General features: G+C 42.7%; 19 protein-coding genes across 31 annotated transcripts; 10 read left to right on the top strand and 9 right to left on the bottom strand.

Moving 5' to 3' along the window:
• Positions 1-1,692: 1,692 nt before the first annotated feature.
• On the top strand, positions 1,693-22,913 carry tpm4a (tropomyosin 4a). Of its 4 annotated transcripts, none has more exons than XM_079267924.1 (9): positions 1,693-1,902; positions 3,556-3,681; positions 17,177-17,310; positions 17,446-17,563; positions 17,706-17,776; positions 17,876-17,951; positions 19,090-19,152; positions 20,161-20,230; positions 20,712-21,559. In XM_079267924.1, the coding sequence occupies exons 1-9, from the start codon at positions 1,789-1,791 to the stop codon at positions 20,792-20,794; spliced, it is 855 nt and encodes a 284-aa protein (XP_079124050.1). In that variant the 5' UTR covers positions 1,693-1,788; the 3' UTR covers positions 20,795-21,559. The 4 variants fall into 4 exon arrangements, with proteins under 4 accessions (XP_079124050.1, XP_079124048.1, XP_079124049.1 ...); XM_079267922.1 differs by lacking the exon at positions 20,712-21,559 and adding an exon at positions 21,580-22,913 and having other exon boundaries at positions 1,700-1,902; XM_079267923.1 differs by lacking the exons at positions 1,693-1,902; positions 3,556-3,681; positions 20,712-21,559 and adding exons at positions 7,895-8,446; positions 21,580-22,902.
• A 199-nt stretch (positions 22,914-23,112) lies between these two features.
• On the bottom strand, positions 23,113-24,372 carry LOC306777003 (small ribosomal subunit protein eS27-like). 3 transcript variants are annotated; one of them, XR_013771946.1, is made up of 4 exons: positions 24,240-24,372; positions 23,678-23,783; positions 23,391-23,563; positions 23,113-23,283 (listed from the first exon to the last, which is right to left on the bottom strand). XR_013771946.1 is itself a non-coding variant. In XM_079267927.1 (4 exons), the coding sequence occupies exons 1-3, from the start codon at positions 24,243-24,245 to the stop codon at positions 23,448-23,450; spliced, it is 228 nt and encodes a 75-aa protein (XP_079124053.1). In that variant the 5' UTR covers positions 24,246-24,372; the 3' UTR covers positions 23,113-23,283; positions 23,401-23,447. The 3 variants fall into 3 exon arrangements, 2 of the variants coding, with proteins under 2 accessions (XP_079124053.1, XP_079124052.1); XM_079267927.1 differs by having other exon boundaries at positions 23,401-23,563; XM_079267926.1 differs by having other exon boundaries at positions 23,453-23,563.
• Positions 24,373-25,213: 841 nt separating this feature from the next.
• On the top strand, positions 25,214-31,034 carry LOC306776647 (ras-related protein Rab-8A). The gene is made up of 8 exons (XM_079267409.1): positions 25,214-25,364; positions 25,907-25,967; positions 26,928-26,988; positions 27,466-27,543; positions 27,693-27,782; positions 27,936-28,001; positions 28,559-28,609; positions 28,709-31,034. Exons 1-8 carry the CDS (start codon positions 25,241-25,243, stop codon positions 28,796-28,798), a joined length of 621 nt encoding a protein of 206 aa, XP_079123535.1. The 5' UTR covers positions 25,214-25,240; the 3' UTR covers positions 28,799-31,034.
• Positions 31,035-33,051: 2,017 nt separating this feature from the next.
• hsh2d (hematopoietic SH2 domain containing) lies at positions 33,052-37,589 on the top strand. The gene is made up of 5 exons (XM_079267854.1): positions 33,052-33,234; positions 34,354-34,443; positions 34,545-34,710; positions 34,951-35,181; positions 35,737-37,589. The coding sequence occupies exons 1-5, from the start codon at positions 33,107-33,109 to the stop codon at positions 36,187-36,189; spliced, it is 1,068 nt and encodes a 355-aa protein (XP_079123980.1). The 5' UTR covers positions 33,052-33,106; the 3' UTR covers positions 36,190-37,589.
• A 1,800-nt stretch (positions 37,590-39,389) lies between these two features.
• On the top strand, positions 39,390-44,137 carry tax1bp3 (Tax1 (human T-cell leukemia virus type I) binding protein 3). The gene is made up of 4 exons (XM_079267556.1): positions 39,390-39,549; positions 41,047-41,166; positions 42,476-42,553; positions 42,726-44,137. Exons 1-4 carry the CDS (start codon positions 39,517-39,519, stop codon positions 42,873-42,875), a joined length of 381 nt encoding a protein of 126 aa, XP_079123682.1. The 5' UTR covers positions 39,390-39,516; the 3' UTR covers positions 42,876-44,137.
• A 6,881-nt stretch (positions 44,138-51,018) lies between these two features.
• slc1a6 (solute carrier family 1 member 6) lies at positions 51,019-56,318 on the top strand (the record flags this gene model as incomplete). The annotated part of the gene is made up of 10 exons (XM_079267178.1): positions 51,019-51,283; positions 51,398-51,535; positions 51,616-51,823; positions 52,497-52,539; positions 52,809-52,937; positions 53,117-53,301; positions 53,835-54,068; positions 54,462-54,656; positions 55,703-55,837; positions 56,120-56,318. The coding sequence occupies exons 1-10, from the start codon at positions 51,061-51,063 to the stop codon at positions 56,316-56,318; spliced, it is 1,689 nt and encodes a 562-aa protein (XP_079123304.1). The 5' UTR covers positions 51,019-51,060.
• Positions 56,319-58,316: 1,998 nt separating this feature from the next.
• Positions 58,317-61,717, bottom strand: ccl44 (chemokine (C-C motif) ligand 44). Its single transcript, XM_079267716.1, has 5 exons — positions 61,594-61,717; positions 60,347-60,476; positions 59,516-59,663; positions 59,238-59,316; positions 58,317-59,150 (listed from the first exon to the last, which is right to left on the bottom strand). The coding sequence occupies exons 1-4, from the start codon at positions 61,655-61,657 to the stop codon at positions 59,278-59,280; spliced, it is 381 nt and encodes a 126-aa protein (XP_079123842.1). The 5' UTR covers positions 61,658-61,717; the 3' UTR covers positions 58,317-59,150; positions 59,238-59,277.
• A 6,850-nt stretch (positions 61,718-68,567) lies between these two features.
• On the bottom strand, positions 68,568-70,503 carry pole4 (polymerase (DNA-directed), epsilon 4, accessory subunit). The gene is made up of 4 exons (XM_079267077.1): positions 70,141-70,503; positions 69,378-69,462; positions 69,042-69,083; positions 68,568-68,834 (listed from the first exon to the last, which is right to left on the bottom strand). Exons 1-4 carry the CDS (start codon positions 70,390-70,392, stop codon positions 68,821-68,823), a joined length of 393 nt encoding a protein of 130 aa, XP_079123203.1. The 5' UTR covers positions 70,393-70,503; the 3' UTR covers positions 68,568-68,820.
• A 2,936-nt stretch (positions 70,504-73,439) lies between these two features.
• On the top strand, positions 73,440-76,413 carry LOC306776537 (serine/threonine-protein kinase NIM1; the record flags this gene model as incomplete). The annotated part of the gene is made up of 3 exons (XM_079267249.1): positions 73,440-73,749; positions 74,424-74,692; positions 75,661-76,413. Coding segments are annotated over 3 exons (1,332 nt in total), but the record flags the coding sequence as incomplete, so codon positions are not given.
• A 4,775-nt stretch (positions 76,414-81,188) lies between these two features.
• Positions 81,189-83,812, bottom strand: ccl25b (chemokine (C-C motif) ligand 25b). 2 transcript variants are annotated; one of them, XM_079267810.1, is made up of 5 exons: positions 83,707-83,812; positions 83,207-83,296; positions 82,086-82,203; positions 81,738-81,852; positions 81,189-81,629 (listed from the first exon to the last, which is right to left on the bottom strand). In XM_079267810.1, exons 2-5 carry the CDS (start codon positions 83,268-83,270, stop codon positions 81,621-81,623), a joined length of 306 nt encoding a protein of 101 aa, XP_079123936.1. In that variant the 5' UTR covers positions 83,271-83,296; positions 83,707-83,812; the 3' UTR covers positions 81,189-81,620. The 2 variants fall into 2 exon arrangements, with proteins under 2 accessions (XP_079123936.1, XP_079123937.1); XM_079267811.1 differs by having other exon boundaries at positions 83,715-83,768.
• Positions 83,813-86,222: 2,410 nt separating this feature from the next.
• gclm (glutamate-cysteine ligase, modifier subunit) lies at positions 86,223-92,408 on the top strand. The gene is made up of 7 exons (XM_079266576.1): positions 86,223-86,542; positions 87,717-87,779; positions 89,144-89,228; positions 89,494-89,550; positions 89,662-89,864; positions 90,116-90,230; positions 90,837-92,408. The coding sequence occupies exons 1-7, from the start codon at positions 86,411-86,413 to the stop codon at positions 91,004-91,006; spliced, it is 825 nt and encodes a 274-aa protein (XP_079122702.1). The 5' UTR covers positions 86,223-86,410; the 3' UTR covers positions 91,007-92,408.
• Positions 92,409-93,098: 690 nt separating this feature from the next.
• Positions 93,099-98,689, top strand: dnttip2 (deoxynucleotidyltransferase, terminal, interacting protein 2). The gene is made up of 7 exons (XM_079267815.1): positions 93,099-93,201; positions 94,152-96,262; positions 96,450-96,588; positions 96,705-96,797; positions 96,981-97,145; positions 97,779-97,888; positions 98,245-98,689. Exons 1-7 carry the CDS (start codon positions 93,127-93,129, stop codon positions 98,339-98,341), a joined length of 2,790 nt encoding a protein of 929 aa, XP_079123941.1. The 5' UTR covers positions 93,099-93,126; the 3' UTR covers positions 98,342-98,689.
• A 121-nt stretch (positions 98,690-98,810) lies between these two features.
• Positions 98,811-111,174, bottom strand: spata6 (spermatogenesis associated 6). Its single transcript, XM_079267817.1, has 11 exons — positions 111,048-111,174; positions 110,245-110,382; positions 109,708-109,756; positions 109,534-109,575; positions 109,284-109,408; positions 107,947-108,027; positions 104,346-104,786; positions 103,178-103,274; positions 102,664-102,704; positions 102,289-102,392; positions 98,811-100,206 (listed from the first exon to the last, which is right to left on the bottom strand). Exons 1-11 carry the CDS (start codon positions 111,132-111,134, stop codon positions 100,101-100,103), a joined length of 1,311 nt encoding a protein of 436 aa, XP_079123943.1. The 5' UTR covers positions 111,135-111,174; the 3' UTR covers positions 98,811-100,100.
• A 495-nt stretch (positions 111,175-111,669) lies between these two features.
• On the bottom strand, positions 111,670-344,060 carry agbl4 (AGBL carboxypeptidase 4; the record flags this gene model as incomplete). 2 transcript variants are annotated; one of them, XM_079267619.1, is made up of 13 exons in its annotated part: positions 111,670-111,893; positions 112,027-112,120; positions 119,641-119,803; positions 122,925-123,077; positions 133,936-134,047; positions 135,260-135,374; positions 138,795-138,884; positions 186,668-186,707; positions 214,859-215,071; positions 250,136-250,234; positions 323,657-323,781; positions 342,160-342,278; positions 344,011-344,060. In XM_079267619.1, 13 exons carry the CDS (start codon positions 344,058-344,060, stop codon positions 111,797-111,799), a joined length of 1,470 nt encoding a protein of 489 aa, XP_079123745.1. In that variant the 3' UTR covers positions 111,670-111,796. The 2 variants fall into 2 exon arrangements, with proteins under 2 accessions (XP_079123745.1, XP_079123746.1); XM_079267620.1 differs by having other exon boundaries at positions 342,160-342,282; positions 344,015-344,060.
• bend5 (BEN domain containing 5) lies at positions 161,642-174,248 on the bottom strand (the record flags this gene model as incomplete). 3 transcript variants are annotated; one of them, XM_079267682.1, is made up of 6 exons in its annotated part: positions 174,002-174,248; positions 172,777-172,907; positions 171,499-171,970; positions 170,332-170,480; positions 167,904-168,117; positions 161,642-166,060 (listed from the first exon to the last, which is right to left on the bottom strand). In XM_079267682.1, the coding sequence occupies exons 1-6, from the start codon at positions 174,183-174,185 to the stop codon at positions 166,050-166,052; spliced, it is 1,161 nt and encodes a 386-aa protein (XP_079123808.1). In that variant the 5' UTR covers positions 174,186-174,248. The 3 variants fall into 3 exon arrangements, with proteins under 3 accessions (XP_079123808.1, XP_079123807.1, XP_079123809.1); XM_079267681.1 differs by lacking the exon at positions 161,642-166,060 and adding an exon at positions 167,556-167,752; XM_079267683.1 differs by lacking the exons at positions 161,642-166,060; positions 174,002-174,248 and adding exons at positions 167,556-167,752; positions 172,987-173,020.
• A 4,206-nt stretch (positions 344,061-348,266) lies between the features above and the next one.
• elavl4 (ELAV like neuron-specific RNA binding protein 4) lies at positions 348,267-413,260 on the top strand (the record flags this gene model as incomplete). 3 transcript variants are annotated; one of them, XM_079267622.1, is made up of 8 exons in its annotated part: positions 348,267-348,754; positions 375,770-375,856; positions 380,273-380,519; positions 391,152-391,255; positions 394,813-394,966; positions 404,216-404,441; positions 409,283-409,321; positions 412,259-413,260. In XM_079267622.1, the coding sequence occupies 8 exons, from the start codon at positions 348,707-348,709 to the stop codon at positions 412,584-412,586; spliced, it is 1,233 nt and encodes a 410-aa protein (XP_079123748.1). In that variant the 3' UTR covers positions 412,587-413,260. The 3 variants fall into 3 exon arrangements, with proteins under 3 accessions (XP_079123748.1, XP_079123749.1, XP_079123747.1); XM_079267621.1 differs by lacking the exon at positions 348,267-348,754 and adding an exon at positions 349,420-349,551 and having other exon boundaries at positions 404,207-404,441; XM_079267623.1 differs by lacking the exon at positions 409,283-409,321.
• A 55,803-nt stretch (positions 413,261-469,063) lies between these two features.
• On the bottom strand, positions 469,064-470,872 carry dmrta2 (DMRT-like family A2; the record flags this gene model as incomplete). The annotated part of the gene is made up of 2 exons (XM_079267463.1): positions 469,064-469,947; positions 470,419-470,872. The coding sequence occupies 2 exons, from the start codon at positions 470,870-470,872 to the stop codon at positions 469,064-469,066; spliced, it is 1,338 nt and encodes a 445-aa protein (XP_079123589.1).
• A 10,605-nt stretch (positions 470,873-481,477) lies between these two features.
• On the bottom strand, positions 481,478-539,878 carry faf1 (Fas (TNFRSF6) associated factor 1). 2 transcript variants are annotated; one of them, XM_079266703.1, is made up of 19 exons: positions 539,586-539,878; positions 537,761-537,829; positions 534,975-535,021; positions 532,015-532,280; positions 531,798-531,889; positions 531,273-531,364; positions 524,643-524,748; positions 519,522-519,608; positions 511,632-511,727; positions 511,373-511,499; positions 511,205-511,268; positions 511,009-511,090; positions 503,358-503,512; positions 498,493-498,629; positions 498,300-498,388; positions 493,693-493,773; positions 492,895-492,972; positions 488,901-489,116; positions 481,478-482,584 (listed from the first exon to the last, which is right to left on the bottom strand). In XM_079266703.1, the coding sequence occupies exons 1-19, from the start codon at positions 539,643-539,645 to the stop codon at positions 482,501-482,503; spliced, it is 2,028 nt and encodes a 675-aa protein (XP_079122829.1). In that variant the 5' UTR covers positions 539,646-539,878; the 3' UTR covers positions 481,478-482,500. The 2 variants fall into 2 exon arrangements, with proteins under 2 accessions (XP_079122829.1, XP_079122830.1); XM_079266704.1 differs by having other exon boundaries at positions 481,478-482,575.
• A 975-nt stretch (positions 539,879-540,853) lies between these two features.
• cdkn2c (cyclin-dependent kinase inhibitor 2C (p18, inhibits CDK4)) lies at positions 540,854-549,856 on the top strand (the record flags this gene model as incomplete). The annotated part of the gene is made up of 3 exons (XM_079267248.1): positions 540,854-541,003; positions 543,671-544,028; positions 549,584-549,856. 3 exons carry the CDS (start codon positions 540,854-540,856, stop codon positions 549,586-549,588), a joined length of 513 nt encoding a protein of 170 aa, XP_079123374.1. The 3' UTR covers positions 549,589-549,856.
• Positions 549,857-550,102: the final 246 nt, after the last annotated feature.

Below are 550,102 nucleotides of genomic sequence, written 5' to 3'. Positions count from 1 at the left end.
CAACTTTGATAAAAATGAACAGGGCCTCGCGTCCAATGCAGTAGAGTATCCAGTTCTCTTTATACATCAATGACAGTAGCGAGAGGCAGAACACAAGCTGTAGACTACAGCTTGTGTTCTGCCTCTCGCTACAACCCAGCATTGGTCAATACTGCTTGACCCCACTGCTTTGGTTAGCTTAGCATTTCATTCTACGGTAAATGAATGTTATTGACTCCAAAAGACATATTTTTCTCCATGTTTGTATATTTAGATATACCTATACATTTTGAATGGATTTTCAGCTTGTTTTTACATTTAGTTTTTAGCCCTTAAAACATATTTGTAAATTATGCTACAGCTTGACGTTAACATGATTTTGATTGGATAAAGCTACAGATGTTTAGCTTATTGCAACTGATTTTCAAACAACTAAAGTTTTTACTAATTAAGACATTTCTTCAGTTTCAATGGTGCAAATCGATTTTAAAATGCTGTACTTTGAAATTAGCGAGTAGTTCACACGGAGTTAGTGACGGATTGACAGTAGCTGGTGCGAGCCAGTCCTGGGAATTAGATTAGAAAACTTTATTAATCCCCAGTGGGGAAACTCTTTTGTGAATAAGTGTGTCTCTTTGTACTTGTGTGCATATATTCAATGGATCTCCTCCTTTAAGGGCCATCCATCTCTCTGCATATTCTCTCTTTGACTGTGACCAACCATGGACACTGGTCTCCATTGTTCACAATAACTCTGATTGTCAGTCTGCTTTTCATCCCTCACTCATCAAACTCAAATATTTGGTGCACAGAGCTAAGGGCTCAAATGTCAGACTGTGTTTCATAACCTCTCACAACTTCTGACACTTCTTTTTTTTCGCTGCCCATGATGATGATCACATATGAAATAACCAAACAGGAGCTGCCTGGCTTTCATCACATTGTCATAAAACCCAAACAGCTCAGTGGTACCATGATAGAGGCAAACATTTGCAGGATGTGAAAGTATACCATCACACTGCTTCACAGTGTGCCACAACTGATTGAAACACACTAATCTCTCTTTAGAACTAGACTCCTTGACATAACAGTGGACTTTGGTAGGGTAACACCGTCAGCTTTAAAGCCCAAATATTATGACAGCATCTCCTTTGCATTTAACTCTCTCCCCATCTCATCTTCTAAGATACGCACTGTTGAAAGCCCTGAGTGTGAGATGTTGTGCGCCAGCTTTATCCAGGAGGTTAAATGTGGAAACGGGACCTGCGTTGAGAAACGTGACCTGCTCACTGAAAACACAACAACCCAAATAAGGAGATCAGCCACGTTGGAAGAGTGAGTGAAGAAGCCAGACCAATCCTTAGAAAAACCTTGGACGGGTGGTTTGATAGGGTGGAGTATGTGTCTGAGAGAGTGATAGTCAGGGAATGGAAGCAGAGTGGTGAGTGAAGGAGCAATGGATGGAGACGATGGAGAGAAAGGATGAAAAGAGGGAGGGAGGGGTGAGATCATGGCCGGAGGAGGAGGAGGCGGTGATCAGAGGCTGGAGGCAGGTTCTCTTGCAGTTTAAATAACTACCCATATAGGGCTCAACTCTCCATCTCTCTCACAGCTCTTTCTGTCTCCTTCCCACTTTCTCCCCCCTTCTGTCTCTCTCTCTCTTTCTCTCTTTCTCTGCAGCCTTGTTGGACTCCAGCTCTCTACAGTGCTGTACGTAAGACAGAATCTCCTCAACACAACAGGAGATTAGGGCTTTTTGAAGCTGCAACTTTCCCATCTCAGAGAGGGAAATCCAACCAAGCAGCCACCATGGAGGCCATCAAGAAGAAGATGCAGATGCTGAAACTGGACAAGGAGAACGCCATAGACCGGGCAGAGCAGGCAGAGACGGACAAGAAGGCAGCAGAGGACAAATGCAAGCAGGTGGGAATGAAAGAGGACATAAAAAAATGATGCAAGGGTCAGTAGTCATGACAAAGACTATGTCCACAATTAGAAAATATTCAGGGATGCTGTTTTCAATCACGTAAAAAGCTAATACAACAGTAACATTAAAGTTATGGATTAGGAAAGGAATAATTTATTCCTGAAGGAAGTGTTAATCTTTGACTTTTGGTGGATGAGCTGCAACACCTATTTATAAAGTGCTTCAAACCTGGCATATGGCATATTTGAGGTTTTCCTTGAAGACTGTCCTCTTTATCGTGTTCTTAAGCTAATCATCATACCAAAAATACCTTTAATGAAACTTTCTGGAAACAAATTTCACATGTATCTATACTACATTGCTCAAAGCCAATTTACAGCTCTATCGCCATATCACAGCCAAAAAATATTTCAAAATATATGTTTTTTGCCATTGCTCAGACACTGGATGGTAAATTCAACATCTTTTTGTGACAGTAGGCTGTGGGAAGCACAAATACCTCCCTAAAAGGCCAGGCAGCACTTTCATAAGCTTTCGAAAGCCATGGAGTCTCCACTTTATGTAATCATGTACTTCATTTCGGACTAAAATGTATAACCTAATATAAAGAACACATCCAGGCATCCCAAAATATAAACATTCTTTTGATTACCAGGGTAGATTTCTGTGCAGTTGCTTATGGGTAAAAGAAAACTCAAGAGTCACCACCCAAACAGATACTGACAGGGATCAGTAGGAACTGAATGTAACACAAATAGGTCAATATTAATGCTGTTTACAGCTGATAGAAAGCTCATCAAATCCCCTCATGGTGGTTTTGGCTACTTGAGGTGATGAGACCACCCAGAATCAGGTCTCTTGAGAGGAAAAAGTGAGTCCAGCTCCCTTCGGGACCAGTTGGAAGAGAGTTTATGGAGCCGCTGTGTGTCATAAAGCCTTTTTAGCAGGTGTATCCAACACAGGAGACAACACACGCACATGAGAAGCATGCAAATGGGTACAGGCGGACACACATGGGAGATTAAACACACACAAACCTATTAGGCCCATGGTCCCAGGCGTCTGTGTGTTCTCACTGATAACAGCTGTATTTTTAGACACCAGGAGAGAATGAGTATGGAATTCAGTAGGATTATCAGAAGTACTTCATGGGCCCTTGTGGGGGGCACTGATTAGGGGGAGGAACACTAAACACTGTGAGTGTGTGTGCGTGTGTGTGTGTGTGTGTGTGTGTGTGTGTGAGAGCGAGAGAGTGAGAGCGAGAGAGAGAGAGAGCAGGAAGGAAGAGAGAGAGAGAGAGAGAGAGAGAGAGAGGATTCTGCATACCTGGGTTATGTCATGAGATACTGATCGTAAACCAATACAATTTAAATGTTCCCAAACATAATAAAAACCAATTAGACTCTCAAATCAGCCGCTGCTGCTTTACCACTGGTCTGAATTCAAACACCTTGGCCTGGATGACGTCCTGAATCATTATTTTGGCACAGCACAAATCCATTAAAAATAATGGATTTGATCAGTTTTCTCATATATTTTTTTAAGTGGGGAAACTGGGGAAAGGGGTTGGATAACAAAAAAACAACAACAACAGACAAACGTAGAATTTGGATAAAGACACACTGGACTAACAGTCTCTCCTGTTGTAGATGGAGGATGAACTGATGGACCTCCAGAAGAAGTTGAAGCAGACAGAGGACGAACTGGACAAATTCTCTGAGGGCCTGAAAGATGCGCAGGAGAAACTGGAACTGTCTGAGAAGACAGCTGCAGACGTGAGTGAAGGGTCACGCACAGACTGTGCACACGCACGCACAGGGGGGGGGGGGTCAGTTTCACTTCACCTGACTAAAAATGTGAAGTGAAACTGCGATTCCTTTACAGTCACAATGATACAGTCCTATTAATTCCTTAGCAAGGGAGTACATGTTGACAAGAGGCTTCTGCTGTTGTCATTAATGATTTGCTTTTTTCGACTTTGACTGACACACACTTTACGTTACTATGGCACCGCTGAAAACCAGAGCCCATCTTTCCACAGCTGGATGGTTCTAAGCCAGCAGCTGTAGGTTTACTTTGATCCACAGTGAATGGTTTGGAGCACTTCAGAGACTGTTACATTCCTGTGCAGCCAGTCCTGAAAGATGAGCACATGGATAAACTGTAACCCCCTCAACCAAACACACACACACACACACACACACACACACACACACACATTAGGCCCATGGTCCCAGGTGTGTGTTCTTACTGATAACAGCTAGATTTTCAATCAGGTCCTTCAAACCAGAGCGACAGACAAACTGTATTGTTGTTCATCATCATCATCCCTGTTAGGAGCCTGCAGCTTGCTGTCTATGTAGACGTCCAGTGTGACAGTTCCAGTAGTTTGTGTACTGTACATTCAGACTCTGCTGATAACAGCTTGACAGAAGTATTTGGTGTTTTTGTGCTTTTTACTGTTATATGTCATGTAATTATTACCACAGACATACTTTCCATCTCATACGTTGTAGATGTTGATGTCTAATATAAGCACACTTACGCAAATACTGTACTTTACTATTCCATACTACTTTATACCTCTACATTTAAAAAGAAATATTGCACTTTTTTAATAAACTACATTCATCTGGAAGTTGTAGATCAAATGTAAATCAATCAATCAACTTTTTTTATACAACATATGTGATCAGCTCATAAAATATAATGCTTTATTATAGATTCTTATACATTAACGCATCATGCATAATAATATAACAGTAATACAACAATCCTTTTGCCTAACAAGTACATTTACTTGTGATGCTTAAAGTATATAATTCAACTCATAATACGTTTGTACACCATCGATTTTTTATCACACTCCTAAAGCATCGTCAGACTGACTGATGGACAGTTTAAAAAAAAGATCAAACTCAATGCAGCAGCTTTTATTTCACACATTCTTCTTCCTTGTCAAAATCTGCCTCCTACGTTACCCACAATCCAACTCCACAATATCAACAATTTGGTCAGAGATTCAGGTGTGCTATGCTATGCTAATGTAGCCTTGAGCCACAAGCCTGAAGCAGAGATGAGGTCTGGTAAGCTCACTTCTTTCTGGCTCCAACCCCCAGATTTTTTGCCTCACGTGAGGCATTTAGTACGCCCCAACACTGGATATCCTCTTCAAGTAAACGTTTTCATGCTGAACGTTTACTTGTAATAGAGTATTTTTATTTTTGGTTAAAGTAAAATCTCTCAATAATTCTTCCGCCACTGCAGAATCCTTTATGAATCTGGAATCATCCTATAACGGGACGACAGAGCCTCCTTCATCTAACATTTATGAGAATGTTTTTGTATACACAAATGATTGTTTTCAGTAAATGTAGCGGAACATTGAAAATGTCAGTTTTCCTGTGACTAATCAGCTGCAATCTGGGAAACATTTTTAGATTGTTGGCAAGACCGCAAACCACAGCGCTGTAGATCTGTCAGTGGTGGTTCCTCTGACATTTTAGTGCTTGTGTGTACAGGCATGTGTGTTTACTCGTGTGTGCGTATGTGTGTGTGTGTGTGTGTGTGAGAGAGAGAGAGAGAGAGAGAGGGAGAGGGGAACTGAAGTATAAAACAAAGTCCAAATGAGTGAGTCAATTATGTCCAAGGTACGGATAAAATACCGATCCTACCAGTTAAGCAGTGATTCCTACAGGATTACTAAGCAAACCGTGCAGGGAGAAGCATCATGAAAACAAAAACCCTCCCAGCTGCCACCAAGATGTGGTATTGTTTGAGCCTTGTGGAGGATATCCCAGGGAAATGCAGCGTTGTCCTACGAACAATGAGAAGGGAAGTGTCTGCCATACGGACACAGAGACTGAGGCTGAGACATGATTATCCTCACGCAGTGATCAAAGAAACTCCTGAGTAGCTCTGAGAAGCCTGTAAAGGGGGTCGAGTGGGCCCCGTGAAGAAGTAGTTGTTGAGGTTGTGGTTTGAGCCGGACTAGGTGTAGCTTCCACTCCTACGGTTTGTTAAAAATAGATGTTTAGTGAAGTCCTACATACTCAATATTTCCAGCCAGTAAAGCCACTCTGCTCCACCTCCATGAATCCCCCTCCACATGTCACTTATTAGAGGCAACAGTCAAGTCCTTACACATCTCAATTCACACAGAGAATGCGGCCAGATCGGAAACCTGGAGGGGGCTGGGAAAGCAGAACAGTGAGCCAAAGACCTCAACAAGCAAGCAGTTGTGATTCATGAAAGAATAGTGCCTGCACCATCGACTGGTGCTGCTGACACTTAAGTCATGAGACAGAGAGTCTGTCTATAGGAGCGATCAAAGGCTTCAGATTGTGAGAGTCAAAGAGGGTGGCACCACGGATAGCAGTTGGACTACAGGTGTTGATAACAGCAATCCCAGAGGCAACAGTTACTGTTTTAGGGGAAAGCTGGACTGTGGGGGCGGCCGGGCTGAGAAAGCAGAGAGCAGGGAGGGGGGCTCTGGTATGTCAGGAATGCAGCTAAGGCAAACAGAGAGCCCCACACTCCTGTGTCTAATGAAATCAATGCTCCAAGGGGGTAAATCAGACAGAGAGAGGCTCAATCAACAGATGCGACTGATTGAGAGGGATTTTCTTTTCTTCACGGTGAACAGCAGGACTGAATTTGAGCTGGACCTTGAAGTCAAGCGAGCTGAGATCTGCTGGCCTAGTTGCTCGTCCAGCCAGCGCATTTGCCCACAAGGCCGATGGCGTGAATGGAGAACAGAGAGGGTAAACACAGGCAGGGCCGGCAGTGGAAACATGAAGGACGCAGCATAAATCTGATTTACACCCACACAATGAACATCATCTACTGGCAGGCAGGTGGTGGATGATGTTTGTTTGCATACTCCTTCAAGACAAACAGTCACACGGTTCCTCAAAAACAGAAACATTTATGATGTTGCATATATTTGTGCATGATTGTATAAAAGTTTACCGAACAGATTCACTGTATTATCATCTTGACAGGCTGTAATGTATTAATGTATAAATACACCACGTGACTAGTTTGCTGTAAGTTGTATCTAATGTTCAGTCCTCTCACTTTTCTTAATTTTGTCCTAAATTCTGACTTACTGAAAAAAAAAGAATTTGTATTAATATTTTGTATTCATTTTAACAATACCTGATACTGACTGAGCTGTATCGTAAATTGTAAAAATGATGCACAAGACATTTAGAATAATGTAACTGTACAACCATACACTTTCTTTTTTAATATTTCACTGAATGTAAGTAATTATGACAGTTCATATCATCAAATGATATTATTGCCTGACACATAACATAAACATTTTCATAAGAACGCCTCGAATTTGGTTGATTACAGATGTACTGAGGGACATTTTACACTTTTAAAGAGCTCTCAGGTACACAATATAAGTAATGGAACACTGTTTTGAATACCTTAAATCATATTTTTGGCATGTATGTACGCAGATATGTTAGAAGCTAATATCATCATATATATATATTGCTCTAACTCTACACAATATACCGTATTATTAAATTCTCAATCTTTTTTTAGCTTGTGACCCTTTATGCCCAAAGTAATGCTAAATCATGACCCCTTCCTCACAGGTTGTGTAAATCTGTGAGTTTTGAGTAGATCAACCGAAAAGTGATGTTTCCTTTTGATTTGTTGAGTCTGTGATCTCTGTGAGTCCGACCAATGAAATGTTGGAAGTTGTTTCGTCATCCAAATACACATTGTACTGCATATTGTGTTTTCAAGCAGACTTCAAACTTTAAACCCTGAAAGTTACTCATCTTGACTGTCCTTTTTCTTTTAAAAGTCTCACATCAATGATCATATCAGTCACAGGGATCAGCATACACACACATATACTCACCACAGACTGTGATACACACACACACACACACTACAGGACACACGCCCCGCCCTCTCTGACCTCATCATCCCGATCATCTCTCTCCTCCTCCGGCACACAGTCTGGCGCTCTCCGCTCTCCTCGCAGCGCAGCTTTTATAATCCTTCTCCTCAAACTCTCGTCGGGACCAAAAAACTGCAACATTCCTGAGTTCCCAACTTTTTATACGGCTCACGAACGTATCATTCCTACAGACCAGAAGAAACATTTGGAGAACACCTGGACAGCGTTACTTCCTGGTTATATAACTTCTTATACTTGAACGACTCCTTTACATTCCAAAGACTTTGGCCCCGGACCTACATCGATTTTTGTCTTTTTTTTCTTACCAAAGTCTTTTTTCATGTTGTCATATTATTCTACATAGACCAACAAAGCAGGACGCAGTAGCTCATTTTATTTTTTTCACAACCCAGAAACGGCATTTGTCCCCCCCCCCCCCTCAACGTGTAGTCTTAAATCGAGTAAGTAAACAGTCAACAATGGCAGGTTTGAACTCTCTGGATGCTGTGAAGAGGAAGATTCAGTGTTTGCAGCAGCAGGCCGACGACGCAGAGGACCGAGCTCAGGTCCTACAGAGAGAGCTGGACAGTGAACGGGAGCACCGGGAGAAAGTGAGACGATCAAATCCTCTAGCCTACTTTCTTATTCGGGTCTTTTCTCCGCTCTTCTAATCACGCTCCGCTCTGCTATCACCTGTCGGACTGTTTCAACGACGCTAACGTCTCCATATTCACCTCTCGGGCTCTAAAAACACAAAGTTACTTCATGTCATTGATTCATTCGCGGGCGTGATTGTGCCACAATGCAAGGCGTTGGTCTGTCATGAAAAAAAATGAAAAAAGTTTGGATTCCTGCAGGTCTGTGCGCATGCGCAGTGTTGTCCGATTCACAGGCCGCTGTAGAACTACTGTGAATAATGTAGGACCACGTAGACATCATTGAACCTATCGTGCAATTTAATTGATCTATTAGACTGACCAGATTCTTATGGATATAAATCATGTTCATACTTTATTATATTATACTTGTAACTACTTTTTAATGAGGTCTTAGCAGCTTTTAGAGCTGCCAACGTTGAGATTAAGTGGATAATGTTGTGACTCCCCAGGGAAATTAACTTCTCACTCACTTGCTTGCTCAGTGGTACTTCAGCAGGGTGGATGTGTGCCAGCAGCTGCTTGGTTGAATCTCCAACCACCACACCATCCTGCCGCCACTGATGATAGGAAAATAAAGGGCATATATACTTAAAAGTATGCCTACTCTGTTATTAGCGATTCAGGGGAATAGTCTGGAAAATGTGCCATTTTCAACTAGAGTTTGATCTATTTCTCACTTAATCGGTTGGTCGATCAACCTGAAGTGAATCAGGAACACTTTTGATCATTTAGATCCTCAAGGATTTTATTCAAAACCCAAAATAGCAAACATTTACTGGTTGCAGCTTCTAAAATGTGAATAACTTATTTTTTATTAGCCTCCCATGATAATAAACTGAATATCTTTGTGATTTGGACTGTTGGTCAGACAAAACAAGACTTTTGAAATTGTCAATTTGGACTCTGGGAAGGTGTAAAGTGCATTTTTTTTGGCTATTTACTGAAACATTTTTAAAAGTCATACACGTGTGCTTTCTCAAACTAGAAGCACGGATGTTTTGAAAGTGACTCTTTTGGGTTTTTTTTCATCGTGTCTGTCACCTGCCTGTCTCTTGACTCTGTCCACATCCGAGTTTTGTAACTTCACACAGAAAAGGTAGCGACTGTACTGGAGGGAAAAAAAATGCTTGGCAGCACAGTTAGGCATCAGTCTTGACTTGTTTCACGTGCTGCTTTATGGCATTCGGTGCCATATCCTTTGCATAGCAGCTGGTTAATGACAGGACAAGTAGACGGACTCGAGGAGAGTGGGAGGGGAAGGTGTGGCTGTAAAGATATGGGAGCCGCGATGATGAAAGGAGCTGGCGGGCTGTCGGACTTACCCCTTTGTTGCAAACTGCCTATTAGGTAACAGACAATGTATATTCACATCAATGACGTCAGTAAACATTCCTTTGAAAATATTTTAAGTCTTTAAGACATAGATGTCTGTTTCTCAACATATGTTGGGACATATTAAGCACCTTGACTTCAACATATTGTGATGCGATTGTTTTGGTGGATGCTTTCTGTCCTTCACTCATTTTAATGGCCCATGAATGTTTGTTTGGTTCAAATCTCCAACCTGCTTTAGACGGACAGATGACTTGTATTTCTGGTGGTGCATATGAATGTTTCATCTTGTTGATCAGTGTGCCACATCAGCATTATGGTTACCAATAAGTTTCATTATGACACCACATCAAAAATGAAAATCTCCAACCGATCTGTCATTTCATTCTGTCCATATAGGCAACGTGCAGAGGAACATTTTAAGAAAAACACTTGTCTCCCATTATTAGGACAATGAGAGCATTATACAAGAAGGCTGTCATCCTTATGAAAACATTCACATCTGAGTTTAAATCTTTAACCCTTCCAACATTCCATCAATCATGTTCATCAGCAATAAACGAAGAAGAAGGCAACAAGTTCCAGCCAATTAGAGGCAGGTATTCACTACCCCTGTATTAAGGTAACAATAACACTTTACCTTAATCTCCTTTATCATTCACGAGGAGTATATAAACACAGAAGTTGTTTATAACACATTATAAAGTAGTTACAAGCCGAAAATAAGGATATTTTAATTCAACAATTAATAACTTCTTCTCCAATAAGGACATATTTAAAATAGTTACAACTCGTCAATGTTAAACGGTAGTGTCAATCATTATCTCTGTATATATGCCAACACCCACTTATGGAAGCTTCAGAGGAGGAGTTAAAGATGTTGCTAAATCGAGCAATAAACACATTATAATACCTACTTTGTACACTATAGTGTATGTAAACGTATTGAAAGTGTTATAACTGCTTATACATGTTAATTAGGTGGATTAAAATTGTCCTGTTTCTGCAACGTGGACATGTTTTTTCCATTTCATTGTGCATTCAAAGTCAAACAAGCAGTGCACTTGTGTGGCGAGGTTGGTGTGGTCCCATATGTGAATAATTAGGGCAACCTGCAGTTATTCCTTGGCACAAAAACTCTTCATTTGAGCACGGAGAGATCAAAACAGGAACCTCGAGTCTGTGAAGGTAATGAATCATTGTTTGGAAATGTGGAGGCATCTGAAGAAACATTTGGCCACATATCTAACGAAGAAAATTAAAGTAATTGCTTCGTGTTGTTTCTTGTTTGGTTCTGACGCCTCTGGAGACGTTACTCAACCTCTCAATAATGCTTTAAGGCTCTCTCAGATTAAAGAGACATGCCATCGACCTGAACGCTCATTTGACATTCTTAGATGTGTTTTATTTACAGCCGTTATTCCCAATGAGCTGTTCCTTCTTCAAAGCGTTCACAGCAGTTACTTGTTTGAAGGTTCAGAGTTGAGAGTCAGGCCAAAGATGATGGTTTGTACTTTATTCATGAACCTGAAAGCTGTGTGAGCAACACAGATGACCCAGATTTGCCGCTCTTTATTTACCTTGCATGGCACGATATCGCAAGATCACATGAAAATCCATCTTGTCAGGTTTCAGGTAATGCGTTTGTATCCGAACTGTCAGTGGGTCGGACCAATCAGCGTCTTGTTAGGTGCTGCCGGCAGCTAGGGGTGGGGTTTAGGCGTGTGACGTAACGACACAAAGAGGGTACGGTACGTTCTGAACAACACTGGCGTCTCCTAAAGAGGTTTGCGTAGATGCTGCAAGAGCATCAGTTATATCAGAACCGGAGAGTATTTCTTTATGGAAAGAAGAGCAAAGAATGGCACCGAAGGCCTTTCTCAATGGTGAAGATGTTTCCCCCCTTGTATTACGTAAGAGTGTTTTAAAAGTTCCTTTTCCAAACAGTTTCCAATGACTGCTTCTCAGATTGTTCTGTGTAACGAACCATCTGGTAGGTCTGGTTCGCTCCTCATAATATGGAAGCAAATTTGTGAGTTTTGCTTCTTTGTGAGACAAAATAATGACTTGCTGAACTGCAGAACAATCAAATGATAAAAAAGACATAAAAAGCATAAATTTCCCTTTTAGAAGTTGTTTGTATGTATGCTGTGTACGATGGTCTCCACGGTGATAATTGGTGTAGAATGCAGAAACAGCCTGTGATCCATATCTAAAACCAGATGAAAAGGGAAGTGGGACTCAAAACCTCCTCTTATGGTATAAGAGTTGGGAAACAGGTCCCCCCCCCCCCCCCCCCCCCCTCCACCACACCAACTGCCCCTCCCAGGATGTCGTCTGCCGACTCTGGTCCAGCACTTCCTGTGCTTCCTGTCCCTGAGCTCCATCCCTGATCAACAGGAAGATTGGTTTGTGTGGTGGAATGAGTGTTTACACAAGTTAACATATATTCCAGTCTGGTGTACAACTTCAGCGAAAGTGTAATACTTAAACACATCTTAAATGTGAATGAGCTCTTGTCAGTTCACTTGACGTTAGGTGTCTTATGGCGATGGGGGTCAGCTATTGATTTAATCTGTTTCTGTATAGAAATTCTTCATCGACAATAATGACTTACATTGGATTTGCGAGACACACTGAAGTTGCACTCTACCTACACGACAACCGTGAAAGCTAATTGCAGGAAGTAATTTAGACATACTTCCCTCAGCTCACCAACCAGCAAACAGAAACCTCTAGTTCATTTTCTGATGAGCTTGACGGTTTTCAGCTAGGCCTCTAGCAGACTCCACAGATTCCGTGGAAAGATTTACTTCCTGGTTTCACTGTTTTCTTTGGGACATTCTCCCTGGGAATAGCTCAACTTTCCAAATATAACTGCCACATGTTGATACGTTTTGGCAGTCGCTGGCATTCTGGAGAAAACTCCCATGTTTGTGGCTTAGCTGATTATGCAGGCCAAGGTTGCGGGTTGCAAAGCTAAATTTGCTATAATGTCATTAAGTAGCATTTAGAGAGTGGATATGATGCCGGCCTTTTCCTTTATAGACTCATGCAAGGCTCAGTGAGATGCTTTAAACATTCTCTGGGATGCTTTTGTCAAAGCAGGATCTCTACATCTGTTAGCATGTTGGTGCTAGTACTGCAGAGTGGAAGTGGTATTCATTTAGCCTGAAAGGACTGTGTTCAGAGTTGTATTGTTATAGGATAAACTGCTGAAAACATTGTTGGTAGTTAAATAACCTGTCCTCTGTGTTCAGAGACCACACAATTAAAGACCAATTTTTCCAAAAATGTCAATAAGATACATGTAAATTCCAACAAAACTAAGAAGGACAACTGTCTAAATAGTTTGGTTTCTGTTACATTTTGTGGTTCCTTTTGCAATGAACCTCTTGTCAGTGTTAAACACTTCAGTACTCTGCAACAAAGACTCAAACCAGCTCAAGATCTGTGTAAAAGTCGGACAAACTACTTTTTGCACAGAGAGATCTCATTGTGATGCTTGTCTGGAAGTTTAACAACCTTCTTTTACATATCACGCCTCATGACAGGCTGACCTATACCTTGTGTGCAGCTCTCTTTGCATGCCAGATCTTTATGGTCGAAAGATTACATACACACAGTCACATTGAGAGTGGCGAGCAGCAATCAGGAATAACTTCCACTGAAACCCAACATCATTGTGCAGCTCATTAGCCCACTGGCCTGGAATCAGCCAATAATTAGATTCCTCTTTCGCTTGTCCTTGATCTTGTCTTTAATACACTCAGGTATTTCTTAAGTCACTCCCAGTGGAACTGTGCTGTATCTTCAAGTCAGGCGGTAGACTGTTTACGAAGTAGAGGCCAGTGACAGAGTGGTAAAGGAAGGACACATTAGCGTCCTAGGACCTTACAGACAAATATCCACTTGTTCTGTCATGCCTGTTTAGAAAATTCACAAGACTGCCTGTATCTTTGATTAGAATGGATTGTACGATGCTTGAGATGGACAAGCCATAATATCAACAACTCTCACTCTGACAGGTTACTCCAGCCGGCCAAAAATAAGTCCGGCACATAACCCCCGTTAAAACCAAAAACGCGCCATTTTTACAGTTCAGGTTTTTGTATGGATGAAACAAACAAGACATCAAAGGCACATTTTTGTGAGCTTTGGACAGAGTCAAGCTCACAGTTTCCCTCTGTTTCCAGTCTTTGTGCTAAGCTAACATGTTGAAGTATTCCTTTAAGAATTGTACAGCCACTATGACTGAATGCCCTTTAGCAAGGCACTAACTGGTCAAGGGGAGCTGTTAAGTAGCTGACAGTTGCTGACATACCACTCACCTCTTAGAAAGCACGGTTACATATTAAGCCAACTTGATAACAGAGCAGCTACTTGTGGTCCAGTATCTTTTGCAGAATATATATGTGTGTGTGTGTGTGTGTGCGCGCATGTGTGCTCACTGCCACAATCTTCCTGATACTCCACCACAAACATTCCCCATAGTTTGTTTTACCATATAAGGCAGTGGTGCGTCCCTGGCAGCCAGAGAATGCAAAGTGGTTGCTAAAGGAAGGGGCATGGCCAGAGACAGAGAGAATACCAGCTCTGAAAGAAAGAACAATCAAAGGGAGGAAATGAAAGAATGTTTGGCAGCTGACTTCCTGTCGCTGTTTTTTCAAGATCCTCATTTGCAAATGAGCGTTCAGTGTCTATTTTTAGAGTAAAAGTTTGCCATTCGACTTTTTTTTTTACCTGAACATTGGAGTCACATTTGTTATTTTTTGGCAAAAGCTTTGCATGTTAACGAGCTTGTGTTGCTCTAAGCATGTGTTAAAGGAGTTTATTAAGCTGTCGGAAATGTATTTTCAACACTACCTTAAGGACTTACAGGAAAGACCTCTTCTCTTCCGTGGTCACGGTAGAGTGAATTAGAGGCATGAGAGTATGTACTGTATGCACATACGCTTCTTTACTTAACACAAGGCTGTCTCTGTCTACAAGGGAATCCCCCCCCCCCCCCCCCCCCCCACTGTGATTGGTAAATGCTGATGACAGATAACACCCCAGGAAACTAGCCGGTTGCTATCATGTTTAAGGTTCGTGAGAGAGGCACGTATTGGCCGAGTGACAGTGTTTGTTTGCATGCTTGCAGAGCTTGCAGACATAAATGCACATAAACAATATTCAAATCTAAAGAAGATCAAGATTGAATCTTTTTTTTAAATCACAAACTGCGTCTGATGTGCCGGTGTGGCTGAACCTAAAGGCTTGTGGATAGTTTGTTTGTTTGTGTGCAGGCGGTATTCTGCAGGCACATTGCTGCAATATCTGTTATTTCAGGCTCCGGTTTAATTGTGCTCAATGTTTCTCACTCGCACAGATGTAGTGTCGACAGACGCGGACCCGTGTGAAGGACATCGCTGATGAGATTTCAAGCTGTCCGACCGATTTGTGACCTTTCATTCATTCCGTGTTGGGTTAGGTTTTCCTCTATCAAGTGCTGGCCTGTTTTAAGGCCCGTCAACGCGAGTCCGACAGACATTTCCTGTCTCATATCAGCGGCCTCTCCTGGCAGCTCTGGGTGCAGGAGGGCAGGACCTGGGAGAGCACAGAGAAGGAGAGAGAGAGAGAGAGAGAGAGAGACAGAAAAAGAGATGTGGAAAGACTGACTGGCTAGTCAGCAGTTTATTAAGATGACATGGAGACGTGGGGGAGAAAATCTTAAAAAATATATAAGAGGCCAGTGCCGGCTGCCAACCAGCAGGAAACCATGCTTTCATTTCCTGAAATATTGAGTGTCTGACAGAATGGAAGATGAGAAGTCTATTTATTCTCGGCACAAACAGACTTAATAACTCTTTTTCATTGAGCTTTCTGAGCGTGCTCTTCCCTTCCCTGCAGTGTTGCCTTTCCTCCTCAGTGCCAATCCTTTTCTCTTTTGTCTGTTCTAATGACTTCATCGTGCCAAATGCTGTCAGAGTGACTCATACCTTACTACCTGTAAGCTGAATTGCAGACACTCTTGACTGTTGATCCGACTGGCAACCTGACTTCTGAACTGAATGACTGGCTAATGAGTCACTGACCTACTCGCTCTGTAACTGAGCACAGAATAACGTCTGTTTGTCTGAGAAACCCCCCGGTGTTTCATTTTAGTAACGGGGGAGTTAACTCGTGTGAATGAATAATTCAGCGTTGTGGCAGTTCAAACGTGGAGTTACGTTGTGGCGTCTGAGCTGCCCGGTTGTAAACTTGTATCAGTGGGACAGACTCTTTGTTGTGACCTTTGTATGATAGCTGAGGTGGGCGGGTTTCCAGTTTGAAAGCGGCTCCCTAGGAGGCGGTGGTTGGATAAACTCACTGTCCCACTGAGAGGAAATGCCTGTTTAGTTGTCTGTTTTCTTTTTCCTCTCATCAGATGAGAAGAAGCTCAATTGTCCCAGTTCTGCATTCGCAGTCACAGGAAATTGAGATTTTGTAAACGTTTCATTTAAATCCAAAGTCCCGTGATCTTCATATATTAAAAAGGATTACACTCTCCAGCCAGACCGAATGTAGCTGCCTTTCTCCCAACATGTCTGCCTCGATCCACTAGTAACACCTTCCTGAAGATGATGCACAGTTTCTTTGCAGTGGTAAAACTGGTGAAACTCTGTTTTCCCCTTAACGAGTTTAGATATTCCAAAATAACACACAACTTTAGGTTTTGTTTATTTCGTTTACAAAAACATACAGGATATAAACTGTCACCGAAGATGAAAAATCTCTATTATACAAAAAGTCTTACTTTAGGGGGAAATTCAGTATTTTCCAAAATATATAATCACTTAATCGTAACCGTTCATCTTTATAAAACAGAGGTTGTTTGGTTTAAAAATGGAAGAGGAGGAGATTTTCTGTTCATTCCATTTTGATGAGACAAGGAACTTTCAGTCAGTGACCATTGCTCTGCACTCCTCGTGTGAGAAGCTGAGGAATAAAATGCCTGATTTTAAACACAGTAGCGGTGATCAGGAAAACACGGGACAGGACAGAACGCCTGATTTCTAGAAAAATAAACTTTGATCCATGTCTGATTCTCTTTTATTTCATTTCAACATGATCTTAGAAAGAGCTTTATATTTAAAATTGTAGAGGTAAGCTTATTTAAGAGTGGACTTATCAGTGTTTGTTTTTACATATTTGATTTTGCTGTGCAGACAGAATCAAACTACAGGTTGCGGTCCGTTTTTCTAGCTGTTTTCCTTCTCTTTCTGTTTTATGGTGGGGGGGAAGGGAAGACCAGCTTGGATGATTTAAAGTTGAATGAATGAATGAATGACTAAATTTCTCTCTTCCCACATTTGTTCCCCCTCACAGGCGGAGGGTGATGTAGCAGGTCTGAACCGTAGGATCCAACTGGTGGAGGAGGAGTTGGACCGAGCCCAGGAGAGGCTGGCCACAGCACTGCAGAAACTGGAGGAGGCTGAGAAGGCCGCAGATGAGAGCGAGAGGTCAGTTTGTGATTTAAAAAAAAGATTCAATCTTGATCTTCTTTAGATTTGAATATTGTTTATGTGCATTTATGTCTGCAATTGTGTGAGAATGTGTGTTCCTGGCTTTTCTAAACATCATTCTTGTCCAATCAGAGGGATGAAGGTTATTGAGAACCGAGCGAGTAAGGACGAGGAGAAGATGGAGATTCAGGAGATACAGCTGAAGGAGGCTAAACACATCGCCGAGGAGGCCGACCGTAAATACGAGGAGGTGAGTTTGACAGCGGGAGCTGGTTCGGAGCATTTGCACTCCGCTCTTCATTGTAACTTTTAGTCTTTAGTCTGACCTACTTTCGTTCGTTCGGATTCTGTTGCGCTTCAAGACCAAAAACCTTTATTGATTGTTGTCCCAGGTTGCCCGTAAACTGGTGATCCTGGAGGGAGAGCTGGAGAGAGCTGAGGAGAGGGCCGAACTCTCAGAATGGTAAAACTAGTGAACACACTAACGCGAGAGCAAATACACACATGGTGGCGCCTTTCGCTCCTCCATTGAAACCAAGCATGTGTCTGTCTCCCTCCACAGTAAAGCCGGGGACCTGGAGGAGGAGCTGAAAAATGTGACCAACAACCTGAAGTCCTTAGAAGCCCAGTCTGAGAAGGTGAGACTGTCATGTTGCATGTGGGTGATATGCATGCCGATGACTGGACCGTGCAGCAGAAATACACTATTATAAGTATTACTTATTTTTTTGGCCTCCTGAGCTGCCAGATTAGTGGTGTTTTTCCACACAGGACTGCAACAAACTTCTCTTTTTTTTTTACCAGTAATGTTCAAGATAAACAGGCCTATTTGAAAGGCTAGCCACAAAGTGGCAGAAAAAATGAAATGCATCTGTTCAGAATGCATCAACGGAAAAACTCATTTTTCTAATCATATTGGCAAATACTTACACAGCTGATTAATGGTTTATGGAGTTGCTTTCCTTCTCTTTCACAAATAAACATTCTAAATAAATAGAAGATCACATACTGAACACCCGTTCTGGCGACTGCTATCATTGTTCTCATTGCTCAGCGGACAGTCATTTGAGTGAGTGGGGAGGGATACCACATCACCAAAGTATTGCTTCATACAACCGGCATTATAATTGTGTATCATCAGGCCGTACTTACAACGCAACCATTTATTTTCCCCTCAGGTTGTTTAGATGCAAACCTGAACGTATCATGATAGCTGGACAACCATGACAGATGTTTGAATCTGACAAATTTAAATTATTTAACGTCACGTGCACAACAATTGCTAAGAAGCAGTCGTTGGCGATGAATGTCTTAAATCTTAGGCTCCCCCTAACAATGTTCATTAAAAAGCCGCTGAGGCTTTTTCTCATATGTGCAGGGTTAATGGCAGTATTCTGTGTTTTGGGATACGTGAACCAGCCGCTAGTTGAGACCTGCAGCGCATTCTTCCTGCTTGTTATGTTAAATTCCTCCCCAGGCACTGGCAGAATGACGGCATGCCAGACTTACCACATGACTTTAAGAAATACATGCCATTGCTTTGTTCGGTCAGGCCCGCCGAGGTGTTCCCAGGCCATGACAACGCCTCGCCTCTTTTGTGCCACCACCTCTCTCTCTTTGCATATCACTCCTCAGACGGAGTGGTGCCATAGCTGTTAGAGCAATTATTACCCTTGTATGCATTCACATTGTGTGCATCTGTAGGTGAAGGCATGAGTTTGCATTTCTGTAACTGATTAGGTAATGCTGTTTCTCTGTGTCTCTGTATGTCAAAAGTACTCTGAAAAAGAAGACAAGTACGAAGAGGAGATCAAAGTTCTGACTGACAAACTGAAGGAGGTGAGATGCTGATTGTGTGTTGTATGTTTTTGGAGGGAAACAAATCAGCAATGTCCCAAATATAAGCTGGCACTATTGTGATACTTTAAGAAGAAACACTGCGACGGGCCTCATAGTTGGGTGGAGGACTGGGACACATACAATGTAACTGCAGTGTCTCTTGGTCAAATCAGGCCGTGTCATCATCTGATACTCTGCCCCTACGTTTCCTATCTCCCTCTACTGGATACGTCTTTAAAAAAAAAGGAAATGCCAAAAAATAATCAACTTATTCATCAAGTTTTCATTCGATTTAAGATGTTATTTTTGTTTCTAAATGGATGATTTTAACTGGTTCTAGATTCATTTTGATCTGTTTAAAGTAATAACTCACTCCCAAAATGATCAGCTGTGTATGAATTACTACTGTTACCTTGAATTTCTTGAAATCTTTTTTACTCTCGCATGCGTCCGCTGTAAATGGAGAGTTTAGAAATAGAGAGAAAACTTGATGAATATGTAAATGGCGCGGCGTTTAACATCGGCCACCGTATCACATCCGTTTTCAAGTACTCGCACAACTCGTGCATTGTGATCGAAGTCTCATTTATCCAGTCGCAATGCTCGCCACTTCCCAAACACGCACCTTCGCTGAAACCTTTCTATTTGAAACACTTCCGCATGAACAGTTTCACGCTTGTGCAGGCGCGCTCCTCATCTGTGCGAGGACCGTTTATGTGGAGGTGTTTCAAACGGTGAAGTTTTAACGACAATGCATGTGTTTGAGAAGTAGTGAGCGCACAACTGGATGAATGAGACTTGGGTTCGACTGCACACGCTGTGTGAGTGTTTGTGTTTGATATAGTGATTCAAATCATTTACTTCAAACTATTTTTTTTCACTAACTCAAGGTAACAAAGTAATTGATATATAAATGATAATTTTAGGGGTGAAGTATTATTATTATCTGCATGCATTGAAAACGTGAACGTAAAACATGTAACATGCCGTGTCTGTGTTTTCGGTCAGGCTGAAACCCGTGCAGAGTTTGCAGAGAGGAGCGTGGCCAAACTGGAAAAGTCCATTGATGACCTGGAAGGTATGAGATCAGCACCACTCACATGTCGTCGTGTTGCACCACTTCGCTCCCACTTTGTTGACGAACCACAAGCGGATTGTTTAGCGGAGTTTCTAAAAGACAACTACTCCATGTGTCAGCCAGGCCACAAAGAGGACAGAATGTGCTCAGATGTTTTTTTTACGTCAGCATTATTTCGTCGTCAAACCGCAGGCAGCTGAGTTTAGAGTTATTGGAGCAGTGTTGTGAGACAGTCAGAGCAGGTTTTAAATGCTGGAAGCTCACCCAGCTTCAGAGCCATGAGCGTAATTATGTATTCATCATTATTTCTTCCAAGCATTTCTGCATTTTTTTTAAGCCTGACCTATTTTTTTTTGTGTCTTCTCCTTCCTCCCTCTGCTCTTCTTCTGCCTCTCATTCTTATCCTGCTTTTGGCTTGTTTGTGTCGCCGCTGTCCCTGACAACCTGCCGCCTGTACTTCCTGTCGACCTCTGACCTCCAGATGAATTGTATGCTCAGAAGCTGAAGTACAAGGCCATTAGTGAGGAGCTGGACCATGCCCTTAATGACATGACATCTCTGTAGATGCTCTGACATCTTCCTCTCTCTGCCTCTCACTTCACTTTCTCTCTCTTGTGCTTTGAATTCATATTCTCTCTGTGGATCATACTGTATGTGCCTTCTTCACATCTTTCTATGCAGGAAATTATTCATTAAAAATAACTTATTTCCTACTTTACAGCTTTTGTCTCTCAAGTTTAATGCCTTTGTAAAATGATTGATGCATAACCTCAACTACGTACTATACTTTACCATGCACTCTGTGATTTCTGTAATTCGGTAACCAACAGTCTGACTTTGTCCAACTTGTAGCTATGTACATTGTTTGTCTAATTATCAGGAAGTTTATGTGGGACAAGGTGAGATTTACTCTGTTTTTTGTGTGAATTAATGCAGCTTGAAATCCCCTTTGACCCTTTGAAACACTATTTTGGTTGTAAATCTAACTCATTTTTGATAGTTTTTGATATATGTTTTTACTGTCTTTACACATGGTAGCATCGGATACAACAAATGCAGCACACAAGTCCTCTAAGACGTCCGTAGTGTAATCTACTAACAGTCTCTGGCAGAGAATGACAGTCAGCAGTTCATGCATGAAAGGCACAGCGGTGTGGTTGAGGTTTTTGCATGTGGCACAACTTTAATCAAAAATGTTATGCAAAACATCTGTCCAGTAAAACAGTGCTCTGCGCTGTTCTGGAAGGGATGCTGACAAACCTATAAAAGAGAATACATTGCCATGGCTCGTGCAGTATTATTTGCTGATGGTTGAGGCTTCACCGTGTCACTTTTCTTTTTCCCTACAGAGAAATTATCACAAGCCAAAGAGGAGAATCTGGGCATGCATCAAGTCCTGGACCAGACCCTGCAGGAACTGAACAGCTTATAAAAACACAGAGAGGAAGCTGGAGAGGATGAGATCGTCATGTAACATTCCTTTAATGTTCGATTCCATTCCACATTTCGACCTGTAAAATCTTTATTCCCAGTGTGAAGGGGGTTTAACTTAATGCATGTCCTTGATATTTTTTTTTCTAAGGCACAACTTGGTTTCTTTTTTTATGATGGGAAGTAATTTTGACCCCATTGCTTCTTTTTTGTCCCCAGCTGTGATTGCAGAAATTCTCCCCAGAAATGATTTTTGACCACATATTTAGAAAGAACCGGCAACTAACACACCCAAAGAAACCTCAGATTAGGTCACTGCCTGAACCACTTAAACTGGCTCAATTTAACATTTTATGTGCACATACATTAAGCCTCTGACTGATTATCTTAATACATATGCTACAGATGGTGTTGGGTTTTGCTGCGACTACATTTGGGCTCTGAAGTGCCACCCAGTGGTGATACGATGTTAGTCAACAGTCTTGTTTTTTCTGATCATGCTGTACCACCTTAAGAAGCTACAAATTAACAGACGTGGCTTATGTGTGCCTGTCTTAGCAGTATGCTACTTAATCTGGTTGTGTGATGAGTGTGATGGGGAAATGTACAGGTGACCTAATGGAAAGGTTCATTGATAAATAAACAGGTCAAGGCACATGCTGCCCAGTCTCTGGGCCTCTCAACATTTAATTAGAAAAAGAATGGCTCTTTTGCCATTCCCCTATTATCTTGAGTATTTATGTACATCAAAAGATATTTACTCTATTTTGTTGTGTGGGAGTCTGTGCAGAACCTGAGAGCTGTGCATGTACAGTATCTAGCAGTGACTTTTCTTACCTGTACTACCTTTCCCTAAGCTAGACCTGACCGTTGACACATTCATCATGATTGCCAACAATCTGCCATAATATAGCCAATATTTAATAGATTTACAATATATTGTATTACAATGTGCGAGCTAAACCCAAAACCACTTGAAGCTCAAGTCAAGCTTTTATCAACCACAGATACTTATTGTACATAGTAGAATAATGTTAGGTATTTGAGAAATTGTATTGCTATGATTATTTTTGGTTTTGTTTTATTTACACAACTTCTTATTTTGCCAGGGGAACTCTCAAGACCAAAGAACACACATAACACAGACAATAAATTCTTTCAATGTTTTATTTTTGTTTGTGACAGTCATCATGGTTTTTATCTCACGACAGGGCAATGAAAAGTGCCTCACACATGACCGAGGCCATTTTGAAACACCCCCCCCCCCCCCCCCCCATGTCAACTTAATAAATGTTTTACAGAAATCATGACTCATTGGACTTTGTGTGCATTTTGAAGAATTCAAAACATGTTTCACTCATTCAACAGCAGTAGTTAAAACTACTCTACATAAAAGTGCTTTATATGATTTATATGCTGATATAATTCATTCTTTACTGCTCTATTGTATGAAACACCGCGGGGGAGGGGGATGACATTCCACTCCATATTTTCAAGGTACAGATACATTTCTGTACGAAGGATTTAACACTTAAACCCAAATATAGTCCATTCTTCCAGCTGCCCGTCATGGGTGTTTTGCACATTTTCTGTTCAGGAATATTTCTTTCTGAAGGCACAGCCTAGACAGACAAAAAGCAAATGCTTCAACATCTCATCATAGTCAAAACCATAAGGATAGGATTGAAACCTTCATGAAACTTTCATATTTTAGCATATATCCACTCACTTCCATATACCTTGGAGAAATCCAAAGCAACACAAATACATATATTCATGTTTTTTTTTAACCTTCAGTTAGTCTGCATTTCCCCCCTGCTGGTTGACAGAGGATTAAAGCGCAGGCTGCACAAGGTACCACTGTCTGGGCATGGCTGAAGATGGTGGTGATCTTGTAGCAGCCTGGGGAGTACAGAGAGTAAACTCAATTAGAATATACCTCTTTAAAGCACTTACTTAATCCCAAAACTCATTAGGAAATCAATAATAACATCTAGCTGCGTGGTGCAGTCTTACCTGGGCACTTAACATCCATGAAGTAGGAGTTGGGACTCTGCACCAGCCTCTTCTTCTTGTGCTTACTCCTCTCCTTGGCAAGACTGGGGTACAATAGATCCTTGTCCTGCAACCCAGATAAGAGGATGGTTAACTTTGTCATTTCAGAGAACTGAATGAATATCTTGTGTTTTTATTATTTCACTTGTTCACTAAATTACATGGCAATACTATTTGGTTTATGTTTTGATTATGCCGTAATGCCCCCTATAGTCTGATGAATGAATTTCTACTTTGAGCAAGTATCCTCGTACACAAACATGTCCAGGCAAGCCCAGGTATCATATCTGAGAAGCTAAATACACCTGTATACTGAATACAGATAATGGTTATTTGACATACTTGTGCATTTTAACACATTATCCCATGTATCAACTGATAAATACATCTTTCTTATTCTGTTCTATGATGTTATGTTTATCCACTGAGTAACAGACTGTTTGCGCAGCTTTCTGTCCATCAAAACTGTTCTACAAGTTCAAACTACAAAAACATATCGAGCAACACAAATATTTTCACTTACTTGCATTTTTGCTCAAATCACGCAGGTTTATCTTGCAATGCAAATACGATACAGAAAGTGAAATTTCAAGTGCGCCCTCAACTGTACTTTTGTTGTTGTAATGTTCTGATGTGCGTTTACAGTTCAGTACCGGAAGAGACTGAGCAGGCGGGGTCTTCTTCTTTAAGGGAGGGACAACAGATTGTAGTGGGTGGACTGGTCCACGTTGAGTACATAATAATGCTACTTTAATAATTACTTTTGCAAACAGTACAAAAGGCACTGAATATCAAATTAAGAGCTCAAATCAAAAACAATGAATTTACAGTTGTTCCGATTAGTTTAGTAGATCTGTTGTTTTTTAATTTAAATTATGCATTCACTGTAGACATTGAACAACCCAAATACACTTTTCCTAAACAGAATTTTAGACTGTCTTTAACCTCTTGATATTTATGGAAGCCCATTTAAACCACTGTGATGAAAAACGAAATATCCTGTAAGTCATTCTAATGAGATACTATCTCAAAATAATTACTAAGCATCTTATCATTATTACTTAGCATTTCATAACTATGACATAGTATCTCATAATTATGAGAAATGTTCTCATTATAATGACTTACAGGATATTTTTTTTAATTTATTATTATTGTTAAAATGGCAGAAAATAGCTTACATCGAATATTTAGGATCTGACTAATATATTTAGTGGTACGCAACACAACACCGACTAAATATTGGTTATTTTTTAGAGAACATCCATCACTCATTTTGACTCATTCCATGACTCATTTTGACTCATTCCATGACTCATTTTGTCAAAAGGCTAATTAACACATCTTTTAATCCGGGTGACCATAGACTTCAAAACGAGCACACCCAACGGGAAAAGCAACTTCCGGAGCCACGACGACAGAGAAGAGTGACAGTTGATTTGACCAATAGAAAAGCTCTCGCGCAGTGACGTCTCTGTCTCTAACAACGGGCGGGATATCCGCAGTAGTAAGCTAACTAATAACATGGCGAAGACTTACGATTACTTGTTTAAACTACTTTTAATCGGCGATTCAGGCGTCGGAAAGACCTGCGTTCTATTCAGATTTTCAGAAGATGCCTTCAATTCAACGTTCATCTCCACTATAGGTGGGTAAAAGTCATGTTATCTAGTATTGTCTTAGCCGAAAAGTGGTGGGAGCAGCCCATCCCGTCATGCTAATTTGGTGCTAACTTTTCTGGCTAGCATAACGTTATATCTTGTAGCGTTAGCTAGTCAGGAAGCAGCCCAGCCGGCTCGTTAGAAGGGCTTTTCCAGAACTGACAATTATATTTTAACAAGTTTCTATAGTTGGAAAGCACCTGTATGTATGAGCTGCGAGGGTGTGTACTCCACAAACTGCTTTAAAAGTATTTATTTTGTGTATATTAATCATGGCCAGCTGAACTAACAAGCTACAAAGCTGTCAGTGAGCTAACGTTAGTTAGCGGTGTCATTTCGCCTACCGAGTTCCTGCCTGTACTTCGCACTCTCGGAGCCAACGTGACAGAACATATTAATGAACTCTTTCAACCGCTCTGTGCTTCGAAAGTGAAACGTTTCCGTTACTGTCGGTGTGGTGCCTTTTGTGAGTTTGACAGATGAAAAGACCTGCTTGAATTGAATTGTGTGACTTTCGTTTGTTCCTCAGGTATTGATTTCAAGATCAGAACAATAGAATTAGATGGAAAGAAGATCAAGCTACAGATATGGTGAGATGGTTACAGTACATACATACAATGTTTTCAGGTCACAGCTTCACAAGATGTGGCAGAAGAAAGATTCACGATGGATGATCTTTACACTCAGTTGCCAGTTAAAGGTGCATCTAACTAAAATGAATGCAGTCTAATGCAGTAGCCCTCAAATATAATGAGGTGTATTGCACACTGGTTGTATTAGGCTGTTAGTTTTAGCTGTGTGTGTCTATTAAACTGACAAATTAGTTCTTTATTGGCGCGCAACATAAAGTAGAAGTTGAATACTCATGACAATGGAGGGCCTGTAAAAAGTCTAGTAAATAAACCCTTTTTATGGTAAATAAATATAACCTTTGATATTATCAGATTTTTTAATCTGTAATATTAAAATCTATATCGCGCTGTTATTAAATATGACACGACTCAGGTTTCCTGTCTTTTAAACTTTGTATCCTATCTTCACAACCCTATCAACTTAATGATTATCCTTGTGTTTGATATTGAAAAAATATCCGCTCTCAGTAAATTTAAAAGTTTAGGGAGCTGTTTCCACCAGTACTGACTAACAATATTTGTACCAATATATCCTCATCTAATACTTGTAGATCAAAGGAATATTTAGGCAAATTTGCTTAGTCTTACCAAAGCTTAGATGAGATAATCAACATCTCTCTTTTTGTGCTTTCACTACAGAGGTATTGTGATATGTTCATTCTTGCACAAAGACTGGAACCAGACGGAAACATTACTCTAAAGCTAACGTATCTACACTATGTGTGCCTTAATACAATTAATACAAAATAGGTTTCAAGAGCATTGTAGCGACGTCAAGACCATGGAAATAAAATATTATACAAGTAATTTTATTTCAATGGTAATTGCCAACAACAGATGTGCTCTGTAGCTGCATGAGGCATCTCTCAAGTCTTGACTTTGGTGTCCTCAAAGTTGCCGGTTTTGCTTTCTATGTAGGGACACAGCAGGACAAGAGAGGTTCAGGACCATCACGACAGCCTACTACAGAGGAGCCATGGTAGGTTGCATTGTAATCTAAACGACAGTATAGATTCTCTCTTGGACCTAACTGGGTGAAGTGGTGGTTATCTCAGGTGTGTGCGCCGCAGCATAAATGCAGCATAAGCCTTAACCAGAACCACACCCACCATTGTTGTTGCTAATTTTGTACACACCTGGAAAACTAGAGACACACTCAGTGAATTGTAATGGTATTTTTGTTTTCTTTAATTCAAGTTTAACTGGATGCCTGTGTTTGCATGTTCTACTTCAGGAACATAATTGATCCCTGTTTTCTTTGTTATTCAAGTGCCGTGCTTTTACTTAAGGCTGTAAAATCATGTGATGCGTCACTAATAAGGGTCGACATGAACAGCGGAAAATCACATCAGACCCATAATTTCCAAGTCTGTCATCATGGATTAATGGTAATTGGTAAGGAAGGGTTTCCATTGTTGTCTGGCTGCTCATTGGTTTTATGTATTTTCCTCTCCAGGGCATCATGTTGGTGTATGACATTACCAATGAGAAGTCCTTTGACAACATCAAGAACTGGATACGGAATATAGAAGAGGTAAACGTTTTACATTCGTGGACGTGGCTAGATGTGTTTTTATTTCGGCACTGATTTTTACTAAAAAGCTAAAGAGTATGTATTAATCTAATGCATTCTATGACTTATCAACTATCTATCGGTTCTCCATATCAAATTATCCTCCACAGCATGCATCAGCAGATGTGGAAAGGATGGTCCTTGGGAACAAATGTGACTGCAATGACAAGCGACAGGTGTCCAAAGACAAAGGAGAGAAGGTGGGACAATAAAGTTGACAAATGAATGCACTTGAGAGAGCTTGATTTGAAAAAGTACACTTTAACCTCGCTCTCTTGGGGAACATATTTATTGTCCTGGCTCGTTGGGCCTGAGTACTGACATGGATTCTGTTTCGTTACTCCTGCTGTCAGCTGGCACTGGAGTACGGCATCAAGTTCATGGAGACCAGTGCAAAGGCGAACATCAACGTCGAGAACGTGAGTACACACTTTTTCTGTGATTGTTGTCTTAGAGTTTTGAGTAATTCACTGCACAAAAGGAGTGAGCTGAAATATCATTTTAGGATAAAAGGATTGCCATGTACTGTATAGAGGGCACAGTGGTTGTAGACTATAAAACAAGAATAAAGTAGGAAGTCTTAATATGCTATCAGACTGGAAAAATCAGTTTCTTCATATTTCTTTCTGAAGGTTTCCCATTAACTGATCTATAATCAGCCAGTCCACATAGCCTACAACACAAAAGACAACAATCCTATTAAACTATTAAATCACAGGCATAATTAGACTGTAATCACATAATCTGTTCATACAAACCCTCAGATTGTGTGCGAATCATGTGCATTGTTTGCATCTTATACAATTATTGATGACTAAGAATCAATGGAGTTTCTTCTGGTTTCGATGCTGTGATTTAAACCGAAAATCTTCTTTTGTCCAAAACCATTGGTCCTACCCAGAGTGCTATCGTTAATGTGGTTTAATTTAATATGAAATGTACTTATTTAATTAGTTAAACCTGTTTTTGTCTGCAGGCCTTCTTAACCCTTGCCAGAGACATTAAAGCAAAAATGGACAAGAAGCTGGTAAGAGTGCAATAGAGTGGAAACTTAATGGTTTTGTGTCGTATACTATTTCTGCAGTTGTCATATTTGGTTGTGCTTTCTTATCTGTGTGTATTTCAGGAGGGCAACAACCCGCAGGGCAGCAATCAAGGAGTAAAGATTACAGAACAACCCAAGAAGAGCAGCTTCTTCCGCTGCAGGCTCCTGTGAGGAGACTTGAGCGTCGGCATCCACCTTCGCCTTACCTGTGTCCCCCGCTGGACAGAACTGGACAGAGCACACTCTGATCTCTCTTTTTATTTTTCTTCACTTGTCTTCCTCCTTTTCTTTCTCTCTGCTCTGAAAAAAACAAAAGTTTATGGCTCTCTTGGTTCCCTCCACAACTGTGAATATAACTCTGGCTTCTGTCTGATGCTAAATCTGATCCTTCGATTAACACTTCCCACTTGATTCCTTGAGATTGTGTTGACTTTTAACGGCACGAGAAACGATCAAACCTTTACTATTCGCAATAATGTCCGATTCCAAGATGGATTCTTTCACCTGTTGTCAGTGTCTCTTGGTGAAGTCTTAGTTATTCGATCCTTATCACGCAAAGTAGCCCAAATTATACTTCCAAAAAAAAGGCTTACTTCTCCAATCGGCTTCCTAATTTTTGGTTTATACTCCATCTGTTGAATAATGTAAGGTGATGAGAGTACAATCCAACCCATTATGCCACATTTGTGTACTGACTTGGTGGCCTACACTTTTTATACATCCACATTAGGTAACCGCAACGTGTAAATATGTATCATTGAGTAGGATTCACGATGTGAAACGATAGTGCCGACGCATTCTTCTCACATCAACATTGGGGTTTACATGTCCTCTGTCCAGCTTTTCTACTTATGTCTCTGTTGATTTCTTAGGCTGAAACATTCCTCTTGTGAACACTTTAATGTGCAATGTGTGTGTGTGGGGCCCAGATTTAGCCTATTTTAAGTATTCACATGGTTGCAGTAAGGAGGGCACTTGACACAAGTATGCTTGTTTTAAGGGCACACAGATTCCTTTTGTAGTTGCTCATCAGTTTAGGTATTGCAATTTCTGTGGAAGATGTGATTGGTGGGAGGTGAGCATTTTTATTTGATGCACTTCAACTGTTGGACTAGCAATATCTAACTCTGACACCTGGAGGCAATACAGTTACACAGCAGTGGCTCAGAAGGAATCGCACCAATGATGCAATCATTGGTTTATGCATTCAAACTTCTTCCTGTCGTCGGTTCCAACGGGGGAAGCGCGTACACAACGGTTCCCTGGGCCTTGGATTGGGGCTGTAGCAGTATTCATGGAGTGAAACAAAACATAGCACCAAAATGATGAAGTGCCCTTTTATGTTCTTATTATGCACTTTTCCTTTGTTTGTTTTCTGTAAAGAAGAAGTTCATTACATGTGTTGACTGTTGCAGTCTCGAGCAAAGAATATTCATGCACAAGTTTTCCACGTATACCCTATCTGGGCTTCCTAACAATATTTGAGCACTGAACCTTGTCTTTTGAGTTAGTATAGTGAAAGTATACAGAAGGCCTTTGAGTTGGAGATGTTTCTCCCATTACAATGTTCCTATCAATTGATATTTCTCTTTTTCCCGCTTCTTATGCATTTGCGTCCCCATTGTTGCTTTTGGGAACCCCCGATGCACTCTCGCCCACCTAGTCTCTCTCCTCTTCCCTCCCCTCTTCCTCCTCTAGCCAGACAGCCCATGTCTCGTTTTGGTGCAGTATCATGGCCATCTGAACTATGCATTCTGCATAGAAGACCTCAAAAAGCTTTGCACGTTTGACTTGACGAGCTTTATTTGAGATTAGAAATGTGCATAGGATTCTTGCTGTTTACATTTCTGCTGTCACTCCAAATTCTATTGTATTTGCTGGGTTGAGCTGTTTAGGCGCCAAAATAGGAAATTTATTAAAAGCTGAAATTCACCTCTGATGTTTCACAGTGAGTGCAAATCATAGCGGTGCTGATGAGTCATTGGATTTAATATTTAACTGTGTAATTGTTAACCTGTGGCTGTAAATCGTTGCCGTTAACGTGGTTTGACTTTTGGGACTATTTCGGTTTAACTGGCTCTCACAGGTTTAGTCAATTTATGCCTTATGAAAAATGCAGTTTTGTTTAGACTTGAGTTTGGCTGATATTTCATCTCGATGTCATTTGATTGATTTGTAATTCTCGCCAACTAAAAATTTGCCAGGTCTATGTTAGCATATCGTCAGCGATCCCGAACTAAATTTGGATTTCATCGCTGATTATTGATGAAAATTAAATAATTCAGCAATTGTAAATAAGATCTACAATGATTGTACTGAAGGTTCATAAATCTGTTTGATCTACACATTTTGTAGATATGTGCTTTGATGATTTATTAAAAGAGATTCATAAATGTTTTTCAACTTATTATATTTGCACCTCTTTATTTTGGGAAATTCATGTAGATGTTTAAATATGTAAAACAATATGAAAGTTACTTTGCGTGTTTTGTTTGTCCAAAATGCACTTTGTAAGAACTTCATGAAAATGAGAAAAACGTGTTTCTTAACCACCCATAACGTATCGATGACCAAGCATGACTTTGTGGGAAATAAGCAATTGAGTATATCACATGTCAGAAAAGTCACTTGTGAAGTTGATTTAAATGAACATAATATAGGTGATTTAAATATTCAGATAAAATGAGTACTAAAAATATGAGATGAATCCACATTATTTAATCTTTTCAATCAATTTGACCTTTAAGGATTTATTGTTCCTTCAAGTGGATTACCTCATACAGTTACCTGTAGCTTTCCTCTATGGCAGGAGGCTACTGCCATAGCACTTTTAAAAATATGTTATGGTCTGACAGAGTATTTCTACTTTAAGTGCTGTTTTTTTCTGTTTTCAACATGATAAAAAAAAATGGCCTCATGGATTGTTTGCTTGAGAAGATGGAATATGAACAAACGCTGTTAATTGACTCACAAAACTGTGTTTGCATCTCCACAGGTAATCTGTACCTTTGTAGGGCCCCGCTACATAAACTGCACTGGCGCTCACCACTTCCGCATTGCACACCGCCACGCAGCCTCAAGGCAGTAAGACTTTGACCTTTATGAAGTTCTTTCTCATTTAGACAGTCAACATGTGGGAGGACACTTCCCAAACTGGTTCTTTTACCTGACCTAAAGCGGCTCACCAGCATAAGAATCTTCATTGAATGGTTTACTAAACAGTAAATAAATCACCAACAACAATAACGTCTCAGACTATGAACTTTAATGTTAACATAGTTCCCGTTTGTAGCTTCCTCTCTGACTCGATCAGCAGATGGAAGTCAGAGAAGCTTTTGCACATGCACGCATTTGTTCAGCATTAGCATATTATTAAGCAGCAGCTTTCTTATTTTCTTTAAAAACCCACATATTGGGCTACTAATAGTGGGCAAGCTTTGCAGAAAAATGGAAACGACCAACAAAGGTTTTAAGAAATCAACACAATCACAAAATCTCCCTAAACAAATGTAAAGTAAACTTCACTGAGATTTATTGCATTAAACTGCACAGGCGTCCAGGCTATATCTTTCTGAAAATGAAAAGAAGTGTGTTTGCTGCCCAGAAGTTGAGATCGCCTCAACCATTTCTCTTTATATGTACTTTCCACATTATAATACACACCTCGGTGCTCTGAACTGATGCTCTTATAATCCAAATACACTGTCATACTTAAAGATACGTGTTTATCTTCTGTCTGACGATATAAAGGACCGTTTAATAATTTGTTAGGACCATGTCGCTTTCTAATTTGGCTGCATTCTGTAGTGTTCTCTCTAAATGTGACTGGTGAACAGCTACTCACTAAGGTGTGCGTTTTGCCTCCGCCCCCAGACAAGTGTCGTCAGGTGAGTGAGATCTGCTGTGTCATTTTCATCACGGAGCTGCCCGAGTACAGGTGAGTAACGTTTGCTGTGAGCTATGTTTAACGTAGAACTCTCTGAGTTTCATTTGCAAATAGTGTCATCTTTTTCTCATTTGAGTTTTCAATTTACACATTTAAAATGAATTTGATAAACTTACATCAAAGCTGTTTTGGCTTCTTCTGTATTACAAGTTAAACTGGTGAAAATAGCTTTTGTGTTGTAAACACAGAAAAGTGTTGTGGGGTTTCTTTTTAAGTAAAAGTTCAACTGTAGAACGATGTTCACAGTACATCACAGCACAGCATTGAAAGAGGAACAATGAGCATAGAAAAAGAAAAAGATCACATCACTGGCATTTGATTGCATAATCTGCAATGGCACATTAGCCTAAATGCAAATCTTTGTTTACTGGCAGCTCATATATCTGTATGGGGTTTGTATTCTATGTATGCACTCTATGTAACTGTATCTTATGTCATAACTCAATGAGCTGTAAATAACGCATTTGCAGGTTTCTGTCCTCCTTGAATTTTCCAACAGACCCAACAGAGGATTAAATGAGCCGTTTCCCAGGATGATGGAGCGGAGTCAGTCGTCACATGACCAGCATGATGCCATCACCTGGTTCTCAGAGTCCCAGCGCCCGTTTGTGATCAGGAACGGCATCATCCCAGAATGGTTTCATGGGATCATTTCCAGGAAGTAAGTTCTCAAAGTATATCACTGTCCGCCATCGGTAGCAGTGAATATCGGTAGCAGTGAATGGCAGACGGGGAGGAATGTGACGAGCCATGTTTTGAAAACCTGTGCATGGCAAAGATATAAGTGTTGCGTTCCAGCATGCAGGGATTATTTTTAGTGAATTGCTCAAGTATATAGGCATGTAAATGTCTAGGAGGTGTCATCTTGTGCCTCTGCTTCATATAAATTAATAATGTCAGGTTATAAAGAGTAAAACTAAAAATGTAAAAGTTTATTTCTGCCCCTCCTGTCTAGAGCAAGTGATCAACACAGCAAATGAAGGACCAAGAGTAATGAGGAAAGAACACATACGCCTAAACAAAGTCTAAACGTCAAAAATGTCCCTTTTTTCAGGAAGTAAAAAAGACTTTTCAGGAAGTTCTTGGCAACCACATAAAGGATAAAGGGTCACTATTATTCTCAACCCTCATAAAAGCATTTGCTCCTTTAAATGATGGTGAACATTAAAAACACGAAACAATGTAACTGGAGTTGGAAGCATTTTGAGTGACAACAGAGATGTACAACGAGCAAAACAAACAAGCAAAACTAGAGCATGCATCTTTGATCTGCAGGTACAAGGACAACACATTGATTATACACATGTATGTATGATGCACATGAGCCACGGATGTATCAGCTCAGTAGCCTCTTGAATGGTATCCTTTACTTTTATAACAATGAAGCATATTTGTACTATTTGTAATGGATGTTTCTCTTTCTCCACACCCAACACCCAGTGTGTACACACTCCCAACTTTGAATAATGGATGAAACTGAATAATTATTAATAGGCATTGCTTACTCCCTCTGTTTACTTTACTGACCAGACTAAAATGCCCTGCTGTATTTATTAGACTGTTCTTTTTAAATGATAAAGCCATTTAAAGTAAGAACCTTTTGTTGTGTACCGGAAGCTAAACAGTTTCATACAGATGTTAAGACGATGAATTCCCAGGGAGACTTTCACAGCATACTGATTCCAGCTCCAGTTCACATGCTAGATCATTTAAAGATTAAAGTGTGTGTGTGAAGGTTTTTTTTGTGTTGTGGCAATTTGCATACATTTTTTGTGTGCAGTGTGGCAGAGGAACTGCTCATGTCCAAGCCTTCTGGCTACTTCCTCATCAGAGTCAGTGAGAGCAGGATTGGCTACTCTCTCTCTTACCGGTGAGCTGTTTTTCACATCTCACGTCGGTGCGACGGTCCAAAGTCCTGCCCTGGTCACTCTTTTTGACACATCCTTTCCTTTCTATCTCTTTGACCCTCAGTGCTGAGGACTGCTGCAGACATTTCATGATCGATGCACTGGAGGACGGCCATTACATCATACTAGGGGAGAACAGCAGTCACCGTAGTCTGCAGGACATGGTGGACTTTCACAGGCGGACTCCCATCATGCCTTTCAGTGTGGTGCTGACTGTCCCTTGTGGACAGGTGAGGAACGAATACAGGTGTCATACATTATAGATGTACAGTACATGCATTTAGAGTTGAAACTGAGTAACCTATCCAAAACAACACTATTTGCTTTTTTAGCCTGCTACCTGTGCCTCAGGTAAACAGAAAATAATCACTACTTGTTCTCTCTCTCTCTCTCTCTCTCTCTCTCTCTCTCTCTCTCTCTCTCTCTCTCTCTCTCTCTCTCTCTCGGTATCTGTTTCTATGTCACTGAAGACATTGAATGACAAGAGTGACTATGCAGAGTTGCTGTTTCCCCAAAGACATCCGAACCCAACCAACCCGCTGCATCCCAGCATAGGTCACCCAACATCACAAGAAGAAATCCCACCTGCCCTTCCTTATCGACCGAATGACTTGAAGAACGCGGCAGTCGGGTATCCGATCAACCTTTACCCTAAGTTGGAAGCCGAAATGCCACGTGTCCTCTTCCCTCTCCCAGCCCTGGTAATGGTGATCTAAGTCGATTTTTTTAGAAGTTGCCTGGTGCTTTAACCTTCTGTGAAAATACATGATGTCCAAATGTTGTCGGAGCAACGTTATTCACAAAACATTTCAAAGGTTTTTGTTGCAACAAGCTTCCTGTTTTTGATGGGGTCTCATAAGGACACATGATTACAAATGAGTTTCTCCCAAACTTTGAACAGTTTGGGTTGTTTTCCATGAGATATTTCTGTTTCTGTTGTTGCTTTTTCCCCCTTTTTTTGAAGTGGGCAGGAAAATGTCTTTTGATAACTTTTGTGCACAAATCAAATTCGAAGCAAACTTCAAAACAAAATGTGATGACAGTTGTACGTTGCAAGGCCACTGTCAATCAAATCTGATCAAAACACACCCACGCAGTCCCGACGAAGCTGCATTTTTTACTTGAAGCTTTTGTTTATTGTGACATCATTACTTAATGTTTTGAAGATATACCTAAGATTTACTCTAAAATGTAATTTGCCCTTTTTATTTTCTAACAAATGTCTGTGCTGTACGTTTCATGTTTATGATCTTCAGCCTGTGACCAGAAATAGATGCACAGCCGAGAACCCTCCATCCAACCAGCCTCCTCAGGTCCCTGCTCGGACCTCTGCTCCTCCACTGAAGCAGAACCAGGCTTGCATCAGAACGGTCTCTGAGAGTCCCCACACACCTGCAGCCACTGAGCAGCCCCTCAGCGGCAACATCCAGTTCGCAAAGAACCAGGAGGCAAAGACGTCAGTCGTCTCCAACCTGAAGAACCTCAAGAAGAAGTTCCAAAAGAAGAGAAGCACGACGCACGAGTACGCAGAGGTTAACATGGAGGCGACTGAAAGGAATGGAACCGCTGGCAATGAGTACCAGTACATCACAGGGCAGCAGACTGCCAATGCCCCACCATTACCCTACACCTGCACTGATGTGAGACTCACTGATGGAGGGTTACCTTATGAATACCTTCCACCTGCACCTTTCGCTCCAGGCTTCTGATACACGACTGCGACTTTAGAAAAATCTTGTTCAGATGGATCAAACGCTAAGTGGGTGCAGGACAAAAGCATCGTACAAATGAAAAAGGAGCTTGTTTCAGTCTTCGAGTCCACGATTATGAAGGATAAGGTAACGAAAAGGATTATAAAGGTTAAACTGTTGTCCTCGTGTGACTGTAATCAGTGCCAATTATGAGTGCTTCCTCTTTTATTTATTTGCTAGTTTATTCAACAGATAAACATTGTTAAGGAGAAGTCATGCAAATGTACTCTACGTAAGCAACAGCTCGCCTCTTCTTTTGAATTCAGGGTAAATGTTTATAGATGCCTCTCTGGTACTGTAATGCATGAAGAGGCAGCAGGAGGAAGTTCGATGCAGAGCATGTAAATCCGAAATGACATGGTTTATGTCAGCTGCTTTGAATACAGGAGACTTAGCATCAGGTGCAGATCTGTTATATGCAACATGACAGGAAGAAACTGCTGGTTAAACTTGTTTCAGAAATAATACAGGTGAGTAAACGTCATTTTAGGCTGCCTTCAAACATCTGGCCGGGGACAGCAGATGAAAACTAGCCTCTCTTGCTAACTCTGGCTCACTTACAGTTTGACTGTTGATTGGTGTGCATTTGTCCCTGCAAAATAAACAAACAAATACATGAATAAGTTTACTTTTGCATGGCCTCTGGACACGGAAAGGGGTAAACACATTTTATTTTTTCATGCAAATGGCTTTGTCAGACCCTTGTTATCATTATTACGAAGCATCCAGACCATTTGCTCTCAATAATATTTCATATTTGTACAACTTGATAATATATCTGTACAAAGCATCTCATTTTGTTACAGCTATTAAATCACCTTTGAACAATATGTTATGTCTGTTTTGCAGTCCCTGTTTCATGGCATTTAATATGATCCGTCTGTCTGCAGTGTAAAACGAGAGGCTTGTGATTTTGAGGATGACAAAGCAGAGACCCACCATTTTCTTCACCCACGCTGGACATGTATACATCATTTCTGTTTCTGCTCTGTCTCTATGCCGTTCCTTCAGTCCCCTCTCCTGTTCTTCCTCCCTTGCTTCCCTTCGCACTGTGGTCATTGCATGTTATGTCTTCATGTAATGCACTCGTCATTCAGTGGATGGGTTGCATGCAGTTTTGGTGTCATGACCCAATTTGACCAGGAACCCATCGACGCAGCAGACCATTTCTATCTCACACTTTTATAGGTAATTTTACTGGAAATGTTCTCACACGACCCAGACGACCCCTTAGGTCCAAGAGTCAGAACTAAACATGGAGAAGCAGCGTTCAGCATTTCTGCATTTTACCACTGTATTTTATTTCTTAAACTGCACTGCAACTTTTATTCTATTTTTAGCTTTTTTTTTGTCAATGATTCAATCAATGTTCCTAATTATCTTTAAATTTCCTTTTCTTTTGCCTTATGTTTTGATGCATTTAATGGTTTCATGTGAAGCACTTTGAATTGTCTTGTTGTTGAAATGTGCTCTACAAATAAACTTGCCTTGCCTAATGTGCCAAAAAGTATTTTAAGGATGTAATGACCTGCTTGTTAATTTCAATAATTTTATCAATTATTGAGTCATTTTCCAGTAAGTTTGGATGTTTTCAACAATAGAAAAGGTTGTCAATACCCTTACACTAAACGACTAGAAACAACTTGTGTCGTAGAGTACCATCTAGTGGCAGTAAACCACATCAGACGTACATTCTTTTACAATGTAAAAGTAACCATTTCAAGTCTGCATTTAAATGTTTACCAAAGTCATCATCTGAATATTTGGTTTGCTTAAATATGCAAAGTAACTGTAGATGTCGAAGATGGAAATGTACCGCAGTCGCTCATCCACTGCTGCTATGTTTACACAAACACAGCACGAAAGCCAGCTAAACCAAAAGCTGTCTGTTTATCTTAGTTTGTTCATCTAAACTTCTCTGCTGACTGAGACAATGCATCCAGGAAGACAGGAGGACAGGAGGACCGATACACAAACTGATATCTGTGTTCTTCTTTATTATGATTATTATTATGTATAAACCTCACTCAAGAATGTTATTTATTCATTGGCATTTTAGATTTGTTTCCAGTGAGATATTAATGACTTTACATTGTGACTTTGCTGGTGTAAAAAATACTGTTGCTGCTCTAAAAACAATATTTAGTTTTGTCTATAACTTATAATTCTTTTCTGGATGTATTTGTTTTTGTTTTTAATCCTATATGTGTTTTTAAAAGCAATATTTAGTCATAAAAAAATAATAGAACATTGATAAGAGTAGCTCCTTGTAGTAATAAAATCCTAACGATACCTCTCCCTATCAGAGGGTCAAAGTCAGACACGCTTAGAAAGGAAGGGGTGAACGGAGGGCTATGTTGTGGCTTGCAATCTGCAACCTCACCACTAGATGCCGCTAAATGTCAATCTGTCCCTTTAACGAGGGGATTTTATAAAATATGTCATCAAGGCAGATAACACTCGCGGTGACACTTTCTAACACTTAAATATTAGCAAAATTAACTTCAAAAAACACAAACTGTATGTATACGTATGCCGTTGCTCTATATGAATATCGTAAATCGATTAATATATTGTCTAATAACTATCAAAAAATCGTAATTCTGTCCCTCTGTTTTTACCGATTTTTACCAATATCTACGCATGCAAATTGCCAACCAAGTACTTCATGGAACTATCTGAAGTCTACGTGAATCAAGTGACATTCAAGTTTTGACACGACTCTCTCTTTATACGGCTCTGTGTGAATGCAGTCACTTTCCTTATCGATCATGTGCAACAATAACAATGCGCATCATCGACTGTATTCTGAGGGCCCTCAAGACTTAACACGTGTGGTGATATTATTTATCTCTCAGAATATTTGGTAAAGCAGATGGATGGAAGTATGCAGAGTCACAATGGAGGTCTCTATTTGCCATTTCCTTTTAAGGAAACCGCAGCCTGTCTCGGGACACAAGAGAGGGGGGAGCAACAATCCCATGGAGAGTTGGATTTGTAACACATGTTTTTACATCGTCAGTGGGGGCCACAGCGCAACTGTTAAATACCGCCCTCCCTGGCTGCCCCGTGCTTCAAAACGCGCTAATCGGATAGGCTGCGTGGGGGGGTTAAAGTGACGTTATCTATGGAGCTGTTGGTTTCCAGCCAGGGATCAGCCTGCCGTTACTCATGGAGTGATCTGGGAAGTTGCCCCACTCTCGAGACTTCGTTTCTGTGAATTTAACAACAATAGTTGTTGCAAGTTTCTACATTCGTTACCTTAGAAAGCGTCGAAGCGACACCATGTCCGCGGGACAGGCGTTTGCTGTTATTGTGGTAAGTTATGGATTAGGGATGTGTCTATTCAACGGGTCTCGATTGTTCTGTCCGACGTTAACGCGAAACGTATCAGTACAAAACTTTGAATTAACCAACTCATGTTAGCTACGGTTAGACTACGGTTAGCTAAATCACATCAACTGTAATGTTACTTTCTTTGTTTAGCTGAAGTGCTACACAGCAACGCTAACACATCTCCTTCTGTTAAACCAGCCGCCCTTAAAGCCGTGGTGCACCTGTCTTCTAACCTTTACGGTAATGAGAGCGAGCTTACAGGAAGAGTTAAAGACTTTATTCTGCTAGGTTTTCTCACTTTTCAAAGAAAGTTGTTGGAAGTACGAAAGTCTTTCTTCAAGAGAGGCTAGGACATGTGAATGTTTACACGCTGCATACATTACAATGTATCAAAATGGGAGTTCACGTCTCTTACACATGGGCGTCACCGTCGGTGTGATTCAGTCTTCCGGTTGACTTCCAAAGGAATATTTGTTTCTTTTGTTGACTGAAATACAAAGTTGCAGAACATAAAGTTGCAGTTGGATTGAATTGTGTTTTTTTGCGATGCCTTCAAATGATGCAGGAATTTGTCACAATTGTAAATGGAGCTTTATGATTGAGCCAAAGAGCTGGTAGATATGACTGGTAGCAGGGATTTCTCCAGGTCAGAGTTGCATCGATGGCATGTGATGGTTGGGGTGCAGAAGAGCGTTAATAAAGCATGCAGGTTAACTTCCTCATTGTGTTTTTTGGTCTAATATAAATCCCCCATGCTTAATACCAATAGGATTTCATTAAACACTGTCTCCTCTGGGTCCACATATAGAAACAAGTAGGGTTATATCGTTTCCGTTTTTTGATCATAGAGTGATACAGGGTCTACCACTCAGGCTGGGAGAGAACTCGGTTGAAGTGCCGGCAAGTCCTCTCTTGACTTGACTCTGTGTTAAAAGAGTTCCAGACATCCTCAGACTTCATCGTATCAGCCACACACCACTCAGTGAATGTCTGGTTATTCATCACCACACACACACAGGCAGTCTTTGTGTTGAGGGGTGTTGTGAAGAGCGCTACTGTCGGGAGTCATCCATCCATCTGGTGGTTGGTGAGCCTGCAGCTGCTTGTCAGTGTCAAGGGCAGGGCTGCACTGATGAAGTCTCTGTTCCAGTGCGGACTTCAATCACTAGAGAGCAGCCTGTGAACCCCGCTGTTCATGCGTTGAAATGTGTCCGTGGTGGATAAATCGGTGCCTCACTGGACGGTAATTTGACTGTCTATGGTCATTTTCCTCCTTTTCTTTTGCATTTGCACAATATATTAAAAAAAAAATCAACACATCATCTGTTGTATAAATCCAATGTCTACTTGTTTTCTGATCAGAGACTTATCAGTAGTTATAAACTACTGAATGCGTTTTGTGTGTCAGGGTTTATGAATTGGCCGGGTAATGTCCTATGAAAAGACATATATGATTAAACGTTTTTTTCTGTCAAACAGCAACGAATTCAGATCCAGAAGTTGCGACATGGAGATAACCTGATCCTGGGCTTCAGCATCGGAGGAGGGATAGACCAGGACCCTGGGCAGAACCCCTTCTCTGATGACAAGACTGACAAAGTAAGTCTGTGTGTGTGTGTCAATCAGCTGCTTATGTACTGCAATTGGGTGAGTGGGTGATAGCTACAACATTAATATTTCTTTATTTACCGAGACATTTCCAGATATCTGAGGATTATTCAAAATCAAACAGTAAAAGGTTAAACTGATGGGTGTCTCATTAAGTCAAATATATTAATATTTTAAGTATTACAAACATAATCCTGTAATTCTCAAATAATTGCATACATTCAGTACAGAAAATGATGATGCCAGTTGTACTTTGGTAATTCACACCAGGCAGAGACGGAGGTTAAAGTGGCTCCGCGATATGACTTTTCAGATCTCTCCAGATTTTAGGGTCATATTTGGAACACAAAGCTTGAATCCTAATGTAGTATAACCCCCTACCTGACGGTTCGTCTTCTCCTGATCACATCCCTGACCTGCGTGAAGCAGCTCTCTGCTGAGCTATAAATGAGGTACATGCCTGAACACATTACTTGCAGCCTCAGGTGGGAAACAAAACTCAGACTCACCTCGCTGATGTCAGAGAAAGGAATACTGCAGGTTTACACAAAGTCGTGTCTTACCTGCTCACTGAGAGATGGAAACAGATGGCAGGCTCAGATGCCTTGTTACAGAGAAATAATACGTGAAGGCTTTGGCTTCTACCTTTTTGTCCTTTCAGGCCTTCCTTTAGATATTCTTGACATGTTTAGGATCATTATTGGAACACTCACACAGAGCTTTTCATGTGCTATTATCTAAAAATGAAGTAAAAATAAGACGATGTGTTACCTTCACATGCTGCGTTTCGTTGTGACTCGCCTGTTTTTGAGGCACGTCGACCCAACAAGATGGAAAAATCTCAATCAGCAAGTCCACCGCAGGTCATATGACAAGGATGAACCAATCAGCTCCGCAGTACTTTCTGTCCAAAGACATCACAACGTCCTGTTGAAAGGTCGGCATAACAAAATACTTTTTCCACAGACAAATCGAGCAGGAACGCTACTGTGAGGGATTTACACTGCTGGGAATCCGTTTATCTTTGTTTTGACTTTGTTTTGTTTAGGTTTTAGACTCAACATATGAATGGCCCCAAACCCCACCCCAGTTTGTGCTACCAATATAATGAATTAATAGTAACACTTTTAACAGTGAAATAAGAAAAATCCCAGGATTAAGATCGATATTATATATCCTATTTGTTTTAGTTGAATGTTATTATTTTGAGGTTCTCTTTTCGTAATTATTTTTTCGGGTTTTAGATCCATTTATTCATATGTGATCCTATAATGTAGTGAATCTGTTTTGTTTTCCAAAGGGCATCTATGTGACCAGGATAAGTCAGAGAGGACCAGCAGAGGAGGCGGGCTTGAGGATGGGAGACAAGATAATGCAGGTGCGCAGTGAGACCGAGCTTTGGTGTAGATCCACTAGATGGCACCATGTGTACACTAGAGAGTTGGATGTGAGCATCAGGAGCAGTGCTCACCTTGTCCCACTGTTGGTCATCTTAAATTAGAGAAAATGGCTCCAGCTCTTCTGACACAAAGTCCTTTTCTTCCTCCCAGGTGAACGGCTGGGATATGACCATGGTCACCCACGATCAGGCTCGTAAAAGACTAACAAAGAAGAATGAGGACGTGGTGCGGCTATTGGTAACCAGGAAGTCGTTGGAGGAAGCTGTCAAACATTCGATGGGCAGTTACCCCAGACAGTAATGACACTACTTACAACCACAGACTGATGCTGAGGACCCAACACACTCGTATACTGAGACTCCCACACATTCAGATGATGGTGTCACCGCGGCCTTTATCACTACGTCAATGCAAAAATATGATGCAGACCACATTAGATCATTTAATATCGAGGTCCGGTGGTTGAATCTGCACAGTACAGTCATTGGACAATGAGAGGGTGTTCCTTCCATACACACTCGCACTCGCCTGAGAGTTATCTGCTTTCATTAGTGATCAGGGTTTCATCTCATTTGACTGAAAAAAACAGTGTTTTGCTGTCATTCAGATTACAGCCGCGAATGCCAAAGTAAATGCCAGGGCACTGTAAAGTGGTCCAAAATATGTAAAGTAATATTTTTTTTTTTTTAACTAATGGTACAGTATTCTGTACACATTCTATACAACAAACCATATACCTGTATGCACAATGATTTCATTCATACTGATACTAATTATTCTTTTACAGATGTGTCTTTCTGTTCCGTTTGTCTTTTTATGTCTAACATGTTTGGGGAAAGTAAGATCTCTCTGTGTGTGCGTCTGCTAAAGTAACACCGTTCAAAATGCTTCTTCCAAGTTACACTACTTATGTCTCACACAAACAACATTCCACACGCTGGACCTACTTCTGGATTATTTGTCTCTGATCATTTGCAATGTATTCACTTTGAAGTGTTTCATCTTTATCAGGTTCAGCAAGGGGCAGTTGCTCATTTGCTGTTTTGATACACGGAAACCCACGAGTTTCACACTGGATTGTCCAAGTCCAAGTCGACACTGTAAACATGAACCAAGCAGGAGTGAATGCACCGCAGCCTTACATGAATATTTAATAAGTTTAATGAACACATTTGTTTTTTTCTATTTTCTGCAACACAATGATTTACTGCCTCTGATACATACTGCATTAATAGCAGATGAGTGATTAATACGAATAAACATTGACAATATGTTGGTTTTGAAATTTTACAGTACTGAGAACAATAGAAAATTACAACACTAATCTTATAACCGTGTGTGTGTGTGTGTGTGTGTGTGTGTGTGATGCTGGGAACCACTGCTTTACAGAATTTCAATGATGCATTTAGAGACGAGTGTACAACATGAGAGACAAATCCCTTGTAGTATTTCCTGTATGAATTATATCAGACATATAAATGTGAACTACCAGCAGAGCGCAAACGTTTTGCATTTGATTGTATCCTGTTTATTATATGACTTTTTCTCAGATATTAAAAGACTGAAAACAAAATATGCTTCTCGTCCTTTTTATTGATGAAGCACCAATAACATACGATCGCACAACAGTCTATTTTGTACCCCTCCTCTTCACGCTGCAAAGACCTTTTTTTATCCTACAGGCCCGTCAAATAGCTTCATGTCGCCCGTTATGAAGTAATCAGCTGACATTTCAAAGTGAAGAATCTATTCCCTGACCTTTCTGTGTTTACCGAGGCATTTTGATCCAGAGAGCGATCTCTACTTTCATCTCTTGAATATGTGAGCCTGGAACCAATCACTCGCCTTTGAACTGAGGACACTGGGGAAAAAAAGCTATTGGCAAAATGCGACTCACGATGAAAATAGCTGATTTTGATTTTAATGCGCTGCACCAGTGCATTTTGATTTGGGCTTTTAGCTTGAACTCCTTCATTTCCTCTCCTAAGTAACTGCAGTTGAACTGAAAGAATAATCAAATTAGAAACGGATCCAGTTTCTCAACGTATTTCATCATATTCATTTGATAAAGGCAACTGCAGCTTTTAATTGTACTGATGCAGTTAGTTATTTGCTTTGTGATGGCAGGTGGTATACAATGTAAAGTAGCATATAGGGCTGGGCAATATATTGATATTTGAATTAATATCGTGATATCGATTAGATATCGTGTTAGATTTTGGATGACGTAATGTCTTCCTGGTTTTAAAAGCTGCATTTCACAACTTACCATCATTTGCCTTTTTGTCCCCGTTGCTGATTATTGTCAAAAATCGGAATGTGTAAATACTTTGATAAAGCACCAGCATCATCGCAATATCGATATGAAAGTATTTTGTCAAAAATATTGTGCTGTTTGATTTTCACCATATCGCCCAAACCTAGTAGCATAATATTGTCTCTTTTCTGACGCCCAAACATGACTGAGGTGAATTTGCTGCGTAATGTATTTTAAAGTCTTAAAATAACACCTGGTCTGCGTCACATCATGGAAGAGGGTCGATTTAGGGCAACGCTGTGCTAATATCCCCCTTTGAGAAATAATTGATGAGCTAACCGTGTGTGTGTGTGTCTGTGTGTGTGTGTTGTTTTTTGTGCTAGGGACAGAGGGAAGCACGCTCCATTCCACTTGCCTGGGCATCATACTATTATATGACACAATAAAGTGGATGCACAAACATCTTGGGCCAGTACTCACCAATACCACAACATGTACACATTGCATGTTGCTAGGTAACTAATGGGCAGCTGTAAGTGGGAGCAATGACCGGGACGAACTGCGTGCTATAATTGCACCAGGATTTACAAATACTCTTACTTAGATTATTAGTTATCAAACCAGTTATAAACTCACAACTGCAAAACTCACATCAAGCTGAACAAAACAGTTGATATTTTGCACCAGAAGAATGCAAAAAAAGATAACTCGGAGATGAATGTTCCTTCCTGTAGGCGGGTGAATAATTACACTATCTAACCGCGGATCATACGTGATCCTTGCCTCCCACGATATGGCAGCATAATTGTGTTGCCATGGCGATGCAATCTGCTGCTGTCGCTTTGGTCCGACACCAGATTGCAACCAGAGGGAAGTCCACCGCCTCACATTCGTCCGCGTGTCGGGTGCAATAAAGGGTTTGCTGAATGTTTGCGGTGAACGTACCGGCATGCAGAGGTTGTCGGTGGGCTTTGATTCTGCTCATGAAGAGCAGAGAGGTGAGATACTGCTGCAGAGTATATTGTTCACACCTGCAGAACTTTTCATTTCCAATGATATCAAATATGCATATGTCATGCAGCTGTAAAAGAAGAACCTGTCATATTGCGATTGAAGGTTTCACAAAGTCATACGGCTGCAATGACTCAACCATCTCAACACACGGTCCATTGAGTAGCTGTTCTGTAGCTTTCGATTGTATCGGACAACTTGACTTCAGCTTTCATGGCATTGCAGATTTTTTTAAATTTCGTTTCTTTCTGAGCTCTCGAAGGACTTCTTGTCTGTTGTGGTTTACTATCTCATCACAAGTTGAGCAGCTGTTCTGAAGCTTTCCATCTTATTACATGATCTTCCTTCGGCAACTGGAATTTAATAAGTTGTCTTTTAAGCCATTGTGGACAAGAAGTCCTTAAAGTGCTCAGAAAAATTGAAACTTAAACATCTGCAGTTCCACAACAACTGCGCAACATCATCGGCTGAGGAAGATCTTGTAATTAAGGGGTGACTGTGGCTAAGTGGATAGCAGGGCCGTCTTTCAATCAGAGGGTTGTTGTTCAAACCCCGGCTCCGGTTCTGCTAGTCGCATGTCGATGTGTCCTTGAGCGAGACACTTAACCCCAAAATAGCTCCCGTAGCTGTGCCTACAGTGTAGAAATGTGATATCTGAATTGTAAGTCGCTTTGGATAAAAGTTTCTGCTAAATGACTGGAATGTAATTTGAATGGAAAGCTCAGGAGCAGCTTCTAAATGGACCTTGTGGATGTGGTTCAATCTCAACTGCTATGAAGCTTTAGAACAAGAAGATGCATACTGTCGTTATTCTTTTATGCAAGTACCTTCATTCAGTAACCCCCCCCCCCCCCCCCCCCAAATGTCACATTCTTATTATGTCCTTAACTTAACGACATCTGCAGAACTTCCTTTTCAAAATATTCCCAAAACCCCACGAGGACATCACATTTGCGTTTGTACATTTACCCCACAGGGGTTTGTTCTGCTTTTTTGTCTGTTTGTACAAAAGCCTCCTATTTACCTGTAACCTGCACTTCCTCTCCTCCTCAAGATAGACAGTTTGAATATGTGTGTTAATAAACAAAACCACAAATATGGTGGAGCTTTTTTTTTCAGTTTGTGCTAGGCTTCATTGCAATGCAACATTTGTGAACGTGAACACGATGAGTGGGTGTTGGAGTGGAAGGCTGGCTGCCAAAGGGTTACAAACGCATGAATTCCCCAGAGTGGTTCAGAGCAGTGAGTGAGCGAGCAATGAGTACTACTGTGTGTTTATGCTACAGGCTCCCTCAGGACCCAAAGCCAGCGTTTAATAAGCAGAAAGGCTGATACTATCAATGTGTAGTTAATACACGTTATTATAAAGTGGCTGTTTCTTTTCTCACATTTATCTCATTATAAAATCCATTAAGAAAGCAGTTTATTAACATTATTTCACACAGGCAGCAGGTGGTTCATCTGTATCTTTTTTTTTCTCTCCTCAAGCATCCTTAACCTCTCCTCCTCCCACACAGACTTCCCAGGCGCTCTTCTCCGCCGGAGGCTTCATGGACGAGCACAAGCCGCTTGATAGTAAAAACGGGAGATACTGTACTGGAATTGATGAGAGAAGATTCAGTGTGTGGGCAACACTGGTTCATTATCGGCTGCGTTGCGGAGAGAGAGAAAGGCATCCACATGCTGGTGTGAGGAGCGTCTTGGACAGGCAGAGGTGTGTAAGATTTTATTTGGATAACTGGTCATTTTTGTACAGCTAATAAATGATCACTGTCTAGATAAGTGTGACACGGTTTGAGTGAAAGTTGTGTCGGAGGTTGTAAAGTTTGAATTCCTGTTTTTGCAGCGTCTTCGGGGAGGACATTCAGGTGAAGACGGAAGGATCTGTCTCCTCATGACGGCTTGACACAACTTAAGGCAGAAAACAGGGTATCTGACTTTATCTCTTCTTTCTATTGCGGAAAGTTTCGTGTAGTTAATGCATTTTCATAAGAGGATCACAAGAAATAACAAAACAACAACTAATCATGCATTTGTAAGAAAAGCTGTTTCAGTGTGTTAATGACTGCATCTATATATCTATCTATATATCTATCTATATATCTATATATCATGATATTGTGGTTATTTTGATGCATACTGGGTTGTGACAGAACAAACAGCTCAACTGACTGTAAATTAACGGGATGCACCATCTATTAAGCATTGCACTTCCATACATTTGGGGAACTTGATTTGAGGATTTAAAAATGAATGTTCAAAAACAAATGCAGTCGTGTCGGAGAGCTTGACCTTTGCCCCTGTTCACACCTCGCCCTCTTAACTCCAACTGTGAGGCGTTCAATGGTGAAATTTGAATGTAATTTACATACTCAGGTCTGATTGGACAGTTTCTAAACCGTCACTCCTCTAATAAGGTAATTTCCTGAGTGATGTGTTTGCATCGTTTTTTGGTTGTCGCTTCTCTTATTAAAGTCCCGGTAGCGTGTTAAAGTTATATCATAGAGAAGTTGGCCGCGACAATTAGCTTTTCGTCCGTTACTTTAAAGCACTCGTTAGTGAAAAAGCTTGATTATCTAAATGTCAACGTGGCGTTCTGCTCTGAGATGTTTGTATTTGGGAACTTGTGTCAAGCAGTCTGTGTGTTGCTAGCCAAAATTAGCATTCCAATTAATATCACAATTGTTAATGTGAGTTTCGGCTGCACCTAGCTAACTAAGCTTGCCAACTTAGCATTTTTTAATGCTACCCGCACTTTCCCCCTACCGAGACTCGCTCTTCCCTAGCTCCACCCTCTCTTCCAAATTTGGTCCCTTCTGGTTCCAAAAAAACAAGATGGCGACGGCTAGAGCCACCCACTTTGTGCTTCACTTTGGCTCTTCAGAAACCAATGGGTGACGTCACAGAGACTATGTCCATATTTTATACATTCTACGGTCAAATCCCCGATTTATTTTCTTCTGTGTGTGTAAGTGTGTTTGTTTTTGTTTGTTTACGTTTTGCTTCTTGCTTTTTGCACGACCATAAATGTCCCTAGTGTAGGTCAAGCTCCAAAAAAACTGAATCCTAAAAACTCTGTTCAGAAGACATTATCCTGAGTACATTATCCTGATTTACATTTAAAGTGGTGTCGCTTCAAATCCAAAGATTTGGTCTGAACTTTGCTGAAGGTGCAGAGTCGGATCAGGGGATGGAAACCAGATGGCTGGATTTGACTTGTCGTGTACTGAAAAAGGTTGGCAGTTCAGTGTGCATGTGCGCTCGTGTCTGTGTGTCCCTGTGTGAGAAGGTCAGGCCATATGAGAGGCCTTTTCATGTCTGTCTGCTGATGAGAGCAGAGCAGTGAGACGCCCTGTCATTGTGCCTCTCAGCTCTGGACGCTCTCACACGCCGTCCTGACTCTCTGTCTACCGTTGACAGTGTTACCTGACTTTGATCAGACTGTTTGACACCATGAGTGGTGAGTAACCAGCGAGCAGTTCACTGTACTTTGCAAAGCTTAGAAGCTTCTTCTACTTCTATAGTTTGTGTATTTATTTGGAGGGTACTGGATAATAACGGGACAGAAAAAATGCATCTTTTCTTTTGATTTTTGAGATTGTAGTACATTTATGACAGCATATAAAGTGTACCTGCTCTCATATTGAAGGAACCACTCTAGTTTTATGGAATCAGTGAGAACAAGCTTTTTGCATAAAATAAATAAAATGATAAGTTATGTCTGAGATATTTCTGCGCGATCATTATTGTGATACAGCAGCGCAGATAAAGAAAATGAGGATTGACTGTAAAACAATATTTTAATGTGTATATATTACAGGTTATTATAAGGTCTCTGTGTCCTAGTATGTTTTAACATGACAGTCTGAAGTGGCTTTCTGTTGAGGCGTGAAATGTGCTCTGTCTCCCAACAATCCTGATGCCATATGAGTTCAACTTTAATGAAATGTTTGCTGGTGTTTAGTACTGTAGTGGTTGTAGATTTAGTGAGATATGTTGTTGTAATCTGTATAACCATCACAGGTTTACTGATTCTTTCCATTACTATTAAAGACCATCATTTCCTTGCTGCTAGCTTCATGTTTAAATGTTTATCACTGATCTGTCCTCATTTATTGCTGGATGTTTGGGTCGTCAGACAGAAGCAGAGCGCTGCCTGCAGCCTGGCCAGGACGGAGCAGTTTGAGCCAGAGTTGGTGGCTTTAGACTGGAAGTTAGGTTGCTGCTCTGGCAACACAGCTGCTCAAATGAAACTCAGTGACAAATATAATAAAACTGTATAATACAGGGACTAGACTGCAGTTGATTACTCAGGCTGTGAATGATATAAGACTAGGTCTTTCAAAATAAGGACTTCTGGCAGTGTTTCTGTTCATTTGGCAAACAAATTAAACATTTCAAAATGACACGCAGGGCACAGTTGTTGGTCAGTGCCTTAACACTGGAATATTCAATACTATATTTATGTATTTACAAGTCTTGTGTACTGATTTCAAGTCTGCGTTTAGTCGCAGGTATGATTAAAATGACAAACTCATCTCATCATATTGTTCAATGAAAATGATCAGAAACAGGGATTGTTGGAGTAGAGGCAAAAGAAGGCTGTTGTTAAGCAGCTGTTGTTTTTCACAGTTAATTCCTTCGCGAAGGCTTCATTGTCCCTTCATCGTCTTCTTTACTGGGCTCACACTAGACATGCACAGAGCATGACATTACATTTCGTTGTCGTAAGTGGTGTTAGACCATTTCTATGCTAATGTGGAGCTCTAGAAACGGTTAATGGAGAAGTTTATGATTTAATTAATGCACCTTTTCATCCACCCTCATCCATTCAACACTCAGAAATGATGAAATATAATCACCAGCACTCTGTTGAGTCCTTCAGTCTTGTTTTAAATCACTATGGCTGCGTTTTACATTTGATCAGATGTTTCCTCCACACACACGCGCACACACACACACACACACACACACACACACACACACACACACACACACACACACACATACACACACACACACACACACGGATGCTTTCAGCCTTTTGGATATCAATATCAATATGTGTAAAGTCTTCATATCCATCCATATTCTACCCTGCCAAAAACCGCACATGAGAAAAACTCAATATGTGACAGATTATTTCTCCCTACGTTGTCTGCTCCCTGTCCAGTTTCCCACGAGACCTGCCTCCTGGACCAGGTGCTGGAGCTGATTATGAGCGAGAAGCCCGCCACCAGTGCCAATCTTTTCCTAAACGAGGACGCGGAGAGACCCCCAATTCCAGAGAGAAAAGACTTGAGGAGACGCCTACGCAGGGCCATGGAGAAGAGAGCCAGCAGCTTGAAGGAGAGGATGAGCTCCGTCAGTCGGGAAAGCGTCAAAGGTTTCCTCAAGAGGAACCTGTTTGTTTTACTCACCATTGCCGCCGTGGCTCTGGGTGAGTAAAGAGGGACAACAAGTGGAGGTTGAATTAATTTCTCTGCAGTCACTTGACTTAGTTTGACTTTTTGTACATTTGTGCTTGTGTGTGTCTACGTGTACGTCTATTCAGGTGTAATCCTGGGCTTTGCTCTACGCCCCCACAATCTGTCCCTGAGAGAGATCAAGTACTTTGCCTTTCCAGGGGAGCTTCTAATGAGAATGCTACAGATGCTGGTGCTGCCTCTCATCGTCTCCAGTCTGGTCACAGGTTGGCTTTTAATGAGCACAAACATATTGGTGACAAACTCTTGCAGCAAACTGAATTCAAATGGATTAACTCTGTCTCAGGTATTTCCTCCTTGGACAGCAAGGCGTCAGGTAAGATGGGTATGCGTGCAGTGGTCTACTACATGGTGACAACCCTGATTGCGGTTTTCATCGGCATTGTTATCGTGATAATCATCCAACCGGGGAAAGGCAGCAGGGACAGTCCTGTAGCCAACAGCGGGAACATAGAGCCAGTTCAAGCTGCTGATGCTTTCCTGGATCTCATCAGGTAACAGCTTAGAGACTTTACTTAACTTATGAAGGTGCACACCTGGTGTTGTTACAGTAGCAGTTGTTTTGAGCCACAATTGTACATCTTTCACATTTAAAGTAACAGTTGGAAATACCAAGAGTCAGATGAGAAGATCAATGCCACTCTCACACTTAATATGATGCTATTTTCAGAAGCCAGTTAGCTTAGCTTAGCAGCAGCCGAGGGATGGTCTGGCACATAACACATAACCCTTTGTTTTTGTATACCGGTAGATTGAAAGACACAAGATATAACGTTACATGATGAGTAGTGAGCTCTACAGATGCTGGAAGGTATAGTTTTACCTTTGGACAGAGACAAGCTAGCTGTTTCCCCCTGTTTCCAGTCATTTAGTAAGCTAAATGGCTGCTGGCTGTAGCTTCATATCTAATGAACAAGTGTGAGATTGGTATCAATCTTCTCATCTGACTTTCGGCACGAAAATGAATAACTATCCATTCAAAGGCTTTATATAGCTATGAGGACATCAAAAGAATAGTTGGAACAGTGAGAATTTACCCAAGATTATCCCATGGTTATTTACTAACATGTAGTATTACAAAATATACAACCTGCTGCGGCGCATGTGGTGTTTTATAGAAACATGAGCACAGGAAAAATGATTTATCTTTTTTTTTTTTTATCTCAGGAACATGTTTCCTCCCAATCTGGTAGAGGCTTGTTTCAAGCAGGTAAGGCTGTCTTTTCACATCAGTCATATTATATAATATAATATAGTAATATTATTCCATTTAACACATTTTATTTTCATTTTTAAAATCGGTAAACACATGCATTTCATTTATATTACAACACAACTCCCAGCATCCATCTCAACCACAGACAATCTCACAAGCATTGTCTGTGGGATCACATTTTCTTCCTCATATTCCACAAACTTAAAACAGCCAAACATAATGAAGGTGCTGTTTATGTTTAATTGCCATGCTCTCTCTTGCAGTATAAAACTGTGTACAAGAAGACTGTGCACACAAGGAACGTGACAGTGACCCTGAACCTCACTGACTCTCTCAACGTGACAGAGTCTGACCTGAGTGTGAACCTCAGCAGGGTGCTGCACACCATACAGGTGGGTGACAGTGGAAGACGTCTCCTCTGGGGGAAATAAGACACAGAAGTGAGAAAATATTGTCTGGTGATCCAATGAGGGATTGCCTTCTCTTTTTTTCTACACCTTACAATTTGTGTCAATCACCATTGCAGGAATTCATATAATGTTTCTTTCCGTACACGTATTTTCTATTGCAGGTGACAGTGGAGGAGACTGTCCCTGTGTCCGGGTCCTCTAATGGAGTGAACGCTCTGGGTTTGGTGGTTTTCTCCATGTGCTTCGGTCTGGTCATTGGCAACATGAAGCAGCAGGGCCAGGCTCTCAGGGACTTCTTTGACTGCCTCAATGAAGCCATCATGAGGCTGGTGTCCATCATCATCTGGTCAGTAAAGACACACAAGTTTTTTATGCAGTTCAACTTCCGTGTTTTTAAGGATACATTGTGATTCTCTGATTATAAAATGTGCTATATTGATTAAAGTTTGACATGACGAGACCGGATTACCTTCTTAAAAGCCTGCTGACTTGCTGGTGGGTCAATCATTTTCAAACACAATTAACTTTTATTTTATTCCACAGCTTCCAAACATACCTAATACAATTAGTTCAGTATAATATTGCAATTTGATGGACAGGTTCAGGCATAAAACACTTGCATAGAATTAGTATTGTATGTGTATTTCTGAAGATGGTGAGTAACAATTACAATCCTGAATGCTAATCTGTAAAACTGTAAGTTGTAGATTCACAGAAATGAACGAAGCAGTTGTATTGCTCTTATTCTGAAGGCCTAAATTGGTTGCAGAAATACACTTTAGTGGCTTAACATCTCTCTCTCTCTCTCTCTCTCTCTCTCTCTCTCTCTCTCTCTCTCTATCTCTATCTTCCTCTTAAAACAATCATCTCACCTCTCAGGTATGCTCCAGTCGGCATCCTGTTTCTGATTGCGGGCAAGGTTGTAGAGATGAAGAATCTGGCAGAGGTGGGCGGTCAGCTGGGGATGTACACCGTGTCGGTCATTGTGGGTCTCCTAATCCACGGCCTCTTTGTCCTGCCACTGCTCTACTTCCTGGTGACCAGGAAGAATCCCTACACCTTCATCGGTGGTCTTCTGCAGGCGCTCATCACTGCTCTGGGAACCTCATCTAGGTGAATGTCATCCTCTGTCCTGCTCAGATACTGGTGTCCATGACCTAAAAGGGATAGTTTGGGTATTTTGAAGTGGGGTTGTATGAGGTAGGTATCCATTATCATGTATTACCTACATTAGATGGCGGTCAATATGCCCTCAGTTTGGGGAATTGGTTTGGAGAAGCAGACATGAGTACCAGCCCAGGAGAAAAGCAATGTAATGCTGTGAACAGGGGCAGCAGCAAAATGTATTTTAGCCACCTAAAATAATGCCCACTAAAAAAAATAAAGCATATCTTATAACCTATAATGTAACAGGACCTAAATATCAGTAACATTGCCATGAATAGATACAAATTCATAGGGAATACTGTGTATTATACTGTAATGTCTCTCTCCCTGCATATTCAGCTCTGCTACCCTGCCCATCACCTTCCGCTGTCTGGAGGAGAACAACCGTGTGGATAAACGAGTGACACGTTTCATCCTCCCTGTGGGTGCCACCATCAACATGGATGGCACCGCCCTCTACGAAGCTGTGGCAGCCATCTTTATTGCCCAAGTCAATGACATGGACCTAAACTTTGGTCAGATTCTGACCATCAGGTAACTCTACTTTTGTTTTGGTTTACAACATGGACAAAATACTGTGGATGTTGGAGGCATGGAGCCCGAAATATCATCCTTTTTATTCCAACATCGTATTGCCTCAGATGAGAGAAATACAAAATCTATTGTTTCATGGTGACTCACATGTGCAGCTGTACAGAATCAGGTAGAGTCTACTGGACGCAGTACATTCCAATATGTATCGAACTCGCAAAGGTATCGGTAGAAAATAATAATTTGTTCATATTTTGGCCAGCTCTACTACTTGCGTACTACGGTCAAACTGTCATCAGTCGAGTTGCATTGTGGGTTATTTAGGCACCATGTTTTGACCAAGCAGCAACCACCCCTGTGCTGATAAATGAAGCCAACGCCGAAGTGCCACAAACTGCAGTTCATTAAATGGCCACTAGCGGCTGGCCCCAAAAGCAAGACAACACTCATAGACCCCATGTTAAAATACAGCACTTGGTAAATATCCTGTCAAAAAAGTTTTGGTCTCTATAGCTAATATCAATGTTCATGACAACTGTATGGGGGTTGCATTTGTATAAACCCCACCTGTAATTGAGGGTGTGGCCTCTTTAACTGTCATGTTGGTGCTGTCTCAGGTCGTTGGCTGCTAGCTGTCTCCTCTGCTGCGTCACCTCAGCTCCACCGACTATCCACCTCTTGGCCCATTTTTAGAGATAGGCTGTGTCGCTGATGGCAATAGCTGGAGCCGCCCACAACGGCTGCTCAGATACCGTGACTTCAGAGAGACTACGTCCATATTTTATACAGTCTACAGTGGTCGTATCATACTAAAATTACCTTTATAGTATCATCCTCTTAGACAACACGTGCACAACTTTCTACAGTTTATAGAAAACAGAATTGTGTGACAGGCTCGTAGAAAATGTACATAATTCTATAACTCCTGGTGCTTTTCTCCCTCTACTACTCCCACCATCCACCACCAGCACATGTGCTGTTTGTTTGTTTCCCTTTTATTAAATGTCTTCGCTCTCCTCTCCTCTCCATCCCTCCCACCGCCCACTCAGTATCACAGCAACGGCTGCCAGCATCGGAGCAGCAGGCATCCCTCAGGCTGGCCTGGTTACCATGGTGATCGTATTGACATCGGTGGGACTGCCCACGGAGGACATAACACTGATCATCGCTGTGGATTGGTTCTTGTGAGTTCCCACTAAATGTCAGCGTGATGGGGATTGGTCTGTGTGTACAGTTCCGTGGGTCTGCCAGCCTAAATGTCATTGTGGAGCTTCAGAGGTCCCGCCACTACAAAGGTTATTGATGCATAATGCAGAGTGACAGATTAAACTGTGTTTAGAGGCACATGCAAACATTTTTAGCTGTGAGTGCTTTTACAGGAGATAAACACAAGTGTTTTCTTTGTCTGTGCCTCTGCTGTATATTACTTTCTCCTGTCTCTTATCTGATTCTCTCTCTCTCCCCAGGGACCGCTTGCGGACCACCACCAATGTGCTGGGTGACTCCCTCGGGGCGGGAATCGTGGAGCACCTTTCCCGTGGAGAGCTGCAGAGTCAGAATGCCGAGGTGCGCAACTCTGTCATCGAGGAGAATGAGAAGCCCTACCAGCTTATCTGTCAGGAGAATGATTCACTCAACCACCGCAACAGTGAGACCACAATGTGAAGACAAGAGCTACACCCTTTAGGGCTTCATGTACCAAAAGCATTTAGTTGTCTTGCAATGATAGTTAATGGTCAACTCAGCCAGTGCTTGGGGTTCGATGATCATTTTTGCAGTTACAGACGCAAACGTACATCTTTCCTTCAAAAACAAAAACAAAATCCCGGCGAAACAAGGAAATACAAAGTCCGGCCCAGAGGTTGCTTCATGATAGGAAAAAAAGTGCACGTGTCAGGAACAGTTACATATCCAATACAATGTTTTGCCAGTTATTTAACAGCATTTTTGCTGTTTTCTCTTTTAATTCAATGTCAGGAACGCTCAATATTACAAAGAGAGTTCAGAGTCATCGTATTTTTAAAGATTTGTATAATTGATCATCTATACAGTCAAAGCAGCATAAACTCCTTACCAGCATCAGTGTTAGAATACACCGTGTTATAAAAGAGAAGTACCACCGTTCATAAAAAAAAAGTACACCAGCTGTTTTTTCGACTCTTGTGAATATTTCAATCTGCATAATTTCTGTTGCATGACTTCTGTTGCATTTTGTTGTAAAGACTTATTGTTTGTCATTCTCATTAAGACTACCTCTAATAGGACGTATATATGGAGCTTCTACCATGCTACACACAGAAACACTAAATGAAGCAACAGGATGTTAATACATCAGTGTCAGACATGTTTTGATTGTTTTTATGTTATTTAAGTTTGCTTGCGCAATTGAATTGTACAATTTTGAATATACTTGACTGTTAAACATTGGAGATGATGTGAAGGAGAATCTTTGCTCTACTTTTTGAAGTTGATAGATTTAAAGTGACTTGTTAGAATGTTTTTCACTCAGTGCTTTCTTATAAATACTGTATTGGTGTGTATTTCCTGTATTTCTTTGGTGCTATTGCTTTTTAATTTTGGGTAAAATACTGTACTGCTACACAGTAATGCAATGGGAACACCTGTAGTTATGCTCTCTTTTGTATCTCTGAGTTATCCCTTTTCCTTTTTCCTTGGTGAAAGTTAGTTTTTCTATTTTAATGTTTGATTTATCTTACGTTGGATTTTTTTTAAATGACTAATTTATAAAGTATAAACAAATGCAGTTTCAAGTTTCAAGACCATGAGATGTTTTTTGTTGTTGTGGTTACAACAATGTGCTTAACATCAGTACACCATTGCACCCTCCGGTCTGTGTTTTTCTGCTTAATAATAACATTTAACTTAGTTGTATATTGACTGGAATAATTTATTGCAAGCTAATGATTGATTGATTTTTGTTGTTTTGTGAAAAGGTACTGTGAAGGAAGTTTGTGAATGCCTTGAGAAATTGAATGGACAGCTGCTTTTTGCTTTTTGGTGTTGGTTGTTTTAGAGGAAAGTGTAGTGAATTATTATGAAAGTTATTTACCATTGAAAACTCTTCTGACTTTGTAACTGTTATGCTCATTGAGAGGTTTGAGTTTAGTTTTGAAGCTTAATGTTATTTCAGTGAAAATGTCAACATTTTGATGGACAGCTTATGATAAAATGTGACGAATAAATGGCTCAGGAATTCATCTGTGATTCTCATTATTGTGTTTGTGGCTACCCCTGGTGGAGGATATTCTCCTGTCCAGAAGTTGTTCTACTTAGAGACACAGATGGAAGAAAAACATTTGTAATAATAATGTACAATAATTAAATGTCGAAAATTTCTGCTGTCATTGTAGTGCATTACATTACGAAATGGACCCAAATCTCACTCACTGATGAATGAATGTGACGAAAGCATTCACATAGATAATACTTTCATGTATTTACTTAAAGTAAACAAGGTTTTAAACCCCCTTTTTCTAACTTGTTGGTTCATAACAAGGCTGTAGCCATGCTAGCAGCTCTGTGAGGCTACACAGCGGTGCTTTGGGCTAAGTGCTATAACGCTATCTATCTACTTCAGCTGCATTTGCACACGCAGACACAGAAGATACACAGAAAAAGACAGTGAGGCAGCTCCAGTTATTGTTTCAGATTCATTTATAAAATAGTTCACTTGAGATAACATACAGCATTCTTCTACAATACAATACTTGTGTGCTGCACACACAATTGAGCCCTCTAAGTTTTAACAGCCTTGCCATGTGATGAATTGAATCATGAATACTTTGGCATAGTTTAGTAACGGATTATTGGTGGAAAGGACAAACGTAAACCGCAAATGCTAAGACATTTAAATCTCTGATAGATTCCCGAGGGCCTCATTTAAAAAGATTGAGTGGGGTTTTATGGGTTTTCAACAGTCGATACATATAGTGGACAAAATATCAGGAACATTTGCTCTTTATGTGACACAGGAAGTTGAATCCGAGTGAAATCTTCTCTCTGATCCCACTTTGATTTCACCTGTCTAACAGTGTGTGCAGTGTTATAAACACGATACTGAAGGTATACAAGTCACAAATAAGCATAGAGTATCTTATATCATATACAATAAAATCACTGCTTGTTTATCGTTTGCTTAATTACACCTTTTTCACATCACTCACGAGAAGTAATGTTACAGAGGGAGACTTTTCCAGGCAAACTCTGGCAAATAACAGTATGAGCCATAAAAACTAAAAAAAAATCAATTCAACTTATCTTACAAGTAAATACACCTCTTTTGAGACTGATCCAGCCACGTGTTTGAGAATATTTCAACCACAGTTCATGTTTAAATATCTAAAGCCATTTAAATGTATTGCTGACCGGGTCTGGTCCCAGGGAGACAGATAGTGTAGATAGAGGGAGACACGAGACGACTGGACAGCCAGCAAGCTGTGCCTTGTAAAATGACGAGCTGCCGAAAGTTTACTTGGCCTGTAGAAAAGTATGCAAAAAACACTGGATGAGACATTTAAGAGAGAGGTACCGTCACACATTATACATCCCGCATTGAAAACGTACTTATGACTATGAGTTTTCCTCCATATCTGACGGCGCTCCATCACTCCACATTGAGAACCGCCCAGTTATTTTTCTTGTCCTGGTAATCACAAGAGGAGGAAATCTAGGAATCTTTCAGGTAACATGTAAATAACATGAAAATCTCTCTTAATATTTCAAATCAACCATCATAGTATAACCACTGTCCACTTTTGAGTGAATCAATTTGCTTAATTCACACTTTATTTGATTGTGTTCAACATACAGTATGGCGTATTTCTGGTGGTTGTGTCATGTACCTCTGACATGACGGGCAGGTTGTCGTGAGGAAGAAGCCACATGGTTCGGTGGTCCTTGGTTCTCTGTCTCTGCAGGAGCTTTCTCAGCAACCTCTTCACCTTCCGGTCTCTGGGGTCTGCACACTTCACCGCCTTCTTCGTGTAAAGACTATAAAATGAACACAATAGTTATTACACGACACAGGATGGCAGGACACGGTTCTGCACAAACCCCATATTTTAATCACAAGATTGGAGGCACAAGAACAACAAAAAAATCAGCAATAATGTGGAGGACAAGAACGATGTAAGGTGTAGCAAAGCCTCAAATGAATCGCAAAGAGGAGACGCTGGAGGGTGGCTGGAAATAGAGTCAAATAATGTTTTCTTTCTGGAGTAGAAACAAGTCAAACTGTGATCAAAAGTGGGCAAAGTTGAAGAAAAGAGGTTGGAGAACCACTAAAATAGAAAGGACCAAAAGAAACCACAGTGTAAGAATTCTATGTTTTTGTTAACTGGTCCACATAAAAAAGTGACTCCATCAGATTTCTCTGACCCGCTGGAAACAATAGGTATCACAATGCTGAACGGTTTACTTAACTAAACCCTGCTGTTCTGCGGCAGGGCTCAGCTGGCTCGGAAGGTATTTTCAGATGGCTTGTTATTCCCACATATTTCCTTTCTTACTTCCCTGGCAAATGCAGCTCCGAGCCCTGCCATAACAACATGACCTGGAAAGATGACAATGCCTCTCAGCCCGGCTCTGCCCCCCTCTAATGAGAGGCATATTTGCCATGCCTGCAGAGTGCTGTGTGCTCTTTAGCTCCAGGAGTGGATAGTTGAAATACTTGCATGATGGCTTGTATACTGCAGTCTGGCCCCTCCGTCTGCACCTCAAACCGCAAGACATCCTTGGTACGCACCTTGCCCTGGGAGTACAACATGCAGCACTGGACATCTCTTTGCATCTGCACGCCATTACCTAGGGAACAAAGAAACCGACAAAGAGAAAGAAGAGCAAGGAACCATTAGTGGAGGGGTGTCGACCAAAAGCAAATTGACAGCATTATACTAATCTTCAATAAACTATGTTGGCTTCTTCGATTTCAAACCTTTGGTTTTATTCTACCAAGTCATCTTAGAGTGGAAACATTTGTCTCAAGGGAGGACAGGAGACTGAACATGACAGCCACAAAAGTTTCAAACAGTATGCATTATGGCACATTATCACAAATACCATTAAGGTTAGCTATGGAAGCATCTTACATTAGTATTTACTGCACAGAATCATGATTTTGAGACACTGTGAAGTTAATATTCTGATGTTCGCAAAGACTGAAACAGTTTTCATGTACAGGCAAATGTTATCTGTTCTGCAGAATGTGCTCATGCCTCGAGTTCCATATAGACACACACTCATGGACGCTCACGTATACACACAAGAATGTCAGAGGAATTACAATGGCATCCCATTGTGCTGCGAAACATACGACCACGGCAGACAGAGAAAGTGAGAGAGTGAGAGGAGGAGGGTGTGTTTGTGTGGAGGGTGCGCCACGATGCCTTTTCATCCAAAGCAAATGTGTAAACAAATGAAAGTGTGATGGCAACAGCAGGAGCATTAAGAGCTAGCTGTACAATAGGACAGGGCTGCTTTGCTGTGCCATAGAGGATTTTCAAATCCATCCTTTGGGAAAATCACCGCACTTCCAATGCTTTCACAACATTTAAAACAAACAAACAGACGAGACGACACCATCACGCGGACTGAGCCCTGAGACTGTTTCTTTCTCTCTGTGTTGAGTGATGTGTGATTTCAGATGCTCGTCCTCCCGCGTTCTCTCCCTCTGTTTACATCCGTGCCTTGCTCTCTGCTGCTGCTGCTGCTCTACCCCTTTTCCTCTTTTCTCCTTTTCTGTCTTCGCCATCGCTCTCTTTGCCACATTGTCCACCTGCAGGGCGCGTGCAAGCCATGCAACACACACACGCACACACACACACACACACACACACACACACACACACACACACACACACACACACACACACAAATACACATGCACACACACACACAGATAGTAAGCATGGTTGCGTCCTACCTTCCACAGATGCCAGGAGAATAACAGTCAGAGAGATAACAGTCAACATCTGCAGCATGAACATGATGAGAATGGCAGAGAGGAGTCGAGGAGAGGAGGATAATCTACTCTGTCACCTCTCCCTCTGTGGCTGCCTCTCTTATATCACTCCCTCCCTCTCTTTATACCTCCCTGCCCATCTCTCACTCACTCACTTCCACCACCTCTCTTGTTCTGTCTTACCGTCTTCCCCTCCCACCCTCTGTTTATCCATTTTCAGTCATTCTCACGTTCAGCCAAACTCCCTCCCTCATCCTCTTTTTCTTTCACGCTCATCTCACCTCTCGCTCATTTCTCCTTTCCTGCTGCTTCACTCAGGATGGCAAGCCTCATTTGTCTCATTTGAGGCTTTAAATTCCTCCTTCATCCTGCCTCTTATCTTGTCCTTATTGCATTTCTTCCTCCAGGACTGAAACAGATTTATACGACGAAAGCAACAAGGATTCATCCTGTACCTTTCAGATTACATGATCAGCCCTGATTTGGGATTTACATGCACAAAAACATTTCATTTCCAAACAATATACAATTAACCCTGGTTTGCAGCTGTGTAGTTGTGGAAACTCTCAGACCGGCCAGTAGAGCGTGTCTAACTTGTGCATCTGGATCAGTCTTGCAGCAGAGTTATGTTCTCTGTGGGATTCCAGACAAAATGCCAAACACACCGAGAAACTGTGATACACTGAATTTATTCGCTTAACTCGACCCCGAGAGACAACCTGTATAAATGAATCATGGTTTGAAAATGCCTCTTCTAGATATGTAATATTAAATGTACAACATGTTATTCTTATACCATTAAAACTGAAATGTAAGTGTAATTGTGCTTTTGTTATTTTATTGACTCTTGAAAAGCTTTCCGCAAAGTCCTAGCGAATTGAAGTCAGTGTGCATTTTTAAAAAGCTTCTTAAAGATGCAACATATGGGGTCAGATCATTAATAAAGCTGCAAACAACTGTTTGCTATGTAAAGATGTAGTGAAGTCACTCTCCCTCCGTGTGTCTTGTAATCTTGTCCTTGCTTCGTTGACTATTAGCTCTGTCTGCACTATTGTCGTAGTTTGCATTGTTAATGCTGTTGTCACCGCTGCTGGCAAAATGCTCCCATATAGATCCTTTACAACTCATTTGTTTTCTTTGGCTTTCTCTTGATAGTATACCTGGTATTTTGTCAGTTAAACACCTAATTACGCAAATTGTTTTTGTCTACTATACCTCTGTTATCTACTGAAAATTGTTGTATTGAATAAAAAAAATTTGCTTGCTTGTTATGGGTAATGCAACCTCTTTATTTGCACATGTTGGAAGAGGTGTTCCACCAGGTGCGGTCCTCAGCTTCTTACTTCCTGCGTTCAGTTTATATGCTCCCACTATTTCAGGTTATCTTGAAAACATATATTGGTGTGTCATCTTTCTACGTTGATGACACACCGCTGTATGTTTGATTTCAAACTCACAATGAAGCTTGTTTTAAACAAAGACAAATCTTACATTCTTTTGTTTGGCACTTCTAATCGGGTCTTTAATTTACAGAAGAAACTTCTGTCAAAAGTCTGGCAGCCAATATGAAACCAAGGCGTGTGCTTTAGGTTTTTCCAGCCTTTGTTTGTTTTTTTCCCTTTTATTTCTTCTTTATGGCTCATGCCAATGCACAAATTTCACCAAGTAAATGGAATATATTTGGCCAATAAAGAGATTCAGATGTTTGAAAAATATGCCCTTAATATGTTTTTGCAGCCTCCCCCTGTCTGGCCATTAATCATAATAAAACTGTTACTTTCCATAACTGAACACCACAAGAACCAGCTGAAGGCTCTTTCTGAGAGTCAAGCATCTACATCCATTACAGAGAGGCTTCAACAGAAAACAGCATCCGGACATGATTACACAGAGAGAAACCAGATAAATTGATGTAAGCCGGCATCTGTTTCAAAATATTCCTTTGAACCGACCTTGTGATCGAGAAAAATGACAAACACAGATGCCAAAGTCAGACGATGCCGCCAATAACAACAGTCTATAAGATGATTGATCAAAAGCCTGATTAACTATGACAGATGACAAAAATGTTGCTACATCTCATTTCTTACACATTCAATTGGCAAAGTGTTCAATGTTTCTTGCTAATTAATAACTGAGCTGTGAATCTTATTAATAAGGAAACACATGATTGTGTTTCTTACCATGTGAAAATATTTGATTGTTTTTGTTATTTGCCTTTTGCTTGGACCACTGCTCTTTCCCGTGTCCTAAAAGGGTCTCGCCACCCAAGTTATCCAAAACGATGTCGCTAACTTGCGAGTCAGACAACGTCAATCTTTTACTTGATGAGGTTTTTAGATATTTGCCAGTGAAACAGCAATGCCACTCAAATACAATGGAGGTGCATGTAATGCAATTTATGTTGTTCAAAGCAAAACAAAAACGACTTGCAGCAATGTTGAGGAACAATGTCCTCGGCACTGATGATGAACAGAATTCAACCGTTTATCATACTGTTTTTTTACTACAGCTTCAGATTTCTGCTCAAAATGAAAGGTGCAAGTGAGAAAATGTGTTTTATTGTGATTTGGCTAAACTGCCGCTTTCAAAATAACTTTAAAGCGCAACGTAACGCTAGCTGAAAATCTTGTTTTTGCTGATCTCTGGTTTATCTTGATGCAGTGATGCAAAAGTGTACAGACATGACCCGTTTACCCTGAGACCACCAGGTCACCCCAGACACAATACCAGTTTCTTCAAAACCAGTTTATTTCTCACAATGCTTGCAGACTTTATTTTTATACCATTTCACTAACTCTCCTGTTGTCTGAGCTCATGCCTCATGCCCCTCACCTGAGCTCCCCACCTGCACCTCATTCCCTCATCAGCCACTCTTTACATATCCTGGCACAGATCCATTGATTCCACATTGTCTCATTGCTTAGCTTACAGTGTTTTTTTTTTGAGGTTTTGCCTGTTTAATAATTTTTTCCCCTGATTCTTGGACTTTGGATTCCCCTGCTTGCCCCTTGTTGGATCTGGTTACCTGATTTCTTTTGATCATTGCCTGCCATGGCCCATGAGCTAAGTAAAACTGAACTTTCTTGTTACAATGATTGTCTCTGTGTCATGCTTTTGGGTTCAAGTCTGTCACTCACCCAGATTCGGTAAAGAATTTGCTCTTCGGTTGCTAAGTTCCTGTAACTCTTCACAGAATGACAACTATTGAGCAAACATTTTTGGATTGTGTAGTCAGTAAAAATGTAACATGTGGCTGCTCTTCATTCTGATCTGGTGAGGTTGCTGTTGGAGGGAGGAGAATTTTGTATCTTCCCTGAAGTTATTTCTGCTGGATTGACACCAAAGTCCGACACTTATAGATGGTTTAGTTAGCTGAAAAGGTTTCCGTTATCGTTCCCCGTTGTAGATGTGCTCGGAGACATGGAAACCTGTTATTGATGTTGGCTAGTTATCTGCAAGGAGAAAATGACACAGGAATGCAACATGCTTAACTATGTTTTATTTCATGTTTTTGTACATCAGATTATCACAAACTATTGAGGGTGATTCCGAAGTGATATTGCCCAACTGGAGGGGAAATCTGCTATAAAAGTGTTCCAATGATTTAAAAATGCATAACTTAACTTCACAAATTAAAACAATATATCACACTTCATTAGCCTGAAAGCTTTGGACATTCTGTCCTCTGGAAAGGAAAAAAATGTTAAGTTCATTGGCAGGACAATACTGGAACCACAAGTCACCTCATGCAAGGAAATATTGCTTTAGACACTAATGTGGGGCATGTAATGGACACCTTTTGTTAGGCAGGCCCATATTGTCCTACCCTAAGTTCTTGTGGGAAAACAGATCAGAACATTGAACAAATTATCCTTTGGCTCCTGAAACACTTGGTGGAAGAACTAAGAAATATTCAGACAAAAAGGCAACAATGTCTCTTATGGACATATCCGTTCCCTGGATGTGAAAATATGCAGTCTGTGCACTGAAGGGTGGGGTTGGGGTAAAGTGTGTGTGGGTGTGGGTGTGTGTGTGTGTGTGTGTGTGTTGGAGGTGGGGTGAACTGTTCAAGAAATTGACCCAAGAAATCAGGTTGGAATGTCAGCTGAAAAAACATACCTTCCACATGACTACAGGTTGGCTTCTGAGACGGATACATTTTCTGCATATCTTTGCTGCAATTAAAGTATCTGTCAAGGTGAGCGCACTCACAAACATGTGGGTGATCAGAAATGGAAGCAACAGCAGTGAAAAGTGTGGCTGAGGGGGTAAAGTTTTCCTCTTTAAGGGGGGGGGGGGGGGGGAGTGCCTGAGATGTATGGGGGGATCGTATGGCCTCCTGCAGATGTTGGAGGACACTGTACACTGTGCTGAATATGCGGCCGAACAGATCTTACTCTACCTACGTGGAATATCTAGGGGATGAATTGCGGCAGGCAAAACTTCAACTGATCTTTGAAACAAGGCAAACGTGGCGGTGTTTTGAAGCCGACAACGAGCAGTACGGAATGCAAAAGGATGAACGGCACATTTTTGGCATTCTTGTCTGCCCTAAAGACGTTGAGATCATTTATATGATATATGCTCCCAATTTAAAGAAATAGTTCACAACAAGTTTTAAAACAGAATAAAGAAACCAGATGTAATTAGTGAGCGTTAGCGGTAAGGACAGGCAGATTTTTGGATGAGAGGGACTTGCAATGTTGTTCTGTCGGTCAGTCCAACACTTTGATCTGGACAGAAATAACTCTCCTGGGATTACTTTTTATTGTGTTAGTGGAACGCCTCAATAACTATTGGATCGGTAGTCCATTCCATGGTGTGCCCAGACGGGGTGTGTGTGTGTGTGTATGTGTTAATGAATTTGATTTCCTGACTTTTCCCTTTTCCGCCGCCCTTTTCCGCCACCATGATGTTAACGTTTGTCGTTTTTAAGTGAAACTGGTATGACACAGTTTAGACATTTGAGTCCATGAACGAATTCCATTTGGTGATCCCTTACCTTTCTGCATACTGTCATTAGGTCAACATTTTAAATTCTTTAGTTTCTGACCAAGGAGCTGCACAGTACCGGTAATGACATTCCATTAGCTAATGCTAGCATGCTATACATCCCGTCATTGTGAGCATCATGCGTGTGTGTGTGTGTGTGTGTGTTTGTGTATATGTGTAAATTGACAAAGATGTATTAAGTGGCACCTGTGATAAGAGCCGGTCGAATTCTCTAAATGTCACGGAAATGTGCTTCCTATCTTATCTCCTTTCACAAAGGAAACACTGGACCATCTTGTCTGACTACAAATGTCATTCTAATTTGCTTGACTAGTTGTTTTTAAAATAACTAGACCAACAAAGGCACAGGATAAAAGTTTATTGTCTCAGCATGCCATTTTCCCATCAATGGAAGGATCATCAGGCCATCTTGTCCGGCTCTGGGCAGGGGGAGGCTCTACATTTTCTTTTCACATGAGATTTACTGAATGGAATGTCTTTATTGACACTGGAAATAAAATGATGTCCAATCCTTCGACATTTTATTATAAAAGAGCACTCCATGTTACCCTGTGCCAGTCAGGCATTCCTCTGCAGGGAGTTGACTGGTGCTCTTCTGGAACCAAACATCTGTGCTTCTCACAGCTCTGTTTCATTACTCCCAGAAACACTAAACTCAGAAAATCAGCTTAAACACACTCAGGCATTTATTTTGAAAATCCCTGTTGCAAAAACTCAAGGGGTCTTGACTGTGCCTAGAGTGTGAAACTGAACACGTTTGTATGTGTTTGACAAATGCTGCCAGGAAGAACAAAATACATCTCTGGTCTAGAGGGATTCAGATACTTTCCTAATGCAAACTCAAAGCTCTGTGATTTTCTCAGTGTCGTACAACAGTCACCGTGTTGACCAAGTTAAATAACTTTCACCTCTGGCTTGTATTGCACTGTAATGTACGACTGCAGCAAAAAGGAGTATTAAATGCTGATGACATATTTATAATTTGATCACTTTTCCAAGAGATTTACTGTTAACACTGAGAAAATAAAGTGATCTAATATACCATTATGTCAAATACATCTTTAACTGTTCTGTACTCAAAAATAGATCCAGACTAATGCTGGGCAGGCCAAGCCAATATTCACTTATCACAGATGTATTCGCCAAAATGTCAGCTGATAACCAAATAGAATTGGCCGTACAGAAACGCTCATTTGAGCTCATTAACATATTTGGCAGAAAATTCAAATCGGTACAAGAAGGTAACTGCAACAAATCAGCGACGATTAAGATAAGAATAAATAAACAGAAAAAGCTGAATTTACTGCAAAGTTTCCTACAATTAAATAATTTTAACGACACAAATCCAGTCAGTTAAGATGACATCCTGCCATTTTAAGTAGCAGGAAGTCTTCCTCATAAACATGTCAACAAAGGCAGCACCCTGGACAGCTCATTCATCCCTGGAGGTCAGGGGATCAGCACCTTGGACAGAGGTGTTTACTCACTTTGATGCAGAGCGTTGAAAATGGTCTCACTGAGCTGTACTGTACAGGAAGACAGAAGGAAGCTGTACAATGTAGTCATTTAGAACAATGGTTTGAGTTTTGCTTCTCATCTAGAAACATCTTTGTCTTTCCTGAGGAAGACCATCTCAGTCTACATGATTTATGTCTTCTAATCAGATTTATATATTTTTTTAGTTAATTTGGCTCCCAGAGTATTTAATTTTAGGGTAATTTTAGTCGTTACATCAACAAAAATATCAATGGAAAAGGACAGGGAGCCCTAGAGGGAAATGCAGCTAAATGACATTCACAAAAAATTACCAATCTGTAGAACATTGTATTTTATGAATAATTTTTTATTTTGCAAATTTGGATATGAAATTTATGAAGATTGATTCTGACAGACACTGTTTGTTTAAAACTTACATTTATTCCATTGTACTTCACAAATAGTATTTCACAAATATTTACAGAAAACAAATGTACATTTTCCCACTGATGTCTTGAAAGTAAAGTATGAAATATCTTAATGGGACATTGTAGAAAAGCATTTATAAATATCCATTTTCAGACTTCGACTTAGAAAAGTAGCAGAAAGATGTTCACAACAGATTGTGTCGCTGTGACGGAAAGTTTCTTGGATGGTTATGCAGATATTCAATGTTCTCGTCATTTGGAGCAGCATTTAATCTAGTGTGCCTACAGAGATAAAAGAATTAGAACAAAACTGTACTGGTACATGCATTCAATATAGGAACATGTCAATGTCTACAGTCTTCGTGCACACATTTGCATGAACATGCTGTATGTTATGTATTCTTATTTTACACATGTAAGATTAATTTAACTACCGGTAGATGAGGCATAAAAAAGGCTCTAAAAATGTTAAGTCCTGGTGAGGCTTACCTTCAAGAAATGCAAATTCATCAATGGCCTCTATTGCATTGTCTGTAGAGGTAAAGAAGGGAAATGGGAGACAAAAGTCAGAACTTTAAAGAGCTTTCAGGTTTCTAAACATCTTTGCATTTAAATCAAGGTTTGTCAACAGCCAAGTGAACATGTTGATGATCTACTTTCCTCTCCAAAAATCAGCACAATGTCAACTTAAATGAGTAATAATTTATATTTTCACACAATCTAAATTGTTGTGCTCTGGTCTGAGCCCGTCAGCAAAACATCAATAACACTGAATCCTGCTTTAACCAATGACTGTATTTGCAAACCGCATTCAGAACTTCTTACCCAAGTCCTTTCTTTGCAAAGTTTTTCTCTTTCCTTGCTGGGCGTAGACCAGGGAATCTTTGGCAATCATCTCGACAAACAGCTCCTGGAAGAAGGAAATGCATGAATATTTTGTCATTTGAAACTAAATCAAATTCAGAACCTAGTAGGAATAACTCATATGATTTTTGATATCAGTATCGATTTCAACCTGAAGCCAAAGGAAATGGGACAAAATTGTGCACAATGCATTTCACATTCCTGACTTTAATTAATTTTTTCTGTCAAGTATAGGACATGCTGTGTCACCTGGTTTACCTTGATATATAATATTCATTCACTTTTTAGTCAGAAATTTGTAAAGGTAGGAATGATTAACTCCCACGCGCTGCTTGCACCTAGCAGAGAAAGTACTTCAAATAAATATTCATATTTTTTTCATTTAGGTTTTTTGCAAGCTCTCATATGGTACCTTTTTCCGTTATATAACGTTAGCTCTTTACATTATAAACATGGCATTAAACATTAAATGACATTAGAGGACAACTCTCCTGATGAGTGTAACAGGTGAAAGTACTTCAATGGTTGCAGGTTTAGGCCCCAATTTAGCTGGTGGAGTTTACTATAAACTTCACTTAACACACTGATATATTACAGATAATAATCATATTGCATTGTGATAAAGACAGTTAGTGACTAGCTGTCGACTCTCGCGCTGTGATAGCACAGGGAGTAACGTAAAGCAGTCAGAGTTGCTGTCACACTTCCTTCGCGTTTCTGTTACCGTGGCTTTAGCGATGATGAACACAGACTCCTGGCTGGCGAGTGACACGTCTGGGTCGGTCTTCATGAGCGCCTTGATGCGAGCCAGCGGGAGTTTGGACAGTCTACCGTGGCTCACTGCGGCGGCCGCGGGGCCCGTCTGCTGCTGGGTGCTGTCCTCCTCTGCCTCGGCCCCGCGGCTCTCCTCCTCACTCCCACACCGGTCCGGGTCGGGCTCCGTCGGGGTGACGGCTGGAGCCACTGTTGCTGCCATTCTCCGTCTTTAAACCGATAGCTATACTTCAAAAAACAGACAAATTACTACCGATTTCTGGCAACATGTCCAAGATGACAACAACATCAGCAGCAGCAGCGCGCCAGCATGTGCTTCCGGCCTTTCGGTGAGGGGCCTGCGCTGATTCGTCAGCTAGTCACTCTGACGCCCCGCCCTTTCCTCTCCCGCCAACCAATCTTCGTCGGTGATTGGTCAGAATGTGAACCAAGCTCTGGCTATTGGCTAGAAGTAAACGTCAATCCTTCCCTGCACGGTGAGGCTATGTCAAGATGTTGATGCTTGTGAATCACGTTTTTTTAATTTTTTTTATTATTATTATTATTTTGAAAGCAATAAAATAGATGAGGAATATTATCCTCTTACTTCAACCAGTAAGGAATTGACTTGGATAACACGAACCTTTTCTCTGTTAATGCTTTTTTTCCCACTTGGTGGCAGCAGAAACAAGCTGTGAACATAACTCAGCTATTTTACACCCAGTGATGTTAACATGGCAGACTTTAAGCAAACATGCTACATGTAGCAAGAGCAGCTTTCTTTTGGAGTAGTTTCTCTGCTCAGCCTTTTTTCCTCTGTTTTGGTCTCTACCAACTCCTGAGGGAAATGTCAAAGCTAAATGCTCCACTATGTAAACAAGCGTAAACACATATTGAACCGCATCTTTTATTACCATCATATTGTGCTATAATAATGACCTCTTTAAGTCATGTTTTTCCTTAGCTTAGCTGTTAACATTAGCCTCCTGCTAATATGTGTAACATTAATGTTTCAGCAATTAAATTCACACACAATGTAGGATGTTATATATTGTTTTGAGTCCATGCCAAACTTATGTATGTATGTATACAGACTTGCAACAAATTTACTGTAGGTGCAAGATTGTCTGATAGCCAACAGGAATTAGTTATCTTTAAAAGTGTGTATGCAGCATTTCCATCGTTTGTCTATGTCAGATAATAACCTAATGAGCGGTACACTAATGCACTGTGGTAATAGGATTGTGACGAGTGATTTAGTCCTCTGAGGCTCGATTCACGTGTTCAGTGAGAGTCAGGTGAGCCTGAGGGACGGACATGAAGGAGCCGCAGCTCCCAGGTAAATTGATCTGCTTTATTCTAATATTTCTGTCAGATTTGAAGAAACGTTTGCAGAAAGTATTGTATTGTTTGAAATGTGGGTACCACTTTCTAATGAAACACTCATAAAGGGTTTATAGTGTATAATTCATGGCTTCAATAATGATGAATATATATAGTTCATTCATGCTTTATAGATCAGTTATTGGCTATTGAAAATAATAACTTTTGGGTACAAAGTCATGAATAAAGCCTTTGCTTGTAGTTTGTCTTCCAGAATAACAAAATATTTGTCTCTTAACTACTTTAATTCATCAGTATGGATGCTTAAAACCTCAATTAATGACTTAACATTTGAAATTGAGGACTTTATTGCTTTTTAGATAATACAAACTAATATCAATAATTTATGGTTTACCAATAGTCTGCTACAACAGCTAAACACCAGCCAACCGTATTCTTCATAACCCAAAAGTACTTCCTGTTCATGGCTTCTATCTAATCTGAAAGGCATTCATAAAAGATTTTTCTTTTAAATGACAAAAAGTCTTCAAACACTTACTTGTATTCCCTTTTCCAAAGGTTCCTTATTATGTTTAGCCTATTTTAACAACCAAATGGCTGTGTGACGTCTAAATATACATCTATGTTTAGCCCTAAATTGTTTGGCAGTATGATTGACATGTTCAGCATAATTCACTGCATGTAAATTCAAAGTGCTTCATGTTAAAGTGCAGACAGTAACATGTGCAGAGTACAGTACAAAAAAGTGTAGCAAAATAAAAGAGAAAAAAAGTTAAGTTTGAAATAATCGAGTATCGACTTATTTTATCCATTTCAACTTGACGAGACCCACTAATGCTGTATTGTCCCAAAATCTGCTGTCTAAAAGAAGATCGTAATCGTGGCCACTTATAGCCTACCGGGAACTAAATTTAGCCCACAATGACCAGAAGGAGATTAAGAGAAGTTTAATGTCAGTTATCAGTGTTATTAACCATTGCATCTAACTTCATTTAACTCAGTTCTTCAAAAGTGTTGTCGTTTGAAGACGTTATATGTATATCTGCAGAGCTCAAGCCTCGACAGAGGAACAATCTGACATCTAACCCTGTTGCTCGTTGCTCTTTGTGTAGTGCTGAACCTTAATCAACTGTTTCCTGTAAAAACAAAAGAAACAGGATACAAGCTTTACGTAAGAATTTACGTCAAATATTCTTCCGTTTGGGGAAAATATGAATGCTATGGCCAGTTTTTAAAATAAATGTGCTGAGACTTGAGAACTGTGTGGAAAGAATATGAACTTGTGTTCCCAGAACAGAAAAAAACAGGAAAGGTTGACACATCCTGCTTTTGTCCATCATTAAAAAAAAATGAATGCAAACGTGTTGAAATTGATGATGTCAGCAGCATCGTCTGGACTTCCAAAACTGATCAAATACAAGTCACAAAGCGACACCAGAAAGGTGTAAAGAGTCTTATAATAAAACGTCAAAAGAAGAGCTCTCCTTGTATCCTGAGAAATAGATTTAATTTATAAACTGTATGTCGGCAACAAAAGGTTAAAACAAAAGAAAATATGAATATTTGCAAATTAACTTCAACTTATAAAATAATGTTAAACCAGGTTAGGATTGTTGTGAAAGAGGCCAGACGTTTTAGCTCATAAGGTAACGTGGAGGTCAATCTCATTACCAATGTTCTACACATGTAACCGCCCCACATTGACCTGTAGGTCCAGCACAAAAACAACTTAAGAGTGTCCCCGGCTGTTTCCGCCGTACACATTACTGAATAAAAAGTACTTTTATCCTTGTATTAATATTGTTTTGTGGAACAAGCTCCACATGCTCATTTCACACGGTGGCGCTGACGTATTTTTACAGTCATCTGCAGAGCAACCCAAATATCTTCATGGCTTTCAAATAGTTTGTTTTTTAAATTTCTTTTCAAGCCATCAAAGCACACCTATGGCGAAAGAAGAAAGGGAGCAAAAAATCCAAAGACGAGGCTCGAGTGGTGGAAAGGATAGCCAAGACGTCGCCGGCCTCGCCTGCCACATGTGCCATCCCGCAGCTGACTGAAGCAGAGAGGATGAGGCAGTCGCCGTTTGAGAGGGTCGTCTACGACATGGCCCACGACCAGAGGATCGTCAACGACCTGATGCTCGGTCGAAGAGTCGGCTTCTACGAGCTGCGCGGAGAGATCGGGCAGGGCAATTTCTCCACGGTCAGGTTGGGCATCCAGGCCTTGACGAAAGGTCAGGAATCATAAGTTGTTTTATGTTTTTAGTTTAACACATAACAAGCAGTTTTCTTATGACTCCTCAACTTTAACACACACATTGTTTGAAAGCACAAAGCTACGGAGCCCTGGCTGTGACTCTATCTGTGGAAAGAATTCTAAGCTCCCAAAGACTGACAGCAGTTGTGATTGAAATGCATGCAAAACACAACAGTAAACACATATGAAGGAAATTCGTAGAATTAAAAAAAAGATGGAGAACAACATTTTTACCTTTTTCTGATTCAAGAACATTTACAATTTTATTTTGAGTTGCTGGTTGCTGGTTGATTGCTGTTTGAATCTAAAGATTATGAATATCATATCCGGCAGGAAGCACATTCCCTCCATTCCTGTGGGCAGCCATGTTGAAGCCCAGATCTTCCCCGACCCCTGCAGTGCATTTATTTTCTGTCGAAATGCCTTCATGAAAACCACTCTTTTGTGTGTGCGTGTGTGTGTGCAGGTTTAGCAGTTGCTGGGCTCATGATTCTTAGCCACATTTTTCCTTAAAACCAAATATACCTCATGTGCATGTCCCATGGCCTTCGATGTCTTAAGAACTGTCCGTTCTTATGTTGAGCTGTGACCTTGTTAGACCCTCTCTAATTCCTTCACTAACATCTAATCCCCCCCCCTCTTCTGTCTCAGAGAGAGTTGCTATTAAAATCATGGATAAGCTGCGTATGGACGAGAGGAGCCAGCCGATGACTTCCTCAGAGATCAGCTGCATGGAGAAGCTGTGCCACCCCAACATAGTGCGGCTGTACGAGGTGATGGAGACCAGCAGGAAGCTCTATCTGGTGATGGAGTACGGCAGCAGTGGAGACCTGTTCTCCCGAATCACCACCAGGGGGAAGCTTAACGACCTGGAAGCCAAGCTGGTCTTTGCACAAGTCCTCTCTGCTGTTAAACACATGGTGAGCTTCAATGTCGGTCCTACAGTCGTCCCCATCTACTGCACAGCGCTGTGCTCAGTCCGTGCATCAGATCCCTGGGTCTTCATGATTCATATGATTGAGTCATTCCAACCTGAATTAGAGTTGAGTTTGTCAAATTGTTTTAAAGGCTCAATCTGTTATGTTTTCACCATATTTATCTGAAGTTTATTGGCATGCATATATGCTTATTTGGATATTTTTGGAGGCTATTTCTGCCTTTATTTTCATAGTGGCCTGTAAAGAGCTGACAGGAAATGAAGGGAGATTACATGCAACAAATGTTTCTCTGTCAGTCTTAAACTAGGGATGTTGTGATCAGCATCTTAAGCCCCTTAATGCCCCATAAGAGTGGACTTTTATAGCTTAACAAAAAACATAACCATCTAAGATTCAGTAGTGTTAATGATAGTCGCTGTTAGAAAAAGTACACAGATACTCTATAAAAGTACTAGAACAGTTTGTAGAACAGTTTGAAAATACAATGTTAAAATCTAAAGTATTTTCAGCAAATTGTACTTGAATGATCAAAAGTAAATGTCCTCATGATGCAGAAAAATGGCCCCAGTGAGTGACATGGCAGTGTTATAGACTGATAATTGTCTTTTTGCTTTCATTGTGAAATATTGGATAATTTTACCTCTTTGATCATTTCGGTGAAACCATGGGAGAAGTTTGGGGAGCGATAGTTGGGGCCAAGTTTCAGATATGTTATGTTCATATTTTTTTATTTTCAATATTCATTTAAAAAATATTTTGAACTATAACTGTCAGATAAATATAGTGTAGTTAACAAAAGTGCAACATTACAAGAAATAACATTGAAGGAGCATTTAAGTTATTATTGTTTTTCATACATTGATGACACTTTATATCCCTAACAATCCATTTAAAATGTCAAAACGGAACCCTTACTGAGATTTTTCCCTTTTGTTTTGGTAATATTTCAGCATGACAACAACATTGTCCACAGAGATGTAAAGGCGGAGAACATCTTCTACACCACCAGCTTCTGCATCAAGGTCGGAGATTTTGGCTTCAGCACAGAGAAAGGCCCCGACGATCTCCTCACCAACTTCTGCGGCTCACCACCATACGCTGCACCCGAACTGTTTCTGGATAAAGGCTACGTCGGATGCTATTCAGACACCTGGGCCTTAGGTATTCTTTTGTACTTCATGGTGACGGGCACTATGCCCTTTTATGGGGACAAACTCGGGAGGTTGAAGCGCTGCATCCTTCAGGGGGCCTACAGTATCCCATCTTATGTGCCCAATCCATGCCAGCTGGTGATTAAGGGCATGCTGCGACCTGTGCCTGTTGCTCGCTCGTCTCTCACACAGATTACAAACAGTGCTTGGCTGATTGGGATTGAGTACCCTCGTCCTTATGTCTTGTTGCCCCTGTCCCCGGCACACTTTGCCCAGACCAACCAGGCTCTGTGTGTGGAGGAGCAGGAGGTGAAGGCGTTGCTGTCAGATCTGGGTATTACGGCAGTCCATTTCCAAAACAATCCCTGCTTGGACTCTAGGAGCCCCTTGACGGGGACCTACCGGATCCTTCTCCATAGGGTCCAGAAGAGGAGGACAGTGGAGGCAGTGGGTTATTCAGCGCTGTACCCTGATGAGTACGGGAGTCCCAAGAAGTGGACTGTAGCGCCTGTGGACAAACACGACCCCACGGCTGTTTGTGTTGTACTGTAAAGAGAATTAACTGAACTGGACTTCCTTTAGGTGTGGCACTTTATCACAAACACATGTGTCCAATTCATGCTCCCTGAATTTGCGAGGCGTTTGGTTGCATGTTGAGAAATACTTTTCTCAGTTGTGCAATGCTGGACTGAAATGGCAAACAAATGGAGGTTGAGGTCTGAGCCGGAGGATTCTTCTGCCCCACAGTGTAAGTCAATTATAGCTGATGGACTACTAGGGTGCCTCTCTTTGTGTTCTGATCATTACCTCACCAACAAAAGCTTACTGACGCACGACATTCATCAATCACTGTATGGCCATCAGCATCTTTCAATCTACTGAACTAATCCAAGGCTACAGGTAATCCCAATAACAAAGAGTGTGAACATGCTTGGGCAACAGAAATTAAACCTGAGACTCTGGAGTAATGTCCTGGGAAAAGCTTACATCAGGCAAAAAAACACAATTAGGACGACCTGAGGCCGGAACAAAAGACAAAATGTAAAAACAGTTAGAAAACCTAAATGTTTAGATGCCTAAAACGCCTTAATTTATAAAGATATTTATAAAAAATGCTTGTAAACACTTGTCATATTTTCATGATTGTCACAAAAAGTCTGGACCACACAGATTGTTTTACGTTTGGCGCGATTTTAATATTATTATTAACATCGATATTAAGTAGTGTGCTAATGTTTGCTTATGCTTTTAAGGGAATACTTTTCTAAATGCTTCATGAGCACTGCCTGAACTTCATTTTACTCTGTATTGACAATTACAGCAACGAGTAAGGCCTCCAGCCAGGGTTTCATCTATTTACAGAGAGATTTCCACTGAGATCTTGAACGTTTCAGGCTTCCTTATAAGCCCTGAAGTTTAAAGAAACATTGACCTTTGAGCCAGTTTGCGGGAACTGATTTTAGAGCCATCTCAAGCACTTTCTGTAAAGTGCTGATGGTGAAATATGATGCATTTGTGAACTCTAGAGAGTTATTAAGCTGTATTTTCCAAGTTGTGAATTTCCCTCGAAGGGAGCAGGCATCACTCCTTGCCTACTGTCACCTCGCAATTTAGCGCCATTTCTGCACATTAATTCTGATTAGTGATTGACACTATGATAAGCGTCACATTGAAGTGTTGACCCTGCAGCCCGAAGCCTTTTCCCACAGCTTTGTGTACACATTGTGCTGGCAGGAGTACACATTATCAAGGCCCCTTTGAGTGCCAATAATGAGTCTTGACTTGCTGTTTATCTAGAAAGCCTGCTCTTGCTCAATATGACTCGTGTGAAAATCACTGTTATCATGCAACTGTGAATAATGTTCTTTATGACAGAGTGAAAGTTAAACAACCAACAGTATCTTTCTGCAGCTCCTGTTGCATGGGCTGAACTGATGCATCGAGAAGAGTAAGTTGTTTTAAACCAGAGTAAATCATTCACTTTGACGTGATCAAAGAATGACATGTCTATCAGCTTTATTATTAAACATCGAGAGAAGCTTGCCTTTAGCTTCGTACAAAAATAAAAAGCCTATACCAAATCAGAAAATGATATTCCTGATTTTTCTTTTTTTTTCTTTTTTAACGTCACTCAGAAGTTTAAATTATTGGGGAATGATGATTATTTAATCAGGTTATTGTCTCTTAACAACTCATAAATGCCACAAAAGATTTTAGAAACTATCTCGTATCATGATTTCATACAATACTGTGTTTGATCCAGGAACAAATGACTAAAATTAAAAGTTATGAGTGAAAATAAGTTTAGCATCTTTTCTTTCATGTTCATATAATCTATGTTCGTTCTTTGTGTACCTTTCCTAACCCTCTGGGATTATCATGGGGAGCCGAGATGTCAACCCGAAAAACAAGTCTGTGTTTGTTTATGATTGCATTTGGCAGTGAAAGACCTGTCTTGAGCTCTGGATGAATGACAAATCCATTGTATAAAAGCACATTTGAGATGGTTGCGAAAGAGCAACCACTTTGCCTGACATGGACTATTTCCTTTTCAACTACGGCAGAGTGCAACAGGAAATATAAAAAGGGAGTGGAGGTCTCTTGAAATGAACTACAATAAAGTACATGTGATATCATTATATCCACCCTGTAGGATAGTTAGCGGTTTACCTTACTTACCTCCTTGAACCTGAGCACCAGTGGCTGAATTTTGCTGCAAAGAGTTTCACTCTTACCCAAAACTAGAGTGTAAAATCAATATCTCGATTTTAGTCCGTAGTTGCTGAACCACTAAGTGTGGTCCTTTTATGTACATTTATCAATGCGTGACCAGTCTAGCTTTATAGTGTTTGCAATAAACAACTGTGGGTGTTAAAATACACTGTAATGTTCAAGAGACAGGCAATAAAACGTGAATCTCTTTAATTAGGGTACAATGGGAGCGAGTTATAACACGTCTCTCATGTAGCAAGGAATCGTATAAAAACTTTTACGAACTGAGCCAGAGGTGAGAAAGAACGAAACAGCTTCAGGGCGGCACTCCACTTCAGTCCACATCAACTATTTGAAATCTGACTCCAAAAGAGGGTCAACTGTGACACCCTGGTAAGTGATTAGTGCTTTGTTAATGCTTCATGGAGTGAAAAACAAAGACAACCGTCTACACCGGCTTTTTGTTTTCTCTGGCTCGGTCTGGTTTCTTGTTCTGGACCGTGCCCACTGTGAGAGATTACTCGATTGCTCTCGCGCTGAAAGATGTAGCTCAACCGTACATTAGGATGAATGTAGCAGAACTGAGAGATGACATAATATCTGCAGGATTTCAGTCTGCTAGACAAATAAACTTCCACTTACATTTACAATCACAAACTGGAGGGAGTGTGTGCAACCCCCACATCAAATATAATTGAGTCATTTTTTTCGGCTATTAAAGAAAAAGCATGTATGAAATTAAACAGAATCGGGTCTGATCAATGTTTGAGAGGTCAGATTTTCTAAATGCAGTCCCAGATTGTGATTGTACACGAATGTTGGGTAATACGCGAACATGGCAGATTGCCTTTCGGACTAATCATCGGAAGAAATGCTTGTCTCACAATACAATGCAGAAAAGCAACTGGAGGACAGCTGGAGGACGTTGAAAGTAACAGCTCCAACAATACCTCAGAAAACAACATATTTGTGAGAACATTGTTGCCGTTTGTTGATGTTTAATTGGCAGAATCAAAGCTGCAGTTTGACAGATGTGTTTTGGCGCATGTGATTTCCTTTTGGCACAAGAGGATAAAGTATGTTGATTTTGTTGTATACTAACTGCAAAAACAGAACTATGAATGGAACATACTGACACAGCTTAAGTGTTCATGCGTGTTTTGCTTATAGTCGAGAAATAAACAGGAAGCATAGAAGGAGGGAAAAGTGGTGAACTGCAGCAAAGGCCCCCCAGCTGGATTTTCCCCGGGGACTTTGTGGTTTACAGTGGTAAAGTACTATTTGTGAGTCTTTTATGTTAAGTAATTTTTTTTTCTAATTTAGTGCCCAGTAGTGCTCGTGAAACGTTTGTGGCTGCACGAGTCAACACTTTCCAAACAGTTTTAAGAAATCTCATGTACAAATTCATCTGTCGACTGAATGACTCTGTAAATGGGATCATACTTGTTTTAACCAACATAAGGTTTAGCACCACACGCTACCAGTCCCAGCTGTGGCGACATTGGTACAGCTGTCTCTTTGTAAGGCATTGCTAGGCCGATGTACTTTTATTGTTTGTGTCTGTCTTTTTATGTATCTGCCTGTATGGACCCCGAGTCTGAAATAAAGTCGATCTATCTATCTATACTGGCAAATGAGCGTGGTCTCGGCTGAGTAGGGAAACATTTACAAGACTTGACCACAAACCAAATATCCTTCAACTTCTAGATTACCAACTGGGAATATGGGCACCTGCGCAGGGACCCCAAACAAATCCAGGTTTACTGTGTGTCAGCTGCTTTTTGTGAATACAATTACTTACTCAACGTCAACTGTGTCCTAACTTTTTACGTAACCTTGTGTCTTTCTCGTGTTTAGTTTATTTTGTGCTCTCATGGTAAATTTGCCGAAACAAATCTATTCCATCAACCTGGCCAGGTGACATTCCAGGATAGAAATACAGTATTTATTCCCAATATGCCCAAAAAAAACATAATGAAGCTGCCATCTATTAGTGTGCTGTGTGCACTGTTATTGATAGCAACTTGGAAGCAACAGTGGTCCAACGGAAGCTTAACTTTGTATAAACTTTGAAATACATTTTTGCACTAAATGACGACTGTAGCTCAATTGGATTGAAGCTCATTATGAAGGGATCACTTCACAACCAGTATAAACGAGATGAAATGACAACACAAAACCTGTTTCAATGTACACATCGGAGCCTGAGCATTGTTTAAATACAGACTGGACTTCTTCTTCCAATCTGCATGGCTGAGAATCTTAACAGACATGGTAGATCTTTAACTCCAGTGTCAATGCTTCACCATCGTTATCATCAAGCCAATGAAAAACAGCTTTTAAGGCCAACTGTCCTGTGAGCCAAGTTTTATAGTGTGAGCGGGTGGCTCATGTAGTTTATTATTGGTTGAAGCTGATGCCAAATGCAGACTCTGAGAGATTACTGGATCAAATCTGTGCCTGCTTTCATGGATATCCAGTTAAGATCTCATCAGGGAGGAATGGTGCATTTTTATCCCCCAAAATCAACCATTGCATCACCAAATCAGGTCAGAACTGATGTAAAACATCTTGGTGTTTCCTGATTCATCATAAACTAATATAGAAACCTAGAGTCTGGTTTGTATTGCCTCTTTATTTGACACAGAAGGACACAAAATAGTATTGTAATGCTAATACAAAAATATGGAGATCTGTCGTACAAAAAAGCTTTTTTTACATATACATCACACACCCTAAAACAAATGCGCACAAACACACTCTGCAAATACATTCCGAAGCTGCTAAACAGTGGCTCATTCCTAGTAGGCGCTACATATCACAGAGAAATAGCGGTGGCTCATATAAGTGAATTTTGCTGTATGGAAATAACATTGAGGGTATTTTTATGTTCGTGTTATAGCGAACCGTGCAGATTTACATTCTCTGTCAGCACAGGAAATACCTACTGAAACACAATCCATGTGGATAAGGGTGATATGTGATGCCTGAAATCGGAGGTGAAACATCTGCTTTCCTCTCGTCCATTCCGTTCTTGTTTCTCTCCTTTAAGTGGCCTACGGAGACAAAAGTTTTATCGTGAAGATTTACACTCTCGCATTCATTTTGTTTCTCTGCAGGAAATTCAAGTTTATCATTGTGAGTGTGTTGTGTAACTTTTTTACCAAATTCTGGTTTCTCATATTCACAGACAGCATCAGCTCCTGGACCCAAATGTCATCCGGATTGGTGCAGCGAGTCCACTGTTTTTTATGTTTTGGCTTCTTCTTGATCAGAAACCTGCACACATTAGTATTATTATTTAAGATCATCAAGCTTACTCAACAGGTTTTATTAGCATTCAGAGACAATTATTTAAAAGTTCTGCTCTGAGCTTGGAAGGATCATATGCTCAGTAGCAGGTTGTTTCTTTGTCCATTAGTTTTGCCAACTTATTGTCGTGGGAAGTTTCAACAATGTATCAGAATGCTCGCTAAGTGCCAACAATGAAGGACATACAACTTGTTACTCACACAACAGCACTGATGTTGCAATCGCCATCTGTTTTCTGAATCCTGTAACTTTCGATGTTTCTCTTGACTTTTCCTGTCATCCCTGTAAGATAGCCGAGGCAGCAGTTGCCATACGAGCCTGGAGAGTGAAGTTACAGAGGGTTAGAGATAAACTGCCTCGATGACACTCAAATGAAGCAATCACTCAATTTGTACACTCTGGTCCATGAAGGAAACAATATAGCTCAATTGTAACTTGCGGTTATTTACACATACGTTTGTTTTATTATATAAATAAAAAGTGCCAAAGGGTGCGCTATTTATTCAGGTTTTTTCAAATATTTGTAATTTGTGAACTATTAATTCAATATTAACGCAGCAAACATAATCATGGCTTTCACAAATCACTGATTCAATTGTTCATCAAATTATTTTTTGTACCAAAGAAAAACACAAAAAGCAAATATCTGGGGCTAAACCAACAGCATCTCTGAATTTCCCTTCACCCCATCTGCAAGTGCCAGAGATTTTTAGGAACTTAGGTTCAAGAATTTAGTTTTTCATACCGTGCACTTTCCCTCAATTTGTAATGCTTCAAATGTTTAGCTGTAATGAAGCGACTGAAAAGTCAGCCATGAGCTGCAATGATCACCTACAATGTATAAATCAGCAATAGGAATGTTGAAAAGTAGAAGAATGAGGAATGGCAAATTCAATTCAGATTCATCAATGAAGAAACTGCCAGTTTTACTCCAATGTCCACAATCTATAATTGTCCAGTTGTTCTGTATTTGCTGAGGTGGAAATGTTTATTAAAAAAAGGTTGTGAGCAGAATAATTCACATCGTTGAAAGAGAGGATTTAGAAAGAATCTAAAGGAATGTGGATTATGAAATACAGCTGCAGCCACAATTCAACCAAATGTGGACAAAGTGAGACTCTGCATATTCTCCACAGTCATACACAGAGCTAGGTCCATATAATTACATTTTAAATGACAGTGTAAATGCTAAAACAGTCACCTGCACAGTATTGAGCTTTTATTTATTTTTTAAAGCACAGTTATATTTTGCAAACTAATCAAATTTACTATTATAATTTCATAGTCCTGTTGTGAATCAAATCTGATTTGTTCCACTTACCTTGTGCAAGACTCAGGTGCATGCATGAGAGGATCAGAAGAAAGAAAAGAGCTTGGGACTTCATGGCTGTGGCTGCTGTTGTGTGGACCGCTGCAAAGACACAAACAGATTAAATCACAGAGCAGAGATTAACAAAAACAAAAAAGAAGAACAGATTCCCACCCTCCTTGCCAAGCACATTTTGGCTGTTGATATAATATTTTCTATCACAAATTCCTCTGAGCTCTTGTGAAAGGTTATGTCGTTGACCACCCTCATTAAAAATGTTCAAATCCTCTTCTGGTTTCCAGCTGTGTGCAGCTGTTTTTATCTCGAGCGACGTTTTACAAAAAACAAGTGAGCTTGTGATAAATTATGGCTGGATTTTCCTCTCTGCAGTTATCTCTTCTTAAACTCATCACTTGGAACACAGAGCAACATGTTTACAAAATCAGGATTACAAAAGCACCAAGAATGACACGAGGGTTGAGGTTGTTTCAAAAGCGCGCAGAAAGACGTACCTGCTCACATTCAGTCTTCTACAGGATGTGCTGGCATGAGAACCTTTTGTCCAGTGCTGCTTGTAGTTGCTCTGTTCTCTAATATAGTGCACACTTGATAAATGCCCTCCCTCCTTTACCACACCTACTCTGACATGTCAACAACACTCCAAGTTTTGCAACTGAAATTTGATCACTTAATCCCATAAAACCATACTCCCCTCCCACCACCACCCACACACACACACACACACACATCCACCCACACACCATCAAACACACACACACACACACACACACACACACACACACACACACACACACACACACACACACACACGCCACTACCACCCAAGTGCCTCGATGTGATTGCAACCCACTGAAGACAATGAATAACCCCAAAAGTCTGAAGATGTTTTCATCACTTTGGTCTCACATTCAGCACTTTGAGACACATTGGTGGCGATGGATATATATACGGTACAAAATATTAACGCAATGCTTTAATGATACCTTTTTTGGTGGTCAGGTGTGTAATACCTCTGCACGTGATAGAGGCGTCAGTGCCCTCAAATGCAGCTGGACGGATACTTCCACACACAAAGGATGATCTAATCTCACAGCGCTGAAGCTTTCCAGATGTAGGATCCCATCCAAAGTTGATTTATTGTGTATCTATTACATTTAATTCAAATCTAATGAACTGGGGCCGTGTACAATTGGTTATCTCCATCAGTTATTGTTACAGCTGCAACCATTGTTCAGGCCCACCCTGCATCACATCTTATTCCTACGCTGAATCTATAATGATATGTACTTCATGTCCCTTTGGATTGTTATCCATATCTAGTGTATGACTATGGGGAATTCTTGGTCACGTATTTTCCTGCACCACTTTATTACCACAATAAAGTCAAACCTGCACTGTTTATTTTTTAACTGCTCCGTATTTTTACTGTAATTTCTTCTCTAAAAAGTATGGGAACAGCTCACTAAAAGCCCAACATGTGTTAGCTTTCTACGGTTGTAAAATGTAGCTCCCCTGTAGTTACCCCCTCATAATTCCTGGCAAAAATACAAAGGTTGTGACCTCAGTGTTCTCAATGTTTTCTACACTCAGTATGACTGTTCCTTGTGAGGTATGAAAAGAAATGTGTTCTGAAGAAAAAGGCAGGACTTCATGGAGTTTACGTTCTCTTGCGCTCATAGTCATCTCATCCCCGCCATAGTTTGATTGCTTCCAAATGTCGCTGTTCTCTTGGCTTGATGATGTTGTCTGAATCATGCATACTAAGCAGTGTTCTGAAGTACATTGGAATGTGTGTCTACCAAATACCAGATGTAAGCTATATTGTTTTATATTTATATTGTTTTATATTGAAAGACATGTTTTACAGATTCAAGTTAAGTACATTCTATGGTTAGAAGTAGGTGTAAAGACGAACATTACACCGTTATGTGATTGTTAAACATCTCATTCAAAACCCAAGGACATTAATGTGCTGCTATAACAGCATCCACTCTTCTGGGAAGGCTTTCTGAAGGAGTTTGTGTTCTGCCATTCAGACACAAGAGTGGCAGTGAGGTTAGCAACTCATGCTGGGCGATGAGGCCTGGATGCAGTCTGCGTTCCAGACGAGTGAACGAGAGAACACGTCCCAAAGGTGTTGTTGGATGAGGTTGAGGCCAGGACTCAATTTCTTTCACACCACACTGGGAAATCTATTTCTGCATCAACCAGGATTTGTGCACGAGAGTATTGTAATGTTGAAACCAAACTGTTAAAAACTGTTTATTTGAGTTAAGCATCAGAACCACAGTAGAAACACACTGCATTACAAGTACAAATAAAAGTACAGGGTTATGAGCAATGCACTTTCATGTACAACATCATGGTGGTTAAATTCAAAATTACCGTATGAAAATGTATTGTAGTTTATATGTTCATCATAGGTTTAATCTGCAATATCGTATAGTTGTAAAATAAATGTAGTGGAGTAAAAAGTACAATATGGCTCCATGAGTGTTGTGGATTAGAGGATAAAATAAGATAAACCTTTATTTGTCCTCTGAGGGGAAATTTGGTTGTTGCATCAGAGAGACAGAAAAATAAATAGTAAGAGATATATAAAATAAAAATAGAAATAAAAATAGAGCAACAGATGAAAGTCAATCCTGTGAGGCAAAAGTGCCAGTGGTGTGAAAATAGTGGAAAATGGTGGAAAATGTCAATTTTTTAAATGAAGTTCAGGTGCTTCAAATTGTTGTTTAGTACACTAATTGAGTATTCATCGTAAGGTTGTTATAAAATGTTGTTATCTCTGCTTGAGAAAGATTATTAGAAACACTACACCACCATCTAGCGGTCAGACATGAGAACTGCATCCAATACAAAAAGTCTATTCCATCGATCCAGTTCCGTGTTATGGATGTAGCCCACTGGTTATGTACGTACTGACCGGGCTTTACGGGACATTCACCGACACCTCGAGTGTGGGCGTGACCGACCGGCTGGCTTCCATAACAGCCTCTAGGCAACCAGCAAGTCAGGCAACAGGCTGAGTGCAAGTCATCCTGACGCAATAGTTGTATAACAGTTGTGTGGGCTGTGCTATTGTTCGCTAACCAGCCCTTGTAACCAGCAGTTGGTGTCAGAGTGAACGCGCACTTGTCGTCCTAGCAAGACACTGATTAGCAACTTGTTAGCTCGCTGATCGAGAACCACATGGACCCTCAAAACATGAACAGTGAGGCGAAGATGTTGCTGACCCACGCAAAGACTCTCAGACTGCACACCGGGAATTTAGTCAACCGAAGTCGCCTGAAAAAGAAGTGTCCGTCCTCTCCCAGCGAAGAGGTAAGACACCGGAAACCTGTCTGAATTAAAAACGACGGCAGGAAGTTAGCTTGTTGTGTTGCGTGTGACAGTTTAGCTTATTAGCTTAGCCTCTTTTTTTTTTACCTGACTAAACATTTAACTGGCTAACGATGCCCAGTGGCTCCAACAGGCTGTCTGAAAGATAGAAACAGATCCGCCTCCTACTTTGTATTCAACCAATAGGCTTCCATCCGAAGAACCTATTCACCTCTCGCGCACTCTGTCTAAGCGCCTTTTAGCTTTTCAGTCGCTCCTACAGAGTGAACTTTTCTAGGTCCGTGGACGTTTAACTGCTGGACATAATACATCTGTTACAAATAAACCTTATAGCTTGAATTGAGCTAAACGCCTCGACCTAAGTCTGTTCACCTGAGTTTTCTCCTCAACATGAGTTTTATTCTCAACATATCTGATAATAAAGCGTGTCTAGGTCCATAAAGAGGGACGTTTTAAAAAGAAGTCATTCAAATTGTACCTGTCGAGGTCTCTAGTTACAGGACTGTGTCTGAGATAAAGTAAAAGTAGAGTTTGAGTCTAGAGTTTTCAAATAGCTTATTTTGTCCAAACAACAATCTAAAACTGAAATATATAAAATGTATATAACACAGGGGAACACAGCAAATCCTCATGATAAAGATGTACCAAGTGAATGTTTGGCAATTTGCTTAATAAATGACTCAGACAATTATCAGATATAGATAACTGACTCATCCATTAATCGACTCGTTGCAGAGACGTTCACTGTAGTTATTGTAAAGGTTTGTATTGCCTTCTGCACTCACATGGAGATGTCTCATCCACATTCTTCACATTCTTCCTACACTACTGATGATGCAGCTGGCCTCCTCACCCCATACTTATCCTTTTGTAATTATGTTTTGGAAATAAATCATTCGTCATCACTTAAACTTGACTCGTCTCCTGTCTTTGTCCCACACTTTGAGCCTATTTGTGACATTTCGTCTAACTGATTTCATTGTTTATAACACATTGCGGCTCGAGTTTGGCAGAGCAGCATGTCACAGCTGTCCAGATGTTGGTGCGGGGGGTCTGCTGAGGGATAAAAAAGCTGCTCTGCTTCAGGGATCCTTCCTGAAAATATGCATGTTTCACAGATGTTAATAAACAATTGTTTTTCTGTTTGATATTTCAGCTTCAAGACTGCATTCAAGCCACGCTTAGTGATTGGTCTTCCACAACAAAGCCGCCATCAAAGGTGAGGGAGATGTTTCCTGTTATCCTAATGTGTTGATGTAGCACCGTTGGGTTCATGATGTTTATTAATACATCTAATTCTGGCTCTTCCATACCAGTTATTTTGCATGTTAGTATTTGCATTGTCGCTTTCACTTATGATCAGACCAGCAGCATGTGAATATGTTTCACAATGTGCTACCACACTGTCCAGGGAGGCTCCAGTGCTTGGGAAAATAAAATAACTGTAGTGATGAACATCAAAGGTTCCCTCTAGCCTTGCTGAAAAGAAGCTGTCATGATGAATGTTCATGCAGTGCTGCCTGCCAAAGGCGTGTCTGTCTGTAAGGGGGGGGGGGGGGGGGGGGCGGGGGGGGGGTGGAGGTCCATTAACTGTGATGGGATTTCTAGAATGCATTCATCAACCACTTGTGTTCATCAAACTTACTACAAACCTGACATGGAGATTTAAAGCGATGCAGGATCGTACGTACTGTTCCTGCTGACCTCTGCTCTGGCTGTTTTGCTCGACTCAGCTAATCTGCTGCAACTTTTATCACCCCGCCCACAGGACTCAAATGTATTAGACACGCCCCCTGCAGGGAAATAGAGAATGGGATGTTTAAGTGATGGCCCTGAGCTGTCTTCTGACGCTTTTTGATGCTGTGTAACAGATCCGTGTTGTAACGATCCGACATTTTTCAAAGTTCTGGCCGTTATGCTAACCTTCTTTAAACAATGCACTTCAACATGTCAATTTTAAATACAATAGGTCTCATTGTGTGATGTGCGTCATATTCAACCTTCGTCCGTACGAGTACTGTATTACATGCATCACTTGTTGTTAAGTTTTCTGAGTTATGCTAATGATAACCTCATATACCATTAAAAACAATAATCAGATTTGCTTTTTGTCTGAATGAAATTGAACAGAGCCGTTCTTCTGATGGTTCCTGTTGTTACAGTCTGCTAATGGTGTCACAGAGTTCCACTGGTCAACAGGTGGCAGTAATGCACAAAGATAAGAAGCAATGGCTGGAAAAAGCAGGAAAGAAGACAACTAGATTTAAACTATTCAGGGTCCAAACCTTTTTGGAAAATCAGCTTTCCAAAAAACATTTCTGAAGAAGGAAATGCATTCATCACATTTGTTAGACATCAAGGCTTTACACGATGCTCGTTAGTGAGTAACACTGAATGTAAACGGAACTTTTGTTTGTTTACAAGAAATCTCCACAGGGAACTCTGTGCGCTTTCTGTCTGTCCTGCCATTTGTTCAATGATTAAAAGCCAATATTTTAAGAGACCGATGATGGTTTTTCAGGTCTAAAATGTGTTGTAGTCACAACACACACGCAGTCTCTAAATGAAGTGCTTGTCTTGCAGGATTTCCCAGGCACACTGGACTGCTCCATTCCCCGGGCAACTGATGCTATTACGCCTGAAGAGAGGGATGAACTGAGGGTCTCGGGTCAGTACTGGAGTGTTTGCAACAGCATTTTATGAGACCGTGTTGGGTGAACGTCGGCCCCTTTAGAGGGGGGAATATGTTGTACATTTTAAAGTTAAATGCATCAATCTGGTGCACGTTTAGAGGCTATATCGATGAAGAACTCTGTGCTCTTGTAAACAATGTTGTCCTCTGGTTTTAGCAGTTATTGAATATATCTAAGTGCTGTACTAGTAGGTTAGATGCAGAGTTTTTTAAATTTTTATTTAACTGCTTGTTTCCGCAGTCAAGCTGTTCCTGTGCGAGTCGGTTCAATCCTCCATCAGAGATGCAGTGGAGATGGGTGAGCTTTAAATCTCTTCAGCTGAATCTTTATGTATCTTAAAGACTACACACATTCTTTAGGACACTGAGCGCTACTTGTGTTACGGCCTTGTCTGTCACTCATCCCTAGTCTCCAAGGCGCTGGCAGTGTCCCAGCTTGACTCTGTTATCATAGCGCCACCGTGGCCCTTGGACAGTGACAGCCAAAGTCTGGCCCACCTTCAGCCTGCTTGGGAGGAGCTGGAGGCTCTGGTCAGAAGCCAGCAGATTGCTGCTATTGGCACCTCTGACCTGGACAAAGACTTGCTGGAGCAGCTCTACAACTGGGCTCAGGTTAGTGGAAAACTTGTGTGTGTGAGAACCTTAATTTGTTTCAGAAATGAAAATCGGGCGTTATTCATTAAATGGCTTTAGAGGCAACATATATGTTGACTTTTTATAACACGCTGGATTCATAGATTACAAAATGTGCAAGCACTAATGTGTTTTTCTGTTATGAACTTTGGCCAGTGGACCACTGTGTGCCATTTCCTATGTTCAACCAAATGAAGCCAGTCGTTGACTACATGCCCTCTCTTGTACAGGTGAAGCCCAGCAGCAACCAGTTCAACTTGGCCTCCTGCTGTGTGATGCCTCTGGACCTGACAGCCTTTGCCAAGGAGTTTGACATCCAGCTGCTCACACACAACGATCCCAAAGGTTCAGAAACTCAATTAAAATGTTTTTCTGTCAGTCAGATGTGTTTGTAGTAAAGTTTCTGAATGCAAAACAGTTTTTTCACTGCTTAGTTGAACATTAAAGGGTAAGCTATTTGATATTCTATATTTTTCTAATTGGCAACAAAAGACCAAAACCAACTGTTTCTGTGTAGAAAAAGCCAGATTTACCAAGTCAATCATATTTATACACAAATGTGCTTCATTGCACTGAGAGACTTGTTTCAACATTATCGTGAATATGGGTAGTGTAGTTTATTTTGAGTCAGTCCCACATACACTTTCCTGCTGGCGGAATTACTACAACACCAAATATTTAGTATGCACGGCTGAAAATGGTCCCAAAAATAGATTTATATCTTCAGCAGAAATGATTGGGCTTGGTCCTGATAGCCAAACAGAAGGGAGGAATGTGTACAGAGACAGACAGACCCATTGTTAATTGTTGGTCTTTTCATGGGATTTATTGACAATAAAATACTTATGGATACAATTGTAGTTTGGGTCAACAGCAGTATCAGTGAGTCTCATGTTTATACAGTTCACTTCTGTTTTAATCGTCTCTTCTTTTGATTCCATGTTTCCACAGAGTTGATGTCAGCAGCCACATTCCAGGAGGCGGTGCAGGAGGGAATGCAGGACCTGAACATTGCTGACTGGAGGCTGGAGTGGGTCCTTCGCTACTCCATTATTGTGAAGAGCCGGGGCATTATCAAGGCTAAGGGCTACCTTGTCAGTGCGAGGAAGGCGAGCCCCTAGCACAGCCCACGAGGGAAGACGCATGGATTAAGCCATTTTCCTCTTTTCGTTGACACACACACACACACACACACACCCACACACAACATGCAAAACAATAGCTCTGAATAATGGATGCTGCCATTCACCATGAGTCTGGAAGTCATCATGTACCATTTCTTCATTTTAACCGATGCAGGTGTTCATTAGCGTCGTCTCAGTGAGATCATGAATAGGAGATGAACATGCAGTATTAACTCAAGATTCGGTTTTTAAGAGAATAGACTGTTAAAGTGAGAGTTTCACAGATGAATAGTACATTGACAGATCAGCCATTTATCAACACAATACTGTGCTACACTGTACAACACTGCTTTAATGATGGAAAATGGCGGAGGGTTCTTAACCTTGATCTGACTTGAAGTGCCTCTCATCCTGTCCTCATACCTGCTTTGTCTCCACTGTGTCTGTGTGAATCAAGCTTTAAATATATTGGTCTGAATGAAAAGTCAAAGGAAGAGATTTGTTTTTAGTACAGAATGATTGAAAAAAATTTGAAGCTGTGTAGCATCCCGGCTGAATAATGCTGGTCTGTAGTCTTGAACTGATGGTCCATAAGTCTTTCATGAATCACTCCTTGAACACACCGTAAGAACTTGTGCCTATATCGGCCAGGTGCTAAAACAATAAAACTGTATCCATCTTCCTTGTTAAATTACTTTTTCCGTCCTTTCAGTGACTTTTCTAACTGCTTTTTAACGGCTTTCCAGCGGCCTCTTACTTCCGGTTTTTATACCTTCAGAATAAAAGCGCAACAGGAAATGCACCGACTGCAGTGACAAAACGTCCAAAATAAAATACATAAAAAAGGAACAATCTATTTAAATACACTACACATTCTCAGAGGTCCTTTACAGCTGTATATGGAAAAATATCAGAAAAAACGTTTATTGTTGAAATTAGATTTTTCCTGCAGTATTTGCAATCCTAAATTGAGAAATTTAAATCAAAGATGTTTATTTTATGATGCTGATTGTAATTGGTGAAAGCAACAATGTAAGTATATACAACTGTATTTTATCAGGCTTGTTTTTGGACCACGTTGACCCACTACTGTGCTCATGAGATTAATTTGAGGATAGAACGTACAGCAATATTTTGAGATTGACATGCAAAGCAGGCGCTTGTCCTCTATATGTATTGTTGTTAGCACTGGAAACTCCGTGCCAAGGAGATGTTAAAAGATGATAACTCTGAGGAAGATGTTTTTATATAAGAATCACGGTTGTGTTTCCAGACCGGATCCAGTTAATCTCATGAAGACAAATTATCTGTTGTACTGCAAACATATTTAATGTTGTCATATATCTGTATATCATGATTTGGCTTTATTAAAATCACGAAAGTTATGTTTTACCATCAACACTGGTGTAAAATATTTAAAAGATGGACGCGTGTGATTTATTTTATTCTTTTTTGATAATACAATCAATATTTTGGTTTTACAAAGAAAAGAGCTAAATAAACGAAGAAGGGAACTTCCAACTTTGTTGAAAGTGCTACCTAAACTCAGCTGAGTCATTAACATGCAGTAAAACATGTTTTGTTGATACTTACTGTAAGTTATTTCAATCATTTTCCATGTTTGTTAATTGAAAGATACTGTTTCACAACGATATTTATAGATTTATATACAAAGCATATGATGATCTTATAAAATATGATGGAAGTGGATACAACTGTTAACATTACAACCTCAAGCAACTTCAACATTAACGTTACACACCAGCGTCACCTAATAAAATACAATATAGAGCAGTACAGTATGAGTATAACGCACACAGGGTTTGTCTGCATTGAGAACTTTTACTTTTCATACACACTAAAGTGCCCTTTGAGAACAATTCGTACTTTTTTATCGCACAACTTTCAACGTGGTACTCAATGTATTAACTGACGTTAGATAAGTTTTACTTTAAATAACCTGGACAGTTTTTCCACCACCACCGGGACTTGAAGATGAGTCACCACTCTGCGATCGTCTGCTTGGCCTGGTATCTTATTTCCGTTTATCGATTAGTCGAGTCCAGCTCTCAAACCGGAAGTGTGAGGAGCTAGCGAGCTTGCTAGCAGCGTGCAAGATGGTGGCCACCAGGAGAGGAGGAAACGTGTCCTCTCCAACTAAAACAAACCCCGAGCAGTCCTCTGATGTCCCGGTACGTACGACAGAGACACGTTAGTTAAACCTGCTACTGTTCAGATACCACGTTAAGGTTTAGTTCGAGGAGAAGGGAGCCCGGCACGTGTCTGTTAGCTCGTGAATGGGCAGCTGCTCAAAACTTCACGTGGCCTCCATCTTTCCTATCGAAGTTTGTAAACGTTTCGATGTTGTGAAACAAGTGGAGAAAACTGAAAATATTGATGGATACAACGATCCCGTAACGTGACTAAACTCGATGATGTGTGCGTGTGTCGCCCAACATCAATACAGCTTTGAATGATATTGAATTAAAGATGAATTAAAATAAACTGAATCAATCTGACACGTTTTATTTTAATCCACTGTTACCGTCTCTATATTCAGCATACATCACATACTACAGATCACTTTTTTTACCCAAGTTAAACCTTTAACTTACATAAACTGCCAATGAGAGTGGCTTAAAATTGATTCAAAGATCCTACTCGTCAATGATGGATGAAGTAAAAATAACAAACTGGTCCTTATTTTTACTGGGTGACTTTATTCCTTCATTAACAGTGACTGTATTTTACTTCTGGTCAATCCCAAACACATCGTCCTGCTGCCCTAAATACTAGACAAGAGCACCAAATGTGTGCATAAAAGTCCCCAACAAACACACTATTTACTCCCGTCTGAGTAACGTTTGAAGAACAACAACAGTTCTTAGATATTTTTCTTTTTCAATATGAAGCTAATGCTGTGTGTTTGTGACTAATTTTTAGATGATATCTTCAGTAGAAATGAAGTCACAGACCGGCTGTGGAAGTCAGAAAGACTTGAGAGAGTGACACATTGTTGGCTTTGGTCCTTTTTTTTTGCGTGGAATTTGTTGACAATCTCAACACCTACCGCATCCTTTTGGATAAAGCTTGTTATAGAATCAGCTGTACAAATAAATATTGTCTTATTTCTTTCAAACAGGCGACTTCACCTGTTCGGAGAACCAGGAGCACTGCTAAACAAGCAGAGAGCCCGACCCAAAGTGCCCTGGTGGAGACCAGCAGCCAGCTGGAAAATAGCGAGGGACAACACCAAGCGTCTCCTCCTACCTCGCTGCTGAAAAGATGCACCAGAGCTTCCAGACTCCACAGTCCAGAGCAGTCATGCACACCTGTGGGCTCCGTCCACGAAGCGGATCAGGAAGAGTCCTGCTGCTCTGCGGTGTCTGACGCCGAACTACCAACCAGAGGGAACAGGAGAAAGCACCGCATAGTACTTCGGGAAGATGATGAGATATCTGAGACGGACTCCTGGTGCTCTGCAGTGTTTGACGGCAAACTACCAACCAGAGGGAACAGGAGAAAGCACCGCATAGTACTTCGGGAAGATGATGAGATATCTGAGGTGGAATCGTGCTCTTCTGCAGTGTCTGCATCGAAAGCTAGCCAAAGTCTCCGCCGGAGCACAAGGAGGAAGACGATTCCGAAAAGCCCCGTGCCAGCTGAGGTGGGAGACGTCAAGGTCGACTCGGTGTCCAAATCCCAGAGAGTCACCAGAAGTCAGAGAAAAACTGCTGGCCCCAGATCATCTGCCAAACAACAAACTGAAGACTCAGAGTTCTCAGATGCTGACAGCTACGTGTCCAGCGTCTCCACCACCCGCAGAGCTACGAGATCCAGAAGGCAAACCGGTCCGATCCCCATCTACCTAGACGAAACCTCGGAAAGCTCTCAATCCCCTGCCCCGAGAGCTCGAATGAGCCGGGCAGCCAAAGGGAGTGCGGCTGCTGCTGTAGACGTCAGCGAGCCCCAGTCTTGCGACTCTGAAGGGTTTGAGTCCGGGCCCTCTTACAGTATGGCGACTCGTAGACTGGGGAAGACCCAACCAGCCTGTCCCAAAGCCCTGGACTCAGACTCTGAGCTGACTGACGGGCATTCCCAGATGGGCAGCCCCTGCACCACACGAAGCAAAGGGACTCCCTGCAGCAGCCGCACAGGCTCGGGGAGCAGCAGTCCTCGGGCCGCCAGGAGCTTAATCAAGGACTGTAGTATTGTTTTGGAAAAACCTATGGAGGACACTTCAATCAATGATTCCGTGTTAGAAAGAACAGTGATCCTTGCGGATGCGAACTGCACACTGTTGGAAGGAGATGAGAACCAACCATTGGAAGAGAAAGAAGGCGTGACTCGTACTGATCTCACACCAGCTGAGGCAGATGCAATGAGTGTGGAAAAGGGAGTAATTGCCATTTCAGAAGAAGACTACCCCAGTGGGTCTCTCAAGATGTCAGACAGTCCTGCTTGTGCTGAGGAAGCTGTAATTACACCTGCAGTGACTGACCGACACCAGCAGGAGGAGCCGCGTGCTGAAAATACGGACGGGGACGCCTCAGAGAAGACGGTGATGCAGGAAACAATCCAACCATCAGAGCCGTTAAAGCCTCAGCAATCAGCTACAGCAACATCGTGTGAAAGTGCATCTGAAATCACAGAGGAGACTGATGAGAAGGATGAAGCTATGGAAGTGGCTCATGTGGACGGCCACGCACCACAGGGAGATGAGGATGCTGCTGTGGTAACCGGGCCCAGTGAGGAGGAGAAAATGGAAGTCGGCACATTGATTATAGAGGCCCAGCAGGTGGTCGACTCCAATGAGGTCCAAGTTGAGTCCATTCAGGTGACATCCAGCCAGCAGCAGAGTACCACAGCGGATTCTGACCCTGAACAGCAACTTAAAGATGTCATCGTCCAGAACACAAAATACATCAGCCTGCTGGAGAGCAGCGAGGATGAAGATGAGGAGAGGGAAGTTTCTGGGGAGGAAGAGGAGTTCCCGAAAGAGGAGAGAGCAAGACCTTCCCAGAAGTGTGAAGCAGCAGCTGCATCCGTTGACGGACTGTTTATGATCGACACACGGCCCGGACAGGAGGCTGATGAACAGTACTACAAGGAGCGGCCAACCGAGGAGGAGGAGAAGGCCACAAAGGAGGACAAAGTGGAGCAGGAGGAGCAAGATGAAGAGTTTGCTGATGAGGAGGGGGATGATGATGACGAAGATGCAGAATTACTTTTCTCGAGTAGAAATCCTCAGTTGTAAGTATATGAAAGGTGGCCGCCTTTGATTGGTTCATTCACTTAGGAACACACGTGTACAAAATATGTGGAGGACCCCGGACAGATGTCAGCACTATAAGCAGTTTTCACTGTACTGTGTGCTGAGGGGAGAAATGAGACACGCCTGCTCCTCCTGAGGAAGTTTCTTTCTGCTTATTTGTTCCAGGAAAGAGATGTCCAGCCGTATTGACCCTGGCTTCAGAGTGAAGGAGTTCGGGGGCTTATACATCAATTTTAATGGCAGCAAATCAAAACCCGTCTCCACTTCACTGCGAAAACTAAAGGAAAAGAAGATCCAAGATGAGGTAAATAAGTAATTGATTTTTGAAGGTGATCTGTGATGCAGAATGAATGATGAACTTTATAGTTATGCAAGCACGAGTAAATCCAATAACACTTATTTTTTTGTTGCCGTCCACAGGTGATGAAGAAGAGTGTGATGGGACCAGAGTTTGAGAAGGATGCAGTGCCGCCGTACAATGAATCCAAACGAGCCGTGAAGTTGAAACACAGAGTAAGTTTGCATAGTTATGCTTTGCTTTATAGATTATCTGTGCTTCAATCTGCTAGTTTTATCACTTGGATCATGTATTGTTTGTGGAATCACAAAATCATAAATACAGCACAGCAGATGTTTTTATTGTAAATCTTTGCTTCAAAGGCTTCTCCAAATAATTGCGATCACTGTTTTTCCCAGATGGAGAGGGCGAAATCAACAGGAGATGGTTGGTTTAATATGAAAGCCCCGGAGATCACACAGGAGATCAAAGGGGACCTCCAAGTCCTGAAGATGAGAGGCTCCATGGACCCCAAGAGGTTCTACAAGAAGAACGACAGAGATGGCTTTCCCAAATACTTTCAGGTTGGTAGAAAACAAATCTCTTGCCCCTCAGAATCCCTCTTCAATAACAAGGCAATTTGTTTTCTTTGGAAACATGGTCATGACTTTGTCATTTTCATAGTTGGAGTTCACTAATAGGGTCTGTAGTTCAGAATTATGAATTTAGCTCGATTTCAACTAGGAGCAGCAGCAATACTAATATAAATTGAATTCCCGGTTTGTCCTGTGTTATGTTTGCTGGACCAGAAATTTAAGCGGTTTGCTCATTTTCTACGAAGCATCTTTTCACGCTGCTGTGCGATTGCACTGTCATGTTTCCCTTTTCTGCTTTACATACAAAATGATGGCGAAATTTCCACCGTGTGAAATTGTGAGACTTGTGTTTTAAAGTGTGCATTGTAGAATATTGTTTTAATATATAATAATAATATTGCTTTATTTTGTCTTTTAAAATTGTAACTAATAATCCCCATTTCTTTACTAAATTTATCCCATCGGTAATCTGACCAAGTCTTATTTTTTCGATTTTATGTATTGCGTCACTTTTTTCAGCGCTCCAATAACACGGTGAAGCATCAACCAATCACATGTTTGCTTTACCCTGTTCCTGTTAACACAGCATTACTTTTGTGTGTGTGTGTGTGTGTGGTACAGGTTGGTACGGTGGTGGACAACCCAGTCGACTTCTACCATTCCCGTGTTCCCAAGAGGGCGAGGAAGAGGACGATGGTGGAGGAGCTGCTCTGTGATGCTGAGTTCAGACAGTAAGTCGAAATGAAAACAAACACAAAACAATTTTTCTGGACGTGGCTTTATTATGTCACATGATTCAACTATGAAATTGACTGATGGTGTGACCAAATACTGTCAGCGATGCTCCAGTGTCTGCCGTCACATATTTCAAATCTATTACAACACAATATTTATGAAGGATATGAAAATACAGTTTGTAATCATAGTTAACTTAAGAATGTCAGCTCCCAGAATACATTGCAGCGCCACAGCAACTCTTGCCTAACCTGTGTCAGTTCGCTCTCCAGTATTAGTCAGGAGTACCAAGTGTGTAGATGTGTTCCATTACTGCAAACATGTAAAATGTACTTTCCTCCCGTCTTTCCAGCAACAACAAAAAGTACCACCAGCACATTGTGGCGGAAAGAGCGGCACAAGGAGCTGGCAGGAGGAACAAGAAGAAGAGTAAATTCCATAAGAAGTAAATACTTGATGTGACGAACACTGACTGAGGGACTTTTCATGAATACTGATATAATCAACTGCAGGAGGTGGGCTGGTGTTCCTCTTAGAAATACTCAGTGCTCTGTACAGTTACCACAAAGTGTGTACATGCTTATATTTACAACTGAAACATTTTTTAATCAAATGGACAAATATTCCACTAAATGTTGCTGCACAGTAATCATAGACTTTCTAGATATGCATGCATCATGAACATTTAAATACTTTTCTTTTGACGACCAGGTTTTCTTTAATTCAACTAGCACCGTAATAATCTGCTTTGTAACAGGTTTTCTTGGATTAAATCTCATTAATGATCAAATCAGAAACTGGTGTCGGTTGATATTTTCTAAAGAATTATATATTAAGTCCAAATGTTGCGGTTACAACACTTCAAATACGTATAGCTCTGTTTTTGTAATTCTGAAAAAAGGAAGTTGAAGAAGATGATCACAAAACCTGAAACAAAGCATGATATGATATTAAATACGGTGTTAAAGAAGCTGACATAAGCAGCACACTGACTGCAATGGTCCCACAAAGAGAAAGCAGCATCATCAGAGGATGACATTTGTCACATTCAGACATATGAATTAACTATTAAAGGTTGGTCAACTTCTTCAAAAACATTTTTTATATTTCTGTTAGCTACTTTCATAGGAAAGGAGTCGGCAACACTGGGCTGGATTTTTTTGTCTGATTTATTTACTTTGAATCCAACATTCTTGCTAGTTTCTCCAGATTACCCAGCCTGCCTTTAAGCAGCTAGATCAGGGGTGTCCAAACTTTTTTCAAAGAGGGCCAAATTTGATAATGTGAAAATGCCCAAGGGCCAACAGTCCCTGCTGACATTATTTTAAACAATACAAGTAGCCTATACATACATTGTTATTTTAGCATTTTATTTTCAATGACAGCAAATAGCAATGTAACCAAATGTAAGCATTCATGTGTGAACACATCTCAACAACTATTCTGCCTTTCTTTCACATCTTGAAAGTCAGATAACAAAGAACAAGCCATCTAAAAGCTAATTACATAGGAACCGATCAATATTCTCACCTCAAGACAATCTTAAATATGACTTAGTGAGGGTGATGAAAAGTTGTCTAACATTTAAATTCAACACACATGAAACAGGCTCACGAAAAAAATCAAGTTGTCTCTTCGTATCTGATGATAGCTCTTCAGTGTTACGAGCCAGGCAAACATTAGCAAACTCTGTCTTCTTCTCGGGGCAAATGTTTTCTGCTATTTTCATAACACAATCTTTGATAACCTCACATTCCGTAAAAGGTTTGTCATGTTTAGCAATTACCACGGCCACTCCGCAGCTTACTTTGATGATGTTTTTCAGCATTACTTTTCCTCTTAAATCTCTTGAGTCTCTTGTAGCTGCTGGCTCTTTGCGACCGTCTTGTCGCTCTTTTGTGTTGTGAGAGCTGAGCCCTGAACAATCCATCATGTCTCCTGTTTCTCACACACACAACTTTGCTTCTTTATACCGGAGCCAATTCCACACACAGCTGATGGGTGGGAGGGAAGCAGTGCGGCTGTGCTGCAAATTGATTTCCTTTTCAGAGAAACGACGACAAACGCAGCGCAGCAGGTGCTGGGAAGGTTTGCATTTTAAATGAACGTCAAAGGGAGATAAATGAAGCTACACCTGTGTGTGTGTGTGAGACGTTTTGACTCACTGACTGATACAATTGTTCTGTGAAGAATCAGCCGATCAGGAAGTTAAAGGTCCACGGTCACTTGGTTGTCCCAGGTGGATTTGTGTGTCTGCAGAATCCTCTCGACTCTGCTGTGGATCTGCTCGCAGTACGATGGACTGGGCTGGAGCCTGAGCGGTAAAAAAGACATGTTAAAAACCCATAAACAACTTAATTAACTGAGTTAGCCATGTAGACCTACAGCAATTTGGGTTGATGTACAGCTCTGTATTGATCTTACATCAGATACTATGACTTTTTTCAACATTTTTCAAGTTACTATTCTGTGACTTTGACACACTATACATGCTATAATATGACTTGATATGAATGCATTCAACAAGATATACTATGACCTTTTTTTAATACTATGACTTTTGTTTGAGTACTATTTCGATACTTCACTACAGGGGTATTCAAATATATTTCAACGAGGTCCAGTTTAAGATAACTTCCTAAACTGACTTTTGTATGATTTATTTACATGATATACTTTACAATATAATATAGTATGTCTTCTAATGACTTAATTATAATAGACTATAGCCTGTTTTCATGACATATTTTTATGTCATAACATGACTTCTTATTACATTTTCTATACGTCACAAATTCATAGTATAAATGAAAAATGTCATCCTTGAGTCCAAGTGGACGTTAGTGACTATTTTGAAGAAATTGGCATTCAAATTCAAGAGAATGGGACGGACGGAGGAACTGATGGATGAGTGCAAAAGAACGGTTGACTGAACGGAAGGAAGGACAAACTGTAAACATCGCTCCGGCCACGACTGTAGGAGGCAATAGAGTCACAATGTTGTATGCCATGAAAAATGTCATATTGCGTACTGTGACAATGTCAATACAAGGTTTTGTAAAAAATCAAAGTCATGTTTGTTATAAAAAAGTACTATTCTTTTACATTTTTATGACATACAATACTATTATAGGTATTATACGACTGTGGCTAAGTGGAGAGCAGGGCCGGCGGTTCGATCCCCGGCTCCGCCAGTCGCATGTCGATGTGTCCTTGAGCAAGACACTTGCAAGAGGTTCTCACAGTTATTCCTTTTGTCCACTAGTCTGTGCTGTAACCCAACACAAGATGTGCGAGTGGATGCACAAGTGAAACCACCAGCACACCGAATTGATACTTTTAAAAAAACTTTGAAATAATTTACATTTTTCCCCTCTACTTTCTACCTTTTGTGCAAAAAAGATTTAAAAAAAAAGTAATTTCACAATTGACAAAACAAATGGTGCATTGCATCTGGAGGCATACATGTGCTTGATCATCAAAGTGTCTTAAAGTTGACCACGGGCAGTTACGCAATCTTGAATTGACAGACAGACAGAAGTGAACAGTAATGAATTTCAGTATTGCCTCTCGACCCCGTCTATTTGCTGGGAGTGAAGAGGTGATGCTGGCTGGCTGGTGTCTTGACCTGGCTCACAGTTTGGGAATGGAAGCTTTTCATCTGTAATCAGATAAACTCGCTACCTGCTTCAAAAAGTCATCAAGGACAAATCATCCAGAGACATGAATAGACTGAGACTTCAGGGCTTAGGGAGCAAATGTTGCCACTGGCATCTGTCACTTTCTTTATAGATCAAAGATTGGTGGGGAGACGTGCCCCTCTCCCTGTCAGCGGGAATCTACCAAGGCTTGCTCTAATCTCCCACCCTGCTACTCCAGTCGCGTTTTCAATTGAGAGAAAAGTATCATTCATTTCCTACAATTTACTCTGCACTTTAAGATTGTCTATTGATTTTAATGTTTACTTATGGACTGAGCAGTAGGGAAGGGGAGAGGAGAGCACAAACAAACAACGGAACATCGGTCGCGTTGGTGTGTTCAGCTCACAGCTGTCGTGATCGATGACAAGGTCTCTCGGAATGTATTAAAGCGTGCATCGGGTCAAATGCATCAGACTCGAGCTGAAACACAAATCAATACCATTTTCCTCTTTTGTTTTCCCTTCTCCCTGCCTCCTCACTCAGTAATGAACAAACATGACAAGACATCAGCTTCTGTAATTTAAGAGGTGGAGGGGAAATCATCCTGCCTGTCGAGTGTGATCAAAATTAAAGATTGGCTGTGTATGAGCGCACACACACACACACACACACACACGGGATTGCCACGCTTTTTTCTTGTTAAAGTGACTGATTGTAACATATTTCTCAAGAGTTGCATTTTGTAGAGAGTTTACCTTTCTCTGAGGGAATAGCTGAGATTCAGAGGACTTCTGGTCTTGGCTTCAAGTCTGGACCGTGTCTCTGGAGACAACTGGGCCCTCACAGAACCCGACGTCACCTGGAAGAGGTCACGGGGCTGCGGTGATACAGCTTTATAGCAACATGAACATCAAACGTTCAACCATATTTAATTACTTTCACTTTACAACTTTTTGTGGGCAGAATGACATGATTCCTTTGAATGAAAGTGGCATGTTAGAATCACTTCAGAATACTGAAAGAACAGTTGTGTGATGACAGGATGTCATTCGGTTAGTCGGGCTTGGAGTACGAGTACCTACAGTGACATTGTGTCATTTGCTGGTTTGAAGTGTTATAATGAGACTTACTGTGGCTGCTCTTGGTCTGTAACTCCCTTGGAGAGAAGAATCTACGATGACAAAGACAAGTTAGAAGTTTTATGGAAACAGAAAACTCAGCTTTTTGACTGGAAAACATCAACAGTACTTTTTAAATGTTAAAAAGAGTTTATTCCTTAAACATAAACAGGTGCAAGTGAAAGCTGTGAACAGAACCATGTGTCATCTGTGTATACTTAGTGTAGATTGGCACCTAACGGTTATTACACATATGACAAAAGAAACGCCATTTTATCATTGTCGACATCCTCAGACAAGCTAAACAACCCAAATATATAGAAACAGCCTATTATGTATTTTGAAAGACTTCACCCCGTCTTACCACGAAGACGTAAACCACATCAAATACAGTTCCACAACACAACCAATCTTCAAATATTAGAGCAATTATTTGCAAACGTGTTTTCTGCAGCAAGTATAGCATGACCGTAGGTATGTAACGATACACGTGTGTGAGTTTGTGCATGTGGCTGTGAAGGCCTACCTGTGTGATCAGCTGTGAAGCTGACCGAGTGTCGATGGATACTCCCATCCCGTGGAGCGGAGGAAGGACTTCCCCTCACACGACTGCAAAGAGGGACCTGGTGGAGACAACAACAGAAATACAATCAGACAACATCATGAACACTGTTGTAGTTTAAATTCTGTCTGCATCCTGATACTGACACATAAATCAATCACACAACAAGAAATGACATGACATTAATCACATTTTTTAGGTTGTGCAGAATAAAAGTAAAGTTGCACAACAAACAACAATGTTGCCACCATATGTCTTTCATGTCACCGCCAAACAATTTCACCAAACAGCTTGCAATGAGGCACACAGAAGACAAGGTGGGGAACGTGCTTCCTCTCCCCAAACAAACGGTGAGTCGAGGCTCTGATAATGCATTCACCATGGGGCTAAGCTACTTCATTAGCTATCCATTTGTTAATTGCAGCTTGACTCTCAATTACTCGGGTTAATCACAGACGGAACATTCCCCCAGGAAAACCAGAGCAGCAGACACGCGCTCCTCTCTTTAATAAAACTTCAATTGTAAGTAAATTCCATTAATGTGTGTGACGAAAACAAACAACTCTCTACCTAATCATTTCTTTAATAACAGCATGTTAGTGGATATTCATACCTGAGGATTAAATTTGATGTAAATGAAGAAGCAGGAATACAGAGAGGGGGGGGGGGGGGTAGCAGAGGGAGGGAGGCTTGTGTTGTTCTTGTCCATCAGCTGAATATTCCCCATGGCTGTGTGATTGCAGAATCACTCCCTTTTATGTGCAGATATCTCAGAGCAGTGATTCGACCATAATTGAAGTGTTTTAAACAGCCTAAATCCAGGACTGTGCTATCACAGCTCTCAGTGAGGATAATAGGCTATATTACATGAGCATACAGTGAAGCGTTTTCATGACGTCAAAATCCATTAACGGCTCAGGTAAAAAGATTAACACTGCTCTCTTAATCTGCCCACTAGATTATGTTACATTTTGGGGAAGCTCCCACTGAGGGTTGAACTACATCAATTCAGGATCCCGTTCATTTGAACCCCCGTCCACAGAACACGTGTTGTATTAGCATTAAACAAACCACCGCGTCACTTTTTTGTCACTAGGTTGCAGGTTGGAGGAATATATCGAATGTTACCAACCAAGAAGGGCGGCTGGCTCTCGGTCTCCTTCCTGAAGCGGTGAGGCCCCAGATGGAGGTGGCCCAGCCGCTGCCTGGTGTCCTCTGACAGCTGGCACATCTTGCGGTGAGTGTAAGGGGACAAGGCACGAGTCCTCGAGGAAACGGTGGGCTGGTGGTAGCCAGAGTCCACAAAAACTCCAGAAGAAGTGCGTTTTCCTTCCTTCTTGTCTTTTTGGGGCCTTTGGACAGATGTGGATGAAGAAGGGGAGTGTCTGGATGTTGAGGACGGTGCAGAGTTTGTGATTCTGGCCTCAACTTTGAGCCTTTCCTTCCCAGCTTTACAGGAGACACGGTTTGCGCCATCTATTTTGGAGGAATTCCCGTCGTATGGCGAAGACTTCTTCGCTGAACTCTGTCTGGATGGGGTTAAAGATGGCCTCGCTGGAGAAAGACAGCAGGTCTAGGGGTGCAGGGACAGAACACGAGAGAGCGAAATGTTGATGTATTTTGTCAAACAAGCCTCCATTTTAAAAGGTGACACATAACATTTGTCTCAGCAGTTTAGATTTCTATGCAGATCAAAAACACTGTTCCTTTACACACGCGTCAGACATTTCATCCATTAAGGCAGCTGATCTCACTCCCGACACAGACTTGTTCTCCCTGGACGAAAGCATTAAAGCATTACAGCATTAGCTAAATCATTCAGCTTAAGTGTGACAACAACAACAGCTCTCGCAGTCGGCACTGCCATGGAGACAACCTCTGCAGAATTACTTTAATAACTCTAATGGCCGCTAACATCGTTCTCCGATGCAATATCCCACTTCCTGCGGGTAATGCCAACCGGGGATAAATAAGTTACGATAAAATGTTAATTGCATTTGATGGCCATCTCCAGTCTAATATGATAAAGAGGCATTACCCGGCTGTAAAACAAAGATAATCTAAATGCTAATTCGGTAAGTCACACACAATTAAAACTATTTTTGGGAGAAACTAAATAACAAATAAATTATTATCGAGGTTGCCATTTGAGATTGGTCCGATTTAATAAAATGAAGCACATCTAACACCATGTCTGACTTCTCTCAGCTCTTCTGTCTGTTCGTCACTGGATGATTCGCTGCTACGTTCACAACTGGAGAGCAGTGCTTTGAGCTAAAATGCTAAGTTCAGCATGCTAACCACATCCATGCTCACAATAGCAATGCTAATATCCGAACGAGATCATTCAGTCAAGACCAACGTGGTGGGCTGACAGTCTGACAGTCAGCTGGACCAGCTGACTAAGAAGGCCGGCCCTACTTGCTATCATGGCTAAAAGTGACTTTTGGATTAAAAATGTTTTCCAATGAGGATCACAACAATTAACCAAAGATAAGAGCACCCAAATATCTGCAAAGAAAGACTAAGACATTGCTGTATATATTCATCACAACAGTTTCAGAGGTTTTGTGGAGGTTGCGTTCACTCTAAAGTCTCTATTAAAACAGGACCGGGTTTGTCAGCCGGGTGGGCAGGCAGTCGGGGAGATGCGGATGCTGAGGAGCCATTAGGAGGAGAAAATGGAGAAATTCTCCTGTCTGACAGCCACAGCGGTGCTCTGATCCAGACATCCCCCCGAGGGGCCAGGAGAACACTCTGGCAATCTGCTTGGCTGTCAATGACATCCCATTTAAACAAATAGCTCAGGTTACCGCACCTGGGAAATGCATGGCAGTGTTTTTGCCACAACATGCCAACTGCTGTGTGATGGATCATGTTACAAACAGGACTGTTTAAAAGAGGTTTTCATTCTTACTCGTGTTTTGAAGTGACACTCTTTTTTTGAGTCTAGATTTGGAGCATTACTCTACCATCTGCTGACATTACCTCTGCACCAACATGTATTCAGAGTCACACAAGACCATGAAGCAAATACAATATTTGGGGTCCAACAATTGCCCCCATCGTCGACAAAATTGGGGCATTTCTAAGATTTCGGGGGGTACTTATAAAAATGAATAATTAGTGAATGAAGTTGCTGTTTATTGAGGCAACAAACAATTATTTTCACTGTCAATTAATCTGCCAATTACTTTCTAGACTATTCATTTTGTCTATAAAATATCCCAGTTTCTCAAAGTTCAAGGTGACGTCTTTAAATGTCTTGTTCTGTCAAATCTCCATATTTCAGAGGGTTAAAAACAATATTTTCTGCAATTTTTGCATTAAAAATAATTACTGTAATGATTAACTAATTATCGAAACAGTTGATTCGTGTTCTGTCCATCGACTCATCGATGTGTCAACTCGTCATAATGTGAAGTGATCCCAGATTAAAATGTATGCAGTAATCACCACCATGAGTGAATAAAAAGCATGCTGTTGCTGTTCCTAAGAGAGATGTGCAATCATCTGTTAGTGCAAAGCTGGAGACAGTTCTAATTATTTCGGCTCTTAAAAGACTTTTAACATGTATAATGCATTCGTTAATACAGAGTTCAGAAAATGACTGCAGTTGAAAACCTTTGCATGCTTCATCTCATCCCCAAATTTAGCTACACACACAAGTACACACACATCTGTTTTTTTAATCTTGGGGGCTGTTTTTGCCCCTCGATCATTTTTGCCCCACTTAATTCTTGACACTGCCATGAAGGAGTAGATTCAATTTAAGTCGGTCTGCAACGAAGAATTATTGTCATTATCAATTACAATTTCCTCAAGCCCAATGTCCATGTTGTCTGACCAACAGTCTACAACGTAGACAAATTAAAGCAGTAAATCCTCACGACTGAGAAGGTCGAACAAGAAAATGTTTTGCTCGAACAAAATAATGATTTTGCCAAGACAATTGATTTTGTTAGTTTTTTGAAGAAGGCATCAGTGGATGAGCACATGAGAACTTGGGAGTCCCCATACAAGTGAAAGAAAGAGAGCGAAGGAGTCAGAAAAGTGATTTCAAGCCGCTGCGCACGGTTGCCCTTAAACATCCACGAGGACACGGTAGCAGAGATACAGCTGACCCTCATATCAGATCGTTAACGTAAAAAAACAAACTGACTGACTGGATAGTTCTGTGACAAATAGTGTGTAAACTCCCATCTAGCCAGCGAGAGAGAGAGAGAAGCCTCGCAATCAACCTCACAGATCTGCCTCCCCGTAATTACATTCACAAGGAGAGAACAGACACCCTTGAAACATTGCCAGTATGGATAGATGCAGTAGCCATGGCAACAATAGAAGGTGGGTATGTATGGTGGAAACAGAGAAATGTGATGGCGAGCGATACCGCTCATTAGAGCCGTCTTGAGGTTCATTTTTACTGTTGTAATGCCGAGTATGAAGCTGTGATGTGTTCAAACTCAACACATTTCGAGCTGATGAACACACACAGTTTACTTGACTTGTGAGGAGCACTTTGAGGGGTTTTAACTGTTTACATGTTGACCAAAGACCATGAACACACACCAGAATGTAATTACAAAAGACCAAAGTGTTTTACAAATCAACAACAGAAATAAAGCAAAGACAAAAGCAGACAAAAGGTCCAACAAATTTGAAAAACGTGCATCTCCGTGTGTGTGTTAAGGTACGTTAACATGTATGAGATGTAATGAAAAGGACACACTTACAGGTGAGGAAGGCGAGCCGTCTCCCCCATCACTCTCTTCTATGACCGATGTCGTGGCAAACTCCACTTTGAGGGAGATTCCCTAGAGGGAGAGGGACAATAGGTACAAACACAACACCTATAACAGGGAGATTAAGACAAACAGACATAACAGCACTGCTTGGACCACCAATTTACACTCGCACATCTTCAATCTCTGCCTGACTGGAGGAAAACAAAATTGCAGAAAAGAGAAAGGCTCCAGTGACGTTTAAATAATATGGCATTTGGAAAGAGACATGTAAATTGGTAGGTAGGCCTCAAACAGAAACACATAAAAGCAATGGTGAGGGGAATGGTGTTTAAAGACATTTAAATATGCCAGTTAGTGCCTCGGAGGACAAGGGGAGGAGAGAAAAGCAACCCGCGGGAGGTAGGGAGAGAAAGAGATGATATAAGAAGAGGAGGGAAAAGCAACAATGACAAGATGGAGAGTAAAAAGAGAGGTTCTGTCTGTGAAGCTCGATATGGAAAACACTGTTTTCTGAAGAAATTACTTCACTTTGTCGAAGACAAGCCAGTGCTTTTGAGTTGGTTATATTGGTACCTTCCTGTCATGTGCAGAGACATATGAGCCACAGAGATTAGGAAACTCACTTAAAGAAAGCAAAACTCTCCTCCAGTCTGTGGATGACACATGCAACGTCGGCGCCAATCAAGCCGGATCACAGAGCAGAATGTAGGGTCGCTGTGACATGCGAGCAACGTTTAAACGCATTACCCGACATCGCTCCTTTCAATAATTCAGCAGTGTGCAGCAGATCAGGTACTTTTGCAAGCATGAAATACACATGATACACCTGGAACCATATCTATAAAACTGCTAAAAGTAACATTTTGGTCTTAAGTGAAAAATAAAACTTTACTCCAAATAAAAATTTTTTGAAATGAAAGCACAGCTTTGTTTTTCTCTGTGATCATAATATTAACGTTTTTTCAAACCATAGATGTCTCTGCAGAATAACATAACTGAGTAAACTGTAAGGATACACGAATGTATACTATGGCAGCCATAGGGTGAAATCCATATCTCTAATTGGCTATTCCTTCTCTGAACATACATGTGATCAATCTGAATCAATTAAAGAGTTGCTCTTAAAAGCTACTTTTACACTTCTCAGTAAATAGAACTCACTTGATAAATGTGTGTCTTCTTGCTCAGCAAATAACTTTTTTACTCCTATGTTGACTCTTTGGAGAATTCCTCCGCACAATTATTAAAAGTTTTATGAAGCCGGGCGCAGGTGTTGGAAGGAGGGCTATGAAATAAATAAAATGAATAGATGGAAAGCAGCCTACAGGAAAGGAGGGCGATCTCTTCATCAGGATCTCTCTCTCTGCTGCTCTTTCTCTGGAGCTCAGTCTGGGACCAGGGTACAGGAAATCTCTGCTGTTGTCCTCCATTGTGGCTAAGAGTTCACCCTCTAAAAACCACAAAGACAGACAATAAACAGAAACACACGCCAAGTCAGAGATCCTGTTTTTGCAGAGTAGTGACTAGATACAGTGGGGACTTAAAATGCCCACATGGCATAATCAGAAAGCATACCTGGAGGCACCAACTGAATCAGCTCAAAAGATGTTGTGTCAGCTAAGAGGAAGGAAAGCACAAATAGACAGACTGTGAGCTAATGATCAGTATCAAAGCTAATAGCCGATACGCTTGCATGGCAGAGGATTCAGGGCTCAGAGACCAGGAAGCAAATCCCAGATGGCCGTTTACCTTCCAGGAGGTCAGCTACATCAGCAGGGTCAACAACGCCAGGGAAAGTCTGGTAAAACAGAGTACAGACAAAGCAGATCGATACTTATAACAAGGTGAGACAGACAGCTCTGCCAGCCTCCCAAGGGGAACGATGGCCTCTTTTATCGGGGGTTGAGCCCGTAATGTTCAAATTGGAGGGTCGCAAGTTTGAATCCGAAGACTTTAAAAGTAAGCCAGTAAAAGCCTGCAGCCGACGCGAGAGGAGGCGTCATAAACATGCGTAAAATAAAGAGAGAACAACTTCTAGGATGTAGATTTCTTGAGCCTTACTCTTTTGTAAGTAAAAGTACAATGAACATGTATTAGTAGGATCCCACAGAAAGTTTGGGATGTGACCTAAAGACATGTGATATGCATCCCTGTTTTATGTTGGAGAAAAATGCACGATTCAAACATGCAACATCCAAACATCTCTCTTGCTAAATCTGAGACAAAAAAAAATCTCCACAGACACAGTAATTCTACATCTTGTAGCAGTTTATTTATAATTCTCACCTTGACAAAAATCATTTTATTGTGGAAGAGTAAAGGGAACACAGGGGGCAAACAGGGAGTCTTCCTGTACTGGCCCATGACACACACGCTGAGGTAGACATCGTTGTTTTTAGTCAGGAGCACTCCTGGACATGTGACCTGTGTAATGACACAACATGAATCTTATTATACATGAAGACAGCATGAACTGGTGCTATAGCAACCCGGCCTTTGAAGATGAACACGTCTAAATCTATTTTTAAAAAATGTGCTGGAAACCACAAGTGTGCAATCCTCTGAGGAAGTATCCACATCAGTGGGACCTTCTTCTTTTTTTAAACCCGCAAATTGAATAAACTAAATTGAATTGCTTTGATATAATTAACGCTACTAGGTGGAAATGAGACCGATCAGCTTCCAAACTGATCCACAGTTGCTGCACATCGAAGGAAACATTTTTAAAAAACAGTGAGCTCAAATGAGTTGTAACTTAATAAATATGCCTCACAGACATTTTAACCTTTTGCTCAATATGTAAAGCCTTATGTTCTAATATTTATAATGTCAAACTCAGGAGGATTTAGTAAAATGCACTTCTAGTGAGCTAAATACGTTAGTAATATGTAACGCTAGAGCATAAACGTTTAACCGGTAGCTAACACTTTAAGTTACGACCATTAACAGTTAGTTAGCTAACGGTAACTGTTATTTATAGAACGTTAAGGAAACGGAAGAGACCGTAAACTCGCGAGCTAGCTCGCGTTAACTACGCTACGTCAGTTTCTGAGTTGTGTTACGTAGGAGCAGCGTCAGGATGCACTTACGGTCTGAATGTCGAGGTACACGGTACATTTCAGAGACTTATGCTGCACCGTCGTGGAGGAGAAATTCTTCTTCTTCATTGAAGCCATTCAGACAACTTTTCAAAGTTCGTCGTCATAGATGCCAGACAGCCACAGTCAGAGCGGATGCACCAGTCATGTGACCAAGAGGTGACCAATCAAAAGCTCTCTCTACACGTCACAATCACGGTTAAATCTCATCTCATCCCAAATGAGCCTACATGAGCGTAAAGAGATATGTATACAATGTAATAATACAGCGAAATAGAAGTTCTTGAAGGTCTCACTTATATAGAAGCAATCACTAATGTTGTCAGTATCGATATAAGAGAGACAATTATTAAGTGATTTAGTGTGACTAATTATAGTGACTAATAGTATATAGTGACTCATTATAATACCAACAGAGATAACATAGCATAACACCATAGTCATGAAATAAGTTAGTAACAACAGGGAAACATGCATTTATTTACAATAGTATAGACAACAAAAAGGAGCTGCTGAATGAAGGCCACAGATGGACTTTAGATCCCTTCAATAATCCACGTTTTATAGCCATTAAATAACCCAAGAGGAAGCTTGTTCTGATTTTAGTCCTGCAAGTACCAGTCATCCCACTGTTACAAATCTGTGAAAATAAGTCTTTATAGCCAGGGAGATGTGGAGCTTCTAAAGGCAATGAAGTGTGAAGGATCCTCCTGCTACGGTGCTCTGCGTTTTATCCATGCTCAGTGCCTGACACCCTGGCTCTTCTCCCTTTCTCTGTCTGCTGCGTCTCTGCCAACGCCGTTGCCCTTTCTGTTACCGTTGCCTGCCACCTCAGAGCTGGAGACAAAAACATATCAATATGAGTGACTGAGATGAGATGGTAGGTTATAGTTCAGGAAACAGCAAAACCAAAATACTTTTGCGTATTTCAATTTTATATTCACTTATTCATAATGCCATACTGCTTTACCTTTGAATGTGAATTGGTCTGTTGTCCTTGATGAGGTTGTTGAGTTTGTAGTAATCCAGGAAGGTTCGAGCAACATTCCTGCCCAGTTTGGTGTCTGAGGACAGGGAGTTAAAGCTAACTGTCTTTGGAAGAGGTGGACCCATCATTGTTGTTAGTTCCACCTGTGATCTTACTGCTATGACAAGTCAAAATGTTTGTTGTAAAAAATAAAAATAAAAAAGGTGTATGAATCTGATTCATTTGGGAACAATAAAAGAAAAAAAACACGAGTGACTAAAAGTGTTTTCATCCATAACAGATACAGTTCAAAGGCCCACAGTCTGAGATAAAACCAATCAAAAGTCAACTTTAGTGTCCAATAATACTTCAGACATTCATGATTTTTCATATATATGATGTATATGTGTTCGAGATTCTGAGTATGTTTTACATAAAGTTATTTTAAAAAGCCTTTGCGACATTACCAACACACCCAGTTAGGTACAGTAAATAACTAGAGACTATAGCAACTGAAGAAATGAGCAGTGTAAATCCTCAAGGTACAACACGTCTGAATTAAGTGAGGCTAAATCAAATGTATTTCTCTTGTGTCAGCCAAATGCATGATGCTGTCATGAATCACACAAAAGCAATTACTTATACACTGAGGCCTTATTTAAATTCAGAGGTGAGCGCACACATCATCCCCCTGCCCAGTTGTCCCTCGCTACATTAGGGACAATATCAATAACTTCACTGCTTTAATAAAACAGCTGAGCGTCTATGAGTGCTGTCGCTAAGCCTGTGATCATTAGGCTTGCGGAGCAAGTAATGATGACAATCAGCTTCAGATAATGAAGTAGAGAACCACTGAATGCCAACGATGTTCCCAATCACTAAGAGTGAGGATATAGCAAATAGAGATGAATAAGAACGATGTCGCTAACAGAAATAAATTTGATCGATTCACTGGGAAAAACAACATCAATATCAGCTGCCAATCTACTTATCCACCCTTTTAGACATATGTCCATCGACCTTATTCCATCATCCTCCATGCAGAAAGCACATTCATACCGCTCATATAGATCCCAACACAAAACAAACAATAACACAAATGTTTTTCCCTATTTCCAGGCATTGATGTTTGGCTGCCTCCATTCTTCACCCGGCTGGAGCATGATGGAGCAACACAAAGACATAATCTGTCACTTTCCCCTGTCATTACCTTGTTGATACTCAGATACGGCCTGTCATTCGCTGGACTATTTATCTGTCACAAACGCGTGATTGAAACAACTGGCATACAGAAAAAGATAAGAAAAAAAGATGGAGATTCTGTCATTTTTATTTTGTATTTTCCAATTTCTCGTAATGACCAAAAAATGACCCGAACATAAATCCTGGTTGCTATAAAGATGAAAATCTATTGTTCAAAGCCTGTTAAATTGTAAACCATTCATCCTTGGTTTGAACAGGTTGTCTGGGCATACACTTCAGCTTTGTAGTTTGTCATACCTCAAGCAAAACACACACACACACACACACACACACACACACACACACACACACACACACACAAGCACAAGGGTATACCTGGTATAAGTAAGGCCTGTAAATATGCAAGCAAGCCCCTCTGTAAAGTCTGCCACCTTGGCCTTTGAAGGTGTGTTTTTGCGTATGTTCGGGAGTTTGCACAGGACTTCATTTTTCACGCGGCAGGCTGATGGCAATGCTCTCCACACGACTCCAGAGTCTATATTTACACCCCATCTGGCTGTTTGTCTGTGAGTCCTGCATCAGGCCAGACTTGCTGTGAGTGAGAGTGTGTGTGTGTGTGTGTGTGTGTGGACCGCACAGGCTGTCTCATAATAGCTAGCTGATGATACTGATTATGACGAGATAAAACTACAGATGAACAAACTAAGGTTATGTCATTCTGAATCTCACTTCAATGCTAATTTGAATGCATAATAGTTATAAACAACACTGGGAGCCATGCAAGCAGGACAGCTGAGCCTTGAGCTTAATGGAAACAGCCTGCTATCTCACAAAGACAATGCTAACCTGCTGATCTTTAGCAGGTATAATGCTCACCATGGTCACCATCGTAGCTTAGCATGTTACCATGATTGCTAATTATCAGTAAACACAAAGTACAGCTGAGTGCTGCTCGGAATGTCTTACTTTATGTCGCCAAAGATCTTGACATATTACATTTTCTACCTGATGATGGAGCTAGATGTAAAGTTAAGTGATCAGCAAAGTTATTATAGTTCATCCTGAGGGGGACATGAATGCGTGTAGCAAATGTCATGGCATTTCCCCCAGTAGATATTGAAATGTCACAGTATAAGTGAAAACTTTGACCTGCTGGTGGTGCTAGAGGAAAAGTCAGGAGATCATTAAAGTCATTAGGATTCATTCACTGGGAACTATGAATGTCTGTGCAACATTTCACAGCAATAAATCTGACAATCGTTGAGATATTTAAGTCTGAACTGAGGCGGTGGGCCAACTGACCGACTGTCAGGACACACTTTCCTATCTCTAGAGCTGCTGGCACAGCTTACATCAACACATCTGAATGTAGGTCGTTATTAATCTGCTACTTGTTGTTAAGAACTGATTCACACTCACAAATAGTCATCTTCAAGGACATAAACACACACTCACGTTTACCTGCGTACTCTAAACAAACAAACTCCCCTTGTATCCTCCTTCATTCTGACCTCAGGAAAGTTTTGGGTGTTTTCCTCCGTTCTCTTTCATCAGCAGAGCCCGGTGCCAGTCCTGAGCTCTTTGGCCAGGCACGCTCACGCTCAGCGACAAAAATATCTCCCGGACCCCACAGTGCGCAGATGGCCTCTCAGCTTGGCCTGTCACGACTCACCGTCTACTGCAGGAGGCTCCGTGATGGACGGTGGGCTTCTGAAGGAGAACTTCATCCGTGTGGCGAATGGTCGGAGACGCGGAGGATGCCCCGACTGCTGTCTGGCCCGTTGCCCGGGGGAAACCGTAGGGTTTGGAACGAGGCTGCTGCTGCAGCAGGAAGTGATGTGTGCGAGGGCCAGGAAACAGTTGGTGGGCTGTAGCTTGGATTACAGAGGTGAGGTGGTCGTGGAAATATCCATAAAAACTGCAGCTGCTTTAGTCCAGATCTACGCAGCCTCTTCTGAATTAACACTGAGACTAATAATGCTAGTATTGTTGAAACTTAATCATCAACATTATCATTATCAGTGTGATCATTATCCAGCTCCAGAGAGGTCAAAGAGGCGTCAGCACCTTGCCTGCCTGTCACTGAGGTGTGTGAGGCGTATTCTTTAACATCTCCGCACACATAACTGTCTTGTCTAATCAATAGCAGGTCATTGTCATGGCTCAAGGGCACGCCAGCTTCGGCGCTGATGAGATACGTGAGACAAAGGCGATTGGGACATGACTTGTTTACTGCAGCTGTTTACTGTCAGCACGCCATTTAGCGGCTTGCACCGCTATGTCCCCTGTGCCTGGTCCTGTAGGACAGACAGACAAGGTGACAATCAGGCAACAAGGCCCCCAGTGGACAAGACGCGCAGAGAATGCTGTCCAGATCGGACGGGAGTTAACAAGCAGACAAGCAGGGGACATTCAAGCCATCAATAAGATCCACTGACAGGTCCTGTCGCTGCACTGACACGTAGAGATCTAATTATCAATGCTAATTAAGAGCCTAGTCAACAACAGCAATACAGAAAGGGAGATTTTTGTCCAAGAGGAACGGTCACTGCCAAGGAGACAAGCTCTGAAACTTGAGTCGTAAAATGAAATACGTGCAAGAAAGGCTTGTGTTTTCTTACGGTGTGCACTCGCAGGAATAGCGACTCTTCTGATCTACAGTGTGCTGCTCTGAAAACAGAACATGGAAACTATTTTTATATTCCAATTATTATGTTTCTTTACAAAAGTTGCACTCATTTGTTGCTTAGAAAAGGCTGTGCTTTGTGTATACAAGTTATATATAAATATAAACAAAACGTACATACACACCTGTCTCATTGTGGTACCTGTGATTTATGACTTCAAGCCTCTCTTCGTGTTCTTTCTTATTAGCGCCATTATCCTGAAGGTATCACTTTTATAATGTCACAATCGTATCATCTCTTACTCATCAACTGTCACTTCACCCACTTTCAACTTTTACACTTTAACTGACAACTCCACTGCTTTAGTTACGGTTAAATGGTGAGTTCATCTATTTTCAGTGTTCACACGTTCAGCTCTACCACGCTTGATGATTTCATGTCATCTCAGACGGTGAAAGTCAGACTTCTTTCAGCATTTCCATGTCAACTGCCACTTCAACTGCTTTCAGTCATGCAACTGTTAAACGCCTCAACTGCAAATTTTCAACTCTGAGCACACTTTTCACAAAACGACTTTCTCAGACTCTCCGTGAACATCAACTTCATCAACCTTTAGAACAACGACCAAAACACAACTGGAGGTGTGTTCACGTATCTTTGTGAGTGCTCATGTGAGGACACCTGTTCATCTGAGCATACTGTCGCAACAATATTTGTGCAATCAACTGTGTTTTTAAATGTGTCTGCGTCTGCGCTCGCTTGCACGTGTGAGCACCGATCCATTTGTGCATGTCTGTGTGATATGAGTTGTATGATGTGTGGTACTGAAGCATATTTTGCCTCCAAGCCACTTCTGACAATCTGTCCATTGGGTGTCAGGTTCACTGATGCATACATATGTTCCACCGGCTAATCTGGTGTTTATAGAGTCCCACTGTTATGGCGAGGTGCACGTCAAACAGACGTAAGACACATGTAGAAAATGATGGCTACAAGTGTGTATGTCTTCGCCAACAGCACACAATCCTGCTGGATAACCCGACAATGACAATAGATGTGGATTATTTGAGTGACCATCTTCAATAAGAAGATCACTGTGTCAGAAGCCTCTACATGTCGTTTACTGAAAGAAAACATCAAATTTGTATGAATAAAACAAGAGACAAAAATGTACTTTTCTTCCTCTCAGAGTGAGAAGTTTGAAAATCTTGAAAATCTGCACATCTGTGCACTGACTGCAAAAAGCAACAGCTCAACCCAGCACCGGAAAAACAGGAGCGAAATCTTTCAGAGAAGGCGTAATGGCTTTTTAATGTTTTTGGATCATTCTTCAAAGTCACAGAGTCTCTCCACAATACAAAAAAAGCATCCACACCCACACCCACGCTACAAGGTAAGTAGGCCCCCCAAAGCTCACATGAATGCACGTACTGAACTCACACAACAGAAAGCGTCAAGCTGAGTTTTGAACGAGATCCCAGATTCTCTCAACCCTAAACCATTCCACTTTCCAGTTTAAACATCAGAGTCTGAACCGGAATTTCCGTCACAAAACGCAGCTGGTCCATGGAAAAAGAAAAACAGGCCAAAATATTACATTTTTGTTCTAGGACGTGGGATGTCAGTGAGACTAAAACTAACTTTAAGTGCAGTACGTCAGCATAAAAAAAAGAGCTACATACATAGGAGTAGGTACGCACATATGCACACGCACACAAGTGTTGATGATTCGAGGACAAAGAGAAGACAGACACACGGTGGAGGTTGTCCCTGCTGTTTCAGAGAAGACGATTCTCAGCTTGACTAAATGATATAATGAGCTGTTATGTTCTGGGTGACAAGATGAGAGGAAAGGACAGAATGAAGGAGAAAGGAGGACGTGAAAAGAGAGATCAGAAAAACAAATACAGACACACTGAGCATTGCACCTTTTTCTTCCGAGCACCTTCAAACTGTGACAAACGTCTCAGCTGTGAGAAAGGTTACCATTTCAATTTTGGTGGCTACAAGTCACAGCAGTGGAGAAGGAGAGTCAGGAAAGATTAAAGGGTAAGGGCGGCATGTTTTGAAGGTGGTAAGAGTTAGGGCAGAGGTTATTACTCATTTGCCATGTATTAGTCTAAAGGACTGTGTGTGTATGTGTGTGTGTGTGTGTGTGCATCAGGTTAGAAAGGTGGAGGGGGGGGCGTTGAGATGCTAAAGGTCTCTGTTGATGATTTGCACGCTTCATCGAGCTGACTGCTGGGGCGTATAAAGCGACATGGTCGGTTCCTTCAACCTGCCTGACCCCAATCTCCACTCTACACCAGGTCCCTGTGCTGCCTGCCCATCCTGTGGATCCCCTCCTCCTTGTACACATCCCCTTCTCACAGCCAAACACACACACACACACACACCTGGAAAACAAAAAAGATCAAGCAAGTCCTCCCACAAGGGCTGAGTTTTCTTCCAATTTGACCTTCAGATGAAATGTCCCCTCTGCACACACACACACACACACACACACACACACACACACACACACACACACACACACACACACACACACACACACACACACACACACATAGAGGCTGAGACCTGGCTCCACATTTTATTATTATCCTGCTCTGCACCCAGTGCCACCAACTCAAATAAAAACACAGTGGAATTTGTTCATCACAACTGCCAGACATTTGTCTCCTAACCGTAAGCCTAGCTATTTGTCTGTGGCGGTGGTGGTACCCTGTGTATGCACATGCCTGCACTCCAGTCGTGATTCGGGCATCACGACTGGAATGCAAAGACCCGAGATGTTTCTATGAGAAGCATTTAAGGGACGAGAGGGTGTGGAAAACATAAACACACCACATCCCAATACGAGTGACTCTGTATCACTTCAACGAATTTCCAAATATGAACACGTACATTGGACCTGAATGTTACAAACTTTTCACGTGGGTGTGAATTAGAGGGAAATACACACATGGTGAGTCAGAGTGTGCCAGCTCTTAGCACTAGAGGGCACTAGGGCGACGTCTATATCCACCCTCCCCTCCACCTGCAGAATATGTGTAGGGGAGCACATACTTTTCAGATTTTACACTCTCTCTTTCTCCCTCTTCTCACTCACTCTGTCGGTAAGATCAGACCGCCATCGGCCGCTCTCAGGAGCTCTTCAGCCCTGAGAAGGTCAGCTGAAGGAAAACTTCCTCCCATCTGGCTCCATTAACGCACCTGTGACCTTCGGTTCCCGTGACGAATGTAATGTGTGTGCTCCATGTGTGCACGATTGTAGTCGACAGCAATCGACTTCCATTGTTTAACGCAAATCAAAGCCTCAACTGCGCGCACAGACAAACACACAGCATTACGCATTCCAACACAAGCCCCTCTCTCCTCTCTCCTTTGTAAATAAAATCAATAGACGCAGCTATCACATCCCTATTCTGTCACTGCACATCTGTCGCAACAAGAGGCAACAAAAGAGCAACATGGTTTTCTTCAGAGTACACATGACCTGACGCACACAAACTCCCCACCAAGGATTCAAATATTAAGAGAATGACTTCGATGATTACAATTACAATTGGCTTGATTTCAGAGGGAGATGATAACTGCAACGACAATGTGTGTGTGTGTGTGTGTGTGTGTGTTGTTTGAAACAAGGAGAAATGTACAATTAAGAGAGACACATATTCGAACATGAGTGCTGCTCTCTACTCTCTGATATTTTCCTCTTTTGACGAACACACACAGCCATGCAGATGCATGTACACTCACACGGATCATACATGTTGAAGGATACATGTCTCCTCAGTGTACGGCACAGGAGCGGTGCCGCCCGCCGTCATGTAGCTGTAGAAGGACACCTCTAGAGTGTAGCAGTAGGACGTGTCGTCAAGGAGACCACCGAGGAACCGTCTCCCGGTACCGGCCTTCACCATGTCCTTGTTGAAGGACGTGTTGGACTAGAGGGATGCACAAATATAAACAACCACATCTGAGACATTGTGCTGGACTAGTGGTTAGACAGATGACACTTCAGTGAGAGGATTTAAGCTCGAGTATTTGTGTCAGCAAGCATCTTCCCTGTTAAAGCACATTTGTGGAGTCTGGAGAATTTCCCTACGGAGATCATTAGCCCTGACTATGACATATAACCTTAAATACCTCGATGGATCCTGAGTACCTCTATGGAAAGTGTTGTGAGCTTCAAAGGGTACTTGTGTTTCCCAGTTGAAACTTTCCAAAAAATAATGTCTTCTAAAGTCCTTGATAACCTGAACGGCATATTATTTCCTACAGTAAAAGAGAAGAAAAAACACATTCAGCATAAACATATTGCGTTTGTGTTTTTTCGTGTCCCAGTTTACACATCACATAAAAAAACAGTTGTAAACTTCAGAGGAAATAGTTACTGCCAACGTCCAGAGAATCACAAAGCGATTATTGCGTTGGGCAAATCTGCTAAGACCTGTGAAAGTTTCCCTTATCAACAATCTGTGATTGAGGGTTTAAAATGTTGTATGTTGGAAAATTTCAGTTGTTAGAAGCTACTTTAATAATTAAAGGGGCAGTTTGTAGGAATTGGTGGCATCTAGCTGTGTGGTTGCTGAACCACAAATGATGTACACTGGCTTATTTGAACAGATTGACTTCATTCAAAGTCATCACAAAGCTGTAAATGGCTATAGCAGAACAAAGAAAAAGTCCAGTCTATTTTGGGTTTCAGCGTGTCAGCTATACTATATGATGCTGTCTTGGGAAGGGTGTGGAAAAGTTTCCATTCACTGTCACTCCACTCTGCTCTGCTGCAGTGAGCGTTGCCTTGCTGAAATGCAGACTTGGTGGCCACCAGTGGGAGTTTGCCATGATTGTGTTGTGCTGCTGCTGCTGCTGCGCTGGGCTTTAGGTAGTGCTGAATGGGCAGAGGGACAAAAGCACAGAGAGGGAGATGACCCCTGGGCCAGCTGTCACACAAGCAATACAGAGAGAGAGAGAGAGAGAGAGCGAGAGAGAGAGAGAGAGAGAGAGAGAGAGAGAGAGAGAGAGAGAGAGAGAGAGAGAGAGAGAGCGAGAGAGAGAGAGAGAGTTTTACTCATCCTTCGTTACTGCATACCGTATAGCCACTGACAATAAGTGACATTTCCATGCATGTGTGGGTGAACATCCGCCTCTCTGGCGTTTCTCTGTATCCAGGTTGGCACTGGGTGTCAATGGGCAACAAAGGTTATTCTTTATGATGTGTGTAAGTGGCTCTGCTGTGAAATGTCAGCGTCACTGAGAAAACGAAGGTCAGTGACAAGTGACACCGGGCTGAGACGAAATGGTGTCGTGGATAATGTACCTGTATGAAAACGGTTTTATAAGGTTATGCATGTGTGGCTGTGTGGAGGAGCATCACAGTCAGTGAATGGATGGGTTTTTTTCCCACATGCTCTTCTGTTCTTTGCTTCTCTCCTCCATTCATTTCCAATACTTTCATTTCCTCCTTGGTCATCCCCTCCTCCCTGCCCTCAGTCTTCACAGTCCTGTCCAAATAAACCAAGTTTCAGACACCTAACAGGAGGCGTTAGCTCCAACACCTGCACTGCACTGCTCATACAGAATATCCTGGCCTACTTACGGTACAGTCTTGTGCTTTGTCATAATCTTCACTGTGTTTGCTATTTCTGTTCTGCACACACACACAGTATACATGCACATTCATATTAAAGGTAACATGTCAGGGAATCTGTTCTGTACATCTGTAGGATCTCTTCAGACATGCAAGTAAACATTCATGCTGTAGATGTTACTTCACAGACATTTGTTCATATTCTAAGACCTCTTACTTGTTAAATTGGATATACAGTATATTGATAATCCACAGCTTACTTCATACCGTTATTTTGAGGGGGATAGTGTAGATTCTCATACATAATTTCCATTCATATTTTTGCTCCTCAAGAACTTCTGCCACCACTGCTGCTGTTTGGGTACACCAAAACTTTGCATACCTATTCCTGACATTTTACTGTATTCTTTTACATAATTTATACGTTTAAGAAAATATATTGTGGAGTTGAAATCTTCGGGTGTGTGCTTGAGTATTTCCGTTACTCTGTGTTACTAGTTCATTGAACTGAACTGTCAGGGTTGATGAAGTTCAACCCTCCCTTCTTTTACACTCTGCTCAGCTCCTCTCTTAAGTGGTCAAGGTGAGAACCTTGGTGCACAGCTGGAATGGGCTCTTTTCTTCTTCACACATATTACCTCAAATAATGTAACACCTCCTGTGTTTGTACGTGTATGTTTACACTCACATGTGTCAGCTGTGTGCATATGTATTGCTAATTCTACATATATTAGGGGTGTAACGATACGCGTATTCGTATTGAACCGTTCGGTACGAGGCTCACGGTTCGGTACACATGACGAACCGAATACGTTTGAATTTAAAAAAAAAGAAATCTTTAAAAAAAAAAAAAAACTTTATTTAACCAGGTAGTCCCATTGAGATTAAAAATCTCTTTTGCAAGATGGAAGTAACAATACTACATAACATTAAGGAGCATTTTTTGTTTTTTATGCTTATGTGTTGCTAAGAAGACACCCCAGAAGATGGGTCACTCAGGTATAGTTCCATCATTGTTCAAAGTCAAAGAATAACTTCATGATGTTAGTTGTCATGAATAAATATACTTTAAAATCAAGTACATTTCTCTGGCGTTTATAGTTTTCTACTGTACCGAAACGTACCGAACCGTGGCTCCACCGTATCGTACCGAACCGTGAGTTTTGTGAACCGTTACACCCGTAATATATCTATATATATTTTTTACTCACTTTTTTAATCAACACGTTGCCTCTAATCCATGCAGTTACACACATTCACACCTGGGAGCTGCCCAGTGCAACCAAGGATTTCAACTGTTTACCACTAAGAGTGCAACAGTTGGCAATTAAATGCCTCGCTGAACACCAGTAGTTGCCGAGACAAGCTCATGCTCTCTTTCCGAGCGTGGCCCCGGGATTGAAGCTGGGTGAAATTCTGCTTGGCGGCCTGCATATCCGGTGTGTTTGTGTGTGTCTGTTTGCGTGGCTTACAAAGGAGAAGTCTGGTGCATTTTGGCATAACAGTCTGGGGAAGACAGCCTGTCTCTGGACGCGCTCCTCGTCCTCGAACACATTGCCGTACATGAAGCCATTCAGCATGGTGGAGTGGGCGTGAACATCAATGTAGAACTCCAAACTAACTCTCTGATGGAGGAAAAGAGGGAACAGACAGAACGGAGAGAACAGAGGGACAGAGAAACGCACAGACAGAAGATAAGAAAGAAACAGAAGGTTAGTGGGGAAGATGGGAAACCAGTTTGTGCACCGGGATTAAGGCCTTTCTTTACTAAGACTGTGCTGGGAGAGGATTTCCGCCATGACTACATACCCTCCAGACATTGTGGATTGAGTTTGTAATGTCTTTTCTCTGCAGCATACACTGTGTAAAATGGATTTGCCAATTTTGTTTTGTTTTTGTTTCTCTCAACTCTGTAATCACTCAATCTAACACACACACACACACACACACACAGACACACACACACACACACACACACACACACACTTTTATCTTGTGACACAAATAGGGAACTTCCACTGATTTGACTTATCTCCAACTTCTAACTTTAACATGAACTCTGACATGTCTAGATGCAGGACTATCACATACCTGTAGCACCTATTTCAGGTATTCCATGCTCATAAAGGTCTCAGTTTGACAGATCTGACATTGTTACTCCTCAATTCAGCACACATAAGAAATAGCGGAACTGCACATAGCTAGACATAATTAAACCAAATTGAAGATGTTAGTGAGACAGCACCAGGAAAATCTCATTTCAATTGACAGTCGCTATCCAAAGTTGCAGTCTGATATCCATCTATGTATGTCTTGTATCATTTCAGGGTGGAACAAGACAGTCGAGCATATTAATTGCCTTTAGACTTCCAACTAACAGAGTACAATATGCATAATAGCACATACTTGATCGTGTTATGCTATTGTGTAGTGTGGAATTGGGCCATATGTCTAGCAACTCTATGAATGGAATTCACTCACACTCCATCAGTGTAAATGACGCTCTACTTTACATACACCACCATAGAACAATGAAACGAAATTAGATTTTCTTCAGGTTGTTGCACAACGTAAATGTACTACAATACACTGTCCAATGCAGCTGCATGTTATGTAAGATACTTAACGACCTAACCACAGAGCTGTTACATGTTTTTATCTCGCTTGCATTTGAATGTGATGTTGATTGATCTATAATCTTGACATATATCTAACTGTCTAAAAAAGCTGGTGTATTTTTTTTAAACTCCAATCCCAAACCCTAAAGCCGGGTGAAGACGATCAAAAATGACCTCACTTGGCAAAAAATTCTCCTCGCTTCAATGGTCTTAAAGTGGTTGTGACAAGGGCAGAAATACAAGCCCCCTCACCACCAGCAACCAACCCACCCACCCACCCACCCACTCTCACACACACACACACACACACACACACACACACACACACACACACACACACACACACACACACACACACACACACACACACACACACACACACACACACACACACACACACACACACCTTCTGACCCTTAATTCGGGAGCATCACCAACTAGCATCCCTCCTCTCTGCCTCCTCTCTATCTTATCACTCCATTCTGCTCCTGGTTTTATCCTTCCACTTCTTCTTCTTCCTCCTCTTTATCGCCCTCCCGCTTGCTCTGCTCATTACACATTCACCACCACACCTTGTTCCCTGTGGGTCGTAAAGCGGAGAGGAAGGGAAGCATGAGAGGATGGAAAAGGAGAGGGCGCGATATTGGGAGATGAAGGGGAGGGAGAGCAGAGAGAGGGAACAACAAAGACGGACAAAAGACAAAGAGAGAAAACAACGCATGTGGGTTTGTGACTGTGTGTGAGAGAGGTAGAGGAGCAGGGAAGAGCACACAGAAAAACATATAGCGATGGGGGTGCAAAGAGAGAGGAAATAAGTATAAGAGAGAGCAAAAAAGAGAGAAAGACAGAGAGCGATACAGAGAGACATAGAGATGTGTGTCGGGAGGAGTAGAGAGATTGACAGGAGAGAGAGAGAGAGAAAGAGAGAGAGAGGGAAGCGGTGCTTGGGCGGCCCGGGCGACGCAGTGTGCCTGTGTTTGAAATTCCGCTCACAGCCAAAGCAATTTCCTGGCGGTGGCTGTGCTGTCAGCTGCTTGGCTGGCTGGCGGTGAAATATGGTGGCTGGGAGTCGGCCGCTAGCAGCCCCCGACAACCTGATGGATGGAGCCCCAGAGGAGAGGAACAGCAGCAGGAGAAGGTGGAGGAGGAGGGGAGGTGGAAGAGGACGGTATGGGAGGCAGAAACAACAGAAAAACAAACACAAAAAAGAGCAAGAGGGAAAAAAGCAAAATGCAGCCAACTGAGCAGGAGACAGTCTGAGAAATACATAAAGAGACATTAAAGGGAGAGTTAGATAGGGGATGAAAAGAAAGAGGTGAAGGGTAGATGGAGAAAGAGGAGGGAGGGAGGTAGTGAGAGAACTAGACCCAGATCCATTAGGAAGAGGATGGAGGGTGGAAGGAGTTCCAACCAACCAGCCGGGGTCTAGACAAGGGAAACCAGCCTAATAATCACCTCGGCGTCTCCCCTGTGGAGGGCATGGAGGCTGGGAGGAGGGAGAGGAATGGAATTGGAGGGGGGTGATCAACAGTGGCAGATTGCATATAGCAGAGGTTAAGTGGTGGATATGCGTACATTTGGTAGAATACCAGTGAATGACTGATCTGAAAATTCTTTATTTAATTCAGATTTTACTTTTTTATCTCATATAATCAGAATTTCCAAGGGGCTGGATACATTACATGGCCAAAAGTAAGTGGATACAAATTACACTCGTCTGTGATTGTTGAACATCTCATTTCAAAACCACTGATGTTAAAATGCTGCGCATAATCTATTTTTTTGCTGCTTTGCTGGCATTGAATTTGTGAGGTCAGACACTGATTTTTGGCAATGTTTGATGGGGTTGAGGTCAGAGTGCAGGCCATGGGGTCCTCCCACGCCAAACTTTGAAATGGAGTTGAAACGATTGGTCTAATCACAGATTGTGCCAATCCACTGAGGGGAAAACACAGATTCAGTCACATTCATACATGTTATCCAAGCCACCTGACATAGATCTTTATCTTCATCGAGAGAGAACACGCACAGAAAGAAGGTGAAGGACCTAAAGCCTCATCTTGTTCGTTCCCTGTCCTCATTCTAACCCAAGAATGTTTCTCCTTCACTGCTTGTGAAGGACAGCGGAGGAGCAGCAGTAACAGCGATGGAGCCCCCACAATGTCATGTCCAGGCTTTCTACAATATTCAGTTAATGCACTGTCAATCAAACTGAGACGGTTCTGAAGGCCCGACCACTGTGATTGATGCTTCAATTAACGACCCGCTCCGACCTCCAGAATTGTTCATTTGAAATTGTAATTAAGCAATTAGGGGCAATTAAGAAACAGAGACTGGCGAATGAAAGTCAGAAGACAATTTGAGAGAGCGAGAGAGGGAAACAGAGAGGGAGAGCAAGCTGTCCAAATTAAACCTCTCAGAGAGAAACAAAAGAGCCATCTCGCTGCAGAAACTCCAGGGAACTCTCAACTTGTGGTGAACTTGTGGTGAACATAGCGGCCGCAAACAGTTTCGTGTAAAACCTAGAAGGTCAACTGAATGAATTTTGTCAGACAAGTACTTATCTGCTGCATATTAATTAGAGCAGGGTACAGTGAGGGCCGTAAATGCCGGGCTTATCTTTACACGGAAAGGAAAAGGAGCTGATTGAAGCAGGATTACAAGCTCCTGAATAAAGCTCCTGGCATCAGCAGCATATATACCTTTTGAGGAGAAGGGAAACTGCTGCTTGTTCAAGAGAAGAAAGATTAACTTACTCGCCATGTGATGCACATTATACAACACTGAAATATTGCCTATAAAGCCTGTGGGAGGAGTGACCGGATTGTATCTGTTGTAGCTAGCTCGATCATTTAGCCAATGCTTGTTTCACAAGTTGGTAAAGCCATAAATATGCATTTTATGACTACATACATGATATCGGGCTAAAAGACTGAGGCTAAAGCTGCATGTTTTACATTAAAGATCAGCATCCTCACCACGGATGTTGATCCACGTGGCATTAAATGCAGCTGACCTTGTATGAAGCACTGTGTTGGGTTAAGAACATATTGTAAACAGAATAGTGGGCCGGACATGTAAACATTTGCAGTTCATGTTAAAGAAGACAAACACACTTTACTTAAAAACCAAACCACTATCCTAACTCTAGCCCAATTCACAACACTTCAACAAGTGGAGAAATAGTTATGGCTAGTTATGAAATAGTTAAACCTCTCATTCACAATGCAATGACTGATGAAGTGCTCTTGAGCAAGGTACTTTTCCAGTGGAGCCACTATAGGTGTGAATTTGTGACACTGTGTGAGCATCGAACATTTATACAGAGTCAAACATTCCCACAAAATAATACAAGGAAAGAAAAACTCAAAAGTCATTTCACTTATAGACTTTAAAACTCGATCCGACATTTCATTCGTTAGAGAAGCCCATCCAGGTCACAGGGGCACATGGTTACTGACCCTGTGATGATGCAGCAGTGACAGAACATGGCCAATGGCGTGACCTGCTTCATAGATGGGAGTAGATGACACAAAACTCTCTATCCGTCTGTCTCCGTCTCTCTCATTGTCTCCCCCCCCCCCCCCCCTCCCCCCTCTGTACTGTGCTCTCAAATTGATGGCGGTATTTGTCTGTTTATGAACACAGAGGTGACTTGTAATCAGCCTGAACGCGCGCACGCAGCCCTGTGCTTCGGGCCTGTTAGTGCCATATAAGCTGCCACATCTGTTGGGAAGGCCTGCCAGGAGAACAGGTGAAGGAGAATAAAAGGAGGTTGATCGGTACAGACAGGAATAGGTGGTGAGGGACAAAAACAGCAAAGAGGAGCAAGAGGGGAGGTATTGAAAAAAAATCATTTGAACTATTATGTACAAAAATTAAGATAAGGTAAAAGCCTGTGACCTAAGTTGATAAAATGCATACAAATTGCCAGCGTGCGAGAGCTTCATCTGTATCTTTCCTGTGAAAAGCAGACAATTCTGCTTCCAATGGAGTGAGAATAAAAAGAGGGCCGGTGGAGAGATTGAAACGCTGCGGGGATGATGGGGGTAAAATTGGCCTAAAATGGCAGAAATGGATCAGAAATTGTCGGCTGACACCAGAGGACAACTCGCATGGAGACAGACAGTGAGGGAGAGAAAGAGACACAAAAAGCACACACAGAGATCTCCTGATTCACACATACAGTGGAATGCAAACGTGACTGTTGGACATGAAAGAGAGAGAAAGTGAGTGAGACTGTAGGAGAGGGCTTTAGGGTGCATTCCAGGTGCAAAATTCATCTAGGTGCTGTGACCGGACCTATTACATTTGTTTCAGAAATTCATTTTCAAATATTATAAAGGTCAAAAAGAAACCAAGCCAACAATGACCTCTTTGTCATCCGTAACAAATTATCCAAAATGGCAGTGTCAAATTGGTGGGGATATGTCGGCCAGTGATGAATGCTTCTGGTAATCAGCCAATCAAATCGGATTCTTCTCCTGCGTTTGATAAATGAGCTAGAAAAGCAACGCTTTAGGAAGGAGATGGGTCCATTTGTTTCTTTGGCCTCTTTTCCTTTTCTTCTCCCTCTCCATTTCTCTCTTTTCAAAACAAACAACAGGGTAGCTTGGGAACAGATTATAGCTCCTTGCATCACTGACTCTTTCAGCCATTTTCCCTGCTGACCAATGTTCAGCTGCAGATGGTAAATGATGGAATTTCATGAAACAGCTTGAGCAAGCTTGCCTTCAGATGGATGGAGAGGAAGTTAGCCAGTTTATGAACGTATATTTAGTTGCAATTCACACAATTGCTGTAGTTGATCACGCCTTTATTTTACATTTCACATTGTATTTATTATGTGAAAATATGTGAAAGATCCATTTAAAGCTGCAATAAGCAATTTTGGACCACCGGGAGCGGAAAAAGAAATAAAGTCAGGAACAGAACTTTGATTTACGATCAGCTTAACATCTGCTCCTATGGTTCACATGGTGGCAAATCATTGCTCTATTACACGACCAGTAGACACAATGAAACACGAGCATCCCAGCGGAGTCCTCTTACTTGTCACCTGATGAACGTAAGCTCATATACACTCCAACTGGCCAACTAACGCCTAAACCACCTGGATCTCTTAGGTTGCTTAAATAATAAGTCTCTACCACAGCGTTGAGTTTTCCTTGTTTTCCTCTTCGAATTTTTACCCTTTCACGTGAGTTTTCAGTCCATGAAAGTTAATTGTTAGTTCATTTTGGTTGCCGAGAAATGTCGTAGTCAGCGTTTGGTTGTACTTAGCTCCACCCTCCTGTGCCACACAAAAAAGCAAGATGGCGACGGCCAAAATGCCAAACTCGAGGCTTCAAAACCATAGTCCACAAACCAATGGGTATTCCACTTATTGCAGTGGGTACATCCCCTATATTCACTCTATGGTTGATCCTTAGTGAGAGCGGCAGCACTGGTGACTCTTTCAGATCAACTTCAATCAATGTCCAAGTAAAAAAAGTAAAATGAGCAAAGAATTTCAAACACAGGCAGACAATTTGGTACACATGTGACATACACCATATCGAATTTATCATTTGTACTACAACAGAGTACTTAAAGTATAAAGCTGGGACCATTTCATTTCTTTCTTATGATTAACAAATCCCACAAAAAGGCAAAAAAACAACAATATGTCTCTCCTAATACTTTCCGAATCAGTTGAAATCTACTTCACCTTAAAATGTTTAAAACGTTTAAAACATCTTTTAAAAAATGTTAAATAATCTCAAAATATAAAGCAGCTGCACTGTTGTCAGCGCCCACTACTCAAACGCTAGTTATTAATGCATTTGTCAGCCTGTCTTGAATGCGAATGGCGCTGACCATGAATTGCCATCATTTTCAACCACTATCTGCCTCGTCTCAAGGTTGGATTCACAAAAGACATTGCGTTAAAGATATTACAGAGCAAACACGGCCATGAAGTTTTTCAGACATCATTTACCCTTTTTTGCAGAGGCAGAAGGAAAAAAATATTTGTTTATAAAATAACCTTATTTTTCCTTAATTTCTTACTTGTTTTTTTGTCATATATTTAAAAAAATGACATGTGGGGAGCTTTATTCATTTATTCTTCATGACTGTTATTGCATCCTGTCACTGCAACCCATAATAAATGAGTTTGAGCAGAGCCTGCCGATGCCTTCACCGGCTACAATCACTGCTGCCATGATCACCGGAAAGTCTGGGCGTGACACCTTTTATCAGAGAACTTCAGTTACCACTTACTCACTGAAGACACTATTAATTTCACTCTAACTGCATGTGGCTATTGGCGCTGATCTTTAGGAATTGGACTATTTTTGCAGGGAGGCTCATTTGCATAGAAACATATGCATGCCACCTTATTTGAATATGTGCGAATAGCACCAAGATGCTATTTGCTTGGCAGCGCTGTTAGGGGTGCATTTCAACCTTTGCGGGTGCTTTCTTTTGGTCTTATTTGAGCAGGTTTAGCAGTGGCAAAAGCCACACAATCCTTGAATTCGCCCCTCAGTTTGCTCCTCATCCACCCCATGTGTAGGCTTTGACTTAATTTCCTCTGAAGGGGGAATATATAACATCTTCATTTACAAACTCTCCTTAGACTGAATGTTGTGAGGAGTGACGAATGTATGTATTTGATGCCAAACTGTAACTGTAAATACTCTGTATTAATATATTTACACAACTGTTCCAAGTGAGCTGGCTGATGGAAATTTAAGTCACTGATTTTAAAACATAATTTCATGTTCAGGACAGTGTTTGTATGAACACTAGTGAGTGCAAATGTTCTGAGTAGTGTTGAATTTAGATACAAATATTTTTCAAATAAAGGTTTCCAGCCGTCAATAGCAACGCAGCTTAGATTGCTCCAGCAACAAGCTTTGATTTAAATGGCACTTGTCTCAGAACTCGCAGCCAGTTATTGAAGTCATTGCCTGAACAGAACAAGGAAGTTATTTTCCCCAGCAGAAAGAGAGTGCTGCTGACTTCACAATGATGGAGAATCACTTTGGAGTGAGGAGGGTGTCTGTCACAAGAATGGTTGATGGGGTTTCAAACTGAATGGGCTCCTTTGTGCAAGGGAGGGCAATGTGACTTTGAATTATGATGCTTTATGCACAAAACTGTGGGTATCTAAAGGAGTAAAGAAGTCGTGGTGATTGACAAAAAGGAATGGTCAGATTTATGTACATAAAGGCACAAAGAAACGTTCCACTGCACCTTGAATTCAATTAGCGTTCACAATCTGCGTTGGTTTTACTAAAGTGAAGAACATCCCTAAAGATTACTTCAGGGATAGACTTACAAACACTGAACACAGATTTTAGTCTTGACAGAAATAACTCAGTAAGCACAGCAGACAACACACTGTAAAGACTGTTGTTAGAGTTGTAGTACTCGGCAATCACTCAAATCATGCGAGAGCATGAACTCATGTGGTAAGACGCGTCTAGAGATGCACTTCTACTGTTTCTGCTGTGTACCAGGATATTCCGTCAAGCTTTATGATCTACAGGGGAGGCTAAGTACAATCACGGTACATTTTAGATTCTAAAGTAAGGGTCGTGGTTAGGTTATGGTTTACTTATCAGGTTATAATTATCCACTATGTTGCTCTGAAAAATACATTTTATGTGTGATAAATCTTGAATTCATCAGGTATCATATCAATATAAACAGGAAGCATTGAAACATAATCACAGTCTCATGCCTACCACCACATTTAGCTTAGAAATGAAAGCTGTAACTACAAAAGACGACGACAACCGTGGTGGTGTTTTGTTATTTCTTTGCAAGAGAAGGATTAATGCAATGTGTTGTGAATGGAGTAAAACAGTTTACTCTGACCATACAGATCTACCTTTACAACAATGACAAAACAGGGCTGCTAATAAAGCTATTTAACGAGCTTGTGGCGTCCAGCCACTTGCCAGCCACCTGTTTGAGCGACTCACAGCATCTGTGGGAACTGTTCGCTACACTTTAGGCTGGATACCTGAATAGCATTTCAGATGCATCAACATCATTAAGTATAGGCTACTGTCTTTCTCTGGCAAGTGAGTTTGGTTAACGTGTCCGTGTTTGATCCAAGACTACCAACCTCTTACTTACAAACTCCAGTTTTTGCACAATTGTAGGGTACAGAAGGAAAAACCTCCTGAAAATGGACAATGACCTCCCATTACAGCTTCCTCTCAGTCTCCTAGTTTTTAAACAGATGACCACACTGAGTTAGCGGTTAGTAAATGGGCCACTGTAGCTGCGGCTGATCTTCTGTTAATGGAGTCCTCCAGCAGAGCCCTCCAACCCTGGTAGCCTCATTAGACCCTATGCCCGCTGTGTGAAATGAGCATGAATGGAGGGCAGCAGCACAGAGCCTCCTGGCTGCAGAGTTGGCATTGAGATTGGCATCTGGGAGCCCCAGACATGAGTAGTGTGTCTGATGGGATTAACTGGCTGTGGCGAGAGAGAGACAGAAGAGGAGATGTTGTCCAAGCCTCCAAATTAACTCTGCAAGACTAAAGGCAATCGTCAGGAAAAAGGGGGGGGGGGGCTACAGGAGTGCTGGTGGGATGGTTACCAACAGCGAAGGAGAAGGGATGGGAGGCATCTGACCAGCGGGAGTGGACTTTGGAAACATATGGCCCAATACTGTGTTGACTGGAGGCTGCAATCACCCAGCCAAACGCAAAGTCACTGTGGTGGCGATTAAGAAACCTTTATTAGGCTATAGGAGACTCAATATATGCCAGGGTATATATATATATACACATACTTTATATACAAGCAATGACTCAGTGGTTTGCTTGTGGCCTTTTACTATGAAGCAATGTCTACTCATGAACTCTTGGCCTGAAGAGGTAAGATAAGAAAAAAAAAATCACAAGAAAAGATTGGTTAAAAGTTTGCAAAATAAATATAACTGTGTTTTGTTTTCCTACCCCTGCAATCATGTTGTGACCTCTTAGATTCATCCCCCGACCATCGAGAGGGTCTCAACCCCAAGGTTTGGAACCGCTCCTCTATATAATGGTGTGATATGCATCTTAGAGACAAAAAAATACCTATGCTGGCAGGGGACACTTTCACTTGAGAACATCTGTTTGTATGTGTATATTGCAGTATTCTCGTTGTGTGATGAGTGAGTGTTTTTATGTGTATGTGTCTGTTTGCTCAGGATGCGTATGTGTGTGTTTGCGCGTGCGAGCGTGTGTGAATGACAGCCATGAGTGGATCATCCTGCCATGACAGAGTCTATCGATCAGAGTGTCAGCGCCGGGGGAAAAGGTTAATCTGCCCGATGCCAGCCCCGCGCCTCACCCCATCTCTGGCCTGCCCTGCATCCCGCCCCGGCCCGCTCCCTCTCTTATCAGGATTAGAGGAGTGTACAAAAGGGCAGAGTATTCCCAGGATACACACTGACCTTCAGTAATCCCACCAACCTGCTTATAATTAACATCAGGAACAAAGAGAAAAATCCCTGGCCTGCCTCTGACACGTTCCTCTGACTGAAAGACTAAAACTGTAGAAGGAAAAAGTTACAGTAGAGTCAGAGACTGAAAGCATAGACTTGCTTCAGCAGTGTGTTTTGAATGGCCAGGAGAGCCAAGCTGACATTCTAGAGGTGCTGACTTGCCTATCCCTGCTCCCCAGTGCAAAAACCCTGAACACAGATTGGAGGAACATGCTGAACCAAGCAGGGAGGCAGAAAACTGTTCTTGGGACCAGCAGACATTACTATGGTGAAGGAATGTTGAGCACAGTATGGAGGACATTTGTGCATTTGTGTGTGTGTGTGTGTACATGTGTGTGTGTGTGTGTGTGTGCACGCTTGCTCGCTCACCGGGTCTTGGTTCATCTGCACTATGAGTTGTTTGACAGCGTGCAGCGTGGGTTGGGCCCACGGAGAGGGATCCTGCCAGTGGCGATTCAGGTCGAAACCCATCAGAGAACACCTGTACACACACACACACACACACACACACACACACACACACGCACACACACGCACACACACTCACACACACTCACACACATGCACACAGCTTTAATGAAAAACTACAATGTGGTCCGCCTTACAAAATATATTGCAAATGATTAAAGGCACCCTGCAGAGTTTCTGACCACTTGTGGCGCTGTGGAGCAAGTTTGTATTAATAAGCAAATACATTCACCGACAAATGCAAGGAAGAAGAAGACTGTTAGAAAACAAATGTGAATGTAAATATCCCTGTGTCCACAATCAGTGCCTCATTCACTCATTCAGACACTGGTAGTTTATTCCAGAGTGGTGTATCAAGATCACAGACTTGTTGTCATGTGTATCTTCAACATTTAAGCACTTGGTAATCGTACAGGAGTTACTGATCCTGTGGCGCATCTGTGCAGAGCAGCCAGCCGTGAACAAAATACTCATCCCAGGTTAACTGACATTGATTCTTTGCTCTGCATGTATCCATTTCAGTCTGCTCTGCACTGCATCCTGCAGGGAAGGTTGGGTGGAAGGTTGTGTGTCTGTGTGTGTGTGTGTGTGTGTGTGTGTGTGTGTTCATGTGTGAGAAAGAGATGCATGCATGTGTATAAATGAGCATGTGTGATTGGTGAGCTGAGGACTATCACTATTCACGCTCTGCCAATACACTGCTCATCACCACTCAATGTGAAAGCAAGCTAATGAAAATAGCCTTCATGCAGTCACCAATCACAGTCAGCAATATTATAGAGATTGAAAATTCCCTGTAAATATTTGTGGTGGCAGTGACAAACCCCCACCACCAGATGGCCCTCACAAACACACTGGGAGCAGGCTGCCGATGCTTATCTCAGTGTGCATTAGTATTCCTGGGGCTGAGCCGATTCAGTAAAAGGCAATTATGAAGAAGGGAAAGAGAAGAGAGGAAAATAAAGGAGAGGAGGCGGATGCCCACAGAGCTGCGGCAATAGTGTTAAAACAGAGGATGGACAGAGATACTGGCAGAGAGAACAGCCCTACAGCTAAATACTATCTCCTAACAAATGCACTGCTGTGAGCTATATGAATTCATTAAGCTCCATAAAGATGGAGTTAAGAGAATACAATCCCACGTAGGGTTTAAAACAATGTAATGTGGGAATTCAAGGCAACAAAAGGATGCATCCAAATGAAGAATTAAAATATGTTTGTGTACCTGTAGTTGCCCAGGTAGACTCCATCAGGATTTAGCATGGGGACGATCTTGAAGATCACATGATCTCTGAGGATCTGAGCCACAGGATGCTGGCTTACCAGGAAGTCGATCACACCTATCAAACACACATACATAAATCCACTCACACAAACCCGCATAGAGGGAGATAGACTTGAAAGGAAGACCGAAGACGGGCTGGCAGTTAATTGAGTTTTGAGAAACAAAAGGAGAAGGAAGGACAGCGAGGGGGCATCGTCAGAATCGGGGGAGGAATAGGAGATGTCAAGCCTAAATCGATACAAATGGAATGGAGCTGACGGCGCTGGAAAAACAGACAGCACACAGCGGGCTAGAAACCAACTCCTCTGATTCATGATGATGCACACACGCGTTGAAATACACTTACACACAAACTGAGGCGTGGATTACACAGATAGATAGACAGATAGATAGACAGATAGATAGACAGATAGACAGATAGATAGACAGATAGATAGATAGATAGATAGATAGATAGATAGATAGATAGACAGACAGACAGACAGACAGACAGACAGACAGACAGACAGACAGACAGACAGACAGACAGACAGACAGACAGACAGACAGACAGACAGACAGACAGACAGACAGACAGACAGACAGACAGACAGACAGACAGACAGACAGACAGACAGACAGACAGACAGACAGACAGACAGACAGACAGACAGACAGACAGACAGACAGACAGACAGACAGACAGACAGACAGACAGACAGACAGACAGACAGACAGACAGACAGACAGACAGACAGACAGACAGACAGACAGACAGACAGACAGACAGACAGACAGACAGACAGACAGACAGACAGACAGACAGACAGACAGACAGACAGACAGACAGACAGACAGACAGACAGACAGACAGACAGACAGACAGACAGACAGACAGACAGACAGACAGACAGACAGACAGACAGACAGACAGACAGACAGACAGACAGACAGACAGACAGACAGACAGACAGACAGACAGACAGACAGACAGACAGACAGACAGACAGACAGACAGACAGACAGACAGACAGACAGACAGACAGACAGACAGACAGACAGACAGACAGACAGACAGACAGACAGACAGACAGACAGACAGACAGACAGACAGACAGACAGACAGACAGACAGACAGACAGACAGACAGACAGACAGACAGACAGACAGACAGACAGACAGACAGATAGATAGATAGATAGATAGATAGATAGATAGATAGATAGATAGATAGATAGACAGACAGACAGACAGACAGACAGACAGACAGACAGACAGACAGACAGACAGACAGACAGACAGACAGACAGACAGACAGACAGACAGACAGACAGACAGACAGATAGATAGATAGATAGATAGATAGATAGATAGATAGATAGATAGATAGACAGACAGACAGACAGACAGACAGACAGACAGACAGACAGACAGACAGACAGACAGACAGACAGACAGATAGATAGATAGATAGATAGATAGATAGATAGATAGATAGATAGATAGATAGATAGATAGATAGATAGATAGATAGATAGATAGATAGACAGACAGATAGATAGACAGATAGATAGATAGACAGACAGACAGACAGATAGATAGATAGATAGATAGATAGATAGATAGATAGATAGATAGATAGATAGATAAGACAGATAGATAGATAGATAGATAGATAGATAGATAGATAGATAGATAGATAGATAGATAGATAGATAGATAGATAGATAGATAGATAGATAGATAGATAGATAGATAGATAGATAGATAGATAGATAGTAGATCGATATATAGTCGATAGTAGATAGACGGATAGACAGGTAGAGCGGTAGATAGATAGACAGACAGACAGACAGACAGACAGACAGACAGACAGACAGACAGACAGACAGACAGACAGACAGACAGACAGACAGACAGACAGACAGACAGACAGACAGACAGACAGACAGACAGACAGACAGACAGACAGACAGACAGACAGACAGATAGATAGATAGACAGACAGACAGACAGACAGTAGATAGATAGATAGATAGATAGATAGATAGATAGATAGATAGATAGATAGATAGATAGATAGACAGACAGACAGACAGACAGACAGACAGACAGACAGACAGACAGACAGACAGACAGACAGACAGACAGACAGACAGACAGACAGACAGACAGACAGACAGACAGACAGACAGACAGACAGACAGACAGACAGACAGACAGACAGACAGATAGATAGATAGATAGATAGATAGATAGATAGATAGACAGACAGATAGATAGCCCTTTACCCCACCTCTATGTATCAGACCCTTCCTCACAAACGCCACCTCTACACCTCGTTAATGTTAATGGTCCTTTCTCAGTCTGCCTCACTGACTCAGAGTAGTGGTTAGGGACCACCGCTAAAGGTAAGGCCGTGCTCTCCGTCCCTTTATCGCACCAGCCCTCCCCCTTCCGACCGGCTCCCTATAAACATGGAAGTGGGACCCAGAAGGAGCGAACCTGCCCACTCACCTCAGTATGAGCAGGAGAAAGGGAGCTAAAAGTCATTAAATCCTGCTAAAACTGTTGTTCTGCACAAGGAGACAATTTCCCAAAGGTTCTCAGTTTTCAAACTGTTTTATTAGTTTTGAGACAAAGCAACCCCATCATATCCTCAGATTGTATTTCATAAGATACAATATAGCGGCACAGGTTCTTGTATCTATTCCTGTAACACTCAGACATCTACGGTTTAGTTGTGGAGCATATGTCTTAATGATGAATTAACAAGGAAAAATTTCATATATTCAAGTAGACGTGCGTACTGTATGTTTATGAGAAAATGAAAGGTGTGCTCCTTGTGTTCAGTGTTATACCTGATATACTCTGTTTACTGAGCATGGGGAGTACTGAGCGCTTTAACAAAACGTTGTATAATGTGACCTGTGGCTCTGAAGGGAGCTTTCTAAAGTTTGAGAAAACTGCCCTGATGATGTCTACAGAAATCTGTCTGTTTTATGGTGTCCTTGTATCATGACGTGAAAAAGAGGTTATTCAAAACAATTAAACAACAGGGATAATTTTTGTGAAAGAAAAGATGGTCCCTATCCCATTGCACTAACTAGCTTGCTGTTTGTAAATTACTTCATCAGCTAATTACGAAACAACCAACGCCAGATCCATGCCGCGTGGCTAAGTTACAGCTAGCTGGCTAACCTTAGCTTAGCTTACGGCTAGCTAGTGAGTAGGTAGCGGTCATTAGTGATACACCTTTGCTTTGTAATCAGTCCACAGAAGAAAGTCAGGGAAATGTCTCCGTTTTTTAGTTACGTCACAATCTCTTTACACGTTGACAATGCAAAGTGGACAATACAAAGTAATTAATAACTCTACATGAATGGGTAGTTTATATATTTTAGGTTACTGTTCTGTATCATATATTTTGTATAAGAACATGTATATTACATCTTAAACACCCCATATAAAGCGCGACCGAACATTTAAACTTTACCTTGACAAATAAAGGAGGCAGGAGACTCTCCAGGGTGAACACGAGATGTAAGAAAGACCAGCTTCTTCTCCCGCTCTGGATCCAGATGTTCTGCTGGGGGAGGGAGGAGAGAGAGAGAGAGAGAGAGAGAGAGAGTAAAGGTGAAAAGAAGAGTAAAGACAGAGGGAGAAAGAGGTCATGTTGTTAATGCACAAAGTTCTAGATGTGTAGACAGCAATTCTAAATCTTCTCAGTTTCAGATAAGACTAAAATATGAGGCCATTATCATAGTATCAGAGAGATCATAAGTCACCCATTATAGTCCAGTGTGAGAGGCTGGCTGAAAACACACACTGACCCGGCCGTCCATTTTTTGCCAGACACACATGAATCAAACATCAAACCAACACAGGGCACAGAATATTCAACTGGGCAAGGTGAATTATACATCTACAGAGGCCGGGATCAGGTGTGACCTGATAGAGGTCTTCTTTGATGTGAGTCTTCAGGTCTGGCTGAAGACTTCTTTCTGGCTAGACACTTCTCCACTCCTGCTCTTTTAATCTGTTGAACAGATGAGTTGGACCATGGAGACTTCTCATTTCCAATCACTCAATTGGTGGATATTTGCATTAATGATGCTCCACGGAGCTTTTAACATACTTGTCAAACCTGAAAATGTTCAAATCGAGAGATTTTCCAAAGCAAAGTGCTAGGTCGTGGATTCTTACCTCAAGTCAATACATTAGATGTGAGTGAATAAATGTAAAACTTCTCATTACAAGAGAATAATCTCAACTGTTTCCACATTTTATTTGACACCTGCTGTGGTGAAATGTTAACCTCTTATATCACCGTAGGTATTTTGAGGATTCTCGCTCACATTCCCCAAATACTGAACAATAGACAGACTAAATAACATGAAAACAAACAGTCCACTCTGCGTTCCCAGCAGTTGGCAAAGTTGAAAACCACACCGGTCAAATATTTGCTGTTTTCTTGGCCAGTGTTTTCCCTCTAATCTGCTGTAGCTAATGGATGAAAGTGATTGCGTGCCTCATCACTATACACAAACTTAATATCTTATTGATTCCTCCACCCACTTCTGCTGAGCAAACAAAATGCTAATTAGCAACAGGCTATGCACCTTTCCTTCTTCTTAATTCCAATTCAGCCTCACAGCAGTGTGTTGTGTGTGTGTGTGTGTGTGTGTGTGTGTGTACATGGTGTGTCAGTTTGAGTGGTTAGGGGTCGTAAACAAACAAAAAAAAGCGTTGTTCCATTTAAGTACTCTCCCTCTGATTTTATTTCGCTTTCCTCTCCCTCTGCCCTTCACAGAGACAAATGGCTTTGCCATTCAGGAGTCTCCGTGGAGCCGGGCGGGCCGTTTGTTGTAAATGTGAGTGCTTGCGGTTTGGCCGGCCGCTGGGTGCTCGGTGGCTGTGAAATTCCATCACTTAGAAATTCTACTTTGGCCTCGACCCCAGGCCACCACTACAGCTCCTGATACAAGAACCCCACACACACACACACACACATTGCAGTGCAAAGCTGCAATCACGAAAGAAAAAAACAAAACATGGACTGATATAAACACAGCCTTTCTCCCGACAGTAAAACCAAGAACCCAGAAAGTTGAGAACCAGAGGCAGCTGCCAAGGTCCCGACTGTCGGGGAATTCAACCATCGTGGCCACGCTACATTTAGTCTCAGTGCTAGTGTGCCCTTGCTGCTTCATCAAAACAATCTCTTACAGCAGGCTCCTGGAGCTTACAATGGATTCACTGTTTATACATAGTTGTGTCAGTGTGTGTGTGTGTGTGTGTGTGGGACTATGTCTCCTCAGGGCTCTCACAAATGCTCCCAGAGTAGTTGTTGTGTGTCTGTATCTCTGCATCCTTCTGTATCTGGCTGTGCTCAGCCAAGCATTGCATGGCAAGGCAAGGCAAGTTTATTTGTACAGCACAACAACAATGTAATTCAAAGTGCTTCACATAAAACCATTAAAAGCATTTTGTGCTACCATTGTAGCACAAAATGAAGTCCTGCTATTCTATAGGCACCCCAACGCCCAGAGGGAACCAGAACCATACCAACGAGCGTAGCTCGGCTGTACGTTAGGCAAAAAAATTGGCTCGGGTGTGGGTGACATATAACATGAAGGTTGGGGTCAAGTTATGGTTCAGCCCGGCGCTGCAGCAGCATCTCCCGACCTCAAGGTGTCAGTAGAGATCAGCCGGCGGAGGGCTGTCATGAGGGGGAGATGGATGAAGAGTGGATGAAGAGAGAGAACGCAAAAAAGAAGTAACATAGACAATAAAGGCAAACTTTTTTTTTTGACTGAAAGGTAGCGAAGTCAACACAAAATGATCTAACTCTTTCCTGGAACTGCCTTTTTCTGTCTTTGCACACAGTTCTTAGACATTGTAGTTGGAGGGAAGAACAGCCCAGAACAGAGTTTCAACAACAAATTCCTTGCATGCTGAGCTGAATGCCAAACCAACATCACTGCCATTGAATTCATAAGCAGAAACATTAGGGTTCAATTCATCATCTTCACTTGTCTTTATTTTTGAGATGTGCGACATTTTTGCTCATTACGGATGTTAGAATGATTGGGTTTGCATTATTCTGTATGTGTGTACGTCAGGGGTTTCAACTAATGATTATTTTAATTATTGATTATACTTTTGATTGGTAGATTCATTATTCAGTGTATAAAATTATTGAAAATAGTTAAATATGCACAGCATAATTTCCCAGAGACCACTGTGATTGAAATTGCTTGTTCAGTTCAACTAACAGTCCAAAACCCATATATGATGTTTACATTGATTAAGAACAGAAAAAAGAAGCAAATATGGAATGAGCTCAATCAATATTATTGCTTGATAACTGACCAGAACAATAAATCAATGAATAGTTGGAGAATAAGTTTACGGCCATCAACTAATCAACCAATCAGCACGTTCAGACCAATCAGAACGTTTTTAACAGCTGACAAGAAGATGGTGCACTTACCACTGACATATGTCCCAACATGTTTACAACACACTACATGTTTATCTTCTCTCCCTTTCTGTGTCCATATTGCACTATAGAGCAGACATGCTTGTAAACAGGATGTTAGTATCTTGTTGCCCTATTTCTTTTTATTTTCATGCAAACACATTCTGTTTAACTTTGCAACATGATCTTATTTTTTCACATGCTACCTATAACGTTTGCGTATGCTTGGCATCCCAGAAATGTTTGTGACTTGAATATCTGCCATGCTGTGACAACATTACTAACTCCTGAGAGGCCACGTCTCTAACCTTCACCTCATCACAGTCCTCCCGTCACCGCAGCTCTACGAGAACATGACAAAAATACATAAAAGTATAAGAATTAGGAGGAAAGGGAGAAACAGAGCGAGAGGAGACGGGGGCAGAGCAGGGGAGGGGTACGTGACAATGAGTGAGTGAAAGCGGCAGAGGCAAAATTTATGCCCACACTTCCAAATCAAAGTGCTCCCTCAGCATATTCCTCACCTGCCAAAGTCACGCACTGCACTGTACGGCACATCACTGCTCATTCTCTCGCAGCTTGCTGAGAGGGGAGGGAAAAAAATTAAAGGATGTCAAACTACGATCAGCTCTGATAAATATGTAAATTACTGGAGAGAAGAAAAGTGCCGGTGAAAAACAACATAATGGATTCTGAAGGTCAGCCGTGATTGTGCTGGTCAGCTCTTTCTGTGACTGCAAGTCTCGGGAACTTGGGGTTCGATTCCATAAGTTGTGACATGATGTAATTAACTGAGATCGTCTTCATCATTCTTCTGCAGCAGGTACAAAGGCCTTATTGGAGCCTCATGACATATATTTTAAATACATTTACCCACTTTAAAAGTAAATTTGATTCAAGGAGTAAGAGGCAGATTTCGCTTTTTCAAAAAAACATTCCATCAGTGTCCAAACTTTAAGAGATGGAAGGCTGAAGACTGAAGACTGGCACTAAACTGTAACACTATAGTCATCTTAAATACATCTTACATTTTAAACCAGATGAAATAAAGAGTTTAGATATTCTATATTTCATAGTGTGTCAAAGAGTTTAGATATTCTATGACACACTATGGGGCGAGACAATCTGCTCCAGTATGCATTGCGACACACTGCGACCACAGTACACAGTGATACGATAAAAAGCAATGGCACAGTGGCCACCGCTTTACAACACATTATTCCACAAGTCTCCAAACCAAGGCCTCCTCCCCCCTCTCTCTGCTCTGTGGGTTTTACATTGTAATAAATTAGCCTCACTTTGGCGAGATGGCAACAAGACGCGCTTGGCGTCCTGCTCAGTGCGTCATATCGAGGATGGGCGTGAGCTGTAAATTGTCACTGGCGTTGAATTTATCCAGAGCCTTGGGACGAGATGCAGCACCGTGTATTGCCCAGCTGAGTGAGCCCCAACAAGCATCAAAGCCCCCCGCACCTCTTCACACCCCCCTCCGCTCCACCCGCTGACACCACCCTCCGCCACCTCAAGGACAAACAGCGAAAGAGAGAGAGAGGAAGAAAGACAGAAGAAGAAGAAAGAAGGAGAGGGATGGGGCGATATGCTCTGAAGTGTGGAGGGGTTTTATGATGCTATTTTATTTTTTGCCCAGGTCCCTGCTTTACGTGTTAGTGTGTGCAAGTGTGTTTGTTTGTGTCTGTAGGTGCTGGACAGCCTGTGGCGTGTCTCAGATTTATTCTGCTCATCGTATTGTGATGGAGGCAGGGGCATTGCCAAGGCCTCCTAACACATTCATAAAGCATTCCCTGTCACTTCACACAGCACACATTATACAGCTAAACTGTGAGGTGAGGAGGGGAGAGAGAGAGAGAGAGAGAGAGAGAGAGAGAGAGCGAGAGAGCGAGATGGAGAGAGAAAGAGGAGTCAAACATTGCTAATCGTCATAACATGGGGCCAAGGTGTTTTCTCTGAACTGACAAAGAAGGAAAGCTGCAGAGGAGAGGATGTTTACACAGACAGGTGGATGGACAGAGACTCAGGGGATGATTGATGCAAAGACAGAGGACAGCGAGGGGGGAGACAGAAAGACAAGCCGTGAGACAGAGGTGAAACGTAAACAAAGAGAAGCAGAAGATCAACAGAACAACACATGACACTTTACTGAGCTCTTTCAAAATCCCCCCAACTTTAAAAAAATCTCTTTTCTTCTTTGGGTCTCACCGCAACCATTACATTCAACTGCGACTCATATTTGATCTCATATCAAATCACTGTTCAATTATGTATGGATAGGGAAATATACTGAATCATACAATTTTTTTGTTCACTTAAAAATAATAAAAACTAAAAGATATTGAGTCAAAAATGACTCTGCCCATGAAATATCCACCATTTATAAGTTCGCTATTTTCAATTATGGAATGTAAACTCCCGCAGGATATTTTGACAATAAAACCCTCAAAAAGTAAAAATACAATGTTCCTCATAGAAGCAACAGCCCCGGTAATGTAGCTGTAGCATAGTATGCACAAATGTTTTAGTTTTGTTATTCATCATGAATTATTGCACTGACAGTGCAAACCTACAACCTGCTATGGAAAAATGTACTCATATGTACTGCAATTACAATTATAGTTCTGCTAAAAAAAACTATTTTGAATAGGACAGATGGACAGAAGAGAGATAGAGAAATAAGACAAGAGACAGAGGATAGAGAGGCACAGTGGGTGACACCACCCTGATGTATCTGTTGGGTTAAATCACCTCTAGCACCTCTCTACACCTCCGTCCCGTCATCACCACTCATCTCTGTACCCGCCTCCCTCCTTCACTTCCTCTCTGTCTCCTTGGCCATCGTAGCCATCTACAGTAGGACGTGTGCGTAGCTGAAGAGAGAAATCAAAAGACGTGGTGGTCAGAGGTGTGTGTGTGTGTGTGTGTGTGAGTGTGTGTGTGTGTGTGTGTGAGGGAGAGACAGAGCAGGCTTTGGGAGGGATTACAATGGCCGTGTTGAGACACTCAGATTGGCATCACATCCAGACACAAAGGGGAGGGATAGAGAGAAAAGAAAATTGGGAGAGTCATAAAGGGGATGAAGGGGAGCCAGAGAAATAAAGAGAAAAAAGAGAGAGATGAAAAAAGAGAGAGAGAAGGGCTTGAGCAGAGGAAACCCTTGAGATGACAGCATGTAAATACGTCAACGGCGGGCCTCTAAAGTGGAGATGAAGAGGCGGCAGGATAAAAAGCTCTGAGCGCCGTGTGATTATGGATCAATTTGCTGCAATCAAGCCCCCTTATGGCTGGTCCCTGTGAAATAGAGAGATGTCTGCTCCTCAAGGGCAGCCGTGATGACAGTGGAGGTGACAGACGATGGGAGTGGCAGAGCGACAGAGGCAGACATGCTGACGGAGAAGGGGAGACGGTCCGTCCGAAACAAGGTGTCAGCCACGCCATCAGCATTCAAGCCTGAGCTCAGGGGCTTTCTAATTATGTTAATGAGAGGTGCAGGTGAGATGCCTTTGGCCACCATTGACCAGAGAGCGGTCTGATACCACTGCTCTGGTTCTGTTCGGGTCACAGATGAGTAGTCAAGTGGATGCACCACGACAATAACGATTTAAACCGGGGCTATTCAATTACCAAGTCAATTGGGACAGTTTTTAAAACCAGGAAATGTAGCTGGGCCAGACATTTTCAGCATATCATTTTTTTTAGCTTTTGGTAATTACTGTTTTTAAACTAATGCAAAATAATTTAGCCAAAAAAATAAATGAAGAAAATGTTTATTGTTTTATATGTTATTGCTACTAAGCGTGGTCGAAAGTGCGTAACATGAGAAAATGTTGATTTGTAAAATAGATATGATTGGCGGTGCCGCTTGGTGTCGCTTCCTGATCAGTACTGCACATGTGCAACTCCAATTGAATCGGCCTGGTCTAAATGATGACAACCCTATTTCAACCCTACGCAGCTGTAACCACACCCAGCAGTGATGTCACAGTGCACTGACACACCCTGGAGTACATTCACCCGTCACTGCAGCAAGGAGCGAAGTCAAAACACTGATGTCAGTAAAAACAGGATTTTCAGTATTAATGAAGCATCGCTTTCATACATAAGTACAACTGAACATGGTTAAATAACCTGCTGCATAGAACAACATGTAAATGCTGTGTGTTTATCATATGCTGCTTTAAGTGAACCATATTAAGACATCAATGTTTAATTATCACCGGGGAGCTTTGCTGCCATTCACTGAATTAAAGGTTGCAACAGCCAAGGTTAAATTAACCATTATGTTCTTCAGTTTGTCGGATTTTGAGAGAAATATATTTGTATAACACATTCTTATATATAGATTTTGTTTTTTAATTCATTCATTTTTACTTCATTTTCAAACCAGTACTCTAAATGCTGAGGTATAAAACAAATGTAGTTACAGGTGAGAAAAGGTCGTGACATTCAGTCGAATGAGCGCTGTCTTTTGTGTGTATGTGAGCCTTCATCCGATGTCAGGGTCAACAACAACTTAAAGCTTTTCTTCATGCCTTTCAGAAGCATGCCCATATCTCTTACAGTCACACACTGTTCTGCGGAGCCCTGTAACTGTAGAGAACGAGTGTGAGAGACAGTTAGCACAGAGACAAAGATTCACTGAGAGAAAGACAAAGAGGGAGCTCTGTCAAGTATCAAAAGCAATAGGCCCTTTTAGCGATATGATACGGCGCAAAGTCAGAGGCGGGGACTGCTCGGGGTTTCAAGGCATTGGTCACAGTCGTTTCTGAAACCCTGACTTCTCCTCTCATGCCTTTCGGAAAATGATGACAGGAGGAGAGGAACATAAAAAGGAGGGATAGCTGGTCTGTGCGCGGCATGATACAGAATCAGAGGCAGCCAGTAATAGCCTTTTTTGAAGAATGTGCCACTGAACTTTAAGGGCTGTCTTGCTTGAAAGGACAAGTTACAAATAGGAAGAGAGGAGAAAGAGAAATGATTTCCAAGGGATATACCCCCCCACTGCGCTGCCCTATTGCCACACCACAGTGGAGGAGTGTGCTGTGTGTGTGTGTGTGTGTGTGTTTGGAAAATGCAACATCCTACGGGAAAAAAACAGCTGCACGTGCACAAGCAGACACACGGTACATGGACACTTATACTTGCACTTGAGCACTATCTGGACAAAGAGGACAGTTTGTTCTCGAAGGAACCACTGTTGCTTTTCAGAGAGAAGCCGTAAGTGAAGCCCATCTGACAAGCAGAGTCAGACGGACGCACGGACAGAACTGATGTGCAGTTCTTTATTACTCCGTCTCTTCCTGCCGATCAATCATTTCCGAGCCACAACAATACAGTCAGGCTGAGGTAAACAACCACAGTGCATCGCAGCTTTAATAACCACGTCACACCTCCCAGCTATGTCTTCCAGTCAATTTGTCTTCCTTTCTATTTTCTGTTGGATTCTACTGATTTTCTGGTCTCTCATCTCTTGTTCTTTTTCTCCTCACATCTCTGCGGCAACTCAAACTTACTGTAGGTCAGTCTGCAGCTCTGCTCACCATGCGATACACGTATATGTGTGTGCATGGAAGGACACACTGTGCGTGGTGTGTGTGTGTGTGTGTGTGTGTGTGTGTGTGTGTGTGTGTGTGTGTGTGTGTGTGTTGTGTTTGCGGTCATGTGTGCATTGCGGGCATCAGATCGGCGGCAATGTCATTCAGCAGTTTAGTAACAGGCCATTACCTTGATAATGCCAGCCTAATGGGCAGTCTGCTATTTTAAACCACAGTCTTGTTTGTGCCATTAACAACCACTTAGTGCTCCGCTCAAATCAACAGGCCACTGGGACACACCAAAAACAACAACAAAATGACAAAATAACAAAGACAATGTGGAATTAAGCCCCGTGATGAACACCAGAAACACAAAGAGCCAAACACCTTTTGAGTTACTTTCGTTTCCTGATTACACAAAACAAGAATAGCACAACCTGAGCAATAGAAATTATTTCGAGTCTAGCTTCTATTCTTTTGATTTAAATTTTATATTTTATGTAGAAAAATGTGAAAATATATCCCAAATTGGCCAAGATAAAGCATTTTTTTGCAGCAAGATCCTAGCTGTTCTCTCAATCTATTTTTTGACATTAGCTGTTAGCGCTGCACACCTGCCACAAGCTATTCCTAACCACAACTCCTGTATGGCCAGTGAACGAGGTGATACGTTGGACTATACACACGTGCTATTCAAGTGCTGTAACAATTTCCCTGTCCAGTCCTTATGTGCAGCATCTCTTTACCTTCAGCAGTTTGTAAAATAACAATTTGCAAATGTTATATTTCTGTTTGTGTACTGATTAAACAAACAAGATATAACGTGTTTATTTGCAAACTTTTGAGATGTTTTTTTGGACCGCGCTCGCTGCTTCCCGCTGTTTCCAGTCCTCAAGCTAAAATCACCTTCCGGCTCCAGGAATACAGGCCTGATGAACGTGGTGTTGAAAGTGAATAAAAGTATTTCCCAAAATGTTGAACAATTGTTTTCAAAAACATTTAAAGTCCCCTGTCACACACACTGACACAGAAAACTGAGAGAACGGTGAATATGGTTCTGTTGCTTCTGTTTGCTCCAAAGCGCAGTCGAGTCTTTATGTGTGTCCCATTTTAAGAGTTGCACTCTGTTCTCCTTAGCTGGCTGGACTGCTCTTATATCAGAAAAAGACTGCGTGACATGCACTCAGCAGCGCTGTTTCAAACAGTGTGCTGTCCAGGGGAATTATTGTCTCTTGTTACAGCTACAGGAACTGAGGAGTGGCCAAGCTAGGTTGCCTATGGTGCTGCCAGCTCAAAGAGGAACCAAAATATGGGTGGTTGAAAAACAGTTTCCTCAGTGTGGGACCAACCCTATTACAATATATCAATAAAATGATATACGATATGACAACCACATTTCAATTATTCAAACAAATACAGCAAACATGACTAAATATAGCCAGCTAATAGGACCACAAGCCGCACGGCTGACTGAGCTAACTACTGCCTTCTACAATTAGCAGCGGTTAGCAGTTACTTTAGCAACAAGTAAAGCTATCTGTCCATCACTCCGTCAATCACCTTGGTGCTGTATTCCCTGTTGTTAGACTGGCCTTAAAACATTTAATGACATCTTAATGAAAAGTCACCAATGAAGACTCCTTCATGTTCATGACAGGTGTCATATTTGGGCATTATGACATAGACCCAACCGATATTGGATTCTTGAAGCTGATAACAATATTTGAATATAATGGCAATAGTCTTTTCTCAAATACATAATGTAAACAAAGTTTTGAGAAGGATTTCAAAAAATGATGTGAACGTAATATTTACTGAGTGGGACTAAACTTGTCAACACCCACTCCGGTGGACAAACTGTGTAATGGCAACAATGTTTTGAAATGACCTTAAACTTCCTGATATTTCTGCATTTCATGATACCCACTGGTCTATACATCAATGCCATTCAGCTAATATGTATCTGATATGGTGGCCCCTGCCATCAGTGGATGAATGGGTGAATGATATGTAGTGTTAAAGCGCTTTGAGAGGTTGGAAGACTAGAAAAGCGCTTTACAAGTAAGTCAGCTCTCGTCCTAAATTATCAAGCTAGACACAACACGTGTGGAGACTTGTAGATATTGACACTGTATTGAAGTTAATTCATATTGATGGCAAATTTTACATTCCAGCACAAGCTGATACTGTATGAAGGCATCTGCAAAAGAAAAATAAGAGATTTGATTATACCCACATCAACAGTATTGTTGTTTCTGTGATTAAAAAAGGTAAAAAGTGTAGAAGTCATCCATCTCCCCAATCTCTCTGTAAGTTAACTTGAAAGGATTTTAATGCAGCGTGACACCTGCTGGTAATACAGCTCTCTGATAAAGCTGACATCAAATGTCTCAGATAACATCACTGCTTATCTCTGGATATTAAATGACTTCTGGAATATCTTAGTTTTCTTTTAGCATTGTTGTATAACTGCCAAAAAAAAAAAAAAAAGCCAAATGTAGTGAAGCTGGCGAGTGAGAAGACATGTCAATTTAAATGGAACCAGAAAATCTCATCACTCAATTATACAAATACAACATTCACACTGTAGGAAAGCGATACTAAAGCATACATCGCATACATGAACATGAACATAAACGTGTATTTGTGGGTCTACAATGAGAATAAACTACATTGAAATGGTAATGGAGTCATGACTCCTGTTCGTCTCTTTCTCCTCCCACTCCTGATTGATTGGCCGCGCCTGATGCAACAACTGCACACTGGTTGGTTTAGGATTAATGTGGTTGCCATGACAACATGCCGGCCGTAGCGCAGTGTTGGAATGGATGAGTGTGTGTGTGTGTGTGTGTATACTTTGTTTGAAGTGGCAGGCCTTTTCAACGGCTTTGATCAGGGAAATGTTTGTAGTGGTGGCAAACCTGGAGAATAAACAGGACTTCAGAGAGATTAGCGATCTGCGGGACACACACACCACACACAAACGAACACATAGGCTGTCTGGAAGTCAGCTTTCTGAATAAAATCAGCCACATAGCTCTTCAGCTGAAAATGACACTGTTTGTATCTTTCTCACGTGATGAAGCAAAGACACCGGGGAGGAGGGCGTTAGCCATATCTGCTGGTTGACATTCCTCTGTTCTTTCCCTCTCCTTCACAACCTCTAAGTTGATGTTTTTTGAAGACACAGACCAAGAACAAGTGATGTAGAGTACAATGTGTGAATGTGTGTGCTTATGCCAACGCTGCAGGGCCAGCGTAAATCCATCAGTGCTGAGGAGAGGCCAGGTGAGTTCTCTAGCAGCCAACGCGTGACATATGGCCCCCGCGCTCCTCCATCATGCTATACTGAGCGGTAGCATGTGTGTCTGTACGTCAGCGGACTGTGTGTGTGTGTGTGTGTGTATTAGAAGAAGAATCAAATGTGTGAGCCAGGAGCTGTGATTCAGACAAATACACTTCACCGCCCGTGCCGCTCCCAGCCCCAACCCAGACCCAGGCCGACAGCACTGTAGCTATTCTCAGAGCCACAAGCACATCACTCAGTCCTCAAGGTAGGAAGATAAGTCATCCACTGAGGCCGCAGGAGGTGTTGTGTCTCTCACTGCAAACAGTTCAGAGTTTGAAGAATGGAGGTACAAGCCCGAAACAACCGGCAATGTGCCTCTCATCTCAGTTCTCGCTATCGGACAGAGTGGCGAGTCATGTTCCCAACTCCCAAACATGTCAACATTGTGACACATAAATAAAATAATCTCTCTCTGATAGAGAAAATTTATTGTAGAGCATTCATTAATATTTCAAAATTGTAGTCGAATGATAGGGGCATTTGTTTTAAAATGGCACTGACAGGTTTGATGGATCTTTATCAATGCTGTGGTCAGAAAAGCTGTTTGTAAAAGCTTTTTTAGATCTTAATAAAAACTACTTAACAGTCATTTTGGTTTACTCCTTACAATAAAGAGCAGGTGCATTTTATTGTCCTTTTCCTCATCCAAATGATTTCACGACATACAAGTAAAATAAATAGCAACTGTCGGGCAATACGTAAGCACAGAGGTTATTTGAACCAAATACTATTTCAGCATGCTAACCTGCTCACAATCACAATGCTAACACCAACACAGTTATTACAATTCATCCTGAAGGAGCCATGAATGTCTGCACCAAATTGCATGGCAGTCCATTCGACAGTTGTTGAAATATTGAAGTGTGAACCTCATGGTAAGGGAAACGTCAGGGGTTCAAAGTGGTGGACAGCCAATGCCTTCCCAAGAGCCGCGATGCTAGCGCCGTTGAAATTAGCTGAAAAATTCACTTTGCACAAAGAATAACGACAAAACATATTATTAAAAAACAATATAAAATAACAACAACAAAGTGCCACTAGCAAGGTAGCCTGTTTAGGGTCCTTTCCCTGTTATGGAAGGAGGCTGGGAGAGGACGCGATGCAGGGAAGCGAGGTGGCCTGATCACACCCCGAGAAAGCCCTGAAGAAGCAGATTATAAAACAGTGATACAATATTAATTGACGGTGGTGCGTGCCAGGCAGAGCAGGGTTGTCCGGGGTTTGTCTCCCCAAGGAAAGGCTGTCAGGAGCTGAGAGAGACAGGCGGGATGAGTCCCTGACCTTGTCTGTCAGCTGGTGGCGGAGAGGAGGGCTGGGAAAGGAGACCCCCAGTCCCGCCGACACTCAGATCAACACTCTGCCAGTACGGCAAGCCTGCTGGGACACCAGAGTGACACAGTCAGCCAGACGTAATGAATGTGATCTAAATGGTAAAACATAGAAATAATAACATAACAATGATGTGGGGCATATAGTATCAAACAATGTGCTGCAAGGAGAAGTTATGTAATCGCACTCATGTTTCATTTTGAACACTTCACCCACAACACTGACGGCTGAACGGAGAAGTGTCAAGAGAGAAGAAGATGATGACGCACTAGAACTATGAGAACTAGAAAAGACAAGTTAGGAATACAAGTCAACATTTACGTCACCTTTTATTGTTGTTAAAATACGGCACAGGAGACCGTGTGCTGTTACCTCTCTGTGTTCAAACAATATTGTGTCCACCCTTCTCTATATGCCGGGCTTTTCGAGGTGTGGCCGTTTGGAACAAATACAGGCTCTCAACATGAGGTACAAACTAGTTCTGTTCCAGTATAACTGCGCCCGTAGATAGAGGGTGATCAGCTGGCCTGGGTAACCTCTGATGATGGGAGGATGGCATCAGAGTCCCAGATAACAGGTGAGCTCCCAGATCAGGAACAAGCTTTGCTGGTGCAGTGGTGACAGTTGCAGATGCAAAGGGTTTAGTAGAAGAGATACGTTTCAAAACTGGTGTTGAAAACATAACAGACACAGAAATGGTGTTTTTCATGGTGTGAAGATCAGATAGTGGTTGAGGAAAGGGAGTGAACAAGGCAACACCAGCATATGGGCAAGAGCCATGTGTCATCTGGGGACAGCAAACGCTGGACACATGTCAGCTTCAATTAACCCTCTGCCATCTGTCTGTCTCTTTATCGCTCACTTTCCCTTCCGCTACCAGGATCTCAACTAGGTCATGCAGTGCAGTAAATCACTGTAGGGTGTGATATAAAACTCCATATATATCTGCACAAAGGCAAGAAACTTTATTTTTTCCCCTCGTGTCACACCAAATGCAAAGTCCTATTTCTTTTCGTTCTCTATTCGCTTAAGCCATCCCCTGTCAAAGCAGATCTACTGTCTTAAATTATAAATGCTATGGACTTCAATAATTCAGGCTACCCAGCAGTGTGTTATGCTGACAGTGTCACGGAGTTCCCTGACATACTGTTGAGTGTCCCTCCAGAGAGCTCGTCTCCAGAGAGCAGTCAGCGTCAAACTCGCCACTGCTGCCAAAAGGTTAAAAACAGCCAATGAATGTAGAGCAGGAGACTGATGATGGTATTTGTAGCAACATATAATCTTCTGAAGCCACCCTGCATGTGCAGCACTGTCATCAGCAACATAACACCAACAGACAACACGCTCCCACTCCCAACCCGTCAACTACCGACGTTTGGTCAGTGGCCCTACACACACTTTGGTGCTCTAGTTACCCTTCTGGTGTCAGTTTTGGACATTTCAGGGACGGCGTGTCCGTTTCCGCTCATTACATGCATCTAACGTAGGTTTACTTGGTTAGGCTTATGAAAAGGTTGTATTTTGAGTTAACATAAGTCGTTTTTTACGCAAAATAAACATGCTTGTAATGTAATTTGTGTACCTACGTTACTTACAGTAAGTACGTTTCACACGGGACACGGATAGCGGTCTCCTGAGTGAAAGTCCTAGTTTGTTTGATCAAACCATATAGTCCCCAAACTCCTTCCCGCGCAGACCTTTTTAATCTTTATACTACTTCAGTTGCTCTGATTCTCTAATACTGAGGTGGATGGGTTTACATTGAAAGCCCTGTGCATCTCACACAGATGCTAAGGAGTGCCTCCATGCTTCGGTACCTGACACAGAGAGAGAGAGTTGGGAGTGAGAACAGGTTGGAAAGTCTGGTGAGATAAAGATAGACATAAGGACAAGTAAGAGACAGACACAGATGGAACACAAGTTAAACACACATTTATTTTCTGTGTATCACAACCCCTATTTGTCTATTTAACGATAATTAAATTCCCCACCAGGTTACGGTAGCATCAGTGGCACAGTTCCTGCCATCCTGAAGCAGAGGGTTGTTGATGTGTGTGCCAGAGACAAAGTGAAACGTCACGCTGTAACGCTATTTCCTTGAGTCTGACAAATGAGGCCCTGGCTGCGCTCTGGTGTTGGCACTTCCCTATGAAAGGATGCATCAATCCAATTGGCTCTCCCACCCAGCCTATCACACAGCTGCACATTTTCCCTGCACTCGTGGCATGCACACGCTCACACACACACACATACCTATGAAAAAACGTATAAACAGGAATTACATGTCACAGCCACGCCACCTCACGGAGTGCCTATCCTTCGTTCCTCACCTCTCACCTCTTTTCTCATCCACCCCCAACACCTTGTGTCGGATCCCTTCCCCTCGTTCTCCCTCTGCCTGTCCTCCCCTCTTCCTTCCCCTCTCCCCCTCCCCAATCTGAGATCAACACCTAGCTGTGTGCAGGTGCAAGGCTGCTGGCAAACTGTCAGCTTGAGTCTCCTTTACTTAAAAACACACACACACACACACACACACACACACAGAGCTTGGCTCCAACACAGGCGCTTCCCACTCTGTGAATTGGTCTCCACATAGCGAGCTAGATCACACTCTCACTGTCAACACATAAAGGAAGACTAACAGGGAGTGTGCTAAAGGTTGGAAAACACTGACTGGGGACACAGAAGGAAAATAACACAGCAGAATTTCTTTTTTTAAAGGGGCGAAGGATCTCTTTGGGCAAAACATTAAAAAAGCCTTAATTTGAAAATAGCTCAAAATGAGCATTTGAAAATCTTAACACGCTCATGTCCTTCAGTCACACAGATACTCTCATCCGTGATCCTTCAACATCCATATAGCTGTGACATCTGCATCAACATTAATAACTTATATTCAAATTAAAATGATACAGCAGACTTATTGGTTCAGTTGATGTCACCACACTGGGTGGTAAATTATATTGAACTGAGTGAAATGGATCCGATGAAGCAAATGTTGATACATTAGAAATTAATGACAATAATCTATTATACATTCAGATTGATGTTTCATCGCAACACTTTTTCAAAACACGAGTTTGAGGATTCATCGAGGTATCCTGATGGATTAAATGTTTTTCTCCTTCCGTGGCTGTTAAACATGTTCTTACATTCTTTGATCTAGCTCAGAACTAAAAAATACAAGATTGGATGAGATTAATGTTATGCTATTAAAAAACAATATATTTGTCGTTATACCCAACAGAACAGAAAACCACACTGCAAATGACTCATGTTCCTTTTAAATCAATTCATCTGTTTTTTCTGGGTGTGTCTCATGTTGGCTTCAGGCTGGATGGATCCCTCACAGTGTGGCGCAGAACAAGAGCACACAGGCACATAATAAGAACGACCCTTTGCTGTGATTGTGAGAATAGACTTCACAGATACGATTTATTAAGATGAATATCAACGTTACTGATTGAAAATTAAACCACCAACGATTGAAGATTTGCTGATATAGTGTAAATGTACTGGCTGGGGAGGTAATTGGGTGTAATAAATGAGTCTGTCTGTAGCATCAACACACACACACACACATACACGGACCGCGTGGTGACCTCTCGAGCTGTGAACATAGACTTAGTGTCAGTCTGCATGGCCCAGGGTCATCTGACAGCTCTGAACAAGACTCTCATTAACACCAGGCCATTAAAAGCCCCTGCTGGCAGGGCGTGCATGTGTGTGTGTGTGTGTGTGTCTTAGCCATGGACTTGGGGTCCGGGTAGACATTGAGGAGGGCAGACAAGGTTCAGTTTGGTCTTCAGCCGTGAATTTCATTGAATTTCAGGACTACATACAGCACAGAATAGTGACATATTAAAAACACTCGTTATGTCAAAGACATCTATGTCGTGTGTTGCAGAGATATCTGCTGAAATGGGCTTGTTGCAAAACAGCTACCACTTGTACCTCTAGAGGAGCTATTGAGTCCCTGTAGCGTCCAGTCTGCCCTCAGTCCAACATGAGAGCACAAAGAAGTAGCAATCAATCACATTGAAGGTAAGTGGTCCGTGTATGCTTTGATGGTTTGTTATTTGGATTCAATCCAAAGTGGCAGAGATGAGAAAACAACTTGTAGCCTCTATTCATTTCGTCCTCCCCGCCACCATGAGACTACATCGCCAGGAGGGTGGACAGACATTCAGTTTGCAGTTGAGTTTGGGAAGACGCAATGAAAATATGGATGTTTTTATTGTTTCTTCCACTTCTTCTAATGCAATTACTGACATGCATGCATTGCCATTTGTATGTGTGTGAGCATGTATGTGTGAGGAGACAGCGACAATGTGCACATTTATTTGAGTATGTGTGTGTGTGTGCGTGTGTGTGTGTTAGAGAGTGCATGTGGCAGTGCTGCCAGGCTTTGCTAGAAATGGTATAATTTATAATTTATCACACCTAATTAATTATACTCCAACACCGAGAAGAGTTATCCTTGTCGCTCAATCGGCTCCCCACTCTGCCTGCTTCCGTCAGGCGTCAGGAGGAGAGACCCAGATAAACTCCCAGAGCCTGAAACACCACAGCTTTTTTTGAAGTCTGGCTCTCTTCTCAGGCTGATTGGCCATGCCTGTTTAGCCAGCTTCACATTACCATTTAAATAAAGAGTCGTGCTAAATAACCACTGGTAGAACATAAAAAAATGAATTAAATAGTTTTTCTGTCTCACGGCTGTTTATACTTTTTTCTCTTTCGAGCTCAAGCTCCTCATCATTTTTAATATGTTTAATCCGGGGATTGGTTGATAAAAATGTACCGAAGAATCCAAATGCAAAATGAACTACTTCATCTTTGATTTCAAGGTAAATCTAATCTCTTTAATAGATACCAATGACTCACTAAGCTAAGCAGACTTGAAACAACTCAGGTATGTTCATTTCATGAGGAAAATTGATTGTGATCAAACTAAAACAAACAAACAAGAAAATGGCGTGAACAACAGAATAGTGGCATAAAGTTTGTTTCAAAACAGACCGTGATTAAAAAGGGAGAATGTTAAACTATCGCGCTGACAAATAAAAAGGCCTCTGCGGCCTAAAGTGTCGAAGTTATCTTGAGCTACAGCACGAGCTGCAGTGTTTCTAGTGCCACTAGGTTTCAGAGTGGGTGCAGATAACAAGTCAGTGAGGTATTTGTGAGAAGAAACATTCATGTAAAATAGTTGACAGTCAGAGCATGTTGTTAAATATAAAGCAATATAAATATTTTTCAGGTGAAAGCCTTAGAAGACATTTTTAGTTCTGAACTGGACTCGGTGCGCTGGTTGTAAATGATCAGCTGCTGCTTCACAATGCATGAAATATAAACACTCATCAACTTCCTATCGTCCTGATAGGACAGGCTACATGCAATTTATGTCTCACGAGTCTTTGTATTGTGAAGTAAATCATATTTACCTGTTGAGAGTGGGGGAAAAACAAACATGATGACACTTGACATACAGCTTCAGACTTTGAGAGCCCCTGGTCTAAATCATAGGACTTGGAAAGTAATTTCAAAGTGATGATGTGTAGAGTGATGTAGTTTTCCCACCGGACTATTTCTATGGATTTATAGATGTTGACATAAATGTCGTTAGATCTGCGTGAGTGAAAGCACACTGCAGACGTGTCACACCCACTGTCGAGGAGGTGAGCGGATTGTTTCGGACACGGATTGATTGCCCTTGAAATCCAGCAAAATTGCTTAGCTTGTAACAAGCTTTATTTACTCCATTAAATTATCATTAAAATGCTATTAGAGTTGATTTCCGTTTGAAACAACACATCTATGGTGACAGAGAGGCGCCGAGGGGGGCGAGACGGAACGGGCGAGGAGGACAGTGGAGAACGGACAGAAGTTACAAGAGGAAGAGAACGAGCAAGACGAGAGGAGGCGTGAGGAGAGGTGAGTCAGGAAGGGGACAGCAGTGGGAGATGAATGTTAAGCAGCTGTAGTGATTCGGGTGGTGGCGCAGAGTGGCACTGTGACAGTGACATTGGCTGCCATGGTGATTCACTGGAACCTGCTTCATTTGGCCCATAATTAGCTTAAATGTTCAGAGAATGAAAAATTCATCATCACCTTGAATCTTGTTAATTGGGAGAGCAGTCTGCATTAATAGAGGCCATTTGGAAGCTCTGTGCTTAAGTATGCGTGCGTGCGTGCGTGCGTGCGTGCGTGTGTGTGTGTGTGCATACACAGGTACGTGTGTGTGCATGTGTGTGTGTAAGAGAGCTTTTGCATCCGCTTCCTGGAGGGACTAACGGATTCCAAACTTTATCAGTTTTTTTTTATCATTGAACAAGCCAAATAAGCTTCTTATAGATAAGGACATCTGAATGACTGCTGGCAGCGGGGAGACATTTAACAGCTACAGTCAAGACCAGCATATCTTATCATTCGTTAACTGACAATGGGACATGCAGCTGGATGCGTATATGGCTGGATAAAAAAAAGTAAGGTATGTAAGTAAGGAGCATGGGCAGACAAGCCGATGTGAGTTCCTCGTCCATGGCTCAGGAGGCCACAGGCAGACTCAACCAGACTCATTGTCTGTCGACCCTGCGGCCACTTTTCAGATTAACATAGCAGCAAAGACGGTAGTAAGTACAGGGAAAGATAATTTATGATTCAACATCACTACTGGCAACAGAGATAACGAACACACTTCCTGCGTACAGATGTGTGCTCCATGGTGTATGCAGAGTAGATCATGTGCGTAATGTGGAAAACAAAAACAAATCTCTGAGAAATGACACAATAAAGTGCTCCACGTACACTGACAGCATGAGTGAGATTCGATTAGAACAGTGGGCGCTTGAGTCTTTTGATTGTTCCTTTCTAATTGTTTAGAGTTACGAGCAAGCGTTCCGTGCCTTTAAGGGATGAAATATTGCAGGGTGAGCAAAAGTGTGTTGAGACAAAGTATTATTGTGTCAGTCGGTGAGGGACAAAGTGCACAAAACATCCCGCAAGACAGACTAACCAACAACGCTGTGGATGTTAACCTATTCATGATTTTGCATTTCATGCTGAAAATCCTGTGTTCTTGACTGATATATATATATTGCATGCTAAACTCCTGTGCACCAACAAACTAATTTGTTGTATAAAGAAACAGAGCGTGCATCTAGTGTCTCTCACAGGGCGAGAGAGGTTAACAGTTGCAGCTGCAAGCAGTAAGAAATGAAGAGTAATGTCCATTAATTCCCCTGCAGTGGGACCGGAGCCGGATCACCGTGGCAGCACGCAGCAGCAAGAGACCTGAAAAACCTGCAATCAAGACCCGAGTGTTGAGTTCAGACTTTCAGTTCGGGGGTCAGTGTGCCGTTTAGTTTAGTTCAGCCTGGGTGGCTGTGTTATATGGACTGCGTTTCATATTCAGCAATAAAACATGCAACCGCTTCCTTCCTCTAAACCCTATTTGTGTGTGTGTGCTCCTGGAAACATCAAACCTTGTTATGCTGTGGCAACACATGCACCCAGCGCACCCTCTCTGAACTTCCCCTTCCAGGAGGCAACAAAAGCAGTTCCATCTTCACATTCAAAACAATAACAATGTCATAAAGCAAACACATTACTGTCACCTATTATGCGGCGCCGCTGTGTGTGCACCGAGTCTGCGTGGAAAGCGAAAGGTGGACAAGATGAATCAGAGTCTTCAGAGAAGCTCAATAAAAAGCGCTGAAATGGCCGTATTCATTAGGTTGTGTGTGTGAGAGACATAAATATGTCTCCCTCTGTGCTGCAGTGTGTGAGGAGGACACAAGTGTGTTTATGCGACAGACAAGCGAAGGCTGCAGCGCTCAGCCCAGTCTGGACCGGCTCGGCTCAGCCCAGCCGTGCTCGACCCAGCCCGCACTAATCCTTCATCACCACCACTGAATCATCGCGCTGCCAATAAAGCCAAGCGGCAATACATTACAGGCATGTGGCAGGCTTTAGCGATAATGACATTGAGAAGTCCCCTTGGGCTGTAGGAAAAGTCTGGGCGCATGACACACTTGTTTACAGAGGCAATAATATATGGAAATGCATCAGTGTGCCAGACAGGGGAGAGGGATGGGGAGAGCAGAGCTCAGTCTAAGGAAGGAGGGAGGAACTGGCCCTCACAGTGACCACTTCCTACGAGATCCCAATGTGGACTCAAGCAAATCCAGCATTCAATGTCGGGGCTCATTTCAGATACCAGCCTCTCCAAACAAGCCATCTTACAAGCAATCTCGTATGTCAACACTCCAATTTCTGTCTTATCTTGCTCTCACGCAGCCGAGTTGATATTGCAATGTGGTTTGGACATGGGACATGTTAGATACAGCGCTGCCAATCATCGGCGCGCCGCGTGGCACCGAGAGCAGGCCAGCAGCGCGGCGGGTGAATGAACACAGTACAGTGAACTCTGCCATCCTGTTATCTTGTGGCTGACTTTTGAGAACAATCTGCCTGTTAATCCCCTCACCTTCTCTGCAGATGCACACGCATGTCGTCCAAAACACAGCAAATCAGATGTATTGTGAGGTAGGTAGGTGGGGGGGGGGGGGCTGATTGTCATGGTGACAGAAGTTAACTACAGAGCCCCGAATGGAAAGCTGGTGTCAGAAGAGGCTAACACAGCTACACTGAGGAATGAGATGTCGAGAGGAATAACACCTGAGCTCATCTGCCTCAGTCGGTCTGGAAATGTGTCTGTCTTCACACGGTGTCAGACTCCTGGGCGAGATGTTTCAAAACAGTAAATTGTTTTACCGTTGTACGGCAAACTCAAACTTAATTTTAGTCTTTGCATTTAAAAGTTAAGCGGGAAGCTGCGTGCTGAGAAACTTGCATTAGCGTCGAGGTCATTAAGGGTTTCTGACACACATTGCCATCAATTTGAAAATAAAAGCTCTTTTGACATGAGTTAAGTGGTATTCCAATGTAAAAAAATAACACTTTAAAGGCTCGAGGTAGATTTTGTGCTCCAAGCTATTGACCAGATTTAACACCGATTTGGTGATTTAAAAAAAATACAGATTGAGGTGAAAATACAATGAGTGGAAATGAAGTTACTACTCGGAGCCCACTGTAACTCCAGGAACGGTAGAGCAAGGCCACACAGATTTGTGAACAAAGGCGGCAGAACATTTGATGAGAAAATCTCCGTCCGCCTCGGTTTGTTCTGAAATTCCTTTGATGTAGACGGTGAAAATAGTCAAGAGTTTGACATTTTGAGAAACACCGTATTTGCCGTCTTGCAGAGTTATATGCGAAGATGGAGAGCTCTCCGTTTGATGTTGAGCTATCGATTCAGTAGCCAGTTAGCCTAGCTTAGCACAAAGACATGGAAAAACAGCCAGACCAGCCCCCCAGGAAGTTACAGCTTCCACACATTGCTCTCGGAAAGACGGCTAATCAGTCAGCGCTGAATACATTCGGTATTTTCCACATTGAAAAGTGATTGCAAATGAAGAAACAGAAAAGTTGAGTGTGTTTTTAACTCGAGCCTTAAGTTTCCAACACAAGGCTCATCTTGAACAGTGTAGTTTGTTTCTCGGAGAAAAGATCACGAGGCAGGAAAAGACAAAAAAAGACAAGAGGTTTGTGCTGATAGAATAAAAGTCTTGATTTATTTCTGTTTATCTATACATTACACAGGTGTTCCTGAATGCAGCAAAGAGAAAACACAGAACAGGATGCTAAGCGTCAAAGATTTGCTCGCATAGCAGAGGTGTGGCCGGTTTAGCAAAGACATGTACACTCTCTATCGCATACACTTATAACAGTTTCTGTAAATGTAGGGTTGCCTCTTGGGAGGCTGAAGTAGGGTGAGGGAGTGTTTACTGCAATAGTCTTGAAATTCTTTTCACATTATCACACCATCTGGAAAAAAAACTCCATACAGTAATAACCCTGTCTTTCCCCAATGATCATTGCAATGCAGTTACAACTACAGACAGGTATGTACCCAAGCAGCCCTGTATAGCTCAGTTGAATTCAACTCCATGAGGATGAAGATGTAGGAATAGTTCAGTACGGATTTGTCATGTCGCCATTGTCCCCTTTGATTCAGTCTCAAGGCTGTGCTGACACATTCAAAGGTTTGAACACTCCTCTTATCTCTCTCCCTGGTTGGCCCTCCACCCAACAGTGATGTGGTACCAGGCGATTACAACTCTGCATAGGAATTCAACGACACACAAAACTCCCTGGACCAGAGCAAAGCTAAAAAATGTAACCGTTGTGAAACAGTCCAATGAATGGCTTAAGAGCTTCCATTTAAAACCAACTGCTGTGTGTTTGAACAGACACCGATCACAGTCGAACAGACACCGATCACAGTAGAGAGGAGTTCCCCAGCACATTACATGTTCACAGACGTGGCGAGAGTAAGAAAAACAACGAAACAAACAGACATTTACATACCCACAGGTAGAGCAAACTACCCCAGAACAACACTGTGGCGCAGAAAAGATTCCATTGGTGTCACTGTACGGGGTAAAGGACAATATAATGTGCTTTATGTGACTTTGGCTCATCGTAAGTCAATCATAAAATGTTACACTAATTTCCATTTTTAACACCAGAAATTACATTTGATTTGATTAAATATCAGTTAGGGACAAAGAGATACAACTGGGGAAGATTAAAGTGGTAAATTGATAAAATCAATTATTCCAAAACTGTCCATGAAGATTGTCGGTCTCATTTTTTTGTGTGTGACACATTTCATTTGAGACCAGACGGGGCAATAGTTTGTCCATTACCAAAATCACTTCTAATGGAGCTTATTTTTCCACCATAAACACAACTTCCAATGGAATCTGGCTTCTGTAAAATAAATCCGACATTGACTCACACAGAAGATGGTTTTGCTGAGGACCTCTTCCACCGTAACATATGCTGCTCAGTCCAGGCCATTTTCTGTTATGACAGTCTGGCAACCAGTGAACAGCGGAATCCTTTAAATTGATCGGTCATCTGAGTGTGATCTAGTAATCGTGTCCGATGTTTAGTGAAACCTGATCTAACCAGTAAAAATACATATTTCTGAAAATACACTGCAACAATGTAACATTGGTAGACAACAGGTGCTAGAAGCAGATGCATCCATTGGAAATCAGCAAGTTCTGAGGTACTTGTGAAGCTCACAGCTGAGGGTATAATCACTATCTACAATATTTGGATGGATAGCATATAGTTGATACAGTAATAGCAGGAGTTATCGGTTTGCTGAAACATTTTGGCTTAAAATTTGATTAGCTGAGGGAATAGTAGCGGTTGACACACCTGAATAAAACATAGCTGTATGAGGATAAAAACATAGAAAAACAGCACCATTTGAGGTCCGATAGACAGATCAGTTCTTGAACTGTTTGCTGGTAGCACCGTCGACCAGTACAAATCTCAGAATGCAATACAGAGACGCAACACAACCACTGACCAACTGCACGACATAGCAAAGAGCGAAGATATATATATATATATCTATATATATGTATTCAGAGATGACCCCTCACGCAGATACCCCTTTGCAGCAGCATCTGTAAGCAGGTAATACAACTGATTTCTCCTAAGAATGATGTTGTGTACTGAGGTGTTTTACAAGTTTTATATGCTGTACATGTTGAGAGTAACCAGGTATACCTTTTACTATAGATTGTTTTTTGTTTTTTATATACACACATAGTTTACAGTCACTGACAAACAAACACCAGAGTAACAATGAGGTAGGACGGTGAAGTCAGATGAAGTAGAACCGGTTTGTGGATTGTATACAAAGTTACTGATACCTTAAGAAAAATATAGGCCCAACGAATATGTTCTTCCTGTTTTTTTGTTTTTTTCTCATTTGACATAAGTTTGACATTGTATCTGAGGCTCAAACCGTAATATGTTTTGTGAGCACTTAGTTGTGAAGACTAGATGGAGCCATTTATCTTGTTCCAACACGGTGAAGTTAGAACTGATCGCTTTCGCCCGAATCAAACTGTCAAAAAGCAACATAAAGCTCCCAGACTTCTGACAGGTGTTCACAACGTGAGCCACGAGGACACGATTTGCCATTATCTCGACAGATGTGCATCTTTAAATCCAGTCCATAGAAACAACAGGAGAGTAAGAAACTAGAGGTGGCACAGGTAGAGGATCACAGAGCCGGCGAGGTTACATTTCCTCCCTGGCACGACTTGAGAGTGACAAGAGTCCTCGAAGGTCTGGTGTTACGTCATAAAACTAGCCGTTATCATCCACTGATGGCTCCGACAGGTTATGTCCTGGTGTATGTTACTAATATGCTGCAAAAACCCAAACTGCTCTTCTGCGAGTGAGTTGGTACATAGTCGAGAGATTGGCCTTTCCATTACAGATTAAGCCAAATCTGGGTTCAAAACATACCGTTCTTCCACACAGCTTTCATCCACCAAAGATGGTTTCAGTGAAAGGATTAGGCTTAGTCGCGCTCCAGGAAACCAGCATTTGAAAAGAAGTTTCAGATGATGTAATAACTCTATTAATGCTCCATCTTAAAGCATTATTTAACCACACCCCCTTTTGGCATCAAACAACAAAGAAACAAACACAACACGACAAAGTGTCAGAATTTCAGCATGGTTGCTTTGCACAGCAGAAATATTTTCTCTCTTTTAAACCGCATGTATTTTAAATACACGCTAGCACACGAACACCTCACATGTTGCTATGTACAGGGATAAACAAACTGAAAAATGGTTTTTTTAGGAACCAAAAAATATAAAATCATAATATGTCACCATATCGGCGTCTTAAGATTCACTAGGCTCTATTACCTTGGCATGGGCCATCTTTTGTGCAAACCTCGCTGATTCCTCAGTCAGCATCCCCCCCTTCTTTAGCTTGATCTCAGCATTCAATACTTTGGCTTACAATTACCATTCATTTGTAAAAAATACACAATTATCTCCATACAAGTCATTTCTATGCACAACCAGCATCTTCACACGTTAAGTTAAAGCACATATTCCAGTCAGTTTGCACATTTCATAGGTAAATATCTTTAGATCGATGAATCATGTTTTGGGCCATTTCACCATCGTGTGACTTGTGAAACACACCCCGACTAAATCTTCAAAGAATCGAATACTCTTGAAGTATTAGTCGTACTACCTCTGAGTAGTAGTTGGGGGTATTAAATCTATTAAGCTTGTTTTGAACCATTGGTATGTCAGGGGCATATGTGACATAAATGATGTCCTAGAACTCATTCTTGCCATAGAAAACAATAAACCCAAATGTTCTAAGGTGCTTCATGGTAATACAATGATTGTTAACTTTTATCTATATAGACATTAAAAAAAGGACAAATACCACATACATTTCTTTAAGATCGAAGAAATTGCCCAGAAGTTTAAAGTGCATTCAATGTAAATGTTTTTTGTTGATCCAACTACTGCATCTCAATTGAGCACAATGTTTTAACGATGCAAATGATCATCTTACTGCGGTAGATCACTAGAAAGTAGATCCTAAGTGAGGCTCGTTGAACAGCGAATGTTGTGAATGTAGCTGAATGTATGGGCTCTGTTGAGGGAAGCCTAGTCTCACTTTGGCTAAAGGGAGATATTCTTTCATTTGTTGGTAGATTGTATTGATCTACATTTGGATACAACATCAAGCTTAAAGCCAACAGTTCATATGACAAACATGAAAGTGTAAAAAGAAACAAGAAATTGTCAGGTGACATGGAATTACAACATCAATTCGATTCGCCAAAACTTGATCGGAACCTTTAAAACTGTAACATGACGAGAAACTGTTTGGTTGAAAAAATAAAAAAAAGGATATTTTATGTACACTAAAATAGCTCCAAAACATAAAGTAGCTTAACAAAAGGCTGATCTGAACTTTTTGAAAAAACAAGACAAACAAAATGATAGACAGAAATAAACCAACCGACAAACGAGAATCTAGAGTATGAAGAGGAGAGAGGCTTGATGGGCAGTTCTGCAGCAGATTCACAGTTAGCCACAGCTAGGTCACAGTTGAGATTTCAATCTGCAGCATTTAGTTCCAGCCTGCAGACAGCCACACAAACCATCTTGGATCAAAACAATAAAACAACGGAAGAGAAAACAAAAACAAAAAACACAAGAAAAAGAGGACATTTTCAAAGTTCTGATGGCGTAGCTCAGAGGAAACTGTCACTGGAGCAACCTTACTTTGTTCCCCGGTGGCGTGGCTTAAAAACAAAAGCGGGGGTTTATTATGGGGTTCAGCAGGCCCGGATGACTTCAAACAGCACAATGGCGTTTCAGACAGCTTTACCCACAGCTAACACTGCTTCCACATGCAAGATGACCTCGACCGTGCAGAGACTGTGCCCCGGTTCTCTCACTCGCATTGTCTCGCGCAGCGCGGCGTCTCTTAACTACAAGAGGGAGGGCAGGAAGTAGCCCGGCTCAGATCAACTCAATGGGTGTGAATCACACAGAAAATATAGTACCAAGCCACCTCTCACATTCTCACGGCAAAGTGCAGGTGAAGCGTCATCGCTTCTGCTTACTATACATATACAATCACAGCTTACTAGAAAAACCCAGGGGCATACCAGCTCCTGGTGATTGCCAAATCCATTTAAGGCCTTTCTAGGCATCTACGTGCCTGTACCACTAAAAACGCATTAAAACAGTCAAATTGTCTGAAAGTGACTTGTTTGATTTAAGAGTAACACAAATGCTCTCAACTGAAAGGTCAACATAAAAAAAACAAACGCAAAAATAGCACTCTATCGCCTCTACATTAGAGTTCCCATTACTTCCCATTTCACCTCCGTTAGCTTTGGTCTTTCGAATGAAGCAGTTGAGATTGACCTTAAGTTAAGGGCGCGCACACACACTTCTAACTAATCTCTCGAAGCAACAGAATCTCTGCTGCAAAATGCAATATGGCTATCACCAATCAAGACTTGTGCATTTGAGACCTTTCCGTCTCACCTTATGCAGTAAGTACCAGAGCTGTTGTTGGGTCGTCACCACAATATCAAACTGTTCACACGTCTGAGATCTAATGCGAGCTAGCATCACTATCTTTATGCTGTACTCTAGGGAAATAACCTCTTACTTTTTAAAAGTTTAAGGACTCAAAACTATGTTCTGACACAGAACAATAAATCAATTTTTCCACAATTCCATCATATCCTTTCTTTGACACAAATGCACACACGTCAGTAAACCATGTCTCTGTACCAATTCCACTGTAAAGCTTATAAAAAACACTCATACCAGCTCATATCAAACTAGTTCACACGTGTTCACAATTTCTCACCGGTGGGTAAAGCTGTCTGTCAGCCAATGGGAGAACTGGGCACTGAGGAAGGTGACGCTAGCTCTGCAGGGAGCTGGGAGGGGGTCTATTTGTTCAACCAATCCAATGTATCAAGGAAACAGTGACAAACATCCCCCAACCACCCATATCTAGTCCCCTCAATATCCTGCTGACCATGGGGAGGGGAGGGAAGGGAAGGGGAGGGGAGGGGGGGGCAGAAGGCGCTGGCGTGACAACAGTTGATTACTACATGCCATCGTAGGTGAAGTTCTCCATCTTCACTGTCTGTCTGATGAGCAACTTGGATTCCCGCCGCTCCTCGTTCTTGATGGACTTGTTGATGTCCATTATCTTTTCACAAATGTATTTGTTCACTTTGGACAATCTCTGCGTAATCTCTGCACTGTCGGCTGTCTCTTGAGACACTCTGTCGTAGAGACACTCTGCGGAAGGAGCCAGTGTGAGCAGTCAGACTACATCAGATTCAAAATGGCTGATCTTATCTTTGGCTAGATTCTAATGAATATAATTAAATGATGAAAGAAAATCTTTACTCTGTCACAGTCTTGATTTTACAAGTTTAAGTTATCTTACCTCTGACAATTTTCAGTTTGCTGGGCGACAGCGGAGGCTTGGGCACCGCGTCTTTCTTCTTCTTGGTGGCCACTCCAGTGACGCTGCGGTTCTTGAGGGTTTCTGTGCCCCAGATCATTACAGCCAGGTTCTTTGTGAACTTGGAGTCTCCCTGGGTCCGCTGCAGCTGGTGCCACTTCTCCTCCTCCACCCAGATTCCTCCACCGAGGTGCACCTGCAGAGAGGACAGAGTACATCACATATTAACATGTGCATCTACAGTCTCTTGTATGTGTTGTATGTGTATCTGCACAGTGCCAGAGTGTCTCATGCATTGTGGCTTTTATCGGTTCAGTTTAAAACAACAGAGCTAGCGCGTGAGCACCATGCTCTACTCTACGGGACGGTGTCATCTACTCGACACTTACCTATTGAAGATCCGTCTGCCTCATCCTTGGGCTAAATACGTCCTTTTTATTTTTCAAATAAACAAATGCTATTGCAGTTACCCAACTGTTTCATATACGCTTACGAAGTTGTGAACAAAAAAGAGCTCTTCAATAAAATAAATGTCCAAAATAATAAAGAAACAAACCTTTGTCACATCGAAAAATGAAAGTGGACAGAACATGAATCTTGTCCCTGATGATTCATGTTGCTTCAGGAGCAGCAGACTTCAGAGCAGTGGTTACAGTGTCATTGTTTATAGATCACCTTTGGAGTAGGGATGGCAAATTCATCAAATCGTATTGATGTTTAAACGTGTACGCAACAAGAGAGGGCATGATAGGTGAAGGAGACAAAAGAACAGCTGGTACCTGGAATAAAAATAACTTCTTGTCATATTTTCTTGATCCGTCTCTTTACTCAAAACGTTTTAAACAAACGGTCGCCTCTCTGTGTCGTCTCACACACTCCTAAAACCACGCCCGAAGCTGCCTGGTAGCTGCCCTTAAGTTGGTCAAGATTGTTTTCATCCTCCCTCCCATTGCTCTCATTTATCTCTCTCTCTCCATCTCTCCTCCTTCTTTTGTACCCCCTCCCCCCCCCCCCCACTAGAGCTAACCTGTCAGTCACTTTAAATTCCTCTCGTGCAAATAATTAATATGGGGTCCCTGACGTGGGAGACTTCTAATTTGTAAGTGTTCTTCACGCTTGAAGTGGCTGCAGGCCCGAGAGCTTGTAGTACCAATTCCCCCCCTGTCATGAGAGACAGGATGCTGGTTGAGTTACAGCGGTTGGTGGGTGGGGGGAGTTAAGAACCCTAACAGGCTAATAACACACTGATGATGCTGGCTGGGCTTGCAGGAACAACAATAACCTCCTCAACCTTGTTTACCTGCTAGGGTAGGGCAGGTAGGGGGGGGGGGGGGGGGGGGGGGTTCTGATCAACTATGACGGCGTGTTCCCAGGTCCATGGGTGTTAAGAGGAAATACAGCATTTCCTACAGAATCAGGCTACTTCCCATGGTCACCCCCAGGCAGAGAGCCAGGGATACAGGAGAAGGGACTGTGAAGGATTCAGGATTACTGGGATAATCTTTAAGTAAAGGTTGAAAGTCCCTTTCTGTACTGCAACATTTGACCATATCAATTACAGGTTTATTCAAATATATAAGTGAAGCGGTGGACACAGAAAGGAAACATTCGAAATCGATCAGTGTTGAAATTAAAACCCTGTTTTACTGCTGACTGACTCAAGATTACAAACTAGCCTTTAACAGCCCGTCAGACGTATTTGTTGCATGTTGGACAATGTTAAATGTCTGTCCATCAGTTGTTGAGCGATGGCATCTTTCAGTCAGGACCCTTTTGTTTACATTTGGATGAGTGATTTTGGATTCAAGAAATAAATGTCAAAATACAAGAAAAAAAAAAAATAGAGGTGATGGAAATGAAAACCAGATGTGGAACATCACAGACACAACAGCACATGGCAGGTTGGGATCAGATAAATAGGCATGTGAAGAGACAAGACAGCCACAGGTCATCAGGAAACGCTAACTAAACCAGAAACCATCCACCAGCCGCGACGACAACTAGAGCCATGTGCGTAAAGTGGGCCTTTGCTCGACCTACACCCATCTTCAAACTGGCCCTTTATATTGATCTTAACTACACACCTGTAAAGTGCACGGTTGTGATGCTATTGCAATGTCAAAATCTGTCCACAGACAGACAGACAGACAGACAGACAGACAGATACTACTACAAGTAGGTGTCTCCAGGACCACATTTTGCCATTATGACACACACACACACACACACACACACACACACACACACACACACACACACACACACACACACACACACACACACACACACACACACACACACACACACACACACACACACACACACACACACACACACACACACTCACAAGGTGAAAACAATAACAAGCCACATGCTGTTGTGGCTGGTAAGTGAGTCCAGTGAGACTTACCTTCCCATCGTTGCAGGTGTATACTGTTCTGGGGGAGGGGGAGTAGCTGGAACTGGTGTTGGCTTCTTCTCTGCACGTCTCCTGGGCCTCAACAATGGGTTCAACCACTTCAGCTTTGATTGTCTGAGTGCCGTTGTCATGCATAGGCTCTACAGACACAGAGGAAACATTTAACATTGTGGAGACACCAGCAACAAATCTACATCTGTCAGCACTTCAAGATGCGGTTCGGTCAAACGCCGTACATCAACTGCAAGTGAAGTTGTAGAGTCGAGGGTGACACTAAAATCAGAACAGAGGTCTAGTAGCATGTGACAGAGATTCCTGGTCTTTACCACTGGTACAGTGTTTGCATCCCGCCTTGAGTGAGCTTCCTTGTGCCTTGTGACAGGCGGTTATTTTACCCCAGTAACTAAGCTGGCTGACCATGCTGAGCTCCAATGTAGCTGATGAGTTTTAATATCCGTCAGTGCACTCCATCCACTGCCCAGCAGCACCCCAGGGTGCTCTAATCTTTAGCCTGTCCATTAGATGGTCCCGCCAGGCGCCCCTGTCCAGATCTACATGGGAGCTGAACACCAGCCTCTGGCAAAGCACGAGTTTGGACACTGCTGCACAATGTAACGACACCACTGTTAATTACACTTAAAGTGCCTTTTCTCAACTTCCTGTATTGGACTCACTACTTTACCATTGCTGGATAATAACGGCATTGTTGTATAATGTGTGTCTTTTTAACGAGAACACCTATCTGTTATTTTTTTAAATAACTGCCACTTTTATCTTGTGTGTGTGTGTGTATATATATATATATATATATATATATATATATATATATATATATAGATAGAGTATAGTCACTCTCATCATAAGTCCACTCTGACAACCTAAAAAGCAAGCCATACTAAAGCACCCTAACTCAAAGTTGATCTTTAGTTCTATTTATAACTTCGTTGGTGTATCTTGATTGCAGAAGAATAAACTGATTTTTAACAGCAGTCCTACACGCTCATGTACAAGTCTAAAGCTGAATTTTAGTCATACGACTATATATGTACTCATTTTTCAACATCACAATTCTTTAAATGACTGAAGGTCAAAGGTTACTAGTAAACTTTGTGGCACACACGGCAGTATTTTGCGTGTTGGGGTGTCCTTGTCTCTCACCGCTGCCCAGTCGCATGAGAAGTACGTCTTGCAACCTCCTGTTGAAGTCCCTCAGTTCTTTGACTTCTGTCAGCAAGCTGCCATATTCCTTCAGCTTCTTGGCCTGCTGCACCAGCTGCCTGCGGGTTCTCTCCAGCTCCTGCTGCAGCCTCCTCATCTCCTCCTCCTGTTGCCTGTAGCTATGCACCAGCTCCTCGTACAGGACTCTAGGAACAACTGCTGGAACTACCCCAGACACACAATCCGCGTCCACCTCCAAATGCTGTTGTTGTTGATGATGATGCTGATGCTCTGCCTCCATATCTTCATCTTCATCGTCTGCATCCTCTCCCTCCTCAGCCAGCCGGTCCTCGTCCAGGTCCTCTTCGCCCTCCACACAGGAGCTGGCTGCATTTCTCTCCAGGCGAGCCACTACTGCTGCCAGGCTCTTGGAGGAGTTGGAAAGTGGGCGTCCATGGTCCTGAGACAGGGCCTGAAGAAAGCAATAACTGTCAATTTTGGGGACAAATAGGCCAGTGAAATGAAATTTGACTTTTAATAACTAGAAAGTTTAACACATGAACACACTTTTTCCCAAATCTCTTTGCGGCATCAGTGACAGAGTGCACATATGTGACAAATAGTGGTTCCATTGAACAATTTGAAGGCCAAACAGAGAGAAGAATCACACATCAATCTAAAGAGGACATGACGGACTGCAAACACTTCGTGTGGACTGTGCAGATCTCAATAGGAACTGGGAGAAGAGGAGTCACCGAGTTCTTTGATGAGCCGCTCAGAGGATTTGTCTGTGAAAGGGCAGCTGTCCAGAGTGCTGAATTTGTGTTAATCCAGCATATGGTAAAAATAGCGTGGGGGATTTTGGGTGTCAGCCAACTTTATGGAAATGTAACATTGTATCATCAATAGATATATTTAAATATAATACTATTTCTGTGTAGGGATCAACATGATACATGTCACACATGCGTCCACACTTAGTGTTTTTTTTTTTTCTATGGCAAAAATATTTATGGTCCTCACTGACACCACAAAAGATTGTCAATATAAGAATTTTAAGTGGGATACTTTGTAATTTTTGTGACTTGTTATTGATCATTTCACCCACAAACATGGCTGATTATGTTTACTTATTTTAGATAATAAACTTGAATTTCTATCAATAGATACGCATAATGTCAGCAGGAACAAGGGGCAGTGTGACTCAATGTCATGATACTGGTACCATTGTACAAACGCCTAAATAACACAACTACCGTCTAATCTAGGTGAGCCTACCTTTTTATGCCTGAGTGGCATTCTCTCCTCTCCAAAATTGTTTTCGATTGAGTTTCCTGAATTCTTGATGGACATCTTGGGAATTTTCATCTTCTTTTGCATTATACTGTCTTCAAATTCCTCTACTGTATCTGTGAAGTGCAGAAATAGAAGCAGGAAGAAACTCATAAAAGTTTCCAAAAAGTTGGATGTCATGAAACGTTAAAGTACCTGCAGAATTATTTCATCCATTTGTCCAACTCGAGCAGAGGGCGTTTTGTCTCTCCATAATGCTAGATCAAACTAACTTTAGCACTCTTACAATAACATATTTGCAGGGTGTTGCGATACAAAACTGGCTACAAAGCGCTTCAAGACAACTGCTGCTGTGAAGGTGTTAGTTGCGCACCGCAGACAGCTCAGATTCGGGGATTAGTGATGTAGCTAAAGATCGGGGCATAGAAAACGTCCGCGAGCAAACATCACCATAGCTGGAGGTAGCGTTGAGCAAATCGTTTCACTTCAGCACATGATGCGCCGTCATGAAACAGCCATGGCGTTGATATGTTACTGACAGACGTTGTCCCCATTAATATCTGAGACGATGACTGCAGCACCGCATCCTCTCTGTGGCACAAACCAACAGATAAGCCCAGCTAACAAGCTAACCGCAACCCACCGAAGCTCTGATGCTAGCGGCTCGCCTACACTTACAAACCTCTACAAAAATCGATAATGGGTCAACCGTGGACTGTCATGTGTGTCTCATGCACTGACAGCTCTGCGTCTGCACGCAGCTAACGAGCGCGTCAGTGCTAACATGCTAACGCGGAACGAACACACGTCAAGCTAGCAAGCGTTAGCTCCGTGTTGTAAACAACCGTTGTGACTGGCTAACGTTGCATGCCACGTATTTGGCGAAACAAGCAGCACTGCTCTGTCGAAACAAGAGAGACACCTCTTGGAAACCGATCACACAGAGTGTAAAAATCTGTAAAGCATTGACGACAAGGTAATGACTATCTCCCAAACTAATCGTAGCATATCTGACTAGCTTATCTAGCTAGCCGAGGACGTTGTTGTGGCTATCAGTGTCAGATTCCAGCTGATCACGTCTTGACAGATCGGACAAAACGACTTGCTTTGACACCTTGACACGTTTCGCGCACATCAACGTTACTCGGTCAGACAGAGGAAAAACATCTTTAAAAAATAGAAACGCGGATGTGTTAAGAGGGCAACTTACCTGCAAGGGCAAGGATCTGTGCTTCGCACGGCTGGCCTGCGCTGCCATTCTCTTCAGTTCTGTGAACCAGATACACCTTCTGATTATCAAAATCTGTTTCGTGCAGAGGTCTGAAATCTTCGACATTTAAAACGGGCAACGCGTAGCACATATCGTCTTCAAAGAATCTAACAAAAGCATACATTATTTTACTTATCTTTGGTCCTGCACTTTGGATATGGTTGACAGTTTTTCCTCACAAAGTATTAAAAAAATATATATACACATAGGGGGTTGGGGATGGTGTCTGCGCTCGGCTAGTCTTGCCTGGTCCACATCACCAGGGTTGATCATCAAGGCATAAGTAATAGACGTGACAGTAACTTTGATGTTCAGAGCTGCTCAGATACAGAAGTATTCAACTGTTTTCATGTATCTGCGTCATAAACATTTGAACAACAATCCTCCCTTGCACCTGTAGTGAGAATATAATATTAAAAACACTTTATATTTCTCTCAAATTTGAACTGTTTGCAAAGAACAAGATTTACAAAATACCAACTTTAACATATGATATGATATTTCAAGTATTGTTTCAGGTGATTCAGCAGGATATTTCAGACGTCCAGGGTCATTACCTTTCTCAAATTAGACACCGATTACCTCTCACCCCGTCTCGTAAGAAAACAGTTTCAGGGAACTGCAGTGAGAAAAGCCACCAAGATGATTGCCTGCCTGGTCCGATTTCATTGGTCTCTGTGCGCTTTCATGTGTTTCCTGGTGTACTCGTTTCATATGCTCCTTGTATCACAACAGAAAGATTTAAGGCCGGCTGACAGAAATGAACTCTTTGTTATTGTTAGACAGCCAGGTGGTTATAAACACAGGATGGATTTCTCTCAGTTGTTACTCTAATGGAGAGCGCCACAGTCGATAAATGACACTAACAATTTCGTTCTGCTTCGGCTGCTGTAATTGAAAAGTAACTGATGCAGAACTATACGGAGCATTTTTTCTTCTCTGATATTTCGTTTCATAGTTTCAGGCATTTAGTTAGTTATGATTAGGCCTGTTTCAAATGCCAGCTTCCCCGAGATGTTTGTTCACTGTGCTGTGTGACCGGTTCCAGAGTCTGTTAGATGTATACAAGAGAATTCAAAAAACAAACAAACAAAGTGATCACAGTAACTCCCAGAACAGTATAACAGTCATTTTATGTCAGTTATTGGAGCAGTATTTTGGGCTGTTTTGTTTGTTACATCTTCCAAGCGATGCTTGTGATTTGGGAGACTAATAGTTTGCTTCATTTGTCTGTGAAGAAGCATTACGTTGAACTATCTAAATGTAACATTCATATACATTTACAGAAGCAACATATCGCAACATGTTTTATAAATGGTATTCGTTGAGTTTTTAAGGCTGTGCCATGGTCATTTCCTAAACATCTTTGCACTGACACTTTGACAGAGCCCCACAAACGATAACAGGAAGGAGAGCGATGGACAAGAGATTTGAGCAGCTTCTCAACAAGTCGAACAAACAAAGGATTACTGCTAATCTAAGCCTCTGTTCGATGGCTCTCCTGTGCTCACGGCTGGGCTTGTCAACGTAAGGCTGCTCGGTTTTTGGAGCTTTCTCTCTTTGAAGTTCAAATCAACAACTCCTTAGGTTTTATGTAGGTGCACCAAAGAGTGGAGACACAATAACTCCCCCCCCCCCCCTCTGAACATTTTGTAAACTCACCACAGTCCGTTATTTCCATTTAATTATCACCTGCATTGTCGCTATGTTAATACTGGTAGCACAATTTAATACTTCGAAACTCTTTATAAGGTACTGTACATCACGTCAGCTTCTGTGAACTATGCCAGTGTGCATACAGTATGGTAGTATCATATGTTCTTGATTATCTCTCACTCTCTCACAAATACACACCGTTAAAGGACTATAAACATGTAATTCGAGAGGAGTTGGTGAAATGACCTTTCCGCATCCAAAACGCGATTCATTCCTAACACTTTGAATATCAGTTAAATGCTGTGTGTCCATTGTTGTTTGTTGACTTTTAATTGATGAATCCAATCAGCTCTTTTTTTAAGCAGTTACTCAAGCACACAAAATCAACCCTGAGTTGTTCTAAACTATTGTCACGCTGATGGGCTGAAGAGACAGTGATTGATTCAAGTTGAAGGAATAACTGCAGATTTTATTTCAGCTATGTTTCGTCTCTATGGGGCCAGTTGATCGGGTAAAGAGAAGAGTCAGGACAGAAGCCAGACATCATGTCCTGCCTATTAGCTCCACACTGCCAGGCTCATCTATCTTTATTGGTCATCCATTAGCTTGTATTAAAGGGAGACACGGGATAATAGCAGTAATGATGCTGGTGATGGAATTAGACTGCGGGTACACACGTCATCATTGCAGTGTTGCGCCTGGAATCATAAAGAGTTCCCGCCGACAAACGGACAGATGGACGACCGGATTCAATAAACGAGCCCTTTATTCCTCAGATAAGTGCGACGGACAATTACAGCGAGAGAAGGAGAACAAGACGACATCTTGCAATTCACATGCTTGGGGCTGTGTACGTCGCCTTAACGGCACGTAGACAGTCAATCTACAGGCAGCACCTGTGCCAATCTGCAGGATGGACAGATGCTGGCACAGGTGTGTGCGTGATGAAGGCTGGCAGGGAGCGGGCGCCAGCCCGAGCAGCATCGCACAGACAACAGACCCGGCAACATGACGATGCCAGGCATTAGCCAGCTGGGACGGAGGGATCATTAAGGCAACTTTCTGGAAAGAAGCTCCAAGCTCAGGAAAGCACTGCACAAAATGAAGATATGGGTGTCTGGTTCCAAGACGACGGATTCAGAGGAGCGTGAACGTCTTTTATGGGCAACGTGCCACCACGATCAATCACGAGTGTTTACAGTCCGGGGTAAAAGCGCTTTCCTATTTTGGTTGGAGGCACGTCACCAAGTCGTTCTCTTATTATGCCTCTTAATTAGCTCCGCATGAATTACTAATCAACCATGAAGAAGGCATCACCAATTTAAAAAGTGATAGCCCATGAAATGAACAGCACATTCTCATACAAGCACATCAGCTACTAATGCCGCAGGGCCTGAAAACAGACCTTTGACTGAAAGAGAGAGATGGAAAGAAGAACATGGAGCACACACACACACACACACACAAAGCAAACCTTATTGTGACTAAATCCCTCATTAAGTTTTTAGAGTGGTATCAGCACCGGCCCTGCCACCATGCTGTGTATACTCAGCGATCCACCCACGAGACATTGATCTTCTTCATAAGGAACATAATGGCCACCAGAGAAATACTGATCATATTTCAGCACCAGTCAATTCAGTTCATTAGGGCCGCTCTACCTCCAACTGCAGCCCTGTATTGATCTTGCCCCTGTCACCAGACTGTTATTCTCCGCTAACTAGATAGGGAACTCACAAAACTGTAATTTATACAGTGGCAACAGCAAGTCCAACAATAGATACGGGGAACAAACAAGCAAAAATACATAAAAGACCAAATATTGGCCCATCTGTGTCGGAGCAGCGCGGAGCGTCCGCCTCTGCGCCCCTTCTTAAGTCGGCATCAAATGTCACACACGACACAAGGACTCCTAAAAGTATCAAAGCTGTCCCTGGGTTTCAGAGACTTTTTTTTGATGGCTCTAATACCTTTTCCACCGTCTCGGCCTTTAATCTCCACTTATCAGCCAGGTGAGCTGCTGCACATGGCTGGTGGGCAAGCTTTGGTCGGTGGGAATACAGCTCATCCGAATGGTATTTCTCCCCCCTTTTCCCCTTTGCTTCTCGTCCCCGTTTCCTCCAGGGTGGCTGTCAGAGAGACGGAGGCAGCCAGAGAACTTCTCATTGCTGCTGTAGCTGACAGCACGGAGCCACTGGGATTGTTGGAGCGACCACGGCCGCCCGTCAGGCGGAGGGGCAGCCGGGCTCACAGGTGCACAGCATCTGACAGATAATAGCAGATAAAACCCAGGCCGCCCAGCAGCTCGCTCCCTGCTAGGGGATGGGGGGGACCCATGGTGGTGGGGTGATGGATCAGATGGGGGGGGGGACACACACAGACAAGGTCACAGATCTCAAAAATCCTCCACAGAATCCTTCCTGCAGCTCACTGTAAGATTGGTTCTGAGCTTAATACTTTACGTTAGAGTGCGCTGCAGCATCTGAAAGAAGCACATCAAAACTCAGCAGTCATCTTATTCCATTGTGCGCTGCTCTTTTATTAATCTTGTTTTAATTTCTATTGAAAGAGCTGCAAGTCCCCAACGTACAATAACGTCTGTTCATGCCACAGAGCTTTTTCCTCCCCTTGTACCCTCGTTCTATTTCATGTTTTTAATCGTATCCACATTTTCATCTCAGCGAGCAATATCTAAACTCTGCGGTGAGCGAAACGCAAACACGTTTGAGCTAAAATAATGCTGACCCTATATAAAATAATAAACCTATCCGTGAGACACCACTCCACACCTCTGTTGCCACTGAGCCGCCGCCTCTGAGAGACACAGAATTTTAAGGAGCAACTTTTCCTGTCCCATGAAGAAAGGGACGACGTCTGCAGAGGTTTGACGATATTTTTCATTACCTATGAATCCATAGTTATCCTCCAGGGCTGAAGACCATACTCTGTTTTGGACAAATATGTCTCAATCTAATATTACTACGAAAATGTGCACTGTTGGAAACATGAGCAATTCATTAAATATTTCTGTTGAATGTCTGCTCTAACTGGCTTGTTGACTGTGATTGCCCTGTGGAACTCTGTATCAGTCCTTGGTCTCCAATAGAAGTCAGTGCAAAGTCACACACACACACACACACACACAGCACAGCAGGGTGGCTTAATGACTTCACTGAATTTAATGGACTTGGGTTCAAGCGTCTGCTGCGTTGAAGTTTCCTGCAGAAAGGCCGAGGCTGCTGTTCTAGATGAACCTGGCGGCTGATCCGCGAGTGAAAGCAGCAATTAAAAGAATTTCCCTACGGAAATCAACAATGTATAAAATTTGTATTTGTACATACAGCCCTCTACGCACCCTCGGTGGGCATGCATGCTCCACACGTAGATCTGACAGAAGGACCGAGGCACAGACTGAGTAAAGGCTGATAACGGCCTTGACCGTGGCAGCAGTGAGTATCTCCTGGCAACGTACACACCTGCATGCGCAGAATATTTTCATATTTTATAGACGGGTTATCATATTAACAATTCATCGTAGCGGTAAAGCCCTACTATTAGTAACAGGTATAGCCCCGATGCGCCGATATTTAGCATCCTGCATGCCCAGAAGCAAAGAGAATGCAATAAGTTGTGGATAACACAGTGGGTTGTTTAGAAAGACCACACACACACACACACACACACACACACACACACACACGGAGTTCAAAAACTCAATCCACCAGCCATAACACAGAGACAGAGTGGCATCAACCTCTATTATCTCGTCCCTATGCTGCTAACACAAAAGGCTCCCTGGAACAAAAATGCAATCAGCCCTCTCGAGGAGGATTTGCTCCACAGCGGTGCTCAGCAACACTGGTGGCTCTGCTGGTGACAAAGAAATAATCTCAGAGCCCACAGCCTGTTTACTGCCTTCATCACATCGCCCTTTTAGAAAGCGGACGGACAGAGTCTGTGTTTCTCTGTTGTCATTTACTGTCCTCTGAGTTTAGCACTCGCTCTCTCTCTCCATCTCTCTCCCCTTTTCTGCATGCAACAACATGAAACACACGGTTGACTGTGTGTACAGTGCGTGAAATTACCGTATTTGCGACACAGGGAATATTGACTCTAAGCATTAGCAATATATGCTTGACTTAGGCTGGAGAAAGGTTTTAAATAATTGTTTTGTGGCAAATATTTTGGTAATATTTTCAATATTGTGCTGACCCTTCCTTCTGGTCCCGATCTCTCACAGTCCTGCATTCTTCGTCTGGTGAATTATCACACTCGTTCTCCATTTATCAGCATGCTGCTGCTTATTTTGCTACGCTGCTGAGAAGCCTTCAACAAAATCAACTGGAAAATACTCAATATGAAGCGGCCAACGCACCCCTCTCTCTTCCCCCCTCCCCATCCTTCATCTCCTTCTTTGTTTGTTTTATGTGAGTTTTTTTTTTTAAACCACATCAAAATGGAGGCAAAGTAATGAAGAGGAGGGAGATAAAATATGCAAATTCACGGAGAAAGGATATAATTAGGGCAATAATAGGAAGTGTTGTTTTCACAGCTGCTCATTTACACAAAAGCCTGCCCTTTTTTCATATAAATAATGTTCTTCTCTGTTCCTTCTCTCTCTTCTTCCCTTCCTCCCTCCCTCAAGTCTTGTGCTCCACTAAAAACAAATCTCTGCAGCTCCCCAGCCCGAAGCCAGTCAACCACTCAGTGATCGAGCCACCCAGAGATTTCGATCAGCTCAGGTACGTACCACATGCCTGGGTGGCGAGCAGGAGGCTGTACACAGGTTGTTTCAAACGTTTCTTGCCGGGGTCGTCTCCCGAAAGCACCATGGGGTTCGGTTAGGAATAATGTGCAAGAAGCTCATACTTACTTAAAGTATAATATGTGATATTCAGAGCTTTAATAAAGCATCAAACAACGATTTGCTATGTAAAGATATCGTGGAGTAACTCTCCATCTGTGTGTTGTAATCAGAGCTTCTCTGTGCTTTGTTCACATAGCCGGGCCGGCCATGTGGGGCTTTTAGTGCATGTTACTGTATGCGTGCTGTTGTGGAAGATGTCTACGTTCATCGGGAGAAGATCATTTTTGTTCACAAATCAATAATAAAGTCTGAACAAGATTCAAGTTTGTCTTTGTCTGTTTATTCTCTTGCAAGAGGGAAGAAAGCACAACAGCTTATTCTGTGTCAATGCGTCGACGAAGTATCAGACACCACATCATTTATGCATAAGGCCCCCTCCTCTAGATAAATCACAAACAGGTATTTTGACACAGGCTGTCTTGATCTGCTTCATTATCTAGTTTCTGCCAGATGCGTTCAACTGGGAACCAGTTACGGTTTCAAGGTAAGATGGGACTTCCACCTGCAAGTTCCTCATTACTGCATCGTTTTAACCACACGTAAGTTTCGGGTTCACAACACGGACACACAGAGTTCAATATATTTTGCCATTACAGTGCCCCGCTGGCTTGATCACAGCCGTTCGATGGTAAAGTGAGGGCTTAATGAATGAGTGTACGTTTCAGTGCAACACAAAAGGTGTGTCGGTCCGGGCCGATAAAGATCGGCTGATGAAAGTCTGTACATTGGACAAGAAAGAAGCTGGTACACACAAGGGGTTAACTTTCCTTTTTTTCTGTGACAGAACTCCATGGGTACAATTTGCAAGAGGACCAAGAAAAAGACATGGTATTCAAAACAACAACAGCACCCCAACAAAGACATAAACACATGATATATCACTATATGGTTTGGATGGCTGCCCAGAGACTTTCATCTGGAGAAATGGAAGCTATTAAATGGCTGAGAGAAGGCCAGGCTGGTGCATTGTGTAAATTAGAGCAAACTCTGTTGACCCCACGTTCACACTGCAGACAATTTACTTCGAAGTAATCCCCCGTTTTCAGACACGTATTATGAAAAATAGAAAAGGCGGTGTTAATGCTGGTACTTCCTGGAGAATGCAAGGCTCATGGGAGTCCAACATTTGGTCATCCCTGCACATACACATAGAAAAACAAGCAAAAACATTTGTTTAATTTAAAGATCTATCAGACATATTTTTGTATTTCTTTAGTCTGAGGTTGGTGCTTGTCTTGTTTTCGTCAACCATAATACGTTTGGGCAGATAACAAACTTGTTGCTGATGGCTAAGCTTTCTGCAATAACAGCCAAACTAATTTCCACGGCTCCCTGATTTGAGCAAATGTAAGTGTCATCCTGGTAAAAAAAACAACAACTTAATTTCCATGTCTACTGTACTGGTGAAAGTGTGAAACAGATCAGACATCTCGCTGTATGCCAATCATCAGTTGAAGCCTAATGTGAGAAGATAAAGTACCAACTTGACGTCCACATCACGACTGTTCATCGAGACACAACACGGGAGGGCTTTCTTCAGCACACTGCAGATTCCTTCAAATGAATGTCATCACTAACTACCAGAACTGGGTATATCAGCTACTGCGGTGTGTAAAGTAAATGCACTTGTGACAGTAAAGATACATCCTGTACCAACCACCACCGCGTTGTCAGTTTGGTTGTAATGTGTTCTATTGAAGACCACAATTGAGCTGCTTTTATTGTTTGTGTATTCAATGTATCCGCTGGATACCCCACTGGACTCCTGAAAACCATAAGATCTTTCCATTTCTTTAAAATATGTATTGGAATTTGAATTGAGCAACATGAACTGATGTTTTTCCTGCTTTGATTTTGTTTTATAAAGCCCGACTAGGGGGTTTTCAATGGAAAAACTAAGGCTGAAATAATTATGATTGTGACCATCAGCTCCATACTTAATACATTTGTTCATATTGTGCATATACTCATGCACTCACGTGCTCAATTTACATATTTCCACATGTAGAAAGAAAGATTCAGACATTTGATAGTGAGCAGCAAGCTGAGCAGAATGTGCCCTCTGCCCTCTAATGTACAGTGGTTTTGTGAGGAGAGAGCAGAGCAGGAAACACAAAGACTGTCTAAAGAGAGGCTCGAATGAAGAGCAATTCTTTTCTGTTCCGACAGAAGCAGCGGGGAAATCGAGATACAATAAGAGAAGTGATCGAGTGAAAGAGACCAAAGTGAGAGAAGAGATCTGAGAGCTGCCTACTAACTTCCGCCGCTTCATCGCTTTAGTTTAGACACACACGCGCGCGCTGCACGCATCTGAAAAGTGTGTTCACGAGTAACCACCCACGCCCACCCACACACACCCACACACACACACCCACACACACAGACACACACAGAGACACACCCACACACACACACACACACAGCCATTCTCTGAAATCTGCCCAGATCTCATGAATATGATTGACCTTTTTTTCCACTGTAATGCTGAGAGCGCATAAAGGGGGAAAGGAGAAACTAAACAGAGGCAAGCAGAGTTCATTTAGAACAACACATTATTGGGTGCTGACTGCAGATATGGAAAAGGACAATCTAATCGATAAACCAAAGGAATGACAATGGCCTCTCCAATCAATGCCTGCACCCCATTTTCTCACTGTGAAAAGACAAAGCCTTCCATGCAGGTGTTTTTGTTGTTTTTGTTTTGTGCTGCCTGCACCTGTGTGTGTGTGTGTGTTTGTGTACATGCTCGTGTGCATATGTGTGTGTGTGTGTGTGTGTGTGTGTGTACCTGGCTGCTGCTGTGGTGGAACAGTTGCCAGGACTAATCATTATTTAGTTGTGGCGGGGCTGGAAAGGTCAGCAGTTTGAAATGTCAGGCTGTGTTCAACAGGAGCCAGATGCAGCCGTGCGCTGCTCAAGTGTCCAATTAAAGAGGGCCGAGTGAGGTTTGAGTGGGTCTGTGTGTGTGTGTGTGAGAGTGAGTGTGAATGCGTGTGTGTGAAATGCGAAAGAGGGAGCAAAGGGATGCCGTGCGCTTTTTGTTCCCCACTACGTGCGTGCACCAGAGCTTTATGTAAAGTACATATGCACTCGATTAGATGTGTGGGAACACATGTGTACGTGTGAATCATTTCTCAGGGTGGCTAATGAACGCCATTAGAGACAGAGGCCAACAGAGCAGCAGGGGCAGAATCCTCATCGAATCCCTTTCTCTCAGACACACACACAGCACGTCACGAAGCCACTTGAGCCTATTAGTGTGTTCACACCCTGTGATTGCTGCTGCTGCTGGCAATGCCATGAAGACCAGACGAAGAGAGGTGAAGGACGGATAGAGAAAGGAGGGCATATCACAAAACAAAAAGGGCAACGTGAGAATATGAGATGGCAAATAAATACAGGTATGTAATGAGAGACGCTAAGTCCAATGGACAGAGGGAGACGCGCCAACAGCAGAAGGAAAGTTACCTCGTGGGAGGATGACAAGGAGAAAGGGAGAAAGGGAGCGGAAACTCCTTTAATCTGCAGGGAGGAGAGGACGTCCTGCCTGTGTTTCCCTTTCAGAGTCACTCATCTAAAAGCCTCACCCGCTCTTCATAACAGCCATCATAATAACCTTCGCCGTGTTCAGTGTGTGTGTGTGTGTCCACTCACCCACCGTGAATAACAATAAGCAGCAGGGCAGGATAAAACCTGTCTGCCAAGTTAAGAATATAATGGACTTCCCATCAAGGCCAACAGCAGCCTGAATAATGACCTGCAATCATTTACACAGCACACTGAGCTCTATACTGGTCAGAGGAAGAAACCCTTCAGTGAGAAATAATTGAAAGCTATTCCAGTCGATGTAGGGTCCCTCTATGGGTGTAGACGAAACCCCAAAGGAGGGTAGTTATACTGGAATGTATTGTGAGCTCATCCAAAGAGGGAGCTGCAACGTAACAACAAAAAGATGTATTAAGAACACCGGAATGGGATGTAGTGACTGTAACAGTTTCATTTTAACAGGGCATTTTATTATCACCAGTAAAACACTCTGTAGCAAAAGAAAAGACTTTGCTCCGTATTTATCAGGTTGTCGTGCCATTTTACATTTTTTAAAGTGAGTAAAAGGAGCTTTTAAACTTCAAAACGTCAAAATACCGATGCCTCTATATGACCTACATACGCAAACAAGATCGTCAGTGACAATGTGGGCTATTTCTATCTGGTTCCACCAGAAGCTCCTTCTGCTCAGGCAGCAACCAACCCGCCTTCAAGCTGCTGTCTGAGCTACGACACCACGCTGCCGGGCCCGCTGGAGGGTTCGGGAGGCACGGAGAACCAGAACCGGGACTTAAAATGAGAGGTTTTCAAAAGGGACTCTGGTGCTCGCAAACACGACTGCTTTTGTCCCCTGGGACCAAAATCAACACAGTAAGTGAGACCATGAAGCGCTTTGGTTTGTTGCTGCATACTGGCTAACCAGGAAAGTAAAAGAACCTTGGTGAGTACAGCAGCTTTGCAAAGCATTCAGATCCCTTTGCTGTTTGTGTTGCATTTCATTTAAGTCAATCAATTAAGTCACTCTAACGAGGCCCTACAGAGACCTTTAAGGCAGCGGGAGCTTAAATGGAAGTCACACTTCCTGTGACTGTTAACGTAACAAAAAATAGAGCAAGTACAGTAGTGGAAAAGTAAGAGTCACATGATGATGTAAGCTGCAGTATCTAAAAAGTCCTGAAAATCATTAACAATCATTTAAATGATGTGTTTTAGATATGACATACAGAGCATGATTCTAAAACTCAGCGGCCTATTTTATTGCCTGGAATTCATTCAGAACTTGATTTTGGTTGATAGTTTTTAAGAAATATTTCCCTTTAGTATCAGAAGTAAAGTGCAATGACATCCCAGCGACTGGTGCAGTATTCACCCAAACAGCGAGTGCTTTTATGAGAATGGCTGGAAAAGAGTTTGCTCTGAGTAGATCACATTTGTCAGCCCATCTGGAGTTGACCAACCTCAAAGCATGAGGAGAAATACCCTCAGCTCTAATGAGACACAAACAAAGAAACAAGTAAACCGCGTTCAGATGCCTCAAACATGAAACAGGGTGACTGCAGCATGTTGCTGCATGGACATGAAATGGTGACAGTCCATCAGGAACACAACCAGTAAATGAACACTTTCTGAGGTCAGTTTCATTCAAATGAGTTGTTGTATACACGCACACATGTTAGCATATAATGCTATATGACAATCTAATCCCTCCCTCATGTCTTTGTCTCACTTCCCAGCCCTTTATTTCTCACCGCCAAACTGTCCATGGGGGAGTCTTGCCTCTGCTCAGGGCCTAAGAAACCCCGGTCTCATCACATAGGCATTATTCTAATCAAAGCATATTAGAACATCCAGATATTTTAGGCATATGGGTCTCTGTGTCCTCATCGCCATCCCCATCTGCTTCTCCTCTCCCATCTTACGAATTTCTCCTCGCGTTACATCTCAGCAGATCCCTCGTTCTCGCGGCCGCCTCTCTACAGAACGAGGCTGGCATAGATTTCTAACAGCGCCACTTCGTTTGTGACACGTTTCCAGTCAAACTTGGAGCACCACACGGACCGTCTCCGACTGTAGCAGTCAGACACGTCTGAGGTGCATATTGGATATTCAACATATAAATAATACACGCGAGAGACTTACAGACCTGTATTTATGTGGGTTTAAAGTGTCTGGAGTGTGTGTCTGTAGAGCATGAAGCATGTCAGTTGTGTTCAAGCTTCCGCTTCAGGGTTTTCCACAGCACAAGCACCATGTTATCTGCGCTGGTCCTACAACATGTGCAGTAATGTTTGTGGAGGAAAGCAACATCCAGAAAACAGCTTGTGACCCGTTTAGCATTTAGAAGTAGGTTAGAGGGAAATGCTTTACTGGCATGTTTCTGTCTACTCCGTAGCATGCCACATGGAAAACATGGAAAGAACACACTGACGCTGGGCTTCCAATGGGAGGAGCATCACGGTGCAGTTTTACATCAGTGGTGTTGAAGTAGAGAGCTGGACTGTGGGCGAAAGTGAAGTCGTAAGATCTCAGGGACTTACCAGTGTTGGTGATGGTTAACAGGTCGAGACGCCGTTGTTGCTGGAAAAAAAAAAGAGGACAAATGTCATCAATTACTATCTTGCATTCTTACAGAAAATCGATGAATCAATCTCATGTAAACCATATAGGTTTAGTTTGCTCAGTAGTACAACCTTTTGCAGTAGCTTATTTCAATTCACCTGCAGATTATATCTGGAGGTTATTTATTTAGGACGATTTCAGATGTCCCTGTCCTGTTTGACTGCTGTCTGACAGCTGTCAACGCAGAGACAACTCCTTACACTTTATTCAAAGTTGACTCGGTCGTATTTCTTTGCAATATCCTATTGAATTAGAGACACGGTGTCATCATTTATACAAAATAGTTTGAGCTACTTCTTCCAAATAACTCAAAGGTACTTCTGTCAGGGTAAGTCTAGTTTAACATTCAATGTCTAGAATACAAGCTTGTACAAATACACTTTCAAAGTGGTTTCCTCACTCGCGCACATGTAAGTGTGACCTCGTGGGTTTTGATGGAGTATGTTTGAAAGTGTGCGTAATTTTACACTTGATGTCTCCAGCAGCTGAGAAGGAGTCTAGAGGAGGTGCTATGGCTGGCAGCCCCTCTCTTTAACCTGCCCCCCCCCCCCATCACACACACACACCCTTGACTGTTGAGCACTGCAGTAATCAACACCTCAGCCCTCCTCATCTACCAGTCCCTCAGGAGAGAAGATCTTCACGTCCTAGGAAAGGATGAAGGGTTTCTGTGTGTGTGTGTGTGTGTGTGTGTGTGTGAGTGAGACACAGTATGGCTAGGTCACAGTCAAAGCCAGCTTTTAGGACCAGACTCCATTAACATTCAAACACCATACTAACCAGTTGCTGAGAGGGATAAGCAAAGAGACTCTCACATACTCCTTCTCTACTCACATCCAGTGATGCCTGAGTGGGACTTTCTGATCGGCTACCAAACACTTATTGTATATTTAACATGAAGCAGATACTCTTACTCAGAGTGACTTCAAATATACTGTATGAGTGGAAAGGGCACAGGAATAACTTCAAATACCAGTTCCCCAACATTGTAGCAATATCAAAGAACAGAGAAGTAGTGCTCTGACATGCTTTTCTCTCATTGAGAGCAATAATCAGTTATTTATAGGTTAAGTTAGGGTTTGGCGTGTGTTGTCTGCTAAATTTGAGTTCTTCCTGTATGTAATGTCAAAGCGTCAACAGATGTAAATTGACTTCTAGTTAACTCAGCTGCAATTACTTTTAATCATGCGCTGTCCACACAAACCTAAATAGTACATTTCATTTCATTAAAATGAAGGGAGTACTTCAGTTATTTAGTATTGTATATCCATAAAATCTAAGGGACTTGTGTTTGACAGATTTAAGAAATTTAAAAAGCAGCCAAGACCAACATGAGCTGTACTTTAGTCCCTATGGGTCACGCTCCAAAACACTGGATCCTTGGCCTCAGTAAATTGACTTTGACTGCAGAATGCCCCTTTAATTAAAATTATATTAGAGACTAATGCATGATTTATAAGCAATAGAAGTAATTTATTGACATGTTCTTGCAGGAACAATTGCTTTTTATGTTTATTTAATTGAAATTGAAATATATTTAGAATGTACTTAAATGTTTTACTGAGTAGAATTCAGACTGGAAAGTGAGCAAAGAATTCAAATGAAAGCTGTTGCGATGGACAAACTGAATACATTTTTCCAAAGTTGCAAAATGCGGCGGCGATACCACTCAATGCAGAAAGGGTGGTGTCAGAGGCTCTTTGGAGAGCTGAGTCTTCAGTCAAGTACCAAAAAGGGGCGAATGATACTTGTGACAGAGGGAAGGTCACTTCAGCACCGGGGAGGCAGAAAAGAAAGAAGATGCTTCCTGAGTACGACAGTGTTAGAATTAGTTAGATAAGGTTTATTGGCTTATTCTGCCACAACTTAAGCGTATATACTCGCGCAGCATCTGCACCCGTAAAGATATGGCTCTAGTGCGTTGTGTGTGGTGTGTGGCGATGGAGGAGGAGGTGTGGATGCTGAGGTGGGTGACCATGTAAGCAGTAGAGGTCACTATGACAACATGAGACACAGAGCAACAAGAGTGCCAGCTGAGATCATAGGGTCCTCCGCTACACGCTCACTCACACAATGTACACTCGCATGGCTCCACCCTCAACCTCCAACTCTCTCTCACACACACACACACTCACACACACACACACACGCAGCTACTTCCACCTGTAGAGGCCGCTGACTCTCAGTTAGATATGGAGCTGCAGAAGGAATCAATATAAGAGAAACATTTACACCACTTCTCACTGCTGCTGTACAGAGGATGCCTTGATTAGAATGACTATTGGCCACCATTACACCCTCAACTACAGTGGAAAATACTACACCACAAATGTGTCTTTGGCGTTGAAACCCTACAGGTGAATTAAAATGTCTCGGCAAAATCAACTCTGTCTGTCCAAGTTAATTAACTTAGTGACTAATTAGTAGACATCTTCTTTTTCCATCCCTTTTTCAGTTTTTAATGTTGTGAATTATACTGTACACTACATCAATTAACTCAAATAAAAGTGTACTACAACAGTACTGAATGATAGTTTACAGTATAAAAAACAAATGCATGTCTGTCCTGTCCAAACCTGCTGGAAATGGATGAGGTTGATCACTTGGATTGTGTAGCACCCTCTACTGGCTCTTCACTTCTCTGCAAGTGAGTCCAGAGTGGACCTTCTACTAAAGCATCGAAAAATAATTTCTTACTTCATGTTATTGTATGAATACAAAAGACCGTAGATGTATGGAATCAAGAAGACACTCACATATGTGCACACAACATGCCAAGGAGCTTCTAAACTAGACGTAATTTTAAAATCATCTTTATATACACACACACACACACACACACACACACACACACACACACACACACACCCACACACACACACACACACTCTGTAACCAGCAGATGAAAAGGTGTGAGCGCCTTTCAGTACTTATACACAGATAATGAATCTCTGGTAGAGAATTACAACGCACAACCACTGCTCTCTCTTCCTGCTGCTTTTGTTAGTCCTTTACATGGATAAGGTGCTGAGTGTTCCTTAGGAGGGAGAGAGACACACACACACACACACACACACACACACACACACACACACACACAAGAGTGTAAGTGAGAGTGGGGGGATCTGACACCGGGAGAATTACATTAGCAGAAGCATTTCAGGGCAGAAAATGGGATTGAATTTATCTTTATCAAACACAGCCAAGAGCTGAGGGATCACACCCTGGTTGAAGCCAACCCGGCCTCAGAGTGGCTGGCCACGGCCCTCTCACTTACCATAATGACCAAACACCCACTGCAGTAAACCCACAACAAAGTATCTACTATTGATAAAATGCTTGATTGGTGGGGTTCAGTATCTTTTGGAATTTGAGTGTCACAAAGTTATACTTTCTCATGGCTGACAGCCGAACAGATTCTAATTGGACTGACCTGATGCAGTAGGCCACACTTGTATAGAACTCCAAGAAGGTTAAATCATTCTTTGCAAAAAGCTGTCTGGCTGAGGTACACAGATGTTTACCACAGGTGAATCTAGACTGGACGTGCCAGTCGAAGTGTTATAGGTCAGAAAACAAGGAAGCAGTTGGGAGCCAGAGGTGACGGCCACTCCAGCTGTCACGGTAGTCGAGCCAGCCAGCGTGGACTCTGGGGCTCTGTGGCCAGCAGCACAGTAAACAATGCTACAGACCAACAGACCGGAGTCTCAAATTACCTTAGAATGGCTACAATGTTACTTGAGAAGATCATTTAGTTTTATTTGTCTCGGCATGATATCTGAGCAGGAAGCCAGTGCTTCTATTCTTGGATGTTTTATGAGTGCAGATCTTCAAAGACTTCAAACTAATGTAAAATTGATATTCTGACTGAAAGACAAACTGCTCAGTGTATAGAAATGTCTATCAGATTATCTTGTTTTTAGTCTGTCTTGAATATTTAAAAATATTTTTCTTATATAATAAATAGTCTTCTAATTTGACTCTGACAACCCCCCGAAAGAAATCTATAACGTTCTAATCACTATAAATATGGTCATTAGCGATGCCACCATCCTGATCTGGGTGGGAAGGGAAGAAGAAGGCGAGGGGGTTAAATGAAGTGACAGCAATGGAAAAGCCATTAATGCACTAAACCCCTATTTTATGACGAAATTAAATATCTACCCAAAACCCATTTGCCAACATTTCCTCCAGAATTTACGTTTGATATTTGCTGATTGTTATCACAGGGGAAAAAAAGAGAGAGGGGAAGTAGAATGAGAGGAGAAGAGACAGAGCCATCAAAGAGGGGTGGGGGGGGGGAGAAACTAAAATCCCAGCCATCATTTTGTTGCTCATTTCAAATTAATTTAAAGCAGATACGGCTAAATTACACAGCCATTATGATTATTATTATTATTAGTGGTAGTAGTACTATGTTATTGTAAATTAATGGTATATCGGTGTGTTCTTCACTACAAGCGAGTTATCATGTGATCCATTGTTAAAATGAAAATAATGATTCAAGCTTCTTTAAGGAATGAACATGATTTAATACGAGTATGTTGGGTTACTGGCCTTTTGTTTGAATGCAACGTTGACGTTACAGCTTGCTAAGTACATTCATTATTGCCGTGTGCTGTGATCCTATGTTACCCTTCTGCTCTCTTGATGAGGTCACGTACAGGAAACAAGCATCTGCATCCAGTCCCACTGCTGTCTCCTGTGAACCATGAAAACACACACACACACACACACACACTCAAACACCCCCCTATCATATATCCAGGGTCAGGGCAAGGGTTGATGCTTGATGGGGTGGTGAGCGAGAGAATCGTTGTAAACAGCCTGACTCATCTTCCATCTTCCTCTCAACTCGGCTGTCCACCTCAGCTGACACTTAATCTGAGTCACCAGTTTCCCTTCTGTGTATTCTCATACAGCTACCCCCTCCGCCCCCCCCCCCCCCCCACCCAACACACACACACACTGCCTGGATGTGTAGTCTGTGTGTCTTACTGCATCTTAGTCATCGTCCCTTGGTAACAAAGAGGGGAGGTGAGGTAAGCATGAGCTAATGGGATGAGCTTCTTAAGGGTACGTTCGGGTGTGGCTGTCTAGCCCACTAAGAGCGGTTACATCATAATGTGAGAGGAACACAGGTGTTCAAAATGCATAAATGCTAAAATCAGAAAATGTAAAACCATAGTTAAAGATCAAGAAATTAATGGATTACACCTGTAGATAAGAAAACATTTAGCAGATACAAATTTTCGAGAAGTATCAAGAACCACTGAAAGTACAAAAAAAAATAATTCACCACTCCTCCGTTTCGGTAGAAAAATGGCTACTCGCCAGCAGAAATGCGATCGTGTCTCCACTTGCACGACAGTGTCAGGAAATGTGTGCTGTGGCCCTGAGAGGAGGAGAGAGAAGATGGGGTGCAGAGGGGATGGAGAGCAGGCTTTGCGTGACCAGGAGCCCTTGGTTAAAAATACAACAAACCAAATAAAAGATTTATTCCTTCTGAGAGCGGAGAGCAGCTTCCTCTTGAGCGGAGGGAGAGGACAGCCGCGGCCACCTGCACAGGGCACGCGGTCCTCCCTGCTGCTGCCGTTATTGCTCTCCCTCGAACACTGCAGTAATCTGATAATGTGCACCACAGCAGGTCTGCACAGATAATGCATGTAGTTGATGCTGACACATGAACATGCGGGCATGCAGTCATACATACACATACTGTACGCATATGGCCATACAGGCACACGTACCGCAGGCACTTCACGCCGTGCCACAGACTTTTCTCAGAGCAGTTTAAAAACATGATTCAATTTCATCTTGATGGCATTAAATATTCATGAAGACCAATTAAAAAAGCAGCGTTTCCTGCAGCTTTCTATCATACGCAGCCTGTCAAGTCGCCTGCTTTGTGAACACGGACCCCATGGGTCGAGGCTGCATGACCATGGCGCCCCACTTGTCTCTTTTCCAACACTCAAACTTCCACTTTGAAGGCAATAACTTGCTGGTAAAAGCAGCCCAGCTCAGTGTTGTCAAGCCGATGACAACAAAGTGTTCCCTTAGAGCGTGCTCTGAGGCTAGGGCGGACAGTGGCCTCACTAAAGTAGGTGTGTTGTCAACGTTAGACTGATGGTGTGCAAGTTTGACAAGTGCATTACTGCCTGTGACACACAACTTGAAAAGCCTTTCTGGATACAAGGCACACAATGTCAGGCAGTGTATGGTGGCCAGTGTGCTGAATTAGTTTGGTTCCAGAGCCAGCAGCATGTGTAGAATTAGCCGTCTGCTGGTCAATGGACATCCCACCAGATGCCCATGCATCTCTTTGAGGCTCACCATGCTGAGCCTGGCTGGCCTCTGTGGACCATGTGGGCCACGGGGGAGTTTCCCTTCAGCTACCAGGTCTGGCTTCATAAGAGGGGCCATGTCACCCTGGACAACATTCAATACATTCAAGAGGAGTTGTCCAGCATAGAACCATGAACCACTGAAAATGTGAGAAGCAATAATAAACCTATTTGGTCACATGGCATCAATTATTGGAACGGTTTGTGGATTTGGCTGAAATTAGCTGCCAATTAAATCAACTGCAACTGTCCAACTGTTCACATTCTGTAGAGTTCTAGTTTTACCTATGCTTTGCACATATCGTGTGTGTGTGTGTGTGTGTGTGCCTTTGCCTGAAAGACGCAAACAAACGCATGTGTGCCAAAATGGGTAACCGAAGAGCCCCTGCTGAGCCAAGAGTTTCCTCTGTGACCTGGCAAAGAATCGATGACAGCATCTTGACACTGGGGACCAATCAATGACTTGAGGACACTGATAGCATACTTGATAGCTCAACACACAATTGTACTCATACGCACACACGCAGAGAAGGACTCTGTTCTATCATCATTTCCCCATTGGGCTGTGATTGACCCCTGCCTGATGGAGTGCAGGTCTAGTGACCTGGTATTTACCAGCGAACGCCGAATCAATGCACTCCCAGCGGCAGACCCACAGTCAGGACAACTCCACAGCACTACGGAGCAGAGACCAAGGCCGAGTTGTTCCAGCATTACAGGGGGAGAGCATAACTCAATTAAAACATATACTCAACATGTTTTGGACTAGATTACCTTTAACCATTCTACAAAGCGGTAGTATGTTCTTTAGGATTGCTGTTTTCTCCTAAAAGGTTCTGTATTGTTAATGTGAAAAGTAATTCATGTGAAATGATGTCTCATCATCATCGATAACATTGTATTGTAACTGTGTGCATGAATACAAGTCTACCACTGGTCTTGCATCACAGTAAAAAGGAGATAGAGGCTGCGGTGTCCTTCATCAACAAGTTGAAGAGAGCAGCTGTTCTATTTTATACAGTAGGTGGTCTCTTCTGCTGCGTAGTAAAACTTTTTTTTATCTTTAGGAAGCACTCCAATGCCGGTAGTATATTGGAAAATCAACCTTGGTTTTATGGTCTTATATTTCCATCATTTTCTGTTTGGGGTGTTCAATCAACTGCGAGAGATGGGAAATGGAACTGAGATTCTTCCATATGGGACTCCTTTCTGTGATGTCAACAAACCTTTGAAGTTTTGCGACTGAAACTTGTGCTCCTTCTCAACGGTGAATATTGACTCGCCAATCACCCTGTCTTCAGACCAACCCGATTGGAGTATCAACAGACAAGATGTAAGGTTGAAAAGTTCAGCCATCTCTCCTCGGGGGCCTAATTGGAGCTGAAGGTCAGGAGACGTGTATGTTCCTGTTGGTTTATTGCCATTATGGATCCAACAAGAGTGGTGCATGTGTATGTGTGAAAGCCGGCGAACAATTCTCCTCTCTCACGCCAATATCGCCTTTTTTCCCATTTCAGAACCTGTTATTTTTTTTTTTTTATTATGATATCCCCCTAAACAAATTCAAATGCCTGCTATCTTCAAGTAACCAGACTGTGAGAGACATATTAGAAAATAAATGAAACAACATGTTGTGTGACTAAAGCATTTTCTCCGGCATAACTTTTCCATTTAGCCGAGTTCAATCAGGTATCGGGACGGAGTGCTGAATAGTTCTTTAAAGCTGAATCAGGCTGGACTGCTGTGTTTCTGGTAATTAAGCGGGACAATAATTAGCTGCTGGTGGAGGAGAGAAAGGGAGGGGGGGAAACGAGTTTGCGTGAGATGCACTGACACACAAATGCGGCAAACAATAACAACACACACATACAATTAAACGGCAAGATGTGAGAGCTGCGTGTGCCTCTTCCCCGTGTCAAAACAGCCAACACCCTCTCCACATGTTGACGTGTGGACCAGATGGATGCACTGTGTGCTGTCTGATAACTTCTAATCACAGCTCATCGAATGGGAGTGGAACGGAGAAAAACAGGGGAGATGGTAAGCACGGAGGACATACTGGGATGCGAGAAGACAGAATGAGAAGAAATGGAGCGGGACGATGCTTAAAGGACACTCATTTGAAGAGGACAAACTCACATGAGGAAACTCACGAGCAGCACTGAGCCTGTCGGGGGAGGGGTGATAGAAAGCTATGGGGCACAGTATGTCTCCCTCCTTCTCTCTCTCTCGCTCCCTCTCTGTCGAGAAAGGGTCAGCTTGCTGCCAGTGCCTTGTGACTTGGAACCTAAAAATCTATTTAACATCGGAGCAAAACAAAGCTGCATTGACCATCACAGGTGCCTGGCTTACAGCCAGTTCCATTAGCTGTGTGAGTGTGTGTGTGTGTGTGTGTGTCCGTGAACTGGGCTATGCTATGCTATGCTATGCTATGCTGGACTATGCTAGAAACATTTGGGTGCTTTAACGACACCAACATAGAAGAGTGTACGCCTATGTGTGGGGGCTGAGCCCCGGACAGCCCACTTTAACCCTTGGTGACAGGAATCTAAACAGCAACATTCTTTTCTACAGCCACATCCTCGAGCTCCTCTTTGGGATCTCGAAGCATTCCTAGACTAGATGAGATAAATGAACCCTTCCATACACCGGGTCTCTCCCCAGTTGGATATGCCAAGATTACCGTCAAGGGAGGCTTCCGAGAAGTGCCTTGATCAGCGGCTTGAACCGTCTCAAATGTTAAATTTCCCATGCAAAGCTCCCTCTGAATATCTCTCAACCTGTCTCAACCCGCTTGACAGTAAAGGAAACTAATTCATGCTGCTTGTTTCCATGATATTGCTTTCCTGCAACTCACACTTAACCCAAAGGGGGATATCTCGCTTTTTCTTCCAGAGCTCTATGGGCTCAGGCTTGTGAAGATGCTGGCTACAATTCCAGCTGTTTCCCAGTCAGCATTCCCAAGTATACACTGGAAATCACACTTAATGAAACCAGCAGGACATGCCGAGTTACCAGTCATCTGCAAAGAGCAAGACATGCCGTATTTTGGCCCAAAAAACTCAACACTCTCAACTCCTTGGCTGCACATTGAGAGTGTGGTTCTGAAAATTACACAATTGAAGACATGGCACGGCATTGATAGAGCCCAGCTGGTCCACTTTTCTACGATCAGGATGGAATCCATGTCACTCTCCCGTGTGGAGAAAGAGGAGAAGGAAGCCATGAGTCTTTGTGATCTTAAGCCAAATCTCATCCCCCTGCCTTGGTGGAACTTTTGGGGAAAATTGCGTCAGTTGGCCATCCTTACCACAAAAAAAAAAATCTATTTTGAACAATGCATCTCTCAAGACTCAAACATGCATGTAAAGTATGTAGCAGGTGGTTGTCTGCTGTGACAGTATCCATATTGTTAATGGCTTGTGGTGGCTCCCTGTGAAAAAGGAGTGACCACAAGCCTCGCTCGCCTCTTTCCTGCCAGGCCTAGTTTCCCCTCCTTTGGAGTTCCAGATCTGATACTACCCGAGCATCGCGCTCAAGGTCTCCACTCCTCTCAGGAGTCTCTTTTCCTCTCCCGAGATAAAACAAACAAGAAAACATTCGTTTGACGCATCTGTAATCACCTTAGCTATATCCGCTGGAACTGAGGGCTTTTAATTTGCTGTGCTTTTAATTTGTTTTCACAGCAGTTTTGAGCAAATTTAATTTGTTAATTAAAGCAGCAAAATGAAATGCTGAGCATTATTGACGAGATGCTAATTGGGTTAGTGTGGAAATTGGAAGTGGGGGTGAAGTAGGGTGGGTGGGGGATAACAAGAGGGTTGAGGAGGGGAGAGTAGGGCGTTTTGGGGTATCAATAGTCAGGACAAATCACATTACAGAACAGCGAAAGAAAGGCTACATGCCAAGTAGCCCCCATGGTGGCTGCATTATGGTCTGTGTGTGTCTGTGTGCACAATACATCTCCCCAGGCCGCTTTTTGGCAGTCATACCCAAACACAGATAGACAGCTGTACTTCTTCTGGAATTCTTTTTAACACAAATAATCACAAACTTACGTATCCGCACCGCACACACACACAGAGAGAGAGAGAGAGAGAGAGAGAGAGAGAGAGAGAGAGAGAGAGAGAGAGAGAGAGAGAGAGTAGAAAAATACAGTGTTTTATGCTATATTTTACATATGATACTAGGTCTGTGCATTTCGGTAAAAAAATACCTGTAGTAGAATAAATAACTAAATAAAAGTGTTGTAATATAATTGTTTTCATAATGTGAATAAAGTAATTTTGGCAATCTTCAAAAAAAGGTTGAATTTCATATCAAATTCAACCAAAATGTATACTCTATCAGACCATGTCGTTTGTCGCAGCAATAACAATTTGTTTCTACAGTCAAACATATATTCACATACATTTCCCTCTATTTGTACTCTGTGTGCTCAGTCTGCAGGCTGGTAAGTCTTTGTATGAGCCTTCATGACAGTCAATGGCATCCATCTCCCTGAAGGGTGCCTGATTCATTTTTAAACAAAAGTAATTTTCTCTTAGTTTTCAAGCATATCTCATGTTTGGTTATGTGGTTAGTCTGTTTTGCGTAGCATACATCGCATACATTGCCACTTGCCCATAGATACAGTGTGTAGTGAATCGACTTGGCATGTGAAAGAAACTTTAAAACTCCCCATCCCCCAGTCGAGCATTAAACATCACTCCCTTAACCAGCTCATTGACCCCTCAGAGCTCTGCTGAGCTGTTCAGTACTAAGATCGCTCTGTCTCCCTCCGGGCACGTTGGCCCAATGCACTACTAATGAGAAAAATTCACTCATTTGGCTTAAGATCCACACGGGTGAAGGAGAGAGGTGTCAGGTTGGGATGAAGAAAGGGATGAAATATAGAGAGAGATGACAACAACAAAAAATAAGATATAAAAAAGAGATACAGGCTGCATGAGAGAGGAGTGTTGTTTGGAAACAAAGTATGAGAGACGGGGAAAAGAAAGGAGAGGAAGAGGAGCAGCACGCTGGGTGAGACGCTGAGCAGTGGTTGAATTAGGGAGGTGATTATAGTGCTAATTATAGGCTGAGTCGCTTCATTGATAAGGTCCCAGACAACACTTACTCTCTGTAATGTTGGACATACTCAAATGCACTCACATACTAAAAGCGTGGGGTTTGGGAATGAGGAAGAATACATCATGACATCCATGAAAGGTGTTATAGTGTTGTAATAAGCCCCTACACCTTCCTCTTCCGAACTAATCAACATATAGTTCCAGATCCCAGCTATACAAAATAAACAAAAATATAAAATGCAATGCTATATGCGTGTCTTTTATTTCCTGCTTAAATCATGCATGTTCAGTCATGTGTAATTCAACTAACTGATGATGAGGTGTAAATCAAATCTGATTTTTACACATCTTGCATAACTGACAACACCAATGCTGTCTGATTCTCCACTTGTATGTTTTGGAGTGCCATTAACACACTTAAGTATTTTTTTGTGGTTGTGTTTGTGTTGATATTAGATTCTTAACCAATTGATTTCATCAACCGCAGCCCACCCGATCCAAAGGCTACGACTCTGTCCTTGACCACAGTGACAAACAGGTTGAACACACGGCAGAGCATTTCTACAAGGTCCCCATTTCTACCAATTCTATCACATAATACCCCCATTTGGAGAGGGCGCATTTTAATGCTATTCATGGTTCCTATTACCAAATGTCCTCATCTAAGAGAGTGCACTCAGCAATACGAATCAACCTGAAAGGGATTGAATTGTTGGGCGCCACTGTATTTTATGCTGCCAGTAAATATATATATCTTGTTCATAACAATTTGCGGCTCTGTGTTTTGTAATCATAAAAAGGATAAGTTTGGGGGAGATATGTGAGACGTTCTTTTGAGAGTGCTGATTACAGCAGGCGCCATCTGCGTGGAGCACACAGCTGCTGGCCTCATCAGAATACCTAATATTCCAATGGCGGGGCTCTAAGTACCTGGCAAACCCAAGTAGATAGATAACAAAGAGCCGATTAAATAACGGACAAAGTGGCCTGTGAAGGCAGGGGTGGGGGATGTGGGAATGTGTGGTGGGAATTAGTCTTTTAGCTCCACACACACTCCGAGATGAGATAGCCCCGAGTTCTAATTAAAATGCTCATTCCCATCTCAGGTTGTAATTTTGATCTGAGGAAGAGTAGAAAGTTTGATATCTTGCAGACATCTCTCCCTCTCTCTCCCTCCCTCTCTCTTCCTCTCGCTCTCTCTATCTGCATTTCTTTCTCCTCAGTCTTGATCAAAATCAATGTTATCTGCTCAACCTGGTCACTCTTTCCTGCCCTTAGTGGCCCTCAAAGTCATGTTGGAGCCATCCAATTTACGGAAAAAAAACATATGCGACAGAGTAATAAAGATTTAAAAAACGTGAAATGTGAAACGTTGACACTCGCACACACATTTCCTGTGACTTCCCAGTCAGAAAAGGATTTTCCTCCGAGCTCACTTGTCCTTTTCTTCTCTGGCTATCTAAGGGAGATCTTGACTTGCAGACCCGAAACACAGCAAAATAAGAAGAAAAGAGAAAGTAGAGGCAGAGGGCAGGGTCTCTGCAGACAATATTTGACAAGACATTAAAAGAGCAAATCATGAAGCTGGTGCTGCCAATTTGTCACGAAAACATGTTGTTTTCTTAGACCCTGTTGCATTGTCGTGCAAACCAAGATCACAGCTGGGTACGTTTAAAACTAGCTCTGCAACAATTAATAAATGAATCCAGTCTAACCGCGCAGACAGACAGGAGTGGAAGGAGAGAGGACACAATTACATGCATGCTACCAAATTGCAGCTTGTTTTGTTTACTGTTGTGCATTACATTTTTACTGTATTACTCCATAATAGTCACTCTCCAAGCGCTCTCCCTCTTGCTTTTCCCCTTTTCTCTGTCCTTTTTTTCCAGCTCATTACTCCTAAACAATTATATTTTGGTAGAAAGCCTCTCAGTCGCAGCCTGCTGCTGGCTAAAATGAAAACAGTCAGCGCGGAGGCAAGACGATGGATCACAGTGTCAACGCCAAAGTTATCATCACCTTGCTTGATTTATATTTCTTCAGTGCCTTTTTTCAGTGCACTTTGCAAACACACACACACACACACAGAAAGTTTTCTCTGATGAGCAGGCTGCCTGGGGTGGTGTTAGGGGGCTAACTGAGTGGCCATCATTCTGATAGAGCGCCTTCATCGAGGCTGTAAAATTAAACAGCCAATTTCACCTGGTAATTGGAAAGTGAAATATTCCTGGTCAAACTCCCTGCCGTGAGACAGTAGCATAATGCAGTGAACGGAGTGAAAACATCGGGCAGATCGTCACATTTAACTGTCACAATGGTGTAAAATCGCAGCCTTTCTATGACACCACATTAAGTACATCTACTTGTAGACTGACGTTCAAACTGCGAACCCTCTGAGCTGTGGGGATTGAAAACAGCAGAACTATGGTTGAGCTGAAACAGCTACAGAGGTGTTGGTATTCAGAGCCGCACGTGTTAAATGATACATATCTCAGGGTCAGACATTAAGAATTCTTTCAGTTGGTCTCTCCCACGCAGAAGCAGAGGCTTTAATTGCCATAAATACATTCTAATTAACAGACTGGAGTTCCTGTGATGTTTTCCACCCTGCCCACACATTAGTGCAAAAATAGCATTTACAGTATGCCGTAGTATTTGTTAATTAGCAGCGTTTGAGAGAGGGAATAAAGGGGGCTATACACCAGTGGATGGCAGCACCTCAGGGGTTAAGCTTCCTCTTTCTCACCATACTATGTTTGCTAATATAAGCTATGGGCAGACGCGACCCTTGGGTGGTATGAACTCTGAGTTGAGCTGTTGCGAGGATCAAACAGTGAAATGAGCCGTGATGATGGGCCTGGTGATACATGCTGCTGTCACAGAGGGCTTCCTGCATCAACCCGGTCCTCCCTCCCCTCACCCTTAACCTCAGGCTCTGCTGTTTGAACTTAACTTCAGAGGACCTTTACATTTTTTAAAGAAAATATTCAGTGGACCAAATGCTGCTGGTGAAGTTGTCCTTTTTATCATATTTTGCATGCCTAAACACTACCAAACTAAACCTTTGCTGTGGCAGATCAGAAAACCTTTCATTTGTGACATTTTTGGAAAGCATAGATGAACAATGGTGGCACCAGATCCAGAATAAGCTCACATGGGTCGTCAGACATGTTGGTACAGTATAAAAACCACAGCTGGCAATGGAACATCATTTTAGTTACAGAACACTGAAGTCGAGCATGCTTGAACTGATCAGCCTCTTCATTGGCTGATTATCGGCGAAACAAGTTTACTAGCAACGTCCAATCATATTCATGCAGGTGTTCATCGTGGCCATGACACTTCTTTTACTCGGCTGCTACACTCAGTCTGCTGACACCGTTTCCTTCACCGTCCCAACCACCTCCTCACTTGATGTCCTAACGTTTTTAGTGTTGGTACTGAATAACTTAACAAGCTCATGTATATGTTTGGTCAGAATGTGATGATATTGTCCTCCCCACCACCGGGGGGGCTGCTTTGCCGGTAAGAGAGCAGGCAGCAGCTCCGGGAGACGAACCTTCAGTTAGTAGTTAGCTCGAATTCAGCAAGTACCGGGCACCAGCACCGAGGGTCTGAACTTACTGTTGCTGCCGGTACACGTTAGGTCCAGCAGGCCACCGGCCCTCTGTGACTCCTGAGGGTTTGTGCTCAGTACACAGACCGCTCCTCTTTAGCGGCACAGTGAACACCAAAGGTGGCTAACGTAAACTGGGCCGACGCCACACGTGAAACCTATGAGGTAGCAGAGTTATTGTGACCGGCTCTCAGAGATTCAGCAGTTTGGTCGAATTTTGCACATTCAGAATCCTTGTTCCTCACTGAATAATTACTTTAAATGTTTAATTTCCTAATGTACAGTAAGTGTCTGACTGAATTATTATGTTGCATTAAGAAATACTCAGTGTACAACCAAAATAAGGCTATTTCTACAGGCAGAGTTGGACACATGAATATGCTTTACTGGAAGAGAGACAAAGACATTTCTTTGAGTATTGCAGACCGTTGTTTGGCACACCGCACATGCATGGCAGTACACACTAAGGACTACGAGAAAAACACCAGCCAATAACAATTCAGGCCGTTTAACTTGTGCATCAACAGTCTAGTCAGCCAGCCAGCCAAGCAGTCAGTGTCAGGGATGAGACAAGGCCATAATCCAATTCTGGTTTTTACACGGCGTCATGCCTTTACCTTTGACAGCGTGATTGATGTGTATGTAAATGTGTTTTGAGGAGGGCTGTGAGCAGCTAGTTAAAGCAGCCATTTAGGGCTGCCCTGTCAAAGATGAACGAAGGGAAGGAGAGAGAGAGAGAGAAGAGGGGGGAAGGAGAAGGAATCCAAAATAAAGACAACTATTGATCCATGAATGAAGATGCACACTGGTGGAGCCCTAGACAAGGCGTTATGTACCTCTCGAGCATCATTCTGAATTCATAGGGAGCCAGTTTGACAGATCCACAATGGCATACTACAGGGAGTCTCTATCGGACACACACCAAGCAGGAAAAGGTTACTGCCTTTTCAAGTGCCCTCGCTATTGTCCTCACTCAACCCTGGTCCTTCTATTCCCTTTGCCGTTCCTTAAGTCAACAGAGAAAAAGCACAGAACATTGAGGTCAGGTGGCAGGTTTTTCTCAAGACACTGGCAGTGTGTGTGCTGTATGTCTCAATGTACACGTGTGTGTGTGTTCCTGTGAGCATGGGTGTGCTTTGCGTGGTTTCTCTTGCAAGGCTCTCACACGTCTGACGTCATGTGGGCACTAAAGTTTAACAACTTCAGGGGAACCCGTTTCCACAGCAACCAAGGAAGGAGGAGGAAAACGGAAGGAGGTAAGAAGTCTCATCTCCTCACTCATGCACTCATCCGCTGCTATTTGAAGCCATCAGTCACTGGAGTCAAGTCTTCCCTTTGGAACTTAGCATGCAGGCACTGGCACAAGTAATCTGTCTGGATATTGTCCATTTGTTATCCTAAGCAGTGCAGGGAATGCACTCATTTTATATCCTTCAAGGTGGACAATTTGGTTGAAGTAAACTTCAAGTGATTTGAGTTGTCTGACAAAAGTACGATCCCACTGCAAATCTTTGAAGCAGAGAGACGTGGGGAGTGTTGACATCTTTTTAATTGGATCACATTCGATGGAACTGATTTGATTCGATGAAAGTGAAATTGGGCGGCATAGGAGCAGCAGGTTGTAACAGGATACAGATACAGAAGAAAGTGATATCACAACCAAAATGTAATTGTATGAATTTACTGAAACCGACAAAGTACTAATATATGAATGAAAAAATAAGTGCTGGGAGAAAACATGCAGCCTTAAGCCCTCAACCCTCGGGGACTCAACTGACGTCACTTGGTGAATACCTGAGCCTGAGAGGCGGCAGCGGCATGAAATATGAATGGGAAAGCACTTTTGCAGCGACATTTCACGTCACTGGCAAAACGTTATCTACAATCGGGTTTTTTTATTTTACTGCCTGATCTGAAAGTCTTCTAGGCTTTTGCCGTGCGAGCAAGAGGTAAAATACCATCATTGAGCAAAATTTTAATATTTCCACTGCTTTATTTTGCCTTCAGACAGCTCTGTCAGACAGCGAACTCAAATAAAAGTGAAACTTATGTATGCTCTCTTCACTCCGTTGACAAAAACAGTAGAGATAAGTTTTCCTTTCAGTTCAGTTCCATGTGGAAAAATATTCTAACTATAGCGTACACTTAAACGGGTATAGATTTCTTTAGGTTGGGGATTTTCTTTAGGTGGCTAATGTGTGTTTTGCTGATGGCTCTGTCCGCAGCAGTACATTGCTCTCGTGTCAGTACTCCTGACTGTTTCTCCAAAACAGTGGCACCGCCCTAAACCCTTGACGGACTATGCCTCCAAGTCTATGAGTGCGGACTTCGTGATTAGCCTCAGAAAACACCACTGTGCACTACATTTGGAGTTAGCTCGGCCAGAATGAAAAGTGCCTTAATGGTACTAATGGTTTGTGATTTCTTTAGATACGATTAGCATCTGAGCATTAAATATTAAGACGAATATCTGTATTGGAATGAGCTTTAGTTTCTCAGGTATTCTTTTTCAAGCCTGTCTGCATATTTGTGTGTCTGCATATCTGTGTGTCTAACTCATTAAAGCACACACACAGAGGACTTTTTCATTAGAGAGATGCGTCCTTTCAAATTCTGTCTTCCACAAAAGAATTGAAGAGGCAAACTTGAAGAGAGAAGGCACACGTATACGACATATCTCAAAAGTAAGCGGCAAACAAATGGAAAAAAGAAGACATTTTTCTTTGCGACTGCTGTTGATTTTCTTTCTCCCTCGCTATCAATAGGAACTCCTGCATGGAAATGGGGGAATGGATTGATGAGAAACAGAATACTCATTTCCTGCAAAGTGTTTCCACAGCCATCAGATGGCATCAAACAATGAGACGTACAAAGATGGAGAGGGAGAGAGAGGAAGTGTACATGGGGGAGAAATTGTGAGAGAAAGTATGAAAGAAAAATAAACCCGTCATACCTCCTCCATGCACCCCTGTGCCCTATGGACCCTGCACCCTGCTCTGATGTGACTCTGATGAAAAGCAGGCCGCAATCCCTTTCAATTTGGCCAGTGTGCCCCAGTCCTGTTAAAGGCAATCGACGGGCTGAACAGAGGCACTATATCACAATATGCAGGTGCGGACGAGCCCGGCAGAGGAGAGAGGAGAGACATGGCGCCTTAGGAGAGAGAAAGGGACTCTGGCATCCATCTCTCTCACACTTAGGCTGACGCTCAACCATGTGGGAGACGTGCACGCACGCACACACACACACACACACACACACACACACACACACACACACACACAAAGGCTAGGACCGGGCAGCAGTGGTAGAGCAAGACAACGAGAGGTGAGAGAGAATCGAAAAGTGGAGGAAAAATGGGATCTGTCACTTCCTTCATTTTTTTTTCTCTCTTCTCACTTCTGGGGAAAAAAAAGGAAAGAAAGAGAAAATGTATTTTGTGCGACATGGTAGTGGGACAATGAAGGGAAGGAAAAATAAAAACTGTCAAGAAGGAGAGCAAGGTGTTTGTTTTTGTGGTGAGCAAATGCCTGCGTATGGGGTTGGGGAGGCCAGTGGCTTGGCTAGAGCTTTTAGTTACCAGGTGTCTTCAGGACCCCCCAGGCGTGCCGAGCTGCTGGCCCGAGTCAGAGGGGCTGAGCCTGGGGTAGGGCGAAGAGTCAGGGCCCTTGCTTATGGTTGGGTGAGAGGCCAATAGACTGGAGAGAGCAGCAAAGGCCTGAAGAGGGTTGGAAAACTGATTTATTCTTTAAATATTCCGCTTTTTGACATTCCCTACCATTTCTCTCCTGGAGTGTAATTAAGCATTTCGTGCTCAAGTGCTCCAGCCAAGCAATGTAGCCAGTATACTGTACGAGATCGCATATCAATCTCAGCTCTTCTAGGCACCATAGAGGACATCGGTGAGTGCTGTATATTGAGAGTGAGGACTTCTGATAAACACTTGGCATGTAAGAGCATAAAGCATTCATACCCGGTCACCCTCTTCAGGGGGACGCTATGAAGAAATGGAAGCTAAGAGCTCAAATCAAGGATGTGATGTCATGTGATCTGCTTTACACAATTCCTGTCACATGCAGTTGTTGGATAAGGTCTATAACTGTAGGCAGGGATACAACTGCAGCAGGTCTGCAATCATACTGTTTCACCATGCGCTGTCAGTCATCCAGCTTATCACCAAACATGTTGGCTTGGATCAATTCTCTGTATCTTAGATTCAAAAGTAATTTAACCCTGCAGAAATCCGAAAATGGATACACATGCAACATCCAAATGAGCTTGCAGCCACATATTATTGCGTGCACAGACTGGGTTGTACAACAGCATGAATGCACCCACTTGAAGAGCAACTTAAAGGTTGAAATCTTTTCTGAATTTAAACAGGTTTCACGGAAATTTCACAGTGCTTTGAAGAGGTAATGCAGAAATAAAGTAGGCGTTAAGAACAGTGTCCCCTACATTTTGTTTTTTACAGTTTACCATTTTCCGTGATAGCAAATTATTGTGTTTGTGCTGATTGCAGGTAGCAGTGCTCAGGGAACTCCCTCTCTCACTCTCTCACATCAAACTGGTTGGTTTCCACTCGGCACACAAACGGCACATCCGGCTCTGCATAAATACCACAAGTACCATTACCATCATAAACAATGCAGACTAATAAAAACACATTTTACAGGTCTCGTTTTCGCTGGATGGAAATGTCTCTGCCAACGCTTGAAGACTGTGAAAAGATGAAATTAAAGTTTATCATCTCATCTTTACCACCTGCTGCTATTTGATTATCATGTTCATATGCCACCCGCCTTCTTTTTAAATGGGTCTCCCTGCCCTTGGTGTTCCATAACACGCGGCATATCGGCGTGGCCGCATGGATCGCAGCCTCTCTCTCTCTCTCTTGCGGTGAACATCATGAACATAATGCGGGGTTATGTCCTGTGACTGACCTAGCAGCTGATCCTTGCACGTTACTGCTGTGGATGTGTGTCCTTACTTGGTACTGCCTGACACGCGATAGCAAACTTCACAACCCTAAACCGAAGGTCTCTCTTTAAAGGATAAAGACAACTCAAGAACTCCTGAGTCGTCGAAAGCCTCAATCTGCGGGACACACGAAAAAGAGCATATGCTCAAGTACATATGTGCGCACACACACACACACACACACACACACACACACACACACACACACACACACACACACACACACACACACACACACACACACACACATAAAAACTAGGGGTGTAACGGTTCACAAAATTCACGGTTGGGTTCGGTACGATACAGTGGAGCCACGGTTCGGTACGTTTCGGTACAGTAGAAAACTATGAATGCCAGAGAAATGTACTTGATTTTAAAATATATGTATTCATTACAACTAACATCATGAAGTTATTCTTTGACTTTGAACAATGATGGAACTATACCTGAGTGACCCATCTTCTGGGGTGTCTTCTTAGCAACACATAAGCATAAAAAACAAAAACTGCTCCTTAATGTTATGTAGTATTGTTACTTACATCTTGCAAAAGAGATTTTTAATCTCAATGGGACTACCTGGTTAAATAAAGGTTTTTAAATTTTTTTATTCAAACATATTCGGTTCCTTACAAGTAACTTTTGCCAAGTTCTCCCCCACATCCTGGAGTTGTATGCAGACGTGCTAGAAGGGTGTGCTGGAGAGCAGTCATGTAGAAAGAGAATGCTGTTACTGGAGTTCTTAACAGGCTCCTGTGTTTCCCTCCTCTCAGCTGAGCTATTCAGAGCATAGCGTCCTCGTCTGCCACAAACACATGCCGACAGACAGACGCAGCAGACGGACACACCGTGCAGCCCTTCTATACGCGCTGCGCAGTAATATGTTTTTTGCCCATTTGCAACAAATTAAGTTTGCCTCAAAGTGAATTTCAAGCTTGGCTGCCTTTGGAGGGCGAGCAACTCTCTTTTCATTAATTTTCATTCTTTTCCCTCCAAATAAATGATCTACTGTACAGCCCGCTGTTACTCTCCTCTACTTGTCTTTTCCTTTCTCTTCTTTTCTCCCCTCTTTACCTTCTTCGTCCTGCTTGCCGGGCAATGGAAAGCAATTACACTATCAGAAAGGTGCATTCTGATTTAGTAAAAGCCTTAAATGCCATCTGTTTTGTTCCCTCTCTGTGTCCCCCTGGGTCCCAAATGAGTGCTCCATCCTGAGCGTCATCTAAGAAGCCGGCAGAGTAAATATCCATTGGCAGAGGAGGGCAGATACACGGCTGCTGCAAGGGTGGGAGCAGATTTGCCTCTGAAGCCAAAGAGGTGGGAGACAAAGAGAGGCAGAGAGGCAGAGAGGGAGAGAGATGTGTCTGCTGACTGCTGCACTGGCTGAGTTTAAAATGACAGTCTTCTTACTCTTTTATTTCATAAACCAGGTCCTCAACTATCCACCATTCACAGAACTCCGGTTCACGGCACTGTAGGCCCGTAGACATCGGCCGCTCAGAGAACTTTTCATTTGCTCACTTCCCCTTCGAGAGAAGGTGAGACACAGAGGGGGAGAGAAAAGAGACAGAGCGCCAAGCCATTGAGGTGTGAATACGTTCCAATTTCCAAAATAAATATTGTCTCTGTCTGAGTAACCCAAAATCTGTGTGCTTTAGTGCCAACATTATAATAAGGATCAACAAGGGGGTCAGCGCTGCGTGAACATCACACCATCAAATTCGGCGAGCTTCACCTGTGATACCATAATCTATTTACCTCCCATATTTCCACGGCACACAGTTGACCTGCACTGTGTAAAACTGGGAAGTTGAACACGCCACCGGCACAGACACCCAATCCGCACTGCCTCCCTTCCACAGTAGGGTACGCATTAACAACCATGCTGACGCGCTCCCCACCACCTCCTAATTCTCACCACCTCTAACTCATTACCGCGTTCTTGATCGCCAGAGACATGGGAGAGATGCAGGAGGTGGGGGTGCGTAATAAAGCATCTAGTATCCTGGGGGAACCATTGGTTGGCGATAAGAGGCCATGCAGCACTGTAACGTGAGGATATATAGATCATAAACCTGCTTATCCTCTGCTCCCTCTGGACCAGCCTTCTAAAGTTAGCTGTCTGGGGCCAAAGGATAGTCACGCCTCGACCTTTTCCTCACATTCCTGCGCCAGACTACAGATGCTGTCGTGTCGGGCTGATAGAATAAGGGTCACTCACTAATGAAGTGAAATACAGAGCAGCATGAAAACAGGAATTGTTGCCAAGAAACATGCAATGATACAATGATGACCTTTTCAATCTTTGAGGAATTTCTGACGCTGACGTGCCGTAGGCAGTGATTAACATATTATTAGACGATAAAGAGTCTAGCTCTTTCATCCAGATACCTGTTAGCTGCTGCCAAGGAAAATACAAAACTTCCTGAGGCCAGCAGAGAACAATTTATGACGAGCGCAAAAACAGGGAAACAAAATGGCAAAGGGGTAAAGCAAGGACCCAGAAAGTTAACAACAAGCAGGAGACAAACACAAAGAAAAACTGCATCAGAAGTTGTGGAAGTAAGAAATATAGAGTGGAAATTAAATTTCCACCCGCTGATATAGCTGTATTCCTTAAGTTGGCTTGTCTTTTTCTTTTGCATTTTCCTTTTTAAAAATATTTCCCCCCCTTCTTTGATGTTTAGGCCACAGCTAATGCATTCATGGACAGTCTGCCACTAAAGGGAAAAACCCTTCTGTTATCTTGAGCTGTGTACCTCGCCGCTTGGGGAAGAGAGGTTTACTTACTTGAGTGGGGCCAGCTTGCTTGACTGGTGAAGTGCTCGTGGCAGTCTTGAATATATATGCGAACAAAACGACAAAACTATCGATGTTTGGGGGGAATATATAGCTAACATTGTCAATCGTCTGCCTAGCCCCATCTGTTTTGAAGTGATAAATATTGACGTTATGTTTTTGCTTCCCTATAAACTGTATGCTTGAATGCATTTTTTGTCCTGCCAGTAAAGGAAAAGCCAGTCTTTCACTGTTTAAACACAAAGTGGATGTTCTGGAAGTGGCCAGCTCTCATGCAGTTTCACTTTGCAGTGTCACCTCATCCACATGATGAAGTGCTAATTGGCTATTCAGGTGTTGGCCTTCAAAGGCAGTCAGTAGTTGGAGGGCTCTCTTCATTACAAACCATTCACAGAATATAGCTCCAGTGTCAAGAGCTCGGCTCTCATCCGCTTTCAACAAAAGTTGGCATTTATTAGTTACTGTAGTTAAAACTGGCACTTTTCCAGATTGCATGCTGTCACATTACTTGATGACAATGTCTAATGTGAAAAAAGAACAACTCTTCTTTGCGAAGAACATTTGAATGGTGTCAATTTCTCAGTCCCGCACAAAAGTGAACATTTCCTGTGACAAAGTTGTGTTACAGCTCAAGTATTATATATTATATATTTATATTCTTAGAAGTTAAAGCTAGGGTGGGTGGTGCATTTTAGAGACCTGTGTATTTTTAAATATTTAATATTTTTTTTATATTAAAAAGGAAATATTTCTGGTATCTGCGGCTGTTGCAGGACTTTAATAACTTTATTCACTTTTTTGCTGTACAACTTTTGGAGCTAGTGCTGCTAGCTACCTTCATTTGGAGAAGGGTTTGTGACAATGGGTCAGGTGTTTCAGATGGATTATTTCAAAATCTTAAAAGAAAAGGGAGTGTTTGGGAGGCTGAAATCATAATAGTCTCATTAGCCTGAGAAAAGGAATAAGCCTTGCATGTGGTGCGTTTCCTATGTTTTCTGTTCCTCCATCAGTTTGCCTTGCTCCTCCAATGTGGCTGCTGACCTTCTCCTCTCTCCACGGCTGGAGTGGCTATTGATTGGATCTTGGCACATAGTGTACAAACATAGAGATAAGGAGAGAGAGAGAGAGAGAGGGAGAGGGAGAGGGAGAGGCAGCCAGGCAGATATAGCTGCAGTGCCCACTCCACTCCCCTCCTCTTGGTTAAAAAATAAAGAGGAAAAAAACCAGAAAAACCCTGTTCTTCGAGACTCCACTCCCACTGAGCAGACATGGTACCTGAACACTGATAGCAGACAGGATTAGGTCTAAAATTCAATCACAACAGTCTAAGTAATGTTAAGTCACTGCAGCTGACAGTGACCACTGGCTCTCTTCAACACAGTACAAGTGATCTATCATCATCTTGCTTTGATTTGGGGGATTTCAAAAAAAGAAGAAGAAGAACTGAGTGGATGTGACATCTCTGCGCCGTGAATCTGAGATCAATAGTTTTACTTGATGTGAACAGAGTCACAGTATAACAGCAGGCAAGGATTCAGGCCTTGCATGCAGGCAAAGTCTCAGACAACCTTAAGGCTGGTGTGTGGCCTGTCCACTCTCCCACCCTGAAGTCTCCCGTTTACTCTTTCTCTCCATCTGGTCAATACAGGCAGAGGCTGTGCTGTGTCAGAGGTGACTAATAGCGTCATAGACCTGCCCTCCCCAGCGGGGCCAGCAGAAGGAAAACTCAAACTGCTGCCTCAGCAACTCCCGGCAGACACTGCCCAATGGTGAGAAAAAAAAATTGCTTTGTCAACAGGCAAGGTAGGCAAATAAGGTGCTAGATGCCCAGGGGGACACTTGAGGACCCATACAGATAAAAGGAAATAGTTTAAAAGGAGGAAGGAAGTAGGCATCTTTTCAAAAAAAGCTTGTTGGTATTGTAGCAGGTCAAACACGTGTTGTCTTTCTCTGTGTCTTTGTGGACATGGTCGCCTTAGGGGAAGTAAGAGAGCCAGAGTTTTACTCAGATGCTGTCAGGATGGTCTACAAAAGGAAATGTTCAGACAGACAGGGACCAGAGGAACAGACGAAGGGCCAGGAAGAGGAAGAATCCAAACCCCTCTCCTCTGGGGAATAAGAGGAATTCTGCTGGTATTTGTCTTTGATGTGTGTGTGTGTGTGTGTGTGTGTGTGTGTGTGTGTGTGTGTGTGTGTGTGTGTGTGTGAGTGTGAGTGTATGTCTATGAACAATTGTGTGTGTGTGTGTCTATATGTGTATTAAGGGCCTGTGTGTTTAGGCCTTGTGGTTAATCTCCACCAGCTATGAATGAAATAATCCATTGACACACAACAACAATTAACTCCAATTAAACAATTTTGTACAAATATTTCTCAACACTTACATCTAATGAACATTGTGCATCGTCTGTACGCCAGATATCGTCTGAGTCTCAGCCAGAAAGTGTTTAAGCATATTTCTGAAAAATATCTATTACTAACAAGTATTCCTTCAAATAATTGTTTTTGCCTGAGGGCCTCAGGCTGTGCAGGTTTTTAAGGAGAGAGTACTTCAAGACACAAAGTGATATTTTGGTCTTTTCTTGGTTTTTGTTAGTAGTCTGGCTGCTGCGTTCTGTACAGTTTGGAGTTATTTTCTAATGTATGCCAGTTAGGAGACCAATGCTAATCCGAACGTGAGGAAATTAAAGCATGAAGGATTGACTCAGTGGCTCTGAAGCTTTTGTCAGTATTCCTTAGTTGACAAAAACAAGATTGGAGGACCATGCTACATTATTATTATTTCAAAATCAAGGTTGGCATCCAACAACACACCTAGGTTTTTGACAGAAAGCTATTCGGGCTCCCAGGCTTTACAGGACACATTGCTGTGTGTCATCATCAGGGTATTCCATCTAATCCACCAATCATTGCTCTGGTATCTCTTTCTATTTTGATGTTTGGAATGTGAGACGCCGTCATGTTTGATGGTCAGCAGTGAAAAAAACTACCACCCACGCTGTGAAAATTGTAAAGTCTCCATTAGAAGAGGAAAACAAGTTACAGTGAAGAATCTGAGATCTGAAAATGATATTCTGATCCTCCTGGTTTGCCCTTTTCATTTACCCCAGAACTGTTACATCTCTCTCCCTGTTTCTGTCCCTCGACCTGCCTCTCTCAATTAAGCTGACTTCTAACAATGCAACTCAGCTGAATTCACTCTGGTTAAATGTTATTTTCACTCTGCTCTGAACATTGGTTCGAGTAAGATAATAAAAACATAACTGCCTTATTAATTAGCAAACACTTCCTCGCTCATCATAATAATGAAGAGAGCTGGAGGTAAAAACTAAAAAGAGCCGACCTTTTTTTTTTAAACTGTATCTAAGTCGCCCAGTGCAGGCTGGATAGCAGTGATTTTGTACAGAGGAATACATTACAGAAAACAAATTCGTCAGCAAGATAGAAGAATGCCAGTGCAAATGGCCCCGGCTCTTATTTCCATCCGTATGAGATAACTGTCCCATTAGAAGGTTAAAGCTATTGTGGTGTCCCTGCAAAGACTTGGAAACGGCAGCAATCCGTCTTTAAACTTTGATGCAGCCAGAAAGCTTTCCTCATCCCTTCCCCTCTGACCTGTATGTGTGTGTGTGTGTGTGTGGAGTTATGTGTCTGAGATAGAGAAGGGGGAGAGGGTACCAACAAGAGAGGGAGCAGACAAGAGAAAGAGATATGAGAGGGTGGGGCTGGGCTGTCTGCCACCCAGGCCCAGAGAACATAAAGAGAAAAATACGGCCATAAAACCTCTCTATGACTATGAATACTAATTCTGACTCTGTGAGCCAAACCAACCGAGTCTGTCCTCTCGCTGCTCCCCTCTGTCTCGCTCGGAGAAATGATGTGGCTTAGAAATAAAGCAGGAATACTGTTCTGCACATGCAGGCAGAACTGTAAAGCTTTGTCTTTACTTTATGTTATACATGACAAAGTAGTGCAGCTGGAGAGGGAAGATTAGTTGGGAGCAGAGGAAAAGAGATACCAAATAACTACATTTAGGCAGCGTTAAAGGCCTCGACATCTTCTCCACAAACAGAGTGCACGCTAGCCTTTCATGTTAGATTAAATGTTCTAGGCTACAATTATCAGAACAGTACAAATCTACTTGGCGACCTACTCTTTCTATTGAGCCATGCTACTCACACCAAGCATGCATCACTTGATCAGATCACAGTTGCTTGCAGCATAAAAGGGCCAATTATTGACTTTCATCCATATAAAAACAACATAACGTGATGATTCCTCTTAGCGCGCGGTTTGGTTTGCTGCGTGGTAAATACAAACACCAGTTCTTCTTCTTCTGTTGTATTTCTGACAGACTGGCTGCTCAAGGCACGTCTGCCACCCAATTGGTCGTGTCATTTCCAACAGAAATGTGGGGACCTGTAGTGAAACGCACTTCCTGTTACAACCACGAACCACAAAATGAACCAACGCTGAGAAAACATAAATCTTAAAAATTATTTTTTCAATATTGAATTTTGCACTGAAGCTGGTTTTGAAATATGATCAAAATTAGAATCTCAAGTACTTAATTTCATAGTGTTATTGTAACTACAGGTCACTAAATCCCTTTTATAGGAGGTTTTCCTGTTTAAAAATATATTTTTAACCATACTGGCAGCCGTTTCATGCCATGGTTTTTAAATTTTCAGAATTTTATGGTCAGGTGCTCTTCACAAACACATGTACTTTCATGGTGCCCCCCCCTTGCAGCAAGCTTTTCTCTGAAAAATGTTGGAGGACAGAAGAAAAAGTCGTAATCTCTCAAGCATTTCTAATGAGTTTTTCTCCTACAATTATTTGATAAGAGCAGACAAGACTGGAGGCAAGCGTGTATGATACACTTGCTCCTACTGCCGAGGTGAGAGCTCTGCTGATTACACGCAGAGCCATTTCCACACTCACACAAACATGCACACACACACACACACACACACACACACACACACACACACAGCCAACAGCTTACAGTCCGTCATCTCAGAGTGCAACAATCCTAATAATAACACGAGAGGCTGAAGTTATGACCGGCAGGCACACCTAAGTTACCAATCTGGGTATCCTTATCCTGAACACACACACACACACACACACACACACACACACACACACACACACACACACACACACACACACTACAACCCTTTATCTTCACCATTCGACTTCTCTGCTCCAGCCATAACCACTACCAACCCACACACACACACACACACACTTTCTCCTCCACCTGCTCAAAGTGCTTCCCACCTCCCAACTCACCACACTGAGTCCCAGTTGCTCCCTCTGCAGGTAGGGCAGGTTCCTGCGCTCCAGGCTGGCCAGGTAGTGCTGCAGTCTGGAGTAGGTGTAGGGGTAGCAGTAGGCAAAGTGGTATACGTCGTCCTCTCGGTCAAAACAGAAGGCAAAGGACATGACATAGTTGCGCCGGTGGTCAGGACAGCGGTAGTAGTACACGTTTTTGGCGGGAAGCCTCTGCCTGCGACAGTAAAAGACATTATGGAGAAATTAGGGAGGTCAATTACACAACAGGTCTTTTCATTTAAGGACATGAGGTCTCTTCAGGTGAAGATGTGAGGAACACTGAAAGCACAGCACTTTTGCAAGAGAAGCAAATAAGTGCAGAAAGTGGAACGATAGACAAGGAAACCGAGTCATGAGTTACACACAGAGAGATGAGCGTCAGTTCATCGTCTCAAGAACTGAGGGAGGTAAGGAGATATCATGTGTTCATGAAGCTGCTGAGGAAGTCTGACAGGTTCTTAGCTTGATGAGGATGAGCTTATGAGGCAGACTCTCTGTTTACGTCGATGCTGCTCGGTGCTCAAATGTCAAAGCTGACGGACGGTGATTCCCTGATGTCAAATTTCTATCTGCCCAGAGAATTCACCCGTGTTCCTGTTGCTGCTGTTTACACGATATGCAAATTCACAAATGGCACCACAGGAATGCACTACTTTTTTTCGTTTTGCCATGTTTTTCTTGTGGAGCATAAATGGACTACAACTGCGTTTCGCTGTGCAACCCTTTGTTTTCGCTGTGCAACCCTTTGTTGCAGAATGACAATAAATGATTCTTGAACAATTGCCAATTCTTATTTAATTCAAAGGCAGGAAGAACAAATATAAACGGATAGATTGAGAATGAAAATGAACAGCAAAACAGCAACACTAAATTGCAGAGAATAATACATTGTCAACTAACTTCAAAAGTAAATTGACTGAATGAATTTGATTTGTTTTTTATTTGTTTAGACTTTTTATGCATTGCCATTCAATACTGAAAGGCACAACCACGGGAAGAAAGCAACAACAAATGATCGATAAGACCAAAGATCACACATACAAAACGATAATCAGCTCGTGGGCCAATTGATGTAGGTTTTCCATGCGTTGATCTCCGGATGCAGGACAGCTCACCTTTTCAAGAACAACTGGATCATTGTGCATCACAATGTTTCAGCTTTCCCACGTTAATGTGATATTTTAATTATGATGACTATGACACTATTGCACTATATGCGTGGCGTGTTTCATGTTTAATTTAGAATTGCAGTCCGAGTGAAAAGCAGTAAATGTGTCTTAAGTTGTAGTCGAAGTGTTTGAGCAATTGAGAACAATTATATTGAGTGAAGGACGGGTAAGCGCCTCATCTGTGTACGGCTGCTTTCTGGTTTTGTTGAGCGGTGTGCGGTGTTTGTAATGCACTGCATGTTTTGTGTCGTGTCTCTGTCTTCTTTGTTGTGTGCTGTAGTTGTGTACTTTGCTGGATTGTGTGTTGCAGGTTGCATGCTGGGCCCAGGGCGAAATAAAGCTGACTGATCCGCGCACCTCGCGGGCGATCGATGGGGTGCGGGACAGTACTGCTGCGGTCTACAGAACTTCTCTGCTTACTCAACATGTTTTCTTTTCACACTCCTCACCCGTCTATCTTTGTCTTCCTCTCCTCCCTCGTTGAGCCCTCACCACTGAGACGTGGTCAGAGGGAGGTTGGATGCATGCATACCTTTCTCCAGATCTCTCCTCCGTCTTGTTCCGTCACTCACTGACTCTACCTCGACAGTTTACGTGAAGAAGACCAAGCACGGGGAACAACAGTGCTGCCGTCGGAGCTTTTGGCAGACGCTCTGAGGGAGGAGGATAAAAGGAGGAGGAAGGAAGATGAGGGCGAAGAGGTCGATGAGTGACTGGTGTGTTTCGGGGTGTTGGGAGCACGGGAGAAAGGTGGAATACGGAGATAAGGAGAAGATGAGAGTGCAAGGCGATGGCAGATCTGGGCCTGATAGAGATATACGGGAAGGGGTGGCGGCTGTGTGATGGCGGGGCTGCTTGGTGAGCTAGCGTCACTGGCAACAGATCAGATGAAGATGCTATCAGGGCTGTGATAGGAACAGGACCTGATAATCAACAAACAGGACAGACTGCTCTGCGCCAACTCTGACAGAGTGAACTTCTCTCTCTCTGACTCACCTCTGCTTAAGGGGAGGACAGGAAGGAGACACAAAAGAGTTGTATGTGTTTGCTCAGACGCCTAATGCATCAGGTGTGGCGACGGACCTGCACAGAAATGCATAGTGAGCACACACTCGCGTTGCATTTTCAAACACTTGAAGATGTCCCTGCTGGTACCGAGTAAAACAAAAAGCTAAATCACTCCGCCTCTCTCAGACAGAGGGGACGAAGGGAGAGAAATGCAGCGCTGATTATTCCTTCAGAGCAGAGGAGGAGAGAGGAGAATGTATCTGCATGTGGCTATCTCAGCAGAATACTAATGCAGCCAGTGGCTATAGCTATACCACACCCAGCCTTCCCACTGGAGCCAGATTACCAGCCTTGTCTTACAGCCTGTAAAGCTGGACAAAGAAACAGAAGAAACTAAAAAAATGTCAACTTGGGGGAAAAAAAAGAGAGAGCGCACATTTTGGAACATGAAAATGATTCATATAAGACCACATGGGTTTGAAGTGCAGCACTGCGAGTAAAACTGACCGACAAGGACAAAATAGAACATGACATATTCATGTATACACAACACCAAACACACACACTGGTGCATTACTATGGTGACAGCCCTCCAAGGTGCGGGTTAATTAAAAGAAGATGACACCTCACCTCTTTACATATCTCCCTGTTTGGCTCTGCCCATCCATGCTCTCTGTGTCTCCTTCTCTTTCTCTCTGCTGGGCAGTGTGTGACCTTGCCGGAGACTGGAAAAGTCCTGGCTGTTGATTTTAATGACTGCCGCTTGTCCCGTCACAGCATCGTAGTTATTACGCCAATGGAACTAGCTCTATGGGGTTTCATGGAAAGACACAGGCTGGAAGGCCTGAACTATGCTAAAGGAAGAGGCTGTGTCTGCTCTACCGTCATGCACACAAATATGAAAAATGCACATAATCTTCAGCACCAAGCACATTAATGCACGCGGTCCCTTTGGTTGTTTTATCTCAGCGTTAGCTGCTCCTGCTCGGCAGCTGGCAATTTGTTTTATCTAAATGGTAACTCCCCGTGCCCATCTCTTGACGTGGTACAGTGCCGTCGCTCCCAACGGAATTATCACCGCGTGGGATGAGGGAAGAAAACAGAGAAGCTTCCCCCCCCAGATGATAACACACTCACACATGGTTTTACAATTCAGTGATTACAGAGACACAGAAACATACACACCAACAGGAATATGCAAAGAGCCGCGTACTGCAACGAAGAGGCAAACTCAAAACCGTGCGTGAGCGACATCAAGGTCACTCCTTTGACAGCGAGCTGTGGGACAAGTTAACTGCCAGAGCGTCTCATCGCAGCCTAACGGAATAAAGAGAAGGACGCAGAGCAAAGAGAGATAGAGAGGCTGAAACACTAGACAAAGGCAGGGAATGGCTGACAAATAGAGAAAGAGACAAGCAAAGCGACAAAGTCGGAGAGAAAGGGACACGCAAAAAAAAAAGGGAGACAAGGGGAGAAAGAAAAGGGAGAGGGTTTCACAGAGCTAGCAGGCAGCCTTTAGTGAGGTGTCACTTTGCGTCTGAACCAGTGGTAGCTACAAACTCCCGCTCTGATTTTGATGGCGCCGCCGTCTCTCTGAAGTTTTGAGATGAAGGTTTATAAATTGGTAGCTTTCATACGGGCGACATCTTGTCCATATTTTTAAATCAATCAAGCATAGAGGACACGCCAATCACTGCAGCTCTGAGCACTCTCACAGACAAAGGCAAAAAACATACAGGACAAAGCTCACCAGACCTGGACACGCACACACACACACACACACACACACACACACACACCCTTTTATTTTCTATCTCACTGCTGTCTCCTTTGGCTCGTCAAACCTTCATCCTGTCAACTGTTCGGAAGGTTAAATGTCTTCCAATATGCCCGAACAACTGTCAAGCTCCACAGATCCCCACCAGCTCATTTAAGGAAAATGGTTAGTCCGTTTGACAAACATTTAATAACGTATTTATTTACTCCCTCTGTGTTACTACGCCGATAATTGAAGAGGCAATAATTCTTGGCACTCTAAACTGATGCCAGATGTTAGATGGACTGATTGTTTTTTAAAGCACGGCCCGTGTTCTTGTTTTGCATACTAAGTCAAGCAGAAAACAGCCCCAAAATCATTTGAGGAGTGTCAAACGTGTGGCTATGTATATTCATGTGTGAGGAAATGTGCATGTGTGTGTGTGTGTGTGTGTGTGGTGGAATATATATATATATATTCTTGAAGCATCCATCGATCGTTTTTGGATGCAAATCAAGTTGCAACAAAGATTTCTGGGGACACTGTTACTAGGCAACCCGTGCTTGCTTTGTAATTTGGTGGGCTTGCTGTATATTCTATGTGGCGGTAGAATATATCCATTAGGCTTTAAAGAGAACGCGTCCTTAGATTGGTGCTGACTTACACGACCGGTGAAGAAAGAGCATCACACGTGCTGAAGAGCGACACATTCACCGTCTTCACCGGGTTAAATCAAAACTTTCTGCAGCAGTGTGTGTGTGTGTGTGTGTGTGTGAGCATGAAGTCTAGAAGATGCACATCACGACCAGGGCTGATGACAAGAAATAGCCTGGATTGATGCCGCTGGTAGGTTCTCCTGGCTAGCAGCAGTAATGTTTTTGGAGGAAGCAATAACACTCGTGAATTATGGACTTTCTTGTAAGAAGAGAGCTGATAGTCGCACACCTGTGGAGACACCAGGCAGTTAGCGGCCTCTTAAGGTCAGCAGCAGCTCTCTGATGAGGCTGAAACATGACAAAATAAGACACTCTCACATCAAAACACCCAGGAGGTGCACTCTCATCAGGTGGCCTGTTACGCTGCTTCCTGTTAGAGGTATTGTAAAAAGCTGTTTCCTCTCAACTCTTCCGTGTTTGCTCTGATATTCACAGTTCTAGGTGGATATCAGAGCAAACCCATAATACGAGGTTCAGCAGCTTTTAGAAGGAAATGAAATTCAAGGAGAGTTGGTTGAATCGTGTCGGTCAATATCAGATTACACCCACAGCGGATGCAGCGCCATGCAGTGGACATAAAAATGAGTTATTTACATAAATCTCATAAATCTTGGACGCTCATCTAAATACAACACAGTTGCTGTTTATAGGGCTACGGTTAGCCTGCTGATATGTTTAATACAGAAGGAGTTGCTGTGTGTGTGTGTGTGTGTGTGTGTGTGTGTGTGTGTGTGTGTGTGTGTGTGTGTGTGTGTGTGTGTGTGTGAGGCTGTTTGTCCGTCCGTCCTTGTGTGAAAAACATCTCTTCCAGTAATTCATCTCTTTTTCATGTCACCCTCTCCTCATATCGTCTTGGACTTCTCAGTCTGATTTACTGTCTCGTTGAGAAAAACATCTTCTACTTCGTGCCTGCAATTCAATTTTTTTGAATTTATCCCAAATAAAAAATAAATGTTGCAGGATTACACTCAGGACTCTTTGACTCTGACCCAAGACGGTGATCCAGACGCACAAGAGTAGAAAGAATTCTTATGATGTAAATGTCTGCAATGTAAATGTGACTGTGTGCTCCAGCCATCGCCTCTAACTCAAACTCCTAATCTATCTGTTCCACTCTAAATCTGCGGGAGATGTACAGCACTCATACATTCACATGGGACACTTTTATCACCCCTGAGGGGCAGACAGAGATGGGAACAGTGGAGGATTTACTGTAGCTGCTCTAACGTACCCTGATATAGTGGCAAAGAGGGAAATATATAAAGAATATACTTTGTTTTCCATTTCTTATTAGAATTCTCTCAATATGAAGTCTCCAGCACAGCTTTTAATTTGTCATTTTAGGCCTTGTGCCTGATCATCTGATTTAAGAAGCTCTTCGGACTTTTAATCACTACTGCTGTTTCAATAATTTGACATTTTCTATATGAAGATTCATTTATTGACGATTTATAATTTAAAGTGTGACAGTGCCTGGATGGACCAGTAGAGGGCCACACGTTTGGGTGAGAGTTGACCTCTCCAGAGGTAGAAGTAGAGAACTCACAAAGAGAGAGAGAGAGAGAGAGAGAGAGAGAGAGAGAGAGAGAGAGAGAGAGAGAGCGAGAGAGAGCGAGAGAGAGCGAGAGAGAGCGAGAGAGAGCGAGAGAGAGAGAGAGAGAGCTGCGCAGTTAAAAATAATAATAAACACAAATACTGCATTGCAAAACAACATGTGTGTTCTTTCCAATACGCACACAACACAAACAGAAATGTGACTCCTGAGGGGAGAAACTCCTGACTAAAGCAGCTTGGCTGTAAAAACTGAAAAAAAAGTTGAGCACACACATGTATCTGATAATAAAAGGCTACATAATACTGTACAAATCATAATTATATGGAATAAATATATCATTTAATTGAATACCCGTTTCAAAGGAGAGACGAAGACAAACTGGCAGTTTGGTTTGATGGAAACTTTTACAAAACACTGTAACTGACTATACGCTTTTCCGAACCAATCAATCCTCAACTGCAGTTAAAAAAAGTAGAAACATGCCCCATGTGTATCCCAAAGGGGTCGCGGCTAGATTGAGCATGCTGCGCCTGCTAGTAGCTAGCTCCCCCACGTCTTGTGGGGCAGCAGGGCAATTAGCAGAAAGCAGATGATCACCGAGGCCTCGCCACTGTGGCGCCACTGTGGCCCTATGGGGGCAACAGGGCAGGTGCACATTCGTCTGGGATAATGGGGGGTACAGAAGAAGCAACCATAATACACACACACACACACACACACACTCATCGAATAAAATGATGATGTCAGTGTCAAGCCCCTAGTGAGCCGTGGTGGTGTGTAAGCTGGTGGGAGTGAGAGGAGATGACCGGGCTTGTGTGTGTGTGTGTGTGTGTGTGTGTGTGTGTGTGTGTGTGTGTGTGTGTGTGTGTGTGTGTGTGTGTGTGTTGCTACGTGAGTTTGAGAGAGGAGAGCGAAGAGACCGCCCGTCTATAATTGTGTGATGCAGCATTTCCCAGAGTGCAACATTATACTCCCATCACATTATCTATGTGTGCCTGTGTCTACAAGTGTGTGTGTGTGTGTGTGTGTGTGTGTGTGTGTGTGTGTGTGTGTGTGTGTGTGTGTGTGTGTGTGTGTGTGTGTGTGTGTGGACCGAATAGACAGACTGGCGCCAGACTAAGTCACAATAACAATGTTCCAGACAAGACATATGCACAGACAAAGACAAAAGCTACACACATGCACGCTCGCACACACACACACCACTACCAAGTTCTATGATGTGCATATGTTCGCACAGTATGCGTAGTGATCATGTGATCATACAGTGGATGTAACTCTATTTGTAAGGGTCCAGTCCATTAGTCCATTGGTGATGTTCTCTATACCACAGCAGAGGGAATAACCAGGCCTGACCAAGCCCTCCGACTCTTTGTTCATTTTCTTCTTCTTTTTTTATCTTAAAAGTGAAATTCACTAGATTCAGAGCATTGATATAGCGGCACACAACAATTAGCTACGTACACATAGAGTGGAGTCATGCTGTCCAACTGTGTGTGTTGTAATTTCGAGCATCCCCGCGCTTTGTTGTCATAGCCGAGCCAGTCGCACATGTTTTTCGTGCATTTGAGCGTGCCGCACTGGATCGCTCCGCACTGCGCTCACGGAAGCGCAGCACCCCCCCTTCCGGTTCCCCATCAGCTAAACACGGTTAGCTCTGTCAGCACTGGTTATTGCTGTTAGCACTGAAAGCTGTGAGCTTCGTCCCAGCCGTCGCCATATTGAGAGCCATGTAGAGTCAATAGAAATGCTCCCAATCCCACATATGTATCACCTTTAAATTAATTATAATGTGATGACTCTTGAAACTTAAAGTTAATCTTTAATTTCAGTTTTTGTTTCAATCTGAAATATGCCACAAGCTACAACCACTGTGGCTACTGTACTCTGGCTGAACTGTTTTAATTACACAATGATTTGTTTTCGCAAATGAAGTCATTACTGCAGAGACGACTGAAAAATGTGACATGGATGGAAAAATACACTCTGATCTCACTGTGTCCGACTCGCACACTGAGTAAAGTCGGTAACAGGGGGATGAGTGATCTAAGATCAAGCACCAGCATCACTGCTGCTGTATCCTCTTTATCTGTGTGTGTGTGTGTGTGTGTGTGTGTGTGTGTGTGTGTGTGTGTGTGTGTGTGTGTGTGTGTGTGTGTGTGTGTGTGTGTGTGTGTGTGTGTGTGTGTGTGTGCGTGCGTGCGTGTGTGTGTGCGTGAGGAATAGGGTCACACAGAGCGATGAGATCATTCTCTCTGGGAATTTAGTCAGTGGAATCAATGCAACACACATGATACATTCTGAAATCACTTATTATTAAATAGAGATGAGCTCACCTCCTGTAGTCCATTACACTGAGCAGATCAATTTGCTGCTGTGGAAAAAGCAGTTTAAATAATGCAATGATGAGAAAAATAAATAATGAATTATCCTTTCGTCACAATCAGTGTTGGGGATTTTGCAATAATGGTTTATTTAACCAACGTAGGCTTGTTAAAAAATGCAATAAATGTGTATATCACAAAGGTCCTGTCATGATAATATGATAGAACATATTTTATACTGAAATAGATTAATCTCAATCGTGTTATTGTGCTCTAAACTTCTGACTAACAACGAAAAAAATAGGTGGATGGATTGGTCTACTGGCAATATTACTGGTGTGTAAGTTACGATGTTGAATAACACGTAACACGTAACACAGGTTAACTTCAGTGACGTAACCAACCTCGTTGTTTTAACCCAAACCATGATCCTTTCCAAAAGCCAACCAAGTAGTTTTAAGCCTAGCCAAAGTACAACCACTTCACAATAGTGTTTAAAACTGCGACCGATACGTCTTGGAATAACGACATGTTGATGTCCTGCCACCGGTAGTATTAGAGGGTATTAGGAACAAACAACCTAGGTGGTCGTATGAGTAGGAAATACGAACGGAACAACCAAACTCTTCTTCACTTTCCTTGAGTCAACGAGCAATGAACGGTTCTCTACAAGGTTGCAAGCTTTTCAAGGGGCCGAGCAATCAGCCCACTCGAAACGGGTCGAGATGTGAACGATAACGTGTTCGGAATGTCAACGTCTCGTGCGGCGATGTACTGGTGAAACTACAAGCAGGTAGTAAGAAACAAATGAAGAACAGATATAACTGTGAACTTGAAAGTTCCTGGACTCATTCACAGACCATTGCAGCAGTGATGAACAAAGGTGTCGGTGACATAGGTAACTATATAGGTAAGAATATATTTACTGAGCCAGAACACATTTTTGTTTGCTCAAATTAATGTATTATTTGTGTGGTAATAATTTCTCTTCAAATGAAGAAATGTTCTTCAATGTTTAATCTAATGATAATGGTATCAGGTGATAATGTCAATTAAAGTTTTAGGCTGTACACAGCAAAATGTTTGTTTCACTTCATGAATGAGTGGTTATCAAAATGACACAGTGACTGATACATTTGTGGCACAAGAGGTTACTTTGAGGCCACAGAAGTGACGCCGCACCACGGACGCTTATTGAGTGATCAGCATGCAAACCCCATGTTGTGACTGTCACAACATCAGTAGAATTCCACTCTCTATCTCTCGCCCTCCTCCTCCCCTCCATGCCTCAGTATCCCTCTCTCCCTCTCCGTCCTCCCTGAGGGCCCTGCTGGCCTTGGCACAAAGATGCCAGCCTGTCTGCTCGCATTTCCCTTGGCACAGCGGTGGCAGCTGGGGGCATGGCTGCCCTGTCTGCCTCCATACTCCCCGGTATATCACACATACACACACACACACACTCTCACACAGAAACACACTCCACGTTCACAGCTTGCAGCCAGACTGGTGTCACCATGTGCGTGCCAGGGGTAGCAGCACCCACAGGAGCGTAGTGCTGGGGGGAGGGAGGGAGGCAGGGAGGGAGGAGAAGGAACAGGGTGGGGTGGGTGGATAGGGCGCTTGGGCTCTCAGACAGCCAGATGCTGCCAATTAACTTCTCCGGCCGCCACGGGGCTGTAAGGGGAAGAGTCTGGCACCTGTACCATCCGACTCCCCACCAAACACACACACACACTCTTTACACACATACACTTTCTTGCAGCTGATGGTAGTCACGGCGATGAGGGCCACATGTTGCGTTTAAGGTTGGGAGACAAACACACACCTGGATCCCTGTAACTATACTGACCTTTGCATGAATTCTCTTCTCTTCATCAAAAGGTGTGTAAAGACACATGCACAAGGTGACATCTGCCATGTGAATATGACCCTTTGACTGAAGCCTTTCCCCTCTCACTCGCTGCATATACAAGTGTGTGATTGTGAGTGTGCGAGTGCTGTCAGGCTGCGTTGTTGCTTATGCTACACAGAAGGAATTACAGGCTATTACAGAAGAGAGCCTGTGGCTGCAGCAGCCAGAGCTGCACTGCCCTTAGAGGCCTATGGCTCTCAAAAAGCCAGCCTATTATTCCCACTACAGCACACAGCTGCCTGCTGAACGTCAAAGACATGAATGTAGAAAACAAGCAGGAATCGCGCAGGATATAGCGCTTGTATTTTACAGTTTCATTTGAAAACAAAGTCATACCCATTGAGAAGAATAAATAAGCAAACCAGGCGTGCCATTTGCCTGCAGGATAGGAGACTGCCATTCACACTTGACACATTATTATTTGATATTTTGTAAGCCCGTAAACATCTATGGAGAGGATAAAACATGAACACCTTGCAGGCTGAAGATATGTGTTTTTTTTTTATTGTCCACAAATCACGTGCAAAGACCAAAAACAACTATGAATAGATCCTACTGACCAGTATTGCCGGTGCAGCTGAAGTCTGATATATTGTTATATTTTTTCCTCTGTGCCAAAGAGCTCCAAACAGCGATTCAACCCATCAATGACCACACCACTCGGCTGGACATGTTCCTTCACTATGAACACGCACACTGTAGTTTACTTTGAGTCAATCCCACATAGACCAATATGCTGCCTTAAATTCTCACGATAGATCACCAAATGTGTATTACTCCGCAGCCTAAAATAGTCCCCAACAAATGCACCGTTTACTCCTGTTTGACATTCAAACTTACTTATACTCACAAAGTATTATGTATTAAGACACACTAGTTCACTGCTATTTTTGGTCTTTTCATGGGATTTGTTGAAAATAACAAAAATGTAGATCGTTATACAGTTGTAGTATTTATTGTAACACTGTATGTACATTTCAACCTTGTATGAATGTTGTTTGCCAAATATGAAAGGAAGCTGCTTTTAACTGACCTATTATGCCAAAATCAAAGGAATAAGTGAAACAAAATTGTAAACTGTGATGAAAATGCTGAAGGCTGAAGTACATTTCTAAAGATAATATCTAAACAGATATGTTCCCCTGTGGCAGCAACATCAGTTAAGTGAATATTATTCAACGTGTGGCGGAAAACAGGCAACTTCTGCTTGTCAGCTTTGATTTGAATGAAGACAGGGTGAATATAGAACCATGATATCTGAGTGGAATGTGTCACAGATAGCTCTGCGATGTTCTATCATAACATTTAATCTGAAGAGAACAGGATATGGTGATTATTGAATGAGGAGCATATATGTGTCTGCGCACTCAAGAAACCATTTTCTCTCCCAAACTTTACTCTCCAAAAAATTCAAGATCTGGCGTGGATACACAAATAAAAACAACTCTTGAGACACAAAAGTGAGAAAGAAAGCGTCTGACTGCTCCTGGGAGGAGGATGGATGTGTAGCAGAGCGCGAGACATGTCAATCTGTTTGTCAATACGAGGTTCACAATCTGACAGAAGATAAATATGTTGGTCATAAAAGTATTTCTGCTAACTTGCGAAAGTAGTCGATCATGCAAACTGCACCTCTGTGTTCTTCACAAATTAAAAAAAACAACAACAATGGCCTCATCCTTCACAGCATATTCTCTCTCTCTCTCACACACTCACACACACACACACACACACACTGGGCCCTGTCCGTCAGTAGATGCTGTCCCTCGCTGTACTGAGTGACAGATGACTTGTCACAGAGCTAAACGGGAGAATATTTTACTGCAGATTGAAAGAGGAGGAAAATGCGAGATGGGGAATAGAGGGAAGAAAAAGGGAGAAATTGCTCCATTACACCAGAGAGGTAAATCATTCGATGTGCTGGAGATCACAGAATGGCACTTACATTTACACACATGTTCACACTGCCACATGTACAGGATTCTCCCTGTCTCTGCCTTTGTTGCTGCACTTTCTCTCTCCCTCTCTCTCTGTTTCACACATACGCTAGTACTCACATAAATATGCACACACACTACACAGATCATCAGAATCCAAGCATGAGAAAAGCTGTGAGGCTGGATCAATGTTGGGCTCTGGTGATTAGCCTTAATTGAGGAAAAAGAGCTGTGGGAACAAAGAAACATTATGACCTTTTCCCTATCTGCACACGCCGCGCGCTAATAAGACACATTCACATGATATCATACTGACCAGAATGGTCTAACTACATCAAAAGCACCTTCTCGTGGGAACAGTATGCAAATGGTTGGCACAGAGAGAGAAAAACAAACCCCGCGGATAATTGACTATGCTTGCCATGTTTTTGTGCGTGAATGTCAATTTTCACTCTCCTGTCGAGAGCATGCTGATTATTCTATCAGACAAAAAGATTGGCAGTGTTTCACATGCTGGTGTTGTGGAATGGCCTGTCTCGCTTTCTGTCTCTCAGACGCTCTTATTCCTCTCTCTTCCCACATCCTCTCTGTCTCTCTCTCCCTTTGTACATGTCGGTTTCTGACTGAGTCAAATACCACTTGTCAGGACAGCGCTGTTTGGACTGATATGAGATAAGAACAGACCAACTAGACGGATACAAGTTATTCCTCACTGCTGCTGGACTGGGGAATAGGACCATGAAGTCCAAATAGTGCACGAACCACTGGCCATAATACTGCTGAGGCCTTTATTGTTGAGTGACAGAACGACTATAGACACCGACTGGGTGGACAATTACACGATTGTTTAGCTCCTTTTGCAGTCATGGCTAATGTTATTCGCAGTCATGTAATAAATGTCGTGTTTTAAACTCATGAGAAAGCTTCATTCTATGTACTGATGTCCTCAGAGCCTTCCCCTGGGTGCCCTCAGTGTCATCTACAACATCTTTCCCAATTCATCGTCTATGGAGCACTTCCACACTGCATACGTGATGATCAACAGTTTGAGTTTTGGCACTCTTTTGTTTTGGATTTTGGAGAGAGTTGTTATTCCCACCGCTAATAATGCTATTTGTGCTGCTGGCATTGCCCACTGTGCACACTGTAGCGCATCGCTACATCACAGTCGGGTGCGACAAACGGGCTCATGTCATAGAGGTGAGTGCGGTAATGTTTTTCTTTCATTCAGATTTAATGTGGAGTTTTCAGAGTCTTTTAAGTACCACAAAGCTGTAAATTGTTCCGCTGTACCAGGCGCAACTGAACTAAGAGAGAAGTGCCAATCAAGCACACGCCCACACAGTCCTGAGAAGAGCTCTGTTCGTGTTCACATAATGGTGGAGCAGCTGGAACTGGCCTCTCTTCAAAAGACACTGCACCTTTTATAGCAGCTTGGATCCATTTAAAAGCTTGATCGTTGTAATTCCGAAAGGTTGGTGGTTTTTCTCATCCTGATAATGATAACTAAAGATGCTCACGCAGACACATCTTCACTCCTCTGGGAAAACACTTCAGTGTTTTTGATGAAATCGTATTGCAGCTCTTTGACAATGCACAAAATGTAACAGTGAAATGTGATGAGAATATTGGGCTGCACTGTTGCGTAATACTTTTGTTACACAATGGCCTGCAGATTTGAACCACTCCGAGGGCCTTTAGAGAGACTTGGAATGTGAATTTGGTCAGAAATTGGCAAATAAACATGATGACAACAAACACTGAGGCTGTATATGTTTACTTGTCAAAAACATAAAACTGCAATGCTCCAGTGTTCCTGCAAAGGATCATCACTGTATAAAACATTCTATTTATACAAATAAATGTGTTACTGAAATTGATAAATAAACTAATTTGTTATATGTGAATACACATTGTACCCAACGAAAGGCCTTAAATGACCTCTAAGACATTTCTGCCTCACTACTTCTCATGCTAAGTTAAGTCTGTTGTATTTTAACTTATGCTCACATGTATTCGGTTATATATTGAACTGTCACGATGTGTCGAAGCACGCAGCAAAACAGATCCAGTGTCGACACTGAAGGAGGACTACAGCTCTGGTGTTATGCTGCTGACGTGCTACTTTCAGTACACAGCGAAGACGAAGAGTTGTGCAGTGCTCTGCACTTACGATGTGTGTGTAAAGTAACAGGGGAGGTGTAAAAAGGAGACGGGGGAAAAGTAGTTGTTGGCCGCCTACCTTTCATTTCCTTCCAAGGGCAAAGGAGCAAACTTCCTTCAAAACAACAACTGCTAAATCTAGTTTTCTGTCTTCTTCTTAAAAGATCTAAAAGAGCATGACATATTATGGTATGGCCAAGCTGAAGAAGGGATGGCTGTAAAAATAAGAAGCAAGCAAAAGGTAGGTTTGGATTGAAATGTTTGAAGTAAAAAAAAGTTTCATTTTGTGAATTAAGCAGTAATGTGATCACTTAGATCACTTTAGTAGACCTTTTCACCACCATACATAGAAATATCCTGCACTTATGTGTATCCGAACCATGAATAAATAAACCAACTAGTGTTTAACCACAACATTCATTGAAGGCTGATTTCAGAACCTATTGAAAGGGCAACTTATGAAGTGAATACTCTTTGAAGATGAGATTTCTCAGAAATTGGTTCTTGCTTTAATCAAACGGGTGCCTCTGAGAAATGGTAAGGGTTAATGTGAATACGGTCCATCTTCATTCCACACACACACACGCACACGCACACACACACACACACACACACACACACACACACACACACACACACACACACAGACAGACAGACACCTAACCCTCCACAAGACTAAAACTTGCGTTTGTTGCGGTTCTTCCCCAGTTTTCATTTCGCTCTCACTCTTACACACTGGAACACACACAATCACAACCACACAAAGCGATTATCACCAAAGGTGCGTATGCCGGCTTGTAGCTGTTCCCACAGGGAAAAATGGCTGTACAGCCTCTCCACTCTCATTTTTCATTGTCTGCTTATGATGCCCCATGTGTGCACACCGACTTTCATTTAACCCCTCACAACACAAACACAAACACACACTCACATGCATGCAGGATGCCCCCTTCGATTTCTGTCTCCATCTCTTTCTCATGGCTCCAGGAAAAATATTACAACATCCAGGGCTGGGGTCAATTCAGCCGAGTTGGTATATTCAAATAATATATCAAATGGGCATGTTGGAGTCTTTAATTCCTGATTTCCATTTTTTCATTTTGCAAAACCGCCCCAAGGTGAAAGAAACATTTTTACTTGCCCGGAGAAATCCCCTGCAGAAGAGCACCCATGAGGCTGGTGGGGATTCATGGTCTCATGCTCAAGGACAATACAGCAAAGTGAACACCTGACAACATAAGGTCGAAGCTTTCCAGCTGAAGGTCTCCTTACTCACTGGACCACACTGCTACATCACGAAAGTATAGGACTGTCCATCATGTCTTTTTTTATATATGTACACTGTATGTCTTTTTGTACACTGACAGCAATGAAAAACCGGAGTCAAATTTCTTGTGTGTGAACACATACTTTGCCAATAAAGCTGATTCTGATTTGCTCTGTGACATGTAGGCCACTAATAGTCCCACCCCTGTCAGCGGGTCAAGTTCCTGTCCCAACACGTCTAACTCAGTGAAGTTGTTAACTGTGTTTTCGGCTGTTCCTGGTCTGATTTAACGTCAAATGAATTGAACTAATTAAAATGTTCATTGCTTTGGTCATTGCTGTTGTGGATTTTCTGTGCTCAACTAGTTAGAAGTGCAATGCTTGGCAAGTTGGCAAACACAAAGACATACAGTTACAACGAATACAAATGGGAACAACAGGGATTCTCCAACAGCTGGATGTGACATTTAAATGTCTGCACAGCAAAATAAAAATGATGCCCAACGAATAAACTGTTCCGAAGAGCACGGATTAGTGCGGTCAAAGTAAGCAGCTTTCTCCTGCAGAAGATCTCTCCGACAGTCCTGTGCATGTTAACCTAAAAACATGTTTGACTGAAACATGGTCACTGAAAAGCCTTCCAGGGACAAAGGACTGTATTACGCTTCTATTTACAGTACAGGGGTGAAAGACAGACTAATGGCAAACTAGTTTTGTCTTTACCAAGATCAGTATTATCGTGCAATAATACACACATTTTCTCTTAGCTTCTCCCGTGTGTTTAGAGCCAAAATCAATGTAAAACATACGACAATATCAATCATACAATTCAGTGGTACTGCTAACAAAGGAAAGACAGACGAAGAAAAAAGTTACAACCTCTTGTAGAAGCTCTCATATCTCCACATTTTATACAATCATTGAAGGATTTTCAGATTCCCTTCACAAAAACAAGGTTTTTCAAGGTATATTGCTCTCTACATTAATATGTACTGCATCATATCCTTGATCCAAGCACCACTTGTAGGTGCGGCAGTTTTCTTCCAGTTAAAAGCTATCATTCACTTTGACTGCAGTAGAGCAAAATAATGGTTTTCAACTTGACATCTGTTGGATGTGTAGCAATATCACCTGATCAAAATGATCCTGATTTTGTCACACTCAACAGTGAGCAGTGCTCCTTGAGCATCATTATATTTAAAACAAGTGTCAGGAATATGCTCTGTTATATTGATTCAATTTGACAGGGTGCCTACTCACAGGCTTTGTTCGAAATTATTATTTGAAATGTCCTCCTTTAAATCTGCCCTCCATACCATCCATCAAGTTTGGATACCGAGGTCTCATTAGAACCACATCCGAGCCGGTTGCATATGAATGAAATCAAATCATGACAATTTCCTGTACGAATTTCTTCTAAGGATGAAAGTGCAGGACTTACCAATGACTGTTTCTGCATGAAAAAGATACAACTCCTCAACTGCAGGAATTTAAAGAAATGCTTGTCATGTTATAAGAGGAATTTCCTGAAAAAGTCATTCCCATATTAGTTTTTATAAAAGTCAAATATCTTACATCAAAGCATCAAACCTGCTTGGTTTAGTAAAACATTGTCCCAAATTGGACCAAAATGTGAGAAGGAGTTGTATGTATTCATATATTTATTTACTAATATCATGCGTTAACCATATTAAGCACTATAGGGTGGGCAGTATGTCCTCTTAGATACAAATGCAAAGGTATATGAACGGAGCGCGACTCTATATCCATCCATGATGGAGTATCTTCAAGAGAAAATGTAACATTATAGTTCTCAACTGTGCTGCCAAATAGCATCAATAAAGATTTCAACCTTCCTGTAGCAAATACAGATACAACAGAGACATGCGGACTCTAGGGTGCTTCTTGTTCCAGATACATTTTGTAATCGCTGTAATTCTCACAATTCTCACTCTCTTCAGGTGATGCTAAAGGGATATTTTCAAATAAACAAATGAATGCATGTAATATGTTCATCTTTACTTAGTGTATTCCCCTAATCAAAGAAATAGGCAAAACTTTCCATATTTCTATAGATTCAAATGCAGAGTGCATAATACGTTCATAATTTATTGATGCTATTGTTTCGTGGTAATATTTTGATGCACAGAAAGTCCAAAGTGTTACAACACGACACAGGGGCAGCAAGAGAAAGAGGCTCTATTTTGAAGGAGGATAGAATCTGCAAAGCGTTTTTTTGTACAAATATATGTATAGATATATATATTTTTTTGTGTAAGTGTACATAGCAAATACAATTTTCAATGTATTTTCATGAATATCTAAAGCCCCAGGACCCCCTACAATAATTAATCAAGTACAAAGTAAAAATAAAATCCCATATCCGTTTAAGTTTAGTATTTTGTGCCTGCGGCAAAGTCTGAACTTATACTACACCTGCTCTGCTGCCCTTTTCCTGCCATCATGATGTGAATACGTTAACATGTACTGGTGTGTGTGTGTGTGTGTGTGTGTGTGCCTGCGTGTGTGTACTGATTGATGCCTTCCAGGGTAGTTGCGTGATTGAAACACCTCCTCACCATAAAGCTGTCGTGCGTGTGATGGAGTTGCAGGGTCATTTTATGCATCACACCTGTCCCCTTCCTCCCCACGCTGACACCCAATCAAATAGGAAAATGGCCATATATGTTTTCCCGGCCTTGAGTGGAGGGTTGGATTTGTGTGTGTGCGTGCATGCGTGCGTGTGTGTGTGTGTGTGTGTGTGTGTGTGTGTGTGCGAGAGGAGGACAGAGAAAGAAAGATTAAGAGAGGGACGGGTATTGGACAAATACAGAGCAGAGATGTTGGACTATTTACCCCTTAAATATTCTGTTGTTATGTACAAGATAAAAAAAATATTTATGGTCTTTTCTCTAAGTATTTTAGAATCACAACCCCCCTGAAAGAACACAAACACACAGTCGTGAAAAGTAACAAAGTACATTAACACAAGTATTGCATTTAAATGAGGTACTTGTGCTTTACTTGAGTACCTTTATTGGACGCTAAAGCTGCTCATTCACTGCGTTAATTTTACAGCTATAGTAGCTAAGTACTTTAAAATGTAAAATCTACTGTCAAAAACACAAATCATAGAGTATATTGTATGTATGGAGCATATTTTTTAGATGTAGTCTTACTACTACTGCTACTACTGCTACCATCAATATTATTACTACCACTACTGCTATTACTACCACTACTACTATTACTTATACGACAACTGCTACTACTACTACTGCTATTCATGCTACTAAAAGTAGTAATACTACTACAGCTATTAGTATGACTGCTACTAGTACTACTGCTACATCTTCGACTGCCATTACTATTACTACTACTACTACTACTACTGTGATATTAAATACTATGACCAATACTACAGCTGTTACTATGAATACTGATACTACGTCTTCTACTACTTCTTCTATGGAGAATATTTTCAAATGGCTTCAGGCACACAGGTGTTCGCGATTGAGCCAATTAGTGATGTTGATAAACACACAGACTCACAGACACACGCACACATACACTCCTCTCCCTCTCTCTCTCTCTGTGTCTCTCATACAGTCATTCAGGTCTTAGGGATCTTTAGAGGTCTTTCCCCCCTCCTCCACCCCCCCCCCACACACACACACACGCCATTTTTAAATAAAAGCCCCACAGAATGAATCCTAACTGAAATGCTTGTGATGAGCCTGTCATTTAATAACCGGTTTGTGTTTATCTAACATTATGATTCTGTCTCCTCTCCCCTTCTCCCCCACACCCCACACCCCATTTCAAAATAAAAGCCCCAGAGAGTGAATTCTAACTGAACTGCTTGTGATGAAGCCTGTCATTTAATAACATCTGTTTATGTGTCAAACATGATGATTATGTCTCCTCTCCCCCACCCTCCCCCACCCAGCCCCACCCTTTCAAAATAAAAGCCCCATGGATTAAGTGTATGTAAACATTAAGCTCAAAATTAGGCTTTTTTGTTGAAATAATGAATGCTCTTACAAATACTGCGACAACTACTACTACTGCTAATATTTCTAGTATTACTACTACTACTGCTGCTACTACTTCTACTACAACTTTTGCTGTTGCTACTATTACTAGTGCTATTACTGCTACCATCAATATTATTACTACCACTACTGCTATTACTACCACTACTACTATTACTTATATTACAACTGCTATTCATGCAACTACCAGTACTAATACTACTACAGCTATTAGTACGACTGCTACTAGTACTACTACTACTGCTACTTCAAATACTGCCATTACTTTTACGACCACTACTACTACTACCACTACTGTTATATTAAATACTACGACCACTACTACAGCTATTACTACTACTACTGATACTAGGCTACTACTTCTTCTAAATACTAATACTTCTACTACTAATGATACTTCTACTACAACTACGACTTCTACTACTACTATTACAAATATCACTACTGCTACTACTACTACTTATTCTAATGCTACAAATACTTCTACGACTAATAATACTTCTACTTCAACTACAACTTCTACTACTATTACTACAAATATCACTACTTCTGAAATTTGTTTAAGCTACAGATATTGTTCAAATATCAAAATGTTCAGCTCTTTCAGGAGAGGGGTGCTTTGACTTTTCATATTTGTAACCTTTAAACTTTTTGAATTTAGCGTTTTGCAATTTTCTTTTGAATGGGATCTCTATGGAGAAAATCTTCAAATCCTGTTATACTTCTTCAACTTTCAAAGCCTTCTTCTTCCTCATACTTTCAGCTATAGACACCATAGTTAGACATTTCAACGAGAAGGTTTTTCAGCAGTGCAGTTTAAATGCTTTCGGGCTTCAACATTTTTCAGACAGATAGACTCCCATTTCTTAATTTTCAGCAATTTTTTCACAATTAATTTCAGCTTTCAGAATTCCAACGCATTCTCAGCAGGAAATGCATTTTCTAGTTATATAAAATCGTCTGACTCAACTAGTGACGAAATCCCAAGCATTCAGTCATAACTCACACTTCCATCACCGTGACAGGACATGTGACTGCGTATCGTATGATATTACACTGTACTGGAAAGAGCACACCTGTGTGCTGCAGGAACATTTGGGAAACCAGCCCCAGTTCTAAAAATAGCCCCAGAAGGGCCCTTAAAATAATGACCCTGGCTGGGTGCCGTAGTCTAAGGCTGGCAAGACAAACGACATCCATTCCCGCTCGCTGCCTTTAATCAGCTTGTGATAATTAACGCTACACTCCATTGGCCAAACAAATATCTTTGTCAAGGTGCTTGTTGCCGTACAAGTTCTTCTCTTGTTCTCACAGACAAGATAACAAGCAGTCTTTAATTGCCTTATTTTGTGTCGTAGTAGTATTGTAGACTTTTACCCTGCACTGTTGGCCGCTGTAGTCACACCTCTTGTTTTTCCCCCTCCCCCTCTCTTTCCCTACTTCCCAACCAGTATATAAAATATTCCATCATGTTTGGCTGGTGGGCAGTGGTAGCGGCATCAGACTTTAATAAAGTGAACAACCTTGTGGGATTGCAGAGGGGATAGATTAAGTTTGCCTTCCCTACTGGCGGAAGCAGCAACCTCTGTGGGGTTTCTTATCTGGGGCTTTACTTAATTACCTGCTTTAATTCTAACATTCTCTAAAATGACCCCTCGCCACGATGAGACAAGCTGTTTTAATTAAACAAATGAATACTTCACTTATCGGGTGGGATCAGAGCTCTCGTTTGTCACAGTAACAGTTAAGGATGCCGCCGATGATCGCGTTATCTGGGACTTGGCCTGGCTTTCACCACACGCAGATGAAGGAGCAGCCGATGCTATCTGCTTACTGTATGTGGCACTGTGGAGATATGGGAGATTACAAAACAGGCCCATTAAATACAGCAGACATGTCCACTTAGTCACATCGTAATCTGATGAGCTTCATAATGTAGCTATACGTCCCTTATTTCGTTGGTAAAAAGGTTTGTAGCCCGAGGCAGGAAAGTCTGAGGGAGGAGGGGAGGAACTAAAACTTCTAAAAAAGAAATCGTACGAAATAAACACGAGCAAAAAGGAAACGTTCAACAAACCAAAAGAAAAACAAAAATAGTCCAGCCGCTACTCCAAAAGTCGCTGACACTGGCCGGCTTGTTTATGGTAGTTTTATAACAATATTTTAGAGTGTGCAGAGGGTTCCTGTGCAGCGCTGCCTGACCAAAATGTAATGGGAGAAGTGTCAGAGAAGCCATTACACCAGCAGGGGCAGGCACAGCCCTATTACATATGGCTGCTGGCTGCTAATGTGTATTAGCAGGAGACGGAGGAAGCAAGGTGAAGGTAAGTGATTTTGCAGTAACCGGCTAAGTAGGACAAAGGAGGGAGGGAGTGTGTTAGGGAGGGTGAGACAAAGAAAGGAGACCAGGGATGGACACTACTAAGACCAGAGTGAAAGATGTTTTGGGGTTACCTATTTGCATAGAGGTGCAAAGACGTGCATGTGTAAAAAAAAAAAAGAATCGGTACAACGTTATCGAGACCCGACTGTGAAACCTTAAGGTCACAAGTCTCAATCTGTAATGTCACCGTGTTCTTGAGCAGGGCATTAACTCGCACTGTAGCTGCTTGTTCGATGTCGAAGTTTAAGAAAAGCAATCCGAATCTCATGAATCAAAACCAGGCTGCCGTAGCAGCTCAAAACACCCACCACTAAAACAAGGTGACAGACGGTATTTTCTGTTGGTTAATAATTTAGTGAGGATTGAGGGCTGCTCTTGGCAAGAAAGAGCGAATTTGCTGTGTTTGTGTCTGTCAGCAGCAAAATTCCAAACACTGTATTTTTTTTCGACTAGAAGGGGGCACGTTGCCCAGCCCGAGGAATCCCAAATGCACTGAGAAATATGGAGCAGCGTGATTCACTGCCAAACACATTGGCTCTTGTTCTTTATTTAAGCCTTTGTCAAACTATCTGCGGTATACTTCACTCACACAACGCCTCTTCTCCAGTGCTCACTGGCCAAGTTTTGCCACTCGACACCGGCCGTGGAAGGGTGTGCTGGTATTGAAGGAGTGAGCAGGCTCCTCAGCATGGTCTTCGACAGCCCCCTTGAACTCTGTGGGCCCTGTGATAAAGTGGCTTGATGAGTGGGCAATCTCTGTCTGCCAGCTGCTGGCCTGGCCAGGAAGGTGCCAAACCGTGTGAAGACCCAGTGCAAACAAAAACACACACATGCACAGGCAGATGTGAATGTATGCTGGTATGCAAACATATAGCTGTTTGGACATGTACAACCAGATGTTTGGCTCACACCTGCATGTATTCACATACTCACTGGAGGCGTGGAAAGTTCACGATTCTAAGATGCGTCGCGATCGGGCCGATTCTGCATTGATGCAGAGACAGGAAATAATCGGGAGTTTGGTTTCAGCTCAGTGTCTTTACCGTCATTTACTGTCGCATGAGTTTCTTTTCTTTCTCCTCCATTTTGATCTCTGTGTTTCACTGATGGTGGAGTTTTGCAAACACACACACACACTCCTTGTGCGCGTGTGCCTTAAGGAGAGGTTGGTCATTGAGTGTGTGGGAACATGTGTATGTGTTCAATATTTAAATCTCAGACCCACATGAAAGAAATCAGAACAAATTCAAACCCGGACCTGCCCACTGAATGCATCAAAAAATATTTCTATTGATATATTCATTCGTTTTTACAGCCGACTGCACAGAATGCATCACTGGGTCCCTATGCCTTGACTCTATAGACTCACAATCTCTGTATCTCTTTCTCCATACGAGCCTACACGTGTGCTTCTCGCCCACACATGCCCACAGATTACTGCTCCTGCCTTCAAGTCTGATTCAGCTTCGTTTTAGTTTGCGCTCAAGAAAAAGTAAGCATTCAACCGCTGCACTCAAGTCTTTTGAGTTGTGACAATCATTCTGTCTTGAACATCTTTCTTGTATCGATATGGCAAAGATTTTTTTGAAATATATTTTTAGCCACGCTAATGAGATTTCTCTTGGGATGCCGTCTGTGGATCAGTCAACCCAACACTTGGACTGAGATATTTCAACCAATATCGGAGATTTTGTACAGATATTCAGTGAATGAGTCCCGTGCACTTTGGTGATCCCCCTGACTTTGTCTCTATCGCCACTGTGAGGTTGACATTTGTGGTTCTGAGTGAAATATCTTCTGCTCCGCTCAGGATGAACCGTAATAACTGCGGTGATCCCTCAACTTTTCATCAAGCACCATCATTTAATTTGTCAAACACTTTCATTTAAGGCCTGCAAACCCTTGACAACTGAAGACATTCCCACCAACCTCAGCTGCACTTTGTGTTAACTGATAATAAGCAACTGATAGCATGCTAACAGGCTAAACTAAGATGGTGGACATGGTAAACATAACAGCAGCATCTTAGCATCGTCATTGTGAGCACGTTGCCGTGTTAGCATTTAGCTCAAAGATTCAGGTGTGTTTTTTCCTGGGTAACATCGACATCATGAAAGGGTTTTGAAGACACAGCACAGATACATTTTCATCTTACTCACTGCAGCTGCCTAAACTGGCAATGTAACGCTTCAGATGTATTTATTCCACTTACCAGCATACATATCAATACCTTTTAATTCAACCACATCATAAACTAACTCAGTAGAAAACACACGTAACAGGGAAACATCATATTATCATCATCGGAAATAAATGGGAAATATTTCACACAGCCCTTTGACAGACTGACTGACGACCAGAACGGCGATATTTCGGTGAGATAACAGCAACATGACTCCTACTCTTTGCCCCATGCATATTCAGATGTCATTAACTTTTGGATCTCAAATAGATTAGGGGTTTGTGTGTTGACATTCATGGCTTTCAAACCGAGCAAGGAGCTTTCTGGCTGATTGCGCCGACATGTCAGCTGATAATTCAGGAAGTAGAAAACACATGAGTAGATTGGACGGCATTGTTCACCAAATGACAAGATCTGTCTTCCTCTCCGCCTCCTTAATTATCTTCCTCGGTTATAATTACACGTGTGAAGGTCCCGAGGACAATCACTGTTGTGTTGTACTGTCTGCTGGCTGAAGTTTGATGAGATAGGCAGGAGATACTGCGGAGAATGACACTGGCTGGAAAAGAGGGTTACTATCTGCCGTTTGAAAATCACAGGCATTAATTATAAGAATGATGCTAAATTAGCATAAATCAGTCTGTGCCATTACGTTTGATTAGCAGCACCGTACACATCTGCTGCTGCACCGATGCATACTGTAAAATGACGCAACAACTTAACAGCGTAACGTGACAGAGTTAAAGTAAAATGTTGCAAAGTTGTCCTTTAGACGACAGTAATTGTTCCTCAAAACCCACAATATTACCGGCCATAAACAGCTGACAGTTATGACACACCGGAGGCTTTCATTAAGAATCGTGATGACGGAGAACAGTGAGTGACCTGGGGGTCCTTAAGCAGCCTTGTAATTCTCTCTTAATGAAGCCGATGAATAAATGATTTGAGGCGCTGTGCATGAGGAGTCTGATCCCCCGTCAGCATGTCTCTCTGCGGGGTTAGAAGGAGCCTCAGAGGAGTCCGCCTCATTCCTCCTCCCCCCAGCCTCCTCTATCCTTTGACCCCCACTTGTTTTGCAGCCATCTCCTCCCCTCCATTCGTCCCTCTCACCTTCCACCCCCCCGACTGTCTGTGATCCTAATCTCCTCTAAAACATCTTTTCCTGGACTGTGGGAGTTGGCAGACAGCGAAGGCCACCGCCAGACTCTGACTGACTCATCCCGTCATAAACAACTGGTGGTTGTCGGCGTGCCGGCAGCCCATCCACTTTTAGACACGCTCCTTTTGACAGGTCATTTTTTTTATGATGCTGATTGTTATTTTCACTGTTATTGTTTTTCTTCCCCGTGACTTCAGATGGGGGGTAAAAGTGCAACTCTCTGAGATCAGGCAATCTGACTCGCTGGGACAGAAAACAAAGATGACAGTAATAAAAAGGAGAACCAATTGCTTTTTCATTTCATTTCCTCTGGGAAATCAGGCTGAGGGAGGAATAACGGGGCTATAATAATAAAGTTTAAGAAAAAAGGGACCTATGGCTTTCCATTCCCTAAACAAACCACAAGCAGTGGCCAGTGTGGACAGTGCAGCTGCTCGGGGTCAAAGACGTTATTGGAGGGAAGGCAAGAGGATGTGAAGCAAACGGTGGGACCAGAGGTGACAAAGTACAGTTCAGATACAGGTAAAGCTAGTGCTAAGAAACACATATGCACACTAAACATGTTCCTAATTCAAGCCTTTCTCCATTTTTTACATTTTATGCATATGTCAGGAAAATACAAAAAGTGACAGACGAGGAAAGATCCAGCTGGGTATTCCCTTGTATACCAGGCACAACATTTAGGTAAACTGAAACTGCTCTGTAAATCTGATGCTAGTAGTTAACATAATTCTACTTAACCAGAGTGTTTTTTTTAACAGTGCATAATTCTATGCTGTGGCATCGTTATATTACAGTGGCACATAGTGCAGCTATCTCCGCATAACCATCCAAGTTAATGGGCCACAATAAAGACACCACTGTCTTCATTTTATGGCTCAGTCTTCTAATGGCCTACTTGGCTTTCTTGCCTGTTCTCTCAAAGGAGCCATCCAGGTCTCTTTAAGGCCTCTGATATTCTCAGCACACTCTTTCTTCCTGGCCGACGTCTCCCTCCATCCATTCCTCCGCGCTTCCTCATTCCTCTCCCTCCCTCCTCCCTCCATTCCCGACAGCTACAGGCAGCCTGCGGTAGCCCAGGCCCTTTTCCCGTGCCTTTAGTTTCATTAGCGGGCCCCAGATGCTTAGCTGCTTGCAAAATTATGAAGGGCCAAAGCCAACCGCCTCCAGATGGGACCCATCTATATTCAGATGAGCTGTTTCCTCACATTCGGAGCAATCCCACCCTGATGTCCTACAGTGTCGTCAACAAACATGCTGACAAACACAAACACAAGCGAGTACAAACAGATGCACACATTCACAGTGGAAGCCATGTGCACATGTCATGCACACACCCGGGGCCACCCAGGCAAACACACGCACACACACACGCACACGCACACACACACACACACACACACACACACACACACACACACACACACACACACACACACACACACACACACACAGCCGGCTGGCATGGCTCTCTCTATGGAGGAAAACAATAGCTTAATAGCCGGTGCGCCGCTGTTCTTGCCGTCAGCTTGAGCTTTGATCCTGTTTTGTTTGGTGAACAGTGATGCAGGTTTTTTTCTTTTTTAAATAGACATTTTACAAATGGACTAGTGACAGACGATTCAACTGCTCCCTCAGACGAGTTGTATCAGGGGTTCTCAACCTTTTGTATCACTTTTGACTCTTAAAAAAACCCAAATGAAGGAAAAAACATCACATAATTATTAATAACAACAATTATTTATTTATTATTTGTATGTGTCGTATTGATTACTTCCTCGGATACTTGCTTTTCACTCATGGGTGTTTTCTCTGATCACAAACATAAGCCTAAAATGATATGATGGCAGTTATAGCCAACAAATATTGGCAAAACAATAATTACATTGTGCAAGCATATTGCAATAAGCAGCAGTGCACAACGTGTGCCCCTGATGTATTGGTAGGATGTATATTTTATTTGGCCGATCAACTAGCCTAGCAGTAAATGGAGGGAGAGTAAACACATAATTATTCCATCAAACTCGTCACGTTTCAACCTTTTTCTTTCTCTTTTTCTTCTGTCTCTCTTCCTTTTGGAACCTTAACTCTGCTGCAGCAATTAAATCACAGGCACAAGTTTTGAGACAGTCCAATCCCCGAACTTCACACTCCATTTCACCCAGAAGACACCCGGATGCATTCGAGCAGCACAAAGAGGAGACCCATTTCAATACAATCACAGAAAAAAAAAGACAAGAAAAAGGTGAAAGCAAAGATTTGAATGTGTTTGGACAAAGTAACTGAGGGAGATGCTCAAAGAGACAAAGGACTGTGTTGAGAGCTAATGGAGGTTGTGTTTGTGTGTGCGGGACTCCATCCATGTGGTTGCACACTCATACTGACGTGTATCTACACAGAGAGAGTTTGTTTTGCATCAATGAGTGCAGCAGAAGATGAGAGGCAAACCCAATTAGGGGACAAAAAGGATTTCTTCAAGGATGAATTCATTAGAGAGGAAAACAGTTTGCGGGCCCGACAACTGCAGACAGTGGACATGCACGACACCACTGTTGACTTCAGCTTCTTCAGCTGACCATCTGAATTCATTACAGTGTCTCACACACACACACACACACATGTATAGACTTATGTGTTGGGCAGAATGCAGATATCAAGCAGTCTTACAAAGTGTCCTAATGTGTCCCGTAAACACCTGATAGAAATTGTGGAGTCGCTGAGATACCCATAATCCTTTAGTTGGAGTCAGGGGGTCAGCTCATCATCGTGCTTAGCACACCCAATGAGCTTAAAACAGGCTATAGCCAAGCATCAACACACTAAAAACCCTCACGGTATATTCTGCACGGCCTACAGGCGTGGTTCCTATCCATGCAATGTGACTGTAAATCCAGCGTGGGCCTGTGGAAATACTTTAGGAGGAGCCGCTGAAGAATTTGTCCCGCGTCACACTGGGCGAACAACGACAAAACATCTCGAGAGCAGGCCGCCTGAACAAAGAGGGGTGAAGGTGAGGTCTTCCGCCTACAACACTAAAAGGCAGGCGCTGACTTACATTACAGTAATCAGGGGACCGCTGGCTGCAGAAAAACTGCAACGCCTCACCTAGTTCATTATAAGATGACACAACCAATTTGTACCTCTGCCTGCTGCAATCTACCAAATCTCCCCTGACAAAAGCATTTAGATTAGAGCGCTTTCAGGGAGAGGGGGGGCACACTGACATGCGTACCCAGCCTGTAAAAGGGGAAATGAAGTGCCTTTTTAATTCTCCTCCAGGCAAACATAAAACTGTCCAGGTAAGTCATTTGTGGGTTGAATAGAGAGCCAGGAGCAAGTTGCCCTATCTGTCGCAATACCGCTCGCTTTTACTCCTTTTTTTAAAATTCCTATACGCCTTTCTCTGCATGCAAGGAACTCTCCACAAACACTTGCTATTGTGCACATTTTTGCAGCCGACAAAACTCGCACACGCCCTTATCCTCATCTGGAAAGATTATTTATCTATTTGTTACATTCTGTTACATTATTTCTCCCACATAATCCTCTTTCACTTTCTTTGGCTGCATGCAAGTGAGTTTCTGTGAACGAGGAAGCTGCATGTGCTGTTGATTGTTCTGATTGGCGCTTCTCGTTCTCCCTTCCTCGCTGTCTCCCCTTTGCCAGTTTGTCCTACCCAGAAGACTCCCGGATGGAATAGAAAAGTGGAAACGGAAGGGAGGTGCCATTTCATCTAACGAAATAGAGCTTTGTGATCACTTTCCTCTCTCAAGTCTTTAAAGACAATTGGAGTGAGGCAGAAAGGGAAGTAATTTCCCCCGGAACATGAACACCACTCCACAATCTTCCTACAGAGTTGCCAAGTGACTGTCGCAGAGACAGTACATCAGGTATTCTCTTTCTCCGCCTGCAAATATTCACTCAGATTCATGCATCACTCACATTTCCTCTCGGCGGTCGAACTGGTGACAGATAATTAGGTGTGTGTGTGTTGCTCCCTTTCTCCATGCGCTTGTTTTTTATTAAAAGATGTTGTCCGTCTCCCTTATCGCACAGACAATGTTGACGGAGATGGAACATCATATATGACATTTTTGTTCATCTTATATGAAACCCATAGCCTTTCTGTCTGATTGCTACGCTTCCCACTTCCAACCGGGGTTGAGAGCGAGGAAGCAGCACAAAAACACAGCCTCTGTTTTAAATGAAAACACGATACGCAGAGATACAGGCCGCGGGCACGGTAAAGGTGTAATGAAAATGACGTTACAGTAAAGCTGTGAGATTGAGGAACGTGGACGTGGAAAGACAGTAAAGCTTCTCCGGTCTCTTGAGGAAGACGGTGTAATGTGTAAAGCCACGGCTGACGATCCATTTCCTTTCCCTTTAGCCTCAAGTTGAACAAGTACGACCACAGGGAGACGAGCAAACAGGGAAATAGGTGAGACGCTCTAGTACTCAGTATCATCGTGGATTGGTTGCAATATACGTCAACAACAACAACAGAGGGAATTTATTCATTTCAATACATCGTGTTAATACTTAACACGCCACTCAGACGTCGTCTCACACCACGGAGACTCTTGTTGCCGCAAAATCCTTTTTGTAATACATTCTTAAGACACTATATATAGTTGTGATGAGTTTTGTTGCATAATATCCGAGGGGATTCCTGTGTTTGAATACAGGATAGTGTGTCTGCGCGTCTCTGATTCAGTTCAGGGGGAGGTTGTGGTCGTAGTAAAAGCCAGGATGGGCGCCTCAAGTGTTCTCAAACAGCAAACTGGGGGTCGCTTGATGTTTTTATGAAGCGAGTCTGTTTGGAAATGAATCGTTAGTCTCGGTTTTATTGCTCAAATTACCCGAGCCGGTCCTTGTCCTGTTTGCCCTTAATTAACAAGCGTTCAATTCCCCTATTAATTAGCACAAGCTATGAGCTATTTTACATCACTCTTCATTTGTCGACAATTAAAAAGGTCTATTATTAAAAGGCACACCACATGGTTAATTGGGCAAGTGGCTGAGCAGCAGGAGGAGGAGAGGCAAGAGGACAGTGCAGACACTGAACGTAGGGAGGAGGCGGAGAGGTCTACTGGAGCTCTCACACAACCTTTACCGTCCGTCCGTCTTCAATTTGCTGCCTGACACTTTGTCCTCGAGAGAGGGACCGTCTCCCTCACTATGCTGTCACACACTTGCTGCATTCGGACTCCGGCGGCACGGCTCAGCAGTACGGGCGTTAGAGGATGGGAGGTGTGTGTGTGTGTGTGTGTGTGTGGTGCTGGATAAGAGGTTTCTTTGTGCACTTCCATTCATACTGCAGGACCTGCAGCACTGTATGTGTAGAATATCAGTGGGTCTCGGGCATCCCCTCTGCTGCAGCATCGGTTTGATCCCTTTCTCATGTTGTTTGTGTTTAAATGTTTAATCAGATTCAGAATCTCTTTATTGTATAAATACAAAACACGTGATCAGACAAACGGGAGCCTGACACTTTGTGATGTGTTTTGTTTTTTGCCTGTGCTTTAAGTTCAGCAACACATTTAACTGGAGCTGAAGATCTGATAACATGGGAAATCCAAACATTATGGGATTACACTGAACAAACGAACAAAGAAGAAAATTCCAGGATAACAAGGAACAATATAGTCCCAGCAGAACCAAAACAAAGCAACATATTAAAACTGGGAAGAGAAGTAAAAAATGTGATCGGACGAACTGGAGAAGAAGAGAAGGTGTGCAACGAGAGACATGCAGGGCGGTGGAGGTATCCTCTCTCTTTTACTCACCCTGCCTCACCCCTCGCCCTCTGCCAGGGCTTAACAAGTGGCAGGGGGATGCAGGCAGGCCGAAGCTGTGCTGATTGACAGAACAATTACTGCTAACACGCACCACGACGGAGAGGCAGACATCTCCAAATAGAATTTCACGATGTTGTTGCATCACATGCTTACAGGAAGGATCTCAGTAGAAAAAGCTAAATTGCCCAGACTGACTGACTGACTGAGAGCTGAGCACGACTGCTTGAAAAGCACTCCCCTGTTGTTTGTTACCTTCCGTAAAAGAAGGCGGAAAAAAGCATTTACCCTTGATCAAGGTTGGCTGGGTCTAACTTTAGAAGCAATGTTTGGCAAACCCATTTCCTCCAACTCCAACTGTTCATCCGTTAGCTCAGTTAGAGGTGCGGCTATTTTTATCCACGCACCTACTGACTGACGAAGGAGTGGAAAGTTAATTAAAAGAGACACGACTCATCGGAACAGTTCCAGTAAATTGTACATCACGGATCTAATGAGCTAGAAATGATGTAGAGACGTGTGTTTTGAGCTTGTGAGGTTAAAGTGACAACAATGTCAGAGTTAAATGTAAATCGTGTTTGTTTGAATTGTCTTATGTATAGACAGAAGATTACACACCATACACATGAAGTTAAAATGTCAATGAGGATGTTGCTGTACAGTCGGTGATTGAATTATGGCCGTTTAGTTGCACAGATGAGGTTTGTTGTTTTTGTATTTTAAATCAGGTAGGAGAGATGAAACGTCTACGAATAGATTAGCTGATCAACAGACACTGAATCAACAAATGATAATTCAATAATTCAATAATCAAATAACCATCTCAGTCCTTTTTCAAGCAAAAACACTATCTCATGTAGAAAACTTTTTTTCGCATATTGAAAACATGCTGCTTTTCTCCATTGAATACAATTGCAAACTGAATATCTGAGTTTTTGACTGTCGGTCGGGACAAAGCAGGATATTTGAAGATGTCACTTTGCACTCTGTGAACTTGTGATGGATATCATATTAAATTGGCGCCCTAACGTGTCGTCTTGGAAAAGATCTTCTGCTGTCATACTGCTGCCTCTCCTTCTCCTCCGCTCCACACGGGACTCTCTACGAAGCATCTGTTGGATGATGCAGCCATCCTGGCCATTCCCCCCCCCCCCCGGCATTCCGGCCTCCAACAGCTGCATTACACCACGCTCTCTGACTTTCTAATTAGCTTATCTCGGGGAAAATAAGGATACTGGGCAATTCTTTGCTCCAGCAGTCTAACACTAGCAGGCCACAGGGAGCGTTGGTTGGCACCTAGTGTCACCAAGGGGGCTGTTGTCTTCGTCAGATTGGTACGAGGAAATATGTTTTCCTCTCTTTCCTCATAAACACTCTCACTACTTTTCTCAATTTCTTGGATTTTTTTTTCACTTTGAACTTTAAGTCAATTACAAATTGCAAAAAAGCCAATTTAATTGCAAAGATGTAATATTGTCGGTGTTCAGGGTGAGACATGAATCTTGCAACTAATGAAGGAAGTTTGCTTTTATTCAGCAGCTTCTCAACTACACAGATTTAAGCTACACGAGGCTGATCATTTTTAAGTCCAGAAAATGAAAAAGTGTTGATTTGCTATTCCTACAATGACAAAGGATAATATTCATTCTGCGGGTGTTTGATGAACTTTGCAGTGCAAAGGCTAGTCTGTGCAATAAAAACCCCTTATCTTAATCTGTCATACATTTCAAAGCAATGTAGTCCTTTTTAATTAGTTTGTCCATCAGTCGCTGTTTATCAAACAGGTAACCCGTAGCTGTGTTTACACAGTAAATCCGGGCCTCTTGTTTGCTCTGCTGTCTCCAGGCTTAAAGAGTGAACGATGGAAGGAAAAGAGGGATGGAGGAAGGGCTGGAGGAAAGATCCTTCCACCTGTAGCAGTGAACGTCCTGCAGGACTGTAATCTGCCAGTTGTCTCTCAGAGTGACGCCCGGCTTAGCCGAGGCCAGCCGAGCCCTGCAGCCTCCAGCGCCAAACGATGCTGGGGCCCCAGGACATAAGGCACCTGCACGGGGAGATAAAGGCTTCAACTCCTGGGCTAATACTGACGATTCTTTTGATAAATACAGACGTGGGGGCGGAGGTGGTGGGGGCTTGGGGGGGGGATCTCTCTCTCTCATTCTCTCCTCCCTGTCTACCTGTCTCAGTAATCTCTTTTTCTTGTACTTTGTGTTTTTTTTCCTCTTCCTCCACACTCTCGCTGTCTGTTTCTCCGCAACTCCTCTCTCTCTCTCTCTCTCTCTCTCTCCGTTTCTATACCTCCCTCTCTCTCTCTGTACCTTCTTTATCCTGTCCTGTGTGAGTTCGGATCAGACAGGCGAAGCTCTCCACTCTGCCTTTTTATTTATTCCATATCTGTAACTGTCAAAAAGAAGATTGCTACTTTAGCATCTGTCTGTGCTTTGTTGTGCTCGCGGAAAGTCAAATGGAGGAGGTTGTGTTAAAAGCATCTTGACCACTTTGTGGGGGACACAAACAATGTCAGATGCGGCCTTGGAAGCCCCAGACAGTTGAAAATGGTTCTATAAGTGCGTGACACATGGCACAGTGCTGAGAGGAGCGGTTAAAACAGTATTAGCCTGGGGAGGTAATTGGAGTCGGGCCTTTGCTACGGTACCTCCTGCTGTGTCTGTCACTTAAATACCTATTTATGAGAGCTTATTGCAACATAAACATGGCCAGGGTTGCATGATTAGCGAATTACAAAAAGCTCTGAGACCTGAATGACCTGGCAAGGCTGCTGCTCAGATTAACACCTCAGACGCCAAATGAGGAGTCACGCTCACTCAGACAGTGGGACGATAATTGCATGGCACGAAATGCTGCAGTCACATTGCCAGTGCATAAAACTATATTCCTGTTTCTATACTAAATGTATAGAAACGAGAATGTGACTTTGCTTTAAAGAGTTGTCCACACTGTAACCGACATGAGAAATAACACCAATTTTAAAGCGAGCACTTTCCAGCTTCACTGCAATAAATATACAGTTTGCAGGATGAAACAATAGCAGTGGCTGGCACTTAAAAAAAAAAAAGAAATATCTCCACGAGCAACAACAGATAACTCTAAGTGCAAAGTTGCAACTACACCACACAGAGTCAAAACAGAGGCGGCGAGCCAGCCGAGCCGCATCATGTTGCACTGTGCTGTATCGTCGGCAGCAGTTCATCTTTCCTGTCTACGGTGTCGTGTCCATTGTCTATTCCCATTAGCCTGTGACCGGCGTGCTACGGTATGGTCGGTGCGGGTGCTAGGCTAGCAGACGCAGGCGGCTCGGGGTGGCAGATGCCTGGCTTTTCCGCGGATGCCCTCCATCAACTGATGACAGATGTCAGGGCTCCTCTTGGACGGCAACACTTCATCACGCTACCCTGTTCCCCCTCCTCGCCCCGCTGGATTCACCAGCCTGCTTGGCAGTCCAACCCCACTGCACCAGCCCCGCTCCCTCCTGCCACACCTATCTATCCATTCACTCGCACACGCACACACACACACACGCACGCACACACACACACACACACTCGCACATCTCTGCATCCATCAGTCAAGCGTTATTACATCAGACAGCCGTCATACTGGCAACCAATGGATCACATGCTAATGTGCCTAGACGCATCCACTCTGGAAATCTAAAGTATCAGTCTTTGGGGGGGGGGGGGGGGGTGTGTGTGTGTGTGTCTACTGTTGGGCAGAGAAGAAAAGTTTTTCAAAGTTACGGAAAGAGTTCCCAAAAGTCTCTGTTTTATTTGACAGATGAAATAACATTTCAGTGACTAACATTAAGCTCGTAGAGTTGTTGTGATCGCACACGTACCATTTGGGCCGGCTGGTGGACTTGACTACCGGAGACATTCCATCTCTGTAGAGGCTCTTGGTCTTGGAGAAGTTGACCACATTGAAAATGACTCTCTGAAAGACAGTGAAGAACATTGAAGCCACATTAAAGCCACACATTAATAAAAGTCGCAGTGGCGTTAGGTGGTACTTAGCAATATTTTTATGAGTTTGTCTGTGTTATATTTGCTTATTTGTTTTTAATGTGCCGAGAAGGCTAAGAACATATATCTAATTATCTAACAACACTTCATTTAAGTCACGATCACCAAGCAAGTATCATTTCAGTGAGGGTCTGGTTTCCAAACAATGCATCTTGAATATCTTGAAAATACACCTTTGAGCATTACAGACTTATAATGACACACAACACCTCCTAACGGGGAAATATAGCTCAAAATGAGTGTCCCCAGCTCATTTAAAGATCTCTTTTTATCTTGAAATACCTGAATATTACATCGTATTTCATGATAAGTGATAAGTATGAATTTGACAAGCATAACACAGAAAGCTTGACTCATTCTTTTACAATCCTTTCCTTCTCATGTGACATAAGAGTGGCTGCAGCAGAAGAAGCTCAGCAAGAGGTAAAAAACGTTCCACTCCCACGATGGATAACACCAACAACACACCAAATCACCACACATTAACATTACAGTGAGGAGATAAAGCAGCTTTAATGTCCCGCAGATGATCCCATGTTGCAGTAACAAAGTTCCCGATAAAAGGCAGCTGCTCCCGAGGAGTGCCAGCCTCTAATCTGGGAGGACATTACGCTTCTCCCCCAGAGGGATGCTGCCTGGCCCTAAACATTAAGCTCTGCCTGGAGCTCAGAGGGCAGCCATGGTGTCTGGCTTTCCACCTCCTCTGGACCAAGGACTTTCTTTTTTTTTTCAGCTAAAATATTGTGGAACAGCACTTCTTTTCCCCAACCTCCAGCATGCGTGATAAGGATCAGGAGGAGCGGGGAAATGTGGAGAGAGAAATGAATAAATACGCTTTTTTTAAAGTCAAATGAATGGCAATGGTAATACTGCGGTGAAGTAAATGAATCCTATTGATGGGGCATATCAAATTACCAACTTAGTCCAGGTGGTGGAATTGAACTGGGTGCTACTGAAATCCTATTACAGACTCCCCTCCCTCCTCTCCCTCCATTCCTCTCTTTTCCTCCTGCCCAGCATCAGAGGAATGGGGATTGCGAATTCTGGCAAGCTGATTCAGACTTAGGTAAAATGACATCTAACTGATGTTGAGACTGGCAGCCGGCTCCTGTAGCAGGGAGATAAGACCATTGCTACTGGCATTTCAATTACACTTTACTGCCCCGCACATCTGTTGCGAGAGCTACTTTTCAGCCTTTTCCCCTCAGGCAAATACAGCCTTATTCTGACTCCGCTGGCTTTCTTTGACTGCACAGCCTCCTTCCTCAATTCTTTATCCACAGCAAATTCAGATTGTCTTCCTCCTTAGCTTTACTCCACCCACTGTTTGTAATCTATTTTGTTCGGCCTGTTTAACTCAGAGGGAGCCGAGGCTGGACAGGAGACAGAGACACAGACGAAGAAGAAGAAGAAGGCTGAATCGCAGGCAGCGCGATACACAGTACAAGGGTGTGAGAGAGCAGAGAAAAGGTGCTGCTGCTTGTAATAACGTACAGCAGGGGCCGACACAAAGAGACAGGGGATGACTACACAACAGTGCTAAACAGGGCTGGCAGGGAGAAAGTCACTGAGAGGTAAAGAAAATAAACTCCACTGGCTCAGTGGACAGATGTGGAGGAGACAGGTGGGCTGGTAGGTGGGAGGCAGGCACACGGCATGTGTGCTTTTCTCATTTCATTGAAGCCAAATAGATTAAAGAGAATATTTTTGGTTCAGGCTGTGACCAAACATCAGATCACAAAGTCAGTCTTTAACCTACAAGACAAGAGGAACTTTGAGAAGCTTGAAAGCAGGAAAACCGTGGAGATTTGACGAACACGAACAGAGCAGCAGGGAAGATGTTGGTACCACTTTGAAGATGCAGGATTGTTGTATGATTCTGTAGCGCAGGATCTGCTGTCTAGTAGCGGCTTCATTCGGTGTCTCTGTTTCCAGCTTTCTATAGTTACAGTATTGGAACTGGTGATTGGTGTAACATCTTCTGCTTCATCTGCTTTTAAACACTATACACTATACACACACACACGTTTCTAGTGTGTAGTCTCTCAGTTCTGGAGTCATTTTATGAAAATAAATTCTGTATCCGTATGCCATTTTTGTCAGGTGGACACTTGCGTCTCCAAACGAACACAACTGTTGGACAGCAGTTGGAGTAACGCGTTGTGTTCACTCGGTATCAAGAGCTCCAGTGCAATTTTGCTATTGGTTTTTGCACGGAATTGTACTTTGGCGCTTCCGTCGGCTAAGACCACAGCTTATCACAAAAGCAAGCACAAAGATAAATGCTCGTGGCTTTGGTTGACAGATGCTTCAAAATCAGCAAAAAACCGTTTGTATGTTAAGTTTTGCTTCTTTGATTTTGATTCACTCTTTTTTTTTTCAAGTCCAGATTAAATGCACAACTTTAAATTCTGGTTTAGAATACATTTACACCAAACTGTCATCCACAGCTGTTTGGAGAATCTAGAGAGGTCCTTCGTGTTCAGTAGAATAAATATATGTAGCCATCATAGAGCACCAGGATTGATATGAGCATCTGCAATTTCATATTTGAAGAATGTGAGCCGTCTACACAGCCAAGTGAGCTGACAGACACGCCACAGAAAGGATTTCCGTCCATAAACTAAATAAAAGAACAATGCTGTTGCTGTTCTGCATGTGGGTATCTCTCTCTCTCTCCGTCTCTCTCTCACACAAACACACACACACACACACACACAGAATTTCATAGATTTAGAATCAAACAAACTGCTGTGGGGCCAATTCTCCAGATCGTAAAACTTGTGCACAACCAGGACCAATTTAGAACATGTGTGTGTATTTGTGTGTGATGCCCTGGATGATTTAATTAGGCTGGGAGCAGTTAGAAGAGATTAACATCCATGCTGTCTGAGCTGTCATGTCGACGGAGCGTGTCAAAGCCCTCCGCCGTCCCCGTCACTGCCGAATTACAGACTGGAACAGGTGTCTCTGCTGTGCCACAACACACACAAACACACACACACACACAGACACAGTGACAAAAGGCGTCCTTAAATATTGCAAACAAACTATTATATTTTTTGAAAATGAGTTGAAAACAGATGAACCTCTTTTGGCTGACCGAATCTTATAACATACACAACTCAAATGAACCTCAATGGTGCAATAAGTATGATTTTCACTCTCTCACATCAGCAAATAACTCAAATGTATCTGCAGAGATTTAATGAGGTAGTTCTTCAAAACCAATGACTCTGGAATTACTTCCTTGCAAAACCAAAAAATATCCAAATTGACGCATAAAACCTAAAGCTAGGTATTGTCTTTTTGAAACATATAATGCTAAGCAAACGTTCCCATTGATATGTGCTGTAAGTGTGACCGCTGCATGTTTGAGGCGACTCACTTCTGACCCCAACCTCTTTGCTGACCGATAAACAGAGTAGCCGGCCAGCCACAGGGCTCGGCACTGAAATAGCCTCGCCGGTGCCTCTTCGGGATAGGATTGCATTTAGGACCAAACACTGTCTTTTGATCTCCATCGATCCAGCCTGTGGCCAGAAAGCATTGCTTCCTGGAAGAAAGCCGGATCAATTATTAAAGGCAGCGTTCTAAATGTGTAGGCCAGGCGCTCCGAAGAGAGAATCCGTATGAGAGTGCTGGCCGAGCAGACTTTATTATGTGTGAGCTGAAAAATATGAATGTCTCCAGACTGTGAAACCTGTTACTGGGTAAATTATGTTCTAAAACCACACTAATTAAACATGTGTCGGGTTTTTTTTTTAACAGCAGTTGTTGATGAACTATGTACAAGTAGAACTGAAGAGTTAGACTTTATCAATGATTCAACAATTAAAAAAAAATAATATATATATGTACTATAGGCCTTTAACTGTTGTTATTCTGAAAATAGTTCATCACGGAAACATTCCCACAACACTGCAATTGAAATGCTGCCAAATGGTGTAAAAGGCAACGTCGCTGTGATGTATCAGGTGTCCTGCACTCATCACCAAACGGTGGTTCACTGAATCGCCTCGGCTACACTGTGATTTCCTCACAGCTCAACACAAGCGAGCAGAGCGGATCTGTGAGCCCTGTCCATAGGCATCAGAGGCAGGCCGGCTGATAGCTGCTGGCAGCGCTGCCTGTTCCTCTCCTGTTGACTTTGATCAGTCTGATCACTGACGCACAGCGTGCCAACTACCACAGTACTGGGGACTACCTGACACCGCCAAGAGCACAATACACACCCACACACAGAGTCCAACAGATGAGCAGACACACACACACACTAATACAAATACTGTACTCACTCCCATAATTAGCCGGCTGTTACGGGGAATAAAACACACACACACAGACAATTAATAGAGTGGTTCATCAGAGCATCTATTTGACACACATCATAGTGATTTACTGTATGATGGCTTTGACTCAGTTCCCAGCACAGACGTGCAAAACTAAACGCTCGTCTTCAAATGTTGTGCTCAAGATAATGCTTCATACATCAGATCATCAAAACAAGTGTTGCACTTTAAAATAAAATGTTCATAGTCCACTGATACTGTCAAACAATCATTGATTGTCATATAGAAGGCAGTGGGAATGAAACGTAAAACCATGAGAAGCAGATTTGTAATTTAAATGTGAAATGATAGAAATCATAAAGTGGTAAAGTGATGACTTATTCTGTAAGATTGCTCCTCACCTGTAATGTAGTAATGAGACATGTTTGCAACCACATGTTGCACTTATGTGGTGTTCTGTCGAATAATAAACAGCTAAAATAGGGCTGCAGCTTTATCAGCTTTATCCCTAACCAAGTATTCGGTAAGAATCAGTTTTTAGTATTTTTAATCGTATCATAATTAAGAGGAGAAGGGATAAAAACAATAAACAGCATACTATAAGCATATAATAAGAATGGGATTCAAACCTTACTAATTGAATGTTTCAGTGGCGACTTGTGACAGTAAGTATTGCTGTATGTCACAGCCGTTCAACTACACTGGCATAACGGTATGCACACAAGAACAGCATGACACCGTGTTTCACTGCCAGACATCACTTCCTGGCAGGTGCCATTTCAAACTGAAATGTCACTGGCAGATACGGATCGGCGGAGGCAGCTGTCACTTAGTGAATACCTCTGTGGCGTCGAAGACAGTGGGGCAGCCATGGCTGCTAGTTGGAACGCTGCAGTTAGGTTTGTAGAAACCCAGCCTGTAAGTTACAACCCGACTCTTTGTAAACATCCATCCCAGCCATCGGCAGCACTAGGGCATCAGGTATGTGAAGCCATGAGAGAGAGGGGGTGGGGGTGGCAATCAATGGCCAGTCTGACGCTGGCTTAACCCAGTGTTCCCCACAGTCATTGTGTGAGACTGCGGTGGGTGGAATGCTCCTCCGCAAGACGATTTTCTGCATCTTAAAGTTAAATGCATCAATCTTGTGCACTTTGAGAGCAAAATGAAGAGGCTAGATCTATAAAAAGAACGATGTGCTCTGGTAAACAATTAAATCACAAACACTTTGGTTGTCCGTGTTTCAAAAAACATCATGGCTGAACCTACTTTTAGAGTTACCTGCAAATAAAGTGTTTTTTAACAATCAGGCAAAAGTGTCATCTTGTTCGCAACTTTGCTTATTATCTGACTGTCTGTCTTGTTGGTGGACCTCATTGGACCCATTATATTAACCTCTGCAACTACTTTAGTGAGTACGGTGTTATCATAACCATTAGAAGCAATGGCTGGAGGTTCAAAAATAAAACCCAAAGTTGTACCAAACTGTTCTAAGGACCACTGTAGCAAGACGGGCATGCTTTCAATGCTGCGTTGCCAGTGAGCTGTACAGGATAAAAGTCTTGCAAAAAATATCGGTTATAAATCAATAAAATGCGATCAGTTGTTTTTTCTCACTGAAAAACAGGAAGCCTTTTCAGTGTCAGTGGGTTTTGGGGGGGGGGGGGGTGGCATTATGGTGAAGGCCTGCTCAAGCAGGGCAGCTCAGCTGTGGCTAAGCTCCTGAAAAGCCTGGCGACAGTGACGGAGGTCACAAGCCAGCAATAGGTGGGCATAACGGTATGACAGGGGAACACTGATGGGCCGACCGAGACCCTCCGGGTACAGGACGGAGGTTGCGGTCTCATATGTGAAGGGTGGGACACGCGTGTGTGTGTGTGTGTGTGTGTGTGTTTGCATTTTAAGGAGATAAGGGTGCAGGAATGGCTCCTTCAGGAGCACATGCATGACCTTGCTGCTTTACATAACCTGACAGCCTGTTCGCAAAGTCGCACTCTGACAATGTCACCCAGTACAACTAAATGTCATCAATGGCACTTTTACACACACACACACACACACACGTTACTATTTCTGCTCTCTTTTACCTTCCCACCTTCTCTTTATTTGCCGTCAGTCTTGCTGACAGTTCAGGTCCCCAATGACCAATGTCAACTCAAGGTGCTGACACAAAGAAGAGGAGGATGGGACCCTTCAAACACATTACGGCTTCACAAACACACAGATATACCCTGGCCCCCTCTGCTTCTCGCCCAAGACACACACACACACACACACACACACACACACACACACCTGGAGGTAAACTGACAAAACAACACAGTAATATTCCTACAGTAGTTTTGGTTTGTTTGTACTTAGCCTGAGATGCCCCGCGGAAAAGTGAGCTAATATGCGGGGGAAGTTGTGAGATACCTAGCTATTGATCCTGGGGGCCACGAGTCTCAGCAGCAGCCTTTTAAATGTCAGCTTTTAATTTCCTTCTCCCTTCTTCACTGAAAAAGATTTATTCAAAGCAGTGCTGTTCCAAGAGATATCAGATATCACGGTGACAGTCTTTTAAAGAGCTTTTGTTTGGTTTAGGCATTCATGGCTTTTTGTATCAGACTCTTTTATTCAGCCAGAGGAAGTTTCTGTATTGGGCACTGAGTTGAAAGGCAATCTCTCCCTTCCATTGTAAGGCGATGTACAACTGGAACTTCTTTAATTAGGGCTTCTCTCGCACTGAGTGACAGCAATGGCCAATACCCTCCAGACACCGATGGAGGTCACACACACACACACGCACACACACAGAACCACATATCCACAGATACCTACGCGCACACACACACACACACACACACAAATAAACACCGGAGTCGTAGAACATTAACCTTTTGTATTTCACACAATAAACTAGCTGTGAAAGCCCAGAGATAAACATTAGTTCACCTCGACGTAAGTCTTTTGTTGCCTCCATTTAATTACCGAGCCACAGACTGCACATGCTACAGAAACATGGTGGCACGATAACAAGATCACACGCTCATGTTGTGCTGTGATAATGACCATCTGTGCATGTGTTTTTGTCCGGGTTGGGGTTAATGATATTTGTAGAATGTGTCATGATCAGCTGGTCACAAATTGTCAGATGTATTTAGTCTACGAATGGACAGGGTGTTTGGACGGCACCCCGGCAATAAGACGTTGTGTTCGTTGAGCATGCAATCCCCCCTTCATTACCAGCCTGCCCAAACCTACTTTGTGCAATATGTCCAAAATAGCACAGTATGTGTTCTTCTACTCTTTTTCACTTTTGAATTCTGTCACTTAGAAAAACAATAATAAAAAGGAATGATGACGATGTCAGGATCAAGTTGTTTTCGCCCCAGTACAAATCTATTAACAATTGCTATTTGCAGATACTGAGTTTAATCCAACACTTCTTGTTCTCACTTATTAAACCGCTGTGGCCTACTAAATCTGACACGCCTTATTTTCCGATGTGTATCATTGTTTAACTGGAAGAAGGCTACTCAACAAAACAGCGAGTCACAATCAGCTAGAGTAACCATAATACTCATCCAAGTTTAATTCTGGCCTGCCATCAATTTACTCACATTCTAACATTAATTAGCGATGGCTGATATGACCTGGCAACAGTGATTTTGTTATTTTAACAGCGATGTTGAATAAAAAAAATAATTATGCTTTACTCGCTACAGTAAAAGTGGATACTGTATAGCAAGAGCAGATTTTGTAAGGAAAACAAATGCGTTGCCAGTGAACCTTTTGCCAAAACATTTTCCCAAAATGTTGATTAAAAAATGCAATCCAGGCAGCATCATGTTTCTTTCTAATTGTGTTGCTAATAAGTAGTAAATTAAAGTAATTTCATTTCTAGCAGAGTGTTGGACAAACATGTTTTCATAGAAACATGATGCAGAAAGGAAAATGGCATGAAAACGCACATGATCACCACAGCGTACCATACCAGGACAATGCAAGGCACTTTTCATGGTAATTCCCCGGAATGTGAATCAGTGAATGAAAAGATGAAGCACAAAAAGAAAACAAAGAAAATAGTACACTATTTCTGTACAGACAAGAAAACAGAGACAGGTTGAGATTACGAGCCACATGCTCCTGCTGCTGTGCTGCGATGAGGACAGAGCTCGTTCCAGCCGGTCCACCTCCACCCTCTCAGCAGCAGCGCCGCCGCTGGCACTCGGTGAGGGATGAACAGAGCGGCTGTAACAGCCGACTGCTGCACTTCTCTTCCCCTTTCTCCCCTTTCCTTTTCCCTCCACACCTTTTTCCCCTCGCCTTCTGCTGTAAACATGAAACAGTTAACTCTCTCTCTCTCTCAGAGTTTGTGCTGTCAGGCCCTTCCGAAGCAGCGGGGTTGTCAGGAGTGATGGATGACTATCAACCTTCTGCTGTCTTCCACTACGCTCCTAGGAGATTTACAGGCTCGCTGACTACCAGGCATGAAAACCAATCTCTCTTTCTCATTCTTACCTCCCTTCCTCCACCCATGCCTGCCTCGCTCCTTCCATCTCACTCCCGCTATTTTAACATCTCCTCCGTTCCCAAAAAAAGCTCTCATAATGGAGAGATGTGTGCAAAACAACATTGAAATGTGTGTGCGGAGAGAGCGAAGCTATTGCCCCTCTTGAGGGATATTGTGGATGTGTCAGAGTGGAATAGCGTCCTGAGAGTGATACGCCTGGTCTTTGACAGCCTATCTTGCCCATCTTCATCTTCATCGTCTCCGCTGCTTCCAGCTCCTTCACAGACTTGCAACACACGGGCACACATCCATGTTGCTCTTGCTGGTGGTAATTATAGCATCGAAGAAAGGTGCTGGGCTAATGGCTGTCTCAAAATAATAATTGCTTTATTATCGCAACCATTTTTGGTAATGATCATTCAAAGGCATTATGTTAATGCAATTAAACGGTTTCATTATTATTCTTGCTTGTAATAATTGAAGGTGTTTTCCATGGCCCAGCCAAATAAATCTGTATTGCTGCCAATGGGCAGACAACACGAGAGAAAGCGTGTACTTAACAATTATGTCAACTGCTTACAATGATCTGTGTTGTCAACATAATGTTCACTGACAAAAAGCAAAACCAATATCAGGTTCACGTCATTTTAAGCAGAGTGATAAGATACCACAAATATCATGACACCAGACAAGAGAATAAACATCTAACCCAGTGACGTTTCCTTGACCAAAGACCCAAACCAACTAAGACATCATATCCCTAAAGGTCCAAATAAGCATTTCCTATAAGCGCTACCTTTAAAAAACTATCTGGGGAGGAACCCCATATTTGCATTCATTTGCAAATTTGGGAACGGAACCATGCTGGCTAGTGGAATAAATGTGAGCTTTAATATGCGCACAGTGCTGACACCACCCTTCAAAGAGAAGGTAATAGACATAAATGACATGTAAATGTTATTTAGATTGCCATAATAGCATGCAAAGCGGCCCTGTGTCTCGCCTTATCAAATATTTGAATGCGAAGATGTGGCCCCACCTCGATCTTATACGCTGCTTATAATAATGCTACCTGTGAGTATGTGTATGTCACTGTGCGAGTGTGCATGCATGCGTGTGATCTCGACTACATAAGGATCTCTGGTCCAATCTGTCAGCACACTATGTAGCTCATGCAGTGTAACAGGTAAACACGTGTGCGATGCTTTCATTGACTTTTGGTGGGCTCATTAAAATCAGATCACATCTCAGGAGGACAGCTTGAGGAGGACTCGTGTTCTCTTCTCTGTGCTTAGACAACACAGCGCGTTGGTTAACTTTAGCTTATATGGGCCTTGTTAGCTTTGTACCTACCAGGTCTCTGCTCTGAGAGACAAGGCTGGATTGTCAGCAGACACAGCTTCAGGTGAATTACAGCCACTGGGCTTGAGATGCCACTTTGATCCAGAGCTCGCCGGCCTGACATCATTAGGCATACGTGTGCATTTGGATTTACTTGTGTTGTAAAACTTGATAAAACATGAAAAAAGGGTCACTACAAAGATGAGGAGCGAGGAGAGCTGATGTGTTCACTCAAAACAAGACACAGTCAGAGTGTGCGGGGTTATGATAGGTCAAAGACTGGATTTTGCCACCGGCAGTTTCACTCCAGTAATACAAGGTGTCAGAGTAAATATGTTATTTTTGTTTTCTTGCACAATCTGCATTAATTAGAAAACACACTCCCCCATGGTCAGGCGCCACACTACTGCCAGGGGCCACAGGGCGAAAAATGAGTCATTTTCAAATGAATAATGGATTTGTGTCTGCAGGGGGAAGAGAGCATTCAGAGAAGTGTATGGGAATGTGTGTGTGTGTGTGTGTGTGTGTGTGTGTGTGTGTGTGTGTGTGTGCGTGCGTGCATGCATCTGTATCGACTCGCGTGTCTGTGTGAACCTTGCATTGAGTCTATAAATACGTCCGTGCTGGTCATTTCACGCGGCCGACCCAGCGCCATACTCCTCCAGATGCTCTCCCTCTATCGTCCTCAGGACATTTCACAACCAGATGTGAATATGTAGAGTGGGACGGTGCAGCGAGAGGGGTGGAGCAGTGCAATCATAAATAAACAGGAGCTTTGGGGGGGGGGGGCTTTCCTGCCACACTAACTGCTGCCATTTGACCTGAGGCGGTCCGTGGAGGGCAAGGATGATAGATCTGCCCTTCTCCGTCCTACAGCTGTTCACATATCAACAGCAGAAGTTCCAATTAAAACGCTGAAGTGGCGGCATCTGTATCGCTACTGACACTCTAGAGGCCCGTGTGTCACTTCAGGCCTGGATGAGCTGATGAAGGAGACTTGGTGAGGAGAGAGGAGGTAGGGAGGTTAATGAGAGTCCAGTACTACTGGCAGCCCACACTCTCAGTCTCTTCCCTCTGCTGCCACAGGCCCTCACTCTGACACACTCTGATACAACACATTCAGACTAATTTGAAGGCTCGCTGAAAACAGAGAACAAAACACGAGGTCAAAAGGGGATGAAGGCCGCGCGTGTGCGTGCGTTTTCACAGCAGCTACATGACAAGGTTGAAGGACACCGAGGCTCATCTCTGACAGCCGTGCTGTGTCAGCAGGAAGTGATGTCACGGGTCAGTGTTGGAAATGCGGAGCTGGGTCCACGAGGGCGCTAACCCTTCAGCCCTGCTGGATATGCACGGAGTGCTGAAAAACTGAATTCGGCATAAATGCTGTGAATGGCAAATGTCCCCGTAGAATATCAATCACTTTGTGCGCTCCGCAACACACTCTACCTCTCTTCCTTCTCATGTTTCAGAAGACAAGAATGAGTACGATGTAGGTACAATGGCAAAGTTGCTACTGTTATATATCCAATCTGTTTTAAGTAAATATGATGCACCTCATGGAACTGGAGAGTAACTCATTCACAAATTCACACATTCCTGTTTAGCTTGCTGCAAATTGTCAAACAGTCATAAGAGTGCTAATCTATCTGTTTCTAGGCATTATGATTATTTTACCATAGAGACATACGAGTGGCATCAATCTTCTTCAAAATGTAAAATCCCAAACTTCAAACACGAATGCAAAACACACAAAAAAATAAATCACTTAATGTCTGCAAAGCTCCATCTGCGGTGACTTTGGTTACCTCCTGCAAGTGGCTCAGGTTGGGCTGAACTTCGGGGCTAGCGTTGCACGAAAGAAACTGCTGCAACTCTGCAACTGGATTATTTTGACTGTGCGTGGGTTTCCGGTGCTTTACACCAATGACACTGTGTGTCCTTGCTCCTGTTAGTATTACGAGATCATTTACACCGAGACATGTTTACAATTTGTTGCGAGTGGAAGAGCACAAATCAAAAAAGCTGACATGACCATCATCGTGACAGGGGAACACAGAAGACGCTGGATTTGGATGATCCTAACAGACGCAGTTCAAGTCCATGAATCATAGAGAAAGGAGTCAGTGTTTTGCTGTCTACGAGACACACCTCTTCTTTTCCCTCCGTAATTAAACTCTTTGTCAAAGACCTAAATATTGTCCTGGCCTTCTCCAACCACCAGCTGCATGACCACCAACGACCACCAACTGAAACTGTGGCGGTTTCCCGTGTCTTTGCATGCGTGTGCCTTTCTGTGGGATCTCTGTGATTGAAAGGCTGTAAAAAAAGCAATCTTCTCCACCTCCAGCTCATCAAAATGCACGGGTGCACACGCAACGCACACTAGCACACACATACTTACGTGCTTACGTCAAGGAGAGACCGCTCAAACATGGCACTGCATTTTATTTCAGCCGTCTGTCTGTCTGGAAACAGCCTCTAGTGTTTCTTTGTCTGCAAATGATGAAAAAGGATCAAAATGGACAACACCGCTGCATCTGCCGCTTCGCTGCGCCGCAGACGAACACAAGGAGAAGATAAAGAAAGGAGAAGTAACAGGATGATGGCTCAGAGTCACAGCATGAACAATGACTTGAGCGTCCTAATGGTTCTGGGGAACAGTACTGTGGCTATTTCAAACAAGGAAATGCATCATCTCTCACAGAGATGATGCATTTCACAGACACAGAGACACAGAGAGAGGGGGGGAGGGGGGGGGGGGGAGAAAGACCAAAAAAATGTGTCCAGTATCTATTGAATGCATGGTGGATTTAATGCGTGGAGTAACCTTTGAAACATCACGCATAACAAAAAGTGATAGTTTTCCTTCACTTGACTGATTACAGTCTGATAAGCATGGAAAACACCACACCCATCATCGATTGGCAGCAAAACAGATCAATAAAGCACCACCATCACACATGCCAGACAGACTAACATAGATCCAAATAATAAGGCTTTAAAACCAACACATACATTCTAAATAAGGTGCAGCCTGGTTAATGGGGGAAGTTTCATTCAGCCAATTGACAGAATTCAGGATCACTCTGCTGAGTCTGTGTTTGCTGCGGAACAAGGTAAAACATGTGTCGAGTGCAGAGTCTTCTCATAAAAAAAGCTGATCTCAATCAATTGTTAAAATGCAGGATTTAGAGATGAAGAACAGTCAAACAAAGTCTGTTTGATGTGTCACGTGGTCGTCTTGCTCAATGCAATTGAATCAGTCTCATCAGCTTGGTTTCATGAGTATAGAGCAAAGAAGGCTCACAAAACTGAGCAACAACTCCACAACAAAGCCAACCTCAAAGACAGATTGTAAACAAAAGAATTCATCAAGAACTGTATTAATGGCAGAGAACTCTGCCACAGAGAGAGACACTGTTTCCGAACAGCAAACGTTACGTTACGTCATGTAAACAAACCCACGTATCAGGTGTGCGCTCAAGAAAATCACAAAAGATCACAAATAAAAGTATGTATTGTCAATCACCTGAGGAAATAGAAGTCTTACCCTTTAAAGTTGAGACATTACATATAGAACAGGTATATAATAATGAGCTGGAACTACAGCTCAAGGATTCAGCCCACATATGTGTTGGATTATGACACGAGGGAAGCAAACAAAGTCTATTTAATTGGACACATAACATTTATGAACACTCTCGTTCCATGACACAGAATGAGAATGATAATACAATTACCCACAAAAACAATTTCACAGTGCTTCAAACACATAATGCAATAGGCACGTACCCTTATTTGAAATTTGGGAAAACAAATATGTGTTTTCTTAAACCACAAATAAGTCATTTGACAGAAAATAAAAACTTTGACGGAATAATCATGCATGTATTCTGCAAAAACAATTGTGTCTATTGTGTTTTTAGAAAGGAATCCCTGACCAGCGGCTCATTTTAAACATCTATCTATTCATCACATCCTCGTGCGTTGAAGACGGAGTATGCTAATTTGTTTTTTTTTGTAAGCTGAAGTAAACCCTAAAGCCCTTCAGAGGCGACTCCCACCTTCAGCACCATGCTTATGCTTTCTGAATTTGAATCAACACAAACTAACATACAACTGGATTATAGTCTGTTCTCATTGAAGTGTAAAGCGTGGAGCTACAATCATATACTAAAACAGGACATGATTGCAAACGTGAAATCTGAGAAGCCTGATCAAATACTTTTCATAAACACAAATCCTGACGATGAAAAAGGTCCGCATAACGCTGATAACAATGCTTGCACGATAGTGACTTTTCCCAATTCATAAACAACACAGCTTCAAACTAAAATGGGACTTGTTTTTGTTGCCAGCTTCAGTGAGACATCAACGTAAACCTTTCCTATAGCCGACCCGACAAATGCATCACTCACTGCCCTGTCACTGGCTTTTGTTTCCGATTTGTAATTGGGGGGGGGGAAAACACATCTGGAAAGGTCCGATTTCTACGACATTCATAATTGAGTTCCCGAATAATCCGAGGCCGGAAATAGGCCGTTCAGTTCAGACTGTCAAGCAATCATCGAAATAGTTTGCTTGATAGCGTGACTTCCAGCCGCTCCACTCGCACGATTCCCTGCCGCTGTTTTCGTGGACTCAAGTCTTAAAGTGACAACTCAGCTCGTGAGCTCCCTTCACGGGACTGAAATAATGACCACAAGCTACACCAGGATAAAGATGTTAATTGTCACCAAATTGTATGTTGCAAAATAACAGATGTAGCCACCTTAAATTCAGAGAAAAGCAAAGAAGAACACACAATTCACAGATCAGCTCATGCCTCGTTTTCCACAACAATCCAACCACTGCTGCGTGAGAACTCTGACAACAACAGATAAAGCCCTCAATGATGAATGAACACCATTTCTCTCAGCTACTGTACAGTATGTGACATGAATCACAGGCGGCTAAATCGAATGGAAGCCAATGAGTTTGTTGAAAGAAAGTTGTCCAAACTAGCAACAGTATCTCAGGACAGCAGAGTACAGGGTCAGTCAGTTGAAGGATCTTGATTGGGTTTTTCATTGATCTGTTGATTGGGCTTTATACATTCACCAACTTACAACCTGAGTACTTCCAAAAATACTGAAGTCAGGCAGAACATTTGGCGTCGCAATGTATCTGCTGGGGTCAGGGGCAAGCAGAAGTATTTCCGGTGAGGCTACGAGGCTATATGGGACACTCAGTCAAGCTCTAAATCTCCGGGAATTGGTGTAAGTCACCTGGCCCACCTCCAAAGCTTTGGTAGGAATGGGATTCGGAGGACCGAGGCCACGGGCTTCACCCTCTCAGCCCCCGGGAAGAAAAGGTGGTCTGAAAAGAGCGGCGGCGAAATGGACCTCGGCTTGATTAAATGGTCACTGAGTCGGAAAGCAGCTCTGATGTGATCTGTGACCTCGCACTGCCCTGAAAAAAAAAATCTTTTTTTAAAGAAATGATTAAATGAAAGCACCTTCAAAAGGAGCCTTGAGGGACTGCAGTGAAGCGGACGGACTGGTGGGAGAGTGCAAGGTTCCCACTTAGCACAAACACTGAAGGAGGGGGAGATGGGTTTGGGAGAGGGCTCAGACCTAATAACCACCTGCTCTTCACGAGAAGAAAGAGAGAAGAAGAGAAGGAGCGCGAGAGAGCAACACGCACAGTGTGAATGATCCAGTGCCAGCGAGGCAGCGACGCTGTGTACTGGGTCTGTTAGTCGCCAGCCCAGGGCACGATAGCGCGGAGAGTGCGCTGGGCTCAGGCAACTTTGATTCCTCCACACTTTTCTCTCCCTCCTCTCAAAAACATTTCGAGAGGAGGTTCAGAGGGCGTCTCAGGGGAGGGAACATATCTGAAATTGAATTAAAGAGAAGGGACCTTTGAGAACTGCTGGGAAATCCTCAGAGAAAAACAGGGAGGTCTGCCTTCTAAGAGGCAAAACTCAGCCGGCTTGTGCGGCGGAAGATTGCGAGGCAGCAGCAAGCTTTGCCAATGACTGAGGTAGCTGCTTACATTTGAATCGAGGCACGGGAAAAGATATACAGTATAATCCTGTTATAATGGAGCAGCACCTTTTTTCTTGTTTGACATAACTCATAGCTATGCCAGTCTATACTTCATGCATTGGCACTACAGGGTCAATGTTACAACTTCTTGAAATGGACCAGCAGGCTCTTTTTGACAGGAGATAAAACAGCTGGACAAAATACTCGAACAAAAAAACAACTCAGCGTCGAGAAAAAACCCCTCTCAATATCACTAAAATGTGAAAACGTCCTTCAACTGATGTTCAAGTACACGATACATTTAATCTCAAGTTTAAGGATTAGCTGGAGATTTACTGTGGAGCTTCAACTGTTTATTTAGCCACAATGTCCTCAAAATAAGTTACACAATGTTAATTTTTCAATCTGTACTCTGTAGACAGAAAGTAGAATGGGAAGACAAACGGAGTAACACTTTTTCCAGGACAAAAAACTGCAAACATATACAGGGCACGTCTGTTATGACAACCAATTATGGCACAAATATTGTACTCGATTTTCATATTCAGTGCGACCAGACCTGCTCCCTCCTTGGTTTGTCGCCAACAGAGAGAGAGAGACGTGTAGGGAAGGCTTTCTCATGACTCCAGCAGCATTCATTTAATAATCTCACAGCGGTAAAAATCTCATTCCGCAAATGTTGTTATGGAGCTTAACACAATTCATATTAATATGTTAGCAGAGAAGAATGAAGAATTCAGCCGAAGAGGAATAAAGAGACAGCACCGTAAAAACTCAATTACATCATACAAAACTATTTGTTGTTTACATATGCCACACAGACCCTCTCTCCGTTGCTCTGCCCAGACCACCGTCAGAACCACACTGAAGCAGCAACCAAATCACAAACTCTGTCCAGATGCAACAATACACACTGATGCTGTGAAGTATACACGATGGACTAATCTGTTTGGGAAATTATATGCAAGAAATAAGCATGCGCCGCCATCTGGAGTGAGACATTATTCAACAATTAATGATCTAATACTGTAATCTCTACCGTCGCTATGTGTTTAAAACCCAGTTAGAATTCGTGCGTCGCACTGAGTTGCTCATTTTGTATTTCTCTTTCTCACTCACTCACACACACAATATCAACTTGATCGTTTCCACTTGTACAAGTAACAGGAACGGCCGGTGATAACGCTTGTTTAAAGCCGAGTAAATCGTCCCGCTGCATTATTCTGCAGAGGCAGACGCTTCAGCAGAGCCACGGCATCCCAATCAGGGCCTGTGTAATCACACAGACCTTTCTACAGCAATCAGACGGAGAGTAGAGGAGGGAGGCCGGGAGAAACCGCTGCCTCTGAACCAAAGGTACTCAAATCATGTCTCCATAAAGCCTTGATTAAAACAAATTTGGGAAGTCAAACAGCCGTGCCACGACAAGCCTCGGCACTTTGAGTGTAGTAAAAGGGGGAGAAGAAAAGAGGAAAGTCACAAGCCGAGGTGTCAGGGTGTTTTTGTCTGTGAAGGATTATCCTGAGGAATTCTCGGCTCTCACGATAATCCATCCTTATCACTTGTCACGTTCAAAGAGGTAGAAATTGGAATGGACTGTGGGACGGAGTTGGGTAAATGGAGAGCTTTATGACCAAGGAGAGGTGTGCAGGAGTCAAAGTGAAACAAAGTGAGCGTCAAGTGTCTCTCTCTCCCTGGCTGAGAGAGCTGTCTTCACAGAGCCTGAAACCTCCGAGGATATTTGTTGCTGCTTTGTTGCAAATTAGCGTTTTGTTCACGGAAAAAATATCAAAGCAATCACAAGAGCAATGATGATTATTTCCTTGTTGGAAAAACGTGAGACAAACAACGTGACTTTGGAGACTGTTTGTTCTGTTTGTTTCTATCTGCCTGGTGTACGCCGGGTTTCGTCTGCGCTAGACGAGTTTTCAAGATCATAGAAAGGTTATGAAAGAGCCAAACCGGCCCCCTGCCGAGGATTGGAGCATCCGCATTCAATTACTCTCCAGAGACCCGGACAGAGTCTGACCCGTCTTCATTATTATCAAAAATGTTTTGCGGCATGAATCACAAACAGGCCAAATTGTCATTTTGGGCAACATTAAGACGGAAACTTAAGTTCTGTCTTTATGCTCTTAGGTGAGGGACTGTCTTTAGGTTATCCTACAATCCTCCTTCAGTCATTTAGGGAATAGTTCAACATTTTGCCAAATACATTTTCTTGCTAAGAGTTAGATGAGCAGATTGGCATCACCCTCATGTCACTGTGTCAACTACAGAGCTGGAGTCGGGGGGGTGCTTAGCTTAGCTTAGCATACAAACTGGAAGCAGGGGGAAACTTACTTCCGAATGTAGAATTACAGTACAGACAAACCCGAAATACAACCTGAAATGTACCAAACTATGTCTCCCTCAAGACAAAGACGACGTTATTTTTATGCAACTGGCCCCATCCTTGTGTAGGAGGTTACCACAGGGATATGATGTTTCCATGTAAGAGAGAATAGGATGAAAGCGGAGGAAGTAAAGGAAAGAGGGAAGGTGACTTTCATGGACCAGTGGAGGGCTGACACAAGCGGTGCTAGGCTTAGCAAGGCCACAGACGTCTCGTGCCAACAGCATCCACATACAACAACTCCTTCAGCAGCACTTTGTGCCTGTCTCCCTGCCTGTTGGTCTGTCTGGAGCCTGTTCTGGGCCAGCTAGCAGCCAGATATCATTATCTCCTTGACTCAGGGCAGAGTAATCTGCCTGCCTGCTCCTGCTTTATTGAGTTGGATAAATATAATATGTGACTCACAGCCATTATCTCCTACAGAACAGCCCTATTTATCCAGCAGGCAGAGGCCTTGGTGCATTCGAACTGGCCTCTCTCTCTCTCTCTCTCTCTCTCTCTCTCTCTCTCTCTCTCTCTCTCTCTCTCTCTCTCTCTCTCTCTCTCTCTCTCTCTCTCTCTCTCTCTCTCTCTCTCTCTCTCTCTCTCTCTCTCTCTCTCTCTCTCTCTCTCTCTCTCTCTCTCCACTCAAGTGATGGAAGCCTTTGAATTTGGATTTGAACCATTGGAGAAATTAACAACATGAATTAAATCTTTCATGTAGACAAACTGTGAAGCCAAAATTGTAAAACGGAGTTATTAATGCTGTTAAAAAAGTCATGGTAGTTCAGATAGAATACCGGGGCAAGTATAGTGCTTTAAATAGTGTACAGAGAGGCACTGCACATCGCAGTTTACGCTCAAGTGACAAAGCCCTCTTTTGTCTGTCGGAAATAACAAAATGTCAGACTTTGACACGGGAGACAGCTGTTCGTTTCCCTTTACTTCCACCAACAGTCAGTGTTGCTTTTGTATAACACCATGACCGTTTCCTAACCTCAACTACTGTAGCTGTTTCTCTAATCATGACGGAAAAAGTCACCTAACTCTAGCCGTAACCATAGCTGTTTAAGATCAGAAAACCGTTATTTTTGCAAAGGAGATTTAGGAAAATCCCCCAGCTAATAGGGGTGTCAGAGTAATATATGTGTCGTTTTGGAGGGTGCGTTTACTGAGATCATCACATACAATTTAATTTATCACATACTGTATTTTACATTGCTCTTCCTCTCAAAAAACCCGATACAAGTCTCTGCATTTAGAGTTATCTGTTTTTCCTACCAGATCATTGCTGAAGACAGTACGTTGCCTCCTGTCATAACATTAAATGCCGAGGGGCTGGAGGTTGCCGGAAAAGAGAGGGACAGAAAGAGAGTGAGAGGCGGAACAAGAGATGGAGGGAGACAAAGGTGAGGGGAAAGCTACCCCTCTCTTGTCTCAGTCTCTCTGAGGGGTTGACAGGTAGAGAAATAGATCACTGGTCCATGACAGCTCAGTATGACCTCACGCTATCATGCAGTGTGCTGTCTGTGGAATGAGCTCCCTGATGCAAGTCGTAGCGAGCCCCATTCACGGTCCGGCTACTTAACTGCAAAAATCCTCTGTTCTCTCCTGCTATACGCACATATGTTCTAGCCCCGACGTCTATGCACCGTCCTTGACTGCTGTTAATGTTAATGAGAGGGTATTACGTGAAGAGTTACTTCAGCGGGCTTAATTCACATGGAGGAGCGCAGCATTTGTGAAAAAGAATGTTTGTTGGCCATGCGAAGGACTTGCTCGCCTTCTGCCCAATTTTTTTTCCGGAAATGTAACATTCTAAAGGATTTATTTACTCAGCATACACACTGAAGATGAGTTTTACTTTCTTTCACCCGCAAAAAAAAAACCTCCACAAAGACAAAAGCTAATTGACGACGATCCTCCACGATCTTGAATTTGTAATTCTTAAGATTCACCCAGCCACCATGGGTAGAAGTCAAACGAAAGGGAGAAAGAGCAGGAGGATGTGGATAAAAGACAGTGTCTCCTTTTTAAGTGTCCCCGCTTCCAATGCAATGCATGACAGGGATACAAAGCAAGCCATTACTGCTTAGCATTTGTTGAATCTTCAAGTGCCCAAATAGTGATAGGTCTATTTCTCTACTGTTAGGGAGAGAGGCAGGCAGAGCAGAGGACACCTAATTACCCAGTATGGTGAGGCACAATAGAACTCTTGATAAGCCTGGCGGCAGAACTAACTGTCTTTGTGTGCACGTTATGCATGTGTGTACAGCCATATGTGTGTGTGGGCTCACATGCCTGTTGTTTCACTTTGACTGCGTGTGCTGTCTCAGTCTGTCCAGTGATGGAGGGGCCTGTCTGTGTGTCTCAGAGCTTGGATCTGCGGAGCTGCAGCGCCAACAGACGGCGGCGAGAGTCGACTTGATGACTAATGTGTTCACTGAAGAAAAAGAAATGATTTTTCCGGCCGGGGTTAATGGATATGTTAACACACAGGAATGATTTGTTTATCAGGAAATGACCGCAATCTATATTTGGTCATTTCTGTAGCACTGTCCCAAAATCCAATTCCAAATGAAAAGACACACACAGGGGTCATCTTCACACTTCACTTACACACTCATTGTATTATCACCTCCCATCCACAAAAAGACGTGTTGCTAAAAAATAATTGTGCAGTCTCATTGGCAGTAATTATATTCATTGATGCATTTAATTTCACCTAATCCACAGATAACCTTCTTTTGGGCTCAAACAAATACCATAAATACAACACATCATGGGAGTGTTTACACACACACACAAGTCATTTGGATAAGACCGTCTGAAATAAAAGGACTGAGTAGTAATCACAGTGGCGGCTGAGGGAGGAAGGCTGACGAGAGACGGATAGAGGAGGACACCAAGAACGAAGCAGTCGATAGGCCAATAAATTCTGCTCCCCCGGTGAAGTTAGCCATAAAACACGTGCACGTTTTCGCATCCGAGGGCATAGCTTTCTGTCTGAAAATAAGGCAGAATGAATTAGTGGAGCGGTGTAAAAAGAACCTCGTGACAGTCAGCCAACCGGGATCATGAATCAAACAGTCTGGGGGGGAAAAACACAAAGCTAACATCTGACAGTATGGTTAAAACAAAGCCAAGCTGCAATTATCAGCGCTGAGCCTGGATGAGGCAATGAAGTTCTATCGGTCAAAAAACAAGGTATAGATAGAAATCTATACCTTGTATACTGTAATGCACTTTCTTTTTTTTTGGACAGTTTGACAGGAGCATGTCACCCTGTCTAGCCATATCAAATGAAAGATCTCCAACTCATTCACACATTTAAACTTTCTGCACCATATCGGCGTAATGACACAACTACAACTAAGATGGCAGTTCCCGATGCGAGGATAAAAACGTGGAAGGTTCGTGGGGATAAATCCAAATCCTTATGTTTACGTTAACACCTTTCAGGTTTAAAGTTCAGGGAGAAGCTATAGGATGAAACCTTAAAAGGACCAAGCGCAATAAATATTTACAGCAGTAACCCCGAAATTGTCTGGACAGTGAGCAACTGTAGGCCTACTGTAGTAAGTGCTTGTAACTGAGAGACTTGGCTGCTGACACTGAGCATGCCTGAGTGTAATGGCACACAGACAAAATTAAAGATATGTTAATCTGATGTTAGGACACCCGACAGAAGGGTATAATAAGCTGGACAGCGCCATGTTCTGAGAGGATCCATCCGGGTTAAAGAAACATCATCACATGGACAACAGGCAACACAGACAAATCCAGGTGATGACAAATGACTGGACAACACTCATAACTTGTATCGGTAATACAATGACTTAGAAAGAGAATGTTTTAAAAACTCACGAGTGGAGCTCATAAAGTCATATGAACAAATTGGGTCCAAGACATATCATATGATTTGTACAAGTCTGTGTGGGTGTTCTTGAAATATAAAACAACCCAGAATATCACTGATTGCGATGCAATTGATCTCCAAGACCTTGTACAGTGTCAATTCAAATATATATTCTCGGTATTATAAGAACAGTTGAGTATACAGAGGATTCACACATCCATGCACTACTTTGAACCAAATAAGGCTGAACATCAGCTCTTTGCACCTCCGTTTACTTGTCCTCTGTCTTTGACTCCATCAGAATCTTCCTCCGTTCACACCCCTACACTGACTCATTGCCTGCTGTAATAAAGGCGCTAGCTACTGATGTTGACTGACAGACGGCTAACGCAACCAGCTCTGTGCATGTGTGTGTGTGTGTGATACCCCAGGGCACAAACAACAACCTGAGGTGCAGGTTGTGCTAGCCAGACATCTGTTGTTAGTGGTGTGAGGTAAGTGAGTTTGACAGAGCTGAGATTGAACAGGAGGCATTCTGCCAGCCAGGTGAAGACAGAAGCTTCACCCTTACCAAAGACACAAACAAACACACACACATACGGTATACTCACGCACACACACTCACACACATTGCGATATAATCATCACACATTCATACAGTAGTGAGTGGCCAGGGCATATTTAAGACAAGGCGTGCCCCCATGTGGCAGCAGCCCTGAGCTGAAAAACGACGCTCTGTCTGTCACTCTATCCACTTTAATTTGCATCAGCGCAGACAAACAGTAGCGTATGATTGAGTATCCGTCCAGCGGGGGACGAGACAAAATGTGTGTCTGCATATTTGTTTCTCTCTCACGCACAACTACTGTACCTCCTGTCTTTATTTAGCTCTCTAGATTTACTTGTGTACTACTTTTACATTGAGACATTCCAACAGAACTGGCTCATAAAATAAAGGAATTAGATGATAAAGAAAATAAAAAGATGACCTTTACAATTTGGAAAAGTATGAATGTGTCATCGCATTTGATTTCACAGCAACTGCTATGAGGAACTGAAGCAAGTATGTCATTTAATAGCCACTTTATTCATGCCACAAAGGCTAGTTGAACATCACCAACAGAAAATCTGCATATCTAAGTTGCAGCTAAGACTTTAATTACTCATGAAATATGATGAAAATCAAAGACAATTTTCCTAATTGAATAATCCTCTCTTAATCTGACAATTACTGCAGTATTGAGCTGTTTCACAAAGTGTCTGGGGGTCTTCCAAGAGCGTTCACCTTTTCTTAGCGTTCAGTGAGTTACAAAGCCCAGCTGCAAACCACACAGACAATTTCACCTTTATTAGCCTGAGCAATGAAAGTAATCATTGAACAGAGCCCTCCTTTACACTGCAGAGTTTTATGGACATCTACAAAGACAAAGCAGATACCCAATGTGATAATTATTAAGGGACTTTTTCATTATTGTAAAAGCTGCATTAAAGGCTTCCATAGCTGCATGGAAACCCTCTGTGTGTGTGTGTGTGTGTGTGTGTGTGTGTGTGTGTGTGTGTGTGTGTGTGTGTGTGTGTGTGTGTGTGTGTGTGTGTGTGTGCCCTCTGGCCTACACTTCAGGCAGGTCTGCTGAAACCCTCCCCCACATATCACTGGCCTATATCATCAGTCACAGCTTTATACACCGTAAATCGTCTCCTCGCACATACAGCGGCAGCAGGACCGATGCGTACTTTAGCAGAGTAAATCACAGAACACTGCACCTTCTCTGTTTAAAGATTAAGTCTACATAGAAAACGTTGGACTCATGCTTTTCCTGAGCTCCAGAAATTATTTTCCACGCAGCCATTGCTATTATTATTACGATCACCGGTTCTGATTATTATACGTTGCTGTTGTATAAACCTGGTGTGCTGCTGCCGTATTGGCCTCGTCTCTCATAACAAAACGAAATGCACCTGCTGATACCAAAAGCTTATCATCGCTGATGAAAAAACAATCCGGTGAATCAGTTTCCCCCCGTATTTCATACAGTAGAGGACAATGAGAGGCTGTTGGCTGTCGAGCAGAAAGTCAGTTGTGTTGAGCGCTCTGTGATGCGTTCCCTGTGTGCTGGCCACCGCTGCTATCTGCTGCGTGCCCGCAGCTACAGTGTGTTCCCTGTTTTATCACTCTCATCTAAATGAACCACACTCACAGCTGGAGAAAGGTGACCCGACTGCTAATCAACCACCAGAGCCACGGCGCACTGTGTGTGTGTCCCTGTGTGCGTACTTGTACTGCGGGGCAGTTATCCACTCGGCCAGATGTTCATGTGTTCTGTTGTGTGCAGGTCCTTACAATCTGTCTCTGAGCTGATCTCGGAGAAAATTACACTCTAAAAGGGAAGGAAAATTCCAACGCTCACTTTTCTGCCAGTCCTCTACTCCTTTTTTTTTTTTTTTCTCCTGCCTCTCTCCAGCTGAGTATTAAATTCAGCAACTGAGAAGGTGACCTGCGTGCTCTGCCATAAAGAGCAGGGGAGTGGAGGAGAGAGGGAGTGGAGGATGGGGGGGGGGGGGTGGGGGCTGAGTGGAGGCTGCTGGATCAGCAGAATCTGAGCGTTTAGAGACACACAGATGTGTATGTGCATGCTCCCGCTTTTTCAGTCTCTCTTACACACACACACACACACACACACACACACACCACACCCTCCTCAGTGGTGAGGCGTCTAGGGAGCCCAAGGGCGAGCGCTCGGCTGTCACCCTCCCCCACCATCACCACCACGTCCTCCTCCTCCTCCCCCCCCCCCCCCCACCGTCGCGTGAGCCACACCCCAGAGCCACCACACAGCAAGACATAGACCTGCTGCCACCTATCACTGCCACACTACAACACAACTCATACACATGTACGCAGGCACATGGACACATGCGCTCTCTAAAACATACACTAACGCACCAACTCTACATTTCCCACAAAGCACTTTGATTCGAACACATAAATGTGCAAAAGCCCTGCGTCTCTGTCCCGCTCTCCTGCCTCCACTCTGTCAAATCTCTGCCTTCACACTAAACAGCTCCGTGGGGATTGGCAGGCGGGCGGGCAGAAAGGAAATAAATATGTTTCCTGACGACAGCACAGTTTTCTGACAGTATTCTGGCACTGGGCTGGGCTGCTGTGCTCAGACGGAGGCAGAGGGGAGCGTGAGCTGTAAGTGGATGTTTGTTCTAACAATCTTCTGCTCAGGCTGCTCACTGACTATCCAAGCCGGGACTTTAATGTCTGTGCACCTATGAGGCCTTTTTTTCCTGTCGTCCTCTGGCTACGGCACCACTCACAACTCATTCATTACCATTACAAACATCTCCAGGCAGCACAGAGGAACTATGGGAGCCATGCATACATTACAATTTAAATCTATAAAATATTGCAGAGCTTGTAGAAACAAAGCATTGGGCTAATAAAAAAAAAAAAAAATGCAAATGAATGATAAGTATCAACTGTTTTGTTTGTACACGTTTCATGCTAATTTATGTTGGGCAAACTATAGTATGGTGCAGCTATAATCCTAGATATATCCAGCATGCAGCGACATGAATCATGTATGCTGGGGCACCCTGGTGACCATGGGGTAAAGGCTCCAAACATGAACCCCAATGTGTCCTCACACATTTGATGAAAGTAAATGACTGTTCTTCAGAATATGAATATACCACATTCATGCCGGACCAAACAGCTGGCTTTACACTGCACTACTTTGATGAATGAATGCCACTGCAGCAGAAGATAATCTCTGTTCTTTAATGTTTACGATGGTTGAGATGGTTCGACTGAGTCTGCTAATTTAGCCCAACAACAAACGACTCACAGAGACTGAAATGGGCTGAACGATGGAGAGACAGAGACATGGCGATGGCAGATGGGTCACGGAACGAGACGCCCGTATAGGCTGGTGTGTGTGTGTGTGTGTGTGTGTGTGTGTGCGCGTGTGTCATACAGGAAGGAAGCCCAAACAGCCGGTGCAGTTTGCCCATCTAATCAGATCACTGACAGAGAGAGAGAGAGTGAGAGAGAGAAAAGAGAGCGAGAGGGCCCTCTGAGGAACAGATGTAATTTCAGAGCACCAAAAAAACAGCTTAAAATGCTCCTGATCACATTAGCTCGCCATCACAAAATAGGATTTCTGCACTGCCACAGTGAATGCCCATTACAAATTACTTAGGCACTGCAGACCCGTAACTCAATAGGCAGAGAAGGGCGGGGAGGGCGGGGAGGGCAAACAGAGGGGCAAAGATGGCGGATCGATACTTATCAGTAATAATTATATCCTTCCTCCCACTTCTCCACCCCCCCCCCCTCCTCCCCTCCCCCCCTCACCCTCCACCCTTAGTAAAGTAGAGACCTTACATTAATCATTGGGAGATTACTGTGCTCGATAAGATAATTAACATTATGGGGGGTACAGGAAGTCATGATGATGTGAGGCAGTGGTCCAGCACTAAGGCTGCCAGGAATGTCCCAGGCTGGAAAGTGCTGAAGGCAGCACACACAGGTACAGAGTAGTCTGAATGAGAGTTACTGTAGCAGCCTACTGAATTAAAAGGCCAGTTTGAGGGGAAAAGGGAAAAACACTGAAAAATGTGCATGCTGTCTATCAAAGGCAAATAAAAGCCCTGAGAAATTCATCATAGTCGATTTGGACCGCAGAAATCAACATTATGCAAAGCGGATGATAGCGCAGCGGGAACACCGGTGAAATGGAAAACAAATAAATCAACAGGGAGGAAAGCAACATTGTTTGTCCTATACCCTCTACCTTGTTCTTGATATTTCTATACTTGCTGTTGTGACTAGCTTCAGGTTGTGAGTTCACTCAATCGGCCCATTGTGGTTGGGACTACACAAACGATTTGACTTCAAGATAACAGAAGAGTAATTCAAGATCAAGAAATAGCTGCCTCAGGACTGAGGCACAAGCAGAGCACAGAGTGTACTGAAAGGCTATTGATGATACGCTGGAGCCTTTACAACGGGTTCAGTATTTTCAGCCTTGCTTTAAATGTGATGCATCTAGCCACACAATATGAGGTGGTATTTCAGCAAGTAGTTACATCACTTGGTATGGAATTTCAACAAAAACATCCCCTGATGTTATGTAGCCCAAAATCAACACAGCAAACAACTGTTCTGTATTTAAAGATATAGTGGAGTGATGTCTACCTGAGAAGAGAATGAAGTTGCTCTCCCTTTGTGTGTGTTGTAACCAGAGCTTAGCACTGTTAGCACTGTTAGCACTGTTAGCACCGTTAGCGTCCAGTCGCCGACATGTCGAGAGCCGCTGCGAGTCAATTGGAATGCTCCCTATCTTGTATTTAGCACCTTTAAGTGAAACTTAAGCGAACACTATTCTGATCTGTTTGCAAAGATGTAATTCCTACATCACATATAGGAATCATAAAACAAAGGTTTTAGGAATATTGAGGTAGATTCTTCAACCTTAGCCTACTCTCTCTCAGTCTCTCTATAGTTGTATTGCAATATTACACGAAGACAACAAGGAGACACTGGAGTACTTCAGCTAGATTTGAAGGAATATTCAGCTGGAGTCAGACAAAGAGCCCAAGATCCTTCCGGTTGTCAATGAGAGAGGCAAGAGGGGGGATAGGCATGGAAGGAGCTGATAAGGAAGGGTAGAGAAAGAAAAAGAGCAGTATGAGGAGGGAGAACGTATCACGCTCCAAGCTGCATTTCAGCCTGACAGCAGCTTTTTATCCCCCCCCCCACACACACACAAACCAACTCCGTTGCCCACACAACCACAAAAAAAGTGCGGCTCTCTGCAACATTAACACCGGACTTATTTGAGGTTAATTAGGAGAAGTGGTTTGGAACTAACTTCCTGGTGTTAAGCACTCCGGAGCACCGAGTGTCTGCTGAATGGCCCAGAGGTTGGAATTTAAATCTTACTGAAGCCAAAACTGCCCCTCAGAGTTTTTCACAATTGCTTTTCATGACATGCGCATGCACGGCTAAGGAGGTGATACTGGGAGGTCACCGGCTCGAACGCTGCGACTGGGCTGAGAAAAGATGGCCGAGAAAAAAAAAAACCCTGCTCTCTCCTCTAACAACTGGTGTGAAGGTGCCCTTGAGCAAGGCTTTGTCTGAGCTGTCTGAACGTGTGAAGGGATAATCTCGGTATGAGGAGAGGAGAAATGTGAGGGGAGGAAGAGGCTAAACGCAGAAGCCAGAGAAGGACATGAAACATGAAGAGAGTGGGACGGGGTGGAGAAGATCGTTTGGGGAACAGAGTGTAAAGTGGATTTAGAGAAGGAGGAAAGACTCAGGAAGGAGTACGGCCGTGTATTGGGAGAAGGAGGAGCTCTCAGGGGTCCCTGGGTGGTTTCACTCTTCTTAACAACCCCCTTATAGCCACGTGGTCAGATAAGCAGCTAGTCGCTCCATAGGGCACAGCCAGGCCAGCAAGGCCATCGTTTTGACTGGCAGCACACAGACAGAGTGCACCATTGATCTTCAAGTCAGATGAGGAACGTGGGCTCTTAAGGCTAAATGGTAGCGACAGGGAAGCCATCCATTATATATGATCGCTCCCTGTGGAGGATTGGCCTTCACATAACTCTGAAGATAAAAGAGGACATTGGCAAGAAGCACTTCTAATTGTCCTGTTTGATTGAGACAAAGACAGACAATGGGGAGACGAACATTGCCAGTAAAGCGACACTCGTGGTTGGTGTTAACAGTAAATAATGACAAGGTAATGATGAATGAGCCCTTCAAACAACACTGCTTGGACATTTACACACACCAAATATTGAGGGACTCACAAGCAATAGGTTCATTAGTCAGTGTGCTGTGTGGTAATAGCGTGGGACAGGTGATGGAGCAGGGTGTGATGATGCATCAACAACATCAGCCCTGGGTGGCGTCGCCTGCAGAGGTAGCAGATGGCACACATGACTGGAGGGGAGCCATTCACTCACACAAACACACCCTCACACACATGCAAGTACACACACACACACACACACACAAACTGGCAAACTAGCAAATATTCACAAATTGCATCTGCAAAATTGGTATTAATAGGGAATACTCTGTGAAGATATACATAAATGAGAGCACGTATGTGAGACCTTGGACTGATTCACACACATACACGTCATAAAAAGTTAACTTTCTGCCAGAATCTGCACTTTAATTGTTTTGTTTGCACTTTCAGGAGATGCATTTATCCTTGTGAAAGACGTAGGTGGCAATGGTCACCCCCACCACCCTCCGCACCACGGTACCTCCTAAAGGAACTTTTTAATAGAGCTCTGTGCTGCCATGTGGCAGTCTCTCCTGCACTCAATTCTGGCTCGGACGAAGAATCTCATATGGTGGGAGTTGAAGTTTAAATAGGCTCCATTTCATACACAACATTAATGTCACCATAAAATTGATATAATATAAGTTATCAATAGGCTTGTTCACATGCACCATCATACCTAGAGAGAGACGCTACAGCAAAATCCAATACTTTCCATTTTTTTGCACAAAGAATAATGCGTAATTGCTGAAAATCTTAGTCAATTCTCCCAGCCTGCCTCTCTCTCTCTCCCCCTCCTGCTGGCTGAACGCTATCGCCAGCCATTCTTCCTCAGAACTAGTCATTTCATGTACTGTAATCACCGGAGTGATCAGAAGAAGGTAGGCCAGTGCTCAGTCAAATATCAGCTATCTCAATCACAGCAGCCACATTGCCTTTGGGAGAGAGCAGGGGAGGTGTGCCTGGAGGCTGGACGTGACATTCGGTTGGCTGGAATTTACATAATCACTCTGATGGGGAGCCAATCACGGCAATTGTTCAAACAATACGCCTGATTAGCGCTGTGGGAAAAGCCTCATTGTTGCAGGCAAGTTTCTGCGAGCTGCTGCATTCTCTGACTGTCCTTATTTCAAACACACACACACACACACACGCACACTATTTGTGAACTGCTGTGGTGTTCTGAGCTTATCATACACACACAGTACACATTGTTAATGTAGGTCATTTAAAAGCGACCTCAGACACATTAGTGTGTTGATTATATCGTTAAGTAAATGCAATGTTGAAATAAAAGCCAATTGTACATTTACACACGTGCAAAACACAAACATTTCGCCAAATAACAGCCACTACCGCAGAAGCCTCGACAATCTTGGTTTTGAAAAACATCAAACATTGCATTAATCCGTTACCTCTTATGAAAGATTGTGAACCTGAATAAAAAGAATAATTGTATAATAAGGATAACATTTGCCCACTAACAAGAAACAACAAATGAAAGCAACGCTAGATTGGTTCTACCCAACCTTTGACGGGTAAATGAGAAGGCATGACCTTTGAACCGCAGCCATAATGATATCACGACCTTCACATTTCACATCACAAACGTAGACTGCAGCAACTGGAGCTTAACCAACCGCAGCGCAGGAGAGAGCGAGAGCGGCAGTCAGCACTCGTGCAGAGCAGACCACTTCATTTCTCCGGCACCTTCCCTTTGTTGTAAATAAAACATTATTTCAGATGTTCAATTAAGATAAGTACCCTTTCATTTAAGACCTCAGTCAATGTGCTGCCATCGTCATTCAGACCGCAGAGCGCCTGCATGGGCCCCGGCTTCAGCTCAGGCATAGCACACAGTCACTCAGGGGCCTCAGCAAGCAGGAGAAGTCACAGTCAATTTCTCTGGAGCCCTCATTTGCTTAACAAGGGGGGAAGTCAGAGGAGAGGAGAGGAGAGGAGATGAGAGGAGAGGAGAGAGGATGTAGATTTGACCAAAGTTACTTTGTAGACTGGACGATACTACTAGCACTTGCAATTTGCCAAAATCCAGCCCCGTAAACAACTTCCAGGGCAGATATATCAAGTCCTTGACAGTGTACAAAAGCTCTCATCTGATTGTGAGAGGACTTTGTTTGTACTTCGTTACAGCGCTGATACAAGATTAGATAAACAATGTGCTTTCTGTACCCTGCATCTGTTTGACTCTGCAAAGTGCACTTTCCCATTCCACTGATGACCTTCACAGACAGCTGGTTGGCAGACACCAGAACTCAGAAGGAAGGACAAAAGCTGTAGGAGCAGACACGCATTTATGAACTCACACGTGCATAAAGTTGCTCGTCAGACATTATAACCTGATGTAAAAAAGACTTCAGACCCCACCGAGAAAAGTGTAATCCACAAAAAACATCCGAGCAAGAGGAAATTCACCTCCGCACCTCGCTCTTCAAGCAAAAAGGGGCTGGAATGAATAAAAAAAAAGGTTAAACGGCAAGAATTATTCAATAGGGCTCTGGAGTAAACAGAAAATATATAATTAATGACAGACAGCAACACAAAACAAGCACAGCCAAGCCACCAGAACGCATTTACGGACTCTCACTGCTCTGTTTCTTTGTTTCATCCCATAAATGTAGCAATAAGAGTCTGTTTCTCATTGAAATGCAGTATCCTTCAGTTAAATACCTCCCTGAAGGGTAACAGTGAGCTCTTGTACCCCCGGAGGCAGAACAAAAGTGAATGCTCTCAGGGGCTGTAGTGGATCTAAGAGCCGTGGTCACCGGAACCAAACCATCCTAAATATAGCTCTGCTCTGCTTCCCTATGCATGGCCCTGCTCCATCATATTAGACCACCATCAGAGATGTAAGGGCTGGCAGTCTCCTATTCTCCTGCCACCAGACGGACACAGATAGACCACCTTGAGCAGTGAAAGCTAAAGAACAAGGGATTGGGTTGCCCTTGTTTTGGTTTGAATCCGATCGCGCCCGTCTCATTTTTTTAAGTTGCTTTTCCAACCGTTTCAGCTTCCGCCATGTGGACAAATTAAAACAAATCACATCCACAGCAAGCTCGCACATGAGAGTGTACTATAGCGCCGCAGAAGAGGAACGTGCAAGACCTCGCACGTCTATTCCTAGCCGGAGCATCTCACCTTCACTACTCCAGCTAGTGTTAATTAGCAACCTCATTAGCGAGGAGTCACGTGCACACACTCATGTGCATTTATCTTCCACTGGTTCTCATTTTGTTGAGGAGGAAGACGAACAGAGTGGAGACGGTTTGGAGGGAAATAAATGAAAACAATCTCCGAAATGTTTAATCTCACAGAGAAAGGATGCTCGTGGACTGCAGGCGGCGCCGGTCGTTTTCATTTGGTACGAGGATGAAATTTGAATGGAACCCGTGTGGGGTGTCTCTCAACCACATCAGATATCAAACACCGGCTCCGTTTACATCCTTTTATGAAGGGAATCCTTCAAGTTCTTGAAACAAAACAACAAGAGAGGATGGTAGTGAGGGGGGAGGATGTGAAAGTGTTAGAGAGAGACAGAGGGAGAGAGAGAGAGAGAGGGAGGGAAATAGACAGAGGGAACGAGGGGGCAGTGACAGTGATAGAAACTGCTCTGGCCTCTCAACTGGTCTCCTGAGTGGCAGGGCCTGTGCCAGCCTGTCAGCCTGTCTGTCATCACCATTGCTTAGTATTCTCCTTAAGACCATCTGCCTGCTCATTATACACAGCCTCTTGTTCTGGACTGACATGTTTTCTTTACATCGATATTTTTCATTGCAGCTCCCCCCCCCCCGAAGAGCGGGAGGGCAGTGAGCCTGCCCGTGAGGCACACTTTGAGATGGAATAATATTTCATGAGGAACTTTATTTATCCCGGTTGATGCCGTGATATGATATGGGCGAAGGAAACAAATGACCACGAATTCTTTTTATCTCTGTGAGGAAAAGAAGAAGAAGAAAAAAAGGAAGAAGCCTGATACAGTAACGGCTCTACCCGCTACAGCCGCGGCCGTTCTTCTCATATCTCAATTGCTTTCACAACCAACTTTAATTTCCTCTAAAAGACGACATTATCAGGAGCCAAGGTTAAAGGAGCGAGCCGGTTTAATAACGATCTCAGCTGTGCTATCTCACCGGCTGGAGGATAAAGCAGCCAGACAAAACAAGATCAAGGAAAAGTGCTGTTAGTACTGCAGTGTCATTGTGTCTTTGGTGAGGTATACGGGAACTAAGAGAGAGAAAAAAACACATTAACAACAAGCTATTCTTGGGGAAGAATTACAATTGAAGAAACACTCAAATTGTCTTGTATTTTTGTTGCACAAGTCCTGGATAACAGCAAAAATGGTTGGAGAATGCAATTCAGTCATAAAAGCAGTGTCAGGAGTCTCCAACAGCATTTCAGCATTTGCACAAAAGGTCACCAACACAAGATGGATGTACTATTTTGAAGGCGCCTATACCTACCTGGATTGCCCAACCCCCATCATACAAAAACCCACTCTCGACAAAAGTAGCCTGAGTCGAAATTCTTTCCTCCTATAATTGGGTGTGAACATTGTTTTCTGTAATAATACGCTGTCGGGTGGCGGTATTCCCACAGAGCATGTGCTTTCATGTCTCCTATTCCATGTTATCTGTCAACTTTTCAAAGAGAGGAGCGCTGTCAGACCCCCGTTCTCACTGTGTCACTCTCATTATAAGCCTAAAAAACAGGACAGATATTCAATTTAGATAAGTCCCCAGACCATGCTTGCCTCGCCTACATGAGACAATGCTCTATTTCTCTCGACCATGCTCCACAGAACATGGATGCCGCATTGTCCCTCACTCCGACAGGGCGAAGCAGAGGAGATTTCCAATTACGGATCGAAAGGACAGTGAGGAGAAAAGCGACAGAGAGAGTAAGAATGAGAGCAAGAAAGTAAACCGTTACAAGGAGTCTTTCCTTTTGTTGGGTCGCCATTTACTTCTTATATTTATCTAAACTCTGACGGAAAAGTTGATTTCCTTGGAGTGTCGGGCGACTCACAGAAGTAAAGGAGAACGTGTGGGAGCGACGGAGAGACGAGAGAGTCACACAGACAGAACAAGTGACAAAACAAAAGAGATTGGCTGTCAGCAATGTTTTCCCTCTACCTCCTGTGGAGAAGCAAAAATAATTAGGCAGAAGGAAAACAGGGTTTCTCTGCTCGCGTACAGAAAACAATCCGTGATAGTCCGGCTACTGGCAGACACACTCATGAAGAAACAATCAACCTTCATTCCCATCCAAGTGCTGAATCCTTGTGATCTCATGAGAATAGTGTGATCGCAGAAGGATTTGAATTGAATTCAAAATGAGAGAAATTGTCAATATGAATCATCTTTCAGTGTGATGAAAATAAGCTTTTATGTCTCCACTTCCTGCGTTTATCATGATGATTTGGATCTGGTATAAGATGCAGATATTATATGTATGGTTTATAAGCTTAGGCATTTGCTTTACAACAAATGCAAACCATGATTATATCTCTGCATACAGCTACAATACAAGGTACTGTAGCATCGTCCTGGTTTACAAAACCACAGATCATCGATCTGAATTTGTCTCCTGTGATAACAGCCTGCTCTCCAATGTGCAAACACACACACAAAACATATCCATCCCCCCCCCCCCAGTAATGAAAAGGGAGTCAACTGCCTTCATGTGCGTCTGTGCTGATGTGTGTTGGCAGGCGCTGCCTCTGCTGGTGTACAAAAACACAGAGAAATCTGCTCCGCTCTCAACCATGGAGGACAGCGGAGGTTGACTGACGGGATTTGGAGCAAACGTCTGGGATTCACAGCCAAGACCCGGGCCACAGCAGCCTGCGTCTCTCTGAGCAACTCCAGCGGGCCTAGATGAGCCACTGACTCTGTCAGCACCAGATGCACTGTTTGTGTAAATGTGCATGTACATGGCTCCTTCAAAGTGCTATTTTCAGTCCATGCCACTTCTGCAGTTGTAAATAAAGCCGCTGACATATTCCACATGCTTATTTCATGTAGATTTAGGCCCCACAACACAGGGCTGTGCTCTAATCTCAGCACATAAATAGAGGAGCCATGTGGACAGGTGTTAGGAGCAGATCATATGACTCTTTGGGGTGCCTCGGAGCGCCGGAAAAGCCATGAATATTTCCTCAAGCTAATGGAGGTGCCAGCATTAATATTCACTGAGTGTGCTGTGATTTACAATGGGAAAGACCATCGCGACATTCATCAGGGGTGTTCACCGTTCCCCTCGGCAGACAGGCGTTGGGCCTGCATTTCCGCGCCGTGGACAGTTCAAAGGGCACACTGAGGCCAGGATCGGACCTGAATGTTAAAACCACCTAATCTACTGTGCAGCGTCGGCATGCATTAGGTGGCTTAACCAACCTGCTGTTATAAACCTCATGAACAGAGCCTCGCTATCGCTATGCAAGGCTCATGCAGCCCGCTGACACGGAATATTGGGCACCAAACTGATTTGAGAGGCTCGTGAGGGACCTTTCATCAACATTCATGAAAGGATTCCTGGGCTTCCCGACTGTATGACAACGCCTGCGTTAACACTCATGAGGCTAGGATTGTGATGGGCCGTGGATGTGAGGAGCAGCACAGGGAAGCCCCGACAGAGACGCTGGAGGTTCAGGACCACGGACAGTTCCGTGTGGTACACTGTGTTACTACAGGCCGTAAAGGAAAACAAATCACAGTGCGGATAGACACATGGATGCTCAAGAATGATGAAGCAACATTTCACCACAGCTGGTCACGGTTCAACTTTCTGCCATGCCCCTTCCAATGTAAATCAATAAGGCAGAGGCAAAACTGAGTCTTCAAACTAAGCGCCCAATACATTATTTATTCCAGTGTCCTTTGTCATTTGAAAGACTTTCTATCGCACTGAAATCTGTCCCAAATTTCTGTTATTTAACTGAACTCTTAAGCAGCCTAAAGCAGACAAAGAAACAGCTTTGTATGCATCAGTGGGCCCTCAGAGTTCCTCTGTGCAGAGGATGCAACAACAGACTTAGTATCAACTGACTCATTTTTGGCAGTTCGTGAACGGGAGCTATGGCTTGTACTGTAATAAAGTGTTCAAACTAATGAGGGGGAAAGTCTTTGCAGCACTTGTGATGACTCCTGCTATTTATAGCGGCGTTCACGCACAGACGTGTTGCTTTGGAGAGACACTTTTGAACTTGATTTCAGTTGAAGAGATGGAACTCTTAGCATTCAGACAAGGAGGGGCAATGCTCTCACTGAAGCAGGAGAACAAAAGTTGCTAAAAAATAGGAGTTACTTACGCAGAACTAAACTTGTTTTCCTTGGTTTCCTTTTATAACAACAATTCAAACTTTTTCCTAATTAGAAAAATAATGCTACTTAGTGGTCGCAAACCGGAGAGAGGAGCACCGCTGATTGCTCGTTCAATCCATCATGTTTGAAATTGCCCCGTGATGCTTATTGTTGCTTTTATATATATTTTTGAATTGAGCTAAAACTGACACTGTAATTACATACAGTAGGTTGCCAAAATGTAACCCTGTTTGAAAAATACACATATGACTGGCATATAGCTTAAAATAAAGTGAATCCTGAAATACAACACAAAGTCAAATAAGGTAGAAACTAAAACAAGTTTCATACAGATGCACTTAAAATGATCACAGCAGGTTTTTTATTACCAACACAAACAAAGGCTAAAAGCTATAAAATAAAAAAAGCAGTTAAAGTGCAGTACAGCAGCAGCACAGGCTCAGCAGAGGGCCGATGTCTCGGCACATTGCAGAACACAGAGAGCTTTATAAGGACATTAAAAGAGCAGCGTAGAGCGTGCAAGCCAATAAAATCAAGTCCGCTAACAAGTGGGCCAACTAGCCAACAAGCCAGCCAGAAGAGCAGAGACAAAAGCCAATCAAGCATGAGGCCTGGGGCGGCTTCCTCCTATAAACATCGTGTGACCTTACAACTTGACCGGGGCCAACTGTCAGTCAAGCACCACAAAGGTAAACAGCAAATATGTAGCAGTTACAAACTATTGATTCTTCTAAATCAAAAAAAATAAATAAAAACTTACGTACAGCTGACTGCCCTGTGGTCTGGGACACACACACACACATTGTACATGCCAACCACGCCGCTGTCCCACTCCCTCACATACACACATCCATATGTGAGACAGGCTGTTCCTGTCTGAGTGAGTGCAGCAGCAAGTTGCTTAATAACTGGCAATGATGGGCTGCTCGGTCCCAGTCGGAGACCAACCTGAAGCTCTTTGCCCAGGATGTCGACTCCACTCACATCAATTACCGCTGACTGCTAGCCCGCCTGCACCACAGCACTGACTGACAACTAGATAGCGCTCTCACTACTGTGGGCTATGGTGACTTTGGATTCAGGTTTGCGGCCGTCATCGTGTCAAATGTCAACGTCAACTTGCTCTCACAAGTGTCAGGTAGCCACTCAGCTTCAGAGGCGACTCCCCAGACCCTGTTTACTGTGGGCGAGGTGTAAGGGGGGGGGGGGGGGGGGGGGGGGGGGAAACGGCTCTGAGGTTAGACAGGGAGGCCGAACTTCGACAGGTGGCGGTTTAACCAAGAAAGAAGTATGAGGAGAGGAGACAAGAGGAGTGTCAATTATTAATACAGTGGGTTGCTAAGCAAGCCTGGCTAAGTTATCAACTGAAGAATGCCAGTGACAATCAGTTGTGAGTACAACTAAGCTAGCAGCAGCTAACGTCAAAAATCTACTTTGACTTAAAACGTTAGCCAGTCGCTAGCCTCTAAAAACTACAACAACAGACGGAACATTGAGTGAATATCCCACCAAATCAAGTTAGCCCACATGTGCGGATCAGCATGTTATAATTTATAATTCATATTTTCAATCACAATAGCGACACAGTGCATGGACCGAAAGGCTTGCCAATTCACAAAGCTCACCGAAAGAAATTTGAGCTTTGCCAACCAGGTGTAATTATTCTAAAGTAACACCAAAGCAAATACCCGCAATAAGCTGGAGCCAGGAGCAAACCGTGGCAGCCAATTCACGAGGCACCATGACGAATGCATCGCCCACAAGACGATCTGTCAGACAGCAATAAACACCGTCACCACCCCCCACCCCACCCACCCGTGGCTCCTCATTGCATTACGCTACCTTGTGATTGGTGTGTGCGTTGGTCTTTCTCGAGGGCGCTAAGGCCCCATTGTGTTCTACCTTTGACTTTTCTTCAGTAAACCATTTTTATGATTGCTCATTGTATTTATAACGGTCTAACCGGAAGAGTCGGATGTTTAGCTGAGCCATGGGAATGCTCAATCTTACAGTCAGCACACATCCTCCATGCAAAAAAACACCCAAAACAGAAGAGACTTTAACTTTGAGAATCATGGCCAGCCAAAATAAGACCTCCTGCTTTTCTACTCTGTAACCCAGAATGGATCACTCTGAACTGTGACTGTGAAGTCCTGTCACTGAAATTAACATCAGGTCAACCAGCTAGAGTGGACAGCTGTCAACGAATTTAATTTAATCTAATTTAGAGGGTGTCAGATATCATTGACTTTAACATTGTCAGACCTAACTTACCAATAAGTTGTCATTGTGAGTTGAAAACGATTCTCTTATATCTGTTCAAAGATAAAGATAATAAAGAATCCCCTTAAAAAGCCAAAACTAGAGATGCATCGATTCATCATTTGTCGATCAAAGCGTTTTTTAGCTGATCAGCCAAAATCAGTCACGAACAACTTGAATAAACACAGTTGTTTGATGCAGATCTTTTCACAGCAACGTAAAATAGATATTAAAGAAGGAATTATGACCTATTAAACTTCTTAACGCTATCTCTAAGTAGCTTATAATCCATAATAAAACTAGTAATGCCCCCAAAAAAGCATGATTTAGTCTTTTTAGGGCTGCTCCTTCTTAATTAATCAACAAGTTGTTTTGCTCTTAATCGAGTCGAGTAGTCCATTTTTAAGGCTTTTTCATGCTGGATGACTAATTACCAAGAAATTGATCGAAACATCTAAATACAAGATTTCAAAGTATCTGCAGGTCAGACTTTAAAAACAAATTGAAATAAGAATCGGCCCATAACTTTGAAATCGTTGCATCTCTAACCAAAACCTACAGTGAATTCATCAGTACCATCGTCTATATCCAGTGTCTGTGTAGCCGCAGACTAATATATCGTATACATATGCGTTGGGATATATATTCCTTCATTACACAGAATGTGAGTGCAGTTCATTCTGGAATAACTCATCTAACATTTTGGATCTCTGTAGGCTAGATGTTAGGCAGACGCCACTGGGCATGCTCAGGGCGACAGCTCCATGTTTACGCTGCTTCGCCGGCTTGACGAGAAACACGGCGTTGTGTTTGCTATATGGCGCCGAAGTACGTTATTACACCTATTCAATGTAATTCGAAGGTCTGGATGAAGCCACTTCTTCTATTGTGAGCTTATGAAAGGGATTCCTGTGGGTTTGTAAATAATGATGAGAAACCAGAGGCCGTGCTCTGCATGTTCTGCTGCTATTGTTCTTGCCGCCCCTCAATAAGACAGTTGAGCTCAGAAGGGATTTCCACAAGGTCCATGTTGATCACATCTGGCCCTGCTCTGGCACGGGCCCTTTATGATGGAGAGCAGGAGGGTCTCCCATCTCTCCAGACACTAATATACAAGACCTGCTCCTTTTGAAATTGACTGTGACCTCTGCCACACTTGCAATGGACTCGTGCTCGCCGCTGTATGGGATTCCTGATCTCTCTCCGCCGTTCTCTCTGCTCTCTCATCAGCTCTTTCTGCTGGGATATTAAAGTGTGCACAGTGGCATTGGCACACTCATCAACACTTACTGCTCACACACACAAAAAAACTAAAAAAATGGGACACGCATGTTTGCGGGGTGTCAAAATGTAATAACTTCCTTATTTCTATGTTGTTTTTTTTCCTCATCAGCAAAATATTAGAATCTGCTGCTGTTATAAAGCGCACCGGCTATACGGCGCTGTCAGACTGCAGACTCACATACGGCAGTTTGGGTTGCTTGGCAAGGAAAATATAATAAAAATTTCACTCACACATGAATACGCACATTCAGACTGTGATTAATTATAGCGCACACACAAATGCCCACATGTGACAGCTCACATTCGAGCATATGGATTCATGCAGTGCACTCTCATTGGTGTCATATTCTATTCCAGGCCGTCTGTGTTTCTGTGTGTTCTCCTGAATGCCAGACATTATACGTGTACGTGTGTGGGTTTTCCTTTGTGTCAATATCTTTGCTGCGAACAAGGTGTGGTTGTGCACAAGTGCGAGTGTGTGAGTGTGTGTGTGTGTGTGGTAAGGGGGGTAATAAATCATGATCTGAATGTGGACGTGGCTGGGTATGAAACCTCACGCTCCCGCTACCACCTCAGGCAACCGCTGCCCTATACCAGCCAACAACCGTCACATTTCACATGCGCTCTAATCAACAGGGGAAAGTGCAAATGGATTAATATAGTCAGACCACTAATGCTGCAGATTACGGTGCACAGCGGTCTGATATGAAATGTATGTGTTGCTGCTGGGACATGATTGGAAAAGCTGCTGATAGATAGAATGTTCTATTAAAAAGTAGGCAATGCAATCAGATTTCACAGGCTGACACTGGCCTAACATATGAAAACACCAGACATGGGGCGGCGGGTCTTTCTTTAACTGAGCCGACACTATGTGCAAATGTCACACAGCGGTTACAATCTAATTCAAACTCTATAGCCGTCAAAGTTGTCCTTGGTTTGTGATTACAGCTGCTTTTTATTCCTGCATTTGAGTGCCTTTTTCTACGGAAATGCAACACGCAAACAAAAGAGAAGTGCACTCTGTTGTGTACCTGTTCTGCCTCTCAGAGACATGCAGATGCTGTGTGTAAAGAGCTGAGCAGATTAGCACTTCATTACCGCGGTAGATTGTTTAACGAAGACACTCAGGGAACAGAGAGGCAGCTGGATTACGACCAAGCCATGTTTTCCATTTAGACAGGATTATTACTTCAGACGGCACACCTCGCATTGGGAATATGACTTAAAACTGGGGAACGCACCAATCAGCCAATCATCTTATGTACCCTAACTGCCCTGTCTGATGAGGCCCGAACTGACAGAAAGCTTTGGCATCTGCCTCCAAGACGAAAGTTGAACAACTCCTCCGTATTTTTAGTCCATGGAGGATTAGACAATGAATGGCATGTGTGTTTGTCTATCTACTGCTCTTTAGCCAACAAACAGCTTTTCCTGATGTCACTATTGTTGAGCGAGTGGGAGGAAAGAGGCTAGCAAGAAAAGTGGTTCTCCAAATTCACCATGGCACATCGCTCGTACTGAGCCCAGATGTGCTTTGCAATTTCATTCAAAAGAAAAACATATCTCAGAGGAACGAAGACTTTCTAGATCAACTTCTTTGTTATCGTCTTGAAAGTTCTTTGTCTTGAGAGTTTACTCATATTTTTGGACCGTCTTAGACCATCTGAGTAACATGTATGAATCTGGAAAATAGGCGTAGCTCCCCTTTAAAGAGTCGTAAAACGGCTATTTAAGAAAAACAAACTGACACCACATACATTTTCTCTGCTTACGTGCATTTTGCTTCTCATCCAGCGCACGCATATTCTACTCCTACCTACAGTAGATATACTATTTAGTCACAGCTCCGAACAATCTGTAAATCTCACTGCCGCTAATGTCACGTAATTGTCCTGTTCCTCACTGGGGCCCCATCATAGACACCACAGAGCAGACAGAGGCATGCATATCAATGCCCAGATAAATATGCATTCATTCATATACCCTTAACAACACAGACACTCTATTCAGACCTTCAGTTAGACTGCTGTAACCAGAGTTATACATATTCTAACCTTCAAGAGGTTTTCTTTATCCATGATTTTCTCGATGGAGTAACAGATCAATGTTTTAGAAAACACCTGACACTTGCTCACTCCAATGCTTTTCAGGAAGGCCCTATTTTTTATGTGTGTGTGTGTGTGTGTGTGTGTGTCCGTGTGTGATCCAGTATGTTTTTACTGTCCTTCCCATTCTACTTTCATCCGCTGTGTCTCAAAGGACAGAGAAGGGAGAGGGAGACTGCAGTGTTTAAAGCGGGCCGTCAGTCGGTCTCCCTGGAGTTTCCCATCCTGTAGGAATCTCATTATCAACAACCGCTGGCACATCAGAGACAAGGGATGCAAGTGTGTTTCGTGTGTGTGTGTGCGCACAAAAGAGTGTGTATATAGTGTGTTGATGCGTATAACAGAAAGACGACAAAAAGAAAGCAAGAGAGGAAGAAGGAAAGAGGATGTGCACTCAAGAGGCCATCATTTTGTAGAATCTCAAATCGTAAAATGTCTGCAAGGAGCCATTTTACTCATCATGAACACTGCTCTGCCTCAACAAGAGGATATAGATTGATGTGCAGCCCAGCCGGTTCTCTCCGGGTCGGAAAAGTGAAGCCAATGTGGGAGTGCCATGAACTTGCATTCTTTTAAATCGTCATCAGGGGGCGACTCCTGTGCTGACAAAAATAATTCCGATCGTATCAAAGTCTGTGAGAAAACGACCCTTCTTCTCACTCATTGTTATGTTCTGTATCTATTGTAATTATGTTCCTATTTAGAGTAAAATAGATAAAGCAGGGTATGATTTAGAGCGTGGCTACCTTTTGATCGACAGTTTGCCACCAAGCAACGTCTGGGAGCTGCCCGTGTTTTGAAAGTTAATTGAAACATTTTTGATCGCCTAGAAAAGTCTCATTCAGCGTTCGGTTGTACTCAGCTTCCAGCCTCTGGTGTCTCTTCTGGTTGCAAAAGAACAAAATGTCCGCGACGTCCGAAATGCTGAAGTCGAGGCGTCACAACCGTAGTCGACTGACCAATGGGTGACGTCACAGCGACTACGTCCACTTCTCATATGAAGCCTATGATGTTATCAACCCTTTGGTCTCCAATCGTATTGATGATCATGGGCTGTTGATCAAAGTCTTATGAAACTCTGGGATAAGCATATTTTCATTACATCTCAAACCAACACACGATACAATAGCTGCATTATTTATAATGCCGGTATGTTTTACTGTTACCTGTATTGGAAGTCAAAAGGGATTATTCTGTGGAAAGCCTCATGATCCATACAATGTCCTCTCAACGTTGAGGGTTTGACAGATCTACACTTCAAGTTAAAGGCCTGTTCCTTGTGAGGAAACACCACAGATATGTAGCTGACTAATGGTTGGAGGAGGCCTGAAGTACCTCATAATTCAGCTAACTCACAGCAGCTGGCAAGCATCCATACTTTTACCATCTGCTTAAAGTAGAACATGAGCTAGGTTTAGCAAGCAGAGTCTTTTTATTGCCTCTGCTATTTGTCTTGAGTTGATTGAAGTCAGCCTGCCTTTTGTTTCTCTGGGAAGTAAGTTAACAGAGAGAATGTCATCTGAAATATCTTGATACTTGAGAACAATAGACTTTTTATTTTGCAACTTTGAAACCTTCGCCTCTGCCTTGTCTGTTATTTCTCTACATCAGGAAACGTCATTCTTTGATATATTACCTATTTCACCAGCAAATGGTCTCTGTATGAATACAATGGACATTTAAGGGGAGAAACTGCAGGTGAACATTTTTTGTTTCAAAAGTTTTGTAAAAGTTAATGTTTAAATATGCAACTGAAGCATTATCTAACTGTTGGTGAATTTAGGAGATGGAAACAGCAGAAGTGAAGTAAAATAAACTATATGTATTTTGGATATTTTCTTTCCACTAGTCTGAAAGAAGACATGTTATTGTGTCTCACCTTAATAACGACCTCTTATACCTGCATACCTCATGATAAGTGCAGAGGCTAACCAGCCACAGTCAGTAAGCAGTAAATAATAATACTTCTCTTCGTGTTATTATTCCAGTTTTTATTAATCTCATTATTAGACACCGACAGTCACCTTCACCTGCTTCCACAGACTGCTAGCGTTGCCACCCACTGGAAAGCTGAGCAGCTGGTTAGTTCACCCCGTGCTGCAGCAGCGCTCCATGTGATGTTTCTTCTCAACCATGAAGGGATTATTGGACTTCCAGTCAATAGTAAGCAGATTAGACTGAGCGACGTGTGTTAGCAGACACCACACAAATAGACCAGCAGCTCTAATCCCACTAAATACACTCTCCCTGGCACATGACACAAATATAGAATGAAGGTTTTTGATTTACAACACCGCACTGAAAACATGTTAAGTGGAATAAACAATAAAATATATCGAATAAATAGAGGCTGCACATTTAGGGACAATTATTCTGTGCCAGCCTGGTTTATTACTGCCGATTCTAAACCTTGCAAATCTGTACTGTCAGTGGATTTAAGTGTCTGAACACTTTGACGGAGGTGTCATTGTGTTTTTTAAATCGTGCCGCTTCGCCTTACACTACGAGCAACACAAGTCATCTCTCAGTAAATGACCCTTGATGGTTTCTACATTTGGCAAAACTCAAGATTGAAAAATACCACAACAGCAGTAGTTTTGGCTGTGGGCTTGATAAAAACGAGTGCTGCTATAATTGGTTCATTTATTAAAATGACCCATACACCAACACAATTAAGCATGCCAACTCACAGCTACCGGCCACGTACACTCATACACATGTAGCCGCAGTCAACCGACCAACGAAGAAGGCGCTTCTGAGCAATGTTCATTAAAAGGTTAAAAAGTAGCTAGACGTTCAATAAGTTAGTGGGTGAAAAATCCAATAAGCTCGGGTGATAAGATTAAAATGACCTTTTTGGGCTAATGGTGGAAAGAAGACATGGCCACCAGTGCTGGATAGGCTGGTGAAACCACCTCGACCAACCAGCCCCCATTCACAATTTCTAGCCCTTGTTGCAATTCTGATATTAGTCTGAAAGGTAAAGACAGCAGGCGGTTGCTACCCCTCTATCATAAACCCATTAGATATGATATATAAATATATCCTCTCCTCTGAGGTGCAGGTCTAGCACAGATGGGGGAGCATTTTGACAGAAGTCAGCTTATCAGACGTGCCTTATCTCCCTCAGACGGTTTGTAAAGAGCAAAGACGCAAAAGAGAGAGAGAGAGAGAGAGAGAGAGCGAGAGAGAGAGAGAGAGAGGCACAGGGAAACAGAGAGATAGAGGAACAGCCACAGGTCAGAAAGCCACAGGACTGTTGGTCGTGTCAGATTCGCAGCCCTGCAAGGGTCATTCTGTCACCGAGCACACAGCTGGGCCACTCACCTTGATCAGGAGAACCAACGTTGACTCACATGTTGTGCTGTCGCTTTCACCTGACCTCAAACTAGACACTAGTCGCGCAACAAAACTTCCATGAATTGAAAAGGACGCTTCACTACTTCAGTGTAGTGAAGCGTCCTTTAATGTAGAGCAACTTGTAGCTTAGCTCACTACACTTTCAAAGTCGTTTTTGTGAACTGAACATATTTTGTTCATCATAATTATGGTTTAGATTAAATACAAAGATACCATCTGACATGCTTTGAAGTCATCTACAATCCCGTTCTTCATTTATAACATCTTCCAAGTAAAAACAGTCCTGCTCTTGTAGGTTTGGGATCATTACGAAATGGTCAAATTTCAATGTTAATCACTTGCCACTGATTTTGCACGCTCGTTACGCTGTAATACAATAACAAAAATGCAACTTCAGTGTAACTTCATGGTGAAAAGTCCAAACTATTAACACAAATGACCCTGATAGTGCGTGTGACTTCTAAAATTGCTGACTCCAGCTGCTGTATCGCAGCCATTTTTGGTTCATTAAGCTGGGGAAGGTGAGACCTTGAGTTCAGGACTGGCACACTGATCTCAATAAGCAAGCTGCCAAAGGTCACTCTCATAAAGCCGCAGTGGGAGCTCATCCAGTGCTAGTAAAAGCAAAATGCCTTGCCGGCATTATCAACTAAAAACACGAAGCCCCGAGAAACTTGCAAGGGAAGAACAAAACAAGCCTTCAGCCGTCACAAGCAACATTACCGAGGTACTACTGTTGACAGCAGGGACACAAATAAACGTCTTAAAAGTGACCTGTCAACTACTGCAGGGTTGGTGTAAAATAATATGACCATGGCTCCGTCATTACAAGACTGAAGAAGTGCTGAGCGAAGGGATCTAGGCTGAATATCAACTAGCCTAAACTAATCATCATCAACTGCGACTGGAGACAAGGTTAGGGACTCAGTTCGGCAGGTAACTAGTCAACTAAGGGCTGATTTATTTTGTGCTTATATCTGGAAAGGACCTTCCATCTGGCAGAGCACACAACCATCAACACTGTAATTAAAATGCAATTACCACCTCTCTCCTCTTCCTGTTACACAGTAATCCCTGAGAAGTCTTTCCATCTGTGCCATACACACACACGCACTCTAAAACACGTGCATGTACAGTTCCAATGCACACACACGCGCGCTCTAAAACACGTGCATGTACAGTTCCAATGCACACACACGCACGCTCTAAAACACATGCATGTACAGTTACAATGCACACACACGCGCACTCTAAAACACGTGCATGTACAGTTACAATGCACACACACAAACGCTCTAAAACACGTGCATGTACAGTTCCAATGCACACACACGCGCACTCTAAAACACGTGCATGTACAGTTCCAATGCACACACACGCTCTAAAACACGTGCATGTACAGTTCCAATGCACACACACGCGCACTCTAAAACACGTGCATGTACAGTTCCAATGCACACACACGCGCACTCTAAAACACGTGCATGTACAGTTCCAATGCACACACGCGCGCGCTCTAAAACACGTGCATGTACAGTTCCAATGCACACACACAAACGCTCTAAAACACGTGCATGTACAGTTCCAATGCACACACACGCGCACTCTAAAACACGTGCATGTACAGTTCCAATGCACACACACGCGCGCTCTAAAACACGTGCATGTACAGTTCCAATGCACACACACAAACGCTCTAAAACACGTGCATGTACAGTTCCAATGCACACACACGCGCGCTCTAAAACACGTGCATGTACAGTTCCAATGCACACACACGCGCGCTCTAAAACACGTGCATGTACAGTTCCAATGCACACACGCGCGCGCTCTAAAACACGTGCATGTACAGTTCCAATGCACACACACGCGCGCTCTAAAACACGTGCATGTACAGTTCCAATGCACACACACACGCGCTCTAAAACACGTGCATGTACAGTTCCAATGCACACACGCGCGCGCTCTAAAACACGTGCATGTACAGTTCCAATGCACACACACGCGCGCTCTAAAACACGTGCATGTACAGTTCCAATGCACACACACACGCGCTCTAAAACACGTGCATGTACAGTTCCAATGCACACACGCGCGCGCTCTAAAACACGTGCATGTACAGTTCCAATGCACACACGCGCGCGCTCTAAAACACGTGCATGTACAGTTCCAATGCACACACACGCGCGCTCTAAAACACGTGCATGTACAGTTCCAATGCACACACACAAACGCTCTAAAACACGTGCATGTACAGTTCCAATGCACACACACGCGCGCTCTAAAACACGTGCATGTACAGTTCCAATGCACACACACGCGCGCTCTAAAACACGTGCATGTACAGTTCCAATGCACACACACGCGCACTCTAAAACACGTGCATGTACAGTTCCAATGCACACACACGCGCGCTCTAAAACACGTGCATGTACAGTTCCAATGCACACACACAAACGCTCTAAAACACGTGCATGTACAGTTCCAATGCACACACACGCGCGCTCTAAAACACGTGCATGTACAGTTCCAATGCACACACGCGCGCGCTCTAAAACACGTGCATGTACAGTTCCAATGCACACACACGCGCGCTCTAAAACACGTGCATGTACAGTTCCAATGCACACACACACGCGCTCTAAAACACGTGCATGTACAGTTCCAATGCACACACGCGCGCGCTCTAAAACACGTGCATGTACAGTTCCAATGCACACACACGCGCGCTCTAAAACACGTGCATGTACAGTTCCAATGCACACACACACGCGCTCTAAAACACGTGCATGTACAGTTCCAATGCACACACGCGCGCGCTCTAAAACACGTGCATGTACAGTTACAATGCACACACACACGCACTCTAAAACACGTGCATGTACAGTTCCAATGCACACACACGCGCACTCTAAAACACGTGCATGTACAGTTACAATGCACACACACACGCACACTCTAAAACACGTGCATGTACAGTTCCAATGCACACACGCGCGCACTCTAAAACACGTGCATGTACAGTTCCAATGCACACACACACGCACGCTCTAAAACACGTGCATGTACAGTTACAATGCACACACGCGCGCACTCTAAAACACGTGCATGTACAGTTCCAATGCACACACACGCGCACTCTAAAACACGTGCATGTACAGTTCCAATGCACACACACGCGCACTCTAAAACACGTGCATGTACAGTTCCAATGCACACACACGCGCACTCTAAAACACGTGCATGTACAGTTCCAATGCACACACGCGCGCACTCTAAAACACGTGCATGTACAGTTCCAATGCACACACACGCGCACTCTAAAACACGTGCATGTACAGTTCCAATGCACACACACGCGCACTCTAAAACGCGTGCGTGTACAGTTCCAATGCACACACACGCGCACTCTAAAACACGTGCATGTACAGTTCCAATGCACACACACGCGCGCTCTAAAACACGTGCATGTACAGTTCCAATGCACACACACGCGCACTCTAAAACACGTGCATGTACAGTTCCAATGCACACACACACGCACGCTCTAAAACACGTGCATGTACAGTTCCAATGCACACACGCGCGCACTCTAAAACGCGTGCATGTACAGTTCCAATGCACACACACACGCACGCTCTAAAACACGTGCATGTACAGTTCCAATGCACACACACGCGCACTCTAAAACGCGTGCGTGTACAGTTCCAATGCACACACACGCGCACTCTAAAACACATTTCTTTTTCCTCAATCCTCGGCTCACTTTCGACTCGCTGCCCGTCAGCACTCCACGACAACATAACACTGTCTTAGAGCTTCCACATCTGCTCTTCAACTCAGCTTACAGTGCAAAGCCAATCTGTGTCGGCACAAATCACCTTCTCATCCTTTTGCACATCCTCCTCCTTCAATCCTACATGTTTTATTCAAAACCCCGTTGTGCCAAAGAAAACAAAACAAAAAAGAAGAGAAAAGAGCAGGGGTGTTGTACTGGATTGTGAATTGCGTTCCCCATCTGCAGTTTGAGACTCGAACTGATAAAATACTAAATATGTCTGTGTATCGAACACTTACTGAGTGCCAACTCAATTTTGTCACATTCTAAGTCGTGTTCACTTGTGTTTTTGAAACATTTGTATAAAGTCAGGTATCAAACTAAAATGTGTTGGGATCTGTACTAAAACTCTTATCGAGACACTTCAAATGATAGTCATTGTGAGACACTTTTGAAGCGTCACTTTACATTTAATGTTCTGCCATCAACTCATTTGTGATGGAGTGAAGATCAAACGTTGCTGCGATCAAACTTTTTGAAATGTTCTTGCCGGTAAAAGAAAAGCGTGAACTTTTTGAGGGAAACGATGAGAGAAGAAGACAAATCGTGGCACAAAGACATGAAACACGGTGTTCTTTCTGTATGTGTGTCAGTGTAAGTGTGGGTGTATACGTGCACTTATGCATGTGTGTGTGCGGGGAGGGGGGGGGATGGATATTGAGCAGTCCCTCTAGATATAAAACCTTAATTACTTCTGACTAAAACTGTAATTAAAATACGTCACAGCTGCAGTCTTATACCTGTGTGTGTGTTTCATACATCTGTGCACATGTTGGTGCATGTGTTTGTGTGTGTGCCGCTGCATTGGGAACTCAGTGAGTGCCACAGATAAATCACCTCCACACGCAGCTCCCCAGCAGAGGGACATGGGGAGTGGGGGGGTGGAAGAGAGATTAGAGAGGGGCAAAGAGAGATGTGGTAAAGGAATAAAAGAGAGAAATGTGGAGGGACGGACAGATAACCAAACTTACATTTCCAAAACCTGGACAGCTTGCAGAAATATAGTTAGTATACAAACAAAATTGAATTTGCGCAGAACATCAAAACTTAACAAAGATCATCCTTTTATCTGGTTTTTTTTCTGCTCACCAAACCTCATTGAGTGCTGCAGGCTTCACGTGTTTCTGAAGGCCAACCCTGGAAGTTAGCATCGCAGTCCTTCCCTCGGCAAAACAGCCAACTGGAGTTTACTATTGGATTTTGGATTATTGCAGAAAACAAGCTCTGTGGCAAACACATAAATAAAAACCTTTATTTAACCAGGTAGTCCCATTGAGATTAAAAATCTCTTTTGCAAGATGTAAGTAACAATACTACATAACATTAAGGAGCAGTTTTTCTTTTTTATGCTTATGTGTTGCTAAGAAGACACCCCAGAAGATGAGTCACTCAGGTATAGTTCCATCATTGTTCAAAGTCAAAGAATAACTTCATGATGTTAGTTTTAATGAATAAATATATTTTAAAATCAAGTACATTTTATAGTTTTCTACTGTACCGAAACGTACCGAACCGTGGCTCCACTGTATCGTACCGAACCCAACCGTGAATTTTGTGAACACCCCTAACAACCAACCATAAAAAAAATGTAAAAAGCGCAAAAAAGCGAACTAATTTCCGAGTTTTAGGACTCACTCCTGCAGCACTCTTTTGAGGCCAAATCCAACACTTTGAACACTAATAGAAATAGACTCAGGGTCTACACTGTAACAAAGAGCAGACAGTTTCCATGTCTTTTCCTCTAACCGGGGCAGCAGCATGAGTCAGACGACGTACGCGCCAAGCAGTTACGAACCACACTTGCATTGCTACAGCCTGTGTATGTGAAGGCATGGAGAGAGGCGAGGGAGGAGGAGGTGGGATGACAAATAGTGGGCAGCTGAAGCCATTGGGGTTAAACACAATTGTCGTTGCAGAAAGAGGACATTATTGGAAATGGCTTTGCCACCGTGGGCGCCCCTGTTGAATAGCTTTTTCCCCCTTCTCCCAGGCTACCAATGACATCCCTCTGCTTCCCCTCCGCACGCACACACACACACACACACACACTTTAGTGGCGGGGGATCTGCAATAACCCGTGGGAATTAAGTAGGTGTCAACACAGACACAGCTCAGTGAATCAGGGTGCACCAGGGGATGTAGTGAAAGGGTGAGGCGCTGGTCACCAATGCAGCACGATGAGTATGCATAACTATAACGTCCGGTCATCGGATCGCCTGTTAAAAGACACCCGAGTAATCACCCTCCAGCAAGCCCCGGCCCACCTTATCAGTGCAACCCGAATAACAAGACAGGATATTTGTTTCCCCGAGTCCATTCTCCACCGGGCTCCTGGGACATGCTCCCCCCCCCCCGTTGCTGGTCAATGAGATAGCCGTTCACTGGGCCGTATAACCTTTACGAGCTTCCCTAAGACGGACAACACAATGTGCGCAATCTGAATCGGACTCACTCAAATAAAAGACACTTCTGAATAGGAAGAATGTTTGAGTATTACACAGCGTCAAGACGCATGCAGCTGAGCTTCATGAGTGACTTCAATGAAACTAAATAATGAAACATTGTGCACTCTTGTGACACCTGCTTCGATTCAACGCGACAACACACAAAGCTATTATCTGAGTGAACTGTGCAGGGAAGAGGAAAGAAAGCCTTTGATTTAGGGCGGGGGCAGACATTGATTTTCCTGACATTGGGCTCTCCTTGGTATTCGAGGTGCTCTTTCCTCTCAACTTAGATTCCCTGCGTGCAGTCGAAGCTTATCTGTAAAGGTAAAATAATGGTAAGGAACCATCTGTTCCTAGAATGGGCTCTAGCTTGCTATCAAGTTCTTATCAGGGTCCATGGAGAGTGCTGTAGAACGTATTGGAATGGCAAGCGCTCAATAGCACAATACAATACGCCTTAAACAAAGAGAGCTGAACGGCGGGATTTATTTTTCTTTTCTTTCTCACTAGTCCCGTATCCTTAATATCAGCTAATGGACATTTAAAAGAAAGAAATATAAGACAATATAATTAACAATACCAATCATTTAAAAACAGGAAGAAGGGATTAAAAGGGATTAAAATAAAATATCTGTAAAATAAAAGTCAGGGAGTTGGCTTATGGCTTATGATTCAGAACTTATCAGACAGTTAGACAATTACTTTCTCAGTCAGCATTTCCATACACACCTCCAGCTTCCCTGGCCCAATCCATCTGAGTGAACCGCCGCAGTGATTGCTGCAGTCGCGGCATTAAAGCGTCTCTCTCCAGGCTACCGTACCTCCATCAGGGTGGAGCTGTCCCTGGCGGGCTGCACCCACGAGGAAGAGAATCTCTGTGCGATCCACCGTACAACCATTTGTCAACACAGCTGAGGGCGTATGGAAGGGCTGTTTGTCAAATGCCGCCGTGTAGTGCGTCGCGCTCATCGCATGAAACTGAACTGCCTTCGACGGTTTGTTCTTTCCTGTCCTGATAGTAATTGATAAGTAACTGTAGGGCTGTGCAGGTTTGAGGCGTTGCGTGTGGGCTTGTATGTATTTCAGACAATCAGATGGATAAAATCAAGCTGCAGATACTTTCCTCGGAGCTACTTTACCCCGGCAGGGCTCCTGCCCGGCAGTCTAAATCAAGACAGAGCTGTTGTCAGCCATGTGGAGGGGACGGGGAGCGTGTTAGCTCCACCAGATTGAATTAAGCCGAATCCCCCAAAGATCCACATTCAGGCAGGATTCAGGTCAACGTTGAGATGACAAGCAGCGCTTGTATTGATTTCTCCCGGTTCCCAATGATATTACTCTTCTTCTGCCGGTTAATTCAATCCCCTTACAGACAGTTCACAATTCAGTTCATAATTACGGTGATACCAAATTACAATGTATCTTGCCAAAGAAATTGGATTAGGGGCTTCAAACTGCGCTGTTTGATTACATCAAATACGATTGTTGGGTGGGACGTGACACATTCGGGAATGCCTGCTCACAGAGGCGTCAATGTGTCGAACCAACCAAGCCGGGGTAGTAATGTGACCACAACTGTTCTCACAAATTAGATTGATGTCAGGAATAAATTAAGTGTCGCTCTCGCAGAGGGACAGTTTTTGCATTAAGACTCCTGCATAAGTTTTCCAAACTCAATTTATTAATCAACCCCCCCCCCCCCAAAAACAAACGTAGATGCTCCTTTCTACATGCCCTCATGAGGCAGTATCATGTGTCATGTAGGTCCATTTTTGGCTTCCACCTGAAAGTCATGGCAAAGGGCAGATGGCTCTGTACTGACAAGGAGCTCAGCCTGCAGCATTGATTTGTTTACTAATAGCTGATGGAAACCCGAGAGCGCCTCTCCTCTTTACCACCAGCCATGGGGAGATGAATAATTAATGGCTTTTTAGCTCCTTTTTTAGCTATAAAAGGATTGCTGAAAGTCCAGTCAGTAATGTAATACAAACACTTTTTAAAAAGCCTTTTCACGCCCGCTACAGCGCTGGATCTGGAAATCCTCTCCTTCTGCTTGTCTCTCGGTAGAAAGCAGAGAAAGCGCTAATCTACTGTAAGTTTACATGTGAACATATTGTCTGCAGGCTCAGTGGGTCTCTAAAAGCTGCCCTTTACCAAGGACATTTTACATGTGTAAAATGATAACATACATCTACAACATACAGCAGGGTTCCCCTGTAATTGAACAATGAGAACCCACGCCAGGACAATAAAATAGCGGCAATTATCCACTCCAGTGTTTCACCTACATTCCTTCTGCAGCAAAGCACCGCCACGAGTCCATGACCAGGGAAAGTGTCTGTGGTTAGTTCACATGCCGGTAATCACAACAGGACAGTTGAGTTTCTGTCATTCAAACTGCTTAAGTCCGCTAAAGTGAAGATACTGTGCTGACGGATTCTGTGTTTTTATGTTTATCGATGAGCTAGAACGGAGAATATTTGCTTTAAACTGATCGGTGATTCTGTTTTGTCCTCATAGTTCTCTGTGAAGTTTGCTGGAACTGATGTAATGTTGACCCGATGCATTTTACTGGATGTAGAGTGAGCAATGTGCCAGACTAAGTTTTTAAAAAACATGCCTTTTAAAGGCTACACTGCTTGTCAACAACCTGTCATAGATGGTAACCTCGTAAGAAACTTGGCCTGGTGTGCTCTGATTTATTTTGCAGGCAGTTGACACACCAGTCATAATTTACTCCTGGTGCTCTTCACCATTGTTTTGAATGAAATAATAGGAGTAACAAACAAACCAAGTTTTTAAGTGTTAAATTTGAAAATGGCCCCCAGGCCATCTGCCTGTACGGTATGTTAGCTGAGCAAACGGTAAGGCAGTTCTGCAAACATTCAAAATTGGTGGTAACTCTCAGCATTATTTGTAGTATAATAAAAGCAACTGCACTTCGTAATGTTTGCCAAACATCACTTTGCTTACACACACTAAAACAGACAACGGATGAGAGACAATCTAATCTTCAGATAACCCCCCCCCCCCCCCCCCCAAGGGCTAGAGAGTAAGAGAGGGAGATAGAGACATTGATATAATTGAATGTGACTTATTCTCAGCACCCACCCAGCCCCATGTCCATCTGTAGGCAGCCCTGGACCCACCACAAGCACCCACAACAACAGCCAAACTCTCTCCCCAAATCTCCCTCACTGCACACACACACACACACACACATACACAGAGAGAACATCTGGAGTGTGCACCAGTGGACCTAGCCTAGTGCCAACCTGCCTAATAGCCTATGGAGTCAATTATAAGAGGGGAGAAATGTTCTGGCTTAATCGCTAATGGTGCCATCTGGATAATGGCAGATTTCAGAGAGGCACTTTTGCTTCTTCCTCTTACCTGGTCATCTGGGGATGTCTCATCTGATCACTGGCCTGTGTTTTGGAGCAACGGAGGAGAACCAAAGAGATGAAACAGTTTTTCATATTTCAATGAAGTTTCTTTTTTTCAAAGCCCAACTAGCTCGCGACAGTGATGTGAGACTCTTTGTGTGTGTATTTGCAAAGGCACCATTTAATATCTATTTCTAAACAAAAACAACTCCTAAAATACAATTTTGCTGTTTGTTTTTGTGTCTTTTGTGGAATAAAGTGTCTGACCCAACATTTTGTCACAGCTTTTCGATGACAACCTTCCGGCAGCTGTTCTTTTTAAAGAGCGTTGATCGAAAGAACAACTGAGGTGTTTTTCTTTCCTTTCGTTGTTAAAAATCCGAACTTTCCAACAACTGTGTCTGTGTTGTGGCATTTTAACTCAACACAAAAACTCTATTGCCCGGAGCACATTGTAGCAGTATCAATTTCCCCCTCTACAGCGGTTGATATTTCAACAAATGTGCTGCAGCAACAGCCAGTAGAGCTGAGGGCCAGAGAGGTGCAGGGTTATTTATCGAGACCTGGGGGGGGGGGGGGGGGGGGGGGGAGGATGGCGGGGGCAATGGGAAGCCAGGTATACGAAGGCAGGCGAGAGATGAGAGGCGCAGAGATTGTCCTAAAAACACAGGGGACTGGAGGGAGTCCAGAGGCAGACGGATAAAGGAGGAGAGTGGGATGGTTGGGGAGCAGATAGATTGAAAAACACATTTACTTAGCGTCTGGCATAGCACCGCTCACAAATCCAGCTTGGCATGAAGGACAATTTGGAACCAAAACAGGCGGCCCTCCGAATAAAGGACATCGAATGGAATGATATAGGGAATGAAAGAGAAGTAACTAGCTGTGGAGATATAACTAATAGAATATTGATATTTCTTATTTTAACATTTGATGAATACAACACCCTGCTTCTGTAGCCTCCCGGCTTTGAGGTCGCAAATATGATATTTTAGGTTGGCTGCCACTCAACATTTAATTCATAACCTGTAAGCGTGCGTGTGTGTGCGTGTGTGTGTGTGTGCGTGTGTGTGTGTGTAAACCACACTACAGACTACAATTGCAGCATGGGGATGAAATTCATTTGAAAATGCTCATGTCCGTGGGTTTGTTGACACCACGAGTCAAAGAGCGTCATGCTACTTGCACATTTAAAAGCACGGCGCCATGATTACATCTGTAGTTGGTAGCTCTAATAAAAATAACTTCATAGTTGTCATGTTTCCTCAAGCTGTCACTGAATCCTGACAGTGGCAGATGAGAAAGATAATCTGTGAAAAAATCTGATTCGTCTGTTTCCTTTTAGTGACATTTGCAGGATTCCACTATGCCCGAGGAAAAATAACCAATCAGAGTCGAGGAGTGTCTGAGGAGTGCAGCTGTCAATCAACTCCTGAAGCTCGTGAACTCCGATCAAACTGTAGAACTAGTCAGCGCTGATCAACTATGAATGAAGATTCTGTTGCTGCATCGCCTTTTCCTTGCCTCGAATGTTTCCAGAAACATATTTTAGTGTTTAGCCGTAAAATGTGAAAGCCTGCTCCGGCCGGTGGGCGGAGCTTTGGCTTTCGCTCGACTGTTTTCAACATGGCGGCAGGGTCACAAAAAGGAGGCAAAGGAACCTGATTTTTTTTCACAGATTATATGTCAGGATAAAGTGACAGTTTTAACAAATATGACAAAAACCTTTTTTCCAAAGGTACCAACCGTAGCTTTAAGAAACATGTGCTTAACGCCACATTGTCAAAACAACTTCATGTTCGATTTCTTCTTCATTCAAAACAGCCGTATATGCGGAGGGGTCTCTCGTGGAAATTGGAAACCTAATTTGTCCAGATGGAGGCAGCACACGAGCTCACATGTGTTATGATGACTGTGGTGATTTAGCATGGGAAATGACTGAACAAGCATGTTCACAAGTAGGGGGGCTTGAATACGGCACATTGCTTTGAATCATACTGGATTTTTTTTAATGGCCTCACATACACACACCGCAAACAATAAGGCACAATTGTATGAGTGCAACAGAACACGGCTTCAGAAAACAACACGGCAGCACAAAATTACACAATGTGAAAAGTCCATGCAACATGTTCCGCACCCAGCTCAACCAACACGTAACACGTGCCACCCCCTTCATTTAAAGCCCGACAGTGGCTGGAGAGCTGTGGCTGCGAGGTGAAACAAATGTGCATTTGATTTGTTATTATTTGTAATGGAAGGGGTTAAAGAAATAAGCGTGGGGGCTAACGGCACTCTGACAAATGGAGAACAGGGTATATGAACCATGAAATGAACACTCTGGCAATTGGAAGGCAGGAGGCTTTCAGCACCATGGTCAGCAACAAAGTGCCTGCAACAGCTCACTGCATGAGCGATGGTATCCACAAGGCTAAAGAGTGCTGGGGAGAACAACAGAGGACAACAGGAAAGGCAGGGGATTGTGGGAAAGAAGAGAAGGTGATGAAAAAAATGGATAGGATGATTAAAAAAAAAAAAAAGATGCATTGTCGGTCGAGTGTCACGTTTTTCATCGGCCCGGTTTAAAAAGCAACAGGGAGAAGTACACAAGATCAATAACTTTATTAGAACAAGGACACACAGCGGCTGGACGGTTTATTTCAAGCCAGAATAGAATGGAGAAGACGAGAGTATAAATATTTTGTTGAGAATAAGGTCAATCCAAGCGATGTATCCTTTTTTTTTTTTTTTTTTAAGAGTCTGTAAAAGTATAGCTGTCCTCGCAGCTGTCAGCCTGTCTGTCTGCAGGTTAGGTGTGCAGGAATTTATCAGGCTGGAGCAGAAGGCAGAGCTCAGATAAAGTTAGAAGGAGAGAATAACCTCCACCACCTAGCTCCCCCACTGCTTGTAAATGTGGCTTTTTCTCATTAATTGTTGTTGTGTTGCGGTATACAGCCATTAAACAGTAAATAAGTCATTAACTATGCTGGCTGCCAGGGCGCCCCGGGCCAGGACCTGTATTTGTTGCAGTGAAATGGAAGTGGTGGGCCCTGCAGGCACAGGGGCCGAGGTTAATGCAGTTGGGTTGATGACGGACAGCCGGAGATCTACTGAGCCAGCAACACACACACACAGTGTGAGTATTTGTCAACAACAGATATGGAAAAATAGGAGCTCCTAATTTGAATGCATTCAATTCTATATCTTTAAATAATGATAATAATGTAATTTGTGAGCACAGAGGCTAGAAGATATACCCTCAGTGATTAATGCCTTTAAACTAACAGCAAAGCATTGTAAAAGTGTACTGAGTCCATCTTTCAAACCAAGAAAAAGGTAAATCTTCAATCTTGATCATTAAACTCCTGCAGTCAAAACAGGAGAGGACAAACCAGTGATTCACACAAATAGTCTGAGCTGCGTGGAGAAAAACCTCCAAAGACAAAAATGTAACCAACAGGTTTCTACAGCTTTCTATTTTCATCAATGGTGGATTACAGTGATCACCAACTGTCCCAAAATTCTACAACCTAAACCAAACCCAGATACACCCCACACAAGCTGTAAAACCCCCACTTGTCGATCGCCAACCACTCAAAACAAGGTTAATTTCCTGGAAGTGCTCAGCACCTTGGCACAAAGGACAGACAAACATCATGTCCTGTGTTTCTTGTTTTTTTGATTCTGTGTTTATTTTTCATTACTTTTGCTGTCCACTTGTAATTTTCCTTTGTGAGTTCACCTTGATTTCCTTTTCCGTCTGGAAGCAAATAATAATTTCTGACTTACTTAAGGTCATAACCACATTAAAAGGTGAAAAACCAGACGCAACTCATGTTGCCAGTTTACACCACATAAAGTTGATCTTACTCACACGATTCTAACCATCCACATTTCTCTGATATACAAGGAACATTTTAAATACCGGTATTCTCACAATGACCTTCCTGCGTTTTCAGAGAACCGCCGTTTCTAAAGAATTTCAAGAAGCATTGTTAGTGATAAAATATCAAAAGATTGAAAGAAAAGATGATGAAATAAACTGCAAGTGCTGAATTAATTACATGTCAGGAAGGTTTCGATTTTACATTTTCTTTACAGAAGTCTTTTACATTGTGGCCAAAGAGCCCCCAAACACACAGAAAGTACAAGTCAATACAGAACTGCTGCAAAAGAAACACAACACAACAGAGTTATAACACCACAGAACTATTGTTATTACGGATACCAGTGGCTAAACATACCTCATTGTATTGATTGAGAACTATTTTCCATGTGCTAGCTAAAGGGTGATTATAGCTCATTTTGTATAAATTTAAAGAAAACTGGGTTTTATTTAGATTTTGCTGTAGTTGAACCATTTCGTATTATTTTACTTGGAGACTCAGCATTATCAGTGTCTTTTTGGAGCAGGGAACACTAAAATGTTTGGATGTATTGTGACGTATAATCCAGAGGAAAATCAGTTTAAACCATTATATGTGCTCTTAACCATTAAATGTAACTACAAAGTCAGCCTGAAGCGTGATCCTGTTGCCTGTTGAGTTGTTTTGGCCCACACACCTTCACAATCGTCAACATCCAAACAAATGTCAACCAAGACCACAATGAGTAAAACTAAATTTGTCGGAAGGCTTTCCAACGCTCGTGATCAACAATCTCTGCTGTTGCTGATAAAAAAATGAGGAGTCAAAATAAACACGTCGTGCGTGTGGGCTGAGAAAAACAATCTCTAAAATCCACATGTTTTGGCAGAAAAAATATGGTGTCAAATCTAAAAGACAAAAAAAGAAAAGGCAAGATGCCAAAATGAAAACATCCCATCCTATCACTCAGTATCAGTGAGTGATAGGGGCCTGTGTTATTCTAATAGGACTGTAATTAAAGCCTCCATCTCAGCTCATTCTCATACTTGTACACGCGCTCTCAAAACACACAATAACACACACACACGCACGGAAGCACAAAAAATGCTTTGTTCCTCCCACCCACCTCTAGTCCATCAAGGGGTGTGTGTGTGTGTGTATGGGAGGGGGGGGGGGTTATGAAATCATTCTTAATTACATATTTGTCACATGAAAAGCATTCTGCCTACTTTGTATGAGCTCAAGCAGTCTGATTAATTCAGCGATCCTCACATTCCAACTGCTCATTATACACAGAACTTCCACTCCTCTGTCTTTTTTTTATCTACGTCTTCCCCTATTTCATTTTTCCTCATTCCTTTGGTCCTTGACATTTTAGGCTTTTCATTGGAGTGTACTGATGTATGCTTGCCAGATCCAGTAGCCACGGAGGCAAGCTGTTCCTCGGGGATTCAGGGTTTGACAGCACACATATGCTGTCATTGTTCTATGCCGGCTAGCGATGATAGGACAATTAAAGTGGAGGGAAACACACGGTTTCTTGCTATTTATGTACGTCCTTCTTGCTATCATCTACACAGGCGTCCCCGTTCCATCAGAAAGAATCATTGAATCTATCGTGTTAAACTATATTCACATTGAGCTTTGGTGCTATGGTGCTATGGGTGGGCTTACCCTCAAACAATATATTGCTGTTCCTTGTAGTCCATTAGTCCCTGGAGCAGTTGAACAATCACAGCACAATGGCTGACATTGTAGTAGTACTAGTATTAGTAGTAGTAGTAGTAGTAGTAGTAGTCGTAGTAGTAGTGTCTTTATTCAGTCATCACACACAATACAATAAATAAAGCCTGTATAGGATTATATAGAATATGACTGAAAAGGCTAAGGCAGAAGCATAAGGCGTATATATGCCCATCCTGCATTCTTATCAATTCAGTTAAAAAAACGAACATATTTCATTCACACTTGTAACCCCCTCAAAAATATCTTTTTAAATATGCTATGTTAATGGCCTGAATCCCTTATATTGCATCTTTAATAACAGGGGCTTTTGAACTAACTCGTGCAATTGAATGTTGAATGTATGAATGGAAATGTATGAATTAATAAATGAATTACACAATGTGTCAGTCGGTGAAAGAAAGCATTAAAAGGGTAAAAAAAAAGCTTTAAAAAGCTTTAAAAAAAGCTTAGTTTGAAAATCTGAAAAATTATGTAAACAGCATAAACTGTGTGAAAATGATATGTCTACATCCTACTCAAGTGAGGAGAACACCCTTTGAGCCATATATATTTTAATAAAAACAAGAGGTATAACCACAAGACCATATTGTCCACGAGCACTGCGATGTAAAAAAAAAACATCCTCGTCTCACTTATGTTATGAAACAGTCTTCATCTGTTTGAGCTATTTCCATCTCTGATTCCTTCGTGAGCTTTACAGGAAAGCACAGATCCGCTGCATCCCTTGCGATGCTAAATCTCAACATCACAAAGACAAACAACATCTGTTTACTCTCAAAAACTCGAGCAGAGCTGCTGCCATGGTGGAGATATCACACATGCAGGCTGAGCAAAGCAGCAAGGTGTCTCCATCTCACTGTGATCCCGAATGTGAGTCGTGTTTTAGAGAGAATCCCTGTAAAGTTTACTTTGCTTGAATTGTCTGGGCATCTTTGACAGGGATAGTCTTCTGTAAGAGTGGAGCCGAGCATTTAACACATTTAACAAATAGGGCTCTGTTTTCATACCAATGTTTTCATACCCTGCTTCATACCAACCACTTTGTGTTGAGCAAAAGTCAATTTTGTCCCACCTGCTTCTGTAATGTTTTGGCTTACCATGAAATTCCTTTTTGCTGAAAAGTGCAAGGAGCACCATACAGAGGAGCGTCAATACAAATCAGGCGTGGCAGTGCAGATTTGGTGTCAAAAATACATACTCTGACTTTTAGAACTGCCTCGGGTATTCCCTCTTTTGTCGGGGCGTTACCCACATAAAGCAACCAACCTTCACAATCACTTCTTCAATCTAGTTCATGCCTGCCTTCTGAAGGGTCTTACCAATACACAAGGCAACATTGATATAAACAATGTAACATATCATGCAATTGTTATTTGACAAACTCTCTTTTAAATCTGGTTGACCGTAGTAAGATTTTGGTTGATCATATTTGTGCAGTTGTTTCAATGCAGAAGCTGCTACACGTTGTATTTTTGAGGAAACTTTGCAGGTTAATTGCAGTTGAATGAATAAAATGCTTTTGTACTGACAAAAATAAAAATTCTAAATGGAAGTAAATGGAATTCAAAACTGTAATTTCTAATGTTGAAAATTCTTCAGGATACTCTGCTATCGTTTGTGTGTCTTGTGAGCTGGTGCGCCCACCCATAGCAGGTTACTACCGTGTGACATGAAACATTCATAGCAGATGTGACTAGAGGCATCACAGAGCGGGAAGCTGGATCCCCCAGGGGCTCTGACACACATACATGCACACGCACACACACACACACACGCTTGAGCCAACCAGCCTAAATAATCGGAAGACATTCAGCTTCTGAAAATATACCTGCAGGCACTAAAAATGGGCAGAACACACACACATTTGTGACCACAGTCTTGATTTATGGTGGTGCAGAGTGCTGACACAACCTACCCCAGGTTCTGCCAGGAGATAGAGCTCTGCCGCAACCCATCACACACACACACACACACACACACACACACACACACACACACACACACACACACACACACACACACACACACACACACACACACACACACACACACACACTGTACTGCCCAAGGCCAACACATATCATACAATTTGAGTGTATTAGTGACAGAGCATGTGCGCACTGGCCACTAGAGTAGCTATAAATGTTTCACTTCACAGCATGCTCTTTGGACCGGCATGCCACCAGCAGCGAGCCCCCCCCCCCCCCCCCCCCCCCCGCCCATGTGTCATTGACAGCGCATAAAGCAAATTAGCCCAACTGGCTTGACCTAACCACATGGGGTGTGAGCACAGTCTGAAAGTGTCTCCCTCCAAAACAAACGCAACACCAAATCAACACTGAAACAACCCTCAAGAGCCAGCACTTCACCAATAGAAATGGAAGAGGTGTGGACGGTTTTCTGTGGCCATTTGTCTAGTACAAAAGAAAATGTCAATTGTTGTTAGTTGACATGGTGACAACACACGTCAGTGGGGTGGGGCCGCCATTTGTTGTCGCAGCTCTCCAGGAACAGAGCGGACGCAGCTCCGGAGACATTCGGCGGGCTGTTTAGCTAGGTAGCATTCTCCTCCTCCAGAGCGGTGGGGAGTAGGGCAGAGGCAACGTTAGACCCAGCGCTGCTGGCTACACGCCTGTTGGCCGCCATCACACTGTTTGTATTGTTATAGTATGGTAGAATTAGCACACTAGCATGAAGCATTAACTTGGTAAATTTCATTCATTTGCTCTGGCTCTCTAGTCTCTGGTCTTGGTCTTTGCAACCAAAAGTGACACAAGAGGATGGTGCTAAGTACAAGCAAACGCTAATGAGGCTCCTTCAAATTGTAGAATCGTCGACTCTTCTACGATTGGAAGGAGCCTTATTTAATGGCGAATCTCACAGACGAATCGTCGCAGTGACGGGAAAATGTGGATATGAAACAAAAGATTATTCCTACATAACGTCATGGCAAATCATCAAAGAATATCTTTGAATTGAGTTATCTCACAATACAGTACGTTGGAATGGTTCTAAGCATCTGGCCTAAATGGTCTGTGATTCAGACGAATAATGCCAGCCTGCCTGAAAAGGGGAAAGATTGTATTCTCTATGTATTGAAGAACTGTATTGAGCACAGGCTATGGCAAAAGTAGCTCATAAAACATTCTGTGAAGATTTAGAAGCAGAGTTAGCTATTTATCATTAGCAATAAATCGAAGAGAATTCGCTATAATGGCTTTCTCACCAACTGCTTGGTCCCCGGAAGTGCTGCTTGCAGGGCTGTCAAGAACTGCTCATTGCTGGTTGACAGAGATGCTCACAAGTCATTTTTAGCAAGTCCAAGTCAAGTCTCAAGTATTTGGTCATGGGTCCAAGCCAAGTCTAAAGTCTTTGGTCATGAGTCCAAGCCAAGTCTCAAGTCTAAAGTCTTTAGTTATGAGTCCAAGCCAAGTCTAAAGTATTTGGTCATGAGTCCAAGCCAAGTCTCAAGTCTTTGGTCATAAGTCCAAGTCAAGTCTCAAGTCTTTGGACATAAGTCAAAGTCAAGTTTTAAGTATTTTGTCATGAGTCCAAGTCAAGTCTCAAGTCGTTGATCATGAGTCCAAGCCAAGTCTCAAGTCTTTGGTCATGAGTCCAATCCAAGTCTCAAGTCTTTTGTCATGAGTCCAATCCAAGTCGCAAGTCTTTGGTCATAAGTCAGATCCAAGTCTCAAGTCTTTGGTCATAAGTCCAAGCCAAGTTTCAAGTATTTGGGCATAAGTCCAAGTCAAGTCTCAAGTCTTTGGGCATAGGTCCAAGTCAAGTCTCAAGTCTTTGGTCATAAGTCCTAGTCAAGTCTAAAGTATTTGGGCATAAGTCCAAGTCAAGTCTCAAGTCTTTGGGCATAGGTCCAAGTCAAGTCTCAAGTCTTTGGTCATGAGTCCAATCCAAGTCTCAAGTCTTTGGTTATGAGTCCAATCCAAGTCTCAAGTCTTTGGTCATGAGTCCAATCCAAGTCTCAAGTATTTGGTCATAAGTCCAAGCCAAGTCTCAAGTCTTTGGACATAAGTCAAAGTCAAGTCTCAAGTCTTTGGACATAAGTCCAAGTCAAGTCTCAAGTCTTTGGACATAAGTCCAAGTCAAGTCTCAAGTCTTTGGACATAAGTCCAAGTCAAGTCTCAAGTCTCAAGTCTTTGGTCACAAGTCCAAGTCAAGTCTCAAGTCTTTGGACATAAGTCCAAGTCAAGTCTCAAGTCTCAAGTCTTTGGTCACTAGTCCAAGTCAAGTCTCAAGTCTTTGGACATAATTCCAAGTCAAGTCTCAAGTCTTTGTACATAAGTCCAAGTCAAGTCTCAAGTCTTTGGGCATCGGTCCAAGTCAGCTGATACTGGATTTTATAACTTTGAAACAAACATTTAAAATAGATAGATAGAAAGAGACAATGCACGACAACATTGCAGGCATTCACATTAGATGGTGCATATTAGAATAGTAGCTCGTCAGCAGCATCCCAAAACAATAAAACAGCAGTCGACAGACAACTTAGCCCATCAGCACACTGTTAAATTACAGCCATCAGCACCCCCTCCCCCCCTCTGGATCTAAACTCTCATCTCTAGCACCAGGAGAACAATCTGCAGAGTAATTAGCCTCCACCAACAGACAGCTACAGAGAGAAGGAGGACATTTGGCTTGATTAAATTATTAAACCACACAAACAAAAAACAAAAGCAGCATCAAAGAGGCACTGCGGCTCTCCGTCAAAGCTCCTCGCTGTTCCCTAAATACAGAATACAGAGAACGTGTTCTCCCAAGCCACTAGTTGGCATAATTAGCTAAATGTGTGCATGAGTGTGTGTGTTTGTGTACAGTGTGATTGGACCCATTCCTCCGACTGCTATCTAAAATAACCAAGTGGTTAACGACAACATGATGCCAGGGAGGGCCCCCCCCACCACCCCAACGCCACCGTACACACACATCACTCGCGTCTACACACGTACACATTTAACAATACTCTAATTACAACATTTATAACTCCCCCTTGCCTGCTGTATCTCTCCAACCCCCAACACACAAATCTGTGAATCTGGAATTGAATTTAGCCCAAGTTGAGGGCTGCGCTGGCATGAAAAGACTATTTGATTAGAACGGCAGTTGTTTCATTTGTGGTGCAGCAGATTGCAGAGCCTCTCTATCCGGTGTGCAATCTGTATTCATTACTCGGTGTAAAAGGATGATCCATGTCCTGACACCAGGCTCATCATTTCATGCAGATGCACAGCAGCTTCAGAAGGCCCTTACCAAGCCACCATACCATGCCTCCCCCTGAAACCTCTGCTGAACTCTTCTCCTTTTCTCCTGCTCACCACCTTATCCCTTTCCTGGTTTATTTTCCTCTTTTCCCAATGCTATAGCATCTTATCTTTGTTTCTCTGATGACGTTTTGGGCTCAAATGAGTAAAGCTGTGCCAAACGTACAACTGGTTGGCGGGTTTGATCCAAAAGCGTAGTGTTGACATTAATCAACGTAAATCAGTGGTATTACATTAATAAACGCTAAAAACATTCGGAACACGATTACCTTCTTTGAATATTCCATTTAGCCGTAGCTGTTACAGGTAAAAGAAAATATATTTTGTTCATGTAACAACACGCTCTGTCTAAAGAGCCAAAGCCGTCTCAAAAGAACAGTTTACAGAACCTCACTCCTCTCATTTCTCTATCTTCCCTCGTTCTTTTCTGTCTGCATTCATTGCCCCACCACCTTTCTTTTTATTCCATGCTGTGGCTTACAAACCCTGCTCTTTCTTTTCAAGGACTGCAAAGGCCTGCTGGCACCTTTCCACCACCAGCCTCCAAAGGCAAAACTGTCAAAAGAAAGCCACAAGGCATTCTGGGCCCTTTATTTCAGCATGTGTGAATTAGACTGCACGAGTCTAATCGTGCCCCCGTTTCCACGTGTGCATTATGCACCTGCAGCCGCACAAACAGCAAAAGTTCGCCAGCACTCTCTTCGTGCACTTGACTGCTCTTTGCACTCTGCGCCTTGATTCGCGAAATTAGCATCTAGAGTCCGCTGCACCTCAGTTGGCAGCATCTCACTCTGCCATGCTGCTGGGCTCCGAATGGATGGCCTACTGATGACTGTCCTGATGGGCACACACACCAAACCCTCTACAGATGTCCCCATGCCAGCCAGATGTGTCACAACTGCAAGCTGTTTCATGACTTTTCACACATATACAAAAACAGAAGTCCCAAACTTTCATAACTCTAGATGCTTTCACTTTTGTATTTTGTCAAAAGAGTACTGTGAGACGATTGTTACAGATCAATAGGAAAACTAGTATTAGGCATGCATATTGTATTCTTAACCCTAAGTACCAGGAAACTGTGAGCTCAGAGCTATACATGCGTAATAAAAAGTGTCTGCTTCATTTCCAAACATGCCCTTAAGCTCTGTGCCTCCTTTTTAAAGTGAATCAAGCTAAAAAATAAAGCAATGAATTTTGATAAGGAACCTTGCGTCAGCAGCGATAACCCAGAGGAAACTCATTTTGCTATCAGGGAGACTATTTGAAAATTCACTCTGTGCTGTTGTCATATCCTTTTGTCCATGTCATTATGAAGTGATCTGGGGAGCATCAGTCTTGACAATAAGGAAGGATGCCTTAGTTCGTCTAAACAGAACAAGGTCACTTAAGATACCCTACGCTCCCTGACACAACTGTCTGATGTCTTGTATGTCTTTCAAAACCACACAAGTCTTTCCAGAACTTCCTTCCGGGGTTTGAAACTAGGATCCGAAACTTTCTGGGCCCGTGTGGTGTGTTTGTGAAGTGAAATAATCCCTTTGGCAGACTCACACAGAAGCCACTGCCTCGCCTTTAGAGACTGTGGAGAGCGGAAGCTTAAAACATGAACTTCCAAAGAAGAAGACCACAAGCACACAGGATGCATGCCTATCTACCTTGTGCCATATGCTGCAAAGGCAGAAGAGGAAGAAAAGGCAAAGGACTAAACATGACATGGACAGCATGAGTATTTTAGACGGACAGGGCAATGAGACAAGCAGACCTGTTGACAAGCATGTAAGTGGGTTTGTGAGTGCGAGTATTCAGGAGATTTTGCCTTGTGTGTGTTGATGACAGTATGGGTAGACCTGATAGAAGTGCAGGAGTCTAATACTAAAGCTATACAGCCTCCCATGGGTGGACCCAATATGGTCCTGCAACGAAGAAACTGCCACCAACCAGCTGTCTGCAGTGCACGCTCACGGGCACGCTACGCCAGCAATGATTAGCCCACATTCATCCAACGGTGCTCGCTAGAGACCCGCCCGTCCTCTCCTCCCTCTGTCACTGCTGAAGGACATCGCAACACAGACATGACGGGGGAGAGACGCAAAAAGAACGAAAGGAAAGGCGGGACGAGGCAGAGGTGGAATAGACAAGGGGGAGTGGAGAGTCCCGACACACTTCAGCAAACCTGAGAGGACCGGGAGGAGCGGGGTTGAAGTGCAACACGTTGATCCACAGACATGGGCTGAGACAGGCCTTCTACACCAAAACATTGTCCAGAGCTGGCGAAGCAGTGCTCAGATAAGAACCTCTATTATGCAGGCTGGCATTGATGTTACACACCACAACCAGCAGCTGAGTTCCCAGAAGTGCCGCCAACGGGCTCTATTTAGGATGGGAGGGAAATGTATTGCTGCCATGAACCAGTCATTTCTCGTAACTACACCACCCTCCCTTCCTGCTTCTGTCTCTTCTGGATGGAAAAAAAAAATCAATGTGCATCACATCCATTACCCTGCTCTCTCCATATCTCTCTGTCATTCTCTCACTCTCCTTTCAAACTGATAAGTAAATTGCACATTTAGAACATGACACATTGTAGAGGATGTTTGAAGGCCTTTTAAACCCAATTAGGCATCATGACATGTGCCATCAGATCGAATATTGAAACTATTTATAGAATTGGTGCTCGCCCAATCACATTCTGTTTCAAACAGAAGCTGCATAAAAGTAGATTGATAAAGGTTGATTAGCATCACCAAGACAAGATCCATAATGGCTCTGTGATAATTTGAACATTCTATTTTATGTTTCACTTTATGTGCGATCAGACTTATTCTCCTCGACAAATTGTAAAACATCTCTGACAATGAATTTAAATAGGCGAGCATTGTCTGAAACAGCAAAGTGATGACGGCTCTTTGGGGATTCTGGGTAACACATGGCCTATTCTGCTTCAGTTCGTCCTCTTTCCTGATTGTGGAGAGTAACCGCCCTGCTCTGTGCTGTGCTTTCCCCGGACAAGTGAGGCTTACAAATCACCCCTGCAGCATTTGGAAGAGCTGGAGGAGTTGACGGCACTCGGCGCGAGGTTTTACTGCCTGTCTTCTATGAATGGCTCCCTGAAGGCTCCTATGATAATAGCTCACAGCCGTGCCCTTCACGGGGGCTGACATCAAGCACACCCCTACAGCAGAATGGAACGGCATATCAACTTACCCAATGGGGTGTCATATCAACCCATCCACTGGTTTCTGGTCATAACATAGGCAGACGTTGAAATGAAATAGTACTAGCCGTTAGGGGGTTGGGCGATGTCTACCGATGTCCACAGTGAAACATCATGAAGGACAATTATATTGTTGATCAAACTGTGATGATGTGTTCAAATTCATTTGTGTCAATTAATAATATTCAGGTATCTCGTGCCCATGGACGGATTAAGAGACAATGGGCACAGGCATGCAAAAGGCCCCACTAACCGACCAAGACACACAGACTTTATAGTTAATTGTTTTGCTTCTTTTCATTGTTGTTCTGTCTATCTTTGTGGTCATTTTGTGTCTCTTTGGCGTCGTTACTCTGTGGTTGTGTGTCTCTTTGTGGTCATTTTGTGTAATTTTCGTAGTTTTGAGTCTTTGTAGTTTGTAATTGCTTTGGTCATTTTGTAGCTGATTTGCATCTTTATGGCATTGTTTTGTGTCTCTTTGTGGTCATTTTGAGTCTCTTCGTGGTTGCTTTGTGTTTATACGGAGTCATTTTGTGTCTCTGAGGTTGTTTTGCCTGTTTTCATAGCCATTGTGAGTGTGTTTGTGGTTTTCGGCACCTGTTTTGCATCTCTTTGTGGTGGTGTTGGTGCCTTTGTAGTCATTGTATGAGTCTTAATGGTCATTTTCAGTCTCACCTTGGTTGGTACGTGTCTCTTTGGGTGACATTTTGTAGAGTAAGGCCAGGGGGCCCTGAAACTTGGGCATAACTTTTTTAACGGCCACATTAATGAGGTCTTGTTAATTAATTTAAAGTAAATGAGACATCCTGGCCCTCTCCTCCAAAATATATTCTGTAGTACAACGTTTGAGTTGGTCTTGAATGACGACTTCTATAGTCGGTAATAATGGCTAAATGTCAACATCCTTAGATAATTCATGTTCGTTTACAGCAACCCCATCGTAGGATGACCAAGACAGTTAGATGAGATAATTATTCATGTTTCCAAAAGGAAATAAGCAGCTACGACGATGACAAGAAAAACCCACAATATGATTGAAGCTCATTGTTAAATATGACTCCATACATCAGACCAATGTAAACAAACAAGTCATTTTCATCTCTGCTGGTACAGTATTATCCCTCCTCTCCACCTGTTTCACCTTCTTAACATGCTTTCTTTGCTGATGAAACTCAAGTCAACAAAGCCAATCTCAGATATCTTTGATGCATTCAGATCAGAGAGGTGTGAGTTCAAGACTCACACCTCTCCTGGCGAACTGGGAAACACAACAGGAAATACTATAAGTAGCAGTTGTTAGGTTGTGCAAAAATTGCTTGTCAATGAATGAAATAGTCACTGACAGTTGTGACGACTAATTGTTTGTCTAGCAGTGTTTTTAAGCTGTACTTAGGCTCAGTGGAGTTATTATCTAAATGCTGAGGTTAGCATACTGACATCATGTTCACCATTTCAGTTTAGCATGTTAGCATGCTAATACATGCTAATTGGCAGTAAACGCAAAGTTACGCTGAGGCTGTTTTTAGTTTTGCATGTGTTTTGTCAAAAATGACAATATTAAGATGTTGGTGCTCGAGGATCAACAACATCATTACAATTTTTTTTTAAAGTAATCATCCAGAAATGGTCTTTTAGGAATTTCTGAAATTGTGGAACTTTTTTTTCTTCTGTTTTACGGATCATAACAAAGTTGATAACTCATTAAAATAAGTTGTCATATAATAAGAAAATTAAGAGTAAAACAGTCTTTTCATAACATTTGTGTCTCCTTGTGGCCCAGTAGAGACTCTAACCAATTACTCTGCAGAAGTATTTTTGTTGCTTCTCCCAGAGAAAATATGCCAAACCAAGCAAAACCTCATATAGTGTCCCGGTCATTGCAACCAACGTAACCAGAATTGGTCTGAGCTTTTTGGGGTAAGTGAGTGGTTCTAAAAACACAAAAAAGAAAGGACGTACAAAAAAGAGACATTCATCCATCCAGCCATCCATCATAACCGGTGCAACGGTGAAGCCAATTTCCACAAAGCTGCTAAGCTGATTGAGGCAGACCAAATCTGTTTCACCAGCTTACATTCCTTCAAAATGGCCATCTCACTTCCAATATCACGGGCTTTTACTGTTCCCCATTCCCCTGGCTCAGGCTGAGAGTTAGCAAGGCTTAGCTGGATGAAACACTCCAACAGCCCAGTTCTCCCCTGGAACCCACTGATATCTCTATAGCACAGCCTCTCCCTACATAGCTACACTTAGTTGGTTTATTTACTATTATTATTTGTCTGTTGAATTTGTCTGTTGAATTTGTTGTTTCAGATCATAACAATATTAAAACCATTAGGATGTAAATGAAAGATGCATGTAAATTCTGACGATTCAAGGCAAACAGACAATCTAATCACAGAGTCGATGTACACACACACACACACACACACACCTTGGCAAAATGCACAGGCAGCACTTAACCACAGCACCTTCTACTGGAGTAGATTAAATTCACACAAGGCCTCTTTGAAGAAGGAAATTGGAGAGATAAGAAACAGATTTCAATAAAAGAAGCTTGCGAGGGGGCCTATAGAGAGGCCGTTGAAGTGCGCAAAGAATATGTTTGTTCACCTGTAAGCTTACTCCTGCATGTGCCACTGTGCATAGCGTGATCATATACATGATACTTATCAATCTATTGTCATCTATTGTCGTGTGTTCCCCTCCCCGCTTGCTGTCTCTCTGTCTGTCCCTCACACTTTCTCTGTAATTTTGCCACAACAGCAAATATCCTGTTGGCCCAGGCTGCAGACTGCTGGTGCTGGTCTATCTGGCCCTGGGATCGATCCGGCTCCAAGCCGAGGCTTCCCATTCATCTCAGAGCCATAAAATGTGATTAGTGCTGACTACAGCACTGCAGGGAGATGGTCCGATTGGCCTGATAGCTTCAGATAGGCTGGGTTGGACACTACAGGAAGACAGCAGCAACAGCATGCAGTGGCTTCATCCTTGCCTTTTTTCTCTCCGTTTTGCTTTTTTCTCATTCTTATCTTCGTCACCGTCTCACCCCCTCCCCCTTTCTATCTTTCTCTGTCCTTGTGTTTGGCTTTCTTCACACTCTCTCTCAACTGTATCTCTCATATTTTGGTTCGCTTCATATCGAAGACTGACAAGATTTTATGCGCAGAGGTTACATTGCAGCAGAAAACTTGTAGTAAATACCAATTTCTTCTCATCCCGCAAAGTTATTATCAAATGGAATAACAAGCCTCCCTCCCTCTATAGCCACACCCACTGAACCCACATACAGTGTATCTCTGTGGCATGTGACCACCTCTGTCAGCCAATCACGGAGCTCAGAGATTGCAAGTGGCAGAGTCAAGCTTGAAGTGCAGGAAATAGATGACTGCCTCAATTCTGAGGAGAAACCTCTGTGGTGGTGTTATGACCACACTGTTCTTATGCACTGAGATGTGTTAGAGGACCTTCTGGGAGGTATAGTGACAATCTGTCTCTGAAAACAGATTTCTGCACATGAATGCAGAATCTGTAAGCAACTGGACAAGACTTTGGTGTCTGAGAAGTTCTGGTTTCCGTCTGTAGTCTCTTGTAGTCCTAGTAGCATTGACCTATGAAGTTTGAGTGGGCTTTGGTTGAATGCAGGTAAACAGTCCGATCGCATTAAGACTGCTTTGTTTTAATAGTAAAGTAGTCGAACTGTGCTTCCTATCCAGAGGTGAAGTGGAAAAGATGTATTTATCAGTTTGAAGCAGCCAATAATGCAATTTTTAAACTTGCATAACACCAGTTCTACTCATAACAAGCTATTTTCAGGAAGAAGTGTCCTGGCACATTTCAGGACATTGGTGTAAGAAGTTGGTAGACATTGTATGATTGAGCCAATTTAGCACCCTGAAAGTAAAAGGCTGTGTGTGTTATGGGAGATAGAATGGAATGGAAGAGAAATTCTGCGTTATGATTCATGGTAACAGTATAGAAGACCACAGCATGCTGACCTGTGTCTCACGGACGTTCTCCACCGTGAAGTTGAACCAGACTCTGAAGCGGGGGTTGCAGGTGTCAGGGCGGATGAAGAGGTCAAACTCAAACTCACTGATGTAGTCCACCCGGCCGAGGTTCCCTGCAGAGGCAGTGAAACAGCTTACATTAGCTTGAAGCAGAACTCAGCAGACCACAACACAGAACCACCGCGGATCGTTTCTTCTGCATTCCTTAAAGTTCACAATGAGTGGACTCGAAACATTACAAACAGACAGACGGGCAATCACAAGACAAAATGATGTTATGGCACAGCCTCATTTCAAATTGAGGATCTGCTTTCAAAGACAGACGTGTTATATCGATAAGTGTCTACTAATAGTGCTTCACTGTCATGGCGGTCTCCGGCATGGTTCATTACTGCAGTTACCAGGAGGAGCAGAAAGACCAACAGACGGGGCTTTTCCAGCCATCCATATCTGACACAGAATATACCATCCACAGCAAAAAGGTCCAGATGATCAGCGGAAGGATAATTAATCCGATGGGAACTATTTCCCTGCTTCCAATTCTCATAGTTGTCTGTAAGATGACTGGCTAGTAGATGATTACATGACAAGCTTTCTAATATAGTCCGTGTCTGTATCTTCTGATTCATATGTGGGCACACATGTAGTGGAGACTCGTGTGGCACGTCACGCGTGAATTAATGATCGTTGAAGAAAAAAGCCGGGGGGGGGGGAAGAGAGTGTTAGCTTTCATGTCGGAGATGCACGGGGGAAAAATGACAAATTGACAGCTTATTTTCCCAGAATGCTGTGCTTAACCCAATTCATGGGACCAGTCGATTCCAGGCAGCTGTTAAAGAGTTAAGTTCGCTGGCAAGCATGGGCAGACCACAAGGCTCAACTCTACATCAGGGCGCTGTTTACCACCTGGTGGCAAGTAGTACCACAGCAGCAGCACGCACACACAGGCACAGCTGATTACAGACAGATGGGCTAACTACCACACTGTCAAAGTAGATCCCTCTCCTTCTGCCATTGGACAGACCTAATCCACTACTCAGCTTGCTACACACACACACACACACACACACACTGCTCTGTTCCACTGACCACAGAAGTGCTGTCATCCGTTTATATAGGACCGCAGAAAACTACAAGGCGCTCCGATATTCAAACAATATTTCTCGTTATAATGTTCATATTTAACACAGCGTGCAGCAGTAACACACAAGCAGCGAGAAAGAAATTGCAAAAGGCTATTGTGGAACAATAAGCTGATGACTGATTCGTATTTACATGTGAAGCCCATCCACCAACAGCAGCTAGCACTAATGGTGAGTGGCGTCTCATTCCAGCACACTGCACCCTGGAAAAAATGTCTCTCTGCAGGCTGCTTCAAGTGTAAAGAGAGAGAGAGGCAAGAAGTCCATATGTTGATAAATGAGCTTTATTGTGCAGAAATGACATGTTGAGACTTAAGCATGTCTGCCTTTCTGTCTGTATATGTGCGCATGTTCCTGCATGTATGAAAATACACGTCGGTTTTCGACACAACATTGTGAAAATAATTCTACAATAAAAGTGTGAACTCAACTGCATGACCTATTCGTTTGTCGAGCCATCTCTTACATGTGAGCAGGCACATTTCAATTTACATTTCGCAGCGGACGGATTCTCGCGATATTAGAAGTGTGTGACGACACAGAGAGGCGACTGTTTGCTCAAAAAAAAACTTGATGTCAAAGAACACATCTCTTAAACTGTAACTTGGTGCATGGAGTATTTAAGCATGGGAAATATGGACCCTCTTATCTTTATTTCACTCTAAACTTGCAAGAGTAATCAAAATCACATGGTGAATTTTAAAGTATGTTAAACTCGATTATTTTGTGCTTCCAGATGTAATATTTGTTCTGTAGTATTTACGATCAGTGACCAACAGTGAACCGCCGTATCTTGACATGATAACTTTTGTGTGATATCATCACTAAGAGAGAGATGATTGATTGGATGACTGTCCAGCCCCATAGTTTGTTTTGCACGGTGATTGGCTGGCTAAGAAGTGGCAGGCAGGCAGGCAGGGACTAGCGTTTTGGCTGGTTTTGCAGTGCAATCTTGAGCCATTGAATGCAGATAAAGCCAGAAGCAGGCGGAGGGTTGAACCAGACACAGCTGCAGCTAGCAAGCACGGACAAAGAGAGGAGACAGACAGCAGAGCAGCACCTGTTCCACAAAGATGTGGATCAAATCGATCATCTCTCATACCGACATCACAGCTATTCAGGGCCGACGCTGCCAAATACAGCCTATTACACCGAGTTGATAATGGCTCCAAAGGTCACGCCTCCTATCAGAGTCTCATTCAATGATAAAAACACAGCCACTCTCTGAGGGCGCTTTCATTATTTATAGAGGGTCATGTGCTTTTGTAGATTTAAAGTGTAAATGCGCCTAAACCATTATCAAAAATCAATGCATTGATTTGTGAGCCTCCACTGTGAAAACCATCCTCACGTCATTATAGAATTTCACCACACAGTCAACTGGAAATAACCTGAAAATGATGCCAATCAATGCTTCTCCGTGATTGGTTCGGTTGCATTGCAGTGAGTGAAACTACTGTATGTCGTTAAGCCAGAAGAAGATTGGACAGGTTGTTACAAATGCTGTCAGAGGCGACACAGAAACAAAAACTGTGATGGTAATTTACTTTGTTTCCAATGCGTTCTCACAAATCAGGGGTTTCGCTATCATTGCGGATGATGATGGAAAGATTTTACAAAACATCACAGTAATTATAAAAGATGCGGAAAAAAAAATACGCTGCGAGCTGGATGCACAGCACAATGGAGTTTTATTCACACAATTAAGAATGAATTGGGCGTAAATGGGGCCAATAGACTGTGTTTGTTTTCGTCACCTCACAGGAATTCATCCACAACAGAACTCTTCAGGGCAAGTGTGACAAAAGACTTCTCGACGCTCCTTGTGACGCCCTCGGGCTGCCGGTGGTGGCACTCACTGAATCCTGAATGAAATAGGGATGTGTACAACCACCGTGTGTGTGTGTGTGTGTGTGTGTGTGTGTGTGTGTGTGTGTGTGCGCGCACAAAGTGAAGCAATATATTTGAATTCACAATAATCCCAAACTGAGAGGAAAAAAAAAAAGCTGCATGGAGAATCTGTAGGCAGGTGAGCAAAGTTTAGCAAAAACCTTCTCACACCCTCGATTTATAGCAAGCTTTTTATCGTGACACAATGTGTCCCCTTTAAGGTTTGCAATTTATTTCATATTAAAAATGCCTACAGTACTCCAAATCCCTATATACAAGCTATGAATCTCTATAAACTAATACGTATACAACCCTGGTACCACTGTTACTGGCCGGCTTTCTGCAGAAGAGCCAAAAGATAGAGACCAAACTCAGTGTCTGTGTGCTTGTGAATACTGTAGCACGGGCAGCAATAGACAGCAGCCATGGGCGGCTGGGTTATTGAGCCTGATGCTGGAGGGCCTGACGTGAGAGATGGCAGCGGGCTACCTCCAGATTCTAACGCTTTGGTGGGCCCGTAGCTTGACCCTTTTAATCAATCGCATATAATTTAGTATTTAACTGGCGCAAACGGCCAACTGATTTCTGTGAAATGCCCTCTGGACTAGATAAAGCAAAGATAAGTTCTGTTGAGTGTGTGCTGTTGGGAGGAAGCGTTGCACAGAACATTCGATTTGTCAAGAATTATTTTTGGTTCTTTGTAGAACAGACAGACTGTGTGAGTGTAAGTGAAGCTAACGCACGACAGACGGCGAGAAGATGAGAAAGAAGGGGAGAAAATACACCATTTCTAGTCCTTGAGATCTCTTGCATAATTCCTCTTGAGTATCATCACTCTCCATATTCTTCTTCAGTGGTGTCTTGGCAGGTTATGTTGAATATCAATCTTTGTCCTTGAGGGAAAACTAGTGCAGCGGTTAGACATTAACAAATTGGTTTTCAACGAACAGCTTAGCTGGTGCAGCCCAACAAAACACAATTGCTGGTTCAGAACAAGATTTTACACATGACAGCCTCTCCTTGAGGAAAACCCTGAAAAAAAACCTCCGTCTCTCCCTATCTTAGTCTGTCTTTCTCCGATTGCTCCTCTCCCTCGGTCTCTCTTTCTCGCTCTCTCACACACACACACCACACACACCCATGAAAGCAAATGAAGTAAAAACAGAGTATTTCAGAGTATTTCTTTCAAGAAAAGTGGAAATCACATAACGCTGTATGTTTGTGCTGAAAACAAACGTGTTTGTAAAATGGGTATGAAAACCTGCGTCATTACACAGGGCCATAGGCAAGTAAACAGGGTGCAAACACGAGGTGGCCAAGTGGACAGTCAGTCATCTACACATGGGCTCACAGCCTCAGTGTGTGTGTGTGTGTGTGTGTGTGTGAGAGAGAGCTGGAGAGGGAGCAGAAGAACCTGGCTAATGTAATCCCATTATGGAGGTACAAGAGGGAGCAGTCACAGTGCTCAGCCCACACAATGGGCCGGCCTTCAGCCTGTAGCTATACACAGGATGGATGGTTTCTGCCATGCAGATGGATCATCGTACAGCAGCAGCAGACCAGCCTGACTCAGGCCTGAGGTGGAACTCACTCACACAACCAGCCATTAGAATGGTAATAGGGAGTTGTTTCAAAATGAAATAGACTCTGTGGTTACAGTGCTTCCTACTTAGCAGACGTGTCAGCTGTCGTGTCCTAGATCTTTCATATTTTCACACGCAGGTGTTGTGGGAAAATTACATGAAATATCTTTGGTATACAAATTCATGTTTTTTTCCTACACGTAATTAGTTTTGCTTTAACAAAATTAGCAACGCCTATACTTGTGACAATCTACACACACACTCCCGCGCCAGATAGCACATTCAATTTCTTTTAACTGACATCGGCACAACTTTGTTTAAACAGCAGACAAGAGATTAAACGAGTGCTGTACTGCTGAGGGAGACCAGCCAGGCACCTTTTTAAACTTATTTTTTGCTGTGTTCCATTTCATTATTGGAAAACACATCCGTTTTTCCCCCCCGGCTGCTCTGCGGTCTGAGGAGGATTCCTGGACACAGAAGAGGGGGACTGATAAAGATAGAATTGATTCCAGCCAGCAGCAGCCATAGTGAAGGGGTCTCAGTTTAGACCTGCAGCTAAACGTCTGGTTTTTCTCCGCCGCTCTCTCCCACCGTCTCTCTCTCTCCCCCTCGTCTAAAGGCAAGTTGTCACAGAGGCAATATCAATCTCCTGCCTCATGACTTCTTAAAGCATGCCTTCTCCCCTGATGCCTTATCACTTCATCTGCAGGCAAGATTAAAGAGGTCACCTCCAAGTTTACACAATCTAACTACCTAACAGGTATACTAAACTGCAGTCTGTGTTTCAAGACTGTTTTAAAGGCCGGGATCGGGTTTTGTTCGAGTCAACCTTAAAGGAAAAAGGTTCAACTTTTTGAAAAATGTGCTCATTACAGACAGTATACACAGCCAGCAGCCTAGTATCTTAGCATAGCATAAAGACTGGAAACAGTTAGTCTGGCTCCGTCGAAAGTGAACAATATCAGACTAAATCCGCTTACTGATTAACAAATTTGTGTTAAGTGTAAAAGCGACAAGTTGTGGCTTTATGGGGATTCAATGTGCCAGGCTATTTCTTGGCAGTCACTTCCTGGAGTCTCCGCTGATTTTCTTTGGCAAACTCAATGTGATGATAAGACACCTTCACAACGATGCTCACATGCCATATGTAACTTTAAAAAGCGATGGGTCCTTTTAGTCATTTCTCTCGCCCAATACTTGGCGGGGAGAGAAACCTTTGTACTGTAGCCCAATTACGCTGTAAAAATGAGGGACGTTGGAAAGTTCAACTAAATGTGATACGAAGCTTCGGCAGCCAGCCAAATCGAGTCGGTCGGACGTCTGGGATGTGGAGATGCTTTGGCAGAGTCGCAGGTTCTATTAGGCCATGAAGGGAATGACACCGTCCCAAACGGAGCTAAGCTAATGTTAATCTATAAGTTCAACATGAAACAGAGAGGTGATGTCTACAGGTCAATAACCAATCAATGCCAACAAAGACAAGAAGTAACCACAAACCGAGTGTATCACCCAAAGCATGATCATTTAACTAAGTATGCATAGTGCCATCAATTATACGCCCACCAGTAATTAGAGACATCCCCTCAAACAGACAACAAGGCTCTGAGGGAAACACCTCCGCGACAAACCACAACATTACCATTTTTTCCCAACTTCTGAACCCTTTAAATATCTGCATCACACGATCGGTTTAAAAACCACGGCCTTGATTGGATATTCTCCTGTCCCCAATATCGTCCGAATGTAAAGACACAATTTCATTTCAATTGGATATCTGAAACAATCTTGTCTGATGTGTTGTATAGCCACACACACACACACATACACACACAATAAGTGATTGTGTATTTGTAAACATAATGTTGAAAATTGTGAAAATAATCTTACTGTACAACAAAACCAGGATAAGAGCAAACAATAAGAGGGGACAATAAGGGAGGGAAAAAAATCACATTGTTGTGAGTGCGACGATGCTCCAGTGAGCTCCTCGTTTCAATATGAAGAAAAATGGGCCCGGGGACAGCAGTGAGATGTGCAGGCAGCCCACACATATCTGATGATGTACAGGCCTGCCTGCACATTCTAAAGAGAACACATTTTCTCGCTAGCCTTTTATAATTGTATTTTTCTTTCCCGTCCAAAAGGCCCTAGAGCTAGGCTGGTATGCTCCATCTGAAGCGGTTGGTCTAGTAATGGGTCATCGTGATGCATTCATACTGTTACTGGCTTAATTGTATTATCAATCTCATGCAGACAGTGCTTTAGCCCCACAGCTCTGGACATGCTACTGTCAGACACTCGGCATTAGTATTGGGGAGTGAACCATGAGGAATTGCAATCTTTACTTTCATCTGTTCCTCAAGCCTCAACCGGTTTGTTAGCTGGTTGGATGATGTTTTTATCAGACTTTGGGTACGGCCATCCCTCAGTTCTCATCCTCTCTCTGTCACTTTCTTTCTGTCTACTCATCTGTCCGTCACAGTCCCCCTCTTTCTCTTTATCTTTTGCTTTTGGTGTGTTGGTGGCCACAAGTCTTTTCCAATTTCATGCTATCTTTGAACAAGTTAATTATGTTGAGCCCTACAAAGACTGGGGACGGCCAGAGGAGGTGGCGGTGGGACAACTGCCCAGGTCGACTCTTTGTTGTTCTATCTTGTTTTGCGTCTTCTCCTCCGAGCACTCTCCCTCATCGCTTGTCTCTTCTCCTCTCCTCGGTATTCTCTTGATGTAACTCCCTCCGTCCCTCTCCTCTCTTCCTCAGTAGTAATCTTTCCAGCGGCTCCAGTGGTGGAGGAGAGTTAGGAGATAAAAGCGCGGGGAGCTGAGGAGTCCTTGGCAAGCCTAAGGCAAGGAGAAGGTCAACAGGCCTGCCAAGAAGGGCTGTTATCATCTTGGTAACATGTTATCAGAGGGCCTGCAGTAGTGTTTATTTACAGTTATTGCTCCCTCTGGGTGCACACTTCAATGCCTGGGGCTGATTGCTCTGTAATGAGTTCAAGAACACAGCGAGCCGATGCGGGAAAAGAAGAGAAACAAGGGAGGCAAGAAATCACCGGCCAATAACCGATAGGTCAGCGAGAAAAGAAAAAAGGAGGAAAAGAAAACGACAGTCATCGCAAATGTAGGAGAGCCAGACAAGAAAGCAAGTTTATCTTCCCAGAGCCTATTTCCTGCCATTCAAGAGCAAACAAATCACCTCCAAGTGGACAGCAGTTCCTCAAATGAGGTACAGCCCAGTTAATCCCGCACAGCAATAAAGTCGGCTGTATTTGTTCTAAGGCGGGACCGCTGTGTGTACTTAAAACACTTGGATCTCCATCTGTAATGTCAAGAATCCCTCTGGTAATCTACTTAACCACCGGTGCTTTCTCTGTATTTATTTGATTGGCCAGTCCAGTGTTGTGTGTGCTGATCAGATTGGTCCATATTTAACAGGCTAAAAGGTGAAGTGGCAAGAGTGAATCCAGGAGTTGAGCAAATCAGGAGAGAGGACGTCTGTAGATACGAGGGTGGGTTGTTCAACAGTGAGGAGCACTCCAACGCAGAGGAAATCTCTCATTGTGGAACAGCTTTTCAATCTCGGGAATTACATTAAGTGCTGGTACTGTCAATGCAATGCCAGCTTTTCAGAAAGGAAAAAAAAAGAAAAGCTAAAGCAGGAAAAGGCATTACTGAATGCCATTCAAAAGCCTTGGCAGCAGATCAAGGAGTCTTTCAGCAAGCATTTTTCCAGGCACAGCACCCAAACCATCGTGCAATTAAGAGAAATTAAGATATGGAAAAATATATTTATAAAAAGTCACAAAGTGCAAACATAAATTCTTTTTTTTTTTTTTGAATATAACATAAAAGTAATCCATCCTATGACAAGCTAATCCCTCTTTACACCATCGGATATGGGAGATTAAGAGACATCATTTGGAAAATCAATTTCGACATAATTCATCATTGATGAATAGAGGCGACTGTGGCTCAGTGGTAGAGCAGGGTCGTCCTTCAATCAGAGGATCGGCGGTTTGATCCGCTAGTCCCTGTTGATGTGCCCTTGGGCAAGACACTTAACCCCAAGTAGCTCCCGTAGCTGTGCCTACGGTGTGAATGTCGTATGAATGTTAGTTAGTCCTGATGGCCCCCCGTGTATGAATGGGTGAACGATGACGTATAATGTTAAGGCGCTTTGAGTGGTCGGAAGACGAATGAAACACTGTACAAGTACAGTCCATTTACCATGAAGAGCGCAGGGAGCTATTTGGGATGAAGTTGTACTGTCTCAGCAGGAGGCTCCTGATGATTCCCAGATGTATGATGCAGAGATGATAACTGGGAAAGAAAGGACTCCAAACAGCTTCGTATCATGACATCTCTGCATTACGTTGTGGTTCAAATCACAATAGGACGTCCTCTTGTTGTTATGTCTATGTATTGTCTCTTGTCTTCCAATAAATAAATAAATAAAAATCATAATAGGAGCAGGATGGAATGTACCCTCATGAACTGAAGCACTGGGAGACAATCTCAGTGAGTGGAGTTCATTTAACAGTGTTTTATTGTTACAAAGAAACATGCTGGATCACAGAAAGGAGTTACAAACGAACAGCAGGTCCGTCTCTTACAATGCTTCACGAGCAACGTTGCAACGCCGCATTAATTGCCGTGACATCATCTTCAATGTGACACATGCTAAAATCTTTCATTAGCAACCAAACACGTCCGTAATTCACTAATTGCTGTGAAAGGGGGACGCTCACAGAGTCACACAGAATTATCAATGGACTCAGCAGTTCCCTCAGCTCGCTGGAATATTTTAGCATCTCGCAGACTCTTGTTTTGATTTTCTGGGGTGCTACTTTAGTGTTTTGATTAACTCTAACTGCTCGCATCAGCATCGCCTCCAGACACAGGCAGCTGTTCTCAAGCAAGAAAAGCTCGATAATGAATGTTCAGACCAAAACAGAGCTAAAAGAGAGTGCATTGGACTTAGATTCATCCGGGGACCAGTGCCACAACTCTGCATGTGTAAATGAGCAAATGTTGGCGAACATATTTACCATAGCACTTGGTACTTTAACGAGTGATAATATGTCAATATTGTGTTTTTACAGCTGATTGCATCGCCCCCAAGTGGCCAAATATATCCAAGAACGCAGTTTGATGAATGTTTACGAATACAGTTTCCATATTTGCATATATTGTTATTGTTGCACTCTTTATATTAACTTTATATATCGCAACTGCTGCATCGAGATAAATAAAGTTGTATCTTTTTTTATTGTCTCATCTTTAGTATAATTCTCTGTGGAAATTGTAGTTTTCTCCAAATGTTTGGTTTTTTTTATCTACAAGAGCTTTTATCTTTAGAAACATTTTACATGTAATTTGTAAATAGTTGTACTAAATATTGAAGTCGAGATTATTTCCTCTACGTTTGATTCTTCACTACAAACACTGTAAATACAGAAGAAACATCCGAGAACCTCTCAAAACCAATAGATCCCACTTTCGTCTGAAAACTAGAGCACATTCCAACGTGTTCACGATTAAGAACTGTTTGAAATGTCCACAGAAAAAAGTCCTGACAACAGCATTTGCCCCCGAGGAGTGAATTTCAATGCTGTTTACTTTGAGCAGTAGACCTACAAGATAGCTGCCTGGATTCAGACCAAAATGCGTGCTATCAAAATTCTGCTCCTATCAGTATTTCACCCTTCACTGTATGAGCATATTCTGTACATGAATGTGTGTTATCAAACAAACCCTGGCACACCAATGAAGCTCATCTCACTGAGAGGTTTTCGAAATAAATCATCAGAATAAACACAGGCATCTTGAAAAACACAAACTGGCAAAGCATTACAAATCCTTCGCCATTTTCCAAAACCGCGCAGTCTTGACTGGGATGAAAAATGAGACGTCTGCTCTGAAACTGTGTTTATGGTGTCAGGAATTGCTCCGAAATGAATTGCTGGATGAATCACTGGAGCCTTGTGCGCGAGCGCCACTTGTGCAATGCCGAAAACCTGGTTGCAGTAATTTCCACCTACGGCACACTTTGTATCAAGATGCTAGAGGCAGGCCCAGAGCCAGTGAGTAGCGATGCTCCAAAGTACATTTAGAACACAAAATAGCCTCAAGCTGGAATTTAAAAACAACAACAAAGTTTGTGTCAATCATATCCTTAAATACGTATGAAGTAACAACAACAATATAACACTTCCCAACTCACATGGCATGATATGGCACAAAAAAGGATATTTTCTTATACAACCCAGTGTCCGAATATTCCTCCCCTCAACCTTTCCAAATCGCACAGCCACACCGTGTACACGGTTGATAATCAAATCCTTTCATTCCTCACAAAGTCCAAAACATGCTTGCTGCTGCTGCTGCTAGCATTTGGTGACATTTTGAGAAGATGAGGTGCCGGCTGGGTCTCCTATGAAAAGCTCATATCAGAATCATCAACAATTATCTTACAAAACACTGAGGTTGTTTGTTCTACTTGCTGGCAGAGGAGGCATCTCCGACCACCGCAACTGAGCCAGAATGTGTTCACTCAGCGATTAGACGTGACCACATGCAACAGGCCCGCGTTCAGACAGGATTATCGCTTCTTGTTCCACTCGCTCTGCGTGCCGTGCAATCCGACTGACATCACTTCTCACCTCCCACGGCAGCGCACTCAGTCAAGCCCCGTTGAAGCCATGTGATAGAGGAAGATAGTTGTTGTGTGCAGTTATTGTAATTCTCAGATGAACCACCTTTGGAGTGTTTGTCCTGCTCAGACAATCAAATTTAGATAACAAACAAAGGTACGCTATAAGCAGAAGTACAACACTGGAATGACCTTTTACGTTAAAATGACAAACTTGTTAGCCACAGTTGCCTTTTTACTGAAGTTGTTCCAATACCAGAATTGCAAAAGTCTCCTATACAGCCTAAAATTCTGGATCAGGTATTAGCGAGAATGCAAGTCTATGCACGGATCCGATATCACGCTTTCATATCATATATCAGCTCATGAATGCTAGATGGGAATAACAACATGTGTCACTTGCAACCTGATCCGTAAGCCCTGCCGGATCAGTAATGCACATGTGCAACAAGGGATGAGAAAGAAGCAAGATGGCTCACACGCTACTTCCATCGTACGCTCCGGGCAAAAAAACGCTGCACCCAAAACCTGTGATAGAAGTAGCTAACGAGTGAGCCACCTCGCTTCTTCCTCATCTCTGTTGAGAGTTGCACATGCGCAGTATCGCATCAGGCAGGTGCTGGCTGAAAATAATTATGTTAGCCTGAGCTCGCGAAATGTCAGCAATCAGTGTTGCAGTCAAGGCCAGCTACACACGAACCAAGTCATAACGGAGACCCGAGATGTACCGAGACAGAGACAAGAATTTGAGGGGTTGAGACCAAGTCAAGATCAAGATCAAGGCAGGGCGAGACCCAATCAAGAGCAAGACCCGGACCAGCGAGAGTTCCACACCGCATGACACACTTAAGATAAAATGTGGAACATGCAAACTGCTGAGGAACTCCTGAAATTGCTTGGAAAGATCCACATTCCCATTAAAACACCCACAGAATAAAAGGAAGATTCCTCTTGATTCACATATTTTACTGCCATATATAATGTATATGTGTGTATTATATGTGTACCAGGAAAAATGTATTGATAAAATAATCAAAAGGCATTTTATGTGCGGGAAAGTTCATTTGTTTTCTATCCTGAGTCTGAGACCGAGAACTTCAAAAAGGGGTCTCGAGACCGGTCGAGAAAATATACAGTGGATTCATAGACACTGAATGCAAGTTTTTGTGCTTAGCAATGCCCCTGCTGGAAAGCTCCCCTCAGGGTCAAACCAATATAACACATCCCAACTCACATGGCATGATATGGCACCAAAAAGGACATAAAACCGACAAAATACGCCGGAAGAAAGCCAGAGATAGGACATGGCGATAATAAAACAAACACAATAATCATAAAGAGTAATCTCTTATGGATACAAATGGCCAATAAATAGCATAAATCAAAAGCAACGGTCTCGCCAACAGTCCCTGGACAACTCGAATTTATCTCCATACTCTTAAAAGAAAGAGAGAGGAGAGAAAAGTGCTAAAAGGGAAACTGGAGAGGCCATTTCGTGATTTGAGCAGTGAAGCTTCTCCGCTGCCAAGGACATGTAAGAGAGACGGAGAGACTGGGAGTGCCTCTCGATACATCAGACGTCAGGAGTGCTCCCTCCCACTCAGACCAATGGATCTTGTTTTGGAAAGCCCATAAGTGTTAGAGCAATCTAAGTTTGGTGTGCTACGCAAAAACAAATACATTTTTTACATATATACAGTTCATGTACAAAACCGAAAGCCATACGAGAGCACAATTCACACGACTGAGTAACGTCGTCACGTGACAGGGAGACATATCCGAATTATGATCATGCTGAATAAAGACAAAATGAAATTTGTTCAGTGTTCCCGTGTTTCCTGCCTCTCCTTCTGGGTTGTTCCATCGGAGCGGGAGGTCGAGGCAGAGCGCTGAATACTGCAGCAAGCTCTGGCCTCTCCAAAGCCGCTTGATTGTAAAAACGTTTCCCTCTTCTTTAATCAACGTAAACTCAACTATCCTGATTCATGGGGCACTCTGGAGTATATAAATATCTTCTGCCAAGCTTGACTGCGTTCTCTCCCAACCAGCACCCCCCCCCCCCCATTCATATTAGTCTTTTCTTCTGTACTCCCTTATTTCCTTTCCTCTTCCCAGATATCTATCTCTCGCTCTGCATTACTATCCCTCTGTCTTTGCTGTGTAAATGTTAACACAAATCTCGAATCAGTCATTCTTTAGAGGGACTGTGCAGCAGCAACATGACCATTTCTGGGAGAAGATAAGGCCGGACAGATTAAATACACTGTTCTGTGTCGGAAGAAAGGAACGAGAATATTAAAAGGGAGGGGAGAAGCAAAAAGGGAAAAACAAAGAAACGTTCATCATCAGTGAACAGTGGAAATATTTTCCTCAACATTTATCCTCATTACTTATCTACCGGCAGCCGTATTTCTCTCTTTTATCTCGACGACAAAGGAAATATTTCTTCATCAATTATCGTTACTAAGGGATGATTTAAAGTCCATGAAGTGTTTGAGCGATTCTATAATGTCAGAGGTGAGAACCTTGATTGAGAGAAAGTGGCACAAAGCATGAACACATGCAGGCATTGACCTTCTGACACTTCTCTGACGATGATCAGGCCAGGAGCGAGCGATCACTCCTCTAACGGTGTAGTTCAGTGCGTCAGATATTGTGTTGCATAACTAGCCACCAAAACGAACAACACACAGCAATCTGTGATCATTGCAGTTTGAATTCTGAAGATTATATTGAGTGAATAAGTAAATAGGCGAGAGAGAAGGCAAATACTGAATACTAAACTATTTCAATTACTGAAGAAGTGTGAGAGAAGCTTGCCTTGTTCCTTCACCAGCTGTTATGTTGACATAAGACATTCAGAAAATGTGAATTTATTAACATTGTCGCACTGTACAATCAGTTGCTTTTTCATGCTTATTTAATGTCTGATATTCTAGACAAAATATACAAGTCAGGTTAGCAACTCAGAGAGACAAAAACATATAAGTCTCCAAAGGCCTCGACTGTTTGGATCCTCGCTGACAGGAAAGAACGGTATGTGCAAATCTGTCCTGCAGTCTGCCATATAAGTTGGATTTGTATTGAGTGAATTGATTGTGAAGCCAGATGAGTCGATGAGTTGCGCTTATCAATGGACCCCATGAAACACTTTTCTCCCCCAGGGAGTTTCTTTGACCATGTACTGTAAGTCATTGTCAGCAGACAGCAGTCGGACTAATCAATGAGTGCTTAATTACATCTGGTGCAGAGTCCAGAGGTGCAGCAAAACAATATGCCCGCACTGCCAGTGTCATCTTTTGTAGAGACAGATGGTATTTTAGTCAGCGACATTGTGAGGATCCACCCGCAAAAAAAAAAAAAAAAAAGAATTTGGGACTTAGCTGAAAATGTCAACAGTTGGGAGTGTGTGACGAAACAAATGTGACAAGACAAGATAAGAATGTCATTTGGATTTCACTCTAAAAAACAATTAGGCTGCTCTTATCACTTTCATGAATCTCTGCCTCTTGACACGACACACAGCAATGGGCCACGACTTCATGTTTACAGATTAACAAAGTCTTCAATTCCCTACCATGATGTTTGCATTGTCCTAAGTAGCATAAAAAGATGATCTCAACAAGTAAAGCCCTATTTGCATATGTTAATGAGCATTTGCATATTGCTCTTTACACAGTCAACTAAAGCAATGAGTACGGTTTGCAATGACTTAAGAAAATAGTCGCTCTCATCATACTGTATGTTATCGTTACGCAGAAGTGGAAAAGGGTGCTTTTAATGGTTCGGAATAACTCCGTGTCAGGAGACCTGTTGACTGAGACACCTACTGTATGTAAATCTGGAGGCCATCACTGACTCTGATCAGCATAGGACTGACAACAACGTGAATTAAGCCTCATCTAAATGTAAATGAGGTTTTATACCTTTGGCAAACAGGTTACGTAACCATCTATTTAAAAACAAAACAGATAGACTGTATTCTCTGCTATACTAATGCAACAAAATAAAATCTGTGCTTTATGAACATGGGATGCAGATAGCTGTCGACCAAAGGAAGAAAACAACCTCACTGAGTTATAAGTGTGCATACACTTCAAACGAAATCGTCCTCTTGAAATGCGCCATTCAATCTGGTTTGAGAGAGTAAGATAGACATAGATTGTCACGAAAGACCATTTCAATAGCTCTGAGAAATATACACGCCCATCCGACGTGCAAGACACGAGGCGGGAGCTTACACACTCGTCTCCAATTTCCTTTCTGTCATTGGTATCACAGATATCAGACTGAATGTATGAACAACGGCAGCTCTTCTAGCCTTACTGATACTGCAGGTATGCACAAAATCCTATCGAGTTTGAATATGGGCACTAAATCTACTGTAAAAACTAAATGCCATACCTGGTTAGATGACCCAAGACATTGTATGTTGCTGAAAGAGGTTAGAAATGATATGATTGAGTAGATCTGAAAATACAAACACTTCCACTGATTGAAAATACATTTCTTCTATCAACATTGGACTATTGCTGTACATAACATTTAAGTTTCAGCTCATTAAAAAACAACTAAAACGCAAGAAAATATTTATTGTAACAATAAAGAGCAGGGGATACAAACGTTACCGATATCAACCCAAGTCAAGTTAGTTTGAGTTGTACGATGTAACTCAGCGACCGTATTCAGTCATGAATGAAAACACAGATGCTATTTTTCGATGCAAAAATTCCTGTTAATATTATGCCAACATCACTCATTCCACTGATCAATTTGTGATTTTGTTTTTACCAGTGGTTTCTCACAATTCTCATAAATCAAATAAATATTTATTTTTCCACATGGCTAGCCCAACACACAAAGCAACGCGGGTTGTTCATGTCGCAATACATTTTCTAGAAAGAATGTCAGCTTTCTATTTCATCAAGTATTTATACCCTGAACAAAATATGTGACAGTTACCTTACCGCAAGGGTGAGTAATGCACTTTAGAATTTATATACATCATAATATATATAATTTCTATCCATCCCGACAGCAATTTATAGATTAAATGCTTTGACCAAAAAAAAAAGGAAAAATAATCTCGTATCTGTGGCTCTTGCAGAACTGTAATTCAGGCCAAATGATTTGACGGTCTTTACCTTTGCACACTCTGGCCAAGTCCTCCACAAGCTGCTAGTTTGACAGCTGTGAGTACTAACAATAGCCATGTTAGTTGTTCGTGTTGATTGTGAATATTTTGGGGGAAGGGCTTTGGTGGGAAGACCGAAGGGACGGGCTCAGTGTTGGCGAATTGGTGACTTTCTTGCTTGATCAGCGACTTTTGGAGCTAGTGCTGCTCGCTACTTTCATTGGAAAAGATTTAGCAATACTGAGCAGAATTTGTGAATGGAGTGGATTCAGAAGCTTGTGCACATTATTTTCCCGCCTTGAATTAAACTGCCTGGTACAAGTTATCCAGACATATGAGTACACTGTGAAAGAACTATCATAAACTAATATCAAGGCTCGCTTTCAAGTAAGGTGGAAAAATCCGTAATGCTTAAATGAAACGGCAACAGGGCATTCATTTGACATTAGCTGGCAAACATCAATTCATCCCCCATTGTAACTTTAGTAATGCATTTGCTGGAAAGAGATTAATATCAATTCCATAAATCATTCAGGAGATACATCCGGAGCCTGAGACACTGGTATGTTAGCTGATCTCAGTGTGGAAGCTCAGTGGCCATTAATCAATGTCTGAGCTCCTCTGGCCATGTCATCTGGGGAAAAAGGCACATTTATAAAAAGGGCAATCACCACACTGATATCTCAGCACAATCCTCCTAATGTTACATGTATTCACATCGTCATGCAGCGGTGCTATATAGGCATTCATCTTCATACACCTCTTGTCTACTGTATACAAATATGTGGATTTGCTTCCCCGTTTCTTTATTCATCCCTTCATACGCTCATGCAGGAGTGGTTTTCCTCTTATGAATTAATTAGTAGTAGGCCTGATCTATGACGACTGAACTTATTCATATTCTCTTACTCTCTGAAAAAGTGTATCCGAGACGTCATGATCGTTACAATCAATGTCAGAGAACAACTTGGACAATGACACCAAGGCCAGACATCAGAAAGTTAAAGTTCATCTCAGTCTGCCTGTGAGTGCCATCTGAACCTAATCTCCAAACAGACATTCTGTCCAAGAGAGACCGGCTGATTCTGATTTACTTGGCTTACTTGTGTGCTTGACTGTGTGCGGGTCGAACCACCTGACCTTGTCAGTGGTTAATAACTTCTATATTTTCATTATTGTGCCATTCAGCTGTCAAACAAAGGCCATCAACAAATGACACTTGAGTACATTAACTTAATGGTACTGTATGCATAGCTCCAACAAAAGAGCTGGACAAGGTGACATGGCAATCACCCTTTCAAGTATACTTAACATATTTCTCATTTTAGCCATAGTACAGGAAGAATAGAAGTAGAAGGTGGCTGCAAGAAAATAGTCCTGCGCTAAGTTGTAGTTATCCATCATAAAGATTTTAAGAGCCTAGCTCTTCTCTATAAATCTTTATATGAAGTCCCTGATTATATTGTTGCCAAGATATGTCTCAGTGTTGCTGGAGCTCTCAGACACACAGACTCAGTTAGTTGCTATATACAAAATGATCTCAGACAATTATACATGCTGAAGAAGCCTTCTGCTTTTGTACCCAAACCCTGGAATCGATTTCTTATTGACTTTGTGTATTTTTATTTGTATGTATTTTATTAAAGGTACAACAGACTGTAAATTGAGCACTTATTAGCAGCATAGTAGCAGTATTAAGTAGTATTAGTAATAGTATTAGTTGGGGCTCATTTCATGACTCAAAAACAGCTCAATGTTTTCCAGGACATGTCTGCCAGTATTTTTATTTTCCAGGTTTTCAAATATACATAGGAACGTTTATAGGTTCCAGGATTTGTCAATGTGTTAAATTTAATTTTGTGAGTGACAAGACAAAGCCTTATCCAGAATACTGTAAAACATCCACCTCTTTATGTGTGTGTGTGTTTCCTGAAGTTCCCATACAACATCTTGCATTGGCGCTTATTTGCAGCCTGCTCCGTAACAGTGGTACACAATACCAAAGTTGGACGTCATCAACATGAAAAGAACAACATAAAAACATTTACTGGATTAATACTTGTATCTTTCTCCAGTTTGCTACTTACCACTTTCAAAGCAAGCATCAAAAAGCAGATGTCCTTTTCGCGGACCTCCGGAGTAGCCTGGTGGGCTCACCATCAGCTTGTTCACATTTCCCACCAAGGCATCCTCTCCTCCAGTTTCACTGCCTGAAAAACAACATGTGTACGATTAGGATGAGTCAAACTTATGTAAATGTGTTCATTCAAAATTTGACCAGTAAGCTTTATCTAAATTCATTTTAAAGACCTTAAGACCTTAGTTATAAATAAATGAGATTAATACAGAATAAAACAGTCCTAGATTGTTGACCTTAAAATAAAAACATAGATTGCCATGCAGAATCTTACGCCACCACTAAACCAAAATTATGAGTAAAGATAACAAGATGAAAAAATGTAAAAGATAAATGTTGACTCATATATTCTAGTGATGTACTGTATACGCGACATCTTACTGAGAGTGAGTTTTGTTGACTTTAAACTGCATAGAAACAGGATCTGTGGTCCAAAATGGAGTAAAACAAATAAATAAAGCATATAAAGGTTGAAAAATATCGATATTTCTGTTTGCAGTAGAAAATGGACATTATAAACAATGTTGCTTAAATGTGTGGCTTCGTTTGAGCTTTTGCGTAATAATAAGTAAAAGACAGACATATTCCACAACAGTTGTTCTTCTTGTATAATTATTAGTTGAAGGCTTTCTTGTGAACAGGCCAGTACATTACACAAACAGGGTTAACATCTTTTGTCTTTATTCTAACACTTTATTTAACACACATTATGCCTTGAACTGGTGCTGTGCAAATACGACGATACTGTCATTCTGATTATTTTTATGTTTACCTTTGTATGCATTTGAATATTTTATGTATTGTGCATTTTTTTTGTTATTTAAAAAAAATAATCTTATTTTATTTTGTTATCCGTCTTTTACCAGCTGCTATCCACACTCAATACCATTCCGTGGTCCGGATGGTAAACACAGTGCAGTGAACCTCACAAAGCACATAAACGGAATGAAAAGCAATATACCTTATATTAAGAGCAACGGTACGTGCATCACAATCATTTGCATCTGTGAGTACATGCATGTTAAAGACCCAATAACTATCATTTACATTAAAAGCATAACTTTGTTGGATGCTATTGGGTTATTCTAAACCCATCCGCATTAGAAATGTAAAATGTGTTATCTATTTATAAGCATGGTGAACGTTACAGATTCAAAGAAATCTTCTGCAGCAACAGAAAAGACCACAAACTGAGATTGTATTCACTTTTAGTACATTTATTAAAATCTTTACCGTTATCCACTCATTCTGCTTCAAATATGTGTTCTCTTTTTTATCAACACAGTGGTCCTTACCCAATTTTTTGGGCATTTGTTTACGGATTATATCTTTAATATTGGAGGATAATTGATGAAAAGGAAATAGTCATACCGACAGCTAACGTTAGCTTATTAGCTACACAGCAGTTCACTGCAGGACCGACCCCTGTGTAACAGAGCTAGCTAGCAGGTACTCACACAGCCACTACACCTGCACGACTGAAGAATGGGATCGGTTAACATGCCAGCAGTATTCTGAAGTATTTCCGTGAGGTAGCCTACATTGCCAGCACATTTTTTACTATAGGGTTGGCTAACGTCATGCAGCTGCAACGCTATAGTTCATAACAAACTGGTGACATGAGTCTTGTTTACATCCATTGTGCCTGCTAGCTAGAATGTTAGCACACTTCACGTTAGCGTCAATACAGAGACACGGAGCGAGCCCAAAACATGCAGCTAGAATACGTCAGACAACTGGGCATCACCCGCAGTCCTTCTGCTTGTAAAGCAACGAAGAAGAAGGTATGGCTCGTATTTACACACCAGTCTCGACGTCTCTAACAGTGTTCTCCTCCATCTTCCTTTCCATCCTGTCACAGAGCAGCCGACGCTCCATGTGTGTTGCCACGGCAACGGAGCTCGAGGACGAGGGAGAGGCGTCATCAGTCCATCAGTCCACCGCTGCAGAAACACAAGACATCGGTTTACATGTTCATATGGGTAAGCTGAGCCAAGTTCAGTTGGTGAATTATATGCAATAGCAACAACAAACGGTATTGATTTGCGATCGATGATTTGTGCACTTGGATCTGAGCGCACAAATCAATAAACAGAACTACAGCAAAACAAAAGTAGCAGAAATGCCGATTGTTATTGTTTTTCTGTAGTGATGATTCCATGTCTTAAGCTGTCGGGAAGATGATTCTTAAAGATATAAGTTCGATTTTGTCTCTGTAAGCGCTAACATTTCCAAAAATGTACTGACTTAACAGTTATAATGATATTGCTATTATGTTTAGGGAAAGTCTTCATATGTCAAACATACGACGTTCACATTTGGCAGGCAACACTAAACTAGCAACGACTCCCATTACACTGAATCTGAACTCGAATCAGTATATTGTACACACCTCACTTTTATCACAGCCATACCTGCATTCTTAATGGTATTTTCAGAGAAGAAAGCCAATCATGGCAGGTGGCAGCCAGAGATTCTGAATCATCCTGCAGATTGATTAAAGCTGGAGGTTTTCTAGACAATTGGAGCATAGATGTCATCAAGGCCAATCAAGCCTGGCCCTATTTATTTCCCATTACAAAGGCTGCACCTGATTAAGTACATCAAATGAGCAGTCGCACAGCTCCTGGAGCAAGAGGCATACAGGCTGCTGCTAATTTTCAGGTTATAAGCTGTGTGTAACGGGCCCAAATGAAAAAGACCAGGGAGAGGGCAATGATTTTTCTCTCTGTGTGTGATCTGTGTTTGATGGCAAGCATCAACAGGCCGCTGAGTAGATAGGTCAGACTGATTATTTTTCAGATGACAGGAAGAGAATACAGAGCTGCTGTGTAATATTTCTCTAAAATTGAAAATTGAATAGCTGTCCTCCATGCTATGTCATTCCTTAAACTCTATGCCAATTAAAGAGCTCTATGGTGGTGCAATCATTCATTTTCGAGAGGGAGATTGAAATTGAATTATGGAGCATGATAAGAATGAATTAGATACGCTACATCTTTCCCTTGTTTCTCAGCTCTTATCAAACAGAGAGACTGCATATAGTTTAATTTACCGCAAGATCCTGGCTTGTCTCTGCCAGATCGTATGGCTGAAACTCACATTTGGTTGTTGGCTTGTGAAAGACAGAATTTGCATCAGAACATTATTTTCAATAGTATGACAGTTATAATTGGAAATACATAACATGACGTTATCTGTCAGATATGGCTATTTTTAATGTATCTTTTCGTAGGCTGTGATGTTGTTACTTTACAGGGAACCTGAAATTAAGGGGACATTTTCTCAAGTATTTAAATCTATTTATTATAAACAACTAGATGTAATTAGATGTAAATGTATGGGAGTTTATTGCAGCAAAGACTTTATGTTGTGATGGTTTTCCTTTTCCTCTAAAGCTCCATATTCTATGTTGTTAAGACATGTTTGAAGAAAGAGAAAAAAACCAGCAACACTTTCAACAATAACCCCACTACTTCCTGCCCAAGCAACACTCTGCATGCATAAAGTATGTTATTTTTGTCATGATGTCTGCAAAGTGCAACAATGATTTAATGAACACATCCATCTCTGGAAAACAGGATAACATGAAAGAGAAGCACAGTCCACACCGTGGTCTCTCAAATTTGAATTATCCCTCAGGAGAGTGTATTTTTATATGCTTATCAAAACATTTTTGACCCCTAATGATTTCTGAACATATGAATGTGCTTCACATGTCGACATCCCTGTCACGCTTTTAATACTGAATGTAACATTAAGAATCGGTGGCTATTTTAAGCGTGGGTGGCGAGTGACTGGAGGACACATCGCACCACCACCATCCAGTCAGAAAGCCCTTGAGGAAACAGTCGCTTTGGCACAGCAAAGGTATTTTTAAGCCCTGCTTCTCATTCTTTCAGAAAGATACTTTTTCTTCTAAACTGTGAAATGATCAAATAAGTCAGCTTGTAGCTCAGTACCACAACTGAAGGAAAGGAAAAAAAATCATGGTTGTGTTTACAGCCTGAAGCTCTGTGCGCGCGTGCGTGTGTGTGTGTGTGTGTGTGTGTGTGCTGGGGTAAAAATCTATGTTTTTGTATTGCAGCAAGTACAGGGAAACCCTTTTACTGTGGCCAGCTAAGGACTTCCACACATAAAGTCCATCTTCAATGAAGGAGGTAGTCATGCAAAAATCAAAACACAGGGCAGAAGTGGCCGCGAGTTGGTGACGGGTGGTTGGGCGAGGCAGGGTGGGGGGTTCGGGTGGGGGGGGGGGGGCAGAGACCAGCCGGCAGTACACAGAGAATCACTATGGTGACAGCAATCCGGGGGCTCAGGGGAGTGAGGCTTGGTCAGAGAGGCAGGCTTGAGAGGCAGCTGACTGAGGAATCAGCCCTCACTCTGGATGATTCAACTGACAGCTCCCCCCCCCCCCCCCCTCCCCCAGGGCTCTGCCGGACCAGCCCTCCCTAGAGACTGCGGGCTTTACGGAACAGAGATGTGGCTATAGCAGCCCTTTTCTGAGGGAAAGGGGAACAAAACGGAATTGAAGCCAACACAGCAAAACAGCTGAAGATGCTTCTGCATATCCTGCTGCTGACAAAAATATAAAAAAGAGAAAATGTGCGAATTAAAAACATGTAAACAATATTACATGACAAATCCTCGGTAAGTGTGAGTCTCTCTCCATATTTTTACATTTCCTGTTTTACGTGAACACCCGTTAAAACAAACAGTTTGCCAACACTTCCTCTGCTTTGTTTGCACCTCGCTGTTAACCCCCTCTCTCATCCATTAATCGTCACCCTCTCTTCATCCGCCGCTTCCTCCGTCTCTCCGTCCCTTTCTGCTGTGCTGGACGGTGTCCACCTAAACAGATGGTTCAGTGTCAAAAGGCAGCTATTAAATGGCCGCTCTCCCTGCTCTGATCCAAGACGGCCAAAACCACATTCAAAGCACGAGGAATAAATCCTTTGCCACGCTGAAGGAGCTGCGAGGAAGACACCACTAAGATTAGCATTAGTGAAGATGATAGCAGCTCCAATCACCCCGTCAACATCATTTTCATCAAACATGTTTTCTTGCTTTATTTTCTCATGGGCTTCAATTCCATGGACATTCTGACTTACATATACACTCATCGGCTGAAGCCAAACAATGTAGTGAATCACATCCTTGGAACAAGTCTCCCTCGTCTTTTTGTTTTTTTCCTTGTTTACTTGTTCCGTAGTTGGGATCTCCTGCCATGCCTGTGACTAGCTGCTTCGTCATCTCTATGCCACACCCTGCTGAGGAAAAGGACAACCACCTGACCTTGATGCTCGCATCAGCCTCACTTCTTTTTCTTGTGCTTCCTATGACCGAGAGGTACCATTCATTTCCACTCCCTTGAGGTCTCTTGATAGTGTGCAGGTTTTTATTACATTCCATTACTTTACATGTACCTGTCACAAAAAAACACCTCCAAGGTAGTCCTCGAATTATTTCCCTCCCAGAAGTCTTTGATAGTTTTTTTTTTCTACACTAGAATCCACAACCTGCTTTTGGAAGAGCCATAATTAGATAACAGGACTGAACACCATTAGTCCTCACACATGCACATTTGATACGGTCAGGGAGCGCAAACGCTCAGTCATACCTTTATACCTGTGTTTTATAGACACACACGGAAAAGGGTAGAAGAGAGGAAAATCTAAAAGATAGGAGTGGCACGGAGAGGAAGGGATGTGGCGGCGATGGTGTCGCTGTTGCTAGAACAGTCTTCCCACCTTGTGGCAGCACAGTGAACTGTAGCTGCATCAGTGCGTGAGCAATAGGAGGAGAGAGAGAGACAGAGAGATGGAGTGAGAGAGGGAGGGAGAGCAAAGGAGCGAGTCAGAGGGAGTGATACAGGAAGAGAGAGAGAGAGAGAGAGAGAGAGAGAGAGAGAGAGAGAGAGAGAGAGAGAGAGAGAGCAAAAGGGAGGGGAGTTTAAACTAAGTGCTATGTTTTGGGACAGGCTAATCTGCTGGCGAGCAGTGTGAGGATCGGAGCGTATTGTGTGAGCCAGTGTGCGGGGGACAGATAAGGGAGCCAGCCAGCCCGCCAGCCCGACCCACCGACCGCCTGACTGCCTGTTTTAATGTGCTGACTCTGGGGAGATTTAAAAAAAAAAAAACTGAAAAAAAAGAAACGGCATATTGAGTCCTGAGACGTGTGTGGAGACCCTGGACACAAACGCCACCACGACAGCCACAGCCTGCAGAGAGGCGCATCAACAGACAGGGGAGAAAGAAAAAATAGAGCACTGAAAAATCACAACTCCAAAATCAGAAAATTAAAAGAGGATTTTTTTTTTTTATCCCCCCTCTTTTTTTCAATTTATTTCATTTTTTTTTCCTTTCTTTCTTTCTTTTTTTGTGTTCCCGGGACCGTCTCCCAGCCGTAGAGAAGAAAACGGGGAGCAAAGACCTGAAGAGAATCTGAAAATAAACGGACAGAACGAACAAAAAAAAAAAAAAGCACCAAACCTGAACATGTTCGAAATAAGCCGAACACTCAACGCCGCTTTGTTGAGCAATGAGGTAAAGAGATTTGGATTTGCTTCTTTCTCCACACTTCACCTGTGCGTGTCTGCTGCCAACCATTCTGTCATGTGTTTTATTGTATGTCCGTGCGTGTGCGTGTCTGTACATTTCTGTATGCTCATAGTCAGGAGACAGAGGGGATGATTGATAACAGCAGCTCGATAGTCGGTACGGAGAAAAAAGGGGCTGCCACGCTTCTCACACTCATCCTGGCTTGTAATAATAAGAGCTAGTGCCTCGACTTTACATCCTCTATTGTAACAACACCAAGGTAGCTATCAAACCCATCCAGCATAGGCTTGCTTGTGAGATTGCCCACCTGGGGCTAAAATTGTATATGTGCCTTCATGTGCACGTACTGTGTAAGTGTAAGTGCGTGTGTGCCTGTATGTGTGTGTGTTTACACTTGCATTTGTGTGAGAGCAAAGTGTTCTGTAATCCCCCTCTACCTCTTTCTTCATGTCCCCCCCCGCCCGCCCCCTCCCTCCCCACTCCCTCTTCTGTCCTTTACCATTCTCACCGTCCTTCCTACCTGCTGTTATCTGTTCTCTTCCCTTCTCTCACACCCCGTCCCTCTCTCTCTCTTCTTTCTCTCTCTCTCTCCTCCCCTCTCCTCCTGTGTCTGTGTATGAGTGTGTGTGTTCTGTGAGCAGCATCTCAAGATGATGGCGAGGTACGGGCAGCTCTCGGGACTAGCAGCCAGTGGCGTGGGCTCCGTCCCCGAGACGCACTCGCCGCTATTTCCCAGGGATCTCCTGTCATCGCCAGCCCAGATTGGCTTCAGGTCACCCCTGGTAAGAGGATAGACAGACCAATATATCTCCATCTCTTTAATGAACACGGGCGAGCATAATAGCAAGGAAAGAAACAGGGGGGGGGGGGTAGTTAGTGTCTGTGAATTGGCGTATTGTTGTGCGTGTGTGTGTGTGTGAAGAGAAGAGCAAAGGGGCAAATCAATTGTGGGATTTGGCCTGTATCCCCAATGGATCGTATGAGTAAATATTTACATTGTTGTGTTTGTTCAATTACGGACGCCTACTCTGTCTTTAGCCTCTGCCAGTCACACTGTTATCAGGGGAATTTGAGGTGTGAGCGCGTGTTCGTGTGGGTAATATATTTTACGTTTGTTGTATTTTGTGAATTCTGTTGGCGTACTTGCAGTATTTGTATTTCGTTTTGTATTTGACGGTGAATTCTCTTTGACAGTAAATGAATAAACAGGCTCCAGCAGTACACCTGCAATTCCAGCATTTTGAACTTTATATGACGTCTGTGAAAAGATTCTTCTTTTTTTCCACAACACCCTGAGGAGATGTACAGTTGTGTGAGACCACAGATTTCAAATGACATTGGATCATAACTGTCAATCCGATTCAACTCCAGTTAACATCTGACAAGTCACATTAGCAAAGCAAGTATAGGAACGCTGTAGATGGATGTGGTATGTTGCACTGGAAACAACACTACTCTGCTATTTACACAGAAAATAGTACTTCAAGAGGAAGGGGATGAGAGAGAAAAGGGGGGCAGGAGAAAACCCTGAGAGTTTCGGCAAAAGCGTTGTAAGAAAATCCCTGACTCGCCGCATTAAAGCGACATGAAGCTGTGGGTGTCTAATCCGCTGTGGGCTCTTCATTGCTTCGGCTCCCCTTCAAACTGGCTCAGATCCACACCCCAGAGCCTCCCGGAAGCCTTCATAACCGACTGTCATGCTGCTGACTGTACCCAGGGGTTTCCGTCAACTGTATGCAAATGCACGGCGAGGATAAGCGGTGAAATACGTTCCGTTCGGAGTTGGGCTTCAATCGTGTGTTTTTTTTTCCAGTTTTCCCTTTGAGTTCTTACACCAGTTCAAAGACGTCTGTCCAGTGTTTTGTTGTGGCTGTACAGCGCACGAAGTGACTCACAACGGTGGTATCTGCTGTTTGCATGAAGCTGCTGGACCATGACTTATTTGTTGAAACCAGTGGAACTAATTAGCTGAATTTATTATGTAAATATGATTGTCGTGTTAAGATATGTTGATGCATCTTATCACCATTGTGCTGGGCAGAAAAACTGAATTTTGAGGCGATTGCTTAACCAGCCAATTCCAGGGCGAAACATGAAGACCAGTTGTAAATAATATTGTATTTACAGTATAAATGAGCAAAGACAAAATAGCCCACCAGTGACTATGAGGTCCTCATCATAGTCACATTTCTGGTAAAATGGTTTACTGTGGGATTTTGCGCATTTGTCTTCAGTGTGTTGCAGGTGATGAGGCATGTTCCGTGTGCGTGTGCGTGTGTGTGTGTGCGAGGGAGTGTGTCTGTGTGCGCGCGCGTGATTACCCTGGTTCAAAAGGACCATCGTTATAGTGATTAATGGTGCCGTCATTAAGCACAGCAAGATCATTTGCATACATTAGATAAACGTGCTGGAAGATGCTGGTGGCTTTGCTGGGTGATGCCTCAAAAGCAACATCGCATTTCTCACCTCGGTCAAACGGAAGTACGATTCTCCCACCGGCAGCCCAACATTGCTCCGTATATAAAAATGGATGAAATACTTGGCTGTGTTTTGAAATGTTATCGTTCAAAGTGAAGATGCTACGGTGTGTTTCCATTCAATGCACCACTGCTTTAAATGAGTGCCTTGATAAATGAATAAACAGCTGAATGGTTTCATCCTCCAACACTCTGTACGCCTGCAGCAAAGTTTACCATTCGTTCCCCTGTCAAACACGGCGTGTTCAGTTTGTTTAGAGCGGCTCCCGTGTGCGCGTGTCCTCGGTTGTGCATCTGTCAAGCTGTAGGACAGTGCGCTTAAAAGAGCATTCAAAGAATTCAATTCTGAAGCCACCAGAACACGGAGGAGAGAATCGGCAATGCAATTGCTGCAATTTAGACGGATCATCTTCTGTTTAAAATGAGCAACCGCAGTATCATTTACCACATTAGGATGACCATGACACCTGACACAAAGCGGGTAGAACTAACAGAAAATGTGAGCAAAAAGCTGAATTGCAAATTGGTCCATATTTCAGTCACTGAGATCTAATTTCCAAAAGCCCATAGCTAAAAACCTGCAGTGCGCCGTGCTTCAGAGCTGAATGCTGTTAATTTGGAGAAAGCTCCACTGATTACCAACTGCAGGCAGCTGCCGTTCTCCATGTGACACCAGATTTTGTTTGACAACTCCAATCGTTTCTTTTTCAACATCTAAAAAAAAAAGAAGAAAAAAGGCAGGGTTGCATTTCAAACCTGCCTGAAGAGGTTCATCATCACCACAACAACAAACAGGCAGAGGAGGAGGAGGAGGAGGAGGAAGGAGAGTGAGGGTGTGCTTGCCACAGAAGCTGGCAAACGTGTGTAGCTATACGGTATATTAGCAGCCAGGAGATAGTTAGAGGTCATCTCTATTTCATAACAATGATTAGCTCCTTCCATCTGCCACTCGCTGCACTTCCCCTTTCCTTGTTCTCGATATGCAGGAAATTAGTTCATTTATGCTCCACAACCCTGTCATCAGGGAGGCACAAACAGGTGCAGCAGACTGAGCGAGGGGGGGGGGGGAAGACGCTCATGTTGAGAGGAACAGAGAGATGGAGATATGTGCAAAATGCAGCATCGACAAGAGCAATAGTGCCACAAGTACGACGGTGGCTGATTAACGCAGGACTGACAAAAAAAGGTTGTTGCATTTTGTTTTGACGTGAATCATTAAGTGACCTGCTGAAAACATCGAAATCTTTTTATCCTTTTCCTTTTAAACTGCATTCACAGCAGCAGCAGCACGTAATATGGAGGTTTGATGTACTGCTGTGTTCAGTCAAGCTTTCTAAGCTTATCGGGTGATAGAAATGAAGACATGCCATTCAGTCATATCTTCCCTATAGCACATATCAGACCGCAGCAGATTATGACCGCACCGTGTCTCACAATTTACATGCAACATCATGTGAACACAGCTTTGTGTGTGTGTGTGTGTGTGTGTGTGTGTGTGTGTGTGTGTGTGTGTGTGTGTGTGTGTGTGTGTGTGTGTGTGTGCGTGTGCATCATATCATGTGTGCACTTGGAGCACATTTGGTGCGTCAGTTACGGGGAACACAGAGAGGCTGAGAGACACTGAGGGGGGGCCTAGAGGGTTCTAGGTTGTTGGAAAAGCTGTATGCGTGTGTGTGTGTGTGTGTGTGTGTGTGTGGTGTGTGCGCGCGCGTGTGTGTGTGCATGGCGTATGTGTGTGTGCTGGCCACCAGTACTGCAGGGAGGGCCTAGAGATCAGCAGCTGAGCCTGTGTCCCGCTGGGAGCCATCACTGCAGAATGGAGCAGGTGTCTGCAGGCTCATGCACACGCACACACACACTGTAAAGCTAAGTGAACTCTTTCTCCTCACTGTCTCCGTCTCTGTGAGTTTTGTTTTTTTCTCGTGCAAACCCTACCCTTAAAATACACACAATTCCGCCCGTCCGCAGGGTGCCTTTTAGTGTGTGTTTCTTCACACATGATCATGTTTTTGATCATTTGCTATTTTTATTCTACTCTGTAGATCATACATAAAAAAAGACCTGCGATGTGGATGTGATCCATAAACAATGGTATAACAACAGAGCGCTGCTGCAGCAACACAAGCGCCCACGGCCGACCAAAGGTCACCTCTCTGTGTTCAGGCACTTTGACCTGGAAGTAACAACCTGTAATTTCACCAACATAATGGCCGTGGCAGGGCCCAGTGTTTCTGAGTAGTCTGTGTCTTGGTGATTTTTATAGAGAGCAGCGCAAAAACAAAATCAAAGCAGAAGATTCTGACCTGCTTTTATTCCCTCACTGATTGTCGTTTAATACGTGGATTAGCATCATGTCATCTAAGACGTGCAAGTTTTCTGATCATGAAAAACACAGCAATAAAAAAACTGTTTTCAATTATCTGTTCAGTAAGAAACAAAATGCAGTTTTTTTTCAAGTCACAGTCTCTAATGACATATGTAACAAATCATAATCATATTTATGTGCTGAAAAAATACAGAAAGGGGCCTTGAGGTAATAAAAAACAGAAAAATAGAATCATGGGAACCTCTACCACAGAACAATGCACATAATCATCACAGTTTCTATAGCTGTGGATTATGTATCCATAGGGATTTACCTCAAGTCAGGCTACATTTGTACAGTTCAATAAGTTGAATAAACAAAATAATCTCACTTCTTGCTGTTCATTTATCCTCTTTAATTTGAAAAAAAAAATCCCAGGGCTGCTCTTTTGCCTGGTAGAGGAAAAGCATTTCATTTCAGAGACAAATTTGTTTCCTCTGGTGGACAATGTTTTCACAACCAGTTGCAGTTATTTCATTCGGCTTAAAAAGGATAAATAGAGAGAGAATAATGAAACTGACAAGGCTGGAGAGAAAGCAGTATTCTGCTTTCACATCTGGTGAGTTGTTCGCCCCTTTTTTTTGTTATTTGCAAACACATTACCAATGATTATGGAAAAACTGAAAAAAAATGCATCAGCCACCGTTTGACAGTGAAGTCAAATTCGGAGGTCTTCGGCTAAATCTAATGTCATTTTAGGTCAACACAAAGCAGCCTGAGGTGCATATTGGATCATGCAGATTTACTGAATTAATTTTTAAACAGACAGTGATATCAGAATGTACTGCAGATATGTCAGCCTTATAAACATTGACAAAAGAGGTATTAGCCAGTGCAAGACCTTCACTGACCCGTCTGCGTCGGTGATGATCTCACCCAGCTGGCTTCAGCTCAGTCATCTCCTTCACAATACACACATATTCATAATGCAAACAAAATCTCCTGACAAAAAGAACATTAAATCGTCTTTTTGCAAAAATGACATTCATAAATGATGCCCTTTACAGAACCCAATTTAAGATTTGATGTGGACCAGACACCCATCTCGTAGGTGAGGACTCATTTTAAGGGCAGTGATGTGAGGAAATGTGCATTATTGTTGTCGGCTCAGCGCCTGTTGATGCTGAGCTGACAAACGTTGCCGATGCTTGAGTGATTGTCTGCTTCTGGGATCCTGGCATGTTGATGAACAAAGCTATTTATTTTTTTTGTCCTCTCAGAATTGATCGTTTCAAAGCCAATGCGTTTTTATCGATTTGCTAATTGCCGGGGATGAGGCAAAGTATCTGCTGTCACCATGAATAAATGATGTAGGGCTTACTTACTTGCATTAGTGCCGAGGAGGAGTGACCGTTTGAGTGCAGCAGCTCTCCACTGGCTCCATTGGGAGGTGTCTAGTAGTCGGGGGGCCTGTATATACCGAATGTACAGAATATATAGTAGTTTCCAGAATTGATCTTCAAGTGATTAGCCGTTGATGAAGAGCAAGCTAAATCAAGATAAGATATTGGAAATTCATGAAAATATTATCATTAATTTTGTCCAAGGGGAGGCTATAAGTGGTTCCTCTACAAAACGCAGCATCATTATTACCTGCTGAGCTTTTACTCCCTTTAATAATAAATTTAATCCAACAGCAGCAGTCAGGTTTAAACGGTTCACCATAGTCTGCCTTGAGCTGTACTTTTATGTGACTGTTATGCGAGTTAATTTACAGAAATACAATACAAAAATATATATTATTACATACATGTCCTTGGCTTCATTTCATGTAACATTATAAATAGCATTTACTCCGAATATGATTTATACCTTCTGTAAACAATGTCTATTTTTATAATAGAAAAAAAATTTCTAGAGCTGTTTCTAATGAGTTTCTTTCTTTTCAAACGACTAAATGTGTCAACAACACAAAATAACTGACACGTCTCGAAGCATGTAGGCATTTAAACTGAAGCCCGGTTGAGTTTTTCTTGTTTAGCGTTGCCCACTTGCCTCTCTTCGAGCATGAGAAAGGGCGGTTAAGCATGAAGTGACATTTGGAGAGCTGGATTTGTGCAGCTTGGCCATGTTTTGGTCCACAGTAACCGAAGGCCATCCCTGTGAAGGACTCTGCATGCGTCTCGTCTCTAAAAGGTTATTCCTCATCAAAAGCCGTACAGTAGCGCAGCCATTTATGAAGATCAGATAGTGTGAGATTTTCGATGAGGCTTTAAACGTCATTACAGATGGCAGAGGGTGTTTCAGTGATTCTCCTGCTTTCCACCTTGAGGTCCGAGTCAGAGATTCTGGGAGAAAGGAGAAAGCAGGACTCGTTTCTGCAGCGAGAGACGTGACTGCAGGAACGACTAAAATACATAATGGAGATAAAAAAGAGGTCTGAAAGTGAGCAGCCGTCGAAAGAATCTCAAGTGGGGAGCTTTGTGCTACAGTAGTGTGTGTGTGTGTGTGAGTGTAAGTGGGAGGGAGTTGCGATTAAAGCCTCCACCAGATGGACCACAGCAGTCGCCCTGTGAGCATGGATGTACCCCGACCGGGATCAAACGCAAAGCGGGCTGCCGTCCCCACAGCCCTAAAGCCCACCACTATACCCCCCGATCCACTGACCCACCACCCTGCAGCATGGCCATGGCAGTCATCCGGATTGGACTAGAAGACGGCATAACCATGGAAATACAAAAACAGGTTTTGCTACCTCAGTCATCAAATCCATTTGTAAGACTCATCATATAACATTTACATGGCTTTGCATTTACAACACATCAGTAACAATCAACAGCACGACTAAACTTCATGATCAGCGTGTGAGCTGCCGGCCTGAAGTTGAATGTCACCCCCAAGCTGCGGACCACTCTGTTGTCCAATTGGACACTAATCCACCAGAGTCCTGTTGAGAATACACTCGCAGTGCCAGAACACATGCCAGACTCAACAGCCAACGCATAGCTAAGCCTCCCTGGGCACCTCCACAAACCTCTCATTTGTGCCTCAAAGACCCACCGTGATCTCTTCCATTTAAAAAAATATTTTTTATTTGAATGTGTGTATGTGTGTTTGTGGTATCTAAGCGTTATTCTGAATTCAATCTACAAAAGAGCAGACTTTACATCGCGATTGAAGAAGCGTTCAGTCCCTATTCTACAGATAGAGACAGAGAACTCCGCTTTCAAACAGCCCCCTGTCACATCTCGGCAGTCTGCAAAGCTCCAGCCACACCAAACAGCTTTGAGTTAAAGTGGAAGAAAGTGGCTGTGACAAATGCAGCACAGCCTTGTTCCGGGATCAGCATGAAGAATTCATTTCTGATCTGAGGAGTTTCTACCAGGGAGAGTGACACAGGCAAGGGTTAAGCTGACTGTGTATCATGCCCACTGACACAGAGGGAAGAGGATGTAGCTTCAACTACTTGTATTTACTATCGGGGATCCACTTCCCCATAAGTGCCTCCATGAATTCACACATTCTTAGACTGGCAGGGGCCAAGTTGGATTTAGTTTTTAACCAGAAAGATTTGCCAAAAAAAGAAGCTAAATGTCAACTTTTTACTCAATCAACAGCAGGAACACCGGACTCAAAGCATTGAGCTGTAACTCAGTGATTAACATTGCGTTGTCAGTCACGATCTCATGAGTCATGATATTTAGCCATAACTATAAAAAAAAACGTGCAGACAGAGATTTCACTAAATCCAAAGGACATACTCACAGTCAGTTGAAGATATGATTTGATATGTTAAAGAAATGCTTGATGTCTTTGTTTGTAACTTATGATCTGAGCACAAACCATCGCCTATGATCTCTAAATGCCTTCCAGGGCTCTACGTTGGCAAGTATTTGACTTGGTGGATTGGGATTCTCGTTCAGTGCACGCAGACTTCTCATCTGCACTCATTTACATTTCAGTGGGCTAGCTGTGCACTTGACTGTCCTCCCAGGATAATTGAATGTAATTTGCTCTCTGTGGTTCGCGTAAGGTAACGTTGTGGTGATTCTGCTCCTCCCGCTTAAGAACATCACTTCCCTCTTTGGAGGATCTTTTGTGGCAGAACTACTCCCAACTGCTCCGCATCGTTTACTAAAGTGTCGGAGCGACATGGCACAGAGTGCCCTGCTTTCGAGGAGAAAGAAAAGAGTTGATTTGATTGAACGTGCAACAGCGATGCTGGTGCACTGTGCGCCTCTGACCATGAAATTACCTGAAAATCAGTATCCACGCCGCGTGCGCCATTGATTCATGGAAACGAAGCCCTTGGTCTTAACGCTGAAAGCAAACAACAAAAGTCCGCTGAATCCAAAGCGGCCATTGTTGTCCGGATGCAGCCGCATCGTGTTAATAGCTGTCTGCTGTCTGGTATTCAGTGAAGCAGAGTTTGTCGATGGGCAGGGAGACGGCAAGTCGGAGGCTGTGATTCTCATTTGTTGATTGTTACCGGCAGAGGGTGGACACCTGCCAGGAAAGAGGCGATCATCAGTCTGAGTAGCACAGCAAGATGCTACTGCCAGAACTTCAATAGAGCGACTAAATCTATCCTTCAAGGGCAAATCAAAAAGAGCCTAAGTAAGCAGCAGCATACTGAGGAGTGTGTTCTGGGCCATTAGATGTATTAGGTGGTTTTACTGCATAGACTGCTGTGATATTTTAAATTGAAATCAACCGGGCCCGATAAGCATTGCCTTCGTCTCTGTATAGCTCTATTAAAGCGTGTTTTCATCGTCTGTTACAGTGTTTTTGCCGTACAGTGCAACAAGGATCAGGTTCAGATCGTGTTTTCCGTTGCGTGTCCTCGGTTGCATTCATTTCCTCTGAACCGAAGATCAGGTTCACTGCAAAACACAAGTTTTCCTTCTCGTGTTGATTATCAAGGTATTTTCTTCCACCACTTTGGAGGTAACACCTCCGCTGGTGTCTTCACTTTTCCCGCTTTAAATAGACGTCTTATTATGCGGAGTGAAAGAGAAGACAGGTGTTGAAACGCTGCATCTGACAGTTAACACGAATCAAACCGAAAGCACCCACAATTATCACAGTCTGCACGCTGCATATTCAAACCTGCGATACTGTGTATCAGAATACACTTGTTATCAGACTACTACGTGTTGGCAGCTACCAGAGTATATTGTGTGTGTACAGTACAGTGCTACCAATCCTGAAGATTCAACAAAAACAGGCATTTTTCAGGGCGTGGCAGAAATCTAGAGAACCAGAATGAGTACGGGAGAGTAAGGGGGACAACTCAGCCTGCATTAATCCATTAAGGTCTATGACTAGGAGGGGTTTAGGGTGGAGACGCATGGCAGGCGGAGTTCATGACAATTAGTCAGCTCTCTGCTTTCCGAATTAGCAGGCAGGAAGCACAGCCTGCAGCACACTTGTGGGGTCCGGCCCTTAAAGCTCCGGTTCCACGGCAGTCACACTGTCGGACTGTGATACACTCCATGAACCATAATGTCGTGGTTTGTCGCACTTATGCATGTGCGTGCGCGTGTTTGTGGATTTAGTTGTGCATGAGTGTGTGTTTGTGTTTATGGATGTGATCCAGAGTCAATCAGTGAGATGGGGTTTCTCATTGCTGACGCCTGGCCCTCCTGGGTTAAAGCCACAAAAGCTTTTTAACTTTCAAAACTTTACAAGAGGAAAGAAATATCATTTGCCTCCTCAAAAAGTGTTTAGCAACAGTCATCATCTAAAAGGCCAAATAATGCATCCAATCAACAACGCTTTGCACTTTGTTGTGCAAAGCCATTAAGGAACCGTTGTATTTTTTAGACATTACCCTTAATTACTTCTTTGGCATTTTTACATTTATTCAGTGCTGCATTGCATTTTGTTCACAGACATAAACTCGAAGTACGGAGCGGCCAAATCTACAAGAGAATAAGCTACACTGCAATATCTCCAACATCCAGACTGTAAAGCATCTCAGCATGGATGCCCTTCAAAGACTATCTCAACCACTCCCTCCATCTGTCCAAACACAATATTACATTGCACGGTGTGTTCCCTTAACTAGGACACGGCAGCAACACGGCTCCATCTTTGGTATTCGTCTGTGTATCTTAAGTACACACACAGAAACGCACACACAACACACTCCAAAGAGCATAATGTGTTTATAGCTAATTTACTGAGTAGGGGCAGTCACTTGCATGGCTTTATAAAATCATAGAGTCCTGTAGAGCAATTTAGTGAAACGACAAGCCGAGCAAGTCAACTGTGAGAGACTATTTTCACTTTCAAAACACATTGTCATTTGGAGAAAAGGTTATTTGGTTTCATATTACAGAGGGAGAAAACAGCCTCCAAACACTGTCCTTTATGAAATAAGAAAATGATCACCCTCTATTTTCACCCCACATCTTACCGCCTCTAAATATCAACAGTTAAAAGCTCCCTGCATATAAAGACAGAGATGTGATTTGTGATTCGGTCATTGCCAAGGATCTGACTCTCTTCTTTACTGTAGGGAATTAAAAAGATATAAAATATCAAAAACGTGGTTGGGAGGAGAATATTAGAAGCAGTGAGGTGGAAGATTTTCTTTTTGCCCCGGTCCAACCCAAAGCTTTCATTAAATTCAAAAGGTCAGATAAAAGACGGACAGGAAACGGTGGGTTTGTTGCCTGTACTATTCAGTACTAGCCTGTTCAGTACTTGCCTGTACTATTCAGCTGCAAATGTTGCTTCTTTTGCTCTTTGGTGGAAAAGATACGGAGCCACATAACAAAGGACAACATACAAAGGTGCACTTCTATTTTGATCCATTTCCTTTTGTTTCATTCAACATTACTCTTCCTCTGTTGTCTCATATACAGTATGATCGGTACAAATCTCCAGACTGCAAGTGCCAGCATATTCTATTCGATCTGAAACAATAGCTAGTTTGTTCATCTTGCCCTCTATGTGTGTGTGTGCGTACATCAGTACTGCTCAGGCTTAATAATTGAAGGCGTAGTGAGGATTGTCATTAGTATGTCCGGCACATGGTTCCGCTAGGCTAGCTAGCTCGCTGTAGCTAACGAGACAGGTGGAGAGGTCAAGGGTGAAGTGGAGGGACTGGGCAGCTTTAGTTCCCCTCTCCCTTTAGTGCAGGGGTTCTCAAAGTGGGGTCCGGGGACCCCAAGGGGTCTGTGGCACTCACTGTCAGGGGATTCGTGAAATAATTAGCTATAAATAATACATTTGTGCTGTATCATTAAAAAGTGAATAGCTACAGATCGGGGCCATAAAACAAGCTAATTGTATTCATTACTCCCACCCACGTTAGCTTTGGGCTAACAGAAACTCAGATTTGATTGTGACATGCAATCATTTTATTATTTTTAAGTTGAGGCACTTACTGAAAATCAGCTTTAGACTGGTAAATTTAAAAATCTGGATTTATTAGGACTATGGCCAGTCTTATTCTTCCTTTTCTGAAAGCTTTTAAGATCATTTACTTGAAAAGTAGGCTACAAATGCTTTCCATTTGAGTCCAAATGCAATTTCATTCATTAGCATTCAATAACATTGCAAAATGTCCCTGCTTTCGGACCAATAAATTATTATCTCATCTTGAGATGATTCAAACTGAAATGGGTTTCTGTTTATTACAATGAAACAGTTCTTAAGAATTTAGGAAAATACAATTAGAATACAGATAGTTCCACTAACAACAGTACAAATGGAAGTGAAGAATATGCTTAATCAGTGTAACGATATTGTGTAAAACCTTTAAGTGACACATTATAGTCACTAATTGCTAATGGGCCATCTACATAAAGCGTGATCCTGAGTGGGGATGGGTTTTGAGGTGGTTGGGGCAGAGAAATCTCTTTGGGCTTAATGGCTGTCCACTTACATTAACTCCTGTCAGGCTTCACACCACACAGCTGAATGCTAATTGAAACAAACCAGCATGTGAATAAGCATTGGTTCACTGACTGCCTCTTTTTGCTGCGTTGAACATAAAGGAAAGAGTATGACCATGTTTTGGGAAAGTGATTATGTTTTGATCTCTTGTCTGGCAACTTGAAGAAATTGCCAGTGAAAGAGCAATATGTTCCAAAGTCAGTTACATGTGGTCACATGTTCATACAGCATAAGGTGCCTGAATGTGATTTGTGAGACAGTGTGTGTATATTGCGTGTATGTGCGCACATTAATATATGCTGATGTGTGCTTATCGAGTATGGTGTCGGCCAACATGTTCCAGTAATTGCATTCTGAGTGCATGCATGTGTGTGGGTAAACGTATGTCTGCCAGGTAACTGTGTTAAAGGAAGCAAGAGCTCCCTCTTCTTGTGTGCCTGCGATAGGGGCCAGCAGGAAAAAATCAACCTGTGGCATGTTGGGCATAAAGAAGCTTTTTTATAAATATATATATACATCATACAAACTTGATTATAATCGTCAGAGTAATTAGGAGTAATTTGATGATATATTATTAAATTGTGTAGAATTACTCCTCAAAACAATAGACCCTATGTTTTGGGCGTTGCTACATGGTGTAGCAAAATTCTAAGCAACCTGTTTGACATAGAGACAAAGAGACAGCGATGGAAGCGGTTACAAACAATGTGCACGAGTGAAAGCGTAGACTGACTGTATGCATAATTATTAAATGGTAGGAGGGATAGTTATGTGCAGTCACGAACAATAAGTCACCTTAACTGCTTTAGCATGATGCTTGGAGGACTACACGAGCCTGCCTCCTTCGCTCGCATCCGCGAGCGCACCGCCCCGTCGGCACCTCCCCAGCCAATGGGAGACCGCGCGCGAGGTGACTGGACGATCCATAAATGGCTTTTCGGGGAAAAGGTAGAGAGTTGTTTTCTCTCAATCTTTTCCTTTGAGTGGACTCTCGTATCCTATCTTTTTGTTGGTTCTTTCGCAGCGCGAGTGTCCCCCCCCCCCCCCCTTGCACGGGACTGGGCTTGCAGGTCCTCCACACCCACGGGTTCGCTCCGTTTAGTTTTTGGCTCCGTTAGACTCACTACACACCGGCACGTCGGTTCATTCATCCCCCCCCCCCCCCGGCACGCTGCCGCTCCTCCATCCGAGTCTTCTCGCCGACTTCACCGGCTTTTACACTTTGTCCGCCCGAGACTACCGTTACCGTCCGGAGCACCAACAGCCTGACACAAGAATGGTCATGGTGAGTAGATATTGTAGCGTAGCCTACAGCCTTTACATCGTGCAGGTGTTCCGTCATATTCTGCAACCATTCGGGCTTTAATGTTGGTACCGCAGCAGGCATGGCAGGTAGCGCCGTACACATTTGTTTTGCTTACACCATACGTCGCCTATCGATTTACAGATGATTTTAAAAGAGTAACGTTAAACCATATCGCGTTCTTAGGCTACACCTGTACGGACAGGTGTGTGTGTGTGTGTGTGTGTGTGTGTGTGTGTGTGTGTGTGTGTGTGTGTGCATCCATTCTCGTATCTTATTTAAAACCCCAACAGATATGAGTTATCAACATAGGAGACAATTTTGTTTTTCGTCAAATTATGTGCTTTTTAATTTTAAACGATGTAGTAGTATAGTATTCACAGACTGAATAATATCAAAGGCTGTGATCAGTTCTGTGATTATGCGTGTATGTGTGCGTTTTGTGTAATAGCTCATTTATATACACAGGGCTGCGCAGGCATCCTATTAAGGCCTAGCATAGCGCCGGAGGCTGCAATCACTCCCCCAGAGCTCTGCCCCGCGCTGCTCTGCCCGGCTCACTCAAGCACAGACCTCAGCAGCGATTGATTGCTTTGCTGGGATTCAAAAAGCCTTTTCTCTGCCAAACCGGGCTGAGGCTGGCGTGTGCCGGCGAGGTCTCAGAGCCAGCCGGAGAGCGAAGGTGTTAACACCGAGGGGAGGGGGAGGTGAGACCGAGGGGCTGACAGGCAAGCCAAGCCGCCAATCACAGACTGTGAAAGGGAGGCGGGGGGGAGAGTGGGCGGGCTCTGACCTTCCAGCGGAGCAGGCGACTGGGCGGGTGGCTGTGGGAAGGGGAGGGGAGGGAGCCTTGCTGCAGCCCAGCACTCTCTCATCCAGGCACATTCTCCTCTCAGCATCTGTGGAAGAAGGCGGATGCTTGCTCCGTGCACCTCTAGTATGCTGCTCCCTGCTCGCCGCTAAGACTCCAGCAGAAATCTGGAAGAGAGGCAGAGTGAGGAAAATAAGGAGACGGTATCAGAGGGGAGTAAGAGAAAGAGAGTAGGGGATTTTTCTTTGCTGAGGCGTTGCTGTAGCTGTTGAGTGAGGAGGAGAGAGAGAGAAATGGAGTGGAATGGGTTTAAGATGGTAAGGAGAGAAGGCTGCAGGCAGCCTGCCACTATACTCCGCTGTACATTGTTAACCATTGTTTTCATTTCGGGCAGCCTACGGTGGCTCGAGCCGGTTGTAGAAATACTATCACTCACAGTCAGACTCTTTCAGCGCAGTGATACTGTAAAACTCTCTGTTTGTGCAGAATGTTAAGTCCCTTCATACGGGGAAGAGGGACGCAGCAGGGGGTTAGACTGACGAGGTTTGTGGGCAGGATGAGAAGCGGAGGGGGACAGATGGAGGGACGGAGCCAGTTATCATGCTCATAGAAGAGGAGTAGAGGTAAGCAGGGACGGGGAGAGGAGCAGAGGGAGGGAAGGGTTAAATCCAAGAGAGGTTGACTAACAAAACTAGCGGCCATATTTTCTCCTCTTGTCGCTTTTTCTGTCACATGAGACAGAGTTTAATTTAAATTGCGATACTGCGCCACCACTATAGAGTCAATACAATGATTTTTGCATTCTCAATGCATCGATCTGTTTTCAAAATCTTACCATCCACAGAGTGGACTGGCTCACTTGTGTGTTTGCACAAAGAACAGTGGACATTATTCATGTTGCCGGCAAGTAAATGTTTGATTGTTTGCGCCTTGGCTCCTTTCCATTAGATGCAATCAAAATGCTAATTGAAACGAAGGCGACTCCCCTGTTTGGTGACTCGGCGAGTGACGGTCACCGGTGTGCCGTCGTCTCCCTGGGCTAGCAGCCTTGTGTTACGTGCATCGATGGAGGGGCCTATAGCAGGAACACATGACTGACAATGTGAGAAGACGGGCGTGAAGGCAGAGAAAGAGTGTTTGTTGTTTATACACAGATGGTGGTGGTATTATTGTGTAGAGAGGATGGAGGGAATGGACACAAAGGGAGAATAAAAAGGAGGAGTGGGGGAAAAAAGTAAAAAGTCCATCAGTATTAGATTGTGTATGAGATTGCACCATAAAACCTCCTGATGGGAACCAGTGGGGGACAGGTCATCATTCCTCACACACACACACACACACACAGATACGCACTAACATAGAGTGGCTCTAAGACCCTCAGGCAGAACACCATGAGCTCCAAGGTTACACATCAATGCTAATGAGGGGCGTGTGAGGAATTTATTAGCGACAGTGCACCGAGCGAGTGTGTGCTTAGTGATTTACATGTAATTGGAGATCAGAGAAACACCAGATAAGGATCGGTGCTTGGATGTGCATTCCTGGGGTGATTACAGGTCTGAGGGACAATGAAGACGAGTCGCGTGAGAAACGATGGATGACGAGCGACCTAATATAAATTGAAAGTAACAGGACAATGAAAGGAATGCTGCTTTATCAGTTTAATTACGTGATAGCCTGTGATGGGTTGTGTATGTCTGTGTTATCGGTTCTGTGAGTTTGCGCGTGAGTGTGTGTGTGTGTGTGTGTGTGTGTGTGTGTGTGTGCATCAGACTGACGTGTGTCCAGATGCAGAGTGACATGGTTAACTGGAGCCTGATTAAACACCAAGCAAATAGAGTCCCAGAGAGAGAGGAGGAGGAAGTGGTTCTGACGCGGGAACGATTGGCTGGTAATCGTCCCTCCTGTGTGCCGATGCTCAAACATTACCTCTTTAGAATATTTCTGTAGGTGGGTGTGTCACCACGTATGTAGATGAACAGACCTTTAACTGTTTTGGATGATTCTATTCTAAATATAAATTCCTAGTGTTAGCGTGACAGAGGAATTTAAGCTAAACCTGACACTAAGTTGCTCTTTTCTTCTTGTTTCTCACTCACGTTAATCTTACAACATTTAGCTTCTGTTCAATAAATTGCTCAAAACACTGTAATTCTCGTGATGAACAGCCAACGAACGGAGACAGACCACCCTGACCGGTGCTCTGTTGAGATCTTCATCACAGAAAAATAAAATGGAAGCATTTTGTTTTTACTTCCTTCACGCTGTCCTCTCGGGCCCAGTGCGCTTATTTGGCTGTAGAAGGAGGTTTCTAAATGGTTTAATGGCTAATTTGATAGTTTTCGATGTGTGGTTTTACTGAGCAGCAGAGAAAAAAACACATCTATTGTGATGGAGGTTAAAAATGAATGTTGTGGGTTGACTTGCTGCTTGTGGCTGGTTGTGCATAGTTTCACGGCATTTCGTGTAAGAATGTCTTAAAATGGACTTTCATGAAATAGACTTTGTCGAGGGAAAAGAGGTAAAGAGTCGCTGAAGTGACGGCCTTTAGCATTCTTATGCTTCGTGTTACGTGTGTACAGTCGTGGTTGTGCTGCCATTAATGGTTGATCAGTTTTTTACATTCAGAGGTTGCACTGCACCCTAACGTCCATAATAATTAACGGTAAAATGGTGACATTGTGTGCTTGTGTAGATGTATGTAGTTGTTAATTAATATGCTTGTGGGAAGACATATATTACATGTTTAGTGCGTGTGTGTGTGTGTGTGTGTGCATCATACTGTACATGTCCCCTCTAGCTTTCGGTAAATTAAGATTAGATTTGTGTGTAAATAGACTAAAAATCGTAGCGGACATTGCTTATTTTGAGCGAGTGCATTATGCAGTCTCTGTATTTTGGTCGTACAATGTCTGTATGAATATCGCAAAAAAAAAATCTTATTGTCTTTAAATGTCTTTTCCACTTTCCTTGAAACAAAAGCTCGATGGAAGCAGTTAATGAGCCAAAAGCCTGTTTGAATAAGAAGCTGCTGTAACAATCTCTGTCCCAATTAGCACGCTTTGGTTTTTAAATATTCCTTTTGTGTGAAGCCTAAACACACATGAAGACTCACAAAACGGTCCCGTTGAAAATTTAATAGGCTTCCACAGCGACTTCCTTCATTTATTTCAAATGTGTCTTTTTTTACCCTCGCTTTTCAGAAAGCTGGAAATCTGAGAGGCATGGAGGGGAGCAGCATTCACAAATACGAGACCTAATTCCTTTGGCAGCCGCTCAAACTGCTACAGACACATAATCAGCTGGGGAGTGTTAGCGCCTCAGCCCACTAGCAAACACAGGACCGAGCCCTTGTTGTGCATCGCTGCTTTTCAGAAAAAAATATCCCGGCGGAAAAAATACAGTAGAAGGAAAGAGGTATTCATGTGTATATAGCTCTTTGTTCAGTCAAAGATACAGAAGGAGAGAGGAACACTGGCTTTCTTAGCTACTTTACTCTCTCTCTCTTTCATACAGATGTTTGGATTTGAGTGGCAGTTTCTCCTGCGATGGGGCACAAGCGGCTGACTCGTCTCGTCTGCATTTTGCATCCCAGGAAAAAAAGAGAACAGAAAGCAGCGGCAGGCTGTGTGTGTGTGTGTGTGTGTGTGTGTGTGTGTGCACGTTGTTTGGCTTTGCCAGCTTAACTGGGCCCAGCGCTGTTGCCGTGTGATGTTTAAAAGACGTTTCAAGGTCAGGCTTTCGACAATCCTCGCCGCCTCTGACATATTAAACATTTATGCATTTCTGTAGCCGGATGAATTATAGATCGTACATGCAACTCAACATGCTACAAAATGGCACCATTGTGGATGGTGATAGACACATTAGGGCCTACAAACACAGCATCCCCCATGACAGCCTCTTGGCCTGCCTCATCACGTCAGTAGCAGCAAAAGGTCTGATCTCGGCTCTGTGCAGTATACCGAGACGCTTGGAAATCCCACAGCGGGAGGAGAGGGGAGGTAGAAGGTCCATCTGCAAGGCAGTTGTGGTCAATGACTCATAAAGATCAGGGCCACTGTCCGTAAAGATCGTAATACCGCAGCTGACAGCCTTCATCTATAAAGGAACAGCCCTCTCCTGGTGAATCAATAAGAGAAAATGCAGGCGAGGTCGATACAACTTGTCAGTCATAGGTTTGGTTTGCCTTTTTGACGTAGCACACGTGACACCAGAGGTAGCCAACCAGCTACAGCCACTGGCACTTATCAGGCCTTAGTTTGAGATGGTAATTCTGATAATAGAGGTGTTTTTTCCCCAACAGGAATATGGATTCTCGCAGTCAATGCATATTCCCTTCAAACCGACAGGAACACTGTCCTTCCTACACAGTATAACTCGGGGGTGAATGGAGGGAATGTTACATACGATGCTTATCAAGACCGATAAAAGTCAGCAGCAGGCATGAACAGCGTCTGTCAAGTAGATATCGGGAGGCAGAGAGAGAAAAAGTCAGAAAGGGAGCGAGAAAATGAGATATAGATGTGCGCTATCTCCTGGTTGCACGGCTTCTCCGGCACACGCTGTCACACTGAGAACGCAGTTGCAGAAATGTTCCATGGCAATCAGCCGCCGCCTTCTATATGTTGCCTACATGCTACAGCTACAGTATACGTGCAAGGAGAGTCTCCTGTGGGCATTTTCAATGACTCCGCACTGTACGGCGGTAGGGGGGATTAATCTGCTCGTTTGAATGCACGCCACACTTAATGGTTGAGCCGGCGGCCCTCGTCTGTCAGCTGTGCCGGTATACATTTAGGCTTTTGTGTCTCCTCTCCTCTCTCTTCCTGCTGCAGCAGGAGCCATCTCTAAATTGCACCACTCTCACATCACGGCATACTGAGATTCAATTTTCACAAAAGATGGGCTTCACTGTAATTTCTCAAGTCAAACTCCAAATTGATTGTGTAATGACTAGTACAAAGCAACTTTGTAGCATTCGGAGAGTGACTGAAATAGTTTAGCTATTGCAGTGACAGCATATTAAAAAAAAAGAAGCATTGAAGCAATTCGTCTTACGGGTTGATTGATGTCGCTGAATGATTCAAATGACACCAAGCTTATAACTATACCAAAGACCAAGAAATGAAAATACGGATGAAATAATTGGATCTTTCACCATGTCGCTCAGCAGAGGAGGAAGGTTGCCAAGAGATTTGCCAGAGGGCAGATATGAATATTTGAGCTCGTCTGTCTATCGGGGACGGAGTAACCCTCCTCAACATCTACATGTAGTTTCCAGTTATTCATCGACTCCATCAAACTGTTCACTCATTAAGACAGATGACGGACGGCTGTCCTTCTCCCTTGCAGCTATTTGATTACATGAGCTCCGGTTCAGAGCTGAATCAATAACCAGATTAGCGAGGCGCACACATATACACACACACACACACACACACACACACTGACATACACAGACATGCACGCAGCCACACCCTCACACAGTAGAAAATGCTGTGGGATGAATTCTCGAGTATAATGGTCGGTCTATGTCTATGTGATTTAGCTCTATGCCTTTGCTGCAAGGCCCACGCACACACACACACACACAAGCAGGCCGTGTCTGAGATGCAGCTGATGGGGGGGGGGGGGGGAACAGTGATTCGATTAGGAGGAGCTGTGCCTCTGCTTAGTAGCCGGGCCGGTGTTCCTCTCTCTCTTGTTCTCGGTGTAAGTGCTGTTCTGTAGGTTTTGTTCTTATCGTATACCTCCAGGCTGCTTATAGCTTTTTAAATACCTGTTCAACAAAGCCAATATCACCACTTTCAGCCTCAAACGCAGTTTTAATTAGAAACTCCTACTGTGAATTATAGAGAACTGAGTTCAGTCAAAGGAGTTTACAAGTTCTTATTCAGGTGCTCAGGGAGAATATTCTTCGAGGCGTCCTTTGGGGAAGTTGCTTTAGCCAGTTATCTTGTTCTTCAAGGCCTTTTCTTTTTACCTAAAACAAGCATCTGTAGGCTGGACCAAGCGAGTAATGTACTTTCTAGTAGGTTACAGTGGCACGGCACTGCTGAATTGCTTATTTCTGACCTGGTACATGCAGGTGGGCACAGTAACGATGTGTAGTTGGGTAGTTGAGTCTGAATCTGTGTGCATTTGTGCGTGTTTGCATATGTTTGTTTCCGTATGTGCTGGTGTATTTTAGTGTATTTTGCTAAAGATAGGAGACGGCTTCACTAAAATGGCCGGTTGCCTGCACAGGTGCGTGGCCGCAGTCACCTGCCAGCTACTTGTGGAGGTGGTGTCCTCGCTCACGGTGCTGACTCAGATGGATCGGCCCGCTCGCTCCCCCCGTGCCTCTCGGTCTGTTCCTCTGTCCCAGCCCAGCTAAAAGCAACTTCAGCTCACCACGGAAATGAGCACTGCATGGAAACACAAGCTATCCCCTGAAATGAAATCTGGAAATGTTGCAGGTTTTTTCCATCGCAGTGCTGTGGACCCGGTTGTAGTGTCACTTTATTGAGAGTTAAAGTAACGAGCTTAGATATGAACACAATCATGGCAAACATGATCTTTGCGTTACGACAAAGGAAGACAGAAAGAGAAAAAGGATGCGGCATGTAGACCCCCGTCTCTGTTTTTTTTGACAGACATGGATGTAAACTACAGCAATGTGCTAATTCTAGTTTAACAATGGCTGAGGAAAATTTGAGTTTTCTGAACATGTACACTCACTCACACTCTGAGTGTTACTTGAGAAAGTTAACATTAAACAACAGGACCAGATTGGCTGACCCCTACACCCTGAATCAATAACCAGACATTTACACACCGAAACGGAAACCAAGCGTGCACAGTGAAGAGAAACTGAGGCTGTAGAAATCTTTGGATGCCGATGACAATCCTTGCTATACCGGTATTGGCAACAGCTGCCTAAACGGCAAAGCAACCCAAAAATATTGTGTTTCAAAGATGGTCGTGTTTAGATGGTTACCCACAAGTTCCAAAAAACGTGCGAAAACAATGTCTAACCTCAACTATCTCGCAAGAGTTTCGCAACTTGTTGTCACATCCTTCAGAGATGGAGAGAAAATGTTGCGAATAGTTTGCCAAATACTCATGGTTAGCAGAAGGCTAAACTATTAAACACTCTCCATCTCTAAAACTCTCAAATCACAGTCCTCTCAAAAGGTATGCGCAACAGAGCAAGATGACATTTTTCCAGCTAACACCGTGATGTAATCATGACCTCAGCACGAAAAGGATCTGTTGGCAGGGGTCTTCCCGTCTCTCCCGCTTCGTTTTTACCCCTTTTCTCTTACTCACGATGCATCTTGTGCATGCCTTCCATCCACAGAAATAAGATTAATACTTACTGAATAGGCCCTATGTTAGATAGATGTCATCTCCACTAAACCTTTAAGTACATTAATGATGTTTAATTAGGATAAAATCCAATGTAGGGGATGAGACGATGATTTAGCCTCTTTAATCCACCAAAATGTCCCAAGTCAGGGCTTCGACGGTGATCACTCCCATCCGTCACACCCAGGGATTACAGCAGGACAGACAGCGATGCACAGCGGAGACGTCTTGCTGATTTGACTGAGCTGGGAGCAGAGATGCTGGCTGCGGCAGCTAGATCCGGCACAAAGGCTGGCAAGCTGTTGATGGGGATTTGATGCTGTTCAAGGGAAGGTTGCTGTTGGAATGATGTTGCTGCGTTCACTTGCAGCTGAGGATTGGATAGAGAAATAGGGGTCATGGGGCATCAAACGAGGGACTGCTCTTGGCACCCAAGTGAAACTAGGGGAACTGTGAGGAGGACCGGGGAGGCCAGGTTAGGGCTGGGACTCAGGGACGGGGACTTGGGTTGACAGGCAAGGCCAGGCCTTCAATTCCAAGGCCCGGTCCCTGTGCTCCAGGCTTCAGCCAAACAGCTAGGCAGGTGTCCAGCTGATCTCACACCCCCACATAGGAGGAACTGCAGAGCCCCAGTCACTGGAGCTGCACAAATTGAAGTGTCATCTCCAGAGTCAAGATGCTCACCAATTTTCTGCATGCGTTGGTGCAGAGCTGGGATTCAGCCAGTGGACAAATGGCTCTCGTTCCGCCTACAGTTTGGCTGAGCAAAGGAGACCATGGTGTGTGTGTGTGTGCGTGTGTGTGTGTGAGAGAGAGAATGTGACTGTATATATGGAGCACTGCAGGTCATTGTCCTTGAAGGAGGGTCTGTCTTTTGACTGCACACAATGCAGCATGAATCACTTTTTTGAGAAAAGTGTTTTAACAAAAGACAATTAAGGGAAATAATGTGAATAGAGTGCAACAAGTTACATGACTTCGGTGATCAACATTGAAATACAAAATGTGGCAAAAACCTGTTGTGCCAGGTTCTTAAGCCTTAAGAAAGAAGTGAAACTAGCTGAGCAATACTTTAGATAATTAATATTTCAAAATACGAATCTTTGCCAAAAGAATCCTCCTACGATTGGGAACTATAAATCTTGAGGTTATTATACAGATGCTGTCTGACATGCCCCTCGGCAATTGAATTGTATCCTGTCATCTCCTGACCTCTGGACTTACGCAAGTTTGTGCCGATTACCCAGGGACAGTGAGGGAGTGTGTGGGAAAGCTGCAATCGATCTCACTGGAAGACTGAAACATCACAAACGAGAAAGAAGACAGGAAGGGAGTCAAGCCAAAGTTAAATGAAAAATTGCTTACATACACGTCTGGCCTGGTCTGGAACATTTATTATTGCGAGTCACACAGAGAGAAAAGAGGTGCAGGAGGATAGAAGAAGAGAAGAATCCATTTGGTAAAGTAGATGCAGATCGATGAGACTGGAGGCAGGCAGGCCAGAGTGCAACAGGGGAGGGTGTGTGTGTGTGTGTGTGTGTGTGTGTGTGTGTGTGTGTGTGTGTGTGTGTGTGTGTGTGTGTGTGTGTGTGTGTGTGTGTGTGTGTGTCGTTGAGTATCTGTAATGTGTCTCTGCGTGTGTGTGCTTGCGTGCATGAGGCGTCCCAGATTACTTTCCCTGATTGATCCGGCCCAGCATCCGTCTGACCTGCAGGACATTTCAGAGCTCGGAAGATGCTGTTGGAGGTGGAGAGATGGAGAGAGAGAGAGAGAGAGAGGGAGAGAGAGAGAGAGAGAGAGAGAGACGGCCAGGAAGAAAGGGAGAGGAGAGAGAAAAACTAAAAATCTATAGCGCAGAGAGCATTACAGGGAGCTCGACTGACCGCGATGCTGAGCTAGTAAAGTCGTATTAATCTCTTTGTGTCTCAGTCAGTTTGATAGGAACTTCAATTCAGTATCACTTTTGGGGAAAGCGCTGGAGTTTCAGTCTGAGTTTAGCAGCATGAGGTGTGGCTGCTTAATGGTAGCAAGAAAGAGACACACGGCACAAATTGTCGACATAATATGTTGCATTCACGTGTCTCATCGGACAATACTTTTAAATTCAGTGATGTTTTCGAATCAGATTTATTTTATGCCATCCTATTTTCTCACTTTAAGAAGCCAAATAATGTGGAATAAAAATAATGAAGATGAGACGCACGAGGCATCAGGAAATCACTGAAAATATCTGAAGCAAGATGGTGAGGCGAAGTCTACCAAGTCAGATGGTTGCATGCTGGCTCCATTTTGTAGCTGCCAGGCAGTGTGTCTATCAGTGGAGAGATCCTGCAGCATACTGTCTACTCCGCAGTCTCTCCAGCCTCCATCTATCCTGGCCAAGTCAGGGTAAATTGATTGTCTAAGCTCTGGAAGAGAAGGGGGAGGGAAGCCTGCGCCAGGCCAGCAATATAAAGTGCTGGTTTTACAGTGTAAACGCAGCAGAGGAGTGACGAAGATGAACAGGACAGGAAAGGAAAACACAAACTCCTTGGTTGTTTAAATTGTTTAGCTTGTGCCGTCAGTGACATACGACTGTGGAGGAGAGACAGAGATCATCTTTGTGTGTATAGCGTAAAAGAAAGACTTGTAAAAATGGATTCATAGACAGTAAATCCAAAAAGAAAGCTGCTTGTGCTTTTGGTATTTCGACTGTTCAGAGGAAAACAAATGTTTACTCCCCTTTGTTGCTTGCGGCTCATCCTATTGACTGCAGTACCCAGACACCATTGGCCGAGAGCCCAAGGAGACAGGAAGCACTTTCGTGGCATCAAATATTAATGGCGTTATAGAGTGTATCGATTATATAATACGTTTTCCCAGCAACTGAGCACCGACTGAAATGTATTCCCTGAATAATTGAAAATGTATCCATGAGCGGTTTTTCATCTCAATGGTTGGTGAATGTAATTGCATTGCACCCTTATTCCAGTGTTATTTGAGATTTTATCAGAAGACGCACATGTGTGTGTGCTCATGTGATAAACGCGAGGACGGCGAGGAAATGAAGAAAGATGAAATTGTGTGAGTGTGTGTGTGTGCGTTACGCCTCACACTGTTTAGTTGAATGGTTGAGCATTGAATATTGAGCACTGAGTAGAGCAGAGACTTAAACGCACTTCTGAGAAATGTTATATTCCCTTCTTTTCCGACATTATGCTCTCTTGCACTATATGCCGACTGTTGAAATGGAGACTCGTACATCTGCTCGCTGCTTCTTACATTCTTATCACCACATTTGTACATGCTGCGGTTACACTGCGCGGTCTGCTTGCTGCGGCACACCGTTCCCTTCCACCACCGCGACACAGAATGACGGCTCTGCAGAATGGGCGAAGAAATGCTTTTGATGTTTCACCTCCGCCTAACGTTTTCTTCTTTCAGGGTAGCTTTTTCGACTTTACATTTAACAGCATGCTACACAGTGTGTTGTCCTCTTAATGAGATGAATGTTGGTCCCCCGTACTGTATGTGGTGGCTTATAGCTTGGGCACCTTAGCCTCAGGGGTGTAGCCATCCCTGAGGCTCTTCACTCTTGGCTCTTTTCAAATGGCTATAAATAAACCTCAATGGCTTTGGCACACCTGCGTGAGGTTGTCCTATCACAGCTAGAGGATGTTATACTATGTTAGATTTGAAGTTAAAATAAAACCGTATGCCTTTAACCAATTTGTCCCAGTCTGATTCACAAAGTAGAAAGTGTTTGGTATATTTTACACAACCTTGATTCAACTGTTACCCGTATGCCCCCACCAGACTAAAACAAAGCTGGCTCAACTTGATGTTTCTCTCGGATCATCCCCAAAATATCCCAATATTCACCATCACCTGTCAGCTAGCAGAAATGACATTCCCTGGCCTCTTTTCTCTCCTGACCTCCATGCCCCTCTGCATCTTCCTTTTCCCTTTCAAGCTGACAGTTCACTCTCATTTAGACCTCCATTATGCATTTCTGCTCAGGTCTACAAGACACATTGACAACAGAACATGTACAGCCTCTTTCTCTACTCCCCCCCACCTCTGTCTCCCTCTTTCCTTGAAGTATTGGAAGCGTCTTCCCCATTACTCAGCCCTTGCCTTTTCTTCCCCCTCCCACCTGATCCCTCGCTTCATCTCGCTGCAGGAGTAAATGAAGGCAGAGGTCATCCCTCCTGTCATCCCTCCTCTCGTCCTCCTCTCCTGCTAAATTGGCTGCTTGTAGCATCCGTAGATAGCTGCAGGCATTTAAGCCCCCTGCTTCTGGAGAGCTAGTGCACAGACGTCCTGCTCATTTGTGGCATTTCTGTCTCTTCAACCACAGGCCTGTTTACCCACAGAGAGCATGAGGGGAAACCCTCATTATAAACTCTGCCATGGTCATTGCAGTCACCACACCAACCTGCCAGCTCCAACACACACATGCAATTATATTCAATCAATTCTCAAATGACTAAAACAGACTGAAAAAGATGGAGGAATAATAGCTGTATCCCCATTTCTATCTCAGCATATTCCATTTTTCAGCATGAAGAAATCTTTCAACAATTTGAGTCGTGCAGTTTTTCCAAATCTACACCATCACCCCAATTCTTCCCCCAAAGACAAAGCACCCACTCATCTCAGCGGTCACACGAACCAAACCAATCCCGAGCCGCCCGTCTTTGTTTTAGTTTGACTGGTGCACTGTTGAAGGTGTAGCTGTGTTTTTCTCGTGAGCCGCCATTTTCCCTGTCACACCCCAAACCCCACCACATCCCTAACCCTGTAAAGTGAGCATACGATGTTGACGGTGCGTCCCTCCCTCCCCTTGTGCTCTGCTCCATAGGGGTCGACAGAGACACAGTGGCGTCAGGCAGAGCTCCCACAGCTCCAGGGCTGGGCAGAGAAGGGATTGCTGACACAGCCAAAGATGGTAAGGAGACAAATGGATGGCCCAGCCATTTTACACAGCCATGAGGTAATATGATCCGATATTGTCCTGTGTTTACATATATACGCACTGGTTGGGGATGCTGTTGACTGAGACAGTTGGAACTGGAGCAGAGATTGATGGAGAGACGGCCGGGGGTTGCAAGGGTAGAAGAAGTAGTGCAGCGATGAGTGAGAAGCAATATTCAGCTGCGGACGTGTTCATCCGTTGTATTTATATGAGAACACCATTAAATAAAATGCTTATTTCTCAATTTATATGTATTAATATGTTCATATGTTTTAGTATTTTTACGCCATCCTTTCAAATTAATTGTGCTGTTTAGCTTTCATTAAAACATGCTGCAACCGTGGGCATTTCTAATGGGTCTTTACTCCCTTGCAGACACTCAAGTTGCTCACTAGTATAATTAGTCCTTTGTTGCCCCCTTTCTCCTGTATTGAGCACTCCAGCACTCATTAAAAATGAATCTGTCCCCCCCCATGCACTTTGCTTTATAGCAACTGTAGCTTCAGCATTGTTTGATTCAAGCCAAATCACTTTGTCATCCTTAAAGGGACAGTGTTGTAAGATTTGGTGGCACCTGTCACTCCTCCCTCTCCAAGACTCTGGGCCTCAGTGTGCAAAAACCTTGACGGCGCTGTTCGCCTTGCTCAGAGGCCAGCCTTACCTAAATAACACTTCTGTAGGAGTAACATCAAAACAAGAAAGCACAATGGTCGTTTCAGGAGATTTATACACGAATGAAAACATCGTTAAACAGTAAGCGTTTACTGTTTCCATATTATGTGTCCAACAACTGCACACTTACCATGTATGACTTATACTCGCTAGAAGCCCGGTGCTGGCTCCGCCTCCTGTATGTGTAGAATTACATCGTGAGTAGAAGAAGCTGCATCTCGAGGCTGAGATCTTGAGAGGGCTGTGTGTTGTACCAAGTCAGCAGGACAGTGACCTCCGTCCACACTGGGCTCCTCAGTGGGAGAGCAGGGGCAACCGAGTGTTCACAACCAACATGAAGTGGACTGCTGAGCAGCACAAATGCTGCTGGGCAGGGACAAGGAGAGGAATATAATTGGCCACTGGGACTCGGCAGGTCCCTGTTAATTAGAAGCAGCCATTTTGGTGGAAAAACTCCTCAGAAAATGTCCCATGGAGTTGAAAGTCTCACTGACAGAATGGAACGCAGCAGGGAACGTAAACAGATTTAATAAGGCCCTCTCCAATCAACTCTGTTGTGGCTAGATGCTATTCTCTCCTTCCTCTGTCTTTCTCAGTCTGTCTCTGTGTCTCTGTTGTGGTAGAGCGGTGAGTGAGTAGGAAGGGATACTGTCAAAAGAACAATTTGCATGCAGCTCTCATCTTCAGAGCTTTTAGACATCTCCCTGTCTGTTTGTTTTCTGCTGTGGGTTTGGGCCATTGTTCTCTCTGTGCATGTGTGTGTGTGTGTGTGTGTGTGTGTATGCGTGTGTGAGTTTTGAGTATGGGCTTTTCCACTCTCTGCCTATGCCACACAGTGTGTGTGTGTGTGTGTGTGTGTGTGTGTAAAATGAGAGGATGGAAGCAGATTAAAGACTGACATTGTGTTGCTGCTGCTCCTAAACACTTAGATGGAGGAAAAGAAGAGCACTAGATAATTAGAAACGCAGCTCTTCATAAGATCCTTCTAAAGTCAGAGAAACGATGGCCCCTCTCGCTTCCCATGGCATTTTTGGTGTAGGTATTCCAAATTGGATAAAGACCAGTTTTTTTAAACTGCTCTGATCTTCACATTCAAATGAACTGCACACCATTTGACTTTTCTCATTCAACATTTTGATGGTGGTGACGTCACTGTTTTATTATCTTGATATTAGTATTAATACGAGTGTTATTTGTTTGGTAACTAGAGTTATTTGTATGCCCGCTTTTCCTTAATCGTCGTCCCTTCTTACCACTACACGCAGGTAGATAGATGAAAGTAAAGTGATTAAACGCATTGTAAATGTCTAAAATGTTTTTTTGAAAACTATTTCCGGACAAACTGGGAATTTTTTTTAATTCTGCTTCGAGATATATTCTTAGAACACAGGTCCAGTGTTTTGATAATCCAGAAATAGAGCGAGTTTTCTCCTTTGCTAAAACCAGCCCTGCTTCCAAGTGCAGCCTGTCTGCGTGTTCTTAGGGATGGTTAAAAATAGACAGGCAGCTGAATGCTTGAGCAGGGGAAAGGGAGAGATCTGAGCGATGACTTTAAAAATTTGATTGACTCAGATTAAAGAATATTTGCATCTTAATTTGGGTTACAGCATGTTCAGGTCATTGCAGTGCTTGTGCATCATTATGAAGGGGAACTTTGTGTGAGTGTGTGCTCAAATGGCCTTTTTTCTAGTCATTTGCAAACATGTGATACAGGATCTATTATCAGTGGAAGAGGACACTGAAAGACATTCAAAAGACAATAAACATTCAGTCGACAGTCTGCTTACAGCCTCCTGGTCTGGTTCGGCATGAGTCAAGATAGAATGATGTTCTCTATACATTTATAACAGCGCATCCATCTTCTTTTTTGGCCGTTTTATCTTCCCACCATTCAGTGATTAGATTTGGTGGTCTCCACTCTTTCCATTTGCGGAACACTGACACACTCCTCCCCCCCCCCCCCCACACACACACACACACTCACACATATATGCAACAAAAGCTATTCATTTGATCAAAGAAATGTTTTTTATGCAAATGCATGAATAATTTCACTTCACGCATTGCTTTTGTTGGAGAATAATGCTCCCTCAGAATAAGCATTTCTGTTATGTGTCAGAGTGCTCTGGTAGAAAAGCAAAGTGCAACCGACCTCCCTCCTCCGACTTTTGACTCTCACTCTTTCACCTTTTCTTTTTGCTGCTCTCTCACACTTACACCAAGCTCAAAGTTTTTTGAACACTTTGATCCTGAGGTGCTCTGCAAAAGCAGATATGAAAACCCAAGGTTGTCTCTGCCACAGCAGCAGCTTCAGCAGTCAAACAGCCGAAGGGCCCCTGTTGTTGCACTCTCCCACAAACCTCTGCAGCCATCAGAGAACCATTTGGAGACGCCTCTTCCCGTCTTCATGTATATCTATCCGTCTCTCGTCTTTGTTGTTTACACCCTTTTACAGCCAATGTCATCAAAAACATGCTCGAATCAATATTCCAACAGCTGAGTGACCGTGTTAACCGAATGTGTCGGTGGTTGCTCGTAGTATCTAACAGTAACGGTTGTGAGTCTGTGTTCAAAATGTATTTAAGGATTTTATGAGGACACCTAATGCTACTCTTTACCAACTGTTGCTACAAGCAACCACAGACACATTCGCCTGGACGGCGGCATCTATGCAAGCGATTCTACGTACTGTATACCGCTGGACAGATCGATGAAGCTCGTGTTTGTAGCGCACATTTAAAAAAACTCAATAAACTCAAAACTGTCATGGTATTGGACGTTCTCTACATGATATCTGCAACCATCTACAGCGTCTATGCTCGGAATTTCTCGCTGGTGCTTCCATCAAATACGTGTATGTATATCTGGCCACTAAATAGTGATCCACTTGCTAATATATTCTACCCCGTCACTCATAGTATAGGAATGGTAAGTCAATTTGTTTAAGTTGCATTAGCAATCTTTAGTTGTTAATGCCCTCACATAGCTTGACAAGTTATTGCACTCCGCCGTACTTCCGTTGCCAAACTGTATTTACAAACTGTAAAAGTGTCTGTTTCTCAATGGTTAATGGCCTGTTCTGTGTTTCGTTTGTGGTTCCACACTCGGGTTTTGAAATGTTTTGATAAAATGTTTGTGTCAGATGAGAGGCAATTGGTTTACGCGATTATTTGTTGTCAGCATGATTTCTCACAAATATAAACCATCATTCCTAAACTTTTCAGCAGTATGTATTAAGTATTTCCTCTGCTTTGAAATGAGTTCATCAAAAGTTATTCATGAAATACCTGAAAAATCAAGGTCCTTCATCACATTGCTCTGTTCCAAACTGAGGGAAAAATATGTTTTTACTATTTCACTGACATTTGAATCTCTGTCAGGCAAGAAATATTTGTCTGTCAATTTCAAAACAGTGATATATTGAATGTGCAAAGCTCATTTAAAACCCTTCAAATGTCTAGAAAACCTTTTTACCCAAACTGTTGATTTGACTTTATGCAAAAAGTAATGCTTTTTAGAAATCCAATTTTTAAAATAACCACTTTGTCAGAGTCTTGTATGCCTTGCTACATATTAAGTGTTCAAAATATTCTAAATAATAGGACAGAGGCCTTTGCTAATGAATGCTATCTCTCTCCTTCTTCCTCCCTGCACTTTGGCTCTATGGTTCCTCGCCTCTTCCTCTCTCTCCTCCTCCTCCTCTTTGCCCTGCTCCAGATCATCAGTAACATGGAGGCTCCTGTGACAAATGGCCCCAGCGGAGGAGGCACCACAGCCAACGGGCCGACCACCAACAGCCGCGGCTGTCCCTCGCCCATGCAGACTGGCCAATCAAATGACGACAGCAAGACCAACCTCATTGTCAACTACCTGCCGCAGAATATGACCCAGGAGGAGTTCCGCAGCCTGTTTGGTAGCATCGGCGAGATCGAGTCCTGCAAGCTGGTTCGCGACAAGATCACAGGTACAGAAAGGAGACCGTCCATGTTGCACTCGGATACTGATGCTTGCGTTTCCCTTTTCGTGAACTTGGAAAATAATCTGCTTCGCCTTCACATGGTTTGAGGTGTATCCAATAGGAGGAGGAATACAGGAGCGTGTATTTCACTCAAATCACCTAAACTTAAGTCAATCAGCTGTCAATGACAATATGATGCACGAAATTAGGATATAATGTAGTATACTGTGTGATGATTTGGTCGTCCCCAAAGGCAATTTTGCCAAGGTAAAAAGGAAGAAGTTCAGCACAAAGGGATTTACTATCCTGAGCTCATCCAGAGCTGGAAGGGATTTAGATGCTTGCTTTCTATATTGACAATTTTGACTGGCCCGATCCTGACCTGGCTTCCTATTCACGTCAGCATCCTACATTTTAAATACATTTTATTATATTACAATACTCAACAAACCACATATTTTAAACTGCTGTTTAATTTGTTTGTTGTAATAAATTATTTTGTCCTGTCACAATTTCTTTTGTAATATTTGCGGTAGACAGTCGATTGGTAGGAATAATAAAATAGTTGAGAGAGAGACAGCTTACATTACTGTTCACATACTGCTACAGGATCAAAGGTTGGTGTATATACAGTAAGCCAACAGTACGCTGTGTGTTGAGTAAAGACACATGGAAATAATTAAATGTGAAATGAAGAGTTCACTTCACACGAGTGTACGCAAGCCGCCGGCTCAACACCATTTCCAAGCAATCTCAGTGTTTGACAGTAGTCGTTGCATGCATTGTCTTCTAGGAGCAGAAATCCATCTCTGTCCTCCGTGTGTGTTGAAGCGCTGTGAGTCAGCAATGCGGCAAAGTGCCACATGTTCTCCAGAGGTGTTTAAATTAAGCAGCACTTCGCGGTGCTAATCATGGCTGTAATCTGGGCGTAGTGGCTGTGTGGGTGGCCACACAGCAGATGGATCAGGGGAGGGGGTTGGTGCGGCTCTGTGATAATGCTCCATACTGGCTTTCATTTTAGATCCTACTTACTGACACTCTTCTCCTGATAATCTCATTAAAGAGCACCAGGCTGGCAGGCAGTGTAGCTCACCAAGCCATTGTCAGATAGCAGGCAAGGCGGAGAGAGTAAACACACACACACACACAGAAATATACCCGAACATAATCACCAAATTAGATTTCCTGTAATAGATTAAGTACAACCAAAAGGCCAACAGCGACGACAATGTTGACTGTAAACCAGAAACGGCCACTAGCCCAGCCATTCCTGCCTCCTCCTCTTCTCTCATTCTTTGAAGCATATTCCGGAGCACTACAATTCTTCTTTCGGACCATTTTCCTCTTCCTCTCTAATGGGCCACAAAATGGAGCCTGTGAGAGTCAGATACACCCGGATAATGGAGGACGGTGTGTACAAAAATAACACTGGGATACCACATGCTATCATCATCACCATCACCGTGTTCTCTCTCCAAGCGGCAGTGAGGAACCAAGCTGATACTTGGAGGGAGTTTAAAAAAAACCAAGCCAAGAGGCTTTATACTCAACTCATTTATATAACAGTCATCCAAATCATGAATCGACAAAGCCAGGTTTGCTAGCGGGAGGGAGGACGAGAATGATGGGAGGAAGAGGAAAGAGAGCACCATTTATTTTATAGGCCAATGTATACACCTGTACCCTTTTCGTCTGCCGTAAAAAAAACTACACATAATGTATAATTTGACATTTTTATGCGAGTGAGTCAATGCTGAGGAAGGAGAGGATATTTTTTTACCATGTTGAATTTTCAGCAGGAAACCTCAGAATGTCTCGAGGATGAGAGTGTTCTGTAGCTACACATTATTCATATTGATGGGGATATTAAGGCCCTCATTTTCTACTGTGCCGTGTGAAGTGTTTGAGGAGTACAGAACAAAAGTTTCGTTTTTGAATATTTTATCATTACAAGATTGAAGTATTTCGCCAACAAATTTACGGATTCAAGCAAGTCTTTTTTTTTTTGGTGTACATACATTTTGCAACGTAGAGCACTTTTGTGTCGACTGTGCGGCCTATCTGACCTGTAAGTGTTTGCTGATAAGGTGTGAGCAGGTACGCCTCTCAGAGGTACAGTAGCGGAGACATACAGGTCCTCAGCTTCCTGCGGACTTGCTCTTGTCAGCTCCAATGACCCCATTGCGGTGTGAGGCTCGGGTGGTTACGGGCAGGCGTAGCCACTCCGGCTCCGTCTGTCACCCTGGCTGACTTCAGCTGGTATAACAGCCACCTCTGGGTGTCTTTCTTGCTCCCCGCTTGCCTGCCTGCTTGCACAACTACCTCTGCCTGGTGAGCTCATAACACGGCAGAGACACGCAGGTTAATCTTGTATTGAAGGCGAGCTTTCATGCACCTAGCTGCAGCCCACACACACTTTTGCACGTAAGCCCCAGGCCTCCTCCTGTCTGCCTGTGTACTCTTAAGGAGAAGATGCCTTAAAGACGATCGTTGTTTGAATTAAGTGTGTATACTATAGTGGCTTTTACATTTGTCCTCCTGCAGGAGAGAATGTAACATGTACAAATGCTCCTTGGCCAGGGCATGATGGCTCTGAGACACTGTGGACTATAGATGGTTCCTCTTCTAGCGCTCGTTCTTTAAAAGGTTGAAGCTGAGCGTTGCCAGTCTGAAAGCTCATCTTGAACAAAAAAGTAAGGCAACCACCAAAAACAACAACATGCAAACCCTTATTGTGAGCGAGGAGAAATCAATGTGGACCTTGCAATATGCTGAATCAGCACTCGTGAACTACATGCCCATGCACGAACACACGCTTACACATAGAGAGGAATGGAATTGACTGATCCTTGTCAGGAAGTCATTTTTCAGGATCATTTTTCTGCAGCAGCCACATTTCTGCTGGAGAAATGACTACATTTGTTTTCACAATGACACGGAGGAGAAGGAAATGGCTTTTCATGCTGGAACAAGGATTGATTGCATTGGGGGGGGTCCAATCATTTTTTGGGATTGATAGTAGCCAAAAACCAAAGTAGCCTTTACTCTGTAGAGATATATAGGATGTGTTACTTGCTTGTTGAGTAAACAGTTGGCCATGTTCACCAGCTGCGTTTTCTTATTGCCGTCTTTCAGCAGCAAACTAACCGTTTTCATAATGGGAACAGCATTTTTCTCCTCTTGATGCAGATGAAATAATTCTCATGTCTACATCCAACCCTGTAAAGACATCATCCTAAAGCAACACTGACGGAAGGAAGCCTTTGGTGCACACTACTCTAGTCACCTTCCATGTGTTGGTTTTAGACATGGAATCTGGGGAGCTGATGCAAATCATAGTGGCAATGTAGCAAGCCAAGCAGATGTTGGCTTTGAAAAATAGATTGACTGTGATGTCAGCTGTGGAGTAGAGCACCTCTGACAGACAGCAGCTTCAGTACCGTGGGAATGCCTGCTGCGAACCCAATTCTTACATGAGGGCATGGTACACCATCTTCACATAGGTGCAAAAAAGATCTCGGGTTTGGTGGATTCGGCTTGCTTGGCGTGCACGAGTCTGTGGCTCAGGCGGCACACTTCCATTTGTTTCATTGTCATTCCATTTCTGTTATGGAAGATCAAGTGCACCCACAAGTATTGCAAACATAAAATATGCATCTAACCCTGATCTGCAAGGACAGATGGGCTCAGCTCCTGCACAAGGTCTGTCAGTCTAATGGGGAGCAGATCAAACATTCACCATTTAAACCTCAGTTCACCCATATCTCTTCGTTGCTACTGAAATGTACATTGACAACACGCTCAGAGGAAAGAGGGCTTCTCTTTGTACTTCAGATTGCAAGCCACACATCATTACTAGAGTGATGGGAACAAAACTTGCTGTTATTCCTCTCCGTTTTTCCTACGATGAGACCAATGTTGAACCTTCCAAAACACCGAAACAACACAAATGCAATGTAGTGACAAACTATCGCTTTCACATCCTTACTAAAATGATGCCGAGCGAGATGTGGCGCAGTGTTTACATCTCACAAACGCGTTTATCTGAACCTGAAATGGGCTGAAGGCTGGAGATGGCGTGACCGAAGCTGACAGGGAAAGAGATGAAAAACGGATTTGACATCTCCAAAGCCAGGTATTAAGAGAGCTGCCAGGCTCAGAAGTGCAGACACAAGCAGGCAGACACACATTAAAGTTTCAGAGTCCCAGGTCTCGAGAATGTCCTGTCTCTCTCCTCATAGCACCCACCCACCCCTCCTGCACCTCCCTCTGCTTAGGACCCAGAATTGGACGTAACTTAGAGCTTGCTCCTCCAGTGACCCTCACTTCAGACAGCCTCTGTCCCCTCTCATTCCTCTCTGAGTGCCCTTTACATGGAGCACAGAGGCCATGACTGTCCCCTGTGTCAGCCCCAGCAGCTGAATGTGCCTCAGAGGTGGTTCCTCACCTTCCGACCCCTCCACTCTGAGTGCACTGCACCTGGGCAGGAGAGAGCCAGACAGTCCCGTTGTCCCCAGCATGTGTGCTGCAGGGCTGGGGGCGGATGGCGGAGGGCTCATGGGTCTGCTCGCTCTGTGCTCTCAGAGAGAGTCCAAGCAGGTGCGGAACAGTCGACTCCGCAATCCTGACGTTACAGGGTTATCCAAGTCTTGAAGGGGCTTCTCTGTCTGTCAGCTTGCCTTCGATATCTCAGCTGCACAGCCAGCCAACCAGCCCACTCACTGCAGGCTGCAGTCCACTGGCCCCACGGCTCAGGGAGCCACCAAGAGGGGGTGGTTTACGTGTGTGTGTTTGTGTGTTTGTCCCTGAGCTTCTACGTGGGCAAGTGTGTGCCTATATGTGTGTGTGTGATTGGAAGCGGGGCCTTGGGAACTGAGAGTGGGAGCCTCCTGACTGCAACAGTGGCTGCTACCTTGGCAACCCAGGAGGGAAAGATGTGTTGAATGAGTGAGTGGGAGAGGGATCTACAGTAGATGCATGCGTGCGGGGGACGTGGCTCTGTTTATGAATTTAGTTATTTAAACGGGCTTAATGCCACATGATATGCTCTAACTGTACGGCTCGTATTTGAGTCTTTTGTTCTCTTTTTAGTTTTTTTTGCAAACTCACTCAACTCCCTCTCCCCTATGGAGTTGACCCCCTTTAAAGGTAAGTACAGTGTAATTTGACATGAAGCTGGTGACAGGGCACCTTTTCAATTAGGGAGCATTGGCCCATCAAAAATAGCAGCAGCGAGGGGCAAAACATCAGAGGATGGAAGCAATGAGTGTGACACATTCATTTTGACAAATTGAAATGTTTTCTTGTCCCCTCTGCCTCAACTTAAAATGTCGCTCACTTCAAGACTGACCAAACGGATTTGCCTCTTTGCGGGGAGAAGAGACTGGTCCACTCAAGGTGTGTTAACATCACCGGCTCAAAGCTCTGGTGATCTCTGAAAGCTGCAACTCCCCCTCACTCCTTTCGATGCTTCTTTTCTCCCACGACAATGCTTTCGAACAAGTTGGCACAACTACAGAAGTAAAATGTTACGTACATGTTGACAACATCGTGTCAGCATTTCAAATGAACTTTTTGATGAACAGCTACACACTTTCAGAGAAGAGTATCGAGTCCAACAGATTGCAGGACAGTCAATCGTGAAATAGAAGGTTTCATGCAGCTATGTGTTTCATTTGGTAGCTACCACTCTACATCAAAGAGTCTATAGTGCGCTGTGTGAGCCTTGCCTGATGATAGGAGATGAAGATGCTTTCATGTCTGCAGTACAGGGCTCTTAGTCACATAATACATCAAAAAAGGCAGAAAATAATGACAGGCAATATGCAACCGGAGTGTGTACCTTACAGCGCAAGATTGTGTTCGTCAGTGTAGCCATGCATAGATCTATTTAGCTTATTCGTTATCTACCTATATGTCATTTTGCATAGGTGTGTGAATTTCCCCTTGCATTCTCGGATGTGTGTGTGTGTGTGTGTATGTACAGAAGGGGAAAAAGAAAAGATGAAATGACATAGTGGGGCCAGCAGAGATGACACCCGCTCGAAGTATACTCATTTTCTCATCTCACACATTGAGCAACCCTGCTGCTCCTCCGGAAACAAATAATGGCTGAGTCATAACACCTCGCAGACTCACCAAAGAGCTACTCACTGGAAAAAGCAGTGATTTTACCACTGAAAAACATGCCCACCTCCCGATACAATTGAAGTCGGATTGTACAAAAGCAGTGCCAATTGGGTGGAGGTGGGTCCAAATTAGCCCTTATCTCCTCACACCCCCATCACATAAACCTCATTTGGGGACATTCTTCATTACAAGACCTCTGCCATTATTAAAGTTGCATATTTTTTTTATTAAGAAGCCCCTTTTCACTGCTGCTGAGGATTTTCTCAAGTCGTTACAACTGTTGTAGAATTTGCACAACTGGCACTCTAAGCAGCTGACAAAACAAAGGCAAATGAAGATGTAACCTCATTAAAAGGGCATTATGAAGAGCAATGCATCATTTGGGTTCTTGCTTTTAATTGACAATTAAAGTATATCAGTTAATGTATCCATTAGGCTAATTGATCAGCACAAGGCTGATTTTTCTGTTGGCTACAACTCCATTAGAGGCTATTTATCATGCATTTTTAATAGCTTCTCTACATTGCCTAAAATGCCATACTTCCTTAAGTTATCTTTCTGTAACTGTTAACTACCAGTGGACCGTCTGTGTGTAAAAAAAGACTTCTCATGCAAATTGTCTTTTTATATGATCAACTCCTGTGACACTCATACACATATTTTTAAACTCTGTTCAGCAGCATTTCTTTCAACTTAAGTTACATTTGTATGACTATTATTGTTCAGCAGCAATGAATGACAGATGACATGATGTTGAAAATCACTTTAACAGTAAGACTTGATCTTAAAGAACATTAAAACGCGTGGCTAGAAACAGCTTGAGCTTTTTCGCCTGGTGTTGTGGGACCTTGCAGCCTGAGCTGGCCTTATCCTTACATTCCAATAAGACACCATGCCGAGTTAAATGATGCTGAACCGTTTTGAACTGCCTCAAAACTGTGCTTAACCTCGGTGTGTTGAGCCGGAACAGAGCGGGGCACTGTGGTGGTGTGATCCAAATGCTGATCCTGCTGGGGAGTATTGAGGTGGACAGGGCAGGTGTTGTGACAGAATGAAGCCAACCACACTGCGTGCTGCCTCTGCAGGTTATTTGAGCATCTATTGGACCGCTAGTGCATACATATGATAAAGGATGGAAATAGTGGGCGTTCTTTATCTTTTCAGTGTTGAAATTCACGAAACGGTTGAGGAACTACAACACACGCACAATGATGCGTTCACTGGTTAGCTGCCACTCCACTCCTCGCTGTCCTGCTGCGAGGACTTACTTTAATGCTTGTGTGTGCCTCTGTGATTGAGTGATTACATGTTTACTTGCATTTGTGTGCACATGTGTGGATACATCTGTGTGGAGCGTTGGCGTTCCCCACCCATCCGTGCAGATTCCTGGCAGCCAGGCGGTCTGGCGGTAGCTCCCTGCTGTTAGCTGCTCCCTAGCAGGCTGGAAATGGTTGGTGGAATCCCCTCCTGGAGCTTTCCTGATGCTGCAGGCAGAATGCCTCTCTCCGTCTCCCCTCATCTCATCGCTCACCTGGGGACTGTTGCCAGCCAGCGAGCCTCGATCCCACCCTCTTTCCTCCAGCCTGAAGGCCCTCAGCCTTGCCAAAGAGGGAGTGAAAAAGAGAGTGGGGGTGGGCAGATACACCAAGACCAGCCTAAGCTCTGCATGCAGACAACATACACGCTTATGAAAGTGCATACACACGCGTAAAAACATTATTCACACAGCGGCAGCGTCCACGGCTGCCAGTTTGGCCCCATGTGGCTGCCTGGACTACTCCATGAGTGCCAAGTGTCTCGGTACCATTAAGCAGCAGCCAGCCCATCTCGATTGCCCTGCATGAGTGCTCTTCGCCAGCACACTTCATTGTCAGCTAACCCTCTGGTAGCTGCGCTTGTCGAACCTCACATTTCTTGTTGAAGATGAGGGAGCGGGGTGAGGAAGGTGATGGGAAAGTGGGAGGCGAGGGTGGAAGAAGAGCGCTACAAGCGGCAGGCTCTCGGCTCTCTGCACCCAGCTGGAATTTTCATGTCAGTTTAAATTGAATCAATGCGCCTATGAACAGTTACAGTTTGAAATGTTTGCTAAAATATTGAATTCCTCGGCATACTGTACACTACAGGGTCATTTAGAATACCGTTCATGGCCCATCTCGGTTTATTGGCTAAATAAAGTTACTTGCATTATTTCTCTTCAACTGATTCCATGAATTCGTTTTGCCAGATGTTCTCTTTCTCTTTGTTATTCGTGGTCTCGTTTGTGTATTCACTATTTACTAAAGAGGACAAGCCACAAAGAATGATTTTGTGAGGTATATTTAAACTGCCAAACTTAACACCTGATGTCAGCTGAGAGTCAGGGAGGAGGAGGAGGGGGAGGAGAGGAGGGTCAGTTAAAAATAGCAGTAGTCTCTCCAGGATGGCAGGTTTTTAATTAACAATAGAGAGCGTCTGATAATCCACAGTTAATCCAGAGGAGAAGAGGGAGGAGAGGAGAGAAGAAGAGAAAATCATCAGCTGCTACAAGTCCCTCCTGGCCCTTCCACTGCTCGCAGCTGAGCTCTTCTGCGCTGTGATATCCATCGCCCAAATGTATTTATTTTGTGAAACAGCCATGCTCCATATTTTGTGATTCACTTTGTCTCTGACTAACCGCTGTCTGTTCCCATTAGCGTGAATGTGTGCATGCTGCTCTTCTTCAACTGACTGGGATTCTCTTTGCACTTGTGTGTGTGGCGTTAGCGGATCGGGGCTGTTTGTTGAAAAGTAGCCGACTGAAGACCCTGATGGCTGGAGGTGTCGACTTAAAGTCCTACGCCTGTTGAAAGGCTTGATCTGTCGGGGAAACACTGGGAGATGTCGGGCCTGTTTCACACTCAAAGGGAGTGTGCTGTCCAAGACAATTTAAGCTTCGAGGGAAATGGGGGTGGTATTTTCTTCTGTCTCTCTTTTTGTACAGATGCAAAGACAGTAACAAATATGCTGTTTGTACGCACTGTGATACTTATATGCTGGGGCCTGGTTGAATTTTACTCTCATAGTTCAGAGAGAATTTGACGCTAATGTATGACATATTTTAGGCATTCAGTCGTTGACGCATCTATCTTGAGCAGTTAAAAAAAAAGTATGAGAGTAAATTCCCACGAGCTCCAAGATAAACAATATAACAAGCAACCAATACTGAGGAGTGCATGGATCAGAGTCTACACATTCCCTATTTATAAGGTTATTATCATGACATGAAATATCAGGTGGAGATGTCTTTTTATTTGCCCAGGATTATCTCTTGAATGATAATTTGCTGATCTTTTAAGTAGTTGAATAGTGAGTCGTAAAAAGGGTCTCTGTGAGGGTATACAGTGTACAGATCTGGAAAGAGGCCGTCTCATCCATCACATGTTGTAGAGTGCACATCTGCAATGCTGTGGCAACTGAGCAGGCTTCACATGGTTGACAAAAGTCACACCAAGACTCTTGGCGCTCCAGGCAGGAGTCACTGTGATCTTGTCAGTAGTGATGAAGAGATGTTGGAAAGGATTTTTGGAGGAAAAGATGTACGATACCCTCGAGGGTGACTATGGACGGGAGCAAGGCCTGGGTATTAGTTTTAGTTTTAGGAACAAAGGCATTAAACTCTGGTCATCGAATAACAACATCGTCTAAATGTAACTTTAGCTTATTTTTCTTTGACAACCAGGCAGAAACTTTCAGGTCTGAAAAGTGACGCCAGTGCTCAAGTGCTTTGAACCTGCATTCTTTGTAATGGCCAGCAGGGGGTTGCAAAAATGAGTCTGATTGTATAGAAGTCTTTGAGAAAATAAGGCTACTTCTGACTTCATGTATTACCTCAGTAAACATTGTAAACATTAGTTTATGGTCTCAATCGCGAGTTTCAAGTCTTCTTCAACACAGCGTGATGTTGATTTGCAAATGATGGTCCCATTTAGAGTAAAATAGACTGAGTATGCTTTAGGGCGTGGCTACCTTGTGATTGACAGGTCGCTACCACGTCATTTTACGGTCTGGGAGTTTTCCGTGTTTTTATCGAGAACTTTAACCCCTTCAGTGTGTTTTCAACTCAGGAAAGTTAACTGTAACATTTTGGTCGCCTAAAGATGTCTGTCTAGCTCCACTCTCTTGCAAAAAAACAAGATGGTGACGGTCACAATGCTTGAGTCTTCAAAACAGCAGTCCACAAACCAATGGGTGTATGCAGTCTATGTAGACTACCATCAATTACAAAAACATAATACAAGTTGCCAAGTTTGAGAGAGAGAGTAGAATTATTCGTCAAGATGAAATATGGTACCGCATTCCAAATGTAAAAGGACAAAGTGTTTATCTCTTCTAATAATGAAGGGATAAGTCTCCCCTCAGATCTTTTCTTTTATGGATGATGAGTATAAATTAAGATGTTGCCTTGCTGTCAGTGAGCAATTTGAAGAAACAAAACAACTGAATGGAGAAAACATTTAAAAGGTTTTCCTTTCCCTCTTTCTGTCATTTCAGGACAGAGTCTGGGCTACGGCTTTGTCAACTACATCGATCCAAAGGACGCAGAGAAAGCCATCAACACGTTAAACGGACTCAGACTTCAGACCAAAACGATCAAGGTAACCGACGCCGTGTGCAACTGCTAAAACACCTCTGATTGTAACACACCATAGTTGCTGCCATTACAAATGCACAGTATCTTTCAACAGCTAAATATTTGAAAAGCATTACCGCAAAATATTAAATGAATTGCTTGATAATTGATAAAAATCATAAGATTTTGTACGTTTGCGGAGATCATGCATAACTCAAGTTAAAAGGCTGCTTTGCTCTTTCTCAAAGCCCCTTCAGATAGTGATTCTGTTTGTAAATGAGCTGGAGGGAAAGATGGGCTTAACGTGCATGAGCCTCAAAAAGTAAAAAAAAAAGACCATTCAAATCAAAGAGACACATTAAAAAGCTTGCGACTATGGCTGATATGCTAATTACTTTCTATATGTCAAAATGTAAAGGTGAAATTATAGATAGAGTGAAAAGGGAAGAAACATCAATCACTGCATATTTTCCAAAATAATTGGAGGGTCCTGTTATTGAATTTTAATGGCATAACTAATGCGCAGGCTTGCCGAGAGTCGTCAGGTAAGAAAGATAAATCCCTTCTCAAAACATGTTAAACATCTTTTAAAGGATACAAATTAAACGTAATTGCAAGCAGTTGTTCCTGCCTTCGCATAAAATCAACACATATCAGATTTCACGCTGATCTTGTGTTCTCCTCTCTTATATCCTTCTACGATCGTCCCTTCTGCGCCTGTTGCTTTTAAACTGGGCAGTAATCTGTGGCTCTGTGATAATCCCTGGATTCTCGCTGTCTGTCATCTGATCTAATCTGATCTATTAGGATGGGATTATCTTGTAGTTGGGAATAGGAAATCCCTGTGAGAACCGGCCCGGCCTTGGTTCATCCTGGCTCTTGTCTACTTTATGCCACAGAAAAAAGAAGAGAGATATGTGATCCTGCATGTGTGTGAACATTTTGGATTGTTTGAGGTGGTTGTGTGGTGGTTTGTGGTGGGATGTGTGGTGGTTTGTGGTGGGATGTGTGGTGGTTTGTGGTGGGATGTGGTGGGATGTGTGGTGCTCTGAGGTGGGATGTGTGGTGGTTTGTGGTGGTCTGAGGTGGGATGTGTGGTGGTTTGAGGTGGTTTTGATGGGTGGATCAGTGCGTGTATTGTCCACATTGTATGATTCGGTCATTGCGATCAGCAAACCAGGGGTCTCCCTGAGCAACTATTACCAGTGTATGACCCAAAAGAGCGGTGCGCTTTGTTGTGTATGTGAGAGCGCACACATCGGCATTACAGGAGCACTGTTCTTGATAATAAGAGCGGTACGATACAAGCAAGCAACTAACAACACAGAGACTTAAGTGAAAGTAGGCTTTTTTAATATACAATGGACAATGTTGAAGGTCATTTACGGAGCGTGGAATTCACAAGGTCTGTAATTATTTGCAGGCAGAGTTCACAGATTTCTACTCGCACTCTCACGACACAAGAGATTGCCTGAAGTTGTTCCTCAGATAACGCCGATCTTCGTAATGACAGAAGACAACCCTGCATCTCTGTCTGGCGCTATCGCTCCTTCACACTTCATTTCCTCTCTCCCACTATCCTCTTTCCTTGCTTTCTCCCTCCACAACAGACAGAAATACCCTGAAGGTAACAAGGTAAATTAAAAGGCAGCACGGTAATTCTGAAATCAAGCTTGGCGCTCTTTCATGTCACACCCTTCCCACTCTCTGCCACGACACTTGTGAGGAAACGCTTGGCCCAGAGATTCACATGCTCTCAGGCGATGTGCGCCTCTGTAGTGTCTTAGAGTTGGTTTCGCTGCTGCGGTTTCCTCCGCCATGACACCTCCGATTTTGTCAGCGGTGGCTGAGATGCTGCTTTCCCTCTGAGGTGTGAGGGGAAGCAGCATGCCAAAGGTGAGAGGAGCTCACAGGGACATGCATGTACATAATCTCACACACTTTTTCAAACTTTTCTGCACACACACACACACACACACTCCAGTTTCACACGCGCACCAAACCGCACTCGTACACAATAGCGCTCACAGCTTGAGGAGGTGTTGATGGATTAGACATCTGGAGTTGGCTGACAAAGAGAGAAAATGAGGGAGAGCTGCACAGAGGAGAGAAAAAAGGAGCAAAAAGCAGCAAGGTTTAGTGAGGCAGTGCGCAGGAAGGAAGCAGAGGGAAAAGATCCAGGCAGCAAAGGAGAGAGGAAGAGGAAGACAGAGGAGCTGAGCAGAGAGGCCAAAGAGAAAGGATGTGTGACAGGAAAGTGAGACATGGGGAGAGCTCAGATGTTCCCCGATCACATTCTCCCACCGTCGGAGTGCAGCAGGATGTCCATGCTGTTGCTCAAGGATATGAGTGCATATCCACCATATTTGATGGAAAGCTGCTCCAGTCGGCAGCAGTTGTAATGGGATGTAGGCAACTTTTGCTTGAGCAAAATCGTGTCTGCACACGAGGATGTTGGAGACAACGTTTGACGAGTGAAAGTTCACCGGTAGAGAGCTGCTGCTGGGAGCCACACACAGCACAATACAACCAGTTATCGCCATTTGCACCATTAGAGAGGACATTCATCCACAGAATACTCCAAGTGGAAGGTTATGTGTGTGTGTGATGTGTGTGTGTGCATGATTATGGACATGCGCATGGGGATAAGTGTTTCTGTACGCATGTGGAAATGAGGAGCAGTAGCGTGTGACAATGAGTGAAATTGTGTGGGGTGAGTGGTAACTCCCTCTGTGAGATTGCTGTCCAGGCGAGTGTGTTGCACGGGCAAGACTGTAATGGATTTGATGTGCCGGTGTTAGTTTTTGTGAGTGTGTGTATGGTTGCATGGGCTTTCACAGCATACTGCAGGTAAGAAAAATCAGAAGGGACACAGTGGAAAACAATTTACTCCCAGTTCTAATCCTTAAGAAATGCAGGACGCTCTGCAGTCGAGCGCATGTTGAAGGTTTTACTCGTGCTGTATACCTGCTTAACGTAACTAAACTGATGATTTACTCTGCAGGATTTGCAAGACTAAAGGGAACTTGGTTAAAATACTAAAGGCTTTTGGTGTTTGCTAGGCTTTTGGCTCATTGCTAATGTTTGAATCAAATAGCCAACTGAAACACAGTTGTGCAAACACAATATATGAACTCTTACCTTTTTTTTCTCCATTCTTTGACCAAAAAGTCTATTGATTCACCCAATTGATTCAACCATACAGAGTTTGCATCCTAATACTATTAATCCTGTTCCCCTGGCTGCCAGAGCTGTCCTTTCACACCTGTTGTTTCTACTCAAGGGAACAAAGTTCCCTCTGCCTCCCCCAGCAAACGACTCACGTGTTATCTCTCCAGTGTTCTAAGCAGCTAAATCTTTTCCTGACAACGATAATCCCCACGGCAAGGTGTGCTAAGAAAACAGTCACATTTTCCTCCCTGTGGAGGATCCAATGACCCGCACCCCTGCCCATCCAAAATCCTTGTATCTCACGCTTTAATCTTTTTTAGATTTAACCCCCCAAGGAAGTCAATGACTTATACAATACTGGAGCTGTAATTTATTTACACAAGCCATCTGACTCCGCATCTTTTCCTACAGGTGTCATATGCACGACCCAGCTCAGCCTCCATCCGTGATGCCAACCTGTATGTGAGCGGCCTGCCCAAGACGATGCCTCAGAAGGAGCTGGAGCAGCTCTTCTCCCAGTACGGACGCATCATCACCTCCCGTATCCTCGTCGACCAGGTCACAGGTATCCATGGGGCAGCGCCTCCTCTCTCTTCACACTTATACACAGACTCACGTGATCAGCCAGGCACCGAGCGTTTAAAAAAAAAAACACCAAAAAAAACGCTCGTTTCCAGAATCCTTAAATACACTTCCGCACATCTAAATCAATAAATATGCTGTGTGCTGCACAAAAGAGAAGACGTTATTTCTGCCTGTTGCTCAAGTAGCAACGTACTTTCTTCAGCCAACAAAGATGGCAGCTGTAAGTGACATATTTCTCCGCACTTGTCTCTGAAACTGTAAACAATCTCAAGTGCAACATGTAACTGTAGCACTGTGTGTCACTCACATCCACACTCAATGTGTTAATTCTACGGAGTACAGGACCTTCCGTCACCTTTGCATAAAAGTAAGTAAATAACTTAATGAGCATGAAAACGCATGAAATTTGACAGAAAACGACCTCCTGAAAACATTTGCTCCGTGTGTGGTAACACATTGTGAAAAGGTGCGGGAAGGCAGAAGTACTTCAACAAAGGATTCATAGACCACAGTCAACCAAAATAAAACCGATATGTACCAACCAGCATCCAAAGATATTCATTCTAACATTGTAAAAAAAAATGATTTCCACCATATCGCCCAATCCTATTGTCCACCAAGCATTGACGAGTGAGTGAGTGACCTCAACAGTAGACTTTACGACCACGGCCGCAGCTCCGGGCGCCGTCGTAAAAACAGTGATTACATGAGATACACAAGCTGTGCAATATACATGCTCAATTACACATTCCACTACATCCAAAACACAGGAATGAATCGCATCAGTCCATTTTATTGCAGGAGAACCCCTCCAGCGTGTCTCTTCGATCCATTTCAGGGGTGGTGTGTGCCTACAGGCTGCAACCTGCTCCAGTGTTATGTGCAATGTGTACTGATGAAGCAGAAAGGGAGCAGCATGCTGTAAGCCACACTCATTTGCCTAAGCAGAATAAATCACTGCTGGCGGTGAAGTGCACGCCTGTCTGTACACACTGAGACAGGAGGAGAGAGGAGAGGGGAAAGCAGAGGAAAGGAAAACAAAGGAGAGGAGAAAAGGAGACGGGGGGGAGTGCAGACGAGGGGGGGGGAGCAAGTAACAGAGGGCGTAGATGAGCAGAGACGTGGGAAGGAGAGGAAATGAGAAGCGGGAGGAAGCGAAGGGAGAGCTAGGGAGGGGTCCAGCAGAAGGGAAGTGTGGGAGAAAAGAATTTCTACCCTCATCAACACACATGTCTTTACAAACAGCCCCGTCGTGCCACCATGCCACATAGACCCAGGGGACTCCCTGCAAAGTGATATAGCCACGCAACACACAGCAAGGCCACCGAAAACATGTGTGTTTAACCACAGCCACATGCACATCTCTTCCCAGCTCAGGCCACATGCCATGAATAAAACAAATCTCAACACGGGTGGTGCTGGCCACGGGAAGGCAATGTTTCCGTGCATTTGCCATACAGTAGGTTGGGTTCACAAGAGCATGTTGAGATAAAGTGCTGCATTGGTTTTACTTCTGCCATTGGGGATAAGATGAGCACCCAGATCAAAGGAAAATGCTTCGTTGAGGGAATTAATGTTGAGCTGAGTTAATTGTTCCTTCTCTCATCCTGAGATTTAACCTGGGCGTGGATAAACAAATTGGTGTTTCAAACAGCAAAATCAAATATTTACAATGATGTATTCCACACTATGTTGTATTTTTAAGACATTTTCAAATAATTTAAGGATTTAGTTCCTCTCTCACATACAGCACACTGCCAATTGTTTGATGCCACATCAACAAATTCCTACTTGACTGATTTCCTCTAAATTACTCACCAATTTCAAACCCAGCTTCTTTCATCGTATGGTGCTCGTGAAAAGGGTTATCGGCGGGCCTTATGGTACAACAGTTGGTGACGTCACCTGACCTACAAAGTTTGAACTACAGCTATCATTACCAGACATCCATTTTTTTTCTTGCAGCATGCAGACAGTGTATTTATCACTGGTCACTTCTTCTATACTTAGAGCAGGAGGTGTTTTCACACTGACCCTGCACACACCCTCAACTACAGTAATTGCTCTCCTCACTATCACCCTACCTACTATACCTGCTTTAAAACTGAAACACATGCCCACACACAGTGACGCAAAGATAATAATAAGAGAGGTTCTGCAAGGTGTCCCCAGAGGGTTAAGGATCAGCAGGAGAAATGTTAATGATCAATTAGATGTGAGAGTTGCTGGTGATTAAAAACATGGAGGACTTTAGAAGGGCCCTGAGAGCAGTCTGCCGACATCATTGACTCGTCTTTTTCTTCTCTCAGTTACTGTACAGGCATACGCACACAAGACACATACACACCCACACACTCGCTGCCATTAAGAGAGAAACGGGCTGCAAATTAAAACTCTCCTGTGACTGCCAAAAATGTAAGTACAGAACAAGGAAGTAGAGGCAGAAAAAAAGATGGAGAAAGAGGGCAACACAGACATACTGTGTCAGACTGCTTTGTGGTCAAAAAACTTGTGCATTGTCCAGTCTTTATTTTTTTGTACATACTGTTGTTGTTATGACGCCATCATCAAATGGTGCCTTGAAGTCGTGTCACAGGTCATCACTCCTGTGCCCCCATGTTTATTGAATTAGCAACCTAATCAGTGCCTGGAATCCAATTTACTCAGCAATTCACTGTTTCTACTGAAGTAGGGACTGATTTGAGACACACCCTAACATTGTCCACAGAAATAGAGTGGGCTGTAGAGACGAGCGATGCACAGACCGAAAATACATAGAAGACGCAATGAAGTTGTTGAAGGAGCCGATGTTCTCCAGCGACCATCGGCAGATGGGCCAATGATCTCCAGCTCTGCTAAATTGGGAACATGAAGTCTGTTCTCGAAATGACCTCCTCATCAACAGGATGCACCCTGCAGTCACTCTTCTGTTCACAAAGACAAGAAGGAACTTTAGAAACATCGCTGTTAGCATCACTTACAGTCAGAAGCAGCAGAAACAAAGTCCACTAAAACCACCAAATTGCCCCAGAGACTCAGAGAGTGAACACAAAATTGACTTGACAAGAATATCTCTCCATGTCTTCCTCCATCCCATCGCCCTCCTCGCTCTCCCTTCCCCAGTCTATTGATTCCTTCTGGATGGATAAGAATATGTTGTCTCTTTATCAGTGCAAATAGCACTGGTCGGATTCTCCCTCCTTCCTTTCTCTCTCTCTTTAACATTCAGGGACGGCAGCCAGGCCGTGATCTCGTGCTCCGACTGCTGGTTTAAGCTCGCCTCAATTTGAAACAGATATGATACCAGGGACAGCTTTGGATCGATATTTGTCTCTTCCTAGTTCTTCATCCCGGACCTCGATGCGGGCAGAGGTCAATGCTTTCCTGATCAATGTACAAGTACAATCGATCCACATACTTGGCTTCTGCAAACGTTGGTTGCGATGTGAATTGCTGCTCAGTGTGTGTCTGGATTGGCTGTGGAAAGACCGATGCTGAGCTCCCTTCATGTGGGATGGAAGGTAGCAATGGCAAGGATTCCCATGGCAACAAGACGCAAGTGTTCATGGCATCATACAACTCAAGATTTTGAGTTGTTACTCATAACAAGTGTGTTTTGCCCACTGAATGAATAATTATTTGGCATTGAGCAGTTGTATTATTGTTCCTCATCAAAATAGCGTTAAATTAAGGTTCAGTTACCTTGAAATGTTGCTGGCATGAGGCGTCCATGTTTGAAAGCTTTTGAGACATTTTGGGTGTTATTTCTTGCAAAGTTGTATTCTGAAAAAAATGTCAAGACTCGCTTAGCCAAGACAAGAAACATGATAATGTTTGAGAAGTGTAATGCTCAAACATGCAGCATTACAAATATGCTGCCAGAAGCACATGATGGGTCTCTTAAAGTTACATTTTTTTGTTTATGGAGGTATTGAAAGTCCGGTCGTGTCGTGTTTGGTGTGTATGACGTTGCACATTTTTATTTGGACTTCACAGGAACCGTGGTGTGCAGTTAGTGACTCTGTTGGAGGCTAAAATGTTATGATGTTCACGTGCAACAATAATGGCACCGCTGACAAAATTGTTTGGAGATTGCTTGCTTTGTGACTCACCCCTGTACAATTTGACCAAAGCTATTTTACTTTAGCACAACTGAAACGCCACTTTTGCTAGAACTTGGAGAGGAAGCACACAAAGCTGTTATCCCTTGTAATTTGGTATTTTTAGAGGAGGAAAGAGAGAGACACAAACAGACCGGAGTGTGTCAAAAGTCTCCCCAGGAACATACAACTGACCGGTTTCATGTGAGTAGGTTCATAGACCTCTGTATTCTGCAGCAGCCTGGCATTGGTTGCATGTGATTTACTCAAGATTTTACATTATCGGTCATAAAAAGAGCACTGAAAACAGATCAGCACCAGCAAAGCCAATTTTCTCTAAAACACCAGCATCTCTCTGTGCGGCCTCATCTGCATGAAACTCCCGTCTCCTTTTGTCTCTCCTTCCACCTTTGTGCCATGCCTGCTGTGCTGGCTACAGAAATACCAAAACAACATGCATTTCAAGGTCAGGGAAGTGCCACATCGTAGTGTGACTTGTTGTTAGTCTTTCCACAGACGTCGCCGCACAAGACTGCTCGGTTTTACAGTTTGGTTCTTGCTTTCTTCTTGTACTCTGACCGTTCACGTTTACACAATTCATTTATTTTTGATCTCAAATGAATCACCCTTCCTCTGTGCGGTTGGTATGCTCTCTCCTCTCTTGACTTGAATAATGGATGTTCCCCTTCAGACTGACACCACACTGAATCCCTGTTCTCTGCCTGTCCAGCAGCAGAGAACAGAACGGTCAAGGTAAAGGTAATACGAGCAGAGTTGCACTTTCTGGGAGGGACGACTTGTACCATCGTCCCTCTGCCTTTAGTTTCTTCCCCCCCCCCCCCTCCCCCAATAATCCAAGTGCAACTGCCTCTGTGGGAGCCGACACAGATTCAGATATGTACATTGATACATGCGCACACGCACACGAGACAGATGGTTGAAGCTCTGCTCTGACAGAGGCTAAAGCACAGGGCACCTCCACTCTTCAAAGTCTCTTCGCCTCTCCTCTCGCTGCCTTTTCAAACGCCATCTGCACCCAGGAACACTAATCTTACTTAAAACAAGGACGTTGCTCTCTTTTTTTTCTCCCCATGATTAGAAGATGGCAGGAATAAGATTTCTTTCTTCCTCTGCCGGATTATCAAGTCTTTCGGAATGGCAAGTCTTATCATTTGATACAGTTGGCACAATGTAGCTTCTCAAGTAAAAGATAAACAGATGAGAGGCGGAGCGGCTGAAAACATGTTTGCTTGTGTATGCGTGCATCATTGCATGCGTCTAGCTCAGTGAGTGCATGGGCTTGCCCTGCTTACAATGATACGAGATGCATGAAACTCTCCGTTTGAGAGAGAGAGACAGAGATGTGTCTTTCGTTACGCTGGTCTCTCAGAGGAGCAGTCATTTCTCTCAGTCAGTGTTTGGGGAAATGATAGTCGGTTTTAGAGAAAGATTGTCTATATTTGGGCAGGAGCAAGCGAGAAAAGCACTGTTTCCTTTCATCATCGTCGTGATCATCCTTTTAGCATCACCTCCTCACATTCTCTTCTATCACCTTCTCTCCTTTCCTCCCTCTCTCCTCCACTCCCACTTTTCCCTTTCTCCTTTTCATTCCTGCCTTCCAATCTTCCCCACCCCCCCCCAGCACTCGCTTCTCGTCTCCCGACTCCTCTCTCTCTCTCTCTGTTTCCCCCTCCCCAGATTGAGGTGGCGTGTTATTAGTAAGGCAGCCGATGTGCCTGTCGGTGTGTGTTAGGAGAGATAAGCACAGGTAGAGAGAGTTACATAAGCCGCTGTTGATTTCTGTGGAGGAAAGGGAGAGCAGAAAAAGAGAGTCGAAGAAGAGAGGGAGAAAAACGGATCGCTGTACCTTAGTAAGTACATTGTGCTCTAATGTTGCCTGTATGGCTGGCTGGCGGTTGATAAGTAGCCGAGGCTTCTGGGGCTGGTTGAAAGGACAGTCATTAGGTGGGACTCCCGAGACTGGCAGCTTGCTTCGTAGATTGCAAGTTTGTTTTTGTTATGTTTAACGGGAGAAAAATAAACTCTCTTCAAGGTTTACAACGTTAATATGGCATGACAGAGTGGTAATAAACAAACAGCGGAATACACTTTGAATAATCTGCTTCATGAATCCACACTGATTTAAAATTGTTGTGCATTTATCAAAAACACAACAACGAGCCACACCCGTCACACTGGGTGACCTGTTCATTCAGCACCGTGAACATGGGCGTTGTAGTTTATTGTAGAGTTAATGCACCGTCCTGCTGCCGCAAACATTACAGAGCTCACGAAACATGTATTTTGAAAACAGCGTCCAATCAAAAGCTCTAGAATGGCTCCACTAAAAATATGAAACGATACATTTATGAGTCATCTTTAAAGATATACTCTGCGTCATCAGTAAGAACAGACGGGCTTAAAGGGGACCTACACCCATTTTACAAATTCAAACATGTTCCTGTGGTCCAAGACAGTCCAACAATACAAGGAAATTAAACAACTCTCCCACTACTCTCATTCCACTTTGAATTCTTAAATAAGTGAATTGTGTTTATATCTCAAGACTGCTCTAGTCTGCGCTGTATACTATAGTGTGTAGACACATTTGGGAGATAATGCGCACACACACACACACACACACACACTGTAAAATAATGGGTGATGACGTCAACTATCACCTCACCTCCTTACAATGCTTATGTGCAAACTCAAGGACAAGAGTAGCTAGTGCACACTTGAACAACAGAAGTACACACAAAGAAAGGTTAAATCTCTCCCACATATACACGCCCGCAATCAGTCACGGAGGATTGCAAATGATCAGGGACACCTCCAATGCTCTTTTCACACTTCATTCTCAATAGCACCTCTTCAAGTCATCACTTAAGAACGTGTGTGTGCGTATGCATGTGTGTGTGTGTTTGTGCCCTGCCTTCATCAGTATGCCGAGCATTTGTCCAGAGGCCCTCCAGCCAGAACCAGCTTAGGAGCAGCTCAATGCCAAACAAGTGTGAGGATTAAAGGACGAATGCAGTCCTCCCCTCCCTCCTCTCGTCTCAGCGGAGGAAGTGAAGGAGCAATGCTCCCCTCTTCCTTAACTACCGCTGAGGTGCCCTTGAGCAAGCCTTTTGGAGTTGCTAAGTGCCTCGCAGCAAGTAGACTGTTGTGAAATTGGGCAGATTCCAAATATCAAGGTGAAGCATGGTGTCGGATGAGTTTTACTGCCGATTACATTTTCAAATCTAAAAGTCTTTGACCAATCACGCTTACTGACGCGCACAACCAGCTCTCTCCCAAGACACAGCACTGACCTCTGTTTTACCTCACATTCAGCACATGCATGACAACTAATGCATGAAGACCAGCGGAGGAACAGCAGCGGTTGTTGTTTGCGCTGTGTGTAGATCCCGTTAGAATTGTTATTTTTCTGCTTCTGACAAGCTAATTCAAATGTACAGGTACACAGTTGGCACAAGAGGAAGTTCGGAAGGGGAAATTGTGGAAGCCTGTCAGGGGAGAAGGAGCCAGATAGGTAAAAAAAGAAAGAAAGAATAAAACAGAATCATTTACAATGAATAGCAGTTAATGAGATCATCCAACAGGCCGAAGGCAAATGCTTTTGTCTGGGTCTATGCCGAGCAGAGTGTGGGCGGTCAGTTAAGATTGTAGATTTATTTCAGTTGAGTCTGAATCTTGTATATTACACACCTGAACAACAAACTAATTGGTCATCGTTGTCAGTGTTTGCCTATTTCCTTCGGTATCGCACCTTAAAGTACTTTACTGCTGCAGGAGAACACTGATCCCTACAGATTACTGTGGATAGGGTTTTTTTTACAATGCTTCCAGTATTTGCAGAAAGGCGAGAAAATTGCAGAGAAAGTGCAAACGAGTCAAATGAGTTTGAGCTGCAAATTATATTTAGAAAATTTTGACTTTCCACCAGATTTGTGTTTCACATATTTTTTCCAATTGAAATAATACAAATAACATCAGTAAATGATTTAATAATTAATAATAAGCTCCACCTGAGATATATATAAGATATGTTTCATCAACGATTGGCTTTCAAAGAGTGGCTTTTTATTTCGACGGCATGCAAGCTGGAAAGTAAATAACCTTGTGCTGCCCGTGTCCTGGAGAGAAGAAAAGAACAAAAGGGGGAGTGAGATCGTCGAGGTGCTCTTCCGAATAAGAATTCAGGGGAGCAAGCGCCGTGAGACAATCCAGCAGGAAGTATAAAAAAGAGCTGGGGGAGAGGGATAGGCATGTACAAAAATGTGGAATAACAATAAGGAGGGTTTTTATGTGTGCGAAAGAGACTGCACACAATGATGCTCAAACACGAAATTCCCCCTCTTTCTCACTGCCTCTCTTTTATTCAGTCTCCGTCACGCAGACATGCCTGTGTGCACACACAATATTATGTAAATAGTCTCTTCGGCAGAGTGCTGCTGTCACTGGGCGAGCATCCTTTGGGCCATCTAGGCAGCCTCATTAAAACAAGGCACAGCATCCATTAATAGATACCGGTGCGCACATGCACACATACATATATTTATTGTATATACAGTCAGCAACGCACACGGAGCATTCACCGACACCAATAAGTACCTCCCATGGAGCACAGTCTCTGAATGTTCCTCTCAGGTGGCAGTCAAAAAATATCTCCAAGGAAACGGCTCAAATGTCACTGGGAACAATGCATGAAGAGTGTGTGTGTGTGTGTGTGTGTGTACGGCTGACTGTGACTGGAGCTAGCATGAAGGAAGAATGGATTGTGTGGCTTTAACCAGACTCGGGACCAATGCCACAATACAGCCTCACATGCACAGTCTACGGCTCGTGTCTGTTGCTACTATACTATTCATCTCCGTCTTACCTCTTTCTCCACACCTACAGTAAATGGTTTTAAATGCAGCACAAGGTTTAGTTTCAGAGGATTTAAAAAAAAAAAGAAAAATGAAAAGGCTACTACTTGGATAAATAGTGTTTGACATTGTTGGACTGGAAAAACACAAAATTGAGCCAAACACCGAGTAGAAATCTATGGACCGTGGATGTTGTGTCTAAACCCTGTGAAGTAAAAGGGGCCTGTGTTTGTTTTTGATCTGCTGGCCCCGCAGGTGGCTCCCGAGGTGTGGGCTTCATCCGCTTTGATAAGAGGATAGAGGCTGAGGAGGCCATCAAGGGCCTGAACGGACAGAAGCCAACAGGGGCCGCCGAGCCCATCACGGTCAAGTTCGCCAACAACCCCAGCCAGAAGACCAGCCAAGCCCTCCTGTCACAACTCTACCAGTCCCCCAACCGCCGATACCCAGGCCCCCTCCACCACCAGGCTCAGAGGTTCAGGTGAGTGCTGGGGCGGTGCATAGAGAGGGTCATGGAGGAGCAAGTGGGGCAGGGAAGAGACAGGATAAGGAGGGAAAGGGTTCAGGTTGTGCTTTGAAACGCATACTGGGTAACTGGTTCCAAAGATGTGTAAAATGCAGAGTTTCCCAACCTTGGGAGCTGACCCCGTGTACGGTTTTCTGATATTTATTGGGTGACCTCGTCGAAATTCCTATTTAAAGCGAGTGGATTCTGTTGTTCTGTAGGCAGTCCTGCTTGACAAGCAGCTTGTAACGTGTCATAGAGTTGCAAAGTGGGAGGACCCATTTCAGGGTTTAATGGGGATTCAGAGTGGGAAATATACTTCCAGGAAGCTGCTCCTCCTACTTCCCAGCGCTATGCCAGAGACATTATGATGTAACAGAATGAAACACAAAGTACATTATAGGCATAATGTGATGTCACTAGGGCCATCTGCCCAAAAGGTTGGGAATCTCCGGGTTCATGTGTTCAAGTTAAGCATGAAGGAAGCAAGTAATACTCATCAGCAAACTTTACTAACAGTGCTAGTTATAGATAGTTTATCGATCATATCATGATGAATTCTGATATGTCATCTGATGGGGTCTGATTGATGGCGTGATTAACATTTGGAAACCTTCTGTGTGTTTGGTATCATTAAATGACAAACAGGATTCCTATTTCACGTGTGGATATTTAATATCATCAGTCTCAGACTCGAGAGCAAATATTGTTGGTTGATGTAACAACAAATGAGTTTAATAAAGGAAACACGTCGGTTCCAAACAACAGGCCCGATTTGGAAAACATTTCCACCAAATGCAATTTGCAATGTTCGAACAGGGGATGTCGCACCCGCACAAAGGGCGCATGAGTCACAGCGACGTCAGTGAGCAGTTGTTTCAGCAAAGGCTTCCCCCTTTTTGAACGGCAGGCGCGAGCTCTGCACCTGGTGCAGGTGTCAATAAGTCAGACCCCGTGAGCGCTCTGTGTGGGTCCACCCGGATCAGAGAGGAACTGCTCATACGAGACTGTGGGGTTCTGTCGTTCACAACTACGTATTTCCCCTCATTTCATCATGCTGCCATCATGTCAACACAGAATCGTCCTGTAGCCTGGGCAAAAGACATGTGTTTGGATAATGATGTTGGAACTTTTTATCAAGCAAAAGCATCGTTGTCTTTCTGACTTTAAAGCCCTAATTCTGCATGATATGGTCACAGTGATACAATGAACCATCATGTTATTTTTGTATTTGACCCACTTCAAATACACTGTCAATATAAAAACACATTTGCAGGATTTACGAGACATAATCTATCGTATTACGTCCTCGCATTAGAAGCTGGAAGTTATTGAAGACAGATTAATGTCTTACATCCAATAAACAAAGGGCAAATTAAAACAAGTGACATCAACATATATATAAGTATATTTTAAACTTGTTTCAACTTGATGAAATTGAGTGCATATGAAAAACCTTAAAGCTGTTTTCTAAAAATGTAATTTATCTCCACAACAAGCTATTACAATACACCATATGCAGTAAATGGCTGAAACACTGTATATATTGCATCCTCCCTGGTCATTTCCAGTCACTCACTAACTACGCAAACAACATACATATATATATCTTTTTTAATGTTTTATATGACACCTACAGAGAGTTTGGGCTTACTTTCTTGAGGCCATGTCACCTTTCACCTCAACAAAACACAAGACAGAAACAGGCGATTGTATGTTGTTACGCTCCATCATCCGATCCGACGGGAACGTCTCAGAATTGGAGAGAATGTGTGCTTATACAATTTCCTCTCTCTTTCAACAACACTAAGCCGGTCGTGCTGTTTACTCTCTATCAAAGTCAGAGCTTGGAAGGTATTTTTCTTCTGGAGCAGCTTCCCTGGTGCGACACCTGAGCGATGTAGCGTGGCTGTGTGGCTGTGATACGCCAAGCCAATTTACAGGCTCCGCAGGAGAGCTGTCGCTTCCCATCACAACTCACAACCACGGGACACTTCGGCACCGTGTCTCTGTGCTCCTGCTCTCAAGCCACACCTCAACACTGTAGAAGTTAAAAATGTGCTCAATGTAATAACCCTGAGCTATTGGTTGCTCTGTTTGTCCCTTAAAAAGACTAAATTAAATCTAAAGTAAGAAATATAATGGTGTGGATTCAATTAAAATTCAGCAAAAATCATCTACTGATGTATGCCAGAAACAAAATGAAATGTAAATTAGCGCTGGAAATACAATCCATTGCAGATTGTAAAACAGATACTTGTTTAACATACTTAACAAGTTTGTGCTCAGACCCAAGTTAAAAAATAGAATCACAAGTGCATCAATCCTGTGTGACTACATCACATGGTTTATCTATAATGTGCTTGTACAGCATGGTCCCTCTCCAAGCCAAGCAAACAGCAACACACAGAACAGCGAGCCCTAGATCCCGGCTCGTCTCCCATCCTCTGTCGTGAACTAATGGTGCTAATTAGCCTTATTATATCCAGGGCAGGAGCCAATTTTAATTGAACAGATTGTTCAAAGAAAAAAAAAAAGAGAAGACAAAATCACCCATTTTGCCATTAACATGCATTGAGAGAAAGCACAAAAGCCCTATTGTTTATATCGAGCTTGGAGAGGCAGTGTGAAAAGCTGGCAGAGTGTTTGCGTGGTGAGTGTGCGTCAGTGTGCGTTCGTACATGTGCGAGAGGAACAGATAGTGAGAGAGGGAGACAGGGAGAGAGAGGGAGAGAGAAAGAGGGAGAGAGAGAGAGAGTTAGCAGCAGGTTGTTTTGTTGTGGCCCAACGGCCCGGCAGCCAGCAGATGTCTTCGTGCTCCCGGACCTGGAGCGCCTCTCCTCTGAGCACCCTCTCCAATTGACTCGTTTACCCACAAAGCAGCCTGCTTGTTCTCTTCCCACGTAATGGGCTAATTACCGCTTTAATGATTGCGTATATCCTACGTTTTGGTAATGTTAAGAGAGTAAAGTGCTACAGTGCATGCACACTTTGAACCCAGACAACAAGTAGTCTTACAAATACACTCAGATGGTTTATATCAAATGTAAAAAGGTTACATAACTTAATTCAGCTGGTGGGTATTTCATCGCAAGAACTTAAGATATTACTTTATTTAGATATTTAAAAAATGTAAATGCATCTTAAAAATAAAAACAGCAACTAGCCACTATAACAAAAACATTTCAGAGCACAGGTTATTACAGTGCTCTTCAGTCCTGATCCTCAGTCCTCAGATTTCTGCAAGATTTCTAATTCATAAGGTACTTAACTACAATTACCAGGTATCCCGGTGATTAATTGTCCCTGATTACTGATCTGTTATCTCTAACATGCGATGTCAATTTAATTTCAAATGTTCAACATGAATATTATTGTGATTTTTATTATACAAATTATTAAATAAAAAGCCTTCAAAACCTAATTGCTTTCTTAATTTAAATAAACTAATAATTAAGTTCTGTGTTTCTCATGTGAGAAAATACTAATGTAGCTTTTGAATGGTGTAATTGTAGAGTAGTTACCAGGATTATGTTGTGATAAAAACCAAAAATATTCAATACATTTTTTTTTTTTATGTATGTAGCAGTTGTGTTGGAAGAAAGCAAATGCTTGTTGACTGAAAGAGAGAAGGAGAAACAACCTGCGTAGGCGAGGCTAAGTCAGAGAGTTTCTAGTGTTTTCAAGAGGAACGAGGCGTCACTGGCCAGCTGTTGCTCAATAAGCCGTGGCCCCTGTCCATTAGGCCAGAAGAGTTAATAAGACATGAGACAGGCCAGACCCAAGTGAGGAATGAAGGTCATTGAGTCACCAAGCAGACTGCATCCATCCAAGAGGGCCCACATTTCATACAGCCTCCAGGTTTCTGAAGTCCAGCTCACAAACACACACATACACATACACACACAGCCCGCTGGGCTCTTAAACCAAACACACACACACACACTTTCACATAAACTGCACACTGGCTGTCATTCACAGGGCAAGTTATTATGAAACCACAACGATTCCCAAAACCTCACCCTTTTAGACAGAGGACACCCTCTGACTAACGCTCAGCCATTCCACCTGACCCGTTAGCACTTAGCAGGTTGACCCCGACCACAAAGACAGACATTCGCAATTTCATGGCTAGTTTAATGTTCAGTTGTGTTTTTGTTGGTCCGCCTCATAGAAAACACACTTATCATAATCACCTCTCTCTCGCTCACCATCATTCAAATGCCAAACCATTACACTGACAGAACTCTGGATCGTTTCCTGTCATCTCAGGTGTTCTCTCAATCGAGTCAACACTAATTAAAGACCGTAGTTCATGAAAAGATTCAAATAAACCATCAATGTGGTGGTGTAAATTGTATGGATACCCTACATGTAAAGTAAACCGATGATTTGCCCTTGCATAGCACTATGGCTAGCCTAGCGTCATAGTATAGCCGCGTGCCATGCTATGTTCCCGCCCTGCCGCCATCAGTGCTCTGTATGTGACTATAATAGCGAAGTGTCCACTGCTGTAGTATTGTACAACAGTTAACCAGTCGCACCCGCAGTAACGTCGATGCTCCTGTGTTAGCTAGTGCAGCGCTCCGCCAAAGCCTGTGAAGTAGCGCAGTGGCCGACCACACTGATGGTACTGTGGCTTCATTCACTGATGATAGCGTTTTCTGGTGGGGCTCCTCAGTGTAATGGGCCAACTATAGATGGGTTTGTTTGCTCTTGAGTGAGGAGGACCATGCAGTAGGGACTTAACATTAGTTCCATTGAGTGAGTCGACCATCTGCCCACCATTAACCCCAGAACCCTCCTTCTCTTTACAGGCTGGACAATTTGCTTAATATGGCCTATGGCGTAAAGAGGTAATTAAAAACTTCACCCAATGCCAGATGTCCATGTTGACTCAATGATTTTTCAATATCCCTTTTTTCTGTTCTTTTTTTATTGTTATTAGTTTACATTTCCTTGTATTTTTGCAGTCACTTTGCGTTTGACAATTCGTTGAAGGTCAACTGCATTTTTTGGTTCTTTGATTTGTTTGGGTTTTCTTCTCGTAAGCTTCAGTTGGTTTTAAAACACTTCCAATCACTTAAGGTGTTAAAAAAAAAAAAAGAAAAAAAAATCTGTCTTTGTTTTCAATGGTGATGAATTTGCTTTGTTTTGATTATGACAAGTGCTGGTGTTGTTGGGATTGTTTTGGGTTGTTTCTGTGTACTGAATGGATTTTGTTCTCTGGTGTAATACTCCTAATTTCTAGGTGTGTTTTTTTTGTACCGGATTCAGGTTCTCCTGCCTTGTCACTCATACAGCTATTGCTCGGGAAGAGTCTTTCTGAAGTAGCACATGTATTCATCACTTTGATGATCTAGGCATTACCTCACTACAACATTAGAATAAAACCCCTCTACATCCACTATCAAGCATGTACACAATTATTTATGACATAGAAGTACATCTGTGCAGTGGTAGCCATGACACAATTACATATTGCCTTTAATTTCATGGCAGTACCAGCTGAGATGAGGTAGTGTTCGGCGAGGACACAGGATGAGGCTGGATGAACCTGGATCCCTGCTGGAAACAGGAAATGCTGTTTCACTGCAGCTTTGCTCGGCACTGCTCTGCTCCACTTCCTTCCTTTTCGCCTCCCTGTTTCATTTTGCTTTCTCGCTACCATAGGTCTGACATCACCCTGAGCTGTGGTGGAACTGTGGCGATAGACGTTTCAATGTGCTGACCTTGGCATCTTGCATGTTGCAAGCACAGGGGACACCATCTGAAGGCAGTTTAGCAACTCGAACAGAGATGAAGTTTTATCTTGAGAGAAACGCTCCCTTAGCAAGTTCCCCTGAAAAGCTGCTATAAGCCCGATAAGCACCGTAGCCTCACTCTGAGTCTCTTTATCATTTTATAAAGGTGAAAATAGTGTCTGGTTCAGCCGTCCTGATTGCAAAGCTTGCCATCAACTTAGAAGTGCTTTTCAGTGATCTGAGGTTATTATTTGCAAGAAAAGAGAAGAAAGATGTTAAGAGCTGGAGATGGTTGGCTTTAGAAAGGACAGAATAGATATCTGGTCAGCTACACTGTTGCTATGCAACCCCTGGTCTCGTCTGTAACATTGGTTAGTGTTTGGTCCCGCTCTGATGGGTACGCTCGCATGCACATTTACACACACACACACGTACATATACAGGCTCGCGTATCTCCACATTCTCACAGTGGCAGTGTTAGCTGGCCTCCAAACCTCCTCACATACTTCAGCTTTTGCATATAAATCACCACAATGAGCAGGAGAGGCTTGAACGCAGCCGAGCATGTCAGACAAGGCCTCGACGTGGTGAAGCCAGTAAAGATTCTTGATGCTGGAGAAAATATGAACAAAGGATTGGGAACCCTTTAAATTACAGTTTGCTTTACAGCAAATATGAAATATGAAAAATCCCTTGTATCTCAGTCATAGATTTATGACAGGTTACTGTAATCTAATTCATGTTATCATACAGAAATATACTATATGTGTACGGTGTACATACACCTACACACTAATATAATCTGTTTTATCTCACTTAATGCACTCAAGAAATAAAAGTCTATAAAGAGCAAGAGCCCTCACTAACAATACGCTAACCTCCCTCGGTGCTCGTATCAGCGTTCAAGGCAACTACAATGGCCAGAAGCAAACTCTGCGTGACCAAAGTCATGCAGGAAGGTCGCAGTGATTGCCGGCCATATATAGTCGCTGGAGAGAGTGAGGAGGGTGGGGGCCCCGAGCAGAAAGCGGCGCTATCGATCAATGCCACCAGCTCTGGAATAGAACAGAACACCCTGCAGACTGCGGGAGGAGTGGGAGGAATACACTTTGTACCTTAATGCCACTGGGCGTAAAGTGCTTCCATTTTCCATTTAGTTTGCCCCCCCCCCCCCTCTTTCATTAAGAAAGCAGCCTTCTCCGAGACAGCTGCAGCAAAGCGGAAATCTCAATTAAAGCACACCCAATAATGCCTATAGTCGTTTCTCGGAGAGAGGTGGCATAAGAAATTATCCTTTTTATCTCATTTACCTTTTATTTAAAAGTGGTGATTTATTTTTTTCCCCCTCCTTTCCCTTTCCTTTGAGCGGAAAGGCAATTATGTGAAGTCAACTGAGGATTCAAATCTCTTGCATCACAAGAAAAAGGAGAAGATTATGAGGCGAATGAGAACAGATTTAGCAGACTGGTGCATGATCTTCGATGGATTTCTAGAAACGGTTTAATTCAACAACTTCCTGCAATTTAGCTGCTGAAGGAGCCACTCAAGGACACAAAGAGAGAACCTTCATCTGCATCTCCTGAGGCGGAAATACAGCTCTGCGCTGTCGTCGCTCCTTACATTCCTCTCAGAACATGAGGAGCTCATTTAGCAGTAGCTACGCAGACAAACTTGTGCATTTAGACATGAACGTCCACAATAAACACCCATGCATATGCATCCTAATTCATCTGATGTGTATTTTAGCTTGGAGATCAGTTTTTTTGTAGTTTGAACCATACACTGTAAAGAGTTAAAAGATGAAGCTTATTGTTTATTACGGCTGTAGACAGATGCGTATCAGAAGGTTAAGCGGCATGGCAAGCTTTTATATTTGGAGGGAGGATTATCTTTTCATATTTGGTTCACAGCTTGTTGCTGGAGATAGGTTTTTCACCAGTTTATGGCCATTTCCTGTACTAGATGCAAACATTGTTGTTCAACTGTGTACTTCAACCTGTTCAATGAAAACTCTCTTTTTCTCTTCTTCTGCTCTCCCTTTCCTCTCAGGTTCTCCCCCATCACCATCGACAGCATGACCAGCCTGGTTGGCATGAACATCCCTGGGCACACAGGCACTGGTTGGTGCATCTTCGTGTACAACCTGTCGCCAGATTCGGATGAGAGCGTGCTCTGGCAGCTGTTCGGGCCCTTCGGCGCAGTCAACAACGTCAAGGTGATCCGTGACTTCAACACCAACAAGTGCAAAGGCTTCGGCTTCGTCACCATGACGAATTACGACGAGGCGGCCATGGCCATCGCCAGTCTCAACGGCTACAGGTTGGGCGACCGCGTCTTGCAAGTCTCCTTCAAGACTAACAAGACACACAAGTCCTGAACTTTAACAGATAGAAGCAGTTGCCCCGCGACTTTGTCTGCTCCCAAATTGCCCCCAACCTCCTCCCCCCCCCCCCCCCTCTCCCCCCACCTCCACCCGTCCCTTAGCCCCTTCAGTCACTACCACTACCACCCTACTACAGCCATCCAACACAGCAAACTCAAACTCCAACCGGAACACAAAGCAACCGACAAACCATCAAACAAATTGAACTAGAAATGGCTTATATTATAACTTTGGACCTATAAGCCAATGTTGCCTATGTATTACAAAAATGAAACGATGAAAAATGTTCATGAATTTTTTGGAAGCTCCTGTGATAATGCAGGCTTCTCTTTGTTGTATATTCTTTCTGTTCGTTGTGGTTGTTTAAATGATTTCTCTCTTCTGTGTAAACAGTAGCAAATCCCTGTATTCCCCCTTATTTCAGAGAAGAGAACGTCCTTTTTAGATTGAAACCTTTTCTCTGTCTTGATTCAGGATTTGTTTTTCTTTTGTAAATCCGGATCCACTGTCGTTAGTATTATATACCTCCCTGTCGGTAAAAGGGAGGGGGCTCTTTTTTAAATTGGTGAACCATTCATTCATTTTTAGTGTGTATCCAAAAGTTCCCCTTATCTATTATAGATGGGATTCCACAATCCCACAAACTGATGTAGAAAAAAAAAAAGAATTTCGAGCATTGCTTTTGTTTGGTATCGCAAACAAAACATAATGTCTTTCCTCACAGTGGTTCAGGGAGATGGGGCGAGGGAGGGGATGGGTTAGCTTTCCTGATGACACGTTCAGTAATTTAAGAAGAAAAAAAAAAATCACACTGTTGCCAAAGAGAAGATCTCTTTGCTTGGAAAAAAAAATGCGTTTAGAAAAAGATAAAAATAAAGAGAAAGAAGATCTATTTTTATAAATGATGATTAAAATAATAATTATTGAAGAATTTTTACAAGAATCTGGATTTGAAAAAAGAGAAAAATATTTTGACTGGCTAACTAGGGGGGGCCGGGGCGGGAGGGAGGGGGCACCACCTTGTCTCGTCGTTCTGCCGTGGTACTTTATAGGATCAAAGGTTGTTTGTTTTTTGGGAAATCTAAGTTGGCAGTGATTTTGTAGATGGAAGGGATGCAAACTGAGGCAGGTGATTTTGGTAATTTTTCACATATGTACTAGTGCGTAATTATTCAACAGCGATACCCAAAAGGGAAGGGAGAGGGGTCTTTCCAAGGCCTAACCATCCTTATAGTCCAGAGCCCAAAGCAAGAAGACCCTTTGTCCACTTGTTTTCCTGTTTTTGTCATCAGTTAATATGGGATATCAGTAAATAGATATATACACATCTACCCATTTAGAGAGGATACTATACATTATCGATATCATTTTCTTCGCGCTGCGTTTGTGAACTTACATTTGAAAAGAACTTCCTTTTAGCGATCAACAGTAGGTGCTATACTACATTATTCACATATCTTAAATATCCAACTTTGTTGTTCTATGTGTTGTTTAAAGAAAAAAAAAACTTTGATGTTGGCATTGAATTGAGCTGCTGTTCTTTGTTTAATATTTGTTTATTGTTGGCCCAAAAATCTGGTGAGACTATTTCTTTGCTGAATAACCAGATGAACGAATTTGGGCCTCGTAAGAATCACTGAACAAATTTTGATTTTGTATTTCTTTTTGTTTGGCTTGCTGACTTTTAGGTTACTTGCTGAGCGTGAAACGTTTGTCAAAACTAAATGATGATTAGCTAGTTCCGTTAGTCTAGATATTTGTTTCCTTAAAAAGGATCTATGACAACTGTGTCTTTATTTGCTGTGTACAAATAGATGATATATATATATACATATATAGTCTACATTTGTTTTACAATATCTACTGTACTATATGAGTTGTCACTGTTCTTTTGTTTGAGCTTGTCTTTTTCATATGACAACTTATTATGAAGTGGTGGTTCAGTTACTTAGAAAAACTTGTGAGGAAACTGTTCAATTGTTGTCATGTTGCTTGTGGAGAAAAAAAGAAAAGATTTGGATTCACTTTCAGTTAGCTACCGCGGCAAAAGAAACCGAACAAAATCTTAGAATACAACTGTATTTGTTTATCTGCTTATTTACTTACCTATTTTTTAAACTATTTATTTTTCTATTTATTTGTATTTATTATATATTTATTAATTGATTAATTTATCTGTGTATTTATGTATTTATTTGTTTCACTGTCTGTGTATTTGCGTGATTCTGGTACAGGGAGGGGGCGTTTCTGAGCAAAAGGGAACAAAGCGACTAGTGGAGAGGCTCTTCCAGTAGTCCACTGCACTGAGAGAACTTTTAGTACGTTCGTGCTTTGTACCAATATATCAAAATTACAATATAAAAAAATATAAAAGTCAAGAAAACTGAAAAAAATGTCCGGAGGGTTGGGGGACGCTCTTCCCTTATTACTAGAAACAGTTACTCGCTATGCATAACCTAGTTAATAGTTCAATTTGCTATTGCTTTTTTCTTGTCTTGTTAAAATGAAATCTTTAGATCTTTTTCAATAAACTTTAGTCTTAATAGAATGTTATAAACAGTCGTTCTGGTTCAATATAACCTGTGATAAGTTTGTGTTGTTCTAAAAAGCCACTCCGTCCACACCCTCCCTCCACTTACTACCGCTTTGTGATGAAACCTTATGCAAAAATGTGGGTCTGAAAGCATAGTTTTCAGTTTTCAGTAAAACATTTTATATAACATTCAGCTCTTGGAGGCTTGGGCAGATACATTTTAAAAAGGAGCAAATGCCCGTTGTTGTTGGAGGGTCATTCATTGCACTGGACTAAATCGGTCAAAATCACTTAAGAGTCAAAAGTTATTTTTAAAAATATTCATCATGTTTTCAAATGACATACCAACAAATCTTTAAAAATGAGAAATTGTTACCATTGCACACCAACTGTTATTTACAGCAGTTGTTGCTATACTTAAGAAGTACTCTGGAGCTTTGAAAAGGGATTGTACCGATTCTATATTTTATATACTCTAATATGATATATATTATATATTTTGAAAGGTGAAAGGTAAGGGAATGGTTCCAGAAGTATAAATATACGGAATTGGATTTTTTTGTTTGTTGTTAAGACTTGAAAACATGAAGGAGGTGTGTGGAGAGCATTTCAAACACTCAGACGCATGCTCGCATTAAGTACATCCTTCTCTCTCACACCTCAGTCATCTGACAGGCCGGGTCATCTTATATCGTCATTATTATCCCGTCATCATCTGCGCCATTCCAATCACATAGTTTTCTAACGTCATAATGGCAACAAACCAACCCACCCACCCACCAACCAAACAACCAGACCCCTTCATGCTCCCCGCCGTCGGGAGCTTGAATTATGCAACGACCCCAATAGAATGTTGTTCTGATGTGTGAACTAATTTCCTACACTGTATGACTTTTGAACTCTTACGATGCGTGCCTGTGTTCCGCCTAGACCCTGTGTGCACATGTGTGTGTGTGTTTGTGTGCGCGCATGTGTGCATGTTTGTATGCATGTTCCTTTATGTAATTGTGTGCGTGTTGTGCGTTTGTCCTCATATGTTTGTTAGCGTGGAGTACATCCAAATGTGCGTATGTACAGTACTGTATATACATTTGTTATGTGTTTGTGACTGTGTGTAAGTGTGTGTAAGTGTGTGTAAGCGTGTGTGTGTGTTTGTGCATTTGGGTCTGTTTAGTGCACATGTATACAAACGTATATACGTGTGTCTCCCTGAGTGCATGTGCGCGCGCGTGAGACAGAAAAAACGGCGCGTGCCGTCGCTTTGAAATGTGTGCACGTGCGTGCGAGTGTGCGTGAAAGTGTGCGCATGTCAGGGTGTTTGAAACACGGGGCTGCGTCACCTCGCTCTATGCCCAACCCCTATGGCTCACACCATCCCCTGTAGCGCCTTATAGTGGCAGCCTGCCAGTTGGAACAACGCAGCCAGTAGTGGAGGAGGGAAGGTGAACAGAGGAACTAGGCTCTTCTTGTCAGTTTTCATTTTCCTCCTGAGACGTGTTTGTTTACTATCTGAAAAATCTATAAACGAAATCTTCAAAGACAAAAAAGACGAAAAAACTTTCACAGGGCCCCATGACCGCGGCTCTCTCTTCTCTCTCCTGCTTATGTTATTACTTAACAATGATCAATGATGATTATTATGATTATTATTGCTATTATTCTTAGTATTCTTATTCTTATTATTAATCCAATTACTGCGATGAATGACTTCATGTTATCCTTGCTAGTTTAGGTCATTTCTGAAACTGGAAACAAAAATAAAAATCTTGCTGTAAATGTTTGTTTTTTCTTTTTCATAAAACTGTTGTGTTTGAATTATTTGTACTTTTGAATGTTGGGACAATAAAATGAGGTGTTAAGAGCTTGGATGTTTCTTGTCGTGATGAATGAAGCATTACACTTATTTTATTTGGACAAAGCCAGCCATTTGAAGAAGTTATCTTTGGCTCAGAAATTGTGAAGGACCTTTTTTTTTTTATAATGTCCTGGCAAGATTTCAAATGAGTAATACAACACAATAGCATTAAATGCAACAGTAAATCACAGATTGAATCTGCGTTCACTGTGACCTTTTCAGCTTCTGAGGGACAGTCACGACTGCGAGGCAGTAATACTGCAGTCATAAAACGCAGCGCTGATCTCGGGCAGCCCTCTAAAAGTGCTGCTGCGAGACAGGAGAAAGGAATCAGCGAGATAACACTGCCCCCTGTATCCTCACAGTCTCAGAGTCCTTCATAACACAATGCTGCCTCTCGCCCGAGCAGGAGTATGTGGTTAATATGTGCCTCATCTTATCCGATCTTTCTGCCTCACAATCCAAACATCACCATTCAGCCAGAAAAACTCCTAAAGCAAAAGGACGATGAACAAGGCCTCAGAGGACAGATAAATATCACTGCTGCAGACCACATCTGTTCACCACTAACAATTTCCTCAATGCAATGTCCTGTGACGTGAAACCAGCTTCACGCCTTTATAATCAAAATCGCATCCGAGAGCGTTACAGCCGTTGGTGGAGAAGATGATGGCTGTTAGACTGCGATATGTTCAGCCACTCTTGTCTTTCCTCTCCCGTTGTTAGCAACTTAATGATCCTCCACTCTCATCAAGAAGAAAGTAGATGGGGAGGATATGAGCCAGCGTGCGCTCTCAAGTCCCCCTTCAACCGACTTATTGGGGGTCTGAAGGCAATAGCTAGCTCAATAAATAACTTGATTTCAACTTTAATGTGGTGTTGTTATGAAAGAAGTCTGTTTTACTCTGCTGTGACTCAGACGTGGGTGAAACAAATTGTGGCATAAGAAAAAAAAAATCAGTAAAAGCATCTCATGCAAACAAGATGTTCCAAAGGAAGTGAAAGTGCGCTCGTTAGGGAGAGTTGTTGGGTTTAATTTGGCTCAGTTCTCACCATATTCTGTCACCAGGTGCCACCATATGATGCTGCCTCTCAGTTTCTATATAAACCACTTTTCATCTGCCAGGGTGAGAGCTGATCACACCCGCTCCATGGTGTGAATGTCAGCATCCTGCCGCGCTGTGATGTAGACGGCGGTTCTGCCAAATGACAAGCATGAGCCTCACAGTCGGAAGCACATTATTTCATAAGGAGCTACTTGTCTTTGACAAATCTTCCGCAGTCAAATCCGTGCAGTGGGGGAGCCTTTGTTGCCCTCTAGCTCTCCTTGGTCGACACGCTGACATTAATGGGATACCTCTCTTCACCCCTTTGTCCACTTTAAAGATTTCACACCGCCTAATCAAAAGACTCTCAGCCTCACTCTGTGTTGTTTGTTAACCGAGCCGCTCTCAGATGAGCGCGCAGTCCATTTCATTTTCTGTTTCGAGCACTAACATACTGATCAGACTGATTGGGCTTTCTGTTTAATCATAAAGTTTGTTTTAATGCGTTATGTTGTTGTGTATAATGTGTTCATTCAAGTTCGTCTTTGAAACCAACTTCTTATAAAAGCGCGTTGGGTTACATCTCCTTACTGCACTCAAGACTTTTAGACATCAAGACGACAGCAGCCTTCTCTTCTAACGTTTCCCTTTGTAAGAAATAATGTTATGACGCTGCACATAATGAAGCCTGCAGTTTTGGTATACATTCACTGTGATCGCCAGGAACTTGTTCATCTACCCAGATGATTGCCTCGAGATCAATTTAGCAATAAGTGCCGAAACAATAACCTCACATATCAAACATGTGGCATTCACTGTAGTTCCTCCACTCCCAGAATTCATGTTTCATGTCATAAACATGTCGTAAACGTTTCCAAACTGTTCGTGGAGGTGGTCTATTTTAAGATTGGCCCACCTCCGCCATAAAACACTGGAGAATGTGATGCAGCAGTTTGATATTTTACTAAAAAGGTGGGAAAATCATAAAAGACCAAAGTCAGTTATATATGATGTTGGGCGTAGTTGTATTCGCAGCTCAATGCTCTTGGTTCTCTTCGTTTACGTTGTTCGTGATCAGATGACAATCTGTTTTCCTTCATGATCTTTCACTGTCTGTGCCACCATGCTGTTTTTGTTTGTTTGCTTTGAACGTGGAGAACAGTTTTGACATCCTGATGACTTCACGCTGACATGTCATAAATCATTCTTGTTTTTCAGGCAGGATTTGTCTCCATTTCACATTTGTAGCCACCGTTTAATATAACTCAGTTGTCATCGCCTACACTGGAAGCATTACGTCCTAACCCTCTCATCTCTGAAATAACTCATTCACGCTTTTGAATGGCTCTCCTAATATTATCATCCACAACTGACAAGTAAGGCAGGAAAAACATTCAGCGAACAACCAAATGTAGAGTGGAAGACTACAAGTCACAGCTCAAGATCCACTTCAAACTAACAAATATGTGTTGCCCATTGAAGATGTTTTTACTCTGGAGGTCACTTGGAGTGTGGCTGCATAACAAATGCACTGGCAGATTTAAGTTGTGTGAACAGCGATGGCACCGCCGATGCTGCTGCTTCCTCGGAGAGCAAGTGACACTCACAAGGGCCTAATAAAGTACTGGAACCCATTCAGGAAGTTGCAGTCCCTCAGGGTTCCGCTTGCAATCTGCTTCCCTGTGAAGTCTCTTCATTTCAGCGCAACATTTCCAGCACCACGGGATCACACTGTTCTTGCTCAGGGGCAGCATTTTCTTGTGCACACAATCTGTCGTCATGTTGTGACGTACGTCGGGGTGTCGCGGCAACGCACGACTCACCAATGCGACGCTGTATCGAGACGCTCGACTGACCTGTGTGGAAACCGCAATGCAAAATGTACTGAAGCGAAGCAAACCAACAGAGAAGAGTTGGGACTCAAACCCTCCAATCAATGCGCGTGACAAAGGTAATAACGTGAAAATGTTTCTCCATGCAGGTCTCTGCTGCACATAGCTGACAAAAGAGCTCCTTCCCGGACATGCCCTCGACTCAATCATCCAGAAAAGTAAACGTTGACATTTTGTCACGTCAGTCTTTAGCGTCATTAGTCACGTGACTCACGAGCGGTAGCGGCGTACATCGTCAAGCTAATCTCCTAAACCTGATTTAGTGGTCTTGTTGCCTAAACCTGACTTCCTTTGAAGACGTAAGTGTATTTTGAACAGACGATATATATTGACACGCAGTCACTGACATGTGCAAAACTGATGCTAGAGGTGTAGGGAGACATGTGTCATCGTTTGAAGCTTAATGCCTCTGACCAAGCTGCATTATTCGATGAGCATTGGTGTGAGAGTTGTGTTGAAGCAGACGGCAGCTGCTGGGGGCAACTCCTCACAGCGTTTTCACTCAGCACGCTGACCAATTACACTAAATGTTGTCCCCATTAGTCACTCAGACACAAAAAAAATGCAGGTGGTGAACAGTGTGAGTTATAGGTTGTTATTATTGTGTAGGTGAATTATATCATTTGCATATTTGCCTGAAACTGTAGGCTACGCTACAGTAGGTGAACCTTCGTTCTTAATTGGTTGTGACTGAGTTAATTAGCCTCGTTATGTGGTCAGCGTGCTTTGACTGTTAAACTCTCGCAATGTGTATTAACATTTGGAGAAATGTATTTGATATATTTTGACCTTTTCCATGCTGGGGATAAAGAGGTTAACTACCGAAAGTTATTCATTTTGATCACGTGACAATGAATTAAAGATACTGTATCCTCAAGCTCTGCAATACTGTTGACGAATTGCCGACTGTAGTTCGCCACGGTTTACATAGCTTTATAAACCAAGCATTGTACAGGCTGTTACATTCTTCAAACTTTACCGTGACTATATGCACTCCAATGATAAGTAGGTGAGAGAGCTGAAGAAGGCTGAAGGAAGAGCTTCTTTCTAAAGAAGCTACCAACCAACAGCTGCATCATTGTGTCTGAAATATCCACAGACGAGTGTATTACTTCTTCTCCTCTTGTAAAGTCGGAAGTAAGACTGATGTAAAGCCATCTGTATTGAACTATGACGTCCTGAGAACAACGACAGTACGCGAGTGCAGAATGACTTTGTTACAGTCAAAGCGAGCTGTGTAAGATGAAATCAGACCAAATTATAAATATGCATCGCAATCAGAATTTAAAAGATCACGTTGCAGAATATGCCCACTGAAGATTTAAATCCCAACCTAAGAGTTGAATACCAATGTAACAAACACGTATTCTAACATTGTAGACCAGCCTTGCTTGCCTTCCTCATTTGCATGCGTGAAATGAACTGAGCTGTTTTGTACATGATGCAGCAGAGACAAACAGGACAGCCCCTTCATCCACTGATGACTGTTTCAGCAGATGGTGTGTAAATAATGTACGCCGTCTCATGGGAACATCCAGGTCTGTCTTCGTTTGGTTTGACGCACCGACCCTTCTCCCTCGCACAAAGTGACCCTTGCAATGTTGAAGACGAAACCATGGCGTTCATTTGATCAAGTGACAGAGGTAAAACAGTCTGGGATGCATGATCCGTACGTCAGTAAGTACAGAGTAAACATCCTCAGCCAAATGTTGTCTTCCGCCCTGCACACATCTCTTGGTTCAATTTGCATGCAGGTTTTATTTCAATCTTAGTTTTTCCACACTTTTTATTTCAATTATTCATCGTTTTTTGTCGTTTTATTTACATGATAGCACCTGGTAGAGAAACCGTCTTTTCTCTCCGTTTCAAAGGGAAGTCAGGGAACAGACTCACAGTTACATATCAGCACTCCTGCTGCCTGAAGCTGCTGCGGATCCAAAGTCTTTCTCAAGGGCACTTGGTCGGGGTAGATTCTTGTCATCATGAGGGCATTCTCCAGCCACAGTGTGGTTTCCCGATAAAGCAAACTACCAGGACAGATACTGGAAGTGTTCATGACATCCTCGACTCTTTCTGCTCATATTCCCTCTCTTTTTACTGGGAACGAGACACTACCGGCCCACTTCTAGTACAGACGATAGCTGCAGTGGTGAATGGGCTCTCATGTTTTACTGATAGATTTGGCCGTGAATGTGAAGACTGTGATGTTGGCATTCCCAGTTACAGCAGCGAAAACGACAAGCAGCTCTTACAGCTCTGATGTCTGTGGCTGTGCGACAGTGTTGTTTTTCCGTAATGATGATGGCTGTGATAATTGCGGCCATGGCATTGGCTGCAAAGATGAGATGATGACACATTGGCCACTTTGAGGCAGAAAGGGGCCATATTGTCTGCAGCAGGGATGGTGACTGGTAAACAGGATAAACCGAAACTTGATAGCAGGCGTACTGACAGTGAAGCAGACAGAAGAGCGTAAATGCAACTGTTCCTATGATGTGACGAAAAACCGGTTAATCTCATGATTCAAGCAATTACGTCATTGGCTTCATTGTCAACTTGCATTTTCTTTCAGTGACGTTTCCCCTTTACGCCTTCAACCTTTTTTGCTTGAATGAGCATGACGAACTCCATTGCAGGTGATTTACTCAGCATTCATAACTGGTTTGCATATTTACCTAGAATGAGGTGAAACTGGCAGTCAATTAATGCAGTGTACTGTATAAAATCCCTGGTTGAGTCCTGAACGATTCATGAAAGAATTTGATATTGGATTCATCTACTAAAACTACAATTTTTTCAAGAAGATTAAAATATAAAAAAAAGGAAATAGACCATTAACAAATCTCTGTATCATTTGTAAGATATTTTTTTCTTTCTTCTTTGGAAAAAATAAAAATAAAAATCCATGATTGAAATTCAGATTAACATTCTTCAACAGCTACTCCTGCAGGCTTGCATGGAAGTGGAGGTTGGGGCAGAGGAGGACAGGGTCCTGCTGTCACCAACATTTAATGTAATCCATTTCTTTCATGCTAATCTGGGATTGCCCAAAATACGCAAAATGACGCTGGCTGTTACCAATCAACAATCAGAATACAAATATTGACATCTCATTGGTCCAATGATGATTTACAAATGTCATCTTCAATTCTCTAGCATTGTATTGTACGAGACGAACTGGCAGTAAAGCCTGAAGCCAAAAAGCAAAGCGACAATAACATGTTAAAAAAAGAAATTATAATGTGCATATTGTGAACTACTTTCAAACACACCACTAAAAAACAAAATCAAATTAGGCCTTTATTTCATTTTTTCAGATTTACCTGTCTCTTTTTTTATCAAGCAGAGGATAGCTACTTGTGTTAGCCAAAGCAACAGTTAGCTTGTTGTGGCAGCGCTGAAGGAACCGCGCGCAGCAGTCCGCCTCCCATCCCGGGTCCCAGGTGACCGGAGTGCAGTGGCACGTTGTGACATGGGAACTGGGAACACAATACCAATAAATAGCCAATCTTCTCCACTTTCCTACCCCAAAGGTCTCATTTGCTGATGTAGGTCATATAGAGGCATCAGTATCACTTGAGCCCGTTTTATGATCAGTTTAAAGCTCCTTGTTGTAATACAAATACAAAAAAATGAATTTAATGAAGTTGAAATGTAAGATTTTAAAAGCAACTCCCAAATGAAATAGAGTATTTGTACACTGTTGTATTGGTACAATGTATTTGATTTGTTTTCCCCACAACATCTTCTCAAAGCATATTGTTAGGATTAAGAAAAGATCATCATCTTGGTTAAGTATTGAAAAAGTCAATGCTGACTCAGCACCTTAAGGTTTACTGTCTAATATGTAACCAAAACCACAATCCGTCTTAACCTTCACCTAAATGTTTTTGCAGCCTACACCCAACCATAAAGAACTTGGGACATGAACCATCATATCCGGTGTCCTTGTCCTGCATTTTATATGTCGCCAGCAACGCGTCCGCCTCCTTCACAACTTCCGTGTGGCAGTGGCAGTGTAGCACTTCCGAGACTTCAAAAAAACTTAAAACATCATTTCGTTGGCTGTTACATGTCTTGGTCCATTCTTTTAAGTCAAGTGTGTTCTCCTTGGGTATTATGTTTCGTGCCTTGTCACTGATTCTTTGTGATTTCCATGAACATAATATTGAGGATTTCTCTCTCTCTTTCATTGAACCACTGCCCCTCAAAACGCTGCAGATTACAAGTACATGCATTGCCCTTCATGAATACACGTGCCTGTGTGCGCCCATATGACTGTTCCGCCAGTTCTGCTTGGATGTTTGGTTTTTGGCACAGATAACGATGCACACTTTCTATGGCAAGCACAGTGGTGTTATTTATTGCCGCGACGCTGATGGCTGTGATGATGGTGGCGGTGACAGTGAGAGCAGTGTTGGCCAGCAGAAGCAGCAGGCACCAGATCCCCTCCTGTTTGTTCAGAGAGACACACAGCAAAGCTTTACTGTGTTCAACCCGAGGCTGCAAACCCCCAGTAAAACCAAAACACTGGCACTGGTTAGAGCACATATTGTTTTCGTGCCATTTTCCAAATTCATGCCCGTCTGCCTGAGTGTTTGTCTGTGCATCTGTCTTACTGTCAGGCTGTGTCGATTTATTTGCCTGCCTGTTTGAGTGTCATTGTTTGGTGCTTGTGTATGTGAAGGCCTTTGTAAATATACAATGCTCCTGATTGGCTTTTCTGTTATTACCAAAGATATGCATGTAGACAAAGACCACGCAGCCTCTTTTTATGTGTTTTCACATGCATTCTGTACGTCGGCGCATGTGCAGACATTTCGCCTGCCTGCCTGAAGGTGTATGTGTATGTGCAAGGTTGTGCGAGCCCACATATGTGTGAGTGGGTGATTTCGGCTCTGCAAGCCCAGCACCCAACCATCTGTCACACAGGGGCCACCGTGTTCTGAAGCCAATCATCTCCTTCCAACAGCTTCTAGGATCCTCGCTCTGCTTTCCAACAATGATCCGGCACGCCAAACACACATTCACACACAAACAATGACAACGTCTGCCACACGCTCCTATCAGCAGGCACACGCGCGCACACACACAAACGTCACAATCACACAGACGCTTGCCTTGAAAACTGTTCAGGCCCTTTCCCTCGTTGAAGAAAATCTGGCTTCTATCGCAGTTCCAAGTAGTCACTTGTTTGGTAGTTCAGAGCCACTGCGATTGGCTGCAGCCGTCAGCTGAATAGTTTTACAGTCGAGCTAACAGAAGCAGTATTTCATGTTAAATATCTCGTTTAACAATCAATTTGTAAGTGGGTATTTTCACATTCAGGACATTTTGGAAAATACACTAATTTGCTTTCTTGCTGAGAGTTAGATGCAAAGACTGATACCAGATGTTTGTATAGGAAGCTACAGACAGCAGCTGGTTGTATTAGCTTTGCATAAAGACTGGCTACAGGGGGTAACAGCTAGCCTGGCTCTGTCCAGAGGTAACAAAATGTGCTTGCCAGCGCATCCCAAAACTCAGTAAATACCATGTTACATGTTTGTTTAATCCATAGAAAACCCTGAAAAACTAGTCTCTTACAACTTGGGTTTTATCGTTGTAGCGCCTGACATCATGTCTATCTTTTACGCGAACATTGTACCCAAAGCTATTGAGCATTGCATGTCTGTCTCTCCATATAGAGAGAGACCCCTCCTCTGTTGCTCTTTCTGATGTTACTTCTGCTTTTTGTTCCCATTAAAGGGTTTTTAGTGGAGTTTTTCCGTTCCTGAATGAAGGGAACGGATAGGCGGGCTGGTGTTGTATGCTGTATATATTTTAAAGCCGTTTGAGACAAATTAGTGATTTTGGGCCACATAAATAAAATTGAATAGACTTACTGAAATGGAGAAATAGATACAATAGGGGAACAAACACGAGCAGTGGAAAATAATGCAAGTTGAAAACAAATCCCCAGTTAATCACATTGGAAGATAAAACGAAGGCAAAATGTAAAATGATTACCCAAACTGCCAACGTCACAGCTCACAGACTGACATACTTGTTCAACTTTGACTCGTCGTTCTTGGCCTAGTTGTGAACACTCACAATCTTCCTGTGCTGAGGGGTTATTAGCAACACTACGGGGGTGGTGAACCTACAGACACATCTTGTAAGATTGCCTGACACCTTGTTTGTTGATGGTCGTTAAAATACTTTGATTGCTAATTATCATAGTTTTTCTTTATATGTTTGTAATGCATGCCCTCATACTCCACAATCATGTACCCTCTTATCATCCATCTATAGAATAACCGTCTATCTATATTATCTTTGGATTGGTCGTGCACATGGTTAGCAGCTTGTTTCTCTATTCTGTTGGGAACTTAACTTCAGTTGGATTTATAACCCATGAGGGTTATAAAGGGTTATCAACATATTTGGGTTTTTTTCTTACGTTTTCACTTGACAAGAGCATCCAAAGTTCAAGTGTGTGAACTGACAATAACTTCAATGAATACAGAGTGTCAAAACACAGAGCCACAGAACAGAACAGCAGCAGCTGTGAGGTGGATATAGTTGACCAGAAATGGCAGCAGCTGTCAACAACTGCTGCAGGAAAAAAGGCAAAACCACCTACAACCTTCAAAGACATAACATGTCGACAATACCTTCCATCTATAGTGCTTACACAATGAAAAGCAAAAAGCCCTCAGATGCAACATAGATTTCATAGTTTCTCAACACCTTTTTTCTGTCCAGCCATTTGTCTTGCCATGCATGTAATGTTGGCTGTGCTTACAATTCACTTCAAAGGACAAAATTGCGCGGGTGGTACATTATTTTGTCAACATCCCGGCTGATATCTCATTGGGGAAAATTATGTGTCGACGTGTTTGAAATAATATGCGAAAGGTTTCTCGAGTGTTACCATCACTTGGGAGAGGATTGGCACTGTCCTGAAATCATTTTTAAACACATAATTACTCGTCTTCAACAGTCGAAAACAACAGTCTCAGTTTCTCAGAAGCTTATGTCTCTATATCTCACATGTTAAATATCTCAGCACAACTCTTCGGCTCTTTTCCACAGATGCTCTCTGGACCTGCACTCTTAACAAGATACTTGTTTTAATAACAGAATTGTTTTAGGGCCCACTGTCGGCCTCTCGCAAATATCAATCATTTCAGAATCAAAAATATTTTAGTCAGGGGTTTCTTAAACCTAAGCTTGACCATTAATCAGAAATAACCACAGGCATCATCACTCAGGTGTCGATCAGAGACGAGACAGACTCCATGCCGCTTCCTGAAGCGTACCGGTGATCTTAAACAGCCGGTGGCATGGTCAGACACTTTGTGTAAATTACAGACCGTCTGGTACCCGTCTCATCTTAATGTTGTCAAAGTTCAGCCAGTCTCCTTTACGGTCACAGGATCCCTACAACTGAAAATATCTCCTTTTAAATGTCAAATCAGTAGAAATCCTTTTTGGTTAATGATCTGATAATTGGAAAGATTTTGCATTTTATGTTTTTGGATGAGACCAGCACTACTGGTGTAGCAAGTACTATTTTAGTCAGACAAAACAGTTTTCACATCACTTGAATATCTTTGCCCTTTCAGTGCCCATCAACGCATTATGATCAGCCGCCAAGATATTCACCACTCTACAGGAATTATACATGAATTCTCAGAGCTGATCTCACTTGGTATCCCAAGATATAATAGTTTAATGCTGAATGTTGACCTCAATAGTCACATCAATAAAAATGACTCCAAAGCTACGGAGCTTGTAAATACATTCATCATCGTAGTAATATCAAGCGGGTTCAACTTTAACAATGTTTCAGTGTCTGAATAACCCATTTCACACATCACTGTGTGTTTTATGATGCCAACCTAATCGCAACAAAGACTAAAAGGGAAGCAAACTTTCCTAATTCGAGATCATTAGAGTCACACAGTCAACTGCTCTTTAAGCGCTATATGCTTGAACATTTCAACAACACCTTGTCATTTGCTTTAAATACTGTCGCTCCACTAAAGGTTGAAAAGAGGTTGAGTGACAGAATGCCCCACGCCATTAAATAATGTTAAAGACAATCTGTCGAGGAGCTGAAGGAGAATGGAGGTAAACTGGGCTCACAGTTCACTGTAATCTATCAGCACAGTCCCATGGCAGTTCATGAAACAGTCACAAAATGCAATCTATTGGTTACGTGTACGGGGACACAAATTGCCACGGGGTATTTTGCACACTGTGCCCAGCCATGATGCTTTTCCTTAACCCAAGTGGTTTTATGGCCTAAACCTAACTTTTGTTTTCTTGTGTAATGTCGTCCCGACTGACGGAAGGAAGTCGGGACGAGCGATACAGATTAAATGTGTTTAATGCCGCTCAGCCAAAAACCAATAAATTAAATATGACTGTTTCATGAACTGCTGCGAGGCTGTGTTCAATATGCACGAATAATCCATGACTACTAAGCACCGTGTCTGGTAAGAAAGCATTACTTTTCCAAGATTACAGAGAACACTGGAAACTCTAGAATGCTATTTGCCAGTATTGTTCTCTGCATGAAGTCGAATGTGTTGTTATCTGTGTTAGGAGTGTTGGTTATACCTGAGATAAGATATGCGTTGGTTACATCTTCTCACAGTGTCACTCTAAATACATTCTTATTCTTCTTCATTGGGTTTTATATCCCATCTTATGTCATGTATTCTCTGAATTGTATTTCAACTTACTGTCTTATTTTACCATTATCAACAAGTGTGCTTTGTTTTCCCATCATATTTTGCATTAATTATGGCATTAAATGACTATTTTCCCTTATTGTAATGCACTTTGTGCTACATTTATTGTATGAAAGATGCAATAGCCTCAGCTGATCACATCTAAGGAGAATGGACCCAGAAAAGAGAAAACTAATAATGCAAAAAAGTTCACCACAGTGAATCATTTTTCCCCACAGATTTGGGACAAAGGTGGAACAAAAAGTCCACTTTGAGGAGAAATACAAAACCAATTGCAGTGGTCACAGTTCTGCACCATGCAGGGCATGGGTGCTCTGTGAATAGTTTGATGAGCATCAACATCCCAAGAGATTTAAAAGGTCCAGACACCACTACCGTATATAATGTGAACTCTGGCGGAAGTTCACTTTACTCAAATAACAAAAAGGGCCCTTGTGATATCTTTGACATTCATCAGATATCTTTCAAAAAGACTGGTATTTCAAACCGTACTTTGCAACGTAGTTCCTTGTAAGGATGAGACTTTGAAGTCCTTATACAACGTTATGTGTTGTTGACAGATACGTAGCATCTAAAACTATTGACTGAGTCCTTGGGCTTACTGTAAAGAGAGTGCAAAAGATTCTAAACCTTTTCGAAAAGCCGTCTTTTATTGTTGGTGGTAGGGTTTCCAGTATATTTTAATATTGCATATACTCTGCTTTAAGTCTCTCAAGGAAATAACCAATATAGTCTTTAAATGAACTTATTATATACGTGCTTTACATTCGTATCTTTCTGTTATTTGATATCCTTTGTCTGTCACTGTGACCCCAGCCAGCATCTTTTACAACTCCTCTGATCTCATCTTACAATTCAAATAAAAATAAATGTGTTTGTTTATGAGTGATTTGGACATCTGTGACTAACGATGACCAGAGATGTAATATGGTTTCCCCCCACTGGCAGATTTGACAGTTAGTGGTTATAACTTTTCACTGGGAGAGGTTTAGCTTGTCCACTCCTTTTACAGCAGGTCAATTAGAATCCAACCGAGTAGTGCACTTCACTCATGGAGCGCACTAAAATCCTTGACCCTCCTGATTGCACTGTGTGTCCACTAACAGTATAATGGGCTAAGAGTGCTGAACTACTCATCTACTGTAAGTGCCGGGCATTAAAAGTTAGAGGGACCATATCTAAGTCAATATGATCTATGAGAGACTTAATAGCCACTCAAAATTCAGATTCATTCACAGCACGGCTCTTGGGTAGATGTAGTGGTAATTGATTGTTACAAATTATAGTGCAGCAAAAATGTGCAGGATTTATTGTAGGAATCATTTTTGCTTTGATGTTGTAATCTATCAAATTTGAGGTGCTCATTGGTTTTTCATAAAAGCTGGAAGCATCTTACAACATCAGCAAAATGTTGCAAACATTACGATACAAACTGTAGAAAGATGGACGGGATGTATTTGTTTCATGTAAAAACGTGGAAAGCAGCTCTTCTTCTGTATTGTTAATACACATCTACTCAGCAACAAAGTTGCTCCTCCCTCGCAGATGACATGGACGTGCTGCCATTTTCAGGAGTCAGCTCTTCTGTCCGCTCGCAGCATGGTCAAATTCCAGATTTGCAAAGACGAGGCTTCCTCAGCAATCCGCTTGGATGGCAGACCAGCTCAGCTCCCGCCCTCAGAGCTGTGCTGCCATATTGAACCGGTATCTGATTCACTGACCTTCTCGCTGCCTCATGCCTTGCTAATGTAATCTAGTGCTGCTGCTGGCTCATGTCTCTCTGCCTGCAGCTCTCATTCTCTCCCTCTCTCTCTTTCTGCTTTTCTTCTTACCCCACGAGGGTCAGTTTTTTAGTTTTATGACAATTGAGTTTTGGTACAGATACCAAAGTATCTTACTTTGAGAAATATAAACAAATATGTCGGAAAAAACTCACCAAAAGATCTATACAAATTAAGTTTTTGAAATTTGCATAATCACACTGGTCTTCTGTTTTATACCTGTTTAGTTTCCTTTGCTCTCTTTCCCTGTGTTTCTTAATAACCCATCTGCTTTATATTTCAGTGGCTGACCAGCTGGTTTGTGGTTGTGATACTGAATCTCTCACTTCCCTGCTCTATTTCTCTCTCTCTCTCTATCTCGATTCACTGTGCTATCCCAGCAATATGTATCAACATTTCTGCCTCAAGCTATCCAGCAGCCCAATCTATAAATCAGGCGACGGTGTACGTACTCGCTGCTAAAAAGCAGAGATGGCAGGCATTGGGGCCAGAGATCATTTGCCGCTGCCCGGTCACAAAGCACCACGCCCCTTGAGAGCCTTCTGGATGTGGGTGGACATTGAAGGAATTAGGGAAGAGAGTGTGTGGAGTCCAAGTAACAGGAGAAGGGGATATGGGGCTGGCGGTGCAAAAAAGCATGAAGACAAAGATGATCGGCCAAATATGAGCATGAATCTATCAGACAAAAGGCGATACACAGACACACACATCACTGATTAGAAGCACACAGACATACCCTCTTACAGAATATATAGGCACACACACACACACACACCTAAGCAGGTGGAATTTTGCATGCATGGCTGCGCTTCCCTTAGCTGTGGCCACGGTTGCTAGGCTACGAGTGATTCCAGTCGTTGGAGGGGACCTGACATTAGGGAGAGCAAATTGACCACAGGAGGCTTTAATCTGCCGTGAAACAGCAGCAGGAGCTCTCACACACACACACACACACACACACACACACACACACACACCAGTAGCACTCCATTTCAACATGATACACGCATAAATACATACCACGTATGACCCTTTCCATATGTCTGTCCATCTCCTCTTTTTCTCTTGCCCTCTCACACACGCTCAGCTAGCAACTAGCGTCCTCTTTGGGCCGGGATGGGACACACCACTCTTCCAGGCCCAATGGGGACAAGTCTCTTGGGACAACAGAGGTAGCCTTTATTAGTGCGTGTATGGTCCGTGTACCTCCCGGCTTGTTAAGATTTTGACCGAACAAATTTAGTAAAACCTTTTAAAACAAAATGATTTTGCTTGTCGAACACCTCATCCAACACATTTTTAGAAAACGCTCGCAGCGTTGGAGGCTTGACTTTTCTCTGATTAAAGGATAAGGTGGGAGATGTTCTATATTTTTCATTGTCAATTTATCTTATGAACTGACCAAAAACAACAATAAAGTAATTTCCTGTGGTCGACAAAGCTTTTTCCTCCGGGCAATACACTTCCATTGTTGTCCAATAACACACATAAGTGAGCCCCACTGCTGCACTGGACGACATGTTCCTTCATAACAATCAACAAAATCACTCGGCTATTTTGAGTCAATCCGAGATGTGTATTAATCCGCAACTGAAAATAGTTACCAACAGATGCCCAATTTAGTCCTGTTCGACCAATGTCTTCTAAAAACTACAGTGACCTGCTTTTTCCAGGACAGTAATAAACCGTGTTTCAGAAGTTAAAGTATATTCGTGACCAGTTTTTAAAGATACGAGACTTTAGCAGGAACAAATGGGTTTGGGGCTGAGAGCCAGAAAAGAGTATTAAGAGATGTGCTGTTGGTTTTGTCTTTTAATGGGATTTGTTGATAATAAATAGATAAAGTAACACGGACCTTATCCTCTAAATGTGCAGCATACAGTGCAGTTTTGTACGAAGCATCTTGGACACCAATCCTCCTCGCTCATCTCAAAGTCTCATTTAAAATGGATGAAATGTGGTAATAGTTGCCGGCTTCTATCCCACTCCTGCTCCAGACATCGCTTTGATAATCTCTTGAACGTATTCTTGCTCAAACGCTTACATTTGTTGCAATTACCGTGTATTTGACCATTTTCTCTCTGCCTGTATTATCTAGAAGTCTCTTGAATGAACCTGTATTGCTATCTGATTTAATTGCCAGTGCAGATGATTTTGCTTTTTGAGCAGCAACCCATTCACCCCGGGGGTATATCAATCCTAATGCATCTATTAAAGTCTGCCTTTGACATTATTATGATGAGTCACTCTGTTGTTTCTGGGCTGGGACAGCATAAAATATGAATATGAATAAAGAAATACTGACGTGATTATCTATTGTCACCGCACATTAATCACTGCTAATCTCCATTACTGTGATATTAAATGTGTCCGTGTGTCCTTTTTGGATGTTCTCACCTTGTTTTTGAGAAACAGATGGTATCGAGCACTGATAAATAATTACTGTCACTGTTGGTTCTTTGATGCAGGAACCTAATATACATGAACTGATGTCATTTGGCTTTCATGTCTGGGGATTTGCTGTGACAAAACAATTCAGCTGTGGCCCACCGCTGGAGGACAGAGATTGCGTTGGTGATATCAAGTTTCATATTTGCACTTTAGTAAGACTTTAGCTTCCTAAACTGCAACCATTTTATACCCACAAACTTGACAAGTGCCACGTGACAGATAGGCTTATCCCAAAAATACCTACATTGCCCTTTCACCTGCCAGACAATAGCTGGACGAACAACCCCACCAAGTGGTCAGGTGTGTCATGTCCATATCCAGACATCGGCTCATGCCTCATTTACTCTCCAAATGAATCAGCAACAATTCATATGTATTAACAGCCTGGGTAATCCGCAGGCAACAAGTAGAATGAAGCAGTCCATAGCAGGCGTTAATGGATAGCTAACCAGCAGAAAGATGTATCGCTCGACATGTAAGATGAAGTTTAATGAAATATCATCGTAGCTCAAGTGAAGGATTTACTTTTACTCATGTTTTGAGCGTCACACTTATAAAAACGTACACGATACACTATGGTTGAGCTAGAAACAATAACTTACATTACATGTGACAGATTCTCTTCTAAAGTTTGTGAACTAGTCTTAAAACTTGTACGACAGTGACTTCATATTTCCAGTCCTTCGGGAGAGGGAGAACATTTTCACCAGTATCACATTTTAATCTCTCACATCTTACTGCTACAATGAGTAATAGAGTTTGATGCGTTCTGATGAATTATTCATTCAGATGGTTATTCTGTTCACTTACATTTTGTCATTTACTTTGGATGCTCATCTTACAAGGAATCTGCACTTCCAGCAGACTGAAGCACTATTCACTACTCTCTCTCTGGAAGCGTACAGGTGATTTACCGTCACAAAACTGAAGCATCCGTCTGGCAAAAGTATGAAATTATTGGTTGTCCTGCATTAAATAATATTTAAGGACATGATGTCCACACATGGACAGGAATATATTCACATGTGGAAATAAATGGCGACACAGATCTTCACGTTATCCAGAATTTGTATGGCAGAAGGTGCTTTTAACATTTGGCAAAAGTCATATATTAATCTCAAGTCTACAGACAAAATATAAATTGAATGTGTGAAACAATGCAGTTGTCATTTTGTGAATTGAATGCACGATTTTACCACATTAACCTCAACTGTACACAGAGAGCCATTCACGAACCAAAGGCCCCTTGAAGACTCCCTCAAGCACCTGAACGCATCTCAACACTTATCTGATTCTGAGCTGGCCCACAGGCGCTCTTTAAAAGTAGGTTTGCACCTCCATAAAGTTGGGGCACTCGCATTAAAAACAGAACGGTTAAAGTTGATGCAGCAAAGGCCAGGTTATCCTGTCTTACAATTAGGTGGGTCGAGCTCCAAAAACGGTATCCGTATTTCGACAGATGCCCACGGGCCTGGACATGTTTGGTACTGAATGTGGGTTGACTCATTAAGACGGCTTGTTCCACCAGACTCTGAGGTCCCTCTCAAGCCTCAGAAAACGTCTCTAAAAAGGCTGCTGCTGATGATGTCTAGAGCGCCAACAACATACATTACTGGAAATCTGAAAGAAAAAAAATCTTCTCCTAAAAGTTATTACAGAAGCAATCGTTTGAAATTGAGGTGTACCTCACGGTAAAGACGGTTCAACTTTGGATCGATTTTTATCCTGTCAAGCAGCACAGCATGACATGGTTTGGAATCAATGAATTTATTGAGGTATCAAGTTGCTATCTTAATAACTGAGCCCAGTTTGAAATGTAATGCATGTGATCCAACATCATTATTAGACGGCTAAAAGTAGTAAACCAAGAATTGAGGAGAATTATTCCAATTCTAAGATCATGGTGATCAATGAGGGAAGCGGAGTCTAATTATAATATGACCTATGGTTTTAGTTCCCCCTTTGAAAATGGTAAATTACATACAAATAGGCTGAGGTTTAATCTTTGGCCTATTCAAACTATTTTATTTGAAAAAATATATATTTCAGTTGACATTTTTTCAATACGTTACTGTTCCTGGTGCATTATGGTCAGATCAAATTTTCTTCATATAAAGAAATAAGATTTGATCTTCCAAGCTAAATAAAAAAGGGGGGGGGGGGTGTCTCATAATCAAGGTTGACATGGTATATTATAAGCAGGATACGAGGCTATGTTAATCCTGAATGCAAAAGTTGCTTAAACTCTTGTGTGCATGCCAAAAGAGAGGGAGGGGCCCACAGAGTGCTGATGTATTGGGCACAGAATGGTGTGCGACACCCCTGAGCACACAGACTCTGGTGACTTTTCCAATGTGAACACATGACACTTAATCAAGGTGTCGTATGGATTTGAGACACAGTACAATTAATATTATGCTGAATTTGTCCTTTTCCATTTCGTCTTTGCTGACACCAGAGGAGCAAAATGTTCCTGATGCAGAAAGAATTGCATTATTTCTATCGGCTGCTAAACGTTATAGTGATAGTACTTCCCATGAAAATACCACAGACTGCACATGAGCAGGAACACATCATAACTATCAGATGATCATGTATTGATTACCTCACATCTCTGTACTGTAACTAAATCTCGAGATGCTGCAGGTTATTGACCTCCCTCCCTGCGAGTTCAGCCCACATCCTCTGGCACATTACTCTCCTTTGCTGGTTTCTCCATCTGAACGAGATCAGCATCTCCATGACCTTATTACAGGCAGAGAGGAGGAACAGTTTGTGTTTGTTTTGTGACCATATGGCCCCATTAGTAGTGTAACGACCCCACAGCCGCTCCAGGACACTCCAGAAATTCATTTCTGAATTTGTGTGGGTGCGTGTGTGTGTGTGTGTGTGTGCGCGCGCATGCATGCGTAAAGACTTTGGAGACCCTCCAGGACACTTAACACTGCCCCCAGTGGCCACTTACACAGATGAAGCTTCTCTATGCGCCATTGGGCCTGCGACCACTGCTTGGAATGTGAAGCTCTCAGCATGTTAAAAAAAAACCTGTTCGGCTGAGTCAGCAGAAAACTCGCAAACTCGCAACTCGCAAAAAAAAAGGTCTTATTCACGATGTGTATGTGATTAAAGGTCATATGAATAACATATTATTCACTAACTGTTCTACCTGTACAACCTACTGTACTAAAAGTACAGCAGACACATGTACCTTATATCAGCATCAGAGTAACGCCCATCCCCTGCTGTACGACAGGTGCTGGTGTATTCCTGTTGAGAGCAATTGTTGGTTGCCTTTCAGATGAATTTTCAGATTGTCGGGTGTAGACTGTGAATCATCCAGCTCTGTTGTCCTGCCTCCCATCATCTGTCCAATAAGCAATTGGTTTTCTCGTCGACTGTTTCTTTCATTGGCTTTCTGAAAAGCTGAAAATGTACCAGGGATGAGCATGAAAGTTCACTCTTGACCTGAGAAAAAGTAGTTTGACAGAGAAAAAAATCCAGTTTTTTTGTCTCAGTTTTGTGAAAATCCATTAACAGAGATGACTACCGAAGGTTGATTGCCAGTAACAAACAACGCTGTCAGTAGCTGAAGTGTGTTGGCTTTTTACAATAACTACAAAAACAGTATACTAATCACAATACAGTATATATAGCAGTACATGCTATGTACAGCTGAACGCATCTGTGCAGATGCAGGCATATAGCTGCCATAACCAGCTCCAAGCTCCTTTCCCTGGAAAAACGTCGGCCAACTGGTGCATTTCAATGTTTCTGGCAGCTGACTGACTTGACTTTAAGACAAGTGGATAGTTAGCTTGAGCAGCAAATGCAACCATGAAGAAGCACGGAAGAGAGCGGCCCATGGTGAAATATAAGGGGTAAAGAAAGACACTGTCCTTACTACTTGACTGACAAGCACTTTCACAGGAACACGTGGCAGCAACACCATGGAAATATCCAATTATCACCAGAGATGACACAAAATTTAATTAACGGGGAATTTGTGAGTTATCGCTTTGAAGAAGACGTTCACAAAATAAGTTTCGACAGACTAACAGACTGATATCCTGTGATTCCATCACAGCCGGCTTCAACAAAAAGGCTTCTGTCTTTGGCGTCGTCTTAATATCTCAGGGACACAAACTAACACTTCACAGAGCAAGTCACATGCTTGCTTCATTCATTTTATTTGATCAATTTTCATTCAATAAAATTCAAGATTGAATGTAAATTATTTCCTACTGTGCTGTGAAGGTAAATAGTTCACCAGCTGGTCGGCTTTTTTTTTTTTTTTTTAAATGTTCATTTCCTCTTTCATACTAGTCTCTCCCATCTCTCGCTCTCTCTCCATCAAACCATCCTGGGTACCAATTAGGGCTCAAAGCTGCTGCAGTGTGTGTGCATAGGTGTGTGTTTTTGCGTGTGCGATAACGGCAGCTCTGACAACAAGCTATAGGCTACCTATCAACAGGCACTGCTCACCATCTGCTCACACTGGGAAATGGTCTTCATTTGCCCACCGCTCACAAAACAACACCATCACACAGGAGAGAAAAAGCATGGTGCTGGTTGCTGGTGATGCTCAGTGCAGTCTGGAAAAAGCTTCTGTAAGACCATAATCGGTATAAAGATGTGTAAGGGTATCACATTCCGGATTTCAGAACGAACTAGAATATAATAGTACGGCATTTCACATGGCTCACATCACAATAGACATACGCTCATGCATGGAGCCAGGGAGCCTTCTTGAGGGTGTTTGAAGTGCACAGATGGATCCAATTATTTTATAATTATAATATTATATGAGAACCTCTTTTCCCATGACTTTAGCTAAAGGGACCAATCACAAGCATTTCGTGAAATCCGATCCAAACCACATTGTATACAACATTAGGCTCTACAAAACACTTTGGCCATCACTGGTTCACTATTACACTAAATGGCAATAGGGCAATATTTTAATAAATCTCATTAATGTGAATGATAAGCTGGTCTTACTGATGATCCTATATCATGAATTGAATGTTAGGTGGTCACATTTGTAGACTGTATGTTTCAAAAGACTACAAACAGTCCTGACCTCAAAAGCATTTTAAGAGAAATTCATCATTGAGTCCATTTGGCGTCATAGTGTCGAGTGTGTGAAACATTTCTCTCGGGGACGTTTTCCTTAAAAGGTGTTAAAAGGTTTCCTTTAGTAGGTGGCATGATGTTCTCAATCCCACAGAATTTAAAGGAGGGTGATCCATGGTTTGGATCGGCATACTGTTTTGCAATTGCATAATCAATATTGCCTGTACGGATTTATTCTCCAATGTTCATTGTTTAAGTGTTAGTTTGGTTTGAAGACCAGGTCTGCTGGACCACAGGGACATATGAACATGTAGGTCACATGTGTCAATTTACAGTTAAAGAATTGTGGATGGGCGCTCTCCACCCGTGGGGACGATTGAACTATTTCATGTTTGTCGTACTGTTGCAGAAGGCAACCAGAAACGACATACTTTACTACTTATTGTCTGATCGCTTCATCTGTGTACAACTATACTGCTAATAAATATTTAGCATAAAGGCCTCTGACACCTTCCTCATATCCCTGTGCTAATCGATTATTTATTTATTGGCGACAGTACACATTCACCAACGGCCGGCCCGGCCATGTCAACAAGCGCAAAGAGAAGCTCGGATAACAACGCGCACAAAGGGAGAGCGACTTCATAATCAACTCAAGGAGGCAATACTGCACTATATCTTCAGCAAGTAGCTGTTTGCTGCTGTATTAATGCTCCTTAAACACTAACATTTTAAAAGTTCTCTGTAAATGTGCCAAGGTTAGCTCAACAGCTAATTTGCGCCTGTAGTCCCAAATATCTCTGTAGTACTCCGTCAATAGTCCTTTAAAGCAATAATTTGATGTCAATGAGAGGCGTTTAATTAGAACATTGTCGAGCTGACAAGAGCCCGTGAGACAATCGATGTCATTTTGCCTGGAGTATTATTGCAGGAAGGTCACACGAGCGTCCATTACGCCTTTTGGGGTATCAGCTCAATTTAGAATAATGTGAGAAACAATATTTTTCCACTTGAGCTGAAATGTTAAAACACTGAAAATGTTCGCCCTCTCTCCCCTTCATTGTGCCTTTCCACCTCCCTTGCTTTCGTTCTGTATAATGTCATGCAGACATACATTGCCGGCAGCCTTCAGGCCATGGGGATTGAATGCAGCCTATATTTATAGAGTGGGGGGGGGGGGGCGTTCTGTTCAAACATATGTTCCCCTTAACAAAGTCGTCAATGTCAAACCCTGCTCTCTAGGGCTCCACTAATGCTACATTTAGCTTTGCATGCATAACATCAAAAGGCAGCTGGACAGAAAGGCTTGGAGTTGAAGTGAAAGCGAATAAGCTGTTCTGTTGACCTTCCTGGGTCCCAATAATTACGTCAATTATTGGTGAAGTAGACTTTAGAGATCGCAGGCTTGTGTTGATGTGGTGAACTGGGACTCAACGTAGCCCGCAGACTGACAAAATAACAAACTTAATATTATTACACCAGTGTGCACTCTACACAAGAAAAACTCTAGTGTGTGTTTGATTTTTCATAACTTGGTATGGCATCATGGCTGATAAACCAGTTTAAGCTCTTGAAACGTGGGGAAGGAGGACAGGGAGAGTTAGAGTTGTGTTGGTCTTAGTTAGGTTATTTGTACCAGCAGACCCTTTTGGCTCAGGCTGCAAAGATTCACACAACCATCAGATGTCCTCTAGAAGGCCCAGAAAGACACACACTGCCAGGCTGAGGTTCAGAGGGGTCCGGATTTTAACACCAGCACACAAACAAATGCTTCCATTTGTAGTCTACCAACCAAAATGAGGTGCAATCCAGAACTCTACCTGATGCTGTGTATTTTCTAATGGAGTAAAATGCATATGATTTATAGGAGGATAGATTATAGGGCCCAGGAATGACCTGGGAAAGGAGGACACACTTTTACTGCTCTGAGAGAAGAAGAGCCTTGAACTGAAGGTTCTTCTCAAGGCAGAGGAGTTCGAAAAACTCTTAATCCTCTTGGAGAACTCTCTTAAGTCCCAAAGGGTACTGTGGAAATGTTCCCAGATGTCTCCGCAGAAGGGTCGATTGCTAAGCAGAGCAGGATCAAGGCTGTCCTGAGTCACACTGAAGAGCATATGAGCAGAAAGACCTTCCACAGTACTACGAGGAGAGGCCCTCTCTCCACAGGGGTTTTTGGACTGCCAACACCTCTAGCAGGTCAAACTAGTCCACAGAGAGGCAAGTGAGATGTTGGTAACTGAGCCAGTGGAAAATCTACAGAAGCAGATCAATTCGTACCACACAAAAAGGTAAGAAAGCAGCAGAATAAGAAAGACAATTAGGTCAAGATTTACTGACGTGGAAAAGTTGGGAATAAGAGGAGCAGACAAAACACAAGTATACCGAGACACATGAAGAAAGGGAGACAGACATGCTGGCTGGTTTAGATGGTAGATGGACAGTTTTACTTCTGCACACACTTCCTTATGTAAATAACTTCAAGTGGGTTTTTCCTCAGATGTTGTAATTTGACAACAGCAAGAAGCCGCACATGCTGACAAGGGGGAGGATAAGGTAAGTAAGGTACGAACAATGATGATGATGATGATACTCATGAGCATCCGTAATCCACCGCCCAAAATTATAAAATTCTCAAGTCATCTGAACCACACGGTGTTTAAAAGAGTTGATTGTAAGTTGCACTACATGACTCACTGGACCATATTTGTTGTTTTAAATTCTGCAGGAGTGACTTTAAAATGCATCAGAAATAGATTTAAATAGATTTAAATGCATAGTCAACTTCATTTTATGAAGTCATGTTTATTCTGTCCACTTTTTGACAACAGATGGCTTTTCGTGTCATTAAATGACAGGTGAGGCTGACGGAGACAATCTTTGCCGAGGAGCACAGGTTTTCCCAGCATGCATCTATTCCCTGCTAATAGCACTCTCACTCACTCTAGTCTCTTTTAGTTCAAGCACTTAAGCAAAGCGATTTACATATTCCCAAGGGAGGACTCCTCTGTTAAAGAGCTGATGCTTTCATTCCGTCTATCCGTCTCTCCTTTGTCGTCCATTGCTCAGTTTTCCCCTGCATTAATACGGCTACCCTCGATATCGTATGAAACAAAGTATGAGGTGAAATATTCCTGTGCACTGTGCAGTGAGTGCCTGCTGCTTCTGGGGAACAGCTGTGGAGACAGCACAGGCAGCGGTTGGCTCTTTCCGAGCAACCAGCTAAGAAAAACAAAGGTCAATTTAAAGGTTTTTTGCAAAGGAGTTTCTTTCGCGTCCTTCTTTCTCACAGTCTGAGGCCACACAGAGCAATAATATAAGACCGAACAACTTTGAAAGCTCTGTATGTCAACATAACACCCGCAGGCCTTGCTCTAACTTCGGCTGTGTATCAGCATCCCGACACTTGATGACCAGATTCTTTCCAAGGACTCAATTTCTCATTATTTTCCCCGAGCTTCAGTTCAGCAATCCAGACAAGCTCACGCTGAGCGGGGGCCACTTTCTGCCTCGCGTGCCCCATGGCAGCGCCATGTATTATGTACGCATCTCTCTGTTGGATAATGTGCTCAGAAAATGCCCCCTGCCTGCCCTTGTTATTGGAAACCCTCTCCCGGTGAATAATGACAGACATCAGGGTGCCAAATGTCCCGTGCAGGACACCGTAGGCATTGCTCTGCTAACAGGAGGGGAACAACATCTGTTTGGCTGCTGAATGCAACGCTGATTCATCAGTCTCACAAACACACCTCGTCTTAAAGCCACAGTCAGCTGTTTTCAGAAATGCACTGACGGGTGAGTTTCATACAATGTCAAATCAAACGTCAAAAACACCGGCAGTAATGGCTAATTTAATCACAAATATTCAAAACTAACAGCGCCGGTACTAGATGGTGGTAAATGACAGGGGAGAGGGGACCGTGTTGCTCTCACGCTGCTCGATTGATGACTGTGCCGTTAATCATGACTTGGCTCTGAAGCGGGAATCTGGTCGACTCTGAAGGACACTCGCCATGATGCAGATTCCCCTCATGAGGGGAGAAAATTGCAGACATTTCATTTTAATGCCTCAACACTCGTGCAACTTAGAACTTGCTCAAAGGTTGCAGTGATGCCGAGAGTAGAGTTGCTGAGGGTTAAGGTGACCCATAATAGAGGAACATAAGAGACATAAAAAAAAAAGCTGATGTGTTGTTTTTTCACTGCAAGCCTCTTTTTGTCATCTCGAAGAGGCCGAGAGGATTAATACCGGCCTCTTCAGACTGGAACCTCCTTTGCCCCATTTCATTTTGTTTACCCTGCAAACAGACAGGTCAGGTCATATCACATGTGTTAGAGAGATGGACTCAGTCAAGTGTGCAGTCTGCATGTTAACAGACTCCGTGCCCTGACACCTCAGTGGAAGTCATTTTCACGAGCCTCGTTTTGAATGAAGGCGTTTAATACAAGTCAAAAGTGCGAGAGGATTTCATTTCAGATTCCTGAATAAATCTGGAGGGGAACGACTGTGAGGGAAGAACTGACAAGAATGGAGAGGAGAAAACGCATGCCTTGAGGAAGCAGAGAGGAGGAGAGAGTGCACAGAGGAAGAGACAGTGGAGTGGGGGGGATACGGGGGCGCGAATAAGCATGCAGTAAGTCATTTGGAGCGGCAGATATCTGCAAATGAATGCAGAATCGGTGGGCAAAGGGACGAGATTTTGCTATCGTAAGTATTCTGGTTTCTGTTTGTAGTACGTGAAGTATTGGTCAATCACGTTTGAACGGGCTTTGATTGCATGCAAGTGAACAGTCTGCGTGGAGAGCGAAAGAGGCGGAATACATTGGCAGAAATACAATCCTTATCGGCGATTGAATGATGATGATTTAGCTTTGTATTCGCAAAGAAATAAACCGTTAAGCGAGTGTAAACTGGCTACTTGTGAAACGATCCAGTCGTAAACGTCGTCTCTCAACTCCAACTCCATCCCTGTGTCTGAAGTTGCCAAATCGAATGTTTTAGGCACTCAAATCACTTTGTTGTGGTATCAAAACGTGTTTTTGTCTGCATGATAGCCTTGAAATTTGGCTGGCAACAAGTCGGCGCCTACTTAAAGTATCTAGTCTGAACCTAACTTTACCTTATGCGTTACGCTACGGTGCCTTGTTAAAAACAGTGGTTCTTTAGCTTTAACCGTGGAGGCTAAACCGATGAGTTGCTCATCCTCGAGAGGCAGCTCTACTTCTGAGAAACGTTTCTATGAAAGGCTACTGCTGCCTCTCTTGCTCATTTAATCTCAGCAAACACTTTGACGATGGATAGATGTGGGGAAGACAGTCGGCAGGCAATTGGAAATCCTGTATAATCACATTGTCTTTTTTCCTTGCCCTCTGTTTGTTGCTCTCTCTTTCAATCCGAAAGTCGTGTCGCTGTGTCGTTTCTCTCCGTCTCTCTCCATCTCGGTTTCCGTCTGTCTCAACCCCCCCCCCCTTCGGCCAAGATGCCCCTGTCCAGGGAACGGGCTGTTTATGAGCATCCCCACTGGAAACCAACTGATAAATGTCACTGTCTGTAGCGAAATTAAACATTGAGCGAGAGTCCTTGGAAAGGGCTCAGGGAGACCAGTAAACTAGCATGTCCTCGGGTTCTCTGCTCTTTTGTTGTCTTTTTATGTTTTTTTGAATTAAGACAGGGATGAACAGAACATCAGTGTCCACCAGTGCTGGCTTGCATTTCCTTGTCCTCCTCCTAAATGTTGCCGTGTTCAAGGAGACAGCCAGGAGGAGACCAGCTAGAGAGGGACTGTGAGCCAACTGCTTCCGACTCATTAACGATGCTGCGTGAGTTATTTCAGTTTCCTCTTTTTCCCCATTCATCCCGGAAATGGCTTTTGTTGGGTGTCTCTCACCCACGCCCTTTCATTTACTGCATTTGCATCACAAAGAGTAAAACACATTTTCATAGGCCGCTCGTTTTCCATTTAGTCTACAGATCTGAGTGTCAGACTAATGCTCTCGGATTGTTTCCTTGCTCTGAGCTGCGGATGCATCCCAGCACCCACAGCAGCCATTTAACGGCTCAGTCTGCGTCTGGCTTTTATGGCCACGAAACTTAAAGAGGCCCTTTTCCACAATTACTGCACATTGAGGTGTGGCAGAGGCAGGATGAGAGCTCTCGGGCATTTTAGGGGACAGGTGTTTGATGTTCCGTGTGTGCACGTGCACGTGCGTGTGCGTGTGTGTGTGTGTGTCTTGCGTGGTCTGTTGAAGGCCTGACAGAGGTAATCACTCAGTGAGATGGAGGGACGAAGCAGCTTTAAACGCCGACTCTGTTTTAGGCTTCACTGCATAACCAAATAACGCTGTGTGTGTCGCAGAGGCTAATAAGGCATATTCCCTTTCAGAGCAGCTCAAGGGGAAAATAGCCTGACTGCTTTGAAAAAAAAATACTTTTATGAGATACCGACTTTGCTTTTTTTTCTCATTTTTTTCCACTTCTAAGCTGACAAATAAATTGCATGCAATTTGAACGGTTTTTCTTCCTTACTGTGCTGTCAGGAGTGGAAATGACACATTTCACTGCCCCTGCAATGTCTTCATGTGGGTATTTATCAGCCCCAGTGACTCCTGGCCGTGTTAATAATCCCATAGCACCGGTGTAATGGATCAGCCAAACCCCTGCTTTATCAGGTATCCTCCCTTTCTCCCGCTAAATCCACAGATTATTTCAGAAAATACTTTTTCTCTCTTATAGTTCTGTCAAATTATCTCTTTTAGCATCCCGGCCCTTTGGAGGAATTAGAGGACTTATTTGGTTTTTGCTGAATGCAGGATAATCACTGGCTCACTGTGGGGTTTTAGAAACGAAGCTCAAGCTATCTCCCGTCTTTTCTTTCTCGTCTATCTCACTGAGCTTAAGGTCTTCCATTTTTACGGACAGCTCATATGACTACAGGCTATCAGAGACAGTCGAATTATTAAACTTCTGCTGAGAAGGGCGTCTCCACTGTTTCATCTGTTCTGAGTAAATCATTTAGTGAGGAACCTGACTGTTATACACTGTTCTCTCCATAACATGGCATGATATTGTAGAGCGGACTGCAATATGTAATGTCTGAAACAGAGAGATGGAAGTTATCTGAAGTCACACTGCATTTAATTCATGTTGCACAGCAACCATTTTCTTTTCAAATTGGACTTCAATAGACAAATCTAACGTAAAAGTTGAATGTAACCATGGCTTAAACAAAATTAGATTGTTTATTAACAATTATGTGCACTACAGTATAACTGTTTTTTCTTCCGGTTATATACCTTTTATTGTTGTTTTTATTAAGTGAGTATTTTCTGGGCAAAACTTCAACTTTCATTCGATTGCATTGGTATTTACTTGTTTTTAGATTGTCATGGTTTTATGTAAATCTGTCCATATATCTTTCCACTCACTTTTACATAAACTTGCCAGTTGCTTTTCAGTCCCATTCTATCTTTTACTCCCCTATCTATCCATCAATGCATTCATTTATCTCTGCATAGCAGTTTCTGATGACTAGCATTCAGCACATTGCGTTGTTCAGGCAGGCAACGGCTATGAATGCGTGATGGAGTGCTCCGTTCAGCAACCTGGCAGCGACGTGAACAAATAGATTTTCTGACAGATTAAAAAAGATTAAACCAGCCATAAAAACAAGCAGGAAAGTGCTTAATGGGCCATATGTGCACAATAAGCTTTCATATGCATTCTTTCCCAGCTTTTGCACAGGCCATCCATCTTATTTACACTGACAGGTCACAAGCCACGCTCACGTGACTGTCATGACGGCTGGACCGTGCCCTTCGTGTTATTTTGTAAAGGTTGGGCATATCCTCTAATATCAACGGTACACAAAGCTGCAGATCATCGCATATTTCATTTGTTTTTTTTCTGCATTCTGTGAGTTTGGTAGTATTCAAATAAAACAATTTGACTGGTTACAAAATATTTTGCTCCTTTTTAGCAGAATCAAGTTGCTTTCGCATGCATAAACAAACTTCTCTTGTTGTTACAGTATGCATGCTACGTGTGCAGTACATGCACAAAGGATGTAGAGATGGCATGCTCTGAATTTAGAAACTTTAACATATAATCTTCAAACTAAACCGACAATGCTGGATTACCATCAACACTGACAAAATCAGAAGCTTACAGCAGTTGATCTCCCCTCACAAGTGACTGAAAGCAGCATGCAGTATGTTACTCGCTCGTTGAAAGCTTATTAAAACACCCACAGAAACATTCATCATGTAATTAGTCGCAAAAAAAGTGTCTGCTGAGCTATTCATCTTATAAATGGAGCTTGTGTAGGCCGTGTTTTGTTCTAAACACCTTGAACCAGCAAGCAGACTGAACATACTATCGAGCTCGATGTCACTCACTGTTGTACGAACTGAAATGCATTAAAACAAAATGATGAAAATCAGCAAAGTGATTTGTTATTTACACCTCTAATAGAGGCCTTTACTGACTATTTCAAGGGACCTTTTGAGTCTGCATTAAAGGCGAGATCTTATTGGTTCACCAATTATTCACGAATATTAACATTTCACAAATGGATCATGTTAGCAAAATCTAGCCAGCAATACATCTTCTAGTCTCGATAACAAAATGAGCGCTTAACCCGGGGGACCTTCTCATAGTTCGACATCGCACAAGTTGTCCGACACAATGTGTTGAGATCATTACCCGCCGTGCAATTAAACATTCGGCAAGTGTGACTGTCTGCAGATTCGTATTATAGTTTATACACAGAAGCATAAATGTGTTTGAACTTTTTCTTCAGTAGCCGACAAAAACGGCAACAGACGCCATCCTCTTGGCAATAAATACAACTAATTATATTTACAGTCTCTATCGTGTAAGTCACACTGTTAGAATAGCCAGTTAATTAGTCTAGAACTCTGCAACGAAGTCAGTGGTAAAGACATTTCGGCTTTTGTTAATTATCAGGAATACAAAGTCAAGCAACAGTACACAGTCCCATCAATTCGCCAGTGGAAATATAATGTCTTGTATAGGTATATCCCCAAGCTGATAACGCCAATGACCATCAAAACATAACCAAATGTAGATGTTGGTCAGTTGTATTCTAATACCTTGTATCAGTTCCTGCACTTCCTGTCAGCTTCTTCACAATAAGTTCCTTCCATGGTTGGTATATTTTTTTTATGTGAAGCAGAGGTAGGAAGTGCTCAGTGTTAGCTTCACACATCAATGGCTTTTGTCGCAGCTCTGACAGTGAGGAACAAGAGAGGGGAGCCGAAAACTGTGAAGCTGCTACCAATACGAGGGTGAAAAGATACATAGAAACAGTGTTTGCTTTCATTCTCAGGCTAGATAGAGAAGGTGTCAAACAAGTGACAGAAAGGATTATTTGTGGATATTTTACGATGTGAAAAGCACTCAGACACACGAAAGCATACTTGTAACGAAAAAATACACGACATGATGAATGGACTTGTACTTGTATAGCACTTTTCTAGTGACTACTCAAAGCGCTTTAATGTTACATGTCATCATTCACACCAATTCATACACTGATGGTAGGGGCTACCATGCAAGGTGCCACCTGCTCATCAGCACTATCTTACATTCACAACCATTGAGTGTCTTGCCCAAGGGCACATCGACATGGACTAGTGTACCCAGGGATCGAACCGCCGATCCTCCTATTAAAGGATGGCCCACTCTAGATGTACTAATGTTAATACTTGGCTCAGGCTCTATAACTATGACCTGTGCTTCAGGGTGGAATTAACCAGCAATTAGCCAAGCCCAGAATCAGAATCCCTCATGATTGAGTTCACATTAAGTTGACACAAGTCAGAGGGATTCTGGAGTTCAGCATGACGACGTTCACTTTTGGGGTCAGACGGGAAATGAAAGAATGCCTTTTCAAACAAATGTCTTTAAATTCTCCAGTTTCCTTGACGTTACTGGTCAAGTGCATTCGACTCAAAGACAGCACATGGATGATACAAAATCTATCCTCCTGAATGGACATTCAAGCTTCATATTTTGTCATCTTCTCAACCGCTGAGCTGATTTGGACTTAAGACGGAATGGACCCAAATATCAGCAGGAACCACAACGACAAATTGGTAAACCTCACAATTTATGCACTGTCATCTGTGGCCGTTTAATCACTGGCTTTACTCTGGAAACACACTGGACAAACAGCTCTCTTGGCCATTTTCTGTAATTGGACCATCAAACATAAGTGCTGCAACAACACAGCAGAAACATTAAGCATGATTTCTTTTTGACAAAGCAAGCTGAGCTGTGGCTGTGAGCTTTGAAGCTGAGGCGTATGAGTGCTTTGGGAGAAAATGTCTCCTCCGATGTTGAGTATGAAGTGTTTTTCCACGAGGCCTATATGCGCATGAAGACAAACAAGATGAAGAAATTTGGAGGCACTTTTTTCAAATGACTGTACTTTTCAAGCACGGCCTCACTGTTTTTCCATTTGTGCACCAGTTGACAAACACGCCATGCCAACGCTTGAACATGCAGTATGTCAAGTGAACTAGCATCTCGAAAGTGCAAAAACTAAAAACACACAACAGTCCCGCAGTTAAATTGCAAACTAATTTGTAATAGGCTTTCCGGCAGAGATCATTTATTTTGATTATAAAAACACTCACCCGCTGTCGACTTGAGAAAGGAATCACATTTAGTGTTAGACTGAATCATCACCATGAAGACAAGCAGTGAACTGAAAAAAAAACCATGGGGATATTTTTACTGCACCATTTTAAATTGTTCCTTCCATATTGTAATTTGTAATTTGTCCACAAAGGTAACAAATATGTAACATTACAAGACTACACGATAATTCCCTGTTAAAGACCAGCTGTTGTTTCAGGTTCAATTTACTTGTCTTGTGTTTTTTGTTACAATTTAGACAATGGAGACAAACTCACAGTCTAGTAAAAAAGTTCAGTGGGACGTCAGTCAGAACAGGCAAAGAAATCCAAGAGGTTTTCAAAGGGTAAAAGTTAAGGAACCGATTGAGGGGAAACCAAGTGAAGAAGCTTGAGCCACACCAGCAGCAAAGCAACACTGACCGGCTTACAGCTGAACAGAGGAACCTGGGACTTTATACACTGTGAGTTAATGACCAATTGAGACCAAGTGTGCAGGCAGGTGACTGATCATGTGACAGCAAAGAAGGGGGAAACAGTGAGGGCACCTAGTGGAGAGGTGAGGCAGGACACGGACGAGAAAGATCAAGACATGTTGGTGCAAACACAGGAAGGAGAGTGTGAGGGTCGAGAGGTGGAGGAGGGAGACAGAGAGCCTCAGCTAACATGTGTGTGAATAAACATGACACTGAGAACTGCGTTTCAACTTCAACTCCGGTGTATTCGAGTCTCTGCACACTTTCCAGATGACCTATAAACATCAGACTCAAACATATGGGTGTTCTCACACACACACACACACACAGGCAGAGTCACTGCATAAATAAGAACTATGAAGTTACTATTCATCAGGTAGAAGTCTCTTGAATCAGAAGGACTATTCAAAGTAATACAAAAGAAGGAGTATTTTGAAAATGGCTGTGGTTTGTTTTGGTATCTGACAAAAATAAATCCATGTCGGTGGAATATGACTGAACCACTTAAATGTAATAAGGACTCTCGCTGCTGCATTTTGGACAAAGTGAAGACTCTTTTATTGCTTTTACCGGTCAAAAATAAGAAGTCAAAAAGACAATAATCATCACTAGATGTACAGAAGAATATATGATGATTTTGGCACCTGTACTTATAAAAGGGGAAGGATCCACCTGATGTTACGTTCATGAAAACGGACAGATTTTGCATTTGTATCTTCTAACCAAAAAAATAAAATGTCTGCAAACAATAATGATAGATGTGTGACTACAAACTGTTCTTTCTCAAACTGATAGTTGTACAATTTTAAAAAATAGACACAATGTCACTACAAATCTCCACTCTTTCCTCCACCCAGCCCCCAGTGATGCTCTGTTGTGTTGGTGAGTCATGGATTACATCCTGACGACAATAAATTGCGCAAAGAATGAGATCGGCATGTATCCACCTATTCATACCACATCAGCTTAGAGTAACACTGCTCTAGACAGGAGGCAAGAAAGATTAGAAAACCTCAATCTAGCGTGTACTAAGGCAACAGACTGGGCCTGCAGCCACATGATGATCTCCCAGCCAGTCTCCCTCTTTGAAATGTTGGCTTTTCACAGTTTTTGCCCTTTCATTCCTTCTCTCTCTCCCTCTTTATTTCTCCCCATTCCTCCCACTCTCTGGGATTTTCTTCCTGCAACAAGCCCCGGCAGCTGCAGTCGGCGGAGCAGCCCGACTCGCTTCTCGATTCAGTCGCATCTCCACAGATGCCTCCCTGGAACGCTGCAAAGGGCAATTACATAAAAGCTGAGTGACTTACAGGCAAATCCTCTCTACACCAAAACTGCCAGAGCATACTGCCAAACCTCAGAGAGAGAGAGAGAGAGAGAGAGAGAGAGAGAGAGAGAGAGAGAGAGATGGTGGTGTATTTTTGGGCATTGAGAACTGCAGAATGTCAGTATTTAATCCTCCCCCAGCTCAACCATTTTTTTCCTTTTACTTCTTTCCTTTTCACTCTTCAGTCCTCAACCTCCCCTCCCCACTCGCTGCAACTCCCCACACACACGCACACACACACACACACACACACACACACAAATACACAAACGTGTATCTTCATTCAACATGAACACACATGGTTCACTCTTTACACAATGCTGGAGAAAGCAGCTTAGAAGTGCCTCATCCTTCACTCCTTCAAGATTTCGTAAAAAAGGTGTGTGTGTGTGTGTGTGTGTGTGTGTGTGTGTGTGTGTGTGTGTGTGTGTGTGTGTGTGTGTGTGTGTGTGTGTGTGTGTGTGTGTGTGTGTGTGTGTGTGTGTGTGTGTGTGTGTGTGTGTGTGTGTGTGTGTGTGTGTGTGTGTGTGTGTGTGTGTGTGTGTGTGTGTGTGGTGGCAACTGGCCTGCTCTAAAATCTGGCTTCCCAACAGACACCAAATCTGTGTTTGTTGCTTCGGCTTCTGTGTTTCTCTGGATCTCCCTCCAATTCTCATCAGTTCTGGGCAAACAACTAAAAGTGATGCATTTCAGTATGAAGTTGTGTTTGAGCTGCATTAGATGTGTGTCTGTGTGTTTGTGTATTTCCTGTGGAGTTGTGCTGGAATAAGAACACACAAGTTCATTGGAATGAAAATATTAATGACAACACACACACTTGCTTACACATAGGATACATTTAGAGTAGGGCCAGTGAACATACACACACACACTCAATAAGGCTTACACAAAATGCATATTCACACAAACACACACATCCACTACACACACAAAAATGCGTGTACGAATACACACACACACACACACACACACACACACACACACACACACACACACACACACACACACACACACTGTGTCAGGGATCCTACAGCATCCCTGGCTGGGCTACGGTGTCACCACAGTGTGTGAGCGCCACACTCTGTCACGCTGCCTCGCTGGCAGCCGGCCTATCAAAGCGCAGCAGCCCACACTTCCTGGTGTGATGGAACTGAGCCGGTTTCTCTTCTCTGTTTTTTCACTTCCAAAAGGTCCCGCAGTTGTTGTCAGCAATAGTTGCGTCAGGAATCTTTCAGACAGAAGATGCTAATATTCCTGAACACCTCCGTTGCTCTTGACTCAGAAGGATTAAAAGTCATTAGAACATGTGGGCTTTTGTGTGCTGAGCTCATTTCCGGCAGGCGCACATGAAAACAATGTAATAGGATTTCCTGACAGTGAAATGCAAATTTTTAATAGTTTCCCTTTGAAGTGTTAATTAGTTTAGGTAAATAGAATCCATATCACCACAGTACATGAAGCTATAACAGTTATACACATTCAGCCGGGCTCTGTCATTCTCGTATTTTAACTCTGGCATATGTGGTGAATAATGCAGACCCTGATTCCGTCATTTGATACAAAGAACTCCGGCGGTTGCAGGTTTGATTCCCACAGCAGCTCATGTGTTCCACGTCAGCTATTTGTCTCCTGTCCTAATTCTCCTTCAGCAGGTAATTTACCTGCCCACCTACAGTAAGGCACTTCAGATAATAACATCAGCAACAGGGTCGACAACCTAAAACACAATTTGTCTCTAATGATTTAATTAATTTCTCAGAGCAAGAGATTAAATTGAATTAAGTTCCTGGACTCCAAAAACAGGTGCTGGTTTTACTGTAAGTGGTCCCTGAACGTAACAATGCCATTACCGGCTGATTCTGTTGGGACAATACACTGTTTACCTTCAACACCCCCAAAATATTACGGAATGTTGATGTCTGTGTCCTTGACTCTTAAAATGTATAATTCCCAGAGCGCTTCTGGCTTGGCTCAGCGCTCCATCAGAAATAATTAGCAGTAGGTGTGACACCACTGAGGGATCATCTGCTCCTCACTGCACTAGCGACTCCTACTGGTTAGTCCGGGGCCACATTATTGGGGATATTGGGGTGGTACTGTATCTCTCGTCAACACATTCTCACCCCAAAGCATCAAATACTGCAGCTTGGTCAGTGCTCCTAAGCTTCAAACTATGACATCCTAGGTACCCCTCTAGTGTCAGTATTCGAAGTGTCAGGGACAGCGTAAATATTCACCTGTTGTATGCATCGTGTCTTTTCAAAATAAACTTCCATCTTCACAGGAAGCTAAGATTAGGCAACAAAACCATTTAGTTAGGTTACGGAAAAGAGCATGGTTTATGTTAATTTGACTGACTAACTACTCACGTGACGAGCGAGTGACAAACGAGTCACATCACTTGTGACTTAAACTGGAAGACACCAATGGGCATGGGAAGGCATGGGAGTACATTTTAGCATTTTTTAAAGGGGACAAATCAAGCTCATTCTCTGGTTCTTACTTGTATTTTGGATTCTATTGAACATGTTTACATGCTTTAATGTTCAAACAACTCCTTTTTTCTCATGCTTTCTGTCTGAATATACCTGTATTCACCCTGTGTCTGAAACGTCCTGTTTTTTTAAGCGACTGCCTCTTTAAGCCCTACTCCCGAAAAAGCCCAGTCCACTCTGATTGGCTTGCGAGAAAAACACGGCGCACCTTTGTTTCGGTAGTTCTCAAGCTGTGGGGGGAGATTACATATATATATATATATATATATATATATATATATATATATATATATATATACATAATAATGTATTGATTTTTACGGACTTGTTTATATTCAATATTATGCTTGTTTGTCTTTTTACATAAATGTGTCGTTATTGGGGAGATTTCTGTAATTGTTATTTCTTTTTATTTGCAATGACCAAAAAATCAACGAACACAATTTAGAAAATAACATTTTAAAAAAGGTGGAGAATATATTGATTGTTACGTCGAGGGAAAAGAGGACAACTGGTTATAGAATTACTAATGTATTCTGTATCATTTCGTGTCGTGTAGTTATTTATTTTAAGTCGGTGGAAGCAGCAGTCTTATTGTGGCATTTTGGTGTTCGATTTCTAACATTCAGAATTGTGACACAGCTTCCCTTCATTCGCCAAAGCGCTGAGTCGGCCGACAGTGGACGTGTCTTCGAGACTCTAAGACCCCCAATGTTGGAATGACGACAAAAGCTTTCACCATGTTTCTCTCACCACTGTCAACTGTCAACATATTTGCACAGTGTAGAGGGGCCTTAAAGGGGACAATACTTTCTGCATTTACATTGAATATTGGCACTGCAAGTAAGTGGGCTTCAGATTTGTCCAATGTGAACATAATCAGGGATACTGGACTGTTTCAGTGCCAGTGCAGAATGGTGTGCTCCCTTTACATGTGTAGTTACAGGCAAAGAATAACAATGTGTCAGCAATCTGTTAAAATATGATGCTGCAGCTTTGGATGACCAAAGTAAATGCCATTTTAAAAATATTTACCATTGACGATTGCAACTACAACAAAATGTTTTAGTTGCATAATCTTGACCATACCTCACTGTTACATGTGTGGATATTGTAAGAATAATTGAATAAATATTGATGTGGAATTATATAATTTCAGCATAGTTAATTTGGGACATCCCATTTTGGACTAATGATGAAATATACAGAGAAAAAAAAAGTATTAAGTAGCTCTGTGGAAATGTGTCAGCAGTCAATGGTACAATAGGTTACAACACATTTAGCAGTCGCATTTGTCACTTGCACTCTAAACAACACATATAATGTATATGCATGCACACATTCAGATGCTTTTATGACACAAATGCACGCACACACAAACACAGTAAAAGGCATACACTCCACACAAGCGCTGAGCACTCTCTTCTTCACAAACACACCAAACACACGTGCACACACCTACACACACACACACGCACGCACACCAGGGGTTCAGCAGTTGTGCCTTTCTGTAGGATTCTCCTCTGGGTGCTGCGTCCAAGGTGAGTTTACTGGCTGGCAGCTCCTGAGGAGTTGGTGAGAAGAGATAGCTGAGCGAAGCTATTAAAATATGGGCAGGAATTTCCCTTATCTCTCCCACCGAGGCTGCTCGCGCCGCTTTGTGCTATTATGGAGATAAAATGCACAGAGGCTTGGAATGAGGGAGGGAAGGAGGACGAGGAGGGGACGGCGAGGTTGGGGAGGGAAGGCGTAAGAACGTCAGATTTATGGAGCTGGGGAAGCTTAAGGTTATTAAATCGGAAGATTACTCGACTGCGAAATTGTTGAAGTTTTTTTTACGAGAAGTTGAGGGATTTAGGCCTGGATTAAACAGCAAAGCATTAGGAGGCCAGCAATATACATTATACAATTTATTTTTACCCTTTTCTTCTATTCCGCTCACCCTTTCCTTTAGTCCCCCAGTCTTTCTTCTCCCGCCTTTCATCAAGCTCACAGACAATATTGAGCTCTTCCTAAATTCCTATTCAGAGAAGCATCTGCACCTCCCATTTCTGCCCGCCCTCTCTCTCCCTCTCTCTCCCTCTCTCTCTCCCTCTCTCTCCCTCTCTCTCTCCCTCTCTCTCTCCCTCTCTCTCCCTCTCTCTCCCTCTCTCTCTCCCTCTCGCTCTCTCTCTCTCCCTCTCTCTCTCCCTCTCGCTCTCTCTCTCCCTCTCGCTCTCTCTCTCCCTCTCTCTCTCTCTCTCTCCCTCTCTCTCTCTCTCCCTCTCTCTCTCCCTCTCTCTCCCTCTCTCTCTCCCTCTCTCTCCCTCTCTCTCTCCCTCTCTCTCCTCTCGCTCTCTCTCTTCCTCTCTCTCTCCCTCTCTCTCTCCCTCTCTCTCTCCCTCTCTCTCCCTCTCTCTCTCTCCCCCTCTCCCTCTCTCTCTCCCTCTACGACAGCAGCGTGTAGACAGAGGAAAAGAGCAAGTCAAAGAGGAAGAAAGAGAAGCCGCAAAAGAGAGACGCAGGGAGACAAAGACACTCCGACTCTAGCACGTTGTGCAGGAACAATGCTTGCGTGGTGATGTGAGCATTACGTGTGGTGACATTGGGTGCGTTTGGGGCAGATGAATAGCAACACTCCGACAATTTGTTAGTGAAGGGCAGTAACCAGACCGGTCTTATGTTATTTGAAAATGTCAAATATTCATCACTGACAAAAGGAGCTCATACGAATATGTTCTTACATCTACTCTTACAACATAATATGTTTCAGTACACGTCCAGTTATGTTTGTTGTTTACTGTTCACCCGACAGCAGGGTCAGAATATGAACCCGAGTCCTTGGTTTATTTTTCCGAAAGTGCATTAGGACTCTGCACTTGTACAGAATGTACTGGTACATTTGTTATTCATTACGGTGTGTATGATGACCCACAGTTCTACCATGTTGTCCATCATTATGTACTTGGTTTCAAATGCTTACCTTGCCCTCTCTCTCTCTCTCTCTCTCTCTCTCTCTCTCTCTCTCTCTCTCTCTCTCTCTCTCTCTCTCTCTCTCTCTCTCTCTCATTCAGGTCAGGTTTGTCTCTCAGTAAACAGAAAAAAAACTGTTTTTCAGAAAGGAACATCAGGATGGGAACAGTGAATAAAACATTTCTTTCACAACAAACTCTTTTGATAGCATGTACATATCAATATACAGACACACACACACACATAATCATCCCTGGCAACACCTATTGAAGTGTCTCTTCACATATTCCTGCATTTCTTGCTGTGGGAGTTATCTCTCCATATGCATTTAAAGCAACAGAAATTCTATCTATATTTCAAATGGAAATGGCGGAGAGATTTCCTCAGCGATTATCTAAGGGCTTTGCATGTGTGCGTGAGTTTGTGTGTGTGTGTGTGTGTTGTTGATGCTGGTAAACTGGTAAACACACAGCTGACCATGCTCTTTGATACACCAGGAGGCCTCGAGGATATTTCACACTTCTTTTATACTTGTATTCTGCGGCGCACTTTCTCATCCTCTTCGTCTTTTCACCGAATTTGCACAATTTCCCTCCATCCTTCACTGACGGCAGTAACTCCGGGAGAATCTACGCACCCCCGACTGTGATCTGAGGGATGGGGAACTTTCTTAAAAGCCAGCCAGCCAAGTTATTTGTATGTATTCATGAATATGATTGTGCATGTTTGTTGGTGTGATGTTAATGTATGAATGCGTGTTTGCACACATGTTCTTTCTCATTCTCTGCACTCATTTCGTTGTGTGGTGAGATTGATTACATTTTCACCAAATACTGGTGCGTAATGCAGCTAAATGGGGCCAGCTACGTCTTGTCGTTTATGGAGGACTCCCCCACTGTTTGTTGACACTCAGAAAGAGTGCCGGCCGTCTTCCGCTTCACGAGATAATTCTCCTCTGTGGTGTAGCGGAGAGAAACTTCATTAACCCCACTGCCACACAGTCAATCCTGGAGATGTGCATGTGTAATGTGGCTGAAAGCAGCCTTTTAACGCTGTAAAAACGAACTTGCTAAACGTCAGGATGTATTACACACTCCAGCTAAATCGCAGAGAGCTGGTCCACCAGCTTTTATTTCATGGGCTGTGGATATGTGCAAACATTATGTTCTAAATACTATATGAATGTAGATATGTAGTTTCAACAACAATGCAATCACATCACACGGTCCCATGAAACATTTGTATGTCGGATTTATGTTAATAGGACACTATGCACTAGCCCCACATCCAATGCTAAAATCTGTCGAAATCTGTTTTAAACCAACTTTAACTGATTTGTTTGCCACTTGGGGCAGAAGAAACAAGCTGGCATATCTCGCTTTATGTGTAAGTTGTAAGTTGTGTGCTTCTTTAGGCCCTGATCAGACAGAGCGCACTGCCTTTTTGTTGCCCGAACATACATTTTTTGCAGTGCTGGCAACGCTAATGTTGGCTTAAAACAAACCATGAACTGTAGCCATACCTATTTGTTAATAGTACAGTTTAAATAAATGAACACAACTTACCCAGAATCACAAGTACTGCACGAATTTGTCTCCAAGCTGCTGTTTCCCGTTAGGTTCGGGCACAGAGGCAACAAACCACCAAGTGTTGTGTTGACGTGTGGGGAAGGTCAAGCTGAAACAAACATCATGGTTTGGCTTAAAATAAGTACGTGACCTTTATGTTAAATTTGTAAACACATTGCAAACATCATTTTTGTAAAAACTTGCTTGTTTGGTTACAAAATACAAAATGCTCTCTGTTGGAATAAAAATAATTGCACAAAAAGAAACATGTACACAGGCAATTACTAATTTAGTAACTTTCCTTCAGGCTGTTAGTGACTAAATAAAGCCTCCAGGGGCAAATTGAGCAACCCAGAACTCCATCCTGCATCCTCCCAGTCCTCCCACTCCCTGAAGCCCAAAAAGATGCTTCCTCGTGGGACACTACTCCCACTCTGCCTCCGGGCTGGAGTACATATGGATGTGTTGGAACCACCTTGAAAATCAAGAGAGAGAAGAAAGCAGTTAAAGTCAGGATTTGTAGATACACAATGATGTATTTCTCTGGTGTTTGTGTTCACTTTGGTAAATGTTGAGCGATGGATAGAATCATTTTAAGTTCAATAATGACTTTAGGGCGATACACAGTCAGGAATTGCCATCAGTGATGGCACCAGTGTAAACTTTGGGCTGGGCAGCTGCCAGCATGTCGTTTATTTCCTCCAGTATCGGCCTCCAGCACACTCAGGCTTACCAGCCAACAGCCTCCTTCTGTTCCTTTATCACGCACGCTGATATGCACACGTACTGTAGGAGTGCAAAGAGAGTAAATGAGCACACAAACACACACTCAAATGCTCACAGAGAAGATGAAAGGTACAGCGACTGAGGGAAAAATAAGAGAGAAGACAGTGAAGATTGCAGCTTAACCTCTTGGCTCCGCTGCAAAGCGGCACTCAACTCTGTGGAGCCTCGCTGATAGCCATCTGTCTGGCAGGGGGAGACAGCTTCACCTTCCCCACACGTCAGCACAGCACAGGGGCAACCACTCACACACAACCAGCCTACACTCACGGGTGACAAGTAGACATACTGTATAGTTTTCATATGTCCAACAGAAATCAACGTTTAGATGATTCTTTATTCAATTCAACCTGCATGCCCCCAAGTGTCATTATAAAGAGTAATTTCTTCTTCATTCATAAAAGGTTTGCTCTTTAGATATGCAGCAGCCGGAGCAATGATTAACATCTCTTTAAAGTGAGCGTGGGACACTCATTGACAAAGAATGAGCTGTGACTTGGAAATCCAGACCGGAATCCAAAACACTTCAGATTTTGGCTATAAATTCAGAGCTTAGTCAATAGCTGCTTCTCAAGGTGATGGCTGAGCTAACGAAAACCTTTGCCGTACCCACAAGCTCACCCTCCTCTCCTCCTCCTGACATCCTTTAGCCCCACTCTTAAAACATAAATTCCTTGAAATCCTCCCACTTCTCCACCTCCACCTCTCCCTCTCGCTGATCCTCGGTGTCCTCTCCACCCTCGATCCATCTCTGTCCCCCTGATCAATAATCAATCTGCAGGGGCCGAGGCCAGGGACTCTGCGCCATCTGTCTCCATCGGCAAATCTGAGAGAGAGAGAGAGAAAGAGAGGGAGGGAAGGAGGGAGGAGTTGGAGTTCAATCCATCTCCATCTATCTCCATCCGTGGTCAGGTCCACTCTGCCGGTATAGATCATAATTTGGAGAGGTGTAATTGCTGTTCAGAGACTTGGGGTGGATGCTAGAGGGGGGAGAAGGGGGGCGTCAATAATGTTTCTACAGCCGAGTCCTCCCCTCTGCCCCACCTCCTCGCTCTCCTGCCTGACCCAGTTTCCCTCTGTTTCCCCTCTTCATCTCTGTCTTCTCACACTTCTCCTGTTATCTTCACTTTCCCTCAATTCAATTTACAAAGATCCACAGACCAAAACAACATAATGTATCACTCTTCTTCTTCTACTACCACTGTGTTGGTGTGTTTGGTTGTGTGTGTGTGTGTGTGTGTGTGTGTGTGCGTGTGTGCGTGTGTGTGTGTGTGTGTGTGTGTGTGAAGTTTGTTTTCCGCTGTAATCCTGGAGGACCAGCACCAGCAACGCCTACCCTCAGCGTCTGTGCTGCACTTGACACCCGTTTGAGCGTCGGAGGAGGATGGAGGATGTCGCTGCTTTGATAATGATCTACGTAGTAACACCTGTCTCGGAAAAATAACTCTTGGCTGGACAAATTAATTGTCAAATACACTTGAGAATGTTGCGCAGAGCTTGCCAAGACCCGGAGGAGATTTTTCCAACACCCTAATTCAATCACACTGTTATCTAAGCAGGTACCAGCCTCGATCCAGCAGTAAACTCATCACGTTTGTTTGAGGTAATGATGAAAATAAATCCATACATTTTGTTTCACTCTTGCTAAATTGGCAGAAAACAAGTTACCTCTCATTCTTGCTTTCTATTTTCATTCAGTCACAGGCAGCTTCGCTCTGATAAATGTCTTCATGATTCTCATTAACAAGACTAAGAGTCAACAGTCACACCAGCAGTTCTGTGAAGCTTTGCTTTTTGACAGCAGTGAACTGAACGCTAACATGCTCACAATGCAAATGCTAACACGCTGATGTTAAGCAGATTCAATATTTACCATGTTCACCATCTTGGTTTAGCATGTTAGCATGCTAATATTCGCTAAACAGCACTTAACACATAGAATCGTACTAGTGTCGCAGGTATTTGGTCATAAACCAAAGTATTAAACAAAGAAATATTTGGACATGCTTATGACGTTGTATGGAAAGTGACGGGATTACACCAAAGTGATAACACGAATGTGTGAACTACATTTCAAAGTAATTCATCCAACAGTTGTTGAGACATTTGTTTCAAAAACTAATGTTAACCGTTGGTGGCACCGGAGAAAAAGTCAGGGGATCCCTTTCACAAAGTCGTCAGGATGCATCCTCTTGGGAATACAAATTCCTGCAAAATGTTGTGCCGACCCATCTAGTACATGTGGAACTATTTCACAGGATAATTGAACACTTTGACCTGCTCGTGGCACAAAAAGGAAAAGTTCAGGCATCAGCGAGATCAATACAATTAATCACCGCAGCAGCGTGGATATCTGTACCACATTTGAAGGTAATCCATCCAATAGTTGTCAAGATATTTCAGAGACTTGTCTCTGCGCTGTACTGAATTAAGATTCCTCACTCCCTCGCTCTCTGTCTTTACCTCTCTCTCTCTCTCTCTCTCTCTCTCTCTCTCTCTGCTCGGCTCTCAAAACACAAACTTCTTTCCCCAATCAGACTGATAAGGAAACTCTAAACCCCTTTAAACTAAATTAAAACAAAAGATGAGCATGCATTTTGCGTTTCTGTTTCAGGTTCTGCACTTGTCTTCCTAACTGCGAGACAAAGAGATCTGGTATTTGTTGTGCAAAGCCAAGGACAATTGAATGATAATACATACTTTAGTAAATAGTTAAATTACCAACAAGCCAGTACACTAAGTATGCAGAATCAGATAAAGCAGTGGCAGCACTTTTTATGGTTTACATTAACCTACTTGGTCTTGGATCTGTGTGGTTTGGCAGCAAATAAGCACCAGAAAGTGTCAACAACAGCACGAAACTCTGTGTATTTTATCCTTATGTGTCTGTTTGTTGTATGCTATGTCTCAGTATTCAACTGCTTATCTGGATTGTCCTAATATGACAAACTCCACCATAGATTTCATGCACATTAAAAAAGGCTAAACATTTGCAAATATTTGACCTGCAGGTCGATTAAAAAAAAGCACTGTTGCTATTTCTTTCCAATCCCTCAATGTATAATATACATACAGTGTACCATATGTGATATGCTAATAAATTCTGAACACACGTTAAAATGATGCCGGCCTCTCCCAAAGCCCCCGTTCTCGCTGTTCCTCATCAATGCTTTCTGCTGAAACGTACGATTTGCAATGTGCAGTTAATGAGTTGTTGAAGGCTGAGAATGAATCCCATTCTAGCCATAATTGTGTAAGGTTTCCCGAGGGGGCGACTGTGTGTGTGTGTGTGTGTGTGTGTGTGTGTGTGTGTGTGTGTGTGTGTGTGTGTGTGTGTGTGTGCGTGCGTGCGTGCGTGAGAAAGTTCTTTGCATGTGTACTTAAGCATGAATGCGTGTCTCTCTGCGTGTGCCTGACTGTCTGTGTGTGCGCGCGTGTGTGTGTGTGTGTGTGTGTGTGTGTGTGTGTGTGTGTGTGTGTGTGTGTGTGTGGTGTGTGCTTGTCAGTGGAAACAGAAGCGTCTTTAATCTTCATTTGATGACTCTCACTCAGAGCAGAGAGGCTGCAAACACTGTAAGTAAAAGAAAGAAAGAAAGATAAATGGATGGAAGCAGCGTTGCGAAGGGCAGAGTGAGGAGGAAGACAGACAGAGGGAGAGGAAGAGGAGTGGCAAACCTCTCCATGATTGTGAGGAAGATGTGGTGGAGGAGATCTCACCAGGAAAAGAGCCAGAGAGAGGGAAGAGCTGTTCTCACACAGACCTACTTCAGTCAGTCAGTCGAATGTCGCTAAACATTTAGCGAGAAGCTACTGAGACGCGCACACATATGCTCCACTAATACTTCACAATGAACAACAAATAGAAGAAGGAAAAACATTAGAAATTGTGCACATTGTGTGCAGGAGTGGTGATCAAACAATTCCAGGAGAGAGTCTCTAAATTGAACATGTTTACTATGACGATGAAAGGTAGGGAGCCCAGCATGCTTGACAAGAAAGACATGCTACTGCTTCAATAGGATTTTATGCACACACAAACAGAACTCATAGGGGACCCAATGCACACACAAACACACACTTTCACATTCCAGCACACCTTATCTGCCCCAGCAGTGTTGACTGACACTCTCCACTTGAGGAGATTAAGTGTGCTCATGCTGTGTCGGCACAGCTTGACGTCCAATTATCCTTAAAACTCATATGAAGCATCTCCAAGAGCTCCGTGCCAATCACGTGCACACACGCCACCCACCCATGCGCATGTTCCCCAATTTCCCCCTAGCGCACCTGCTACTTCATTGTGACTGCTGTCACTGGAGAAAATAAAGCCGGTAGCTGCAGTTCCGCTTTTCTTCCCACTTGAATCAGATGTTTGCATGGTCACTGGGACCACTGGGACTGTGAAAGTAGGTACAAAAATACATTTGAAGATTCTCAGAAGATGAGGATGCTTTGCTCTGAAAAAACATTTTGCAGGTATGTGTTTTTGGCAGTGTGTGTCACAACATCAGCTGTGTGCCGTTTAATTGCCCCGCAGAAAGAAGGAGCCTGTGGTGTTTGTGGTTTCAACAGCCGCAGATTTAACCAACACACTATAAATACATACAGGCCATCTGGGTACTTGCAGGGTACAGAAAACTCACTGGCAACTGCTGCTGGTCTCTTTATGCCTATCAACATTAGAATTTCTTTTTTTTTCCCCACTTTACAGTCTGCTGAGCTAATAATGGGACCTGGGTGGGCTACATGAGGAGCCCTTATGAAACAAGTAAGGGCCTAATTTGGGAATATATAACAACCCTTTGTGTACTATTTGGTTGTAAAGTGATCTCACAGGTAAAGTCAGGTTGATGGCAGCTGGGTGTTGGCTTTCTGGGATCTGTCCTGGTGTCAGAACACCAAATGTGAGCTGGTTCTGGCAAAGTTTGGATTACCAACCAGGCAATGGGGCCACCTGGACCACGTTCACTTTGTGACATTTGGTTTTTGTTCATTTGATTACTTGTTCAAACGTACAGTATCAAAGAGGTGCCGCATTATTTTGTCATCTTCTAGAGGGGTCCTGTGTCAAAATGTAGTATTCAAAACCTGAACATGTTTAGTTTATGCTGTGATCAAATGGTGGATAACATTAAATAAAAGTTTTGCTTCATCAAATCACCCCAAACAACCTGGGGCCAGGTATTATTTTAGTGTAGGAGTTCAGGTTGGTTTCTGTGTCTCTGGGCAAAATATAAAGAAGCTGCCATCTGTTGTGTACTATATGTACTGTACTTGATGGGAAGAGGCCCAACAAACAGGTTTATCCGGTCACAGTTCGAGACAAATAGAGTGCTGCAGGAATGAGTCCTAAAAACTGGAAATTACTTTGTATCATAGACTGTATCGGTTCATATTTTTGCACTTCCAGTTCCCTCATCTCAAAGTCTGTTTTTTTTATTTGGTTTTTCATTGGATGTCTGAAATAAGGTCTGCCGTTATAACAGAGGCTTAACACATTTTCACATCAGTAAATATTCCACATGGGAATTTGACATGTCTTTAAAAAGACAAAGTGGCAAAATTAAACCAAAAGGTTTGTCGGGGTTGTAAGTGTCGTGGCGGTGATGTAAACCTCGGTGCTCAGCTTAAGCTTTTACTTCTGACGATTCATTTGTGAAGACGATCTTGCTGAACAAACCATGTAAGTATCATCAACGTTTGTTTGCAGCAGGACGGAGCCAGTGCGACGCTAGCTTCTGTGGCACACAAATCTGTGATCAGCACTCTGATTTGGCCAAAATATAGAGTTGCTGACTTGACCCAGTCAGCTATATTGACTATAGGTGTGGGCCTGTGTCGACACCCTGTATTGCAGATTCATTCGTCCAGATTTACGTCACGTGCCGAACATATTTGCTTACCTGGAATACCTTTACAGTTGCCAACTGCGTCCTTGTTAGCTTCATAATGGTGGACAGGTTTCCATCCTCTGCTGCCTTTTGGAAACACAACGTAGAGGCCTCTTGCATCATGTCAGTCACAGACTCTGAGGACAAGACATACAAATGGTTTTATCTTACATGCATTTTTTTTTTTACAATATCATAAGTTAAAATAATGGACTTGTGATAAGGCATTTACTCTGTAGATATGTGCCACGGAAAACTCACAAATACTCCTTTTCGACAGCGGTTTTCCTTTTCACCAAATTGAAATTGAAATTGCACAAAACCCAAATCATGGGCAACACTGTGTATACAGGTCGTAAAATCTTGTGTTGACTCATGACAGGAAAACAGAGGCTTCACTAGTTGCTTTGATGTGAAAGGGATGCCGCATGTGATGGAAGGAAGGTTCGAGAGGAAGAGGAAGGGGGGGCAATAGGTGGGGGTGAGGTTAGTGAAGGGCGCTCCGCGAGACAGGATGATGAAAGGACCCTTCGAAGGACAGATGGGAATGAGATTCCCGAATCAATACCATCCAAGGGTGTTTTATTATTAACGCATACAGCGAGGAGCCCACGTTCGATGACTGCTCACCTGACTGCTCAGGCCCAAGACCCCTCACATACACACACACACACACACACATTCCCCCTTTTGCCTGTGCTTTCATCTCCCTTCTACCACTTCGACACACTTTGTGACATTTTATGTGACAGTGGGAACCATCACAGTTCTCAAAACCTTTCGCTCAAAGTGGGAAACTGTCAAGCACCCCAGACTCCTACACGCCTCAGGGTCATTTGTCACTTTGTACCGCTTTGTACCAAATAACAAGACATTTTGTTTTGAGAATGCACCATTTAATCACAATACCAGCTATCTTAAAATAACAGCGGATGTTGGTGTAGATGAGTTCAACTCCTGTCTGTGGCAGCAGTTTGTATTTATTTTAACACCGGTGGCTTTATGATTGAGACGGTGCTGCTGTTGGTGAGCCAGCAAAGCTGTAAAATGTGCATACTGTAGCCCAACAGGAATTTATTTATTTATCTATTTCGTTTATTCGTTTATCTTTTTTACTGTGACTTTCCTGGTGAAGCCTCTGAATTCAGAGCAGAATGTGGACAATTGTTTTTCTCTCAAGTTGGTTTGTTTTGCCATGATCTATTTGTTATTCTGACAGTAAACCAAACAGTGGCTCCGAAAATGAAAATGGGTTTTATGTGTGGAGTAATAACCTAAATGGGTTTCTCTCTCCCCCCCCCCCCCTCCCCCCCACACACACACTCTGGGAGCCTGTAGCCATTTATCTGCCAGTGTCTAATTATTCATTCGTGAACACAGAGAACAGAGGAATGGAAAACATAGTTGTGCATTCACTGTAGTGGATCAGCATTGCAAAACTCACTCTCACGCCTCCTTCTCTCAGTCTTTCTCACACTCTGGGGCCGCAGGGGTCAAAGGTCTAACCTCAGTCGTATCAGCACTGTGATACAAATGACTAAACAACAAACACACATAACGCCAACCACCGTTTTTGCCTTCAGGTGCTGCTGTCTGCTGTTGTTTGGATCACACAATAAGTGTAACTGATCAAAAGACACAAATACCGTTGAATCGGTGTTAATTAGGCAACAACGAGGCTAATCCTGTTCAGGTTTGGCAGAAGGGCTGCGATACTCTTTTTCAGTGCTTTGCACACAAGTGGCCAGCAGAGGACACTGTATGTTCTGGAGCAGGCAAATGAAAATAGCACCTGGTGTGTGTAATGTATGTTTACACGCACACAAAAAATAAAACTAGGTGCTGTTTATCAAGCATTTGTTAATAAATGTAACTGAAGCAAACACATAAAAAGTGTGGGTGTGTTTAAAACAAAATGCATACCCTGTACAGATGATGGTTCCGAGTGGGAATAAAGATTCTGTTTAAAGCTCCACACTTCACAGCAATCACCCATTAATACATGCAGCTCTATGGCCCCACTGTACATTGGGTCTTACAGATGTCTGTCCTGTACAATACTGTATTCTATAGCAGCACTATACGCCATTTGCTAGGCAAGACTGTCACCTAGTGGTGCTGTCTGTGTCACACACAACTGCCTCAACATGAAGGGAGTGAACATCCTCCACATAAGCAACCTCAACAGTAGCATTGGTGGTGATCATTTCCTTTGAAATGATGGCTGCTCTGCTGGATGTCTACGGATTCTGCATGGCAATCCCAGCCAAAGCCAAGTCTTTCCACATTTTTCTCTTCTGTCATTTACATTCATCTGTGATGTGGAAATGTTTTTACTGCTCCTATGCACCCAGAACTTTACATCACGAGTGACATAAGTTGATTAGACGTGAGTGAAACACATGAGTTTATATAGGATGTAATATTAAAGATCTTTAACTCCATTATCTCATAAAAATTATGCTGCATGACTGAGGTGTGTTTGACTGACCCCGCTAAGAAATGCAACACTGCATGAATGTATGTTCACTATAGATCTATGAGTGTTCAGGGTAATTGACAGGATGCGAGTTATTAGTATTAAGATTATTATGTTTTTTTAATAGATCATTTATAACAACAATACATTTACCGTGCAGTAAGCAGAAAACTTGTAATTTTGCTGTTTGGTGTATTGTGGGCTCTCGTGCAGGTGCTTTGTCGCACACCTGATTCAGATCAGGTGCGCACGCGCTTTCTGCTCACCTTGTTCCGGCATTGCTAATTCTCCCGCTCAACCAATCAGCGTTCGGCGCTGGAACGCAATAGTCGTTGGACAAACTCCTTGGTACTGACATTGGTTGACCTGCAGGTGGCGCCACTGCTCTTTGGAAATGGGGAGCTTTCTGTGGAGGCGGTAAACGTGACGTCATCGCTATACCAATATAACCAGCGGCAAAAAATATGACGTCCAGTGGGACATCGTTATTGACAGAATAATGTTATTTAGACATTTTATTGGGGGGAGGATTCGGAGAGGATTTGTAGGTTTCACCAAAACATGTTTAGGTCGGTTTCTTCCCTCCGATAAAACCCTGTAATGGTAAGGTCCAATTATTTCCTTATGATACACCTATGCACGTTTCAACGTTTTAGATTTGGTCATGTGAAAATAAATAAAGCATTACTTCTCAACGAAAAATGTGTCTATAGGTTTGAATTCATTCACCAGTGTGTCTTATACTGAAATGAATGAGCTCAAACTTTACACTTTTTTACTTTACTTGTTTCTGGATTGTCACTGAACTATATTGGATTTGTTTTTACAATCAACTGCTTTATAATTAGGGGTTTATCTGATCTAATAATGAATACGTCATGATTGGATTTTTCTTATTTTTAATGGACGGCCCACAAACCAAAAAGGCCCCTGGAGCTGAAACTGGTCCGTCATAAAAAGTAAATATTTCACTACACACAGCCACTCTTATCAACGCGATAATATGTGTGAATCATCAGGTTACGATGACAAGGAAGAGATTTTAAAAAAATCGATTCTGCAGTGAACAGATCTTTTGTTAAAAAGATGTGACAAAACAAAACGCACTTTATGAAATGCGTGCAATGTGTTTTACTCAGGTTTAAGTCACCCGTGTGATGTTGACACTGTGTTACAAACACTTCTAAATACATCAGCATGTTATTTGTGTTTGTCTGCTTGACTTGAGATTCTGTAGAATGCAGATTGTTTCTATTGTATTTATTGAGCAAGAACAGACAATACTCCAGTCAGTAAAAAAACAATGCATGCGTAATTTTGGTGAAAAGATATAGTCTGTCTCAACATTGTTTTATTATCTGAAACGCGACCTGCTTTCCCATGATTTATACACACCTGCTAGCAGACCTGTGTGGATTTACTGTTCTAATGTTTTAATGTTTTGTTGCAGAAACAGGTTTTACCCACCAGAGGCCAAAACACTGACACATTTGGAAGGTTTTCAGTTTGTGCATCGAGGCCGTAACAACACGCCTTGTTCTTGATGCTCCCTTCACAGATGAAAACGTGTAACACGTGGATGATCTCAACACAAAATGATGATACTTTTCCACTTTCTTTAAAATAACATTTATTTCCAGCATATTCATACAATGTGACAGCACAGCTTGTAACATTTGAAGATGAACTGACTTGATCCAGCACTTTGTCACAAAATGTTAGAGCCGACTAAAGAATAAATGAAAGGTCAAACGTAGCAGAGCGTTCCATATCACCAAATGCAATATATAATACAGGCAGTTGGAAATGAGCTAAAGAAATATGTGAGATAAGTGAAATAATACATAAGAATAAAAAGGGATGGCATTTACACATCATTAGTTCAACTTGTACATCAGGAAATGGGGTTAATATCTGTATAATCTACATGTTATATTTAACTTAATTTTGCTTCATTTAATATTTCATACGTGTGTGAGAGAAATGCTTATTTTAAGTTTTATTTTGAATCGCACTTAAGTTTCACCAACCAGGTGAAAGAAATGAAACAAACTGATAACTCATGTCATTGTGTCGTCATTGTATTTGATACCCTGCTGCAGTAACAACATGTGTAGCTGTATATTCAGCCTTTTGTGCAACTGGGTTTACCTTTTTTAACTTTCCTTTATTGTGGATGTATTTTGGAATCTATAAATATCTTTTCAGCTTCCGGTTATTTTATTGATCAGGTTCATGAATGTCATCCAATCTTTCTTTGACACACATATAAAATTATTTTTTGAAAATTACACATAAGTGAGATTATTATTATTATTTTTTTTTACCTGTCGGACCTTTTAACTACAAGCCAGACAATCCTATTATTTACAGCAGCCTGCAGCCAAAACACATCACAGATTTTCGCCAAAACATTCAACACTTGTGGCTACAAATACAATGCAATGTGTCTGTTTGGTCAGTCCAGCAGCCTCACGGTTTTTCCGGCGTGTTGTTGACCAAAGGCCCGTACAGGCCGCTGGGATAGCCTTGCTCTTTGTGTAACATTGTCCTGTCCCTTATCAGGTCGCTAAAGGCATAGTCCATCGGGGGTCTGAAGCCCAGGGTGGGCATCAACCCGGTGGTGGAGTAAGGCGTCATGAAGGCCAGTCCCCGGCTGTGCGCAGAGTAGGCCAGCCGCAGCGGGTTCAGTCCCAGGTGGGTGCCCAGAGGATAGGTGCTGGGGTCGGCGAAGTGCGGGGAGTTTGGCTGGAGGGGAGAGAACGCAGAGCGGTTGCTGAGCGTCATGGCTCCGGGCAACATGGGCCTCGTCGGGGCGGTCGTGGATGCGGAGGACGGGGGAGGCTGGTGCGCGTTTTGGAGCACCCTCTCGGCCGTCCATGTCTCACCTGCCCCGGCCTTGTTGGAGCCCTGCGCGCCGCTGTTGTTGAGGATCTGCTCAATGGCCTGCACCACGTCCTTACCGCAGCCCCGCAGGACGAGCTCCAGGACGCTGCGCTTGTGGCTCGGGAACACTCGGGTCAGGATATCGATGGCGTTCATGTGCCGGGAGGCCGCAGAGGACGGGGACGGCTCCTGCTCATCCTTGTCGGTCTCAGAGCCAGAATCAGAGCCGAGGGAGCTGACGGAGCGAGGAGTTTCCCCTCCGTCCTTTAAAGGCTTGGACACCGGTGAGCTTATGAAAGACTCGCTGTCTCCGTTCTCAGAACCAGAGCCTCCATGTCGACCGTCTGGGGAAGAGATGCCCGGGGCCGAGTCACTTTCGGTGGACGCCGGTTTCCCCACGCTCTGCTGAGAAGTGACGGATACGGACAGGTGGCTCTTTGGAAACAGCTCGTACTTCTGGATACTTGAATCTGTGGACACATTCAGAACACCACAGTGGGTATAAGATGGGGGGCAACGTGTGAACATTACAGTAGGCCGAGTTGACTCAGAGAGTCAAATTCTGTGAATTAATCAGCAACAGAAAAAGTCAGGAAATAAAAACATAAACACCTCATAAACATTAGGCTTCAGTACAAACATCACCGGGTCAGTTTCAACATAAAATACACGAAGGCACACATTTGAATGCCAAACAAAAAAATCACTATCTTCTCATCAGGTGTCTTGGCATCCATATAGCTCAATAAAATAGACTTCAACAGTTTCATATAAATGGACGGAATAATCAACAATATTGAGGCGTTTCCACTTCACTGATTTCCCCTTTTCTTTTACCAGTGGCATAACTGACGCCTGTAGGTGTTTTACACTTCTCCAAAGAAAGATAACAACGAAGACCTGCGCTTCTTATTCTTAATGCTTCCGGCTGCTCCACTCACCTGAGTTGATGTCGCTGTTGACGCAGGTAAACACCTCGTAGCTTGGACGCGGTGGGATGATGCCGTTGGCGGCGGCCAGTGCGAGTCCCTCCGCCGTGCCGTAGAGCAGCTGCAGCTCTCGCGCCTCGTTCTCCTCCTGCGCCTGCTGCCGCCGCAGCGCCACTTGTGCCGCCATCACCCGCTGCCTCTCGGCGATCAGAGTGCACTTGGCGCACATACAGTCCTTCCAGCGGCAGTAGCGTTTGTGGCCCTTCAGTGCGGACACCACGCCGTGGTTCCTGCAGCGGGCACACTTCGGGGTGCGCGGGTACTTGTCCGTGGTGCGCAGGATGAGCTGAGGGCCGCGCATTAGGGTCCCGGCCATGGACATCGGGATGGAGGCTAACGCTGCGGCTGCAGCCGAGTGGACTTGAGAGGCAGAGGAGACTGTGGGGAGCTCCTGTCTCAGATCCATGCCCTGTGTTCCTCACTGATGTAACTGAACTAACAAGAAAACGTCTTTGGTCTGAACGATCTGTTTTAGTTATACTAGTTGTGAGCCGTTCACATCTGCTCAGCGGGTCATCTCTGGGCAAATGGTGAAGTCAACGATGTCGCTCTGCTGAGGATACTATCGTGCAAAAAAAAAGCTATGATCGAAACTCTCATGCAAACTGTGCACGGAGTCTGCAGAAGATGCAAAAATACTAAGATACTGTCGAGTTTAAATCCGAAAAGTGCAGGAGCCGAGAGGAGCGACCATTCCTCCCCAGGAGAAAGTTTAAACTGTCCAGGAGGAGCCGAGGTTGCTACTCGCCGCAGCCTGAGACACTAACTCCCTCCAGAGATCGTCAGTGGATACAGATCCCTCTCTCCCCTCTCTATTGTTGCTCCTACGTTTTCATTAGACAAATTTGACAACAATGTGGCGTCTGTCATTGGCCAAAGGAGGAAGGAGCAATCTGATTGGCTTGCCTCTTTTTTTCAACTGTGTCCACCTGAGTTCTTATTCCAAATACCAAGTGTTAAGAATCTGAAGGGAGTTCCCGGAAAGCTAAAATCGATGCTGTGTATTTCCAAAAAAGATTTTTATAGATTCAAAACAATAGCATCTATTATTTCATTTATTCAGCTTTATAATGGGCCGATATGCTGCCAAACAGGACACGACAAACATAAATCATAGCCCTGAAATGAGGGGAAATGCTCATCCCTTCCAACCACTTTCTGTTTATTTCTCAAGAAATATTCTGTATCATTTGACGACATGATTCTTCGAGAAATCTCGAGTGTTATTACAATTATTACAGACAGGAATGATCCTCAAAATAAAGATGATGCGTGACTGTAATCTCGTCAACCTGGAAGGTAAGTATCATTTATTTTATTGATTTACGAGGAGGCGAAATTTGATGTCAGAAAAAGTCTATATTTGAAGAGCGTTATTGACTGCAGACAGTGAAGCTGTTGGTTCACTTGCACGGTTCACTCGGCTGCAGGAGAAGTGCGGAGTGTTTAACTGTCCAAATTATAACCTCGTCTGGTGGTCGCTACACTAGCCTTCATTTAATGAAATCAAGTTGAAATTTGAAGTGATATAATATTTGTTTCATGAAGTTTATTGATGAAGAAAAACTAAACCTGCTTCGTTTGACATGTCATTTTGAATGTATAGCCTATCGGGCTCTACAATATTTGGACATATTATTTTGGAGATAAAGCCGAAATCAAACCTTTGCCTTTGCATGGAGTCATGGATGAAATGAGTATCAAACAGGTGTGTCGTTGTTTCGTTTCCCAAATGTAACGTGACAATGTCTCAGTTGAAACTCATCCATAATAACGAGTATGCGCTTCTATACGATGACAAGACATTTTACGAACAAAAAAAATGTATTTTATCAGATTTTTTGATTTCCTTCTAATCAGTCTGCCGTGGGCCGTGTCCCACAATAAAACACTTGCTTTTATCAAATTACTTTGCTCCGATTTTGCGCATGATTGTAGGCCTACACGTGCTAATATTTAATTAATTACAGAAATAAAAACATAAAAAATCAAATTTAATTTACAGGCAGATTCCTCGAAATAATTGGTTGTTATTTTAGTGAGAAAATATCGTCGATAGGACGACTATATTTTCTAAGCTTAACTTTTATCCTTATTTATTCTCAGCTAAACATAAAGCAACATCACACAGCCCAACAATTCAAATTAGGAATTGAAATATATTATTGTAATAATAATAACAATAATATTGTTATTATTATTATTATTAATAGTATTAGTGTTATTGTTGTCATTATTATTACCAACAAAAATACGAAAGTCTACAGGTAATGAATTACTCTACTCTGACATAAAATATATATGTTTTAAAGTACACTCCCTCTTTTTATTATTAAAAAAAGAACTGGATCTGCAAATGATTTCCCTCTGCCTTCATGAAACTCGACAGAATAAGCGTTTTCCACGGGCTGGTGTGTCGTCCCCCCCACCGCTTCCCACGAAGTGACGAACGATAATACTGTAATGCTTCCGGAGATTTGAGAAGTCCACGACGCGCAGAGCTACAAAAGGGCAACTCCGCGGAAACCACCTGCTTCCTCACCTGTTCACTCGGGAGAAAACGCAAGCAGGTATTTGAATTCAGATTAAAAAGTTATAGATGTTTTTTTCCTTCTTCTTTTTTTTTTTAAATCAACAATTGTCAGTCCCTTTGAGGATGACAACAACAGTCTTAGTGGAGAACAACTACTTGAAAGCGGATGAAGAAAGAAATGGCTGCTCGGTGATGAGCAGCAGCAGCAGCATCGCGTGTGTGCAGCCCTGCCTCTCTCCCCTCCCAGGCTCATTGTTTACTTTCTCAATCACTGTAAGCAAATGCCATCTGTTTCCCTCGCCGCTGTCATCTGCACCTTAATTACCTAGCCAACAGGCAAATAGAGACGATATTAAAACTACATATTTTTGACATTCAAAGTAATTATCTGCATCTCACTCGCATGAGATGCGAATCACCTGTCCTGCGTGGTAACGTGATAGTAGCGAACTGCAGAGAAGGCCCGGCGCTCATTGGAGAGATAACAGCTTATCGGCTTTAAGACGAACAATATAAAAAATATAGCAGCCTGCTCTTCTCATTAGTCTGACTGCTCAGGGTGTTACAAGCCGAGAAAGAACTAAAGAGAACAGTTAAAGACGACTGACTGAAAGTTCCTGAAACTTGAGATTGATCAGCTCTTATCATCAAATGTCAATTGTTAATAAGAGTGGATTTGAAGTGACAATTGGGCTGCTTGGTTTTAACAGGTGTTAATTGAGCCATATGTGTCCCACTATCAGGGCTCTGTGAATTCATGCTGATAGACAGATGATGCTGATCACTGATTTTAACCAAAGCGTACAAACGTTGCTGCTTTCGGGCTGTTCGTCGTTCTAGTTTGGCTGCAGCATAACGGAAAGTTCATTTTGGAGAAATATGCATTATGATAGGGATTATGTTCGCTATTATTCCTCCTGGCCCAATTAAAAATGCCCCCCGCGCAATTAAAAGTGACTGTGAGCACTTAGAAAATCCAACATTCTTTTAACCACTTCATTAGGCCTATGCATAAAATAAAACCGTGCGATGCTTTCATTTCTTTCAGGAAGGCTACACACGAGTGGGTTTTTAACACCCTGTTAAGATCACAACAAAGGCCATGCTTGACCCAACATATGTAGCAGCATGTTTCCGCTGCCCCTGCACCCCGGTGCGGCTTTCTAGCGGCCTCTCCCACTACCGCTGCCCCGCCTGCAGCCCGGCTGGGCCCGGATCCCCTCCCGCGCTCTCGCGCCTGCAGCAGCCGGCTCCGTCCTCTGTCACACAGAGGCAGAGGTTAGAGTAGCAGTTAGACAAGGGCCCGCGGAGAAAAGAAACGCGCGGGGTTTTTCCACAGAAGTATTTACACGCTTGACGGGCACACACGGTGAAGGCCCGGGCTTACAGACAAGAGGCTGTTAACCTGCCACTTCACACCAGCTCCACTGCGCCGGGGAAGTGGATCAAGCTAAATGCATTCCTGTGAGGGCAGAGTCAGGGGAGCAGTGGACACATATAAAGCACATTGTTGGGGGGGGGGAGTTTATAACTGTCTTTCCACGCTGTCATACAACAGTGACATAACTTAAAGCTTTATCGTGCTGATTTTTAAATTGGGGTATGATGACCCGTATTATTTTCAATGAGGTCTGTAATTCACTAACATTTAAACGAATTTTGGGAGATGTATTCAGGATCCTATTTACCAGAAAATTAACATTCTCCATCAGCATATGTCTGCTATTCAAAATGTAAGTAATACACGTATCAGCAAAACATCAATAGTGCGCATTCTGCATATATACATGTTGAGATTATATGATTCTATGTTATATTACTGTATTTTGAACACTGTTCATTGTTTCTGGGATGAGATGGCGTTAATTGTGATTTGCGACAATCCATCATGTTTTATAAACTCAGCAAAGTAAAAAACACCTGCCACAGTGGAGTAAAAAAAAGTAGCATGATGTACTTATTCACATCCCACCACTCAAAAGATTCTCCCGAGTGTTGTTATGGCTCTCAGCCGTGCAGAAGTCACAAAGACAAACAGCCATATAAGCTAAATTACAGCAGGATTGGCTAAGGCCATGTGCTGCAAACACTCGAGCTGAAGAGGCAGAGAGAGGTCTCTCAAGCATCACTCTTCACCCGCTAGAATAACACTTATTTGTAAATGGGGGATAACCCCTCCATGGCGTATGAATATTTCAAAGATGTGAAGGGTCGCTCTCTGCCAAAGCTGTTGGCCAGCACTCAGGCAAGCAAGCCTCTCTCTCTCTCTCTCTCTCTCTCTCTCTCTCTCTCTCTCTCGCTCTCTCGCTCTCTCTCTCTCTCTCACAAAATCCCGTTTTTGTGCCCCCAAGGTAGGTTGGCATGGATTATCTTTGTTTAATGAATGGGCTACAAGTGTTCATCAACAAGGCGAGATTATTGGGCTCACTCGCTCTCCCTTCTGCAAGCCTAGTGGCATATAACTCTGGTCTGTGTGTGTGTGTGTATGTGTGTGTCTCTGTGTGTGTGTGTGTGTGTGTTAGAGAGAGAAAAAGACAGAGACAGACCTACACACTGCAGCCAATTAAAATGCACTCTCCCCTGCTCTATCCCTCCACATCTGCCTCCTTTTCTCCACCAACGAATGGCGCAGAAAAGAAGGAAGCTCATGAATAGGCGCTCATTGAGATCACAGATGGAGTATGGCTTTCTTTTTGCTAGAAATTTGAGAAACACCATTGTCCCCAATCAAAACTCAATGTGTTCGCCTACAATGGTGCCGGCTTTGAGCTCCGCCGCCTCAATTGGCCTTGTTTTTGAAACTTGAAGTGTTCAGCACAAAGACTTGGCCCTCCTAGATGTCACGACCGCTTCGCTTCAGTGTGTGTGTGTGTGTGTGTGTGTGTGCTCAGAAAAAGAAAAAAACACAATTAATATGAAGCTGTAATTACTCCCCTTCACGCCGCTGCACCCATTCAGGACCCCACTGGCCCATTTATTACTTTATCCCATGTGGCTGATAATCCGAATGCCACAGGTTTTTATAAAACCTCTGCAGCGCGGTGCTGGATGCGCGAGGAACATATATATACGTATATATATGTACCTCACGCGCACATCCAGCTATTTATATATATGTGTATATATAGCAACAAGTTGACAGAGGCCGAGGGCTGCAGTGGTGCACGTTTATATGCAAAAAAAAGTTCAATACCGATTCGACAATAAATTACGACCATTGTTTTAACTTTATAATAGTTTCGGATTTATTCGTGCATTCATATTTAGATTTAGTAATGGACCTAACGGCTCACAGTGCGGGTATAGTTGGTGTAATCATCTATTAACCTGGTCAATTAATTATTCATATAATAAGCCTTTATTAAATAGGCTACCTTTATTTATATGAAATTATATTGATTAACAAAATCAGCATTCACTTTTTTTCACTTTCGGTCGTGAAAAATGAAATGAATACATACATTTAGATGATTATTTTGTTTTCGAAATATCACGAAATGCAACAATTGCTTTACTAAATTGTCTTTCTTATGTTTGTTGTCATTTTTTTTTTACCTGAAACGTTTTTCCACAGCTCCTCTGCCGTTCACACAACATTTAAAAGTCTTTATTGATGAGACCAGGTGCCACAGCAGAGATGCGCTCTCTCCACATCAGCGCCCCCTGGTAGCCCACAGTCCGCACCAGCACAACCAGCACAACCAGCACAACCAGCATGCACGTATGCGGTCACATTCAATTCACATTGTCGTTATTTTAGAAGTCCGATACTGAACATTAATACAATACATTATCTCTCTGAACAATGTTTCCTTTCATCACATATGAATGGTGCTGATTGAAGATGGTTTAAAAGTCCAAACGAATCATTAAACTATTTTACCGTCAGCACAGCACCCTCAAATTATTTCTGATTTTTTTCCTCCATAAATTCTCCACTGCAGACTGAAATTCTTACATATACAATTTCATATTCTTTGGTCCGTCTGCAAAGAAAAAAACAAAAGGAGACATTTCATTAGTCAGTTGACCCTCATCAAGGCAATTTAAGAACACCTTAATTAAACACACACACACACACAAAGTGGCATCGATTTCATGACAAATATAAATACATAAGGACATATTCCTTGCATTTAAATATGAAAACGTGTTTTCGTTGAAAAGAAAGTTTTAAAAACAGAAAGTAAAAAACGCTTCCCGTCATTAAAATAAATCCTGATTAATTTGCCGGATTGTTTTTGAATGAGAAAGAATACCGACAGCAGGTATGGAGAATCCACAAGTGACCGATAAACCCTTAAAGTAATCATTAAAAGATGTTAACCCAATAAAACTGTGTTGACTTCCAGAGCCGTCAGACAGCAGAGAGACTGCCCAAACTGCACTGTGTTTATTTCTACGGTTCTATATTAAGAGGAAATAAGAACAACTTTTAACAATTACAATGATTAAATCAATTATTTGTTTGCCCATACCTGTTAAATGGCATTTGTTGGAAGTATTTTTTCTGGCTATTTGTGTGTTGATGAATTGATTAAGGCCTGTATTTAGTTTCTTGGAGGGGGTTGCTCTCTTACAATGAGTGTGGTTAATAAAGGATTAAAAAAAGGATCCGGGCCCACACCTTTACGCCTTTAAAGAAATTCCGACCCATTTCAGCAGATTTTTTTAAAATCAGATTGGTTACATGGCTGCAAGGAAGACGTGTTTTGTTTTTCCAAGATAAAAACCCGAAGTCTCTCCATGTCTATTGTGTCATTAACAAACAGTACTGTGAACGGAGAGAGACAGAGAGGCAGAGATGACCCTCCTTTTGTGGCCACCCAACAGTTTAAGCTGCATAGATTCTGTTTCTTTGGGCAGGGCCGGCGTCTCTGAGAAAGTAAACTTGGGGTGACCCTCCAGGTTAGGCCAGTCTGGGATACAGGCGGGGATCCTGTGATTCAAGGAGCCGCCGTGCTCTGAGATCTCAGTTGTACCCACTTCAAAAGGAGGGAGGAGAGATCACTTGTGTCAGGAATTTTGTTCCCTCGCCAGTGGGCTGCATTCTTGACCCCGGCGGAGCTGGTTAAACATCATGGACGCTTTCCTCTTTTGTCATCGGAGAATCAAGACAGCAACCTGATGTTGCCACCACTGAATCTGTGTCAGGGGAGCCGGCAGAGTAAGCTCATTACCACACAGACACTTTCTCATCCCCCTGTCACATTTAAGGGGTGCTGCTTGGAAGGCGCTGATTAAGACATCCTGCCCAAGTTTGACTAATATGTCAGGACAAAAATTGTTGTGCCTTCTACTTTATGAAAGAAAAAGGAACGACACTGTCAAAGTAAAAAAATTGTCAGGAAAAAGCAAAGGCTTAACAATTTGAGAAGATTTTTAAAGGACGCGTCATCGTCTTCTTAAAAAAACGGAAAACATGACATGAAGAAGAGAGTCCATGGCATTCCAAATCAGTATATTTGTCATGATGACACTGAATATGTAAAATAAATTGGTAATTTTTAATGATTAATTTATTATTATATATTACAAATAATTAAATTATAAATCAGTGCTGTATTCAAACTTTGAATTCCAAAATAAAAAAGTGGTAATTTATCAAACAAGTCGACAAACGACACAATTCCTTCCCTAACAGTTCAAAAGAAGACTTTCCCCCAGTGAAACAAAAACAACTGATGACTATGTCTCATAGCGTATACACCATCATCAGCTGCAGCGGCACAGAGGGACATGCCTGTGCACATTACGCTCAAAAGGCTGCGTGATAGAAACTGTAATCTCACACCTGAGAGGAGCTGCACTATGTACACTGCTCCCCGAGGAAGACGCACTCTGACAGACGCGCACCTGTCTGTCTGCAGAAACGCACCACTGAGCTCCCCGCCCTGCTCCGAACTCGCCCTCGCCCCGAGCTGCACCTGTGTCTGTGACACACGCACGCACGCACACTGCACCAATGTCATCCACGGACGTTTTTGCCCTCAGAGCTTCAGCAAAACATTAATGCTTGAATCAAACTGGGCTCCCAACTCTCACGCGTCAAACTCAAGTTCTCCTCACTGACCTGTTTGAATTGAGACACTTTACAATGTCATATTTTTGGGGGACAGTCCACTGTGTTAAGACGTCAAGACATCATGGCCGAAACATTTTGAAACAGCTCAGTTAGAATACATGTTTCTATTCTGAGCTTTTCCTCAGGATGGACGGAGACAAAGTTGCGATGGACAAACATTTGGCACAAGACTTAACCGGTACATTCTTGACCAACCATATGGAGCTTTAAGCATGAGTTCAGGGCTTTTAATGCCATTTCCTCATGGAGTCAGGAATGATTGAACTGGGCGACCCACCGTTTGATTTTCTGTCATCGTAGCTGAACGACCACAGAGGGATATTTGAACTGTTACCTGTTGTGTCTTCTTGCTGCTGTTGCAGTGAACGCTGTTCATCCCTCCATCATTCAGCACAGCCAGAGTCAGGTCTGTGGCTCCCACGAGGAATCTCTGAAAAGGCTGCGAAATGTGCCACAATGCATAGATCTCATGGACAAAGTCAATGCTAAAGATCTTTAAACAATAAAATAACGTGAAACATCTGTAATTGTCTTACTTGTGAGTTCTTTGACTGAAGTATTTTCAAAACCTTTGCGAGGCAAACCTAAGTCTGAACAATAAAAAGAGTTTTAATTTCCTTGACTAACAAATGGCAATCGTTGAAAATATATTTTTATATAGCGATCTTTGTCACACCTTGTCTCACAACGGTTGAACACAACTTGCTCAATATTTTTTAATTAAGAGAAAGAGAGACAGAATTTGTCCCGCAGGGTTCCTGTCTCACTCTCCCTGTCATGTGCCTGAAGCAACTCTTGTCTGGTCAAACCCAGGGAAGTTTGGCTGGCTGAGCACATCAGGTCGACTCATTCCTCGCGTGAGAAACCCGACGAACCCACGGCGCTGGTGTACTCACTGTGTGTATTACACAAGTAGCCCCAGTGATTCATAACTTGCATTACCAAAGACAACTAAGTTTGACCTTTTAAAACAATTTGAGTCATATTTTCCCCACAATGAACACCGTAGGATTTGATTGGCATTATTCACAGAGCGGTTCGTGAGATAATTGTCTGTTTCACCCACACACGATTACGGCGAAGCTCATAGAACTCCCATTTGGAAGAAGACAAACTCAAAACAGCTTGAACAGACTCGGTTTGCTGTCCTCATTTATCATCTAAGAAGATTTAAACCACTCTGGGACCAAACTGGGTCTTACATCGTCCCCCTAAAGAGACAGAGTTCAGTATTGCAGTCAGGTGAAGTCTGTTCTAAAGAAGCCAGAGTTCACATCCACTAAAGTCGGACTTTGACTTGTGTAAGAGATTATAGTTGTACAGTGATTTAGGAAAGGCCCATCGATTCATTTCACGACTAATAGCTCCTCGTTATGGAACATTTTGACATCAATTTAAAGACAGACACCAATTTTGTTCCGTAATTAGTGTTTCTGATTGACGTTTCCCGTATCACCAATCAATATTCTACACTCCAGCAATCCCTCCCCAGTCTTACAAATCTTCAACTCTTGATCTGCATTAATTACACATTCTTGTCGTGTTTTGTTTTCTTCCTGAAGCAGCTTGTTTGTGACGCTCGCTCTGCTGCGGTTCTCAAACTTTGCCTTTCGCTGACAGAGGAGCCCCGCTACAGATGGAGGGCTAAGCCTGTGTGATCTCTCCTCGCTGAAGGCAGGAAATTATCTGCAGTGTGACTGATATTACCAGGTGGCGTGTGACTGAGAATATTAAAACATTGCAAAAGGTCTCTCGGTGGCAACAGCGATGTGAGGATGCAGATCTAAACTTCGGTATCTGTAAAAACTGACTCTGGACAACCTGGGCAGCGTGTTCCGGGTTTCTTGATTACAATCAAACTTCACATAAAACAGCGCAAACATTATTCAGAAGTTGAACATGAACGCCGCACATCAAGATATCTAACAGCCTGTTTAACACAAGGACCTTTGTGATTTACTTTATTTTGGCTTTGGCTTCTGGAGTCTCACCTGTTTAAAGCAGCCACAAAGTTTGTGGCTCCCAAAGACATCAGAAATCTATAACTCAGATGTGTTTAAAGAAACTGCTTTGCGCAATTCATTAATAATCACCCATTAATAAATTATTAAATAGTTATGTTATCCTAATACGATGCAGAAATTGACATCGATTCGCAAAGTTTGATATAAAATCAGACGATCTTCCATTTACTCCGAATATTTATAGGCCCTCCATCACAAATCTTTGCATAACTTGAGAGAAGAAAAAAAAAAATGAAAAAAAAAAAAATCACGTTTCAATAATTTGTGTGTGTGTCAGGATGTGTTTCAACAGATTTCCGGGCAAGACCAATTGATGTTCATATTCATATATTTTATAGAATGTATATCAAACTAAAACTAATACAGCATCAAACTTAAAAAGGATCAAGAGAAAAAAACAAAAAAAACAAAAAAACCTGAAAACTCATCATTCCGCTGGCGTGTGGCGCAGTGGGTGTTAAAACCAGGGGGAGCGGAGACTGAGGGGGCTTCTCATGTGCAGATGCTGCAGGCGTTCCCGTCACGTCTCATCCCCGCGGCTGACAGCAGACGGAGGGATGCAGGGGGGACAGAAAATGGAGTTTGGGAAGGTTGAGGGAGGAAATACAGGTGTAGATGAAACCTCCCTGACTTCTGTCAGGCAACATCTCTTCTTGCTTTTTATTTCCTTTTTTTTTTTTTAAAGCATTTTTTTGATTTCAAACACAAAAAAAACATGTTCTAAAAAAGCAGCCTTGGTGTGTTGAATGTGGACACAAGGGGAAGAAGTCCATGGTTTTTTTTATTTTTTTTTATTTTCCTGTGACAAAGATTTGTCTTCTCAGTCTCTCGATTCTGTTATCGTACTGTGTTGTGTTGTCGGGAACGTGAAGTTGTGGAGCGAGAGAGAAGGAGCGAGAGAGAGCAGGAGAGAGAGAGCGAGAGAGAGAGCGAGAGAGAGAGAGAGAGAGCGAGAGCGAGAGCGAGCGAGAGAGAGAGAGAGCGAGCGAGAGCGAGAGCGAGAGCGAGAGAGAGAGAGAGAGAGAGAGAGAGCAGTTTGGGGGAGGTGAATGTTTGGCCGTGTGCTTGTGATACTGTCTTTGCTCCTCTGTGCAACACGTGTACACTTGGCATTCATGTGCCACGACCAGGCCGAGGGCAGAGAAGCTTACTTGCACTTGTGTGTCACTGGACGTGCATGCCAGTGTGTTTATGTACGTCTGAGAGGATTGGTTATGTGTGCGTGTGTGTGTGTGCGTGTGTTGGTGTGTGTGTGTGTGTGTGTGTGTGTGTGTGTGTGTGTGTGTGTGTGTGTGTGTAGGCCCGGACTGGTGGGGCCCATGCTCGGTGACTAGTGTGTGTCCAGCCAGTTTATCAGTCAGTCGGTCCTCTCAGGTATCAGAGGGCCAGTTCTTATTCCCTAGCCTCCAGGAAGAGCGTCTCCTGCGGAAACAACTTGGCCTCCAGCAGAGTCGACCCTGGATCCATCTGGGTGATCTGAGAAGAGACAAAGTTGGGGGGGGGGGGGAGTAGAGGGAATATATCAGACCACCGGCAATCAAATGTCTTAATACTTAGGCTGCAACTGATGATTAGTTTCATTATCTATTTATCTGACACGCATTTCTCTCAATTCACCGATTCATCATTCAGTCAATAAACGTCAGAAAATAGTGAAAAATGCCCATCACAACGATGGCAACATGTCCTCTTCCAATCGATTGTTTGGTTTAACCAACAGTCCATCAACCAAAAATATTAAATGTACCATAGTGTGAAACAGAAAAGCAGCAAATCCTCACATGTGAGGAAGCAGAACCAGCAAATGTTTTGTTTTGTTTTTTAAAAGAGAAAAAAAAAGAAAAACCATCAAATTTGTTTGCAAAAATGTTTCTGCCAATGAACTAATCCATCCATTGACTAACTGTTTCCTCGCTGCTAAATGCCTTTTATTTTTCTTCTGTTTCAGCCTCCACACTCAGCTGCTATTTTTGAAGAGGAGATTTTAACCAAAGTGCTCAGCAAAGTGGATAAATACTGTTCGACAAACCTTCTACAGGCCTAAGACACACAAGCAGGTTCTTAAATCTCCGGGTTAACCCTAAAATATTAACTTCCGAAATGTCGTTTTCAGATTTATCCATACTTGTGTGGACGAGACAAGTAAGAGAGTGTGTATTATTCTAACTTCATGTTTAAAAAAAAGTCAAGGCAGTAATCTGAGCAGCTATAGAGCTTCGTTTCCCTAAGAGGGCCATCAGGTTTGTTTTCTTAAAAAGGCTCCAATCCAGAACAAACTGATGGACGTTACAGGACGGGAGAAAGTGTGTGTTGTATCTGGTTGGTTAGTGTGTGTGTGTGTGTGTGTGTGTGTGTGAGAGAGCAAGAGAGAGAGTAGTGGTGATTTAGAGGACAACTGTGTGTTTTTAAAGGCTAATAATGCCTTATTTCAGCTGTGACAAAGGTCGAAACGTAGAGGAGAGAAACATTTATGTGCGTTCAACGCTCTGCACGACAGCTATTGTCTAAAGGCAGAGGAATAATGCAGTACCACCCACAGCGGAGGTGATGGAGTGAGCTGACATGAAGGGGGTCTGACCTTTGTTTTTCTCTTAGCTTATGTGAGCTAATCACTGGAGGGGTTGTGTTACATCGGGCCAATCTAACACCTGGGCTGAATGGGCGAGGTGGTGTGACACGGAGATGTGTCCAGGGCTTATCTGATGACTGCTACGTCAGCCCCTCTGATTAGGGCTCCTATTCTAACCCCACAGTGGGATAATTAACCAGCTCCCTGTACCTGCTTTAGAAAGGTTGGGGGGGGGGGGGGGGGGGGCAAGCTAGCATGGTAAAGGTCGACCTCACAACAAGCAGAGTGATAGGTCTGAGACAGACTATAGTAGGGGAGGAAATGTGAACTCTGACCGTGAACTGAACCGCAACTTCCCCTACAATCGCCTCCTGCAGACTATGTGACAAGTGGCCTCACGATCCGGTATTTTAAAAAGTGCAAATGAAGCTCTGTACATAAAAATCTAACTTGATTTTTGAGCTCCCAAGAAGAAGTTAAGATACCTCAAACCATCTCAAACAATGGTGATAAACAGTGAGTCTATGTTCGCGACTGCAAACACCAAAAAAAAATTGTGAAACAATCCACACATTTAAACGAGGATTCGGAGAGAAGAGGAAACAGGAGGCAAGTAAAATAGGGGAAGAGGACATATCAGCATCAGACAACCTATCCATCTCCCATGGGTGTTTGGAAATGTCGGCAGTCTTTGACTCCATGTCTTTCATCTCCTTGTCCTCATTTCAACGTGTCACTTAGACTCTTGACTTTTCAGCGGGGTCCCTGGAAGCCCGGCGGTGGCAGGGAGGGGCTGCCACATCAACCTCATGCCCCATCACCTAGCCAGCCGCCTCGCAGCCCAGCGGGGAGCGACACGCCGTGAAGAGAGGTAAAATGCTGTGTGTGTCTCTTTATGAGTGTGTGTGCGCGAGTGTGTGTTTGCTGAAAAAAAAGAAAGAATCATATTCCATCCCGACAGCGGGGAGACCGACCAATAGGGTCTGCTGCGTTCTTTTTCCCACCTCAGGAGCAGCGCGTCGCAAATGGCTGCCATGCTAATGAACCCGACAGGCTGTTATGACACCACAGCATCAGGTAGGAGTAAATGAGGCTTTGGGGTGGAGCAGGTGTGTGTGCAGAAGTGTGTCTGTGGTCTACATATAAGCCTGTGTGTGTGTGTGTGTGTGTGTTCTTCGTGAATTCGGGAAGAGAGTTTGTGCTCGTATAGTTCACCAGGGAGAAACGATGGGGGGAGAGCAGCATCTGACTCTCAAAAAGAAAGTAGGGAAACAAGATGCCACACTGACACAGGAGACGGGCGCCATCGGTGATTGTTTACATTGTTATCCAATTAACAGACCATAAGCATGGAGGCATCTGTCAACAAACAAAGCTGTTGTTTTTCCTCTGCTCTGCCTAAGCCATTTTCTCTCCTCCTGTGCCTACACAGCCATGCATGCATACATACATACATTCATACATACATACGTACATAAGACAGACACAATCTCGCTCTCTGCTTTGCAGTTTGTTTTTAACCTTGAGTCAATATCATTTTCATACGCCAATTTAGATCAAATCAATCAGCTAAATTAGGGGCCGACTATTTTAAAAAGACGAAATTAATTTACAAAGATTTCCATCCGTCTAATTTGTGAAAAAAAAAAAAGGTTTTCCAGAAGTTAATTAAAAATACACAAATGAACAGAATAAATACTCAATTGAACAAAAGCTAAATCCAAAAGAGGTTATACAATATCTAGAGGCTCAGCATTAAAAAGGCTAATTTTAAAACGGGAACTAATTAAAAACACAGATGGTGCCGCTCGGCAATCTTTGATATTTTGTCTTTACTTTCCTGTGAAGAATTGCGTGACATAAAATAATCGCCAATATCAACCCCGCGTATTTGCAGTTATCAAATAGCAGATTTTCAACGGTCAAAACCACATAATTAGCACTTAACGTGCAATTTTAAATAAATACCATAACTGTAAGGCACTTGATTCAAATGAATAAAACACACTGATAACAGAGGAGGCGACCCCAAGCAATGCTGAGCTGTGAAAGAAAAGAAAGGGAAAATAAACACAGGCCCTCGAGATGTCCGTTTCCAACGTAATCAAACGTGCAGCTGAAATAACGCATTTTTAATGAAGCCATTACAGGCCCTACTATGTTAATTAAAACCAAATAACTTGTCTGTTTTAAACTAGTGTTGTCAAGTGTTTATTTGGCCAATTACAAAAGCAGTGGGAGATCATTATCTGCTGCCAGGAGCGTTGACAGCACGTAGCGCCGGGGCGTGAACAGAAAAGAACAGACCAGAATGCGGCACTTCAAAGGCAGAAATGCACCGCACAGACCGGACGAGGGGGGGAGGGGAGGGGGGCGAAGAGAAAAGGAGAGAGCAAGCCAAAGGAGAGAAAATACAGAAATACGATTAAATACTTTATGCTTTAAAAATATATTTAAAGGGTATTTTTTTTAAAGGCTAAAAAAGAAAGGGATTTTTTTTGGGGGGGAGAGGCATATGGAGGACACAAAGGCTGGAGAGGGAAACAAAAGTATAATTGAGCAGGGAGGTAGAGCGGCAGGGGGAGAAGGAAAGAGGAGGGAAAGGGAGAGAGAGGGAGGGAAAGCTGGGAGGCAGAGGAGCAGCAGAGTGATGAAAGGGTCGAGATCCTGAGAGTTAAACTCAGACTTTAACATTACAAGTGTTAATGTAACATATGTTTTGAATAATACATTGTTCCTGGTATGGGTTTTCCACAAAAAAAAAGTTGAATTCACTTTTTGTTTTTTAATTCTCAAAATCTACTCCTTTGCCCTCCTTCGAAATTCCAGAATCTATAAATATGCAAAAAAAAAAATTGGGTCTCCTACTTCCAAGTGAAGTAACAACAAGCAAAGCGTGTTTTTGAGCCGAGATCTTGGAGATCCCGGCCTGAAGTTTATAGTGTATAGAGCCACGTTTCACATCCCCACTCAGAGATGAAGCAGAGTGCCGAGCAGCACCATGAAGCCGTTTACTGCTGATAAAATAAGCCGCCGTAGTTCTTCCTGTGAATACGATTCGTTCACGATAGCAGGACAAGAAAAACAAAACATACCAGTACAACAGATGTCAAATCTATTTCAGTACAACCCCTCTTCTGTACCACTGTTTATTTGTCCTGCATCTCAGGTTTTGTCTAAGAATCATTCAGGCAAATTCAACTGACAGAGCTGGAAGACGGATTAAGAGAAGGTGAAATGGAGTACAGTGTCACAGTGAGAAAAAGAATACGCTGGTATGACAGTGTTTGGGTGTCTGTGTGAGCAGCCAGGCAGGAAGGGCCGACAGCCAATTATTATACCGGCAGTCTAAACATGTTCACCGCGAGCTGAAGGAAGAAGACCTCGGGCTTTTCAACGGTGGTTTGTGCTCAACAAGTATCAAAGAAAAAAAAAAAGGAGGAAATTCTTGAATGGAGAGCTGAAAACTGAAACACTAAAAGTCTCCCCCTCCTTCCTCAAACTCGCTGACAGTCATAGAAACGGAGAAAGGGTTAGCTCCCTGAGCACGGCTAAGCCTAGTACAAATGATGCCAGTGTAAGGCCTGCTGTAGTGCTGAAGAGATAAGCCACTGATACCAAATGTTGGGGAACAGACTGAGTCCAAAAATTGGAGACTAATAGACACTTATCGGCGGAAAAAAAACCCCCACGAATCAAAACCCCACGCGAATCAAAGACGTCATTTGACTCGGACGTTTTGCCTTTAAATTGTCAAAAGATGATTTACAAAATGTGAATACACCCGCGTGGACCAGATGATCGCATCGCAGCCCCGTTTTCCTGGTCGATGATGTTGTAGTTTCAGCCAAAAATACTCAACACAACTTGAGCAAATCCACTAATTTGTGTTCGAGCTGAATGTATGGAATAAAGCAGGCTTGCGAGGAGGGGAATAGCAAAGAGAAAGAGTGACAATGCACAAAGCTGCTGAAAACTAGAAAAGGGAGAGAAGGTTTCAACACTTGTGCCGTATTACAAATGCAATAGTGGTCTGTCCTCTATCCTCTGATCCTGGCAGAGCAACAGTGAGAGCGTCTGGATGGGATGGAGGCTTTCTATGCTCCCTCTCATTTAATTACAACACAGAGCTGCAGGATTAGACAGGGGCCTGTGTTCACAGCCTCATACTGGCACTACCACTGAGCTGCTTCTCTCCTCTCGTTCCCCAAATCTCTCGCCTTTCCTTTTTCTGGAATTATCTCCCATCGTCATCTTTTTAATAACTTCCCCACTTGTCTTCTCTATCCTTTCCTCTTTCAGACAGTTTCTCCGATTAAATCTTTTCTTTGTTTAAGCTTTTGTCTTCTCTATTCTCTGTTTTCGACTAGTTCTGCAGTCAGCAGCCTCTCCTCGCTTCTCTACCCCTCTAATCCTCCCATCCTGTTTTTGCCGGAATTTCATCTGCGATGCAGACACATCTTTATCTCTGTCTCAAACACATGTTTACTCTTGATTATAAAGAGACAACTGTGAATCCTTTAAGTGACAAAGTTGTGAGCGGGGCATGTGTTTGCTTGAAAATATTTGTGCATGTGTTGAAGTGTGTGATTGTGACGAAATGAAGAGTGTGAGCTACGCGTTAATGTGTGTGTTAGTTTGAGGTGTTTGTGCCCCGGCGGTCTCTACAGACTACGATGGCACACTGCCTGGGCAAGCCTACACACACACACTCACACCTCTATACAACCAACACCACCCACCCCTCCACATGCACTCCTCTCTTGATTAATGGAAATCCCATTTTTGTTTCCAGCAGCATGGCTAATTAAACTGGTAGTTAAAACAGAGCTCATTAGCTTCTCTGCCACAGAGTGCGGCGGCGAGGCCCTCTAATGACTGGCTGTAGATGGCTGAGTGCTGCCGGGCGTCAGCAAAAGAGCCATAGAGAATACTGCTGTTAGTGCTGACAACTGTATCCTAACACAATCACAGGGTACTGTATTCACAATGGACCGATAGTAATTAATATTCGCAGAATAATACGTGTGCGCAGGTGGGTGGATAAACAGCGGGCTTAGCTCGCTCCGTCACAGGTACGAGTAAACAAAAGCAGCGACACACACCGCGGACAAAAACGGTGGCAAAAAGCAAGAAATAATAATAATCCCTCAGCAACAACAGATTGCCTTAACGATCGTCCCTGCTGCTCTCCAGGCGAGGAGAGGAAGGTGCAACACTCACATTTTTACGAGGGAAGGTGGTGAGGAGCTTGAACTCTTCGAAGGGGTATCCCTTGGAGGCCACGAAGTCGAAGAGGACCTGAAGCTTACAGCTGCCCAGGAAACGCCTTTCCAGAAACTCGCCACTTGGTGTGCGGATTCGCAGTTTGCTGATCTGCTCTGCTGAATCCTCGTCGGGCTCCGACGGTAGGGCCTGCTCCAATGACATGCGGATTGCCTGCAAGAATGTTACTTTGGTCAGTACAGCACATTGACAACTGTCAAATACCTCATAACGAGAGAAAAGGCCAGCTTTCTATCAGGCAAATGGCCTAATTGATTAAAGGTGGACTTCCTTTAAGAGAACAGAGGTAACATCAACAAGGCAAAGACGGTGCAAACACCAGCCTCCTCCAGACTCAACGCATCATTCTGTGAAGTAAGGAAAAACGTCACTCTGTTCTGTCAATACTAAAATACATGAAAATGATTTGAGAAAATGAAAGGAGTAAAAAACAAAAACAAAGATTCTAGATGAAATAGTGATTCCCTGTGTTGAGTGAAGGCAGAGCTGTTTACATACAGGTGCTGGTGAGGTGCAGCTGTCATTACTGGTGCTGCAATCCTCCTTCTTTCAAGCCTATTAGCATAATAATGTCTCTATATTAGAGCGGTTTACAGTCTGTTGACAGAAAGTGAGCAGGAGTAAAAAGTTACTCGGTTAATCCAGTGATGATCTAAAATGATAGAAAATTGTGGATCATTTACGAAAAGGGAGGATTAAATGCTTTCCTGATTAAAACATCTTGTAATTTAGCTTGTTTATTTCAATGCACATTAAAAAGACCAAGGTAAGAGACACATTCATCAAATGAATTGAATAATAGCAGGAGAGGAAGGAAGCTGATTCAAAGTCCTCTGGATCAGAATCCAAAAAAATAAATAATCTGAGATTCACTAAAAGTGTAACTTCAAAAATGACCGCTGGCTCTCTGCTCTCTGTTTATAGTCAAATTAAACCAGAACCTCAACAGTAACGCTGGCAGTTATGAAGATGACGACACGCTAACCAAACACGTGTGAAAGACGAGCCAAGAAGTTGCTCCCTGAGTCGGATTGCAGAACTGTTGCCTCACATTAATTGAAGGATCCTCTTGTCCTGAGAATGATATTGAATTAGTTGCCATGTGCATCACCCTGTTCCCTACAGCCTGGTGAGGCCCAGAAGGTTGCCAAGTCGCATTTCAGTATTTAAAAAAAACCCCAGCCAAGTGTTTTCCTGGTGCTTCATGCTTTACTGCCGTTGCTCAGTCTTTTAGGGAAACCTGAGATTCTGCTGAATATCACAGTGTCTACCACAGAAAGTCATGTTTCATAAGAGCTGATTTTAAAGACTCTACATGTGGTACATTTGGTCTACACCAGAGTGAGAGTGTCTCATAGCACAAAGACATCCATCATCAACTGTCGTCCTCCACATCAGAGGTAATCAGCTCTCCTGTGCTTCAAAAACCACGCTTCAGCCGCTCCCTGGAGCCTCTCTCCTCTCCGGTCGCCTCCCCCCTCCCCCGCCTTGTTGTTCCTGTTTGGCCAGCCGGGGAGCATATGCTGTGACAACACGCCCCGGCTTTATTTACAAACCATAATGCAATTATATTTCATAAGAGTGTACAACAGTAGCTCATTAGCAGCTTCTGGTGTTGGGTGGGCAGGGTAGCACGCGTGCCGCTCCACCATCAGCTCCCTCAGGTACAAGAGCTGATGCTGACTGAGTCAAAGGGGCCCCCGGGGACAGACTTGCACCACGTATACACACACAATAGACAGACGCGTGTGTGTGTGTGTGTGGTGGGAGACATACACATGCAGTCAACCACAGACACAAGCACAAACACCCACACAGGTAAGAGGTAGCGTCCCTCAAGAAACCACAGGACACACGTCTGGTCGAGCCTCGGGCCCAGGCTGCTCCACACAAATAATCAGGAGCATCTATCCGCCGCTCCAGCTCCGCTCGGCTAACCGCAGAAAGCAAACAGATGACGGGTGGGGGAGAGCGGTGCACCCGACAGCCGCACAACTGTATGCTAAGATCCCTGAAGGAGGTAAATAGTAAAGTCAACCTACACAGGTGCATGCACATACGCCCCACCTCAATTCACCAGCTCCTACTTTCATCTCACTCTTCTTTGCACAAAAGGCACAGAATCTCAGAGAAAGCACTCCCACTGGCATTGCCCGCTCTCTGGGGCAACTGGTGTTTTTGCTGTGTCTGAAGTTTCTGCCGTGTACACGACTAGATTACTCATAAGACAGAAAACTGGAAACAACAAGAGGTAAAAACGGTTTACACAGTGCACTTTTGACTTTCTCAGAGTTGTAAAGTGCAACATTAAAGTATTATATGAAAATATGCATTTACATTATGGTAAAACAATTAATCCTGGCACATGTTGATTTTTATTTAAGGATATTAGAAGTCTGTTTACGGTAAGTGACAACGTAGTAAGCAGGAGGTGCCTGTTAAGATGAAGACCAGCATTTGTAATCTAAATGCTTAAATCAAATTATAACTTGTTTACTTGAACAGCTATATGCAAATGAGTATTTGTACAATTGTATCATTAAATATAAATGTATTCAACTATATCTTTGGTAGAAAATATAATGTCTGATTTAAGCTGCTGAAAGCAGCTAATGAATTATTGTTAACTTCTTACATTACCGGTACTTAAACTTTTGTGGTTTCCTACGTACAGGAAGATAAAACATTTTTTAAATTATTTTTCCAACCAAAAACGTCCCAGAAATGAAGCAACAAAATAATCGCTCAAGAATTAAGTTCAGTTACTGTTGAAAGTTAAAATTTTTGAAATTTTTTTTTAATGACAATTCCCAATAGTGTTTTTCTTTCTGTGTATTTTTTAAACCTTAAAGTAGTCAGAAATAGAAGTAGCCACCACACAATGCAGTATTATGTTGTGATGAAACAAAAGGGCACCCAGGTACCATTTCAGATGAATTTTAGCTGCTGCTTAACAGTTTAAGAGAGTGAAGTTGCCATTGTCCGGGTCTTGCAGCTGTTGGTCGCGCTCATATTTATGAATATCTAGACTGTAGCACAAACACAACACCAGTATGTAAACACAGGAGACACCATGGAAACCATTGAGCCCGGGAAAGGGAAAATTTCTATAAGTAGAGTAACACAAGGCCAAAATGGCTATTGTTGTTTAAAATACACAAGCGTGCACACACAGTTTGGTTAGTGGACTACAGTGATATAATTAAGAAGGCCCGACCCGGGCCTCTTTTGTTGTGGTCTGTTTACCTTAAGTGACAAATAACCCGAGCGAGCTGGGTCACCAAATACCTCCGAGTGGCCCGAGGCTCTCTGCTCTGCTGTTGAGTAAACAACATTTAGCGGGACTACACTGTATTACAACATTGGTGCCATCCACAGACAATTATTGTTTTTCCTGCATGCGTGACAGTGTGTGTGTCTGCCTCTGTGTGTGTGTGTGTGTTTGCCCCCTCTTCACATACAATAATTGTTTTCAAGTGAATATGCGTGTTTGCTTAGGTTGTGTTTGTGCACAAGCCTGTGTACATGAATTGCCTCAGTCTTTTGTTCACTTGGGTTTCAATATGAGGCTGTGTGCTGTACTGCGAAGCAGTCAAACAGAACAATAACTGTTTGCATGTAAGGTGACATTAACAGGGACGTGCCTCGCTGTAATTAGAATATTTTATTCTTCGGAAATGGCTGTGTGCCTATTCGCCCACACTACACACGCACCACTGACTGGCAGGCTTCACCCAAAACCACAATCTAATTGACTCATTATTGAGAAGTGAGAGCAAGAAAAAAACAAAAAAACACAACGGCACGATGGCTTAATCACTGCGTGCTGGCAAAACATATCCTTGTTCAGCCTTGCACTGATGAAGTTGGGTTATTAATTCGGGTAATTTGCATAATGAGAGTATGATGTGCGTATGGCTGTTCTTCTCACCTCCTTCTCGTCCTCCTGCTCCTTTTTCATCCGTTCCAGGCGAACCTGCTCGGCCTCTTCCTTCTCTTGGGCTTCTCTCTGAACAAAGAGAAAGAATGAATTGATTAAATGGGAGGCGACGACAGGTACTATGTTTCCCACTGGATGTCAAGTTTCCTCTGAATAATTGTTACAGATATCCAAGTAGATATCAACGTAACGTAGTTCTTTAGACGGCAATTATCTAAAAAGCTGTTGACATGACACAAAATCTGAGAAAAGTAGGAAATCCAGGCATTTGTAACGCTGGAATGAGCTGGAATGTTCATTTACTTAATATAGGATTGAATTGATTATTTAATTATCATGAACTTTGCCGTATAATTTTGCATCACGTGACTAATCTATGAAACGAGTACCGGTAACAGTTTCAGCGCTACCTCATTGCATTAATATACCCGTTGTGCTAAATAGCATTAAACTCTGAAAACAGCAGCAGCAACTCCAAGGTATTTAACTTTTATTAGCAACACAAATTAGTTTAAATTGTACAACAAGAAAATGGAGGTGATGCCTTCTTGAGAAAGAATGTAAAATCGTGGTAGAAGTGGTGCTTATTTAATTAACCTGTACATTTAATGTATTATTATTTCCCCATTAGTTGGGGAGCAGCAGCTTTTATTCCCGGCTCCCACTACAACACAACATTCTAGACACAAAACATGACGTACATGATGTACACGTGCTGGCTAGAATACCACAACTAACTCGGAGTGCATTCATTCAAGTTGCTAATGCGTTTCATTTTTCAAAAAATACCTTTTTACGGTCAGCATCTAAAGACACACGGTAGGCCTCGTCCTGTTCTCTCTTCACCGTTTCTCTTGCCTCACGCTCGTCCTGGGCAGAGACGGGGAGAAAGAAAGTGTTGTTTCCATTAACTAACCACATAATAAAAAGGACACACAAGGACAAAACATCTAAGCGGAGGCGCAGGGTGTGGGAGCCAGAGAGAGGAGAGCGAGACAAGCAAAAGAAAATGCAGCATGTCAAATGTGGTAACGTACAAACACCAGGTATGAAAGAGTAGCACAGAGGGGATTCATTGTGACCGTGCTGTCATTTACCAGACCCTGAGTCTCTTTTATGTTTCCTCATCTCAGTTTCACCATCCCTTTCTCTTTCTTTCAGCTATAATTATTTCATCATTCTTTGCCTCTCTCTTCCTGTTTGTACAGAGGGAAGGGGACAGGCGGCCCTTCTCTTTATGCCTGCTGTGGCTACAAAGTGTTTTATAAAGACTGGGACTAAATACGAGCGTCCATTGTGTTAACAGTGCACAGCCATTAGCTTTCCATTTTCTGAAGGCCCATGCTGTGTGCCAGCCCGGATATGGCAAAGGAAGCTTATTGTGATGGTCAGAGGGCTACTGTGCAGCTAAGCAAAAGGACAGTGTGTGTATTGTTGCATTCAAACAGAAAATGCAACGGATACATTTGTGCTTTTGGCCCGCATAATAGATGGACATTGAAAGGAAACTGTAAAAGAATGGCAGAGAGGGACAAAAGCATCAAAAGTGGCCACCTTCAATAGACTGGTCCCCGAGTCACGCAAACATGGCACACAATAGATCACGTTTGATACCCATCTTGTACTGTTGTAATGTTTTTCAACTGCACCATCTGCCTAAAATGACCTAATGCGCATGAGAAGCATGACGTGAAACATTAACCTACCATGTATCTGCTCAAAAACAATGTGATGTAAAGATCTTATCTTTGGAGGCTTTTCTACATCGATCTATCTATCTATCTATATCTATATCTATATACATATATATATATATATATATATATATATAGAGAGGCTACTCATCGTGTTGGCTACACATGGGCTGTCTGTGTTAATAAACTCCTATTTCAGTGGCCAGAAGTCAGAAATGCAAGCTGTCACACATGTAATGTTTGCTCACATAAGAAACTTGACACTTATTTGCGGTTGCCTGTGTCGCTTAGAGCTACTTTAATTGGGGCAAATAGTTTATGTAATTATTTGTTTTTGGACAGCACTGTGGCTCACAATTCACAGCAAGACAGTCCAGAATAAACCTCAGCTCAGGTCCTTTCTGTGGACCTTGCGTGCTCCTCTGATGTCTAATTATATTTCCCCAGGGTGCTTCAGTTTCCTCTAATGTCAAAAGAGATGCATGTTCGGTGCTCTTGACCATTGCTGAACATTGGTTAGCTTTGGCTGCTCATCACATGAAATCCATGTGAAATGACCTGAGCTGAAAATAGCCTGCGACGCTGACAGATGCCGACCACAAAACCTGCCGTGAGTCGTCTGTTACCAACTACTAAGCTAAAACACAGACACCCATAGGAATGACTGGCAAGTCAGAAAGGTTGGTTGAAGGCACAATGTGGTTGTCCAGCTGCTCCATTTCCAGACCGACACAAAAGTCACTGTCAAAGTGGAATGTCTGGATCGGGTGGATGTCTGTGTTCGTGTCTGAGTTTGTCTTTGGAAAGGTGAGGTGGGGGGGGGGGGGGGGGGGAAAGGAGGAAAACTGAAAGAAGGAAGGAAGGGAGAGAGGGAAATTCGACAATGCCTCAGAGCTGCTACAGTGAAGACGGGATTAATCCAGAGTCAAGGCTGACTTCACCGTGGAGATGGGATAGGTCCTGTCAGATACAGGATATACTAAAATCCTGTGGTTATTGGTACTAATCACATTGGAACATTATGCTTTCATCATCAATTATACTCTCTACGCTGTCTTTTTGACATTTTCACAAGCCGTTTCCTTCTGACAGGCCACACCTGGGTAATTATCACGCTATAATACCTTTCAGAACAGCTTTGCTAAACTCTTGTACAACAACCAAGCCAGTTGTTGCAATGATTATAAAAGAAGTGATGACAGCACAGTCATAAAATACAACTACTTTGCGCAGATGCCATAAAAAAAAGAGAAAAATCAGGATGTAAGAAATAGAAACACCATTTTCAAAATCATTCTGTGGTTAGCCAGAGATGGAGTGCGTAATCTCATATTTTTAAGATGACATAATGAGCATGTGTGCTATTATATTAAAACAACAACAAAATATAGTTTCAATATCCCTAAATATGACTTAATGAGGTCAACATACAATGTAAGCTAGTCAACCAAATCAGTCCCGGAAAGTGTCAAGTAGTGAAAGATTTCATGGACAGTCTGCTTAAATTCTTGATCAGCCAGGTCCTCATTTCAATGTAAGTCGGACTGTTTAAGTTCTTGTCTGACAGCTCGAGTTTAGAAAACATTTACCATTATAGAACATTGGTTTATGTTAATTATAGTGTTATTATAGTATTGACAAAAGCATCCTTTTAGTATCAGTACTCCAAGTTACTAATACTGAAAAAAAATCAAAAGATACAAAGTGTGAACCAACAGTACATCATGATTCATGACACATGGACATACTCTGAATACCGCTCGTCTCTTAGATAGATAGATAGATAGATGTAAACTTTATTTATCCCCAGGGGGAAATTCGTTTGTAGCAGCAGCAATTTACAGAGTAAAATATAACGTATGGAATGCACAATATCTACAGTACAATAAAATAACAGAGCAGATATTGAATTGAAGGAATAGATGAATAAAAAATAGCTAGAATAGAATAGAAAATAGAAATGCACAGTATATACCATGAATATAGTGGTATTAATGAAATAAAATTAGCAACTAGTAAACTAAACTAAACAACCTGGACAGTAGAGCCAGGATCACCAACAACAGCCGTGTGGCGTTGTAGTCATGTGAAGGACGACGATCTGGCCCGAGGTGTTTTATTATGAAGTCCAAGTATAAAGTCTCCTCTTGTCATTGTTGATTTTTTTGATGTGTGACGAGTGAGTATTGTAGCAATAAGCAAAAGAAGTCTCACCCTCAGGGTGTGAGTTTGTGCGTGTGAGTGTGTGACAGCAACTGTTCCCATAAGTGAAATGCTATGACTATCCCATTAGCATTGTTGGAAAGGCTGTTTAGTTGATTGACTGTTCAACTGGTGTGACAGCTGTCATATACATAGATACAGAAGTTAAAAAAAGAGGCACAACGTTAGTGAGAATGTGACGGAGGAGCGTGGGAATAAGAGAGACAATACACAGACCAAAACATGTGTGACATGTAGCTCGAAGAACAGGCTCTTATTAATGATCACAAATCATAATTATATCATAATTAAAGAGTAAAATGGAGCTTGAGAGGATTACTCTAGAAGTCCGCTGAAAACCTGTCTGGACGAACACGCACAGAGTGTCATTCATTCTCTTGTTTGATGTCACTGAGTAAACACATCAGTAAATGGTGAAGAGGGTCAGGTGAAAGTATTTGACAAAGAGGAGACCTCCTTGTCCTACTGTCCCAGATTCCTGTTTGTGACATGAAAAGACTCCCACCACTGTTCCCTCACTTGTCTGCATGGAGTGTATCCCTCAATGGTGTTTGAACACTTTCTATTGGAATAAGAGTAGTCGACAGACGCAGAGCAGCACAGTGAGTCTGGGTCCCGTCCCTATTCAAAGACTGTAGTTGGTACATTAAGCTAGAACTAAAGAGGAGTGAGGTGAAAAGGTTAAGTATTCTCTGCTTGTCACAGTTTAACAATGCCGACTGATCCGTTTCATCTTGTTGTGGTTCATCTCTTCAGCAGCATTTTAAAGACTCAAATGTGGCCACCAGGGCCTTTGAATGTGGCTATAGTCAAGGAAATTAAGATTAAAAAGGTTTGATTTGTAACTGGAATACAAATACACAGCAGAGACGCTGAAGTCACCGATATGAACTTAAACCTTGAACTTTATTACAGTCTTCATATACATACGGGTAGAAACATGAAATTAGACCTCTGCATTGAACTCATCCTAAGCCTTTTAGGAGCAGTGTGTTGCTGTTAAGCGTCCAGGGTTCAGTGTCTCGCTCAAGGACACTTGGATATGCGGCCAGTAGGAGCCGGGGATCGAAACTCCGCCCTTCTGGTTAAAGAACGACCCGCTCGGCTCACTGAGCTACAGCCGCCCTGAAGATCATTCAACCCTCGTCCTACCAACTGGGGTCCAAGCACACCCCACAGGTACACCTTCTGTCATATCTTACAGGTGCTTTACTCTATCATTCAAAACCTGCTACCAATTGCAGCTACAAGATCAAATAGAATAGATGTATAAAATGTTTGTCACGGGTCCGACTTTAAAGTACCACACACTGTCAGGGGGGCAGGGGTCTATTTTCGTTTTATAAAATATGTAAGTTAACTGTAACTTTGTTAAAATAGTGTTTTCTTGTTTCTTCAGGTAACTACTACTACCTAAGAATCAGAGGCTGACATTTGTGTTTCACGGTCACAGGCACCCTTGTTGCACTCAAACCTCACCTCATCTTTGATGTCCTCTTGTTGTTGTGCTATGAAGATCTCCATTGCTCCCATTAACCTCATCATCAGCTCGTCCACTGTCGTATTGCCTGGAAATAAAAACGGCGTGGAACATAATCTTTTTGCATTCTCACATAAATTACAGACAAATACACAGTAGACGATATCGAAATATGAATAGAGTTGTAATCACCTTGAATAACATTTAGAACTTCATTGGATGTGCGTTTTCCCATGACTATAAGGAGCAGGGGGAACTGGTCTGTCTTGTATGTCCGTATAGTCTGTGTCACCACGCTGCCAAAGTGCCTCGTACACATGGTGAGTAGTCTGCAACACAAAGAAATAATTATCCAGTTCAAATGAATCCTTTTATTCAATTATAATCATTTTTCTTGGAATTGAACACATATTTCCAAACCTGTAATTTAAAAGGAAAATACTTAACACTTAAAATACACATGCATGTACAAACAAACATTTTTACAACTTATGGAAAAGGAGGAGCATACTCATACAGTTTTTCCAACTGCAGTAGAAAAGAGAAATACACACAACTCGTGTGGCATGAAGGAACTTTAAAGCCAATTCTGCATTTTCTTATTCCATCAGACTGACATGCTATCTCAATTGGAACCGCAGATGAATTAGTATTCCTCCCCACACACCCAGAATTGATAGGGCAAGAGAGGATTTCTTATTCCATTACAAAGACAGAACTTTTTAAATTAACATTTCAGAGAGGGAAAAGGGTAGCAGGCAGCCGGGGCGCCGCCAAGCTCCCTGCAAATGTCATAATATTAATGAACGCTATAGACTGAATGCAAATATAGATTAGCTTTTTCTCCCGCCTTTTAATAAGATCTACTTTAATAACTGGTTGGAAAAATAGAGAAGTAATGGAATGGATGGAGGGACAGCGGGTCAGAGGAAGAAGATAGATGCGAGGTGTGCTGGCTGAGGGGGGGTGTAACTCATTCAAATATGAAGCCAAAGCAGAGGGAGCTACTTGCAGACTTCTCAAACTGTGAAATATAGCACTTGGGTTCATTGTGGTGCTTTTGAAAGTAATAATCGTACCAACACGGGCTGAAAATATGGATGATAGAAATATGGAAGATCAGTGAAAAGATACAACCACAGAGCTCAAAGCAGAACTGGATTTGAGATATTTTAGGAATAAGACTCAAACACTTTTTTAAATGTTGAACTTTGAGTGACCCACGTCTTCCAATGAAAAAGTTGGGTACCCTAAATCCTACTGATCATTTTGTCCTGACACTTGTCCCTGTTCAGACTTTAACAATAGCCGAGAGAGAAACTCTAACCTGTAATGAAAGGCCAGGGAACAATGGACACTAACTTGAAGGGTAACCCAATCTTAAATCTCCCATCAAACACAAGCCAACCTGCTTTGGTTTTTATCTCAAAAATAAGGATGTCAGTCCACCACACTAAAAAAAAAAAATCATCATCACAACATAAAAACTACTCGGCCTGTAAACACAACCTAAACCTGTGCACGTATCCACTGGAATAACGACAGAACACTTATGAATCCACCTATAGAACAAGTATGGACACAACACGGAGGGCTGGAGGAAGTCAAGCCACTGCAGAAACCCAGGTGAACAGTTCAGCACGGTCTCATCCAGCCATAACATAACATGGTGAAGAATGCGGCCTTTAAAATCCTTCAGGGGTAACTAAATGTAGAGGAAACACCTGCACGGAACATGCAACCAACTGCTCCGATGCTTAATGTGATTGACAGCTTCTAATTTGTCACCAATCCAATCTCCATCGCTCACCGCAGACAGCTAAAATAGTTAATGTTTCCCTGGACTGTCACATCGCATTTCTTCTCATCAAAGTGGTGCGTGAAGATGCGAGTGGACTGGTTAGACCTGACATTCGCTCCGCTGAGCAGCTGATGAGTCAGGCTAGTACAGTAGCACTGCAGGGAATGTTCTTGCCAGCCACCTGTACGGGAGAACGTCTGGGAACCGGATGCCCCGATTGCTCACTGTGTCAATCACACTTTGTTTCAGAGCATACATGGACATGTTTTGATTTGAAAATTACATTTTGTTCTCCCTCTCGAACCAGTTATGTCTTCAGGAAGGAGAATTTCAAGAGGAGAAGTCAAGTGGACACAACAGGTCTGCATGTTGGTTTGAGCTCTTTGCGGTTAAGACACCAACTTACACACAAGGTCATTCACAATAACAAGAACACCTGGGTCTTTGAGTCATTGTACACTGTCATATTATTGTGGCAGGGCCTTGGATGTGGTTGACTGTCCCAATTGCCACAAAAGAAATAGCAAGACAATAAAGTCACTTCAGTTTATAATTTAGAGGTGCGCCTTATACAGATATGTGAGCATGGAATTAAATGTGTAATAGATTTGAAGACGTATGACTCACACTGATGAAAAATATCTACTTTAAGTGTGTTTATCTACTAATAGTTTCAATATTTGCCATGTGCAATGACAATACAGCTACGATATATCAGATTAATTTCCCATGGGTGACAATTACACTGGCCTCCAATCAGCACAACTGCATTTATGCATAATTAATCATTTAACTGGGAGGCCTGTGAGAATAAAGAGCGCAGCAACGGGCACATTCCAATATCAGCAGGTTCAACTCACACTCGCACACAATCGGGATACCTTTCTAACAGCCTGTGTGATTGATGCCAATCACCAGTCACTTTGGATCAACCAGAGAGCGTGAGAATACAGGGAAGTGTGTGCGAGTGTGTGCGTGTGTGAGCACATGTGCATGCATGCGTTAGCAGCAAAGCTGTGACTAGCTGTGTGTGATGAAAAGCTCCAGATGTTGCCTGCCTTTTAATGTGCAATAAAAAGGCTCAGCTGGGGCAAAAAGCAAAGGCGGCCACTGGGAGAGAAAGGAGAGTGGAATGAAGGAAGGAGGGACATTTCCTTAAAAGAAATAATGGAGGGGTGAGGTCAGGGCGAGTCTTTCTTAAATGGCTGCTACCAGAGGGCAGGCTTAACTCTGGAGGTTCTGGGGAGAGGGTTGAGGTAGTGGGATAAAGAGAAGGGAAATAAAGAGCGATGGAAGGATCGGGAAGGAAAATATGTAGCAGAAACACGAGGGTAAGTAGGAGAGAACCCCGAGCACAACGGTAATGAGAAAAACCAATCATACCCTCAGCAGGTCCACCTTTACCTCCAGCTCTCCACACTTGAACCAACAGGGGATATGATTGTCTATCACACATCGCAGACTAAATTCATTATCTAATTTCTATTCAATTTACCATCCAGATAAAAATAGTAGCAGGGTAATAAACAGGTGTCGCACAGACCTGCCGGTTACCAACACACACACGCGCACGCACGCACGCACACACACGCACGCACGCACGCACGCACGCACGCACACAGCTGAAGCTGCAACCAAAATGTGGACGTAAAAGAAGAGATAGAGATGTTTGGACTCCGAGGGAGTCCTTCGTCTCCCACTGACCCTCTATTCAGACAGCTTAGTAAAGATTGCCCAATCAGGGGCCTCGCCATGCAAACACAACGGCTTTTGTTAGCACGCAATCTCCGAGCTTCAAAAACAGAATGAAGCAGAGGAGAGAATGAGAGGACAGAGATGCAGGGTGTGAGCAATGGAGTGAGAGTTGAATGCCAGCAATTAAGGAGAGGTCCACACAAACGTAAATCGATTTGAAAACGCTGTTTATGTGTCAAATGAGGTTCCGTCCGCACTGACATTTGAGATCATTCTCGAAAAGCCCGCTGTTCACACCGACATGACAAAACACAGATCTCATCTTCGGTCTTTTGTAGGCTTAACATGTTAATAACTAGATAACTGTAAGTGACGGGGTGGGGCGGAGCACTAATTAAAACTACATGAACCTCCTCTGATGGAAGTATCTAAAATAATGGGACTAGAACAAGACAGTAACTGCTTCCTAAACAGGGCATTCTGGCAGTTTGCAGAGCTTTCTCCACACAATCAAGCTCCTCTCCTACTCAAATGCATTCAATATCCCCTCTTTATTAGCTACAACTCAGTATGCAAACAGTCCTGTCCTCCAGACAGTAAGTCACACATAAATAAAACATAAGGATTAAACATGCAGCAGGGGCTTAGAGGCTCCATCATTGCTCTTCTTTAACTTTACAGTTGGAGATTGCGATACTAAACATGATTCTGATCGGTGCCAGGATCTCGGAGGGCTCCAGAGAATGAAATAGTTAAAGGGCAATTCAATTCTTTAAACAACCCGGCTCTTACAGTTTGTGGTCATCATTTCGATTCATTCAAAACTGTTTTCTCACTAGATTCATGATGAGACTCAGACACCAGGGAATAGAGTAGAATAAATACCACTAGCTTTAAAACAGAATCCATGTGATATTGCAATTTGAGATACGGGAAATCATTTAGCTCAGAAAATCGACTTTGTTCCGGAAAAAAATGACGGCGCTTTGATGCAGCGTGATATTCATGTTTTCATGCACTACAAGAAACACCCCCGGATGTGTAAAGGCCTCTAAACTCGTAAAACTATCTGGTTCAAGAGATTCAGCAACAGGAATATGTGACGCTACAATGCAATCCAATACTAGAGCACAACAAATTGCAGCTGTAAAATATTCATGAAAATGAATCCATTTCACTTGTCTGGCAACAAACGTTAAAGCTAATAAGTGTCACAAAAGTAGTACTTTAAGGCCAAACTATTGTACTTACCTGTAGTTTATTTTACGGGTATCCCTACTTTTGTGTCCACCCCATGTAGGTGTCCCAAATAAAATGACGAGAGATAAATTCTAAGCAACGTGGTTTAACGTGTTTAGGGTGAGAAATTATTATTTTTTTAAGAAGTCATATACATTTAGTAAACAAAAGAATGAATTGAACTTGTGTCTTTATTCATATCACAACTGAAAAACTGCGTAAAGCCAGCGAGATACACTAGAGATAAGGGAACAAAACAACATGCGTAGCCGGTAAATCCTGCAGCTCTGTGACCAGCAAGAAAATAATCAAACTGCGGTACCTGGCTTTGTTAGCTTCTTTAGTGACATCCCAGGCCCATGTGATGAAGTTCTGGCTCAGGTAGGAGACAATGGAGTCAGCGCACATCATTTGGGAGCAGAAGACGTTGCCGAGGACACTGTCATCATTGTGGAGGTAGATGGCCAGCAGCTTTCTCTGTGGAGAGGAGAATAACAGAACAGAGGGAAATAGACTTTGAGGTAAGAAAAGAAAAGATGTGAGCAAAAATGTACAACTGATTCTCTACGGACAATCTTTTGCTGAAGTGAAACAGATTTGAAATGATAAATTCTGAAAATAAATCTATGGCTCGCAGATGTGTGCTGCTCTGTAGTGTGAGATCCGACGGCCACAAGTGGGTGCCTCATCACTGCAGAGACATTTCCACATTACATGACCATAAAGTGACACGAGGGAGCACCGGGTGCAGACCACAGCAAGGCCACAACTGGCAAAACAGCAAATACCACACAAAATCAAATGGAGAGCGGTGTAAATAAAACTCTCGAAAGAAGATATGGAGAAAACAAAACAGACAAATCACTCTATTTATTTTACACCAAATGCCAGCAGCCTGTTCAGGTTAGTAGCGTCAGGGCCAGACAATATTGACGAAGCTCCAAATCCAAGGATATTGACACCATCATATAAGCCTGGCAGATTCTCCCTACTGACAATCTAATTAAAAAACAAACACACCCACAAACATAAAAGGTTCCAGGGGACAATGTTGGAAATAATGCTCTCTAAATTACATGTCACTTCTCTTGCTATATACGAACAAATAAGAAAAACTCTCGCAGTCTCCGCTGAGTTCATTTTTAACCATGGCTGCGGAGGGGGAGTCAAAAGGTCTGTTTCTCAGGAGCAGTAATCTAGGCTACGGACGCCAAAAAGCAAAAAAATAAATAAAAAAAATCTACACAGGGCGTAAAACGTGAAGGGAAGTGAAAGGAAAAGTTGTGCTATACTGTGGCCTGTGTAGAATAGGAATGGGAGAGCACTGCTGTGTTTGCTCAACGATTAGTGCTTTAGAATAATCTCCAGGGCTCCTAGAGAGAAGGAGCTGGGGACTCATTCATTGGGCCGATTCAACGGCCTGAAAAGATTAAACACTCATGCTGAGAAGACAAGCAAATTCAGTCTTGAGAGAGGAATGAGTGCGAGGGGAGGGAGAGTCTTACAACATGAAAAAAAAATCTGAAAAACCCCCCCGATACACGCTCAAACACAGACGTCCTAACACACATGCGCAGATGCACAAACTTTACTGTGTGGTGAAGGATTCACACACACATGCATGCTCAATTAGAGCAAGTGTAAAGACTAATCAAAGTGGGCATTTTCGCCAACTGAACTCCTTCATCTTAGTTAAACTGTCCATACCCCTCTGTTCCCTCTCCGCTTTCAAGTCAGATCTTTTGTATTGCCTGTCTGAGCAGGGAGGAGCAAATCCCTCCGTTCAGCTAAATTACTAGGTCCAACCTGAGCTAGATAGTGACCCCATAGCCCTTCCTCACACCTGCTCACCTACATCTCAGCTTGCTGTGTGTGTGTGTGTGTGTGTGTGTGTGTGTGTGTGAGAGAGAGTGTGTGTGTGTGTGTGTGTGTGGAGACAAAAGACACCATAAACAGGGTTCGCAGTGAGTCAGCTTGAGCTTCTGACCGCTGAAGGTAGATTGATAGTTGAGTTTCAGCCACTGCCACATTTAATAGAAAATACATTTTTCATCCAGATGTACGATGACAATGTTTTTTTTTTTAGCGAAACAAAACCTCATTTGATGGAAGGGACTATTTTGTGTTGTACTATGGTGTTCCTCTAAATGAGGCCTCTGGAGAGAGGAATATACTATTTACTGCACGGTACTGTCGCTACCACCCTGGGTTTGGGCTTTATCCACGTGAATTCATCACCACAGGGAAGCCAAGTGGAACAGTACCGAGCAAACCGTAAAGTGCATTGAGTTGGCTTCTTGAACAGTTCAAAGAGTTGCTATGAGTCAGAATGTCGTTAGAAACATTAATGCTTAAATTGATGAATGTCCTTTTGCTTCAAATTATTCCTGTTCTTTGATTTAAGTGACCAAGAATCACAACACTTAATTCTGATGAATAATTAATTGGATGGCGCTTACTCAAACACTTATAACAGTGTTATGCAATATATGAACTAAAAAGCTAAAATCATTAATAGCATCCAGAGTTATAACACTTTGAGTGTGAATTAAAATAGCAACTTAAACAGATCACACACACACACACACACACACACGTTAGAATGATGCTTTGATATGTTTTAAGGGATAATCCATGATGATCCGTACATTAACTTTACAGAGACAGCAGGACAGAGAGGGTATCTACCGCTACACTGTTAACTGCACTGTTTATACCACATACCATGCTCACCTGCCAGACGTCAATGTATACATAATTAGTCATAACATTTTGGGAAAGACCCTGTCCTAAATTTTTCAACATTAGAATAAAGTTAATTGTAGTTAAACAGTTAATGTAGTTATATTATAGTTAATTATATTTCGAAATGATTTCAATTAGGAGAAGTCATAACCTTTCAGTATTAACTTTTTATGATTTATTTATTTAGTATTAACAGTATTAACTTTGAACTGTGATGACACTCCCCTAGAACCAATCACAATCAGGTATCCTCCACAGCCACAAAGGAATAATAGATTCATCTTTATACAATATTTCCCAAAATATCCTTTCTGTCCACTGCTGATCAAATGATGCAACCTAAACAACAGGGCCTTATGATCCTAATTTAACATTACATTCTTCATGTAGGCTTGCTGTGTTATAGGCTGCACCTGAAATCATCCACGTCATTTACTTTTGTCTTTTTATTTGAGCGTCAAGGGAAAAAAAACAGCTCCTTTAGCACAACACTACTTATTGCTAAAAAAGAAAAAACACACAATGCAACCAAACTTATCCCCCTCCCCACTGGCCAGTGTCGTTCTAGCTGTGTGCCAGCTGTAGAGAGCACGTCGAGTTTAAGGTAAAGCTAATATTAATATAACTAAAACCCCAGATGATATCTTGTCTCATATCGCTCTACATACAAAAGTCTGACCTTGATGAGAGAGTGCAGCCGCTTTGCTGCTTGCTCTTGCCTCTGCTTACCTCTGCTTGCATTTTCTTGCATTTTCTTGCATTTTCTTGCTTCAATTTGCCAGATATATCACATATATCACTCTTCAACGTTTGAGTGAAGACAAATCCAGAAAGTCGTCAAGCTATTTGGATTGTTGGCTAATGCTAACTAGCAGCTAAGTTAAAGCTAAGTAGCAGCAAGATGCCTCCCTTCTCCACGGATGACTACTACAAACTCCTACAGAAGATTGATTTTGACTGTGTTGTTATTGTTGGTGACTTTAATATCCATGTTGATAATCCCCAGGACAGAGAGTCGATAGAACTATGTGGTGTCCTTGATAACTATGATCTGACTCAGCATGTGACAGGACCCACCCACAACAGGGGGCACACTCTGGACCTAATCATCACCAAAGGTGTAAACATTTCCAAGGTTGCTGTGACTGATGTTGCACTCTCTGATCATTTCTGTGTTTTCTTTGAGAGTGCAATCTCCTTGCACACAAATGTCCAAACCAAGGTTGTGACAAAGCGTTACATCTCTGAAAACACCAGTGAGCTATTTATTCAGAAGTTCTGGACTACTGTAACGGTGTGTTTACAGGTCTTTGTAAAAAGTCCGTCAGAAAGCTGCAGCTGATTCAGAACGCTGCAGCTCGAGTCCTCACTAAGACCAGGAGGGTGGACCACATCACTCCAGTTCTGAGGTCTTTGCACTGGCTTCCTGTCCAACAAATAATTGACTTTAAAATCCTGCTGTTGGTTTACAAAGCACTGAATGGTTTAGGGCCAAAATACATCTCTGATCTGCTGCTACCTTATGAACCATCCCGACCCCTCAGGTCGTCTGGGACCGGTCTACTTTCTGTTCCCAGAGTCAGAACTAAACATGGAGAAGCAGCGTTCAGTTTTTCTGCTCCACATATCTGGAACAAAGTCCCAGAAAGCTGCAGGTCTGCTGAGACCCTCAGCTCATTTAAATCAAGATTGAAGACCTTTCTGTTTGCTGCTGCCTTTAATTGAACCACATTCAATTAATATATTAATCAATTTCCTGCATTTCACGACTGTATTTTATTTCTTACACTGTTCTTAATTGCTGTTAAATCTCCTTTTCTTTTGCCTTATGTTTTGATGCTTTTTAATGGTTTTAAAAGGACTGCACAATATATCGCCATTTCCTCCGGGACCGAGTTCGTGCAAGGCGTAGACTATAAAACGCAGATCGGCAGAGATCTTTTCCAGACGTGGTTTGTGTGCGAGTAATTGCAGAATTGCGGCAGTGTATGGTTGATTGCGTGCAGCGTAATGTCTCAGGGAGACATCGATTATTGTTTCAATGTATGTTTTAAATCTCCTTTACTTTAGCCTTTATGCTTTTAATGGTTTCATTTGAAGCACTTTGAATTACCTTGTTGTTGAAATGTGCTATACAAATAAACTTGCCTTGCATACTACATTGTACACGTCACACACTTTCAAATTATTTGTATATTGGAAGCCTCTTCGTGGGAACTCTAGGGCTCACGTTTTTTCCTTACTGAGAGCTTATGGTTCAATCAAAAGGCCCGTCTACTGTGGATATTTATATCGCATCAAGAATAGGCTTTTAATCATAGGTACTACATGTTTAGCCAGGTTCAGAGGAGACCAGTGAGTGAGATACAGACATAAACAGAAAGGTACGGAGGGACGGAAGGACAGAGTAGTCCAGATCGTGATTGTCCTACAGATGGCCGTCTGGAAAAGCAAACACTTCAAAATGAATAGCTCAAATGACTGATCTAATGACCCTGAACACACAGCGGGAAAACGCATTCAGATCGATGACCAACCACACAGGAGGCTCTCCACACCCGGCTGAAAACACATCACGCTGGTATGACAGAAACGGCACCGAACTGTGACTAAACGAACCACATACAGTACATGCATACTTTAGTTTCCTGCACACTCTACATTGATTTAACCCTCAATCCATCTATTTATGCGTTGAGTAATCATTTCAGGTGCAAACAATAAACCACGACTGAGCTTGGGATTTACAGTCCTAGATCTGATAGATATACGTACACCTCTGTGCCATTCTGATTTACCAGCGCTCTCTCCTCTCGACTATGCAAGGCTATTGCTGGGTTTTTAAGCCGATAACTTGGTGGCGATAAATCCATGAACTCCCCTCTCCGGCGAGGCTATGAATTTTGATGTCTTTGTGTGTGGCAGACAGGAGAGCGGAGCAGAGCGGGGTTAGAGTGATTAACCACTGCGTTGATGGGGATTTAGTGAGGATCTTGGTTGGTGATGGGTGGCCCATCTCTCCGTGCGCTCTGACTAACCACTGATCCCCAAGAGGCTTCAGCTCAGCTCAGCTCAGCTCTGCAGCCCAAAGCATTTTCATTAAGGATGGATTGAGTCTATCTCAACAGTCCCCCAACACACACCTTCAGAAACACTTCATCAAATGTAGTGTTTTGCTTAGTGATTAGCCTCTCCCAGGCTTTGAGAGAGTGAGACTGATTCCTCTGTTTATAAACCCACTGAGCAGTCCCCCTTCGGTGCAATCTGCCCCATTCCAATAACCCCTTAATGAAGAAGGCTTTTTTTCCTTCGATGGAGGACACAAAAAACTAGATTCCTTTTCAAATGGAAGCGAAGAGCAAAGGATAGGATGGCTGGGTAGATGGAAGAAAGGGCGGTGTAGTCGCGCACATATGCTACTGTGTAATGAAACCGTCAAAAGCAGCATGTTTTGGCCTGTCGTCTAGGACGCTTGTGACAAAACAGGACAAACACAGAACAGATCAAATAGCTTCTGTTTTCATGCTAAATTCTTTGCACATATCCAGCTTTCCTAAAGCCATTCTAACCACAGCACAGTTGGCAGACTAAGTCAAGCTCACCCAGAATAAAACAAAATACAGTGAAAATGAACACTATTTCGCCCCATGCGCTGCGTAGAGCACAGTGGTACAGTACAGAGTGTGTGAGCACCGGGGAGACATCGGCCATATTGTGCTGGCTTAGGAGAGGAGATCAGCTGGGAAGCAGGCAGGAAGCCACGGTTCTCTTTAGGCTTTTCTCTGTGTGTTTCACACTCTCCATCACCTACCCGTATGCTGCAATCTCTCATGTCTTTATTCCTCTCTTTGCTCTCACTCACTTTGTTCCTCTGACTTTCACTGTTTGTACCAACGTCTCCCTTCAGACCACGTTCTCCGTTTTGTGGCCCCGGCTATCATCTATCCCACCCTCCCTCCCTCTCCATGTGCCTGGTGATCTGAACCCCCCCCTAACATCTTGCTGTGTCCTCACAGTCTAATAAGGCTGTAATCCACACAAGCTGTCAGTTGATACAAGCATCCTTAAAAGGACAAAAGCCAAAAAAAACAAGCGGGAAAAGTGGACAGCTAAAAATAAAGCCTCAGCTGTCAGGGTGAAAAATTTGATGAGGGTTTTGACGGAATTATATCAATGTGGCTTCCCCACACAGCATGACACAGGGGGTAGACAAAACACTGTGTGAAGAAGGACTTTGACGTAAATACAGTTTTAATGCCAACACACGGCAAATGAAGGTGATTTAAGGCTGCATGAAAAGTAGAAGAACATGATATGCCTGTTGGTTAAATTTGTCTTGTTCCTCTTTTTCCGTTCAGTTTGTGGTTGGCATATGCTGTTATGATTTCTTCAGACTCTTTCACTTCTGTGAGTCATGCAATCAATGACTCATGGCCTCTTTTAGAAATACCGCTAATTGGCATTGCGCCAAATATGACCAAACGATTTTTATCCTGGCTAAACGTTTACCACAACGCAATGTTTTCAGATCAAAAAGTTGAGTAAAGTTTTCTCCTCCATCTCAATGTTTAACAATCCAGGTAGCACATTGCTACAATGCAACAAGGTATTCTTCCTGCAATGTGTGTGCTTGCACATGTTTGACTGACCACTGCACTGCAGTACGTTTCTGGTGCAACCACCACCAGACCTCGTCAGCAACATAGACTGACTGGTGAGTGCTGATAAGAACCAACATCCCTGACAACAGACCCCATTCTCTATCATATTCCATCTTTAGATTGTTTGTGCGTTTACATAGCATAACAAATATACTCGACACACTAAGAAAGATTCATCTACAATTTACTGAAACCTGGACTGCAGACTTCACTGAAATTGGGCATAACACTGGCCACTGTGTCTTAAATTCCCACCAGCTCAGTGACGTAGGAAAAGATATTAGAAACGCAGAAGCTCCCTTGACAGATGAATGAGTGAATAATACCCTGCTCAGTCCTCCTCTGTGTTGTCTTAACACTTAAAAAGAAAACAGGGCTGGTCTACACCAAGAAGGGATGACATCAGTGCTAAAGGACAAGCCAACATTGTTAACAACATTGTTAATTGCCTCGAATTTTACAAAGTAAAAATATAAAAGAGTTTGAAATATAAAATGGGGGAAGAATAATAGAATTTTGATGAATGAAAAACCGTCCTATGAGGCACCAAACAGTCAGCTTACTTACATCTCTGGCTTTGCCATAGAAGGCCTCTTGAGACGCCGCCTCCAAAGTCCCAATGAAGAACATTGGGTGGGTCTCTCCATACCTAAAGGACACGCAGAACAGACAGGCCGTACACAAACACATTGTTACATGCCAGCCGTCTTTGAATTCAAATTCCTTCTAATCAGAAACGAGAGGCACGCGACACTTAGCTCACCTTGAAGAAAATTCGGCAGTAAAGTGCAGTAAGGCATCAGCTTCGTTCTCACTATTCTCTGGCACTGTGAGGGGACAAAAATGATTTCATGGTCAAGCTTTGAGATGCATGTCGCTGGCATTTAATACAATACCTGGAGCTGAAATCAAGCTGCTCCACTGTACTTACTCATAGGTGATTTCCGACAGGTGGTAGAAGAACCCATTCCAAACATCTCTGAATCGTCCACTCCGAACTCTGATGCATCCTCAAAATCATCCCCCTCACTGTCGCTGACCATATGGACATCTGCACACTGTAAACACAAACAATTTGTTAATTCAGGGACTCATTTCCACAGAAGTGATAGACGGAAGCATTTCGATGCCACGTTTTATGCGTTGTGCCAAGAGGAGAAAGCAATCCACAGGGAAGAGTGTGTTTATACCTCTTCTGTGGGTTCCTGGGAATTGGCTGGTGAGGACCTTCGGCAAACACTGAGGTGATGGCAAGGATAGCTGACGCCGGAGACAGCTAGCGTCATCTGAAGACAGGGAACATAATGAAAGAGTGATTAACAAAGCAAGGCCCGATCTTAGACCAGATGTGATGACAAGTTCAGTTGAGTCCTATGTGTTCATAGGGGGGAGTGAGTGATGGTCATTTCTACTCCTTACCAAAGACAGAAAAAAACAACAACTCACAACTGACTCAAGTTGTACATCACAGGACTACCATCTCAAATATCATGAGATCTTCCTAATAAGGGGAGCTGCTTGATGAGGTTTCTGCACACCTGCAGTAGCGGTTAGTGCGATGGTGGTTTGTAGTAAGAGAACACCTGACTAATGAGCTCCCAAATCCAAAGCCAGGACGGTAAATGTCAGCGTTCAGCAGGGACTCATTACAGCTGGTTATTCCTGGATAAGACCCCAGGGGACATCAACAATACAGGCAAGGCTGTTGCAGGACAAAGTGCAAAACTAAAGATACTCGCTCTTAAAAAGTTGTGTGCCCGATTTTAAAAGCAACTCCCATCATTTAACGACGTGGAACCAAAATACAACTTCAAACAAGTGGCCACTGAGAGGAGGACTGGTAACAATCGAACCGTGACTAATAGAATGAATGTGGTGAAACTTGTCACAATAATGCAACAATATATTCACTGACGTACTAATTGTTTCGAGCAGAAAGCCCAGATGCAAATACTTTTCTGGGAGAGTGATCTTCAACACAACAGGGCCGGGTGTGATAAGAGGCAGAGAAGCTGCTCGTCCCCTGCAGAGGTCCTGTGATCTGCTCCATTGTCGGGTGCCAAGACACACAAAGAGCAGCTGGACGCGGTTGAATCAGGAGACGATTACATGCAACGCCAATTGAGCCTGAAAAGGGGCTACACAAGACCGCAGGGAGTTTCTCTTTTTAAAATAGAGCAGTTCCTCATGCTGGCCTCAGCTTCTATAGCAGGAGAGAACAGTGTAACCACTGGACCTTGTCAGCAACATGGACTTACTAGTGAGTACTTGCTGTGTACCTGGCACTGATAAGAACAAACGTATCTGACAAAGTGCCACCCAGTCGATTATTTTCCATCTTCGCACACTATGTTATCTTTTGAATGTTAGAGCGTAAATTAGCCGCAACCGAGAGACCAAAATATTTGCACAAAAGACATTTGGACAGTTGTGGCTGAGCTACATGCGTGACAAGGAGGTAACACTTATATCACAGTATCTATTCCCGTCATAACTTTCAGTCATATTGATGAAGCCCCTTGATTTGTCAAGTCAACTATAAACAGACAGCCCGGTCAGATTTTTGTATCCATAAACGGTTTCTTAAACTATTTAAAACATATATATACTTCACTATCATGATTTAGATTGTTATTGTGCGATATAAAATGACATATAACATGACGGAGGGTGTTATTCATAATGCCCTCCCCTGGGTTCTTTGGCCCTTAGATGTGGTTGTTCATACACATCGTTTTTTAAATCATATTAATTGTTTACATAAAGATTTTCTTTTTCCTGAACTAAGACAATGAACTCTTTCCTAATCCCAAGGAGAGGAACAAGCATTTTACAATTTGTTGCAGCCATAAAAAGAAGTTGACTAGGGATATACTGATTATAATATTAACCACGGTGTCGTTGATTCCCAGCAGCTCAGTAACCACGGAGAAGAAGTGAGAAACACAGTCTCTCCCCTGACAGTTCGGGAATGAATAATATCCTGAGGAGTGTTCCGCCACCATGTTGTCTCAAGCAAAGAAAACTGCTCAAAAAAAGCAGTGGCTGGACTGCCATGCGATGTTGAAACTACACAAACAAAGAATGACATCACTGCTCAAGGGAAAAGCCAACAGTGAAACGCATAACAAATATGAAAAACATGTTGTTTCTCAGTGAATTAAAACCTTTCCTATGAGAATTCAAATAGTCAGTCAGCCCAGAAAGAGTAACAAAAGGTGTACACACACAGAGAGTAGAAGATTGTATTTCTTGTGTATTACCAATTAGTAGCGAGTGTACTCTTGACACAGCAAGGACAGCAGAGTATCCCTGGAACACCTACGAAGAACACTTAACTGAATTGCCCCGTCTTTGCTCGTGTAACTTAAGTCTAACTAATTTAGTAGTCCGGTCCCGTTTATTAGATCACCGTGTTATTCATATTTTTCCAGAGAACAAAGTAAACCCCAACAGTAAAAGTAAAGTAACAATACTTTTTGTTGAACAAAAAAAAAACATCGATGACTTAAAGAGAAGCTATGGCTATTTGAGACATGATGGGTCTCAGGCCTGAGGGGTTGAATTATCACTGAGAGAGAGAGTTGTAGGTATTGAGCTGGACAAAGATATACGGGCCTTAGGGATGTGAAGGCATGGCCCCAAGTCTATTCTGCCCGTTCCCCGATCGAGTGACAATCAAACGTGAGAATCTTAACAGCGGCTGCCGAGAGGATCCCCGTAAACCCTTTACCCCCACTACTCACAAAGAGAGGCTTTCGTCTGAGGGCCTAATAAGTGTATAAATAAAGTTGATCACTTCCCCCGTCAAAGACAGCCTGGAGGGTTTGGGCTGACATGGATGCAAGGAGGGGCGGTGAAAAGGGAAAAAAAAAAAAAAAATGAGTTGAGTGCCTCTCAATCCTCTTCCTCGCTTTGACCCCATGGCTTCTCCTGATGTTGAGGTACACAAGTGCAGCTTGGCGGCTCAGTGGTAAAACGTGGAAACAAGGCTGAAACGCCGCAGGGCACGGGGGTTGGGGGGGGGACGAGGTTAACCCCCCCAAATGACCCTCTCCCACATCTCCACACAAAGGAACGGGCTCCTCTTTTTTGGATTCTTTTAATTAACACTTGCACTGAGGCTCTAAGCATTCAGGGGCCGATACAGGGAAAGAATTTTCTCTCCCTTACCCCCTCCCTCCTTTCCCTCTTCCCTTCCAACCCTTCTTTCTCTCCCTTCATTCTTTCTGTGTTTCATTTTTTTTTCTTTTCTAGTGTAGGCAGTGTTTGGATTAGGTGTCTGGCTGTGAGTGTGAGATAATTACTACTGACAGCTGCACTGACGGCAACCACAACCACAGTACCACCTCACTCAACTTTCTCTTTGATGGGCCGAGGGAAGAACGGCAACAAAAGTGAGGGAGAGGAGGCAGTAAAGGCAAAGGAGACGGACAGAGGAGGAAGTACTGAGAACACGAGGGAAAAATAACACAAGAACATTGATGGGGAGAAGGAAGCCAAGAAAAGAAGAAGACAGGCCAGGTGTGCCTCACCCTTAACACCCATTGGTTTCCTTGTTCCAGGCTCCATTGAGCGAGCTGAAGATATGCCTCAGTGTGTGTAATGTATGTCCACACGCAAACAAATACAAATACAGAGCTAGAGGCTAAGGTAGGCATAAATAAATGATTTTCTGTGAAGCGTGAGCTTCGCTGAACGCACACGAACAGTTAGAAGAGATAGACAATAAGACTAACTTGGTGCTGAATGTCACCTGAAGGCAGCCAATTGCACAAGGGGGGGGGGGGGCTCTGCCTGAGCTTGCTGCTGAGCCCAGTTGCTATGGAAACCACGAGGCCCCCCTCAATAAATCCCCAGTTTAATAGGCCCCTATCAGGTAGAGGAGGATTCCATTAATGCCAGCTGGGAAATGGAGGGAGGTGCTGGCCTACAAGGCCAGGTACCGCCGAGGCTCCGCAGCATTAATACATTAGCAAACACCATGAAACACTGCATAAATGTCAGCAAGTACTGGCTGGAAGGAAGGGTGGGTGGTGGTGGAGGTTGAAGAGATGAGGGGATGTAATAAGGATGTCCCACTGGCTGTCAATCACTCCAACAGGAGTGGAGGAAAGACTGCCAATCAAAACAGGTCCAATGAGAGGAGGCCCGTCTGGAAACTCTCTGAGCTATATTGTTTTGCCGAAGAAATAGAAGAGAAGGCGACGGAGGAAGCAGGGGATGAGGCTCAATCAACGCATTTCAAACTGCACAGGAAGTCAACGTCCTGTTGGCCTCTCAACATCGACTGTTGCCAAAACGTCTGTCGCCATCATCTTCAGAACAACTTTGCGAAAGCCACGAGAATCGTGAGGATATTTGAGCTCGATCATGGTATTCGCAAATAATGCTGAAGTGTTTGTTTTAATCTACTTGGAGTCAAATTAATTCCATAAAGTTTGAAATACAACAAAGGTTGTTTTTCTTCTAACGGACGGCTTTTCTAGGACTGTCAACACTGTTGTGATGCAGTAAAGCCGATGACAATTAAAAGAAATGCTCAAACAAACACACACAAAAGAGACTGACTGTGTGATCCCCTACTTGGCTACTATGGCAAATACTACAGACTGTAATGAATCTATGAGGAACAGTGGAATCATGGCACCTAAATTTAAGAAAAATGGAACTTGCTGACTGTGGCGGGTCATGTTTCAGGTGTGCTTTGGCTTTGTCACACCTGAAATTGGAACAATGATTGATGATAGCTCAACGGAAGGAAGGTTTTCACATTAGCAGCCACTGTTGAGGGTTGCATTGCAGGAGTTGATGAAGCAAATCAAAAGCACCGCTGCAGTTAATGTTGATGTGTTGTTTATATTCTCATAAACACTGACAAATATATCAAACCAGTGACTTAGGTCAACACAATCTGCCTGCTAGTAATGAGCGTCGCTCACGTTGCCACTGCTTCAACTACACTTTGTGCCACTTCCTTTGACGTTCAACTTCCGTGGTCTAACGCGACTTACAATAACACAGTGCACTGAACGAACTGATCTGTTGTCCAGCGCTACCTGAGTATTATCCATCCAGATCCAGTTTCATCCCTCCATAATGATTCAGAGCACAATAAACAATGAAACACATTGAGTGGACGGTATCAGGGAGGGTGACGTAACGCACCACTAGTTTCCCTGAAAGGTGTGAATTTCTTACGCTTCAACAATACATAAAAAACAAACAATGACACCACTCAAATATCTCTTTCTTAGAACACAAGAACTGAGAAAGAGATACTCTGGACTAGTTGATCAATCAGATGAACTATAACAAAGAACATGTTCATGCTTCCTGTGCCTGCTTCTCTTTACTTATGACTGTTTAATGCAGCAACTGCAGAAATCAACTGAAAATTCAACAAGGGACTACCAACTCAACTGCTACAGCAGCCATGCTAGAGGCAACTACACCGGTATTTTTACATATAATAATATTGTGTGCACTGTCCACTTTGCTGCTGTGATCCTGTGAATTTCCCCACTGTGGGACTAATAAAGGATGATCTTATCTTGTCACATTCAGCAGTGGGTATCATTTTAGAACATGTTTTGATATTGTTGCAGTTTCCGTAAGAATACCAAAACGTTACTTTTAATCTAAAAGTCTCTAAAACACAAATTCTCTGCAAAAAATAAATAAATAAATATGGAAACCTTCAGCAAATTCTGAAATACGGCACCAATGCTTACGATCATGAATTTTACTTCATAAAATACAGTACAACATAAAAACTGCAATAAGGAAAGGAAAACATTCAATGGCTATGTTTATCTGACCTTTTCTCATGTTGATGCTACGGACACAGTTCAGTTTGTTTCTAAAAAGTATTGAGGTTTGACACCCAGCTAAAGACGCAGTGTGTCTACTAAAACAGGCACATTTGCAAACACACAAATGCAAATATGCACAAACAAAAACGTAAATGTAAGCAGGAACAGTTGTTTCACAGACTTAAAAGGTAAAGCACAGTCAAGTAGTAATCGATTCTGCTGAAAGTGGGCTAATGTGAAGCGCTAAACGTAATCTGGGGCCTCTGGCTGCCATATTTATTGGCCTAAACCCCGGGAGATGAGACCGGGCTAATGAGCTAGACACTAACACTGGCTCCCTACCCGCCCAGCCAAGCCCTGGGCTTTCTCTGTTAATACCTTCCGAGGTTTCAATAAGAGGGCTGTGGCTAGAGCAGAGGCCATTATTACACTTCTGTCTCTGTGCTTTTTAATATCTCCTCGTCCAAGAAACAGACGCTGCAGATGTGCGTTAGCCAGGTGCCAACCGGGCCTGTGATGCCACAATGAGCTGCAATCTATTCATGATCCCTGGCAATCATATCCACGGCTACCTCGGGCCCGAGCAGAGGATAACAAGATCCCAGATCGCAAAAATACCAAAGGTAAAAAATTGAATTATTCGACTTTATCCCGACTTATTTGAAGATTACATTGAGATTGGTAGGGCTTACTCGGGGATGAAATTCACAATCTTAAGTGCATTGCTGGTTTTAATGATGAGGTCACATATTTTTGCAAAATGAAATACACACAAATGCTTTAACTCCACTTAAAAATGAACAACATTTATTTAATAAATATCTAAAAAAACTAATATTTTCCTTTGGCAAAACAGAAATAGTGATTCCTGACAGTTAGTGGAAATATTTTATATTATTCAATTCATGCATCCAACTATTCTAATATTAATTCCTCACAGTTGCAAATTATTTTAGAGATGTAATAATGTTTCCATTAATCCCCATCCCATAAAAAAATAGGATAAAAATAAGTCCAAAAGATGTTCAGGTAAGGGAAACATTTTTTTGAATTTTCTTTTTTATTCCAAAGTAATTAATCGCTGAAAACATGTTTCAGCGAAAACGAGAATTGTTCCCATTCCTGTCTGTTTTCACATCACAAATTCGTAGTTAAAGCTACGACTGCTAGCTCTCTTCCTCACTGTGAACAATACATTCATAAAGCACAAGCTGCATGTTGTGGTACAGGTCAGTCATTTGGTGCCGTAATACATAAACGCATCTCTGAGGTCAGTCATAGCGCCACATGACCACAATGTGCTTTCAGATTTGAGCGAAAATTTGTACTTCTGTTGCAATCCCAGGCTGTTCACTGATCACATAGCTGGATGTCTTCAAAGACGATGCCAACAACAATAAATCTGCATCACTGCGGTATGGTTTGTTGGGTGGTTACCGGCTATACTGCTAGTGAAAGGATGCATAACATTTTGTCCTTTGCCCTTTTAGTCACATTCGCCGTGTAATGCATTTGCTTTCACTGTTAATCGTAAAAGCTTTACTTCAAGTCATAAAAACAGGTGCCGTTATCGTTCAAGTGCAATACCATACATGAATCGAACATCTGTAGTTACGTCGCTACAGTAGAGCCAGTTCTGGCATACGACACATATGATAAAACAAAAAAACAAACACTCCAATAATCATATAGATCTAAAAGGCAAACGTTAGCTAGGGGTTAACACAAGAATGTGTGCACAACAGCTCCTCAATGTAGCATGATAAACCATGCCATACAATTAGCATGGGAACACATAGGCTGTCAAAGAAGGGGTGAGACAAAAGGGGTCAGAGGTTCCTCAAGGTTCTGTGTGAGGGCTGCTTCTGATCAGCTTGACTGTGAGCAGGGTGAATGGCTGGGAAGAGCGACCCTGGGACAGGAGAGGTCAGTGGGACTCAATGATGTGAGCTTTAATGTCCACATATAGAGGACACAGGACGGGAACCGTCTTTGACATCTTAATTAGCTTCAACATCTCACTCTCATGCTTCTGACAGATGGTTTCCAGATTGCATACGGAGCGTGGAACAGTTTCCACTATTACTATCAAAATAATGTAAATCAGTCATCTGTGAACCATGAGCTTTAATATAGATGAGAAAGCCGTGTTTGGATCAAAGAGTCAGTGAGGGCAACATGGAGATTTCGTATCGATCTGTTAAAGTACGTCTGAGTAACAATCGTTACATTTTGTGTGTGTTTTTGTGTGCCTGTGCTTCTTACAGAGTCATCAGACGCTGACGCGGGCCACCCGTCCCACTGCTGATGCCGGACTGGGATGTTGGTCAAGTCAGAAATGTTCCTCTTCACCTGCAAACATAAAGGGAAGATACAATTAATAATGTATATTCAAAGCACAAAAAAAACACAATGCTAATGATGCAAAAAGATAAAATACAAAAACACTACAAGCTATTAATGTCCACTAAGGCTTTTTATATTTACTCTTTACCGTCCTCTCATTAAGTAATATTAAAGCCGGAAGTGGAAGTTATCTCCACTCTAGTTTAACGGTAAACATATATATTATAAATTATAGACAGGGGTACATCAAAGTATCCTCTATTCAGCAGCAAGACGAAAAAAGTAGGATGGAGGCAGAGGATGAAGAAAGAGATGAGTCAAAAAGAGAGAGGAGGAAAAAAACAAAAAGAACCAGCCAGTGTTATCAGCATTCCTTAGATGCCACAGCTAATGCCCAGCAACAACAGCCCCACGCTCTGAAATGAACAGTATTTCTCTTTTCCCATTCATGCGCAGACGCTGTATCTGCATCACTTAATAACATTCCGTGCTTTTAAACAGTTAGCAGCCAGCAGCGCCTGTCCCACCGAGCGCCGCATCACACCGTCCAGTGGGTTGTTGGTTTAAAGCCCCGACGCCAGCCTGATGTGCGCCAGCCGAAGGTGATCAAAGCCCCGTCGGCGTCTGAGCGCCGGCGGCCGTGGATTCTGGCGCATTTGTTCAGCAGAATTCTGCCCCTCAGGCCCGCGGGGGCTGGACACTGATGCTGAGAAAACTGTCAATTGTGGAGCAAAGATCCCTCTACACACGGGTCAAATCCTGTCTTTGTAAAAAGCACTGCAGAGAGATGGATCCTTGGGCACATGCAAGGCTGCTGGTCATAGAGGTGGAAACTTAAATACGCTACAAACAAAGTCAAAGCCAATGTCAGGCAAAGCAGGAAAGCAGCTGCACAACACTGAGCTCAGAAGACTGCGGGGGGAAGACTTTCACCTCAACACTCTAATATTACTACTTTGCATCTGTATATGCACTTGTGTGGGAGTCTAAAAGCACTAACACACTATGGGCTGCTTGCAGAAATTACTACATTTAAATCTGATTCCATCCCTTTATCAACAGTAAATGTTCTGTTGAAGATGTACATCTCTCAAAGAAATATTATTTTATGTGTGCTGGACCTGGCATAGCAAAGCAATCTGCAGTACAAACAAGCTAAGAAACAAATAAAAGAACAATAATAATTGAGTGGCACAGTCCATCCTTTGTCTTTCTCTCGTAAATCCCACGCCACGCTGCTCGGGGTCCATCCTTATGAAGAGAAGCTTTGGCCAGGATAGCAGACTGGGGTCAGAGCGGGTGGCCAGTGTTATTACAGAGTGTAATATCTATGTTTGACCAGCCGGACTACAGGGATTTAACTGACCGGCTGGCCAGCCGATGAATAGAGGGGAAAAGGGAGGAAAGGAGAGGCATAAACACTAGTAATGAAGAGGCTGCAGTCAGAGGTTAAAGCAGCATCAGAGAAACAACAAACTAACACCCACCACAGAGAGAATGAAGGTGAGAGGAGGAGGAGGAGGAGGAGGGGGAGGGGGGAGACAGACAGTGGAAGGCACCTGGCAGAGGACAACCTGATCTCAACACGGACAGAAAACAGAGCTACACACCACGCTGGCCCACCTGAATCTACACCACCACAATCTGCAGGGCACTCGCACAGGTCTTATCTGACCATTTCAAAAGTACGGCGCTGTTATCAAATCCTGATGCAACCATATCAAAGACAACAAAAGTCCTTTGGAACAACAGGGAGACACAATGCCTTCTCCAGGTAGCTGAAGTTTTCATAGCAGCCCTCAGTTACAAATCGTTGCCTGTGCCGCCACAGCAGCCAGCACACAACGAGCAATACTGTCCAATGCTGCCCCCTGTCTGCCGAAACAGACATCTCACTGAGAAGTTAGACTGCAACAAATCCAGACAATTATATTTCATCTGACTCCGAGTAGCTAATTTTACACAGCAAATGTGACTTACTATTCCCATGAGTTTGACCTGAAATAAAGGAGTGATGCTGGCATGTCAGAATATGACACTGGGCTGTGTGAAGCAAAACATGGCAACGATGATGAAAATGATCCATCAACCTGATTCGGACATACAGAAGCTAAAATGTAAAGGAAATGTCTTTAACGGAGCAGAACAGGATTTAAATCAAAGCCTTAGTGACAAACAGCGCTGCTGATTTGTGTGTTGCTGTTCATGTAGAGATGAAGCAGGGGTGTATGAGCAAGTTGTACACAACATTAGACTGGCTGTGATGCCGAGCTGCTGGGCAATATGCCTCAAGGCAAAATTAATGATCCAATCATTGTAAATGCCAATTGCCTGTAATCCCTCGCTGGAAGCAAATCAAAGAGAAGGAAAGGTTTCCGTTAAACAGTCACAAGCTCTCCCTCGCTCTCTTTCTTCGTCTCCCCTAGGCACCAGATGCCTTTCTTTCATTCCTTTTTTCGATCCAACCTTCCTTTTCTCAGCTCTGTAGCCCCGTCTGCATTTGGTTCCTATATGTCGCCCAGCTGCGGAGCAGAGATGGGGGCCCAGGCCCAGCCCTGGGGGGCAGTAGAGAAGGGAAATCCCCAGGACAACTGGTCTGGTCACGGACAACCCGAAACCAGCAGCCATCCCTATTCTACCCTCTACTTCCCTGGCAAACATTTGCTCTCCAGCTTAGCTCAGAAGCTAGCCAGCAACTTACCCCCACACTCTTGTCTGGTAATGCCAATCAGAGTCTACACAGCCCTGCGCTCCAGAGAGATAGAGGGAAAAAAGAAGGTAGAGAAGAGACACTGGGAGAGAGAGAGAGATGGAGAAAAAGGAATAGAAAGGGAGGGGCAAGGGCCGTTCCCTGAGAGCCACAAGGCAAAGCAAGAGCCTTTGGCAAAGACAAACAAGAAGATAGGAGTCTATCCCTATTGATATGCACAAGCAGGGACCATCGGCTAGTCTTCAGCTAAGACAAAAGCAAGAATGGGGAGAAAAAGATGCTCTGTGGTGGAGTCCACATGTGTCTGTGAGTGGACACAGTATGAGCAGAAAGGGGAGTCAGGCTGGCTGAATATGGTGTTACTTCTTTGTTGCATTCTTCTTATGATGATAGAAATACACTCCCACTCTTGTTTGTGTCTCCTATGTTGTTTTTATCTTTAAAAAACGAACGCAAACCAACTCCACGTCTTCATTATGAGCATCACAAACTTCTCCAAAGCAACTTCACTGAGGTCATCCACAACTACTATCTAACTGCCTTTGCACCTGTAGCTCTCCACACTGCCTACTGGACCTTTTGAATCAGTCCCTACATAGTGTGCACACATGGTTTAATGACATATTATTTATTAGCACGTGGACGTTACGGTATTAAAAGAAGGAAAGACGCCCGTTCCCTGGCTAAAGAGTAAATATATAAAGAGCATGGTCAACATGGGGCAAACAGAGTCCAGATCTATGCAGGTTAAAGTTCTGGGCCTCATTTTCACTGCAGGGGGCCTTGAGATGCCTAAAGACAAGCATGCGTAAGGAAAAGACCACGGCATGGAGGCCTGTTTAAGCCCACATTGTCCCTTTTCCATCCCCTATGGCCTCTTACAGCACCCCCACCAAGCCAGCAGTCCTTTGCCTCCTTTCTGTGGCCATGGTTCCCCCCTCCCACACCGCAGGGACCCCTCCCCAGTGTTTGTAATCCCAGCAGAAACACTTAAGGTTCACAGTGGGTGCTCATCAAAACCATCTGCCTGAGAAGAGGGTGAGAGAGAAGGAGAGAGATGACGGAGGGAGGAGAAAATGGAAAGAGCGAAGGAGGAGAGGGAGGAAACTAGGGAGGCAAGCGGCCTCATCCAGTTCATATGTTGGTTGTGCTAATCTGTTCAATTAGCACCATTACAAGCCCCGCAAGTCGCCTGATTATTATTAGTGTAATCTTCACCCGCGCCGAGGAGCCAGGCCCGAGCTGCATTGGTTGCAGTGAGCAAAAAACAAAAACTTGGGAGAAACACCTTTCATTGCTTGAAAGTAAATAATTAGCTGCTTGTAAAAATAAGGAGACAATAAAGAGAAAATCAAAACACGAAATAAAAAAATGACGTAAAGCTGCCACATGAATGAAAACAACTACCGACTGACATTCCCTACCCCATATATTTTTTTGTGCAAATAATGATGACTTAACATGTGAGGTAAAATCAATAGGGAGATTTCTCTATCTTACCTGATCATTCTTTGGGGAGCTTATTTCCCCTCACCTGGGGCAGCAAGCTACCCACTGTGAATAACAAATGCCTGCTCAGGTCTTCCTAGGAGGGTTAGTACAGGGCAGTAATAAGTGTGTGTGTGTGTGTGTGTGTGTGTGTGTGTGTGTGTGTGTGTGTGTGTGTGTGTGTGCATCTGCAGGAGAGTGCTGATCTGAACTCGCTAGGGGCCAAACATTGACACAGACACACTTACTCATCTACATAGGCAAGCACACAGATATATTTCCATGCTCTTCAAATCCATTTGCAGCTGCGATAGTAATAGCCGATGAACAACGAGGTGCACTGCCTTCACACTGGGTCCAGTATGAGTTACTATAAATATTTCATCGGCTGCCGGATCGACTGTTTAGTTTCAGATGAGGGTGAAAATGAAAGGTACTCTGTCTCCTTCCATTGCTCCCGCATGCCTAGATCAAACAATGTCGAGTCTTAAAACCGCCTCCTCGACTGCTGAGAGACGGGGAGAAAGATGCAGTGTAGGGGGGAGTGGGGAGAAAATGAGGGGGGGGGGTTGTACCAGACTGCAGCTGTGAGAGTAATTATGTGCTCGGAAATGTGATCATTTGTGATGAATAATGAATCGATGGCTGAGATAGACTAGCAATGTTTGGCAAATGGAATGAAAGCGGCGTTATGGGAAACTAGACTCAGGTACAATACTATTATGCATGTGTGTGAGAGTCTGTGGGTGAGTTACTGGGAGCTTTTGAGTGTCTGGGGGCGTATAAAGTGACTCGCTGGTGTCCCGCAGGGTCTGTGTGTCTGCGGCATGCTGGTGTCGTACCTCTTGTATGGTTCTGGTGCCGGGAAAGTTGAGACTGTAGTCCCTCTGGGCCTCGCGGTGGCTGATGACCAACAGGAAGTTCTGGTTTAACGACTCTTGGAGATCACTAAATGAGGAGAAAAAAAATTAAATAGTAGGTAAACAATAATAAGAACAACAAAACACAAAATTTGATGTAGAAAAGGAATATGGAAAAAAAATGCATAAAAATGACAAAAGAGGAAGAAAAGAAGAGGACACAAAAAACAACAACATTACCACTAAGAGCCACTCAGTCAAGTGAAGGGCAAGCTGGAACTTGTCAACTAGTGGTAACCTGCTGGCCCACAGGGAGGCGGGAGCCTCCTCTGGGGGAGAGTCGCCCACTTCGCTGGTTGTGTCTTAACAAGCCTGGCCAGTGCTTCGCTCAGCACCGCAGGCTACCACAGCTATGACCACCTGCACATTAACAGCATGGAGTCCATCAATCTGCCTTATTGCTAATAAAGCTGGCAGCTAGTATGAAATAAACCCAGGAGGGCCTTCAGCACCTTCCCAACTACAAACCAAAGACGCCTTAAAAGCAACGTTTTACTGCGACTTACAGCGGCCCAAAGTGACCACACAGCAGGGTGTCGTAAGCTTGCTGACCAACACCAACAACTCAACAACTGCTGCTCCAGGTACTGAGATATCCTTTTGTTACAGAGTGTAGACAATCATGAATGTCAGGGACCAGCAACTGCTTTCATTCTCAAGCCAAAGAAGCAAATAATGAAATGAAGAGTCATTACTGTGCATCAAGACAAACCTCTTTGTCAGATGCTGCTGGATAACTGCTGTACTTCACTGCCTGTCTAGCTTCTGAAACATGACTGTATAGTGATAATCGTCATATCAGTTAATTTCAATTACAGACGAATGTAAGCTGTATCAGACGCCTGAAGATGTTTCTATGATTAATGAATATGTAATGTTCCTAAACTAAGCTATACTGTCTCTATCTGCATCAGTTTTATGGTGAAACATTCTTCAATTCTAATTGAAATTCATAGTATTATAATATGGAAGTAAAATAACAATAACACTGAAAAACTGAGTCGAGAGTATTAATAAAAACTAATAAAAACCAATTTAACATCACATTTGATCTCCCGTCCAGCTACATAAATACTCTGACACCTAAAAGATCAATCGATAAATCAAACTATTCAACTGTAACGATCTGTTAAAAACCGCCAGTAATTATATTTCTCCCCCTCAAAGCATAAACAACATTCACTGGTGGGAAAATAAATGCTGTTGACAGGTAAGCACTGGTCTGAGATGTTCACACTCTCACAGTGATTGTCATATGCTGATTTCATTGTGAGCAGAGACCTGGCAGTGAAGACGCAATCTGTTCAAGAGGCCCCGAGGGGTCAGCCTTTCTGGACTGGCACCGCCGCTCGCTCAGCAGCTTACAGCTGTGACGGAGACGCTGTGAACGACGCAAACGCAGACACTTTGTGTGCTTCACGTAGAGAGGAGGTGGTGGGGGGGGGGAATCAACTTTTGGAAGCTTCATTTACAATAAGCTGTGAGGTTAAGTAGCGTTTTGAGCAAACGCTGGGTCTGTGCGGCTGAATATCAATGGGAGGCTTAAGGGCCGAAGCAGGCACTTAATCAGGGCTCAGAACCCAAGGAGAGGAGGAAGAGTTGAGAGAAAGAGAGGGATGGGGGAATTAATATGTAGCGCACACATTAATTATGCAATCACACCCTTAATCTGCACAGATCTGGACGAGCTTATGTTAACAGAAGCTCAAATTTACTGTAATGACAGCATATTTACATTGACTAAAACTACGAAATCAATATGTAAATGTAATGTTTGTTGTAGCTAACTGGGGAAGATTGGAAATGTGTGGAGTGGGAAGGATGGATGCATATGTAATAGGGCTGAGCAGAAGGACGAGAGAGAGATGTGTGTGCATGCGTGTGTGAGGGAGGGAGAGTGAGAAAATGGAAGGGGTAGGGACACATAAATAAGGATCTCGCTAATATCATGATTATGTTTGGACACAGTCCCGAGCTACTGCTGGCAGGCAGCTAGACTCCTAAATAGACAGAGATAGAGGGTAAACTGAGTGGAAGTGTTACTCTGTCCTTCCAAGCAAAGAAGGAACATCTTAGCCGTCACTCATGGCAGACCGACGAGCCATTTGGTGAGTGTGTGGGTGGAGTTCTGTTCCAGGTTTACTTTGAAAAATCAGATCACTCGTTGTGCTCCATAGTACAAATATAATTACTCAAAATATCAAATGCATTCAGAGGGGAGGCATGTGCCATCTGTCTGAAGAGGCTTGCAGGTTAATATAAACAAAGCACCCATGTTTCAAGTCCAATATCCCCTTTGTCTCGCCTGCTTCCACCACGGACGTTTTCGAAGCAGCTGCCATCTGAAAGAAGCGGGCCCTTCGAGCGGTACGGGGTTGAAATGTGGACGTCTCGGTGTTTGCTTCCGCCTTCAGGGGTCTCTTTCTCACTCAACACACACACACTTGTGACATCCAGGTCGGCCTGCAACATCTCTGGAGGTACTTGACATGGCATAAGGGTGCCGGGAGGAAAATGTCATTTAACTTTATGGACAGAGAAAATGGAGCGTTTTGCAGGGGAGAAGAGCAGGCTAAACAGATTGGTTTCATTCTGAGGTAAGCCCATCGCCTAAGCTGTGAGTCCCCACGGCACAGAGCAGACTCTAGACCTTATTAAACTAGCACTGCCAGACACAGAGGAACACACACACACACACAAATTGTGGCATGTGCCTGCAAAACACAAATACCCCTACACACACACACTCTCTCCCACCCCTCACACACACACAGCCATCATGCGTGCGTTTCATCTGATTAGAGACACACGAACACACTGACCAGGTGAGTTGTTCCCTCTAACTCGTACAGAGGAGGTCATGAAGTACACACAGGCTCATCTTACCTCCTCCATATTTTGCATCCACAACAAAGCAGAAGGATGTGAAACCAGTCAGGTTCTGCTCTGTTTCGGTCTGCCATCTTGTTCCAACGTGAATCAGCATGCTCACTGATAGACACTTCCCATCAGGGTTGCTCTAGCTCGCTCGCTATCTTACCGAACGCATCTGTGAGTCTGCTACAGGATAGCTGACACACAGAGGGAGAGGGGGGGGCAGGAAGCCACAATAAAACACACAAAACCTAATGAATCATTTTTGCAATTTCAAGATTCTTTGAGAGTTCAAATTAGAATAACCTTTCCTTGGCAAACACGCTTCCCGAGAGCAGAGCGGAGAACAAACGAGGAAGGAAACGGGCTCCATTGAAATATTCATCATGCCTTCATCACTTATGCAAGAGATTAGGTCCTCCTCAGCACCCTCCTGTATTCACAGGCAGTCATCAACACGGCCACAGAGAAAAACCTTCTCGGGCTTTGACACCGCAGTACTAACTGCACATCACATCGCTAACTAAATAACTACCTGAGATGGATTGGTGCTCAGAGGGAAATCTCCCAAAGCCTCAAGATTTATTTCTCATCAACCAAGACAACTAAGAGGAGTTTACTCAGCGGGATCATAATGACAGTGGAGCACTATTTAATCAGTCAGTTTGGTTTAGGTGTGTGTGTGTGTGTATGTGCTGCATGAGCCAAGCTCTACAACGTAATTGCCAGAGATATTACCATTTATGGGACATTTGCATTTTTTACTCAGCAACAATTTGAAGCAAATAAACATTGTGAAATTAAATGTGGGTAGATAACTGCAACTACAAACGAGCAAATAAAGTGATATGGGAGACAGTGGTACATAACAATGTGAACTGAGAATATTGGTCAAGTTCTTGGACAAGAGCATTAGCAGCCACAACATTGTTTTTACTAAGAGTAATAGCAACAATAAATATATATTTTCTTAGCCTTCTATAATAATAATTTCTTAGGCTTCTATAATAAGACAATAGATAGAGACGATGTGTCTAACTGACTCTACTTTCAGCTTTCCTGAGAGTGGGAAAACGTATTAAAGTACAATGAAAAGTACACGTTTTGAGGAAGAGTTATACATCTGTGATTAATAATTGGGCTTCTAATGTAAAGCACAATAATTTGATTCCTTAATAATTTTGTCTTCAATAATCTTGCAGAGGTAGATAGTGACATACTAGTACCGTGAGTTGGTACGATGATGCTAATGTGTGCGTCCCTCCCTGCAAACTTTATCCTGCAACAAATTTGCACACACATTGCACTTCCTGTGGATTTACGGTGTGACCACAGTTTATTTTTACTGCAAGCTAACAGCTGGTTTGGTCCCGCTACAGGGGACTGCACCCCCCCTACTCTGTGATCTGTCACCTATCCCAGTATGACAGCATGGTCACCACACACACACACACACACACACACACACACACACACACACACGCACACACACACACACAATTCAGCCCCAACTGTCCTCCACCAAAATAGCCGACACAGAATAATGAGCTCCTGACACCCAAAATGATATCGATAACACTTGGAAAAATGGCAACGGCGCTGCTAAAAAGACACAGCAGTAAGTGGGGGAGTGAGAAGACGAGGAGAGGGAGGCGAGGGAGGGAAGACTGGGGAGATGAGGGCCATTAGCTGCCAACACAATATAACTACCACTTAGCCTAACTAGCAGGCAATGCGGCAAACTGCCAAATGACTTCTTTTACAAGTGTTCTGGTGACATGTGGATGCTTGCTTGGCTGCTAACGCGAGGAACTGTGGGGAGCGTTACAGTACAATTTCAATTTTAGAATCCACCGTCAACAAACAATCAAGGGCCATCGTAAGTGAGATGACAAACAACTCTAATAAAAATAAACGTTCCTTTGAAGCATTCCTCATTATGAGCCTATCTGATTATACATTTTGATAAGGTGCCGTTTCCTTAATTCCAAGAGATACAGTAAACCTGGCAATCACAGAATGGTGCATCAAAATGTTTTATCAAAATGTTTTATCAAAATATAATCAATGGCCAGGAATAAAGTACCAGCTCTAAACTGTGCAACTAGAGTTCCTAGAGCCCTCCATGCAGTCAAGAAAGGACCTTTTTCCAACCTCATATCATAAATCCATCAAGAGAAATTGAGTATTTATATGCAAGATATTCCAAAAGGACTGAGCCAAAACTGTTATTTTTGTGTAGGTCAGACTCCGCCAGTAAACTGATATTATCAGTGTATTTAAAATACCCTATTTAATGCCTATTAGCGTCCGTAATGTGTAGAGATAAATCATTCACAGACGAGGAAAGAGTTGGAGAGGAGAGGACCTTGTTTTTCTCCAAAAGATGTATTGAACCAGTCGGTAATCATATCATTGATCTCAACACAAGCAACCGGGCGACTACACAAGGGCTGGATTGCTTTAGAAAATCTACCATTCTCCCCCGCTTCAATGAATTTAAAGGCGAGCAAATCTCTTTAAATCCAGTCAAAATTCTTTTGAAAGTCAACACAACATGAGAAAGTGGATTTGAATTTCTCGCTCGAATAATAGTTGGTGTTGAATAGGCACGATCGATACAGGCTTGTTTCTTTTATTTGTTATTAATGGGCCATGCTGACAACATTTGACCATCTTTAAATCATGTCTTGGAAAGATACAAGAGGATCTAAAAGATGATGAGATTTGAAAGGTTCATATGTAATACCTTTTATTTTGGATGCCGTCTTCAGTTTTGCTTCGACTACAGACCTTATAAATCTTTCTTTAGTACCGTTTCGATTAAGAAATGTATTTGGGCCCATGACCACCTCCAACGTCAAATAAAAATACATCATCAAAGTCAGGTGAAGTATGTTTTTCTTAAATTAAATCTGCAAAGTCTGTCTTCAATTTTTCAAGCACTACCTCTTTTTTGTTCTCACCGTTTCACCGTTATTTATGTCCAGAACTGTTGGGGGTGGTTGGACGATGTTAACCTGAAACTGATGAAAGGACAATCACATGTTCGGCTGCCACCTGTGATTGTATTACCGCTTTGGCTTTACACTGAGCAGCCTGACATTTCTGAAGTAAAGGTTGCTTCTACTGCCACGGATCCACTGAAATGAACATGGAGACCACTGGCTTAATGAAGCTTAATGAACAAATCTCTCTCGTCACTGGGTTACCAACACTAAAGTAACACCAGCGTGTTTTGAAAAATAAAAGTGTGAATATCATAAACAGTCCATGAAGAGTATGATGGGAAACCACCTTGACCAAGTAACAATTTCAGGCTGAAAGAAACAAAGACGGGAGGGAAAATTGTTATTTACACAACAGAGATTGCGGCGGTAGATGTCCCTCTCAAAATGTCACAATGGACGGGAGAAAATGAATGTGCACCAGCAGGTCAAATGTCTCTTAATATACCAATGAAAATGGTGTTTGCTTGCTAGATTCTGGAAGCATCTTCTTCATAACTGGAAAAAGACCACCACCTGGTGTTCATTATTAGGTACTACGCACATACCACCACCAGGAGTATTTCATAGTTACTAGTGCAAGTGTACCAGGATGGGAAGAGGAGGAGGTTTTTTGTGAAATTACAAATAATAAGAAGAGTGCGAGCGTGCTGAATGCTGAGCTTCATACCTGTTTTTGCTGGTGCTGGCAGTCGGAGCGATGTCTGGAGTCAGGACATACAGGCTGTTGTTCTTGGGCAGGTGTAAACTTCTCATCACCGTCTGATTACACACGCACAGAGATACAACTTCAAAATAGGTCCGCTCACAAGGAAGTACTTCTAGCTGTGGCGATAATGATTTCTTAAGGAAATACACTTCATCAGAATGTACACTTCATTCATCTCCTGATGATTATATCTGTTTGCAAGACTAATGTTGGCATGCTGGCCGTGACGACCACAGAGGCGTCATATGAACATCCTATAAGAGGATAACAGCATTAAAACAATGTCATGTATGCTATTGTTCCAATCCTTGCGACTACAATTTGAAATTAAATTGTTGAGATCAAGACACAGAACACAAAGTAAAACTGCTAAAACAAAAGTAAGAAAAGATAAGCTCATATCACCAGTGCTTTTTCCCCCCCTTTTCATTGTGTGTTCTTCACTTGCCGGTTTGTGACCAACATGTATAGGGTCTGTTAACTCACACTGTCGGATACGTCTCCACTCTTCCATCCCTTCAGCTGCATTTTGGACACTGGAATCCCAAGATCTGCCTCGAGGATTTTTTTGATTTCTCCTGTAAATTAGATGTATGCCGCGGAAAATGTATGTTAATGCGCAAAGAGGCAGTTTGATATGTTGAGGATTGTACACAATACTTATATCGGTGTGTGTGTGTGTGTGTGTGTGTGTGGTGCTCACCGACTGTGCTGCCTTCCTCCAGTACCAGCTCTATAGTGCGCTGCCGGTACTCCACCCTGAAGTTGAGCATCCGGGGCTGGTGCTCTACGATGTGTCGGGAGGCGGGGTTGACGGGGCAAAAAGCTGAAGTTGAGGACGATGCAGGAGAGGAGGACGAAGACGAAGAGGAGGGGGGAGGAACTGCACCGCCTGCTGCCGCGTCAGCTGCTTCTGATTGGTTAGGGGGTCCGAACATGGTGGACTGGCTCGCCTCACTGGAAAAGTTACTGCACAGAGGTGACAAGGTTGGTAATGGTGTCGAAGACTGACCGCTAAGTTCATATCCGATGATCTTTCATGCAAGATCAGGACGGAAAACAGTGGACGAAAGAAACCGCCAAAACATAACAGAAGCTATCTGACATAAATATCTCTATCTGTGGCAGCCCCAGACGTGTCTCTGTCCTCGTTTATACCATGGACTGTGGAAAAGAAGTGGACGTGACACATTTGTGGACGGACGTTTTATAGCCTTGAGTTTGGATTTTCGGCTGGTGCCATCTTGGTTTTAGGCCGTAATACAACCAGACGGTGAATAAGACATTTTTTAGGCAACCTAAGATGAAAACACAGACAACTCCCAGACCGGACAACGTCAGACCTGTCAATCATAAGCTAGCCTTGCTCTCAAGCATACCCTGCTTTATCATTTATTTTACTCTAAATAAGACGATAATTTACCAAATAACTATCATGTTCTGTTGAAGAAGACTTGAAATAAGCGATTCAGACCATAAACTCATCTTTAAAATGTTTACGGAGTCATAAATCAAATGAGAAGTTGCATCATTTTCTAATAGACTTATCAGACTTTCAGAAAACGGCTTTCCCACCCATCCTCCCTTACAATATCTGCTTACTCTCTTTAATGCTTTTCTCTTTGCTGCTTTCTCAGTGTATGACCCATGTTTCACACCAACACAGTAAATAATGTATTTTTGTGTCCTGTCCATGAACAACTTGTGCCCTTTGTTCCGCAGTAAGCAGCAACTGTGTCCCAAGAACAGAGTGCCAGACTCAGGCGTTCTAACAAAGGTTGCATTTCATCTGGCCAACCACATCAGCGAGGCCGCTGTCCTGAGGTGTAGGTTGAACGTCAACGGCCACAAAACATTATGTACAGAATAGAGAAATGAACCCGGCCAGACGTTAGCACATTATAACGGTCTCCTCCACAAGCCACCTCAGGAACAAACAAACCAATGATATGAAGATTCAAATCTTTTCTAAACTTATAATTGGACAAGTAGAATAGTTTCTAAAAAAAAGTAAGCGGGTATTTACTAATTGTATCCTGAAATATTGCCCTGTTCTGGGATTATTTCAGATGTTTTACTTTTTCAAGGGAGGATGGATTCATCCGATGTAAACCCTGCGTACGAGTTCATGGATGTGAAAAGACAAGTTAATCCCACTTTGTGACATGAGAGCATCTTAAACCATCTAAATGCTGGAAACTGGCTGTAAAAATACACAAGGGAAGTCATACCATGAGTACATGTAAACACGTGGAATACGTATGGGTATGGCAGTAATTGCACAACTACCATCTCATATCTAGAATCTAATATGTATTGTGGGGAAATAGATCCAGATGATACACGAGTGAGACTGATGTTTTACTCCATGAAGCAAAAAGAAAAACAAGAGAGAGCTTGCCAAAAAGGATTCTTACACTTCTTGAAAGCATCGGAGACAAAAAAAGAAAAGAAAAGTAAAACCTCAACTTGTCACAGTAACACTGAAGGCCGGTAAATGGCGCTGTTCTCCTGTGTAGTCCAGCAGGTGTCCCAAAGCAGACAGAGCTGGTGAGCCCTGCACCCGTGGACTAACTGTGAACCAGTGAAGCATTTTAACAGAGGAATTAAGGGTTTTTATCAAGTCCTACCAGGAAATCACTTTTGGTGGCCTGAGGAATTTTGGTTGCTGATTAACAAAGCAAAGCTTCTGATGATTCCCAACCTGCTTACGAAAGAGGACACAAGGGAGGAAGGAAATGCATTTTAGATGAGAGTGTTGGCGTAGCCTCCAACTGGCTCCAGCTCAGGTCACGTCATCAGAGTCTGTTTACTGGGCAACGCCAGGCTACGGAAACCAGTGGCAGCCACTTCGTAAATGTACTGGCTGCTGGTCGCACTGCCAGCCAGCCTCCGCTCACAGCAACGTGTGTGCCCTTGCGAAGGACCGGGAATATTCTCATGGCCCAAGGGCCTGAACCACACTGGACTATATGCATGCATGTATGCGCTCACACACAAGTGTGTACACAAAATGAAGCGGTTTAACCGAAACGTCTCCAGTCTGAGAGGGTTCAGATCAGCCCAGTGCATTCAAGAGTGTAAAGTAACCGTTGAGGGAAAATGAAGGGCTCAAAGCCTCTTAAGGAAACCTTTTAAATTAGTAACTGTGTAACTACACTCTTGGCAGGAACTTTCCTCTCAGTTGCAGCCTTTTATATTATTCCTCTGCCCAAACTCAGTAGCATCTAAGTTGGTGTTATTTGCTGGATATGAATGATGTGTTTTGATCATGGAAGTGGTGATACAGTAAATGTATTCTCATGAGTGGTGTACAAACTATACCCACTGTAATCATGGCTAAACCCAAGCTCAGGGAAACATGGCATTACATTTCCTGCTAATGCAGTTAGGGTAGGCTTTGGTTTCATATTTCCTGCATTGTTTGAAAGTTGTTGCATGCTAATCTTCATCGTAGATCGCATATTCCACAGTGACGCGTACCATTCGTATTTCCATGGCATTGTCATGATCGTCGATCATTCTGGTGAGACACCAGAAGGAACCACAGTGCATGATGTGCAATGATATGCATGATCAGGTAGCCTGTGTTCAGTGTTGTATGGTGAAATAATACACTTCCTCTGATTTAGAATAAATGTGTGGCAACATGGTTATTATTACCTTTGTAAAATCCCGTTCTCCTGTGGTATCACTCCATTGATGGCTGCCTGTAATGAAAGTAGAGGTAAATTAAACAACATTATAATGCCATTTTCAACCCATCTTTAAATCAGTAAAGAACAGGATGACAAACATGGAATAACAGCTGATACACAAGGAGCATGTTTCACAGGTATCTTGACAGTAGCTAAGAGAACTGCACTCCATTTCCAAACTTAAAAATAAGTAAGTAAATACATTTGGTATTTTTATGTGTATGCCAAGACACAACTCTGTAAATTGTAACATAAAATGTACATGTGTTCTAGGGGGGGGTGGGGGTGCTTCATGTCATCCAGAACACCGTATGAACAAGGACTACTTTATGTTCTACATTTGCAACACACTTTGTCAAAAAGAATGATAAAAGATGACAGATTACCTGCAAAGGTGACTGATTTGAACAGCTAGCCATTCTACATGTAACCAAAAACAAAGGTAATAATAACCAAAAACCAAACATGTAATAAAGTATTCTATATTTTGGTTGACACTCTAACATTATGTTTGTTATATTTGCTGTCCGTAGAAGTTTCAGACAAAAGCCGAACAAAATGTGACCGAGAACGATGGGATATTCAAACAGGGCGTCTGGTCAGAACAAAGAGAGCTCAAAGGACAAACATGACAATAAGCGCTTTGCACTGAGCCTTTGTTTGAATGGACAATTCATTGGATTTCTCTCGAACACTCACTGTGCTACACTGCAAAAACAAGCTAAATGAAGTGAGTTGTTAGGTGCTGGCATCATCACATCCCCCCCCCCCCCCATATTGAACGAAGGCAATATGGAACGGGAAAAAGGTCTTAACACTAACACTGGAAAACAAACTAATAAAGTATTGGTGGATGTATCACAAAGAGATAATGCTACTGGTCCTGCTGCAACAATTGTTTAAGGAAGGTTGAAGAAACCCAAAAGGTGCCCAGTGGAGACTTCTTGGAAACAAACTTAAGTTATGAGTCCGTTCAGTGTTTCTCCCTAAATCACATTTTGTGCCTTCTTGATACTTGAATTATGTAAGACACATGGGGAAAGCACTTCCTTCCTCATGAAACATTTGGCTTGTTTACATCCACGTTTACTTGCTAGCAGTCTTCTTCTTCCCTACCTTTGTTCGGCACACTGCTGCATATCTTGGCGCATTACCACCACGGTGAGATAAACAAAGCCGGGAGACGCTCAGAACAACAACTCCATGGTGCTAATTGAGGTCAAAAACTCTTCAGGGCACCTCGAAGCTTTTATTAAATGAATGGTGCAGAGACTCAATCACAGTCAGCATTTTCTTTGATTTGAGGTAAGAAGATACTCGAGTTTCTCAACTCTCTGACATTAAGTCCTTTGTTTCTTTATTTTATGTTATTAATAAATATTTGATCATGGTTTTATTTCTGCTCCATTGCGGTTATTGTTTATTGGCTGGATTCCATTTAGCTGTGTCATTTTCAAGGCCCTGGTATTGCTGGTTCACTGTCACAGCTTCCTTGGAATAGAACAGATCTATTGTTATTGTAATTAGTGACACACTGTTCACACTATGATGAGTCTGAATACTTGTGTGAGCAAAGTATCTAGCTTTTAAAAGCCACAATATGATGTTCAGCAGTACAAACTGGTTTGGGTAAAGGCTTCATAAAGTACCTAAAGTTTGACGACGGCTTTTGTTTTAAGTTTCACTACACTGTGGATCAGACGTCGGATCTCTTTGTTAATCTTTTGGGTATCAAAGCATCCACTGGAGATTTGAAAAGTGCCTGTAAAAAGGCTATAGTTCGCTTATTTACAGAAAAAAAAGAGTGTTGTCTTTCATAATCCATTCATTGAAAAAAAAATACAAGTTCACGGTACCACATGAAGATATAAATTTAAGTAAACAAAAATTTAATCAGATGTTATTCCCTGTTTGAGTGGCGTGCCAGGAGTTCATCAGTGAACTACAATGAGAATTCAGACCAAAGAAGACAACTGACGTGGGTTGGTTGAGATAGCGAACGCTAAGATAGAGTAATTCTCTATACTCTAATGTGCCCCGTGTATACGGATTGAGAAGGAAAGAATATATTTGGCCATATTGTGGCAGTAATGTGACTGTTTTGTAGCACAGTGACCATGCAGACAGGCAGCAGAGGAGTGGATTGAGTTACTTTTATATTGCATATATTTTACCTCTGGTTATCTCCCCTGAAATGAAAAAAACTCCTCCAGTTTTATGAGATAAAACATTAGCATTCAGGGTAAAAGCGCAATGGCAGTATATCTCATACCGTTTTAGACTGTTATTTACGAATCATATTGATCACAAGACAATGACTCCCTGCTCCTGGGGGAAACAATGCTCATGAGCATCCCTATAATGTTTATTTAACTACCCTACTCCCTACCCCCGCATGCACAAGCACAGTTTTGTCACCGTTTACATTGACAAAAACTACCAGCTACTGCAGTGAAATCGCAAGTCATCAGACGTACACAGGGGCAGTGAGGCCAGGCCCCACTGTCTGTCCTACCACTGCCTCGACTGCCTGCTTTGAACTCCTGCCAGCCCAGGTCTAAATATAGACTGACCCCTTCAATATGCACTGGTCAGCGATAAAGGGCTCCTTTACGAATAAATTTGGCCATGTCCTAATTGCACAGAATGTGTGTTTACTGGATGTTAACTGCCCTCTTAAACTCTAGTCGACGATAAAGATGAAGATGAAGTCGAAGTCTGTCTGGCAAAGCCTGCAGATAATGAACTTACCACTAAATCCCAGTTATTAAGCTCTAACAGAATGATTGCCTCTGCAATGTTGTCAATTCCAGTGCAAGCCTGTGAGAAGAAAAGAAAAAGAAGATGAATTACATGAGAGAAAAGCATTGTACAAGATTCTGCAGCAGTTTGTATTCTTCCTGGAGCGTAACAAAGGCAGCATTATCTTTTTCGACTGATCCTTGTGGTAGTTTAACTGACAGAACCCAAACACATTCTCTCTGATAAAGTGACAACAAATTGGCAGTGTTAAAAAGCTGCTCTCCCTCATGCAGGTACAAAAAAGGCCCAGAGCCAGATAAACCTTTAAAAAAAAACCGTATGATTACAGAGCAGTACACTCGACGTCTTTCGTTATAAATCATTTCAGAGGCGGGGGAAAGGACCCAGACAATGTGCGGAGTTACTGATGCAACTTCTATTCTGCAATTAAATACTCACTTTTTCAAAACATCTATAAAGGCTGCTTTTTGCAGAAAAGCTTTTAAATCATTCTAATCTTGATACAAATGTTATTGGTTATTGCTGGATATGTTGTCTGACACTCCAGGGTGGTGTTTCCTGAAGTATGCATACTAATGATCCAAGTTCACTTTCAGGGCAGGAAACAGAACTACTGACCTGTTAAGGATGAGTTTATTAACTCTTTCCTTAACAACGGTAAAACCAAGGATTTGATCATTTCATCAAGGTAGCAGGCCTCTGCCATCCACAATGAAAAGGTCAGAAGAAAGACAAAGCTGACAAGTACTTGTGCACAATTGATGACAACAAACTGAGAATTTGAATGCCAACACAGAGTAAATATGTAAAAATGGCCAACACAGACTTTGATTCATGCAATGGCTGAGTGTTAAAATTGTAGATTGTGAATTTATGTCTCTGGCTATCTAGTTTTTGGTGTCAGCCGGCATTTATGTTGTGTTGTGTATGTTGCGTTTGATATTCACTATCTATTGTGTAGTGCATGTTTCTTATTATTATTAATAACTGTAGGTTGTAAGTGGAGTGGAGCATGATGAATTGGATCGTGTAATAGCCTAACTACACGACATATCTTTTGTGGCCTGTCCTCATCTGAATAGAGCATGGAAAACGTGGACACCTGCATTGGTTAGACCGGATATTACGGTGAATGTTGTTGATTGAAAGCACGAGGCTACAATAACAAACCCACGAGAGGGACACCACCAAAGACAAGGCCCATGATACATTTTCCAAGTGTTTGTTTTAGAGGATGGGCATATAACCTTTTAGTATTTATGTCATTAAGCATGGAAACCAACATAACAGGATGCTACACTTGAAAGGGGAAGCATTGTCTCATCATCAAAACATACCACACTACCTGCAAATAGGGCTAAAAACCTGACATCTTGGAGGGACACCCTTGTCTCTGACGAGGATTTAAACCGTTGACAGGACGACTGGCTCTGTGTAAACAAGTTGGCAGTCTACGTGAGCACAGTTATCAATTTAGCTAGCACCGATTGTCGTCACCCGTCTTAGCCAGTACATTTAAAAACCAGCGATAAAAAACACAAAATATTCACCGTTTAGATCCTGGCCACCGCTATCTAGTAAGCGAGCTCGCAGGTTTAAATAATTGCCTTCAGAATCAGTTAGCAAGCTGTCAGTGAGTTAGCTCGGTGAGCTAGCCACAGAAAGCAACGGCTCAGCTCGGGTCTGCTGTTTACGACGCCAGTCAGGTCGTTGTGTACGGTTGTTGACAGTATAGCGCGAGACAATTCAACAACGGCAAAACACACATAACTAGCTACCGAATATAATATACGGGACAATAGAAGAGACACACCTGAAAGTCGGCCAGAATCATTTCTCTATCCATGTTGCTCTCGCCGCTTTCGGAGGCCATGGCAATGACTGGCTAAAAGCAATTCTTCTCCCACTGGCTCCCGTCGCTCTCCTCGCCTCACAGAGGAGACACTGAGTGGTAATAAAGCTCTTCACTGAGACGGGGTGACGAGGGACAGTGTGGCAAGTTGGAAATATTCAACTCGATCGGGATTCAACCGCTTCTGGGTGGAGAAGAATCTGTAAAGTAACGTTACAGTGTTCAGTTATCTCCTATCATTATTGTCATCCAGTCCATTGCTTTACGGCTGACGTAAAGTGGCTGCAGCTGCTGTAAAAACTCGAGTCGAGGACGTGAGGTCGATACTTGAAGTGAAGTTTTAAACGTGACCGTCTGTGGTCATGGTCCAATACCTTGGACCATGTTTCCTTTTACTCGTATCGACATGTATAGAGGTCTCGTTTCATTCTGTACTTAAACATTCAGAGCCTCCATCGTTACGTTCAAATAATATGATTTACAAAGGCCAACTGGAAATACAGAGACTGACGCTATAGGCTACAATATATGCAATATTGTAAAAGCCTGAGTTTTCCATGTTTGTGTCATTTTTGCTTGTAGTCATTATCATCCCTCTTAGGAGAGCCACGGACCAAAAGCCACAGCTGGCCAGTAAACAGTCTGGACATGATGGGTGGGTGTAGGCCTATCCAAAGACTGGTGCCCCCATCAGGTGCAGCACAAACAATAGTCGATAGATTTGCCATGAACCAGTGTAAGTCGCATTATGTATTTATGTAGAGCATTATGTATCTTCAGACAAATGTTAAAGTCAACTTGAGGATTGCAAATGTGCACAGACAACAAACAGGCAGGTTTAGAGAGACAATATCAAGATCGGACACGAGAGGGCGGCATTGTGCAAGGGGACCGAATACATGTTGCCCATAACAGAGGATGACGCCTCTCCTGCTCTTTCACTGGAATGTATAACAGATGAAGTAGGACACGCATTATATCGATATGCTACAACGCCACTGTGTTCTCTGGAATACATCCTCTGGATCGCATCAGTGAATCTTTCTGGCCAATGCTTTGTTACAGCGTCGTTATTACGCTCTTTTCAGACAGGCAGCGTCGCGCCTGTCATTTTAAGCCTATCCAATCACGCCATCGTTTTTTTTTGCTGGGTGGGTAATTCAAAATGTAGCTTGATCTGGTCAACAAAGGCAGACTTCCTCCCTCCCACAGCGCGAGCCGCACTTCAAATGAACCACCATGTCAGTGATATTTTAGGAGCTTTGCTGTGTTCGGACATTAGTCTGCAGCGAGTTTCGGACATTAGTCTGCAGCGAGTTTTGACAGAAGTTCAAACGGACATCGTTGGTACGCCGGTTGATGGAGGAGCATCACATGAGGTGCGTCTACTGTTGAAAGTGAAAGGGTCATCTGGTCGTGATTTCGCGGTCTTTGGGGCAGCTCGTGCGTCATTCTCTGTGTCTCAGTCCTTTGCATGCTGGTTTTATAACATGATAGCAGACGAATACAGAAAAGCACTTTTTACATTTTGGCAAAATCATCTGGAAAAAGAGCAGGAAGTGACTTTGAATGACATCGCATCTTTTTCTAACATGCGAGGATGTCACCATTTTGTAACCATTTTGTTGTTCGTTATTTTTGTGTTGCATTTTCAGTGGCCGACATTGAATAATGGCTTGTGTTTGAATCTCTTTTAAAGTAAGCTGTCTTTCCCCAACAACCAATCCTCCAGATGCACGATGAAATCACTGAAGTTATAGCTGCACGTATGTGATATTCTAATAGCCCTTTGTTGTCTCTGTGGGTCTCTTATAGGCTGGATGGGGAGATGAGACATATATTGGATTAAATTCAGCATCTGCCCCAGATATCTCCCGCTGAACACCCGATCATAAGTCAGGGCTGTGAGTAGATGCGTTTACAAGCACGTGGAAAAACGACTGTTATTTTCATATCGTTTCCGTATTATTATGACTTACCATGCGTCAAAGTGAATCAAAATTGAGTGTGCCAGTCAATCACAGGTGCCAGTCGATCAGAGGTGGCATAATTCATTTTCCAACGGGATGCATAACTAACGTTACTTTATATTTATAAATCTTAAAGTAATTGGATGCTAATCAATTTGAATTGGAAGTTAAAACGCAGATAATATCGTTCGATGGTATATTGCCCATCTGGATACTGATTGAGTACAAACACCATTATGACATTATTCGAATATCAGCTGTGAAAGTGGAAAGGGTATTCCAAGTTATGTGTAAAATGCATTTCTGCACATTCTTGGAGGCAGCTGGGTAGAAGTAGGATTATAATCCTTTACCATCGTTGTTTAGCTTGGTAGCATTGGAGAGAAGCTGACATTATAATGTATGTATACACCAGCTACATATATGTTGAATATAGGTTGAACTATTTGAGCCCCAAACATTATTTTCAATAGAAGCTACTTTATTTTAACCCATAAGAACCCAAACCCATTTTTCCTTAAAGGAAAATGATAGTGGGTATAAAACAGACTAAATGGACCACATGGAACACATTTCTGAAAGTGACAACTGGTCACCGTGGGTTCTTAAGGGTTAACATTTTTTACAGTGTGCAGGTTTAGAACTATTTGGTCTAAACCCCTTGGTATGAGGGAGGGGAGGGGCCTATACAATATATTTAAGCTCACTTGATAGCAGAACATGTGATCACAGCATCAGAAACCTTGCTTTAGATAAGTACAAAAAAGAAAAAGAGAAGATTAATCTTTTTTTACAAGAATGGCTGACTTACTCTGCAATGCCTCTGCCAGGGGAGATCTAACCACAGTGTTGTTTTTGCTGGACAATGGAGCAGATGTTAATGGCTTAAACACAAACAACAGGACTGCACTGCAGGTATAAACCCCTTTCAGTCATTTTTCTGTCGTTTTAAACTTGGAAACTTTGTTCAAAAATGTGTTCATCGTCATTTTTGTGAACTGTGATGGTGTTACAAGCAGCTTGTTTGACTTCCTTAGCTTACTGTGCTGTTGTGCAGGATATAAGACCGAATCAGTTTATCCTCAAATGTCCAGTTGTTCAGCATGATATAACACGAAATATAATGCTGTTATATTTGTATTGAGATAAAGACAATGTATCTAAATAGATACATTGTTTTCGAAATAAGAAATGTGTGGACAGATGGCAGACAGGAGTCTGGACTTAGTAGCCATATTTAACTTTAAATGCACCAAGTGTAAATTGCATAGTTTATCAAATTCGTTTTGAATCGTTTTTATAGTTTTACTAAATGAATTGTTTAATGTCAGACAATCATAAATGTATAGAGTAATGTGAGTAAATCTGTGTTATATTAATGGAAGAATAAGAGGTCCTTTAGTCACTATATTTCGCCATTTAATGTATATTTCCAGCACTTGATCTCGACAAAAAAAGTGATTCGGACATAATAAGCTTATATGATGTGATAATAAAGGAAATGCAATGCTAAACTTGAGGGTAGAGGGTTAGAAACAAGATGGTGGTCGTGACTGGTGAGTGAGGCAGTTACACAGCATGTCTGCTCCTGCTTGAATCTCTTGCCAAGATTGTTTTTTATGGGCCTAGAGCAGGCCAACTATTGCCACTTCGAAGTGATCAGTTTAATACGAATAATAATTTCATTTCAACTTTATCACAGCAGTGAAGTAATTCAGTCTCTTCATCGTAATACTGCATTTGATTTAAAAGCACATTTTGTATGCTCATGCTGAAAAAAACTGCATCAATCTTCATATAGCCACATTGTTTTAATGTTCTCTGTCTACCATATTCCATTGTAGCGTTTAATGTTTTCTATTTTTAAATGATGTCTTGATTATTGCACTGTGTTTATTGTTATGCACCATTCACCAAGTCAAATTCATTTTATGTGTAGGCTACGTGGCAATAAACGGTTCTGATTGTTAATAGGCCATTATTATTACATATATATATTTGTACAAGTTTTGACCAGCTGTTACACTCAAAAGATCCTCATCTGTTTGCTTTCCTCCTCGTTCTTTCTTTGTGCAGGTGGTGAACTTGGGCAACGCAGCCGTGGTCGAGGCTCTTCTGGTGGAAGGGGCAGACCCCGACCTACCCGACCCGGACTGCAGTCTCACCGTCATGCACGACGCCGCGCGCGCGGGATACATCGATTCTGTGCGCGTGCTGCTGGACTACAAGGCAGATACAAACGTCGTGGACAAGAAGGGTAATCTGCCGCTTCACCTGGCCGCCATGGAGGGCAATCTGGAGGCGACGCAGCTGCTGATCGGACGCACCGCAAATCCGCGCGCCCCCAATGATGCGGGATACACCGCCGGGCAGCTCGCGCACATTCACAAGAGGGTGGAAACTGCCAAATACATCGAGGACTATTTGAGCTCAGGTGAGTGGTCTACATTCAAAACATTTTCAAGAAAGCTTCCTGCCCAAAGATCCAAGTCTTTCTTTTGAAAGATGTGTTGGTTATTCAATCTTTAAGCTTCACGCAGTAGATTTAGCATGGCATCTATAACAATGGCTGAATATGGGAGCTATAAGCTGTACCAACTCAATATTAAGTTGTGGACTTGTTTTGGAAGTACAGAGGTGCCGTGTATGCTTTTTCGAATAAAGAATATGTATGTTACTCAACAAAAACAATGGAGAAAACTGGGACAGTGTTTAGGCCTAATGCCTTAATGCTTCAGAGACAGAAGATATGTTGGTTTTAACTTATTTTGATGTGATAAGAGAGTGAATTAAAACAAAACGAGTGGGCTATGGCCGAGATTTGTGGTTGGTTTCATGTTAAATTCGTTTGAAACAATAGTAAAGAATATATAATATAAATACCTGAGCACATTTTAGATCATGGTATAAAACGGATTTTGTCACAATTTCTAAATACGAGTGTTTAAAAGGTTACAAAGTTAATTTATTTGTCATTTTCCCACACAAGGTTGCACAGTAAAATGTAAGTTGAAGCCCCTTCACGCTGCACACGCATACACAAATATTTACATTAGAATAGAATAAAAGGAAATACATTTAAATAAAATAAATATATTTATGGTGGAATGAGGGTATCGTGCAAACGTTAACCTTGCATGTGTAATATTTAGTCGTATATCTCCAGCAAACTGCAAAATGTTATTCTGATAAATAAAGTTTTTTGGTTTTAAAGTGACGCCTTGTTGGCCATCACCTTTTCATTCGTACTTTGCATTCTGTAATATATAATTACACTCTGTGTTTAACAGCCCCATGTTCATGATGACAGGGTACACTGTAAAAACAATTCTGTGTAATATACGGTAAATTACCGGCAGCTGTGGTTGCCAGAACTTCACCGTAAAAAATAAAGTGAGAATGTATAATACATCACGGTATATATTTTTTGCAACCGTAGATTTCACAGTTGAGAACAGTTTTTTGTTTACGGTAAATTACGATAAAAAACAGAGATTTCATAAACCTGTTTACGGTAATATGCAATTAAACGGTAAATTACCGGCAGCTGTGGTTGCCAGAACTTCACCGTAAAAAATAAAGTGAGAACGTATAATACATCACGGTATATATTTTTGCAACCGTAAATTTCACAGTTGAGAACAGTTTTTTGTTTACGGTAAAGTACTATAAAAATCAAGAGATTTCATGAACCTGTTTACGGTAATATGCAATTAAACGGTAAATTACCGGCAGCTGTGGTTGCCAGAACTTCACCGTAAAAAATAAAGTGAGAACGTATAATACATCACGGTATATATTTTTGCAACTGTAAATTTCACAGTTGAGAACAGTTTTTTGTTTACGGTAAATTACTATAAAAATCAAGAGATTTCATGAACCTGTTTACGGTAATATGCAATTAAACGGTAAATTACCGGCAGATGTGGTTGCCAGAACTTCACCGTAAAAAATAAAGTGAGAACGTATAATACATCACGGTATATATTTTTTGCAACCGTAGATTTCACAGTTGAGAACTGATTTTTGTTTACGGTAAATTACTATAAAAAACAAGAGATTTCATAAACCTGTTTACGGTAATATGCAATTAAACGGTAAATTACCGGCAGCTGTGGTTGCCAGAACTTCACCGTAAAAAATAAAGTGAGAACGTATAATACATCACGGTATATATTTTTGCAACCGTAAATTTCACAGTTGAGAACAGTTTTTTGTTTACGGTAAATTACTATAAAAAACAAGAGATTTCATGAACCTGTTTACGGTAATATGCAATTAAACGGTAAATTACCGGCAGCTGTAGTTGCCAGAACTTCACCGTAAAAAATAAAGTGAGAACGTATAATACATCACGGTATATTATTTTTGCAACCGTAGATTTCACAGTTGAGAACTGGTTTTTGTTTACGGTAAATTACTATAAAAAACTGATTTCATAAACCTGTTTACGGTAATTTGCTTTAGATATAACAGCAATGTTATAAACGTGTTTGCGGTAAATAACTTTATAAACAGCAACTATACTGTGAAGCTAATTACAGTTTTTCTCAGTAAAAAACACAGTGCAACTGTATGATACATTACGGCATTTTATTGAAAAACGCAACTTAACGGTAAATTACCGGCAGCTGTGGTTGCCAGAACTTTACCGTAAAAAATATAGTGACAATGTGTAAGACATCACGGTACAAAAATACGGTAGAACGTAATACAATTGGTTGGCATAGATTTCAGTCAACTTCTGATTATTGTAAATTACAAATGAAATATCAAGTAAAGCATATTGTAAATCAAGGTACAGACCATCATTGATATACCTTAAGAAACTAACATTCTCTGTGAAAAACTGATACAATATATTGTACAATATACTCACAAAGCAGTGTTGCGATCTTGAAGAAACAGCATGTGTCCATATATATGAAGGATAACCATGAATAAACATGAAAGGATTAGCCACTTGCCCTGAGTTGATCAAGAGTAATGAGTCACTGAGTCCACACTTCACTGAAGAGGGCACTCAACATGGTATAGCATCTCACATGGACATGAAGTTCAGGAAGCTGGAACTTGTATTTTCACCAGTTCTGCTTGAGGACTCGTATGTTGACCATCAGGTATTCACTGTGGACTGGAATGATCCTCTCTGTACCCAAAAACAGAAACAAAGGCAAAGTTAGATTGATGCAGTGCTTCAACATGATGTCTACACAGTAGGGGTATAACAATACGCGTATTCGTATTGAACTGTTCGGTACGAGGCTCACGACAACAATACTACATAACAGTAAGGAGCAGTTTTAGTTTTTTATGCTTATGTGTTGCTAAGAAGACACCCCATTGGCAGCACAGTGGTCCGTACATTTAACAGTAACCAAATGTATTTTCTAAAAGGAATAAATGCAAAAATTACGGTATGGATTCTTTTTCATATTACGGTGTATTTCCGTTATCAGTACAATGTGTAGTACATTTAACAGTGACAAAATGTATTTTATACATGAAATACATGCACAAATTATTGTTTTGGCGGATATATATATTTACGGTGTTTCACTGTCAGATAAACTGAATATAACCGATTTACAATTTACGGTCTCTTACTGTTGTGATTTAACAATTTTTCACCGTAAAATTCACTGACTTTTCTTACAGTGTAACATTAAAACAATGAATCATTTAGCAACCTCGCATTTGAAAGTGTGCTTATGGCCATGCTTTCATGTTTTGATGCTTGTTTAATAAAGGTTATCGATATGACTACACTAGTTTCAAAATACGGAAAAATATCACTTCATAGTGACAACGTGGCTTCAGCCTGCGCCACAAGGCCTGGCGTGCCGGAAAAGCAGAAGCTGCGCACACAGGCTGCACACATAGGCTCCATTCAAAAACCAGTACCGGAATCGAAAGTGAAAGTTTTCTTCAAGTTGAGCTCAGGCGTGGTCATTAGTGCAAATACTCAGAGAATGAATGTGAGTCGATGTCTCTCTGTAAGTGACAAAAAACGTGTGTGTGTGTGTGTGTGTGTGTGTGATCCTTTTGGCACAGATACCTGATCCTATGGTTATCTTTCATTCACATGTCAGTACGGGCTCTGCCACAGTGGATTTTCCTGTCAGGCCTATTTGTTATAATTGATATTACAGTGTTTTTTTTAAACTTTATTCATTTGAGAATACATTTATTTGGCCTGTTATTTAATTTTCGGCACATGTGTTAAATCAAAAGTTAAACCATCAGGATTTTAAAATATCTTATCTTTTTAACCCTTGTGTTGTCTTAGGGGTCAAAAATGACCCGCCACTATGTTTAACAGGAAACCCCATTAATGATCTTTTTCAACTTGAAATTCAATGACTTTTCCTATATGACGCCAACATGAGAAAAAGTTAAACATTGCCTTTGTTCATATTTCCATACATGCTGTACACCAACAGGGTACAAATCTTGTCATAGGGGTCATTTTTGACCCAGCAGTTATAAAATCATTTTCATACTACAGAAACCTTAAAAAACACACCACAACAACACACACACACACACACACACACACACACACACACACAAGAAATTACATATGCTACTGATTGAAATCAGGGAAAACTTTCTCGCGAATATGCAGCATCTTCCCTCATGACCCCACTTGACTGAAGTTCACAGACAAAATACAAACAAGATCAGAGAGAACTAGAAAATGCATTTCCTGCTGAAAATGCGTTGGAAAGCTGAAATTAAAGATCTGTGTACTCCACATTATTGACAACTTGATTTGAAAAGATCCGTATTGGCCTATAGCAGTTCCATACAACCACTTAGCTACAACCAGTTGTAATTCTCCAAAAAAAGAATGGGAGAAAACATTGTCCCGGTCTGTTTAAATCTAATAAATGTACGTTTAGATCAGCTAAAACCATTTCATTATATTCCAGCCACATTGGGGATCAGCTTTAGGCCTCCCTCATTGTGGAATGTCTGTATCTGCTGTCCACAGTGAGTGTGCTCGCCATTTCTAAAACAGACGGATAATATAGGCTAAAACACAGATCATATTTCTTTTAGTGTGGAGTCTTCTACAGCCTTTCCCCATCTCTGTGTGGCTCGTGAGCGTGTGTGTGCGTGTGTGCCTGCCTCATACTAAACGAACTGCTAAAAAACAACAACAACACATCAGCAGTGTTAATGTACTCCAGCATAATATGAATGCACAACGTTATCATACCGCACATTAATAAAGTTACTGCGGAGGCCGCGATGTAATTATCAGTTTTACTCGAATTGTCCATAAAGGCCTCGACATTTTAGTTGTGATTGGGATCAATTTGATCCTGAATGAAAAATAAAACGATGAGCAACGATCAATTATAATTCCACAGGAGCTTTAGTTTATATTTCTCCAGCTCAAACTCTTCTTATAGGCCGCAGGTTAGAAACCTCCGCAGCGCAGTGACTTTCGAAACGTGGCCTGAGGAGCTGAAACCCGGTTTAAAACAGCTAAAATGTACATACATGAGCGGGCTAATTTATTAATGAACCAGATCAAAAAAAAGTGGTGGAAGGATGAAACCATGGCCTTTATTTGACCAGAGTTCGGATTGTTTTGGCAACGTGAGGACAAGACAAGACGTGAGTGAATGAGCGGTCCGTCTGAAGCAAAGCCTGTATAACCGCTATAACCTCTTAAAGGACTCTTTATAGTCTGCATTGTGGTCACATAGAGGTGGGGCTCCATGAATTATTTTCCTTTTACAAAACCCCTTTGGTCCTGCCTTTTGATAAACAAAATCATATCAGGTTTATTGTTTTCTTTTCGTTCCATGGATTTGTGTGCCATGGCAAAATATAGCCATATGCACTGTGACGTTTTTTTCCCCTCATATTATGCCTATTTTATTGCTCTTATTTATTATTGCACTTAGTGTTTATGTTTGCATAAGGATAAATTCGTGACATAAACTCACTTTTTTTTGTTTTTCTCTCACACAGACTAAAGGACGGGGAGGATGAAGATAACCCCCTTCATAAGTGTCACAGCTCTGCCATTATTATCCAGTTGTTTCCATCTCTCACTCACCTAATCAGTTTATTCAGTGCACCTGCCACACCTCGTCAGCTCATTCCTCTCACCTGCTCACTCTGCTGCATCCACTATCACTGCTACCCCAGTCATACGCGCATTCACTGCCAGATCATTGTCATGTCCACCCGCCCGTTTGGCTCGTCCTGGTCCGGGTTTCCCCGTCTGCCATGCCCCCCCCCCTCGTCTCTTGTCTCGTCCATGGATTCCCTGTTGTGTTCCTGTGAATTATATTCAGATTTCATGTTTCATTAAATACCTGCTTCACGCTACATCTGGTCTGGTCTGCATTTGAGTCCTCCACCACACCCCGTGACAATAAGTCTTCATTGCGTTTATAGTGTTTAGGCTATGACACTGTCAGTGAATAAATCAATAAATGTGCATGTAAAGTCCATTTAATTGTATTAAGTAGATCAAGCAAGAGT

Source organism: Melanostigma gelatinosum (assembly GCF_949748355.1).
Source record: "Melanostigma gelatinosum genome assembly, chromosome: 4".
Taxonomy (NCBI): Eukaryota; Metazoa; Chordata; class Actinopteri; order Perciformes; family Zoarcidae; genus Melanostigma; species Melanostigma gelatinosum.
Note: the sequence above shows the minus strand (reverse complement) of the source record. Positions and strands in the feature narration are given on the sequence as shown.

What these genes read in the sequence shown, in the direction of transcription:
- gclm (XM_079266576.1), top strand. Translation starts at nt 86,411, where the DNA reads ATGGACCCTCAAAACATGAACAGTGAGGCGAAGATGTTGCTGACCCAC. An exon ending in CGTCCTCTCCCAGCGAAGAG is followed by an intron (nt 86,543 to 87,716) that starts GTAAGACACCGG and finishes TTGATATTTCAG; the next exon opens with CTTCAAGACTGCATTCAAGC. An exon ending in CAACAAAGCCGCCATCAAAG is followed by an intron (nt 87,780 to 89,143) that starts GTGAGGGAGATG and finishes CTTGTCTTGCAG; the next exon opens with GATTTCCCAGGCACACTGGA.
- LOC306777003 (XM_079267926.1), bottom strand. An exon ending in CATGGATGTTAAGTGCCCAG is followed by an intron (nt 23,564 to 23,677) that starts GTAAGACTGCAC and finishes TGTACTCCCCAG; the next exon opens with GCTGCTACAAGATCACCACC. An exon ending in GAAATGCAGACTAACTGAAG is followed by an intron (nt 23,284 to 23,452) that starts GTTAAAAAAAAA and finishes TTGTCTGTCTAG; the next exon opens with GCTGTGCCTTCAGAAAGAAA.
- faf1 (XM_079266703.1), bottom strand. Translation starts at nt 539,645, where the DNA reads ATGGCCTCCGAAAGCGGCGAGAGCAACATGGATAGAGAAATGATTCTG. An exon ending in GAGAACGGGATTTTACAAAG is followed by an intron (nt 532,281 to 534,974) that starts GTAATAATAACC and finishes ACCTCTGTGCAG; the next exon opens with TAACTTTTCCAGTGAGGCGA. An exon ending in GCCAGCACCAGCAAAAACAG is followed by an intron (nt 524,749 to 531,272) that starts GTATGAAGCTCA and finishes CTCCTCATTTAG; the next exon opens with TGATCTCCAAGAGTCGTTAA.
- tpm4a (XM_079267922.1), top strand. Translation starts at nt 1,789, where the DNA reads ATGGAGGCCATCAAGAAGAAGATGCAGATGCTGAAACTGGACAAGGAG. An exon ending in CAGAGGACAAATGCAAGCAG is followed by an intron (nt 1,903 to 3,555) that starts GTGGGAATGAAA and finishes CTCCTGTTGTAG; the next exon opens with ATGGAGGATGAACTGATGGA. An exon ending in TGACTGACAAACTGAAGGAG is followed by an intron (nt 19,153 to 20,160) that starts GTGAGATGCTGA and finishes GTTTTCGGTCAG; the next exon opens with GCTGAAACCCGTGCAGAGTT.
- dnttip2 (XM_079267815.1), top strand. Translation starts at nt 93,127, where the DNA reads ATGGTGGCCACCAGGAGAGGAGGAAACGTGTCCTCTCCAACTAAAACA. An exon ending in CCGTGAAGTTGAAACACAGA is followed by an intron (nt 96,798 to 96,980) that starts GTAAGTTTGCAT and finishes TGTTTTTCCCAG; the next exon opens with ATGGAGAGGGCGAAATCAAC. An exon ending in TGTGATGCTGAGTTCAGACA is followed by an intron (nt 97,889 to 98,244) that starts GTAAGTCGAAAT and finishes CCGTCTTTCCAG; the next exon opens with CAACAACAAAAAGTACCACC.
- tax1bp3 (XM_079267556.1), top strand. Translation starts at nt 39,517, where the DNA reads ATGTCCGCGGGACAGGCGTTTGCTGTTATTGTG. An exon ending in AGGCGTTTGCTGTTATTGTG is followed by an intron (nt 39,550 to 41,046) that starts GTAAGTTATGGA and finishes TCTGTCAAACAG; the next exon opens with CAACGAATTCAGATCCAGAA. An exon ending in TGGGAGACAAGATAATGCAG is followed by an intron (nt 42,554 to 42,725) that starts GTGCGCAGTGAG and finishes TCTTCCTCCCAG; the next exon opens with GTGAACGGCTGGGATATGAC.
- hsh2d (XM_079267854.1), top strand. Translation starts at nt 33,107, where the DNA reads ATGATGGAGCGGAGTCAGTCGTCACATGACCAGCATGATGCCATCACC. An exon ending in CATGGGATCATTTCCAGGAA is followed by an intron (nt 33,235 to 34,353) that starts GTAAGTTCTCAA and finishes TTTTGTGTGCAG; the next exon opens with TGTGGCAGAGGAACTGCTCA. An exon ending in TCTTCCCTCTCCCAGCCCTG is followed by an intron (nt 35,182 to 35,736) that starts GTAATGGTGATC and finishes TATGATCTTCAG; the next exon opens with CCTGTGACCAGAAATAGATG.
- ccl44 (XM_079267716.1), bottom strand. Translation starts at nt 61,657, where the DNA reads ATGTTCATGCTGCAGATGTTGACTGTTATCTCTCTGACTGTTATTCTC. An exon ending in TGCAGTATACAAGCCATCAT is followed by an intron (nt 59,664 to 60,346) that starts GCAAGTATTTCA and finishes TTCATTTTATAG; the next exon opens with TCTTTACACGAAGAAGGCGG. An exon ending in ACCTGCCCGTCATGTCAGAG is followed by an intron (nt 59,317 to 59,515) that starts GTACATGACACA and finishes TGTGATTACCAG; the next exon opens with GACAAGAAAAATAACTGGGC.
- LOC306776647 (XM_079267409.1), top strand. Translation starts at nt 25,241, where the DNA reads ATGGCGAAGACTTACGATTACTTGTTTAAACTACTTTTAATCGGCGAT. An exon ending in AACGTTCATCTCCACTATAG is followed by an intron (nt 25,365 to 25,906) that starts GTGGGTAAAAGT and finishes TTTGTTCCTCAG; the next exon opens with GTATTGATTTCAAGATCAGA. An exon ending in CGAACATCAACGTCGAGAAC is followed by an intron (nt 28,002 to 28,558) that starts GTGAGTACACAC and finishes TTTTGTCTGCAG; the next exon opens with GCCTTCTTAACCCTTGCCAG.
- ccl25b (XM_079267810.1), bottom strand. Translation starts at nt 83,270, where the DNA reads ATGAAGTCCCAAGCTCTTTTCTTTCTTCTGATCCTCTCATGCATGCAC. An exon ending in GCACCTGAGTCTTGCACAAG is followed by an intron (nt 82,204 to 83,206) that starts GTAAGTGGAACA and finishes TTCACTCTCCAG; the next exon opens with GCTCGTATGGCAACTGCTGC. An exon ending in TGCAACATCAGTGCTGTTGT is followed by an intron (nt 81,853 to 82,085) that starts GTGAGTAACAAG and finishes TAATGTGTGCAG; the next exon opens with GTTTCTGATCAAGAAGAAGC.
- spata6 (XM_079267817.1), bottom strand. Translation starts at nt 111,134, where the DNA reads ATGGCTTCAATGAAGAAGAAGAATTTCTCCTCCACGACGGTGCAGCAT. An exon ending in ATAAAATGATTTTTGTCAAG is followed by an intron (nt 109,757 to 110,244) that starts GTGAGAATTATA and finishes CTGTTTTACCAG; the next exon opens with ACTTTCCCTGGCGTTGTTGA. An exon ending in AGAGCCAGCCGCCCTTCTTG is followed by an intron (nt 103,275 to 104,345) that starts GTTGGTAACATT and finishes TGTCTCCACCAG; the next exon opens with GTCCCTCTTTGCAGTCGTGT.
- pole4 (XM_079267077.1), bottom strand. Translation starts at nt 70,392, where the DNA reads ATGGCAGCAACAGTGGCTCCAGCCGTCACCCCGACGGAGCCCGACCCG. An exon ending in TCATCATCGCTAAAGCCACG is followed by an intron (nt 69,463 to 70,140) that starts GTAACAGAAACG and finishes TCCTTCTTCCAG; the next exon opens with GAGCTGTTTGTCGAGATGAT. An exon ending in TTTGCAAAGAAAGGACTTGG is followed by an intron (nt 69,084 to 69,377) that starts GTAAGAAGTTCT and finishes TTACCTCTACAG; the next exon opens with ACAATGCAATAGAGGCCATT.